The following is a 573,690-nucleotide window of genomic DNA, read 5'->3' as shown; positions in this document are numbered from 1 at the left end:
TACTGGTCAACCGTCAATCGGAACAGAAGTTGGGTTTTTGGGGCTTCGATCTACGGTCACGACCTACGGACTGTAAGTCAGGACCGTAGGTCAACACTTAGTCATTTTCTGAAATGAATTCTGGGGAAGTTTCTGAAGCGATCTACGGACCTGCAGGACGGACCGTAAGTCCATCTATGGTCCGTCGATGGCGTCCGTAAGTCACACCTGTGTCATCAGAAATCTGAAGTTTTAGCCAAGTTTCCCCATTCCTTTTCTCACTTTCTCATGCAAGTTCCAAGTATTATACCTATGTTTTATAGTTGTTTCCGACACTCCTAAGTACGTCTAAGTGTTCAAGGATCCCTCCTCAACATGTGATCGAATCCCTTGAATTCATAGTTCCGATTCAAGGAAAGATAGTTAGAAGTCAAGTAAAAGAGTATAGAGTTTCAAGTCGAGTAAGAGTTTCAGTTTCAAGTTAAGTCATGAGTTTAAAGTTGAGTTCTTTTCTCAAAGTTATTAGGGAACTATGTATTCCCAAAGAAGTTTTAAATAAATGTTTTTACATTTAGACAAGGTTGGAAACTGAGATTTCCAAAGGAGCCTTCGGGCTAGTTTTTGAGTAATTATCTCATATCAGCAGGAATAAATATGTTTTAAAAACATAAGAGCCAGTACATTTTGGGAGTAGTATCGAGCACCGAATTGGGGGAGCGTTCAAAGAACCCACAGCCCCCATAGAACCATGTTAGCCACCATGGGTAGAAAAGGATCATACTTTTTAGATGAATCCTTTTCAGATTAGACTAGTGGATCCATTAGGCAGTTCAGGTCTTATACCTTTGGCCGGGTATAAGATGCTCTGGCAGCGTGAGGTTGATCGCTGTATCATCACTATAGCTCTTATGTGATGGTTGTCGGTTAGAGAAACTCCCACTACAGTTATTGTATTTTATATACATCAGTTCATTGTATTTCTATATACATTTCAGGCCTATTGTATCTTTGTATACACACAGAGTTTATAGCATGTTTTAAGCAGTCTTTCTTTATATCGCACTTGTTTTAAATTGCCTTATATTGAAAGAAGTCAGTCAGGTTGAGTTGAGCCAGGTAAGCTGTTCAGTTTCTTCCAGATTTCCTTCTAGCCTTTGTTGCTTAGTTTTCCATCTTGCATACTCGTACATTCCATGTACTGATGCCAGTTGGCCTGCATCGTTTGATGATGCAGATTCAGGTACCCCGGATCAGCATCCTGTACGTCGTTGATCCAGCTGAGCACTCCAGAGTCAGTGGTGAGCCTCCTTGCATTCCGGAGGACTCAATTACTTTGTGTTCTTAGTTTTGTCTTATTAGGATGTTGCGGGGTCTGTCCCAACATCCATCTCAGTATTTTTTTTTAGAGGCTTCATAGACAGACAGACAGTCAGTCAGCTAGTTTTGAGTCTCTTATCTATGTATATATGTAAACATCCTATTTTGAGACTCGGGTTGCCTTATGGCCATACTTTTTATGTTAAGTTGTTTTGCAATATTGCATCGCATTGAGTTATTCTGTTGAGTTAGGTTTCCGCTGAGTTAAGAAAGCCAGGCCAAGGGTTCGCTTGGGGCCAGGAATGGTCTCCGGGTGCCGGTCCCGCCCAGGGTGTAGGCTCGGGGCGTGACATATTATCTCATAAAATCACATTTCACTCAACTTTCATATGGTCACTCAACTAATAGTCATTTTCTTTAAACAAAAAAAACTAATATCAAATGTGTGACGCTAATGATGGAGGGTGGACCGATAAGAACAGGTCAAAGAAAAGGATTGACAAGCATCTTAGTTGAATCACACATAGGAATAGCCCAAATAAGTTTTTAAAAAAAGTGACAATACAGATCATAAGTTCACTACACTTTTGAGCTCCACGATGCATATCACGAAAACTTGGCCCTGACAAGATGGTCATTATAATTATTCTACCGACTAACTTAACATATAGAAATGAAAAATGAAACATCAACTTAAAATTGCTTATTTTTAGATCTCAAGCTCATCTATTGTGTGTCTAAACTGTGATGGAAGTCGAGAAATTGAAACAAGTTTCATCTAAAAGGGAGAAAATGAATTTCCTCACTTATAAAAGGGAATCATATTCCATACAATTGTCGTAGCTTTTATGTTCACAATACTTGCTTTGACTAACACTTAGGTATTATAATATAGTAGTACTAGTATCGTTGCACGTGCCTAGATATCAACTATTAAAAAATCACATAAAAATTCTTTAAATTGTGTTTGAGTTAACAATAATGTAAAAGAGTTAAAATTTGCCATCAAACTTTGGGAAAAGACTTTTTTATGCCTCCCGTTAATAGTTGCGCTCAATCATGTCACTGCTTTACACAAACGGTCCATTCGTGCCATTATTTTTTAACAGGCAGCTGGTTTGATGGTTAGCAAAATCGTTCTTTCCACGTGGTCTCTTATTAGAGGTCAGCATCACCAAAATTAAACTGATAAAAAAAGTTTAAATGCACCATCAAACTTAGAAAAAAGGTCTTATTTATGCAATCTGTTAATAATTGGGCTCAACTATTCCATTGTCGTTACAGAAGGGACCCATTCATGCTACTTTTAAATGGTCAGGTTTGATCATTTCGCAAATTATTTTTTTTCACGTGGCCTCTTATTAGAGGTCCACGTGCCAAAATAAACCAACCTAATTTAATTAAATTTGAAATTAAAACCTGGTCCATAAATTCACACTCGACCCACCCTAACCTATTCCCTTTTTATTTCTCCCCAGACCCTTAAATTGATCAATTGACAAGAAACTGACATATAAATTCATCATTAAAATGGGAGAAATTTTGGATCCAAGCGTTTGTAGGAGAAATAAAAGGGAAATGGGTTAGGGTGGGTCGGGTCTGGTATTAATGGGTTGGATTTTAATTTCAAATTTAACGGCTGTGATATGGTTGGATCCAACAATTAACGAATGACATAGAACCGTTTGTCACAGTTCCATGACATATTTGAATTTTTTTTTGACCAGTTTAATTTTGGTGACGTGGACCTCTAATAAGAGGCCATATGGAAAAATGGTGTTGCAAAACCACAAAATCTGAATATTAAAAAATAATGGCATAATGGGTCATTTATGTAATGACAAAGGCATGATTGAACCCAACTATTAATGGACGACATAAATGAGGTTTGTTTTTTCTCAAAGTTGGATGACATATTTTAGCGAATTTTTCCCTATTAATTACTAGTACAGAGAAATAACTAATGCATACCCAATGATTAATAAAAAAAAATGTGTGTGGAGAAGGATAGCACGATTAGTCGCTCAGTTGGTTGGATATCAGAATTTTCACCTTAAGTTTAAATCCCTACCCCCAATTTGTATATATAAAAACATATAACCAGCCATCTGCTGTTGATCACTTTTTTTTAAAATAGAAATTTAAAGAGGAAAACAAATATAAAACACTTCTTTAACTGGTTCAACGGAGCAAAAACTAATTATTATGGGTGATATCATTTTTTAATTATCTAAACCATATAAGGAATAAAAACACAAGTGTTTTGAAGTGCCATATTGTTTCATACAAGATAATCATAAATGTCTACATTAATATACATCAAAACCATATTCACAATATTTGTAGTTTTGGAACCATGAAGTTTATTGGTAAAATGGATTAATAACTCAGTTGTTGTATCAATTTAAGAAGTTCGAGATTTTGGAGAGCAATAGAAAGTTAACATTCAATATATCTTACTAATTTCAAGCGTGACGAGTAGTCGATCAATCGATCTTCGTTTGCCTTTTTGTATCTCCAAGTTCTGATCCAATCATAGAAAAAGAGTTGTTGATAACTTATATATAAGAAAGGATAAAAATTCATAGGGAGATTAGAAAAATGTTTATTGAAAAATACCTGATAAAGATTGGAGTAGGATTAAGCTAACAAGAAAAGATTAATATGAGCATAATTAACTTGGAACAATGAGGAAATGTTTGTGTCATATACTCTAACAAGATTAGTGGATGTATAATTATGGTTTAGCCAAAGGACTGGATCTAAATCCTACAAAAAAGTCAATGGTTGTATTATTTAATGAATAATTTTTGGGTTTATCATATTAATTTTTAGACAGGTTAATATGCATTCCCATTGGCTTTCAAAGTCAATGGTTGCATTATTTAATGAAATAACATGGCTTATGATATACTACAGAGAGACAACTAATTAATTGGAAGGTTAGTATCTATTATTAATGATTAATCAAAGTGTGTGGAAGGAGAGGACAGTTGGCTACAGAGAAAACTAATTAATTGACTACCTGAACTTTCACATTGTCCTTTATTAATCACATTGTTGTTCTTACTGCAAATAAATCAGTTCTACTTATTTAGAGTCTTATAATTGACACTGGTAAATCTTATTTTGTTGGATAAATTCAGAGATGCGCGTCACCATTGTCCTTCTGGAAAGCTGAGTAGGGGTTTGACGAGTGATATGTATTTGGCTAGTTGTGGATGATAGGGGTCGAGAACCATGAGGTTTCAAGTTCAAATGGTAGTAAAGGTATAAATTAGGTGATGTCTTCCTAGCTATCTAATATTTGGTGGATAGAGTTGCGGGTACCCCTTGGAATGATTGAGGTTCGTGCAAGCTAGCTGGGACACTGTGTCTGTTAAAAGAAAGTATGAAATTTTTGTATCTAAATAATAACAAGTATTTTCCTTTCTACATTTTTTATTTTAGATTTGAGTTCAAGATTAGCAGTTTTTGATTTTTTTGACCTTAGCATAGGGATTGTCCCCTATAGTCCTCTCGGACGAGGATTCTTCTCAGCAGGGGCAAAGTTGATTGAAATCTTGCCTGATGGTGACTTTTGCAAGGTTAGACCACATAAATCAAAACTGTGACTGCTTTTGTGTTTCCTGTTTAATAGACATTTATACGAATGTGCAGTGAGCATCAACTGGATATTTGTAGTTGCATTTGAATTTAGTATCCTGTTATTTCTTTGTGCATTGATGTTTTACAGAGAGCATCAACTGGATGTCCTTATCTTAAGTCTTCTTGAAATCTGGAAATTCTACTGGTTTATGGACATGCTGATGTCTTTGAATTAAACTGCCCGACAGGCCGACACTAACTAAGCATGGAGTAATCTGGTTTTACCAAGCATGCAGTAATTTGACCAACTGCTAAGATGGATATGCGATCATATAATATTAAATAAAATTTAAAATGATCCATATTCGCTAGAAGTGCAAGTAGCATTGTGCGCTTGAGATGGTGTGACATGTCTTGTGTCGACCTACGGATGCACTGGTTTGTAGGTGTGAAACTAAGGCGAGTGGAGGTGTTGAAAAGGAGACGAGGTAGAATTTTGAAATACTTACAAATTTCTAAGGATAAATGCATACTTAGCAAAAAAATATGGCACAATAGAAGACATAGAACCATATATAGGAGATATCTAGCCGTGGAGAGTAGGATTTAGTCTTTTTCTAAGAACTTCTAATATTGTTTTATATATTTAACTTATTTTTTGCTTTTATTTTATTTGGTATGATGATGACGTTAGTTGAACTTAAGTGGAGAAATCAAGATTTCATATAGTCGATTGCAACTTATTTGTGATTGAGGCATAGTTATAATTGCAGTTGTTATTCCAAGTTCAGGAAAAATTCTCCTAAACTTCCCACTCGCCCTTTCGTTGAACATTTCATGAGATGCATCTGGCGACTGATTTAACGCACAATTTAACGGATAAATTTTTTGGCACAACCTTTTTGCTCCGTGAAATATATATATAGCTATGTAATGGTTTCATCAATGAATCTTTCTATTTCGACTGCAACATTAATTTATTATTTTGCTGATTTGCTTTGTAGAATTTCTCTAGGTTCAAGCCAGAGAATTTTGAGCATAAAGCCAGTATTTGAGAAAATCAATCTAATTGCACCCCTTCACAATTAGCATTGGCATGGGTTCTTCATCAAGGAGATGATGTATGCCCTATACCAGGTGCATCGAAGATTGAAAACTTCAACGAAAACATAGGAGCCTTATCTGTAAAATTGACAACGGAAGACATGAAAGAACTCGAATCGTATACCTCTGGTGATGTTGTCAAAGGTGAGAGACATGCATACATGTCGTCAACTTGGGAGACTCTGCCATTGTCCTCCCTAGAAAGCTGAATAGAGGTTTGACAAGTGTTATCTATTTGGCTTCTTATGATGCTCAAACTCTCCAAAGATATTATTGTGCCCATGTCGGATCCTCCAAAAATGTAAAATGGACAATCCAATATACACTCGGAAGACATTTTTGAAGAGTCCAAACAACATAGATAGCTTTTGTACGTGTACTCAATACTTATTTATGAAGTGAGACGTATGTTATGGATTGCTCCTAAACTATTTAGTACTAAGCTATCAAAACAGCTTTCATTCAGGAATACTCATCTTTCAATTCACCTTGTATAGGAGTAAGATGAAGGGAAACAACTACTATATTACAAAAACAAACAAGAAGCAATGTTTTGACAGGTTGTAAAATAATAAAGCTACATAACAAAGGCATGATGTTTATAAAAGGCAACAAGAAATCACAGTAAAAGAACATCTAAAACATACAGAAAAAGGACAGGGATGTCGGCACTAGGCGCACAATATACATGAGCATGAGCACGGCTACAACAATTGGCTGTACTTTTGCTGCAATTATCAAATTGAAATACATCCTTGTTAGTTTGAGATCAACATGGAGCAATTAAGCAAAAGCAAACATTAAATTAGAAGAAGGAACAAGAAAAAAACAGAAACAATATTTACCATTGTTGTGATTACAGGCACATAATTGATTCACAGCTGCCAAATGACCCTAATAATACTGTATTATACATATTGCTGTCAAGTTAGATGCAGGTAGATACTCAAAAACAGAACATATGAGTTTGTTTCTACTTACTTTGATAATGAGGTCAGTACGATCGTTTCCTTCATTCTCTTCAACATCTTTCTTAATCCTCTCAGCTGAATCCTCCAGAAATTTATTGCAGCAAATCAACTTAATCTGTTTCAGTGTTGGAATATCTGCAAAGCTAAGGGGGATCTCCTCGAGATTCTTACACCCTCTTATAACAAGTGTTTCAAGCTGGGGAAATGATTCCTCTGAGATATCCCACCTCAAAATATGTGACGCCGCCAGTTTCAAGACCTTGAGTTTAGGGAACGTGATATCTCCAAGGCACCACTCTTCTGAAGGAGGAAAATACACATTTTGTAATTGGAGATACTCCAGGCTTCGTAGTCCCGCAATAAGGTTTCCTATATCAGTCCCACTTAGTACCAACATCTTTAAATTTGAAGGCAATTGTAACCCAGATACAGTGCGGCGCCACTTAGAGGTAAGGCGAAGTTTTTGAAGCTGGCTAAGATTCTTCAATGTGAGACAAAAAGACTCCGCAGAATAATTATAGTCCCCAAAGCCGATGTGAAGTTGTTGGAGATTAGGGCACCTCCTTGATAACACATCCACACTATCATTGGGAATCTAAAAATATTCTTTAATATCCTCAAATTTTCCAATTTAGAGGTTCCTTCACTGACCCCTTGCTTATCAAATTCAGCATATTCGATCTCAACATACCTTAATTTTTCCATTTCCCAAAAAGACGTTGGTAACACTACTATATTTTCCCAATCATTATTCACGGTTAAAGTTTCAAGATGCGGCATATGTGATTCGGGATGAAAATCAAATTTAGTTGCAAAAACTGCAAGGTACTTCAGGTGATTTAGTGGTTTGAAACTAGCTAATGACAAAGAATTCACTCTATGGGAACTCAAATCCAAGACCTTAAGAAGTCGCAATTTATGAATCTGACAGAGGGGAATCCCATCAAAATATTCTCCGTTCGTTATCAGTGACATCAACTGTTGATGGAAAGGTTTCCGTGTTTTGGATCCCAGAGATGCAAACTTGGAATGCTCTTTGACTTTCCTTCCAATCACAAGGTTTCCGAGTTTTGGATTCGGTGTTTGGTTGAAGCTCACCTGGCTTTCCTTCCAATCACAAGGTTTCCATGTTTTGGATCTCAGAGATGCAAAGTTGAAATGCTCTTGGACTATCCTTCCAATCACAAGGTTTCTGTGTTTTGGATTCCGTGTTTGGTTGAAGCTCACTCGAAGTTCCTTCCAATCACAAGGTTGAAATTGGCTACGATTTCCCTTCACAGCTAGCATAAATTTTTCTTCTCTACTCTTCTCCAAGCAAAAGTGAAGCACTACATCATGAACCTGACAGTATTTGATCTTACCGTTATATTCTTTCTTCGAAACCATAACCACGTTACTGCTAATGAGATTCATCAAGTACTCTTCAGCAGATTCAGTGTTCTCCACGAATCCTTCAGCAATCCATAAACTTATCAATTTAGATGCTGGAATTCTTGCGTCGTCTGAAAACATCCCCATATAAAGAAGGCAAGGCTTTAAACAATTGGGTAAGTTATCAAAACTCAACTGCATGGTCACCAGACTATATTCTTCCGACTCACGATCAAGACAGTCAAATAAAGCATCTTTCACCTCATTCCACCAAGATTCTTCCATTTTCCTTTTTTTGATTATTCCAGCTACCAAGACAATCACTAGAGGCAGTCCTTTGCATTTTTCTGCAACTGCTTGACTCACATCTTGTAGTTCAGGCGGGCAATCTTCCTTTTGAAACACTTTTTTCTGCAACAATTTGCAACTCTCTTCTTTTGTGAGGAATGGAAGAGAATAAGGATTAGTATGGTACTTGTCTTGCTCACTCACTTTCTTAAGTCGAGTTGTTACTACTATTCTGCTTCTATTTCTAACATCTGGAAAACAAAGCCTTAAGTCATCCCATGCCATACAATCCCACATATCATCCAATACAATGAGATATCTCTTGCCCATCAAGATTTTCCTCAACTCGTCAGCAAGGATGTCATCATTATCCCCCTTGTCCTTGTCCTTGTCCTTGTCCTTGTCCCCCTTGTCCTTGGAACCGGTAACTTGACTACAAATATCTTGTAATAGATCTCTCCGGTTATATGTTTGGGAAATGATGCACCATGCTCGAACATCAAAATGAGAAACAATGTTGTAACTATTGTACAACTTTCTAGCAATTGTCGTTTTCCCTTGTCCCCCCATGCCTACAATTGGGATGACGTCTAGCTCATTTGTACCTCTTATCAGATACTGAATCATTTTTTCTGTATCATTCCCAAAACCCACTATCTCCTCATCAGTCATTGGATTGCTATGTCGAGTTGGCAGGTGTTTAAATGGTGCTACCACATAGCAAGGCTTAAGAGCAACGTCTGTTGAACACATCTCAGTCACCTGCACATTAATTTGCTTGATCTCTTTTAAGATTGTAGGAAGTGAGAAAAAAATATGCCAAAAAACATTATAGTGAGCAAGAATAGAGTCAATGGCAACTTCAGCTTCATATGCCAAATTGATAGTACGCCTGTGAAGATCTTGAAGAATTTCATTCTCATGGTGTACCTTGGCGACATTTCTGAAAATGGATGATAAAGATGACAAATCCTTCTCTAAAATGGATGTAAAAGCTGATAGCTCTTTCTCCAAATTCCCCAAGAGAGGTTTCATCAGGAAATATAAACCAGATTTAGATTCCGACATCTCATTCAGTTTCCGTATAAGAGAATCCAGAAAGCTCCATCCACCAACAGTGGGGAACTGAGATGGAGTGAATTTTAATGATTTATAGTACGTCTCCACTTGTGTCTTCAGATCTTTAGTTTTCTTTAATATATGTATGGAGAAAAGACTCATTTTGCTGGTGTCATCTTTGTTTATAGATCTAGGAAGAACCTTTTGAATTGCATATAGAACATCACCCGCTATAGCTCCAACCTTTTCCATAGCATCATTCAACCAGTTACCATTAATAACATGATTTGACACATCAGCTTCAAGGAAAACAACCAAGAACTCTATTATTGCTACACAAATATTTTGAGCAGTGCTATAATTAGGAAAGTTGTCGAACTTTTTGTTTCTGAGATACATCAACAGACTATGGAAATGATGAGAAAACAGCTAGCTGGTTGAGATTGCAGGTACCCCTTAAAAAGTAGTCGGATGAATTATTTTTTAAATTGAATAAAGTACAATAAAGTAAAAAATTATTAATTTGGGGCATGTTTAATTTGGACAGGTGATATGAAATTATATTAATATGAAGATGAAATTTTGTTTGATATGCAATTGAAATTTCTTAAGTTATATTTTTTTCTCATAAACATGAAAAGCCACATGTTGTGAAAATTATCAAAATTTCTCCAATTCGTATGCAATCTTATCAAATGAGTAAATCATCATTCATAAACAAGATAAAAAAATATCTTAAAGCAACGCATTGATGAATCACATATCTCCTTGAATAAATATTTGTGATTATAAATAACTTTCAAATGCGATTAATCTTATAACGATCCACTAATTAATCAACTAGTTATTCCTTAATATAATCCTTTCACATGGTACGGACAATCTATTCACGTTGAGCACGAGTCCTATTTTTTTTTTACAAAATATAAATTTATGGATCAAGTTTTCTATTTTACAAAATTTGATATCATAATTTGAAATTCCAAATTATGTTTTATTTTTGGGGAGGGGGGGGGGGGGGGGATTTGGAATTTAAAATCATGAGTTCATATTATATGTCCAAGCGCAAACTTACAAGTGAAAAACAAGATATATTATTGTGTACAATCAAAGTTAAAGACATAAAAATCAATTGAAGTCAAATTAAAAGAAACATGCATTTATGTATTGTTCCCTTCGTCCCATATTAGTTGACCATCTTACTAAAAATAGTTGTCTCATATTAGTTGTTCATCACTCCACCTTACTAAATCAAGAAAACATTAATTAAATTTTTCGTGTATTACCCTTGTAATTTATTCTTTTTGAAAGTGTTCACATTTATTTGTAAAAAATTCTACGAATTATTTTTGGGTGAATTAACAAAATTATCTTTCTATTTATGATTATTAATATGTGTGTGAAAAATGATCAACTAAAATAGAACGTATATTACTTTTGAAGTTTTGTATGCATCAGGTTCATAGGGGTAAATACATTCAAAAGGGGATAAATTTTAGCGGCTCATATTTCAAATAAAGTGGTGGCCTGGTTGTCCCCACACCCCCTTATCATGCATGTTTGTGGAAGCAGTTGGTGCTAGCGTTTTGGCGCTCACCTTATGGTTCTCAGTCGCCGAGATGCCTTTTAAAAAGATTTTTTTTACCTCCTAAACTGTAATTATGAATATGACCTATGAGGCGACTTGTTATATTGGTACAAAAGAAGTCTAGTCTTTACTTTAATAAAATTATCTTTCGCATGCATATTAAGAAATTATAAATAAAAAAATAATTTTACCAATTTATCCCTTAAAAAATTTCTTGATATTTTATAAGCGAATGTGAATACTTTAAAAAATTAATTGAAAGGGTAATATAAGAAAATTTTAATTAATACTTTTCTGATTTAGTAAGGTGAACAACTAATAATGGACAACTAATTTTAGTAAGATGATCAACTAATACTTAGGCTTAATTTAACTTTTAAAATTGGCTCATGGGGGGAAGGAGGGGGGGGGGGTGGGGAGTATTATTTAAGTAGGTGTTTGGACATGCGATTTTATCTCGTGAATTGAAATCATGAGATGAAGTCAATGTTTGGACATGCAACTTTAGCTCATGAGGTGAAATTCAAAATTTTCCAAAATTTGATTTAAAAATTTCATATTATGATTTCACATTTTTCATATATAAAAATTGACCCATAACTTTATATTTTATAAGAAAAAAGTCATTTATATCTATCAATCACTTAATTATTTCATGTATAAACAAAATTTATAATCGATATTATTATTCTTACCAACCTTTGAACCATCTATATCAGATATAACCATTACTCTTACCAACCAAATTTTTTATTTATGAAATATAAACATGATGATATAGTTATCAATGATATTGAAAACAAACGACTCAAAGTAATTAACAATGTTGAAAAACTGAGATGGAATACAGAACTTCAAGGATTTGTTGGAGGCATAATACATACATATATTCTTTAACTTGATATTCATGCCCTCTAACTTTGGATGTGCATAAATAAACATTTAACTTGTATAAAATTAAACAATGCATAGAAGAAAAATCACATTTTTACAACAAAAAAAAAAGGGCTTTCTAGCTAATATACTAGTAACAATTAGTTGAGTGGACTGTTTGAGAAATCAACTTTCTATCCATAGGAAAAAAGTCATTCATGAAGAAGATGACTTACAATGAAACCAACTTGTAATTCTGTCTTCTCTTATACCTCTTTAATATCTTCAATTTTGTGATCCAATCATAAAAAGGAGCAAAAGAGATGATAATTAATATTGAAAGCAGGTTTCATCAAGAGAAAAAACAAATATTATGAGGTAAAAAAAGAGTTATAATTCTCAGATCTGGATTATGTTCCAACAAAGAAATTGGAGGAAGTTTATTGAAATGAAATGGAGGAGGGTTTAAAGGAAGAAGGAAGAGATGAATTGTAGTACTAGCAAGTTGTTTTAGGTGGTATCTGTAACGTAGCTTAATAATACAGCTACTCTTTCCATCTCATTTTATGTTGCACCGTTTGACTTAATACACTATTTTAAAAAAAGACTTTTGAATTTTGTGGTTATAAATCATTTCATTAAGATTTGAAGTGAAATTATTTCTAATTATAGTAAGTTGACATTCTTTTTGGGACGGACTTAAAAAGAAAATGTGCCACATAAAATGGGACAAAGGAGGTATATTATTTGTCTTTTTCTAGGAAAATACACTAAAATCCCCCTAAATTATATATAGTTCAACAACCGTCTAAACAATGAATTTCTTGTTCAACCTTACTATGCATGTAATGTGTAGAACTCAATCCATTTTGTTGATCTTTCCCCATGAAAGATTTGAATGATAGAACAAGTACGATAAAACATAAAAAATTACAAATTTGGGGTTCGTTTAGCTAGAGAGGCAATATGAAATTATGGTAGGGAGTCATATTGATATAAAGTTGAAGTTTTGATTGGACATGCAATTTTAATTTCTTAAATTGTATTTTTTGCATAAACATGAAAAACCAACAAGCTGTGAAAATCTTCAAATTTACTCAAAAATATGCATTCTTACCAAATGAGCAAACTATCATTCATAAATAAGATATCGGAATATCCTAAAGTGCCACATTAATGAATCATATATCTTCATGTTCCTTTCATAAATAAATGTTTGTGATTATCAAATACATATAATCTTATAAAAATCCACTATCTCCAATAGCAGTAACTAGCTATTCATGCAATCATTTTGCATTGTACGAACAATCTATTCACGACAAACATGAGTTTTTTTATGCAAAATTTAAAATGATGAATCTTTTTTCTAAAAAAAAAAATATAAACTTAATTATGTATCAAATTTTATATTTAATATAATTTAAATTCCAAGTCATTCTCTTTTGAAGAATTTGGGATTTGAAATCATAATTCAAAAGCGCATGTTTAAATATTGATTTGAAATCATGACTTTAATCATACCGTATATCTAAACGCAAACTTTTAAGTGAAAAGAAAGATATATAGTGCATATTTAGAGACATAAATGTTAGTTATAACAAATTAAATGGAACATTTATTTAATGCTATTTTTGAAGTTGTTACCTTCTAAACTTTAATCATGAATATGACCCATGAGACAATATTGGTACAAAAGAACTCTACTTTTTGTTATTCTTCAAGCAGGCAAATGGACCATGAGGTAACTTGTCAAGTAAATGAAAGGCCATGAATTAAAACGCTATCTTTTCAAACACCATTTGGCATTTTGAATCGAACTCCACTTTATTGCTTGAGAGATTCGAACATTTCCTGAGGTAATACTCTTTGTAAACAAATCCATCAGTTTAGTTTTCGAATATGAGTTAATTCCCTATACGGTCATCCAAGTATTGATCTCACTAAAGTCACTATTGAAGTTTTCTTCCATATATATTTAATTTACCTTTAGTATTTTATACTGCTAAAATATTATGTTTGTTAGTTGATGATTAATGAAAGGTGTTATATTCAACCAGAAAATAACTTCAGTAGGTATTTCCTTAAATGAATTTTGTGTTGGGTATGTAGCAAGACTTAATGGAAAATGGAGGAAAGATGAGAAGAGAGGAACTTGAAAAGTTGGGAACTTGAAGAGTTGAGAACTTGAAAAGTCTTTTTATGCTTTATTGAAAAGGCATTTGTCCCTCATCTGTGGTGGAAAGAAAAATATGAGAGTTTAAATATAGAAACACTCCTATTAATTGTTAAAAGGGTTGGAAAGAGGGACCTCCCTCGTGCCGTCGTCGCTCGCTCGGCTTCAGCTTCGGAAAATGATCAAGAGATTATTTTTTGGACAAAATTTGTTAATTATTTATTGAATTAATTAAATTAAATGACCAACGTTTTAATTAGTTAATTAACCGATTCAATTAATTAGTTAATTGATCCGACCCGACTCGGATCCACGCGCGATCTGTTTAATTTAAATCTTTCCCATTTTATTTGAATTTTTCACCGTTGGAAGTGACTGTTCTAAAAGGTTGCAACTTTCAGAAACAGCCATGACCGTTTGAAAGGTTGCAAACTTTCATGAATGGTCGTGTGGATTCTGAAAGGATTACAACCTTTCGGAACCAGTTCCTCTTCCCTATAAATACATTGATTCCTCGGACTTATTCCTAATGAATTTTTCTGATTTCTTCTTCTTCTTCTGCACAAAAAATTTTCGTGTACTTTACTGCTGTAAAGTGGTTCGCTGACACCAGAGTTTTGGGTATCAATACACTGGTGATTGAGATCATTTTATTCTGGGTGGACATATTCCAAATCAAACCTCGAATACTAGAGGGGAATAATTTCCTTAAGGGAACACTGTGCATTCAGTGGGCTTGATCTTTTTCTGATTCTGTTTTTTCAGATTGTGGTACGTTTTTTACAGATTTTAGTTTTGTCAATTAATTTATGTTCTTTTATTCTTACTGGTTTATTAAACTTTAGTTACTTCGTGATTCTGCAAAGTTTATTGAAATCAGTAATTCTGATTTTTAAACACATATTGCTAACATTTTGCAGGTGCTGCTTAGAAATTAAAGGGGAAAATACAAATGAATAAAGCAATCACACATGCAAATGGGGCCTATGAGGTGACTTATCAAGCAATAACAGAGTCACTTGTCAAGTACTTTACAATGCTCTTTTACAATAAATGATAAAAATAATAATTACAGAATGTGCAAAAGACTTTTTGAGCCCAAATTTTCCTCCTATGTTTGATTAGATTATTATTCTACTATTATAGAAGCATGAGAAGCAGCTCAGTATCAACATGTTAGCTTCTTGGAAATAAATTCTCACCTAAGGGTATATTAGTCTTCCTATCAAATAAGTAATTTAGAGCATTATCCATATTCCACGTGGCTTTCAAACATACACTTCTTCATTTTGTTCCGTAGAACTTTAAAGAACAATTGCTATGTTTTCTCTCTTTGATCAAATTCTCCTCACTTCTCATATTTCTCATAAAATACTCCTTGAAGTTTTATCCAATTTTTTTTTTTGTTAGCAATCTGTGGATGACTTTGTTTCCTTGATAACTGTTCGTCAACATGCTTGCTTCCTAGACAAGGATACTTTGATAAGTTACTATCTAATTCTGCTTTATACTTTGCTGTGAATGCTTATACAATTTGCTTTGCGAATTGTGCGTTTCATGATTTTTTCCCTCTAATTCCTATTGTGTCCTTTTGTTGATAATGCAGTACTTTTTCAAAGCTTTATTTGCCCCTTCTTTTGTACCTTTTTACAAGAAATCAACCGGTACATATTGGTAAATATATTGAAATATGAGGCTTTTTTCAATGCCTTAAAGGCATAAAAGTGTTGATGTTAGCACTTACTCAGACCCACACGTCCCATCAATAATATTTAGTATTCATTTTTTTTTTGGAGACATATTTAGTATTCATTTGTAGTTATTTTAGGCTTTCTTTGTTATTGTGTTTGAGATCATGTAGAATAAAATTTAATATTTCATATTTCAGTACTAAGGCTAAATTTAAATGATAATATGATTGTTCATTACTAATATTTAAAAATAGTATTAAAAAATTATCGACACTCTAAAATTTTATTAATGTCACATAAATTAGGATAGAAGAAATAAAATTTTGAATAACTTCTCAAGTTTCAACATGCATGCTTGTAGCCAGGGTTAGTTTGGCAATTTAAAGTTTTCTTTTTAAAAAAAATTTGTCTTTTATCACTTTATATATATTATAAATCATAATAATTAATATCTTCAAAATATTTGAAAATATATAAAAAGATTTTGTTAACTCTCAAAATTTCATCTATAACACATAAATTGGGATAAAGAGATAGAGATATTATATAAAATACATAAAATTAAATATATTATAAATCACAATAATTGATAACTTAAATATCAAAAAGAATTTATAAAAAAAAAAAGATTGACTTTTGAAATTTCATTTGTATCACATGACACTTAAGGCCTAACTCAATTTTTAAAATTGGCTCATTAGCGGAGCTTTATTTAAGTAGGTGTTTAAACATGTGATTTCATCAAATAATGAATTGAAATCAACATTTGAACATATAATTTTATCTCATGATTTTAAATAATGAGATGAAATCTCAAATTTTCCAAAAATCTTGATTTGGAAATTTCGTATCATGATTTCACATTTTTAATATACAAAAATTAACTAACAAGTTTATATTTTGTTAAAAATAAATTATTTTATATCTACCAATCATTTATTTCATATTTAAACAAAATTTATAATTGATATTATTATTTTTTACCAAAATTAGACCATTTATATCAAATATAATAATTACTCTTACCAACCAAATTTTTTATTCATGGAATATAAAGATGATGATCACTACAAGTCTACAACAAAAACATCTATTAGCGGCAGTAAATAGTGATAAAGCTTTTACCGACATTAGTTAATTATCCTTAGATCTAATGTCGCTATTGGCTTTAGAGACAGTTACAAAGATTGTTTATTGCCTCTAAAAATACATATTTTCAACAGTTAATCTATTGTCGTTAATTAATTGTCACTATAGATCATTTCTGATGTAATTTGATATTGTTATTAGTGATATAGACCAACAAACGACTCAAAGTAACAATATTGAAAAATTGAGATGTACTGAACTTTAAGGATTTGTAGTACGTCTTCACTTTTACCTTCGGATCTTTAGTTTTCTCGAATATCTATATCGAGTAAATGATTTCTATACTTAAAATTAGTTTTGCATGTGTAACATAGAAGGTTAAAGAAGAAAAATAATGCATAGACTTGTTGACCCCATGTTTACTGTACTAGTGTCTTGTGTTACTCATTTTTTTTCATTATTCCCTAGTTATCTTATCTGCACAAAGCGAAAATTGCCACATATATGCCTTTTTTTAAAAAAATAATGGAATCAAATGGGATGATTTCCGAACAACTTATTATATCGTTCACCTCACATCAAATAACTCCTAAGTTGAGTGATTTTACTATGTAATTTCACGTACTCAAGGATTTTTAGGCACTCCTATTTCGTTAACCAAAGATTTCAGATTTGGATTCCAATAAAGATATATTTATGAGATCACTATTAGGTGAAACTAGAAATAAGTTTATTGAAATGAAATGGGAAAATGTTTAATAGAAGACGTAAGGTCAAATATATGGGTAATATATAATTCTTATCCTCAACAAAAATAATGATCAAATGACTTGCTGAAGGAACCAATGATTTACCTCCCTAGAGATGACGTTTAGCCCTCCTTGCTTGTACTTATCCCTGTGGTGCACTTGCCTGGACTTTAAAAGTCGACATGGGCAATAAAAATCTTTAAAGGCCCTCAGGTTTCCTTTGAGTATTTCCTGATATTCGGGGTCTTTCTTAGTATTCTGAAAGTGTTCAACAAACTCACTACAGAATATGTGAATTCATTGACAAAGGAGGTAAATGTCTTATCATGTTGGATGATGCTTGGATGACAGACGTTGTGGATTCCGTCATGAATGTTTTCCCCAGAGACAGAAAAGGCCACCGAATCATGATCACCACTCGTGACTGATGGACGTGTTAGTATATATGACAATGCTTTCGAAAGTTTCCAATTATATTGTTGGAAAACAGAGTTTTGTGCACGTTAATAACAAAAAAAATCACTTAGGAAGGTGAAGTTTGAGGAGTTAGCTGATGGTGGTTTCATCTCTGAGGTGACTGATGAACACATACGCTATACTGTCGGAGCTTTCAAGCTACAGCCATCAAGATACAAAAGATGAAGGGATCATATAAAAATTCACATGGGATATATGTGCAATGCACGTGTCTTGAAACTAGTTATAGAAAATAAAAGGGGAAAACAACCACCAAGTTACAAAAGCAAGTGATGATATTTATATAGGGCATCACAGTGGAAGAGCATCTGAAACATACTGGAAAAAGAGAATCAAGGCATAATCCTTCCCTTCCCAGTAGGAATGAGTCGTCTATGTCGAACAATAAAAAATCCCTTAGCAATCAGTAGTAGTGTCACAAGGATGGGTGTTCTGGCTAATAGACTCCAGCATGAGCATGGTTACAACAATTTGCTAAGAGTGACCTCGGTCCATGCTGTTTGTGCTTTTGCTGCAGTTTTCTGAGCAATTGTCAAATTCAAACACATCCTCATTACTTTGAGATCGACATGGAGCAATTAAGAGAAAGCAAGCATTTTATCCCGAAAAAAACATAAAGGAACAAGAAAAGAAACTGAAAGACTACCATGTTGTCGTGACAAGTACATACTTTACTCACAGCTGCTTTGGATTTCCTCACCTATCCTGTATTAAACATATTGTTTGCACATTAGATGCATATAGATACTCAAAAACAGAACATAGGAGTTTGTTGCTACTTACTTTGATAATGAGGTCAATACGGTCGTTTCCTTCATTCTCTTCAACATCTTTCTTAATCCTCACAGCTGAATCCTCCAGAGATTTGTTCTCACACCTAATCAACTTAATTTGTTTCAGTGTTGGAATATCTGCAAAGCTAAGGGGGATCTCCTCGAGGTCGTCACACTCTTCCATAACAAGTGTTTCAAGCAGGGGAAAGGATTCCTCCGAGGCATTCCACCTTGAGATTTCTAACCACGCCAATTTCAAGAACTTAAGGTTATGGAACGTGATATCTCCAAGACACCAATCTCTGATTTGAACACGATCCTGGTTGTGTAATTGGAGATACTCCAGGTTTGGTAGTCCCGCAATGAAGGAAATCAGGTTTCCTATACCAGTCCTTCTTAGTACCAACTTGTTTAAAGTTGAAGGCAATTGTAACCCAGATACAATGTGGGGTCCCTTAAAGGAAAGGTCAAGTATTTGAAGCTGGGTAAGATTCTCCAATGTGAGATGAAAATAATCTGCAGAATGTCCATCAAATTCGACGAGAAGTTGTTGAAGATTAGGACACCTCCTTGATAACACATCCACCCTATCAATTGGAAAGGTAACAATATTCTTTAATATCCTCAAATTTTCCAATTTAGAGGATCCTTCAAAGAGCCCCTGCTTATCAAATTCAGCTTTCCTAATCTCAACATGCCTTAATTTTTCCATTTCCCATAAAGATGATGGTAACACTACTGTATTTGTCCAATTATTCTTCACAATTAAAGTTTCAAGATGGGGCATATGTGATTCTGGATGAAAATAGAATCTCTCTGCTGAAACTGCAAGGTACTTCAGGTGATTTAGTGTTTTCAATGTATCTGAAAACAAATAACACACTTCATGGGAACTCAAATCCAAGACCTTAAGAAGCCGCATCTTATGAATCCAAGACCTTAAGGGAATCCCATGAAAAGATTTTTGGTTCGTTATCAGTGACCTCAACGGTTGGTGGAAAGGCTTCCGTGTTTTGGATCCCAGAGATGCAAATTTGGAATGCTCTTCACTCAAATGGAAGTTCACTTGACTTTCATTCCAATCAAAAGGTTGAAACTGGCTATAATGCCCCTTCACTGCCAACATAAACTTTTCTTCTCTACTCTTCTCCAAGCAAAAGTGAAGCACTACATCATGAACCTGACAGTATTTAACCTTACCGTTATATTCTTTCTTTGAAACCATTACCATGTTACAGCTAATGAGATCCATCAGGTAATCTTCAGCAGATTCAATGTTCACCACGAATTCTTCCGCTATCCATAAACTTACTAATTTAGACACTGGAATTCTTGCATCCTCCGGAAACATCCCCATATAAAGAAGACAAGGCCTTAAACGATGGGGTAAGTTATCAAAACTCAATTGCATAGTCGCCAGACTATATTCATCTGACTCACGATCAAGATAGTCAAAGAGAGCATCTTTCACCTCATTCCACCAAGATTCATCCATTTTCCTTTTTTTGATTATTCCAGCTACCAAGACAACCACCAGAGGCAATCCTTTGCATTTTTCTGCAACTGCTTGGCTTACATCTTGTAGTTCAAGCGGGCAATCTTCCTTTGGAAACACTTTTTTCTGCAATAATTTGCAACTCTCTTCTGTTGTGAAGAATGGAAGAAAATAAGGATCAGTGTAGTACTTGACTTTCTCACCCACTTTCTCAAGTCGAGTTGTTACTACGATTCTGCTTCTATTTCCAACATCTGGAAAAGAAAGCCTTAAGTCATCCCATGCCATACAATCCCACATATCATCCAATACAATAAGATATCTCTTGCCCATTAAGCTTTTCCTCAACTCATCAGCAAGGATGTCATCCTTATCTCCCTTGTCCTTGGAACCGGTAACTTGACTCAAAATCTCTTGTAATAGCTTTCTCCGGTTATATGTTTGGGAAACGATGCACCATGCTCGAACATCAAAATGAGAAACAGTGTTGTCACTATTGTAAACCTTTCTAGCAATTGTCGTTTTCCCTTGTCCCCCCATGCCTACAATTGGGATGACGTCTAGCTCATTTTTACCTCTAATCAGATACTGAATCATTTTTTCTGTGTAATTCCCAAAATCCACTATCTCATCATCAGTTACTGGATTGCTATCTAGAGTTGGCAGATGTTTAAATGGTGCTACCACATAGCAAGGTTTAAGAGCAACGTCTGCTGACCATATCTCAGTCACCTTCGCATTAATTTGTTTGATCTCTTTTAATATTGTAGGAAGTGAGCAAAAAATATGCCAAAAAACATTATAGTGAGCAAGAATAGAGTCAATGGCAACTTCAGCTTCATATGCCAAATTGATAGTACGCCTGTGAACATCTTGAAGAATTTCATGTTCATGGTGCACCTTGGCGACATCTCTGAAAATGGATGATAAAGATGACAGATCCTTCTCTAAAATGGATGCAAGAGCTGATAGCTCTTTCTCCAAATTCTCCAAAAGAGGTTTCATCAGGAAATCTAAACCAGATTTAGATTTCGATATCTCATTCAGTTTCCGTATCAGAGAATCCAGAAAGCTCCATCCACCAACAGTGGAAAACTGAGATGGAGTGAATTTGAAGGATTTATAGTACGTCTCCACTTGTGCCTTCAGATCTTTGGTTTTCTCCAATATCTGTATCGAGCAAAGACTTATTTTGCTATTGTCATCTTTGTTTATAGAGCTAGGCAGAAGCTTGTGAATTACATATAGAACATCACCCGCTATATCTAAAACCTTTTCCATAACCTCATTCAACCAGTTACCGTTAATTACATGATTTGCCACATCAGCATCAAGGAAAACCAACAAGAACTCTATTGCTACATCAATATTTTGAGAAGATTTATTATTAGGAAAGTTCTCGAGCTTTTTGTTTCTGAGATACATCAGCAGACTATGGAGATGATGAGAAAATTCTTTTGGTAATTTCTTATCTTTGAAAGTTCTTGATTGAGTAAACTTGGAAGCCTTTAGTTCACTGAGAAAAATCTTCTTCATTTCCAGCTCCACTAACACAATCAAGCATAATACATATGGAGATTTATCGAAGATATAATACTTATACGTGTCATATCTGTCAACCTCACCCTCATTTGTATCATCTACAAAATCAGAAAAAAGAATAACTGAAACAGCAATACAGAGTTGTCCCACATTGTTAGCCATGAACTGAATTCGAGTCTCCAAACATTCCAGCTTCTCATGGTTGATGTAACCATTTATCTCTGTGTCATATAAGTGTCTCAAAAATTTCATTTTCTTTTGAACAATTTTCAGTTGCTTTATAAATACGTGCATTTCAAGGTTTTCCTCAGGAGGGTCATACCTAACCTCTTCCTCCAATAAAACCATCAGTACATCATTAAGAGTCTTTCCAAGGAAATCCATATATTTCGACAGATCAAAATCTTTCAACTCATAATTGTAACTTAAATTGGTTTTACCTTCAAAGAATTTGAACAAATGTGAAAATAACCTTCCTAGATTAAGGTTAGTTTTACATTCATCTGGAACTGGAATTCTATCTAATACCCACCGATGCATTTTCACAATCCAATTGGCCTTCTGTATGATTATGTCTCTGGAATCAGGCAAAAGAAAATTATGATACATTACCACAATTTCAAGTACTTCAATTTGAGCAATCTTGATGCTATCCAGATTACCTCCACTCTTAATCTTTCTCAGGTGATCTAAAATTTCCTTAATTTCATTTTGAGCCATCTTCAGTAGAAAAATTCCTGCAAGTTCACCAACTCTTGGAATAAGTTTCATTAAGAGCAATTTTGTACCATTTTGTCTTACAAACATTGTGTCAGTGTCTATTTACCCTTATATATACCATTTTGTCTTACAAACAGTGCCTATTTACCCTTTTCATATGGTCACTCAACTAATAATTACTTCCGCTCTCATTTTATGTGACATATTTTTAGATTTCGAGATTCAAACAAGTCTATCTTTGATCATAAATTTTCCATATATCTTTTAAATATTTTGAATTGTCAATTATTGTGACTTATAATACTTTTGACATAGTTTACAAATATGTATATTTTCATTTTAAAAAATTTGAAGATTCCATGGGCAAATTCTCGATCAAACTTAAACTATTTGACTCTAAAAAATGAAATGTGACACATAAATTAGGACAAAAGTAGTATTATCTAAAAAAAATCAAGAGATTGTATATGATAATCTACCTTTGTATTGCAATTATTGTAAGCACCAAGGTCACAATGAAGATAGTTGTCGTTTGATCTCGAAAAGAAATCAAAATAACAAACAAATTGATGATACCATTGAAGTTGCTTTAAAAGGTACTATCGATAGGGAAAAGTATCAAGGTGATGCGAGAGAAATACTAAATGAAAAAAGAAAGATTGTGGATATCGATCAAAGTAAAGCTACTTCTTTAGATCGACAATTGGTTGCTGCCACTTCTGAGCAAAATCGTGTTGACTCAATGGATGTTGATACAAGTAATATTGGTGTTCAAACAACTACCAAAAATAGAGGTGATTGCAATAACCAACGGGCTGCTACTAATGAGGTGCAATCAAAAGAAGTTGGGCTGACTTTGATGTCTAATGCAACTAAAAACGCAGGGGGACACCAAAAGTTAGGGTTGATGCACCGCGAGTTGGTTCAGGGCAAAAATTAATGGATTCAAGACAAAAACTAATGGATACATCTGATGTTGAAGATGCTGAAAATTCTGGGCAGCATGTTTTGCAAGTTGAAAACAAGAATGCAACTAAAAACTGGACACTGGTTGCACACAAAAATTCAACTAGTAGTCGAACTCTTTCCTCGACTAGTCAAAATAATTCTCCATGTAGTGAAAAGGGTGCGACTGGGAATTTTCATGACAGTGAAAAAAGGCATGATATTAGTAATGCCTCAAGAGACCTATTATGTTCGACTCTTTTTCCAACTAGGACACTACATTGTATACTATTTTTATTCTTATTCTAAGTAGAATTGTATATATTATTCGTGCTCCTATTCCTATTCTAACACTCTCCTCAAGCTAGTGCATACAAGTCATATGTACCTAACTTGTTACAAATATAATTAATAGAAAGAACAATGAGGGACTTGGTGAGATATTTGCATAGAAGGTGTTAGATGAAAGGATTATAGAAAATTAAAGGGGAAAACAACCACCAAGCTACAAACGCAAGTGATGATACTTATATAGGGCATTACAGTGGAAGACCATATGAAACATACAGAAAAAAGAGAAAGGGATAAGGGTCTGAAAAATACTTCAACTTTGGTCGGATTTGTTGTTGCGATACTAAACTTTCATAAGGACCTATTACCTCCCTAGACTATTTAATACCGTATTTTTTATCCCCTGATAGTGTATTTTAAAGGTATATATGTGCCCACATGGACACATTACTATTTATAATTTTGCATTATTTTTTATGTCACGTGGACAAATATATATGTTTAAAATACGGTATTAAATAGTCTAGGGAGGTAATAGGTTCTCATGAAAGTTTAGTATCGCAACAGCAAATCCGACCAAAGTTGGGGTATTTTTTAGACCCTTATCCCAAAGAGAAACAAGCCAAACCTCTTCCACTGGTCAAACTCAAGCACTTAAATTGGAAAGGGGGGACATATAGATTTAGAGGATAAAAATTTCCTTTAGTATGAAAATAAATTATGAATCAATGGAACTCACCTTAATCTTAACTTATCGAATCTCTTGTTATTCCTCAATAGCTCAATAGTAGATCAATCGATTGTTAACTGATTGATTGTATAGCCGAATCCTATGTTACAAGGTGTTGTCTATATCTAGTACATAGAGATGGGAAATGAGATCAAACAATAATTAGAGTTTGCAATGGCACAAACATAGTGAAATGTGTATTGTATGAGTTCTGAATTATTGCATTATTAATTTATTAATTAATGGTAGGCAAACAACAATTAGTGCTTTATTAATTAATGATAGTGCTTCGTTGCTATTGATTGCTTTAGTAAAAACGTCCATCAACTCTATCATTGTCTTTGAGAATTATGTCTTATTCCATATATAATATATTATACGGAAAAGGGTCAAAATTACTCTTAAACTATTTGAAATAGCTTATATATACCTTTTAATTATGTCACAAACATCCTTAAAACGTTATCTTTGCCATTAGAACTGACATGGCAGTCCAACATTGCAAAAATACCTTCCTCTCAATAATGTTGTTTTTCCTTGTTTATCCCTATCACAAAAAGAAAATCAAATATAATTCTTCCATTGTTCTCTTTTGAGTTGTTGTTCGGACTTTGGAACTCCAGTTTCAAAGTGTGCTGAAGTTTGCTTGAAGTTGTAATTGCGTGTTGAAGGATCAAGTTCATTGTTTGGGTTTTAGGGTCATAGGTTCACAAAATCGATTTTTAGATTTTCAAGCTTTTGAGAACTCTTTCATATATGAGTCCCAAAAAGAATGTCACATTTTCTTATATGGTAAGTACTTAAAGGTACAATTCCTCTTTTACCCTTATTGGTCCCACTTAATTATACACTTATGAGGAGAGAGAAAAGTAAGTCTATTTTTTAATATGACTATTTTTTGAAGGGTCAATTTGGTAAACATTTCAAAGTTTTCATTTATTTCTTAAACTCCGTGCCCGGTCAAATGTTGCCACATAAAATGGGACGGAGGGAGTAATTATTATCTCAGACTTTCTTTTTTTAATTCCAATTTTCGTCAACAAAGAAACTGGCTTCCTAATATAATAACTATTAGTTGAGTGGACCATTTAAGAAATCAACTCCCTAATTTTGTATCAATAGGTAAAAGTAATTCATGAAGAAGATAACTTACAGTTAGTTAACAAGTGAAACCAACTTGGAACTTTTGTCTTCTGTTATGCCTGTTTAGTATCTTCAATTTTCTGATTCAATCATAATTAAAATTGAAAGCAGATTATTATGAGGTAAACATGAGAGTAATAATTCTCATATTCAGATTCCGACAGAGAATTATTTTTGAACTTGAATGACTTTTTGAGTGAAATAACAAAAAATTACTGACTTCTCAAATGACCTTATTCACCTATTTTTTCAATAGTTCAACAATGAACTTTTATTCAACTTAACTATTCAAGCTCAATTCATTTTGCTCATCTTTCACAATGAAAGATTTGATTAATAGAACAAGTACAATAATTTTTTTTTACAAATTTGGGGCCCCATTTGGATATGCGATATGAAATCATATTGATATGAAGTTGAAATTTTGTTTGGATATACGATACGAAATCACATTGATATAAAAAAAATTCCCCAATTCTTATGCAATCTTACCGAATGAGCAAATCATCGTTCATAAACAAAATATCGAAATATCCTAAAGCGCCGCATTGTTGAATCACATATATTCATGATATACATGGGTAAGAAGGGAAATATCGATTTTGTGGCTCAATACAAACGTTATATTAATTAAATGAGTTTTTTTCACAGAAAATGATCAGTTCGATAAATAAAACAATGAAATCCTTGTAGAGTAGATTTACTTTTCTTATTTTAAAATTGTAAATGGTCGTTTTCCAAGAAGAACATAACAGAAAGCAAGAAAAGGTCTTATCCACTCACGTTGCATAAAAATGAAATAGAGAAAGTTGTTGTACAACATCATCAATTAGCTTTATGATCTTCAACCAAAATAAACTCAAAACTAAATTAAAAATGTAAATGTTAGATGGAAAAAAAAACTAGAAATAATCCAAAACAATCATATACGTAGTCTTCTAACTGGAAAAGGAAAAAAAAAAAAAAAAAAGAGAGTTTACTTTTTAGCTTTAAAAAACTAGTATGAAATTTACTTCCTTATGTACAAATTTGAGTTTCTAAGAGGCAAAATAATGGTGACAAAAATCCTTTTAAGTCAATCTTCAGCTAAAGTGCTTCCTTCCATTTTGTTATTGACTTGATTTCTTACATCCACATTTGCAGTTTTCAAGTTCTGTATTCAGATTCTGCATAAGAAAAAGAAAATGTGAAAAATATGTTTCTACTACTTCAATCACAGCTATAAAGGTGGGGCTAGAAAATTTATCATTTTTTTTGCAAAATATATTAGACATCATCTATCCCAAAAACATTAATGTTATATTGTTTGGTTTGGTGTAAACATCATGTGAGAATATAAGATGTGTTGCTCAGGACAAAATTGTTGTACTAGTGTCTGATCCTCCAAAAATGCATAGCTTTTGGAGGATCTAATCTAACACGCCCAACAGTATCATTGAAGAGTCTGAGCAACATAGAGTATAAGTATTTTAATTTTGTACCTAGGTGCATGCAACATGATAGATTATGTAAAGCTGCAAAGCAGTAAGGTTGATCAATTTATTCACCCACCTGAACCTGATCTTGAAGGGTTCGAATGTGCTGCACTGCTAGATCCAGCATGTCAGCGTAGCTCGTTTGCTGCAAAAACAAACAAGGAAATATTGTTAATATTGGAGTGTAGCTCGTTTGCTGCGATAAAATTTGCAGCTCAAGCATGTTCCAATAAGTGCAAATTGAGAAAATATTGTGAAGTAGAACATACGAAAAGAAAGCATACAATCAAGATTACTGAAAGACTAGTTTTTTGTTTACACAAAATCTATACATATTCAATAAATTGATGAATAACAGCATTTTAGCACGCCAAGTAACAATTATCCAATTGAATAGCACGCCACTTCCAATAGCTAATTTTCTTTGTTCCAAGCAAACATGATTACAGAGTTATAGTATATGAAGCACTTCATAGATAGCTATAATTTATAATTGCAGAGCTATACTGCAAGTTCGGCTTAAAACTTAATGACACTCATCCCCCTCCAACACCATAAAGACATTTCTCGTGATACTCTTCTCTCACACAAAAGTTAATGTGAAATGAGCAAACTATACCTTGTCCATGTTTGGAACAAGATCTTGTAACTTCTTTAGTTTCCCACTAATTCTGGTTCTTCTTTCCTGCATAAGATAAGAAAAGAAAAGAATGTTCATTATCACGTATTAGAAAAAACAAAACATAGCTATGATGATCCAAATTTTGAGGAAAAGTATTTCAAATGCCGCAACTACTACATGTTGATAACTACATCTAGTGTTACATAATGGAAAAATTGCCATTTAAAATCAGTGGCTGGACAAATTGCATCAGCTTCAGATAGTATCTTGAACGTCATTCTCAATCAAAGCCATATAAAATGAAACGGAGCAAGGGAAAAATAAATTGATAAAGTTCAATTGGATTTTTATTTCTTTGTTCATTATAAGGGCCAAGAGTAAAGGAATGACTTAAGAAATATGAAGATTACCCTTTCTGCAATGCTGCGAGGATGAGTAGCACAACCACGCTTGGCACGAATTTTGCAAGGAACAGAATCCTCGGGGATGTGCAGCAATCTATCCATAGATGCCATTTCTAGTGCTGTCTGAGACAAGCCAAACTGAAACTGAAAATGATTCAAAAATGTAAAACATCAGTTCATCCTCTCACAAGAAACAAAAATGCAGTTTTCATCAATATTTGCGAGAGTTGCGCACGAGAAACATGATTGAGTATGCCAACATGGATTATTTTGTCTGTTTTAATTTACATTCTTCTGCAGAAAGAAAACAAACACATACAGAATGTAGTAGTAAGGTTGTTAAGGGGAAAAATGCAGAGGAAGTATATCTATCGCCGTTGACATGTTGAAAACACAGACGTCAAACAGTGAAGGTTTATGTGTTTTCTGATAGTGACTGTCAAGTTCATATTAGCTGGAAGAAAGAAGAAAGGTAGGGAATTAGGAATAAAAGAATGCAAGAGAAAAAACAAATCGTCAGCTTTTTGAAGGGTCACCAAATCAAAGCACAAGACATTTTTTCATCTAGAAGGCTAACATCATTAAAATGACATCTCATTTTTTCACATAAATGTTGTTAAAGTTAGGCATATCACATGCACAACTCCAGAATTCAGGATAAAGAAAACATGACCCTTGAACACTTGCAACTAAAAATACAATTTCTCCAGAGAAACATACTTTCACAAAATTTCAGTTATATTACCTGAGTTTCCCCATCATCGAGCCCATTGACCATGTCATTGCTAATCTGCTTGGCTCGTTTGCTAGGTGTGACAGAGAACATTATAGAGTTGTTATCTTCCCAAGAACCCATTGCGAAACTACTTGCACTGGCATAAGAATGTGTTGACTTTCTGTGGCCATTGGCTATACTGGTCCCTTCAATATCCTCATTTTCCTCTGCTATTTGAGAGAGAGCTTCTTGCCTAGTGAAGCTGAGCTGAGAGTTCAGCCTTGTTATTCCCCGGCCACTATCTCCACCGCCTTTTGAGTTATAGCTTCCTCTCCCCATTGAAACTGAAAATCCTAACGTCAAGTCAAACTAGAATTATATTACGAGTTATGGTAACGAGGTCTTTTTTACCAAATTAAAATCTTTACAATATATTAGATATGAATCTTTTCGTGGGTGTGACTCAAAAATGTCACCACAAAAGCTGATAGTTCTAGTGTGACCCTTGTAGTCTCCATGGAAAAGTATTTGGTTTCACTTGGCTCTATATATTAAGATCTTCTTTGACAAAATTAAAGGATATCACAGACATAACATAAAGAGATTCTCTTTTCCACATCAAATTGTTCGACTTTCATTCGATAACTAAATTGAAGTCTTTGTTTGACTAGGTATGAATATTACCTATGTTGCTCGGACTCTTTCAAAATGTTGACAGGTGCGTGTCGGATCCTCCAAAAATAGTGTATTTTTGAAGGATCCCACACGGGTGCGCATCATTTTTGGAGAGTCCGAGCAACTTAGAATATTACTACTCAAACAAAAGATAAAACCAACGACAACAAGATATACACAGACCTTACCCTACCTTGTTAGGTAGAGAGGTTGTTTCCGGTAGACCCTCTGCTCAAAACGAACTGATCTACTAAAGCTCCATTTCATGGGATATATGGGGGAAAAAATTACCTAGTGTTTTGTCTTTGTTAGGAACTGAACCTAGGACCTTATGGTGCTTAAACCCCTTCATTTGACCACTCGACAGAACAGAATGTGAACAGTAAATGTAAAAGTCCTAGATTTAAATAATTTTTTTATATAAGTCATCATTTAAATTTTATCACTATTTTCAGAAGTTGTGAAAATATAACCTGTGAAACTAACAAAACATTTAAGTTTGTTTAATGTCTACAAAATTTAAGATCATAAGCAAGTCATTTCTTATAAGATTTTCAATTTACTATCTAGAAGGTTCATAAATTACAAGAACAAATAAAAATAGGATCATCTGCTAAACAGTTGACCATAAAAGTTTCAGAAAATATCTTAGAAGGGGAGAAAAAGGAGTCTGGTAAAAAAACATCAATTATTGTAAAACTAGTAAAGCACTCAAAAACATTGGGCTGGTTTTAGGTGGCGGCTAAGATATAAATTATATATATATGATGATAATAATGGATAGAGCAAGTGGGAATAACGGGTCAAGTAAATACCCATGCACGTGATAACTCACCAGTCATGGAATTTTAGGAGCTGTTTGGTGAATGCATCTTGACCTCAAAATAAGTAAAAATGGATTCAAAGAATCGTAGGCACAATCACCATCAATTAAATAAAGGGACAAAACCCCTTCCCTTTTCTTTATTCATTATTTTATTGGCTAGTTGGTACTTTAGTAGAATTTTATATAATGTCAACTTGCTATTTGAAAGTTTGGACCCCACCAAAAAAAAATGCTCACTTCCTCCAATAAGGAGATTCTTGCTAAGATTATGATTAAGGAAACAAGAAAATAATAATATCTATATTGCTCATTGGGGCCCAAGTGACAACTTGTTCTATAAAGCTACTTAATAATTCGAAAATGGCCACTTATATCTCTACTTGTACAATACTCGTATAAAATACAAAGACCACAAAATATTTTTTGGCCCCTAAAAGTTCTTCAATTTTGTCTATTACATTACTATACAGTTATAAAATATTTTGTATCTTGATATTTCGTTAAAAATATTTTTCTTACGATCTTACTTCAAATAATTTTTTTTAGCCTAAAGTTTCACTATCCCACAAAGGTAGGGGTAAAGTCTGGTACATCTTATCCTCCCTAGACCTTATTTGTGGAATTACACTTATATGTTTTTGTTGTTATTATTATTATTATAGGAATAAATTTAAAAGAAATGAAGCTATATAAAATGGAACAAAACGAGTAATATATCCCAAGTTGTACTTGTTTAATTTATTTATTTATTACTATTTTATTTGGGTTGAAGAAGAGAAAACTACAACATAACTAATGGAATAGACTCGTGCTCAAGAAGCACACCAACCTCTAATGTATCAATTTCTACAAGTGGAAAAAATGAATAAAGGAACCCCAACACCACTTTATTGACTCATTCAAGTTTGTGTGACATAATGAACATGACTTAGTTCATACACACATTAACTTAAGAAACTAATACAACGATTAAAGGTCTAATAGCAGACCTAAACCTAACCTAGAGTAGATTATAATTATTAAAAAAAAATTAATAGAGAATAAATTGCCTTATTTCGAGGTCAAAACATACACACATTGTATGTCCTATTCCAAATCAACATATATTGTTGGCAAAAAATCATAGATTAAACCACATTTTTAGATGAAAGCAGAATCTATTTCTATATTGCTCGGATTCTTCAAAAATGTAGAAGGGTATGTGTCAGATCTTTAAAATAGTACATTTTTAAAGAATCTGACACGGATACAACAACAATTTTGAAAAGTTCAAGCAACTTAATTAAATCGACCAAAATGAGTTGTAGAGTTTTTGATAGTTGACAATAAAAGCATAGCCTTTCTGTCTCCCACCTCATATCAAATTAATTCACACAAGTAGTATCATTCCTTCTCCCTTCCCTGCTTCTAAGGATCTAGGCACCATTAATTATATTAATACAAAGGTCAAATATTTTTTTTAAATCGAAAACAACAAGGATCAGTGATGCATGATTCACAATTCAAAGGATAATGAATTCATCTTTCTGATCTTCTCCACTTGAATATCAAAAATTTTACCTGAGGCAAAATTTCATGATCTACACTTAACATATCGCACGTTATACTTTTACCACTAAGATCAAACCCCTTACTCCTTAGACTAAAAAGAATTAAAATTTAACTCTTATAACATTTCTATTTCAATAAGACCTACATACATTTCACCCTATCTAAACTCTACTAGTAAAAATTTACTTTGTAATTGTTAGGTATGTTGTTGTATGTGTTGACATGAGGTAACAAATACTCTTATATAATTAACTAGATATGTAATTAATTAGATACATGCAAGTTGGTTTAAATAATAATAGTTATAAAAAACTAAAAGGTAACAAATTTGTTTGATATATAAACTTAGATGTATCGTGTCAGGATCTATTGAAAATAACTTTTTAAAGTTGTACACACACTTTATCGTCTTCAAACCTCACAATTATACTGAATATATTATTGTTTATAAGCTCAAGAGTGTCAAATTGCACAAGTTGCATCTAACTCCCTTCTACCCCCACCCCAAACCAACCCCCAAATCCTACCTCCAAAAACTTTAAAAAAATATATATTAATTAGTGCTAATGAGATTCTATCTTAAAGAAGGATCCACCATGATTAATGAGTAATTAATTAATACCAGTGGTTTCATTAGCCAAATGTTGTGGGCGATTGGAAACTTAGCAGACACACATGCATTCACTTTCCCCAAATGTGGAACCCACCTTTACATGTCACTAAGAGTTGAGACAGGATTAAGAAATACTGACAATTAGCTCCACTAATCTCCTAATTTGCCCTATTGATGGATAAGTTATTTTGTTTAAGAAAAAACAATAATAATTTGCGGCTGCTTACGTTATATACCTTCTAATTTAGGAAACTAATTCCATTTACTCTAAGCTAACCCAAGATTGTTCCCCTCTACTTTTTATACTAATTAACTATATTTGAAGTATATAACTTTCGAATTCTAAATCATTAAGTTGGTTGTAAACAAGAATTTATTTATGTTGAATGAATTTTTCAAGATAAATATATAATTTTGGCCAAAACTATCAGGTTCTTTTTTATATGTTTCAGAAATAATGACATGTTTTTAATCTGAAGCTTTTATGGTATACACGTCTTATAAAAGTCACATATATGTTTTGGGATGTTTAAAACCAAAACTTTTAGAAGTATTTACTTTTTTTTCAAAAGTTTGTACAAAATCAAATTATGACACATAAATTGGAACGGATGGATTAGCAAAATCACTTCTTTGTTTTTTCCTAAAATGAATAATACTTTTAAATAACTTCAACTTGCCAAACGAATGATAATTGGGATGAGATGGAGTATAATCCTTGAATTATACTATGGATTCAATTTACAAACACGAACTACTGAAGTCTGAAATCTGGTTTTGACATCTTTGTCAAGATTGGAAAGTTTTGTTGGAAATTGTAGAAGGTAGACAGATAAAAAAAAATCAAACTGTTTTTAAAATGTTTTATTTAAGTCGAGAGTCTATGGGAAACAGCCTTTTAATTTCTACAAAATAGACATAAAATATATGTACACTCTGTTCTTTCGAGACTTCAGTTATAAGATTATGTTAAGTATGTTATTGTTATTATCGTAGACAGATACAAAGAATAGACACAAAAATGACACTCACCATAGGAAAAGTAGAACTAGCTAAACTTTTGGTCGATATGATATACTTTTTTATGTGAGATGATTCAATATTTGATGGACACATAATTTTAAAAAAATTAAAAATAATTTTTTTACATATTTAAAAATTACTTGATATGTACTATAATTTCAATAATTCATAATTCAAAATATTTAAAGAATTCCTTTTTAACTCACCAATTTAGTAACTACATGAAGTGAGACAAATGAAGTACTTCTAAGTTTAAATGTTAAAAGTACTAATCATATGGAAGGAAAGAAAAAAAAAAAGAATTTGCAAGTTGTAAGGAGGTATTAAAGATTCTTTGAGTACCAAGTATATCTTTAGCATTTGCATAGCTCTCTTTTAATCTTTTGGTAATTCTTTTTAGCAACTTGTTGTATGTAATTAGATAATTAGATAAGACAAATTCAATAACTCTAAGCATCTTTCCCCACTTACTCTTTTATGTGTCCTTTTTTGAGTAATTAATTATGTTTAAGTGCTCAACTAGTCAGTTTATAACGTCTAATTGTGACATAAGTAAATCTTACTTTTGTACTCTAATCTCATGACAATTCATTAAGAAGTTAATATAGTCCAATGATAATCAATATAAGTTAATCCTCCATTAATTGGTTCTATCTGCAAGAAACCTACTTTCTCTTTTCATCTATAGCTAATTACAATTTTTTTTTAAAGGTAGCTCGATGCACTAATTAAGCTTCTGCTATGTCAGGGTCACAAGAGTTTATTGCGCATAATTTTACCTTGCATTTCTGTAATAGATTGTTTCCACAACTTGAACTCATGAACTCGTGGTTCTAATTTATCCATCGTCAAATTTTAATCATTTACTACACAACTAGCATCTTAACTGAATTTGACTAGTATAAAACTAAGACTCCGTCTTGTACGACACTCTTATATGTTTAGTCTATTTCAACAAAATTGATTTTTTGAATTTCGAACTTCTCATTTCACCCTTAGTAATGTGATATACTCGAATAACTATGGAATTGTCCTAACATGTTTAAGCATGGAAAAAGAAAAAATTATTTCTTTCTTAAATTTTGTTTCTAGAAGATATAACCAAAGGAATACTTAAAAATGTAAAACACATTTCAAAGTTTGTTAATTTATGCAAAGTCGGTTGTGATTAGTCAATTAGCAAAGTCTGCTCTGATTGGTTAAAAAGTTACCAAAAGCTGAAGACTTTAGCAGGGAAAAAAAAAAAGCAAACAGAAGGAATCATATACAGGAAGGTCAAATTCGTCATTTCACATTTCAATTAGGAAAAAAGGAAAGTTGAAAACTTACCAGTATCACCTGCAGCAGTAGCAAGTTGATTAAGAAACCTCGCCGGTGAGCTACTATGTCGAACCAACGGCGTGGTTGAAGTCGTCGGCAAACCTCCGCCGCCGCCGCCGATTGTTAAGTCGTTGAAACCAATTGACCTCTGTAAATTCGATTGTTCCTTCGCTTTGCTTGTAGATTCAGAATTTAACGAATTAGATGCTAAATTGGACGGGAAAAACCGTGAAGGACCAAGGTTTGAGTGATGAGATCCATGAGAAGCGAACTCGTGATTACCGTTAACGACGGATTCAACTGCTGTAGTTAAAAATGATCCCGGAGCTGAACCGTAGCGAGTGAGACCGCCACCGCCGCCAGCGGTGGTGCTGGTGTGGCTCATTGAACCTTGTGATGAAGAAGATGTTGATGATGGATACATTTGAGAATTGTTTTGAATTGGATTGTTAAGATTTGGAGGTGGAGAACTTAATAGAGAGAGAGGTGGGTGGGTGGGGTGAGGGGGTAAGAGGGAAGAGCAAGTTGGGAATAAAAAAAATGAAAAAGTGCTACACTTGTTTGATGAAAAGTCTTGTGAGAAAGAGAGTGGATCAGCCAATGGGGTTTTGTTGTTTTTGTGATTTTGTCTTTACCTTCTTTTTTTTTAATAGAAAATTAATATACAATGTGTACTACATCCTATCCTACTAAATTATTATATTTATAATTTATCTGTTTCAATTTACGTGGCACGTTGTCGTTATTAGATCATGTCGTGAATTATTATTTTTATCTAGAGTGTAAGTTTAATAACGTAATTCATGAAAAATGATGCATGAGTTATTTCAAAGAGAGGAAGTTTTAAGTATTTTGAATTCATAATTCAAGAGAACGAGGAGATGGATCACAATGTGGTATGTTTTGTGTGATAAGAATATGTAGTAGAGTTTTAAAGGTAAGTTATAGAATAGTGGTTAGATCGATCGACATTGTTGTATTGGGAAGAGGGGTGACTAGCTAGTCAAGAATATACCCACGTTTAGAAGAGTGGTCGTGTGGGCATACTATGAGGAATATGATTAGGAATAAAGTTATACGGGAAAAGATGGGGTGTGGGCATATGAGGAATATGATTAGGAATAAAGCTATACGGGAGAAATATGTGAATGGCTTTTATAATTTGCGACAATCAAAATGAGAGAAGTGAGATTGAGATGGTTCGAACATGTGAAGATGGAGTGTGTAGATATGTCGGGTAGGTGGAATGAGAAGCTGACTATAGCAGGAGCTAGTGGATGTAAAAGTAGGTTGAAAAAGAACTAAAGGGAGGTGATCATAGCTAGTACCAAGATAGGAAAGTTTGGAGATCGAAGATTAAGATAGAAAGTTAGTAGATATTCAAGTATTGTGGTACTATACGTATGGGAGAGAGGTGGGGCCAGTCTTCTCCTTCCCTCTTCTCACTTTTAGTTATAGTATTTAATAATCATCATGTAGTTTCTTATTCTGTTATGTGTATACTATCGATCTCTTACTGCATTTGCTTGTATCTTCCTATTCAGTTGTCATATTTTCTTGTCATCCTGCTTTGATCATAATATTCATTCTGTAACAAAGGTCTATTCATACAATCTACTCTCCACAGACACATACTTTGCCTAACTAACTGGCCCCTTCCTCTTCTACATTGGTTGTTTCATTTGGCGGGTCCTCACCGGGTCGATCCGAACAGGTGCAGGCCTGACCCGGCCTCAATCCATATTGTTCAACTTGCTGCTCGATCTGGTGTCCCAAAGCATCCTTTAATTTACAATGCATGTGAAGCAACACTATATAGTACTATACTAGCAATTGCATGTATACAGAGGCGAATTCAGAATTTCACAAGGATGGGTGCATTATTATGAAAAGATGCATCTAAGATATAAATTTGATCGGTTTAACCTTTACGTTCTTAACACTAACCGTTAAACTTTAAAAATTATAGGTCCAACATATATAATACTACTAGTTTTAAATTTTAATATACACATTTGATTTAATTATATAAAATTTATACCAAGCTAATTTTATTTAAGAATTTTCAATGTTGCACATTTGAATTTTTTTGAAAGATAAAAGCAAAAAAATAAAAGAAAAATTGATTGAAATGCCAAAAGTGCTACCGATAACCACTTGGAGGGGTGTTAATAATAAAAATAAGATAGATATAAGATTTAAATTTCTATATTTGCTTAAAGAGGTGCACCCAATCTTCATCGTATTATTATATGTTACTTTTAACGTGGGTTCACACCTTTATATTTAAATATTTTTTTAAAAATATAGCACTACTATATATAATCTAGAGAGGGGAGCATGGGTTCATGTGAACCCACGGAACCCCTCTAGATACGCCTCTGCTGACGTATATACTCAAGGCACGAGAAGCTTGTTGTATTCCATAAGGATTTGTAGAAAATAGTATTATAGTAATTATCTTTTTATTAATGATTTAAATATTTATAAGACATATAAAAAGATAGTGATTAAAAAAATTATTTAACATTTAATTGAAACTTGAAAGATGTCTCATAAATTAATACAAAGAGAGTATTATACTGTCGATGTTATGATATTATTGGTCGAGAAATGAATTGGTCCCATTAATTAAGTGTTTTGATGGCATATATACAAGTAGGTTAATAAGTGTGCAACTGTGCATGCATATTGCTACTTTACAAAGAGGGAAGTATATATTAAATTAAAAGGAGTAATAAACAAAGATAATTTAGTCAAATAATCCTTTAATTAATATTGTGTACAAAATAAAATATGACAAATAAAGTGGATTAGAGAAAGTATAACTTTTGTAATTTAAGAAATATTCTATTTAATATAAGTAATATAAAGTCACTAAACTATTTTTCATAATTAAAAAAAATCATCATTTGTAAATTTTAGGATTCTACTAATAATTATATATGACACTTTGATTACTTCCTTGATAAATAATTAGAAGATTAATTATCTTTTATTTTTTCATATTGAATAGTTCTTTCTTTTTCATGTTCATATGCACTTCTCCTAGAACATAGTATGTCCTGTGTATTATATTTGTATTGACCATGTCCAGTATTTTTATTATTATTTTAGGTATTGACATTTCCTAGTGTGAAAATTATTATTTTTTCTGAAAAAATATTTATTAGTCTATCTCAAAAAGTCCTATGCTTACCTTATTTGAACACTAATATTTTTTTAATACATAAATTTAAACACTATAGTTTATAATTTAGAAAAAAGTATACTCCAGAAAGTCATATGCTAACTTTATTTGAATTTTTGAACCTTAAATACACAATTACCAAACTTCAACAGGCCAAACATACCCTTACTCTCATAAATATGCCCACGGAGATTAGAAAAGAAGAAGAAAAAAAAATATTAACTGCTTATCATAGAAACTTACTAATTCTAGCTTATATTATTGGTAAAAAGAATATCCTTCATTTAAATCTTCTTGTTTCATTCAAATAAAAAAAATAGAATATTCTATATTATAATTGACAGTTGATGACCTATATCGCTATACGTAAGTACAAACCATTCTTTTATACAAATTCGAGTTCAATGACTAGACGATTTAAAATTTTAAAAATCAAATCATCCAAGTTGTACCCTTATATATTTTTATTTTTTGAAGTGTCTGACTGTTATCACAATTTTCTGACTCTTACGTCGGTTGAATAGCTATATTGTACAAATAAGGGTTCTAAATTACACAAATTTCAACCCTTTTCCCACTATTTTCTCTTAATAATAATTTATTTCAACTCTCACATCGATTCAACAACTAGATGCATGTATATGACCTAATTAAGTGTACTAAAAATTGCACAAGTTGCACCCTTTTCCCTTTAAGAATATGACTACTATAATTGTAAGGTTATAATTTTTTTAATAAAAGAAGGTTTTTATTTTTTTATTCCCACCTCGAATGAATAGATGGATGATAGGCAAACTAGGGTTCAATTATATTAATTTACAAGTTGCTTATAACTTCCTCCCTTTTTCCCACATAATTACAAAAGAAATCAATCTTTTATATATAAAAAGTTCATATTTAAGATTATATATTAGGTTAAAACAATGGATATTATATCCACATAATTAATTAACGCGAGTGGTTTTGATTAATATGTGATGTTCAAGGCGAGTCAGGATTTTAATTTTATGGGTTTAAAATTATAGAATAACGACTTCAAGTAATAATAATTGAGCTTTAAATCTAATATGAATATATATTTAATGAATTTCTTCACACAAATGTATCATTTATACAAAAATTATTGGGTTCAATTGAATCTGTATTTAAACTTCTAGCTCCATCCCTCCATAGTGTATAAGTTTTGTTTTATGAAAGTAAGTAAAGATCCATTGAGTTTCACATAAAAAAAGAAGAGTAAAGGGTCAAAACACAACTATAGTATTTTGATTTTTTTGAGTTTTATATCTGAACTATCTGATGTGCGAGTTTTTCATCTAAACTATCATCAACTATTTATCAAAACAAACCACAACTATCAGTTGCTCCCGAACGATGATGATATTTCAATAGAAAAGAGATTCAAGGTAAGTGATAGTTCAAATAGAAAACTAGCATACAAATAGTTCAGGTATTAAATTCGAAAAAATGAGATATTTTAAATCATATAAGTATTTTTTATTCTAAACTCTCAAAAAATAAGAGTTACATTTCAAAAGCTTGTTATTAATTTATCATATAGTTTTAATTGGCCAATAAGAAAAGTTTCCTCTGATTGGTCACTAAAAGTCTACCAAAAGCTAAAAAAAATTGCAGGGAAAAAAGCAAACAAAGGGAATGGAATCAAAGGCCAAACAGGTTCTTAATATATATGGACCAGCTCTTTATTCATTCAGTGGGCAATAAACTGCACAGTTTTGACAATTTATGCCACTTGGGGTACCAACCTGACATATAGTTTATTCATGCTCGATATTTATATATTTTATTACAAGAATCCTAAATTAAAATAAAAATATGCATAAGATCAAGAACTATCGATTGATGTTGGACCAATAATTAATATGAGCTAATTTTTCAGGTTCAATCTGCTTTTTGGGAAATTTTTAATATGAATTTTTACTTGTTCAGATAACTTAAAGTTTCTATCAATTGATTTTATATATATACCTAAAAACAAGATAAAATTCTAGTTGTATCTCTAGTAAGTTGATTTTTTGTATTGATCCAATTCTTGTTGAAGTATTTCAATTTGTTTATCTTTCTCAACAACACTATCCATCAATCTTTTATTTTCTTCTTTCAATTCTTCAAATTGACAAACAATTTCTTCAATTTGTGCTTCAATTGCTTCATCACTTAACTCAAAAGCACTTTCAACAACTCTAACAACTCTCCATAAGCTAACAACAACAAGTAATCCGCCTCCATTTTTTTCCAAATATGCTTCCAAAAATAATGCCACCATAATAACTATGCCATCTAGCAAGTACCCTGGTCTTCGAAAAAATGCGTACCCTAGACCTACAACAAGGCCTACACTCTTCAGAAATAACAATCCCAAGATCCCTATACCTGTTCGGAAAATAGAAAGATGGAATTGATTTAAAGCTTTGAAGCATCAAAAATAATATCTTTAGTAGAAATGTTGTATATGTATTTATAAGGGCCAACAACAAGGAAAATCAAGAAGAAGAAAGAAGAAAAGTAACTAAAATTTAAATACAATTGTAAATTGTGACTATGTTTTAAATATCACAATTTTCAAGTTAGGAAACAACAAAGCTACATATATCTCTATCGTAAAAAACATGAATTAGCTATAAAATTTGTCGCTAAATAGTTTGTAACTAATAAGATTAAAATATAAAGGCTTTCAAACTCATTTTTTTCCTTTTGATACAAGAAAATGTTACTTCATATATATTACAAACTATCTAATATTACCTGCCCAATGGTACCAAACCTCTTCCGTTTCTTGATTTATCGCGTTCCGATTTTGCGGGCAGGATATCAAAGATGAAGAGAGCTCAAAACTTGTGAAAACAAGATCAATTATGAGTAACACAATGGTGAAATTCTAAGAGGTATGGATTCTAAAAACTTTGTTAAATTTGTTCTCCATTGTTGTTTTGTTGGTTGTTGTGAAGGATTCATGATAAAGAAATTCCATCTTTGCTTTTTGTCCCAATTTTTTATGAGATTTTGAATTGATATTTCAACACTTTGAATTTGTGTAGAATTTGATGGTTGAATTTCTTGAGAGTTCATTGATGATTTTTTTTTTTTTTTGGGAATATAATCTCTTTTTTTTAGTTGTTGTGTATTTGATAATCGAAAATTTTCAATTTAATAATAAGAGTCGTTTGAGAGAGGCACGTGAAATGCAAGGCTTAGATTTTTCATGCAAGCTTTGATTTGGAGTCACGTTATTAGTTTTAGCTACTTCTTAGGGTGTATTTGGTTGAAGAAAAATATTCTTCGTGTTTTGGTACGTAACAAAAAATATTGTCCCAAAAATATTAGTGTATAATTAATTTTGGCGAACACTATGTTGTGGATCGATGGAGGACTGGAGGGTGGGTGGTAAAGTGTTGGGTCGTCAGGGCGTTATGGGGTGGGATAGTTTGTGCTGAAAGGCAGAGAGCAAATCATCAATGTGGAATATTATTCGTGAATCTTGTTTTTTTTTTCTTTGTGCATTGGACTAATATTTTTTTTAGAGAAAGTAGTTTTCAAAAAATTTGAACCAAACATGGAATTGTTTTTTTTCTCCAAGCCAAACACACCCTTGATTTGGTTTCTTCTTTTCAGTTGGAAATGCGTTAAGGATCGTGAAGCTGCCCAAGTTGTTTCATACTTATATGGCTTAATGTTAGAAAAGTTGGTGCCAAAATTAAAAAGAACAATTAAATGTGATGTCATAGGTAGGTTTTGGCATCGTAATACGTAACTGAAAATTCACTTCTTAAAACTATATCATCATTTACAAAATTAAATAACTCTGCACTTAATGATGAGTTCTCACATCGATAGAAAGATCGATGAATACATTTTATTTTTTTTTACCATCCTAACGTCTCATAATTGTTAAGGTTCTGCGATGTGCGCATTTTATCAGGATGATATATTGTGATGGTGTGATGTATTTGTGTTGGTGGCAATGGCAGAGCTACCTTATGCAAAGAGATGTGAATTAACACCCGTTCTCATGTTGAGAATTTCCACATCGATAGCTAGTGATGTGAATATTGGGGTTTGTTACAATCATGTCATCTCGTATTGGGCTTGCTTAGTCAGAATTGGACATTGGAATGTTGATGGGCTTGGCCCAAAAAGATTTTTGGCAACAACAAACCTTACCATCTCAAGAAGATGAAAATTGACATGACAAGTTGTAGGAAAGCAAAGCAACATTTGAGAAAATTACTAAATTTTATCAAATTTGAATTACATTAGGTGTGCAATTTTGCTACTAAAGTGATGGATTAAGATGTATACAGGAGGGGAACCGCTTCCGAATACATCGCAACTTTCCAATCTATGAAGAAAGTAAATATATTATTTAATATAAATTATAAAATTTTAAAATATAAATTATACTCAAAACAAGTAAATTAATAACATATTTGTCTGAACGTCACACATCAGAGCACATTAAAAAAAAAACATTTGTCACACAAGTTAGAGAACAAGTCATGAGTAGGAGTAGAAGGAGTCAGCTTTCAAATTACCCAAACAAAAGACACCTGTACTGCCACATAACCAGTGGTATCGCCACGTGCCGTGCCACGTGTTAGTCTGCATGCTAGTCATATTCCTATCTATAAGCTAGCTGCCTCTTCTTTCTAGGCCAAAAATAAGTTAACAGATCACCACAACAAAATACTTTACTAAAATTTCGAATTCTGAATTTATTTGAGATTTTAGAAAGGAAAAAAAATGGAAGGAATAAATGTATCGACTCATCCAGAGGTTCCAGGTGAACCTACGCAAACAGGAACAGCAATTCTTGAGACTGCAACAGCTACCATTCAAGGATTTGGTCCTATCAATAAAATTCATCAACATCTTTGCGCGTTAAGTTTAACTTATCTCTTATTCTATAATTTATCATTTTTTTTGTTATTATAACTAAATTTACAGCATTGTGTACGCTAGCGGCGGATTTAAAATTTTTAATAATTAGCTAGATCATTTGAAACACGAGAATTCAATAAAATGTGTATTTTACTAAGGTATTTTTATTTTTTATCAGATGTTTCTTGAGAATTGATTCCTGACTATACTAGGGTTATAGATGGAAAATAATTAATATATTTATTTTGGGACGAAGGGAGTAACTTAAGAAAATAGATTATTGAACTTTGTGATGTGTATAGATGTTAAAAGTTACTCATGAACAGAGGGCATAGGCAAAATTAGGAATTTGGGGTTCTAAAACAAAGAGAAACTTTTAACTTTTAATTGATAGCAGGTTCAAATCCACAACTCTAGCGTGAAATTATGTGCTCCTAATTTCAGGTTCCATTTCTATGGACATGACATGACACGACAAGTCGAGGCGCACCACTTCTGTGGGCACCAAAACGAGGAATTCAGGCAATGCCTCATTTACGACAGGCCTGACTCCGATGGTCGTCTAATCGGACTCGAGTACATTGTATCGGAGGAACTGTTCTTGACATTGCCAGACGACGAAAAGAAATTTTGGCATTCTCATTTGTACGAGGTGAAAAGCGGTGTCCTGTTCATGCCCGGTGTTCCAGGCCCGATTCAACGACAAGATCATGAAAAAACCGTGAAAACTTATGGCAAAGTGATACATTTCTGGCAGGTTGATAGAGGTGATACACTTCCTTTGGGAATTCCTCAAGTTATGATGGCGCTTACTAGAGATGGTCAACTCGATCAGAACCTTGCTCAAGGTACACAAAAATCACTTATCATATTATGATTGATACATGTTATTAATTACTTTTGAAGTGATATAATATTAATCTAATTGTATAGAATGTAGGTTGCCAGTATAAAACATTAATTAATACCTACCGTCCCAATATATAGGAGTAGCTCCGTTTGCTAGACACGCAGCTCAAAAAAACTTGTGGTCTGAAACAAGTCTTACACGATTATTTAGTTAGAAAATCATCTAATAGAGTTGTAAATTGTCTAACTAGGAGTAGCATGAAAAAAAATTAAGTTAAATTTTTTCTGAATATAGATAAAAATGACCCTTTCTTAATTAGGAGAACCTCAATAGTTCAGTTGGTTGATTATTTGATCTATCTTATTGGCGAGGATTTGATTTTTCACATTGTAATCGCCTCCCTATTTCCCTTTTCTGTTTTAAACCTCTTTCGGATAGATTTGGAAGGGATATTAGTGTGTGATACATGAGTAGTTTTGAGTCACTTTTTCTTCGGAGAATTTTAGTAGTTTAGTTGGTCGATTATTTGATATATCTTACATGAATTTGGGTGTTAGGATTATGTCTAGTCTTAATAGTACGTTTATTTAACTCGCGCGATAGCATTTTTTACGAGGTTTTTAAAATTTGATGTAGATGTGGAGAAACGTTTTGGTGTGTCATTTGATGAAGAAAGGGAGAAGAGGGCATACATGGAAGGTCCTGCCCATGGGATTCACCCACTTGCTAATGCTGGAGGCAAAGGCATTCGCACTCTCCTTAGAGAAGTTGATTGTAAACCTATCGATTCTGTCCCTAGAGTTTTTGTTTAAGCTCCGACCGCGAAGTCGCGTTCGATTGCTCATATGTTCATCTCGCTTTCATGTTCGATTGCTCATATATTTATTTCGTTTTGGCTAGCGAAGTCGGATATCGTCTAGTGTTTTGTTCAACTTTTATTTTTCACTTTTGTGATATATAGGACTTGTATATATATGTTGGCATGTGTGGATATACTATGTTGATGAATGAATAATTCTCTACGTTTTTGTTTTCCAACACTATATAACTGTATATGGTGGTGTTGCATATATAAATATGGTATATTTTTTTCTTTAAAATGAATCGATTTTTACCACAAGTCAATTTATTAAGAATTTAAGATTATTTTTTTCTTAAATGAATTGAATTTTTACCAAAAATCTGAAGAACTTCCGATAATGAAATTGGATTCTCATAAAAGAGTTTAGATAACTAACCAATTGAAAATTCAATAATTAACCAATGAGGTATTTTCTTTTGGAATGAAATGTGATCCTCATCAATAAAATGATAGTCGATAAAAATTGAGCTACTAAAACTTCTTTCCTTATTGAAATGTACTTATTCTCTTTCAAGGTTGTTTTTTCTTCTAATCTTCTAGAAATCTCACAATTGTCAATGTCTATGTTAGGTTGATAAAATTATTACAAGCTGGACATGTTTAAACTAGAGCTCACATTTGAATATGTAATATGAAGATATGATTCCAAATCAAAGTTTAGATTTGAGATTAATTTCAAATTTCAATTTTTTTTAAAAAAACATGATTTGAAATTTCGACTGAGCTACTAAATTTCCGTAAGGCTTACTTAATTCCATGATTATTAAGTTATAAAATGGGCCTCCTATATTCTTATTTTTCAAACATAGGCCCACAGTGAAAACTTGGGGGGTCAAAAAGTTTGTGGATACAAAATCTTGATGAGGATTATTATTTTCTCCTTTTCCCTTATATGTACTTGCTCTCTCCTCCTTTTTTTCTGTATCATAGAGTATATGTATATATATAATAATAGGGACTTCATAATTCCAGTCTATTAAAAACTCAGAATTATTGGCAGATCCCGTTCAACGTTATTGAGGTGAGTTTGATTAGGGTACTTTGCATATATTAAACGTGTAGAATATTTTCTTTAATATTTTAAATTTCGTATCAAGTCAAACACTATCGTTTAATTTTTTTTTCATTACAAAAACTATGTTTCTCCTCCAATTTGATGTAGGTCAAACTAACCATAATCTTGTGAAAAAATTAAAGTTGATTTTTGGAAATATAATATATTAAAGTTTCTATAAGATATCCTAGAAGTAGAATTTTCTTGTAGATGTTGAGAGAATTAAATATTTATAGTAAGTTATGGAATAGTCTAGATAGTGTTGTATATTTGCAATCAACCAAAATCCAAATCAAAGAGTTTTAATTTCTTTCGGTTCTCTTATCCAAAATACACATTCTCCTTTCTAGCTTCTTTTTCTTAATTGAGTTTTTCAATCTTAATTAATGATCTTAGGCTGGTAGAAAGGCTCTCGATTATATTTTTCTTATGCTATTCTCTACAATTCTCTCATTTTTTACTAGTCACATAATGATTGACCTACTAAAAATGTACTAGTTTAGACTTTAAACTTCTTATCCTATAGTAAAAGATCATTTCCCCGTGGCAGAATTGAAAGACATGAATAGAAGTGTTGCTCATAATTAATGAAACTAATATTCCAAGTGTTTGTTGAACTTGCAGGAATTTTCTATGAAAGATGGCTCGGAACGACATTGAGGATATGTTAGATCAGCTAAGAAGGATCAAGAGTGGAGGTGATCTGAATAGCGTCAAGATTGATCAAATTGTGATACTTGAAGTGGAGATAAGATTTTTCAGAACCTTTATCAAGTGTAATCATGTTGTTTCCCCTGATTCCTTAGTCAAAATCACAAAGATTGCCCAGTTGATTATGGAAAAGGTTCACTCAGTATTTGATGGAATTCCAGACGAATACAAAAATAACCATAATCTTGAAAGGGGAGTGTTAACACTGCTGGAATCCGTTCAAGGCAATACAAATTTAAGGTACAATTATGAGTTGAATGATTCAGATATGTCGGAATATATGGATTGTCTCGACAAGAACCTGATGATGATGTGCCTGCAATGGGGTAGCTTGTCTGACCTTTCTTGGACGAATGAAGAAATCCTTGTGAGAAGTCGATTTACAATGAAACTGAAAATCATTCGAAGGAAAATGGGATTTTTGAGATACATATATGTCTCAGAGATAATTGGTTACATTGATCACGAGAAGTTGGAAGGTTTGCAGGCCCGAATTCAGTTCATGGCTCACAATGTAGGACAGTTCTGTCTTGCTCTTTGGGTTGCAGTTGGTACAGATGATATCTTGAGTAAACCTGATTATCTATTATGTTTGATTGTGTTAGTGGAGCTGGAAATGAAGAATATTTTTCTCGGTGAACTAAAGGCTTCAAACTATGCTAAATCAAGAACTTTCTGTAAAAACCTCAATAAACTGAGAGATAAACTTCCATCTTATACAATCAATGACTTACAGATACAGAGAAAAGGATTACTCCTTCTATGAATGAACTTCTGTACATATATAGAAAATGAAGACTTTCACTAACCAACTCACTGACACATCTAACAGAATCACGTGCATTTAATTTAACTAAAACATTTGCTTATCAGCTGACAGCTGTATCTGGAACTAACTTCTCAACATCCTCCCTCAAGCTAGGAGTGTGGAAGATGTTCTTCATTCCTAGCTTGGTTAGTAGATATGAGTGTTGTGCTTGAGTGAGTCCTTTAGTGAATAAATCTGCAGGCTGTTCTGTTGTCTTCAAATACAAAGGCTGAACCATTCCTAATAGAACCTTTTCTCTAATAAAGTGGCAATCGATGTCTATATGTTTGGTTCGTTCATGAAAAACTGGGTTAGCAGCAATTTGTATTGCAGATTTGCTGTCACTGTATACAGGAACAGGTAACTTCAGTTGTTCCCCTAACTCCTTAAAGAGGCCAACCAACCACACAATTTCTGCAACTGTTGATGCTAAACTTCTGTACTCAGATTCAGCTGAGCTTCGTGAAATAGTGTCCTGTTTTTTAGACTTCCATGAAATCAAGGAACTTCCATATGTAACCATATAACCTGTTATGGACTTCCTATTATTTGGACATGCTGCCCAGTCTGCATCACAATATGCAGTTAACTGATTGCTGGCATTGGCTGTCATGAATATTCCCAATCCTGGGGACTGTTTGACATATTTGACCACCCTTATCGCTGCCTCCATATGGGATGTTTTAGGACTATGCATGAATTGGCTTAGAAGCTGCACTGCAAATGCAATATCTGGTCTTGTTATTGTCAAATAGAGTAGCCTCCCTACCACCCTTTGATACACATTCGGATCATCCAACAACTTGTCACTTCCATCAGCAGTAGGAAAGTGAAGATCAAACTCCTTTGTAGTAAGTTTCTGATTTATCTCAATGGGAGCTCCAACAGGCTTGGAACTAGATAATCCCATGTCTGAAATCAACTCAAGACAGTACTTCCTCTGATGCATAAGGATCCCTGTGTCGTTCCTGGCAAATTCGATTCCTAAAAAATATCTTAAATCCCCTAAATCTTTGATCTTAAAATTATCCTTGAGGATTTTCTTTGTGTCCAAGATCAAGTTGTGGTCATTCCCTGTGATTAACAAATCATCAACATAGATCAAAACCATCACCAAACTTCCTTTCTGACTCTTTGTGAACAAAGAGTGATCATAACTGCTCTGCTGAAAACCAGAATCAACCAGGGTTGTTGTCAGTTTAATGTTCCATTGCCTGCTTGCTTGCTTGAGGCCATAAAGTGACTTGATGAGCTTACACACTACCCCCTTGTCACCTTTATGGACAAAACCCAAAGGTATTTCCATGTACACGTCTTCATTTAAATCTCCTTGAAGGAATGCATTAAAAACATCCATCTGGTGGACAGTCCAGTGATGTGCAGCAACTAATGATATGACTGCTCTAATAGTCCCCATTTTTACAACTGGAGAGAAAGTTTCTTGATAGTCCAGCCCTTCCTTTTGGTTATAGCCCTTGGCTACCAACCTAGCCTTGAACCTATCAACCTCCCCATCAGCTTTATACTTTATCTTGTACACCCATTTGCATCCTATTGCCCTCTTATCCTTAGGCAGTTGAGTGATCTTCCATGTTTGATTTTCTTCCAATGCCTGTATCTCATTCTCCATAGCCTCTACCCATCTAGGATCTAGAATGGCTTCTTGATATGTAGTAGGTTCCCTCTCTTGAGAAAACTTAGTGACAAAGCTTTTATATGTAGGTGAGATGCGCTGGTAGTCCACTACATCTGAAATAGAATAGGAACAACTGCCAGCAGTTGTATTCTTCTTTGTCAAAACATAATCTGTATGCCAAATTGGAGGTTTAGCTGATCTACTTGACCTTCTGGTAACAACTGTAGGAGTTTGCACTGACAATTCAGGGTCCTGAGAAGTAACAGAAGCAGCATTGTCTGATAGTTGAGTATTATTAGGATCCCTGTGAGAATGACCACTAGATGATGCAGATATTGTTGTGTCCTCAGTTACAATAATAGGTGTTGAACTTCTGATGACAACACATGGTGTGAGCTCACTGTCTTCTACATGTGAATATGATATTGAAGGTACATGATCTGCATCTTCTCTAAATCCTAGAGACTGAAATGGAAACTCAGTCTCATGAAAAATTACATCTCTGCTAACAAAAACAACCTTAGATTCAACATCTAATAGTTTATATCCTTTTTGACTGACAGCATAGCCAAGAAATACTGCTTTCTTAGCCTTTGGTGCAAACTTGTCATCTCTTCTCAGGTCTGTGGCAAATGCAAGACAACCTATCACTCTGATGTGAGCCAGAGAAGGTTGCCTTTTGTACAATATCTCATAAGGAGACCTATTCCCCAATACAGATAAAGGAATTCTATTAATGATATAGGTTGCAGCTTCTATACATTCTCCCCAAAACCTATTTGGTAGATGCCCTTGAAACTTTACAGCTCTTGCTGTCTCTAATAAGTGTCTGTGTTTCCTTTCCACAACTCCATTTTGTTGTGGAGTGTGTGGACAAGATCTTTGATGAATAATCCCATGCAACATAAAGAGATCATGACAGTTAGAGTTTAGAAATTCTCCTCCATTATCAGACCTGAAAACCTTAACACACTTCCCAAACTGATTCTTTATCATTGCCAGAAAATGTTTCAGCACAACAATTACATCAGACTTCAAAGCAATTAAGAAAGTCCATGTCCATCTAGATTTGTCATCCACTAAAGTGAGAAAGAACCTCTTTCCACTATGAGTGGTGACCTTATATGGACCCCAAACATCCATATGTACTAAATCAAATATATCAGCAACTATAGTATGACTAACAGGGAACTGACTTCTAGTCTGTCTTGCTTGTGGACAAATGACACACTTATCAATGGTAAAACTATTACAAGTACTAAAGTCTTTTATTCTTCTAAGAACTTTCATGGGAACATGCCCTAGTCTCTTGTGCCATAGTTCTGCACTTGCATCTCCTTTCTTGACTGCAGACATTGTCTTAATCCTATCCTTGTGTGGTCTTGTTTTCGAGTCCATCACATATAATCCTTCCTCTACTCTACCAATCCCCTTTACCTTCCCAGATAAGAGATCCTGAAACACACAGTATGTAGGGAAAAAAGAGACAGAACAGTTTAACTCTTTTGTCAGTTTGTTTACAGACAAAAGATTAAACTTAAATTCTGGTATGCACAATACATCTGTGATTATATCATTATCATTCAGTTGAAAATTTCCAACATGTGAAACAGTAGCAAAGTCTCCTGTAGGCAGCTGCACTTTACCTAGCCTATTCATCATGTTTTCATCTTGCAAGTAAATGTGATTATGTATCATGTGATCTGTAGCCCCAGTATCTATAATCCACTTCAATTGAGAACAAGAATTACCTGCCATATTGACACTCTTTTGAGGATCCATGTTGTTGTTGTCCCTTTTCAGCATATTGAAAATTTGGTTCAATTGTTCTGGTGAAGTGTTGTTCAACAACTGAAATAACTGTTCCTGAGTAACTTGATCTCCCATCTGATGTTCTCCTATAGCTATGTGAGCCTTCTTCTCCTTGTGATCCTGCAAGTCCTGCATCTGTGAGTACATATTACCATCCCCTATAACTGCATTTGCCTTTTTCTTCCCTTTGAAATTTTCTGGATATCCGATGAGTAAGTAACAATTATCCTTCACATGCCCAGTCGTATGACAATGATCACACTTCTTCAGCTTGTTGCAATTTGTCCTAGTGTGTCCCTTCATGTCACAAAAATCGCAATACAGATGGTTCTTCCTAGGAGTTTGTCTAGAATCAAACTGAGGTTGAAAGTTAAACTGAGGTGGCCTGTGATTCCTTGTAGTATACATTGCTAAGGATTCCATCCCTTCATGTATAGATCCAGCGATTCCCTTCTGACTTTCATCTTGTATAACTAAAGCATATGCTTGATTCACATTAGGAAGACTAGGCATCATTAAAATCTGACCTCTTGCCTGTGAATAACTATCACTCAAACCCATCAAAAACTGTAACAATCGCTGATACTGCATCTGTTCAACATAGTCCTTAGCCTTGTGACAATCACAACTAGGAGGAGGAAAAATAGAGTCATACTCATCCCATAGGTTTCTCAATTTTGTATAATAAGAAGAAACAGATGATGTGCCCTGTGTAAGGGTGAAAATACTCCTATGTAATTGATAAATCCTAGATCCATTTATTTTATCAAAACGTTCCTTCAGATCAAGCCATACCTGATGTGCACTGGAGGAATAGAGAATTCCACTCAATAATTCCTTACTCACATTGCAGGTGAGCCAAGAGATCACTATTGCATTGCATCGATCCCATATTTTCTTCAAAGCACCATCAAAATCACAGCGTAGAACAGAGCCATCAATAAAACCCAATTTGTTTCGTCCGAGTAGGGCAATCTCCATAGCTCGACTCCATAACGTATAATTCTCCATGCCTGTTAGTTGAATACCAACAGAGAGAGCTCCTGGCACATCAGAAGAGCTCAGATAGAGTGGATGATTGTGATCAAGTGCCATCAATCCACCATTGACAGACTCTCCTTGAACTCTGTCAACAGATCCTCCCGTCAATACTTCCTCAATTGCCATGTTTGAGCTGTGAAATCTCTCGATCTATCGTCAATTCCAGCTGAGATGAATCCCTAGATTCGTCCTCCTTGCTTTGATACCATGTAAAAACCTCAATAAACTGAGAGATAAACTTCCATCTTATACAATCAATGACTTACAGATACAGAGAAAAGGATTACTCCTTCTATGAATGAACTTCTGTACATATATAGAAAATGAAGACTTTCACTAACCAACTCACTGACACATCTAACAGAATCACGTGCATTTAATTTAACTAAAACATTTGCTTATCAGCTGACAGCTGTATCTGGAACTAACTTCTCAACACTTTCAAGGACAAGAAATTACCAAAAGGATTTTCACATCATCTCCACAGTCTGCTGGTGTATCTCAGAAACAAAAAGATCGAGAACTTCCCTAATAATATCTCTTCTCGAAATATTGATGTGGCAATATAGTTCTTGTTGGTTTTCCTTAATGATGGCGGGTCAAATCATGTTATTAATGGTAACTGGTTGAATGAGGTTATGGAAAATGTTGGAGCTATAGCTGGTGATGTTCTATATGTAATTCAAAAGCTTCTTCCTAGATCTATAAACAAAAATGACTCTAGCAACATAAATGTTTGTTCGATACAGATATTGGAGAAAGTTGAAGATCTGAAGGCACAAGTGGAGAAGTACTACAAATCCTTGAAATTCACTCCGTCTCAGTTCCCCACTGTTGGTGGATTGAGCTTTCTGGATTCTCTTTTAAGAAAATTGCATGATATGTTGAAGTCTGAATCAGGTTTAGTTTTCATGATGAAACATGGTATTGCTATGTGTATTTTGTACAAGAGAACTTTGTAATAAAGGAGGATATGTGGGGAATCTAAAGCAGGATCTACGTGCATCTAATGTGTATTTTAGTATCTACGTGCATCTAATGTGCATCTAATATGTATTTTAGTATCTACGTGCATCTAATGTGTATTTTAGTATCTACGTGCATCTAATGTGCAAACAATCTCTTCAATACAGGATATGTGGGGAAATCTAAAGCAGCTGTGAGTCAAGCACGTGTGTAACAACAAAATGGTATCCTTTTAGTTTAGAGCGCAAGAGCTATATATCATCTCTTACATCCATTTTAGAGAAGGAGCTGTCATCTTTATCATCCATTTTCCGAGATTGCAAAGGTCAATAGTGAACATAAAATTCTTAAAGATCTTCAGAGGCGTACTATCAATTTGGCATAGGTATATTCCTATCCATGTTAGTTAATCGTTCCCCTTTCCCTATAAGTTCGATGATTAAGAATGAAAATAATACTTACGAAAACCTATGAAAATAACTTATTGCCTCACATCAGGGGTCTTCCAGAGAGAGATATATGTATTAACCTTTTCTTGGTGATCCATTTTTATAGATATCACAAAGGTGCACCATGAACATAAAATTCTGAAAGATCTTCAGAGACGTACCATCAATTTGGCATATGAAGCTGAGGTTGCTATTGACTCTATTCTTTCTCAGTATGATGTCTTTTGGCATAATTTTTGCTCACTTCCTACTATCATAAAAGAGATCAAGAAAATTAATGTGGAGGTGACTGAGATGTGTGAAGTTGCTCTTAAGCCTTTCTATGTGGTAGCACCATCTAAGCATCTACCAACTCATCATAGTAATCCTGTGAACAATGAGGAGATAGTGGGTTTTGGGAATGACATAGAAAAAATGATTCAGTATCTGATTAGAGGAACAAGTGAGCAAGATGTCATACCTATTGTTGGGATGGGGGGACAAGGTAAAACAACTTGTGCCAGAAAGGTGTACAATAATGACATCATTGTTTCTCAGTTCGATGTTCAAGCATGGTGCATCATTTCCCAAACATATAATCGGAGAGAGCTATTACAAGATATTCTTGGTCAAGTTACCGATTCCGAGGACAAGGGAGATAAGGACGATGTTCTTGCCGACATGTTGAGGAAAAGACTAATGGGAAAGAGATATCTCATTGTCTTGGATGATATGTGGGATTGTATGGCATGGGATGACTTAAGGCTTTTTTTTCCAGATGTTAGAAATAGAAGCAGAATAGTAGTAACAACCCGACTTAAGAAAGTGGGTGAGCAAGTCAAGTACCATACTGATCCTTATTCTCTTCCATTCCTCACAACAGAAGAGAGTTGCCAATTGTTGCAGAAAAAAGTGTTTCAAAAGGAAGATTGTCCGCCTGAACTGCAAGATGTGAGTCAAGCAGTTGCAGAAAAATGCAAAGGATTGCCTCTAGTGGTTATCTTGGTAGCTGGAATAATCAAGAAAAGGAAAATGGAAGAATCTTGGTGGAATGAGGTGAAAGATGCTTTATATGACTATCTTGATCGTGGATCTAAAGAATATAGTCGGGGCGACTATGCAGTTGAGTTTTGATAACTTACCCGATTGTTTAAAGCCTTGTCTTCTTTATATGGGGATGTTTCCAGAGGACGCAATAATTCCAGTGTATAAATTGGCAAGTTTATGGACCGCGGAAGGATTCGTGCTAGATATTGAATCTGCTGAAGATTACTTGATGGATCTCATCCACAGTAATGTGGTAATGGTTTTAAAGAGAGAATATAACGAAAAAGTCAAATACTGCCAGGTTCATGATGTAGTGCTTCACTTTTGCTTGGAGAAGAGTAGAAAAGAAAATTTTATGCTGGCAGTGAAGGGGCATGGTTGCCAGTTTCAATCTCTGGATTGGAAGGGAAGTCGAGTGAGCTTCAGTTTCAGTAAAGAGCATTCCAAGTTAGCATCTCTGGTCTCCATAACACGAAAGCATTTCCACCAACACTTGAGGTCACTGATAACGACCAATCGAGGAAAATCTATTGATGTGATTCCCTTCTGTCAGATTAGTAAATTGCGACTTCTTAAGGTCTTGGATTTGAGTTCTTATAGTGTGGATTTTTTATCTTCTGTTACATTCAAACCACTAAATCTCCTGAAGTACCTCGCAGTTTGGGCAAAGAAATTCTACTTTCATCGAGAATCTCATCTTCCCCATATAGAAACTTTAATTGTGAAGAATAATCTTAATACAGTACTGTTACCAGTGTCTTTTTGGGAAATGGAAAAATTAAGGTATCTTGAGATTGTTGAAGCTGAATTTGATAAGCAGGGGATCGATGAAGGATCTTCTAAACTGGAAAACCTGAGGATATTAAGGAATGTTAGAATTTCAATTGATGAAGCGGATAGGCTGGATGTGTTATTACAAAGGTGTCCTAATCTTCAACAACTTCACATCGACTTTGAGGATAGTTATTCTGCAGATTTGTTTGGGGATGATTATGCGGAGTCTTTTTGTCTCACATTGGAGAATCTTACCCATCTTCAAATACTTCGCCTTTCCATTGGGAGTCCCATAGTTTTATCCAGCTGGTTACAGTTGCCTTCAAATTAGAAGAAGTTGGTACTATTTGAGACTGTAAGTGTGATTTCCTTCATTGCGGAACTACCAAACCTGGAGTATCTCCACATAGAACAGGCTTATTTTATAGAAAATGAACCTTGTTTGTCTCAATTTGAAGAGTGGTGCCATGAAGATATCACATTCCATAAACTTAAGTTCTTGAAACTGGTGAAATTAGTTATCTCAAGGTGGGATGCCTCGGAGGAATCCTTTCCGCTGCTTGAAACACTTGTTATTAAAAATTGTCGCGACCTAGAGGAGATACCCCTTAGCTTTGCATATATTCCAACACTGAAACAGATTAAGTTGATTCGGTGTAGAAACGAATCTCCGGAGGCTTCAGCTGAGAGAATTAAGGAAGAAGCTGAAACGATTGAAGGATGTGACCGTATTGACCTAATTATCAAAGTAAGTAGAAACAAACTCTTATGTGCTGTTTTTGAGTATCTATATGCATCTAATTTGATTTACAATACAGAGTCAGTAGTGAAATCCAAGGCATATGTGAATCAAGCATGTGCCTGTAACCATTGGCAATTGCTTAGACAACCGCAGACAGATCGAGTGGATGGAATTCATTTCTTAGCTAATTAATGTTGCAGACATGCTCATGCTCAGGCTCATGCTCAAGTCTATTGTAAGGCTACTGCCGAAACGCCCATATATCCTCTTATATTGTAACACTAGTACCGATTGCTAAGTTTGTTTTGATTGATCAACTCTTTCAATGTATGATATGATTGAAGACCAGTATTTATCAGATAGTCTTTCACTGTTATTTCTTGTTGCCTTCGATAAACATCAATCCATTGTTTATTTTTTGCTTTTGTAATTTGGTGGTTGTTAAATTCTATAATCCCTTCATCTTTAACCTTAATTGCAGCACCTGCAAAATTCAATAAGAAAAATATGAAGTATCCCTCTATATTGTTACTACATTAACATATACGCGACCTAACAACCTGTCAAAGCATCGAGGAAGTGGAAGATTTCCTAGTTTCAGCTAGCAAATATCACAAGCTGGATCAACCTTTTCTTTTTAACTCCTTCGGATAATGTTAGGGGATAAAGGGGTCCCTAACAAAGGTGACTTCGTACCCAAGGGGGATTCAAATCCGAGACCTCTGGTTAAGGATGAATGAGTAATTATCACTCCACCATAACCCTCGTTGATAACCAATTACTCCATTTACAAGGAAGAATTATCACCACTCCTTTTTTTATCCTTGCTTGCTTTATGACATTTGACTCGACGACTATTCTTAGTCTAATAGTTCTAACATTATTTGGTCAATAAAGGCATGTGAATTGGGAAGACTAGTCTAATACATGAGTTTCACTCATTTTTAAAGAAAAAAACAAGATTAACCTTACACCTACCACCTAAAGCAACTTGCTAATATAATTCATGTATTGTTAACGGTCATGTTTATGTATTATGCATTTTTTAAATATAAAATTTGTTCCATTAGTTTATATTTTGTAAAAAAAAAAAAAAAGAATCATCATTTAAATTCTACAAAAATGGATTCATGTGTCGACCTGAATAGATTGCTTCTCATTAAATTTGTATATGATTTATGGTTGTCTCTATCGATACAATAACGTAACAACAACATATTAATTTGCTTATTAATTTTTTGGCAAGATCTGAAGCACAGTTCGTTTTCTTATCTTCTTTTGAACTTAGTTATTGAAGTTCATCCACCTACCTCTTTTAGAAGTTGAAATTCATACAGAATGAAGCTAATAAATTTGTTCTTACCATTCATCGTTCGTTTGGACTCTGCAACAGATGAACTGAAGATATAGTAATATAGTATGACATTCGAGTCCTCCCTGAATTCACAGTCGTCTTTGTTAGGGAGTGTTTCACCCCTCAATGTGGGACTTTATTACATCATTAATTCAAGGAAGAATTATCACCACTCCTTTTTTTATCCTTGTTTGGTTTATGACATTTGACTCGACGACTATTCTTAGTCTAATAGCTCTAACATTATTTGGTCAATAAAGGCGTGTGAATTGTGAAGACTAGTCTAATACATGAGTTCCAATCATTTTTAAAGAAAAATACAAGATTAACCTTACACCTACCACCTAAAGCAACTTGCTAATATAATTCATGTATTGTTAACTGTCATATTTATGTATTATGCATTTTTTAAATATAAAATTTGATCAATTAGTTTATATTTTGTAAAAAAAAAATGAATCGTCATTTAAATTCTAAAAAAATAGATTCATGTGTCGACGTGAATAGATTGCTTCTCATTAAATTTGTATATGATTTTTATTGGTTTCGAACCATATGGTTGTCTCTATCGATACAACAACGTAACAACAACATATTAATTTTTTGGCAAGATCTGAAGCACGTTTCGTTTTCTTATCTTCTTTTGGAAGTTCATCCACCTACCTCTTTTAGAAGTTGAAATTCATACAGCATGAAGCTAATAAATTTGTTCTTGCCAATTGCCATTCATCGATCGTTTGGACTCTGCAACATATGAACTTGAGATATAGTAATATAGTATGACATTCGAGTCCTCTCTGAAGACACAATCGTCTTTGTTAGGGAGCATTTCACTCCCCAATGTGGGACTTTATTACGTCGCGAATCCAAATTGGATCGGGCTCCAATATGGGTACCGGACACTGGGTGGGAAACAAAAATTATATATAGTACGACATGAAATGAATAAATAAGCCCTTAAGAACCAAAAAAATCAATGTTTTGTATTATGATTGGGCCTGTTCTGAGAAGAGACTCCATTCACAAGATATATGGAAGAATTATCACCACTCCTTTTTTTATCCGTGTTTGATTTATGACATATGATTTATCCTTTTTTGAATTATGTTTTTTTTTTAAAAATATAAAAACTTATTCATAAGTTTATATTTTGTAAAAAAAACAAATCATTATTTTCAGTTTTACAAAAATAAACTCATGTTCGATGTGAATAGATTGTCCGTCATATCATGTGAAAGAATTACTAATTACTAATTACTACAATTGTTGACTAGTGGATCCTTATAAGTTTATGTACATTTGAAAGTTAAAAGAAACATAAAGATATGTAATTCATCGATGCGATGCTTTAGATATTATGATATCTTGTTAACGAAGGATGATTTATTCATTCGGTAAGATTGCATAAGAATTGAACTTCAAAGTTTTCACAACTTGTGAATTTTCATATTTATGAGAAAAAATATAACTTCATGTCCGACCCAATACCCAACCATAAAATCCCTTAATTATATGCCAAGCAAGTATCATAGAAGTGCATAGCTTAAGTATGAAACTAACAAATCACATAAATTTTTGGGGGATTTTCCGAAAAGAGTCATCTGGTGTGAAGTATGAAGTATAATAATGTTGGGATAAAATACAGGATTATTTTATCCCGCGTTTGGTTGGAGGCATATTAGGTACGTAGTCCTTGGATTATGTATCCCATCATTTATATCATAGTGATGGAATATATAATTAATTATGATCCCATATACATAATGAAATAACATTTTCCGGGATAATAACTCTCGAAACAACTTGTTCCAACCAAACAACCCCTAAAGAAAAAGACAAATAATATAGGTGTATTATTGAGTCACTTTACAGCTACCACCTAAAGCAACTTGCTACTACAATTCATCTCTTGTTAGGTATAAAAATTATTATTAGAGAGAGAGAAGAACTTTCTTCCTTCTTCCTTCAAACCTTCAAACTTCCATTCATTTTATTTCAATGAATTTTTTTCTTATATCACCTATTGCATAAACTTGGAAATATATCTTTGTTGGAATCCAAATCTGAGAAATTGAAGATACTTGTTAACTAACTGTAAGTCATCTTCTTCATGAATTACTTTTTTCCCATAGATACAGAATTAGAGAGTTGATTTCTCAAATGGTTCACTCAACTATTAGTTAGTATCTCATAAAATTGAAAATGAAAGAAAGACGATTTTCTGAGATAATAATTAGTTAAGTGACATTTGACAATATGAAAATGGTACATAAGATGTATAACTGTTCACAAGCATTAACATAGCTTCAAACACTAGATATTGAAAGACATGAACCTAATTCCATGAGTTGGTGAACCTGCAGGAACTTTTCTACAGAAAATGAATGAAAATGAAATTGAGGAAATGTTAGATCACCTAAGAAGGATCAAAATTGAAGGTAACCTGGATTTCTTCAAGATTCGTCGTATTGGGGATCTTGATATTGTGCTAAGAGTTTTTAGAACCTTTATAAAGTATCATGTTCTTTTACCTGATTGTTTTGTCAAACTCACAATGAATGCCGAATGGACTGTGGAAATGCTTCACCGGGTATTTGATGGGATATCAGATGAATGTAAAACTAACCTTAATTTGGAAAGGCTAGAATCACATTTGTTGGAATTCTTTGAAGGTAACTCCAGTTTAAGTTACAATTATGAGTTGAATGATTTTGATCTGTCGAAATATATGGATTGTCTGGAAAAAATTCTAAATGATGTACTAATGATGTTCCTGGAAAAGGGTAGGTCCTGTTATCCCATAGAAAAACTTGCAATACAGCTATGTATAAAGAAACTGAAAATTGTTCAAAAGAAAATGAGATTTTTGAGATACATATATACCACAGAGATAAATGGTAACATCAACTATGAGAAGCTGGAATGTTTGGAGACTCGAATTCAGTTCATTGCTAACACTGTGGGACAATTTTGTTTGGCCGTATTAGATTATGTTGCTGATATTGAATTTAGTGATAAAAATGATATCTTTAATATACCTCCGTATCTATTATCATTGATTGTGTTTGTGGAGCTGGAAATGAAGAAGATTTTTCATGGTGAACTAAAGGTGTCAAAGTTTACTCAATCAAAAACTTTCAAGGACAAGAAATTACCAAAAGAATTTTCAGATCTTCTCCACAATCTGTTGATGTATCTCAGAAACAAAAAACTCGAGAACTTTCCTAATAATATCTCTGCTCAAAATATTGATGTGGCAATAGAATTCTTGTTGGTTTTCCTTGATGCTGATGTGTCAAATCACGTTATTAATGGTAACTGGTTGAATGAGGTCTTGTTAAAGGTTGGAGCTATAGCGGGTGATGTTCTATATGTAATTCAAAAGCTTGTTCCTAGATCTATAAACAAAGATGACACTAGCAAAATAAGTCTTTGCTCGATACAGATATTGGAGAAGACTAAAGATCTGAAGGCACAAGTTGAGACGTACTACAAATCCTTAAAATTTACTCCATCTCAGTTCCCCACCTTTGGTGGATTGAGCTTTCTGGATTCTCTTTTAAGGAAACTGAATGAGATGTCGAAATCTAAGTCTAGTTTAGATTTCCTGATGAAACCTCTTTTAGGGAATTTGGAGAAAGAGTTATCATCTCTTACATCCATTTTAGAGAAGGAGCTATCATCCATTTTCAGAGATGTCGTGCACCACGAACATAAAATTCCTAAAGATCTTCAGAGACGTACCATCAATTTGGCATATGAGGCTGAGGTTGCCATTGACTCTATTCTTGCTCAGTATAATGCTTTTTTGCATATTTTTTGCTCACTTCCTACAATTTTAAAAGAGATCAAGCAAATTAATGCAGAGGTGACTGAGATGTGGTCAGCAGACATTCCTCTTAATCCTCACTACGTGGCTGCTCCATTTAAACATCTGCCAGCTCGACATAGCAATCTTGTGACTGATGAGGAGGTAGTGGGTTTTGAGAATAAAGCAGAAAAACTAATTGGTTATCTGATTAGAGGTACAAATGAGCTAGATGTCATCCCAATTGTAGGCATGGGGGGACAAGGGAAAACGACAATTGCTAGAAAGTTGTACAATAATGACATCATTGTTTCTCGCTTTGATGTTCGAGCATGGTGCATCATTTCTCAAACATATAGCCGAAGAGAGCTATTACAAGAGATTTTCAGTCAAGTTACGGGCTCCAAGGACAAGGAAGATGAGGTAGGCAAACTTGCTGACAGGTTGAGGAAAAGCCTAATGGGAAAGAGATATCTCATTGTATTGGATGATATGTGGGATTGTATGGCATGGGATGACTTAAGGCTTTCTTTTCCAGATGTTGGAATAAGAAGCAGAATAGTCGTAACAACTCGACTTGAAGAAGTGGGTAAGCAAGTTAAGTACCATACTGATCCTTATTCTCTTCCATTCCTCACAATAGAAGAGAGTTGCCAATTGCTGCAGAAAAGAGTGTTTCAAAAGGAAGATTGCCCGCCTGAACTACAATATGTGAGTCAAGCAGTTGCAGAAAAATGCAAAGGACTCCCCCTAGTGGTTGTCTTGGTAGCTGGAATAATCAAAAAAAGGAAAATGGAAGAATCTTGGTGGAATGAGGTGAAAGATGCTTTATTTGACTATCTTGACAGTGAGTCCGAAGAATATAGTCTGGCAACTATGCAGTTGAGTTTTGATAACTTACCCGATTGTTTAAAGCCTTGTCTTCTTTATATGGGGATGTTTTCGGAGGACGCAAGAATTCCAGCATCTAAATTGATAAGTTTATGGATTGCTGAAGGATTCGTGGAGAACACTGAATCTGGGAGATTAATGGAAGAAGAAGCTGAAGGTTACTTGATGGATCTCATTAGCTGTAACGTGGTAATGCTTTCAAAAAGAAGTTATAATGGTAAAGTCGAATATTGCCAGGTTCACGATGTTGTGCATCACTTTTGCTTGGAGAAGAGTAGAGAAGAAAAGTTTATGCTTGCAGTGAAGGGTCAATATATCCAGTTTCAACCTTTGGATTGGAAGGGAAGTCGAGTGAGCTTCAGTTTCAGTGAAGAGCTTTCCAAGTTTGCATCTCTGGTCTCCAAAACACGGAAGCCTTTCCACCAACACTTGAGGTCATTGATAACGACCAATCAAAGAGATTCTATTGGTGTGATTCCCGTCTGTCAGATTAATGAATTGCGACTTCTTAAAGTCTTGGATTTGAGTTCTTATTATGTGGAGTCTTTGTGGTTAGCTAGATTAAACCCACTTAATCAGCTGAAGTACCTCGCAGTTTGGGCAGGTACTTTCTATTTTGATCCACAATCACATCTGCCCCATATAGAAACTTTAATTGTGACGAGTTGTTTTTATGATGTACTGTTACCAGTGTCTTTTTGGGAAATGGAAAAATTAAGGCATGTTCATTTTGCTGGCGCTGGTTTTGATAAGCAGGGACTTTTTGAAGGATCCTCTAAATTGGAAAATTTGAGGATATTAAAGGAAATTGAGGAATTTCCAATTGATTGGCTGGATGTGTTATCAAGGAGGTGTCCTAATCTTCAACAACTTCAAATCACATTTGAGGATGATGAAGAGCCTTTTTGTCCCAAATTGGAGAGTCTTACCCAGCTTCAAGAACTTCAACTTTCCTTTGTGCATCCCCGCATTCTATCCGGGTTACAGTTGCCTTCAAATTTAAACAAATTGGTACTTAAAGGAATTCATATAGAAAGTGCTATTTCCTTCATTGCGGAACTACCAAGCCTGGAGTATCTCCAATTACTAGATGTGTGTTTTCCTCAATCAGAAGAGTGGTGCCTTGGAGATATCACATTCCATAAACTTAAGTCGTTGAAACTGGTGCAGTTAAATATCTCAAAGTGGGATGCCTCGGAGGAATCATTTCCCTTGCTTGAAACACTTGTTATAAAAAAGTGTGATGACCTTGAGGAGATCCCACTTAGCTTTGCTGATATTCCATCATTGAAACAGATTAAGTTGATTGGGTCTTGGAAAGTATCTATGGAGGCTTCAGCTGTGAGAATTAAGGAAGAAGTCGAAGAGATTGAAGGATGTGACCGTATAGACCTCGTCAAAGAAAGAAGAAGTCGAAGAGATTGAAGGATGTGACCGTATAGACCTCGTCAAAGAAAGAAGAAGTCGAAGAGATTGAAGGATGTGACCGTATAGACCTCGTCAAAGAATACTGAAGTCTATTTTGTTGCTAGCTCATTCTGTTATTGTAACACTAGTAGTGTTTGCTATGTTTGTTTTGATTGATCAACTCTTTTTTATGTATGATATGATTGGAGACAAATATACATCAGATCGCCTTTCACTAATTTCTTGTTTTTATGCAGCTTTATAATTTTGACCAATTTCTCTCCACTTACATCTTCATAGCTCAATACACATCAACCATGTTGTTGTTGAGTACTTCTTGATTTTCTAATTCGATGAACATCCGAAAATTTTTAAGGTTAAACTGTTTCTTGTTGCTGTAGGTGCAATGTTGAAGGATCTCTTTATTATGTGATCAGGTGCCTCTTTTAGAAGTTGAAATTCATGCAGAATGAAGCTAATAAATTTGTTCTTGTCATTCATCGATCATTTGGACTTTGCAACATGTGAACTTAAGATATAGTAAAAATATAGTATGACATTCGAGTCCCCTCCGAATACAGAGTCGTCTATGTTAGGGAGCGTTTCAGCCCCAATGTGGGACTTTACTACGTCGTGAATCCATTGTATCAGGCTCCAATGTGGGTACCGGACATTGGGTGGAAACAAAAAAATGTATATAGTACGACATGAAATGAATAAGGCATAATACATAAATGTGCCCTTTAATTTGGCCTCATTTTACGTTTATGTCCTCCAACTTTGGATATGCACGAGTAGACACTTAAACTTGTATAAAGTAGAACAAGTAAACACACGAGTCCTACATGGCACAATACACGTAGGACACCACATAGGACAAAAAATGACATGTAGGATGCCATGTAGGACATGTGTGTCTATTTGTTAAACTTTATACAAGTTTAAGTGTCTACTTGTACACACTCAAAGTTGAAGGGTATAAATGTGATTTGAAGCCAAGTTAAAGGGCATATTTATGTATTATGCCTAAAAAATAAGGGCATTTGACCCTTAAGAACCAAAAAAATCAATCTTTTGTATTATGATTGGGCCTGTTCTGAGAACAGACTCCATTCACAAGATATATGGAAGAATTATCACCACTCCGTTTTTATCCTTGTTTGATTTATGACATATGATTTATCCTTTTTTGAATTATGTTTTTTTAAAAAAATATAAAAACTTATTCATAAATTTATATTTTGTAAAAAAAACAAATCATTATTTTCAGTTTTACAAAAATAAACTCATGTTCGACGTGAATAAATTGTCTGCAGTATCATGTGAAAGAATTACTAATTACTACTATTGTTGACTAGTGGATCTTTATAAGTTTATGTACATTTGAAAGTTAAAAGAAACATAAAGATATGTAATTCATCGATGCGATGCTTTAGATATTATGATATCTTGTTAACGAAATGATTTACTCATTTGGTAAGATTGCATAAGAATTGAATTTTAAAGTTTTCACAACTTGTGAATTTTCATATTTATGAGAAAAAATATAACTTCATGTCCGACCCAATACCCAACCATAAAATTCCTTAATTATATGCTAAGCAAATATCATATAAGTGCATAATTTAACTATGAAACTGCCAAACCAAATAAAATTTTGGGGGATTTTCCTAAAGAGTCATTTGGTGTGAAGTATGAGATATAATAATTTTGGGATAAAATGCAGAATTATTTTATCTTGTGTTTGGTTGGAGCCATATTTGGTAGTCCTCCGATTATGTATCCCATATCATAGTGATGGAATATATAAATTATGATCACATATACATGATCAAGTAACTTATTTCGCGATAATTAATCCCGAAATAACTTGCTCCAACCAAACAACCCCTAAAGAAAAAGACAAATAATATGGGTGTATTATTGAGTCACTTTACAGCTACCGACGTAATTCATCTCTTGTTAGGTATAAGAATTATTATAGAGAGAGAAGAAGACTCTTCCTTCTTCCTTCAAACCTTCATCCATTTTATTTCAATAAATTTTTTTCTTGTTTCACCTATTATGTAAACTTGGAAATATATCTTTGTTGGAATCCAAATCTGAGAATTATTACTCTCTGGTTTACCTTATAATGTTTGTTTTTCTCTATTGCTCCCTTTTATGATTGGATCAGAAATTGAAGATACTTGTTAACTAACGGTAAGTCATCTTTTTCCCATAGATACATAATTAGAGAGTTGATTTCTCAAATGGTCCACTCAACTAATAGTTACTATCTCATAAATGACAACAAGAAAAAAGACGATTTTATGCGATAATAATTGTTAGTTAAATGACAATACGAAAAGGGTAAATAAGATGTAAAATTGTAAATATTTATAACTTTTCAAAAGCATTAAGATGGCTTCAAGAACCTAATTCCAAAAGTTGGTGAACTTGCAGGAATTTTTCTACAGAAATGGCTGAAAATGAAATTGAGGAAATGTTAGACCACCTGAGAAGGATCAAGAGTGGAGGTAATCTGGATTGGTTCGAGATATTGCGAATTAAGAAACTTGAAATGGTGCTAAGAGTTTTTAGAACCTTTATAAAGTATCATGATGTTCTTTTGCCTGATTCCTTGGTGGAACTCACAAAGAGTGCCAAATTGACTGGGGAAATACTTCACCGGGTATTGCATAGGATTCCAGATGAATGTAAAACTAACCTTAATCTGGAAAGGCTAGAATCACATTTGTTGGAATTCTTTCAAGGTAATACCAGTTTAAGTTACAATTATGAGTTGAATGATTTTGATCTGTCGAAATATATGGATTGTCTGGAAAAAATTCTAAATGATGTACTGATGATGTTCTTGCAAAAGGGTAGGTCCTGCCATTCCAAAAAAAAACTTGCAATACATCGATCTATAAAGGAACTGAAAATTGTTCAAAAGAAAATGAGATTTTTGAAATACATATATGCCACAGAGATAAATGGTTATGTCGACTATGAGAAGCTGGAATGTTTGGAGACTCGAATTCAGTTCATGACTAACAATGTAAGACAATATTGTTTGGCCGTATTAGATTATGTTACTGAACGTGAAGTCAATGAAGAAAATGACATCTTTAGTAAACCTCCTTATCTATTATCATTGATTGTGTTTGCGGAGTTGGAAATGAAGAAGATTTTTCATGGTGAACTAATGGCTTCAAAGTTTACTCAATCAAAAACTTTTAAGGACAAGAAATTACCAAAAGGATTTTCACATCATCTCCACAATCTGTTGATGTATCTTAGAAACAAAAAGCTCGGGAACTTTCCTAATAATATCTCTGCTCAAAATATTGATGTGGCAATAGAATTCTTGTTGGTTTTCCTTGATGCTGATGTGTCAAATCATGTTATTAATGGTAACTGATTGAATGAGGTCTTGTTAAAGGTTGGAGATATAGCGGGTGATGTTCTATATGTAATTCAAAAGCTTCTTCCTAGATCAATAAACAAAGATGACACTAGCAAAATAAGTCTTTGCTCGATACAGATATTGGAGAAGACTAAAGATCTGAAGGCACAAGTTGAGACGTACTATAAATCCTTAAAATTTACTCCATCTCAGTTCCCCACCTTTGGTGGATTGAGCTTTCTGGATTCTCTTTTAAGGAAACTGAATGAGATGTCGAAATCTAAGTCCGGTTTAGGTTTCCTGATGAAACCTCTTTTAGGGAATTTGGAGAAAGAGCTATCATCTCTTACATCCATTTTAGAGAAGGAGCTCTCATCCATTTTCAGTGATGCCGTGCACCATGAATATAACATTCCTAAAGATCTTCAGAGACGTACCATCAATTTGGCATATGAGGCTGAGGTTGCCGTTGATTCTATTCTTGCTCAGTATAATACTTTTTTGCATATTTTTTGCTCACTTCCTACAATTTTAAAAGAGATCATGCAAATTAATGTAGAGGTGACTGAGATGTGGTCAGCGGACATTCCTCTTAATCCTCACTACGTAGCTGCTCCATTTAAACATCTGCCAGCTCGACATAGCTATCCTGTGATTGATGAGGAGGTAGTGGGTTTTGAGAATAAAGCAGATGAACTAATTGATTATCTGATTAGAGGTACAAATGAGCTAGACGTCGTCCCAATTGTAGGCATGGGGGGACAAGGGAAAACGACAATTGCTAGAAAGTTGTACAATAATGACATCATTGTTTCTCGCTTTGATATTCGAGCATGGTGCATCATTTCTCAAACATATAATCAGAGAGAGTTATTACAAGATATTTTTAGTCAAGTTACAGGTTCCAAAGACAATGGAGATACGGTTGACGTTCTTGCCGACATGTTGAGGAGAAAATTAATGGGAAAGAGATATCTCATTGTATTGGATGATATGTGGGATTGTATGGTATGGGATGACTTAAGGCTTTCTTTTCCAGATGTTGGAAATAGAAGCAGAATAGTCGTAACAACTCGACTTGAAGAAGTGGGTAAGCAAGTCAAGTACCATACTGATCCTTATTCTCTTCCATTCCTCACAATAGAAGAGAGTTGCCAATTGTTGCAGAAAAAAGTGTTTCAAAAGGAAGATTGCCCTTCTGAACTACAAGATGTGAGTCAAGCAGTTGCAGAAAAATGCAAAGGACTCCCCCTAGTGGTTGTCTTGGTAGCTGGAATAATCATAAAAAGGAAAATGGAAGAATCTTGGTGGATTGAGGTGAAAGATGCTTTATTTGACTATCTTGACAGTGAGTTCGAAGAATACAGTCTAGCGACTGTGCAGTTGAGTTTTGATAACTTACCCCACTGTTTAAAGCCTTGTCTTCTTTATATGGGGATGTTTTCAGAGGACGCAAGAATTTCAGCATCTAAATTAATAAATTTATGGATTGCTGAAGGATTCGTGGAGAACACTGAATCTGGGAGATTAATGGAAGAGGAAGCTGAAGGTTACTTGATGGATCTCATTAGCAGTAACGTGGTAATGCTTTCAAAGAGAAGTTATAATGGTAAAGTCAAATACTGTCAGGTTCATGATGTTGTGCATCACTTTTGCTTGGAAAAGAGTAGAGAAGAAAATTTTATGCTTGCAGTGAAGGGCCAATTTATCCAGTTTCAACCCTTGGATTGGAAGGGAAGTCGAGTGAGCTTCAGTTTCAGTGAAGAGCTTTCCAAGTTTGCATCTCTGGCTTCCAAAACGCAGAAGCCTTTCCACTAACACTTGAGGTCTCTGATAACAGCAAATGGTGGAGAATCTATTGATGTGATTCCCTTCTGTCAGATTAGTGAATTGCGACTTCTTAAAGTCTTGGATTTGATTTCTTATACTGTGGAGTTTTTGTCATTAGCTACATTCAAACCACTAAATCAGCTGAAGTACCTTGCAGTTTTGGCAGATAAATTCTATTTTGATCCAGGAACACATCTGCCCCATATAGAAACTTTAATTGTGAAGAATTTTCCTTATGGTGTACGGTTACCAGTGTCTTTTTTGGAAATGGAAAAATTAAGGCATGCTCATTTTGGTTGGGCTGAATTTGATAAGCAGGGGCTCTTTGAAGGATCCTCTAAATTGGAAAATTTGAGGATATTAAAGAAAATTGTTACCTTTCCAATTGATAGGCTGGATGTGTTATCAAGGAGGTGTCCTAATCTTCAACAACTTCAAATCACATTTGAGGATGATGAAGAGCCTTTTTGTCCCAAATTGGAGAATCTTACCCAGCTTCAAGAACTTCAGCTTTCCTTTGTGCATCCCCGCATTCTATCCGGGTTACAGTTGCCTTCAAATTTAAACAAGTTGGTACTTAAAGGAATTCATATTGAAAGTGCTATTTCCTTCATTGCGGAACTACCAAGCCTGGAGTATCTCCAATTACAAGAAGTGTGTTTTCCTCAATCAGAAGAGTGGTGCCTTGGAGATATCATGTTCCATAAACTTAAGTTGTTGAAACTGGTGCAGTTAGGTATCTCAAGGTGGGATGCCTCGGAGGAATCATTTCCCTTGCTTGAAACACTTGTTATAAAAAAGTGTATTTACCGAGAGGAGATCCCACTTAGCTTTGTTGATATTCCATCATTGAAACAGATTAAATTGATTGGGTCCTGGAAAGAATCTCTGGAGGATTCAGCTGTGAGAATTAAGGGAGAAATCAAAGAGATTGAAGGATGTGATCGTATACACCTTGTCAAAGAACAGTCAGATTAGTGAGGGTTTTAATAGCTAATTGTTGCAGCCATGCTCATACTGAAGTCTAGCCCATTTCTCTTTTATTGTAACACTACTACTATTTGCTATGTTTCTTTTCATTGATAAACTCTTTTTATGTATGATTGGAGACAAATATATATCAGTTGGTCTTTCACTGATTTCTTTTTTTTATGCAGCTTTATACTTTTGACCAATTTCTCTCCATTAACATCTTGATAGCTCAATACACATCAACCATGTTGTTGTTGTTGAGTACTTCTTTATTTTCTAATTCGATGAACGATCCGAAAAGGCTCAAGGTTAAATTTACTGCTTCTTGTTGCTGGAGATGCAATATTTTTCAAAGTTTGGACAGATTCTTCTCTGTTCCCTTTGATATAAAGCCATATAGGAGATTCACTAACAATGAAATGTACTAACAAATGTGTGTAAAATTGTAGGCAAACTTGTTCAAAGAATTCTCTTTTTATTAAAAAAAAACCATCCTTTTTAGAACATAATTTTCTTCTATGGGTAGTTGGTTCGTGGTTCAACTAATTCGCACAATCATTTCACTCCTGAGCTGTCCACTTTGGACCAAAGAATCGGTATTAAGATATCAATTCTAGTCCACTTAAGATAGATCGAAATGAAAATTATATACCTTTTTTAAAGTGCAATTTTTGATATTTTTTACTCTATATAGTTTGTTCTTTTTATTTTTTTAAAAAGATTCTTGATGTTTAAAATTACAAAAATCTTTCTTTTTTGCATTATTTCCTTCAAATTTATTTATAAATATAAAATATAAATTACTAAATATACTTGGATCTTAAAGTCTTGGATTTGAGTTCTTATAGTGTGGATTTTTTGTCGTCAGCTACATTCAAACCACTAAATCTCCTGAAGTACCTTGCTGTTTCGGCAGAGAGATTCTATTTTCATTCCGTATCTCATCTGCCTCATATAGAAACTTTAATTGTGAAGAATAATCTTAATACAGTACTGTTACCAGTGTCTTTTTGGGAAATGGAAAAATTAAGGTATCTTGAGATTGTTGAAGCTGAATTTGATAAGCAACCTGAGGCTATTAAGGAATGTTAGATTTTCAATTGATGAAGCGGATAGGGTGGATGTGTTATTACAGAGGTGTCCTAATCTTCAACAACTTCACATCGACTTTGAGGATAGTAATTCTGCAGATTTGTTTGGGGATGATTATGCAGAGTCTTTTTGTCTCACATTGGAGAATCTTACCCAGCTTCAAATACTTCACCTTTCCATTGAGAGTCCCACAGTTTTATCCAGGTCACAGTTGCCTTCAAATTTAAAGAAGTTGGTACTATTTGAGACTGTAAGTGTGATTTCCTTCATTGCGGAACTACCAAACCTGGAGTATCTCTACATAGAACGGGCTTGTTTTATTAAAAATGAACTATGTTTGTCTCAATCAGAAGAGTGGTGCCATGAAGATATCACATTCCATAAACTTAAGTTCTTGAAACTGTTGAAATTAGATATCTCAAGGTTGAATGCCTCAGAGGAATCCTTTCCCCTGCTTGAAACACTTGTTATAAAAAAGTGTCGCGACCTAGAGGAGATACCCCTTAGCTTTGCATATATTCCAACAATGAAACAGATTAAATTGATTCGGTGTAGAAACGAATCTCTGGAGGCTTCAGCTGAGAGAATTAAGGAAGAAGCCGAAACGATTGAAGGATGTGACTGTATTGACCTCATTATCAAAGTAAGTAGAAACAAACTCCTAAATATGTTCTGTTTTTGAGTATCTATGTGCATCTAATTTGATTTACAATACAGGAGTCGGTAGTGAAATCCAAGGCAGATGTGAATCAAGCATGTGCCTGCAACCATTGGCAATTGATTAGACAACCGCAGACAGATCGAGTGGATGGAAGCTAATTAATGTTGCAGATATGCTCATGCTCATGCTCAAGTCTATTGTAAGGCTATAGCCGAACGCCCATATATCCTCTTATATTGTAACACTAGTACCGATTACTATGTTTGTTTTGACTGATCAACTCTTTTTATGTATGATATGATTGGAGACCAGTATTTATCAGATAGTCTTACACTGTTATTTCTTGTTGCCTTCTATAAACATTGTTTATTTTTTGCTTTTGTAATTCCATGGTTGTTAATTTCTATAATCCCTTCATCTTTAACCTTATTTGCAGCACCTGCAAAATTCAATAAAAAAAATATGAAGAAATCCCTCTATAGCGTTACTACATTAACATCTACGCGACCTAACAACCTGTCAAAGCATCGAGGAAGTGGAAGATTTCCTAGCTAGTTTCAGCTAGCAAATATCACAAGCTGGATCAACTTTTTCTTTTTAACTCCTTCGAATAATGTTAGGGGATAAAGGGCTTCCTAACAAAGGTGACTTCGTACCCAAGGAAAATCGAACCCCGAGATATTTGGTTAAGAATGAATGAGTAATTATTACTCCACCACAACCCTCGTTGGTAACGAACTCCATTTACAAGGAAGAATTATCACCACTCCTTTTTTTATCCTTGTTTGGCTTATGACATTTGACTCGACGACTATTCTTAGTCTAATAGTTCTAACATTATTTGGTCAATAAAGGCATGTGAATTGTGAAGACTAGTCTAATACATGAGTTTCAATCTTTTTAGTAAAAGAAAAGTACAAGATTATTTGGTTTCAAAATTCAAAGAGTCACTGAATTGAAAGAGTTTCATACATTATTTTGTCTTCTACTCTAATTGAATTCAACCTAATCAATTATAATTATGATGTCATAACTAAAAAATTAAAGTGTAGTTGTTGAACTTCATATTCCACCATTATGTAATTAAAATATTAGTATTTAATAAATAAATTAATTTTATTTTGATTTAATGGAGGGGTAAAATGATAATCCAACTTTGAAGGTTGGAGCTTCCCATAATATATGATATATGATATGATGATTAAGACATTGGCCAAGGACAAAGTTGATGTCTTTTTCCTCTAAAGCAATCAAGAGGAATAAAACAATATTATCAATTAATTAATAAAACTGCTTTATTAAAGCACTAATTGTTGTTTACCTACCATTAATAATGCGATAATTCAGAGCTCATATATACATTCTCTGCACTATAGACAGCTCCTTGTGCCAGATTCCCTTCATAGTTAGGGCTGAGGTGAGTTCTTTTGATTCATAATTTATTTTAATACTTGCAACAATTCTTTTTTCCACTGTATCTATATATCTTGCTAGAGTATATATGTGAATGGGAGAGGATCTTTTCCTTAATTATGTTGAATTCCCACATCGATGGTCTCTTTAAAATTACATATTAGAAATTTAATTTAGGCTACATAATTAAATTAAAGCTTTTAAAAAAAAGTTATAATAAATAAATAACTTAATTACCCTCCCCTTCTCAATTATTCATGCCATAACCCTACTCCATCCCTACCCCCAGCCCCGTGCCCCGCCCCACTCCTGCCCTCTGCTTCAGTTCTTCAACAATATGACATCCCACCCCTACCCCAAACCCAACTCCAATCTGCTTTTGTTCTTCATCAATAACACCCGCCCTCCTTCTCTTCCCTTCTCACTTCAATCGGTCTTTCTTAACCCCAATTCAATCAGAAAAAAATAACCCTAATTTTGAATTCTTCTCGGATTAGATTTCAAAATTTAGGTAGTTTCTTGAATGGAGATTTTGGGTGTTTGAGGATCGGAGTTATATTTTATGGTGGATTTAAATGTAGGTGATAAAATATATGATCTGTGTTTTGATGTTTTGTGATAGAAAAATGAAATTGATAGTAGATATGGAATCCGGTGATAGTGAAGGGGATAAACTTGGTGGTGGTTATAATTTTCATGATGATTGCTATGAGTTTTAATGGTCAAAATAAGTGGGTTTAGTGGTTATGGAGTGAGTGTTGATAATAAAGAAGGAATCAAATGGCATAGATGTTTATATCTTTTTTTAGATCTGACAATTTATTGATGTGACACTGACATAATGTGTCACACCCCAAATCCGAATGTGATGGCACGTGTCCATTTTCCACCGGACACGTCAGCCTAACCCAACCACAACGATAGAGAAGTAGAAATACGAGAATAAAAGATAATAAATAAGCGGAAGACTTTAATTAAGACTGAACACTACCCAAAATTTGGTTGTCACATGTACAAACCTCTAAATACAGAATTCGAATAAAAATATACAAGTCTCAGAGTATAGTCCTCGAATAGAACAAAACTGAAAGTAAGGATAACTCAAGGGCACGTCTGGAATGAACCGCTACCTCTCGAGTATGTCCCGAAGCTCAATCTGCTAAAGAAACTACTAAGCCGAATCTGAGAGAGAGCTGTCAACCTACACAATTGTGTAGAAACAAGGGTGAGTACCGAAAACCACAGGTACTCGCAAGTAACTCTAAACTAAGCAAAACTAGCAGCTACAAACAACTCCTTTCAATCCCAACCGAACCACTGAAACTTCAATCTAGCAGCAAACCAACCAACCTATACTAAACAAATCATATTCAACAGCCAGAACCAACAGTATATCCTCATCAACCTCAGATCAACAAATAAGAGCAAGTAGATCAAATTCCACATAAGAAGGGTAAACCGATACAATCCATACATCACAGACAAAGATAAGGCAAATGCGATGCAAAATGCAATAATGATGTCATGTAGTCGTGATACATGTCTGTCCTACGATACACATCTGTTGACGTAATCAGTCCGTGCTGAATACTCAAATCAGAACCCATGGGGGCCACACATGGACCATGTATCACCGCCGGAACCAGATCCCATCGGCATCCAAATCGCTAGCCGGAGCTAGTCTCAACTGTGTCTCATATCCATCCATCCTCATATCAGTGTCTCAGAACTCATGCAATAGATAGTTCACACATGGGATGAATAATGAATATGCATATGTCATCAATCACAATCATATCACGATCACATCATAGTATTACACATCATCTGTCTCAATCACAACCATATCACGACCACATCATAGTATTACATATCATTTGTCTCAACATCAATGTCTATATCTATCATAGCCTACTCATGCTCTTCTATCCCCTCAATATCAGTTATCACATGACTTATTCAACAAATTCAAGTCACATATAACACATTTAGCTTGTTTTATTCCCCATCTTTCATTTACAACAATTTCAATCAACAAATAAAACCCATCCTCAATCCCCATTACTCCCCCAACACAATTAGGAAAGTAGTCATCCGTAGTCTAAGAGTTTTACAAAGTTTGGAAGCCACTTGCCTTAAAACGAACTCCAAAAGTTACTTGACTTGAGCCTTTCCTTTTCGAGTATAATCCGGATCACGATAATCTATTCAAACAATTATTCACAATCACAATTCGAGTCCAATGACACCAAAATCAAGAAATTTAGGGTAAAAGGGCAAAACGGTCCAAAAGTCTCATACCGAAAAACGATACCCAAATCTGGAAATTTTGATGTAAAATGATCCTTAAAGTATTTGGAAGCTAATGGTGAAAACCAATTTGAAAACGGAGTTGAAATCAATTCACAAACTCAATTTGAAGGAAAATCCACGTTCTTGAAGAAGCCTAAAATATTCGGATCCGAAACCTCGACTCGAAAATGAAATATTTCTTGAAAAACATCTTACCCATGCTTAGATAAGTTCAAATATGAAATTTCATCAAAAACGGAGTTAAGATCAACCTTGAAATTCTCAATTTATCAAACTTTAACTTTACCGGGAAAGTCCAAATTGTACGCGGTTAATATGATGAAAATAATCGATGAATCAATAATTTTATGTTAAAATCAGTTTACCCATAACATAAGGATCGTAAATATACCTTTTTCATCAAAAAGGGAGTCCAAATCGATAAAACCCCAATTTTTCCCAAGAGATTTACGGATAGGGAAAAAAACCCAGATAAAGAAATTATGAGAAAATGTCGAATTGAAGATTGAATACTAACCCTCATATTAATTCAAGAAGAAACCCGTAAGAATCACTCCATTCCGATCTCTAGAACTCCCGATATGCTCAAAATACCAAATGAACACAATCTGAGATTTTTATAACAGTACATGACTGTTATGCACCAGAAAAACAGCAGTTAATCTTTCACTAAAAAGGCCGTAATTTCCTCATACGATAGTGAAATGACCCGATTCTTTTTTGTAAATGTCTTAAATAATGATACGGACCTGCTCGTTCAATCGGAGCTCAATTTCATGCTCGTTTGCCCAGTCAAATATCATTTCTACTCGGTAAACAATTATTTCTTATTTGCGATAAAATTCCAATCTCGGGTTAGCGAAAATGCACCAAAATTTGCAGATAAGTCCTATAATTCATGCTCAAAATTTCAGAACCTTCGGAATAATTTTTCCACCTTTAAAGCTAATAATGAACCCTTTAGTTGCCATAATTTGCTGAAATAGTATCAAAGCATCCAAGAAGCTTAAAAGCTCACCCAAAACTCATTTGGCACTTTCCGAACACAAACCAAATATGCTACTAGCTTGAAAATGACATTTCGGACTCAATGAAATCGTCGGAATTTGAATTCGAGGTCTCCTTGATCTGGTATCCGATAAGGCGTCAAGAAACTAACTTTAGGCTCAAAAACTCGAAACGCACTCGGGGCCTCTAAAAATTCAACCAAGACTCATTCTAGACTTAGAATCACCCCCTGAATCCAATGGTACCCTCGGAATTCCATTTCGAGTACCGAAACCTCATTTGTTGACCAAAGTCAACTCTTGATCAAAATTTCACAAGTTTAGCAACTTAGGACCTCAAATCTTCGTTTTAACTCCAAATTCGACTCCGTAAATTCTCATAGACCCGTTTCAACATTCTAAAACTGCTGGATTCGACGAAAATCCGATTCGAGTCTCGAAACTCCAAATGACTCGAAATAGCACTTTTAACCAAACTTTAACTCTTAAAAACTCAACTTTCCAAAAACTCAACTTTTCATCAATTTTCCTCCAAACCAAGTTCGAAAATACAACAATTAGGACTCGGGGCAACTATCGGGAGGGGTAAAACGGTCATTTTATGAAAATTTCCAAAAATGACCTTTAGGGTCATTACATAATGATGACTTGGAGGTAACTGTGAAACACCTCCCATCATGTGGTGGCTATATAGGTTTTAGGTTGGGTTAAAGGGTGTGTTTATTACAATTAAACTTTAAAATAATTCAGGGATAATGGGACTCATTATAGTTAAGGTGTGTCGCTCAGATTTCGTGTATAGTTGATGGGGTTCATTGTGGCTTTTCCTTAAATTATTCCATATAAATGATGAAATAGCTTATCCCGTAATAATTATTCTCGAAATAACTTGTTTCCAACCAAACGTTGCCTAAATGAAAAGAAAAGAAATATACTCCCTCCGTCCCAATTTATGTGGCAATTTTCGTTTTTCGAGAGTCAAACCGTTTAAGTTTGATCGGGAATATGCGCATGAAATCTTTAATTTTTTTGAAATAAAATTTATATATTTGTAAACTACGTAAAAAGTACTATAAGTCACAATAATTAATAATTCAAAATGTTTAAAAAATCTATGAAAAATTTACGGTCAAAGTTAGATTTGCTTGAATCTCGAAATCCGAAAAGTGCCACATAAAATGGGACGGAGGGAGTAGTTGTTTTATCGTGCCACTTTGCGGCTACCACCTAAACTACTTAATTAATGGACAATATGAAAAGGGTAAATTAGATGTATAATGGTAAATATGGAAAGAGCAAATATGCAAGACAAAATGGTACATAAGATGTATAACTTTTCACAAACATTAACATATTGAAAGACATGAATCTAATTCCAAGAGTTGGTGAACTTGCAGGAATTTTTCTACAGAAAATGGCTGAAAATGAAATTGAGGAAATGTTAGATCACCTAATTAGAAGGATCAACAGTGGAGGTAATCTCAATCTGAGTAGAGTCAGTATTCATCAAATAAGGGAACTTGAAATGGCGCTAAGAATTTTTAGAAACTTTATAAAGTATCATCATGTTCTTTTGTCTGATTCCTTAGTCAAACTCACAAAGAATGCCAAATGGACTGTGCAAATGCTTCACCGGGTATTTGATGGGATTCCTAAAACTAACCTTAACCTGGAAAGGCTAGAATCACATTTGTTGGAATTCTTTGAAGGTAATACCAGTTTAAGCTACAATTATGAATTGAATGATTTTGATCTGTCGAAATATATGGATTGCCTTGGAAAAATTCTAAATGACGTACTGATGTGTCTGGAAAGGGGTTGGTCCTTCTATCCCGAAAAAAAACTTGCAATACGTCGATTTATTAAGAAACTGAAAATTGTTCAAAAAAAATTGAGAGTTTTGAAATACACATATGCCACAGAGATAAATGGTTACGTCAACTATGAGAAGCTGGAATGTTTGGAGACTCGAGTTCAGTTCATGGCTAACAATGTGGGACAATTTTGCTTGGCCATATTAGATTATGGTGCTGCGATTGAAGTTAAGGATGAAAATGATATCTTTAATAAACCACCTTATCTATTATCATTGATTGTGCTTGTGGAGTTGGAAATGAAGAAGATTTTTCTTGGTGAACTAAAGGCTTCAAAGTTTACTCAATCAAAACCTTTCAAGGACAAGAAATTACCAAAAGTATTTTCATATCATCTCCACAATCTGTTGATGCATCTCAGAAACAAAAAGCTCGAGAACTTTCCTAATAATATCTATGTTCAAAATATTGATGTGGCAATAGAATTCTTGTTGGTTTTCCTTGATGCTGATGTGTCAAATCATGTTATTAATGGTAACTGGTTGAATGAGATCTTGTTAAAGGTTGGAGCTATAGCGGGTGATGTTCTATATGTAATGAAAAAGCTTCTTCCTAGATCTATAAACAAAGATGACACTAGCAAAATAAGTCTTTGCTCAATACAGATATTGGAGAAGACTAAAGATCTGAAGGCACAAGTTGAGATGTACTACAAATCCTTAAAATTTAGTCCATCTCAGTTCCCCACCTTTGGTGGATTGAGCTTTCTGGATTCTCTTTTAAGGAAACTGAATGAGATGTCGAAATCTAAGTCTGGTTTAGATTTCCTGATGAAACCTCTTTTAGGGAATTTGGAGAAAGAGCTATCAACTCTTATATCCATTTTAGAGAAGGAGTTGTCATCTTTATCATCCATTTTCAGAGATGTCATAAAGGTTCACCATGAACATAAAATTCTTAAAGATCTTCAGAGATGTACCCTCAGTTTGGCATATGAAGCTGAGGTTGCCATTGACTCTATTCTTGCTCAGTATAATGTTTTTTTGCATATTTTTTGCTCACTTCCTACAATCTTAAAAGAGATCAAGCATATTAACGCGGAGGTGATTGAGATGTGGTCGGCGGACATTCCTCTTAATCCTCACGATGTGGTTTATCCATTTAAACATCTGCCAACTCGACGTAACAATTCTGTGACTGATGAGGAGATAGTGGGTTTTGAGATAACAACAGAAAAGCTCATTCAGTATCTGACTCGAGGGACAAATGAGATAGATGTCGTCCCAATTGTAGGCATGGGAGGACAAGGGAAAACGACAGTTGCTAGAAAGTTGTACAATAATAACATCATTGTTTCTCGCTTTGATGTTCGAGCATGGTGCATCATTTCTCAAACATATAATCGGAGAGAGCTATTACAAGATATTTTTAGTCAAGTTACAGGTTCCAAACACAAGGGAGATACGGATGATGTTCTTGCCGACATGTTGAGGAGAAAATTAATGGGAAAGAGATATCTCATTGTATTGGATGATATGTGGGATTGTATGGCATGGGATGACTTAAGGCTTTCTTTTCCAGATGTTGGAAATAGAAGCAGAATAGTCGTAACAACTCGACTTGAAGAAGTGGGTAAGCAAATCAAGTATCATACTGATCCTTATTCTCTTCCATTCCTCACAACAGAAGAGAGTTGCAAATTGTTGCAGAAAAAAGTGTTTCAAAAGGAAGATTGCCCACCTGAACTACAAGACGTGAGTCGAGCAGTAGCAGAAAAATGCAAGGGACTGCCCCTAGTGGTTATCTTGGTAGCTGGAATAATCAAAAAAAGGAAAATAGAAGAATCTTGGTGGAATGAGGTGAAAGATGCTTTATTTGACTATGTTGATCGTGGATCTGAAGAATATAGTGCGGCGACTATGCAGTTGAGTTTTGATAACCTAGCTGATTGTTTAAAGCCTTGTCTTCTTTATATGGGGATGTTTCTGGAGGACGCAAGAATTCCAGTGTCTAAATTGATAAGCTTATGGATTGCGGAAGGATTCGTGGAGAACACTGAATCTGGGAGATTAATGGAAGAGGAAGCTGAAGGTTACTTGATGGATCTTATTAGCAGTAACGTGGTAATGCTATCAAAGAGAAGTTATAATGGTAAAGTCAAATATTGTCAGGTTCATGATATTGTGCATCACTTTTGCTTGAAGAAGAGTAGAGCAGAAAATTTTATGGTGGCAGTGAAGGGGCATGCCAGCCAGCTTCAACCTTACGATTGGAAGGGAAGTCGATTGAGCTTCAGTTTCAGTAAAGAGCATTCCAAGTTATCATCTCTGGTCTCCATAACATTGAAGCCTTTCCACCAACACTTGAGGTCACTAATAACGACCAATCAAGGAAATTTTATGGATGTGATTCCCATCAGTCAGATTAGTGAATTGCGACTTCTTAAGGTCTTGGAGTTGAGTTCTTTTAGTGTGGATTTTTTGTCGTTAGCTACATTCAAACCACTAAATCAGCTGAAGTACCTCGCAGTTTGGGCAGAGAAATTATATTTTCATCCAGAATCACATCTGCCCCATCTTGAAACTTTGATTGTGAAGAATAATAGGTCAAATATACAAGTGTTACAAGTGTCTTTTTGGGAAATGGAAAAATTAAGGCATGTTGAGATTGATATTGCTAAATTTGATGAGCAGGGGATTTTTGAAGGATCCTCTAAATTGGAAAATTTGAGGATATTAAAGAATGTTAGATTTCCAATTGAGGAAGTTGATATGGTGGATGTGTTATTAAGGAGGTGTCCTAATCTTCAACAACTTGACATCACATTTGAGAATGATGAAGAATCTGCAGAGCCTTTTTGTCCCAAATTGGAGAATCTTACCCACCTTCAAAAACTTCAACTTTCCTTTCTGCATCCCCACATTCTATCTGGGTTACAGTTGCCTTCAAATTTAAACAAGTTGCTTCTAAATGGGATGTATATGGAAACGGCTGTTCCCTTTATTGCGGGACTACCAAGCCTGGAGTATCTCCAATTAGAAGAGGAATGGTATTCGACAGAAGGGGAACCAATTTTTCCTCAGGTCAGAGAGTGGTGCCTTGGAGATATCACGTTCCATAACCTTAAGGTATTGAAACTGGTGGATTTATGTATCTCAAGGTGGGATGCCTCGGAGGAATCATTTCCCCTGCTTGAAACACTTGTTATAAAAAAGTGTAGTGACCTAGAGGAGATCCCCCTTAGCTTTGCCGATATTCCATCATTGAAACAGATTAAGTTGATTTTCTGCTACAACAAATCTCTGCAGGCTTCAGCTGTGAGAATTAAAAAAGAAGTCGAAGAGATTGAAGGATGTGACCGTATAGACCTCGTCAAAGAATACTGAAGTCTATTTTGTTGCTAGCTCATTCTGTTATATTGTAACACTAGTAGTGTTTGCTATGTTTGTTTTGATTGATCAACTTTTTTAATGTATGATATGATTGGAGAAAAATATACATCAGATCGTCTTTCACTAATTTCGTGCTTTTATGCAGCTTTATAATTTTGACCAATTTCTCTCCACTTACATTAGATCAACCATATTGTTGTTGAGTACTTCTTGATTTTCTAATTCGATGAACATCCGAAAAATTTTAAGGTTAAACTGCTTCTTGTTGCTGTAGGTGCAATGTTGAAGGATCTCTTTATTATGTGTTCAGGTGCCTCTTTTAGAAGTTGAAATTCATACAGAATGAAGCTAATAAATTTGTTCTTGCCATTCATCGATCGTTTGGACTCTGCAACATATGAACTTAAGATATAGTAATATAGTATGGCATTCGAGTCCCTCTAAATACAAAGTCGTCTTTGTTAGGGAGCGTTTCACCCCAATGTGGGACTTTATTATGTCGCGTATTCAAATTGGATCGGGCTCCAAGGTGAGTACCGGACATTGGGTGGAAAACAAAATATATAATAGTACGACATGAAATGAATAAATAAGGGCGGCATTTGACCCTTAAGAACCAAAGATATCATTTTTTTTGTATTATGATTGGGCCTGTTCTGAGAATAGACTTCATTCACAAGATATCTGGAAGAATTATCACCACTCCTTTTTTATCCATATTTGATTTATGACATATCATTTATCCTTTATTGAATTGTGTTCTTTTAAAAAAATATAAAAACATATTCATAAGTTTCTATTTTGTAAAAAACAAATCATTATTTTCAATTTTACAAAAATAAATTCATGTTTGATGTGAATAGATTGTCCGTCGTATCATGTGAAAGAATTACTAGTTACTACTGTTGTTGACTAGTGGATCTTTATAAGTTTATGTACATTTGAAAGTTAAAAGAAGCATAAAGATATATAATTCATCGATATGATGCTTTAGGATATTATGATATCTTGTTTACGAACGATGATTTACTCATTCGATAGATTGCATAAGAATTGATTTTCATAGTTTTCACAACTTGTGTATTTTCATATTTATGAGAAAAAATATAACTTCATGTCCGACCCAATACCCAACCATAAAATCCCTTAATTATATGCCAAGCAAGTATCATAGAAGTGCATAGCTTAAGTATGAAACTAACAAACCACATAAATTTTTGGGGGATTTTCCGAAAGAGTCATCTGGTGTGAAGTATGAAATATAATAATTTTGAGATAAAATACATGATTATTTTATCTCGCGTTTGGTTGGGGGCATATTATCATTTATACCATAGTGATAGAATATATAAATTATGATCCCATATACATAATGGAGTAACTTATTCCGGGATAATAACTCTCGAAACAACTTGTTCCAACCAAACAACCCCTAAAGAAAAAGACAAATAATATTGGTGTATTATTGAGTCACTTTACAGCTACCACCTAAAGCAACTTGCTACTACAATTCCTCTCTTGTTAGGTATAAAAATTATTAGAGAGAGAGAAGAAACTTTTCCTTCTTCCTTCAAACCTTCATCCATTTTATTTGAATAAACTTTTTTCTTATTTCACGTATTACGTAAACTTGGAAATATATCTTTGTTGGAATCCAAATCTGAGAAATTGAAGATACTTGTTAACTAACTGTAAGTCATCTTCTTCATGAATTACTTTTTGCCCATACATACAAATTAGAGAGTTGATTTCTCAAATGGCTGACTCAACTATTAGTTAGTATCTCATAAAATTGAAAATGTAAGAAAGTCGATTTTCTGAGATAATAATTAGTTAAGTGACATTATGAAAATGGTACATATATAAGATGTATAACTTTTCACAAGCATTAACATAGCTTCAAACACTAGATATTGAAAGACATGAACCTAATTCCATGAGTTGGTGAACTTGCAGGAATTTTTCTACAGAAAATGAATGAAAATGAAATTGAGGAAATGTTAGATCACCTAAGAAGGATCAAAATTGAAGGTAACCTGGATAGCTTCAAGATTTGGCATATTGGGGATCTTGATATTGTGCTAAGAGTTTTTAGAACCTTTATAAAGTATCATGTTCTTTTACCTGATTGTTTAGTCAAACTCACAAAGAATGCCAAATGGACTGTGGAAATGCTTCACCGGGTATTTGATGGGATTCCCGATGAATGTAAAACTAACCTTAATCTGGAAAGGCTAGAATCACATTTGTTGGAATTCTTTGAAGGTAACTCCAGTTTAAGTTACAATTATGAGTTGAATGATTTTGATCTGTCGAAATATATGGATTGTCTGGAAAAAATTCTAAATGATGTACTAATGATGTTCCTGAAAAAGGGTAGGTCCTGTCATCCCAAAGAAAAACTTGCAATACATCTATCTATAAAGAAACTGAAAATTGTTCAAAAGAAAATGAGATTTTTGAGATACATATATGCCACAGAGATAAATGGTTATGTCAACTATGAGAAGCTGGAATGTTTGGAGACTCAAATTCAGTTTATGGCTAACAATGTGGGACAATTTTGTTTGGCCGTATTAGACTATGTTGCTGATGTTGAAGTTAATGATGAAAATGATATCTTTAATAAACCTCCTTATCTATTATCATTGATTGTGTTTGTGGAGCTGGAAATGAAGAAGATTTTTCATGGTGAACTAAAGGCTTCAAAGTTTACTCAATCAAAACCTTTCAAGGACAAGAAATTACCAAAAGAATTTTCACATCATCTCTGCAATCTGTTGATGTATCTCAGAAACAAAAAACTCGAGAACTTTCCTAATAATATCTCTGCTCAAAATATTGATGTGGCAATAGAATTCTTGTTGGTTTTCCTTGATGCTGATGTGTCAAATCACGTTATTAATGGTAACTGGTTGAATGAGGTCTTGTTAAAGGTTGGAGCTATAGCGGGTGATGTTCTATATGTAATTCAAAAGCTTGTTCCTAGATCTATAAACAAAGATGACACTAGCAAAATAAGTCTTTGCTCGATACAGATATTGGAGAAGACTAAAGATCTGAAGGCACAAGTTGAGACGTACTACAAATCCTTAAAATTTACTCCATCTCAATTCCCCACCTTTGGTGGATTGAGCTTTCTGGATTCTCTTTTAAAGAAACTGAATGAGATGTCGAAATCTAAGTCTGGTTTAGATTTCTTGATGAAACCTCTTTTAGGGAATTTGGAGAAAGAGTTATCATCTCTTACATCCATTTTAGAGAAGGAGCTATCATCCATTTTCAGAGATATCGTGCACCACGAACATAAAATTCCTAAAGATCTTCAGAGACGTACCATCAATTTGGCATATGAGGCTGAGGTTGCCATTGACTCTATTCTTGCTCAGAATAATGCTTTTTTGCATATTTTTTGCTCACTTCCTACAATTTTAAAAGAGATCAAGCAAATTAATGCAGAGGTGACTGAGATGTGGTCAGCGGACATTCCTTTTAATCCTCACTACGTGGCTGCTCCATTTAAACATCTGCCAGCTCGACATAGCAATCCTGTGACTGATGAGGAGGTAGTCGGTTTTGAGAATAAAGCAGAAGAACTAATTGATTATCTGATTAGAGGTACAAATGAGCTAGACGTCGTCCCAATTGTAGGCATGGGGGGACAAGGGAAAACGACAATTGCTAGAAAGCTGTACAATAATGACATCATTGTTTCTCGCTTTGATGTTCGAGCATGGTGCATCATTTCTCAAACATATAATCGGAGAGAGCTATTACAAGATATTTTTAGTCAAGTTACAGGTTCCAAACACAAGGAAGATACGGTTGACGTTCTTGCCGACATGTTGAGGAGAAAATTAATGGGAAAGAGATATCTCATTGTATTGGATGATATGTGGGATTGTATGGCATGGGATGACTTAAGGCTTTCTTTTCCAGATGTTGGAATGAGAAGCAGAATAGTCGTAACAACTCGACTTGAAGAAGTGGGTAAGCAAGTCAAGTACCATACTGATCCTTATTCTCTTCCATTCCTCACAACAGAAGAGAGTTGCCAATTGTTGCAGAAAAAAGTGTTTCAAAAGGAAGATTGCCCGCCTGAACTACAATATGTGAGTCAAGCAGTTGCAGAAAAATGCAAAGGACTCCCCCTAGTGGTTGTCTTGGTAGCTGGAATAATCAAAAAAAGGAAAATGGAAGAATCTTGGTGGAATGAGGTGAAAGATGCTTTATTTGACTATCTTGACAGTGAGTTCGAAGAATATAGTCTGGCGACTATGCAGTTGAGTTTTGATAACTTACCCGATTGTTTAAAGCCTTGTCTTCTTTATATGGGGATGTTTTCGGAGGACGCAAGAATTCCAGCATCTAAATTGATAAGTTTATGGATTGCTGAAGGATTCGTGGAGAACACTGAATCTGGGAGATTAATGGAAGAGGAAGCTGAAGGTTACTTGATGGATCTCATTAGCAGTAACGTGGTAATTGTTTCAAAGAAAGGTTATAATGGTAAAGTCAAATGCTGCCAGGTTCATGATGTTGTGCATCACTTTTGCTTGAAGAAGAGTAGAGAAGAAAAGTTTATGCTTGCAGTGAAGGGTCAATATATCCAGTTTCAACCGTTGGATTGGAAGGGAAGTCGAGTGAGCTTCAGTTTCAGTGAAGAGCTTTCCAAGTTTGCATCTCTGGTTTCCAAAACACAGAAGCCTTTCCACCAACACTTGAGGTCTCTGATAACGGCTAATGGTGGAGAATCTATTGATGTGATTCCCTTCTGTCAGATTACTGAATTGCGACTTCTTAAAGTCTTGGATTTGATTTCTTATACTGTGGAGTTTTTGTCGTTTGCTACATTCAAACCACTAAATCAGCTGAAGTACCTCGCAGTTTGGGCAGATAAATTCTATTTTGATCCAGGAACACATCTGCCCCATATAGAAACTTTAATTGTGAAGAATTTTCCTTATGGTGTACGGTTACCAGTGTCTTTTTTGGAAATGGAAAAATTAAGGCATGCTCATTTTGGTTGGGCAGTTTTTGATAAGCAGGGGCTCTTTGAAGGATCCTCTAAATTAGAAAATTTGAGGATATTAAAGAAAATTGTTGGATTTCCGATTGATAGTCTGGATGTGTTATCAAAGAGGTGTCCTAATCTTCAACAACTTCAAATCACACTTGAGGATGATGAAGATTCTGCAGAGCCTTTTTGTCCCAAATTGGAGAATCTTACCCAGCTTCAAGAACTTCAACTTTCCTTTGTGCATCCCCGCATTCTATCCGGGTTACAGGTGCCTTCAAATTTAAACAAGCTGGTACTTAAAGGAATTCATATTGAAAGTGCTATTTCCTTCATTGCGGAACTACCAAGCCTGGAGTATCTCCAATTACAGGACGTGTGTTTTCCTCAATCAGAAGAGTGGTGCCTTGGAGATATCAGGTTTCATAAACTTAAGTTGTTGAAATTGGTGCAGTTAGGTATCTCAAGGTGGGATGCCTCGGAGGAATCATTTCCCTTGCTTGAAACACTTGTTATAAAAAAGTGTGGTGACCTAGAGGAGATCCCACTTAGCTTTGCTGATAATCCATCATTGAAACAGATTAAATTGATTGGGTCCTGGAAAGAATCTCTGGAGGATTCAGCTGTGAGAATTAAGGAAGAGATCGAAGAGATTGAAGGATGTAATCGTATACACCTCGTCAAAGAATAGTCAGATTAGTGAGGTTTTAATAGCTAATTGTTGCAGCCATGCTCATACTGAAGTCTAGCCCATTTCTCTTTTATTGTAACACTACTACTATTTTCTATGTTTGTTTTCATTGATAAACTCTTTTTATGTATGATTGGAGACAAATATATATCAGTTGGTCTGTCACTGATTTCTTGTTTTTATGCAGCTTTATACTTTTGACCAATTTCTCTCCATTAACATCTTGATAGCTCAATACACATCAACCATGTTGTTGTTGTTGTTGAGTAGTTCTTGATTTTCTAATTCGATGAACGATCCGAAAAAGCTCAAGGTTAAATTTACTGCTTCTTGTTGCTGGAGATGCAATATTTTTCAAAGTTTGGACAGATTCTTCTCTGTTTCCTTTGGTATAAAGCCATATAGGAGATTCACTAACAATGAAATGTACTAACAAATGAGTGTAAAATTGTAGGCAAACTAGTTCAAAGAATTCTCTTTTTATTAAAAAAAAACCATCCTTTTTAGAACATAATTTTCTTCTATGGGTAGTTGGTTCGTGGTTCAACTAATACACACAATCATTTCACTCCTGAGCTGTCCGCTTTGGACCAAAGAATCGGTATTAAGATATCAATTCTAGTCCACTTAAGATAGATCGAAATCAAAATTATATACCTTTTTTAAAGTGCAATTTTTGATATTTTTTACTCTATATAGTTTGTTCTTTTTATTGTTTTTTTAAAGATTTCTTGATGTTTAAAATTACAAAAATCTTTCTTTTTGCATTATTTCCTTCAAATTTATTTATAAATATAAAATATAAATTACTAAATATACTTGGATCTTAACTTTTGTCAATCAATTCATACTTAAGGACTATTTTGAATGTTCCGCAAATATAAGGGGCCATTTTTGTCATTTTTATTTCTCCCTTGCACTGTTCTACTCTAGAAAATAGCAGAAGAAAAGTGTTGAGAGAATCATCAGAAAAGTCGATGTCGATTCTGTGGGAGAAGAGTGGAACATGGCGGTGGTTAGTGAGGAGAACGAAGGAATCGAAGCCGTTCTTCATCGGATTCGCCACCGTTTGCGGCGTCATTCCGGGGATTATTGGTTTCTGCGTTATGTCAGCCACCAATACTCGCAGTCCTGAACTTGAAGCCAAACTCCGGAAGAACGCTCGCCCCGAAACCCTAGTATGTTCACTTCCCCTTCGAATACTCATATTGCTAAAACTAGATCAGTTTGTGCTCATGTATGTTGTACCTTCTGCTGTTTTATACGGGAAATTGGTTAGGATTATCAATCGCCTAATAGTATTGTAATTGCCAAATAAGTATCTGATTCATAAGTGTTGTAGCTTCTGCTACGTGAAATTGCTTTGATATTAACATAGAGTCCCTTCACCAAGTAGTATTGTTATTACCAGATGAGTATCTGATTCATAAGTGTTGTAGCTTCTGCAGTTTTGGTTGTATGTAAATTTACTTGGCTTATTGTGTGTTGTACTCCGTTTGGCCTTTGTTTTTGCCTAGCTAACTGTTATGGACGGATGAGTATCTGCTTTATATGTGTTGTATATTGTGGTTTAATGATTGGATGGAAATTCTGCTGTCATTAATATTTCCTAATGTGTATTAGAGTCTTCTTTTCTAGTAGTATTGTTATTACCAGATGAATAACTGATTCGTATGTGATGTAGCTTCTACAGTTATGATTATACGTAAATTGACTTGGTATTATTGGTTCTTATTGTGTATTGTTTAAAAAATTTCTGGTATGGAATCATAGTCTATATAATTACAATTATGATTTAAGAATATCCATTAACTATAGTCTAAAAGAGATAGACCATCAATCAGTTGATTCGTTGTTATTCATTAAACTAATCCATTATAAAAATATCAGAAAAAGAAGGGAACATGGTTTTTGCTAACATAAACTGAATTTTTTTTAACAATTTTTCGTAAAAAATGTATCTTTACCCTGGAGCCTCGAAGGAAAGAAAAATCATTCTTTGCTTTGACTTCCTTTGGCTGCTACTTAGCTGAGTGTTATTGCAGGAGCATCTTCAATCTGGTAGGATGAGTGTATCTGTTTCACATGTGTTGTACATTCTGCTGTGATGATTATACCAAGAATTGCCTTGTTGTTATCATTTTCTAATGTGTTTTAGAGTCCCCTCACCTAGTAGAATTGTTTTTACCAGATGCTTATTGATTCATATGTGTTGTAGCTTCTGCTGTTATGATTGTACGCATATTGATTTGTGTTGTTGGTTCTTATTCTGTATTGTACTCCCTTTCGCCTTTGCCTAGCTGACTGTTATTACCAGAACATCTTTCATAACAGTTAGCTAAGCAAAGGCCTTTGAAAGATGCTCTGTTAATAGTAATGGTATATCTGGAGCAAACTTTCATATGGCGAGATCAGTATGCACCTCATGTCTATTGTACATTCTGCTGTGATGATTGTGCTTTTTGATCTATGAAAATGAAAGGTAACCTGGCAGTATCATTTGATAATGTTTCTTGTTGTTTGATGTACTTGTTACCTTTAAAAAGAAAATGATGTTTGGAGCTTTATTTTTTAGTGTAGATAAAGTGATTGATATTTAACTTATAGAAAATAGCAATCGATAGCTAGTCTTGGTAGATAGAGAACGAAGAGTGTAAAGGAATTGAATTACTTCTGAGAATTTGGTTGGAACACCTCCTCTATATTTATTTATTTATTGATAGGTTCCTCTGTATGTTTTATGAGACACCATATGACAGATCAGGGAGTTTAAGATATTAGATTGTCAGGTGTATTTTCTAAGTTGTAGTCAAAACAAATATTAAAATGTTGATCCTGAAATTCTACAAGAATTTGTTCAGAGAGACAAAGAAGTGAAGGCATGAATGGTATGTTGAGGAACTGGGGAATACATTATAAGTGGAGCAGAAGAGGACTGAGTTGAAAGACCTTTCACTGAGAAAATGTATGGCTTGCTATCTAAGCAGTGTACGAAACGAAGTCTCTGGAATTCAATAGTTTCACCAAGGGCTTTTTGTTGAATATGTTGACCTATCATTTTTTTCTTGACCAATCATTAAGGAAGATTCAAAGACCAGCTTCAAGTATTTTCTTAAGGTGGAGAAACTAGATAGAAGCCTAAATGTGATTTTTATTGCTATAATCCCTGAAGAGGAAAGGGTGTTGATTAGAGTCTTTTGACCTCTATTCTATTTGGCAATAGTTACAAGATTATTGCCAAAATCCTCAATGGAAGGTTGAGGGCAATAATAGACAAATTGGTATCTAAATCACAAAATCCTTTTTCTTTGTGGGAGTGCTAGTAGCTAATATGAGCTTAGAGAGTTGGAGTCCAAGATAAAGTTTACTGATGCTGGGGCAATGTGCAAATTAGACTTCAAGGCATATGACCATGTTAGCTGGCCTTTCTTGCTAAAGCTACTTGAGAGCATGGGTTAAATATATTGACTTGTGCATGTTAAGCTGTAAACGACTCGAATGTTATTACCTTTTAACGTACAGATTCTACCAGTATTTTGGGCCGTAAGGTGGAAGAATCCATCACTATCTACCTTGGCTTGCCTTTGGGTGCTTGGACCATGCCAGGGTGAGTAAATGGAGCATCGGAATGTTGGCAAGAGCAGAGAATTGTTGAGAAGGCAAATAGATAGATAAGGATAACAATTCCAGCTTGTATTTTTGGAACTTGTAAATTGGAAAGGAAGGACAACTAAGTTCTTTAAGTCCCCAAAGAACCTCTATTGAGTGAAGTGGCTTGACTGCCGAGCAGGACTATTTTAGTGAGAATAAAGCTTAATTTCAGACCCTTTTCTTTCATATTACAAATGGCCCTTCTCTTTTTCTAGTTTGGTTTTGAATGATATATTGTAGGTGAAGATGAACACAGCATTTGAATATACCCATTTATGTCTTGTCTTTGTTAAAAACTAAAACAGAGTTGTGAGCACTTCCACGTAACTTTGGTTTACACCTTTGATGAAATCGGCCACCTGCTGTCTATGGGAACTACAAATAGCTATAATGTTCACTTCTCTATCTTGTTCAGTCATTTGCTGTTTGAAAGAACATCGACTTTGCTTTTTTTTATGAAGAGCTAAGTAGATAAAGCTTTACAGTAGATAAAAAAAATGGACTCACAGTGGTTTCTTCTGGTTTCATTGGCTTTCTTTTATAGCTTAGTACTTTGACTTACGATTGTTGAATTCCTAAACATACATTGTTTTGATTTTTGTAACAGATGATGGGTAAAGTTAATAAAGAGAGGTTGGCTGAGTACCTTGGCGAACTGCAGAGAAAGGAGAACACAAATGACAGATATGTTGCAGCTCTGAAGGGTGAAACATTGACAAGGAAACCTTACCAAAGAATTCAACCAGTCCCAAATCCAAGTGATATTGAACCAAAGAAGGAACATAAGTAGATCGCGGCTTAGCTAATTTTGTTGCTTTAGTTTGGTACTTCTACTTTTCCAAGTGGATAAAGCTTTGGAATGGAGTCATGGACACAACTGGAGTTATTGATATATATCTTTGAAACTTGTACAAGTAAAATTTGAAGAATGACTGTTATCGAATGAGTGAAATCTCTTTGAAATTTAAATAACCATATCTGAGTTCTAGCGCGAGTAATATTGTTTACATGCATTGCGATATTGTGTTATGCGTGCAAGGATTTGTTGTACTTGATTACTATATATATCCAAGATGTAATATGAAAGTGCAATTCAGGTGAATATTTTCTTATGTAAACCAAAATTTTGAAATTCAGCTCCTCCTTTCGTTCTGTTCCCTAGTTTCACAAGACAAAGGTCAATTCTTATGATGGCACATGATAAGAAATTTATACATTCAGTTGCATTAAATTATAACACATTCAGTATATTCAGTATACAAGACAAGTTCTCCAGATTAAACTTTCAAATATCCAAAACAATACCGAAAACTGTGGTTCTTTAATACCTTATTCTCTGACCAAATTTAAAAGGAAAAAAAAAACAGAGCCAAATACACATTCACATGATGGAGAATGGTTCTTCTGCAACACCAGAGTAGAAGAGCTACTCCAACATAAGCACAAACAATCACACAAATACACAAAAGGATGTAGTTATATAACACCTCGTTAACTTCACAGTCGTATTTTCAACAGCTACTCGAGAAGGCATAGCACAGCAGAATCAACAAACAAAAGGAGCATCAACGTGATGATCATCGCAGTAGAGGCCTGGACGTTGTGTGAAGCCTTGTTTCTGCATCTTTTTCCTAGCCTTGCTAACAAGTTCCTCATTGGTGACTGGACCATCTGATTCAGCTAGGATTTCCTGAATTGCGTTGCTTAGAGCACCATAAGAATCTCCGCCTGCAGGGGTGGCATCTGCAGATGTTTGGTCTGTTTGGCACCCACTGACGAGAATGCCACTGTCTGGAAGACCTCTATTACCTGAACCGGCATAAACTTCCTGCTTACCTTCAACGTGTGTTTCCATGGCCGGTTTCGCATAGCTCTCATCATTTTCATCAAGTTTCTGTTTCAGAAACTCTTGAGCCAAGTTACCAACCATACCCATGAACCCACCACCTCCACCCTGCTCGTTATTCTTTTGTAGCTTGTTAAAAATGACCTTCATGAACTTCTTCACCTTAGGACTTGCATCTTCACCAAAGACGTCAAAGAGTGTTGGCCTAAGTTTCCCAACATCAATGTCATCCTTACCGGTTTTCTGCTTAAGTATCTCGATGAGAGTGGAAAGAGGTAAGGACTTGCTCTTCACATGAACTTGATCACCGTCTTCCGTCTCAATCACACTACTCTCAGCAAAGTTCTCCTCTTCTTCCTCACGGCGATGGTGGCGACGTGGAATGTGGATACCCCGGGATTCAAATGCATCTTCAACATTTCGACGTAAGAAATTCTTGAATCCAAAACCAGATCCATGGCCTTCATCGTCATCACCTTGCTTGTGGCTCTCCCCTATCTGCTCTTTAGCTTTGTCAATGAGGCCTCCACTGTGGCATGAGTCAGATACAATTGTGATCCGGCAACCTTCAGGAACTTTGTCAACGAGCTCTCTAAAATCATCATCTGATCAAGGATGAAACAACACGTCCAACAGTTCAATATTAAATTGCCTGTTACTTTTCCAATATTATAAAACCAAGAGGTAATAAATTCTATAGCCGAGTGTCGGAAATCAAGGGTAAGGTTTGCGTACATCCTACCCTTTCAAGACCCCACTTGTGGGATCATGACTATTCTCCTCTTTTTTGCCAACTTTTTCTGATCTCCCATTCAACAATTTTAATAGCTCTGGTTCCAAATTCTCATTTCTAAATCCTGGTTCCCCATTTCACAAATCTCCCTAAAACTCGGGATCCGTCTCAATAATCATCAAAACAGATCAACTAAGCACTTTCAAGATCCTTTTTTACACAATATTCTATATGATGATCTCAATCTCATACCAATCTACAAATCACACACACGAAGAAAAAAAACAAATTTTGGAACAACCCATGATTAAGCTCAAGGAAATAGTTAAGTTCCTGTAAATGAGATTCGTTATCACAATGCTGTAAACTATACTCCCTCTTTTTTTCCAACTGTTCCTCGTCCCCCATTCAACTATTTGAATTACTCTAGAAACCCAAATTCTCATTTCTAAAATCCCATTTCCTCGTTTTACAAATCTCCTTATATCTTCGATCCACCTGAATTATCATCAAAACAGATCAACTCAACCTTTCAAGATCATTTTTTAAGAAAACCATTTCAAGATCTCAATCTCCTAGATCCCTTACCACATCAACTCTACCCCCCAACCCCCAAACCAAAACAAACAAAAAGCAAAATTTGGAGCAAATCCATAATTTAGATCAAAGCAATAGAAGTACCTGCAATAAAACTCATATCACACACACATGACACAACACAAAAAAAAAAAACAAATTTTGGAAGACACCCATGATCTATAGACCAAAGCATACAAGTAGTACTCAACACAGAACACCAAAAAAGCAAATCTTGGAGCAAATCCATGATTTAGATCAAAGCAATACAAGTAACTACCTATAAAATTCAACCCACAACACAAAAAACCAAATTTTGGAACAAACCCATGATTTAGATCAAAGCAATACAACTTAACCCCCAATAAATTCAACACACACACAAAAAAAAACAACATTTTTTTGGGAACAAACTCATGATTTAGATCAAGTACACTCTTACTAGCTCAGTTGATTAGCTACCTGACTACTCAATTCCTAATTTTGATCAAAGAAATGCTCAAATAGCTGCATTAAAATGCATACCACACAAAAAAAAAACAATTTTTGGAACAAACCCATCATTTAGATCAAACCAACTAACTCCCCAACAAATTCAACAAACACAAAGAAAAAAAAAAACAATCTTGGAACAAACCCATCATTTAGATCAAGTACAATCTCAGTAGCTCACCAGCTACCTGAATTTCCAATTCCCCACTTCATAATCCCCGCCCCATTTCCCCTACTCCAAATCCTTAAAAAAAAGTGCTTTAAATAAAAAAAATGTAGAATTACCTGTAATAAGATTCATATCACAAGGAACAATACACTCGTCAAAACCAGTATCATCTTCTTCACCCGTTTCAGCAGGTAACCTAGTCCCATGTCCACTATAATGCACAAACAAACAATCCCCTGATTCAGCAGATCCAACAAGATCCGATAAAGCTTTACGTATATTCCGTCCTGTTGGTTGTGTGTAAGAATCATCAGTATCTATAAGAACAGTAATGTCTTCCTCAGCAAATCCGAAACGATTAAGTAAACAATTGTACATTCGATTAACATCGTTAATACAACCTCTAAGTTCTGCTTTTGTTCCTGGATAATTGATTCCAATTAACACTGCTTTTTTCGCCATTGAAATATTTGGTTTAGAGAATTTTTTGGGATTTTTTTGGGATTGTTGATTCAATTATTTGAGATTTTTTTAAGTCAAAGGCTAGTGGGACATAAGTAATTAAAAGTTTTTAAGTTGGGACCCACCATAAGTATTTTGTGGATATTTTATCATTTTTTAGTTTTTTTTTGGAATTGTAACGGTTTTAGAGTCTGATCTTAAATTTATTTAACTTACATTAAAGTCGAGATGAGAGTAATGAGTTTTGAATTTGTTATTACTGGTAACGTTTTATACGTTTATTTGTTAGTTGATAGTGTTTATTTGTTGAAGAATGAAATAATGTCTATACGCTATTTAAAGGATGTTTATATTAGATGTGTAAAAAAATGAAAAATTAAAAGAAAACATAGTCTTTTTGTATTGTTTGATAGGGCATGAAGGTTAACAAATAATGAAAATTTTCTTCAAATTGTTTTTATTAAAGTTATTTTCGTACTTATTTTTAGTGACTTTTTTTACAATAAAATATTAAATAATGAATTATTTCAATCAAAAAATCTCTTTTAACACTTATCTTCATTATACATCTATATGTATGGGTAAAGATATTTTTATCCTTCTATGACTAGTATTTTCTATCGATTAAAAATTTAAATTTAGTTAAAGTTAAGATTTGCAAACTGAAAGAGAATTATAAATTAGAACAAGGACATGGTGTTAAATATTGTCCACGGACATAAGTTGTTCTAAAATTTTTAATAAATTTTTATCTATAAAATAAAAGTTATAAAATATCTTGTAAATCAAATACAATGAAAATAATATGTAAAACATAAATTGTGATTCTTAAGTTCATGAATTAAGTTTTGCTTCTAACACGGGATGAGTATAAAGTATTTATGAACAAATGATTTGTCTTATTATTACTAAATCAAATACAATTTTTTTTGAATCTTTTTTTGGATCAGTGAACATTTTAATTTTTGTACATCAATAAAAATAAATAAATTGTATATTATTCAATATTACTTTTTTCGTTTCTTTTAGTTGTTATGGTTTTCTATTTTAGAGACAAATGATAAAAACTTTTATTAACGTTTTACGATGTATATTTTTTTATCATATATAAAAAAAATAAAAATTTATAATATTATTTTTTTTATAATTTTTGAATAGATATTGGTCACGTCAACGGTCAACGAATCAAAGGCAGCAAAAATAAACAAAGTTTACATGCCGACAACTACCAAACATTGTTTCTCTTTTGATTTTTGAAGTTGCTAGATGTTTCTTTCTTAAATAATTATGTATAAACATTCAATTCAAAAGTAACATCCTCCTCCACCTAATGTTTCATATTTATATAAAATTTTATTTAATTAATTTTTGAATTTATATCACGTAAAGTTATTTAAGGAAAACAATTTAATTTTTAATGTAATTCTTTTATATATATATATATTGACTTTAAATTTAAAACTTTTTAAAATGAGGAAATTCTATTGATTCAATCACAATTTTTATTGGTAACTTGTGAAATCACAAAGGAAAGGTAGTTGGCAAGATATATAATTGAATTTCTTGCCAAAAGAAGTTTCATTTTGTTACGTATAAATGGTACTTAAAATTTACCTTCTACCTTTTATGAGATTTTTACGTCAAAACTTCAAATCATAAGTATGACATTTTTAGTATTAATTTGAATCCTTAAATATTTAAGAGTTAACTCATGAAATTAGAGGAACTAGGTATATATTATTGAATTCCTCATTAAAAAAACTACTCCATAATATATGCTTCGATTACATATAAATGGTAGAATCTTTTTTTATATCAAAAGATACTTTTAGTATTACAACAAAATGAGTCAAAAGATTATTTTACGTCAAAAGTTCAAATCCTAAGTATGATAGTTTTAGTATTCTTTGAACTCTTTAATATCCAATAATTCTAGTATCTTATTTATTCTTTTAACTTATTTTCCATTTTAGTTATTCAATCTATAATTCATGCATATTTAATATTATTTTGAATTCTTTAATATCTAATAATTCTAGTATTTATCTTATTTATTCTTTTAACTTATTTTTCTTTTTAGTCAATTAACTCTACAAATTCATACGATAGTATATTCCTCATTTTTTATCCAAATAATTTTTTTAATAAGAAACCACGTCATAATAACATCAGCATGAAATCATCAAAAAAAAAAATTAAGTAGGCCCCACTTGAAACTTCTATTCAACACACGAAAATAATATGTAATATATTTCGTCATCAATATTCAATGAATATGAATCCTCAAGAATAAATTGCCTATAAATAGCCACATTAGCACAATCAAAAGAAAACACAACAAACAAAAAATAAATTTAGCTGAAACAAACATTAAAAACATCAAAATGTCTATGTCCTCTATTTTTAGTAGACCAAGATTGGTTGTTAAGAAAGTTTTGGCTAGAGCTCAAAATGAAGGTGATGGTGCTATTGTTAGAAGAAGCATTGGAAGGTAATTATTTTTGGGTACTTCCTTCCTTTTTCTTGATTTTTTATGTTTTGATAATCGAGAAATCTCTAACGACGTTTTTACTCTTCTCCAATTAAATATCATACTTTTGTCAGCAATACGAATCGAATACTGATTGTTTTTTTTTTATATATATTTGTTATGAAATTTGGAATTTGATCAGGCCTGAATTGCAGAATCTTGATCCATTCCTCATGTTAGATGAGTTTAATGGTAATTTTTTCTTTTATTTTATTCTTTTAGTATATTATTTTGTGAATTTTATTTTTATTTTTGACTAATTAGAAAGCTATGTTATTTTTGGCTTCTTGCAGTTTCACCACCTGCTGGATTTCCTGACCATCCACACAGAGGTTTTGAGACCGTCACTTATATGTTGCAGGTAAAAATTCATTTTATTTTCCTTTTTTTGGGTAGAAAGTTTAACTTTTGTACATCGACAAAAAAAATTGATATATACTATCAGGTATTGGTGATGTATATAAGTTAAACTCTGTGTTGGTGTATGGATTATGGAGATTGAAAATTCTAATGTAATTTTGTGGTGTTTAATTTTAGGGAGCTTTTACTCATCAAGATTTTGCTGGTCGCAAGGGTACAATCAGGACTGGTGATGTGCAGGTAATGTGTTTGCTAACAACACCACCATATATACCTCTTAAGTATTTAAGTTATGTGCACTGACAGTGTAAAGATTTTTAATAGTATCAGCGTTATATAACATGTGATAGATTGTTAGCTACTCATTTTACTAATGTAACCAATTAATGTTTACCATCAAAATTCATGGTGGTAGAATAGTAAGTATTATTTCGTCCTTAATTAGAGGTCTCGAGTTCAAGGCTTGTAAATGTAGTCACATTTGAAAAGGAGTGTGTTACCTCCTAAAGTGGACTTCATGATGCGACCGGATATCGAATTTATGAAATTTAAGTGTGTTTATGATTTTCCATTTGGTTTAATGCAGTGGATGACAGCAGGAAGAGGTATAGTTCATTCAGAAATGCCTGCTGGACCAGGTACTCATAAGGGGTTGCAACTTTGGATAAATCTATCTTCCAAGGACAAAATGTAAGTTACATTGATTCAATCTTGACTTTGGCTTAAAAAAATATAGTGTTTGAACAATCTATTTCATTTTAGAACATATTCCTGTTACATGTACTTTGATCAAAATTCATAAAATTTAGGCGTTTAAGATCTAATATATATGTATTAAAGTATGGTTTGACTCTACGAGTCGACAAAGGGTGTTCAACTAACCAGCCTTCAATGTGTGAGGCTACACCATGCAATAGACACAACAACTAATGATCCTTGTCTTGCTGCTTGTTGTCTACTTCACGAGCCTTCATTGCCCCGTTTTTGTAACTTCCCTCCTTTTATCCGTCCATGATGCAGGATTGAGCCAAGGTATCAAGAATTGCTACACCAAGATATACCAAAAGTGGAAAAAGATGGCGTTTCGGTTACTATTTTAGCAGGGGAATCCATGGGCATAAAATCCCAAGTTTTCACACGAACGCCTACAATGTACCTTGACTTCACCCTAAAACCAGGTTCTGACCATCACCAACAGATCCCCGAGACCTGGAATGCCTTCATCTACATAGTTGAAGGAGAAGGGGCGTTTGGTTCTTCGGATTCAACTACTACACCAGCTCACCATTGCTTGGTTTTAGGCCCTGGTGAAGGCCTAAGTGTGTGGAACAAATCTTCAAAACCATTGAGGTTTGTTCTGATAGGAGGGCAACCGATTAACGAGCCTGTCGTGCAGTATGGTCCATTTGTTATGAACACTAAGAGTGAGATTATGCAGGCTTATCAAGATTATCAACTTGGAAAGAATGGATTTGAAAGGTCAAGGCAATGGTGTTCTAAATGAGTAAACAGAGTTACATCTTATATGCTTCATCAAAATTAGCCTATAAACTAGTACAATATTCATTAGTTTTCTTATAAATGTTATGATTTCAAGTTGTTTTAGTCTTTGTTTTCATTTGAAATGTGATGTGTGTTGATTGAAGTTATATTAGTTGTTCATTTCCTTCATTTGTTCAAGATTGTATTGGTTGTAATTTATGTTGAATTCTTGAATTATATCTTGTCTCTTTTGTTTGGATCAAGATTCAATTTTCATGTCAGGACTATCCAAAAAGACCGTCGTATCTCGTATAAGCTTCTTTAAAAAATGCACATGGAAGATCTAACTTGCACCCGTTGATATTTTTAATAGTTCGAGCAACATAAGTTCTCTTAATAGTCCTTTTTTTCCTTTCAACAAATGTAGTGTGTTGGATGAAGTGGTATTTAAATCCTTTATTTCTTCAAAATTGATGGTAATTCTTTTAGCCATAGTGGAAAAATATATTCACTTCTTGAACAATATCTTATTTTTTTGTTTGGATCATTCATTGAAAATGTAATGACAATATTATCATACTATAGGGAGTGGATGTCCATAAAAAACATGGTCCATGTGATTTTTTACAATCATTTCTCAATTATTGAGTCAATGTGGTCCTCCATGAGTTTTAACCATAACCGACTCAAGAACTAATTTCATGCACTTTATATTAACTTGAATTTTTTTATAAAGAGAAATTGATGTTCAAATTCACATAAGAATTAAACAATTTACCGTTTAATTATCCAAGAAAAGCAGGATGGTGTGTACTTTTACCATTAGTCTTGCAAAAATATTCTGCTTAAGACAATAGAACAAATTGACTATTATTCTTCCATTTATAAAATCATCCTAGAAAAGGAAAATTAATAAAATCCAGCAACACCACTTCTTAACAAAATTATCTGTACCTATCTTTGCCAGCTTTGCCATCACTTCTTGTACAACACCCCACCCCCACCCCCCTGGCTATTCGAAGTTAAGTCTTTCTCACATCATATAGAAACTTTTTCTATGCATATGTGAGAAACTTTTATTGTTCCCCTAAAAAAAGAAATAGCCAATACTAACAATTTTGGTCTCTCAATTATTGATATATTCGAATTTTAATTTTTGAGAGTGATAATATATATAATTTAACTTGTAATTACTTGAAGCATGCCTTTTTTTTTTATCTCTTTTCTTCATTCAAATCTTTAGAACTATTAATTGTTCTATCATATTTAATAACCCAAGTATTATACTAAGCTTGTGGTGTAACTTTGCTAACGTTTAGCCATAAATTGAAAGAAAAAAAAAGAACTTTTGAAGTTATGTTGAAAAATAGTACTATTTGAAATGTAAAGATATGTTTAGATATGTATTTTGTAAATAAAAGTGAATACTCCTAAAATTTATAGTCAAAACGAAATTTTTTTAATTTGTGAGTACATAATGTACTTCTAAAAATAGCTCAAAGTTAACATATTTCTTACCTAAAAAAACTATGAACACATAATTTCTTATATTGAATAATTTAAATATGTTAAATCATATATATCACAAGGATTACACCAATAAAAAGAAGGAAAAAGGCAAAAGGTTATCATAAAAAGTTATTTTTTTTAATAAAAAAACTATTAGACTCCAAGTCTCCAACCGCCTGTTTTCTTTCCAAACAAAAGGTTATATAATTATTATATATTCCTTTTTATTTACCTAAAAAAGAACACCCACTTATGATTTTATTTTATTAAAAAAAACAATAAAAAACAAAATAACAAAAAAATAAAAATCCAGCAAGACCACTTCTTTCAAATTCTCTGTATAATCTTTGCCAGCTCTGCCACCATTACTTCTTGCACAAAACCCCAACACTCCTTTCCCCCTCTCTCTCTAGATCACCATTTTCCAATTCTTTCTCTCTCTAAACCTCAAAAAGTTTCAATTTTTCACCAAATGGACTCTTCAGATGATGAGGGTGAGGAGTACCTTTTCAAGATTGTAATCATTGGTGATTCTGCAGTTGGGAAATCTAATTTGCTTACACGTTATGCAAGAAATGAGTTTAATTTGCATTCAAAAGCAACTATTGGAGTTGAGTTTCAGACCCAAACTCTTGAAATTGATGGAAAAGAAGTTAAAGCTCAGATTTGGGATACTGCTGGACAAGAAAGGTTTAGAGCTGTGACTTCTGCTTATTATCGTGGTGCTTTTGGTGCTCTTGTTGTTTATGATATTTCAAGAAGGACAACTTTTGATAGCATCCCTCGTTGGCTTGATGAACTCAAAAGTATGTATCTTTTTTGCTAAAAGTTCTCTTTTTTATAAGTTGGTTTTGGTTTATGTTGAATTCTTATATTAGTTTTGGTTTGTGCATTGAAAGTTCTCACCTTTTTTGGTGGATTGGCTTGAGTTTAGTCTTTTGAGATTTGATGATGTTATGATGGAATAGTAATTCTTAGATTTGAATTCTACATTCTTGTTTATGTTGCTGAAAAAATTCTTTTGTTTAGCTTGGTTTTGGTTTATGTTGAATTCCCATCCAAGTTTTATGCATTGTCTTTGGTTTGTGTATAGAAAATTCTCACCTTTTTGGTGGATTGGCTGTAAAGTTTAGTTTTTTTTAGATTTGATGGTGTTAGGATAGAATGATAATTCTTAGATTTGACTTCTACATTCTTGTTTATGTTGCTAGTAGTCTTTTCTTTGTTTAGCTTGGTTTTGGTTTATGTTGAATTCCCATCAAAGTTTTATGCATATCTTTTTCTTTGTGCAAGAAAAACTTTTCACCTTTTTGAAATATAGTGAGGTTTTGGTGGATTGGCTATAAAGTTTAGTTCTTGAGATTTTGATTGTGCTATGATATAATGGTAATTCTTAGATTTGGCATCTGTTGCTAAAATTCTTCTCTTTTTCTAGACTTGGTTTTGGTTTATGTTGAATTGTCATCTAAGCTTTATGCAATATCTTTTCTTTGTGCACAGAAAGTTCTCACCTTCTTGGTGGATTGGCTGTAAAGTCTAGTTTTTTTAGAATTGACGGTGTTATGATAGAATGGTAGTTCTTTTGATTTGACTTCTACATTATTCATTTTGTTTATAATTAGTTATTGGATAAATTGACAAGTGAGTCGAGATCTGATTGTTGTATTCGTATGTCTCTGTTGCTACAAAAAAATTTAAACTTGGTTTTGGTTCATGTTGAATTCCCACTTTTCAACTCGGTTTTGGCATATGTTGAGTTCCCATCAAAGTTTTATATAAAGGTTCTCACCTTTTTGAGATATATTGAGGTTGGTAGTATAAAGTTCAGTTTTTGAGATTTGATGGTGTTATGATATGATGGCGATTCTGGAATTTGACTTCCACATTCTTGATTCTTGATTATAACTTATAAGTATGTAAGATATCTTGTAGATCCGAAAAGTCTTGGCTACTTTAACTATTTAGGATGATGGAATAAGCCATAAGGGTAATTTTAATTGAGTTTTTCCAGAATTGAATAATGAATGTGTTGAATTTATATTTTTTGAATCTTGTCCTTTGCTTTTTTTCTTCTTCTGTGGATTTGGTTCCTATCACTTTTCTCTTTGACTGAATAAAGTAAGATTTTACAGTTGCTATTAAGTCTAATTCAATCTTTTTAGTGAAAAACTACTTACCAGGCATAAAAACAAATGGTAATGTTAGCTAGAAAAACCTTGAGTCTTGATTATGGATCATTGTTACTTGAAGCAATGGCAAAGAAAGCGGTATATATGCCAATGTAGCTGTTATGCTCAATTTTGTCTAGATGCAGTTGGGGAACCTGTGATAAGAACGAATTAGACAGACTGTCAATTGGATGTATATTAGGAATTGGAAATCAAGTCATGCTTTTCTTTCTCCGAAAAGCCAATCTAAATGAACTTGTCAACAGATCATACTTATATGGAATCTGTTTTATTTGCTTGATTGTCAAAATAATTAGGACCAACTGCCTGGCTTACCTACGTATGGCATTATGGTAGACTAAGGAGTCTCGGGGATTGATAAAAAATCTCTGAGATTCTTTTGATGTTAAGTGGTGCCATATTTATAACTTAGGTAGTCTCTCTATTAAGCCCTTAGCTAACTAACTTTTGGCTGGACGGGAATGTATATGTGTTGCTTTGAGCCGTGAGCTGCTATGTGATACTTGCACGACCTTATTTTGTTATTCAAATCTGTTCTTGTCTTGCAAATATCATTTGAATCTTGAAAATGAATGACTTTGTGCTCACTGTTTCCAAAGTTGAAAACTTTTAGAACTTAATGTCCATAAAATAGAGGAGTATTAACTCTTGATCTATCAAAATGAGTGGGCCAGATACAAGGCCGTTTGCCCAAGTAGAAGATTTTAGCTTGAGTTAAGGGCATTAAAGAGCCCAGGGCCAGGGAAATGCGATAAATAGAATGTTAACATTTGCAGCATATAAAACCACAAATGAGGTTTGTACTCCAGAAGCTTCATTTAATCACGGGATGAAATGAGCAGAGGATTATGTCATCAAAATCGAAGTCAGTGTTAATAAGGTGCAGCATTTTTCTTCCTCATGAAAGGAGACAATGACGTTGCTAATAACAACTTGAGAAAATTCAGATACATACTTTTGAAGGAAATATAGGTAGTAATATTAAGGTTTACAGACTCTTTATATGTGCAGGTGCTGTACTTAAACTTTGCATTCACGAGCTTATTTATTCACATTTTTTCTTGGAATGATACTTTCTGCTGTCGAGAATCCCAACTTTTATTTATACCGTTGTATATTAGGTGTTCAAATTACATGTTACGGTGGTGTTCTATATGTTCTTCATACTCCCAATCGTTCTATAACTGAAACAACCATTTACATGCAGCTCATTCTGATACAACGGTAGCAAGGATGCTCGTGGGAAACAAATGTGACTTGGAGAACATAAGAGCTGTGAGCGTAGAAGAAGGCAAAAGCCTGGCAGAATCAGAAGGGATGTTCTTCATGGAGACATCTGCCCTCGATTCAACAAACGTAAACAAGGCTTTCGAGATTGTGATTCGAGAGATCTATAATAGTTTTAGTAGAAAGGTTTTGAATTCCGATTCTTATAAAGCAGAATTATCTGTCAACAGAGTTAACCTGGTCAATAATGGTACCGATGGATCGAAACAAAAGCAGGGCTACTCTTGTTGTTCTAGGTGATTCATGTTATGTTTTCTTGATTCCCCTTAAGTTTTACAAGAATGGTTCATTAAATTATTTTTGTTGGTGTTACTGTTTATTGATTTGTTAATGGATGGAGTACTTTTGTAATGGTCAGGAACTTGATATTTATATTCTATATGGCAGCTGAAATTAAAAATGTTTCTTTTACCAATGTAACTCTGTGTGCTGCTTTATGTATTTGTCATTCTTGATTGTTCAATTGTTGCCACTTTTTACCAACAAATGTTGTGGTAGAGTGAGTGATAAATACTATTTCATATTCAATCAGAGCTTTTGAACTCGAGTGTATGGAATCACCTTTGTTAGGGAGTAGTGTACTCACAATATGGGACTTTCTGATGTAAATGTTTTAGTTGGGCTTTAATACAGGTATTAGACACTGGGTGAGAAACGAAAAGAAATTGTTTGCTTTTTGGGAGAGCTGATTATAACATGCATTAGTGATGCAACTCAACAACTCCAAAACTAAAACATTCTAAAAGAACAAAGACAGTATAGTCTGTCAAGGTCATCTTATCAGTAAACTGTGCATATCAACATCTTCTAGAAACTGAGCAAACATCCTTTTCTCACCAAATTATGTAAAATGATTCCTTTCATCCTCACCAACACTCTTAGTTCTAGCAACATTATGAGAGGTTCCCATATTTAAAACTTGTCAATAAAAACTTGTTGTGATCAAGCAGTAACTATTCCGATAATCTTAATTAGAGATCTTAGGTTCAAGCTCAGGATATGAAGTCATATTCAATAGTGCATGCTTTCAACATGACTTTGAATTAATCAAACTCCAAAATAATTACTGAACACCTAAGGGAAACAGGAAAAGAAAGAGAGAAACCAACTAACAACAAAGAATCTTACCCCACCACCACCACTATATCAATATCCAAGAAGATATTATCATAGATTCAGAATCAATATTCACTATAAGAAAAAGAAATAACAATCAACTTTTTGATCACGACCTATCAACATTGAAGGGAGAATAGCATTAATCCTTCAATAATTGATAAATAATATTTTTTATTCTTGTGATATAGAATGACTCAACATATTTAATCTTCAATTAATTAGAATGTGTGTGTTTTTATACAAGCTTAACTTAACATATGGTTAATAAGTGTTGAAATTTTGTGAGTATTCATAAGCAAAGTGATCAAACGTGCACGTTTCAAAGTAATTGTATGGTAAATGTCAGTGAGATATCACAAGGAAGAAAACTGGAATTTTTTGATAATCAAGGGACCAAATATGCTATTAAACCCCACACTGAAAATAAGAATAAATAACAATAACCTAAGCAATTTTCAAATGATAAATCAAGATAAAGTTGACCATTATTTCTTTACTAGGGATATATTTATGAAAAGAAAAAAAGAAACATAAAAAAGGTGCATTTTGAGGCTAATAGTCTATGTTGCTCGTACTCTCCTAAAATGTTGCCACACCAATGTCGAATCCTCCAAAAAATACACTACTTTTGAAGGATCCAACACACACACCTATATGCACTTTTAAAGATTCCGACCAACATAGCTTGTATTATTGTTTCAGCTCTATTTCTTCAGTGCCCTGACCTCCAGTATCTAGCATTCTCAAAACCATTCTTGCAATATTGATAATCCTCAAAAGTTTGATCAATTTCATCTTGTGAGTTCATCACAAATGGACCATGTTGAACAACAGGCTCATTAAGAGGTTGTCCACCTAAAAGAACAAATCTTAATGGCTTTGAAGACTTGTTCCATACACTAAGTCCCTCTCCAGGGCCTAAAACCAAACAATGGTGAGCTGATACAGGACCTGAATTCGGAATTCCAAAGACTCCTTCTCCTTCAACTATATACACAAACGCATTCCAAGACTCGGGGATGGCTTGATGATAGTAAGCTGTTGGTTGTAGGGTGAAATCGAGGTACATTGTAGGCGTTCGTGTGTAAACCGGGGATTGGACACCCATCGCTTCACCTGCTATAACTTTTACTTCAACACCATTGTTCACTGCTCTTGGTATGTCTTCTTTCAGCAGTTCTTGATACCTTGGCTCAATCCTGCAGTTGAACTTTGAACTTAATAAGAATTGAAAAAGGAAAAGCAATCCAATATCAAACGTGTGTTCGCCACAAAGTCTTCGTTTTGGGCTATAAACTTGAACATGGGAAAATATTGGTTCAAACTAAATCTTGATTTCTAGAATATCACATCATAAAATGTCCAAAATTTTGAGAACTTAGTCAAAAGTGAATGATTAAGCTTAGCAAAACACAGCAGAAACAGAGGTGATTTTTATACTGCATATTAGTACACTCCTAACACCCCCCCTGCCCCACAAAAAAAAGTAGATAAGAGCTAACATTAAAATTTTTTACTACTATATGCTAGAGCCAAGTACAATAAAGTGGTGGTGTGTAAAGTATCTATATGGGGTCAGGTCAAAAGTTGTGTTGCTCGTACTCTTTAAAAATGTCAACAGGTGCGTGTCAGATTCTCCAAATAATAGCGCATTTATGGAGGATCTGAAACGAGTGTGCCAGCATTTTCAAAGAGTACGAGCAACATAGGTCAAAAGGAGTGATAAGACTGAAAGCTTCTAATGATGTAAATGACTATAACTTACATTTTGTCCTTAGAAGAAAGATTTATCCAAAGTTGCAACCCCTTTTGACTGCCTTCTCCTGCAGGCATTTCTGAGTGAATTATACCTCTTCCTGCTGTCATCCACTGCAATATCATCCACAATAAGAAACATATATCAGCAACCAAAATATCTCTTCTGTTCTTGTAAGCTATGCTGCTCGGATTCTTCAAAAATACTATTGAACGTGTGTCGGATATTCCAAAAGTTATGCATTTTTGGAGGATCCGAGCAACATAGCTTGTAAGTAAAAATGCTAAGAGCTGAATATTCTATACCTGCACATCACCAGTATTGATTGTGCCCTTGTGACCAGCAAAATCTTGATGAGTAAAAGCTCCCTAAGGAAATGAAAACACAACATTAGCATTATCACGTCTTCTGTGCCCGTTTTACTTTTGAAATCATGAGTTAAGATTTTGATGTGCGTTTATTTATGTTTTGTGTCAAAAATATTGGGTTCAAGTAAACACTACATCCGCCTCAGTACAATTCAACAAGGAATGCCATTTGGTGCTTTGCTGCTTATACTTTGTTGGATGATTCGGATACCAATACAACGGAGCCATCCTAATGGGGAGGTTAAAGAGCATCAAATGGGTGTTTGGTCATGGCACACACACGGCCTCAGGGAACAAGAAATGGCCTTCCATTTTCCACCCTTCGTCGGCCCTTTCTCCTTACTGTTATATTGGATTGAATTAGGCAACATAATTTTTTTTACCTCTAACATGTAAGTTACTGTCTCAAAACCTCTGTGTGGATGATCAGGAAAACCAGCAGGAGCAGAAACTGAAACAATAAAACAGTACTATATCAACTTCACTTGGCTCAAAAAAATAAAATAATCAACACATTCCAGTTAGATGTTCAAGACTTATGTTGCTCAAACTCTTCAAAAATATTGTCGTGTGTGTTGGATCCTCCAAAAGCTATGCTTTTTTGGAGAATCTCACACATGTGCAACAACATTTTTGGAGGGTCCAAGCAACATTACTCAAAACAGTACCTGAAAATTCATCCAACATGAGGAAAGGATCAAGATTCCTCAATTCATGCCTGCAAGATCAAATTTTTAAAACAAAAACCCCACATTCAATTAGCAACAAGACTATAGAAAAAATCATAAAGACAGATACTTTTTTTTCTTTTTGATAATTGTGGTTTCTTGGCAGCTTTTCCGCACCTCAACTAATTACACTAGATACCTGTCAACTCCCACCAATAACAGGTACTAGGTAACTCTATTCATCCAGACTTGACAAATAGAAAGAAATCACATTAAGACAGAGACTTTCCAATAAGGAAATCAAGAAAACACATCAAGGCCAAAGTTTCAAAACACAATTTCCTATTAAAGTTACTTCTTTTATTGTCCAAATTGAAAAATGAAAAATACCCAAATGACAAAAAAGTCATAAAATTTAGAAACAAAACTTAAAATCAACAAAAAGAAAATGTGAAAAATATAAAAATCCTAAAATTTAGAAACAAAACTTAAAATCAACAAAAAGAAAATGTGAAAAATATAAAAATCCTAAATTTTAATACCTTCCAATGCTTCTTCTAACAACAGCTCCATTCCCTTCACTTTGAGGTTTAGCTAAAACTTTCTTAATCACCAATCTTGGTCTATCAAAACAAGAATCATATTGACTTGATTCAGACATAGTAATATTTCTAATAGAAAAAAAAATAGGCTTTCTTGAAAAAAAATTATTTCTAACAAATGGGGAAAAATTCACTAAAAATATTTCAGAAATAGCTCTCATATAACAATTCTTGATTATTATTTTTGTGTGTATCTTGAAAACTATGTTTCCCTATTTATATGAAAAATTTTAGAATATTGAAAATGGGGTTCAAATTGAGGGAACTCTGTAAGTTGAATATTGAAAAAGACAGCTAATTTTTTTATTGTTATTTTAATTTATTATTTGGATTTTAGTATATGGATATTAATATATGATGATTTCAGGCTTGTGTCATCATGATGAATGCTTTTTTCCTTTGTGTGAAAAGCCCTTTTGAAAGTCAAATGTATTTGGGAGAAAATTACTAATTTAGGAAAAAATGTCTTTAAAAGAAAATTTTAGTAAGAAATCATTTTAAAGAAAAAAAATTACTATACATTATTTAACATTTCTTCCAAATATGAGGTTGGCTTCAAATTCTGAAGAAGGATTTGTACGAAATAAACTAATTTTCAATTAAATATCACGAAAGAAAAATATTTTTAAAAACTCTAACTAAAAATGTCTGAACTTCATCCATATGAAAATTCAGACATCATATATGTAAAGTTATCGTGAAATGATAATTGATAAATATGAAAAAGAATTTATAAACTCAAAATATAATTTTAATAGGGACATTAAAATCGAGTATATGTACATTTCCCCCTCCAAGCGAAGTATACATGCATGTCTTTTGAGCTTACCAAAGAAAGTCCAAAGTGACGCTTACCAAAATATATGTCTAGATACATTCTTGTGAATTTCTACCATTGAATTGTTATAACTAGGGGTGTACATAAGTCGATTTGGTTTGATTTTCCATTAAAAAAAACATAAACCAATTATGTCGGCTTATTAAATCTAAAAACCAAATCAAAACACATAAAGTTGGTTTTTTTGGTTTTGGCTTTAGTCGGTTTTTACAACTATACGGTGCTTGAAAAAGAGATCAAATATATTTTCACTTACCCGTGTTATAAGCTAAACCTAAAAAATGTTAAATGAATAGAAATTTCGAAAAGACGGTAAAATTCACATGAATACAAAATATTTTTTTTGAAATATCAATGTTCATTATGTTACATTAATAAGATTAAAGGTTATAGTCAAACTGAATACAAAATAAAATATTTACAAAGTAAATTGTTAACTTCGAATTTGAAAAACTATAACAATATAATTGTAACTTCAGATATTAATACAAAATAAATATTTACAAATTTTACATGCCCAAAATTTGAAATAAAATATATAAACATTGAAAACTATAAACTAACTAAAAATATATTAACAAAGTAGATTATAAATAATATTTTTATCTATAAATAAAACAAATAATATATATATATATATATATATATTGTCGGTTTGATTTGAGTTCAATTTGACTTTTTTTTTAATATCAAACCAAATCAAGAGTGGTCGGTTTTTTTTTTTCAACTGCCAAACCAACCAAACCAAATCACACATCAGTTTTTTTTTTCGGTTTAATTTGGTTCGTCGATTCGGTTTGACTTTACAATTTGACTTGTACACCCCTAGTTATAACTATTATTTAACTAATATAACGCTCACCTATATATTAATATAAAAATACTTAACAAAAAAAATTATCCTAGTTTATTGTTATTTCATTCTCAATGTTCAAATGTTTCAAAAGTTTAAAGTGCATTATCCATTCATCATGCCTTTTTGTGGGTAAAGTTTCTAGAAGCAAATCCTTAGTTTTGCACTTTTCATTTATTATACTCAATAGTGCATATTGCATTTGTAAGTTGAATAAACTTTATGTGCATGGGTATAGTGCAACACTTTGTGGATTATATATATTTGGGATAGTGCTTTTTCTCCTTTCTATTCTTTGTTGATTGTATATTGGCATTGTACCAAGCTTTATTAGCTTATTTGGCAAGACTGTATGCAATTTATAAAAAGATATTCAAAGGTTTTAGTTTATCAATTTTGAATTATAGTTTTCCTAAATAATATAAAGAATTTGCGTCGAATTTATCGTAATTATAATAGTAGTTTCACCCCTACTTTTGTAAAACATCATTTAAGTTAACAATGTTAATTTACCATGATTAAGTGATGAACTGAAGTAAGAAGAGTTAGGTAATGTTGATTGGCTTATCATAATTTGACCTTTTCAATACAAGTACGAATTACGAGAAGATGACATTTATCTTTTACCTTTTCCGTATAAGTGCGGACCATAATCTTTATTGCTTGTTTTGAATATATTAAATAATTTTTTTAACAAAAATATAAGGTTTGAGCCAAAATAATGAATTATATCGACCTATAAATAAAACAAGATTAGATAAACTAAAGCTACAATTGTTAGGTTTTTGGCATGGAACATAAGTTAACTACGGTCGAGTGCTAATTTTATATATATATAGTAAACATGTATCATGTATTTATTATTTAATATACACTTTCATATGTCTAAGTTATCAAATATTGTCGTAAGATAGCAACAACTTGATTAAAAGTTTACCAACTAATATTTTAAATATCATATTCCACCGGTGCATGTCTGCAGTAAATTATGTATAAGAAAATTGAATTGCAATTATGAAATAAATATAAAAAATATTTTAATAGAAAAATATAGATAAGAAAAATCAGAAAGCTATGTAGTCTGCCAAACTACAAAATCAGTTATTGAGACATGACTCTGTAATGACAACAACAATGACAGTATCATATGACATTATGCTTACAATACAATATGCACATTCACTTTTATTATATGATAAAAAATAAAATAATAAAATAAAAATTGCCCTATAAAGTGTTCATTAGTTATATTATGTTAATTGAGATTTAAAGGGAAAAAATGATTAATGAGATATATTATATCCATAATTGAGGGACCAAATATATGAACTAACCCTTTTTAAAAATAAGTTATTTATGTTCTAAAACAAATAAGCACTTCAAATCTAATAAAATCCTAACCAAACAAGCTATAATATCCTTAAAAGTTACATAGTAAATATTTTTAAGATATTAATTTTTTTATTTTTTTAATTTGCCATTATCACGCAAAGCTTTATTTTAGTAGTATTATATTCTATAATTTAATTATGGGAAGAAGACATTTAGAAGATTCAGGTATAAGATATTTCCATATAATACAAAATTTTAAAATAATTTGTGTATTACAACTCAAATTTTAGTGACCCTTCTTATTTAATAATACTGTTTCAATTTGTATAGATGGTGAAATATAATCTACTCCATACTGTTCAACTATTTTCATCACAATATTATTATTATTTTCAGAACAATCAATTTCTCAGCAGTCGACATTGTCTCATTCAATGAATTTTTTTCATATTCATTTACTTTATTTCATATTATATTGTGTATTATTACATATGCATATTATCATACTAGGATTATTTGAATTTTTTATTTATTACTATACTATAAGAGAACTTAATATGATAATAAATAAACTTTATACATTGATTATGATCAAAATAATTAAACTCTTTAAAAATAGTTTATCAACAAAGGTGAGCGGCCACAATTCATTGACCATGAAAATTAAGGAATTATTTTTTTTCAGTATAATTATTTAAGTCCAACAAAAACTTAAATTTCCACGAGAGAACATTGTAAATATTTAACAAAAAAGAAGACATAAAATTGTTAGGCAAAATATTGTTGTAGGTAAGTTTTAGAGGTAAAAATCAATGTGATCGAACTCTTTAGCAATGTCGATAAATATGTGTTAAGGAACTGAAACAAATATATTCATAATATTTTTAAAGAGTCTGAAACAAAGCACAACATATAGGAAAAATAGATACTTATAATATTTTTAGAGATTTGTTATAATAGTTAGTTATCTTAAGTTCTTAACAACCATAATTTGAACGTGTATTAAACTTTTTGCTTTCAATATCAATTAATAAATTGAGTGCTTAAATAAATAAATGATATAATGGAAATGCTGAAAAATTAAATTAATTTCAGATTTCATTATGGAACAAGCCTTTTGACTTTATATTGTCTAGTCAAAAATTTGAATATTTCTTCAATATTTTCCACTAATAATTTTATTTGAGTTGTACAAGGAATGTTTAAAAAGTCTTTATTCTTTTTGTAATTCTACTAATAATAATGACAATTCACATCTTTTCTTTTCACGGTCACTAATTGTAAATTAACATGTAACAAACACTTCATTCTAATTAAACAATATCAAGACAAGTTAATTAACAATAAGATTTTTCCATTAAAATGTAAAAAACATCTAGTTAGATAATAAAAAACATCTAGTTAGATAATATTTTCCTTTATATAACTTTATGTAGCACGAATTTAAATTAATCAAAGCTTCAATATGAATATCAAAAAATAAAGTCAACTAAACAAATTTAAAGACATAAATTATCATGAGTTGACTTCCTTGTGTCCTCACTTTGTTGATACCATATGGGGAGGATTCCACATAATGTTTAGTGCATTTTTTAAATTATATCTTCCATTTTAAAAGTATAATCCATTTGGATCTTAGTGGTTTGAGTATGGTATCCCACTAGGAGTATAATAAATACGTTTTTTTTAGAATATCTAGGATTAAGTGTATTGCTAAATTTTATTTTATTTTTAACTATTCAATATTTAATATTCAATAATTTTATTGGTTTATATTCATATTGTAAATGTCTAATTAAACAACATATTTATTTTCAGAATGTGAATCAAAACTAGTGATTACAAATATAATAGAGCTAAAGAGAGTCAAATGAGTTCAATTGAATCCTTTTCAAAGGAAAATTGTATTGCGAAATTATGGAAAAAATAATTTAATTTACTCATACATTTTCTTGAATTTTTGATAAAAAAGAAACAGATTTTAGTTTAATGATAAATAAGATTAAAAATTTGTATATCACATTTGAAACCCTATGTATAATATGTGAGATTTTGGTATCTTTTTGAATTTTTCTTTTATAAATTTATCGCTCTTCCACAATTAAGGGCATATATTAGATATTTTCAAAAAAACTGTGCGCTTTTGACTTTAAAAAATATGTTTTTTTTTGTGGAAATTCAAATAATATGTAAAACACATGAAAGAAATGTGATATGCATATCTCATAAGTTTATTAAGGTAAAAGATTGTCTAACATATCATTAGTTCAAATTTAGCGCAAAGAAAATGCTTTTGCCACTTGAACCGTATACGGGAGACATGCACATGCGATTTTTTAAGGTTAGGGGCAGAGCCTTCGAGTTAGATTACTTGCTATAAACAAGTATGTCAAAGTCATTCTTATTATCACTTTCTAATGCGATATATGATCAAAGAAAAAAGCAGCTTTGAACTGAAAGGTGGAAGTGTGGTTCCCCCTCAACTTCTGACTCTAATTTGGAGAATTCACTATAACTTTACATCCATCAAGAAAGATCGATAAGCATAGGCATAAATTGAATTTTGGATTGACTCTTATTTATTCTTTGAAAAAATTCATAGAGAATCAAAATTCACTTAGGCGAATCCTACTAGTCAAATGCCTCTTTTTCCTCCACAAGAGTTTGCTCCCAAAAAAAAGATTTTGAAAAAAAACTAAATAAAAAACCTGAACTTCTACTCTATTTTAGAAACGAAAATCACATTTACTAAAATCATATTTTGAAAAACACCTAAAAATCAAACTTATGTGTAATTACATAATTAATATGTATATATTTAGCTAAGTAATTACTGGATCAATATGATATATTGAATACAATTGAGAGGGTGCAATATAATTACACTATCTTAATTTGAATGGAAAGGTGAAAATTACATTGTGTAATCAAATACTTTAGTAGCTATTTATATTGCTCTTTTATTTTCCGTTTGTCAAATATATATTAGTCTTTTAATATTATTTTTCTTTTCCTGTCTCTTATTTTCATCTTCTAGTCTTTTATTTTTTGTAATTATTACACACAATTACATTTTTATTAACTTTATTTTTAACTCATCAGTATAAAAGTTTATAATGAAATAAATTCATATTTATCTTTTTTTTAAATTTTTTTTATAAATGCAACAAATCATAAATTTCACACTATATTAATATGAGTTGGATTTTTTACCAATTCATAATTAAATTTTTTAATTAATTAATTTAATTTGAGATTTATTAATCATTAAAAGTTTGTTTACTTCTTCATCGGAAAGAAAATTCCTTTCTTCCTTCATTCCCCTGAAAGAAAGAAAAAAAAAATTCAATGCAGAAATAGGCGAAGAAAATATAGCGCAAGAATTGGGGAAAATATTGAGGAAGAAAAAGGGAGGAATGAACATTGAATAAATAATTATGGCATTTTCATGGCGTTTTATTGGACTATCTATTTTTGTTTTTCTTCTAAATGTATCATCAATAGCACATTCTGCTCCTACCAAGGCACATAGCTCTTGCAGCAATGAAATCAATATGGTAAATGTATTCAACCCTTTTCTTGTGTAGAGAAAATAAATTATGGGGTTTGTTTTTTGGGTGGAAATTGTGTTAAAAATGTAGTCTTTTATGGGTTTTGTAGATTTTCTTATTTGATATTGTCATTTCTTGATTATGTGGAAAGTTATGATGGGGTTATGGATTTTTTTTGTTGTTTTCTCTTGAGGGGTTTCAATAGTTAAGAATCTTTGTTTGGTATGGACATGTTGGTGGGAGGTGGTACGTATCTCGTGGAATTAGTTGAGCTGGCCTGGACACTGCGATTATCATTAAAAAAGCAATCTTTTTTGGGTAATGCTAATAAGATGATTTGAAATGGTGAGGATTGGGTTCATGCATTTGGTGGAATTTGTTATGAAATGGAGTTATTTGATATATTATGTTTTGATTCTGTGCCGGGGTGGCAGAGTTACTCGGTGGAATAGTTGAGGTGTGGGCAAGTTAGCTCAGACACCACTCCATAAAAAAGTTTAATTTGAGGTTCTGGTGTGTGGTGTGTGTGTGTGTGTTATAAGATTACTATACAAGGATTTATTTAGCATTTATTATACTCCCTCCGTTCACTTTTACTTGTCGATTTTGGACTTTGCATGCCCTTTAAGAAACAATGATTGAAATGAGTATTTTACCACAATATCCATGTTAGTTGATGTTTAGTCTTAACTGGACTTGAAGTATTCTCTATTTTCATTCTGTTCTGCACATATAGAAACTTACCGGTGCTAATCATCTTTTCCTTTCTTTTGTTAAAGATGCTGGTGAAGTTGTGGGTTAATGGTGGTGAAGAAGATTCAATAGTTGGCTTGAGTGCGGCATTTGGGTCTGTATTACCCACTGATACTAAACGTGCCTCCAGGTTGCGTGCTGTTTATACACAACCTTTGAATGGCTGTTCTGCTTCCTCCACTAAGGTATTTACTCCACATTCCTTACACACCTTTACTTTTAGGTGGATATCCGAAACAAAACTGTGTTGCTGGTTGATTAAATAATAGTCATAATTCTTTCGTGGCCCAATTTCGGTTCTTTTGATCTTTCTTGATGATCTTCCATCTCTCATTTGTTAACTTGCGAATATTTGAAAACAATAGAATTCATACTTCTTTATGAGCCAAGTCCTGCTTTAAGAGTGAAGAATTGATGCAAATCTCAGCAAGGTTGAAAAGATTTAAGGAGCCGAATTGTGAACCAATCTCGTTTATATCAAGGAGAAGTGAAGAAACAATTTATTTTTTTTAATATAGTTTAGGTGAAAACATCTACATGTTAAGCCATTGACCATCTCTGTCTTCTATCAGGAAGTTAAAGTAATTCAAACTTACTCTGCATAGAACAACTTATTTTCAGCATATAAGAAAACTTAAGAGTAAGTTTCACTCGTGAAAATGGAAAGATACTTTTTTCTGGTGGATTGCAGTGGAGGGTTGAAATAGGAGAAAAGAGTAGAAATGGAGATAGGTTGAGGATGATGTAGCACTATGTACAGGGTGGTGAAGGAATGATCTCTTGATAGCTCAAAAGTAGCCACAATCTTTCCTTCTTCTTTTTGATTAATTTGATGAACTAAACACATACTAGATAAATAGTTAAATACTTACTGAACAACCTTTTGTTCTGTCGTGAGTCTTGTCAACACCCTCACCCCTCTCTGTACAGCAACTCATCTTCATATAAGCTATTGCTTAAATTGTTTATAAGTTTTTCAAGTGATAATCATTGTTTACATCATCTTCCAAAATTTAGATCTTTTTCTTCTTTTTTTGTTTCATTTACAAAAGACTACATGACTTCATTTTCAACTTTCAAGATTTTATTTTAAACTATTTGTGTGATCAGCTATACTTTTAAGTTCTTGCTAAAAATAACCATATATTACCCCAATTGCAAAAATATCAATTATATTAGCAATTTGTGAGTCTTAGTAATTCTGTTAGTTTTTTCTTTCTTCGATCTTGTGTTATTTTTAGCGATACAAATACAACTGGTATTTTAGAGGAAAAATATCCTTTTCATGGTACTTTTCAGAAGTGGAACCAAATAGTAGTGGTGGAGGAATTTTGAATTGTAAAATGATCTGAAAGGGTTACCACTAGGATCTACCAGAAGTTAACTATTACAAACTGATTTTACTTTGAATACCAAAGAAGTCTAAATTTGCTATATCTGTTTGGCTGTTGTAAAAATAGGCTCGAGAATGTCCTATAAAAAGAAAATAATAGTGGTGTTGTTTGTTATACATTAATAATGCAGAAATATCATTTGTTCTAGTTATCAGGCTCTATTGCACTAGCTCGTCGCGGTGAATGTGAATTTATAACCAAGGCCACGGTTGCCCAAGAAGGAGGTGCAGGAGGTGTTGTGCTAATAAATAATGAAGGAGGTTGTAACCCTGACTCACATTGTCATCTTAGGTCTCAAGGTCTGTTTTATATGTTTCCCTTCATCTCTTTCTGATATGTCGCTGCTTTTTCTTGCATTTATTTAGGTCCTCTGGATATTGCTTGTCCTAATAATTCTACCATATCAAATGTAACCATTCCTGTTGTTTCAATTTCAAAAGAGGGGGCAGATATTATTGATAAATACATCAATTCAGGAAAGAAAGGTAAGCCCTGGCCTCATATGTATTGCTTAGATGTTTTTATAAAGGTTAGCTTTCTTTTAGATTCTAATTTTGGTTGTCAAGATGTTGATTAGCTTGTGTTGTAATCTACTTTTTCTATATTACATGCATTATAATTCATTTTAATGAGTGCTTTTGAAGTATGAAAATAGATTTATTATATATCATTGAGATGTAATCCCACTTCTTGCTGGTTAACTTTTGGTGCAAACAATAGGTCCTTGTTGCATATATTATTGGGTGTATTCTGTAGGAACCGTATGCCATTTGTGTGTTCATAGAAAGCTTTTAGATGATTCTTCATCTATTTATGGTTGGATCTCGATGATGTGTCTTCACCGCAAAAGGCATGTCAGGTTGATACTTTGAAAAAACAGTTAAGCAATGAGTTTGGGATGAAGGTTTAGTGTGATGCAACGAAGATTGAAGATCGGAGATTGATTTTCTCTTCAAAATGTCAGTGGTAGCTGATGAGAATGTGGACTTAAACGCAGTGTTGGCTAACATCAAATGGCCTTTTTATTTGCAAACAATTATAGTGACTCTCTAATTGATGCATATCTTTTGTTCTGATCTTCTTATTTCTTGTTGTTTGTTTTATTTCACTTGGAATACTTTTGACATATGGAATCCTTTTCTTAATCCAGTGGAGCTGCTGTTATATTCGCCAGATCGCCCTATTGTGGACTACTCGGTGTCTTTCATATGGTTGATGGCTGTTGGAACAATCATTTGTGCAGCTCTTTGGAAAAAGTTTACTCAATCTAAGGAAAGTGACAACTATGAACTATCACAAGAGCCTCCCCCCCCCCCCCCCCCCCCCCACACACACAAAAAAAAATAAAAAAATAAGCTGTCTGATACAATCTCAAACTTGACATGCTCAGCTTCTTATATTCTTTTAAATTCAGCTAGTAGCATTGTCAACATTGATTTTGTTTGGGCTATTTGTCTTAGCTTTTCAGCACTGCATCTTGATGATAATGTAGTAAATTTAGTTTACTCTGGCTGTTGGATTTTAGGTAACATAATTGGTAATAGTTGTTGGTCTTTCAAAACTTAGCTGCCTGCGTCACAAGAGCTGCCCCAGAAGTTAACATACATCTGAATTGACCAAGGTTGATATGTCTGTGTAATCTTTTCACTACTCTGCCCTTTTCCAAATAATTTATCCTTGATACATACTTCCTTTGGATACTTTAGTTCTTGACCAGTGCACTGCTTACATTTTTCCCTTCCATACCACTAATAGGGTGTCACCTACAAAGCATCTCCAGCGAAAAAAGAGGTATGCTGAAGCTAAACTGGATCCAGTAAGTCAAGAATTTAAAAGGAATGGAATAGAATGGGCTTTCTAAGTATACTTGGCCACCAGATTGATGGAAAAACTTTTGACATCGAGGAGATGGCTTGTTCTATAGATCCTTTTCCCTTAACGGCAAAGGTAAAGGTGTGTGAGAGACATATTTATCCAGAGAAGAAATTGGAGAGGTCTTTCCCAGTTTGGAGGATCTCAAAAACTGTCGACAATTTTGTGGTGACAAGACTCACATAATGAAGGCCTGTTTGGTTGGTGGAGCTACAATATATCGACTGGGTAGAAATGGTGTAGTGTTAGAAGACCTAATATTCTCAAAAGTGTCGCAAGGTGTGTAATTTTGAAAATTGCTATATTGAAATCAGATATAATCTGATTTAATCCCTAATCAAGCTAATAAAATTAAATAAACCCTAATCAATATAAATCTTATCATACCTTAACACACTAATTTTGCGGAACTCCTTGTTTGTGTTAAAATACAAATTATCTAGTATTGGAGTGAAATATCCCCGAATAGAGCGGGGAATGGAACTGAAGATTCATATATGACCTTAGTTGATCTGATTTAAATATAGTTGAACGAGTGATCTATTTATATCTATGATTTGTATTTGAATGTTATGAGCGTATTGTGAACATGTCTTTCTTGGTTTTCCTACTTCTAGTTCTTGTGTCAAATATTGATAACACCCAATGATGCCTTGCTTGATTAATAGCTGTAATGTCTTAAAAAGTGTATGCTCTCCTTACAGGATGATGATATGACCGTCAAGGAGGAGGATGATAGTGAAATTCTGCACATTACTGCATGGACTGCTATTGGATTTGTCATCTCAGCATCCACATTTCTGGTGCTGCTTTACTTTTTCATGTCCACATGGTTTGTCTGGCTGCTGATATTGCTTTTCTGTATCGGTGGAATCGAGGTATTCAAGTTCGTTCTTTCTCCTTCTTCTTTCGTCTAAGTCTCATTTCATGGCACTGCTTATTTATGCTTTATTGTTGAATTAGTTTATAAGTTGGGGCCATGCATGTAGTATCTGACAGATGAGCAAGATAATGATATCATGCATCTGTTCGTATAGTATGCAAAGAAAATGGAATATAATGTCTAAAGATTTTTAGAAAAAATGTGTTTGTCAATGCCTAATAATATATATTTTGATGTATTTTTTGAATTATTATGTTACTGAACTATAATATTCCTCCTTGCAATATTTTCCATGCCGTGTTTATAGTAGTTTTTCCTGCTAATCTAAAACTACTCAGGAAAATGATACAACTTTGTGCTTCGGTAGTAACTGTTTCAGAGCTGGTCTAATCTAGCATTCAAGTGGACAAATCTTTTGTCATGCTCCCACTCCCTGCCTTAGACCCCTGATAAAAATATTCAAAGAAGCTTCTGGGACAGGGAGTGCTAGCTCCTGGATGATGGATACAATCACATACCATGATGATTAACAAAGTAGATGATCAAAACAACTTTTTCTTCATATCTAGGGAACTCTCAAGTCTTCACTAGTAATCATTGCTTCCCGAACTTAAAACGTAGAGCTTGGAAATAGATATAAACTTAGAATTATTTAATGGTTTTCCTCTCCTTCGAAAGGTTTTATAATGTTTTCCAACCAAAAAGTCCAAATTGATCATTAAAGGGTTATCGTCCAGTGTTCAGCTCTCTAACATTTTGGCATAACACACTGGGACAACATCCTACGTAGGCCCACCCACTTGCCATGGAGATGTACTTGGTTTACATTTTACTAGAAAAAAGGCACTCACATGAGTGGATTACCTTTTCTATTCACTTGTGCCAGATTACAAGGTTAAAATAGTTAAAATTAATGCCCATCAGTTTAATGGTTCAAATCAATCATTTGACTCTTGAATTGTGCTACAAATGTTAAATGTTTCTTGATATGCAAAATTCATGCATTTCTGTGGAATTGTTGAATTTTCCTCTATAAGACTCTTAATCACCAGGCCAAATTTCCTTTTGGGCATGCGAAGTGAATTAGTAGCTTTGTAGTTGTAGTTATTTGAAACACATCAGCTGTGCCTAGTATATTGTTCTTTCATATTATCTTTTTAGTGGCCCTCTAATAATATTGTACTTGCACTCATCAAGCTCATTAATGGTAGGGGATCATTATGGGTAACATTGTCATGGAGCTATGCTTTCTTAACCGCCAAGTCAAGGGAATACACCAGCTGATGAGGTGTATTAGGCTTAAGGCTTAATATACTGGCTGCATCAAAGACCTTATGTTATCTATGATTCTAACTTTAGATCGTAGGAACAGTAGATTTTAGCCAACTTTTTGAGTCATAAATGCATTTTCCATGATAATTGTGCCTTCCATAATCTTCTGAAAGGTTAACCTTTCCATCTGCTTATAGATGCAATATTGTAATTGTGATTAATATGTGGACTTACAAATCCATATGCTTTAGTTAGCTTCCATTTTCTGTTAGTTGATATGCGCAAGTCCATATGGTGCTTGGGAGGTTACTTACCTAAATTCTGACTACTTTTGATTACGCTTGATTTGTGCAACATATGCACTTTCTACGTTTTGGAGCAAAACTAATTCTGGTTTGCATTTGGTCAACATTTTTTCTGGTTGTTGAATTTTTATTGTTTAACTTTTTGTTTCTTTCCAGGGACTGCATAACTGTATAGTGACGCTCATACTAAGGTATGATGTATTGACCCATTATGTCTATTTCATATTATGTACAGAATTTCTGATTAGATCCTTAACTATGCTTCATACAATCTTTTAAGCAGCAAATTTAGAGGTTGTGGAAAGAAAACATTGAATTTGCCGCTTGTTGGGGAGGTCGCTATTCTGTCTCTAGTTGTCCTAACACTTTGTGTGGGATTCGCCATCTTCTGGGCAATAAACAGGAAAGAATCATACTCTTGGGTTGGCCAAGACATTCTTGTAAGCTAATTTTATAATCTCCTCCTTAACTGAAAAACTGTTTGTGTGATAGACCTTTATTTGCAGTTGGATATTTAGTTGGTTTTATGCATCCTTATCACCAAGTTTCACTCTTCTAGATACTTACTCCAGCTGAAAACTGTTAAAAGTAAATGAAAACTTTTTTTTCGCCAGGGGATTGCTTTGATGATCACTGTTCTGCAGTTGGCTCAATTGCCTAATATAAAGGTGTGTTTATAGCTTTTAAAATTCACCAGTGAACATAGTTGATTTCTTGTTTTGCTTTACCTATGTCTACTAATATACCTTTCATTTCTGTCATTTCCTTTCTCTTTTAGGTTGCTACAGTGCTTCTCTGCTGCGCGTTTGTCTATGACATCTTCTGGGTTTTCCTATCTCCTGCTATATTCCATGACAGTGTTATGATTTCAGTAAGTTTTCTCTTTAGTTACAATTTTAAGCTGTACTGCTGATGTAGATATTTTGTCAAATCATATCATGAGTTAGATGTCTAAATAAAGATTTGTATAAGAAATGAAGAAAGTTAAGTTAATTTAAATTTTTATTGTTTTTAGTTTTGAGAATGGTACTTTTTAGAAGCCAGAGGTTGGCAATGGAAGGTATGAACATAATGAATGTGTTCGGCTTTGCATTAATACACCATGTTTTATTTATTATACTCACACTTAATTATATGGATTTCACACCTATATACAGGTGTATCTTGTAATTTATTTGTATTAACTTGGTAAGAATGCTATTATCTCTTCCCAGTTTTCTTCCTCTTAATATTTTCAGCATGAAGCCTTTTTGGTCTTTGATCTCTAGAAAATTAAAAATTGTTCCCCTTTACAGGCAGGTGGTGTTATACCACCTGTCTGTATGAAGTTTCAGTCTTTTTCTAGTTCCATTTTATAAGGTAGATAGGAAGGAGAACTTCCCTCTACTTGGTTTCTGTTCTTTCAAAATATGCCACTAATGTTGGGCATTAAAATTTTCTTTTACTCTGATGTCATTGCCTTCCTGCAACATGCATAAATGCACACCTTCAAAGTAGTAGCAGCTAAATAACCTTATTGAACACTTTTGGATATTTATCTTGTCGTTGTGGATTGTGGAACATTAACAAAATGCAACAAAATTATTTGATTGTTTTGCACAGGAACTAGGTAATGATTATAATGAAGCTGCTCCGGATTGTTTAAAACATAAAGATGTACCTGTATGATTTAAATGTGCACACATGCATCTTTTATCTTTTGATGGTTTCAATGTTTTTTTTCTTGGTATATGTTAATTACATTTACGTGCTCAAAACTGGATCCTTTCATTATTAAGTTGGGTTAAACTCGCTTCTTGCCACGCACTTCTTACCAGAAGATAATTTAGCTCTTCAGTATCTGTCTCTAATTTTTCGGGTGGTTGGATTTGGCCTCTCTTGTAGGTTGCTAAAGGTAAGAAAGCTGGTGGAGAATCAATCCCGATGCTTCTGAGAGTTCCTAAATTAACAGATCCTTATAAAGGATTTGATATGCTTGGCTTTGGGGATATTCTCTTCCCTGGTTTGCTAATTTGCTTTACATACAGGTATTTTTGCTCTTCAGTCATCTTGCAAAGATAATTGTTGCTCTCTTTTAGAAATGTAAAGATTAGCACATCACCTCGATTAAATGATAAGAAACTTCTATTTCACTTACTTCTCTACCTTTGTTCTTAAAGATATTCTTCTTATAGGCATCTACAAGGACAGTGAGTATATATGAATTTAGTCATGAATGTTTTGATATATGAAGCTCTAGGTTTCAATGCAAATTCTTATTTGTTATGCAAACATCTCTAATTATTCCAGTTTACAAGTGTTACAAATCATTCCGATGACAATGGTTAAAAAATGGGAAAACAAAAATTGGATAAATATTTGTGGGATTCAGCAGAGGATGTTTTCAAATCAACTTAGCGGCCCAGTTTGTCTAAATTCACTCGTTCTTTCTACAGAATGATGGCGATTTAGTTTTGACTTCTGATTTATCCCATTTGGACCTCTTGTTGATCTCTTTCTCGATCTTTTTTGCAGATTTGATGAAGCTAAAAAGAAGGGGGTACTAAATGGATACTTCCTTTGGCTGATGATTGGTTATGGAACTGGTGGGTACCTCTCTTTTGTTTCTTCCTTCTTATTTTTTATTTTATATGTAGTTCTTTTTGTTCTTTCTGCTTTTATATGCTCTTACTATGTTATTTCTTATCCAAACTCCACTTGTGTGATTATACTGGGTATTTTGTTGTTGGTGTGTTATTTCATATCCGTTTTGTCTTAATACATTACTGCTGCTCTTAGTTGTTTGAGACCACAAAAACGGGTAAAATTGAGAAATAGCCTCATTTCATAATTGAAAATCATTTTGAGATTATCGCTCCAATGTACAATTCTTTCGTTCAATGCTTCTAATTATTCTAATAAAACCTCTGCTTATGATTCTGCACATCTATGGAAATTGTTTTTTGCGCCACATATGTTAGTTTTGATTTTTACGTGTGAATCATGTTGATTATCTATCATTCTTTCTGAGTTTCTTTCTTTCCGTGTTTCTTTTTAATTCTTGTACTTTCTCCCTCCTTTTTCTCTTTTCTAATGCTGCATTTCGTTCATTCCTCGCCTTAATCAACCTAAAATCCGTGCAGGTCTTTGCATTACTTATGTCGGCTTGTTTTTGATGAATGGACATGGTCAACCTGCTCTCCTGTATCTCGTGCCATGCACATTAGGTATGACGAAATTGATGACCACTTAATTGAAATTGTTGTTTAGTTTTTTCATCGTTTTAAAACCTTTATCGTCTAGGAACTTGTGTGGTACTGGGGGCAGTGAGACGCGAATTGAAAGACCTTTGGACCAATTGCGATGAATCAAAACAAATGGCTGAAGCGCGTCTAGGAAGTGCTTGATAAAGCTTTTGAAGAATATAAAGGTGACAAAGCACAAGCCATTGGTATGTTTCATGCTGCAAAAGTTGTAAATAGAGTTTGAAGTTTTCCAAAGGAATACTTCACTATCCTTCTCTCTATGTATATTCAATCATTCAATTGATTAATTATGTAACATCACAAGAATCACAAAACAAGGAGAATGTTGTAACTCATTGAATTACTTTCAATAGTAAATAATTCCCATTTTTTGTTTTACCATTTACAAATAGTAGAGAAGTTCCAATTTATTTTTGTACTAGGTAATTTACCTGCGCTTTGCGCGGGCATAAATAATCTTTCTAAACTTTTGAACAACTTTTTCAATAATCGACTGTTATAAGAAAAAAAAGAGTAAATTTTAGTAGGTTTTAAAAACATTTCAACAGAAATTAAATGATTTGACATTATCACATATTTAAAGAATTGTAAATATATATTGAATGATTAAAAATATTTTGAGATCTAATCATTTTTATCTTTTACATAATTTATCATAATATATGTTTGATGATATAATTGTGTTGTTAAAATTAAGTGATGTTTTTATGTAGCAATTAAACATAATTTTTTTATTTTTTTGTACATGAAAAATATAGAATCAGATAATTTTATGGTTAGAATAACTCCTTGTGAAAAAAAAATTATGTAAAAATTTTCGATAATCAATATTAGTTATAAATACGTTAAGACCGTTAAAAATGTACACCACAACAACATAAATAATTTTTTTTAGAGACTATCTATTTGGTGAGGTCAAACGTTCACTACTTTTCGTTATTGTTACTTTGCTACTCTAACAAAATTTATAGAAGGAGAAAAATTAATTTGAAACAACAGCAAAATAATATTGTTGACTCTTTTAGAAATTCATTCTTTATTAAAATGCTGCTTTGAAAGCCCTTCTAGTTGCATTATGAAAGTACAAGTAGATCAAAATGTTGAATTCTAGACTCATGCTAAAGAAATATTTTCGAACATTAAAAACATTAAAAATGAGTCTAACCTAGATAATTCAAATGTTCAGCAATAACTTAGGACATAAAGGACAACAATGTTAATAGACATATCTTTTGTAGCTTAAGATATTATTTTTATTCAGAGTGTTTTGTTTCATATTCTTCAAATTAAGCTTGCCGAAAATAGTAATAACTCACACAAAAAATATTTAGAAGAATTGAATGAGAAGGAAAAAAAGAAAAACATTAAAAGGACGAAAGTTTTGTCCAAGTGAGCTCTCGTCACTAAAACAAACTATTGGTGGAGACTATTATCGATATTAGCAGCGACTGATTTTGCTACTAAAACATTCTTTTAGTGGTGGCATTATAGGCATTGGCAGTGTCTAATGTTGCCACTAAAACAATCTTTTAGTAGCGACTATTATAGGTATTAGCGGAGATTAATCTTGTCACTAAAACAAACTATTAGTGGCGACTATTATAGGCATTAGCAGCGACTAATGTTGCCACTAAAACATACTTTTGGTGGCGACTATTATAAGCATTAGCAGCGACTGATGGTGCCACTAAAACATATTTTTAGTGGCGACTATTATAGGCATTAGCAGCGACTAATGTTGCCACTAAAGTATTCTTTTAGTAGCGACTATTAATGTATTAGCAGCGACGAATGTTGCCACTAAAACATTCTTTTATATATATAATGTTACGAAATTTATAAAATAATACTTATAACATATTAGCCATTTTAAGTAAAACACTACAAAGGAAGTGATAATTATAACATTTTATCATTTATCTTTCAATCAATCATCTTTAATATGATTTTTTTATTTTTTATTTTGCTTCCAGGAAGTGTTACTATTCGACATTTTTGAGGAATCAAATGCATAAACTGGTAGTATTAAATATTCTAATAAATAAATAATTGTTGGTGTAGAGATAAATAAATTGTAAAAGATTGAAAAAAGTAAACAAATATTCTAATTCTAGCGTGTAGAAAGTTCAGCACTATCTTTTGTTTTACATATATCATTTTGAAATTCCCATTTAAATGTATCGTAAGTAATTATTAAAATGAATATTAAATGGAAAATGTATCATATTGGACAACAATTCAACTCATTATATATACTTGAAAGGAAAAAATATTACACAAAACTATTCAATTTGTCTAGTTGTTTTTAAAAAATTAACACACCAGAGTGATAAAGTTCAATTTGAACTACACTTCTATTCCACACAGTGTCGAAAACACGTCTATTACTTCAAGAAAAATATTTACAACTTGCAGTAAACTTGAGAAATTTGTCCTTACTTCATATTAAATATGAGCAATTAATTTATTATGTAGTTATCTATTTCTTTGGGATTAAAAGATGTTGCAGTCTAGTCATTTTCCTCTATAGGTCATCCGACACATCCTTGAACTTATGTCAAAAGTTTATTAATTTTTGTCTTCTTTTCCTGGTTCACTTTGCACATCAAGGTGCGATAAAATTTTTAAGATCTTTATGTGTTTACAATGACATATCAAATTTGAATTTTGTCTTCAAGATATGGTAGTACAGATCTTTAAGGAATTCTTTTACTCTACTTTCAACAGTTTTAGTAGAGAAAACTTGCATGAATACTCAATTAACGTGTGTTATTTAACATGTACTAACAAATACTTATAATAATAACTTTGAAGAAACATAAACAACAAATTTTAAAAGATATACTCAAAAATAATAATTAATAAAATAAGCATAAATTAATGACTGTGAAAAAAAAAATCAAGATATGTAACAATAGAATGAAACAGAAAGGAAAAAATTGAGCCCTAAATGCATTGTGTACCCTTAGGAAAATTATTCCCCTTCAGTATCCGAGATTTAAAGGAATAGATCCTCTCAGGATATAACGATTCTATTCATCATTGTATTGATACAAAAAACAATGGTGAAGTGAGTCACTGAACAGGAGTAAAAGAAGAAGTAGTACAAAAATTTTGTTGTTTTAAAATGAGAGAAAATCTCTATATTTATAAGCAACAAAGAGTAGTGTGAACAAATATTTATTGTGTCTTATCAGAAAGGTCACAACTCTTTCGGAAAGGTCACAACTTTTCATAAAAGTCGCAACTCTTCAAAAAAGTCACAACTCTTCAAAAAAGTCGCAATTCTTCAAAAAAGTCGCAACTCTTCATAAAAGTCACAATTTTTCATAAAAGTCGCAACTTTTCATAAAAGTCGCAACTTTTCATAAAAGGGGAAGACTAATTTTGGAAATAAATAAATTAAAAGGGAATCCTGGATTTTGGTGACGCCACGTAGGCGGGCCTGAGGTTCTCTTTTATATATATACTAGTAAAATAACCCGCGTTTTGTGTGAGAATTTAATATCACAAAATTTATAAAATAATACTTAAAACATATCAGACATTAAAACTAAAACACTATATTATCTTACATACAAAATTACATAGTAACAAACATTAATAATGTAAAGAAAAATGAAAATTATTACATCTTATCATTTAACTTAATAACATAAGCATAAATTATAAATTAATGATTGTAAAAATATATACCATGATCTGTAACATAAACAATAGTGTCAGTGAGCCACTCAACATGATCAAAGTATACAAATATTTAATTGGGAAGAAGAAGAAGAAGAAGAAGAGGTTCAGAATTTTAGTTGTGTTAAAATGAGAGGAAATCCCTCTATTTATTGACAACAAAGGGTAAAGTGGACAAATGTTTATTGTGCCTTATCAAAAATGTTACAACTATTTGGAAAAGTTACAACACTTCGGAAATGTCACAACCTTTCATAAAAGTCATAACTTTTCATAAAAGTCGCAACTCTTCATTAAAGTCGCAACTCTTCATAAAAATCACAATTTTTCATAAAAGTCACAACTCTTCATTAAAGTCGCAACTTTTCATAAAAGAGAAGACTAATTTTATAAATAAATAAATTAAAAGAGAATTTTGGTTTGTGGTGTCGACACGTAGACAAGCCTAAGGTTCTCTATTATATATATTGTCACACCCCAAATCCGGATGTGATGACACGTGTCCACTTCCCACCGGACACGTCAGCCTAACCAGACCACAACGATAAAGAAGTAGAAATACAATAATAAACGATAATAAATAAGCGGAAGACTTTAATTAAGACTCAACACTACCCAGAATTTGGTTGTCACATGTACAAACCTCTAAATACAGAATTCGAATAAAAATATACAAGTCTCAGAGTATAGTTCTCGAATAGAACAAAACTGAAAGTAAAGATAACTCAAGGGCACGTCTGGAATGAACCGCTACCTCTCGAGTATGTTCCGAAGCTCAATCTGCTAAAGAAACTACTAAGCCGAATCTGAGAGAGAGCTGTCAACCTACACAATTGTGTAGAAGCAAGGGTGAGTACCGAAAACCACAGATACTCGCAAGTAACTCTAAACTAAGCAAAACTAGCAGCTACAAACAACTCATTTCAATCCAAATCGAACCACCGAAACTTCAATCTAACAGCAAACCAACCAACCTATACTAAACAGATCATATTCAATAGCCAGAACCAACAGTATATCCTCATCAACCTCAGATCAACAAATAAGAGCAAGTAGATCAAATTTCACATAAGAAGGGTAAACCGATACAATCCACACATCACAGACAAAGATAAGGCAAATGCGATGCAAAATGCAATAATGATGTCATGTAGTCGTGATGCATGTCTGTCCTATGATACACATCTGTTGACGTAATCAGTCCGCGCTGAATACTCAAATCATAACCCATGGGGGCCACACATAGACCATGTATCACCGCCGGAACCAGATCCCATCGGCATCCAAATCGCTAGCCGGAGCTAGTCCATCTCATATATCTCTAGCCGGAGCTAGTCTCAACTGTGTCTCATATCCATCCATCCTCATATCAGTGTCTCAGAACTCATGCAACAGATAGTTCACACATGGGATGAATAATGAATATGCACATGTCATCAATCACAATCATATCACGATCACATCATAGTATTACACATCATCTGTCTCAATCACAACCATATCACGACCACATCATAGTATTACACATCACCTGTCTCAATCACAACCATATTACGACCACATCATAGTATTACACATCACATGTCTCAATCACAACCATATCACGACCACATCATATTATTACACATCACCTGTCTCAATCACAACCATATCACGACCACATCATAGTATTACACATCACCTGTCTCAATCACAACCATATCACGACCACATCATAGTATTACATATCACCTGTCTCAATCACAATGTCTGTATCAATCATAGCCTACTCATGCTCTTTTATCCCCTCAATATCAGTTATCACATGACTTATTCAACAAATTCAAGTCACATATAACACATTTAGCTCGTTTTATTCCCCATCTTTCATTTACAATAATTTTAATCAACAAGTAAAATCCATCCTCAATCCCCATTACTCCCCAACACAATTTGGAAAGTAGTCATGCGTAATCTAAGAGTTTTACAAAGTTTGGAAGTCACTTGCCTTAAAACGACCTCCAAAAGTTACTTGACTTGAGCCTTTCCTTTTCGAGTATAATCCAGATCACGATAATCTATTCAAAAAATTATTCACAATCACAATTCGAGTCCAATGACACCAAAATCAAGAAATTTAGGGGAAAAGGGCAAAACGGTCCAAAAGTCTCATACCGGAAAACGATACCCAAATTTGGAAATTTTTGATGTAAAATGATCCTTAAAGTATTTGGAAGCTAATGGTGAAAACCAATTTGAAAAAGGAGTTGAAATCAATTCACAAACTCAATTTGAAGGAAAATCCACGTTCTTGAAGAAGCCTAAAATATTCGGATCCGAAACCCTGACTCGAAAATGAAATATCTCTTGAAAAACATCTTACGCATGCTTAGATAAGTTCAAATATGAAATTTCATCAAAAACGGAGTTAAAATCGACCTTGAAATTCTCAATTTATCAAACTTTAACTTTACCAGGAAAGTCCAAATTGTACGCGGTTAATATGATGAAAATAATTGATGAATTAATAATTTTATGTTAAAATCAGTTTACCCATAACATAAGGATCGTAAATATACCTTTTTCATCAAAAAGGGAGTCCAAATCGATAAAACCCCAAATTTTCCCAAGAGATTTACGGATAGGAAAAAAAAACCAGATAAAGAAATTATGAGAAAATTGTCGAATTGAAGATTCAATACTAACCTTCATATTAATTCAAGAAGAAAACCGGAACAATAACTCCATTCCGATCTCTAGAACTCCCGATATGCTCAAAATACCAAATGAACACAGTCTGAGATTTTTATAGCAGTACATGGCTGTTATGCACCAGAAAAACAGCAGTTAATCTTTCACTAAAAAGGCCGTAATTTCCTCATACGATAGTGAAATGACCCGATTCTTTTTTGTAAATGTCTTAAATAATGATACGGACCTGCTCGTTCAATCGGAGCTCAATTTCATGCTCGTTTGCTCAGTCAAATATCATTTCTACTCGGTAAACAATTATTTCTTATTTGCGATAAAAGTTCAATCTCGGGTTAGCGAAAATGCACCAAAATTTGCAGATAAGTCTTATAATTCATGCTCAAAATTTCAGAATCTTTGGAATAATTTTTCGACCTTTAAAACTAATAATGAACCCTTTAGTTGCCACAATTTGCTGAAATAGTGTCAAAGCATCCAAGAAGCTTAAAAGCTCACTCAAAACTCATTTGGCACTTCCCGAACACAAACCAAATATGCTACTAGCTTGAAAATGACATTTCGGACTCAATGAAATCGTCGGAATTTGAATTCGAGGTCTCCTTGACCCGGTATCCGATAAGGCGTCAAGAAACTAACTTTAGGCTCAAAAACTCAAAACGCACTCGGGGCCTCTAAAAATTCAACCAAGACTCATTCTAGACTTAGAATCCCCCCCTGAATCCAACGGTGCCCTCAAAATTCCATTTCGAGCACCGAAACCTCGTTTGTTGACCAAAGTCAACTCTTGATCAAAATTTCACAATTTTTGCAACTTAGGATCTCAAATCTTCGTTTTAACTCCAAATTCGACTTCGTAAATTCCCATAGACCTGTTTCGACATTCTAAAACTACTGGAATCGACGGAAATTCGATTCGAGTCTAGAAACTCCAAATGACTCGAAATAGCACTTTTAACCAAACTTTAACTCTTAAGAACTCAACTTTCCAAAAACTCAACTTTTCATCAATTTTCCTTCAAACCAACTTCAAAAATACAACAATTAAGACTCGGGGCAACTATCGGGAGGGGTAAAACGGTCATTTTATGAAAATTTCCAAAAATGACCTTTAGGGTCATTACATATATATATATATATATATAATATGATATGATGATTAGCAGATGTTAACCTTTTGATACTCCTTTTTGGGACTCTTTTGGACATTGTGTGAATTCCAAAACGAGGTTCAAATTATTACATAGACAAAATCACTAGGCGATTTCTTCCTATTTGTCCTAATCTTGGTGTACAAATTTATTTGGTATCTATTGATGGTGGGAGGTAACAAATACCCTATGAAATTAGTTGAGTTGTTGGTGAGAGGTGACAAGTATAAAGTATTTCGTGGAATTAGTTAAGGTGCATGCAAGTTGATCTGGACATAAAAAAAAAAAAAAGATCCCTCACATGGATTTAATTAAAGATCTAGTGTATACCATAAAAACTTATAATATTACTAGTGGAACTTTTATTTCATTTCAAAAAAGGGAAAGAATATATAGCGTCAGCCTTTGTTGAAAGTGAAAAAGTATTTTCCAAATTCCATACACATTGGTATCGTAGAAGAACAAACACTATTCTTCTTCTTCAACAACTTTGAGCTTCAGATATGAAATCGCCTTTGTTACGAGTACAAATCCAAATTTAATTGGAGTAAAGAAGTGAAAGAAGCATCCAGGAATTAGCATTGAAGTACTACGTACCTCTGGTTTTCTACTCATTTGAGAATGTAAGTTTGAATTTACGAATCTTTCGGCAATTGTTTATAAATTTTATGCAGAGCGTGTCTTTTTTGGTTTTTGAAATTCTATCAGAAGTTACAAAGTCCTGAAATTTTGGGAAAAGAAATTACCTATTCGGTTTATTTTTACTTGTCCACTTTGGACTTTGCAGATGCTTAAGAAACAATAATTGATATGACTCATATGAGTATTTTTACAATATTAAGTCTTGGAAAATGATTAGGGAAATAAGTAATTAATACTCCATGTTAAAACATGGGAAAAAATCGTCTTTTTTTTATATGTTAGAATTGACAAATAAAAATTAAATTCTATTTTTGGAATAGTGGACAAGTAAAAGTGAACTGAGGGAGTATTAGGTGAAGACCTTCAAAATTATGGTCAGCTGAGCTATTTGTTCTTCCAAGATGTAGCATAAAAGAGTTCTGCTACATTCATGTTAAGAAAAGAAGAAGATGAATGCACTAAGCTATAATGTGTGCCTATATATAGCTTATACCCCAAAAAAAAGAAGGGAAAAGGGTCTCATATCCCCCCTCAACTTTGCGATTTAGAGATGATATATCCCTCGTTACAAAAGTGGCTCACATATACCCCTACCGTTACATAAATGGACCTGATTATTTGATAGACCTAGTAGATTAGTTAACTTTAATTTATTTGCCAATCTATTTATTCTAGGACGAGCAATCAGTTCTAATATAGTTATTTCTACTTCTACCAGCAGTAAAGAGATCAAGATAACTGACATGGTAAACGTTCTGAAGGGTGAAAGAACTTCCACCTCAATTGATGAGGAAGTGGTTGGTTTTAAGGAAAATGCTGATAACATAATTAAACAATTGACGGGAGGAACGAAGGAACTAGACATTGACTCAATTGTTGGAATTCCTGGACTAGGCAAAACAACTTTGGCTACAATGGTTTTCACTCATCATTGTGTTGATAAACACTTTGACGTTCGATCACGGTGCTCTATTTCAAAAGAATATAATTTGAGGAAGGTGTTCTTAGAGATTCTTAAACAAGTTGTAGGCAATATGGATGATAGCCCATCTGAAGACTTGCCTGACAAGTTGCGCAAGAGTCTAATGCACAAGAGATACCTCATTGTTTTAGATGATATATGGGAAGTTGAGGCTTGGGAAGAGTTGCACTTATCGTTCCCGGATGATGAAAATGGAAGCAGAGTAGTGCTAACAACTCGAGATGAGGAAGTGGCTAGGCAGCTTAAGCACCACAGTGATCCATATTTTCTTCGATTTCTCACCGTGGATGAGAGCTGGGACTTGCTTCAGAAGAAAGTATTTCAAGGAGAGATTTGTCCCCCAGAGCTACTTAAAACAGGATTACAAGTTGCTCAAAACTGCAAGGGATTACCTCTTGTGATCGTTTTGATTGCTGGAATTATTGCAAAGCAAAGGGAAGCCTCTTTGTGGCTTGGGTTCGCAGAAGATTTGAGTTCCCATGTTTTAGAAGAGCAAAGCATGAAGATAATAGAATCAAGTTATGACCATTTGGAGGACCATTTAAAGTCTTGCCTGCTTTACATGGGATTGTTTCTAGAAGACCATCAATTTCCAGTATTCAATTTGCTAAACTTGTGGATAGCAGAAAATTTTATACACAGCGTGGACACAGAGAACGTTGAAGAAGCATCTAAAATTTGCTTGAATGATCTAGTGAACAGAAGCTTAGTAATTATTTCTCGAAGGAGAGAAGATAATGGTGAGATAGAGTACTGCACTGTTCATGATGTAGTGCATGAGTTTTGCATGAGGAAACTTACAAAAGAAAAGTTTATGCAGTACCGGCCTTCAAAGGAACCCCAATATATTAGGTTTATCCATGATGATCTTGTTCACCAATTGTTGCAGTATACAAAATCATTGGATAGGATTCCAATGTTGGCAGGCTTGAAGGAAGGAGAGTCTTTTGCTCAATGTCATGATAGGTTTCTTAAGTTTATTGCTCATCCAAAGTCCCGTGTTTGGGAAAAGACTTTTCCTTTACTCGATAACTTAAGATTTATTCGGGTGTTGCATTTGTCAGATGTCTGTTTGGAAAGACGTTCTTGGACTACAGCAGTGCAAGCAGTAACTCACTTGAGATATCTTGCAATTTGTACCCAAGAATTTGATTTCCAGTGGGTATCACACCTACACTATCTACAAACTTTGCAGGTGGTGGGGAATAGTGATTTTTCAAGGCGTTTCGAGACATCCCCTTCTATTTGGAAAATGAAGAAGCTAAGACATGTGGATATACAGGATTTTTCCTTCAAATGGGAAGACAATGATCGAGCACTGTTCGAAGAATCTTCATCAACTTTGTTACCAGATTTGAAGACTTTTGGAAAGTGTCGTATATACTTGGCTGATAAGACTCCGGAGTTCTGGTGGAGATTTCCAAATATTGAACAACTCAAGCTCCACTTTATTGAACCAGGTTATGAAGTTGATATGCCTAATCTTGAAGAACTCCCACTTCAATCTCTCGAACTGTGTTTTTCACGCCCGATTTCAGGCTACAAATCCATTGGACAGGCCCGCTGTGTTGTCTTCCCTTCAAATCTAAAGGATTTGTCCCTTGATAGACTTTGCCTAACAGAAGAAGCTTTTTCACAACTTGCAAGTCTGCGAAACCTTGAAAGTCTCAAACTACGTAATATATACTTTAAGCCGGAAAGTAGATTCAGGCAGGCTGGATATAGCATATGTTGGGATGTCAGTGATTATGAGTTCCTAGCACTCAAATAGTTGCTTTTACAGAATATTCTCGTGACAGAATGGCGCTCCTCAGAGTCATCCTTCCCTGTGCTGGAGAAATTAATTTTAAACAAATGCACAATTCAGTGTGATCAGATCCCTTCTAGCTTTGTGGATATCCCGACATTGAAGTTGATTAAGTTGATTGGCTGCAACTACTCACTTGAGAAGTCAGCTTTCAACATTAAAAATGAAGTGGAAGAGATCGCAGGATGTGATAGTCTCCAACTTCATATTCAGTATCAACCAGACAGTAAGCTATATCATTAAGTGCCCGTTTAACCATGGATAGTATTCCAGAAAACTGTTTGGACTTGAGAAAAACTTTATTTAGGTAAAAAATAATTCATTCAGGTAACATTTTGATTTTTCTCTCTATTTTTCTTTCTTTCTTTATAGGATATGCAGATGCAGATTTTGCAGCAGAATGCTTCAGTGTTTGGGATCAAGAAAACAACCGTAGCTCACTGCCGCCTTTTGACTTGAGGTTGCAAATGACTTATGTTCCCATGTTTGTAATGACCTATTAGTTCGTTTTGAGTTTTAGAATCCCTTTCCCCTATTTGAGACTTTCAGTATGTTCATTTGGTGTTTTATGACTTGTGGGTATGGGGGGCATGGGTTCCAAGAGGCTCAGATGAATTTTGGAATGTTAGAACCGAAGTCAATGTTGTGATGAGACGGGCTCGAATTCAAGATTTGAGTAGGTTCATAGGATGAGTTTGAACTTGTACATATGTTTGCACTGCAACTCGAGAGGTTCAGTGAGATTTGGCCTTTTGGGTGCTAATATCCTATTTCAGTTGCACCAGATTTTTTTTTACTAGTGCATCAGGTTTTTGTGCTTTGTGATCATGGGAGGAGGAGTGGTGATCGCGTAGGGTTGTTTTACCTGGGATTGGTTGACACAATTGTGGTAAAGAATCAGCTTTACTTATATCGCATCAACTCTCTTATTCGCGCATTTTATTTAGTTGTTGGGTTGAATCTGTGCATAGCTTGTCTGTATGTTGGTTTTGTGCATTTTTTTTATAACAATGTTCGGTTAGATATACTTCTATGTTGTTATTCTATGTCTGTTGAGATCACATAAGCTGATCAGGATGGAACACAAGCATTTGAAAGACCAACCCGTTACTATCGATGATACTTGTTGAGTACACGTTATATTTTTGAACTCATACTACACTTATTGCCTTTTTTGTACAGTAATGTATCCCCGTGATAGCGGCTGTCATGACTGAGTTTAGAGTTTGCTTGGAGATATCAGGGTGAGCTACTTGGCTAGTTCGTAGCATCGTGGACTCACTCTCTTATTTTACTGGTAATGTTCTGCTTTCATCCACAGTGTATCAAGAAGTACCCCTGAGAATTCTCCAGGTGAGATTCCTTGAGAGACTTAATGGGGCATTCTTTGTGTTCGAGGATGATGATGGTTGCTTCTGGGCGGGGGAGGAGCCATGTAGGGCCAAGGGGTTCGTCTGAACCATCTTTGACGAAAACTTACACTGTTATATATAGTAAATGTGTAATACTTTGACTTCTTCATGTGTTTACTTTTTCATATTTTGAAAGTTTTAGTAAAAGTCAAGGTTCCGCTATTGCTTCTGGGATGAAAAATATTGCAGATGTTGATTAAATTGAGGAGATGCACGAAGTCACTTGAGGATTCAGCTCTGAACATTAAAGAAGAAGTAGAAGGGTGTGTTTGGTATGAAGGAAAATGTTTTCCTTTTTCTCATGTTTGGTTGGTGAATAGAAATATTTTTCGGAAAAGATTTTGTGTTTAATTTATGAATGAAAAATATTTTTGAGAAATATCTTTTATTTTTACTAGAGTAGAAAATATTTTTTTGAAATTGAAAATATTTTTTAAAAACAAACTTAAATTTTTTTTGGGGGTGGGGGTTGGTAGGGGGGGGGGGTCGAGGGTAGGGGTGAAAAATTGAATTTTTGAAGTTGAAATATTTTTTAAAAACGAATTTAAATTTTTTTTTTTTGGGGGGGGGGGGGGGGTGCTGGTAGGGGGTGAGTGGGGTGGGGGCGCTAGGTATGGGTGAAAAATATGAAATTTTGAAATTGAAAATATTTTTTAAAAACAAACTTAAATATTTTTTTTGGGATGGGGGGTGGGGGTGAGGGGCTGGTAGGGAGTGGGGGGTCGAGGGTAGGGGTGAAAAAATGAAAATTTGAAATTGAAAATATTTTTTAAAAACAAATTTGAAAATTTTTTGGGGGGGAGGGGGGAGGGGTGGGGGTAGAGGGTAGGGGTGAAAAAATGAAATTTTGAAATTGAAAATACATTTTAAAAACAAACTTGAAATATTTTTTAGGGGTGGGGAGGTGGTTGGCTGGTAGGCGTGGTTGGGGGTGGGGGGTCAAGGGTAGGGTGAAAAAATGAAATTTTGAAGTTGAAAATATTTTTTTAAAAAAAACTCAATTTTTTTTTTGGGTGGGGAGGGGGGGTGGGTGATTGAGGATCGGGATGAAAAAATAAAAATTTGAAGTTGAAAATATTTTTTAAAAACAAACTTAATTTTTTTCTTTTTGAAGGGGGTTAGGGGGTTGAGGGGGGGGGGGGGGGGCGAGGGTAGTGGGTAAAAAAATAAAAAATTGAAATTAGAAATATCTTGAAGTTGAAAAATTGAAATTTTGAAATTTTGAAGTTGAAATATTTTTTAAAAACGAATTTAAATTTTTTTTTGGGGGGGAGGGTGAAGGTAGGGGGTGAGTGGGGTGGGGGCGCTAGGTATGGGTGAAAAATATGAAATTTTGAAATTGAAAATATTTTTTAAAAATAAACTTAAATATTTTTTTTGGGGATGGGGGGTGGGGGTGGGGGGTCAAGGGTAGGGGTGAAAAAATGAAATTTTGAAATTGAAAATATTTTTTAAAAACGAATTTGAAATTTGTTTTTTTGGGGGAGGGGTGGGGGGTAGAGGGTAGGGTTGAAAAAAAATGAAATTTTGAAATTGAAAATACATTTTAAAAACAAACTTGAAATTTTTTTTGGGGGTGGGGGGAGAGGGTCAAGGGTAGGGTGAAAAAATGAAATTTTGAAGTTGAAAATATTTTTTAAAAACAAGCTCAATTTTTTTTTTTGGGTTGGGAGGGGGGGTGGGTGATCGAGGATCAAGGATTGTGATATTCGATCTCACGATCTTTTTTATGGGCCAAATAAGTGAATTTTTTTTTAATATAGTGACGGTAAGATTCAATTTCAAGATTTTTGACTACTCTGATATTATGTCGAAATATGTGAACATCGCACTTTTGTTAATTAATTTTATCCTCAACAACTTCTTCACATATTTACTTGCTCTTGAGCCGAGAATCTAGCGAAAACAAACTTTCTGTTAATTTTTTGTAAATTTAAGGGACCACAATTGTTAAGTGCATACTTAAAAGAAATTATTTTGAACCTTCAAACATAACAGATCATGTTTGCTAACTTGTGACAAATTACTTAAATGATCAAAACTAGGGGTGGGCTTGATATGGTATATATCCAATTATTATATTATATCGAAAATTTTAATACCGTGATTTCAGTATTATGATATTTTGGTATATGGTATACATTTTTTGTTTAATATCTGGTATGGTATTTGATATTTAAAAAATAACATATATCGAAATATCAAATACCACATCGAAGTATAATTATATTATTAAAATGCTAATAAATATGCAATCTAGTATTTGTATAAACTAAATATTTAGAAGTTGAAACTTTGACTACTCTATTTTGATTGAAATGTAATTGATTAGCATAAGGGGTTGTTTGTACTCTATTTTGAATATATATTTTTACATGTATAATGTGTTAGCATGATACAATTAAGATATTTTTTAACTATCAAAGTCATAATACTCTATTATACGAATATATATTAAGTTGAACAAACTATCGAAACCGAACTTTAGAATACCGAACCATACTAAATTAAATTGGTATGATAATGATTAAATGTTTTTAAAACCAAAAATCGAAATTACAATAACAAAACATTCAAATATCGTACGATACCATACCATGCCCACCCTCAAAACTATTAATTAGTGCATACTTAACGGACTATTTTAAGCTTACCATTAAATATAAGGGACCATTTTGTCTTTTTCTCACTCCCACTCAACGATTAATTACTATATTATCCCTCCTTCATTCACCATATGCTTTCATATTCCAAATCCTTTTAAGTTATAAGAAGCTGTCGCTTCTCTCTCATAATTGAAGGTCAGATTTCTTCTTAGGTTCCTGTTTTTTTATGTACTAGGTTCTGGCCACGTGCCACGCACGTGTATCTTAATTTGATTGATAATATTTTTTTATAACAATCTACATAATCAAAACATGTCTCTAATAAATGTTATGTCCGGTGTAAATTAGTATATATATAGATAGGGATAATATTTAAATATGTGTATGATGATAAATAGAAAATTTAATGTGAAAAAGACTTAGAAGCTCTTACAAGCTCAATTTAAAGAATAGTAAAAAAATTGAGTTGATTATTCAATGTCATCTAAACTTGAAAAGTGTACCCATATAATATAGTTAGATATGCACGGTATAAAATGAGTTCATTAGTAATATTATTAGGTGTAAATATGCGATATAATTATATTGTACCTAATACTTTCTTATAGATGTTATTTTTATTTGTATATCTATTATATTTCGATGATTCAATGATCTAAAGTTTTATTGTAGATATTAATATCTCTCTAGTTCTTGGTGTTTTTTTGTATCAACTTATTATGTTATTGATTTGCGACACGATTTTTTACATTAATATCATTTTTTACTTTAAGCATTTCCAAAAATGAACAAAAGAAAGAAGAATTTATCGCTAAGTTATTAATATATAATAACATAAGTGGTATGCCCATTATAGTAAGTTAATTATAAATTTTATGTAATAATAATTGAAGATGAAGATCAAAGTCTATGCCTGTAAGATTTGTTATAACAGAGATAGAGAAAATTTCTTTCTTTACAAAGAGAGGTTGTTTAGATACCTAGCATCCCGTCAATAAAAGCTATATATGGAGAATAAAAAATTGATAAATTGATTTTTTTTATTTGAATTTCATTTCAATTTTTTCTTAAACAAATATGATGTATTCTTTCAGTTTAAAGACGATTAAAAAGTCATTTAAACTAAAAACTTCTACACCAAATTGCAACATGCAAGTAGATAATAAATTAAATTTCTAACCGAATAAAATCAACAAAGTATTAAAGGAATTACTCTCTGACAATATGCACGGAAGTATATACATTTAAAACAATTAATCCTCGTGTTTATAACATTCAGTGAAAAATGTATTGTACATTACTAAATCATTCATTGGGACAAATAGTTCCGAATTAAAAGATAATTATTTTTTAATATTAAATAACATATACCATCTCAAACATCTCAAGAATGAGATTTAAACCACATATAGATGCATATAAATCATAGATATACCTGAAAAAGGAGAATTTCTGACCGATAGAATACAAATAGAATAATAGGGCAAAGACAACTTGTAAGCTTTTATTGAGTATTGCAATGTAAAGAATAAGAAAAGGTTTTAAGAGAAAATTATTAATGCGGAAGACGAAAGAATAATGCGGGAGATGAAAGGTAGAATCAATCTTAATAACTAAACAAATAGTGAATGGCCATGTTCTGACTTAATCATAACATAAGTGTGAAGCATTAAACTAATGTTGGAATGAGTGTAAATGGAAGAAGCTCAAAGGATAACAATTAAAGCCTCATTAAGAAATGATTAACTCTAACACCTAACCATGTATATTTGGTCTAATTAACTTATTATTATTTATTTAATAAAAAAAATAGTGAAGGGTATTTTCGTAATTCAACTTTGAGGTTAGGAGCTTCCCACTTATAATATAATATTTTAATTAAAAAAATAGTGAAGGGTATTTTCATAATTCAACTTTGAGGTTAGGAGCTTCCCACTTATAGTATAATATGATGATATATATTTTGTCTATATTTATCATTTATCATAAGTTAACATTTTTATGTCTTATTTGAGAAGATCATGTAGTTTATGTTCTGAACTTCTGATTATGAATTTTTTTTTTTCTTTCCAAAAATGTCACACTAGATATAGCAAGGTAACTTGGATTTTATCCATATTTTTTTGGCTATATAAACTTAACTGTACTAAGAGTAAGTAGCTAGCTATGATGCTCGGACTCTGGAGAAACCCTGTGGGATCCTTAAAAATATACTCCCTACATCTCATTTTATGTGTCACCGTTTGACTTGACAAAGTATTTAAGAGAAAAATGAAGACTTTTGAAACTTGAGGTCTTAAATAATCTTTAGATATTTGTGTGGTTGTAAATTATTTAGTAGGTAAAAGAGAAATTTTAAAGTTAAATTGTTTCTAGTAGTAGTAAGGTGACATTCTTTGTTAGATGAACTAAAAAGAAAAGGTTGCCACATACAATGAGATGGAGGGAGTACTATATCTGAAGGATCTGACACGCACCCTTTCAATATTTTTGTTGGTAGGTAGTTTGAGGAAAGTGGTTTCAAGAATAGGAAAGCTTAAAAATGGAGTGTGTTAATACAAAGAGAGTTAAAATTTGCTAAAAGACTATAACTTTGAGGTCACGAAAAAGTGATATTTTAGGTGTTTTATTTTTACTATTAACTCTAAATAGTATCCAAGAGAAGATTGACTTTCAGTATTCCCTCTAGGAAATGATCTTTTCTAGGAAACTATGAATAGATTGTTGAATTTTGACTTGTTTGGCAATCTAAATAATTCTAAGCGATTGTGCAATCAGTTGTAACATAGTTATATTTACTCCTAACTGCAGTAATTGGCATGGAGAACGTTCTGAGCAGTGAAAGAACCCCTTCTCGTAGTTTTCCATCAATTGATGAGGAAATAGTTGGTTTTGAGGAAGATGCGGAAAGTATAATTGGCATGGAGAATGTTCTGAGCAGTGAAAGAACCCCTTCTCCTAGTTTTCCATCAATTGATGAGGAAATATTTGGTTTTGAGGAAGATGCGGAAAGTATAATTGGCATGGAGAACGTTCTGAGCAGTGAAAGAACCCCTTTTCGTAGTTTTCCATCAATTGATGAGTTAATATTTGATTTTGGGGAAGATGCGGAAAGTATAATTGGCATGGAGAACGTTCTGAGCAGTGAAAGAACGTCTTTTCGTAGTTTTCCATCAATTGATAAGTTAAAACTTGATTTTGAGGAAGATGCGGAAAGTATATTTGGCATGGAGAACGTTCTGAGCAGTGAAAGAACCCCTTCTCCTAGTTGTCCATCAATTGATGAGGACATATTTGGTTTTGAGGAAGATGCGGAAAGTATAATTAGCATGGAGAACGTTCTGAGCAGTGAAAGAACCCCTTCTCGTAGTTTTCCATCAATTGATGAGGAAATAGTTGGTTTTGAGGAAGATGCGGAAAGTATAATACAGAAATTGACTGGATGTACCGAGGAACTAGACGTTGTCTCGATTGTTGGAATGCCTGGACTAGGCAAAACAACTTTGGCTAAAAAGGTGTTCACTCATCCAAGCGTGGATAAACACTTTGACGTTCAAGCATGGTGTTCTATTTCAAAAGAATATAATTTGAGGAAGATGTGCTCTGAGATTCTTAAACAAGTTTTAGGCAGTGTGGATGGTATACGAAATGAAGACATGCCTGACAAGTTGCGCAAGAGTTTAATGAACAAGAGATACCTCATTGTTTTAGATGATATATGGGAAGTTGAGGCTTGGGAAGAGTTGCAGTTATCTTTCCCGGATGATGAAAATGGAAGCAGAGTAGTGCTAACAACTCGAGATGAAGAAGTGGCCAGGCAGCTTAAGCACCACAGTGATCCATATTTTCTTCGATTTCTCACAGTTGATGAGAGCTGGGACTTACTTCAGAAGAAAGTATTTCAAGGAGAGATTTGTCCCCGAAAGCTACTCAGAACAGGATTACGAGTTGCTGAAAGCTGCAAAGGATTACCTCTTGTGATCGTTTTGATTGCTGGAATTATTGCAAAGAAAAGGGAAGCCTCTGTATGGCTTGAGATCGCGAAAGATTTAAGGTCCCATGTTTTAGAAGAGCAAAATATGAAGATAATAGAATCAAGTTACGATTATTTGGAAGACCATTTGAAGTCTTGCCTTCTTTACATGGGATTGTTTCTAGAAGACTACAAATTTCCAGTGTCCGATTTGCTAAACTTATGGATAGCCGAAAATTTTGTACAAAACATGGGCTTAGAGAACGTGGAGGAAGCATCTAAAACTTGCTTGAATGAACTAGTGAAAAAAAGCCTAGTAATTGTTTCTGGACGGAGAGAAGATAATGGTGAGATAGAGTACTGCACTGTTCATGATGTAGTGCATGAGTTTTGCTTGAGGAAACTTACAGAAGAAAAGCTTATGCAGTACCGGCCTTCAGAGGAACCCCAGTATATTAGGTTTATCCATGATGATCTTGTTCACCAATTGGAGCAGTATACAACATCATTGGATAGGATTCCAATGTTGGCAGGCTTGAAGGAAGGAGAGTCTTTTGCTCAATGTCATGATAGGTCTCTTAAGTTTATTGCTCGTCCAAAGTCCCGTGATAGCTTAAGATTTATTCGGGTGTTGCACTTGTCAGATGTCTGTTCGGAAAGACGTTCTTGGACTACGGTAGTGCAAGCAGCAACTCACTTGAGGTATCTTGCAATTTGTACCCAAGAATTTGATTTCCAGTGGGTATCACACCTACAAGATCTGCAAACTTTGCAGGTGGTGCGAAATGATGATCAACTTTTGGGGTACTTTGAAACATCACCTTCTATTTGGAAAATGCAGAAGCTAAGACATGTGGATATACAGGACTTTTCCTTCAAATGGGAAGACAATGATCGAGCACTTTTCGAAAAATCTTCAGAAACTGTGTTACCTAACTTGAAGTCTTTTGGGAAGTGTCGTATATACTTGGTTGATAAGACTCCGGAGTTCTGGTGGAGATTTCCAAATATTGAACAACTCAAGCTCCACTTTATTGAACCAGGTTATGAAGTTGATATGCCGAATCTTGAAGAACTCCCACTTCTATCTCTCGAACTGTGTTTCTCACGCGCAATTTCAGGCTACAAATCCATAGGACGGGCCAGCTGTGTTGTCTTCCCTTCAAATCTAAAGGATTTGTCCCTTGATAGGCTTTGCCTGACTGAAAAAGCTGTTTCACAACTTGCAAGACTGCGAAACCTTGAGAGTCTCAAACTACGTGAAGTATACTTCCAAGTCTGAAGATAGATATGGGCAGCCTGGATATAGCATATGTTGGGATGTCAGTGATTATGAGTTTCGAGCACTCAAATACTTGAACTTACAGAATGTTCTCGTGACAGAATGGCGCTCCTCAGAAGAATCTTTCCCCGTGCTTGAGCAACTAATTATAAACAATTGCATAATTCAGTGCGGTCAGTCCCTTGTACCTTCGTGGATATCCCAACACTGAAGTTGATTAAATTGATTCGCTGCAATAAGTATCTTAAGCTCTCAGCTCTCGGTATTAAAAAAGAAGTGGAAGAGATTGCAGGATGTGATTGTCTCCAAGTCCTTAGCCAGAATGAATATTTCGATTATGGTAAGTGCAAAATCATTCATTCATTCATGTAACATTATGTGCACTGTGTTATATGTATAAAATTAAGAAAAACTTCATGAAAGCAAAATCATTCATTCATGTAACATTTCTTAAATAGTTTTTTTTCCAATGTCTCAGTTACAGATGTAGATTTTACAACAGACTGCTTCGGTTCTTGGGATCGAGGAGACAACCATAGAGTGGCTGGATAAGTGTTTCTTTTGGTTCCCATAACACAATTTCTGCTTCTCAAATGAAGGCATATAGGTTTAGGCTTGGAACACAATACCTGAAGACATCTGGTACAGAAGGGCATGTCAAAAGAGCACAAGTGGCAGAGAACTTAATGTTGCTTGGATTCTTCAAAATTGTTGTCGTATCCATGTTGCTACTTTTGGAGGATCCAACACGCTGCCAAAGTGAATTTTGAAGAGCCAGTAACCATTTGGAAAGAGAACATGCAAGATGCTTAAAAGATACAGTTAGCCAGTTCTATATAGATGATTAAAAGGCAAACAATTGTATATATACTTTTGTTGGTAAAGATGAACTAATTTATCATGTAGAGACACTTAAATCAGGTTAAAATTAGATTCCCTTTTGTAAATATATCAAGCACAATTAATGCTGTATATGTAATACTTGCAATCTTCTCAAATTCATTTAATTTTCACCTTGCTTTCCTAATTAGTTGTTATATTTTTTTCACTATCATATTTTTTTTTTCATTCTTTCAAAAACATTTTTTCTATCTTTCATTAAACCTTAATATTAGCAAATTGGCTCATATATGCGCTTGTATTTAATAGATCAACGGCTCAAAATACTCTAACTCTATATATTTAAGTAATTTTTTTATCATAAATTTCAAATATTTTTTATTTATTTTTTAAATTTATAAAATTGGAGTCGAAGATAAAAGTTTTTGGCCCTTCAATTTGAAAATTAAAATAAAATTCCAATTTTACCCCTTTTTAATTTTAGATTATGATAATTATAAAAGGCAAAGTTGAACCTGAAAAACAAATAAGCCATTTTCATTCGTCTTACTGCTCTGCTGCGCTCCACACCGTCTTGTAAGTTTCTCCTTGTCTCTTCAATCTCTATCTAATTTGACCGAAGCCCTTTTAATTTACTTGCAATTTGAGTATATTTAGTAAACCATGAATTCCAGTGAATTTGTTTTTGTGTTTAATGATGTATTTGTTCCCATTTATCGAAGAGCTGCAACTCTATTGTATTACTTCATTTTTTGATTTTTTTTCACAAATTTAAAGCATGATTTTTTTCACAAATTTAAAGCATGATGTTCTTATAGTGTAGCACTAATCTGCGTATAAGTAGTAGCAGTCGAGAAAAATTTGTCCTTGTTTTGGTCATATATAGTCCAAGTCATTTCCTGTTTGTAGACTCAGGGGGGAGATTTAGGGTATTGGAGGGGGTTCCCAAGAACGTAGTAAATTTTGTGCGGATCCTGTGTTTGTATTGAAAAATCCAGTAAGAGAAACGGCTTGGGGATGTTGGGTAGTGGGTAAAAATGTAATCTTTTAAGCTTTGTTGCCCTCTTGGTCAAGGGTTCGAATTCGTTGGTCACCATCCATTAGGCTTGGAACCCACAAACTTCAAATTCTTGATATGCCTCTGTTTGTAGTTTTTGTTTTAAGGGGAAACAACTCTTTTCTCCAAAATCTTACTACACTTCAATTGTTTTAGCTAAATTGCGCACATCTCTGTTCTTTTCCAGATGCATAAATGTGATGGTCTTCTCGCTAATTGAGTCTCGAAAATGGTTTACAGTCAATGGAAGGCAAAGATTGTGCCATCCATTGCCATCTCTGGGAGTAGGACATATGTGGGTTCAAATTATGTTCAAAACCAGTGGAGGGAGGAGACCTAAGAAGAAAATGTACTATAGAGTAAATGATCTAGACAGAGTCATGGAGCTTCAGAAGAAACCATCATTGATTTTACGCTTAAAATCCATAATTCAATCACAGAGAAAACAATGCGTCCTTCTTAGAGACCTTGAGAAAGAAGTTGGATTTGTGCAAAAGTGGAATTTCATGGGTATTATTGAGAAATATCCTACGATATTCCGTGTCACCGGTGGTAATGGAACTCCACCGATGGTTATGCTGACTGAAAAGGCTGATAAAATAGCACTAGAAGAAGATGAAGCAAGAGCGCAAATGGAACCTATTTTGGTCAAGAATCTAAGGAAGTTGTTAATGTTGTCGGTTGATTGCACATTGCCACTGGAAACCATTCAACTGATTGAGAATGATTTGGGCTTGCCTAATGACTTCAGGCAGTCGCTGATTCCAAAATACCCACAATTTTTCTCAGTGAAAGACGTGAATGGAAGAACTTCCCTTCAGTTGGAAAATTGGGATTCTTTTCTAGCTGTCACTGCCCGGGAGGAAAGGTTGGCGTGTGAAGGGGTCCTGACTTCAAAAGAGAAGGTTAGAGTATTGAAAGATGGAAACTATTTCGGTCCCTTCGCGTTTCAAATGCATTATCCTGCAGGATTTAGGCCGAATATGAACTACCTTAAGGAAGTTCAGAAATGGCAGAAGATGGAGTTCCCTTCTCCATACTTGAATGCTAAAAGATTTGAACTTGCTGATCCCAAAGCTCAAAAGAGAGTAGTCGCAGTGCTTCACGAGCTCCTCAGTTTGACTATGGAAAAGAGGTTGACATCTGCTCAAATAGATGCATTTCATTCCGAGTTACGGTTACCAGCTAGACTTTTGCTTTGCTTAATCAAACAACACAGTATATTCTACATCACTAATAAAGGTGTTAGGAGTACCGTGATACTTAAAGAGGCTTATGATGGGTCTAATTTGATCTGTAAATGCCCTCTGTTATTATTTAGGGATAAGTTTATAGCACTTACAGGAAGAAGAGAGATTGATTCATGTATCAGTGCTCCAACATAGTTAATTTAATGAGAACAGTGGTTGACACTGTATTCTGTTCTTTTTACCCTGTTTCTCATGGGTCTTGATCAGTATTGTGTTAATCAGTAATACGAATGGTCAAGATATTGGCAGTGATGTAGCTTTGGAACCTGGGTGCAGCTTTTGTATTCAATTCTATGTTGAAAACAATTAAATACTGAATCAATCATATTAATTGGAATTTTAGAGCCTAGAGGCATGCTGAAAGAAAGAGCGATGGTGTGAACTTGAATGTCTTGAGAACTATCTTGGAGATCAACTCATTTTTGTTTTGAATTTTCCTGAAAGTTGCTTTTTGGCGTCCTTGTCTGTGTATGTCACAACATCCTCTATTTATCCTCCTTAATCATAATTTTAGTTGGCATTCTGTTTAACTTCTTTTTAGAGGTCATAGAGAAGTTTCTGTATTCCCTGGAAGCTGTACTACTGGTAGCAATAAATAATAGAAGCTTCTTTCTAAAGGCCTTAAATATTCACGAGTGTTCATATTAAGGATATCTTAGTTACTATATGGTTCTTTGATCCAAATTTTGACAGTTTCAATGGGTCATTATTTGTTTAACTTGGTTGTTTTATATCTTGTAGAGATAAAAATATAAATATTTTTTAAGAAGCTTTTAACAAATTATCATTCTTATTTGTTAGTTCTGGTTAATTAAGGAACCTTATTGATTGAGAGTAGCAATTCATAATCTTAGTAGTTCTTATAAAATTGTACTTCACGTCAAAACTTATGTACTGAAATGGTCGCATTGAGACCTTCTCAAATAATCCTTCTGAAAATCTATAACTTGTAAATTAAGGTTAGCCAGTTTGAGTTGAAACTCATTTACTATGATATCGTCGAACCTTTAAAAAGGCAGCCTCATTGGTCAATATAAAATGTCTTCTTTGTGTATAGCATGAGGGGAACTCATTGTGTGACTGCTTCACATGTTTGAGCAGAATACATTGTTGCAGAAACCATAGGAGTTGAGGAGAGAGTGATGGATCGCAATCGAAGTCCACAAGGTTGGTGTATTCTTATCCAGGTTCTGATTTGCTGATAAAGCTTTCTTTCCTCAGTATGTTTAGCAAGGAGAGAGGTCATCTTCATTGTGAAATTGCAGGTGAAACTGCCCAGATTCTTGTAGAATTCTTAGAAGTTGCCATTACGTCAGTTGTGTTCCTCAAAGGAGTTTACCCAAGTGGTAAAAGAAAAAAAATTAGCAGAAATTCAGAGCTCTATTTTACTGCTTAAGCTAGAAAACCTCTGAATTGGATCTTGTTCTATGAAGGGGCTTTTGAAAGGCGGCGTTACATGAATGTTGTGGTTCAAAGAGCTAGACACCCGGAGCTTCAACAATATATCCATTCTTCTGTCAATGGACTTCTTCCTTTCATACAAAAGGTGTATTACATTTCTTTTCAACTGTCCCATAATAGTTAATTGCTCATCTTGGGTACTGGAGCTAATGTGTGAATAGATATTTCTAACTTCCCCCTTCCTCTCGCCACATTGTCCCCCCTTTCCCCTCAGGGGAAAAAACAGAGGAACTTTTTGTCGTGTCCTTAAACTTATAACAATTTATTGATCTTGTTTATCAGACAAATGTTATTGCTTTTGCAAGGGAAATGAGAGATTGGCCTATAGGCTGTTATACTTGTGCTATCGTTGTTCGTCAAAAGTAATCATGCTTCTTTTCCCACAGGGATTAGTTGAGAGAGTGGCGGTGATTTTTTCTGATAGCAACAATGTACCTATCGAGAGATTTGTTTTCAAGATAAATGTAAACCAATCCTATGGTTCGAAGTTGGAGGAAGCTGATCTGGAGTTCTCTCTTAAATCATTTTTGATCAAGCTTCCTTTGTCGCAATCGTTAATGAAGGTTCTTCCACCAGGTAAGCTAATTAGGAACTTCATATTAAACGCCACTATAAATCTTCTTTTAATGACATTATATGTACTTAAAACTTAACTATCCAAAGGACAGGGAAAAAGAATGCTACACCCCAAAGCAACCTTAGTTGAATTTGTTTAGCCAAAAAGTGTATATATATATATTGGCATCTACAACAATGTGAAATTGGCATGGCTGAAACTTATTCTGTATCATGTATTTTGTACAAATTGATTTATATTGGATCTGTGACTTCAAATCGACAAAAAGCAATTCAAAGAATCCTACTAGTTAATGATAAACTTCAACGACAGATGAATATTTTGTCGAACAAAAGTGGTTTGCTTGGCTAATGGTTATGTATTGTAGCAAATATTTTGTTGTCAATCGCATTGTAGGACAATAATTGTCAGTTTACATGGTTCAAAGGATGAGATATTATTTTTGTTTATCCACAACTTGATACATAAGCCTTTAGCTTTTGCAATTTGCCTTTGTGAGAATTAGAAGTGGATTCCTCAAATTGTTAGCTTTGATAGATTGCAGGTGGGAGATAACAGCTTACTTCCACTCTCTCCCGCAGAGTGGTACCAGCAAAGATGCTGAAATTTGGGTCCCAACAGATACTCAGCAGTGGCAACAAGCACCTCTTATAACTCCTATTAAGTCCATGAGTAGTGAACCTCTAGGTGTTCAGCTATATCTTGAACATCCAAGTCTCTCTGAACCAAAGGCTTAGAGGGAGGTCATCTCAGAGGCATTTGTCATGGATCTCTTCCAACAGAATTAGTAAAGGTGTGCCAATATCTCATGCTGGTGTGGTTCCTGACATCTTTCCACTTTTCATACCATTCTCTTTTCAACCATTAGCTATTCGAAACTCACTTGCCTGACTTATGCACAGGGACTCAAAGAAAACATAGTTATGTCACCAGATTATCTTGTAAAGATCCTGATATACATGTTGATCAGTTTTATCTGGGTGCCCATCATCGTTTGGAAGTTCATTTCCTTACAATTACAGTGTAGAATTTAAACTGGTTGGCCAATCTATTCCAAAAGTACTCTTGTGTCATATGTACTCAAACTATTTATTTGAGTATATGAATGATTTTAAACATTTATTATGTGAATTTTGAATTGATTTTTTAATTCTATTTTATCAAAATATAAAAAATAAAACTAACAAACTTTATACTATAAGATTTTACAAGTAGTGAATATAGTTTCGTGTAACTAATTGTCAAACGTGCCCAACACCAAGCTTGCTTTACGTAGTCCCACCATTTGTTAGATTATATAATTATCTCGCATAACGATTGAAACGGTTAAAGATGGGAACAATCTCTATTCCACAAAGGTATGAGCAATGTCTACTTACATTTTCCCTCTTTAAACACATGATCTCAATGAGATTGATAATACATTTCCTCTCAAAATGCATTGATTTGGAACCCATTCATCAAGATACTTGATCTTAGTTGGAACAAGCATGTTGCCACCAGAAGCAAAAACACGTACACCCATATTTCTTCTGGAGAACCTCCTAATTGTCATAACAATTAGAAAGAGGGGATTTACACGAGATACGGGGAAGAGGAGTATTGGCAAAGTCAATTTAACCCCATTCGTACACCATTGACTTCTTTGATCAAGTCCCAACAATTTTTCATATACATGAAGCAAAAGGATCAAGTTACATATACATGAAGCAACAGGTAACAAGACCTCTTAATTTCCATAATAATGCCAAGACATAATGGTCTCAAATAGAAAGAAAAACTAACTAGTCAACAGGCTGCAACAAAAAGAACCATTCTGTACAAACTTATGGCAGACAGCCAAAGATCTGAAATAGTCACAACTCACTTACCCATGTGAGTTAAGATCCTACTAATCAGGGCTTCTTTCTTTCCAGTGACAGGAAGGTTATGTGCACCTAGGTAATACTTCAATTCTACAACTGTCAAGTCCTTCAACTGCAATATCGCAAAAAAAAAAGTGAAATACAAATATAATAAGTGAAACAAATGGAATTTTATGATGTGCATTCTGAAAAAGCTTCAGCCTTTGACAACAGCTTTGGCCGAAGTATTTTTTGTGCCTATCTCACTAAAAGTTTCTCATTCACTAGAAGCACAAATTGTTCCAACTAATTTATCTAACCCAAACCACATCACCTCATAAATTATAGATTGGTTACATTTTGGATCTGTTATAAAGCCCATAACTGAGGCAAAATATATATATATAGCATAACATCATAAGCTTGGCAATGTTACCTTCCCATTATCTGCAAGGTCAGACCAGTCATAATTACCATATTCTTTTATAGCATTTGCTTTTCGTTTCCTTGTTGGTTCAGCTTTTCCTTCAATGTTTGAGTCCTCTTCCTCATAGTTCTCTCCATAAACAGAGAGCTTGAATTCCTCCAATGCTTTGACAATACCAGGCCTTGCACCAAAACAAGATACAAGCAAAGGAAATTTCAGAATAACAAATTTTCTAAACATAGAGGCAAGTTGAAGACTAAAAAAGACCAAAACCACAGACTAAAGGGACCTAAGATGGTGGAAATTCGTCACTACCTGGCCATTCCTTCTTCATCTGGAAGAGTCTCGTCTTTAATTTCAGGCATCTCATCTTCATCAAGTGCAAGAGCTTGTAATACTGCATAATGTCTCTGCAATGCTGCAAGAAATGATCTTGTAAGAATACAAAAGGAAGGGGTACTCCACTTCTATAAATAAGGGGCATTCCACTTCATACAGTTCTGTAGAAATTATGAATGCCTGTTAATTGGAAGGGTGTCCAATGAAATAACTCTGCAAGTCATTGTTTGAAGCGAAAATTCTTTTGAAGCGCATGACTTCACGTATGAAGCGATGACCCTTTGCTTTGCATCATTTAATTGCTTTAGATATGAAGCACTGGAACAGAAATTAAACACCTTTGCAAGACTTGTGTTTGAAAGTCCCTTTTTTGAAGTTCATAAGTAGATTCTGCAATTTACATTTTACACTACCTAGAAATGTTTAACAAATTACATCAGAAACTTTGCTTCTTTTGGATGTCCACCCTATAATTGAACTTATTACTTTTCATTTGATCAACAAAGAGATGGATCAGTTAGTCCAACCCAACGGTAACATCAAGCTCCAGAAAGGCTTCCATCTCACCTCATAAAATTATCAGCCCATTCAACACCTATTCTTTAGTTGCCCAGTAACTGGTAGTATATGGAAAAGGTTATTACAGTGGCAAGGCATCTCAAGATTGAACTAAGGATGGAAGGATGGAAGGATGAAGTGCAATGGGCGCAGAGGTATTGCAAAGGGAAAAGCAAAGGTGCAGGTGTTTATAAGATGGTGTTAGCTGCTGCAGTGTGGCATGAAGGAATTTTAGAATTTTTCAGCAATCTACAAGGCCACAACATGTTATCATTAAGCAGATTGTCCAGGAGGTTTTCCATAGAGCTACAATGGTGCCTGAGTTAGCATCTTACATGACTAAACTGGATTGTTACCCAGAGTGATGTTGCTTGTTTGGGGACGAGGTGTTAGGAGGTCTACGTGAGCTGCAGGGTGCATCTGGCATGGGATTAATACTAGTCAGTGCAGGCCCTTTGTAGTAGGTTTCTTCTGTTTGTTTTTATCTTCTTGAGATGTAACACTTACTTTGGTAAATAATATAATTTGCTTACCAAAAAAAAAAGCTTCAATTTGGAATAGAAATTGCACATATAGTGGCAGCACAAAACAATGATCTCCTTTCCCAAGCAATGATTTCTTACCAGGATTAGCAAATTGGCACACAGAAAAATCTTTGAGGTCAATACGTTTCACTAAAGCGGAGGCCTTCTTTATCTGGTCGTCAGTGGCATGAGGCACGGAATTAGGATCAGTATGAAGCTGCAAGTAAAACCACATTCGTTAGATATAGACTTCATGATTTTTCAAAATAGAAAAAGAAATCAATTGTGACTAAGACATAATCTGCCTGCCTCTTCAACATGTCTGATATCATCAGAATATGGAAGATAAATCAGATGCATCCCTGGTGGCTCAACTTGACCACTAGGAGTCATTATTTCATCCTGCATTTATCAAAAACCATGAAAATGGAAGACCAAACAGGTAAAAGTTTGTCATTATTCACAACTTCACAGAGAAAAGAATACACCAAAAAAGGCTACTCCCTCCACCCAATTTCCACTGAGAAGTTTGAATGCACTTGAAAAAATTTACAAGGTATGCTGGACTTGCAAAAAATTATCAAAAAGAGTGCTGGTGTCACCAAAACACCCCTCCACCCCTCCAGGAAAAAAAAAGGCATGGTCTTGCAAAAAGTGATCACGAAAGAGGTGAGAATATTGAACTCTGAAAAGAAAAAGGGAAAACTTTCACCTCGCATGAGGAGCGAGTAGGCATAAGCTACTTAAGTCCCTATCAAAATCGTAGAGGCTCCAATACCATTTGAAAAGAGAATTTTTTTTTAAAAAAAAAAAGAGAGAAGAAACTCTCATGAAAATTAGCGAAACACACAAGACAGTAATGGAAGTTCTTTTAATTCTTGGAATCCTGAAATTATGATCACACAAGGATTAAGAATGTCCGACTTAATACTTCTTAGTAGATCTCTTTTGAATTTCACGAACAAATAAAGTCGTTAAGACTATTCTTAGTGATTGAATCAAATTATATACTTGGATTGTTGTCTCACTATCACACTCAACACATCCTTCAGTGCATGTCAGAGGTGATGGCAATCACTGATCCCAGCAATCACAGGTGCATAAATAGGCATATTTAGTCTACATATAATCCGAAAGGATTTGGAGGGGAAAAACAATGTCTTACTTGTGCAACAAGAGCAACCAATTGAGGATGACTTGAATTCCCATAGAAAGCAACTGCAAAACTGCGATGATAGTTTAAAGTCAAACACAAAACAGCAACACATTCAGCAAGCACAGCAACAGAAAGATCATGAACTTATTTCTACAGTCGAGAAAAAATAAACATTTGCAAACTAATCTTAATGCGAGAAGGCAAGCAGAAAAATGCCCATAAGTCAGCAGCATGTGCCACTTCCGTAATGGTTGAGATCAAAGCAAACTAGCACTACTGCAGACTGTTTATATACAACTTCAAACAAGATTTAGCACAGTGGGATGCTGAAGAGTAGTTCAAACTACCTAAGATAAGGTGAAATGAGAAGGAGAGAAAGACAACAAAACAGTTGCGTGAATTACTTTAGACAAAAGGCTGGCTAGAGACACATTTTTCGTATTTAAATAGACAAAACAGTATGAACAGTGACCAAAATGAAAATGAAAACCCAGTTGAATGTAGAATGGATGGACTTTTACCTAAGAAAAAGAGCATCCAGCCACTTCTAAATAGAGATAACAGGTCAAAACATGCAAAACTGGACTTATCACTCCCTACTATTAACTTAACCCTGTTTGCTAATTAAATTAACAAAATTTTCAGGCATACTAACCGCTTAAGCCGCAACATTGATCTGTGGAGAGCAACGAAAAGACAAGTGCTTCCAACCACTTCCTGCAAGGACCAAGGAGAAGCAATAGAATTGATAATCATGGAAATGACATATTATAAGAGATAGTGAAAAGTATTCCCAATTGATGGATTCAAAGTGGTAAAGTTGTATGGTAAGAAATCATTGGTACTGCATAGTCCAAGCTGTTAAAGCTAAATTTGATTAACTATGCCACAAGGACATGAAGATAGATATAAAAATGTAGAAATAAAGCACAAATCAAGTTGACTCGTCAGACTCGTTTCTAGATGTAGTTTTAAAAGGTGAAATGATCCAATCCAATATCCCATCTGTCAGCAATATAAATTGACAAAAACTACCATATTTTAAAGAGTGTTTTAAATAAAAAAATTTAACTAGTAGCAGTTGGACTAATATTAACCAGCTTAGCTTGTCGAGAATGAAGACGCCTGATGACTGTGAATAACCTTTAACTATGACCATATACTGAATCAAAAGAAGAAAAATGAAGGTGGATTATTGAAAAGAACACCTCATCACTGGGAAAGACAAAAGTTGCTGGCTTCAGGTTATGATAGTCCTTTAAGCAGCTCAATGGCTTGAAGCCCAGCAGACGAAGATGTCCAGTTGAAACTCTTTTGACTTCTGAAAGCTCATCCACAGAAAACATGACATTCTCACTGAAACAAAAAGGGACAAGACATCAGTGAATGACTGAATAAGTATACCAGAGTCGAGTTGGGTTTGTCATTTGGTAATTAAGTGAAGCAAAATTTAGCAAATCAAGGAAACTCAAATTTGAATTTTTTCTAGGATACCCAAGTTCACTACATAATCTTTTTTTCTAGGATACCCAAGTTCACTACATAATCTTTTTCAATACATAAATGGTGAGGATTTAACACCCTGTTCCAAGTCCCAATGTATCCATACTCTCTTAAATTAATCAGAAAATTTTGGAAAAAATGCAACAAGAGAGCACTGTTAGGAGCTGAATACTAATATAGTTTGTGGAGAGGCTTGGTAATGTTTTGACTTCTCTTTGGATAATCTGCAAGGAGATTGTGCTACCTTTGATTTTGTCTTTTTTACTATCTTCTGGAAGTACGAGCTATCGTTAGTGGTTAAATTTTGAAGTGTTTTCAAAGAAACAAAAAATAATTCACTCTACCCGTTGGAAGTGAAAAGGTTTTACTGAAATTGATTGTTGACAAGATACGAGAACACTCCCTATATAGGATATAGGAGGTTGAGCAACATGAAATAGGGAAGGTCTCTTACAATTTTTTGGGTTCTGAAATATGGCACATTCTTTTTATGATGGTGGTATCTGGTCAAATTGTGTGCACCTCGACTAATTTCATCTAATATCTACTACAAAATAAAAAAATATATATATACACACAATAAGAAGATTTGGAAGAAACATGAAAAATGCCACCCACACACATTTATCTAAAATAAGGATAATTGAAGAGAGAAGCCTAGATTCAGAGTAGAAGAAAAAGGAGTCATTCTTTTAAGAAACAGATACCGACTTTTTGTAAGACTGAAAGCGTTTTGGAGGCTCCTGAATTATAGCAGCAGTATCAGCACATATGAAGGATCTCTCAGCCTGTAAACAAGGAAGAACACAGAAGAGGTTAAAGACTTGCTTTATACCAAATCCCAACACAAACCAGAACTGACATTTCATTAACTTTTCTACCAACTTCAATGATAAGTGACAACTTGGAAATGGTGACTTACCCTAGTAAGTGGGATTCAGAAACAAGCTGACACAAAATTCCTCAATAACTTACCAAATATTAATATGACATGGCAAAAAATATTGTCGCTGCATGCATGAAATATGTGTTGAATCTGAGCGTCCAACAAAACAATTTAAGGCAATGGACAGAACAGCTCAGACCTTTAGAAATTCCTTATACGAAGTTGAGTCTTCTTTTTATTGGGAAAAAATATCCTATATGGGGCATTATGTAGCTCCACAACCACCTGTAACACCTTCCCAACATACAGCCCACCGTGAAGTTAATCCCATTACGTATAACAGTCTATCCAATTTCAACTATGTTATACATAAATGTTCCCCAGCATACCCTCTCTCACCTACAGCCCCCAACTGTTTTTACTTCTTATCTTCTACTATGCAAACATTATACAAATTTAAATGCTTAGACTTGAACCTACATAAAAACCAAACCAATCAACTCCTCCTCAATCTCAAACTCATTGGGGCCAGCTATAATAATCCTCTATGCCCAACCCGCTCTAGGCTGAAACTATTTTATTCTAAAACTAAGGGCCGGTTTGTCATAATATTATTTCAATATTTACAAACACGGCACATCAGTATTTGCAAAAACTTGTTTGGCCATAAATATACAAGCATTTGAACACTAGGTGAAAGATTGAGGTATTGGTTTAAAGGTGTATTTCAAGTGAAACACAGGTTTCTAATCTCAAATCTTCAACTACCACAAAATACTTCTCCATTCATTCTCGAACACAACTTTAACTTGTGAGAAATATATGAGAAGAATATTATTGAATTGTTGCTGTTTACATTATTTCATTGAGACCCTATTTATAGACCCTAGAATACAATCCTTTACCAAGTAGGATACTATTTAGTATTCCTATTTCTATTTCTATTCCTATTCCTATTCCTATTCTAATAGGATTGTATAAACTTATTCCTATTCTAATAGGATTGTATAAACCTATTCCTATTCTAACACTCCCCCTCAAGCTAGTGCATACAATTCATGTACCTAACTTGTTACAAATGTAATTAACACGAGGACCGATGAGGGGCTTGGTGAGATATCTGCAAGTTGATCACTCGACTTCACAAATTTGACAATCAATCTCAATGGGCTTGGTCTTCTCATGAAATACTGAATTTGATGCATAATGCTGATAAAACAGAGAGTGATAAAATTACAGTGTTGAACTTCCCAAACCAAGCTTGCAAAGACTGTTTCAGACCATAGAGTGACTTACGTAATCAACATACAAGGCTACTAAACTCCCCCTGAGCAACAAAATTAGGTGGTTGCTCCATATAGACTTCTTCACAATGCAACGGTCGCCGAAAGTGCTCAAAATCTAGTATAAAGTGTATGGATCATGTTGGAATCAATAGACGTGTCAGTATTTAACAAGAAAGTCACCGAAAAACTGGCCGGAACATGCTCATATGCCGGAGTATTAGATTTGATGGATAAAAGTGGTCACAATCTAAGAAATAAAATTATATGGGTAGGGTCGGAATTATGTCACGACCCAACTAGAAAATAGAAATTATATAGGATAGTTCGAATTGATGGAACGACCTCCATTGAAAAAGAGAAATAATATGGGTAGGGTCGGAATGATGACACGACCCTACTGAAAAAAGAAAATTATATGGGTAGGGTTGGAATGATGGCACAACCCTACGCAAATCAGATTTGAGGAGTCACCGAAAAGACGAATGGAACTATGCAAATCAAATCTGAGGAGTCACTGAAAAGACACATGATACTATGCAACTCAGATATGAGAAAATAGTTCGGAAAAATCCACGATACTACACAAATTAAATATGAAAAGTAGTCCGGAGAGATGCACGGTGCTACGCAAATCAGATATGCAAAAAAGGTAGTCACCGGAAGGATGACACGGTGCTACAAAAATTATATATGAAAAGTAGTCACTGGAATGATGGCACAGTGCTACACAAATTAAATATGACAAAGTAGTCACCGGAAAGATGGCACGGTGCTACGAGTTAGATATAAGAAAGTAGTCACCGGAATGATGGCACGGTGCTTACATAAATCAAATATGAGAAAATAGTCACCGAAAAGATACACGGTGACCCAACTTTTGCTAACATAATTGTTGGCCAGACGGGTGGCATATATGAGTAATAGCCGCCCACCAGCAGCGGAAACACTTTGATTGTTTACTAAGATCGTAGAGGATCTGATACCATGTGAGAAATATATGAGAAGAATATTATTGAATTGTTGCTGTTTACATTATTTCATTGAGACCCTATTTATAGACCCTAGAATATAATCCTTTACCAAGTAGGATACTATTTAGTATTCCTATTTCTATTTCTATTCCTATTCCTATTCTAATAGGATTGTATAAACTTATTCCTATTCTAATAGGATTGTATAAACCTATTCCTATTCTAACATAACTTTCACAAACTTTTTTCAATTTCAACTATAATACTTCTCATTTAGTAAACCTTGTGTCCTAGATCTAACACAGCTAGTAGACACATCCATCCATCACTAATCTGAAATAGAGAGTAATAACTTCTCCAATGAACTCCATCAGCTCTACGAGTTTGGTTTCCCATATAAAAAATAGTAATTTCGGTGTAGTAAACAGTATAAAACACAACATTTAGATTAGAAAGCTGAGTACCCAAAACAAGAGCTTGATGATGAATTGGCTGTGGAAATTTGTCTCACCAGAAGTATATCTATGGAAAGAAGTAATGCTAGAAAAATATGGCATGGAGGACAAATGGATGACAGAGGTGGTGACCAACCCTTACAATTGTAGTGTATGGAGATCTATCAGGAACCTATGGCAACAAGTCAGGGAGAGAACAAATTGTAAGGTGGGCAATGGAGAAAAAGTAGCTTTTTGGAATGACATTTGATGTGGACAGGAGACACTCAAACATGCTTTCCCTGTACTACATAGCCTGAACCAAGCACAAGAAGCAACAATGGCAGAATTATGGACAGGACAAGGGTGGAACCTGTTTCTAAGAAGGAACCTAATTGATTGGGAAATGACAACCATAGCAAGATTTCATCACACAATGCATATGGCTACCAATCTGACAGGAGAGGAAGATAGACTATTATGGAAGGGGGGGAGAGGGGGAAGAATGCACTGTAAAATCAGCATACAGAGAACTCGATTCTACTGAGGTGCAGCAAACAGGATGGCCCTGGAGGATGATCAGGAGAACAGAAACTCCCAACAAGGTGAATTACTTCACATGGCTCTTGACAAAGGAGGCAGTCTTGACACATGAGAACTTGAACAAGAGGAAATACAATCTATGTTCTAGATGCTATCTATGTGAAAACAGGTGGAGACGGTCAACCTTCACTTTTTACACTGCAAATGGACATGGCAGATGTTCATCCACAAGAGGAAGATCAAGTGGACAAAGCCTGGGAGAATTATAGAAGGCCTACAATGCTGGAACAGGGATGGAAATGCAGAAAAAAAAAAAAAAAAAGAGGAAATGGAGGATTGTCCTAAGCTTGCATTTGGTGGACAATTTGGAAGGAAAGGAATCAAAGATGTTTTGAAGGAAAACAGAACAATATTCAAAAGATAAAGACAAACTGTCTAGGGCTGTACTATTTTGGTGTAAGCAAGTAGTGATAGGAGTTATTGAAGATGTTTAATGTTATTGATTGGCTGTAACTAGAAGATCATAAGAATGATGTAAGTAGAACTTTTTTGGGGGGGGACTACACTTCGATGTAGTATACCTGTAGATATATAGAAGTAAATGTTACCTTTCTCAAAAAAAAAAAAAAAAAAAAAAAACAATAATTAGTTTGTGGTATAAAACTTTGCATTACTAGAAATGCATTACAATGGTAACACTGTTTAATTCCCCTATAATCACATAAGTCACATAAATAACATATAACGGGATTCTACGTATTATTTTTTCAAGATAGAATGTGAACTAAGAAAACTTATAGTATTAGAAATACCTAGATAGGAGCGCCTAAAATGCTTTAGAAGGACTTGTTTGGTAAATAACAGCATTTTCAATAAATATCATGATAATTTTCTTACAAGGTTCCCTGTTTGTTTTGCTACGGATTCATTGGCAAGATCTCCATAGGATATTCATTGACCTAAGAGTGTCTTCACATGATTGGTCGGCAAGGAAAACCAAAAAAATTGTTGTATAATTGGGACGTACAGAGAAGTGAAATGAAAAACTTATACTGGCTCTTCCACAAAAATGTGTAGCTACAAACTGCAATCACCCATCTAAAGGCTGACAAATATATTGAAAGATAGATGGTCAAATGAAATTTTTCTTTGGACGAAATGACCGTAAGAAAGAAAACAACACTGAACCCTCAATGAATAGTCAAAAGATTGCTGCAAATCCATTACAATCAGAACTAATAAAAATCAAAACCCCAAGAAGTGCAAAAGTTAGTTATGAACAATAATTCTCTTAATCCCCCTCCCACTAAACAAGAGACACACATAAACTCAACAAAATTGATAGGGAACTTCCAAAGAACAAAAGAAACAAGGTTAAAAACAAAGCATGACAATGAAGCTAAAAAGTACCTTCAAAGGAAGATTAGTCATCGAATCAAGCCAAGTAATTGTCCCTACAGAAAAATAATAAGGGTATAGCGTTTACTTATAGTCGGCTCACAGTAATCATTACCTAATAAAAGATAGGACAACAAAGGCAGACCTGGATTAGTTGGACGGATCAAAGCATAGGTGTTAAGTTCGATAGATAATCCATTAAAAATTGCAAATCTAAGTCTTCGAACTCTGCGCTTCTTAAACATTCGTTTCCTTAGCTGGTCGTTCAGATCTTCAAACCTGATATAGCAAACATAGGAAAGGAACGCATGAAAACAGGGACCAATACATTTTCAGTAAATTTAGGCTCTAAAAGAATAACAAATCTAACAGGCTCAAAGTGCACTCAACACCTTAACACCTTGCAAACTGACATTTATTATCTAGTGATCTTGATCAAAAAGAATAAAACCACAAATTTTGGAAATGCAGGAAGTTATAAAAATGCACAATTTAGTAACATAGGCACAAAACACACCACCAATCAGATTCCTACATAAATAAAGGACATGTACAAGCTTGAGCTGTTTAACAGCATACAAAGCACATACACCAGATTTTGAATGTCTGCACAAATTGCATTCAACCCAATTACTGGATCTGGTCATCTCACCTTCATGTTATTTGGTTTTCTACATTCAAGTATTCATGTCATCAATCAAGAAAACAAATGAAGAAATAAATAAAACTAACAAGTAAATTTGTGAACATTCATATCACCCTTTTGGACCCTCATTTCTCTCTGAATGCACAAAATGGATCATCTTCCTTCCATTGTCATCCACTTAAAAAAATCCTCCTTGTTCAAGACTATTATTCAAATAACTGAGTAAGTTTTCCAGTAAGCAATACCTATTGAAGAAATGGAATCTGTCCTTCGGTGAAGCCTGAAATGGGAAGGTAAAGGAGCTTTGCTGATAGTCTGGAGATTCTATATTCTATCTTTAGTATTATGCTACCTTTTTAAAAAAAAATGTATTACGCTTTTCTTAATTGCGTTTTACACAAGTTGATGTAATTTTATGTCCTTTGCATGTTCAGTCCCTCTAATTGTCGAAGTTCTAATTCTTTTTCACTGTATTCATGTCTGTTCAATGCTACTCCAATGGAACAACCACATGGTATTGGAAAATATATTTTCCTATTTTCATTTACCAGACATATAATGTCTGTACCTAATTATATTGGACAATTATCTTGTCTGTCTTGTATACCTTTGCCAGTCCCTCAGCAATCTGTCTGTATAGCAATTATTTTAGAAACTTCAGTAGTATTATATGACTCTGTTGTGTTACTTAGCCCAAAAAAACCATGCATACTCCCACACACTGTATAAATGCCTAGACATAAGGACAAATTCATCTTAAGAAACAGATAGAGAACTCTGAGTATTAATATACAAGAATCTGAATTTCAATCAGTACTTCAGTACATGTATCTTTCAAGAAATGGAGACCATAGGTGCAACCATTCATGCTTCCAGCATGAAACTTCCTAACACTACTATAAGAAGCTGTAGGAAAGAAAACTTAGGTGATTTGTTCTTCTTGAACATTAGATCAACAACTACACATTAGATGGACAACAACTAAATCGTAGTCCCAAGCAAGTTGGTCTCGACTATATGAATCACCACTTCTTTATTTACGCTCATTTCATATTGTCATCATACTAAATCTTCATGAACATTAGATCACTTAGAGAAATATCAACACAACAAATGACTACATCATCTCGATCACTGAAAGAAAGCATGACTATATGTAACAAGTTCTTATTTTGGACTCCTTTAATGAATAATTATTAATCACACTACAGTAAATTGTGTCAACAAATATCAAGTCCTTCAGAAAGTAGTTTAACATTTTAGATGGAGATTCATCAATTGACTAGTGCAATCATATGAGACAGCCATACATATACTGAGCATACTAATAAATTTGAATAGCTCACAACTATCCATGGGGAATCCTCAACAGTTGAAATCTTTTGTAAAGTATACCTCTCTCCTATCAGAGCTTTGAACTGAGCAAGGTCATCACCCTCCAGACCAAGTAAATCCTGAAGACAAAGATCTTGAATTAGATAACAACAACATGCAAGAAAGGATCTCAAAAATAAATAATGGTCATACAGCATAAAAAAGGGAAACATTGAACTCATCATCTGGCCGGCTTAGTGGAAGAAGCTCAATTGTAATACCAAGATCTTGAGCATCCTGCAACCATTAGCGCTATGAGTAGAATAGTAGTGTAATAATCATTCAAGAAGTCACAAAACAATCTCAATTTCACTCAGAGCTATCTTCACATAAATTTACTTTTTCCTTTGGGACTTGTTTTCAACTGACTATAATATTAATATATAAATATGTGGCATAGATACTATACTTTGGCACGCTGCATCGTTGTCCTCATCATATCCACTTTTATGACACCTTTGAGATTACCAAAAGGATCATCTTCATTTGTAAGCAAGAGAATGCGTTTATCAGCAGTTTTTGCAGATCTGGAAATGGTTTGAACACTAGTAAAATAAGATGGTGCACATCATTTCAGGGGAAAACAAAAAGGAAATGAGCAAATTTTACCCTTTACGGAGAAGGGCTTGTGCAACCCAAAGAGCATTGTAAAGAGAATTCTCACGAGAGCCAGGCACAATTCCGTACTTACTTCCTATTTCTTTTTCAAATCTTTCTGCAAACAAATTAAACAGGTAATTGCAGCACAAGTCTAGAAAACCAAAAAAACTCACTGTTTTTCCTTGAGTTTATTCATTGACGAGGCAAGACATTTAACTGATTGTATAGAGGATGAAGCTTTCTCAGTCCATTGACATAGCAGAAAATTCTCCGCATTATTATTAATTAAGTATGAAATAACATAATTTTAGGGTTTTCCAGTTTGCTGGTCAAACAAGGACTAATAAAGTACTCCGTACGACGATTGTGAAGAGTCAGTAAAAATGACTGCTTCTACATATATTCAAGAGCCTATGTTCCTTTAGGCAGATTGACAACAAGCCCTCTCCTCAGAGTGCAAAGTATAGAAAGCACTAAGGTTTTAAGTGCAAAAACTGAAATTTAAGTGTGGGCTTTAACGAAGAAAGGTGCTAATGAAGCAAAATTAAGAGTACCTTCATGGATGAGTTTTTCCTCTTAAGTCTGAGAAACAGCTCATATTTACAAGGGAAAAAAAGATGAAAAATGATGATACAACAACTTGGCACGAGTCACTTTGCTTATGCGAATTTTGACTGCAATGATGTGACCTAAGATGAAGCAATTTGAGGACCAATGTTGAATCTAGTCAAAACAGAGATAGGTGCAATACTACACGCCCACCAAAAACTAAATTAGAGACCAATATGATGATTTACCTTCTATTTGATCAAATTCTTTAATTAGCCTAGCTGTTGGTCTGTCCAGATCCTCTCTTTCTGGAACATTAAATACATAAACGCCACTTAGGTCCTGCAAGTTCTTTTTTTCCCGCTGAAATCACAAAAAAAGAACATAAGAAAAAATCATCACTAAAAAAAATTCTCAAATTTGGTTTTCCCTTATCAAAATTTGGAAATACTAACAATAGGAAACAAAAACTCGAAACAGGTGTTAGTTAGGGGGGAAATAGCAAAAACAAATCTGCCTTGATAGAAGTGGTTTTTAACCCACCTAGTCTGCTGCATAACAAGAGCACATACATCTGGCCCACCTAAATAATATTTGATCAGACTTATACAGTACAAGGAAGACTTGGATCCCACAAGTAAATGAAAATCTATGTCCACATTCTTTTAGAATAAAGGAAAATACAAATCCACACAGAATTCTCAAGTTACAACCAAGGTGGAAAAGAAGGCCCAGCAAAGGTTAGTTCAGGATTTAATTTTTTTTTTTTGGGGGGGGGGGGGGGGGGTAAGTATAACTCTGAAATAATTTTGTAGATAGAGAAAAGCAGCGCGATTAAGGATATTATATCATATTGTCAAAGACACAGCTTCAGATGTACAGCTTCTAGGGAACAAGGGCTTACAGTGTTAAAGAAGCATATAGAAACTTCATCATAAGACCTATTAATAATCTGAGTTCTGAGAGATTGTGCAATGGAATTGATGGCAACTTGAAAATGAGTTGCAGTCTTTTCATCATCCTGCAAAAATGAAGAAATGAGTGGGATTCCACATTTACAATCAAAAGGTGAAAATGCTAAAGAAAATTGAGAAGATGCTTTTAAGAAAAATAGGCCTCCTAGGATCCCCTAAAATATTTTAATGAAAGTAACACAAACAAGGTGCCAAATATTGGTTTGGAACCTGCTGTTAGCCCAATTAAGCCTTTCATTCCTCCAGTGATGCAAGTCTACAGATATTACAAGTCAGTTAGTGGAGGGATTCATTAGTTAGTTACAATTTTGTTATTCTGTTATAACAGCCAGTGTAGCAGTTGAATTTTAGTTGTGGAATATATCCATATATACAATGTAAAGGATTGGAGTTTAAGGCATTGAATGATAATACATTTCTCTTTCTTCTAAAATTCTCTTTCTAATATCTCAGCTGCAAGCTCTAAATTAGTATCTTAGTTCTTCGAGTTCAAAGCTCCTAGAATTGTTCTTCGTAGTTGATGCTTAATTGACTGCCATTGTGCATCAATTGGTATCAGAGCTAGCGATCTTTGGCATGATGGTGACCAGAAGTAAGAATCAAGATAAATCAGTGGAAGAGATGGATGATCGATTAGCCCAGATCCAAGATCAGTTGACGAATCTGATGGAGGGGATGACTAGCATGAACGATAGGAATTCACAAATAGAAAAGGAATTGTATGAGATCAAGGAAACCATTGGCCGATTGGGAATTAAGGGCAAAGAAAAGGAACTGGGAAGAGCAGAATCTTCAACGGATAAGGCCTGTTCAGTTGAATCACAGCATGAAATCGGACACAAGGAAACTCACAGCAATTCTGGTAATCTCTTCACTCAATTTTCTAGATTAGAATTCCCTAGATTTTCTGGTCAAGATTTAAGAACGTGGTTGTATAAGGTGGACCAATTCTTTGCTATGGATGAGGTTGCATTCGACCAGCGGGTACAAGTAGCTTCAATTCACCTAGAAGGGGAGGCAATTGCTTGGCATAGGTCGTATATGAGGTCTAGAAGTTGTGTAGCTGATCCTTCATGGACCGAGTATGCCTTGGCTTTGAATGAAAGATTTGGGGAAGAGTTTGAGGATTCTATGGAGGCTTTGAAGAATCTAACTCAAACAGGCAGTGTGAAGGAATACCAAGCTGAGTTTGATAGATTATTAACAGGAGTGAATCTGTCAAATGAGAATACTATCAGCTGTTTTTTGGGTGGGCTAAAGCCAGAACTAAACAAATCTATCAGGATGCAGTCACCAAGAACACTACTACAGGCCTATAAACTTGCTAGGTTACAAGAGGATGTTTTTGATGCACAAGCGAAGACATGGGGTTTGAAACCTATGGTCAGACCAATACAGGGACCAATTCTACCTACTCCTACTCATGTTAAACCAACTAATTTCTCTCAAAAACCATTTACACCAAATTCCACATATAGGAAACCAGTTGATTCACAGGTTGCTAAACCTAACAGATTCACTGGTAATGGGTTGGGAAGGAGGCTGACTGCTACTGAGATGAGAAAAGGGCTAAAGGCCTTTGTTTTTTTTTGTGATGATAAATATGTGGTTGGTCACAAGTGTAGGTCCAATAAACAATTTTTTCTAGTGGAAAGAGAAGATGAGGAGTTGGTTCAAGAAGAGGTAGTGCAAGACCAAATACAAGAAGACAACGAGGAAGTTGATGAATTCATGACCATATCCTTACAAGCTTTCACAAGAGTGATTGGTTATCAGACTATTAAAGTGGCTGGCTATCATGAAAAGAAACCCTTGCAGGTTTTAATTGATATTGGGAGCACACATAATTTCATTGATCAAGAAGTAGCCAAGAGGTTAGGATGTCAATCCACCACTATTATGGCCCAATCAATTAGTGTTGCTGATGGCAGGAAGGTGCAAACAGGTTTAGTGTGCAAAAATCTAACATGGCTTTTGCAGGGTACTACATTTACCTCTGATTTCTTGTTGCTACCATTGGGTAATGTGGACATTGTCCTGGGGGTACAATGGTTGAATACCTTGGGTAGAATCTTGTTTGATTTTCAGAATAAAACCATTGAATTCAGGTATCAAGGTAAAAAACATGTCTTCAGAGGAGCTAGTAGTCAGCTAAAGTCAGCAAGGACCAAATCAATAAATAAGGTTGAGTCTGATGAGACTCAATTCTTCATGATGTCATTATTATTTGGTTCAGAGGATAGGTTGCAGTGCTACAACATTCATGCTGACCAAGGTAACTTAGTTCATCCAGCATTATCCTTGTTAATTGACCAATATGCCAGCATTGAGATTCCTACTACACTGCCACCTCATAGAAGGTCTTTCGATCATCGCATACCACTGGTTGAGTTGGCCAACCCAGTGAACAAAAGACCTTATAGGTACCCAGGGGTCAAAAAGGATATTATAGAGAAACTTGTACAGGAAATGATAGATCAGGGGGTCATACAGCATAGTACTAGTCCTTATGCTTCGCCAGTTGTGTTGGTTGGCAAAAAGGATGGTAGTTGGAGACTTTGTGTAGATTACAGGGAGTTGAATAACTTGACCATTAAAGACAAGTTTCTCATACCCATTATAGAGGACCTCTTGGACGAGTTAGGAGGTTCCATGGTATTTTCAAAGATTGACCTTAGAGCTGGATATCACCAACTGAAAATGTATGAAAATGACATCTAGAAAACTACCTTTAAGACTCATGAAGGACACTATGAATTTTTGGTAATGCCTTTTGGCTTAACTAATGCTCCATCATCCTTCCAAAGTCTTATGAATTCAGTTTTTAAGCCACTACTGAGAAAAACTGTTTTAGTTTTTTTTATGACATACTTATTTACAATAAAAGTATGGTCGATCATATTGAACATGTGAGGGCAGTCTTTGAACTAATGCAGCGATTCCAACTATATGCAAAAATGTCTAAATGTGCCTTTGGAGTGCCTAAAGTGGAATATCTAGGCCACTTCATTAGTGGTGAGGGGGTGTCTACAGACCCCAAGAAGATTGTAGCAGTAGCACAATGGCCTATTCCTAGCAATATCAAGGAGTTGAGGGGGTTCTTGGGACTTTCTGGATATTACAGAAGGTTTATACAAGGATTTGGATCCATTTGTAAGCCATTACATGAGTTACTCAAGAAGGATGGATATACTTAGACTGAGCATGCTACAACAGCATTTGAGGAACTAAAGCAAGCCTTTATTTTTGCCCCAGTATTAGCTATGCCTGATTACTCTAAACCTTATGTGGTGGAAACTGATGCAAGTGGGAAGGGAATTGGTGTTGTGCTAATGCAGCAAGGCCACCCTATAGCATCTATTAGCAGGCCACTGGCTCCTAGACACCAAGCCATGTCTGTCTATGATAGGGAACTAATGGCTCTTATATTTGCTGTCACTAAATGGTCCCACTATTTGATAGGAAGGCCCTTCATTGTCAAGACTGATCAAAAAGCTTTGAAGCATTTGTTGGAACAAAACCTCCACACTGACTTTTAGGTGGCTGGTATTTCCAAACCAATGGCTTTCGACTTTTCAATTGAATATAAGAAGGGTATAGACAACAAAGTTGTTGATGCCTTATCTAGGAAGCCTGATGCTAAGTTATTAGCTATCTCCTTATTGACACCTAATGATTCTCTATATGAGCAGATCAAGGGAACTTGGTTAACTGATGCATCTTTGCAGACTTTGATTACTAAATTACAGGTTCAGCCTTTCAAGTCTTTTACTTGGTGTAATGCTCAGCTTAGGTGGAAGGGTAGATTGGTAGTTGGAGCCAATTCCCACTTGAGAAAGACAATTATTTCATTGTGGCATTCTACAACACAAAGTGGACATTCTGGCATGAATGCTACCATTAAGAGGATACAATCTCTATTTTATTGGAAGTCTCTAAGTCAGGATGTGAGGGACTTCATCAACAAATGTGATGTCTGTCAGAGGCACAAGTATGATGTTTCTGCCTATCCAAGCTTACTGCAGCCTTTGCCTATTCCAGATGGAGTATGGACCAATGTGTGTTTAGACTTCATTGAGGGCTTACCTAAGTCCAATGGCAAAAATGTTATCTTGGTGGTGGTTGATAGGTTGAGCAAATATGGCCATTTCATGAGCCTACAACATCCTTATACTGCTCAGTCCGTAGCACAGTGCTTCTTGGACAATGTTTTTAAACTTCATGGCATGCCAGCTACATTGACAAGTGATAGAGATCTTGTGTTCCTTAGTAAATTCTGGCAAGAATTGTTTACAATACAAGGGGTTCAGTTCCAGAGGAGTACTGCTTATCATCCTCAAACAGATGGACAAACGGAGGTTTTGAATAGGACATTGGAAACTTATCTGCGATGTTTTTGTTCTGATAGCCCTAAGGAATGGTCAAGTTATTTACCGCTTGTTGAGTGGTGGTATAATACTACTTATCACACTGCTATCAAATGCACTTCTTATGAAGTTTTATATGGTCAGAAACCCCCCATTCACCTTCCTTACTTAGCAGGTGAGTCTTCATCTGACATGGTAGATAGATCATTGGCTGCTAGAGAAGCAATCATTCATCTTTTGAAGTTTCATATTCAAAGAGCCCAACAAAGAATGAAAGACTTGGTTGATCGACATAGGTCTGACAGATGTTTCGAGGTAGGAGATTGGGTTTACCTTAAGCTGCAACCTTATAGGCAAGTTTCAGTTGTTGTTAGACCCTTTAACAAGTTGGCTGCTAAGTATTTTGGTCCCTATCCTATTGCTGCTAAAGTTGGAGTGGTTGCCTATAAATTACTTTTGCCAACTGATGTCCTAATTCATCATACATTTCACGTCTCTCAGTTGAAGAAGTGTCATGAGGTCCCATATGTCATCAATCATCCACCTGTGTTTCATTTGTCCAGTCCATATTTCCCTATGCTTGAAGGTGTGTTAGACAGGAGGCTTGTGAAAAGAGGCAACAAGGTTGTAGTTCAAGTGCTTGTGAAGTGGACTGCTATTGATTCTTCTCAAGCTACTTGGGAATACTTGTCTGACATTCAACATAGATTTCCTTCCTTTCAGCCTTGAGGACAAGGATGTACTTTTGTAGGGGGTATTGATGCAAGTCTACAGATATTACAAGTCAGTTAGTGGAGGAATTCATTAGTTAGTTACAATTTTGTTATTCTGTTATAACAGCCAGTGTAGCAGTTGAATTTTAGTTGTGGAATATATCCATATATACAATGTAAAGGATTGGAGTTTAAGGCATTGAATGATAATACATTTCTCTTTCTTCTAAAATACTCTTTCTAATAACTCAACTGCAAGCTCTGAATCAGTATCTTAGTTCTTCGAGTTCAAAGCTCCTAGAATTGTTCTTCGTAGTTGATGCTTAATTGACTGCCATTGTGCATCATCCAGGCTCCAGCTGCAAGTTCAAATCACACCAACAAGACACCAGGAATATCGCATGAACCATTTTTACAATTGTGCTTTGAAAGCTATGCTAAGGAGGTTGATTATTGATATGATAGGATCCTTGTGAAGCAGTAGCTTAAGCTTGGTTGGGATTTTGTAAAGTCTTTTTGCCCTGTTATGGTGCAACTTTAATATATATATTCATTACAAGTTTAAAAAAAAATGTGCTTTGCAAAAAATGCCTTTCTATATGATAAATTAGTTTCTATAAGACTTTTACAATAAACGTTTCATATTTATTAGCTTAATAACCTATCAACAAGTCTCTCCATTCATCTCTACCAAATGAACTCGTTTGTTAACCATACAGCTTAAAATGCACATTTCCATTTAACAAAAAGTAATAGAAATCCAACCTCAAGGAGATGTCCCTTTCCAGAAAAAACAACTCCTAACAGTTGTGCTTTGCAACCCCAAAAGTTAGTTCAAGAAGGGGTTATTGCTCAAGTCCATATAAGCAGACCGCTTGTCCATTCCCCAATAAATGTGGGAACCAAACCCACTCTAACCAACCAACCCCTTTACGCCCAGGTCCTACTGGAGCATGGACCAAGAGCTCAACCATGAATGGACCTGACTTTAATACAATGTAATGATACGGCGCCTTGAACTCTACTCAATCGGATTATAAATTAATGTCTAAAAGAAATTCACAGTGAAAAAAGTCAACTTTATCAGTTTAAAGTGAAGTGGAGTAATGGGAAATGACCAAAATCAATCAAAATGAGAAAAGCAGCTGGTAAAAAGGACTAACCGTTGGGCAAGTAGTAGAAAACATTTTAGGTGAAGCATCCACAAGATACACCAATAATTCCTTAGTAGCATCTCTTTCCTGCATGTTTAGTTTTGACATAAAAATATCAAATAGCTTAATAATCAATCTTAACTTAAACAAGCAAGTGTTAAATTAGGTCTTAGGCTTAACTCACACCCCAAAAGCTAGCTCAAAGGGAGGAGGATTGTCCAAGCCTTATAAGGAGTCCACCCATCTCATTAACCACCGATGTGAGACTTTTGTTCCTCCCTTTTGAGCTAGTTTTTGGAGTATGAGTTAGGCCTAAGACCTAATTTAACAGCAAGTGAAAACTCATAATAATTCCTTTTAGGATTCTGTTTCCAGCATGTTTAGTTTACCCATTTCCCATTTCCCATTCCCTACCCCTAATTTTAAAAAAAAAAGGTCAAGGGGCTTACCTTGAAGAATTCATTTTCAGGGTCATCTTCATCGTCACGAAAGACTTCATCTGGGTCGAGGTCCATTGACATATTGAAGATTTTTTGGAACAATAAAGTGAAGCAGAAGAAATGAAGAAGCTTTAGGTTTTAAAATGTGACTTGTTCTGAATATAAGCTTGTTGGAGAAGGAGACGCCCTCCCGCCTTATTTTCAATAGGGCATTTCCGTAATTGATCAATTGCCCAAGACATTTTCATTTTGCCAGGTGGCTATTGCAATTTTTAATGTGGTAGGTACTATGTGCTTGCATGTTTGTACTTTTAGGAGTTACGATTGTAGAATTTACAAAGTTTTTAAATGGAGTCCACTTTGATTAAAAAACCATGAATCCTCAAATTATTACTCTCGCTGCCTCTAATTACTTGTCCACTTTTCCTTTTATAGTTGTCTCTAATTACTTGTTCATTTTGACAAATCAAGAAAGAACACAAAAAATTTTATCTATTATATCATCAATTAATTACTTTGAAAAAGGTAGAACTTTTTGAAAATCTTAAATTTTTTATTCATCCACTTCATAATTAATAAGGATAAAATGATAAACTCACTATGTCAATAATTGTTTCTTAATAGGTGTATCAATTCAAAAGTGGACAAGTAATTAGGGAAAGAGGGAGTAGCTTTTTGTTGTCTGATTCAATACACTCTGCGAGAAAGAAATGTATGTGTTGTTTTATCTCTTTAATCATGTAACAAGAGAAACCAAAAACCAACGTCAAAGGAAAAAAATACATCTTACCTTTGTATAGGTTACATTGCTAGATACAGGATTCTTGTAGTAGGCTGGATCAAGATCCAATCGAACGAAGGTAGGCTTTAGAAACAATAGGTTGGGAAAGAAAGAAAACGCTTTGTGCTATAGGTAGTTGGTTGGTTGAAAGGAAAATGTCCGACTTTGTACATGACATATTCAAATTTGCTCAGCTACATCTTCAGTATGATTTCACAGTTACTCGAATGACAGCATGATACATTCAAAGAACCATGAAGAAAAAAGAACAAATAGAATTGTGATAATCCACAAGAATACACTAAGGAATATGAAATGTTTTACAATCAGCAGCGAAGCTAATTGTGTAACCACTTGCAATGTGAAGCACCTTTGGACCCAAAAATAAACCAATGATGTATAAATACTGAACATAAACTACAACCGGGGCTTACAAAACTTTTAGGGCAGTAATTCACCCAATTCAGACAGTATATGCATCATCTGGTACCCAAACAAATATAATACATGATAAATGCTGTGTGCATTTACGACCATCCCTCAACCCCCAAACCCTCCTATACCAAATAGAAAGGCCACCAATGAATAATCCTAACGTTTTCATCTGTATAAAAATGAACTACTACCAAGACACTCGGGAAAAAAAAGACAATGACATCCAGCAAAGAGGCATCTTCTGACATAGAATAGCCCACTTCACAGCGACTCATCAAGACCACACAGCAAAAGAAAAAGCAGGCCTAGTTGCAACTTCATCTTCTGCCACTCAGTAACCAAGGTACATATTGGGATGATTACTCATTGAGTTTTGGCCAAAAGCAAACCGGTTGACCAAAATCATGAAGCAACTACTGCTGTCGCCTTCTCCATTTTTTCTTTCTCTATCTCCACTCTTCTCTGCTCAGCATGCTGAGCAACACCATTTGCCAATGCTTGATAACGGAAGTCCAAAGTCTGGGTCAGGCTCTGGAACTTCACTGGATCAGATGCTTGCATAGCTGGATCCAACAGTCCAATGTTAGAAGGGACGAAATAAGTGAGCCCATTGCCCAACACCAAGCAAAAAGTCATTTCTGAAAACAAAATATGCAAGCAGCATCATACCTTTGATTGTTTCCACAAAGAAAATGAATGGGTCCACCTCATCAAGGGGTGATTGCATCTCTTCATCATCATCACTAAAATCGTCATCGGAGTCCTCATCATCATCGTCCTCGTCATGTGAGCGGAAAGCCTTTGCCTACAAAAGCAGAACAAGATGTCAAAGCTTTTAGAGATGCTAACTCTAATGGCGGCATTCTTTATCTTGAAACAGAGACATCCAGGCCTCCATCTGTAATAAATTCTCCTACAAGAAGCCATCACACAAAGGTAATCTACAGAAGGTACTTCAAATTCCTTCATTTTCTGAGGCACGAAAAATGTCACTACCAAACTCATGTCATCAAGTACACAACCGACATAGTTCTTGATATATCATAATCATTCTAAAAGAAACCCTATGTGTTCTCTTGTTCAACCTCATTCAAATAAAAATCTTGTGTTTTCTCTGCAATATGTTGCTCAACTGTTGTCCTATAAAGGATAGAAACCAGATCCCGTCTCAAGCTGCTAATTCAATAGTTAAAAATACAAATTCCGACTCCTCAACAACAACACACCCAGCGTAATCCCACAAAGGGGTCTAGGAAGGGTGGTATGTACGCAAACCTTACCCCTACATTGTGCAGGTAGAGAGGCTGTCTTCTGACCCCCATTCAGGTTAAAACAAAGCAGAAAGTAATAGATGACTCTACTCCACCAAAAATATGCATCAGCAGTACAAATTCCAATAGTACAAGCACAGTTTTAGTAATCACCTGTGCAGCCAATTTTTGAAGCCTAGTACTGTCAGCTTCATCCCCTTCCTCAGCATCATCCCCCATTTCCTTGTCAGACTCGTCATCTTCGTCGTCATCCTCATCAGTTTGCAAGCCATTCATATCATCATCGTCTTCTGCCTCATCCTCCTTAGCCGCTTCTAAACACGATGATAAAAATTGATAAAAATATTAGATGAGTGTACATGGTGTAGTAATGTTCCAGAAAATGAGGAAAATGCTAAAATAAGTTTAACCTGCTACTTGATCTTTGTAGGCAACAAGCAGATCTAGAGTTGCTTTGAAAACACGATCTAAGGCTTCCCTTGGGAATTGATCCACAGGAAGAGGGAGCAAAGATGTCAAACCCAAGCAGCAAACCTTTTTGTCATGTTCCCTGCAAAACAATATAAGGAGCATAACATTAGTGGGCCTGTTTACCTGCTAATTCATTCAAAATTGTTTAAACTTCTCCTTTTTCATTGGAAACAGCAAGAGTAACAGGCCTTCTTCACCTTTTAAAGTTAACCCGTTTTCCGCTCTTTTTTGTTTGTCCCAACATGTGAAACCAGAGATTAAACACCTCTGTAGCAATGCCAAGCTTTTGAAGGATGTTCCATGTCAAGGGCGCATTGTAGTAAAGAGCATCAGCTATCTGCCAAAAGGAAAATTATCAAAACAATAGAAACATCAGCAACCTGTGAAACAAAATCTAGAAAAGAACAATAAGCTATCAGCAATCTGAGTACCAATACTTAAAGCACATAGAAACATCAGCAATTTATCATATGTATAGATATATTCTACGTGCATCAAATTTGATGATCAGCTAGAAGGGAGAAGGGGAAAGAACACAGACGGCTCTTGAAGTGTCTACACTCAAAAGATACACCCCATATTAAATATAAATTCATGGTTGTTATATTGCCTTCTGACAATAAAACGAGAAAAAAGAAGAATTAAATTCTTCCCAAAACATCACACCACCTCGTAAATCTCCAAATGCAGTGTTCACTATGCGCAACACTGTAGTGATTGAAGGAGTTAAAAGGGGACTAAATACACCTAAAAGCACATGGAGCTCTAGAAAGCTACTATCTCTCTGAAGCCATTTGGAAATAACCAAAGAACAAAACATGGGAATACCAACTAGCTTGCCTAGCCCAATTGCACACACAACCAGTCCAGCTCTAAGAATATTATCATAATTTGTTTAGGACATACGTAAGCCAGTAGAGTGACAAGTGTGAGATGTAGAGCACACTAGTTTAAGAGAACCACAATATTTGTTCAGAAAAGAAATTGAGTATGCCAATGAAATGGTTCCAAATACTAGCATTGCTACATAGGATTCATGTGATCAACCACAATGCAATTGAGGATCAATTTCATCAAAACATTGTTTTCATAACAAATGAAGAATGTGCATGTTGGTGCAGCAAAGAAAGCATCGATATGCATATGTCAAATGAAAATGACAGACAATACATTTCATAGATCAATGGTTAGCAAAACAGAAATAAAGGGCACATAGGGAGTCGCTGAAGCAAGATAGCTAGCACTCCTCCTATGTTACTGTTCCAGGAAGCATCCACTTACCACATACCAACAAGAGTACACAGTTAATAGAGAAACATACCAAAAGTAAGTTTGAACATTAAGTAAATTACCACTAGGACCAAGAGACACTTCAGATATGATTTTTCAGCTCGACGGAGACGTTCAATTGACACTCTAATATACGGCTCAACCCAGTGATCCACCTGTCCCTTGCAATGCTCGAATACAACTTGAATAAGCTTAGGTGCGGACTCAATGTCACCATCCTCCAAATTTTTATCTCCCATAACCTGACAAGAAATATTTATTCCACATTTTAATCTAAAGCAAATGATCAGAAGCTAAGATTCAGGGGCAGAATTCGACTTACAGATGATATCATATTCCAAAGGCTTTGTTGGTAGTCCGGATCCTTGCAAGTGAGGAAGTGAGCAGTACTCTTGGATATATAGTTGTCTAAAGGAACCAGTATATCTGCAAAAACATAAATCCAACCCAACAAAAAAGGGAACCAGATCAGGTAATATGCAAAACTGTAATTTTTAGTTCCATATAAATGATTAAACATCTACCATCCCACTGGCAAAACAAAGAGCATATGCTACATTCCGCAGCACTTAGCATCTCTTTCACAGAAGAATGCATCACATCTCACTACAGCCACAACCCCTATTACTATATGCAATATAACAGCATCATAAAATCATTTCACCAAACATGGCCAATCTTTAGAAGGATGAGATGAAATCCAACCATCTAGATTGATTAGCAACTTATTCTTTACCACCAGCACCCCTCCCAATAAGATGAACAAGAGGAAAGTAAAGAAAATGGAAAAACATAGCTAGGAATAAGAGTACTTCAAATTTCAAAATACAACAAGAAAAAACTGTTCTGCTCATGAAAATATTATCCACCAATCTCTCCCGGGACACAATGAGAATTATTTAATCCTTAAATCTAAATGGACAAGTTAAACACATGATACTTAGTTGAGCATATCATGAGTTCTTAGATAATTATTGAACCTCATAAACCTAGTCACACAGCAAATGTGTTTATTAAACAGGAAGGCTTTTACAAGCAACAGATAAAACCACCAAACAACCCCTTCGAAAAAGAGCATTTTCCCGACAGTAACATTAAAATGTCTACACATACTAGGAAAGAAGTCAATAGCCCAGTCTGCTAGCGCCTCCATCATCAAGGGCCAAAGAGTCCACATATCCATGGATATTGTTGGAGAGAAAAATGTCATATATGAAACTATCTCCAAAACCTCTTCAAAGACCTCTGCAGGAAGATCAATTGGTTAGAAGAGAAACACATAATTTCCAAAGAAATATGCAACACATCCAGCTTAGTTTAAACAGGATCATTGTTCAACTAATACTAGTGCAGTCAAATAAACCATGCTGACTTTGGACGAGGCTCGGTCTCCACAAGATTGCACTAGTCACATTTATCTAATACTTCAATGAACACTGGTGGAAATAACAAATGATAAATTGCTCATGTCCAACTAGATACACTACGAAAGAAGCTAGCTAATATTTTATGATAATCACAAGAAGTTCACCTATAATATTTCATTTTAAAATGATCCACCCAGCTTTTCTGCAGTTTAACACTCCAAAAATGTTTTCAAGGCAAACTAAATGAAAGGAAACTCCTTCATTTCTTCTTTTTTGTTGAACAGAACAGGAAAGTATTTGAAAAATCAAACTGAGCAAAATCTCTCTCATAATGGGGTATTATCAAATTAAAAACAACAGAAACGCATACGACAATCTATCATATGCTTCGAACACATTTCTTTTGAGCAAGGGGTCAATTGGAAACAACCTCTCTACCCCACAAAAATAGGGGTAAAGTATGCATACATCCTACCCTCCCCAGGCCCCATTTGTGGGACTACACGCATATGGCATCTTCATTGACTCTTTGCCTTTGTCAAACAAAGGAAAATATGAACTTCTTAAACCTTTCCACTCTGTTTGCCTATATTACATTCCTACTCTTTCCACAAGAAAGCATGAAATTTGGATGATGAGAATTGGATAATGCAACAATGTATTTCAAGGCAGATGAATGACGTTAGAAGTGTAGCTCAACCGGACACCACACAGGTTGAGAAACTACTAACTTCATCTAAATGGTTGTCCGACTAACAAAAAGGTAACAAGCTAACAGAAGAATAAAGCAACTTTTTTTGGATAGGTGAAGAATAAAACACCTAGTCTATATAAATAATCTTTTTCCAATTTAAAAAAAAGTACCTTGTCCATCTGTAGTCAACATCCTACGCATTATTGGCAAGAGTGTTGGCTCAATATGAATGAAGAGGTGTGGCAGCCGGCTCACTGACTCAAGTATTGTGCTTATGGCTCGTAAACAGCCAACTGCAGCAAGAGCTCCAGGATCATCCGCTTCTTCCTCTGCCTCTGCAGAGTTCATGCATTTCCAGAATGCAGCAGCCTAAAAAGTAACTCATTAGACTTTGGTGGCACAGATATTCTTTGCATTCAGAATCGCTCAAATAACAAATATTCTCACCAAATTCTGGCATAACCCAAGAGCATAAGGAGCCATCTCCTCACCAAACTTGTCCACGATAGTCTCAAGTGTAAACACAAGATCTTCATTCTCGACTTCATTCATCAGTTTGAAAAATTCTGAACACAATTGATATGAAAAGAATTGTTAAACAAAATAACATCATCAGTTGATGTTGGTTAGCAATACAAAACACAAAGGATCTTGCAAGTACCATCGAGTAGCTGGGGAAGAATTGGTCGGATTTCATTCAAATCTGCACAAACAGATGAAAAGTGTTAGCAGGATTGACCTATAGGTAGATACCAAAATGTCAAGTATATGTTTACCTTTGCAGGCTTCAATAAACGAGCGTAATGCGAAAACAGAATCAACACGAACAGGTAGGTCAGGATCACGCATCCCAGTCACGACACTGTGTAATGCATTGCGGAAGTTGTTTGGATCTGCAAAGTTTATATGGGCATACTGTCCTGCAACCCATGCTGCCTGTTATGATAGAAAGATAAAACATTGACAAAGATGAGGATGTTTCAGATTTATCTTGAAGATCAGAAATCATGATAAACAGAAAAAAAACAAAGAGGCACCAACAAATTGCTCTATATGCACCTCCATTATAGATAATGGAAAAAATTGTTCATTGCACCAATAGCTATCAATAAAAAACCAACATGAGTAAATAAGGGAATGGATGCAGTGTTCAAAGATTATGTGAAGAGTTGGTAAGGATTTAAGAAAAAGAAAAATAACTCCAGTTGCACAGGAAAGACAACTTATTTTAAGAAACAAGGAATTGGTAAGGAGCAATCTTCCTCTAGTTATTGATAAAAGATTAGTGAGAACACAAACAGCATTTGGGGTATTTAGACTGGATTGACAAATCTATAAGAGTTCAATGAGCCGGGAAGCTTCCTGAAATAGCTAGTTAAATGTACAGACTACAGAGTGTTATATATGCAGTAGCCCTTAAAAGAGCATAAATTAACAAAGATCAACAACACGGTCCAACACACCTTGGCTCGAAGATGGCCCGCAGGACTGCTAAATTCAGGGAAAACATGTTGGACAAGCATACGTTCAAGCTCTGATTTATACGGCTCAGTTTGTTTCAATTTATCGCAAAGAGCTCCAATTGCAAGGAGAGCACCATCCTTTTGCCTATAGGGCTTGTACTCTGGGGCAGCCTCTTCATATCTAAGAAAATAAAATACAAAGTGCGAACACAAGAATTTTGTTATCATGAAATGTGCTTAACATGAGTGTTACCATGTGAAGTAAAATTGAAATATACCTCTTAAAAATCTCGACAATGAAGAATAAAAATTTGTGAAGGTTCTCTTTACCACGCTTTCTTACTAACTCGCTCACAAAATCCATTGCAGCAGTTCTGGGACTATATAAGTCCTCAATTATATCTGCATAATTATAAAGAGGAATGTCAATCTTAAATTACTGAACTCAGCTGAGTGAAGTGACAGCAATATATATACTAGTGAATGACATATCAGCAGTTACCATAACCCTTCCTCACATACTCATGAGGATCCTCCTCCCAAAGCTTTTGATCATTATCACTGAAGCACATGAGCGGAAAGATGATCTCAAAAAGAACAATATTAAGTCTGGGTTGCAACAAGCTGTACATGTTGCTCTTTGAGATACTGCACAGTACAAGAGTAACTAAGTATCCAGAAAAATGTAGAAATAATAGAGTGCATTTCAGTTACCAAACTGTCAATCTAGAAACTTGGAGAAGGAAAAAAGATTTGACCCATAGTGGCTGATATAGACAAAATAGAGAGGCAGAAAAAGCTAAGTAAGCACATGTATTGCAGTCAATTGATCAGCAATTGAAATCAAAACCAGGGCCTAGTATCACTCATTACATGCTTATTAGAAACCTATCTACAGAAGCAACCTAGGGAAACAAAGCAAAGTAGCAGAGGAAGTAAAGCAACTAGAGGACAAGCAGAAAAGATTATCACTATCTAAAAAGTAAGGCCTTCAGTCCAGTCATTTTTCTTCACAAAGACCGAGATTGGTGTTTGTCTCCACTCAAAAAATTAAATGACACATCATCAAAAAGCTCACTCAAAACAGAGGTGTTCAAAGATTGTTGTCTACTTTCCTTATGCACTGTGGAAATCACTGATGAGCCATCTACTCTATTATAAAGATGAGAAGTCTATTAATTTCTTGGCAAGAACTCACTTTTATGCTATTAATCTACAGTATCTATGCATAGGCCTACTACCTCTTCGTGGATATTTCAAAGAGCAAAAATGAGGGACAGAAGTCCTTAATGCTTCATCCATTTCAAATGTATTCTCACTGACCAAGCACTCACTCTCAGGTCACCACTAGAAGAGGAAGAACTAAAACAGAAGTCCTCTCAATTACAAATGAGCAGCACTTTATCACAGTACCTTAAATCCACATTAGAGCATCCAACCTTTACCCACAAAATAAAATTGTAGTATTCTAAAGATATCAATACAACTCACAACTTAAAATATCCATGAAGTGTTTCAACTTACTAAAACCCAAGGTCATGCTGTGCCTCCTACATACAAGCAGATACCCGAAGGAGATAATTCAGGAAGTAGTTGGAGATGGTATATGTGACAAATTTCTCGAGTTAGTAAACAAAGTTGTCGCACAAACCTATTGCTTAGGTATTGCAAAATGAGGTTGATCACCCTATCTGGCAAGTAACCACCAGCACGGATAACATTCAATAGATTAAGGTGGCATTCCAAGATTTTCCCAGCATAACCCTTCTGAAACATTTGAGCAAAAGCCTTATTGTCTGGATTTTGAAGTTTTAAATCTCCAAACCTGGAAAAAAACATAAAAGTAGTCAGAGGACTAAAAGATAGAAAGAGTGAGATCAATACTAGAAGCAAACCATAATTGGTCAGAACCAAATAAACATAAGGGTATCAATATACCGGGTGTAAAGTCGATTTAATATATGGACTGTCCACTTTTTCACCTTCCACCATCCCCACGACTTCCTTAGCTCTGGATCAGCTGGATGGCCTTCCACAGGGACAGGCCTCTCCAACATATTCAAGAAAAGAACCATCCAGGCATTGAACACATTTGGGTCAAACAACTGCTTCGGAATCTCCAACTGGAAAAGGTAGAGAGTTGCATACAATTCAGTTACGTTATCAAATTTTTTCGTAAGGATCTATATTATAAGAAGATAAATCTAAACAGCAGGGGGGGGCCAGCTTTTTTATCCAGGTCAATTCTATGAATTATTTTCCAGATCAAGAATATTTGAAAATACTAACAGAATATGAAAAGGCAAACAGGCAGAAACTCGCTACACACACCACACGCTTCTTTTAAGGGTTCAGCTAAATAATTAGAAACAACAACCCTCATCCAGACAAGTAGCCTTATAAGACAAACAAAACAATAACATTCAAAGGGAACATACATAAATGGATGACCAGAATATTTTGCAAATGAGCTTGATCAGCTCGGCTACTTCAGTTGACGGATTTGTTATCTGAACAAGGCTGTTGAATATGTTGAGAAGATGCGGAAAAGTTTCCTCAACGACATGATAAACAGGTGTTCTCTCCTCATCTGATTTGAATCTGTTAAATAGAAAAAAGATGTGCATACACAGAAGAAGTTATAATGGAGTTTCACCATCCAGTTGATCTAGGGCAAAGAATGAATATTCATAGATAACAGAAACACTCAAAAAGGGTTTTCCATCTCTAAACAGATGGAAGGATATCCCTGCACTTCACTACTATTCATCCATCGCTGAGAACTCAGAGAAACTATATAATAAATATTTTAATGGGTCAGTGGTGCACGGTTTGCAACTCGGTAGACAATGAGCCCACCCCTCTACTTTTTTTTCGACTTAAATATAAAACTTTTGTATGCAGCAGTGTCAGACCCATAATGTGTGGCTTAGCCACACATGACAAGTTACGATCTTACCATTAAACCAAAGCAGGGGGGCGGGATACACTGTGTAATACATGAAAAGCATTTTCTGTAGGCAAACTCATTGGTCATGACTTAGCAGAGGAACGCAAAGCGCAGAACATAGAAACAATTTCTAGAGTAGCCCAAACAAAGAAAAATAGAGATTGTCAAGAAGAGCACCATTCTAAATCAACAACTTACTCATATTTCCTCGAGAGAATTCTCAGAACAAACAAAGCACTATAAACTTGCTGATCCTGCAGATTATGCTTTACCCAGGGCAGAAGAGTTGGCCACTGCTCCGGGTAGTCTGCATGTATCATTGTCTTAATGCATTCCCCCAACTGTACCCTGTTCACAGCAACAAACTTGTCTAGTTAGAAGAGTCCAGTGTTAAAAAAGTAGAAAAGAAAATGACTATAAACATTTTGTTTTTCAAATAGGATTTCCATACAAAACATATTACAACCAATACAGATGATAAATCATACCTCAATAATGAAGGAACCTGTGCAATAAATATGAGAATATTTTGCCTCACCAATTCCTTGTCACTTGGACTAATTTTTGATTGCTCAGCTACATCAACACCAATTTCTCCGTAAATATCAACTTTACACAACCATAATGAAAATATCATGAAATGTACTTTGCCGTTTTATTGCATGTAAAAAAATCTTATATATTTTTGAAAAAAATTAAAACATTATTCTTCTATTTTTCTCCTTTATGGGGATATATAATAAGGTCATTACCAGGATCATGAGGGCACCAGTTCTTTGCAACGAAGTTCTTAAAATGGATACTAGCCACCTGTCGGACTGCCATGTCACAAGACCCATCTACTATGATTTGCAGCAGTCTCACAAGATGTTGTGGGGTATGTTGAAACTGCAAACATAGGTGCACTCAGGAATATATAAAATTAAAAAGAATCCAATGTCCACAAATTTATTCCCCATAATTCAAGTGCTGAACATCCTATAATGTCAACCTGTGAGCTTTAATCCATGAGGACAGAGATGATTTAAAATTAAACATTCATAAATAGCTAAAACAAGAACCACACTCTTATAATAAATAAAGTACAAAAAAAAAGGAAACCACATTCTTCAGAGTACAGAACAAAGAAAAACAATTTCCTATCAGAAAAATTAAGAAACTCTGTTTATTTTTAATGGAGAATTCAAATATATTTCTTTGTTAAATATCAAACATGAGGAGAACACCTGAGTCAGAAGTAAAAAATCCAACTTGAAACAGGCAATATGATTGTCAATCATTAACTAGTATAATGCACTTGCACCTCCAACATCACAAGCCTAATCCAATTAAAACTAAACCTATCCAAACACCACATATCCATAGTTCAGGACAAAAACCAACAAAAATATTAATTATACATAACTCTCTGATCAGTATATTTGATGCAAATCAAATAACCACATAGATTTAATCATAATTCAATCATAACAACAAATTTGATCAAATTGAGTTTTTTCTCAAGCAACCAGAAACAAAAAATACTTTCTATAAGCAAATTAAACCTGATTGAGACAATTTTCAGCAGTTTTACGTTCATCATGATATTCAGGTCTAATAAAACTACAAAAATATTACCATATCTCTCTGATACGGTATGTTTGATGCAAATCAACTAACCACATGAATTTAATGATAACTCAATCATAACTACAGATCTTATTAAATTGAGCAACTTGAAAAATTCAATACTAATGCTTCAACTGTTTTCAGCAGCTTTATGTTCATCCTATATACAGCACAACACTACCAAAAATATCAATTACTACCATAACTCTTTGATCAGCATATTTGATTGCAAATTAAATAACCACATAGATTTAATCATTATTCAATCATAACAACAACTTCAATCAAATTCAGTTTTTTCTCAACCAACTTGAAACAAAAATTCAATACTAATGCTTGATATAAGAAAATTGAACCTGGTGGAGACTGTTTTCAGCAGCTTTACATTCATCCGGATATTCAGGACTAAAACTACCAACAATATCAACTATACCATAACTCTCTGATCAGCATATTTGTTGCAAATAAACTAACCACATAGATTTAATCATAATTCAATCATAACAACAAATCCAATCAAATTCAGTTTATTCTCAAGCAACTTGAATCAAAATAATCAATACTTTTGCTGCTTATAAGCAAATTAAACCTGATCAACACTGTTTTCAGCAGCTTTACATTAATCTGGATATCCAGGACTAACACAAACAAAAACATCAATTATATCATAATTCTCTGATATGTAAACTGATGCAACTTAAATAACCACATAGATTTAATCATAATTCAATCAAATTCAGTTTATTCTCAAGCAACTTGAATAAAAGAAAATCAAACTTGTGCTGCTTATAAGCAAATTAAACCTGATGGACACTGTTTTCAGCAGCTTTACATTTCTGAAATGTAAACTGATCCAACTTAAAATAACAACATAGATTTAATCATAATTCAATCATAAAAACAAATCCGATCAAATTCAGTTTATTCTCAAACAGCCTGCTTATAAGCAAACTAAACCTGATCAACCCTGTTTTCAGCAGCTTTACATTCATCTGGCTATTCAGGACTAACGCTAACAAAAACATTAACCATATCATAACTCTCTGATATGTAAAATTGAATCATAATTCAATCATAACAATAAATCCGATCAAATTCAGCTTATTCAATCAACTTGAATAAAAAAAACAATACTTAAGCAGCTTATAAGCAAATGAAACCTGATTGAGACTGTTCTCAGCAGTTTTCCGTTCATCCGGATTGGGACTTAGAGCACCAGCAAGGATGGTAGCAAGGTTCTGAAAATCCATAACTTCAACTTTCAGTAAAAAGGATAATGAAAACAAATGATTGTATGAACCCTAGAAGAAAGGACTTCTTCTAGAGTTTATGTATATATAGAGAGAGAGAGAAAGGATGAATAGAAGTTGCAGACACAGACAGCGAAAATTGGAGTGTGTGCTGAGAATGTGTTGTGGGCGTTTAAATCATTAGGGTTTAGGGGGTAAGAGACAGATAGGAAAGAGGAAGAGAGGGGGGTGGGGGTGAAGTGGTTTAACTAATTTACTATATTTGATTTTTTAATTTTGAAAAAGTTGGAAAGAAAAGGAAAAAAGATAACTTTCTATGGGGAAACAAAATAGGAAAAAAAATGAAATATTTAGGTGTAATGTACCTTTCTTTATTTTATTATTATTTATTCTTTTTATATTATGGTGTATGGATTATTTTGCACTTATCTTGATTAATTTTACGGATATATCTATCATCTTTGGTCAACCATAAGTATTAAGGTTTAACTAATTTACTATATTTGATTTTTTAATTTTGAAAAAGTTGGAAAGAAAAGGAAAAAAGATAAGGAAACAAAATAGGGAAAAAAATGAAATATTTAGTTGTAATGTACCTTTCTATATTTTATTATTATTTATTCTTTTTATATTATGGTGTATGAATTATTTTGCACTTATCTTGATTAATTTTACGGATATATCTATCATCTCTGATCAACCATAAGTATTAAGGTTTAACTAATTTACTATATTTGATTTTTTAATTTTGAAAAAGTTGGAAAGAAAAGGAAAAAAGATAAGGAAACAAAATAGGAAAAAAAATGAAATAATTAGATGCAATGTACCATTCTTTATTTTATTATTATTTATTCTTTTTATATTATGATGTATGGATTATTTTGCACTTATCTTGATTAATTTTACGGATATATCTATCATCTCTGATCAACCATAAGTATTAAGGTTTAACTAATTTACTATATTTGATTTTTTATTTTTTAAAAGGAATGGAAAAGGGGACTTTCTACGGGGAAACAGAATAGGAAAAAAATTTAAATAATTAGGTGCAATGTTTCTTTCTTTATTTGATTTATTATTATTATTTATTCTTTTATAATTATGGTGTATGGATTATTTTACACGTATCTCAATTAAATTTGTGGGTATATCTGTCATTTCCTACCAACAACAAGTATTAAGTAACTCTATTTATTAAGACTAAGACATATGAAAGAAATTACATAGTTATTTTATTTTTGCGAAAATTTAAATCTAAAACTTCATGATTGTCGACTCAATTTACCGATCACATTGTGGTAATTGAGATGGTGAATTATAAAGTAGGGATTGAACTCTCTATTTTGATGAAAGTTTAGATAGTCAATCAACTATGTGATTTTAGTATGAGATTAAATATTTTTTCAATCAAAAAACTTTTATATTAAAAAAAAAATACACTATATGTGAGTTATGTATTCAATATAAAAAGTAAAAAGTGTGTGTGTATGGGGGGAAGGGGGGGGGGGGGGGAGGGGATCCATTGGATATGAGAAAGTGTCTTCTATAATTAGAAAACAAAATTGAATTTTGTTTACAAATATCGTACATTCCTATTTTTTGGGAAGAACTTATAAAACGATGAAATCAGACATGCAGAATTTCTTTGATCACCTTATCTGTTGTTGTAATGTAGTTTGAGTTGTACGTTCCAGTCAATGTGATTCCTATTTAGAAAGTGAGTCATTCTATAACGGAACAACATATGAGAAAGTGTCTTTTATAATTAAAAAACAAAATTGAATTTTGTTTACAAATATCGTACATTCCTGATTTTTGGGAAGAACGTATAAAACGATGAAATTAGACAAGCAAAATTTCTTTGATCGCCTTATTTGTTGTTGTAACGTAGTTCGAAATGTACGTTTCAGTCAATGTAATTCATATTTAGAAAGTGAGTCCGTCTATAACGGAACAACATATGATAGTAGCGTTGACGTATCTATGTTATAAAATAAGCGTGTGATAATTGAAAAGTGAAATTAAATTTAACAACTTACTTTAATCAATGTTTAAATATTATTATCACACTTGAATTCTAATTATCACGTAGGTTTTTGTGTTTTGATTATTATATTATTTTGCTCTCGTTATTATTCTTTCTTTTATATGTTGTATTCATAACAACATTTTGCATTACCTCATTGTTGTTATCACACATATTGATGGAATTCCCTTTTTCAAACTGTTTGAAAAGAACATTATTTAAGCTAAAATCTATCAGAAAAAACATTTATATCTCTATAAGATAAAGATAAAATTTGCATACATTTTACCCTCATCAAATTCCACTTATTAAAATACAATGTAAAAATTGTTGTATCAACCACGAGTATCAAAAATATTAGTAGGACAATATGTTTGTATCACATGAATTCAAAAGAATATATGAATATGTGATTTTTAGATAAATAATAACAACAACAATAATATATTCTGTGAAATTATACAAGTAAAGTCTGATATGGGTAGAGTGTATGTATACATTACCACTATCTCGTGAATGTAGATGTAACGGCACAACAAGTGCTATTGTTCACTCTGGCCTAGGCTCGCACGACTTTAGAATGTGTCATTAGTCGGTAAGGATTGCTTAGTTATATATCCAACATCTCTCACGTGTTTTTGTTGATCTGAGACTTCTTATTATAAGCTAAGGTGTCATATACATCTCATTTATAGACTCTGCGTCTTCCCTAAGGTTTGCCCCACCGCAAGAGATTTGGTTAGACTTAAAACTAAGGTTTATCCCATCTTACCGAAATTTGCCCAAATTCAATTGAACTTGTAACACACATCAACAAGGCTCACACATGAGTGACTTTGATACTATTTGTAAAAACCAGCTCGCTAGTGATATTGTCCGCCCTCGACCTAGGCCGGCACAACTTTAAAATGTGTCAGTAGTTGGTAAGGTCTGCTTACTTATATGCCCAACATCTCTCATTATTTTTACCGATGTGAGACTTTTTTCTTAAGCATGGGGTCACATAAAAGTTGTTTTCAAAAGACCAGCGATTCAAGAGCAACAATTGAAGAAGAAAAAAAGTGTAAAAAATATAGTAACTAACAAGTGCAACAACACATAGCCCATGAGAAAAGAACAAGAACAAGTAAATAGTGTAATAGTACACGAAACAACAAGTGATGATAGGTATCATAAGCAAGAATAGTATGACTGGTACAATGAAAAACACAAACAAGTCTAAAACCTTGAAACGCAAAAATAACCTCCCTACTATCTATTAACTTTCTACCTTGGTAGGCGATTTACATAGCCTCATATCTAAGGGCATGTCCACAGTAAGCTAAAGATGTGTCGTGTCCTAGTCACCTTTCTCCGATATTTTTTTGGTCTATATATACCTCATACTGGCCCCACAAATCCAATCTCTTGTACCTTTTTATTGAGGCATCATACATCTTTTTTTCACATGCCCAAATCATCTCCGTTTTTCTTTCCTTATACTGTCCATCACAAAGGTCACTAACATTGTATCCCAAATATCCTTATTCATAATCTTATCCCTCCTAATATACCCACACATCTCTCTCAAGATCCTCATTTTTGCCACTCGTATCTTATGATCACAAGTGTTCTTAACTAACCAACATTCCGCCCTATACAAAAAGGTGGACTACCCATTTTATAAAGCTTGCCTTTTAGTTTTGGTGATATTTTCTTATCACATAAGATGTCGGTTGCAAGTCTCATCTTCGTCCATGTCGTACGATGTGCGGCATTATCATCGATCTCTCAATTCCATTAGATCTGAGACATCTGATACTCAAATCTCTCACTCTTGAAAGCAGCTTAAGTATCAAGTTTCACATCTATCTCAAGATTCTCAACATCGAATTTACACTCCAAAAACTCTAATTTGATCCTACTCAACATGAACCCTATAGCCTTCATAGCATGTCTTCACCTTTCCAATCTATCGTTGGTTGTGAGACTTCGTCGCGAGCAGTGGCGGACCCAGGATTTTTGCTCAGGGGGTTCGAAGTATAAAAAAGAAGTTCAGGTGGTAATGCAAGTGCGCGGTGAGCGTAGTAGCCCCTCGGCATGCTCTTTGTACAAGAACCATAGATATTTCATTGGTTCATAAAAGTAAAGACTATGCTAATCAAAGATATCGAGAACAAAGTTGCATTGATAAGAATTTTAGTGGATCGACTGTATTACATAAGTTAATTCCTAAAACACATGAAAATTAAATGATGAAAAGGGGAGCGAGACGGGGAAGAAAAATATTTACCTTATCATGCTAAATTTAACTCACTTTATCATACCGTATTAAACATTTCTTTTTACTTTTATCATGCTCCATCGAGCATTCTTAAAATTTCTTGTGCTTTTTATACTTTTATTTTGTAATGTTTTACTTTATATTTCACTTTTTAAAAATTTTAAATTAATATCCATTCAATCAAATATTACTATGAAAATCGTCAAGATTCTCTAAAAGTGTGTAAGAATAGAGTTACTAATATTATAATGCATATTATTAATATAAATAAATATCATTGTCAATTTTTTTAGTTCATATAGTTCAATTTACTAGGTTAGTCATAATTTGTAAAAAAATAAATAAATAACGAATAAATCAAATAAGTTTAGTTTTCATCCCACTAAAATAGAATTAAAAATATAAAAGAAAATTTCATGAATTCTATTAAATTAATATTTTTAAAAGGACGTTGACGATATTTAAGTTTCTTCATTCAATTACATCTAATTTACATTTTTTTTTTAAATAAACTATATTTCTATCTCAATTTCAAGTTAAATATAATTCATCATTTTAAAAAAAAAGTTATTCAAACATATATGAAAAAAAACTAAATGAATAATAGATATAAAAAGAATAAAATATAAAAATAAAAAGAATGTGTCTAATAAATTTAAATAAAAATAAATTAAAAAGAAGAAATGGAATAAAAGGAAAAAATAATGAAAAAGAAGAAGAAGGTCTAAGCCCAAAAGTTCCATTTATCAAAGCTAATATTAAAAAAGGGAAAAAATGCTGCCATTGGGACTTGAACCCATGACATGGGGGCACTACATGAACCACTTATCCATTGAGCCAAGTCTGTCCTTTGTTCTTAGGGGGTTCATTTTAATATATATACACAGAAAATCAGAATTTGACGTTATATATACAGTGTAATTTTTTGACGAGGGGGTTCGGGTGAACCCCCTGGGCTCTACCTAGGTCCGCCCCTGGTCGCGAGTCTAATAGAATAGAACAATGTCATTTGCAAATAACATACAATGTAGGCAAAAACTATAATGTAAGAATTATTTATTTTTGAATGTTTGATTTGTTATAAAAAATATATTACAGACTGTACATTTTTAATAAATTAGAAATATATTATAATTACTATATGATAGTCTGTTTTTCTCATTAGTAGTTTTATTTTATTCATTAGTTATTATTACTAATAATAACAACATTGCTATTCCATATTCTATCACAAAATAAGATACTAGAAGTATATTTTTTTCATCACTTATACAAACATTAGAAAAATGGAGTCAAAACACTGTACATCTCATGTGAAAAGAAAAAAAAAATCAAACATAACCTCAACAATGTTAAAATTTCAGTAGAATTATTTCCCCACTACTATAAATCAAAGGTTGTATTTAATAAATAAATCAATCATTTTTTAATTAAAAAATTATGATAAAGTGACAAGTGATTATCCATCACTAATCACTTGTCTCACACTCGAATCATAAATATGATTTTTTAAATCATCGTATTTATCTTTTAAAGTATGAATGTAAATTATGAACTAATTAAAATAAATATATGAAAACAAATACACACATATAAGGGTGTTAAATGGATGTGGTCAATAAATAGGCATGTTATTTGTACAAATGTTGTTTAGGAAATAAGTTATAATAATAATAATAAATAATAATAATAATACTAATAATAATAATGTAAAATTCATATACCAAAAAAACATTATTCACTTATTCCTCATAATGTTTGATTACACCCGGCTAAAATAAATTGAACTAAAATGTTAAAAGAAAAAATAAGTAATAATTTAAATCGTACAATTATTAGCTAGTTTTAACTTTTTTTATTTGTTTTATTTATAACTTTGCAGCACTAAATAAAAGATATTTTATTTCTTTATTTAAAAATATATATTTAGATTTAAAAAATAATTTAATTATTTTATAGATTAAAATGAATTGAACTAATAGATAATTCACTCACATTCTTGTGTACTAATTTTACTTGGTGAATATCAAATAATTTTTTTAAAAAATTTAAGAAATATTTTATTTTTTATTGGTCGGCAGCGCGTGGAATCACGCATATGGAATATTGGGAATTAATTAGTAGTAGTAGTGGTGCGCGGGTCCTACAACGTGAAAATTGAGATTTGTTTTTGAGCTTTAGATTTTGCGGCTTTCTCTGTTTGTAATATTTGTCTGCAGAGAGTCTGCACACACATTTTTTTTTTGTTTTTTCATACGGGTTATATTAAAATTTTGGAGTTTCGACTAAATTTAAATTATGTACTATAAGTCACTAAGAATTATTAGAATTTTTTTAGCAATTCTTGATACATACATATTTATTAAAATAATAATAAGAAAACAAAATATAATAAACTTCATATCTCAAACGACAAGACCATCATGTGCATGAAATTCATAAAAAAATTAACATTTTTTTTGAAATATATTTTCAATAATAAACAGTAACATTAATATTATTTTTAAAAATATTTTATTTTGAAATATAAATAAATCTGACTTCACTATTTTTACTATATAGCGATTTTGCGCCTTATTTTTATTCGTTTGAATTATTTTTTGTGTTAGAGTAAAGATTAATAAACTACTCAATTGGTTACGTATTGAAAGCTTTAACCCTATCCTATCGAAAATGTGAACAAATTTATTTCCTTCTCTAAAACTATGTCGAACAATTAAATTCATCAACTAAATCAACAAGCATATACATTAATTACTAACAAAATTGGAATTTAACTTAAATCAACAAGCATGTACATTAATTACTAACAAAATTGATAGATAAAACGTGAATATTATAATAATTGAAATACCTTTTCAAAGTCAATTATATCTTCATAAGTAAAAAATGATGTACAATAGTCATTTCAAAACTTTAATAACTGATTTTGAGCTCAACAATCCGTGGTTATATGTAAAAAAAATCTTCTATAATTCAATTACCATTGGAGTCTCTATTAACACAACAAATTCCTCTATTATTGTCTTTATGGCTGAAAGTTCTATATATCAATGATGGAGTGATGAAATTTTTAATAAGTAATTTTTTTGTCTGAATCTTGTTTATGATATTATATTTGTTAACAAAATATTTTACTTTCAAATTGTATAATTTGAATTTAATCGATCAACTAATAAAACAATAAAAAAATATTATATGACCAAAAAAGTAGTAAAAATGAAATTATATAATAATCTATAAAAATGAAACAAGCCTTCACCTTCCCTCTTTGTATAAATACGTGTATCATCGTTACGGTGATAATGATATTTTTTTTTCCAAACTTCCTTCTAAAATAGTGGAATTTTAAAATATACCTCAACAAATAATAATAATAATATAACATCAGTAAGAATCTATTTGAATTGATTGTCTTATAAATCAAAAGATAAGTTATAATCCAAATAGGTTCCAAGAGAAACTATCTTACTTTCAACATGTTAAGCAAATCTTAATTTCATATGATATTTATGAGCGTGTATATATTATGTATACACCATATATTCATGTATGCGTAAACGGGTTGTATCATTATTATCAAGGTAAAATGGAAAATAAAAAGGGATACTTACATAAATATACTATATTAAAAAAATATTTACTATCTGTAACAATAATATTTTTTTTTACTTGATCACTTTTAATACATTTATAATACAATTTTAATACATATTACAAAGAACAATTTATTATTCACATATAATACAAGTTTTATTGATGGATTATACATTTATCACACATTTTAATACACTAATAAAATAATGTGTCAATTTCTTACCAAACAAACATAATCTATTTAAGAAAAACAGTTATAATACATATACATTGCATACATATTTTAATACATATTGCAGATTTAACATAGTATTGATGTGTATTGCTATAAGTGATAATAAATAAAAAGTATCGCTAAAATCAGTAATTATTTATTAAAAGGTACTCATCTAAGTAATTTTTTCAAATAAAAATAACTTAGTAATTCTTAAACACATGCACATTTTAAATGGCATAAAAATAATAATGTATGAATAACTTTTAATTTCAGTAAAAGAAGAAGCATATTGCATGAAATTCAAATATTTTTATATAAATCAAAATAACAATTTTTTCTGAAATTACTGTGCACGAGATGATTCTCCAGTTTTTTTGGCATGTACTTGCATTATTCATCGATGTTGTAATGATGAGTAAATAGTAAATGTTGTCGTAATTGTAATATCTTTGTAGTCCACTCTCAATGTTACATATTCAAATTTAATTGAATAACAAGGAGAAATGTCATAAAAAATTATAACAATGGAACCCATTCAATCATTTGTTTTCTCTCCCATACAAATACACAATACAAAATAACGAACTTTTAAAATATCTTTCAACGAACATTTTACATTAAAAACGTGAGCACAATTTTTTCTTATTATGAAATTATATTGCATTAGATGAATCTCCAACCTTTTCATATGCACATATATTCATCATCATAGATTGACAAATAAGTGTAAATATTGCAATAATAGTAATATTTTTATAAAATCAATTTTAGGGTGTGTTTGGTATGAAGGAAAACATTTTCCGGGAAACGTTTTCCAATTTTCTCATGTTTGGTTGGGTTAAATGTTTAGGAAAATGTTTTCCAAATCAACTAATTTTCCTCAAATTTAAGGAAAATGACTTATCTTTAAAACTTAAGGAAAACATTTTCCAAAACTCTCTTCCAACTTCAAACTACAATTACTTTTTTGTTTAAAAAATCAATTTATTTTGTCCCTACCCTCAAACCAGCCCCCCAACCAACCCCCCCCCAAAATAAAAAATAAAAAATTGAAAGCTTGTTTTAAATTCAATTTTTTTACCCACCCTCACCCCTACCCCTACCCCTACCCCCACCCCACCCCCTTCCAAAAAAATATTAAAAATTATTTTTAAAAGATATTTCTAATTTCAATTTTTATTTTTTACCCCAACCCACTCATCCCCTACTCGCCATCCCTACCCAAAAAAAATAATTGAAGTTTGTTAAAAAATATTTTCAATTTCAAAATTTCATTTTTTCACCCTACCTTGACCCCCGCTCACGCACCTCCTACCCAACCCCCCCCCCCCCGCGCCAAAAAAATAATAAAATTTAAGTTTGTTTTTAAAAAATATTTTCAACTTCAAAAATTCATTTTTTCACCCTACCCTTGACCCCCCCACCCACCTCCTACCCAGCCCCCCACCCCCAACCCCCCAAAAAAAATTAAGTTTGTTTTTGAAAATATTTTCAATTTCAAAATTTCATTTTTTCACCCCTACCCTCGATCCCCACCCACCCACCCCTACCAGCCCCCCCCCCCCAAAAAAAAATTAATTTAAATTTGTTTTTAAAAAATATTTTCAATTTCAAAATTTCATTTTTTCACCCCTACCCTCGACCCCCCACCCACCCACCCCCTATCAGCTCCCCCCCCAAACCACCACCACCCCAAAAATAATTTTAAGTTTGTTTTTGAAAAATATTTTCAATTTCAAAATTTCATTTTTTTCACCCCTACCCAGCCCCCCCCACGCCACCCACCCCCTACCAACACCCCCACCCCACCCACCCCCTACCAACACCCCCCTCCACCACCTCCCAAAAAAAAAATTAAGTTTGTTTTTAAAAAATATTTTTAACTTCAAAATTTCAATTTTTCACCCCTACCCTCAACCCACCCCCTCCCACCCCCACCCCACCCCCAAAAAAATTTAAGTTTGTTTTTAAAAAATATTTTCAATTTCAAAAATTATTTTCTACCCTAGTAAAAATAAAAGATATTTCTCAAAAAAAAAAATCATTCATAAATCAAACACTAAAAATCTTTTCTGGAAAATATTTTCTACTCACCAACCAAACATGAGAAAATAAGTCAAAAATCAACTTGTTTTCCAGGAAAACATTTTCCTGCATACCAAACACACCCTTAGTCTCAATGCGGAGAAGTTGATATATAGTAGCCAATTCTAAATTTTTATAAATAATCTTGAGCTTCATAACTAGGTGTACGATAATCATTTTCGATTATCATATACTTCCTCTGTTCCTTTTTATATATCATTACTTTTTATAAATAGTTGATTCATAATATTTGTCATTTCATAAAATCAATGCATAAATTACCATATTCTTCCTATTATACCCTTGATAGAGTAGTTAATTAGTCTTAAAAATATTTACTTTGACCAACCTAGAAAAAACTAATAAGTAACTAATATTCATTAGAGTACTTCATACATTGATTAATTACTCTCTCCATTTTTTATTCTATAGAATCTTATTTCGAAAAAAGAAATCTCAACAAACAAATCAAAAATAAAAGATGAAAAAAAAATATAATCTTGAAAGTTGAAGCTTTAACAATTTTTTAAACATTTTAGATCAATTGGTGAAAAATTTGGCTTAAAAAAAAACTCAAAAATTTAAATAGTCATTCAAATGCATTTTAATTTTTGAATACTAGCATATTAATAATTTATTGAAAAGTTGACTTAAGAAAACATTAAATAATGATAGAAGAATAAAATTACTTAATTTCTTAATGCAAATGCAATCTAAAAAGGTGACATATAAAAAAGAACGGGAGAATAGTTCAATTGGTATTAAAATCTTTAACATTACCATCAATTCTTTCCTTTGTTGTCTTTATTGTTTAAAATTTTTGTGCATATAAAAAATTATTTGACTCCTAAGAGTATGAAATCATATTTCTTAAAAAAATACTTACAAAATTGAAACATAACATCTCCTTCCCCTCCATATAAATATGCCGTGCATCTCAGCTGCGGCGGGAAACGCCACTCTCCCTTAATCCGCCGTTTTATCGAACCCTAGAAACCCAAATTCCAGTTCCAATTCAGTTAAAAATCTATCCTTTTCGACGGAATCGGAGAGAAAAATCAAATTGATTTGGTTTTGTGTATCTCTTTGTTCAATTCCATGGCGTTTCCGTTAACTGATTCAACTCTTTCACCCAATGAAGATACGAAAGCTAAGCAGTTGTTGGAAGAGGAGGAACGAAATCAGCAGGTGGATGAAGAGGATGATGATCGAGAGAGAGTTACTCCTTTGAGATATGTCCCATTGTGCGATGTGTACTCCGCTACTTCCCCTTACGTGGGTGCAAGTGGGTCGAAAAAAGTTAAAGCTGCTCGCAAAATCCTCCCACATTTGGAGACCGACGATCACCCCAAGTATTCGCAAACGCAGCACATTTCTTCAATGTCTGGAAGGGAACTCCCTATTATTCACTTCTACACTCGCCGTCGCAAGAGGAAACGACATGAACCTTCTTTTTACGACTCGTTAATCTCTCGATCGGTGAAATTAGCTAATTGCAACGGTGACAGTGAAAATGGGGTAGATGACGGTGAAGGAAATGAAGTGGGTGTAAAATTTAAGGAGAATCAGAGGAGAAAGGAGCGTTATTCAAAGCTTTTTGCTCCGCAGATGAAATTAGGGAATTTCTCCAATGGAATTATAGAAGACGAGGGAAAAGATGATGAAATGGTTATAAAGAACAAGCAGAAGCGAAAAGTGGGCAATTCAAATCAAGTTCCTCACCCGAAAAAATTAGCGAATATCTTCAATGGAAATAGAGAAGAAGAGAGTGAAGACAAGGAAAATCTTATAGGGAGTAGGGATAAGCAGAAGAGGAACGTCGGAGATTTGAAACTAGTTTCTCACTCTGTCAAATTAGCCAATTTTCCCAAGGGAAACAGAGTAGAAGAGGGGGAAACTGAGGATGGAGAAGAGGAAGTGGTTATAAAGAATAAGGAGAAGGTGGAAAATTTAGAAGTAGTGAAATTGTGTGTCGAGAGTGAGCGGGACGACCAGGGAGAAGATGATGGAGTAGTGGTTGTGAAACATATTAAGAAGGAGAAGAAGAGGAGTAAGGTAGTTAATTCAGAGCTGGAAAATTTGAGGGTAGAAGCTAATGTAATTAGTCTGTTCGATGAGTCTTGTTCGAGAGGAACTCGAAATAGTGCTGGTAAAAATAAAATCGACACCAATCATGGTAACAATTCCAAAGAATTTAACTCAATGGGTAACATGAAGGAACGAAAAGAAAATTGTATTTTGGGGAATAGCTTGAATAACAAAAGCTTAAGGTCAATTCAGACCAAGAAATGGGTTTGGTACATTTTTTTTCCCTGCTCAATTTCGTGTTTTGTATATGTGTGTTATCATGAATAGAAGTGTTTTTTTGTGTGTATTACAGGCTGAGTTTTGAAGGAGTTGATCCCAAGAAATTTATTGGGCTACAATGTAAGGTGTGAAATGATCAAACTTGGAATAATTAGAATTTTACTACGTACCTTTGTTATTATCAGTTTAAACAACTAATTGAGGAGTCTTATGTCATAGGCGTATTGGCCATTAGATGCTGTTTGGTACACTGGTCGCATAATTGGGTACAACTCAGAGACTGAACGACATCATGTAATTGATTTTCTGGTTCCTTTTTATATAAATTATGTTTGATCTTTTGATGGTCGAGTGTATGAAACATGTTCCGTGTTCGAGTCTATTGCAGGTGAAATATGTAGATGGGGATGAAGAAGATCTGCTTTTATCAAATGAAAGGATCAAGTTTTCTGTTACACTTGAGGAAATGAATCGTCTGAAGTTGAGACCACGCGATACGAGTCCTGAAACTGATGTAATCGGTGTTGATGAGATGATTGTATTAGCTGCTAGTTTGGTTGATTGTGAAGCTCTTGAGCCCGGAGATATTATATGGGCCAAGCTGACTGGTAAATTATGGCTTCCCTTTTCTACTTCTGACTATTCATCAGGTCTGATTTGTAACTATGACATCCACTCGTGGTTATACACAAATTAGTTAGCAGCCGGAGCTCTCAAAGAAGAATCAATAACAAAGATACAATCTTTTTACCAACTTAATTTTGCATGATTGTTTACTTCCTGGGACAAAATGTGAGATCAAAATCTCTCAAATGTAGCAACTATCTGGTTTTTCATTGATTTTATTTGTCAATACAGGTCATGCCATGTGGCCTGCCATTGTTCTAGATGAATCTCGTGCTGGTGGGTGTAAAGGTCTAAACAAAGGTTCAGGGGAAAAATCAGTTCTTGTGCAGTTTTTTGGCACCCATGATTTTGCTAGGTGTGTTAATTGGAAGTTTATTGTGGATCTAATTGGAGTTCTATTTACCATTTAAGCAGCAATATGCTCAGCTTTTCCTTGTGGGCTTATGAAACTTTGTTATTGGATTTCAGGGTCAAGTTAAAGCAAGTTATCTCTTTCTTAAGAGGGCTTCTTTCTTCCTTTCACCTCAAGTGCAAAAAGCCAAAATTTATTCAAAGTTTGGAGGAAGCAAAAATGTGAGCCTTGTCGATCTGAATTCATTTTTTTGTATCATTCTTTGTTACATCACTGAGATAAAATGTTTCTCATATCCTATTTTAGTAGTTTTCCCTCTTTCAGGCCTTTTGCTAGATTTTGTTGATCTTTCTCATATTATGACTGTCCATACTTGAATTGAGGAAAAACTTGTAGAAATAATTCTCTCAATACATAGACTGTATTCCTTTCCAGTGAAAGCTTTGATGATTATAGCTGTGGTAGCACTGGTTGTAATTTTTGCATTGTCTGATCCTTTTTTTTTTTGATGACCGTGGTGTCCCGTGTCCAGGCCAACTTTTGCGCACCTCGACTAATTCCATGGGATACTTCCCACCTCCCCCCGACAACAAGTATGAGGTAACTTTGTCCAGTTAGGCTACCAAGGCTAGGACAGATTGGAAGATCACCTAGTGTTTTTTGTCTCCGGTAGGATTTGAACATGCGACCTCATGGCTCCGAACCACTTCATTAACCACTAGTCCACACCCTTGGGTGCCATTTTTTTATCCTTCTTTCTCACACGCATTGAACTTTATGGGCCCAATATACACTATTCAGCATGATCTTAGATCTTAAGGTATCTAATTGGTACATGGATAGTATTATTCTTTAAATAAAGTGAAGCCAAATAATTGAATATGCTTCTCGCTAGAATAGTTAGGTGTGAGTATAGGATTTTGGTCTTAGTTCAACCTTGATCTCAGCTCAACATAGCAACCCAAAACAACAAACAAACAACAACATACCCAGTATAAACCCACAAATGGGGTTTGGGGACGGTAGGATATACACAACCTTACCTCTACTTTTGTAGGATAGAGAGACGTTTCCGATAGATCCCTGACTCAAGAGCTCAACATAGCAACCCACTTGTACCAATTTTCAGATGCGTGTGTTATATAATTTCCTTCTGTCCTTAAGAATGTATTAGAATTCCAGTCAAAACATTGTGATCACGTGCATCGTACTTGGAAAAACAAAATGTAATAGCACCTACACTTTTGGTGTTCTATTCTGGATTCCTTAAAAAATTAAGATTCCCTAGGCCCAATGTCATACATTTCTGATGACTATGATGGTTTACTGAAATCATCCCCAGGTTCACTGAAGTGGCAGTTTGTGGTAGGGTAGCTTGCTGCTATATCAATTTCCTGCAGGCCTTTGGCCTTTTTGGTTCTTCAACTTCGGACTGCTGCTCTTTTGATAAACCAGGCAGTGCAACTGCTTGCACCTTACGAATTTTGTTTTTAACAATTCTTCGTAAAAAAATTATTTGACCTTAAAATTACACCCTCCCGAGCATCCCTATTTAGTCAGTACCCTGGGAAGAAAGATTCTTTCCTGTTTGTTGAACACATTATTATTCGTTTCCATCTCCTTAAGTTCTCCTGCAAAGTAGATATGTTACACCCATTCAGACCCAAAATCTACTCTAGAATCATTATTTTCCACAGCTTATGGAGTTCAAGGGTTCCTTTTGTCCTTCATGAAGCATGCCGTCTTATAAATCAAAGTTGTGATTGAAGTTTAGAGATTTGTTCTGCCTTTTCCTTTCTTCTGGTTGCAAAGAAGTTTCCTTTTACCTTCCCAGCTGAGGCACAAACACTAGGTGCTTTCTTCCCATTTGTTCAAGCTTTGATTAACAATGTTACCCAGTTCTTCTGCTGGTGGGGATAACAAGTACCTCGTGGAATTAGTCAAGCTTTCGACAAGCTGGCTCGTACACCACAATTAGTTTTTGATCAAGAATCCCCTTTTCCCTGTATATATGGTGATGCTGCTTTTATGTGTGGTTGTGTATTTCGGCGTGTTCTGACCTAATATTATCATGGTTGCTATGTTTGTACCGATTTCTAACTTTCTTGATCAGGTATCTCTCTGAACAAAAGCTTTCAAAGGGGATGCTGTGGTTGCAGAATAGTATCAATGCAGATAATAATACTGAAATCGAAGAAAATGAAGGCAGTTCTGATTCAGAGGATGAGGGGTTGAGGAGAAAGCTTGAAGAAGTCAGAAGTTGTCCATTTGAATTGGGGGACTTGAAAATAGTTAGCCTTGGTATTTTCTTTTTTCAAATCTAAGATAAATACTGATTAGAGAGCAAAAAGAATGCATAATATTCTATTGAAACACCAAAGTGCTGTGGCCTTAATTTTTTTTTGTCTGTTTTGACGAGTAACATTCCCTATTCTCATAACTTAAGTTGCAGTTCTCTGCTCACTTAATGAATAACTGTGATATATCAATTCTTCAATGTGCAAATGTCATATTCAGGAAAAATAGTAGAAGATTCGGAGCTCTTTCGAGATGAGGAATTTATCTGGCCAGAAGGTTATACTGCTGTGAGGAAGTTGCCTTCAGTAACAGGTAACTGTTCTCCATTTCTGCTGTGCCTTTGTTTGAATTTAGTGGTATAAAATTGATCATTTCTTCTACTCCCTAATTGAGCCAGATCCCGGTGTACGTGTATCATATAAGATGGAGGTACTGAGAGATCCTGATTTCAGGACACGACCTTTATTTAGAGTTACATCGGATAGTCAAGAACAGGTATTCTGCAATTCAATGATGTCAAGTGAAGTTTTTATTTTTCTGTATTCTGCAATTCGATGATGCCGAATCAAGTTCTTATTTTTCTCTTTAGTTACTTCGGTTGCTCACCTGTATGCTATATACTCCTTTGATTATAATTCAGTTTTTGAATGCTGTAAAGTTCCGTGGTCTCTTATCTGACTATATTATCTCACGTTTAATATTATAGCTCACTTTTAAAACAGTGGGTTCCTTGGTTCAGATTGTGGATATCCTTTCATGAAAAACTTATGCTCCATAGCTTTTGAGAGGAACTGTTCTTTTTCACTTTTTGCCCAGAAATATTGTGTTAAACAAACTAGTGCTTGTGATCTTTAAGCATTGGACAAAGGTTATCCTTGGATGTAATAAAGAACTTACTAAACTATTGAAGCTCATTAAGATTTTCAGTTAGATGGAAATGACACAACAACAACTTACTTACCAAATGGTTGTGGAGATACAATTTGGAAGATCAAGCTCTATGGAAGGAACTCATTCAACACAAGTATGGTCAAGAAGGTCAATGGGGTTCAGAGGAAGTGACAGAAACATATGGTGTGGGAGTATGGAGGACTATAAGAAACCTATGGCTGGCTTTCAAAGACAATGTAAGCATAAAGGTTGGCCGAGGGAATAAGGCTTTGTTTTGGAAAGAAGACTGGACTGGTCAAGGGTCCTTGGAAAATTTATTTCCTGTGCTGTTTTCCATTTGCATGAATCCTGATTGCAAAATACAAGAGGTTTGATCTCCACAAGGATGGAATTTGCTTTTTAGGAGATTTCTTAATGACTGGGAAATAGAGTGAGTATCAGATATACTAGCTTTGATTGGAGATTTTCCTGGCACAAATCTGGAAATAGATAAATTGCTGTGGAGGCATCTCAGAGAATAGAATGTATAAAAAGGATCTAGCCACAATTGCAGGGAAGAAATCAGGGCCATGGAGTGCTATATGGAAGAGTGTAGCCCCTTCTAAGGTGAAGTGTTTCACTTGGTTGGTAACCAGTAGAGCTTGCCTGGCACATGATAAACTTCAGGAGAGGGGAAGAATTATTGCCTCAAAATGTTATCTTTGTAAAGAGGCTCTGGAAACCAACAATCACCTGATCCTCCACTGCAAAGTAACAACACAAATATGGGCTCTAATCACCAATTAGCTAGTCTAAATTGGATTATGCCAGAACATACAACATACCTACTAAGTTGTTGGGTCAAAAGGGGAGGTAGCACGAGCCAGAGGAGGTGGTGGAGAACAGTACCTGCTAGTACCTGCTTGTATCTGGTGGATCGTTTCGAAGGAGAGAAATCAGAGAATTTTTGTAGGGAAAGAATGCACTATAGAGAAGATTAAGTGGAAAGTAATCACCACTTTAGGTTTTTGGTGTAAAGAAATGAACATAGAAGAAGAAATTCAACTAGTGGATTTCATAAGAGCTTTGTAAGTAGTCCTGCTTTTTTTTGTTGTTTCTATGTATCTAACACTTTTGGAGGTGGCCAACATAGCCCTTAATGCCGAGGAATACAAAATTACCAGTTTAAAAAAAGAAGAGGGTAAATCAAAACTACTTATAAAAGAAAGGGTAATTAAGAAACCAAAAAAAAGTTTTCAAGGTGGTCATAAAACTAGATAAATTGCATTGAACTATGATATGCTCATTATGTTGAAACTATTTTTGTGTGATAAGATGGATATCTGAAGAGCAAAATAGGGTCAACCACGCTCTAAGATGAAGTAAAGGAATGCGCACAAGCTGGCTCGAACGCCATGGTGATAAAAAAATGATTAAGGTGATAAAAAAATGTTTACAAGTGATGTATCAAAAAATAGAGAATTCACGAAGAATATGATTCTCTGTGAAAGACACCCCAAAATTTACACAAACTAGATTCTCACCGGTGCACTAATAAGAAATAATAGACAAGAACATATTACCTCAATTATAAAACTAGTAATTATTGCATTTCAAGCGGTTATAAAAATAGATAAATGAATTTTTTAAAGTTCTCTTTATAATTTTAATTCTATAAATTGTGATACATTATGTTTTTTTTTTTTGGTTAGCTCTAACATTTCTCATATAATTTGTTTCACAAAAGAAAAATCTTGAAAGAAAAAAATGATATTAAGACTACATCAATATTATACATAATAACTTTACATATACAATCACTCGGTGACATAGTTTTTTTTGTTTTTGTTGTATAAGTAACAAATATCAATAATAAAGATACATATGGCAATGTTTTGTTGATTATACATAAAATTATGAAGCCTTTTTCTTGGATAAATTAGTTAATGTTTAAATCACCATATACATTTCTGTAGCCACCATGTGTTGTTGTACTTCTTCATTGAATCATCATCAATAATTTACAACAAAATTATTCATTTACTTCTCCATTACTAAAAGGAAAAAAAAGGAAATTTTACTCTCTTTAATCAAATTCATATATAATCTAAGATTATAAAAACAATCTTATAATGGATAAACTTCAATCAAAATGTCTATATTTTGAGTTATTATCGAGTAAAAAAATTATATCTCTCGATAAACAACTCTTTTTAAAGTTTTTTAATTAGAAAATTTTAGCATTCAAGTTTAGATGTACTTCCATCATTTTTTTTAATTTTCTGAAGAGGGAATGAAGAGGAATAAATGTCACGAAACATTATTTTCTAGTAAAGGGAATTTAAATAAGAGAAAGTAAGATAGGACAAATTTAATTTGAAATCTTATCGCAAAACGTGGCGATAAAAGAGGAATTTTTATTTTATTTTTTGACACCAGAGATATGTCACATCATCTTACCAAACCTTATTCATATATACACAACATTCATACATATATTGATCTTTGTATCTTTCAATATTTCTAGTATTTATTTTAGATGAAAGAGAATTAAAAAATTAAACCATCAACGATGAACAAGAAAATGGAAGGAAGTTTAAAAAGTGAAAAAAGAAAATTAAGACACAAATTCAAATCTTTCATATTAGGTAAATAAAGAGAGGAACTTTGTACACACTCTTTTTTGTTTTATATACATCCGACACATTTCCATCTTTCCTTTTTTTCTCTACTTTCCTTCTCTTTATTAGTTATAATCATAACAAAAACTCATTTTTCGTTAACAAGATGTAGTAGGTCTTGAAAAAAGTGAGATTATTACGTTTTGACCAGATGGAAAAAATTGAGCACCTGAGCAACATCCCATATATGAAATAAGACATTTCTAAATTAAAGTTATCCCGTCAAGGATTTATCTCCCAAACTTACTTTTAAGTTTTATAGGATAAAGATCAGGAATATTAAAAAAGGGAATTCGAGAAACTGGGAAGAAAATTTGAGAAAAGAAGAAGTGGAAGAAAATGGAATTCGGTTTGAAATTTAAAAGAAAGGAAATGGGCGGCGTTGTAGTGATATATGGAACCCCTTTTCAAAAGGTTATAAATGGTACCTAATAATGAGGAAAGAGATTAATATTAAAAATTATCTAGAGATTTTCCACAATATAAAGGAGGTCTGGGCATTAAGAAATTGAGTACTCAGAACACTAGCCTGCTGCAAAAATGGTTGTGGAGATTCTGTTGTGAAGATATGGCATTATGGAGGAGGTTTATTGCAGAGAAATATGACCTACAAAGCAACTGGATAACTGAAGAGGTGAATGGCACTTTTGGGTGCTCTGTGTGGAAAACCATCAGGAGGATGTGGCCTGATTTCAGTGCAAAGGTGACCTTCAGAGTGGGGAATGGTTTGAAGACCAGTTTCTGGAACGAGACCTGGTTAGGTGACGTAAATCTGAGGACACTTTTTCCCGATCTGTACATTATCAGTCTACAGCAGAATGACACTATAGCGCAAATGTGGACCCCTCAAGGTTGGGACCTTATGTTCAGAAGGGCCCTAAATGATTGGGAGGTTGGAAGAGTAGCAGACCTACTGCATGTTTTAAACTTGTTTCCAGGCACTGTCACAGAGCCGGACAAACCAGTTTGGAGACTGCATAGCAGAGGGGCATAGCAGAGGGGTTTTTACAGTTAAATCATGTTATTGGGAGAGGAATACCAATCATCTCCTGACAACAGTTTGGCCTTGGAAATTAATCTGGAAAATTAAGGTTCCTTTAAAAGTTGCATGTTTCACCTGGTTGGTAATTAGAAGAGCTTGTCTCACCCATGAAGTGCTACAAAGAAGAGGTATACAGATCTGCTCAAAGTGCTACATGTGCGGACAGAAGGCTGAAGTAAATGGTCATTTGTTTCTGCATTGCAAGATAGCTACAGATCTGTGGAACATGTTCGTTTGTATACTCAGGGTTAACTGGACAATGCCCAGAACCACTTTTGAGGTCCTAACACACTGGCAAGGAATTGGAAAGAGAGGATCAAAAGAAGACTGGTGGAAAAATATCCCTGCTTGCATATGGTGGACACTATGGAAGGAAAGAAATGGGAGATGTTTTGAAGGAAAGGTTAGCAGCCCAGAGGAGATCAAGATGAAATGCCTTAGTCTTTTGTATTTTTGGTGTAAGCAAAATTTAGTGGGGGAAGTAGATAGCCTTGTGGAGTTTAAAAGCCAATTGTAAAGTTAGTTTTGTCTTTTTGGATTTGAGTATGATGGCACCCCCTGGGGGTTTGTAAATCCCACCTCATCGATTTTGATGAGGTCTTTTGTGTGAATACAAAGTTACCTATTTCAAAAAAAAATTATATTAGCCAAAATTAAAGAAAAACAAATTTAGAACTACATGAAATTAGATAAATAGATGGAAGTTAATGCAAAAATCTAGTAAATTAGATAAATAGCAATCCTAGCCTCGGATAGTGCTATCTTACCGGGCTAAAATCCTTCTTTTATATAGATATATAGATAGATTATTCTCTACCCTTTCAAAAGCTCCTTTATCTCTCTTTCTAGATGTCTAGCTTAACAATGCCTTCTTGACATCGTTGGCATCACACATTGCAAGCCAAATTATCTAGAGATTTTCCACAATATAAAGGTGATGATGCATTGTTGCACCCACACTCTTACACATAAAATATCAAATAAGTTATGTAATCCTCAAATTTTAATTGTCGGAATCATTGTCCTTGTTGGCAACCAACTTAAGAAACACACCTTTCTTGGAACCTTGGAGTCCAAATCGGTGGATGGGGAAAGGCCGACATACTAGGAACTTTATTTATGGAGCAATCGTAGTCTTGAAATTCCAGTATTCGACTACTTCCCAGTTTTAAAAGTTTCTTCTGAATCTGAAGTCTTGTTGGATCTCTTTCATGTAAAATCTGAACTACCCGTCGTACTGTAGCCAAATCTAGCATTGATTCTATAGATGTGTGAAACTTATAAAACAAAAGATGTTAGGAGATGTGAATCTCAATATGCATGTACTCTACTTTAAAAGTAATGCTACCACTAAACTCTTTCCACCATTTCAAAATTTTCCTCCACAGTTTGCTCGCGAAGGGAAGTGTGATATTTTAGTCCTCCAACCCCTTTCCATAATCTATGTTGCTCGGACTCCCCGAAAATATTGTTGCACCCATGTATGATCCTCCAAAATGCACTACTTTTGGAGGATCTGACATTCACACCGTCAAAGTTTTTGAAGAGTCCGAGCAACATAGATCACAATCCCATAATTTTCTTTTATCACCTAGATCGTGATGTTCTATTCAAATCACGACATCCCTTTTCTTGATGGGTTCTTGTTAATAACCCAAAGAACTTTCACCTTCACACTATCCAACTCTTTGGGGTCGTAATAGTCTCCTATGAACCAACTGCAACTTCTTGGCACTGTATATAGACTTTTGTAGATAGTTTCTTTGAAGTCCTTCTAATTTACCTTTAACAAATTGCCGGTACTTGTAACCTAAAGAATGTGGCAATTTGACAACAATGCGCTCTTAAGTCTTGATTAGTACTCCATTCCTCCTTTTGATTAGTAATATTGTCTATGGCTGCAAGATACAAGTAAATAGTTTTTTACAATTTCCATGAGTTCTCAGGTTCAAATCCCAGTGGAGGAAAAAACACTACGTGAGTGCTTTTCACAACACCTGTCAGTCTGATGTATTTCTTGTTGTGAGACTATGAACAAGACAATTTGTTCTTGCAAAACATCTGAGGCCTTTTTTGGTTAATTTCTATGGCATGCCTCTTCGGGTTTGACTTGGGTGTGCAAAGTGTCTCAGCTTGAACTTTGGAAGACTATTACCAGCTAAATTGTAGAAGTCGCTACCTTTCATCACCCTTATTTGAAATATTGGTTTGTGAAATGTTGAACCTCTGATGAATTGTCGAGTATCTACGCTGTCGTATATCAACTTCTTGGCTCTGATGTGTTCTGCTCTTTATCCTAATAGGGGTTAATTTGACACATTAGTGTCTAGTTCATAAAAAAAAATATGGTCTCTACCGCATCAGCTTGTTACCATTTTCCCTCTTTAATTTGACACATTAGTGTCTAGTTAACAATTTATGGTCTCTACCGCAATCTTGGAAAACCTAGTCGATCTGTTTTCTAATTAGCTGGCAGTTTTTGCTATCGAATAGACATTAATTTTATCCCATTGATGTTCAGAGAAGTGCTAATGTTAGTCATTGTGGTGCACTTGTTTTGCAGTTTAAGGGATCTTCACCATCTGCTTGCTGGAATAAAGTTTACAAACGGATGAGGAAGACACAAGTTGACAATTTTGATGAATCAATATCTAGCCGTGAAAGTGAAAGGACCTTTGGATCAGGTTCTCATATGTTTGGCTTTTCTCATCCTGAAATTTCGAAACTTATAAAGGTATTATTAGTTTTCTTCTGTTCAACTTTTTCTTTATGGAGGTTCTGTTCTTTCAATTTCTGTTCACCATCTTATTATTGAAAATCTGAGCATGTTTTATATTATTAAAGACCATTGACTTTGCAGTTGTCGTAGTATAGTCTTATTTTTCTTTGTATACGATTTAAGTGATTATATTATCTTCTGGGTTGTTTCCTCATTCAACACTTTGAAACCAAATCGTATCAAGCGATATGCTTGATAAGATGAGACAGACATTATATAAACAAATAAGACCATTAAAATGCACTCTATCTTCAAGTGAAGCTGAATATGGTGGATAGCATTAATTGACAAATGTTATGCCATATAACTATAATAGAATGTATTAAGAGAACAGACTATCCCATTATCTTGTCGCAATGGAAGGCAGCAGATTCTTGTTATGACTTCGATGATGCATAAATCAAATATAAGTCTATCTTGAATATTCAGAGTTTTTCTTAAATGTGTCTTTTATGTATGGAGCACAATCTTTATTTAACCGACCTCAACTTGTTTAGGATTGAGGTCTAGTTAATTGATTGGTAAATAACTACCACGTGTCTGCTTATGTACATACTTTTCTCTTCAGACTTTTGACCATATGCTTTTTATTTGGCAGTTACATATTTGATTCCATTTTTTTGTGTGGAAAATCACAGTTTTTCTAGTAGCGAAATATGAACGGGAAGTAAACATGGTGGTAAAATACAAGTTGGTACAGTTTTAGGGGAAGAAGTGGTTTGAGATGAGAAAATGCAATTTTTTTCTAGTGCCTGTATGACATAGTGCAACCTTCCCAAAATGTTGGGTCCTGTGTTGGTTCACTGCTTTGTTTGGTGTATGCTTATCTTATGTAGTTTAGAACCAAGGGTATGACTGGTTCATTCATAATTGTTTGTTTCTATATTTGTTGAAAATACTTATTCCTTGCTCATTTAGGTCTTACTTTCACAAACTTAAGAGCTATGTATTGTTTCAGTTGAACATGCTTTATGAGGTTGTTTCTGCAGGTGTTGACAAACATATATTTCTCATTGGAGCAATTTTTTTAAGATGTATTATATTATAGGCTTAAGTCATCTTTGACCCCTTAAAGTTATCCGCATAATTCACTTAGACACTTTAACTAGGACTTATACCTATTGAACACCTAAATTGTTCAAAATGTGTCTATTAAACACAAAATGTTGATGTGGCAAAATAAGTGTATATCACTGCTACTAAGCGTGTGAATATCTTCTGATTTTTATTTTTTATTTATTTTTAGATAAGTTGGTACCTATTTTTTGACACTTGGCATGCATTAACTAAATAATTAAAAAAATAAAATTAATTCCACATTAATCTCTTCACAAAAGAAAACAACCCCACCCCACCCCACAACCCATGTACCAGAGGTCTTCTTCTTCAACCCACCATTTTAAAGATTCTAACTTCTCGGCCTTCTGTTTCGGTTCTCTTTTTTTCTTCATTCTTTGTAAAAAAATATGAATCTGCTAATTTAATTTGCAAAAATTTGAACACTTGAGTTAAAAGAATTGACCAATATTTTCGATCACTCAAATTGAACAAACATCACCACTCATTAAACTTACTAAAAATGATAATAAAAAATTCAATATACTTCCGATTTCTCTTCGTCACGAATTTCAAAATAATTTATTGACGTGATTTATTTAAACAAAAATCTCAAGAGGAATAAAGAACAGTGGGTAACAAGAGAATGAATTTTTGTTATGTTCATTGCCGCCGGAGGAATTAATGGCGACTGGCGAGGTCACAGGGAAGAAGGAAGAAGATAGGGCAAAGGGTTAGGTGGGGGGGGGGATTTTCTCTTTTTAAATCTTGTTCTGGATCATTAATAAAGGTTGGAAAAAATTTCATTTTTTAAAATTGAGAATTTATATTTGTTGTTAGATTGGGTCCATGTGCCATGTGTCCTAATTTGATTTGTGATTATTTTAAGGCAATGCGTGTGGATTACACGCATAACATCTTTAAAGAAAGTTTTTATTTTATATTCAATAGATACATATCTGTTAATATTAGAGTGTCTAACAAGTAATAGTCCTAGTTAAGGTGTCTAAGTGAATTGTGCAAACTACTTTAAGGGGCCGCAAATGACTTAAGCCTATATTATATATATAACGTTAAGCACACTATGATTTAGAAGCCCTTTAGATGTTTCCATTTGCAGTCTCTTATTGAAAATCTTAAGAGTTTTCTGGACATAATATGTTGCATTGTGAAGGTAGGAAGAGATGCACAGACAGAACAGATTTAGGGATTTAACTTTATTATGAAGTGATTAATTATTAATTTGTGTCAGAATCGTAGGGCATAGGTGCAGAAGAAGCTTGGTAGACAAATAATAACAAGTTGATGGGCATTTAATTCAGGATGTAATGATCATATGAGTGTATAACTGTTGACTGGAGAGCCATTAATCTGCGAAGACTTATTTGTATCAGAAAGCTTTGTTCTATATTTTGCTTATGTTCTTTTCCAGTTTCTAAAGCTTATATTATACTTACAGGAGTTATCAAAGTCCAGGCTTCTTGCAAAATCCTTGAAACTGGCGAATTCGAAAAATCAAGACTTGCCGGCTGGTTATAGGTCCGTCCGTGTTAAATGGAAAGATCTGGACAAATGCAACGTATGCCATATGGATGAGGTTAGAAACTGCTTTCATTACTTATGTTCTTTCTTTTTCAGCTAATGCGCTATTTTTGAGAGGACTCTTTTACCTATTTTGGTTCTTGTTATATATGACTAGTGAAGTTGCATCTGGAATCTGTATCTTTTTGACTTTGCCTATTGATTAGTAACTACAAAATAGTTATTTCAGATCATGCTGATGTAGGTTTTTTTCTTACAGGAGTATGAGAATAATTTGTTTTTGCAGTGTGACAAATGCCGAATGATGGTGAGTGGACTCATCTCTGTCTCTCCATCCTTTTGGGACCAAAGTGTAGTAGTATCTTTCGCTTACCTCTTTTGAATCAAGGTTTTTCCAGCTTTCTATTTCTCTTATCCACACATCTATTATGCAGGATGTTTTAGCTGTCTGTTTTCAGTTAACTCTGCATTAGTTTTTTTTTTGGTTATTGAGCAAAACGATTATTTACATATTATGTCAAAAATGACTATTTGATGCTTCCATTTTGTATCAACTGAAAATTAGGTGAGAACTTTGCAGACGTTAAATCCCTTCTTTTACCTTTGAAAGATTTGTCTGCATATTGCTGCACTTTGGCACTTGCACTTGATGGTCATAAAATATTTGGTGGAGTGATATGGATAAACTTATCTATCATTTGATTTGATTCTGTTGTTCCTCCCTATGGATGCCAAAACTTTGTTGCAATTTTCTATGCTGGTTGATGATCTCTTTTACTTTTGATGTTAGAGTGAGCTGTTTGTGTTCTTACTTCTTAATTGGGTTCGAATATTTGGTTCCATTCTTCCGGTTCAAAATTCTTTGCTGTTGATGATGTGTTCAGGTTCACGCTAGATGCTATGGGGAGCGGGAGCCTATGGATGGAGTACTTTGGTTATGCAATTTGTGTCGACCAGGGGCTCCAGTAGTCCCTCCCCCTTGTTGCCTGTGCCCTGTTATTGGTACTTTCTTTTGCTTGCATTTTTCACTTCATTTACCCTGCTTGTTTCCTGCTTGTGTATCTTATTTTAAATGTTAATTAGGTGGTGCTATGAAGCCTACAACTGATGGACGTTGGGCTCATCTTGCTTGTGCCATTTGGATACCAGGTTATTATTATTTTTTCTTTTTTCACATTGCTGACTTGTTATTTTTATAGATGGGTGAATTTCACTGATTATCTTTACCACGATTCAGAAACTTGCTTATCCGACATAAAGAAAATGGAGCCAATTGATGGTTTGAGCAGGATCAGCAAGGTACTATTCCTGTTTTATTTAACTTTCATCATTGTGTAAACACCCCTCAGTATTGCCCTCTTTTGTTGTTTGCACTTCTAAAGGTGCCCTACCATGTTTTGTTCAGGAATCAAGTCATAATTCTCTTTTATGACTCAATGATGATGCATGAATATGACTTCACTCTTGATTGACAAGCTTCTTATTTTATGTGGCTATACTACTAATAATGGCCAATCCCCATAGAATAACTTTGTTAGTGTCTCATAATTTTGTACCCACAATTGTCCCTATGTTATTATTACCTTGAATAGTGATGAACTGATGATTCCGGTATACCTACTTTACTATTTTTAGCCATTGTGCTCTGTTACTATTTTAAAGATTTTCTTGAGATCATTAGCCATTTGCAATTTTGATTCTTAGCAGTATATGTGGAAGGCACGATTAATCTGTCTAACATGACTTCGAGGATATCTACCGGAATTACTTGTACCTGTCATTATTTCAGATCTTGCTGATTTATGCAATTAGTTTTCATTGCTTGGTTATCAAAAGAAAAAAAATGTCTTTTTTTGTGGAAGCTATCCACATAGATAGGGTTTGCCGCATTCTCTTCTGAACTTTTTTTTTTGTTATTTTGTTAAGGACCGCTGGAAGCTCTTGTGTAGTATCTGTTCTGTTCCTTATGGAGCTTGCATTCAGGTAACCTTGTGGTTGTGTTTCATCCTAACCCCGTGTCAATGTATTAGGAGATTACAATATAGCTTTAATTTTTTATTCTGTGTTCTGTTTTTTTAGGATCATCTTTTAATAATTGGTCTCAAATATTAAAGAATAACAATGCAAATTGGTAGTCTACAAATTTATTAGAAATGTAATTGCTGTTGGATGAGATGTCTTGCATTCTACTGTGCCTCTGAAGAGAATCAGAGATGTACTTTTCAGAAAAAATAATCCTTACGACTTCAATTAATTGATTAGTGAAAACACTTCTATTAATTTCGTGGGATATGATATATAAAATTTAGCTTATATACGATAAGCATTGACTGATCAACGATCATTTATCTTTATTGAAATGGATTCTCTGTTCTTTTTTCTGCATCTTGTTTATAAGTTCTGCCTTCTCTATTTCTCTCTCGCACTATCTTTCTTCCTTGCTTTATTTCATTATTCTCTTCTTTTCCTCCGTTTCTATATACTATTAATTTGACCTTTTGGGGGAGGCACTGGTATCCGTATCACAATGATTGAGTTGTACTCTGTATATGCTTATTCAACTACTCGTTAATTTGTTGTCCTCCTTATCTTGTGATGTAGTGCTCAAACCCTGTGTGTAGGGTGGCTTATCATCCTCTTTGTGCACGTGCTGCTGGCTTCTGTGTTGAGGTGATTTCTTCTTAATGTAGTGCTCGTTTTTTATTTATTTATGCATGAATTCTTTGTGTTATCTTTTTGCATGTTTGTTATGCTAACCTATCTTCTGTTGATGTTAATGTTTTATAGCTTGAGGATGAAGACAGATTGCATTTAATCCCTATGGATGACGATGAAGAGGATCAGTGCATTCGGTTGCTTTCTTTCTGCAAGAAGCATAGAGCTGTATCTAATGAGCGTCTTGCTGTTGATGAGTGTGTCGGACAAAAAGCTTGTGAATATTCAGACTATGTTCCTCCACCAAATCCTTCTGGATGTGCTCGCAGTGGTGTGCTATTCTTTCTTGTTCTCCATTAGTATTTATGTGTCATTATTCTAATATCTGTAATTATATGAATTATTTTGGTTTATGCTTTATATTGATGGCATCTTTTGGTACTATTTTCTGTGTGCAACTGTGTAGCAAAGCATTTTATGATTCCTGATTTCTGGTTTGTCATTGAATAGAGCCTTACAATTATTTTGGAAGAAGAGGAAGAAAAGAACCTGAAGTCCTTACAGCTGCATCGTTGAAGCGATTGTATGTAGAAAATAGGCCATATTTGGTTGGTGGCCATAGTCAACATGATCAATCGAGCGACACATTGTCTTCCTCATGTGCTGGCTCTGGACACACCCTTGACCTTCAAAAGTTGAGGTGTTCACAGCTTACATCAAGGAGCATTGTTTCAATGGTTGAGAAATACAACTACATGAAAGAAACGCTAGGACAACGACTAGCCTTCGGTAAGCTAAATATCTTGTATGCCTTGTATGAAGCAAGAATGAAAATTGTCTTAGTATATGGATGCGTTCTGTATACAGCTGCAATCTTATTCTATCCTCTAATATTGCCTTTCACTTTTTGGGACTTCTTTCGTGTTATCGCTCATTGTAGAAATAGAGTAACTGATTAAGTAAAGCTGAAAGTAGATCCATTTGAATATTCAGCTAATCCCTAACTAGATTATTTTGCTAGCTGATGCTACTTTGAGCCTCCTTTGTGCTCTTGGTATCACCACTATTCCCCCTCTCTTACAGGTTATAATTTATTTTTGACATTGTCATTGCCTCCAGGGAAATCCGGAATACATGGGTTTGGCATCTTTGCGAAGCTCCCTCAGAAAGCGGGAGACATGGTAATTTGTCCCTTTATCTTTTTATTACGGTTATATGATTTTGAGCAGCAGCAACAACAACAACATATCCCGTGTAATCCACAAGTGGGATCTGGGGACAGTGTTGTGTATGCAAACTTTCCGCTTACCACTTGTGTGCAAGTAGCCATATTAGTAAATTCATGCTTATATTCTTTTGTTTGAGAGTTTCAAGACCAAGGACTGATAATTCCTTTATTTAATAGGTAATTGAATACACTGGAGAACTTGTTAGACCTCCTATTGCCGACCGAAGGGAGCACCTAATTTACAACTCACTAGTGGTAAGAACTATATCCTGGCTTATGATGTTTATGTGTTACTTGGTCATTCTTGTGGTTTCTAATAATCTTTTTGATTTCCATGGTAGCAATTATTTGTGGTTATTGAAGTTATAGTTTTAAATACTGGTTGGAGAGAAATGTAATCTTTATCACTTCCAAAAAGTGTAAGCCCGAAAACACAATATTTACCCCCAGATACACCTTCCTAACTTGAATACACGGATTCCCAACACTCTCACTATTAGTGGGCCGTTATTGGGAGTGATTGATGGAAGTACCATTGATCGCTGCAGCATCTTCTCTATATATTTAGCCACAGATAGGATACAAGTTCACTAATATGCTCTTGTTTTAAAAAACATTGTGGGTTCATGCGTATCAGAAGTAAGGGTTACATTCCACGAATACCTGCAGTACGAAAGGTGTTCGTTCTGTAAATAAACTTATTCCTGCGTAAGGCTTGAAAAATGTACTTACTAAAGTAAAACCCCTAAGTTGCATTGCTCTGCATAGGACATTTAGTCACAAGAAATGAATTGTTGGTGATCATGTTACTTGCTCTTGTCAAAGGTCAATGCTTAACACCTAGTAGCTGGAGTATCTATTGAAAGAAGTTAGAATCTATGTGCTGAGTTAGTGATAAGTAGATACTTATGCACTTCATAAGCATCACTTTTCAATTTTGGTTGTTCCATTTTCTTGCACTAGCTTGATGAAGGATCTAAGCTGCCCCAGTTGGTGATTTGGTGGAAAATATATTGTTTCACCATATTATAACATGATTTTTACTTTCAGGGTGCTGGAACATACATGTTTCGAATTGATGATCAGCGTGTTATAGATGCCACAAGGGCTGGAAGCATTGCACATTTGATCAACCATTCGTGTGAAGTACGTAAAATTCTTCCTTTCCTATTTCCCTGTTCCTTGGATGGCTTTATACCCTTGGGGTCAATTTTTGTCTCCTCACTAGATGGAAAACACGCGCATTGTATGAACAAAGACGCCATCATTTGTTTTCTGCCATAAACACGGGCCTCTAAACAGACTGTTATGTGTTCTTTCTCAATTGAGTTGACACATTGTAATTGCTATTGAAAGATCTTTATTAATAAATGCTTCAATACATCTGAAAATATTGTTCTCTGAGATTACATACGTACAGATGCATATGCATAAATGACGTTTAAAAATCCAATTGGAGCTTACTCCCACAAGATAACTCCTTATGTTGTGTCTCCGCTCATAACATCTAAATTCAGATCTATCTTTTAATGATTTGCTGTCACCTTGGATCTCTAAGAGGGATATAATATTTTCTTTTGAAAGGTTATTGATTATGTTGGGAAGCAACATTTATCTGATAAGTCTAAGCTTTCCTGTTGTGTTTTTTGGGAAAGAAAAAGCAAGAAGTTCATCCATTGAAGTTGTGAAGTAGTTTCAGTACTTCATCAATTTTAGTATTTTTATTAGGACTTTTGAGATAACATGAGAATGCCAACTGGGCTGATGTATAAATCTTTTCCTGACATGTCAATTATTGCTCTCTCCATTCCCTTTTTATGTGTCACTCTTTTCTTTAAGTCCATCCCAAAAGAATGTCACCTCTCTATATATAGTGACAATTTGACTTTAAACATTCCATTTTATCCTTGGTAAAATGATTAAGCCACAAAAGTATCTGTTGGCTTTTAGACCACATATTTCAAGTCTTTCTTTCCTTTCAGAACTCCATGCCTGTTTGTTATGGAGTGGCATCTAAGCATAATATATCAGATAGATAATCATATGTAGATTCCTCAGTGAGATCCGGATGTATAGTTCATTGGCCTAGTCAATGGGTTTATTTAGAAAGAATGTTACAATGGAGAATGTGTTGGTGTTTTTAGTTGTTTGTACTTAAGAAGAAATTCTGTAATTGAGCAACAATTCACAACTTGCACTTTTTGTGCAGCCAAATTGCTACTCAAGAGTTATAAGTGTCAACAGCATTGACCATATAATCATATTTTCCAAACGAGATATTAAACAATGGGAAGAACTGACATATGATTACAGGTTTTTCACTCATCTTACTCTAGTATTTCTCACTCCATCTGTTGTGTGCTAAATTGTATTTGTTCATGTTGCAGATTCTTATCTATCGATGAACAACTTGCGTGTTATTGTGGGTTCCCAAGATGCCGAGGTGTAGTAAATGATACTGAAGCTGAGGAACGAATGGCAAAGCTGTATGCACCACGCAGTGAGTTAATAGACTGGGAAGGAGAATAAAAGAGGTTTGTAAATATGTTGATCTTCTGCTTTTTATTTATCATCCATGAATGTACAGATTATCTCAATCTGTCTGAAGGTGGTTATTGATTTGTCATGTTATTTCTGTTGTTTTACATGTATGTTAGTTCTGGCTAGTAATGATATACAAAGTTAGTAGCATGAAATATCAATCTGTTCCATTGCAGCTCTTTGAGAAGGTTTTTGAGAAAATTCTGTTCAGCTCATTCTATTCTCTACCTCACAGCCAACTCACAGTGCACCCTTTTTTTTTTAATACAATTGCGTGTAAAAAATAAAATGAAATTCATAGTAGATATATCAATAGCTTGCCATAAAGCTATATAAAAGGGAGCTGTCACTAGTGTAGGAATAACAGGAGACCAAAAGAATTTCTGCTATGGTGGGTTCACCAAAGTTTGGTACTGGCTCTGTACTTGTTTACCCTTGTTATGCATGAGCTATCTAAAGAATATAGGATGAGGTCCCTATGGTGTATGCTCTTTGTAGTCAATGTTGAGTTAGTTTACATTGTTAGCAAGAGTGTCAGCCAAAAGCTTGAACTACGGAAAGCTACTCTAAAGTTTTTAGTTGAGTGGAAGTAAAAGACTCAATTTATGCATTTCAAGGTTAGCTAGCATAAGAAGAGTGAAGTTGAGCTGAGATAAGATAGAATTGTGGTGCATAAATGCAATCACTTTGGATATTTAGGGTAGATGTTCCCAGGGAACGGTATGATTGATGAAAATGGTACACATAGAATCAAGTAGGACTGGCAATGTAATGGGAGTGAACGGGCCTCTGAAGTCCAATATATCCACAAGATGAGTGAAACACATATGTTTTTTTTTGATGAAGTAAATGATGTGAAACACAGATGTTTTACGACAACAAAAGCATACCTAGTGTAGGTATAATCCTATAAGTGGGGTCTTGGGAGGGCAGGATGTAGACAAGCCTTACCCTGGTCTTTCTATGGTAGGGAGACTGTGTCCGATAGACCTTCGGCTCGAAGGAGAAGATATCGAAGTAGCTATGCAAGAAAATACAACAATAAATATAGCAAGATGTAAGGCAAATGAAGCAACAAACAATAGTACACATCGGAGAATAAGAAACCACAGGACTGCTAAATACTACTACTAATAAGGAAGAGGGGAGATGAGGCTAGCCCCTACCTCTCCCACATGAAATGCGACAACACTCGATTGCTTGCTAACCTTGTACGGTAATCCTTGACTTCCACACCTCCCTGTCTCCTGTCTAGGTTCATGTCCTTACCTCAGTAAGCTGATGTCTACAACTCTCTTTGGCAATTTTACTTTTAATGATGGCGGTAGTGTTCACGTTTGGTTGTGTACTCCTTGATTAATCCACCGAACCCCTTACTACACCAAGAGATGAATGCATACTGTGTATCAGTTAAGTATTCCTCTTTCTTCATTCTCAGTATCCCAAAATTGACCGTGCTGATTCTTGTTAGAAAGGTCAGACCTACATTTCGATTATTACATCAAGCAAGGTACTATACCATGTATTTATGACATATTTAGCTCTACAGAACGTAAAATGTTTTTCCTGTTTTCTCTACTTCCAATATTCCAAAATCCACGGGTGCTGATCACCTGCATTTAGATTATAATATCAAGCTATGAGGCAGCATTCCAAGAATTTTGTACGTGGCTTACTTTGTACCAGAAGTCCTAAACACAATAATGAAGTCTTGTATTAGAAACTTTTGAATTCATCTACTGTGAAAGACAGTCATTACTAGTGCTTGAGTGGTGTAACAAACTGTAATTGCTTCCACTAGAGGCACCTTTTGGAATTTAAGCCGGAGCTCTGATGCTTTCGGCTTCAATATGCTTGTATTTCCTGTAATGAGGATGACATTATTGTGAAATTATAAAATCACCAAAAATGGTGATTTAGCATTTTTTTATTCTGAGCTTGATGAGAACCACCCGTCCATTGACCTTCTGTACATGGAACCATGTACTGGAACATTAGTGAGAATTTTCTCTTTTCCACCTTCTGCTATCCGTTTTTTGGTGTCTTGTTTTTATTCTCCCAATTTTTCAATGTCCTTAGCGTAGTTATACTCCGGTTTGCCTAACACATCAATTCATGTGTTTACAAAGTGCCGGTTGCTGAAACTAGCCTCATTCTTTATCTTTTAATCAGTTTTTCACTCATTATCATGGTGGTGTTTTCCATATACTAATAACAGTTTACCTCTTGTGCAGAAGTCTTTCCCTCGAAGTGAGGTGCCTTTGGTTTCTCGCTCACTCTCGTGGCTTGCCTACTTCTACCTGGTTCAGATGTCCTATTGCTCCAGGACTTGTAATTTTCTTCTGCCTTTTGTACCAAGTCTAGTGTTGCTCTGGAGCTTCTTTTGCGGCTTTATGAATTCATTCACCTATCATTCTGATCATGAATGTCTATGTACGAAATTGCCCAATTAGTCTGTCTATACTTTCAATTCATTTTTTTCTTCCTTAGTACCCAATTCTCTGTAGAAAATTAAATGCAATGAAGATGCCATTATCTGAATCTCGAGCCTTTTTTTTGCAAGTGTTCATCAACCATGTGTACAATTATAAGCCTTAATTTTCTTCAATATCCAGGAGTTAAGGCCTCCTTATAGAGGGGAAAAGACTGGTTGAAGAAGATGCGTCTTCTTTAGCTCATAGTTCCTTGAATAATCGCCTCTCCCCTCAGAGATATGTAATACTGATGGGATGTTAGAATGTAGTGGGCTTTCCTTAGACTGTAGTTCTAATATAATTCTGTGTAAATCATGCTTCATAAGTAAACATGCATTGTGCATGTAAAACTAACAAAATTACGTTTTAGGTCAAAACCATGACATTTTGAAGGATATAGTGCCTTGCATCATTTTGATGACTAATGGATTTCAGGATGATCTATGGGTAGAAGTAGTCTTTTTTGAATCTATCAGTTAATTGCTTTTGCATTATACTATTTTGATTAGTCTGCTGACAGGTAATTTCTTTTGGGAAAGGAAGTTTGGGTGTGTTACTGTTTGTAACTATAGTCAGTCGGAGATGTATGCTTCCTCTTTACTATGTTTTTGTGCTAAGTTAATAAAGCTTAAGGATGTATAACAAGACCTGTCATTTGTTTGGGTTTCCATTTGGAAAGAGTATTAGAGGTTGAGTCGAGAAGTCGTGTAGTTTGGTTGGAAGTCCTAAGCCCCATGACTAAGTTTTGTTAAAGATTTTGGTGCTTGAATAGGTCAAACTTTAAATCGCTAGTCAACTTTGGAACTATGAAAAATCCTACCTTCTTGCCAAATTGACTAAGAACGTGTTTCGTCTGAGTTGATTGCAATCTATATAGTCACACATTATTATCAATTGGAATGGCATCTAGAAGTTGAACAATTTATTGCTCTTCTTTACTCTCCACACACTAGTAGGAGTAGAATCTCTTTCATGAGACTTTTATTATGCTAGTTAACATATCCATAACTAGGTAATTTACCCGCGTTTTGCGCGGGCATAAATAATCTTTCTATCTTTTGAACAGTTTTTCCAATAATCGATAAGAAAAAAAAAAAGTAAATTTTAGTAGGTCTTAAGAACATTTCAACTGAAATTAAATGATTTGACATTATCACATATCTCAAGAATTTTTAACATATAATGAATGATTAAAAATATCTTGATATCTAATCATTTTTATCTTTTACATAATTTATCATAATATATGTTTGATGATATAATTGTCTTGTTAAAACTGAGTGGTGTTTTTATGTAGCGATTAAACATATTTTTTTCTATTTTTTTGTAAATGAAAAATATAGAACTGATAATTTTATGGCTAGAATAACACTCCTTGTTAAAAACAAATTATATAAAAGTTTTCGATAATCAATATTAGTTATAAATAAGTTAAGACCGTTAAAAATGTACACCTCAACAACATAAATAGATTTTTTAGAGACAATCTACTTGTGTGAGGTCAAACGTTCACTACATTTCGTTATTGTTACATTGTTACTCTAACAAAATTTATAGAAGGAGAAAAATATATTTGAAACAACAGCAAAATAATATTGCTGACCCTTTTAGAAATTCAATCTTCATTAAATTGCTGCTCTGAAGGCCCTTCTAGATGCTTAATCAATGCAACTTTACGACTTTTACAGAAATATGTGTGTATAGTTGTTGCATTATGAAAGTACAAGTAGATCAAAATGTTGAATTCTAGACTCATGTTAAAGAAATATTCTTGAACATTAAAAAAAAAAAGAGTCTAACCTAGATAACTCAAATGCTGAGCAATGACTTTGGACATAAAGGACAACAAATCTATGTTAATAGACATATCTTTTGTAGCTTATGATATTACTTTTATTTAGGGCAGATTTTGTTTCATATTCTTCAAATTAAACTTGCTGAAAATAGTCATAACTCACACCAAAAATATTTAGTAGAGCTGAATGAGAAGGAAAAAAAAGAAAAACATTAAAAGGACGAAAGCTTTGTCCAAGTGAGATCATATACATACCAAACGAAAAATAATCAATACAATTTTAATGAGACAACAAAACAACGAGAAAAAACATACATTAAAGGGAGTAAACTATGAGACATCCAATGATGATAACAAATCATTCTAACCAGAAAAGTTCTCATGTTTTATAAAAACATACCTAAGAAAATTGACTAACACTTCAATCAACTTTCAATCCTTAAAGTAATCATAATATCCAGTGATAAAATTTAGTAAAAATAGATAACAACAACATAAAAACAAAAAAATATCGGCAGAAGAAGTTAATAATATAATCATAAATTAATGACTATAAAAACATAATCATAAATTAATGACTGTAAAAACATACCAAGATCTGTAACAATAGAATGAAACAAAATGGAAAAAATTGAGCCCACTAAATGCACAGTGCCCCCTTAATGTCCTCTTAAGGAAACTATTCCCCCCTAGTACCCGAGATTTAAAGGAATAGATCTCTCAGGAAAGAACGATTCTATTCACCGGTGTATCGATACAAAAAAATGGTGTCAATGAGTCATTCAACAAGAGAAAAGTACACAATTATTTAATTGTCGAGAAGAAGAAGAATTTCAAAATTTTTGTTGTTTTAAAATGAGAGGAAATTTCTCTATTTATAGACAACAAAAGGTAGTGTGAACAAATGGTCACAACCTTTCATAAAAGTCACAACTTTTCATAAAAGTTGCAACTCTTCATAAAAGTCGCATCTCTTCATAAAAGTCGTAACTTTTCGTAAAAGTCACAACTTTTTATGAAAGGGGAAAGCTAGTTTTGGAAATAAAATAAATTAAAAGGGAATCCTGGTTTGTGGTGGCGCCACGTAGGCGGGTCTAGGGTTCTCTTTTATATATATATATATATATATATATATATATGATTAGGGTAAACAAGTAAGGGTTAATGTTGATCCTCAGTATAAACCCACAATTATGAGGAATCTTGAATTTTCTACTACTGTTTTCACATTAATGACATTCATATTTGTAACATGAATTCCTTTTGTTTGCAACATTCACCAAAGAACTTTTCTTGGTGCTCGATCATATGCTTTTTCTAGGTAAATAAATGAATATCATCCGTAGATTGTTTTTCCCCTTGCTATATAAGTTCCTTTCATTTTCTTAGTAAGGATATAGCCTTTGTTGTAATTCCATCAAGGCATAAATCCAAATTGGTTCGATGTTACTCTTGTAGTGTCCTCATGTCTACACTCAAATAAGTTTAATGCCATCATTGTTTGCTATGCTTTGAGTGTCTCCATCATATATATTGGAATCAATGTGCTTTTCTACAATCACCTCTATGAGACAGAGTTCTGAAGCTAAATGAGGGGAAGAAGTCTAAATGGACCAAAGTGAGGTGCAAAAAGAAGTAAACCATCTCTGTTAGTTCTTTTTTGAATTTTTATTCTGATTTTTTACATGTATTTTTCAAACTGTTAGGCTTTTGGTGATTTTTATTATTTTTTTGTTATATTTCTTATGTTGATGAGTTCTTAGTTAATTGTTACGTAGTTAGTAGCTTTAAATAATTAATTGTTTACTTGCCAAATGACCCAAGCTAGCCACTGTTAGCTGATTTTTTGGGAAGTGCTTAACGCAGTACACATATTTCTTGATGTTTTTTTTTTTCATTTACCAAAAAACAATAACGGATAATAAAACTTCAGATTATATTTGTCATTAAGAAATAGATACACTGAAAATATACTCCATGTGTCCCAATTTATGTGGTATACTTTCCTTTCAAGTCCATCCCAAAAAGAATGTCATCTTTCTATATTTAGAAACAACTTAACTTTAAAGTTTCCCTTAGTCACAAACAATCAATGAGTGTTTTAGACCACTAATTTCCTAAATCTTACTTTTAATTTTTTTTTTTCGTATCAAGTCAAATGGTGCCACATAAATTGGGACGGAGAGAGTAATATTTACCTTAATATATACAAATTAGTTACTTTTATACAACCATCACACAATCCTTATGCTTTTAGCATATTTGTTATGCTAAGGGTCATACAAGGGGTGTCAAATGGGCGGGTTGAGTTAAAATTAGAGATATTAAAATGGGTTGAAATACAAATTGGGTTGGGTCCTGACCTATCCAAATTTACTTTGGGCTCAAATGGGCTTGAAAATTGGTTGTGTCATGACCCGCCCAATTTGACCTGCTTAATCTCAATAATTTTAACATATTGTTATTTAACTTTTATAACCACAATTTGAATTTCAACTCAAGAAAATAAAATAAATAGTTACAAAAGAATAGATAAATCCTAGAAGATATAAAATAAATAATAATTTATACCTTCTATATAGGAACATACATTACATCAATGCAAATAAATAGTCTGAAAACGGGTTGAAATTGGAGATTAAATTGGGCTCAATTGAAGATTCTTCTAAAATGGGTTAAGACTTGAATGAGTTGAGATTGCACCTAATTCAAATTATCTTGAGCTCAATCCATAAAATTCTGGGTGGGTTACCTATATTGGAGCTAGCTCATTTTGACACCCTAGGTCATACCATCCCCATAACCCATGCAATCTTGGTCATAGCTAGGGTCATCCTAGTAGGATGCTTTAAGCCATGATCGTCAGACCTAGCATGTCCCCTTCACGTCTTCATATTGATTGGACTGCCCCGTTCTTTATATTGGCTGGAATGTGCTTCTTGTGAGACTGATTGTAGTGTCACAAGAAATCTACCGCATCATAGAGATTAACGACATCATTTAACTCATCAGAAGAAGAGCTCGCATGTGCAGAAAGATGAAGCTGCAAAAACAACAAACCTAGTGGTCCTACTCCTACAAGTGGGGTTTGGGAGGGTGTGGCGTACACAAACCTTGCCCCTAACACGTGTCGTGGTGGAGTCATAGGCGTGGTCCAAATGAAGTTACTAAGTTTAATTTAAAAAAATAACTACTAACTTAAACTAATATTGAACATATATTAATATGAATTAAATATTATTAGAAGTTTAACCTGTGCCTTGACGGGGTCTTAGGCAGATGTCTTGAAAGTGTTTGATGGATGGAAAATCGATGAATCTTAATGTATGCAAGAACTATAAAATAATAAGTACTTCTTTGTATTAAATAATACCTATTTTAAAAATGTATTTTAATCTTTAAATACTAACTGCGTATCGACAGATAATCTACAAAGCAGTTTGGACCAATGAAGCTCTACCGTCTTCCACCCTCCACATCTCAACCCAGTGGTTTGGAAAGCGAGAAGCGGGAAAAAGCGACAAGGGTTCACTTCATGGAAGGGAGAACTGAATCACACTTTTTTCAACTAAAGCATAGTTAAATACAATAATAAAAAAATATTAAATTCGTATAGATAAATAACCAAACACTCTATTGAAATAACATATTAATCAAATCTTTAAAATTTTAAAATATTAAGTAAATAATATATACTAGAACTAAATTTAAAAAGCTACAAATGTTCACTACAATCACAAACAAAAAATAATCTGAATATTTGTAAGCTACAACAAACAAAAAAAAAAAAAAAAAGAAGTAACAAAACAGAGAACAAAAAAGCTGCAGTAAACTAATAGAGGAGGAGGAGAATGGAAAAAATTGAAAGGAGGAGATGAAGTGAAGAGTAGAAAAAAGAAGGGGAAAATATTGAAAAAAAGGAGAAGAGAACAGGAATAGAAATCAGAAGTGAAAAGAGAAGGAGAAAAGATTGAAAAAGGAGGAGAAAAGGAATAGAAAACAAAGGAGAACAGTGAGAAAAAAATCGAAAAAATAGGAGAAGAGAAGAACTTGCCTTGAAACCCTAGAAGTGGGGAAGAGCAGCAACATGGAAAACCAAGAAAATATGTAAGAATGTTGCAATTTTTTTTTAAAAATAGACCTAAAATTTCATTTCCCCCCTATAAAAGCAACACTTCATGCTCCTTGCTTCTTGCTTATTTTACTGAAGTGAGCAATTTTTCCATCTCACTTGCGCTTGACCTTTGCCTCGCTTCATGTTTTAAGCGACGAAGCAAGTGCTTTTAATAAGATTGTCTCAGCGTTGGTCGTTCTTCGTAATACATGATAGTCCACAAACATCTATGTTGAAAGAAGCCTAATCAATGTCATCATGCACATGGATGAAGGCGTCTTGGTTTGAGCAGAAGAGTGAGCCAAGGCTGAGGTAGATCATGAAATGAGTCTGCCAAAGTCAATTGATTCGATAGGCGTGTTAAAATTGAGACTTGCAAAACCAATTAGAGTAGACAGTTTTGTGGGAGCAGCACCTACATCATCAGCCTCATCTATGGGGCAATGATCACCGTGTCTGATGTTGTGACCATGTTTGCTTCTGCCACTATGTCTACGCTCGACACCTCGCCACGAGCAGGAGACACCTCCAGTGCATGTTGGTAATCACGTATAGGCATATATCCTGTGTCATATGAAAGCCACCCACCCTCTTGTGTGGCTTGCAACTTTTCGACTGGGATCTAAGAATGCGTAAAACCCAACTTATATAATAGCGTTGCAACATCTACTACAACACCATGTACTTGTAACACCTACACATCTAACCCTATCCAGTGCACACAGTTAGGCCTCTAGTATGCATGCATTTTGAATATTAATTAGGAATAGGAAATTTATTTTCTAAGACATACAAAGTGAAATTCAGTAAACTTAATCCTCAACGACCCGATCCATGTGGTTGCTAATCAGTGTGTATGTTATATGGTGATACCACACCATGCAGTTGTCTCATCAACCATAAAGCTTACATGTTCCGACAGCTTGCTGGATCCTATCAAGCATTGTATCCCAATTCAAGATCTACATCCCCACCAACCCAGAAACTTATCATTAGCTCTCTATTGGATGGTGCGTGGTCAACCAGCTAGGAGGGTTAGGTACACGTTGTGCATACTCAACCACTCACAAGACACACCACCCAATGACCTCGATTGAAACTCTTATATTTACTAAGCTTGGCACCCACAGTAACGAAACGAAACAGTGAAATTTGATGGGCCAGGCCGGGCCTTTAGTCCAACCCACAAGTACGTGGGCTACGGGTTATGTCGGGCCAACCCATTTTTTTAAAAGTATATTTTTTTATAATTTTTAAATCAAATTATAATTTAAAATATTATCATAAATATCGACAAGACAATATTAGATGGTGTTAGTGTTACTACTTGTTAATTAAATTCATGAATAAAATTATCTTTATAATATTTATTAAGTTTGATTTCAAATAAAAGTATAAATAGCTAAATAGAAATATTTACCTAATTGTTTTCTAATGATCATAATAAAACTCAAAAAAATATGTTCTATATGCTATGGCCTACGTAGTGATTCCCTAGAAATTTTAGAAATTTTTTATTTTATGTAGTACATACTTTATAAACATAATTTGTATTTAAATTTTAGGAATAAGGGTCTGAAAAATACCCCAACTTTGGCCGAAATTACTGTTACGATACCAAACTTTAATGAGGACCTGTTATCCCCCCAGACTATTTAATACCGTATTTTTTATCCCCTGAACTATTTAATAGTGTATTTTAAAGGTATATATGTGCCCATGTGGACAAATTACTATTTATAATTATGCATTATTTTTATCTCCACGTGGGCACATATATGCCTTTCAAAATAGACTATTAAATAGTACAAGGGTAAAAGGTCCTTTCCAAAGTTTGATATCGTAACAACAATTTTGGTCAAAGTTCGAATATATTTTAGACCCTTATCCCTAAATTTTAATATTTAAAACTTTAAATAGATTTTGAGGTTAGACTATTGATATTTTTGATTTTCTATTTTATTTTGTATATATTTTTTTTTTTGGTCCACGGGCCGTCCCTACCCATATTTCTCAAGCCTCACAAATCAGCAGACTTATTCAGGCCGTGCTAAAAAACCCTTTTCTTAAATGAACTCTAAAATTCTTAGAGCAACCCTATCAAATCACGTGTTATGCTAGGCCGGCCCAACGGGCATAGTCCATATTGACAGCTTTAGCTGTTATGTATATGTGTGCATATTTTATATTAGTAAGTATTAAATTTTATAATAGAATGTATTTTGAATAGTTTAACTCTTGTAAAAAAAAGAATATATTTTGAACAGTATATTATAAAGTTCAAAAAGAAGTTTACGTTTTTCTAAAATATAAATTTTTAAATTTAAAGTCTTTTTAATATTTCGCAAATGTTCGCTTTAAGTGAAGATGATTGGGTTGAAGCTACAATTTTTTATTCTGATTTTTATCGTGAAAAATCATTTTTTCTTTCTCAAAGTTCTAGAAAATAAGGCCTCTTATTCTTATTAGAAAAAAATTGAAATACTTAGAAATATTTAGTTTCAGAATATCTAGAAGAAAATATTGCAAAAATATTTGCATATTTGATCGAAAAGATATATAATCCATACGAAGCCCAAAATTGAAAAGATTTATAATCTGAACTGAGACTTAAAATTTAACAAATCGACCCGTTTATCCTATTTGGAGGGTGTGGCACCCAAAACTTCTAAATCTTGGATCCACCTCTACGACCAGTCTTGTGCTTTCCCACAATGACCATCCATATGAACGAACCTGTGACATCCATAAATCACCTCATCATATTAGAATCCTTCTATTGGAAGTCAGTAAGCTTGGGCATCTTCGCCTGCCAATGTTCAACTGACCAATCCTTGGCACAGTGCCACTTGCCTGAATGTGTATTGGATATCCATGTAGCAGTCCTAACATCTCCTCCACGTCTTGTAGCGTGTTGCTAGCCTCACATAGAGATGGAAAATGTGTGTCTTTGGCCTTTTGTCTCTGGTGCTTCAGCATGATCGAGATAACCACAATCAAATTGTAGTCAACCAACCCTAACAACATTATAAATATAGATCACAATCAGATGCTCTACGATGCATGGATGTGGGAGGCGTATGTCGATTATCTGTGAAGCATTGTTGATGCGACCTGCATGCATCACCTTATTTGCTCCTATCTGTCTGCGCCATATTTGCTCAGACCTATGGCTGGCCTGTAGACTAAGGGGTCGTTTGGTTTGAATACAAGTTATGTTGGCATTCATTTGTATAGGATAAGTTATGTTGAGATTAGTTATGTTGAGATAGGTTATGTTGCTGAGATTATTTCTTAATGAATGTTTGGTTTGTTGTATTCAAATAATATACATTGCATAAATTTTAAGAACAAGTTGTTTGTTTATAAAAGTATCCTTCACTTTATTTAGTTTTTTAATATTTTCTTTACGGTACCCTTCGGGGTGGCCCAGTGGTTTGGGCTTGGGACTTTCATGTTGGAGGTCTCAAGTTCGAAACCCCTTGCCAGCGAAAACAAGGGGTTCGCCTTTGGGTCGAGCTCGTCGCACCGGGCTTGCCTAGTGCGGGTTGCCTCTCCTATGTGGTTTGCGAGCTATTGCATAGGAGCGGGGGTAGTGGACAAGGAATTCAAATATCCCTGCCAATGTGTTTTGACATCCCACAGCTTCGGCAGATCGCTTAGCCCCGTTCCTTTGCTTATTTATTCTTCCTGGTCTTCGGGTCTCATTTGAACGGCTCGCTGCCTATTTAGTTACATTTTTTGTTTTGATTCCAGAACAGAACTAGCGATCCTAGCCCCCTCCCTTGAAAGCTCCTGGTGCTGCGACTATCACCCTACCCTGTGCGCATCCAAAGGTTAGCAGTTGCGGGTTTCCCTTGTCATAAAAAAAAACGGTCATCTTATTTAGCTTAACTATTTTTTGTGTGCATACCCATGATGGTACCGTATGTATTGTAAAATAAAATTTTCTTCTTATTTAATTTAAAAATAGAACTTCCATCTTAAGTCATCTTAAGTTTGTTAAAGTAAAAGAGGATATATGATAAATCTAAATATAAATAAACATAAAAATGAGTCAAATAAAAGTTATATTTTTATAATGTAATTTTTAATAGAAATATATGAAGAGTTATCATAAAAATAAGTAGTGAAGGTTGTGAATGTTATTATGCATGTTATTAAAAATAATGTAAATATATATGAATGTGAAAATTGAGGTATAAAAAGGGTTTAATGGGTATCTTTGTCATTTATCTATTTTATCCTGGAATAAGTTATCTCAGGATTACTATACCACCCAAGGGGAGGGATAACTTATTCCAATATTAATTATTAATCCTAGGATAAGTTATCCTGCACTTGCCAACCAAACAACAAATTAAGTGGCACCATAATATAATCCCAAGACTATTTGGCGTAATCCTTCACACCAAACAACCCCTAAGTACATCAAATATCGTGGGCCCTGGGAGAATGGGAAGATCTATAGTAGTATGTATTTGTACAATGTTGTCTAAATGTAAAATTTTATTCATTGTAATTTATTCTTCATTATTTGTTTTTTCAAGTATTTTCAAACTATATCTTGAAATTCCAAGAACGTATCTTTTTTGAAAGACTATTTTCATTCTTATTTGCCGGTATATTAGTTGATCCAAATTTTTTTGTAAGTTTAAATGTATTGATAATTATTCTTTTTTTCAATTGCATCTTGAAATTTCAAGATACTCATCCTCATTTTTTTTGAAAAAGACATTTTAAATCTCTTTTGCGAGTATGGTAGACGATCCACTTTTTTTTTGTAAGTTCAACTTATTATATTCCATTTTTCAAACTTCATCTTGAAATTCCAAGATACTTATCCTATTTTTTCTTAAAAGACCTTTTCAAGTCCTTTTTATATTAGTATGGTAGATAACTCAATTTTTTGTGAGTTTTAAATTTATTGGTCGTCATTTTGTTTTTCCAACTACATTTGAAATTCCAAGATACTCATACATATATTTTTAAGAGGACCTTTTTCATATGTTTTTATCAAGTCTAGTGATGATCCACTATTTTTGTAAGTTCAAAATTTAAGATACTTGTTTTCTCAAGTATTGAAACTATTATCTTGAAATTCCCAGATACTCATCAGTTTTAAAAACTTTTTCCAAGTCCTTTTAAGTATGGTGAAAGATCCAAAAAAAATTCAGTATATCGTTCGTCGTTTGCTTTTTGTTGTATTAATTCACACTATATTTACCCTTATTTTCCAAGATTTTAAAAAGGAATTTTATATTATTTTAGTATTTTCAAAATTTATTGAAGTCATTCTTTTTGAAAAAATAACTACACCATTTAGTTGTGAATTATGCTGGATTATGTTGTACATATATAATATTTTACAAATTTTCATCTTGAAATCTGGTAGAGTTTCCATTATACCGACATGAATCCAAACATGAGAAGTTCTAAACCAATAAGTATTAACTAAAAAAGAAATAATTAATTCACAATTAACTATAACAATTAGCTAAATTTGCAAATTAACAAAGACATACATAATCATTAACTAACTAACAATAAAAGACATAACAATGGATAAATAATCTAAAATTAACTATAATATTCCTCTAATTAACAACTAGCTAAATGATGAATTAGCCAAATATATAGTTACAAATTAACAAATATATACATAATCAGTAACTAACTAACAAGAAGTGTTTCTGGTATACATACACATACCTTACCCCTATTTTTGTGGTCTAGAGAGGTGGTTTTTGATAGACCAAAGAAGTGTAATCAAAGCCAAACAAGAAAATAGCTAGAAAAACGAAAAAATAGGTAGTAGGAAAAATTGAAGAAAAAGATACTATGCAAATACTAAATAAAGGGAAGATGAGAAGGGGAGACTAGCCCCTGCTTCAACCACATAAAAGTACGATAAACCTTGACATACCTTCTTATTTAGGGTCATGTCCTAAGTAAGCTGAAGAGTCATGTCCCATCTAAGCACCTTCTCGGTGCTTCTTTGGTCTACCTCTACCTCTCCAAAAATCTGTTATAGCTAACCTCTCACACCTCCTTACTGATACATCCATGCACCTTCTCTTCACATGCATGAATCATCTTAACCTGGTTTTCTCTTCACATGCATAAACCATTGCTCCCTAAGACCCTAAAGCCACCAACCTCTCCTTAAGCTCCTAATGCAAGGTGATGAGTGAAGATGTTGATCATATTCTATTTCACTATAGCCTAAGGATGATATTGTGGTGGGATATGTTTAGTTAGTTTGGTATGTCTTGGGTGATGCCAAGATTTGTGAAAGATTGTTGTTTGTTGGTGGAAGGCTTGAAGAAGCAGGAGAAAGGATGTGGATCATTTGGAGAGAGTAATAGGAGGGTTTTTGTAGGGGTGGAAATGAATTTTGGGCAGTTGAGGAGTAGTTTCCGATCCCTTATTTATTTTTGGGACACCAATGTAGTCCCGAGATCTATAGAGGATTGAGGGCTTGATGTAGAGAACTTTATCTTCTTGTAGGTTATTTACTTTTTAGTATACTTCTTGTATATGACTGATTTTGGCCTTTTGATTTATGAAATGAAAATTGTTTACCTGAAAAGAACATAAAAAGCTCTTGAGCTTTTGCATTAGTAAAGCCTCCCCATTTAATCCTTAGCCGGTCTTATAACACCCTCTTTTTCATCCCTCGCTTGATATTCAAATGCATAACTACGAGCTTATGTTGGGGTGCAAGATTCTTTTTGGGATAACCTTGCAGTCCTTGCATAAACCTCTTATCACCCTTCGTTAGGAGTAGGTAATCAATCTCAGCTTTAGCCACCGCACTACGGTAGGTCTCCCAGTACTCCTCCCTCTTTTGGAAGCTCGAGTTGGCTATGATCAAATCGGAGCACTACGGTAGGTCTCCAAGTACTCCTCCCTCTTCTAGGAGCTCAAGTTAGCTATGATCAATTCGGAACTCCTCCTTCGTTTCTATCCCCAAAGCCAAAACCGCCATGCACATCATCATAGCTCCTTGAAGTGGTCCCTGTCTGACCATTAAAATATCCTCCGAGAAATAGCTTCTCAATGTGTTGGAAACCTTTCACAAACTCGTCCAACTCCTCCCACAAGCACTTTTTGACCTCTTCGGCCCAACCCACTTGTGGTATGGACTACGGATGCACTAGTTATGTAGAAAGTCATCCCTCCCACAACTAGTGACCATTATCCCATCATTCACCCGCTTAAACTCTTATCACTTGCTCCCTGAGCTCCCTATCTACTAAAATTCCACTCCTCGAGCTTCTTGAGTACCACAACTTAAACCCGTCTACATCCTTAGCCTTGGCTCCCACCCATATGAGTCGATCAGTGGTTGAATTCAGAATCTTAAAATAAATGAGGAAACTGATTTTAAAAGGGAAGATGAAATTTAAATTTAAATGCAGCAAAGCAAGGATAGATAACTCCTTTATGTTGTCCCGACTCAATGCAAGGTAGAAGGTTCCCGGAGAAAAATCTTCCGGTCAGATCTGTTCAAGCTCCATCCAGATCTTGTGGGATCACTTTGCTTGTCATTGTTTGAAGTGCACTTCACCCATGAAGAATAACTCCTAATTTCATACTTGCTTCTTTGCTTTAAGTGACGAAATGATGACTTTTAATAACATTGTGTGTCACACACACTTAAGCACAACGGGGAGGGTGGGAGGGGGCTGCGTGCAGGCCCGTGCTGCTTGTGAGGTGACATAGGCATGGACACACTAGTCATTTGGAGAGGACGAGGCCACAGGATTATGGAACATAGCTAAAAAGCAGCCCATGACAAGTCTCATGCCACAACTCTTTTCATTATTTACGCCGTGCGTTAATTGCCAAAACGAAAAGCACATGAGATAATAGGTCCTTATGTCTTAAACCTCTAGAACTACCAAAGAATCCAGACGGGTACTACAGACTTGATTCACATGATCCAATCTCCATTAATCACCAAGTCCCGATCTCAATTGTAATGAGGTCACTCCCACTTTGTGTGGTTAAATGCCTTCTCGTGATCATACCTGCACAAGATTATTCACTCTCCTTTCTTCATTTTAGCATCAGTCGCATCATCTGCAACTAAAGCTACTTCTAAAATTTGTCTACCTTCCACAATTGCGGTTGACACTATCTCATCTAGCACCTTCTATAATCTGTTAAACCCACCTTAGATATTATCTTATAAATGTTTTTCATTAGACTAATAGGTCTATAGTCCTTGATGTTCATTGATTAATTCCTGTGGCACAACGACTGTGAAGATGTGCTGAAGCTTATTTCAAACTTCCCGATTTTTTGAAATGCATCATATGAAATCACCTCTCTTGATCTTGCTTCAGCATTTCTGGAAGAAAGTTAAGGTGAACCCGTGCAGTCCAGGGCCTTGTATACTGCACAACTCTGCAGCGCCCCTCACTCTCCTCTTCCCTTATGACTGTCAACGTCTTTCGTGTTTCTTCTCTTATTTGGTTGAACACCCTTACAAACTTTTATCTCCAGCTCGAATCCTTACTTACAAATGTTGATTAAATACTATGGTCATCTGTGTTAGACTAGAAAAGTTTCTATGGTTAAGTAAAAGTAAGAAAAGAAGATGAAATATTTGCCTGAGAAACTTTAAGAAGTCCCATTCTTGATGAAAATGATGAAAAGGACATCTGTTATACCACGATGTCATTAATATTGTGCTATGTGACAAATTAATGAAGTACATAACTATTTTAATTTAATTCTGCTAGTATAAGAGAAATGAAGTTAGTGGGAACGAATTTGTTGGGGCATCCCTTGTAGCAGGTAAGCAGCCTTCCAAGAAATTTACTAGTAGTACTGAAAACACTATTCCTTTGCATGAAGAAAATCTTCTGTTCAATGAAGAAAATCAGTGAAGTGTTAGGTATAGAAAGACCTCCGAAGTGTTGGGATGACATCCAACCATTTCAGCTGAAAACTGGAATTGGTGGACTAGATTCTCTTGGTATTTTGTTTTGGTTAATAGTCAAATTCATTTAGTTTTCTTTTGTTCTGGTAGGTGGTTCCTTTAGTTTTATTTCAAAATTTAGACAAACTTTGTTGTTTTGTTTCATTTTAACTTGACCACAATAAATACAATGCATATTTGCATCATTCTACCTTCTTGAACCCATTGAAACCTGCTACTTAGCTTGCTCGGACAATAGAGAGATTCCTTTCTAGTTCTACACTCTATCTGGTTGACCGTGTTATTTTAATTTTCTTATTTTATGCAATTTTTGGTTTTCGGATGACATGATTAACTTCTTCCTTTCAGCCAATACTCTACAATCATTATTATAAGTGTTTTTTCAATTAGCTTAAACCACAATCACGATGCTTCAAATTCAGATGCTAATTCATCTAGTTAGGAACTAGGAACTTAGGAGGTACACTTGGAAACAGCTGATTAGAGTCGAAATGCTTATATTGACTGTCAGTAGATGTGTTTTTTAGGGCGCAATGTTTGCAGTATATGGCTTTGATATAAAGTTCTTTCCCCATTGTTCTGTTATTTTGTCGATCTGGACTGCCACACTTGCATGTAAGCCTGACCATTTCCTTGATCGAGCAGACCTATCTTCAGAAGCTGGATTTGTTGTATATTGAAGTCTATATCTTCTTGGTGTCAACTTTAGATGGAGCCGGACTGAGAGGTTGAAGAATAGGACGATAAATTATAGTGATACAACAAGGCCACAAAGATCATGAAATACTGATCAATGATTATGATTGGTGCATCAAAAACTTACTTGAAAGAGGTTTCAAATTGTGCAATTTCTGTTTTTTCATGAAGTGCATAAAGTAAAAAAGCACAGGTGATCTTATGTATCCTAGATATAACTTCACTAGGCATGTTTTGGACTTCTAATGTAAATGTTGAAGGAGTATCTTGACAAAGTGAATGCTTTAATTGAATTTTCCTCTTAGTTTCATCACTATTGCTTTTATGTAGTCTGTTGATGTTGCCAATGATTTTTATCTTTATTCCAACTCCCCCTCAAAATTTATGCTTCTTCTTTGCTTCATTAGTTTGGTAGATGTTATGAACATGAGATTTGTTGCTTGGTTTACTTGATTCTGCTCTTCAGTTGGCCTATCGCTGAGTTCAGTATTACAGAACTTAACATGAATCACTCTTACATTGCTATTATTCATTAATTCTCAGTAGCATGTGCTGCAAGATTTCAACTACTCAGTTTCCCTTTATTACTTCCCAACACTGAGGAAAAATTTAAAGTTACAGTTCCAAAAAGAAAATTCAGTTTCAAAAATCAGTGAGAAGAAATTTAAAGTTAGTTCTGTCCTTCTCATCTCTCTAATGAAAGTTAGTTGGAATTTTTATATTCAGTTTCAAATCACTGAGAAGAAATTTTGAAGTTAGTTCTGCCCTTCTCATATCTCTATTGGAAAGTAATTGGAATCTTTATATTCAATTTCAAATGGTAGAAGTAATGCATTTCTGAGCATGCTCCCTTTTATGACTTCTCAGTTATGTTCAACTATGGTCAAATCTTTTCATGTGTGCAATTTTTATTTTCTCCTAAAGTTCAATCTTGTTAAAGTAATTTTATTTTCTGGATCACTTCTCTAGTTACTAAAAGATGTATTAGTTACTGTATAAGTAAGTTTTTAACTTGATGATTGAACACCTAGCAACCAAAATTCCCATTGTTATTATCCGCAATAATTTTTTAGTGGCTGCATTCCCTGTTATCTAAATCTTAACTTGGTTTTTGATTTGCTCTCTTCACATATTTATATCTTTATCTTTATCTGATTGGGATCAAACTCCAGATGCAGCGTCAAGAACATCCATGTTTAAAGCTACAGGGTGAGTCTGAACCAAATGACTAGCCTGGGTGCCTCGGATTTGTTCATATGCTCAGGTGAATTACCACACTATTGCATAATGTATTCATCTACTGAGTTCTTGTTGAAATTTAGTTTTGATAAATTATGTAAATCCATTAGACATGCATGTAATATTGAAAGTGTCTGTAAGCTATGTTGCTCGGACTCTTAAAAAATGTCAATGAGTGCGTACCAGATTCTCCAAAAGTAATGTATGTTTAGAGAATCCGACATGGGTGCAGCATCAAAAGTGAAGAGTCCTCACAACTTAGTTTGTAAGTACCTTATTTAATAACTAAGTCTTAGTCCTAAAAATGTTGGAGTCGTCTGTATGAATCCTCATTGACTATATTTCTCCATTCAAGGTCAACTCATGTCATCTAAATAAAAATAAAAGTGAAAAATAAATTAAATATAAATAAATTAATAATATTATTAGAAGTTCTTTGTATTGGAGTATAAGTTTATGATAAGGTTAAAGTACTGCTAGTTAAGTGAAAGGTTCAATATTAACATACTAACAAAGACTAAACCGATGTAGTATATGTTACTTATCTGAATCAAAATTCTTCCATTGTGTCATATCTTTAGCCAAGTAGTGTTGATTCCAAGAAATTGTATGTCTTTTGAAACAACTTTTCTATGTAATTTTAGGTCAACCTCGTCCCTTTCAATACCTACACTCACCATAGTTCACACCTAAGGGCTGGTGCATCGATAGGTTGACACATGATATGACCAAGCCATCTCGTTTTATCCTCAATGCGTGCTATTTCCTCTTTCTAAATCTAACAAATGTGGTCATTTTTTTGTTTTATCTAATCTTGTATGACCACACATCCATCTTAGCATCCACATATTTGCAGCACTCATCTTGTGGATAGATGGAGCAACCCAAAAATCACCCCGTATAACATTGTTGATTTTATAATTGTTCGGTAGAATTCACTTTTCACTTTGGTAGGCATCCAAGTGACACTTTGATAGCAATTTTTGATTTGTCCATCTAGTTTTATTTCTTTGATAACATCTTGATCTATCATTCTATTATGTTGAAATGACGAGTCTAGATATCTAAGTTGTTTTTACTTTGCTACTACAATCCTGTCTTGTCTCATCTGAACTTCGTTCTTCTCATTCACTCATTATGACTGAACTTGCAGTGTATGTAATCTTAAAGTAGCTTATTTGATCTAATGAAAAAGAAAATGTCTATAAGTGTCTCACATTAGAAATGTTATTAAATACATTGAAAAGAATAAAATAGGGAGATAGCGGTGTAAGACAATTTTTTCAGGCATTCACTTAGGGGTCGTTTGGTAACGGGTTAGGAGAAATATTATACATGTATTAGATCCTGCGTAAGTAATACCATGTCTGGTAGTTGGTTAGGATTGTGTATAGAATTTATGCTATGTTTAGTTTGCAATTTAGGAACCTGCATAATTAGTACATGTATAAGTTATGGGGCATCTAATGTGTAATTTTATGCAGGATAGAAGATGGAATTATTAATACATGAATAACTAAACTTTGCTTATACATAAGTTTTCTCATAACTGATTCATTTATCACTTATACCTGCAAAAGCCTAGCCAGCTACCAAATGACCCCTTAATTGTTTTCCTTGTCTTGTTTGTCCATGGCATTAAAACTTTGGTGAAAATTCACTTTATGTACATTTATCAGAAATGTCGGCAAGAATCTTGCCACCGTGCAATTTTTCGTTGATTGTGAGTGATTCTTAAGGTGCATTGTGTTTTGTGACCACAACTTCTCAATTAGCATGAACCAGAGGCTCGAGGTACACAGTTATGCCTGCACATGCATGGAATTGTTTGCGACTTTTCCAATATAATGTGCCTCTTGCGTTGGCATGTCGTTATCTACTCTTGCCGAATGTTGGTGAGTTTCTTGTCTCAATTAGAATAGATTCCTTTGTAAACGGTAAAACACGAGAAAAATATTACTTCCTTCGTCTCATTTTATGTAGCACCGTTTGACTTGGCACAATGTTTAAGAAAAAAGGGAAGACTTTTGAAACTTGTGGTCTGAAACAATCCTTAGATGTTTGTGTGGTTGAAAATCATTTCATCAAGGGTAAAATGATTATTTTAAAGTTAAATTGTTTCTAATTATAGTAAGCTGGCATTCTTTATGGGACTGACTAAAAAGGAAAGGGTGCCACATAAAATGGGAAGGAGGGAGTATTAAGATGCAAATCACATGATTACAACAACTCCTCTTTATAGTTGTACTCTATCGTACATAATAATCCCTTTCCATACGGGACAATATATACATTAGTATTCTAACCCCTCACCCCTTCAAACTGGTGCATATAAGTCATATATACCAAATTTGTTGTAAATGTAACTAATACGTGGATTAGTGAGAGACTTGACTTGATGAAATTATCTACAAGCTAATTATTTGACGTCACAAACTTTGTAACATCTATGAGAATATCATCTTTTATATGATGAAGTGATAGTCCATTCAATTTGCGTAGTGCTCTCATGGAACACCGGATTTGACACTCTATGAATGACAACTTGATTATCATTCACAAGTTCCATCTGGCTGATTTTCAGTTCCCTTAGCAACTTTTTAATCCAAACTAGCTCACATGTTGCCTTAGCCATTGCTTGATATTCTACTTTTGCATTAGATCGAGCAACCATGCTTTATTTCTTGATTTTCTAAGTCACCAAATTACCTCCTACTAAAACACAATATCTTGACGTAGAAGGTCTATTAGAAGTTGAAGTTGCCAAATCAGCACTTGTGTATCCAAGGATTTGTTCATGATTTCGATCCTCGAATAATAGTCCTTTGCACGGGGCTGATTGTAAGTACTAAAGAATGCAAACAACTGCATCCCGATGACCATCACTAGGAGAATCAATAAACTGGCATACAACACTCACGAGAAATGAAATATGTGAGGTCTAATTGTTGTGAGATAATTCAACTTAACTATAGTTGCCAATATCTTATAGGATCCCTTAAATGATGGAAACTTGAACTCCGGGTCCAAATGAATGTTAATGGGTCTACACGCCATTAATGTCTCCTCAAGAATTTCTAAAACATACTTCATTGTAAAATAACAATACTTGATCTAGACTGTGTGGCCTCAATACACGGAAATAACTTTGTTATGCCTAAATCTTTAGTTTGGAAGTGTTGAAAGAGATGTTGCTTTAGATTATACTAATGAAGAATAACAAAAGTCCTATATGGTTAATGAGATGGGTGAATTTCTTATAAGACTTGGACAATCCTCCTCCCTTTGAAATAGCTTATGTGGTGTGAGTTAAGCCTAAGACCTAATTTTATATGGTATTAGAGTAGGACCCGTCTACCCAATGTTGGAACCCCAAAATTAAAATTGCCCACGCAACAGATGCTAAGCACGGGGTGTGAGGTTGGGTGTTGAAGAATGACAAAATTCCCACATTAGTGGTTAATGAGATGAGTGAATTCCTTATAAGGTTTGTGCAATCCTCCCTCCTTTGAGCTAGCTTTTGGGATGTGAGTTAGGCCTAAGACCTAAATTTACAGATACTCTTAAGTAATTGCCCCATAGATCCTATATTCTAAACATTAACCACCAAATAAATACACAAATTGGGAGTCGAAGGTGGATAAAACACAGAGTGATCAACTTCACTATGAGTCATGCTAAGCTCATGAATAATTATGTTGAACTTACCAAACCTGGCTCGTGGAGAATGTTTAAGACCTTAAAATGATCTGTGCAATCGGACATGCAAAACCAATACTAGACTCCCCTGTGCAACAAAATCAATGTGGTTGCTCCATATAAACCTCAAAATTGCACTATAGAACGGATATAGAAATTGTGACTCTTTTTCTTTTCTTTCATGGAAAGAATTTGAGTAGATGAATATAGACATACATTTGGTGAAAAACACAACATACCTAGTGTGGGCTATGGTACCACAAGTAAGGTCTCGAGAGGATAGATGCTCACAGGTGTTAACCTACTTTTGTGGAGTTGAGATGTTTCTGATAGACCCTCGGTTCAAAAACACATAATGAAAATTCAAAATCATCTCAAAACAAAATAAACCGACCTTTTTCAACTTCATTTTGTGAGCCTCAAACAATAGCCTGAATTAAAAACTCTCTAGAGCTTGAGTTTTTTTTTTCTTGTCTTCGGTATCTGTTCCAATATTTCTTCTGCTTTTTATATGGGTTCTTGATGCACCCCTTGCTTCCTGCATTTGGATTGCTTTTATGGATTTTATCGCCCTATTTATGTTCTCCATCATCATCCTCTTGAAGACTACATATAACAGCCAACTATTTGCTCTGTCATCGAAATTGAGGATTGCAATTGAATCTGATATATATATCCACATAACTTTTGAGTTTGTGAAAACCTCCAATCTCTGGTCGTCACGTAAAATGCATTTTCTTTCTGCTTTTAGGACCTCAAGTGCATAATTTATTTGTCTCACTCCATGCAAACCTTGTATTTGACAAAGTTAACTTTTTCAGTTTGCATGGCGACTCGAAGAACACTAAGAGGAAAGGTGAAGAATTTGCTCATGGAGTTAACATCATTCAGGTGTTCCAGGATAGCATACAATTTGTATTCCATCTATTTGAGAATGTTGATTCTGTAAGTAGATTACACATAAATGTGATTCAAGAAAAGTGTGTTAGTATCCCACATTGGGAGACGTATTATGTGTATCTAAAAGGATTCAAGCATATAACACATTGTCTTCGTTTTTAACTCTCAATAAAAGGATTCAAGCATAGCACATTGTCTTTGTTACTTACTCTCAACCTACTTTTCTGTTTATCTTATTTCTCACAGTAAGAATATCAGTGGATCATGTTTATGTAAAAAATCAATTTCATATTCAAAATGATGATTTGAATCAACTCGAGAAGATTGTATGAAAAGAATGGTGTTGTTGTTATTGTGTTGTCTGGCGACTGGCAGATACAATAATGTTTTCTCCAAGTTAGTTCTTAGTTTAATAATTGTAACTAAAGTAGCATACTTAGTTAACCCAGAATATTTGAAAGCTAAAATATCAGTTTATTCGTAGTAGAGAGATAATGCCTCTTCTAATACTTGGTCTAGTCAAATATATTAATTTTTAGTTTAAAATTTTAAAGATTGCAGGTCTGAATTCACGATTTTAACTCTCAAAATTCAAATTGTGCCACATAAATGTAACAAAATATTAGTTTTGCATGAGAATACATTGTATATCTTTCTCTTCACGTTTAAGTTTGTTCCTCCACTTACTTTCTTATGTTTCATTTTGGAGTTGGTTCAATAATTTCAACTATCACCACCTCCCACTTATTCTACACATAGGTCATCTATGAAGTTATAGTTAATGTGCATGGAATTTATCATCTAGTCGTTGGTATTTTGTGTTTTCACTGAAAATTCAATTTTACCAAATTCATTTCGAAAACAATGGAGGAATCGTTAAAGCATTCATATAGGTCGAATCAATGAAATAAAATAGTTATCTCGATGATCCAATAGTTTAAGTATTTTTTTACATTATCATTAGTGCAAAGAATATAAACCATATGTAATATATCAGAACTTTTTGAAATTAAGTGGACCTTTGACAACTTTCTGGACAAATAGTTAAAATAAAACTAATGAGAATTAAGCATTTTGACTAATAATGAATCACAAAGTGGATTTATGTATTCTGAGAAGTAAAGCAAAGATCTCAACAAAAAAATAAAGTTTAATCTTACACTTAAAGTAGGGATATGTAGAAAAATTGCAACAGCTTTTATCTACTTACAAGCCAAGCAATATAATACCTCCACTAAATCCTCCAATTTTCACCACTAAATACACCTCATATAAATATTAATACTATGGTTTTCACTTGATTTATCCAAAATCATAGGCAAAGAAGCAAAAAATAAACACAAAACACTAAGAATTAAGCCATCATGGTTAAGACAAATACAAAAATAATCTTCATTTTGTTTTTTGTTTTCCTATTGGAGTCTCTTGGAAGTGCACATGATGGTGGGAAGATAAATATTCTTGAAGAAGAAATTTTGTCAGATTTTGATGACATATTTTATAATGAAGATGAAGATGAAGATGAAATATTTGATGTATGGAGAAATGGTAGAGGCAATAAAAATCTTGTTAATGTTGATACTTGTGGTGCAGTTGGTGATGGAACTTCAGATGACACTAAGGTGATGAATTGATATGTTTTTAGCTTTTGGTAAAAATGATTTATGGTAATTATATGCGCTAACGATATAATGACTTTTTACGTTATCAGTATATTTTAACATGTTATACATATAGTAGGTATTAGGTAATACATGTCTTATTTTCAAGATTACTAATATAGCTTACTTTGATCGGTGATTATTTGTAGTCATATGGTTTATGGTACCGAATTCATATGGACTTAGTACTTTTGGTGTGGAGTATAAATTTACGTGTAATTTTTTTTTCTAAAATTGCAATAAATAGTCATAAATGGTAAATAACTTTAATTTTGTAATGTTGTATATTACAAATGCCAAAATTAATAGTTAATATAATTTTAATCTTGAGAACATTGCTCATTGTATAATCAACTGCTATACAAATGGAAAATATAGTGTGTATACGACTCTAATATATAATTTATGCAATTGTGGTCTATAGTGCTCAGATCCTTAATAAATAATACATTTTTGATGGATTCGAACATGAGTGTGAACATTTTTTTGGAGGATCCGAACAATATAAGTTACACCTTTTTTCACTTTCTAAAATTGGTATTATTATTTCAGGCATTTGAAGATGCATGGAAAGAAGCTTGTTCAAAACGAAGATCAGTTTTTATGGTCCCTTCAGGACGCACTTATCTAGTAAATGCAACCAAGTTCAATGGACCTTGTGCTAACGGATTGATCATCCAGGTTACTATCCGATTAATTTCATATGATCACTGAATTTTATTTACTATAACAGTAATTAAAGTCACAAAATTATGTTATAACAGGTTGATGGAACCATAGTAGCACCAAGTGATCCAGAAAATTGGGATCCAAAGAGTCCCAAAGCTTGGCTTGTGTTTTCCAATTTGACAGGAGTTACATTTCAAGGAAATGGAATTATTGATGGATCAGGCAGCAAATGGTGGGAAGCATCATGCAAGAAGAATAAGTCCAATGTAACATAACATAACACATTATTTCCTTTTAACTTTTTACGCGAATCTAGGATTGATTCTGCATGTTAAACTGAACTCATTGATTTCTGCTTGACTATGTATACACATAATGTTAAAAAGGGACGACATAGGAATGATAATACAACATGAACGATAGTTGTCTCAATGAACTGACAATCTTCTTGGAATCTATGTAGACTTAGTAAAAGGTCTATATAGGCGATACAAATTAGTTGGGAATACGTTTTAGTTATGTTAGTACATTTATTTTGTTTTTTTGCATACTATTGGCACGAGTTGAGCTACAATGAAGCAACATAGTCAATGATGATTCATATACAGACTCCAACTTATTTGGAATTGAGACGTAGTTGTTATATACATATAATATGATCACACTCATTTGGAATTCAATGACTCTAGCTCCTAGATTCGCCTCTATTGATATACAACTATTTTTAGGTGATGTTCTAACTTATGTATTTTTTTTTTGTTGTTGTTGTTGATAACAGGCTTGCAAATCAGCACCAAGAGTAAGTACATTATTGTTATATTCTTTACTCTTTCTTTTATTATTACTCTTAACCTCTTAATCAACTTATAATGAGAAATTAACTTCAAATTTCAGGCATTAACCATAGATTTAAGCTCAGGTATAAGGGTGAAAGGACTTACATTCCAGAATAGCCAACAGATGCATTTTGTAATTTCACGATCAAATTCTGTACGCGTAAATGGTGTCAAGGTTTCTTCTCCTGGAGATAGTCCTAATACTGATGGAATTCATATAAGTGAATCAACAAATGTTGTACTCCAAGACTGCAAAATTGGGACAGGTATATATTTGTGACTCTTTCACTATATGCTATGTTGCTCGTTCTTTTCAAAAATATTGTCAATGTGTGTCAGATCGTTCAAAAGTGGTGCATTTTTGGAGGATCCGGCATGAATGTTGCAGCATTTTTGAAGAGTCCGAGCAACATAACCTATATGTCATGTTATTTATGTTCTTTATTACTACTTTTGCAATTTTAAAAGTTTTACTAATATGATTTACTTGCATTGTGTAATGGAGATTCTCAATTTTCATGATGTGTGTTTTATGGTAAAAAAATGAATATGATTTAACTTGTTTTTGATGTATATGTAGGTGATGATTGTATATCAATTGTAAATGCTAGTTCCAATATCAAGATGAAGAATATCTACTGTGGTCCTGGCCATGGAATCAGGTAGTCTATTATACACGTGTTCGCGTATTCAGCTATTTTGAAAAATCTCAATAAAACATGTTCTCAAAAATGATTTTCCGCTGCTGAACATTGATTTGCTTGTGGACAAGACCATTGTGAAATAATGTATTGTTATATTTGAAAACGCCTTGGTGTGATTCATCCTAAGTAGTATGTTTTCTATACTAATTTTGTTACATGATTAATCCTTGTCTAGCATTGGGAGCCTTGGTAAAGACGATTCCATCGGTGTAGTGAACAGAGTAGTTCTGGATACAGCATTCCTCAAAGGTACCACAAATGGCCTCAGAATCAAAACATGGCAGGTAATTACACAAAAAATGTAATGCCTTGTTCATATTGCATTTAAATTGAAAAAAAAACTGATGTGAAGGTCTTAATGTTCATAGGGAGGATCAGGTTATGTTCGAACAGTTCGATTCCAAAATGTACAAATGGAAGATGTTTCGAACCCAATCATTATAGATCAATTCTATTGCGACTCACAAAAGCCTTGTCAAAATCAGGTACTCCCTCTGTTTCAACGTGTTTGTCTTACTTTCCTTTTGAGTCTGTTTCAAAAAGAATGTCTCTCAACTTGAAAGAGAAGTATGACAAAATGTGTGTTGTTTATTTTGACATTACAGACATCTGCAGTAGAGATAAGTGAAGTACTCTATCGTAACGTTAGTGGAACAACAAAGAGCAAAAAGGCGATGAAATTCGCGTGTAGTGACACTGTGCCTTGTAGCCATATTACTCTGGACAATGTTAACTTAGAGGCAAGAGATGGCACTGCTGAAGTATACTGTAACTCTGCCACGGGAATTATAGCTGGTTATGTTCATCCAGAAGCAGAGTGTCTTAACTCAAATGACAAGAAAAATGAGCAGAAAATTGAAGAATGTAATGTTCATGATGAACTATGATTTAGGTTCATTTGTCTTCAATCTATAATGAATATTGAAGCATATATTTTGATGGTTACAAAGCAAATAGTATTGTAAGTATTCATTTCTGTTATCTCAGATTTTGAGATTCCTAGCTTAGATATAAGCTAGATAAATATTGTTTTTTTTTAACTAAGGATGCCTTTGAGGCTAATGTTTTTATGTAATATATATATACTTCTACTTATTGGAGTTATTATGTTTGTATTAAAGTTTATTGATTGGGAAGTTCTATATGTAACACCTCGCTTTTTGAAAGAACTAGAAAGAGCTAGAATTAGAAAGAGTTGTTTTTGGAAAGAATAAAAAGAAAATCTGGAAAATTTAAGTATGTTCAGTTTGAGTTTTTCGTCAACTTCAAACGACCATAACTCCTAGCTCAGGATGATTTAGGTGTGTTTCCAGATATTGTAGGAAAGATCTTGGAATAATCTTTCCAACGCCACTGAGTTTGCGCGATTCCGAGTTTGTATAAGTGAGATATGCTCATTTGAAGTTGGGTTGTTCAAATAAGGAAAGTCTAACCCGGATTTTAGAAGGGCATTATGGTCTTTTCCATACCCCATGACTTAATTTCGTTTTTGGTAATTAATTGGGGTCTAAACTGATAGGATTTAGTTTATGCTTTTACAATATTGAGTTGGGGTTTTAGAGAAGAGAAAAAGAAGAGGAGAAGGAGCAAAAATCGTCAAGATCTTCAAGAATCGCTTATGGATTTCGTCAAGGGGTGATCCCTACGAGGTATGTGAGTTCACACAACGTTGGGTTCGTTCACCCATGCGCCAAACATGTTTAATTCAACATGAATTCGTCCTAAAAGTTGAAAGTTTGAATGTTCTTGATGTGTGTTCTTGAATTTACTTTCGTTCTTGAATTGGGCTGAATTGAGGTCTAATCATAAGGGTAATATTTTATCATGGTGTCGGATCCTGAGATCTTTACGTCGAGTTTTAGAGTTGTTTTGAGTTAGGTTCTTGGGTACATATGTTGGGTATCTGAATCTAAAGAGAACTTGAGAAAAAATAGTCGAGTTTAGGTGAATTGAGACTGAAAAGCGAAGAAGAAAAAAGTCGGGCAAATCTGGGCAGTGGGGCCGTGCGGACCTGCTCCTCAGATTTGGGAAAAGTTTCTTCGCAGAGCGGAGCGATCACGGACCGTTCTGCCTCAAAATTTTATTTCGCGATCAAATAATTAAATGTATCTCCGCGTCGCGGACCTACTTTTAGACAGTGATTTCTTGATATTTTCTCATGTTTAGCTATCTAAAAACACTCCTAAACATCATGAGATCTATCCTATCACAAATCATAATCCTTGAATCCATAATTCAATTCAAGGAAAATTAAGAGTCAAGTCAAGAGAAGTTAAGAGTCAAGTCAAGAGAAGTTCATAGAATCTTCCAAAAGTCTTTTTCAAATGTTTCAACTTTGTTTTAAGACTTGAGTTTTGAGTTGAGTAAAGAGTAAAGTTTGAAGTTCATTTCTTCAAAAGAGTATATATCGGGACTATGTATTCCTAAAGAGTAAAATGTTTTTACATTTAAAGAAGAAAGAAAACCTTGATTTCCAAAAGAGCCTTTGAGCTAGTTTTCAGTTAAAGAGTAAATGTTTTCACATTTGAGCAAGAAAGGGAACATCAATTCCAAGAGAGCTTTTAAGCTAACTTTTGAGTAATTATCTTAAACCAAAGAAATAAGTTATGTTTTTAAACATATGATCTGAGTATTTTGGGAGTAGTATTGAGCACCGATATGGGGACGAGTTTGAGTTCAGATAACTCACGTCTCCATAAACCATGTAGCCATCATGGGTAGTAAAGGATCATACTTTTTAGATGACTCCTTAAGTGCTTTTTAGCATAGACTAGTGGATCCACTTAGTTAAGGCATTCTATATGACGGCAAAGTATAGGACAATTCTGGCAGCGTGGGCAAGACGATGTATTACCACTTAGGCTCATAGTGGTGGTTGTCGGTTAGAGAAACTCCCATAGAAACTATATTACTTTAGTATATGATTAAAGTTGAGTTTGTTGTTGCATTTTCTTTAACGAACTAAGTTGTTTTCTACTGTCTTAAAGGCTTTCTGTATATTGCATGTGTTTTATTGCTTTATATTGAGTTAAGTTGTTCATGAGTTGAGTAAAATCAAGGTAAGTGTTTCTTTCAGTTCCTTTCAAGCTTATGTCTTGTTTTAGATTTCCCCTCGCATACTCGTACATTCAATGTACTGATGCCATTTGGCTTGCATCTTTTAATGATGCAGACACAGGTAACCAGTATCAACATCCAGCGCATCGTTGATTCTAGTTGAGCTCCAGAGTTTGTTAGTGAGCCTCCTTTCTTCCGGAAGATCCCTGTTTATTACTTTTCAGTATTTAGTTCATTAGGATGTCGTGGGTCCTGTCCCGACATCCATCTCAGTTATTAGAGGCTTTATAGATAGACAGTCAGTAGTTCAGTTGTCTTTATATTATTATTTCATATGTTAAGACTTGAGTTGCCATTTTGGCCAAGTTGAATGTTTGACCTTTAAACGTTCTAAGTTATTTTATTAAACAAGTTAAGTAGAAGTGCATTTGATCATTGTAATAATGCTTAGAGTCTTCTCCTGAGTAAGTAAGTCAGGCCAATGGTTCGCTTAGGGCCATCAATGGTTCTCGAGTGCAGTCCAGCCCAGGGTGTAGGCTCGGGACATGACACTGTAATTGACCATTCTATGTTTATTTGTCATTTTTTCGTGTACTCAATGAATAAAACTCATTTGACTTTAAGAAGGTCAAGATTGACACTAATGACTTAATGGTAAGGGGATGTCCCGCCTCGAACCATTTCCATTCCTTGTCAAAAAGAAAACAAAAGGCGACATAGTTGTGAACTTCAGGTACATATGACTGAATTTTAGATATGTTTGCTTGAACTTTAGGTACATATTATTGAAGTTTAACCATTGTTACTTGGAGTTTAAACATATATGGTTGAGGTCAAATATGATACATATTTAGTCATTTTCTCATAAACTTCCGCTACATATGGTTGAAGTATAGACATTTATTCTAGAAGTTCATAAGAATAAACTTTTACATAGAAATAACAACTTATTATATCAAATCTCAACAATGAAACATACGATTCAAGCCTAAATCTACTCTTGATAAGCTCATATTTGAAATACAAGTTCTAAATATTATAAAAAACAAAATTCAATCGTCGATTTGTCAAAACAATAACAAATCTAACAAAATCATTTAACGACAATGCCAATTTACCAATATTTTCAAGTTTTCTCAATAACACCACTTCATTTAAAATTAACTTTTCATAAAAGGGACAACACAACACATATTTTTGTTAGTTTTTAGCTACAAATTAAATAATTTTTATAATTAAGTACTACAAATTAAATAGTGTGTTTTACCCAATCCAATCCTTATATGGCTAGAAGTGGGCTGGCCCATTAATAATAATTGCTCTTTCGTCTCGTCTCCTCACTTTGTTCCTCCAGCAATTAGGGTTTTGGATTTTGCTTCTTGTAGAATTGCTCCGAAGTCGAGAAGCTTCGGATTCAGTCAATTTTCTGCTCAATTTCTATCATCATGGCAAATCGTACGTACAATTTTCCTTTTATGATTCTTTACGAGGAATTTTTTTGGGTACAATATGTGTAGTTAGCGATTAACCTGTTCAATTTATTGATGCAGCTACAGGAAGGTCGTTTTTGCAAGTGGCAGCTACAGAGGAGGCTGTTGCGCCGCCACTCAGAGTTGTTCAGATTGAAGGACTGGTACTACGCACTACTATCTATCTATCTATCTCTTTTTTGTTTTTAATATCTGTGCTGTCCGGGTCAGCTTACATGTGATTCCTGGGGTATGGGGTGCCTGCTACCTCCCATTGTGCTAACGGGTAACTTTGTCCACCAAGGTTTGGACAGATGTGAAAAGATCACTCTGTGTTTTTCTTTGTGGGAATTGAACCTGATACGTGATAGTTCCCAGCACACTTTATTGACCTGTAGGTTTCACCTATAGGTGCACTATCTCTTCTTTTTTTTTTAAAAAAAGATTTGTTTTTGTTTATGTGTATTTAGTTTGTGGAATCATAGATTAAGAAGTTGAGAGTTCAATTGAAGCTCAAGAGCTACCTAGTTAGGTTCAGTGATAATCCCAGAAATCCAACTCAAAAGTAGAAACAAAAGGAAAAGAACTGAGTGATCTCTTGCCCTAAAGGGAGTGGCTTGCAGTCTTCTTGACAGCTAAGTTTTGAATCCCAGAACAAAGAATAATAGGTGAATTGCTTACCTCTGCCTAAACTTTTGGTTGGTGGAGTTACTGTTTTCTCCCTGATGGGAGGTAGCATGTACCCTGTGCGTTAGCTTGCTCTTACTAATTTCACTGATGCTAACTGAATCTAGCTACCATAACTTCCTGCTAATTGCCTAACTATAACTGCGTATTAGCTCTTGTATTCCCCAACCTTTGTCTTTGATATGTTGACCTTCCTCCTGTTCTTTCCTCCATATTCTTTTAGATTCTTTTTTCTAGTTATTTATGCATCTATACCATCCTTATTGTTTGCCCTTTGTCAACGAGAATGACCATTTGTCAAGAATACTTTTCGTCTAAACCATGAGTTGTGCAATCAATCCTCAATGTCAATTGCTGCATTACCTTTAACCTTGGTGGTCTCCTACAAAATTATGTAGATAATATCTTTGCAAGGATCAAACAAATTATGCCCCACATGCATACATTGCACCCACATAGTTGATAGAATAGTATGGAGCAAGATTGTGGGGATTAGCTTGCTGCACCTACTTGGCCATACTTGTCTGATATCGATTGTTTCTAACAGCATCATTGTGAAAGTTCGTTAGTAGCCTAGTAGAGGTTCAGTAGTATCCCGGGCATGCAAAATTCTTCCCTCTACTGATGTTAGCTTCTGCATCTTCTTCTATTGAGAGAGGTGGAACATCAAATCTTTTCCTTTTGATTTAAGTGGATATGCTATTTTGGACAAACCACAAGGCATGGTAGGACATGTAAAAAGGGATCAAAGGAGTAATATTAATATATACCCTTAACATTGTATACAATGTTCCAAGAGATGTGACATTGCACAGGAATGGGTGGGAAAAAAGTGATTTGTTCCATCTTCTTAGAGTAATAAAATGTATCTGCATCCCCTGTAAATGATATATTACCCTTCTTAGATTTCATTAGCTCCCTCAATATGGCTTAGCAACCATTCTTTTGCTTGTGGTTAACTCCCTGATTAAATAGGTGTTTTTGTTCTCAGGAGTTAACCATGTTTTTGTGTATGTAATTTGCATCTCCTTGATGCCTTTCTAATACAACATCTTACTTCATCATACAAAACAATGTATCTGCATCCATTGACTGCCTTTTCATGTGTAGTTTCCTGAAGTTAACTCTGTGCTACAGGTTATTTTGAAAATAATAAAGCATTGCCAGGAGTTTTCACCGGCTTTGGTCACTGGGCAACTCCTTGGATTGGATGTTGGGAGTGTTCTTGAAGTCACTAACTGTTTTCCCTTTCCGGTATGGTGAAGTCTGGTATTTCTTGCTTCTTCTTTATACAGTTTCGAAATTATTTTAACTAACTCTTTTTCACATCTATTTTACTCAGGTTCGCGAGGAAGATGAGGAGATTGAAGCCGAGGGTGCTAATTATCAACTTGAAATGATGCGATGCCTGAGGGAGGTTAATGTTGACAACAACACCGTGGGTTGGTAAGGGAGCTTTTTGACTATTAAGACATCATTTAGTCTGGTTAGAACTATGAGGTTCCTTCTTTCTAATTAAGAAATTATTTGTCTTTGTGCTAGTTCTCTATTATACTCATTGCTAACCTTCTATTCAGGAAAACATTCTTTCTTTGGGCTGGTGGTACTGTGTGATTTACATTTTCTTTCATCACTGTTTAATTTATATTCAAGTATAAACTTATCCTTTTTTCTTAAAATGCTTAGAATATGTATATCTTTAACCTAAAGTCTAGAAGTGGACAATGTACAACATTTGATGGCCTGATTGCATTTCTGCAGTCTAAATTACAGTGTTTCAAGGCAGTGAAGAGAAAGTTATTATCAAAAAAGGGAGTAACAAAACTGTCATACATGTTAACATTAAAAAAACTGTCTTACGCATTACACAGTAGTGAGAAAGACATGTAAAGCTTGCTCTATTTACCTTTCTTTCCTACATTATTGTCATCTTAACGTTTACTTCATTGCTAATTTGTTCATAATATGGATCTCATTGGTGGTTATTTTCCAGGTATCAATCAACTTTGTTTGGTTCTTATCAGACGGTGGAACTGATAGAGACCTTCATGAATTACCAGGTATCCATCTCCTTGTCCATCTCTCATTGTTGGATTCTGAACTTTTCAGTTCCTGCAGCGACCATAGATATATCACACTTATCCTGCAAGTCATTTTCAGTTTAGAAAATGTCATGTTGCAACCCCCTTTCTGCTGGCCCTAGGAAGAAAAGGGAGAAATGATGAAATTAACAACACGGTAGAACTGTTTTCTGTAGTGATGCTAAATGAGCCCAAGGCATTCCAAACTGTGTTACCATTTTAGTTTAAAGTTCAAATACCAGTGCTCTATGCACTGGTAGACCAGTGCATCATGCAAAATGACCCACTACCTTAACAGGTACTGAAGGAGTAAATGACTTTTGGGGATAATGGAGGTGTCTGGTTCCCTAGCAGGGAAAGCTCCAACAGACGAGGATATGGAGTCCTTATTAAAAGTAACATGAGAAATGTAATCCATGTAGGAATTTGAGGGGTTAAACTGCTGCTCAAAGTCAACTCTGATCAATTGCTTGAGTCAAACATCCATGAAAAAGTTCTTAAAGTCAAATGCCACTAGCTGTTGTCAATTCTTGCCTAGGTTATGTGTTATCCTTTGCAGGGGAAAACCTACTAGCATTCCTCATTTGTTGATTTTTGAAATATGAACACTTGGTACTGTAAATAAAGTAGTTTTCTTTCTGATATATTTCTTAATGTTTTTCTTAAGATGTTGGCTTGATTAGGTGCTTCTATATTTTTCATTAGTTATTGATGTGAACAATTCATTGTACTTAAGACTCTATGATGTTTGTGATTGCAGGAGAATATAAAACGTTGTGTCTGCATAATCTATGATCCTTCTAGATCCAACCAAGGTGTCTTAGCTTTGAAAGCCTTGAAGCTTTCTGATTCTTTCATGGAACTCTACAGGAGTAACAACTTTACTGGAGAGAAGTATGTTTATTCTTGAGTTGCTCCTTTTTTTACTTTCCCTCTCAAGATAGTTGTTTGTACTAGTTTAAACAAAAATTAAACGCATTTTAATTTCTGATAATTGTTTTTTGGTTTTAGGCTGAGAGAAAAGAATCTTTCATGGGTTGACATCTTTGAAGAGATACCAGTATGCTTCTAACCTTCTGTATTCTGTTTTCTCTTTAGTCTTTGGCACTTGCGTCATATGTAGATTCTTTTTCGAGTGACAATCTCTGCTTCATAACCTGTTACCATTTTGCATGTCAGAGACAGTTGTATTTATTTGGAGATCAGTTGTTTGAGAAAATAGAAATATAGTTCTGATACATTAGCCTTTTTTCCCTAGGGGACCCTTTTTCTTTTTTCCTTTTCTGTGGTCTTGAAAATAATTCTTCCTCCTTTAAGGTTAGATTTGACACTTACATTGCTACCACACATTTTCTTGGTTTGAACATTATTTTGAGTAATACCATTATCATGTAGTGATCCTACCTGCCTGCTGTTAGTATAGGTACATAGTTCATAGGTCAGTAATTCAGCAGAAGCTAATTTCGTTTATTTTGACAGATAAAAGTTTCGAATTCTGCACTCATTAGTGCCTTTATGACTGAATTGGAACCTGATACACCTGTAACTCAGGTAATGTAACTTAAGTTTGGCAGAATACTGAATATTTATATATGTTGCCAAACTGTAATACTGACAAATTTTTTTCCTTGTCAGTGTGATTATGAACGCCTACAATTATCAACCAATCCATATTTGGAGAGGAATGTGGAATTTTTGATTGAATGCATGGATGACTTGTCGATGGAACAGCAAAAGGTTTGTCTTTCCTCTTCCTGGGTCAATCTTTCCTTTTATTGTGTTGTGATTGTTTACTAAATCTAATACTTTATTTGCAGTTCCAATTCTATTACCGGAATCTTTCTCGTCAACAAGCTCAGCAGCAAGCTTGGCTTCAAAAGAGGAGGTATCTTTTTTTATTTTGGCATATTCGAGTAGTTGGTCACTTATTTAGATCCCCTCAGATGCTTTTAGTCACCTTGCAGTGAAGCTTGAATCTTTTGCTGAGCTAATATTCTGGTGAACTTTGTACATTATAATTCTTTATGATTAGAGGTGCTTCATTGTTCACATTTTGTTCTGGCCTCTGTTTTTTACAGGACTGAGAACATGGCACGTAAAGCTGCAGGAGAAGAGCTACTGCCAGAAGAGGATCCCTCTAATCCTGTCTTTAAGCCACTCCCAGAGCCTTCACGGTTGGATAGCTTTCTCATAACTAATCAAATTTCAAATTACTGCAACCAGATTAATGGGTAAGTTGTGGTCTTGTTTGCTTACTGTTTGCCATTATCTTTGAGTCTTGACACATGATGGTTGAATGTTCTTTCTGTTCCCAGTTTTTTTCTGGCCTGTAATATTTCGTTTCTTCTGATATGAATTTGTTTGTATGTTGATTGCAGAGTTGCGGGACAAAGCCTCAGTAGACTACATCTGATGAAGGCTTTGCACGAGAACTGAGCAAGTTTTGAGTTCGCAATTTGTACCTTAGATTTTTGTGCCTTTTTTTTAAATTACTGATGTGAGAGGGAAAGAGAATGACCTTTATCTCTGTAGGCGTCTTATTCTTTCTGTAGTTTTTACTTTTATATTCTTCTGTGATTGGCAATCAAGTGTAGCCTGCCTGGAATTATATATGTGAAGATTTACATCTAGTCCACAAAGAAGGAATAGGGATCTATGTATCGATGACCTTATCATTTTTGATCGATTGTCTGGATATGGAAGATTAAAAATCTCTCAATTACCCTCATTGTTGCTATGAATTAAAAAGATTGCTTCATCTCATATATTGAACCGTTTGTGCACTTGTAGAAACTTCCGTACCCAACAGTTTTCCTTGGGACACTAGCTTGGTTGGTCAAGCTTTTAAAATCCGCTCTTTTTCGAAAAGTACTTTTGTGGAGAAGTAATTTATTTTTAACTGATCAAATTTAAAATTACTGTTCGATCAGAAAATTTGAGGTGAGAAAAGAAACTTGTTCTATTTATTTATTGTAAAAATTAGGCAAATGACATAGTATAAGAAAGAAATTACTTCCTTTCCCTACTCTTTCATTAATTACCAAAAATCTCTTTTTTTAGTGTTTTTCGGATACTTAATATAGCAGCGCGGATACTTTAATTAATAATGGGCGGATACTTAAATTATTAAGTTGTTAGCAGCACGGATACTTAATTAACGGGCGAATGCATAATATAGCAGCGCAGATACTTTAATTAATAACGGGCGGATACTTAAACTAATAAAGTATCCGGTTAAGTTGAATTGGGAGAAAATAAGGGATTTTTGTATTCTAGTAAAAGAGTAGGGAAATATTGAGAATAGGTAAAGAAGTGTTGTGTATTTAAGTAATTTTTCCTTATTTTTGTTTGTGTGTATTACCACGTTATAACTGTATTCAAAATTGTGATGTCTTGGCAGTAGGTTGAATATATATATATCACATAGAAAAGACACTGACTTATACATTATTATAATAGTCCCATGGATGAATATGACACCCAAATCTCAAAGTTTTGTTCTGCTAACAGCCAAGAGAATATTAAATCTACACTCTTGGTGTCGTCAGAAAAAAATCAGTGAAAAGACGCTCTAATGATAGTTCAAACAGAGATTTCACCCAATATAATATACGGTGATTTCTGTCAAAAGGCTTCAGGCTCAAACAATAAGGGGTGGAGCTAGGTGGCATAAGGGGGGTTTATCGAGATTTTATATTGTATATATATGATTAGTATTATTGGTATGCATATAGTAGGTATTGAATTCACTTGGTTTATTCGATGTGTGTACTTCTATATATTTTGAATCCCGTAAGTGAAATTTTGACTCCGCCATTACAAACAACCACACACAGAAGTAACCATCTACTTGCAATCTTGTATCCACTTTCACTCAGTTTTCATGAGTATATACTTCCAAAAAATAAATGAAGTGAGAATGCATAAAAGAACAACAAACATGATTGAAGTCATTGAACCAACCTCTCATATATTTCATCAAATGACAGAGAAGTACAAAACTCTCTCTATCACTATCTAGTCCAAAAACATCAAATTAGGAGGTTAACATAACAACAATAGGATGATAGAAAGTCAAAGAGAAAGGGAAATTCATCAAGTTTGTGACATGTTTTAGTATGCTGCCATTCTTTGAGGAACAGGTGTTTTGATGACCTGCAAGATTTGAACCACTTCAGCCATTGAAGGCCTACTTGATGGTATTTGAGAAGTGCACACCAATGCCAACTTCAAAACAGGCAAAACTTCCTCTTCAGGATATGTATTCATAGTTGGATCAACACATTCCAACACATTGCCTTGCTCAAGCAAAACTCTCACATGATCATTGAGTATCAACACATTGTCCTCTCCATACTCAACTGGCCTTCTCCCTGTGACAATTTCAAGAATCAACATTCCAAAACCATAAACGTCACACTTTTCATTCACCCTTAAGCTCTGGCATGCCAATTCAGGTGCTACATAGCCTAGTGCACTCTGGAACCTGTTGCTTATCATGTGCTTATCGAGTTTTGTCACAAGCCTTGCCAGCCCAAAATCTGATATTCTCGGGTTGAAGTTTTCATCAAGGAGGATGTTGCTAGGCTTTATGTTGTAGTGTATGATTGCTGGCCTAAACGCGTGGTGCAAATGTGCTAGTCCCTTGGCTGTTCCGAGAACAATGTTGAATCGAGTGGACCAAGACAGGGGAAGGGAAGTTGAAGACGAAGGCCTTTCGTGCAGTATTGTTTGTAAACTTCCTTCTGGTGCATAATCTGATACTAGAAGCTGAAGTTGAGGAGTCCAGTAATACCCTTTTAAGGATATTAGATTTGGATGCCTTGCTTTTGCTAAAACTCTAACTTCTCTATCAAAATCCTCAGGATATTGGAGGATTTTTGATGTTACAAGCTTCTTGATAGCTACTATTCTTCCTTCCCCTCCCAATGGAGCCTTGTAAACAGTCCCGAAGACGCCTTCACCGATTTGAGATGCCTTGTTTAGGATTGATTCAAGACTGCTATTAGTCCAATCCGGGGACGATTTGGTGTCCAGTAACACAAGCTTTCCAGTGGCTAGGCTCCCTGACTTAGAAGAACTTGAGCACATACTTTCCAAGGCATTGTCAACGAATGTGATCCTCCTTCGAACAGAAGCATTGAGCAAGGTTATTATCATTACTCCAACCGCGATCACAGCTGCAGCAGAGATTGCAACAATGGATGAAACACTGAGGAATCTATGGTTCTTGAAACTTTTGTTATTGCTTCTTGAAGTTCCATCGTCCCGGTTTTGACCTCCCCTCTGGTTTCCATAAGCATAAGGATCAAGAACCAAAGGCTTTGGCACATTCATCTTACAAGGACCTTTCAACAAGGGTGAGCAAATTCCCAAATTCCCTTCCAAGGAACTCTGGTCTAAATTCTGGAATATACTACTCATTGGAAGGCGTCCAACGAGCCTGTTGTAGGATATATTAACAGCCAGAAGATTTTCTAACTTGCCAAGTTCTTGTGGTATTTCACCACTCAATTGGTTATACTCTAGCTTCAAAATCTTGAGCTTCTTCAATATTGAAAGGGACCTTGGTATTGAGCCACTTAAATTATTATGTGACAAACTCCTGCATTTAACAAATTTGACATTCAATTCAAGAACTACAGGGAAAATAGACAAAGCAAAAGTGATACAGAACCTCATTTTCAAATAAACATATCCCTTGCTACCTCTCTATAACAGCATTGTTTGTTCCGATATTATTTTTGCTGCTATAGCAACATGTTGTAATAGATAACATAACATGAGAGATCGGTTCCACAGAAAACATGGTTCTCATAGTGAAATGACTGTTATAGAGAGGCTGCACCATACTATAATGAGATAAATCAGAATAAATATACTTACAACAAGTAGAGGGATGAACAATTTCCAATCTCATCAGGAATAGGTCCAGTGAATGAATTTCCATCAAGCTGAAGAATTCCCAAGCTACCAGAATCACATATATCACCAGGAATTGATCCAACTAAAGCACTGTGTCGAAGATCCAACACCGTTAGATTCTGAAAGTATCCAACTTCAGGAGGCAATCTAGATTGAAAATTGTTCCAAGAAAGATTCAAGTATCTCAACTTGGAGAAAAGTCCCACTTCAGCTGGGATATTCCCAGTAAGATTGTTTCCTGATAGATCAAGAACTTGAAGTGATTCAAAGAATTTACCAGAACCAGGAGGGATTGAACCAGTTAACTCATTTCTTGAAAAATCTGCTTCTTCCAATCCTATACCAAACAATCCTTCAGGAATGCTACCAGTCAATGCATTTTCTTTTATCCGAATAGTCGATAAACTAGTACAATACACCATAGACTTAGGAATGTTTCCACTTAATTTATTACCAGACAAACTCAAGTACTTCAACATTTTCAAATCCCCTATTGAATCAGGCAATGCTCCTTCTAAACTATTGCCTGAAAGATCCAAGAACTCCAAGCTGCTCATGTTACTTATCCATTGAGGGAAATCTCCATTTATCATATTGTTTGATAAACTGAGAAAAGAAAGAACATTCACCCTTTGAAGTGACATTGGAATTTGTCCTGTGAATTGATTATTACTCAAATCTAATCTATTCAAATGTGGACAGTATCCAATATCAGCTGGTAAATCTCCACTGAAATGATTCCCTTGTAACAAACACTCTTTCAACTGATGTAAAACTGAAACACCAATTGGTACTAATCCAGAGAGTTCATTATGTGAAAGATCTAATGTTCTAAGCCTTGTCAATCCCCAGATACCCCCGGAAAATCCAGGGTCACCAGAAAAATGGTTTCTTGAAAGATTGAGATGATTCAAACTAGTGCATTTTGAAACTGTTTTAGGAAATGAACCTTCAAGAAAATTCCCGGATAGAGAAAGATAACGTAACGAATCACCACAGTTATCAAACATGGTATCAGAAACAGGTCCAGATAACGCATTCTCAGACAGATCAAGAAACTGTAAAGATGTCATATTTGAAAAAGATCCAGGGATATTCCCTGATAAGCCATTATGACTAAAGTTAAGATTTTCAAGATTTGTCAACAAGGCTAACTCAGGGCTAATTGCACCAGTAAAGTTGTTGTTTGATATAGATAGTACCTTTAAAGATTGCAACTTCTCGAGCCCCCTACCGATCTTTCCTGATAAACTTAAACCATTTAAGTTGAGCTCAGTGACTCTACCATTCATTGGATTGCATTTGATGTATTCCCATGCACAAGGAGAGTTATCATCTTCACTCCATGATAAGAGTTTTGAGTAAGGATCAAGAAGAGCTGATTTGAACACAATGAGGCCTAAAACATCATCATTAAGCTGCATAGTAGTATCATCAGCTAATAAAGATCCATACAATAAGCCAAAATGAAGTATTAGAACTAAAAAAGGACTAAAAGATCTCATTTTTATGATGGTGTTTTTAGTTCCTACAACAAGAGAAGCAAACAAATGTTTTTTTCAGAGTAGTTAGAGAAGGGAATGGAAATGAAAAGGGGAAAAAGGTGTGAATTTTAGGTAATGGAGTACAAGTTTCATTGAATGAATGTTGAGTTTGGGATTATTGTTAGATATTCATGTGTACAAGGTGGAAAGGAAAATGAAGTAACTGCATTCACAGGAGTGATAGTAGATAGAGAAATAATGACTAAGATTGGTAGTGTAGTGGGCTTGTGTGTTTTGTGGTGGTCCTTGTGAGTTAAAGGAGTGACAAAGAAAAGTTTTTTTTTCCTCTTTCCTTTTTGGTTTCTAGTCCCCCATCACCCCCCACCTATATTTGGATTCTTGGAAAGAGAGAGGAAATGGAGTGAGAGTAGGGTAAGGGTTGGGGAGAGTAAGAGTTGGATCAGTATTTCGACCTACACGAGGTAGGAGTAAGGTCGTGTACACACTACTCTCTTTAGATTATACTTATGATGTTGACTGTATAAAGCAAGAATGTGCGTTGTATCTACTATTATAGTTAATTTTAAGGCTATATACATACTAGACCTCACAAGATTTGTTGTTGACCGTATAACGTAAGAAGGTAAGTTATATCTATTATTAGAGTGTTAAGTCAGCGTACACACTTTCCTTTTCAAATTTCACTGGATATATTGTTGACTGCGAACACACTTACCTTAATTATCATATCTCACTGGCTATGTTGTTCACCGTATAAAATAAGAATGTAAGTAATTATATTTACTATTAGAGTTTTAAGACCGCGTACACACTACACTCTCTAGACCTCACTAGATATTTTGTTGACCGTATAAAATAAGAATGTAAATTATATCTACTATAAGAGTGTTAAGGTCACATACACGCTATCTTCTTTAGACCCACTGAATATGACGTCGTTGACCATATAAAATAAGAATGTAAATTATATCTACTATTAGAGTGTTAAGGCTACGTACACATTATGATTTCCAGACTTAACCAAATTTGTTGTTGTTGACCGTATAAAATAAGAAGGTAAGTTATATCTACTATTAGAGTGTTAAGGTCGTATACACACTACCCTCACCAAACTCCATTAATGCATTATACTAAATATATTATTGTTGACCATATATATTTTTTATTTTTTTTTATTATTATTTTTTTTTATTTTTTTTTATTTTATTTTTACCCTCCCTAGGAGTTCCCATCCCTTTAGCTCCCTTGGTGACTCGAACTCGCAACCTTCGGGTTGAAAGTGAGGAGTGCTTATCATCCGAGCAACTCCCTTTCGTCAATTTCAATTATATCTATTATTAGAGTGTAAGGAATTTTTATATCATCAAATTATTTTTATCGTTATAACAAGTAATCTATCTTGTTTCTGAGAAAATATTTGAATAGCCTCGTAGAGTAAAAATATTCTTTATACTAATGATGTGTATGTAGATTAAACTTATAACATAGTAGTATTTAAATTGTCATATCACCTGCTATCATTAAGATAAATTTAATACACTTTATATATATATATATATATATATATATATAAGTTTCTAAATCCTAGTTCAAGTTGATTCTTCTAGTATATATAACTCAAATAGTACTATGTACATTAATAATTTATTTTTACTTTTTTCTGTATATCTTCAGATTGTTAAACATATCACGTCAAGAGAAAAAACAAACATTAACATGTGTTACATAAACCATATATCTAAGATTCAAATTACAATAACAGAAACAAACAAAATTATAACTTACAACAAGAAGTAAAAATTAGAAATTTGAACTTCAATACATGACTTAAGAAGACTGAAAATACAGAAACTCATTGGATTGTGGATATATAGTTCAAGAAAGCATAGTGAATGGTATGGGACCACAAATATGGTGAGATAGATAGAATTTCTTCGACCTGAACCAAAAGTTATCGATTCAAGTTTTGAGATTGGACTTTCATGTGTTATTGCTTTACATTGAAACAAAATTAAATTAATCAGTACCCTAAAACGAATACCAATTTCTCTCTCTAATGAGCCTTATAACACGATATGAATTCAAATTCAATACTTGAATATACCACATGTCCTCTACCATGGATCTTATAGGACACAAATCTAAATTTAGGACCTTGAAACAAATATCAAATTTTCTCTATGATAAATTATATTCGGCGCAATTTCACTATAGTCAGGATCCTAAAGCGGATATCACACATCTAATATAAAATCAACCAAAGAAAAAAAGAATGCAATTGGAAAATATTATTTTATAATGTAAAGTTTGAAACAAAAGAGGAAAGATAAATGGAATCTAATGAGAATGTTGTGGTTGTTTGTACAAAAAAACGACACCAAGCTGTGAAAAAATGATGAGACAATCAACAATATGATCCAATAGATAACACCATCTGACACATTTCCCCACAAATTCCCAAAGAATAGTTATTTTCACTCTTTTTATCTTCTTCTTTTTTATAATTAAAAAAAAAACTTAAAACTTTTTTATTATATTTTATTGTATTTTTTGAATTATTGTTTAGGGCTTCTCAACCATGTGTCCTTTGTTCCGTCATCTATTACTTTGTCATTTCATTTTCTCTATCAATAATTTTTCAAAAAATAAGCAAAATACAAAATCATTTCATTTGTTGTGTTTTACATCCAAGAATATTTTATTTTAATTTACTTGCACTTTTTAGAGCATATTTCGATGAAATAAACAATTTTACACTTTCTAAAACATGTTATTTGTCGTGATTAAACTTTTGAACATCTATTAATTAATTTTAATATCTATTTGAAAGATATTTTATATAACTAAAATAAAATAAAATAAAATACACTTTCACATAATCACAAGATACAAATGAAGATCACGGGTGAAACTTAAAATTTTGACTGTGAGAGCTACAAAGTTAGTAGGTCCCATGTTTTGTTCTTTTGTCACTATCATCTTGTCCCAAAATTATAAATTAATGATTTTGAAATAATTTGGAGGCTGAAGTTTGGTACTCGGTGTTCGATACATATATTAAAATAAATGATTTATATTTGTTTCAGGAATTGAAAAGCGTCATATATTAGGCGTAAAGTTTCATATTTAGGAGTCAAGACTTAAATTATTATTTTTAAATTAAAGATGAAAAAGTACTTATTACTTTACCAGAAATACGTACGTAAATTTTAAACTCTATGATTTTATGTAGATTAGTAGTATAATATATTGATAATTGTAAAGTTTAATTATAAAATGAAGTAGTTGAAAAGTACATTCGAAGGAGATAACATCACATCATAATTTTAAATAAGTCGATTAGACACATCTATTCATGTGCGTGTTCATTATTTCAAACCTCAAACTCATGGGCAGATCTAAACGTCAATTGCGTACAAATTCATATAAACTCAGTAATAATATATTATTATACTATTACTTATTAACTTAAAATCGTTACAAAAATTTATAAATTTTAAATTAATCCCGAACACGTCTCTGTCAAACTAGCCTCGATAGAGGCACCTCCAATCGCGACCGACGTATAAGTCGCACATCCCACGTCTACCAAAACGGATTTAATTGAATTCCCATATTGTAAAAATTATATTCACTATTATAAATTTTGTAACTAAACAATAAAATTTGTCACTAGTTTCTACTTAGAGATGAATTAGTGACAGATCATCACAATATTTTGTAAGCTACGAAATGCGTAGTTAATTTCAATTTTTTTTTCTCATAATGTGACGGTGACATATATATGTGAGGTCTTAATATAATTGGTGAAGGATTATTCCTAGGTTCCTACCTGCTATACAGGCAGAATCTAAGAGGGATGGCTGGTTGTATATATGATTAAGATTTGAAGAATGAAGAATGGGTTTCTTGTGACTCATTTTCATTTCCATCTGTGTGTTTTTGTCAGCTTCGATGTACACAATACCTCATCACATGCACCTCAATATCCCCCACACAACATCAATCAAACATATATAGATGCACCATTATAATTATATCTAGTTTGCCACGAATTTTAAAGTGATAGAAATTTTGATGGCAATCATAAATAAATTACGATACTGATGTCTTAATTATTGTTTTTAATATCTAAGGATATTCGAGACGCGAGTCTTGATACAATAAATGGCATATAACTAATCTTTGTAAATTGTAATGATTTTAAATTTTCGATAAAGGAAAATTATTAACAAGTGTCACGTAGGTTTTGTTTGTTAATTGTGTTTAGCTCTAACATTATCATACATATATATTTGTTTGTTTTACAAAAGTATTCAAACATGTATGGAAATGGTAATGATTTTTTCTTCCAACTTTACCCCTACATTTCTGATAATGCCTTCTGGCAACACTCCACTTTAGTTTTGGCTGTAATTGATCTCTTGTTTGTATGATTGTGTTTGGCTGTGGTATGTGTGGACATCCTCAATTTTGGCTTAATTCTTGTTTGATCAATGAAACTTTTTGTTTTGGAAATAATAAATTGTCTTATGTCTCTTTCTTTAGTTCCTCTTCCCTCTAAAAAGGGGAAAAAAATTTTAAAATAAAATTATAGAGGTAAATGTTGAATCACTAATTTTGAAGTATTTTAACACGTGAAATTTATCGTATATCAAAATTTTGATCGGGTTTATATTATCTCGATTAAATTGAGACGATTTGCTAACACATCAAGTGACATAGTAAGGGGGGCGAAATGGGATTAATACGTTCATTCAAATTCTTTTAACTCAACTGATAAAATTTTTGTCTCTGTCATTGACGTGAAAGCATAATGAAAGGTAATCTTAATACATTTCAAGCAAAATGAACATTTTTTCTAATTAATATATTTATTTTTATAGAGAAAAGAAAAATCAAACTTTCCATTTTCAGTAGGATACAATACAAGAAAAAAAGAAGTGAAAAGTAGAATGTTAAGTTTTGGAGTAAAGAATTAGAAATTAAAGTACACAGAACTTTTTAGGTTAAGATTCGTCTTGTACAAATCATCAGGGTACTTCAAATACATATAAACACCAAGGCAAAGACAAGAATATTACATTAGGTTACTATAAAAATATTTTACTTTTTCAATTTCTTGAATTTTTTTTTGTTTTCTTCTTTAATTTGGGTTAAATTTTTTCCAATAAATCATCATTATTTGTAAAGAGAAGGGTCTAATAATAATTCAATATTACACATTATTAAAGCGTACTTGCATGTTAAAGGGACTATATAACGTAAATAGTTCTACCCTTCTCTATTAATATATGAAATGATTTCCCCACTCGTTCATATAACACGTTAATTCAAGATTTTGTGGAGAATATTCAATCATTTCATAAGAAATTCGAACGAGAGTTTTGATGCATTTTAAGTTGACGAGTGGGAAGCAAAGAGCAAAAGGTTTCTAGATTCTAAGGGCCAAGTCCAATTAAGGGCCCAACCCAACATCCTAATGGGTCATCTGCTGAAGAAAATCTCAAGGGTCATTCACATAAATGGACCTTTTTTTTGTGGGGTGGTCTTTTCAGTTCTGCTCTTAAATTTGATGGTCTTTACTTTTTAACTTCATCGTTTTAAGTAACAAAATAAGTGACCATAAATACTCCTTTATTATATATGAATTAATCTATGGTGCAAGAACCTATTGCTATTGCTTCTTGAAGTGTCATAGCCTTGATTTTGACCACCTATTTGGTTTCCATAACCATAAGGATCAAGAACCAACGGCTGCATCTGAACCAGATTGTACTCATCTCGACTAATTCTGCAAGATACATGTCACTTCCCACCACCAACAAAGCATAAGGATCAACAACCTTTCATTATCGTCTAAATTCTGGCATATACTACTCTCATTGGAAGGCCGTCCAACGAGCCTGTTGTATGATAGATTAACAGCCAGAAGATTTTCTAACTTGCCAACTTCTTGTGGTATTTCACCACTCAATTAGTTATACTTTGGGCGTCCAACAAGCCAATATAATATAATTAACCAACGGGGATCAACCCAGAAGTGGTAATCGTCACACATTAAATAGAAATCAGCAGCATATATAACACAAGAGCTTGGCTTATAGACACTACAAGCATTAATTTTTTTAACCAAATGAAGGTGCATTCACATATTGACATCCAAGATATAAAAAATAGAATCTCTCGCATTGCACAATAAGGTATAAATTGGCAAATACACACTTGAATTCTCCACCATAACAAGGTGCATCGTCATATTTAAGATCATATTATTTATCAAGGACAGGGCAGGACAACACAGAAAGAAAAAGTCTAGACTATGATAGAATTGGTGCCATCAACACTTGCACAGGTCATTTACAGCATCAAAAGCATGCATCCAAGAGACAGCAACAGCACAGAGCAGCCAAACTGCAAAAAAATATACAACCGATCATTAGTCCCAATAGAAATAAGAAATACAATGAGTGCTACAAGAAAAAAGGGGAAACACTTGAAACAGAAAATCACAAAGCTGTTGAAATGTGAAAGGCCACCGCTATACTCTTCTCTCCTCAACTCTATGAAAATTTAGGGCAGCCAAGACCACGTCCATCTCTCCCCAGCCAACCCTACTTCTAATTCATAAACATCATATTCTGTGTTGCTAAATCCAAAACAAACTGCCCAACATATGACAAAAACTCCACTAAAACCAATTAAGTATATTCTCGGAAGTGTCATTGCCTAATTGGTTCACTGGCACTGCAACAACTTAAAGGTGTGATTAATATGACAATTATGTGATTGTTTTTGCAAGATCAGTGAACTACTTCTCTTATAATGGAATGGAGCATCAATAAAGGATATTCCCATGGTCTATTGGTTTTAACCACAAGGAAGAAACAATTAACGTGACAGTGTGGATATCTTTGCCGAACTAAGCTCCTGATTTATTTGCTAAGAGGCCACTATTGTCTATAGCAGCAGCAACAGTTGGGAAACCAATAACTATAGACAAAGCAACACAAGTTATGTCTTCACTGTGCACTGCCACCTTCTAGTCCTCTCTCAGTCTGAAGTATGTTGTGGAGCGCGATTTCAGTAGCCAGGGACAAAATCAAGGGTGTAAACAACAGTAATGGCAAGGCCTGGACTATGTTCGCACATAAAATAACATTCAGGCATTCTAATTGTCTCTCCTGCTGGCGTTAATGTGCAACAAGAGGGATATTCCATGTGCTCGAGCTTCTGCCCCAAAGGACATACAAATGATAAGGACCCATTCTAGTTTGGGTCCAGAGCCATAGTTAATAAATACAAGTGCTCACAAAGTAAACATCAAACAGAGCAATAATAATTCGAGAAGAAATCATGTTTTGACAAGACACACCAAATCAACAAGGAAAAACACACACATAGTAACAGATAGTCCAGATAAACAATCTCCTCAACCGCTCTACAAAAACCTAGATCAATACAGATCTCTCCCAAACAAAATCATACCAATACATACTTTATCAGACAAATTACTCAATAACTGTAACTGAATCACAACAAACCATAACATATAAACATAAAAATTGAGTCTTTCAAGTTCATACCATCCTTCCATGAAACCAGTGCCACCAGATTGTTGTTGTTGCTGATGAGGCGGTGGAGCACCATACTGAGGTGCATACTGAGGAGGGTACCCTTGAGGTGGGTAACCTTGTTGAGGGTAACCCTGTTGTGGGTACCCTGGTGGTGGGTATGCATCTTTTGGGTAACCTTCTGGTGGATATCCTACAAAAAATCAAAACCCCATCAGATCTAATCATCAAAACAACATATAAAAACATGAACTTTACCATAAATCATCAAAAAAAATGGAATTGAAGCAATTTACCTTGTGGTGGTGGTACACCAACAGGGGGTTGTTGTTGATTGTAGTAACTCATTGTTGAATTAATGAAGAATTTGGGTTGGATCTAACTGTAGAGAGAGTTTTGTTGGTGTTTTTGCTTAGGCACAAAGAAAGATGATTGGGCTGTACAGTGGAGAAGGGATATTTATAGGGCAAGTCAAAGTGGAGACAACGAGGACTAGCGAATTCCAAGAAATCCTAATTTGATTTTACTACGAAATCTTTTTCCGAGCCAATTCAAATTTTATCGGACTCCCATACAAACTTTGAATTAAAGAAACAAAAAAGTATTTTTCAATGTTATATCATAATATGTATAAGTGAAGTAATTGCGTGCGAGCGCAAAAGTGTTAAAAAGTATAAACATTACTATAAAAATAGTCCATTCGAATTTAATCGGAATCTCATACGAACTTCTAACTAAAGAAAAATAATAATATTTTCCAATGTTGTTATAGGTATAAGTGAAGTAACCGCGTGAGATGGGCGTAAAAGTGTTAAAAAGGGAAAACATTACTATAAAATTATTTGTTAATTTTAAATTATTTGATCATCAACCGTTTATTAGAAGACCAGTAGGAAAGGAAAAAACATTTCTTCCATCATAAATTGTTGTATGGTTTTGTGTTGTGTGTAATAATTAAAGTTTAGAGTTTGTTAATGAATTTTCATAAAATTATCTTCCAGATTTTTTTGAAGAAAAAGATATGAATACATTTTTTATGGTGAGTATTTTTCACTATCACGTTTATAAAAAAGAAATTAAGTATTTAGGAAGATGAAGATAATATAAGGTGTTTCAATAAATAATCGGAGAAATCAAGAATCGTTTGATTAGTTTAGTAATTTCATTAGTTATGACTTATGAACATGTTTGAATTATTTCATAAATTTTTTCAGCTATTAAACTTTTCATGTTTAGTTAGTTTGTTATTTTCATTAGTTATTGACAAATTGTTTACATCTTTTGATGATTTTTTAATTTAGATATGACCTACACTGTATTATTAGTTCTCTCAAAGAAAAGTTGATCAACGATTGTTTCTAGAAGGAATTAATGTTTAACCTGTCTTTATTGAAATGTTTTTTTTATGACCATATAAATAAACCTCCATAATTTAACAATTTTTTATAGTGATTGTTGAAGTCAAGTTTTGTTGGAATGCTAAAATAGGTGGATCTGTATAGTTACACACTTAAAAAGGCATATTTTATGGACAAATACCTTTTCTGAAATGGAGAAATCAGATTTAAAAAAAATAACATTTTCTTCTTTTGTATATCTAAGCTTTTTATGAGATAGAGAAAAAAAAAATCACTTTATATCTCATCCTCTTTCATAATGCTATTTCTTTTGTTTTGTCTAAGGACTTTAAATATTAGTGGACAGCTTTTTCTCTTATGCCTTTGAGAAGAAAAAAAAAAACTTTTTTACAAGAAATGATGCTGTTGAGATGGATCAAAATTACTCTTAAAAATATGTATTCATTTATATGTTGTATATTATTAATTAAAGCTAATTGATAGCTGAACCTATATTTACATCATCATCATCATGAATAATGTGCACATTCGTGCTACTTATTACTAACATTTAAATAATCGATTTTAAAAATAAAATAAAATAGAAGTGTCATCCTATTTAAAGGATTCACATCACTAAATTTGCTCCACTTTATTTTAACTCATCCAACTAAATCTGATCGACCCTAATTTTATTACTCGTGTAATTAAAATTTGTTTTTATTTTGTACTTGCTACATTAATTGTTTTTTAAGCTAGATTTCAAAAGGTATTTTGCAATAAGATGTGGTTTTTGAAGTGTCTTAATCATAGTTAGACTTTGAGAACATCAAAACTTTTATTGCCAAAAGCTATTGGAGTGGGAATGCATAAGAATGAAAGAACATGTCATGGTGCTCCACCCCTCTCCATAACTTTTTTTTTTCTTAACTTGCCTAAGAGCTCTCATCCCTTTTTGCTCCCTTGGTGACTCGAACTCGCAATCTTCGAATTGAAAGTGAGGGGTGCTTACCATTCGAGCAACTCTCTCTCGTCTCCTCTCCATAACTCAATAGTGATACGGAGTGGAGTCAGAATTTTTATTAATGAATTTATAATATAAAATAATAAATACACAAATAATTTGAAAAATATTAAACATCTACTATATGCTATATATACATAAATATGTATTTGACAATTTGGATAAACTTTTTTTCTCACTCTAATAAGTAATTTCATAAATTCACTAATAAACTCTAAAATATATGCAACACAAAATCCTACAATAATAAATGATGGAGTAAAATAAATTAATTTGATCAAGCATATAAGATTTTACTTCCTTTGTCAACAATACTATAAATAGATAGTCCATTTTTATTTATTCAGTTTAAAAAATTGAAAGTAACTTAATTACTCATTTATCTTAATTACATTATTAACTATAATTATTTTCTAAATATTAAATTTATTACTCCTTTTATTCTCTTTACTTGTTATTTCAAAAATAGATTTTCACTTTCATTGCCACTTTTATCATATCAAGAAAAACTTTTTTTTGTTTTGTTTTTATTTCATTCTCAATATTAATGACTTATTCTTTAAATCATTAACTAAAATCTAAATCTACACACTAATTAATATAGAAAATTATTATTTTATTTATTACTTTTATGTGAATATGGCTAGTCAATCATATATATATATATATATATATATATAAAAGAGAACATTAGGCCCGCCTGCGTGGCGCCACCAGAATTCAGAATTCCCTTTTAATTTATTTCTTTCCAAAACTAGCCTTCCTCCTCTTTCATGAAAAGTTGTGACTTTTATGAAAAGTTGCGATTTTTTTGAAGAGTTGCGACTTTTATGAAGAGTTGCGACTTTTATAAAAAATTGTGACTTTTATGAAGGTTGTGACCTTTCCGAAAAATTTGTGACATTTATGATAAGGCACAATAAATATTTGTTCACACTACCCTTTGTTATTTATAAATAGAGAAATTTCTTTTTATTTTAAAACACTGAAAATTCTGAACTACTTCTTCTTCTTCGTTTGTACAATTAAATATTTGTGTATTTTGCTTCTGTTGAGTGAATCACTTCACCATTATTTTTTGTATCAATACACTGGTGAATAAAATCGTCATATCCTGAGAAAATATATTCATTTAAACCTCGGATACTAGAGGAGAATAATTTTCTGAAGGGTACACTATGCATTTAGTGGGCTTGATTTTTTCCTTTTAGTTCCATTCTATTGTTACAGGTCCTGAAATTTTTTTTTACAGTCATTAATTTATGCTTATTTTATTAATTGTTGTTTTTGAGTATATGTTTTAAACTTTATTGTTTATGTTTTAGTGGTAACATTAGTCGCCGCCAATACCTCTAATATTCGCGACTAATAGTTTGTTTTAAAGACAAGATTAGTCGTTGCGAATACCTATATTAGTCGCCACTAAAAGTCTATTTTAGTGGCAACATTAGTCGCTGCTAATACCAATAATAGTCGCCACTAAAAGATTGTTTTAGTGGCAACATTAGTCGTCGCCAATGCATATAATAGTTGCCACTAATAGTTTGTTTTAGTGACAAGATTAATCGCCGCTAACCAATAATAGTCGCCACTAAAAGATTCTTTTAGTGGCAAGATTAATCGCTGCTAATACCTATAATAGTCGCCACTAAAAGAATGTTTTAGTGGCAACATTTGTCGCTGCTAATACTTATAATAGTCGCCACTAAAAGACTCTTTTAGTGGCAACAGTAATCGCCGCCAATACCTATAATAGTCGCCACTACTAGTATATGATAAATAAAAATAAACAAAAAAGTAATATATAGAAAATGAATTTTCTGACACTTTACGCGCATCACACACGGGTACTTTACTAGTACCTAGAACAACATTGGAAAAGATTACATAATACATTAATAAATTACTAAGGCCTCGTTTGGTTTAACAAATTGTCTCCGAAATAAATTTTAAAATTAATTATTTCACAATTATTATTTTACCTTGAATATAAGATTAAAAAATAGAATAAATAATTTTACAATAATTAATTTCAGCCAAAATATAAAATAAACTTATTTAAAAATAAATTTTGATTTTAATTATTCTTTATTCCTCGTAACAAATAACAAAGGAGTCGGAGAGTTTCTTGGAATATGCTGGGCTTAGTCCTTGTTGTCCCCGGTTTGACTTGCTCAATAAAACCCAACAAATATCCCTTCTTCACCGTACCCCATTTCTTTGTGCCTAAGCAAAATCTCAAAACTCTCTTCAACCAGAAATTCAATTATGAGTTACTACAATCAGCAGCAGCCCCCTGTTGGTGTACCACCACCACAAGGTAAATTGCTTCAATTTCATATTTTTCTGAATTTTTTTGATGATTTATGGTAAAGTTCATGTTTTTATATGTTGTTTTGATGATTAGATCTGATGGTGTTTTGGGGAATTTTGTAATTAGGTTATCCACCTGAAGGTTACTCTAAAGATGCATACCCACCACCAGGGTATCCTCAGCAAGGTTATCCACCACAGGGTTATCCTCAGCAAGGTTATCCACCTCCACAGTATGCACCTCAGTATGGTGCTCCACCTCCTCAACAACAGCAACAGCAATCTAGTAGCACTGGATTAATGCAAGGATGGTATGCATCTTTACACTTGTGAAAAAAGAGTTTTTTATTGATGTTTTGTTATGATTTAGTTGTGTTGTTGAATTGTATGGATGTGGTTTGTATGATCTGAGATTTTTCGGATTGAGTTGACCATGTATGATAAGGTGTGTATTGATTTGATTTTTGTCAACTGAATTGGGTGAGGTTGGTATGATCTCAGGTTTTGTAGACTAAGTTGCCGAGAGACTTATTCATGTGTGTGTTTTTCCTTGTTTATTTTGAAAAGATCTTTTTTAAATAAATAAATAAATAGAAATTGATCATCAAAAGGGGAAAGTAGAAGCAAGGGGGGCTAGACCTCTAGATCTTAATTGCTGCATAGATTCATCATGTTGCTATCCAGGATCACCTTGTTGATTTTCTTTGAATGTTTTAGTGACCTTTGGATTTGATATAAGCATTCTAGGTATGTTTGGATGAATTTCTTGACCAGTTTTAGCCGACAGAAGATCAAAGGAATTTGGACAAGAAATGTCCTTTTGGGGCAGAAGCTCGGGCATATGGAATATCCCTCGTGTGTTGCACATTAGCACAAGCAGGAGAGCCAATTCAAATGCCTAAATATTTTTTATGTGCCGCCTTTCATTTTATCTCTTGTTTTCATTGTATCTACTGATTCATCACCAGTAGCAAGAATTTTCAACTTGCTGTACAATATCATGTTTCTCATTAAATTCTGCCCTGAATTTGCGCTCATACACTGCTCAAATTGCCGGTTTAGACTTAACTTGTGTTGTTTTGTCTATAGCTATTGTTTTCCAACTGCTGCTCCTATAGACAACAATGACCTCTTAGCCAAATACGTCTGGAGCTAAGTTCCTTAAAGAAATCCACACTGCCGCCTTAGTCATTTCTACCCTGTGTTTAACATCAATTGACCATGGGAATATCCTATATTGATGCTCCTTTCCATTGATCAAACCTTAAAATTGTCACAGTGCCAATGAACCAGTCAGGCAATGACCCTTGATTCCGTGATGCTTCAGTAGCAATGTCCTTAAGTCTTTGATTCCGAGATGTTTCAGTAGCCCTTTTTTCTTTTAGCACTTCTCATTGTATTTGAACTTATCGTATTTCTAATTTCCATTCGGACTAATAATCGGTTGTATATGTTTTGCAGTTTGGCTGCTCTGTGCTGTTGCTGTCTCTTGGATGCAATCTTTTGAGGCTGTAAATGATCTGTGCCATGTGTTGATGGCAAAAGTTGATTGAATCAATTATATCATAGACTTTTTCTTTCTGCGTTTTGTCCTTTGGTGTCTTGTCCCATACTTTGATAAATAATTTGATCTTGATGTGCTGAAGATTCCAATGCTTCCAAAGTGTTTGTTTTGCCAAATTATAGGTGGTTGGTTATGTACAATGTGAGAGATTCTATTTTATTTTATATGTTTTGGACCTCAAATATTATATGTTAATCAATGTACCTTGCCTTGGTTACAAATTTATGCTCGTGTTGTATTAAATGTGTTGCGAACACAATTTTTGGGTTAAGCCCTGATGGTTAACCCAAAAGTTGTTCGAATAAGATAGTGTACACTAGGCACTATCAAATAAGTATTAACTGGTGTGATTTTTGATAAATAGTTGGTGATAATTCAGATAGAAAATTGGTGAGATAGCAACTTCTTTGTTGTTTATATCCAAATATAAATGGTACCTATACAATTTAAGAGAGTGGAAGAAACAACCTACATCTATCAGTTCCACATAATTTGGGGCCTTGATATGAGCTAAAAATATGAAATTGTTTTGTTAGAGAGTACTTCACACTCTTTGTATGAATTTAAATTTTATTGAGCTTTAGTATTAATATCAGACACTAAGGTAAAAATATATATAGTAAAATTAAATTAATACTCGATAAATTAATAATCTCTTTAAATTTTATTGAGCATTAGTATTAATATCAGACACTAAGGTAAAATATATACAGTAAAACTAAATTAATACTCGATAAATTAATAATCTGTCTAAAATAATATTTTCCTTCGGTTTCGACTTGTGTCAATGGAAAAAATCACCAATTTCGAGAAGATAATATATTTTCAGAAGACCATATATAAGTTAATACCATAAATTAATAATTCTTTAGAAATACATATATATCTAAGACAATTTAGTGGAATATGATTCTATTGTGTTCTGTTTTTTCTTAAAATTTAAATTTAGTTGAAGCTCATCTCTAACTTTTCTTATTGCATCCAAGAGCTCCGATGTTGTCTTTTCGAACTGCACCATAAAATTGTGAAGAGTTCTAGATGTGATAAATGTTTCCTTATGCGTAACTGGTTCCAAAGGTATAGTATCATCTTCAACTTCATCATTAACATTGTTTTTTTCGATGGTATCCACAATTTCTTCTAAGTTCTGGACCTCTGAACATGTATCACTTTAATCCGGATAATCCAATAGGTTATTGACATCCATTTGATTGTGTTAATCGAGATCATTAATCATGACATCAAGTTCATGAATAACGTTTTCACAAGTAGATTCATTCAAATTCTTTGAGATTGAATTCCCCGAACAAATTTTACAGTGTCAAAAATAATTTGTTATTGTCTCTTGCTGAACATTTGTTGTCCAAACATGGATTGCAAAATTGATAGCATCCAAAACATTAATCTTTGTTGGATCAGTTTGTCCACTTCATAACCTTCTAATATCCTACGATAAAATCTATTCAATAATACATCTTGAAAGCTACTATTATCCTAGCATCACAAGGTTGAAATTAGTAAGATACAATGGTTATTCGTTGTACTTTATGTATAATGTTTTTTTATGTGAAATCAATAAATATGATACATAAATTAGTAAGATACAATGATTTTGATATAACCAAAATTAACCTTCATTAAATCTCAAATTATTTTTTAAATTAATAAATATTAATTTATCGATTAAATAATATCTTTATAAAATAATAAAATTTCATGATCACACTTATATTAATTTATAGAAGTTTTAGTGTATGTAAGAGAATTTTAGGAGCTTTGACTTTCAGTAGCGTGTCCTTTTTTTATTTCAACTTTTAAGTTATCATTTAATATGCATCAATAATTCAAGCTATCCTTTTTTTTTAATATTCAGAGTAGCATGTCAACTAGTCTGCAAAATAATGAATTATAGTTAGTGGCGGATTTAAAAAAAAATTCTTAGACAATTTAAAAAATAAAAGTTCAGTTTCTAAGATATGAATTTAAAATCACATGATAACTTTAAACCTCTTAAATCACTAAGTCAAATTTTTTTCTTGTGTTCACAGATTCAAAATCTCTATATATACATATAATTTTTTTTAAAAAATATCTTATATATACAGTATAATTTTTTATCAAAGAATGCGGATGAATATCCCTCGACCCCTAGATCAGCCCTGATTACAACTTATCATACAAATTATTATTTTGCAAGTTGTAGAACTAATAATACAAAATTTTATCATATATATATATATAGTATTTAATTTGTTACTTGCCCCTTGAAGTTAGCATTGTTAGAAAATATACATGCATTAAAAAATTGGCAAAGCTAGTCTATAAATTTGAACACTTGCTACGTTTATGAATCAAACAGGAAAAGAAATCAATTTGAGAGTTTAGAGAATATGGCAGCCAACTCCACACCAATTCCTCTCCTCACTCCTTACAAAATGGGGAGATTCAACCTCTCTCATAGGTATTTTTTTTTCAAACACCGTTTAGTCGATTATTTTTCTCTTGCTACAATTTACTTATGATATTCAACTTAATTATGTATATAAAAAATTTTCCCAATTGTTTGATAGAACTAAAGGATAAGACATGAAATCATGCCTAACTCATCATTTCTCAAGTCTTCAAACAACACAAAGTATAAAGTTAAGATTTTGAGTAATATTTCACGCTCTTCATGTATACTACTTACAAAGAACATTTAGCTATAAAAAGATCGAAAAATTCATGCTCAATAAAAGTATATACTATAGTTAATAAAGTGAAAAGTCAGTCACTCATAAATGGATTAAGACTTGAGAGACGATAAGGTCAGTTTGGATATGAAAGAATTAAATGAAATAAGACATTAACCCCCCCGCCCCTTTTTTAACTTTAAACTAGTATAAATGTGTTTATGCACATGGTATGTTTTAATTTGTTTTCTTACTAGGTAATTAGTAAAGGGTAAATAATAAGGGAAAAAATAAGTTGAGGAAATGATAATTAAGATTCTCGCACAGTTTAGACGTGTAATTAACAATTTCACTATAATTTAGGTGTGTTTCTATGCCTTAAACCAGAAAATTAAACATGATTTTTTTTTACAGAGTAGTGATGCCACCAATGACAAGGAACAGATCATATAATAACACTCCACAGCCACATGCTATTGAATATTATGCTCAAAGAGCCACTAAAGGGGGTTTTCTCATTTCTGAATCAGCTAGTGCCTCTGATATTTCCCAAGGGTAAAACTTTTCTATAACAATGTCGTTTGTGTGTATATTTTTTTTTTTAAAAAAAAATAATCAAGAATTCGTATAGTCGACCTTAACTAAATTGTTGTATTTGAATTAAGGTCCCCAAATATGCCTGGAATTTGGACAGAAGATCAAAAAGAGGCTTGGAAACCCATAGTTGACTCTGTTCATAGCAAAGGTGGTATCTTTTTTTGCCAAATTTGGCATCCAGGAAGGATATCCGACTCAAGACTAAACAATTGGTGGTTTATTTGGACTAACGCTGCAGGTGAACTTAAATCTTGAATCCGTCTCTGAACTCAACATACACAATATATATTTGAGTATAACATATCGAGTATACCTAATGTTGAAGCCATCATGTTATGTTATTCACGCTTCAAATATTAATAGAGTTTTAAAAAAAAAGTGTAATGTATATAATATTGTGTACTTGCTAAGTAGTGTATATATTTGTGTAGCACCTCATGATGGTGCGTGCGTGGAACCAACACTAAGGCAATTAAGCACTTGTGAACTCGCTCACATTGTCGATGATTTTAGAATTGCAGCTCGCAATGCTATCAAAGCTGGTGAGTTTTCTATTTAACTACGTGAATATTCATTTTATAAATTTGTTATTATTTAAAATGTCATGAAATAATCTTTTTAGGATTCGATGGAGTTGAGATCAATTCAGCAAACAGCTACATAATTGAACAATTTTTTAATGATCAAGTCAACGATAGGAGTGATGAATATGGTGGGAGCATTGAGAATCGTTGTAGATTTGCTCTTGAAGTTATAGGAGCAATTGTGAATGAAATTGGAGGAGATAGAGTTGGAATAAAACTCGGAAAAAAAGACTCGAACCCAGAATCTCTGTTGACTTATTTGGCTAGTCAATTAACTAAGCTCGGAGTTTTATATCTTCATGTGTTCGAGCCAAGGGACGAACCTCGTAATAATTGTCTTCAATTTATAAGAAGGTCATTTGAAGGGACACTTATTGCTTCAGGTGGCTATAATAAAAATGAAGGAGATGTGGCTATTTCTGAAAACTGTGCAGATTTGGTCTCATTTGGACGTTTGTTTTTGGCTAATCCAGATTTGCCCAAACGTTTTGAGGTTAATGGGCCGTTAAACAAGCATGATAGGAGCACTTTTTACAAAAATGACCCAATTGTGGGTTACACTGATTACCCATCTCTTCAACTTGAATTTGCTTAATTTCGAAAGACGGTATAATCTCAAAGACCCTTGTAATCACTCGTAGAATTTCACTAGGTAATGTTGTTATTGTTGGTAGAATAAGTGAAGATGATTTTACAAGCATCATAAGTCAAACCTCTCTGTAACATCATCGTTGGTTTCGATATTCTTTGGTTGGTGTTATACGTGTATAACAACATTTGACATTCAAGATATCATTTTCCTTTATCACTAACTTTAGTATTCCTGTAACAGTTACAGAAATATGTTGTTCTTTTATCTCTCCTTGAACAAACATTTCAAAGTACAAGAGAAGCAAAATGGTATATAACCAGAAACAAAGCTTAATCTCAAGGTGTAACTGTACATAGTAATGCCAAGATCAAGAACTGATATCATATGCCATAAATCAAGAACTGATATCATATGCAAAATATTGGGGATCAATGTGAATGAACTGTAGAACCCTTTTGTCCTAAAGGGTTGAAAAATTACACGAACGAATCAAGATATCTACACGTATGCTTTCTGTTGTATTCTAGCAAGCTTCCGTATGTTCTATCCCAGATACCAATGTAAAGAGATTCGTCGTCTGGACTCAGAGATACCCCTGATATCTCACCAAAAAGATCAATTTCCTGACGTTTCTTGTAGTCTGACTTGGTACTGTAGATATGGACAAAATCTGCAGGTTCAGCCACTACAAGGAACTGCCCATCGGATGAGAAACGGATAGATCGAGCAGCACCGATGTTTCCCTTCAGAATGGCAGTAGACGAGGATAAGTTTCTCAAGTCCCAAATTCGACATGTCTTATCTTGATTCCCAGTAGCAAATGTACGGCCATCTGGATGCCACGCACAAGCAAAAGAGTAGTCTAAATGACCAACAATTGAAGCCACCGTCTGTTAACAGTAAACAAGCTCCCTTGGATAAGATTTTGGAAGTTCAGCAAATGGAAAACTCATACGAAAGCCGAAATATGGAGAGACATCTTTGAAGGAAAAAGAAATTTAACTTGGGAATAATTTTGCCAAATAATACCCTCATCACAAATGCAGTAACTATATCGACCTAAACATGATTCAGACTTAAAAACTGACAGGCCGTATTTACATAATCAAAAGGTTGTACTTCATCTGATTTTGCTCTAGATTCAGTATAAGTGAGCTATATGTATTCATTTCCTCCGAATTGAATGATCAATACTACTATCAGAGTGAAACAACGGACTAAAGAAGGTAATGGTAAAAAATTTATAATACCTTTCCATTGCGGGAATCAACAAGTAAACCATCTAGATCATCCCCAACAACAGTAAAAAGCTTGCAATCTGGGCTCATCGAGGTGTGCTGCATCAATTACCAGTGAAATAATAAATACATGAGCTCATGAAGGATGCAACTTCAAACAAAATTGAAATATCTGTTCACATAAAGAATGTAGACAGGAAGAAATAATTCTTAATCCAGATGAAAATTGGAGAGAAATGAATATCTATTCGGATATATCCCCTACTTATTACTTTCTTATAATCTCCGAGGAAATGCGATTCAAACTGGATGACGGACAAGGTCCTGAGTCCAATGAATAAAATCCCTGCTTATTCATAGCAAAATCTCATACTAGATCTGAAGAAACTAGAGGAAGTTGAACGGAACTTCTTGATAGTAGACAACAGTCTGCGGGTTTCCACTATGTACATGCCAGTTCACCCTCAAGTAGGGGTATTACTATCTAAGGATGTGATATTCTTCTATCAGTGTAAGCAAAAGAAGAGAATAGAAGATTCTATAACAAAAGAAAACGCCACTCGCACTTGGCAATTAGAAAAAAAAGCATTCTATCTATGATATGATACCTGATTGATTGAATCAACATGTGATGTTGGCTTATAAATCTTAAAAGAGAAATGAAGCTCCGGAGAGGCAGCTCGTTGATGATTGATCTCAACTTCAAATAAGAGGAAATATAGATCCAAAGATGTTGTAACTACTTGATATGAAGTACAAAAACTACTACAACAACAACAAACCACTATGTGTGTTGATGACGACTGACTTCGAGCAAATGAAAAAACTTCAATAACCCATTAAAGCACGACAAAATAATTGCTCGCTAGAAACAAGTTCCGATGTCAAAATAGTAGATAAACAAATACAACCATGAGCAGCATACAAGTTAAGAAATAAACATGAAATTGAGCATAAAAGAGTATCTCAGGGGTATTCCAGAATGTCAGAGCAAAAAAAACAATCATGTTGGCAATCTACAATATAAGAAGTTGCACCATCAGCCACAGCAATTGTACTCATTGCAAACCTCTATGGCACTGCCAAATCTCAAATATTCACCCTCCATAAATTGGTTCTCTAAGATGAAACAAATGAGACTGATGGGATTTATCTTCAACCGCTTGGCCTTCATCTAGCCTATCTAATCTACCAGCAAACCTGAATGTATAAAACCCATTGAGGTCACTCAGATACTAAAAGCCCCTTGTTGGGCTGTCACAAGACAAGGTCCTACAAGGAAGAATTATTAAATAACCACTTCCAGCCTCAATTTAAATCAGAAAGTTGCAGTCCATCTAAAGCCTCATACTAGAATTTCATTTGATTAAAAAAAGAACTTACACTAGAAATTCATGAAACTACTCTATCCCACTAACACCCAATGCATGACAATGTTGATGATGATGAGGAGAATAATGACAATTACCAGTTTGGAACTTCTCCACAACCTGCCAGTTCACTTGTATGAAAAAGCAAGTATATTTATACTTCACGGACAACCAAAACTACTACAGTAACTAATGATAGGAAATAAAAAAAAGCAAAGAAAAGTGTTATATGGTGGGCTATTTGGAAAGAGAGGAATTCAAGATGGTTTGAGAGTTTAGTGAATAGTGTGCAAAAAGTTAAACTGAACTGCTGTCTTTTTCTAGTTTTTTGGTGTAACCAACTATACTCAAATGACACTATCTCTATTATTGATGTCCTAGACTCAATCTAGTCATAGAGAAGTGAAATTGGGAGTACATTTGTATATAAGGTTTCAATACAACCCATGTATTGTTTTGTGATATAATACAAAGTTACCAAGTTCAAAAAAAAAGCAAAGAAAAGGGAAGAACAAAAGATTGCAGCAAAAGCACGTAAAAAAACTGACATTCACTGGCCAAGGGAAGCGGAAGTGGTTCATCTGCTGAAACTTCTCCATGTCATACACCCTCACACCACAGTCGTTGTTGGCTGCCATAAAACGAGGCCCACAACTGCACAATGTTCATACTTACTTCCATCAGTTGAAGTTTCAAGCTAGCTCAACAATTGATTAGGACATTCATACTACCTGACGCTTTCATATATCTCAACGGCATTTGTGATAGCATTATCCTCATAAGTGGTCCTTGCACAGAAGCTAACCCCTGGCTTGTCCAAACTCTGCAATAGTTGAAGCAAAGTAAAGAAAATACCACAACTAATGCAAGCATGTACATAGTAATCCGTAGGACTAAATCATATTAATAGCTCATAATGTTAAGCCAACCATTTAGTACAGACATAATATCTTCCAGTAAGTTATAGCCACGTTAGTTAAAAATAAGATGGTGGGAGAGAAAAGTAGATTTTCACTTCCACTACAGAAGCTCTTTTTAACTGACTGGCTAGTCTCAGATATTAGCAGTCATTAAGAGAAATAGGAAAATACCCCAACTGACCTTACAAATGAGTTCTCCTTGGAAGCCTCCAGCAACCACAAAACGGTTCTTCACCGCCATCGTGCTGATTTGGGTCAGTGTCAGACCCTCTAACAAATTTCCTGCATATTTCTAAAGGACCAAAACAACAGAAAGAATAGGTAAAAACGAAACAGAAAGAGAAGAAATAGTTATAGTCCTAACGAAGCAAAGAGAAGAATGTTTTAAAAGGAAAAAATCAGGATAAACTTCTTTTTCCCTCCTGTGTTGAGGCGGGTACGGTGCAGGGTATGTCTCTCATACCCCACAACAAAAACAATAAACCAGAGTACTGAAAAGGCATTGCACACAAGAGACAATTTTTTCCAGGCTATATCACGCATAAGAGGAGAGAAAGAAGCAAGAGCATAGCAAAACAAAGTAAAGGACCATCACTAAATACTTTTCAGTTACCTCTGTCGGTACTATACGTCCAGAGAAGTTGAGAACTTCTGAGAGGTTGTGGGAAATTGATGACCAATGCATAAGTGAATCGTTTGAAATCAAATACACATCATGTTTTGAAGTTGCCCAGACCAAGTTTCTTAGCTGCAAACAAGAGGCATAAGAAGTGTCAGTGAAAGATCTCCATATAGCAAATTGAGCCCACCCAAACCCCAAAAGAAGTTAGGTGACATATATCACAGAAAAATAACGAACTTTGAAACTATTACTAAAAGATGCTAGCCCCCGAAAGCATCACATATGTTATCTAACCACTTACAAGATAACAATTGACATGAATAGCAAAATAGAGATATAATTCATTTGGAAACCTAATCACTTTTATCTATCACTGGAGGAACAAAATCAATGGAATATTGTTTTTTATTTGAATATGAAAGGAAAAAGAAAAAGTACAACACAAGAAAACCGTGTCAGGCATGGAACAGGAAAACTTGTAATAGTATTCTTTCTCTTTAACTCTTTTTCTTCTTCATGCCAATTCCCATAGAAGGAGTCCAAAATAAATCTCTGCTGTAGCATTAGGAATCCAGCATTTTAGACATTTGGCATGTCAACTTTAAGTAGGTGAGTAAAACACAAATCTTTTAAATTCTAAAGGATAGAGAAACCAAACCATCGTTAATCTTAGATATTGCAGACAGGAAGGGCCGCAAGTACATATGTTTTTTTACTCAATCGAGATGACAATGATGTTACTTCCACTAAAGAGTCTTCCTGACTTATAAAAGCTAAAAAGAATTCAAACTGGAAGAAAAGTAGGTCCTACACAGCCACCTGAGATAAGTATTTATCGCATCTAGAAGTTAGGACAGGGTTACACAGTATATCCAGAATCTGCAGCACAGGGTTATCATATGGTATGCTTAATCTGCAGAATAAATGCAGACCTGAAAATGGAGTATCGTAGGCTTCACAGATCTTGCATTGTAAAAGAATTCGTAGTAGTTACCACCCTTCTCCACTTGTTTGCATTCCTGAAAATGTGTAAATGACCAGCAATGATGATAGTTTTACCCAAATGTAAGCCTTTTAGCTAAATGAAATATAAATATTGCAGTGCAGAGACCTTATCCACAGCTTCCCCTGACAAAGGGATGTTCTCATAATTTCTGTACTGTTCGAGCCTTGTCAATCTGTAGCTTTGCCTGGTTACATTCAATCCCTCCCATGTGATACCTTGTATATCCTTCCCTTTTCTTGCTTGTGCAGCTGATGTATCAGTCACTTTTGTTGGCTAAAAAAATATCAAAAATGCCTCATTTATCCCATAATGATATCAATACATCCAGGTAGCTCAAAATAAAGTGATCCATCAAATATAAATAACTCTGACTTGACCAAACAAATTGGACAAACGAAAAGAAACATGACTCGGTCAAATCCAATAGTTTTCCTACCTTAAATGTTAGAGATTTGTAAAAGAGAAGAATGTTCACTAATCATGGACCGTTGGCCAACATAACTATTAACAAGGAGACAAGTCTAAAATATGCTAAAGCAATAATCAGCTGAACTATAAACAACCAACGAGGAACCAATGTAGAACAAGAAAACATTCAATAGAGGCTAAAGGAAGGAATAAGTAAATCAAGTTATGTTTTTACTAACCATATCATCGTCATCAAGGTTTATTTCCTCATTATCTAACTCCCCCTCAAATTCATCACATGAATCAGTCCCCTCCCGGTCATCTGCCATGTAATCCAATTGCTCAACCCTTTCAAGAGGCATCCCTTCCCACACCTTTCAACCTGCATACAAGAAAGTCAAATAAAACCCAATACACTGTTCCCAAATAGAACTTGTAGATTAAAATTTAAAGCAAGTCCCAAAAACAGAACACAAGGCAAAGGAAAAAATGGGGAACATTGAAATTCTTCACTGGAAAATGCATTAAGAAATCCCCAAAACAGAAAACCATGAAAAAGGTATAACATTAGCCCTCCCACCATCTCCTATACCACCCCTGAAAACTTCTAAAGTTAAACTGCTATGGAAGATTCTAATGCTGAGTTACCATCAATGTTAGTATCAATACATCTCTCTGACATAAACAACCATTACTCAGAAAACGTTTCGCAAAAATAAAAAGAAAAAAAGAACCTTTGTTTTAACTACCAAGAAACTCCTAAGACTAGAAAAGCATTGAAGAACACAATGTTGTGACTATCATCAATTCTACTACCTGTTTTTTTTTTTACATACATAGCAAAACCCAGAAAACCATTCCACAAAAGAAAATAAAAAAAAAATCTTTCAATCACCCAGAAAAACACCTAATACTAAACCACCATTGAAAGCTATGATGCTGAGATTACTGCTAATAGCTCCATAAACCCAAGTAAATTTTCAATTCTACTAGTAATTACCTATCTTTTGTCATGCATAGCCAAACCCAGCAAACCATTCTACCAAACAAAATAGTAGAAAAGTTCTTTCTTTGAACTCCCCAGAACCAATACACAACAATTGAACACTTTACTGCTGAGATTACGGATAAAAACTCCATAAAATCCAACAAAAAAGAACACAACAAACAAAGAAATAGTAAAAGTAGAAGAAAATACCTTTCTTTGAACTACCCAGAACCAAACCAAAACCAATGAACACTATAATGCTGAGACTAATGCTAAATCCTCCATAAACCCAACAAAAAAAATCACAACAACGAAAGAAAAAGTAAAAATAGTAGAAAAAAAACCTTTCTTTGAACTACCCAGAACCAAACCAAAACCAATAAAAACTATAATGCTGAGATTACAGCTAAATCCTCCATAAACCCATAAAAAATCACAACAAACAAAGAAATAGCAAAAATAGTAAGAAATTCTTTCTTTGAACTACCAGAACCAAACCACAACAATTGAACACTCTAATGCTGCGATTACCGCTGAAAAGCTCCATAAACCCAACAAAACAAATCACAACAAACAAAGAAATAGTAAAAACACAATCTTGGAATCTGTGCATAAGTAGGAAAACTAACCAAAAGATTGTCTTTTTTCTGGATCAAAATAGCTCGTTCAAAAATACCCAAAATAGATTTTTTCTTCTTCTGCTGCAATGTATTACTATTATATATATGTGTGGCTTAATTTGCCGCTATGATGCTACCCATTTCTTGAAGTATTGGGTATATAATTGTGCAAGTGTCATCAACATATTAGGCTCTTTTTTTTTTTTTTCATATTTATATTGCAATTCGACTGATCTATTTATTATTTTTTTAATTCTATTTAATTATAATTTGAGAGAGTTCATATAAGATTACAAATTTAAGTTATAATACTATATTAGATATTCATTAAACTAATTGAGCTACATACAAATTAATTTAATCGTTCTTTTTAATATATTGTAGACAATTTTGAACGACTTAGTCCAATTGATGGCCTTTTCCACAATTAAATGTTGGATTACTTGGTCCTTTGCTAATCAAGGAGTAAGTAAACAAAAATACATGACTATTACCTCTAATTTAATGTAAACAAGAGAAAAGGTCCGAATTTGTCTTAATGTGATTAGGAATTATTTAATTTGATTATTTGTTATAATTTTTAATAGTCTAGTTATAACTTTGACTTTTTACGAGATAAATTAATATCCCGAGAGCACACCCCAAACATCAAACTTTTATTCTCACAATAGTTTGTTAGCAAATTGTGTTTCTTACTTGCTCTTATTATTATTAACGAAGCTTCAACATGAAATATAACAAATTATATTGTCCAAAATCTTAAAAGGAGAAAGCTTTATCAAATGTAAACGGTACTTGATGACATAATAACTTGGTTGAAATTAAAAGTTAAAAGGGGGTAAAATTAGTCAAAGTTAAGACACCAATTTTAGGTGGTATGAACATTTTTGTTAGGTGATATGCACCATACTTATCAATCATACCAAAAATGTTGTCTAGATAAGGTCTAGCTAACTCATCATGAGTCATGACTAGTCTTTTCTCTATCCCCACACCACATATATACATCTAAATAATATAGCAACACATTTGCCAGCTTCATTTGAAATATGATATGATTGACCCCACATTTGGGACTGCTAGTATATTAGTAATTATTATTAAGGCATCACTTTCCAAGAATTTGTTTCGTTCTTTAATTTGAGTGCAACACCTCTACTAATTATTGAAATGTTGCAAATACAAATGTCATGATCATTTTGATTGTTGTTCTTGGAACAAAGGATTTATAATTGTATGGATATAACTAGTAAGAACCTTAATGAGGGAAATGGGACTGAAAAATATTTTAAATTTGACTGAAATTGTTGTTACGATATCAAACTTTATGGAGGACCTTTTACCCTTGCACTATTTAATAGTGTATTTTAAAGGTATATATGTGCCCCGTGAACACATTACTATTTAAAATGATGCAATATTTATGATGTTCACGTAGACACATATATACCTTTAAATACACTATTAAATAGTGCAAAGGTAAAAGGTCTTCCATAAAGTTTGATATCGTAACAACAATTTCGGCCAAAGTTGGAGTATTTTTCAATCTCATTTCCCTAATAATGATTTTGATCTAGAAATCAAGTATCACACTATCAAGAAAAAGAAAATAAGAATTGTTTTACTTGATGATATAAAAATTTCATATATTAAGAGTATATATAATTTTATTTTTTTAATTAATATAATCGTTATGTTAAGCAGAAGATACAAAACGTGTATTAATGCAGTTACACCAGAAAAGAATGTTCAAACAACTCAAAAACTATAAGATATTATAAGAAGACAACACAAGAACAAAAGTATGTAGCTTGTCAAGAAGTCCACCCATCTATGTTGCTCGAACACAACTGTCGATACTTTTGAAGAGTCCGAGCAACATAGCTGCCCGGATATTGTAAGAATCAAAATATATGTACAGAGATCTATTTACATCATGCGTTTTACAACCCAACTTCATATAAAAATGGAGTGGTCTAGTAATTGTTCTATAAAGCAAACAAAAAAGGCACCTTCCCAAGTTCAGTATCTTAGTTTTCCTATCATCAGCCAATCATGTATGTAAAATATGCACACTCCTACTTGATATCCAGTGAATTGCTGTGCTGTGTCAATACTTGAAGAATCCCTTTCGGTATAAAAGCTTCCTAACCCGAGCCTCAAGTACCGGAAGCTAATATTCATGTCAGCTTTGCCCGTTAAATAGAGAGTAGTGCAGCAGAGCTAGTAATAACAGAGCCATTTGAGCAGTCACACTAGAAGCACCTGACAGAGAATGAGCTCCTACTAAATGTACTGAACCAGTAATTTCATCCTTCAAACCGATGCTCGATGAGCCTGTAGTAAACCACAAATTAGATTTCGATGAGTTGGTATGGGGACTGAATGTTGGAGGCAACAATGTGATAGATCTCTTTAAACTCCAATTTTCAAGCAGACCCGCAGCATCATTCAGTTTGTCAAATGTAAAGGAGTAACTGAAATTACTAGAGATGATTTCTATAGTGACAGACACTTACTGTGAAACTCAGATCAACTGCAAGAGCAGTTCCCATTTAAAATTTACAATATCAGAACTGGGAAGCAGCATGAAAATGTAATGAGAATCCCAACACTAACCAGGCACAACCTATAGAACTGCGGGGAAGTATATTATTACCAATAGCCCATTGTCAGAACTCAAAAGGCATGATTCTTCTTCTTTTCTGGTACGACTTTCAAAATGAACACTGGAGTAGCTAATTTCCCGAAAAAAGTATGAGCTCAAAACCGTAAGACTAAAATTATTAATCTTTTCTTTTTGAGAATACAACTAAATTTATTAATCATTTGACCTCCAGATTAATCAATGAACAAACTACCCTGGTCGGAGAAAAATTCTTCAGGATTAGCAGAAATCAACACAACAGAGAAGCACGACATCTAATTGCAATATATCAAAACATATTTTAGGTGTCAAAGTAGTACAACTTACAGTTATATTCAGTCCAACCAATGGCCTGCTTTTCAAGATCATACAAGACTAGCTTATTTGAGAGAACCAAATCTGCAAACACCAGTTTACTTCAAGGCTTCATAAGTAAAGAAGACATCATTTACTGCAAATAACAATTATCATCTTTAAGTAAAGAAAGGTCCAAGGACACCTAAGAGCATGATTGAAAGAAGTCACATGCATCTTCAATCAGATAATCATAGCAATTGACAAAATACAATACCGTAAAAAGATATTGGAAGAGAACCCGAGTCTAAACACACTATAATAGAATGGAAAGAACGGCTACCAACAATGTCAAAATACTTACTTCCTCCCTCCAATTTGCCTGACACTCATTTATTTTTAGTCTATCTCAAAAGATTACTTGTTGTAGGCCCAACTGGACACGCAGAAATGGTTTGATATAAAGGTATTATTATTTTTATGCATACTTAGCTTATGTAGATCTTCTTTCTATATTGAATGCCAAGTCCAATTAAATACCGCCAAACAAATTAGGACGGAGGAAGTATAAATAGAACCTAGTTTAAGATATCAATAGGGTTTTTACAATAGACAGCAACTTAGGTCTCATATGTTGGCATTCCCTCCACCAATCTTTTTGGTAAACCATGAAGCAAACAAGTGCTATTGCTATGTTAAGTATCTCATTTGATAAGAAAATGATGACGCTGATAATGATGGTCATTAAATATCAACGCAACAAAGACTGTTTAAACAGTAACAATTTCCCAAGAATTTGAAATGCATTGAGTTGCAAAGGTCAAAAGAACATCACTAGGTGAAAATGGCACGGCTTATGTAAGCCATTAACCATGCAATTATCATCAGTAAAACCTAATAGGAGATGTCAGAAGTACATAAATGGACGAGAGATACAGCACAACTGATTTAATTAAACTGTCAGCGAGGATATTCGTAGAAGTACTGAGTTATTATACACTGCTGCCAAACTGAATGGAAAATTAAACCAAACTTCCTCCAGTTTAAAGACAGACGGATAATTTGCAATCAAAACAAAATAAGCAATAAGTAGGAAAAACACACCTCCAAAAACCGTGAGGTTCCACTTGTCACGAGATAGACTACCACTATTCTGCCATCCAATGCAAAACAAATCTTCCTAAAAAGAATAAATAGGAATCAAGTCTCCTGTTGTGTCTAAACAAAATATATTGAAGTGATAAATAAGTGCGACCAACAATAAAATGAACAGGTGGGAAGAGAGGCAGTTGTATAGAAAAAACGGATGATCCACTTTGATTCTATTACCACTTCCACCACCCAAATTTTTTATTGATTACAGAAAGATAAGACTCCAAAAGCCACTACATTAAGTACCAAGAAAAAGGAGAATTTGAAACTTTTAATGAGAAAATAGATGATTTGTAAAGTAAAAAAAAAATACTTACGAAAGGGAATAGATACTCGTGTGGACGAACTCTTAAAGAAAGAGAATTTTCAAAATGAAAATTGACTTGAGGGAATCCATCATCAACACTGCAAGTTGGACACCGAAGTTGCATTTAAGTTAGTGAATTTGAAGGGCTCAAGAAACTGTACACACACATAACTGCAAGAGAAACCTTAGAAAACGTGGCAGCTTGTATCAAGTCGGTGCATGCTCGATAGATAATATACAATTATACATATGGAAACATAGCTTCTTCAGAACCCAGAAGTGCGGAAAAATTTCAGGCTAATGATTGGACTACATATAGACCAGGCCGAAAGAATGACAGGTAGAAGTAGAATCGAACAATGCTTCCATTATCATCGTATTTCCACTAAATAGATAATCAATGTGGCATTAACGTAAACAGCTTTCTCTTGAGATAGAATTGGTAGTCAATATACTTTTAATCGGATGAAAAAATTAAGACCTATCTCAGTTTCAAAAATAAAATAAAATTAAGACCTATCTTTAGAAGTACAAGTATAATGTAATTTCCAAATGCCACTGTTTCTGGATAAGCCAATGTAAATCATAAAGTATCTACCTATTGAACAAATTACACAGATAATCTGCAGACACAGCAAACAACCAAATCCACTCAGTATGAACCATACCTTCCAGAGTATCCAAAGCATGTATACTCATCATTAACTGTACGCAATCTCAGATCAGGTTGCCAGGACAGTATCTAATAATAATTTAAAATATATAAATGCCAATATGTTAGAAACAAAAATTTATGATTCATTTTAAAAACGGAGGGACCTCCAAAAGGATTAAGAGAGGATAGCTGACTACCTTTTTCACCAGTGGCCCATAAATCACCTCAGGAAGATAAGCCAAGGTTGTTCCACTGTCAATAATAACTCCCTTGTTCACTCCATTTGTAAATACTTCAGCAGAAAGGTTTAGAAATTGAAAACCAACTTCAACAGCCGTCATATTGACATTGTAGTGTTGCCTAAATTATTTCATGATAATGTCAGTACAAAGCATTAAATTCATTTTAATTTTTTGCCGAACTAAAGTGCAGATAAGGTGATGCTGAATTACTCACAAAAATTTGAAAAGAGAAGAATGTTTACTAGGAAGACCAGTTGTAATAGAGATCTTATAGATAAGGGTTTTGATAGATATACAGGGAGATAAACAAAAAAGAAGACAGACTAACAGTTTAAGCTACATCAAGTAAACTCATTTATTGATATTTGCACATATAGGAGATTTAAAGATCCATGAGATAGTTCAAGTTACAAGGGTGTTCCTCAGACGGATCAAATGAACATGGTTCACACCATTAGAAGAATATGTAATGACGCATGGAGGATATTACCTAACCATTCCACCATGGCTATAAGAAATTCTTTTAGTGAAAGTTTTTTACTTCTGCAAAAAGGATCTTACTGTATCTACTTCCTTGACTCTGAATCTAACTGCGAACCAAGTTCTCAGAATTCAAAGGACAGACAAGAAGTAAATGACTTAACTAATTATATCTTCCAGTAGAAGGGAGTCTGAAAATAAGCAAGTCCCATGAAACAAATTTTCACAAGGTCCCTAGATGTTACTCAAAGCCAAAATCAAATTAGCTGGAATCTTTGAAGATAAACTACAATGCAGAATATAGTAGAGTAAAGGATCCTCTGTTTCTTCTGTTTTTTTGTTTTTTTTTTGGAATGAACAGAAATAAGGGGTTTCATCAAGGCCCTGAAGAAGAATGTTGGAGTCCGACATGAGGCGAATCAGTGAGATATAATTTAAAAATTTAAGTTGGAAGACTTCAAACAAACAACCTAAAAAGAATTGGCCTCCTGGTAAAATAATACTGCTAGACTATGGTCCAATTTTAACATATGTTGATTGAAATATTAAAAGCCAACAAGATCTGCATTGAAATAACTAAAATATTATAGAACCTAGCAGGACAATTCACATACTGGTTCGGTACTAATGGTGTCATGGTTACTTTTGGTTTGACAACGTTCCCAATGGCAAATATACCACCACCATTTACACCATCCAAGCAATGAGCAAACATTTTCTTCACTTTTCCAGATGAAGCCAGCTGGGAAAGCATGGATGAATTTGATTTCCCAAATCCCAAAACCCCATCAAGAGCGTCATCTGAAGACCTTAGATCTAAAGACTGTGTACCCCCACACCTGCCCAAACAAGAGGAAGAATGTCAATAAACTAAACCTAAGAGAAAAAAAAACAAATATAAATGAAAATATGCCACTAGATATCAACCCAACATAGAGGTAGTTCAACCAAGCTTCCGATCTGCTAAGTTTGAAATGTACTTTTGTCAAATGTAGTTTGAGAAAAAGTACTGTACAAGTCCTTCTGTTTAATATTATAACAGCAGTTTGCATTTGGACGATCTTTCCGGAAGTGTTTGAGTCAAATTACTAAAAGAAAAGAACATCTAAAGATTCACTTTTCAATTCGTACTAACAAAAAAGATGGTTTCAAATCTCTCCTTATCCACTCCAGGCCCACCAAAAATATCTCTAAATTCCTGAAAGGCTGAAATAGTATAGTCTAAAAAAAGTTCTGCTCTGCAGTAAAGGAAAATAAGGCAAAATCCAAGTTAAATTATGACCAATTCAAGAATATAGAAGACAATAAGGGCATCTAATAAAAACTGAAAACAGAATAAGACCGACACCTAGGATTGTTCAAAGTTTCTTCCTGTAGGACTTCTCCTTTAACTAATAAGGGTCTAGACAGCAAGTTTCAGTTGAGGATTATATGATATCAACAAGCAACTGAAGTACTTTCGGTTCTCAGAATACATCCAACATACATCTTACCCAAAAATTACAGTTCCATTTGTTGAGTTAGTTTGGAGATCACCAGACACCAGATCATATTGAACAACATCCTCCACAAAGTAGCCCATACTATAGCTTCCATCTCCATAATTTTCATTAAAATAACATGAGTTATTACCATAGCAGCCTGATACCGAGCCTCCATTTACATCCTTGCAGAACTGGTGTCCACAAGAAATTAATTTACCAGAGAGGGAATCCTTTCGATTGTAGAATGCTAGCTCCAGCTGCCAAAAAATATGTTTACATTAAAAGGGAGGAAGAGCACATAACACATCTAACTTCTCTTTTTTCTGGGAGCAAGTAAATACAACAAGCTGAATAAGGATATACAATCAGAAAACTTAAGAAACGTACACCATGATATCCTCTTCTGGGGCATTGATCACATCCAACGCAGTTAACCCACATTATGTCGCTTCCGGTATCCACTTGCACATAATAATCATTTGATGGTGTTCCGATTCCAATCTTAGCATAGTAAAGCCTATAATATATTAAAATTCAGATTACAACTACAATAGCACGCTTAAAATGACCCAACATGGTAAAAAGGTAAAGGTTTTCCAGAGCAATTTACTATATAAGTTATATAGTTTGTGTCAAACTGAAACTTGCACAAAAAGTCCATGGATCATTCTTCAATAATTCAAGAACCAAGGTTGTAAGCCTTAGCACTGAAATACTATTTTCAACCATGGACTTCTATGCCTGCACAAGATTATTCAACATCAACCATCTTCTTAAAACTAATATTCACTACATGAATAGACTTTTGTCAAACATTTACAAGCTAGGGAATTTAATCATCCAGTAACTTCAAGGAAATTTTGTCAAGTCAACTAGAAATTCAAAATCAACAACAACAACAACCTACCCAGTGTAATCTCACAAGTAGGGTCTAAGAACAAGTGTGTACACATACCATACCCCTACCTTAAAAGGAAGAGAAGTTGCTTTCGATAGACCCTCGGCTCAAAACAAGAAATTCAAAATCCAAAGCACTAATCAAGTTTCTACTAACATATTTAAGAAAATATTTCCAGTCACAACCAAAATAAGCATACATATATCCCTATCATATCATTACTGGGGAAACATATATACTCAAGCAATTGTTCTTCAATAAGATGATTAGCTACCATGGTCCATGAACTCCAGCGTGTAGCTTTACCACTATATGCTCAACCAGTTACATTCCCACAATGTAGCAAGGTACAAGAAACCACCATCATACAAGTGCCAACTTGATGCTATTCACCAATAGAATTACAAATTGTGTTCACCACTCCCAGAACAGTACAATAGTTCATTAGCAATTTGGATACTATCTTCGCAATCCAAACTATTATTCTTTTCTTTTACAACTTTGCCACTAAACTCAACTAGACTTTAGAAAAACCCATGTTAATAAGTAACCTATTTATCAAATTAAATGTCAACTAGCAACAACTTGCAAACTCGTTCCTATTTAACAAACCAAAACAATCAAATGTATAACATAAAAAAATAGAAGTCTATAACTAAAATGGATAAGTAGACATGTAACACCACATTCAGGTTACCATCCACAAATAGGAGAAAGTAACAATATAAGCAATAACAGTACATGCAGTAAAGCCCAAAGTACAGTGCATCAAACTAACAGAATAAAGTAGATGTGTTACACTTCTGCCTCAACTATCAATATTACAGATACACCTTATATAACATGAAGTCTTCCTTTGTTAACTAGTATCTAACATGTGTAACATACCCATTACACGGGCGGAGACAGAGGGGTGCGAGGCGTTTCAATTCGTCAAAAATTATACAACAACAACTACCCAGTATAGTTCCACAAAGTGGGTTATGGGGACGGTAGAGTGTACGCATACCTTATCCCTACATCAGAAGTAGAGATGTTGTTCCCGATAGACAATTCATCGAAAAAAATTATACTATGTGAAAAGGAAAAAAATGATTTTTTTTTTCTTGCATATATCAGTTAGTGTATCCCCTTAGCATAAGTTCTTCTTAATCCCCTTTTGAATTCTTGGCTCTGCCACTGCACATACACATATCTAATGTACAAGTATACAATCCTAACAGTACAAAAATTACTCCCAACAAGTAAAAAGATACGTTATTTTTAATCCTCTTGTTTAATTCTTGGCTCCGCCACTATACATACACATACCTGATGTACAAGTATACAAGCCTAACATACACACACAGTACAAAAATTCATCCCAACAAGTAAAAAAGAAGTTTTTTTTAATCCCCCAGTTGAATTCCTGGCTTCATACCTAATATATAAGTGTCCGTGTCAGCTTTCGCACAACTCGACTAATTACACGGGATACCTGGCACCACTAGCAACAGGGACAAGGTAATCTACCTACCAAGGCTACAAAGATGGGGAAAATCACCTAGTATTCTCTGTCTGTGCTGGTATTAGAACCAAAAATAGTTCTCAACCAACTCCATTAACCAGAACCTTTGGTGCATACCTAATGTACAAGCATACAAGCCTATAGTACACACACGGTACAAAAACTACTCCCAGCAAGTAAAATAAATAAGTATATGCATAAAAAGTGCATACCCGACGGAATCAGGCCGGCCGGTGCCGCCGATAGGTAGGTCGACGCCGGCGAGAAGTCTGAGATGGCGCTTTTCATCATGGGCTTTTAGGGCAGTAAGAGTCCGTTCAGACCCGGAAAATTTGTAATTTACTTTGATTACTCCTTCAATTCCGCCATTTGCAGTCCCAATAATCAAAATGAACAATAAAACGTAACCCAATTCGAATTTCACCATTATAGCTACTCCCAAAAAGCTCTATTATTGAAATCACTAAGTGGAAAGTGGGATTGAAATTTAGGAATTGAGAAGAATATTAACAGAACCAAAAAAAGAAGAAGGAAGAATTGGGTGTTGACTGTTGACCACTGATGGTGGAGGTCGTAGTCTTCTATTGGTTGTTTTCGAAAATGGAATTTTGGTACTAAAATCAGAAGAGACATTGTTGTATGATATTTCCCAATATACCCCCCTAGTATACCAATAGTTGGTTTTCTTAACATTTATTTAAGCCCCAAAACGCAAACCCGTAATCTCAACCCAAACCTCTTTTCTCCTCCTCCACCATCACCACCACCTTAAACCGCCGCCGTCGCCGTCGCCATTGCTTCTGCCAGAACTGCGCTAAATCGTTGAGGCGGCATTCACAGCAAATATGAAAGCTACTCGACGCAAAAATATTGACAAGGGGGGACAACAACCCAAAAAAGTACCTTTTTACCATAATTTCATCTAATAAATTTGATACAATATCCTGTAGAATTGCAAATTTCAGATTAGATTTGCTCAATTTTGAATTTTTAGTTAGAGTGAAGTGGATTAATTAGCTGGAGGATGGATTCTGTGGTCAGAATTGTAAATTTCAGCACAATTTTTGATTTTTTGTTAGAGTTGGGTGGATTAATTTGCTGAAAGCTATAAAACTGTTTGATAGGGTTATTTCTAGGGTTGGAGCTAGGGTCAAACATATCTTGAATCCTTTTGTGTGTTAATTTCTTTATAATTTGAACCAAAAGAATTATAGTTGGTTTAGCGAGGGTGTAATATTTTATTGATGATATTGCAGAAGCCTAACAAGAAGATGAAAATATCAGTAGTACGAAGAAAAAGAAGTAGTGAGGAGGAGGAAGGGGATTATGCAAATATTGACTACTTTAATAAGCTATCTGATGATGTTATATCCTCTCTTTTTCTGAGATGCACCCTCAAGTCATTATCCATGTTAAGGTGTACATCCAAGTTGTGGAATAACTTTATTACTGCTCCTTCCTTCCTTCATTCTCACCTCACACAATCAACACAAAATGGCCCTAAACTTCTTTTTTTGGAAAGAATATGTCTTTACCGGTCAGAATCGTCCAGGTTACGGTTTGTTTCAATTGACATGGATGGAAACAGGGAGGAGTTATACACTGTCACTTCCCGTGATTACCAACTTGCATGTGCCACAATGCAAGTACGCTTTGGGTTGGTTTGCCTTTCAACAGATTGTCGTCTTTATTTGTGCAATCCTGCCCTGCAACAATTGTGTGAATTGCCGGAATATTCACTTTCTGCTACCCCTGGTTACTGCCATTTTGGGTTTGGATATCTTCACTCAAGGAAGGAATACAAAGTGGTGCATTTTTTCTATAGTTTTCCTTCAATGACTGAAAGGTGGTGTCATCGTGGCAAGCTTCGGGTTTCACATCTAAAATGTGAGGTTCTTACCATAAATAAGGTCGGTGGCATTTCTTTTAATAGATGGAAAGAAATTGCAGACCGGTCTCCTTGTCATCCGAGATCTGAAGGACAGTTAGTAAATGAATGTATGTATTGGTGGACTTATTGTGTTCCTCGTGCCCGTGTTAATCAAATTCTTTCATTTGATTTTGAAAATGAAAAATTCCTTACTATATCTCCTCCATCACCTTTTGAAGGTGATTTGGGCTTGTTTGTGATGGATTTGAAAGGGATGGTTTGCTTGCCAGACTCTGCCTGCTTCCGCAGGAGTTCAATTTTAGACCTGTGGATACTCAAGGATAAAATAAATTGCACTTGGGTAAAGGAGTATAGCATCCGTTTGATCGACTTTGGGTTTAAGAAGATTACGTATGTCTTCATGACATGCAATGAAGAAATAATATTCCAACATTTGGGTAAAGTGGTCTTCTATGACCTAAAAAGAAAATCCTTCAGAGAAGTGGAAGCACTTTCACATCCGCTCCTTCAATATGGAGTTTACTCGAAAAGCTTGTTTTCTTTAGGAACCATATAGGTCCTTCCTAAAGTTCTCCACGGAAGACACTGCCACCATCCAATCAAAACCTCCACTTTACCTGCCAAATCTTGATACTCAATCAAGGACCTCCACTTTCAAGTTTGTTAGCTTCAGCTGGCATTTTCTTTTCGTAATTTAGTTTCTTATTTTCTGTTATATTATTTTTTTTTAGTACAGTGCTGAGCATAACAGGTAGTATAGAGCTCATGAATCAAATACTCGAATTGCACCATGATTATTGTTAGTATCCTCCCTAAGCTTGTCCTCTCATTTATTGATAATAGCAGCCATCTGCAGAACCAGAGCTGAAACCAAGGAGCAAACCTTATTCGATGAAGTTTGTAGATTCATATTTCAAGTATTATTGTGAATTTGGATTGTTCAAAATATAGTCTGATCATAGAGACTTTAATCCGTGTTTTCCATCTTTGAAGAAATTAATTATAGAGTGTAAGCAACAAGATTTGGAGTACATCTGAGTCGTTTCTGCATAATGACTCCAACAATGTCTTAGTGAAAAAGGTTGGAAAAGGATGCTCTTATGTCTAAGTAACAACTTTTTAATATGCATATCTGATGAAGAATTTTCATATTACTTTTATTTCACATAGTTACTTGGTACCTTTTGTTGGTGGAGTTGACAGGTATACCATGACGTGAAAGCTAGCCCGCCACTAAAGTCATCAATATGGACTAGGTTTGTTGGGCTGGTCTGGCTTAACCCATAATTTAACAATTTTGGGAGCCCATTTAAGAAAGGGCTTTTAAACTCGATCCGGATAAACTTGTTGATTTGAGGAGTTTCCTCAATATGAATTGGGTCGGCTCGTGGCCTAAAAAATAAATAATTTAAAAATAAAAATAGAGTATATAACAATAGTTGGTTTTCTTTGGATTATATTAGATTTAAGACCCAAAAACCGCAAAGAAAACAAAATTCAATTTTTTCGCTCCCCGTAATCTCAACCCAAACCTCTTTTCTCCTCCACCACCTTCAACCACCGGCCTTCGCCGCTGCTTCTGCCAGAACTGCGCTAAATCGTTGAGGCGGCATTCTCAGCAAATATGAAAGCTACTCGACGCAAAAAATATACACAAGTGGGAACAACAACCCAAAAAGGTACCTTTTTACCATAATTTCATCTAATGAATTTGATGCAATATCCTATAGAATTGCAAATTTAAGATTAGATTTGCTCGATTTTGAATTTTTAGTTAGAGTGAAGTGGGTTAATTAGCTGGAGGATGGATTCCGTGGTCAGAATGGTAAATTTCAGCACAATTTTTTATTTTTTGTTAGAGTTGAGTGGATTAATTTGCTGAAAGCTATATAACTGTTTGATTTATGTGTGTTAATTTGAACTGTTTCCCTATTTCCTTTGTGTTGATTGATGAATGATTACATTGCAGAAGATGAAAATATCAGTGCAACAGAGAAAAAGAAGTAGTAGTAGTACAGAGGAGGAGGAGGAAGGGAATTATCCAAATATTGACTACTTCAATAAGCTATCTGATGATGTTATAACCTCTATTTTTCTGAGATGTCCCCTCAAGTCATTATCCATGTTAAGGTGTACATCCAAGTTGTGGAATAACTTTATAATTAGTCCTTCCTTTCTTCATTCTCACCTCACACAATCAACACAAAATGCCCCCAAACTTTTTTTTTTGGAAGACAAATGGTCAAAAAAGTCTTGGTTACGGTTTGTTTCAGTTGACATGGATGGAAGCAAGGAGGAGTTATACACTGTTACCTGATACCCAACTTGTATGTTCCGCAATGGAAGTATGTTTCGGGTTGGTTTGCCTTTCAACAGATTGTCGTCTTTATTTGTGCAATCCTGCCTTGCAACAGTTGTGTGAATTGCCAGAATATTCACTTTCTGCTACCCCTGGATATAGACATTTTGGGTTTGGATATCTTCACTCAAGGAAGGAATACAAAGTGGTGCATTTTTTCTATACTGTTCCTTCAATTACTTAAAGGTATTGTAATCTTGGCATCCTTCGGGTTTCACATCTAAAATGTGAGGTTCTTACCATAAACAAGTTTGGTGGCGTTTCTTTTAATAGATGGAAAGAAATTGCAGACCGGTCTCCTTGTCTTCCGAGATCTCAAGGACTGTTAGTAAATGTATGTATTGGTGCACTTATTCTCTTCTATGACCTAAAAAAGAAAACCTTCAGAGAAGTGGAAGCACTTTCACCTTCGTACAATCGTTATGGAATTTACTCCAAAAGCTTGTTTTCTTTAGGAACCATATAGGTCATATTGCTAGTTTCCGAAATGGAATATTTTGAAATAAAGAAGACAACTCTCATCTCTTGTCTCTCTATTTTTCTTGTCTATTACTTATTTGAGACAATTATGTGAATTATGAGGTATTATAGATTTGAAATTATAGTGAGTATTTAGTCATGAATATCAAATATTATTTAGTTTATTCCAAAAAAATTAAGTTGGAATTAATGTTAGCCACACAAATTTTAATCATTCATTTTAGATTACAAGTTCTATAAGTCTTCCTTTGTGCCGAACGAAGGGAGCATCTTTTTTTTCATGGTAAACGAGTTTCTTGGAGTGTGAAACATTTTTACAAGTAGTATGATGAGCAAATGAGCTTCTTGGATAAATTTAGAGGTGGATGTATAGTATGGTAACATGTTCATATGAATTCAGTATTACCGATGCAAACATAAATTATTTATAAAAATTTACTTCATTTTCTACATATAATAAATATGAATTTATAACTTATAAAACATAATAGATTTCAATATTGCAAAATCTTAGAAGCTCGAACCCGTAAAACATTAATTCTTAAATCGTCTAATCATGGATCGATGGAATGTTTCTGCATATGTTATGGATTGAGATTGTCGATGTTTGTCTAATGCAAAATGCAGATTCATTACCGAGAACAAGATACTCATAAAATAATATTGAAGAGATGGAGTCAGAAATTATATCAAGCGTATTTAAGAATATGTATTATTTTTTATAAATGAGTTGAATGTTATTTGTTTAACCTAGCGACTGTATCATGAACGATCTCAACATTTGTTACTATCAAATACAATCAGTCGAGTTTTTTCCCCGGTGCATTAATTTTATATAATAAAGAATATATGAATTATTGTGTATAAAGTAAAATAGTAATTGAACAAATGTGTCTAGCTTTATACGAAACACAAATCACAACATCAAAGAATTATTTATTTCTATTAAAAAGAAGAAGATAAAACGCATTGTATTGATTTTCGCTTTGAGTTTAAAGTTATAAAAATATATAAGCACAAATCTTTAATGTAAAATGTTTGCCAATTAGTTTTTTCGCCTTTCAAAAGTGTATTATATGTTAGATAAAATAAGAAATATATACATAATATTTGTATAGTAACAAATTTCAAGTAAATTAAAATTAATAAATGTATTTGTTAGATGCAAGAATATATTATTAAAATTGTAATATTGAAAATTTAAAAACTTAAAAAATATTTAAGAATTTCAGATAAATTAAAATTAATATGTGTGTTCAAGTGTAAGTGTGACTTCTCTCAAAATAAAACCAAAAAATATAATGAAGTTGCCGATCAAACCCAAAACTATAAGGATGAAATGAAAACCCTTAGCATAATTCTTCTTTAATCCCTCATTGAATTTCTGGTTCCACTACTACACATGCCTAATGTACAAGTACACACAACACAAAATTACTCCCACAGAGTAAAAATGAATTTTTTTTAATCTCCTAGTTGAATTCCTATCTTCATACCTAATATACAAATGTTCGAGTCAATTTTTGCGCAACTCGACTAATTACACGAAATTTCTAGGACCCACTAGTAATAGTTACCAGGTAATTAAAAGATTCTCCTGCTATACAAGATGGTTATGGTGTTACGATGTGAGTGCATTTTCTGATTATTTGGGCGATATACAAGTGAGATTGAAAAGATTTGTCAAAGATTGAAAAAGAAGTGGCTTGACCATTCGATGAAGTAGTGTTCTTGTGAATTTGGACGTAATAATTGTTCAAAATATAGTTCTGATCATAGACTTTAATCCTTGTGAGGAATATTTTCACATCTTTCCATCTTCAACATATTTGAAGAAATTAATTTTAGAATAGTTGTAAGAAACAAGGTTTGGAGTACAACTGGGTCTTCTCTGCATAATGACTCCAACAATGCCTTAGTGAAGAGGTTGGAAAAGGATACTCTTATGTCAAGTAATAACTTTTTGATATGCATGTCTAATGAAGAATTTTCGAAATACTTCTATTTCACATAGTTACTTGCAGGGTATTTTGAGGCCAAAAGGTAAAGAATGGTTTGTACCAATTTCAATACTTTAAGGGGTCGTTTGGTAGAGTGAAAAATAATGCATGCATTAGTCTTGTGTATTACTAATATATTGCTTGGTATTCTTTTCCAACCTATAAATAACTAATGCTTGTATTAAGGTGTGTATTGCTAAAGTCAAATACTCCTTAAAAAGTAATTGGTATTTAGAAGGAGTCAACATTTTTATTATAAAAACCCTAGTTAAATTTATAAAATTATTGATAACATAAATTAAAAAATGATAATAGAATTTTATTTAATATTTTAAAACTTTAAATTAAATTACTTAAAATTTACTATCTACCAATAAGATTTCGAAAACAAAAATCAAGGTATTGTATTGTAACCAATGATCTTGCAATTCTTCCACCTCTCTTCGGCTATAAATAAAGAGATTTTCAGAATAAATGTAGGTCTTTCTTGAAAACATGTAAAGGCAGGTTGGAAAATTGGTTGAATAAATGCAGACTATTCCCTAAAAAAATACTTATTAAAAGGAAATATTTACTTATCAACGCGAAAGAGTTTACATGGTCGGACATTCACAAAAAACGTTCACACATAAAATTAAGATAAACTCATTTCACGAATTCTCACATATGAAAATTAAAAAGAGGTGAAATAATGAATTTCTAACCAAAATTACACCCATAAAATTCATACACATGTCTCCTTACATGAGTAATTAAGATTACACAAAAATACCACGTCACATTTCCTAATATCCAAAAAAAAAAAATGACTCGATTATTTACCAGTAACTAACTCCAACTATTGTTAATAGCACTTACTTGAAATAACTTGTAATCAATATAGAGAACTCAACCATAGAACTCCAAAGGGATGAGGGTCATGATGCACACAAAAAACCTCATGAGTGCCATTATCCTTGACATTAATATCATCATAAAATGAACTACTAATAATCGCATTAACAAAATTGTGCAGAAGACTAATGAAATGGTTGAAGGCCTCTTTCAACAAAACACCATTAATGCATGATTGCAACACAACAACATTGTGCGTAAAACCTGATGATGAAATCTATTGTTCAAACAAGATGCAAAAAGTATTTGCTACTATCGATTACTCATTCTACAAATACTTAAAACCAAACAGTAGAAAGTATAAATAGAGAATTTGGATGGTTATTATAATTAAAAACAACATGACAACAATATAATTATATTTGTTAGCATGACTAACAATAAAAATGAAGGAAAATATCTAAGAGTACATTCCAATTGACAGCACGCACCCAAAATAGTAGGCTAGTTGTCAAAAAGAGTTAGATAACAAGAACTCTACAGGGAAAATGATTTGCAATGATGTTTTTCCACTGCAGCAACTTTATTCAGCTTCTACACAAACTTATCCGAAAAATGAACACAAACTTATCTGAAAAATGAACACAAACACTTAACTACAACGATTAATCTTGTTATTTCTATAAAACAAGTACAATTCACCACCTGCTCAGGTAAAGTTGTATCACTTAACTAGAATGATTAAGCTTTAGAAGTACTATTCAGACCACTTGTTCATCTACAATTAATACAATTCATACCACCTGCTCAGGTAAAGCTATATCTAGATACGCAAATTGAAATCAACATCAAACACGAGCAATTACTAACATCTCGTCACTATTATTATTGAAGGTCCACAGTTGGATGAGATCTTTAGGCCTAAAAATGTTCTGCCTAGCAAAGTTCCTCCAACCACGTGTGAGCACTCTGTTAGTACGTGAACATCAATTTTTAAGCTCCAAAGCTCAACATCAAACTGGATATTTAGTACAGCTTTGGAGCTTCAAAATTGATGGTAGCACGTGCCTTCTAATTGCTTTTGTTCAACACTGATTTCTATCTGGAACATGTGGTTTGTAGTTAACTGTACATGAACATCTTTTACTTTCGTAGAAATAACAAGATAAGTTTGGATTACTTCATTATTTGCAAGGTTTATAAAATTTTCAAAGGTCAGATGCTAAACTACGTATATCTTGAAGAGCGGATGATCTTGAATGCATTTATGACTCTTCAAAGCCTCTTGCAAATGGATAAGGTTTATCATAAAAGTTGCTTACTTTTTTACTCATCTATTCATATGCCATCTGGCTGCTGCTACTGTGTCTCTTTCAGGTAGAATTTTAACACAAGTAATAGTAACAAATAGGCTAATGTAACTATTACATTACGGCAGAAAGTCACCCGACCCAGATTCATCCTAATAGTTCAGATGGGTTCTTTTAGAGCAACAACAACCAAATTATAACCAATTAAAGCACCTCATTCTCTTTTTTCTTTATTTTACCAAATGTTTTTTCTCTTCATTTGACAAACAAAGTAAACATAAAACTAAAATGACTAATGTAACACACCATCTTTTTCAAAAACTCTTTGATATTTTTTGTGACCATATCAACAACAAGTATGTATATTCAGAAATGGATATGTTTCAATTTATTTTTATAACCAGAAATCAAGCATTAACAAGACATTCCAAGTTCCCTTTTTCAGAGCAATAGAAATACTTCAGTGGGGGTTTGTAACTGATCAAGTAAAGAAGAAGTTGGAATCAAATTAATAGGTAAACTATTAGTTGGATGTGTAGCAATCTCAAGTTGCGTTGGTGAGTATCAGAAACATCTGCAGAAGATGCAATTTATAAATTACAAAATTTCAATACATATGAGAGATATGGAGAGGTGATTAGAGATGACATGGCTCAACTGCAGCTCACAAAGGATATATATATATATACGCCCCTAGATTGGAAGATATGAATGTCGGGGGATTAGGGTAGAAGATTAGTAGGTAATTGAGCACTGTCTAGTTCCCTTTATTAGTTCTATTTGTATTACTCTCCTGCTATCTTATTCTTCGATCTTGGTATTACATGTTGTTTCCTTTGCTTCAATTATCGTATTAGTTGTCGTTGCTACTATTATCTTCTTCAGATTCTTAGCTACAATATTTGCTTTACATACTTGATCCTTTTTTTGATATGCTTTACTTGAGACGAGGGTTTATCAAAAACAAACTCTCCATCTTCACAAAGTAGGGGTAAAGCCGCGAACACACCACCCTCCCTAGACCTCACTTGTGGGATTATACTGGATTTGTTGTTGTTATTGCAATATATATGGGATATTGTGAGCATTGAACCTTTTTACTCTTTCCTTTACTAAAACAAGAAGTTTATATTGCCTCACAAAAGAGTAATGGAGCCTCTCCACACATTATTATATTCCCAAAGAATGAGAAGGTTTGCCTTGGCAGCCTCTCTCATTCAGTATAATAATTTAAGACATTATGGGTAAAATTTTGTTTTCTTCTTATCCCTTAAACGGTGCTTTTGTGAAATTTTTGAGCATCTAGGAGACACAATTATCATGGTCTTCTCCTTTGTGACCTTCTATTCCTGGATTTCTTAATCTTCCTTGAGTAATTTTAAATAGAAAGTAAAACTTATTATAAAGGCTTTGTCTCTAGTACAAACTAAAAAGATCTCAATAAACGCAATCTAACTAGGAGGATATATCAAATCCATCGCGAAATCAGTACGTACCACTGACTATTATTCTAATTAATTAGTTGAGGAACCTTTGGGATGAGTATGAGTATATATGTATCACTGGTTCCTCTACAACATCACAACATTCATTCAATGCTTGTTTACTGCATCTTCTTGGACACTGAAGCCAGCCATGGTCTCTAGCTTAGATACACTGTTTAATCCAACACTTTAGCGGAATTAGTGGAACAGTACTTGGCCATACGCCTCTCCTGACCAAGTACTGAAGTAAATATAACTTCTAATTTTACTGTTTATTTAGATAGTTAATTAGATTTTAGTTTAGTGTAAGGCAAAATAGTAATTCAACTTAAAGTTTCATGTGCGTGCGTTGCACGTTTATTCTATATTACTAAATAAAATTTCATGAGTTTTTTTTTAAAAAAAAAGAAAAAAAGAAAGCAGAACATTTTAAAAAATATATTTTGACGTTAGTAGATCTTGATAGCTTGATGATACAATCGTGATATATATAATACCTTAATTTAAATACGAAGAAGTACCTAAATATGTATCTATATATAAAGATTTGCATATAATTAAAATATTTATCTCATAAAAATTAGCAATTAAATAAAAAATTAAAATTAAACCAATACAGCCTTCAACTCAGCGTTGTTATAAATCATATGAACTTTCCATCGACTAAAATATATATATATATATATGTATTAAAATTAAATAAATTAAACAAAAAGGAAATATTTATATAGTTGTAATTATTTTGAAGCAAACTTCCTTGCAATCTTAATCACATAAATAACATTGTAAGTAAAATCATTCTTATGTCTTGAGCATCAACAAAATAACTCGTGATAATTCTTTGACTCATGAGAGGTTCAATAAATTTTGAAAAAGATATTCAGAAGCATATATCTGCATCACAGGAGAAACTATTAAGAAAAAAAAAATTAGACTACGTCACATTAGCTTCAGATTTTGAAACATTATATACTACTGTATTTATTAAGCAAAAATTAAAAAAAAACACTTATCGTATCACCAAAAATTTCTCCCTCGAGTATTCGAGGTTCTGGAATTTATCCTCTTAGGATAGATAGATTTACTTCAGCAGAGTAGTTGTACCTCAAAATCCACTTATCTTCAAACTCACTTAACTATAATAAATCACACAATTTTTTTTTGAAGTGTAAGAAGAAGAAGAGTAGAATATTAGAAATTTTTGTGGTTGAAAAATTAGAGGAAATTCCTCTATTTATAGCGGATAGTATGAACATGTGCTTATTGTGACTTATCTGAAAAGTCACGATCCTTCGAAAAAGTGACAATCTGTTGTTCAATCACAACTCATCTGGAAAGTCATAATCCTTTGAAAAGTCACAACTTATCGAAAATTCACATCCTTTTGGTAAGTTACCATTTATCAGTAAAGTTACAATCCTTTGGAAAAGTCACGACTCATCAGAACAGTCACAATTCTTCGAAAAAGTCCCAACCTTTCAAGAGAACATATGCTATTAAAATAGATATAGATGAGTTTTAAGTAGGGGTATTGTAGGAATTTAACATTCAAGTTAGGAAGGATATATACAAAAGATGGATAGATATAAAACCGAATTGAACCGAACCAACACACCCTTAATTTTGGGTACGTTTTTGTTGTAACATGGATTTTCATGTATTTATATAAAAAAAAACTTAATTCAAAAGGTGCTTTTCCTAACACCGACCCGGTTCTAATATTTATGGCCCAACCCGCCTCACCGACCCGTACCCATTTATATATTCAAAAACCCTTTAAGTAAAAAGAAATTAGGGTTTTTCTCATTCTCTCAATCTCTTTCTCTGTCCTACCGTAGCCATGGTTAGTTCTCTAAGCCGTACAACAAATTCAACTTCATCAATCTTATGATTTTGCAAGTTTTTACGATTTGCTTAAGCATTATTATGTACTGATGTTTTTTAAATGATTTTTTTGTGATGTGAAAATTGGTGAACAACAGCCTCAGGGAGATTACATAGAGTTGCACAGGAAGAGATTTGGGCGTCGCCCTGATCACTTCGAGCGTAAACGTAAGAAGGATGCTCGTGAAGTTCACAAGCGATCCCAAATTGCCCAAAAGGTTCGTTCTTTTTCGAAATAACTCAACATCTTTTCATTTTTCTGTTTCAGTTTTCTTATATGCTGTATTACATGAAATTTGAGCTGAAGTTTTGTTTTTTTGTGCTCAAAACAGGCTTTGGGTATCAAGGGTAAGATGTTTGCTAAGAAGCGGTATGCTGAGAAGGCCCAAATGAAGAAAACGTGAGTTTTTAATTGTGTAATTACTATCTTAGGCATGTTGGTTTGGACCTTTTACAAAGTTGTTCACTTTGATTTTTATCATGTTTGTGATCTTGTTGTCCAATGATAGTTGTGAATAGCACAGTCAAAATGGATCTGAATGAATATTGATCATTTATAGTGCTGGCCTCGTCTAGTTAGTTTTAGTTAGGGGTTCGGGGTTTGGTTATTGTTTTATCTACATACTTGTTTGATATATTAAATTGATTATCGAGTATATAGGAACACCAAATTTTTAAAGCGTATGCTCATGCTACTCCATTAAGTAAATTGACTATTGTATAATCTTCTATTTGAATAATCAGAACTAGTTTTGAAGCCCAAATTGAATAGGAAGCATTGCCCATCTTTGGTGGCATAGTTCCTTTTTTGTAATATTTCTGAGATTTTGATACGGGTCTTGAGAATGATTAATGCTACTAGGATTGGTTGTTATTCAGAATTTCAGATTATGGTGCTTGTTGGGTACTGAAAATATTGTGGCCTACTGAATTTCTCTATATCATTGGCTTAGTATTTGCTTTTGAGTTGGAAACAGAACCAACTCTTCTCTACGTTACCAGCTTACTTGGTGTTTGTTTGGATCAGTAAAAAAAGTTTCCCACATCTGAAACTCGCGTTATTCGATTCAATTTTAGAGAGTGATTCTTAGTCCATAGCTATTTGCAGTTGCTATTCTCTATTGAGGTGCCAGAAGATGGTGGTAGTTCTCTTAGTTTAGAACTTCAGATTTTATCTATATTGAACTAGGGTGGGTGTGGGTGTGGAGTGTGACTAGAGGTTAGATATGTATTGGTGGAACCGTAACTTAGGAGCAGACAATTGCGTTTCTATTGACCTGTGTGAAAAAAGTTACTGAAGGATAGTCTGAAGGATCTACACATATTCATTATTTTCTAAGAGCAAGTGGATTCTGCTAATTTGTTGTGGATTGCTTTAGTAAATCACACAACTGAGCATTTTCTTATACCTTGAGGTCTCAACCTACATGCTCTTTAGCATGGGATTTTGAGTCTCGCTTCTCTTTGGAATAATGGCCTGATGGGTGATGAAGTAATTCATTGGTTCACATCCAGCTAACTTATACATTGGCTGAAGTACAATTCATACCACCTATAGATAGTTTTAGACAAGTTGAATCCCGTTCCTACTACTAATTGTTTTCACTTTAAGGTTATTTATATGTTAAACATAGTTTTTCTAGCATTTTGCAGTTGTTCAATGAAATAATTTGGCTTTTATCTTCTAATGAGGTTAGCTTCGATGTCACTTAGATTCTGGTATTCTGAGAACTGTATGCTCTATATAGATTTACGCTGTATAGTAAAAAGAGAAGATAAGAATTAGGAAGTTTCAGCCTTCTACAGCGAAGTCACATCTCCATCCGACTATTGTTGTTGGAATCTATGGTTGATGCTATATATGGCGGGCCAAATTTTCTAAACTACTAATAGAATGCTTGGTGCATTTATTTGGTCCTTATGGGTGAGGCATGTGATGAACTGATGATTCTTTCGTCACCAAAGACTTTACCCATTCCTAAATGATTTCTTTTTGAAATTTCTGATATTCTAGCCCATTCACATTTTACTTTGTTTGCCTTGAATAGATTGGCTATGCATGAAGAGTCATCATCCCGGCGCAAGGTTGATGATGATGTGCATGAGGGTGCTGTCCCTGCATATCTGATGGATCGTGAGACTACCACAAGAGCTAAGGCATGTTGAGTTTGATGCAGTGTTGAACTTGTCGTTTGTTGTTCAATTGGTGGTACAATGACCATAGACTGATTATTCTGTTTTTAAATTTTAAACCTTCTATGTAGATTCTTAGCAACACAATAAAGCAAAAGAGGAAAGAGAAAGCTGGAAAATGGGAGGTGCCTCTGCCTAAGGTAAATTCAGAATATCCCTTCATTAGTAAAATATTTTACCTTGTCAAAAAAAAAAAGAAGGTAAAGTTTGAATAACATGGTAGTTTTTGTCCTTGCACTACTTGTTTCAATGCCATCACTTTCTGCCTGTATGCTGGTTCGTCACTCATGTTCGGTGTGCACATAATTTTTGCTAAATATGTTTGTGTGTGATTGAAGGGTCTGTCATTTACTTCTGTTTCTGAAATATTGACGTCACTCCCGTGTCTCTCTGTTTGACTGGTCACAAATAAAGATACTTCACAGTTCAGTTTGTGCTCTTAAGATTGAACTTGTGGATCTGGGGATGATTCTGATTTGTTGGTCTTAGATAGGTACATAGATTTCTCTGTAAATAGATGATCCACAAAGGGTTGCTATTCCAATATCATATGAGAATCACTGTTCCTTTTGTGTAAATGTCTATGATCTTTTCGTTTACGGAAATTGCTTTCTAATAAAGACACTTCACCTTACAGGTTAGGCCTGTGGCTGAGGATGAGATGTTCAGAGTGATAAGATCTGGCAAACGGAAGAGTAAGTATCTTCAATTACCTAATTTTGTTTTCTGTTGGTTAGCCTATATCTACAAGTTCTTAATTTCAGCTCCTTATGCTTGTCCTTTGTTGTATTATTTGTTGCCTTTGGGATTGTTAAGAGTGATTTTTTGACCATTTTGATTTGTCTCATCTTTGCAGCCAAGCAGTGGAAGAGAATGGTTACAAAAGCCACCTTTGTCGGAGCAGGGTTTACCAGGAAACCTCCAAAGTATGAGCGGTTCATCCGCCCATCTGGCTTACGGTTTACTAAAGCCCATGTGACACACCCTGAACTTAAATGTACGTTCAATCTTGAGATCATCGGGGTGAAGAAGAATCCTAATGGTCCAATGTATACTTCTCTAGGTGTTATAACCAAGGGAACCATCATTGAGGTAATCTTTCTGTTTCAAGACTGCACCCAAGTTTATCTAATTTAGCTAGCTTGCATTCACTAATCGTCTTGCTATAAAATCCAGGTTAATGTCAGTGAACTTGGTCTTGTCACTCCTGCTGGGAAAGTTGTATGGGGTAAGATATGCTTTACTTAGATGTTACACTTCTGGGATTCTTTTGTCCTTCAAATTCTGATCATTCTTTTTTTTGTGGATGGTTCTATGCCAGGTAAATATGCTCAAGTGACGAATAATCCTGAAAATGATGGTTGCATCAATGGAGTTCTCCTAGTGTAGTACTTTTTAACAGAGAAGAAACTGCACCCTTTTTGTTTGAATCGAGTGCATAACTATATGTATCTCTTCAGTACTGCTTGACTCTGGTTGTGACAGAGTTGTAGAACAGGAGAGGCGAAATGAAGTAGTGATTTGTTGGAACTTGCAACTGTACCGATGATATTAGTCTTTGTTTATTGTTATGCTGTTGGCTTCCATGTTTATTGAATTCCTTGAGGTGGAACGTAGCATGTAGATTCATTTGCCAGGAAAAATCAAATCAGCATTAAGTTATTCATCAAAAATGTCCCAAAACCTTTTTATTGCTATCATCAGTAAATCCTTGAGTTGACCAACAATTTTAACTTTTAAGCATGTAGTATATCATATTTTGTAATCGTAGCAATTCAAGGCGATTGCAAAAGTCAAGGTTTACCAATTTCCTATTTATATTGTTTGTACTTATTTAACCACACCCAATCAAGAGAACATGGCTTAAAAATCAGTTTTTGGCTGGCAAGCTTTATAAAGAAAAACATATTACTTACTGCAAAATATTTATGTAACATCAATTGGACATATAAAAGTGAATGAAAATGAACTTATGTAACATCGATTGGACATATAAAAGTGAATGAAAATGAACTTATGTAACATCGATTGAACAAATAAAAGTGAATGAAAATGTACTTATGTAACATCGATTGGACAAATAAAAGTGAACGAAGGTGAAGGAAAGGAGTATACGAAGCTGTATCACAGTTAAAATGTTATCATTTATTTTATTTAAAAAAATCCTCCTCCTCTGCCCTTCAAAAGTGGAAAAGAAAAAGAAAAACGAAAATGGTTACTACGTTGGCGGGAGTCAATTACCTCTATAAATAGGTCTCCATGAACTAAATCTTCCCTCGTAAATCTTCCTTCCAGCGAAAGCTGCTAGATACAGATTAGGGTTTTTTCTATGATGCTCAAAGGGAGAGAAAGTTTGATCAGATTAATAGGTCGGCGTCGGCGATTTCTCCGTCGCCGTTCTCTTATCACTTCATCTGTTCCTCAGGTACCAGTTTTTCCAATAACCGTTTACACAATATGTCATTCTCTGTTAATATAGATTCACTGTTAAACAATTGCATTCGATGATTTACAGATTGGTTGTAAAGAAGATAAGGATGAGGTAAACACTGAAAGTGGAAATGGAAATGGAAATGGTGATGAGGAAAGTGGAAATGGAAATGGAAATGGTGATGAGGAATGGGTTGATTGTCCTGTTTGTGGGACGAAGGTTCGAGGTGAAGAACCTGTTATTAACTCTCATTTAGGTACGTAGAAGTTCCTTCTGTTCTTGATGTTAATAGCTTTTTTTTGAGTAATTTAGGATACTTTCTTCTATATTTAGCTTGATAGTAGAGTAAAAATGGTATCTTGTTATGTTTTTATGCGTGTTGTTGCAATTGTGCTTTGGATTTAAGGTAAGTGCTCAAGTTGCTGGAGAAGTTCAGATGGGGGAATTCGGCCAATCCAGTAGTTCTGCTTCAAAATCAATATATGTGTGAAAAAAATCCACAAAGTACAAATGATAAGATTTTAAATCAGTAAATCAAATGGCTTGTGGTAGAATTTTGAACTCAAACATGTAAAGTTTAAATTTTTGATCTGCTTTTGTGGAGGTATTTGAAAGTTTAAATTTCTTGGATTACCAATTTGTCAATTATGGATGAGTTATGAACTTATTTCCAGAATGTTAATGAGTTGAGCTAGGATGGAGAATGCATGTGCTCCTAATGCTACTGAAATTTCTTGCTTTCAAAATGTAAAGAATTCATTTTGAAATTGTTGAGTGAGTATTCCTTTTGCAGTGTTTATTTAATCGGCATCACAAAGAAAAAAAATCTCAAGAAAGAACATTTAAATTAAGAGAGGAACCTGTTCTCTACTTAGGCATCATGTGAATTCAATAATTTGACATTGCCACTAGACTACTATTTCTCATTTTTTCCCAGTAGACATAAAACCCAATTTTACAAGGTAAAATACAACTGCAAAAAGAGAACCTTGGAATTCAGTCCACTTGTTTACCCCTATTCCTTTTGTGAAGTCTACTAAGAAGCTTGTCTTTGTTGCAGCTTTAGCAACAAGTTAATTGTTTTGTTTTTAATCTTTTTAATTGATCTGTTCTTTTATTTGTTTGACTTTTGAACTATATGTAAACTTACAATGGAGCATTATTTTTCAGATAAATGCCTTGCTAGAGGAACTAAACGCAAATTGAGCCAGTGCACCCTTTTCCAGTTGAAATTTTGCACACGACCTAAAGTTACAGCCTCATCCATTGATTCAGACTTGACGAGGACAGAGTTTGGTTCAAGTGCAAATGATGGTGATATCCATTCTCTGGCTTCTGAAATGAGAAACTCAGATGTTTCAAAAAATAATGTCCAAGATGAATCCAGTTCATCTTCAGTCTCACTTACTCTGACAACCAGCAGATCGAATATTTTCACGAGAAATAGTAGTATCTGTAATAGGGTTGATCGAGCGGAAAACTTAGATGGTCTCCCTGATTTCGATAATGAATGCAAACCTCTGTCTGGTGCAAAGTCGATGCAAATTGTGGGGCTAGAGGTTTTTCCTCAACACCAAATAAGTGATGATAGAATTGACAACTTCACAGGCTCGCCTTTGTCACTTTCTGAAAACAGGACTCCTACATTTGTGGAACCTTTGGAAGATGATGATAACTCTAAGATTTTGCTTGATACTTTCATTGTTGGCCGTAAGTTTGCTGATGACACAGAGTTAATTATTGGAGCAATGGTGATGCTTTCAAGAGATTCCGAGAATGTCAAGGATCCAAATGCAATCAAGGTTGATCTTCACTATGGTTATCTTTAATTGGTAACATTGTACCTTCTTAAAAAAATTTGGTAACATTGTATCTCAAGACGTGTGTAAAAAGCATTGCTCGTATATTATGGCAGGTTCTAACAAAAGATACCGGTCACAGTAAAGAGCTAGGTTTTATCCCCAGGGAATTGGCACAATATGTATCTCCATTGATTGACAATTTCCAGATGAGGTTTGAGGTAATAATACTAGACATTTTGTGGTCATATTCTAAGTTTTTCCATTTCCCATACAAGCTTCAACTTGTCTTACCTTTGCTCTTATTGTATTGAAATATCTAAAAACATATTTAGTATGAATATTTTGAAAGGACAAGTATATATGAACCATTTTCAAAATATTTTGGTTAAAAAGTAGGACTTCTGTGGAGAACTTTTTGTGGCAACACACAAAGAACTTAAAATAATAATAAATAAATTATGATTACTAGATCACTTTGTCTTGTTTTACCCACAATAATTTATTTAGAAACACTGTTCATATTTCCAGTACCAAGCTCGGATAAGGGGGAAGGAATGGGGTAGGCTGGCAACCAACAGAAAACTAGTCAATTTCATGCATCCCCAACTTGTTTGGGACTGAGATGTACTTATTGTTGCTGTAAAATAATTTCCAAAACAATATCTATATGGCACCGTAGATTTTCAATGGTGAAGGTTAGATAGTCATAGGACTTATGAAGAGAAAAAAGAGGGTATACAGTAACAGTGCTAACCAAGTGCTTCAACTTACAAGTACAAGCAAGCTATCTTTATTTCTAAGTTATTTCTTGGCTCTCAGTCGGTTAATAGGAGTTATGCAGTGCCAAGTTTGCTCTTGGTAAATATGAATTAATACCATTTGAGGTAGTGGTTCTTGTCAAGGATTTTAATCTCTTCAGCTACTTATTTTTCCCTACTTCTATCTCCACCACTACCTTTTCTTCTTTTCTGAAGTTCTATTGCTGGTGCAATATTAAACTACTCTGATTTTATTGATTACCTTCATTTCTTGATACTACTAATGCCATGATCTACTTGTAAACTGCATCTATTCTTAGAATTTTCTACATAGAGTTGGGGTACATACAAAGTGATTTATGGTCTAAAAACCTTACCCCTACTCAACTCAGGGAAGTGTGATAAAAATAGATTTGAAAAAAATAAGGCAGCAAAATAGTAAAGATAAACGAAGCTAAAGAAGCAACATATAGTATTAAAATTTGGAGGGTATGATACTACAAGAGTACTAATTAGGAGAAGAGGAGACTAGCCCCTTCCTCTCCTACATTAAGTGCGACCACACTCGACTATCTACTAACCTTCTACCCTAATCCTTGACCACCATTCCTTCCTATCCTATGTTATTATTTTTAACTTTGGGGTTTGGCCCTATGCCACCTAACTCATGCTGCAACACTTAAGGTGAATCCTTGGTTCACTTCATACAATTTCAACCACCCAAATCAAGTCTCTACATTACCCTATAAGCTAACTATTCTTATCCAAAGGCCAAAAGTAAATGAATGACCAAAATCTCAAATTTTGTCATTGGGGAATTTGGGTAAGAATGAGGAGTCCAACCATTAAATCTTGGTTTAATGGTTATGATTAGCTATAACATGCTTGGAATATTTGGGTTTTTGTAAGAAAATAACATTCTATGTCCCTTATATGGATGGAAGTTGGATGTGAAGATTCCCTTGCAGGTGCCTTGGCTTTTGGAAGAATGAAAAATGATCAAATTTACGAAGTAGGGTATATATATAAGCACTGGTAATTTATACTGAAGCGTAGTCGTATTTCAGTTCATTCTGTCTGGCACTGAATAATAGTTCTGCATTCATCTGTAACTGTACATAGATTTGGTCTTGCACACCATTTGGTTCCAGCATAAAAGCCAACTTACAAGTAAAAGTAAATATAAACCGTTTAGCCACTTCAATATCAGCCACATTTATTTGCTAGTGAGGCTATTGGACCTGTTAAAGGTTGTTCAATAACCTTCCAATACAAGAAATCCTATACAATATAGAAGTAGCATTTTAACGAATTAAGAAAAGGAATGAGATCTCCAGCTAGCTGTAAATTCTAGTAAATATCTTTGTGTTCTCCCGGCCATTTGTTTTCTGTTCACTATTTACTTGTGTCAATTCAAATTATGGATTTTCGCAAGTATGGACTGATCACTAGCTTACATGGATTCAGGGCCATGTAACTTCTATTCCACGGCATCCTCATGCAGTTGTCCCAATTCAGATATATTCCTCTAGCATTGCTTCTTTTGGTGAAAAGGACTCCTCTAGTCTCCAAGAATTTAATTCCTTTAGGAGAAATGCTCTATGTGCTGCTGAATTCTCGAAGACTCGTCCTCCTATCCCTGCAAAATACCAGCATAACCTTCTATTGTTACTAAGGGAGGTTTTGAAGATCAACACACATCTTTTTGCTGAAGGCGAGAAGACCTTATTGAGTATGATCATCTTCAGCACTTGGATCATCCCAGATAATCTTTGATAAATTTGCATATATAACTCTATTTTTATGCTCTATTGGTACAGAAGCTTTTTTATCACTCTCAGATGATAGTCAGAGGCTCTTTGCTCGGCTTTATGCACGTAAAGGTGTTCGATTTCAATAGCTCTTTGGCTTGCAACTTTAATATTCTAGAGTTGGTTAATTTCTAGATCTTATTCACTTAAGCTTGCGTACTGCCACTTCTTGTAGATGACAAAATCTTTATTTATGGAGTCCAGATGTGCTGCTTGTTTATTAATCATAAGGCCTTTCAATGTCTGCTAGAGTTGTTTATTGGAAATGACTTATTGCAGTGTTCTTATTTCTTTGTATTTTCATGATAATGTTTGTGTATGGGTCAGCTTGCCTCAACTATGCTACCGGGTCCCAGTGTCCTTCTATTAGTATAGATTTCGTATAATATTGCTACCAAGACTTGAGATAGATGTGGAAAAATCACCTACCTGCCTTTGCTAAAATTTGAACCTTGGTCACCTTTGGTTCATTCCAGCTTCAGCTACCGCTAGATCACACATGTGGTTCAATTAGTTGCTATTTTCATGATACCATTTTTTTTCGGACACTACCTTTTCCTGACTGCTACAGACCCATAATGAATAGTCTACCTTATATATGAGACCATGGTAGTAATGAATTGGCTTCTTCTACTTAATGTTACATCACTTACTCTACATTCACTGATAATTCGGTTGCTATCCGGAATCGTATTAGAAGGGCGTGGTTTCAAGTTCTTCTATTTGTACAACTAAAGCTTATCATGTTGTGTTTTCCTTCTTTTACTCTGTATTCATGAAAATTTGAATGATTCATTGCTGGATGATTCAAGAAGTTTCTTGATCTTATTAGATTCCTTTTTTTCTTACCTTAGGGCCATGGTTTCGGACAGCTAGCATATCATATGCTGAAATATGTGATTATAAAGAAGCTGTGAAGGGTCTTTCTGGTAGACAAATTGTATAACGCTGTGGTAAATTCTATATAGTCTTGCTCTAAGAGAAGCTGAATGCAACATCATTTAAGTCATCCTCTTTTACTTTGCAGAAGCAGAATGTGTTACTTTATTCGAATCAATTGATAAACTACAAATTGGTGACTTGAAGGAGGTATTGGATGTTCTTAATGTTGGTGAACTACGGGACCTCTACAGTCTTAACAAGGTTCTTGTTTCTTTATTATGTTTTTATATGTTCCACATGCCTTGAAAAAAGATGTGATTCTTTATGGTGAAAAACTTCATGTATTAAAACGAGGTTAATTTTGGAAGAATAAGATCAATTCCTTCTTGAAACCTAGAATACAACTTATTTTGAAACAAAATGAGAAGGATAAAACACCACCACTTATTTTGGAACTGAGGGAGTAGTACATGGTGGAAATTAGATCCTGCAGTTTGCTTTATTGGAATATATTACTCTTAACTATGTAACGCAAAAGCTATACTGGTTGAAAGATGGACAGTTAAAAGATTGGGAACTAGCAGAATAGTTATTGAGACCAAACATGTGGGGGATTTTTCCTTATAGAAAACCTTGTGAAAATTATTGCAATTTTTTCTTTTTATTTCTATAACATATTAAATTTGCCATCCACTCTTAAGATTCCTACTTCAAAGCTTATCTTGATACACATCATTCTCCTTTTGGTAATTCTGTCCTGACTTTCATCATTCAGGGAGTTTCTTTTCTGTTACTGTAAGGTGGATGTTTAGTTTACTTGTATGTGACTTGACATTGCCGATTTAATCTCCAAGCAATCAAAAGATTTAATAAATGAAATTCAGTCTTGTTAATGCATTTGCAATATCATTTAATATTTCTTCCTAGTAGACTGTCTTGTGAGTTTAAAGAAGAAGCTATCTTTAGGTCATGAAAGGCTTGGAGCATTATGGAAGGCTCCATCTAAATTTGATTGATGCCATAGTTAATGCTCCAATAATGAGATTGGCTTCTGATGACTACACAGAAACAGGATACTGTGTGGACAGATACGGGCCATACAATTCTTAGCACTAAAAAAATAATCAAGGAAAATAAATAACTAATCTTCTGCCACCCCAACTTTGGTGGTCAGCTATCACCAAATCTTTTTACTCAGATCTGTACACCCATTTCAGCATCATTTTAATATTGCCTTCTTATTCTTTTTTTTCTTCAATTGTGTTCCTTTTCTTGTATGTAGAAACCATAATATGTTTATTGAGATTCGTTCATCCTAATTAATTGGACCATTGAAACTAAGAGTCTTAAAATTGTAGGAATCACCGCTTTTGTATGTTTTGTGTATTAATTGCTAATAACATGGTCACACTCTACTTACAACTGATTATCTGGATGATGTATGTTACCCTTTTAACACTTCATCAAAAGGGAAAATAAAAAAAAGGAATATGTTGCCTTACAATAGGGGTTAAGCTTTGTTTTGTTTTAAAATATTCTCAAAGTAGAAGGGAAAATGTGGTACTTTCATGCCCTTGTCAGAGCTTGTGCTTTGCCTCGGTCTTCTCTGGATATGTGTTCTTAATTTCTGTCTGACTAAGCTTGCTTTGCACAAGGAAGAGACATAAGGAAAGAAGAGTAATTGGCTCAGTGCAATTGAGGGAAGTGAAAAATGTAAGTTAAAAAGAAATAAATAAGTAGATACAGTTAGGGTGGTATAGCAAAAAGTTCCATTTTGCTTCTCCACGTGCTGTCATCATAGCTGTGCTGCAGGCAACTTGACAGCTGCAAGTTTTTAGTTGTTGCTTTTCTGAGGTGTTTCGTTGATTAATTGCATCTAGCGTTTCTTCCAAAGTTTTGCCAAAAAGTAGTTGTAGTCAGATCAGGATCTCTTGGAAGATTAGGGTTAACGATTTTATGTGTCTCTACAACCACAACATGCCCAATATAATCCCACTTAGTGGGTTCTGGAGAGGGTAGAGTGTATGCCGAGATTACCGCTATTTTCAATAGACACTCCGCCAATTTTATGTGTCTCTGAAGTAAAATATTCTAGATGCTTCCTTAGTTGTTCATTGCATTCTTCCCTTTGTTCGTGGGACTTCCATGTTCAATGATAATGGCCTTCCGATTATCTTGTTTGAATTACATACATCTTTCTTACAAATGTGTTTTATTTTGAGATTTAGTTCAGTCACATAAGAAGATTGTCCGGAACTCTGATCATGGTATAAGAAAGCAAGATTACGTTGGTCGGCTTCTTGGTGCATATGAAAGTGGTTTATGGTAGGTTGTTTTTGAAATTCTTTATCCCGCTGCTGTCACTCTGTACCACACCTTAATACTCTTTCATGTAATTGCTTCAAAATGGCATCACTGCAGCCCCAATCTTCAAAGTATGATTCTAGGAAAAACTGGAAGCTGTATCAGGATATCTGCATTGGCTGAATCTGTCTTTTGGCGTGCTGAGGTGATTTTGGAGAAATCTCTATTATGTCGTCTAGCCTCTATATAATAAACATTGTTTGGCATGTACCCTTCTAACTTTTTCTTCCTTCAGAGGCTATTTTTTCTGAATGGAGAGCAGGACCTGTCAGCATTCTTACTTGTTGACTTGGGCATTGTAAAATATCCTGCTTATAACTGCATATTCACAGACCAGATTTTTCCAGACAGAAGTGACCTATTGTCTTATGAGGAGGTATGCTAACTCTTGTGAAAAGATACTTTCTGCCCTTATTAGCTGCTGTCAAAAGAACAAAAACTTTTTCCTTTATTTAGTTTGAATTTAATGCCCTTAGGCCATTGAGGTTGCACAAGTTATGGATGAGTCTCTTGACGAGAACAACAATGAGTTGGTATCAAGATGCATTGAAATTTCTGCCTCTCACGTATCTAGCTTTGTGGAGGAAGATAGATCATCACATTTTGGGTCGATGACTGCATTTTTATCTTGCTTTTCAGCCAGTTGGGTATATTCTAAGGTGATCCTGTTGGGTGTTTCTTTCCTGGAGCATGAACGTAGGTGAGGAGGTCCAACATGCTTGATTAGAAGTTAATTCTCTAATGAATCTTACCTTTTGTGAACTTGCAACTGAGTTTGTTCTTTCAAACACTATATCAATATTATTATTTTTTTGAAATTAAACACTATGTCAATATTATCACAGATTATTCTGGAAATCAGCTTCATCCCCTAGAAAACTAAAGTTACAATTTAGATCTTTCATGATCCACGAGGAAGAAGAATTTTACAGTATAGTAGCTAATTTTACTTAATGAGAATGAAATGATCTTTGAATAATAAAAAAATCTTCTAGAGGAATGAGATGATTAGAGAACTAGTATTTTGCTTGTTCAGATGCATAAAACAAAAAAGGAGGGGGGGGGGGGGGGGGGGTTCTATGGTGCCCCTCTTCTTGGGGTTGTCTTTTTTTTATTGCAGCAAAAGTAGGGGGTAATGGTGCGTGTTACGACTGAAAGAAGAATAGAAAATTTGTCATAGGGTAAGCTCTTGTAAATAGGTTTATGGTTTATGTTCAGTGCCATAAGCTGGTTAATTTCTGATATGTTGTGTTTCCATAATTGGGGAAAACAGTGAGTTGTATTTGGACAGTAAATTTTCATAGAGGTTTGTCTTTCACTAAGTTGTCAGGAGTTCTCTACTTCATGAAATCATATTTGCCTTAAAAGTTCAATAGTTAGGTTTTTGTAAGTCAGTCTCATTCTCCTAAGATCAGGTTATCTTTTCTGGAGCCTTCAAGTACTCATTTTGTCATCTTACTCACTAGAGTTATGGAGACATACTCATTTATTTTATTTTCTATTAGGAGAAAGTCCAAATATACTCCTAAGTATTAGAAACGATTTATCCTTAAGTATCTCATTAATACGTGGCAAAGGTAGGTGTGAAGTTTGGGTACATCTTACCATCTCCAGACCCCACTTGTGGGACTACACTAAGTATGTTGTTCTTATCTCATTTAATCTTCGTTTAGTCATTGGAGTGAATCTATGAATCACTTCTAGAAGGTTACATCTTCTTATTGTCTTCATCATGACATGAGTTGGGTATTCTGAGGACAGCTGTTTGACATTCTTCAACCATTTTTTTCCTTCTATCGTTTGACATTACAGAGTTTAGTCACTGATATGTGTTGTATGTCAATCAACAAAAGAGGGAAAAGAAAAATGGTAGAGGTAAATCATAGATCTTTATATTGGTATTTTTGAATGTAGATATCATTTAATTGGCCCTTTCTGGGCGATAGAGGCCATCTAATTGTCTTTAAAGTTAGAGAATACACTTGTCCCTCATTGATTGTGTAAGGATTACCAAAGGGGTTAGTAATATCTTGGGCCGCTCTGCCCATTGCTTAAGGGTTTGGGTTAGTTCAAATTCTTTCTCACGGTATCAGAGCAAGCTTTGATGAATCCTACTTTCTCAATGCTTTCTCTCTTCATATTCTGATGTTTGGGCTTCTCTTTCAACTCAACCCATAAAGTTGTCTGGGCTTCTCTCTTTATTTAGCAGCTCCTTGAGCCACAAACTTTGCTCCAAGTCCACTTTAGCCTGCTCACCGTCCAGGCAGTCTTTTCAGCCAGTTGAACATCTTTTCTACGTCAGGTCAGCTCTTCAATCTTCTCAAAAGGAAAACCCAAAAAAAAATAATTGAGTGTCCATTCATGTGTAAACCCAAGAACGGGGTTACATGTGTGGGAGGGTGTTAGAGAATACACTTGTCCCTTATTGATTGTGTAGGGTTGCCAAAGAGGTTACAATGTCCGAGGCAGCTCCATCATTGCCTTATGGTCTTAGGTTGGATTCTCAGATTCTTTCAGGATATTTTACATCAATTCTTTCTAACAAGTGATAGTCCACCTTTGTGCATGTTTTCTCATTTGATCTGAGTGTTTTTTTCTATAAATTGATTGCGGGGCTAGTAAAAGGACTGGTTGATGATCTGATGAGGGCCAGTATGGTGAATTGAATTGAGTGAATGGCCTGGGAGGTTGTCTTTATAAGTGGACTTATTTCAGATGGTTTATGAGCCTCTGTGAATATTGTTAAACAGTGAGCAAGTTCATGCTATGACAAAAAATAAACGGGAATAGAGTCAGGTGGATCATGGATGTATGTACACTCTTCATTGGACATTTTCTTGTAATGGTGGTGATACCGTTCTAAGTGAAGTTTCTTGTGTTTTAAGTATTTTTAGTGGGGATACATTTTCAGGTATAAAGATGCAATCGATTTGCTTAAGCTGCTGTTAGTTAAATTTAAATCTGATCGAAGAAGGGGATATTGGACTCTGAGGCTCTCAATTGATTTGGAGCATGTTGGGTGCCTTGATGAGAGTCTTGAAGTAGCTGAAAAGGGGTTGCTAGATTCTTGGGTTCGCGCTGGCTGTATAGTGGCTCTACAGAGGCGGGTTCTGCGGTTGGGTAAGCCCCCTAGACGTTGGAAAACTCCCAGTTTTTCGAATTCCATCAATAGGAAGATAGTTGAGGTATTTCATTTCATCTCTGATTTGACCATGTTGCACTTCGCCCATTTTCTTAAGATATGAATATCATACTACAGTTTCAGATTCATCCTCCATAATTTTTTAGGTTCAGGTTCAGGGCAGACCAGTGAACTGCAAAACAGGGGTGAAGAATGTCTTTTATGGTGAGGATGGAGAACGTTGTGGAGTAGAAGAACTTGCTCTTGAGTATTATGCTGGAGAAGGAGGATGCTGGCATGGTGTTCACACTGAGAGTGGGATTTGGTTGACTATTTTCGGGCTTCTAATGTGGGACATTGTATTTGCTGACGTACCAAATGTATTCCGTACCAAATTTCAGGTATTTTCTGCTTGATGTTTTCCATAGACTCTGGTATGGGTGGCCTTGCTATTGTCAGAACTTCCATGCTAAATGGTTGTGCTGATAAGTGATAACTCTGTTGATAATTCATTTACACAACATGAAGCTATTGTCTTAGCAGATAAACACTAGCTTTGTTTAATGATTTAAGAAACAATATGCTTAACTTCACAATTAATGAGCAATGTGAAAGTTGATGATTATGATTTTCATGGTCTGCCCATTTATACTAGGTTAATTATAAGTTCTGCTCAACAGTCATAATAGCATTTGAAAATAGGATCCAACGTGTTATCGGAAGACGCTAATTTTCCTTGTTCATCATATCCCCTTTATTGGCTGATGATGGTTGTTTACTTTTGTTTTCTTTAATAAACAATTATTTTAGGGGGTATTGCAAGACTAGAAAGCAACAAAAGCAAGGTAGTATGATATCTTGGATCTACAATCACTGTTCAAACTACTTCAGAAAGATCTACAACCATTTACTTGTTTTTCTGTTTGACATTCATGGTGTGCTATTCAGTTTTTTGATCTGCAAGAATTCTTGAGAAATGAAGTCTTTTTCATTTTGCAGACTGCACCTTTGGATCTTGAAACCGATAGCTTTTATGAAGTCAGAAGGGGTCTTATAGAAGGTCTTCTAGATAAAATTGAGCATGGCATGGCGGAAGAGTTGCTTATCATGTCATGGGAATCACATATGGGAACAGTCTGTAGGGGAGTTAAGTGGGACAAGCATTCTCTGTCTGAGCTCCGAGCAGCAGTTACATGCATCGGAGGTCCTTGTCTTGCATCAATCTGTCGGAATTTGGCTCAAGATTACAGGAGCTGGTCTAGTGGAATGCCCGACTTATTGCTGTGGCGTTTCCATGATGACTACAGAGGTGAAGCGAAACTCGTTGAAGTGAAAGGCCCGAGAGACAGACTTTCTGAACAACAACGTGCATGGTTACTCTTTTTAATGGACTGTGGCTTCAATGTTGAGGTATGCAAAGTGAGTCATTCCCCAATATAGGTAGGGGTGGAATTTGCATGGCAAGCCATCCATCCAATAAGTAGAGTTTGTCAACCATTTACGACACTCCAAGTAGAGATGATACAAGTTAACCTAGATTGAGTGACATGTAAAGATGGGTACCTCCCATGCCACAATAATTAAATTTGTTAGAGCTTTCATCTTTCTTGTGCCATGGAAAACACAGGTTCCTTATAATGCTTGGCTAAAAATGAATAAGGAATGTTATTGATATTATTATTCATTCCCAGCCTTGACTTATGTTTGTCAAATCTTCTTTGGCTTTGTTTACTATCATTGTTAGCTGTAAAAATCTGTTAATCGCAGAACAAAAACAAATGCAAAACTAGCACTTGTCTTTTTCACCATGAAAACAATATGCAAAGTGAAATTAAAATGTATAGATGAATAATCACTTTGTGTTGCAGGCTCTTAAACAAGAGGCCACCAATTGCAAATATTAAGGTAAGAGCTATGGATAAATATTGTCCATAATTTGACAGTCTTCATCTTTCTACACTGATGTCAAGAAAACCATTAGCATAATACCAATCAAACTAACATAAAAGCTGAGGTCTACAGAATGATGTTGGCTGGTACAGTATATTCATTTTGTGAGACAAAACAAGTTTAATATAATATAAAACATAAAGTCTAGCTATATCCATGTAAAAAACACTTTCATGTTTTAAAATATTTAATTACGCAAGCAAGGAGAATTTTTCATTTTATGTTTTTCCTAAAACAAATGATGTAGTATATATGTATTCTATTTGGATATGATTCTTTGAGCATCATTTTGGTTAAGTCATCCAAGATATATTTTAAAATAGGAAAAATGAAACCTAAGAAAATTATCATGGAGAATAAGATGATATAAAATCAGATTCTTCTGCAACCATTAGTATATTAAAATTCTTTTTTTCATGACATTGCTTAAACGAGGAAACTAATGGTACAACATAACTATTTACAACTTTAATAGAAAAAAAACTTATATCATTAACAAAGTAATAATATCTATATGTGAGTGCATACACATTGATATCATCGATATATAGAAGAAATAAACATCGTGAGTACCTTTATCCTGTAGGTAACAGACTGTTTTTAATAAATAAATAAATAAATAAAGAATAATATTTGGTTAATTGAATTTAGTTGTGATAATGGTATAGCACATAAGATGATGAAATTTTGCTTTAGTTAACTTTGATTAATCCCAATTCCTAGTAGGGAATATAATATAAGGTCATGTTAGGCTGCATATGTCACAGAATCAGCTTTTGCAATTCCAATTGGAAAAATTTTCTTCATCCACTACAATCCAATAAATGCAAAAATTAAAGGTAAAAAAAAATATCCGCACCTAGTGTTTATTCAAATCGATAAATTCATAAATATATATCTTCATTAAATCAATATTCATACCTAGTTTTATTTAAATCTATAAATGCATAAGTATAGATAATTTATATTTTCACTTAAATCAGACGTAATCATGATAAGTTGAATTCATAATTTAATACAAACACTCTATACGCGCAAGTATTAATCAAAATTAAATACCACATATCCACAAGCGAAACTAACTTGGGATAATAGGGGTTCATTATCCGAATCCTCTTTGCCTGAAACTCACACTTCATATCAAAGCAAAATTATAAATGTCGAATTTTGTGAAACCCATGAGCTGCCCACCCACAAGAATCTTTCCACATTTTTGGGAGAATCATCTTATGCCATAGAATCCACTTTGAGAGGATCAAATCAACATGTTTCTTGATTCAATTTTAAATTATTTACTTGTAATACTTTACATAATAACATATATTTCTACGTTACATATATCTCTATGTTACATTATATATATTACGAATAAAGAATATATATATGTTCATCGATGAGTGAAAATTCATCAAAGTCAGCTAGAGAAAAGGGATATATAACATACATATATTAGCTAGATTCTCTCTTAGCAAATGCATGCATTTTGATTAATTTAAAAAAAACAGTGAGAGAAATTAAAGTAGATTCTCACAAATAGGAGTTAAAATGAGTTAGCTTCTACAACTTAACTCTAAATTATAAGCTATAAATATGAGTTGAACTTTGCATGCATATCAATACTCACCATTCTAAGAAGATATACACAATGTGTGACAAGAGTTGCAAGTCCAATGGAAAACAATTGTGCCTTGATTCAACTTGTTGTTTGCCTCATCAAGTGACAAGTGAAAATAGCTCCAATAATATTGGAGAAAACTCTAAGGATTTGGAGAGTTTGGCTTATCATCAACATGTGAAATCCAACACCACTTTTCTTCATGCTGTTATCAATATGATTGGAATGCTTATAGGTCAGTTGTTTCCTCTCACGTTTTATAATACCTCAAATAGACCGTCGTCTAACATTTTCTCATAAGATTTTTAGTTTGCTCAAAAAACAGTCTGAAAAAGGTTCATAAATCGCGAGAAAAATAAAAAAAGGTATTTGACTATTGCTATAACTTCACTAACAAAATTGTTTTTTTTTCTTCTTATATATATAGGTCTTGGACAACTATCAACTCCATATGCTTTAGAAAATGGAGGGTGGATGTCTTCAATAATTCTTATAGGACTTGGAATAATATGTGCTTATACTTCCCATCTACTTGGAAAATGTCTACAAAAAAATCCCAAATCAAAAGACTATAAAGATATTGGACACCAAGCATTTGGAACAAAAGGGAGAATCATAGTCACATCTTTTATATACTTAGAAATTTTCATGGCCCTTATTTCTTACACAATTTCTCTACATGACAACTTGTCCATTGTGTTCATAAACACAAATTTAAAATTAAAAGGGATTTTATTTCACTTATCTACTTCACAAATATTAACAACAATTGCTATTCTTATAGCTATTCCTACCCTTTGGTTAAGAAATTTTTCTTCTATTTCTTTTCTTTCAAGTGGGGGAATTTTTATGTCACTTTTAATATTTGTTACTGTGGCATGTACTGCTATTTTTGGTGGTATAAAAGCTAATCATCAAATACCATTTCTTCATTTACAAAATATTCCTTCAATATCTGGACTTTATATTTTCAGCTATGCTGGACATATTGTTTTTCCTAATATCTACACAGCAATGAAAGACCCTTCAAAATTCACCAAGGTATGTAGTATTTATTTTTTTGAACTAATAATCAGTTGGCTTTCTTTTTCATGCATCATAGTGTTCCCATCTGTCATGTTGCTGGTGGGAGGTGACATGTGTTCTGTGGAATTAGTCGAGGTGTGCGAAAGCTGGCCTGGACACCACCATTATAAAAAAAAATAAAAAAATAATGACTAATTAACCATCCATCATTTTCTCTTTTGCGTGGCATCACAATTACTTAAAAGAAAAGTTATATAACATGCTAGAATAGAATATTTAAACTTATATATATATACTGCCTAATTCTGTTGTACTAATTATTTTTATTTTTATTGTGTTTGAAGGTATCAATAGTGAGCTTTTCATTAGTGACAACACTATATATATCCTTAGGTTTTATGGGAGCAAAACTCTTTGGTCCACAAGTGAGTTCACAAATAACTCTAAGTATGCCCCATGACCAAATCATCACAAAATTTGCATTATGGGCAACAATACTCACACCAATGACAAAATATGCACTGGAATTTGCACCAATTGCTATTGAGTTAGAAGAAAATTTGCCATCTTCAATGAAATCTAAAGTCAAGATGATGATAAGAGGAATTGTTGGATCAATTTTGTTACTAGTAATCTTGATTTTGGCCCTTAGTGTGCCATATTTTGAACATGTTCTTAGTCTCACTGGCTCATTAGTTGGTGTTGGGATATGTGTCATTTTCCCTTGTGCTTTTTACACTAAGATTTTTTGGGGAGAAATTTCGAGGATGAGTTTGATTCTTAACGTTGTTCTCATCGTTATTGGTGGGCTTTTAGGAGTTGTTGGAACTATTTCTTCTTCTAAGTTGTTGGCGAAAAGTCTGAAGAGGGCTCATGACTCGACTTAGAACAATTGTGAAATACGCTCTTGCTCACGAATATATTGTTATAGCTAATCGTCAGACTATGTTATCTTCAAGAAATGATTGTATTATAATATCAAGTTGAGGAATCAAAGGAATGTTACTTTGATAAAAGAGTGTAATGAATAAATGAATAAGGTATATATTAAGAATCTTATTAACATATAACAACTTTCTACTATGTTTCTCGATTGGACTTAAGTTGACATAATACATGGATAGACATCTTAATTTGACCTTAACTGACATTTGAACACTCTAATTTTGAGAATGAACATTTAGACATGACCTCAACGCATCTTCATTGTGTCCGTTGAACAATTCTACTTATAAATGATCATTTAAATACCTTCAAAATTCATGTGTCACCCATTCTCAAAGTTTGACATTTAAGTTATTTACATTAGCCATGTAATTTCTTGGTCATACAAATGCAATTTTATACATTAGCCAAGCTGAATATTTTATTTTAAAAGAGAATTTTGTGCATACGTACACGTCAAACCGTGTTGTATTATGTGATTCATATGACTTAGTCAATGGCTGACTTTTAACATTTTATTATTTTATTTTTCTAAAAAGAAATGGTTTATTCATCCTCATTAAGAAATATATAAGAGAGAAATTTATATAATAGCCATCCCTCAAAATAACAGTCAGAAAATGTATATTTTTATATATTAATATGTGATAAACATAAAATATACATATTTTATATAAAAAAATATATATTTAGCTAGTGAATATAATTATTTTAGACGACGACCAAATGTGTAACTTGCCATTATAAGAAGCCATCTTGTCTATACACAAACCTCAACAGGCATCTCGTACACATTATTTTCTGGTTCTTTGGCCTAATTTAGCCTCTGCACCTCTTTGGATTTATCTAAGGTACTCTCACTTTTCTTTTTGACATTGTACATGTCATATAGTAATTATACTTAGTTCGATGGAATTGTTTGATCTTAAATTTATGCAACAAATATCATTAGTTAGTCTACTTGGATCTTGAGTATTTACTTGTAAGAACAAATGTTTTGGTTTTGTAATGGATAGTTGCAATTGGTCAAATATTTCTACTATTCCTACAGGGAGTATGGCTAGCTATTAGTATTAGTTCAGTGGTAGAGCGGACCCTTGATAATTATGTTGTTGTGGTTGGCATGTGAGGTATTTCATTGTTCTTTTATTTAGGTACAAAAAAATATATAAAGGATGCAGATATTTGTCAAATCACTCACAGGCCAGACTATGACACTAGATGTGGAAACCTTTGACACCATAGATAGTGTGAAAGACAAAATCTATGAAAAAGCAGGGATAAAAGCAGAACATCAGAGGCTACTATTTGGTGGCAAGCAACTAGAAAATGGTACTGTGAAGGATTATGACATCAAAAAAGAGTCCACTCTTCATCTTGTTCTTCGCTTGCTTGGTGCAGCTACATCTTGAATTTTCTTACACAAGACACTATGATTTTTGTACTTTTTATTCAAGCTTTTAAGTTGACTCAGAAATGAGTTAGTAATAAGCAGATGAATAAATTACTTGGATATATAACTTGTGTAAGGTAAACATGGCTGAATTTGAATGAAAAATTGCTTCATCATTGTGTTTAGTTACTACTTGTCTTCAAATAGTGGTGTTAAACAAGTGATATGCTTAAGGAGATGTAAGGGATAATTTAGACAAATACAAATACTATATAGTATTTTTCTTAAGGGGTGTGCAAAAATCTTAAAAAGATAGATAATACGAACAAAACGAAACATTTTTGAAGCAAGATTGTTTATCTTTTACAACATTTCCAGAATCTGAGGAATAGAGTGCTTTAACATACTATGGGGGAGTCATGCCCATAAAATTACTCTTTTAGAAAGCAAAACTACCTAAGCTAGAAGTTAGAACTTAAGGGGAAATCATCTAACAAAAATATTCGTATATTCTCACTCATCCACGAGTTTTACTTCTACGAATGTGGTTCATGTTCTTGAATAGAAGCTTCATCAAAAGGTACATCTCGGCTAGGGGACCATCAGCCATCACCACCATATGAGTGCTTAGTATGTGGTCTATGCTGTTCTTCCTGATATTTAAGTGTCACCAAATGGATCATCTGTTCTTGGAGACCATCTGTCATCTCGTGCATTGTGTGATTGACGACGTTCTTCTCTGTACGTTGAAGTTTCATCAGATGAATGATCAAGACTGGGAGATTTCATGTCATGCCTGTCTCTGCTACTCTTTTGGCGCTTGCGAGAATGTCTGCTTCTGTCCATTGAACTCCTATCCGATGAATGATCATGGCTGGGGGACCTTCGATCACCTCGTTTCCTTCCATGTGTTCTCTGTCTATGAGAGAAATCTTCCTTGTCCATGGACCTCTCCTGTCTTCCAGATGAGCGCTCTCGACTTATTGACCTGTCCTGTCTATGAGAATGGTTGCTTCTTTTATCATGCTTGTGAGAAGAGTCTCTAGCATCCTCCAAGCTTCTTGCTCGCCTGGGTGGTGATGGAGCCTACACGGGATTTATTCAAGTCATCAGAATCACTAAATGGATAAATTCAATTTACGTCCTGTATACCATAATTATCCAGACTCAACTTTCTCATTTTGACTTAACCAGTACTTTCTCCAGAGGATTAAGAGTCACTTTTGTATCAAATAAGTTCAGTCAGAGAACTTGACAGCCATGGATAATGGTAAGAGCAAAACTAGAGGAGAGGAAACTATCATAAGCTACAGAACTTAGCTTCAGTTACTGTATAAGTGTAGAGTGAACATGAACAATACGGTTTTCAAGAGATCACCTATGTTTTTCCCAAAAGGCCAAAACCAAATGTGCAAGAACTGGATTACCTGAAATCGTGACATGTATCTTCCCTCAGGAGGTGGTGGTATACCAAGCCTCTTTAAATCATCCCACGGAATTGGCCGTCTGTTTCCAGAAGAATCCTGAAGTTAGCGAAAAATGCATATACAAAATAGTAGCATGGAAAATAGTGCAATAGGAGAATGTCTTCAAGACAATGCCCTGTAGCAAGCTAAGGCATTAAGCACTGTTCAGACCTACGGAATGTTCCATCTTTTTATTTATTTTTTCCTCAACAAAACTGTGTTCCCTTCTGTTGAGGCACAACATAATCTTCAGAGTCGGAATACCAGTACTCAACCACAGATCAATAAAAAAACAAAAAACAATAAAATAGAATGACAGGAAACAAATTGAGAGACATTGGGATTAATATCTAGGTTTGGTTACTTCATACAAGCAAATAGAAAAGAGTAAGCTGGAATATTTTAGTAACATTGACAAGATTTTATTTGAAAAATAAACAAGAGAGTCATCTTTCAAAATCAACTGTGGGCAATTATACTACAAGAGCAATCATGGTTCTATCAACGAATCTGCAAAGTGCAGAAAGACAACCTCAAGTTAAGTAATGAAACAAACAATCTCATAGCCATAGCAGTCTTTTGACAGGATGAGGGGTTCCAGGTGAGGAGTAAGAGTTTACTAGTGATGGGCAAAACGAGGAAAACAGAAAAAAATGAAGGGCCTATGCCCAACTTCATTCCTCCTATTTTTACATGAGGGGCAACAGTTAAATTTTTTGCAAGCTTACCTGTTGAGATTGTAATCCTCTTCCCATTCTCCTTTCCCCACACCCCTCCAAAAAATGGAAGAGAAAGGCCAGCTATGTTAGTTGATATGGTATTAGAAGAGAGCATTAATCCAGCTTGACATACAAAAAGCTACCTGTGGCGGATAAATTTATCCTGCTTAATCTAATCCAGTATCCAGCAACAGCCAATCATAAGAATCAGTAGCCAGATAGCGGATTTTATTAGGATAGAAGAAATTTATCCTACATTTGGTAACATTTAAATATCGAACTGGATTATTTGCCAGATTACACTACCTGAGAAGGGCTATAATTTATTTGGGATTACAATCTCACCGGATAAGCTCCCCAAAAAGTCCTTTGTTCATCCTCAAGTATAATGGAGGTAAGAGCAAAAGCCTACTCACTCTCTTCCATCTTTTGTTATATTTTTCCTTTTGAATAGATTCATTACTCTCTTCTGTCTTTCTTCACCTGCTCCCCCTTTTATACTTCCTCTTCTTTAGGACAGGTCACCGGCAAACTGTCACTGAAGCAGGATAAAGTCATAAATCTATTCAAGCCTTCCTCATTTCTACCCAGGTTTGGAGGGATAAGATTCCTGAGATATCCGATTTTGTTTTTAAATATGTAGGATATCCCATTTATACCCATCCCCGAGTCCATTATCCAAGGCCCACGGAAGAAAGGCATGCAATTATGCTCAACAAAGCCAACCAAAGGTGTAAATGACCCTTACTGACTGTCCACTCAATCACTTGGAGCAATGTTATAAGCTTAACGCCTTAACCAGTAAGCCCAAACTAGCAAAGAGTAAAGTCCAAGTCTTTATTAATTATTATAGACTAACTAAACTTCCTCAAAGACCTTATAAAAGCTTTTTCACACAATCCTCCAACTTCATGATTAGGTATGACATTCTTTTCGACAGCCCAAAAAGCATGTTAGTCTATTGTGAAACAAGATTAAAAGTTTTTATCTTACCAAATTTTTTGAAGGACTTGGGTAAGACAAGTGGGAAAGGATTCTGACGGAAATCATATCCTTGACCTATTAACTGTATAATGCTTGTAAAAGTGATTTTATTTTCTTTAGCAACTGAGAAATCCCAGAGGGCAAGTGATGCACTGCTCAAACTCAGTGGATAATGGGCTTATCCCTCTACCATTCTCCACATAATGCTTATTAAACTAAATTAATACCCTTTAACTTCATAAACATGCTTAGCTTTCACAAGTAAAAAGAATCTAATGGATGAAAATGCAAGGACGACTTTAGAGCGCGTAAGAATATGAGACAATTCTCCGGTTCTTTTTTATCTTAACATGAAGTAAGAATACTTACAGTGGAGCACGAAATGGTCTTTCACGACCTCCAAAACGAAGTTGCCCAGATTCCTTCTTTCCGCCAAGACCACCTCCTGTCAAATAGAATAATCTTGATAATAGGTTTAATAGCAAATTAAAACTTCAAGAAGACGGATATCAGACTAAAGAAACTAACCTAATCTTCTTGGAATCCAGCCTGACATTAACCTTTGCCTGTTGTAGTCCACTATTATTTCAGAATCATCAATAACCTTGTGATGAGCATCCTGCAGTATGTGAATAACAAAATGAACAAGAGAGGCAATGAGTTTGGTAAATGAGAAATTGAACATAGATCAATTTAATTATTTGGGTATTTCAAGGACAATGACTCGTCTTCCTTATATAAACAGTTGGTATTTTTTTTGACAAAGGTAACAGTTTTGTGTATTAATATTTAGCACTAAAGGCTGGGATCCCAAATTTACATCATGGAGCTACATACAATTGCGTGTACTTAAAACAAAACTAAACTAGATCCTACTTCATCTTACAAAGGACCTAGGATATCTCTAACCGCTATAGGATCATCTACATACTCCGAACTACACCACTAGCAAACAGTTGGTATTTAAACAACTTTAAATCAACGTATCCACACAAATTAGTTAGACATAACAAATCACAGTCTTCAATAACCAGTTCCCAATCCTAGCAACCTCCTTCTCGTGATTAGGAAGGACTCTAGCTCCAACAAACCACATTAGATACAGTAGCCAAGCACATTTCCATCCCTTTGGGTATTTCAGCAATTCAGAAGGGAGCATAGAGCTGTTTAGTCTTAAAAATCTTGTACAGGTCACACTAAAGAAGGGTTAGGCGTAAGTATTTAATGCTGCTATTTCACATAACTAAGCTAACAGCTAGTACTGCAAGTCTTCTTGATCCTTCATTTTGATACTTAAAATTTCTCTATAGGTTTCTCTAGTACAATTACTCTACTTATTTTCCCAAGTATCCCCTGTATAGTCCATTAAAACAATGTACAAGCATCACACTATCTCCTGGTTGTGATATGCAGAAAAGATTGGCCAGCACCTAAAAAGATTCACAAAATGAGGAAATAAGTGTCACTATTGGTGAGATCATATTACCGTATATGCTCGTCGCATGTCTCTATCTGTTTCAAATTCAACAAATGCATAACCACGTGAGGCACCCGTTACTGCAAAATTGAAGAGAATATGAGAGAATTTTACCTCCAAGTTGCTTCCATATCATATGCACTTCAATTCTTCAAAAAGTAAAATCTTTTCTTTTTGCAATAAGTGTCTATACCAGCATATTGTCAATGATTTCCAATATACACTAAACCTCACAACACAAAATCTGAAACACTACATAAACAAGTAATTTTGGAAGAAACAGTCATTACCAATGTGTCTAACAATTCTTAAGTTCTTCACCCTTCCATACTTGTTCATTTCCTGCAAATAAACACAACCCGAAATATATAATCAAATCAACAACACCAATTAGACAATAAGCAAACAACAAGAACAGCACAAGAGTAAACAAAGAAAGGCAAAAAACAAAAAAAGATACAACCTTTAAACCCAAACTAATACGGATAAGTTTAGAGCTTTTCCAGTTGAAAAAAAAAAGAAAAACACAGAAAAGGTTACCTTTTGAAGAGTCTGTTCAGTGGTAAACTGAGACAAATGACCAACAAAGAGAGTAGAATAAGGATCACCAATAGCCTTTGGGTCACCAAAAGGGTCATCTGAAAAATGGGAAAAGAGGTGAAATTGGGAAGAATTAGGGGTGAAAAAGAAGGGTTAAAGCTATGAAATCACTAACATAAGCCGGCATTAGAGCAAAGAAGAGCTCTGTAAATGGCGTTATCATGGGGAAGGATGTCAGTGCCATCGATGCTTCCAGCTTGAATTGGATGGTATGATTCTGCATAAAATACTGAATTCAGATTGGCAGTAGACCTCCTTTCCTTCTGCTCTTCTCCAACCATTTTGAAGAAACTTCGGCAACCAAATTGACACACAATTGTACTTTTGGGGGATATTTGGAAATTTCAAATAGTTGGTAGTCCACATTGAATTTATCCAATTTTGTCCTCCTCTTTTCCATAATCTCAACTCAAGTTTATTTTATTTTATTATATTTTTTTTATATTATAATTAAGTCTTTCTTTTTTTATGTGGTGCATAAGGATTATGATATATGTAGACAACATAAGGTTATTAAAAAACATAATACATAAATGTGTCATTTGATTTGTCTTATATTATCTAACTTTGGGTGTTCATAAGTAAATATTTAAACTTATTTAAACTTGAACAAATAGGCATATGTGTCCTACGTGATATAATACACATAAGACGTGAATTGTCATGCAAGATGTCATGTATGACGTATGTGTCTACTAATTCAATTTTATGTAAGTTTAAGTATCTACTTCTACACTCCTAAAATTGAAGAATATAAATGTCAATTAATCGAAACCAAATTAAATAGTCATATATTATGTCTTATGCAAAAGGAGACTTGAACTCAATAACTAATTTAGAGTTTATTTGAGTTATAAGATGTGATCGAAATATTTAAGGGAAAATTGTGCATTATAGCAAATTATTAATTCAAAATAAATGTTGTAGCTATAGTTTTATTTAAATCCAATTCGTAGCAAACACATTATCATTCTCACCTCTCTCCCCTAAATCTCTCTCTCACCTCTCTCACTTTTATACAAATGCAAATGTATAAATTGTGTTTGTGTTTGTATAAAGCGCTATATATACAAATACAAATACATATCTCTCCGTCCTATACACTTATAATTATACTAATACAAATCTTCCCCTACCTAGTTCTCTCTTGCCTTTCTCTCTCGCTTTATATAAACACAAATTATACAAATACGATGTACAATTTGTGTTTGTATAAAGCGAGAGAGATTAGATCTACAAATACAAATGTTTCAACTCGATTCAATTATATACAATTTCAAATTTTATGCAGATATACAAACACAATCATTGATACATATACATATTAGTTACATATATACAATTATCTAACCGATATACATATGCAATTACCTCTCTGCCCTCTCTGACTCGCCTCTCTCCTCTCTCTCCTAATCTTGCTCGCCACTCTAGCCTAACACAAAGAACATATACATATACAAACACAATTTTCATAGACACAAATCACCCGATTTATACAAATCACCACGATTTTATACAAATCAGATGTTTCATAGCTATAGAGTGCTAATATAATTTTAATGTTTGCTATTTCTAAAATTCACTTATTTTAATTCTTAGAGAGCTTAAAGGGATAAGTCAAAGCATTAATGATGAACTAGTGATGGACTTAATCTATATCTCTTTGTACCGCGAGATATACATGTCTTAAATCAATAAAACAAAAAAATAGAAGACTTTGTTTCAATTGTACTTTTATTCAAAGGAAAACTACATAAGTAATCCCAAAACTAAGGTTGTATTTTTAGTTAAACGCCTTATTTTTTCAACTAAGGTTGTATTTTTGATCACTGAGTAATAGTCGTTAGGCCCATTTCATTTGAAATACTCATATAAGGGAAAAAATTGTCATTATTTTGATTTATTTAATCTTTTTCATCTCATTTAGATTTCAAACTCGATATTGAACAGGTAAATAAAAGAAATTCACATTATTCAGAAAAAAAATCAAAACTTTCAAGATTACACACAATCTTAATGCCATTAGGGATCTAACCACAAAGACAAAAGTAGTGAAAAAAACATACAACAAAAAAAAAAATATATGTATAAGCATCCATATTATTCATACATAAACTCTCATATCTAATCTATAATATTATATTACATTATTATTAACTATATATATGTGGATGCTTTTTTTCTTTCCCTTGCAACATATAGTCTTTGAAAATCTCTAAGGCTGAATTTCATTTTGATGATAGGCTTTTGCTTCTGCAGCTGAGTAACAACATTGGTAGCAATTTCCATATCTATGACCACAACAACCATATCGGCACCCACCGCCCCACCTGCCTCCCCAGCTGCCTCCACCACCGCCCCACCTGCCTCCCCAGCTGCCTCCACCACCGCCCCAACTGCCACCCCAACCACCACGTCCATCCCAACTGAATCCAAAGTCACCACGTCCTCCACCCCAGCCGTAACCATCATCATCATCATCAGCCACTACAACACCTTCATCTGCAAATATATGAATTAGTTATACGTAGAGACAAACCTAGAATTTTGAATTGTTTATGTAAAATGATATTTTCTAATGGACACTTATTATTTGAATAATATTTTCTTTTGTACCACGTACGGAATATATGAATTAGGCAATATATGTTCAGAAATATATGCAAATGGAATAAGAAGATTTTTATTAATATTATCTAGCACTTCATAAGGTATACCATAGTCTATAGTAAAAAGCTTATAGTATAATATCATATCATGCAAATAGAATGAGTCAATTTTTTCGAAGATAATTAGCACTTTATAAAAATATACATATGTGAGTACGTATGATTTGTAATTAGCACATAATAAACGTCCAACGAGGTCATCTAATCAAGTCAAAATTATCATTACTTGGAATTTTGTATAAGTATACAGGTTTGAGCTATATATTGTATAGTAATTATCTTATCATCAAAGAATCGTCTTTAAAACGTGGAATTTGTATCTTGTAAGTAATTAATTATGATAAGTAATCTACCACGACACATAAAATGACTCGATGGTATAAAAATATAAAATTTTACCTTTTTTTTCATCTTGAAATGTTTCAATAGCACTTACGTAATAGGATATGATGAGAAGAAGTAAAAGCAAAGGGAGAATACAAGTCTTAATTAGCTTCATTTTTTTTTTGGATAAACAAAACTATGTATTGAGAAAGTTGAAACTGTGAGTAACACTTGCTATATTAACCACTTTTTATAGCAATGGAGTAGTAGTAGTAGTAATGTTACTATATGGAGAAAGAACCAAAATTTGCAATAAATGAGTTCAATATTTTCTCTTGCATGTATACATGCCCACATATGCAAATGTTGTTGGCTGTTGAGGATTTTGTATCTTTGCCAAAAAAAATAAAAATCTTATCAAAACAAAGTTTTACTAGCCATTTTAAAAAAAAAAAAAATTTACTAGCTTTATCTTTTTCAAACTTTTTAATTTGGTCGCAATATGCGTACATACATAGCTACTATTTCGTCTGACTTGATATGAGGTATGTTAATTGATAGTCAAAAGTTAAATTTTCATTAAAAAAAATTAAGATTTTGTACCCTTTTTAAATTTTCTCTTTATAAACTTCAATGTTTTCTTGAAAAAAGATGAAGCATATAACTAACAACTAATTCAAAAAATATCGTTTCATTATGATGTCCAAATTAAGAACATCATCAGAAATTGAGTGCTCTCTTGATATGAGTCTTACGTCAAAACAAAGTAAAAAATGTTCAGTTATAAAAGTCAAACAATGAGGTATGCATAATTAATATCAACTTTGATCGACCAAATTATAAGATATGCTTCAAGGGAATTATATATACAAGCAAAATACTTAAAAAATACCTTTCTAAATTTGCCGCGTTTTATTTAAATCTCTGATCTTAATTATCCTTATGTATTTACTTTTTTATAATCGTTTCTTCCTCAAATAATAACTGATCCTAATTACCTCTTATATTTGACTTTTCTATAATAGTTACCCTCTCGAAATAAGAAAATGGTAGTAATTATTAATATTACTCTCCTATTAATTATTTTATTCTCCAATTTGATTAGTGTTGCATGTTTTTTTTTTCCTTTGCTTCAATAATCACATTAGTATTTGGTTGTTGGCTTGTTGCTATGGCTCTCTTCTTCACTATTTTAATTTCATTATATGCTTTATCTGAGCCAAAGGTCTATCCGAAACAATCTTGTCTCTTTACCTTATATAAATAAAATTGCGTATGTCCTCTTTAGATCCCACTTATAAAATTACGCTAAATATATTCCTTCAAGAATATTAGTATTGTTGGATCAGTGAAAATTTCTGATAAATTTGAATCTTCTTAAAGAATACAAGAGGTTTTTCAATTAGGTAATTCACCTTACTTAAACACAAATGTCTTTCAGAATAATGGTTCAAGGACAAATCCAAATGCACAATTATTTATTTGTCCAAATTATATTTCAAAAACCAACTACAAAAATTGAGTACAAACGTCACTTTTGCTTTCTTTTCGGTGTGAATCCTAATTTAATTAGATCTCAATAAGAATATTACATAAAAAAAAACAAAAATATTGTTTTATATTACTTGACATAAAGTTTAAGAAATATAAGAAGATTTTCAAAATTGATGGTATAGAACAAATTTTAAATATTTGTGTCTCTATAAATCATTTTATCTAAAGATAATTTAAAAATAATTTTTTTTTTAATTATAAAAAATTTAGATGAATATTTTTTTGAGACGGAGTTAAAAAAAAAAGTATGTAGATAATTAAGAGGTAAACAAAAGGAATTCACTTTATTCAAAACATAAGAGAAAACATCAAATTTACAACATACATCACATGCAAACTTGAGTTCTCAAAGCCATTATAGGGATCTAACCCTAATTAAGGCAAAACTAGTGAAACAAAACAAAAACCCCCATATATATTTTATATAATAAGCTAATTATTATTATTAGCATCCGTATTATTCCCACATAAACTCTCTCATAATTACTTTATTATTACATTAACGTAACTACGTACATGTGGATGCTTCTTCTTTTCATTTCAACATACTCTTAATTATAAATTAAAACTTTTAAGGTTGAGCTTCATTTTCATTATAGGCTTTTGCTTCTGCAGCTGAGTAACAACATTGGTAGCAATTTCCATATCTACCACGATTACAACATCCATGTCGGCAGCCACCGCCTCCGTCACCGCCACGTCCTCCCCAACCACCACCGCCACGACCTCCCCAACCACCACCTCCACGTCCGCCCCACCCGCCACCACCACCGCCACGTCCTCCCCAGCCGTAACCATAACCATCACCATCACCTTCACCAGCTTCTTCTGCAAATATATGACACAGAGTCGAAGTTAGAATTTTGAATTTATGAAAAGACAGTTTATTACGTTCTGAATAAATTATTTATGAAAAGAGTATTTGAGCGTTTTTTTTTTTTTAATCTAGAGAGCTAGTGAAGAATATTTCATCGAAGAGATATATATTTATTAATTAAAGACTAATAATTAATAATGGCAAACTAAATAGTTACGTTGATTTTAAAAAAATAACTTCTTTACATGAAAATATATATTAATTACTTCCTTCATTTTAATTTATAATATGTTTGAATTTCGATAATTAAAAAGTTCGAATTAATTACGAGGGGTGCAACATTTCTGGCAACCACGTTTGCTATAACCGCCGCAGCAGCCATAATGACAATGTTCTCCGCCTCCCCAGCCGCCTCGGCCTCCGTGTCCGCCTCCGTTGTACTGGTTGCTGGCTTCTTTCACTTCATTAGCTGCAACAAATTAGATTAAAGAGTAATTAATTTTTTATTTTTTTAATTAGCCTACTAATTTATATGTGAACATGAAATAATAACATTCAAAATTTAAAAGCTTATTATTAGATATTATGCTAATAGAATGAAAATTAAGATTAGCACTTCATAACTAAGGTATACTAAATATATATAGTGAGTATAAGAATTGTTAATGATCATATAATAAAGGTCGATCGAGGTATTTTTACCTAGCCATCAATTTAATTAAATACGAGTTTAAGTGATATACATTGTTGGCATATATAAAAGATCACTAAAGAATATAGTATATATACATTAATAAGCGTTCTTAAAAAATATGTGAAATTTGTCATTTGTGTCTTGTAAAATAATCATGATAAGTAATCGGTTATAACACATAAATGACTTGATGGTATATGAAAATATAAAGTTAGTTCTTACCTTTTTTGTCATCTTGAGAAGTTTCAGTAGCAGTTACATAATAGGATATAAGAAGAAGTAAAAGCAAAGGGAGAATATAAGTCTTAAGCTTCATTTTTGGGGTTTAAACAAACAGTAATATGTATTGAGAAAGTTGGAATTGTGAGTAACATTTGCTATGTTAGCCTCTTTTTATAGTAAAGGAATAGTAGTAGTAAAGGGTATTATAATGGAGTTATGGAGAGAGGACCAAATATTGTAATAAATGTTCTCAATATTTTCTCTTGTATGCCCACACATGCAAATGTTGTTGGCTGTTGAGGATTTTATGTGTATCCTTTCTAAAAATATATTTCAAAATCTTATCAAAGCTAATTAAATTTTACCATCTTCATCTTGTTCAATCCTTATCAATTTGGTTGCAATATGTGCATGCATATCAATTTTTATTTATTTATTTTTTGGTTTGGTCTGATGACTTGATTTGGGGCTATCACAACTGGGGTAGTTCAATGAAATTAATTGCTGACATGTAAGGGCGTGATCTAACGATTAATAAAGCAGACTTGGAACGACGTCACAAGTTAAAATGTTAGCTAAAACAAACACATTAAGTGATTTCTATTCATTTATTAAAGCATTGACAAGTCCCTCGTGAAATTAATCGATAGAGGTGTGTTCATGTTGATCCAAACACCACGATTGTGAAAAAATAATGATATAAAGCTAAATTTTAAATTATCAAATTATATTTAAAACTTATATTTTTATTCGTAATTTAGTTTATTAACTTTTAAAGATTTTGTACCTTTTTTTACTCTACAAACTTCGATGTTTTCTTGAAAAAGATTAAGCCATAGAACTTAACTACTTACAAGGAGTAACAATATATATTGGACCAAGTGCAAAAATTATTTGTTTTCTGAACCCCTATGTAAAGTATAACAATTACAAAGTTTAGTCATCTTATAATTATTTTGCGAGATATATGGGGTGAAGTTGAGATTATAGGTCTGAGCTTTAAATAATAGTTCTTTAAAAATAAATATATTTTAAATAGAGTGAAGACCAAGCAATATCCAACAACTCAATCCTTATGATTTACACTTAAGTCGTTTAAATAGCCCTTAAGAAATCGATTTGAGGTGAAATTCAATATAGATCCAATTTTCATTTCTACAAATAATAATCGGGCCCTCAAATTTACAGATATTCTAGCTTGGGTCCTCAACTCTCCTATTTTCACAAAAATTACATTCGCCGATCACTTTTTCATAATATAATAGTTATTATCACGAAAATTTAATTTTTACATGTTAATTTTAACTAATTACATAAGCTGAAAAATAAGTCAATATATAAGAAACTCTCACATGAAATGAAGAAAAAAAATGTTCAGTTATAGTTGATCTCATCTCACTATAAGTCAACTAATGAGGTATGCATATTATCAAATTTTGGCTGACAAAATCAAGGATATGCTTCAAGGGAATTATTATATGCTAAAAATAAATCAGGATAAGAAAAAAAAGGAAATTGAAGATAAAAATATTTCAGTCCAAAAATAATTTCTCCTTAAATTTTAATTTATTTATCTAATTTTGACTTAACACAAAATAAATAAAAATACTCCTATTAATTTTGCGGTAGAGTACTATTAGGCTACAGTCCAAAACTGAGACGTGGCAGTTACCAGAATTCAACAACGCATACTAGTCAAATTAATTCAACATATGAAATTCATATATGTTTAACAAGAAATTGATTTGGACAAAATGAAACGGAAGAAGATCATTAACCATCAATTTCTATGATAAAATTTATCTACAATAACACATGAGAATACATGCTATACTATATAACAGTTAATCTTGATGTAAATGATAAAGTTGTGTCATGTTACTTATAGCCTGAAAGTCGCGAGTATGAGCCGTGAAAACAGTCTAATAGAAAAGCAGAACAAGATTGCATACAATAGACCCTTGTGGTCTGATGTGTTCCCTAGAGCAGCTTAGTGCACCAGGCTGACGATAATATATGCAAGACGCAACATCTAGATTGCAATTAGTCTAGAAGACAAACTAGACTTGTGTTTTTTTGGTAGAGGGGCGGATCCATTATCCAAGAAGTTATGAACCATGCATCAATATAGTATTGGGGATTTTTGTTTATAAAAGGAAAGTGAAATCTTTGTTAAAATATAACAGAGTTAACTTGTGAGAAAACCGAAGTAAACTAGCTTTGGAAGAAAAGAAGCATCACAACCAACAAAACATATAAAAGTTAAAATGGTACTTAATAAGATGATATTAGCAAAGGATGTTAAAGATAAGACAAGAAGAAGTTCAAAATTAAGGATGAAACAAACAAGAAAATATTTTATCCTTATTGATCATAACAAATTTAAAACGGATTACTCAATGCTAATTAATATAATTATCTTAACTTTGTAATTCCCTCCTCTCACTAAGCCATCAATTGTGGCAAGTCATTTTCTTAGCCTCAACCTTATAATTCCCTTGCAAATCATTCAATTTTTTTGGGAGACATATGACAAGTCCCCAATAAGTCGATAAGTTTTGTGCACTGACAACGTAAAATTACTCGAGTATGGGACATGTTGTGGACATAGGGAAGCCAGTGAATTACACAGGGGGGCTCGAGTTCTCGAGCCTAACATACAGAGTGACAAAAAAGATCAAAGATGAAAATGGGAAATGGTTAAGTCAAGAAGTGGACTTGTTGCACCAGATAACAGGTTATGCACCAAAAGGTTGCATTACTGCAGTTATGGGCCCAAGTGGTGCTGGAAAGTCTACACTTTTAGATGGATTGGCTGGAAGAATTGCTAGTGGAAGCCTTAGGGGTAAAGTGTCAATGGGTGGGCTTGATATGAGCCCAAGTTTGATCAAAGGAAGTTCAGCTTATATAATGCAAGATGATAGACTTTTTCCAATGCTTACTGTTTATGAGACATTCATGTTTGCTGCTGATTTTAGATTAGGATCACTCTCTAGGACCGAAAAACAGGAGAAGGTTGAGAGGCTGATTGAGCAACTTGGATTGTCTGTAAGTCGACTACAACTCATTCCCTGATGTTATACAATCAAACCTCTTTACAACAACGTCGTTTGTGTTCTGCTATAGCAAAATGCTGTTATGCAGAACATGTAACATAATATGAAAAATCGATTGAAAACTTGGTTGTTATAGTGAAATGTTGTTATAGAAATGTTTAACTGTATATTCGTCATGTTTCTTGAGAACCAAATATAGCTAATCCTAAAACTTAATGTATGTTATTAGATTTATTTAATTTGATCATCATTCTTGAGGACTCTGGAATTTCTTATGTCTAAACCTATGTATAGTTATGGTCGTTTATTTGAATGCAGTCGACTAGGAACACTTACATAGGTGATGAAGGGACTCGAGGAGTATCTGGAGGTGAACGTCGTAGGGTGTCAATTGGAGTGGACATTATACATGGACCTTCATTGTTGTTCTTGGATGAGCCTACTTCAGGTCTTGATTCAACTAGTGCTCATAGTGTAATTGAGAAGGTGCATGATATAGCCCGAGCTGGAAGCACTGTGATTCTAACAATTCATCAGCCTTCACACCGTATTCAATTGCTTATTGATCATCTAATCATCCTGGCTCGCGGACAACTCATGTACCAAGGAGCACCGAATGATGTGTCTCATCATCTTGTTAGGATGGGACGAAAAGTGCCAAAGAACGAAAGCTCGATAGAACACCTGATTGATGTAATTCAGCAATATGATCAATCTGAACTTGGAGTAGAAGCAGTAGCTGCATTTGCACTTACTGGTATGAAACCTCCGCCAATCGGTGCAGCAGCACACGAGATGTCAGCTTCCACTGTGCTTCCATCACCTGCCCGTCCATCACACCGTGCTAAACATCAGGTCGTGGAGGCACAAGGTCGTGACAAGTCAAGCAAACGTCTTCGTTTGCAAACCCATGCACAAGATGACACAGGATTCGATCACAGTGTTAGGAGTCCCTGGAATACATCTAAGTCCTGGAGTGCCAGCCGTAGTGGTGTCCTACAATCTATAGGCTTTTCACCAGCTAGGCGCAATGATCATAGAAGTCCAAGTGTTATGGGGTAAATACATTCACTTCACTTCTATTAGAGATTAGAATCAAAACTTTTATACACTGATAATCTAAAATGGCACTAATAACATGGAAAATAAGACAGATAACTTACTACAACATGTTGAAATGCTATGATATTGTAAAACAAATTATACTGTCAGTATATATAAGTTAAATCTAACGAACAATATTTGGGATGTTTGTGCAGTTCCTCTCCAGGATGCTATGCCTACTCTACAGAGATCGTTCAAAGTACTCCAACTCCGCATAGTAGTGACTACACTGTTAATGAAAATGACTATTTGACACCCAATGATTTTGCTCATGACATCAATCATTCTTTCCATGATCTTGGGCCAAAGTTTGCGAATTCTTTCTTCTCAGAGACATGGATATTGATGAGACGAAACTTTATAAACATCATGCGTACCCCTGAACTTTTCCTCTCTAGGCTTGTAGTACTATCAGCCATGGGAATTATGATGGCCACTATGTTCCTGCATCCCAAAGAAAACCTTCAAGGGATCACAAATCGCCTCAGTTTCTTCATCTTCACTTGCACCCTCTTTTTCTTTTCGTCCAATGATGCTGTTCCTGCTTTCATTCAAGAACGATTTGTCTTCATCCGCGAGACCTCTCACAATAAGTATAGAGCCTCTTCTTACACAATTGCAGGTCTGATTACTTTTCTTGAACTTATTACTCCATTTTAGTAAGTCTAGTAAACGTCGTTCTAATAAGTCTTGTGTACATAATAATGTTGCAGGTCTAGTTACTTACCTTCCATTCCTAGCTCTTCAGGCTGCAGTTTATGCAGTGATTGTTTGGTTTGCACTATCACTTAGAGGGCCATTCATCTATTTCTTGGTAATTCTGTTCATGTCACTACTCTCCACAAATTCATTCGTTATATTCGTGAGCTCAGTAGTGCCAAACTACATACTAGGATATGCAGCTGTGATTGCTTTCACCGCGCTGTTTTTCTTGTTCTGTGGCTATTTCTTGAACAGCAATGACATGCCAAATTACTGGAAATGGATGAATTATGTTTCAACAATGACTTATCCATATGAAGGACTTTTGATGAATCAGTATCAAACAAATGAATCATTTGGAAAAGACCCTCTTGGAAGAGATGTTACTGGTTTTGGAATCTTGAAATCACTTAATATTTCACTTGATCCAACCAAGAAGTGGGAAAAAGTATATATTATGTTGGGATGGGCTGTTTTTTACAGAATTCTGTTTTATATTGCTCTTAGATTATTTTCAAAGAATCAGAGGAAATGAAATCTGCATGGAGTGCTTCCCCCTCCTGGCGCGAATCTGAAAAAGTCGGGTTCCAATGCGATTGGAAAAACAAAAAAACAAAAAAAAAAGAATCTGTTATGCTAACATACAAACTTCAATTGTATGATTAATAGTATTAATGTATCATCTCTTGTCAAAATATTTTTACAAAAGATTCTTTTTGTTTGATATGTTGTCTATATAGTCATACTATATATAAAAAAAAATATTACGTAATTAAACAGAAAATAAAGAACGAAACTAATGTTATCTCATATATTCAGGTTAGTCAAAAATACAGAAACAGAAAAAAGATCAAATAGACAGAATGATTTTTAATCCGAGTCCACAGAAACCACTGTGTTTCCTTAAGAAATTTAATCCCCTCACTGTACCCGAGGTTGCAGATTAATTCCTCCCAAGATAAAATGGATTAACCTGTTAAAGAAGTAGCGGTACCTCAAACTTCAATAACTTCAGCGAACGCAAGAACAACAACAAGAGCACACACTGACTCAGTCGATCGACAATTTTATTTATGTAAGAAAATGTATGCAGAGAGGAAATTTTTCAGTGTATTAAAAAACGAAAAAGACCTCTTATTTATAGCCATTTGCAGCAAGGAACGCGTCTGTTCAGAAAAATCTTTTCAGACTCGTTTTTTCCAGAACATTGTGTCCTTTGGGAAAAGTAACGACTTTTCGGAAGGATTACCGTTTGAAAAAAGTAACGACTTTTTGGAAGGATTACCATTACACGTGAATTTCAAATAAATTCAGTTGCGCCAAATTAATTCTGTTATTTAATTAACATTCTGAATTAATTTATAAGAGAAACGAAATGATTTAACAAAAAATATTATCAATCATATTATCAATCAATCATTTGAAAATATTCATACAATTTTCCCTAAAATAAAACTTAATCACAACTCTTTGACTATGGAATTAATCATTTTATTTTGTGGTCTAATTGCATTATACTCCACTAATCTTTTTGTTTAATGATCTAAAACCGTTACAGTTTTAATGATGTCATAGTCTATGTCAGATTGTCATAATTAAACACTTATTTGACTATAGAAATGATAAGTAATAATTACAAACATACAAATCAAGGAGTTACTAACCATAAAACTACAAACTTTTTCTTACTTTCCATAATATTCGGCATGGACAAACCATCTTTTATTCAATCACACTAATCAGTTCTTTGACCAAGAGTTTTTTTATTTTTTTCGGATTAAGGATCATTTGTTAGAGTATATAAAAAAAATGTGTACATTATTAATCTATAGTATTAGTCATTTAAAAGATTTCAACATATGCATTAGATCGATTAATGACATAACTATCCTTGAAATCTTTGACCATTGAATAAGTTTGTGATATGAGTATAACTAATATAAACATTCGTAATACACTTTTGCATATTATTCTTATATACTCTATCGAACGACCCATTACGACCAAACACATGATAATAATGAGTGTAGTGCATAGCGCAAAGAGAAAGTGTTGTGTTCAAAAAGGGTGATGTCAGGTAATGGAGCAAAGAACGTAACCGTCCTTCTCAGAGTCCCTATTTTGGATGCATATCATATCAGTTCAGTGTCACGCCTTTTACACCACCTTGCCTGCCTGGCCCCTTCCTTCACACACCATTCATGAGTAGTAGTAGTAGTACTAGTACTGCAAAAAAGAATCAAATTTTCTGATACTACAGATTTCATTTTCAGTTTTCTGCTTTTTTTTTTCTTCAGTCTTGGTGTTTTCAGAAACAGCTCAACTCTGAAAACTCCATCATCAAACAGACCAGCTGCTGCTTCTTCTGAAAAGGTAGTTTTTTTTTTTTGGTTTCTAAGAACTCCATGTTTTAGTTAGTTTTTGTGGTTATAATTTTTTTGGGGTTGTGTTTTTGCTGCTGATTCTTTCATTACGTCCTTGCCTACATTGTGATTCTGTTTGTTTGTGTAGGTGGGATTTGTTGTTATCTGATTAGTTTCAATGTTGGTTCTTTTTTTGTGTGTGTTTTTCTTGAGTGTAAATGATGAGTGTGTGAGTTTTAAGAAATACCCACAAAGTGAATGGAACAGAATATCACACCATTGATGAGTAGTAGTAGAATATTACGAAAGAATCAAATTTTCTGAACTCCTGGTTTCAGATTACAGATTTCTTTGTCAGTTTCAGAGTTTTTGCTTTTGTGCTCTTTTCTTTGAGTTTTCGGTTTTCAAAAAGAGACCCCATCAATTGTACGGAACAACAGTTGCTGTTTTTTTCTGAAAAGCAGCTCTTTTTGAAGTTTTTAAAATTTCCAAGAACTCCATGTTGTAACTCAGTTTTTGTGCTTTTAATTCTTTTGGAGTGAAAGCAAGCAAACAACAATAATTCTTGGAGTGATTTTCTGCTGATACCTATTTGTTCTTTTAGCTCATTTGTGTAGCTGGGTTCTGTTGTATTTGATCAGTTTCAGTGTTTTTTGTTATGCTTTTCATGAGTGAATGATGAGTTTGTGAGTATTCAAAAACACCCATTGACAGCATCTTCTTCTTCTCCTGAAAGGTGGCTTTTTGGTTTCCAAGTACTCCATTTTTACTACCTTCTCTGTATTTTTAGCTCATTTTTGTTCATGGGTTGTATCTTTTTTTCTTTCCTTTTTTGATTTTATGCTGCTGCTTTTCAAAAACTTTCTGCCATCTTTTATTGGTTCTTAGTTCATTTTTTGTTAAGTGGTTCTTTTTTTGTTGTACTTTCTTTTTTCTCCTTTTCCATTTATGTGGTTTCTTTCCTTTCTATTTAGCTTGTAGCTAGGTTGAGAGTAATTTTATATATGTTGAAGAAAGTGATGTTTTTTATTAAGTATTTGCTTGAATTTGGAAAGAAAAAAAGAAAGACATAAAGAAGTGTTATGGGAGAGTCTCATTTTTAATCATTTTAGTCACACATAGCGTGTAGATTTATAAAGGTTTTCCTTTTTTTTCTCTTTTTTTGTATGGAACCCATTTTTCTGTTCTCCAGTTTTTGCTATTTTTAGCTAAATTTATGCGTGTGAGAATTGTTTAAAGATTTATGACCTTTTTTAAATTGGGAATATAACGTGCATATCAAATGTTCTTCAGATCTTTCTTGAGCCCAATGCCTAGTTATCTAATACTATAAAGTTATCAGCTTTAATTTTCTGGAGGGTCTATTTTTACTCCACAGTTTTGCCAAGCATAGATTCCTATTTTCACTGTTGTCTTTTTGTGACTTGTTGATTTAAGAGTAATAGTAACTGATAACCTTATTTGGCAATTTTGTTGGAGGTTTTGGTTTGACCATGAATATTGTGAGTATTTGAACAAAGTAGTAGTTTTTGTTTTCTGAAAAATAATATTTGAAAATTGAAATTGTGTTTGGTCGTGTATACAAATTGGAGTTTTATTTTATTTTAATTTTTGTGAGTAATTTGGAGTGAAAAAAAGTACCATCTTTGCTTAACTCCGGAAAAAAGTTTTTAAAAATCATTGGTCAAACACACACTTAGCTTTAGTTCTGCTGAAAAATGACAACTTTTTTAGTATAGTAGTTGTTTGTACTTTGTATGAAGCATTAATGGAGCAATTTAATTAGTAATTACTGGCTTTAACTGAAGGTTTAACAGGGAAATATATTACAGAAGATCAAACATTACCATGTTTGTGATGGATAAATATTATGGTTAAACACAATATAATGATGTCTTTAAGCCTGTTTTCTGTACTTTCCAGGCACTATGAGTACCCTGGTCTTGGATATTTACTTCTCATAAATCAATTCTTGACACCATTTCATAATCTCTTAAGAGAATATCTAATAATTTGTTCTATTATATGACACAAATAGATTTGAATTTTTTTTTTTTTTTTTTGCTTTATTATAGGAGAGTTTCGTGCGGGTGTCTTTGAGTTTAGCAAGTTTCTTGGGTGATTGAGTTGGTACATTTAACTTGAAGGTGCACACTGCATTTCATGTAAAAATTAATTGAAGAATGTATTTTCTTCCAGCTTCTTCATGAACTTCAGTCTGTCAAATCTGCATATCTGCAAATTGACTTCATATTTTTTTTTTTTTGCTGATTGTTGTTGATCGAAGAAGCTAATTCCCCCCTATCATGGCTTTACTAAACAAATGAATTAAGGTGTTTGTTTGTGTGTAGATTTTTGTTCATCTTGGTATGATGCATATTTGATTTCACTTTATAGCTTTGTTTTTCATCTTATTCATGGAATACCTTGCAGGTTGTTGTTTGAAACTACAGTGAACCAGCATAATGACAAACAAAGCTTCAACATGGGAGGCTTGTGTACTAATGATCATTCTTCTCTGCTTTATACAACAACCAGTAGTCACAACTGGCTATTTGGTCAATGACATGGAGTTACTGAAGGCCTTACGAAATTCTCTTGTCCTGAAAAGGGATGTTATTCCCAGTTGGTTTGATACAAAGACTACTCCATGCAATTGGACCGGCATAAAGTGTGAAGGTGAACGTGTCATCCAGATTGACTTTCCATGTACAGGATCACCGCTAAATGTACCATTTCCTGGAAATATTGGAAAATTTAGGTCCCTCAAGCACCTGAACCTCAGCCATTGTGCCCTCACTGGTACTATACCTACAGATGTTTGGAGTCTGGAGAAAATGGAGACACTAGACTTGACTGACAACAGGTTAACAGGCGAGCTGCCTCCAACTATATCTAACCTGAGAAACCTGAGATATCTTGTACTCGACGATAATGGTTTCTCAGGCAGTTTACCATTAACAATTTGTGAGCTAAAGGAGCTCAGGGAACTATCAGTTCATGCAAACTCTTTTACTGGCAATCTTCCTGGTGAGATTGGAAACATGGAGAAGTTGCAGTCTCTTGATTTCAGTTCAAATTTCTTCTCTGGTAATCTACCTTCCAGCCTAGGTAATTTGATGGAGCTTCTATTTGTTGATGCCAGTCAAAACAACTTGACTGGATTGATATTTCCAGAAATTGGAAAACTAGGGATGCTTAGAATTCTCTCTCTCTCATCCAACATGTTGTCTGGACCTATTCCTGCAACAATTGGCCATCTGAAGCAGCTGCAGGTACTTGATCTCCAAAACTGCAAATTCACTGGAAGTATTCCTGAAGAGATTTCTGAATTGAGTAATTTGAATTACTTGAATGTAGCACAGAATGAATTCGATGGAGAGCTTCCCTCAAGCATTGGAAAGCTAGAAAATTTGCTTTACCTTATTGCTTCAAATGCTGGATTGTCTGGAACAATCCCTTCAGAGTTGGGGAACTGCAAAAGGCTCAAATCAATAAATTTGTCCTTTAACTCATTTTCAGGGGCATTACCTGATGAACTTTCTGGGTTGGATTCACTTAAATCACTTGTGCTTGATTCAAACTGCTTATCAGGCCCCCTGCCTATGTGGATTTCCAACTGGACGCAAGTAGAGTCAATAATGGTGTCAAAGAATTTCCTAAGTGGACCTCTCCCACCACTGTATCTCCCTTTGCTATCTGTTCTTGATGTCAGTGCTAACAGTCTATCTGGTGAGTTGTCTTCAGAGATATGTGGTGCCAAATCATTGAGCGTGCTGGTGTTGTCGGATAACAATTTCACTGGTGACATCCAAAGTACTTTCACGAACTGTTCATGCCTCACAGACTTGGTGTTGTCTGGAAACAATCTCTCAGGTAAACTGCCTTCTTATCTAGGGGAGCTTCAGCTCATTACTCTTGAGCTATCGAAAAACCAATTCTCTGGGATGGTACCAGATGAACTATGGGAGTCAAAAACATTAATGGGGATCTCACTCGGCAACAATATGCTTGAAGGTCCAATTCCAGCTACTATTGCAAAACTTTCAACCCTCCAGAGATTGCAACTTGATAATAATCAGTTTGAAGGAAGCATACCGCGTACCATTGGTAACTTGAAGAACCTGACCAATCTCTCTCTTCATGGTAACAAGTTAACTGGAGGTATTCCATTGGAGCTTTTTGAATGTACAAAGTTGGTATCTCTTGATCTTGGTGCAAACAGTCTTTCAGGTGAAATTCCAAGATCAATAGCTAAGCTGAAATTGCTAGACAATTTGGTTCTGTCTAACAATCAGTTTTCTGGCCCTATACCTGAGGAAATTTGTTCTGGGTTCCAGAATATGCCTTTACCAGACTCTGAGTTCACCCAGCATTATGGCATGCTCGATTTGTCCAACAATGAACTAGCTGGGTCCATCCCACACTCAATTAAGGATTGCATAGTTGTGACAGAACTACTTCTACAGGGAAATAAGCTCACGGGAAGCATTCCTCCTGAAATTTCTCAGCTCGGTAATTTAACAATGCTTGATCTATCTTTCAATTCCTTGACAGGTCCAGTGTTTCCTCAGTTGTTTCCAATGTCAAGCCTCCAAGGTCTCATACTTTCTCATAACCAGATAAGTGGATCTATTCCTGATAATCTCGACTCTATGATGCCAAGTTTAGTCAAGCTAGACCTTTCAAGTAACTGGTTGAGTGGCTCATTGCCGCCTTCTGCATTTAGGCTCAAAAGTTTGACTTACCTGGACATCAGCATGAATTCTTTCTCAGGCTCGCTGTCTTTTAACGTTGGAATCTCCAGCTCTTTGTTGGTCTTAAATGCTAGCAACAACCAACTCTCTGGTGCTCTTGATGATTCTCTCTCTAATCTGACATCCTTGTCCAAGCTAGATCTCCATAACAACTCAATCACAGACAACTTGCCACCATCACTTTCAGCTCTTGCTTCCCTGATATATCTTGACTTATCCAGCAACAGTTTTCAAAAGTCCTTTCCTTGTAGTATTTGTGACATAGAAGGCCTTGTTTTTTCCAATTTCTCTGGCAACAAATTCATTGACCTAGCCCCTGATGTGTGCACTAAGGCTAGGAAATGCATACCAAGTGAGCCTGTTTTACCTCCCAGGGAAAACTATCCATCTGCACCAGTTCTAAGCCATGCATCTGTCTTGGGCATTGCCTTGGGTGCATCGATCCTTTCTCTTGTGGTGCTAATTGTAGTTCTCAGATGGAGAATGCTGAGACAAGAAGCTGTACTTGTTGACAGAGGTAAAGGTAAGCAAGGAAAGAAAACTGACCCCACATCTACTGATGAGCTTTTGATTAAGAAGCCAAAGGAGCATCTGAGTATCAACATTGCAACCTTTGAGCAGTCTTTGTTACGGATTAACCCTACAGCTATTCTCTCAGCCACTGAGAACTTCAGCAAGAGTTACATCATTGGTGATGGTGGTTTTGGTACTGTATACAAAGCCAAACTTCCTGAGGGCCAGACCATTGCTGTCAAGAGGCTGAACGGAGGCCACATGCATGGTGATCGCGAGTTCTTTGCTGAAATGGAAACAATTGGTAAAGTAAAACATGAAAATCTGGTGCCATTGCTTGGTTATTGTGTCTTTGCAGATGAGAGGTTCTTGATATATGAATACATGGAGAATGGAAGCCTTGATTTCTGGTTGAGAAACCAAGCAGATGCAGTAGAAGCACTTGACTGGCCAACTCGTTTCAAGATTTGTCTAGGGTCAGCTGTCGGACTTTCCTTTCTACACCATGGTTTTGTTCCACACATCATCCACAGAGACATCAAGTCAAGCAACATACTCCTAGACAAGAACTTTGAACCGCGAGTCTCTGACTTTGGGCTGGCTCGAATAATTAGTGCTTGTGAGAGCCATGTTAGCACAATCCTTGCTGGTACATTCGGGTACATACCTCCTGAGTATGGACAAACCATGACGGCCACAACCAAGGGTGACATCTACAGCTTTGGAGTGGTGATGTTGGAACTGGTAACAGGAAGGGCACCAACAGGACAGGCTGATGTTGAAGGAGGCAATCTTGTTGGCTGGGTGAGATGGATGGTTTCAAATGGCAGGGAGATTGAAACGTTGGATCCATTTATTTCTGGTTCAGGATTATTGAATGATCAAATGCTGCGCGTTCTTTCCATTGCAAGGTTATGCACCAGCGATGAGCCATGGAAGCGACCATCAATGCTTGAAGTGGTGAAACTGTTGAAGGAGGCAAAGAACAATGGTGCTTGTGGAGTGTGATTGAACATCAAACACATAAACATGACTAGTTTATTACAAGTCACAACAAAAGGTAATGAAAGGAAGGTGTAATAGGATTATAGTACTTCTCTTATGTTATGCAGCTATCTGTATTATGAGTTTATACAGGTCAGACAGATGTAAGTTATGTTGGAAACAAACTATGTTGTTCCCTTTAATTTGAGATATAGAAGTTTATGCATGTGACTTGTAAATCATAACCTTTCACTTGGAAGGATTATAGTTTTAATTTCCTCATACAGATGACAAAGCAAGGAAATCATACTCCCTTGATTGCTAATCCCGAAATTAAAAACTCAACAATATAATCCTACATTGCATGTTATGTTTATTTCTTATCCCATAAACCAAATGATGGGTATAACAATTAATTAATCAATTTTTAGGTTATATTTTTCATATTTTTTATTAATCAATTACTCATTTTCGGGATTTATCGAATTTTTTTAAAAAAAAAATTGTTGAAATTGTTGAATTTAAGGTTACTTTATTTATTTGTGAATTTTTGGCGTTAATTTTATATTTTTTATTAGTCAATTACTCATTTTCGAGATTTACCGAAAAAAATTTGTTGAAAACGGGTCGGGTAGTTTATTTAAAAGGGGGCATATCTAGACCTTTTCGAATAGTTTAGGGGTATATTTGACCTTTTTCCCTTTAATATAAATGTCACGTGGTAATGTAAAAATGACGTGACAATTCCATTTGGCATTTAATGCCCATAAGGGCATATCTAGATGAAAAGTTGGACGGTGAGGGCACGAGTGAGCCAAACTTTAAACGGGGAGTATATCTAGACCTTTTCGAATAGTTTAGGAGCATATTTGACCATTTTCCCATTAATCAATAGCATAATAATAATAATAATAATAATAATAATAATAATAATAATAATAATAAAATTTTAAAAAAAAAATGGATGTCTCTTGAGATCTTCATACAAGACAAAATGGAGCGTGTTCACGAGATTAGAGTTGGTTTAATTTGTGGGGTCTGCTTAATTATTTGGACAAGTAATCAGCCAAAATTAGGCACCTAACTACTACTACTCTAACCGAAGGAGTACATATAAGAACAATCATATCATATCATATCATATATTATTATGAGTGAAAAGCTTCAAAGTAAAAAGTTGAATTATCATTTTACCCTTATACTAAATTAAATTTTGATTAATTATTTAATTAAATAAAAATATTTTAATTACATAATGGTGTATATATATATATATATCAAATTATACTATATCCTTCTGTTTAATTTTCTAAAGTATTTAAAGTTAGGGAGAAAGTTTTAATTTATGTAGTCAATGTCTTTCAATTACGTAAGGCAAATGATCAGATTTTTTAAAGTCTATCTATTACTCCTATTTATTCATGCATCACTTAATTACTGAAGTTGAAAGGTTTTTTCAGTTTTTAAATTTTGAACACACTAAACTTACATTCAATTACAATGAATATGGTAAATGAAAAGATCACTTTTTTGAACTTTCATATGTCACTTCAACCTTTCTAATTAACTTGAATTATTTTCATCTTCCACATATTATTGAAATGTATAGATATTTAAGACATGTAGAAAGAAAATAACAACACAAATCAAGAGCACTCAAAAGTACAAGAATTCATATTCCAACCCTTTTTTCTTGGAATGAAAATTTTCTTGGTCTTCTCTATTGCATGAAACTATATGATGGCACACAAAGATTCTAATACATTTGAAAGTGTTATTTTGACAATTAGATGGATGTACAATAAATCCATTGAAAGAGTAAGTCACAATTTAGCTATCAATTTTTTCCGTTTTAGTTTTGTTAATTATATAATTATTCCTTCTATATTTAATGATTTGTTTGTTATATTTAGATAATATGTTGGTATATTAATAGAAAAAAAGTAAGGTGGACTACAATTATGTTGTTCATAATATTTTTTATATTTCTTTGATTGTTTGTCATTGTATAAAATTAATTTCATTGTGTATGTTCTTTTTGGCTATATATGATACGATCCTAATGCATAATTTTTCTTTCTGATATGGTGTCCTCTCTTCAATCTTTTTGTGTTATATTACATTGTGTGATAAGTTTTCATTGTATTTGTCCAATTTTTTTCCTACGAAGGTTGTTTTTGATTGAAGGGTAAAAAAGATTTAAACAACATAGTATAAAGTTGGATTATCACTTTATTCCTATGTTAAATCAAAATATTATAAAACATTTACTTAATTAAATATTAAATAGTAATCATTCTATATGCTACACTAAATATTAAAAATCTGAAAATGTTAAGTCAAAAAGTTGAAAGACAAAATATTCATAAAAAAATATTAGGCATTTCTACCCTTTTAAAGACTAAAATAGTTTCATTTTTTAAAATACATTTCATTATACTAAAAAGTAAATTATTTTATTATGAGACCATTGAGTTAAATCAATATATAAAGATCATAATGCCCATTAAAGATTAAATGATTATTTAAATATCTAAGTGTAAATTATTCCTTCATTTTATTAAAGGAATGTTGATTGAAAAGATGGAGGATCTTGCAATGTTTCATCGATAATAATTTAGATAAATTATTTGGTGCAACTTTAATTGCTACTATTATTTTGAATAACAATTGCAGTTATTGTATTCTTTCTTTTCATTGTGATAAGGAATAATATATTCATCTTCATAACTTACACTATCTAATTATCCTATTTTTATCCATATAAATTTATCTTTATTTGTTTCATGAGTACCCTAACTAAGGTTATTCTTTCATTCTATAGTTTAAATAGTGTACCGCTTATATCATTATTGTTCTATTTGATTCATACTTTAACTAAATGAAGAAGACTCTTGAATTATAATTGCTTATGGGAGAAGTGTCAGCACTAACTCGAAAAAATATATAGTGATTTTGTATTTCTTTTTTCATATACATATTGTTATGATTAAAGTCTTAAAAAGAATGTATATGTTGTTGCATGATTTTTTCTGTGTTTATTTTTGTATGTGTTGTCTCTATTAAACTTCTTTAATTTGATTTTCTATAAATTTCTGATTGTTCTAAGTGTATTTTTATTTAGGCTAAAATTAATCTTTTCTGACTATATACAATGCAAATTGGCTAATTACTATCTAAAGTTCTAAATTTACAGTTTGTTGATAAATTTTAAACATTAAAATAAGATTCCTCATTTGATGCTTCATGTCACAATTTTAAAATTTTATTTGTAATTGTTGCATTTTATTATTCGTTACATGCATGTACATGTAGTTGTTCTAATGAATATATAAAGGTCTAATTCATCGGTGACCCCTTAAAGTTGGCACGAAATTTCATTTAGACACCTTAACTGGACAATGTTCATTTTAAACACCTTATGTTGGCTCCTATTGTGTCATTGTGATATTTTTTGCATACATGGCTTAGCAAGTGTAATACACTCATTGACCGCACGTGAAAATCTTATTTAGTCAACTTTTTAATTTTTTTCTTCTTTTTCTTCTTCATTTTAAGCCATCATTTTTGCAAACTTAAACATCCAACAATGGTTAATAAATATAGTTACAATAAGATGATGAAAAATATTTTAGAAATATAAGAATAAACCAATTTCGAGATTTAAGTATTAAATTATTCATGAACGGTGTGTAAGTGCGTGTGTGCCCAGATGTTATGCAAAAAAAAAAAGGGATTTGGACAAAAAAAATCAGGGGAGGAACGGGGGTGTCTGCAAGTGGGTAGGTATTTGGAGAAGTCAGTGTGGAGTGGGCACGGGGTATTTTTCTGCAAATGGGTAGGAGGGGTGTTTCTGCAAGGTAGGGAGAAATCGTGTGTGTGTGGAGGGGGGGGGGGGGTATGAGTGGATTTTATTTTATTTTTTGGGGTAAAATTCTATATGTTATTCATTCATTGGTCACTTTTTATTTTTATTCAAAATTCATTATTTAAGAATTGCTTTTGACACAAATGACAAGTGTCATCATTTAATTTGTCACATGACACGTCATTCGCAAGTGTAACACACACCTCATATAAAAAAAGTATCAAAATGATACAATTGAACTCTACATGAGATATCTAGAATGAACATCGTCTAGTTGAGAAGTCCAAGTGAAACTTCGTACCAACTTTAAGGGGTCACCGATGGATTAGGCCTTTTTTTAACATACACGCTATGTCTATAATCTATATATTGGAGGGACCGGAGGAGTTGAACATATTAAATTAAAGTAAACATAATTAACTCCCTTAATCAAAAATAACTTCGTGCCAAACCAAACCAAGTCACGCCACGACATCTATCGTTCATGCAAGACAAATAGACCAGGTACGTTTTCACGAGCGGAATAGTTGTAGTTGGACCACACAAGAAAGGTAGTTATGTAGAGTTGGTCTGTGGGCTCAACTTGTTTTTGTTAGAGAAATGGACACCTAATCAGCTAAAATTAGGCACCACTACTTGTAACTGTTTAACAACCTAACTACTATTCTAACCCACCTATTATTCTCTTCAATTTATTTTAAATTACTAATTAATATAATACCCGTGCATAAAACTTAAACTCTATTCTTATTAATTATGTGTCTCATATCATTTTCTATACATTCAAAATCATTCCATCTTCTTTATAAAGCCATTTGGTCTATACTCTCTACTAATATAAACTCCATTTATCTCTTCAACTCTTGCTATTTTCTCATGTGATCTTCTTTTATTATTACACACACACATATATATATATACTTCTAGGCATGAAGGAGAGATCCATGGAGAAGTTTGTTGTGTTTCCATTCTCTTTAGGATGTGTTTCTGAATCAAGTGTTCCAGTGGTCAATACCAACAAAAGCCACAACACAAACAATTCTCAATTAAATCACCTTCCAACAAGTATGTTGTTTGTATGTTTTACTTCATTATCTTAATAAAAATTCTGACTCTTCGATTTCTGTGATTTTGTGAAGAAAGACAAGTAGGAGATCAAAGTCCATCAAAAGTGAAAATAAATGGAGTTTTGGTGAGACGACGAATTTCTCAAGGAGTAGACACATTCAAAAGGAATTTCAAAGGTTTCTATCAATTATTTGGTAAGTATTATAGTTTTTTGTACTCATATTAGGTAATTTTTGAGTAATTTCTTGATATTTTTTTTATGTTGCAGTGTACAAAGAAGAGATTGAAGAAATGGAGATGGAAATAGGTTATCCAACAGATGTGAAGCATGTAACACATATAGGATGGGATGGATCTACAAAAAATAATCCTATGATTAAAAACTGGGATAATTCAAAGGAATCTGATTTACTTTCATTTCCTTCTATTTCTATTCAACAATTTGAACTTGCTATGGCTTCACAAGCTGGTGGATCCTCTAGGTTTTAGTAGTTGCAACTAATTTTTTATGCAACTTTCTTTTTGTTTTTCGTTTGATGTTGATAAGTAACTTTTGTTTTACATTGGACGATAATAAAATGCTCTCTAACAAATTGACTTCATATTTAGAGCTCTCCATTGTCATTTTATCTTTTGTTTTTGTTGTTGTTTTCATGAGTGTATGGAGAGAACATTTGTATTGTATTGATGTGTGGAAATTAAATGTATATAATTAATGTCAAAATTAGTAGGGAAGTTGTCACTTTTTTCCCTTCTCTATTTCCTTTATGCAATTCAAATTCATTATCGTTGAAAACTAGCTAATTCAAAGTTTCAAAATTTATATATGTACGAAAAAAGAATTGTAGTTAAAATAAATATTGGAAAGGAATTGATAATTGATTGAGTTTTATTTAAGTTAAAACTTTAGTCTCTTGAAGGGGGTGGGGTGGGGTATTTGAGTTTCCAAGATAGAGATCTTATGGTTGGAGGATTTGGAAAAAATAATATTGTTGTTGCTTGAACAACGACTTTTATTTTTTAAAATTCAGAGTAAATTGAATCATTTCGCACAATTTAAGAAAAGTTAGGCTTTTTTACTTTTAGCAAAAGGCTTATTGTTGGTATTATTAATGAAAAACAAATTATTTAGACTAATTATATTACAAGTAGTATATTTGAACGTAATTATTGACATAAAGTAAATTTAAATATTTTGCAAACTTTTAGAATATACTTTTGACATTTTTCCTATATAAAAAAAGAAGAAATATTTCCATCTATTTTTACCCTATATACTTTTATTGGATAGTTTGATTAATTTTTTTTACTATGTATAAATATCAAATATGTACTTCTACTTTTACTTACGCATTTGGTTAGTTAAATTAATTTTTTACTACGTACCATATAAAAAAAATCAAGCACTTCGAGCAAAAATTAAAATATCAAATATTTTCAAAATACTTTAATTTCTAAATCTAAAAAAATACCAGTATTTCATTATTTTTCAGATCACCGTTTGTGCTTCTCCTTCATCATCCCTAATTCCCTATTATTACAATTTTTTTCTGAAATTCTGCATAAAATCAGATTTGGTAATAATATTTTATTTATTTTTCTAGTTATCTTGTTAGTATATTATATATATTTTGTCCTAATTAACCAATTTTGAAATTATAATGTTGTTGCAGAATTTGTGAGATCGGAAGGAAATGGGGTTCGCCGTGACAAGTTTAATTTTTGTTGTGGTCGGAGTTATTGCATCATTCGGTGCCGGAATCTGCTGCAACAGAGGCCCTTCAACTAATTTGTATGTGAAAATTTCTTCAGATTCTGTTTGGGGTTATTGTTGTTCATTATTATGGGAATTGTTTGATTTAACTAGCTTTATAATCAGAATAAGTGTTTGTTGGTGTATTAGGAAGTTATAATTTGCTAAAGTAAGTAACTTTTTGTTTCAATTCGGTGTCCGCATTGGAGGGCAATGCCCGAGACGTCTGGTTAAGGCTGGAGGGATGCCAACTATCCCAACATAACTCATGTTGGTCTTTTACATACTTTTTGATATTGCATAAGTTGTCCATTTGTTTTGTGCTTAAGACTTTGTTATGTCTTGCTTAGATTGATTGGAGAAGTCTATCAAAAAATGTTTCTTTTCCCTTTGAATAAAGTTGGTGTTGAGCCAGCTTGATTGTTCCGTCGAGGACTTCCATCCCTTTCACCAATGTTGGTACTAGATAACTCTACCAACCAAGGTTTTGGTATACTTATAATTTGCTTGACTATTAGTAAGTGAAAGATCAATTTAATTGTTTAAACATTCCCATTATAATCACTTCTCGGCTCCTTCGTAATGTTAAGATTGCAATTTAAACAAAAGAAAAACACTAAAAGCAGTAAAGATTAGTCTTGGTAGAGTTAAATATTTGAAATCATTTGAGAACAAATCGTAAAATCAAAGGGGTTTCAAATTCATCTACCCTCACTTTGTGGTTTGAGTATCTGTATAGTCCTTGTAGAGTTGAGCATAGACTTGACTTATGCTGGATTTCTTATTTGGCCAATTTAGATAACTGAGAGAACCAAACACGTTTTAGCAAACAGAACTGATGCAATTATGAATTTTTTGTTTGGTTTTTCTTCTTCCATGAATTGTCTTTATACATTTACTGCCATCTTCCAAGCTTTGTAGGAACTGAAACTTTGAGCTCTGTTGCAACATCTCTAACTAAACTTTGGTGATGCAGGTTACACCTGACATTGATTATCACTGCTACAGTGTGCTGTTGGATGATGTGAGTCTCTCACTCTCCCTATCATACACACACACACGTACACCCCTACCCAAAAAAAGGAAAAAAGAAAAAGAAAAACACACTTTTAACATGCACAGGGTCAATTAAAGAGCAAGACATGGTACATACTGCAATATATTCCTTGAATGTTGACGTATCAGTTCACGTGTTTGACCTGAAACAAGAAACTAGTTAAGTCTTAATCTGAATTTTCTAAATTACATTTTGTGGCTCAAGTCTTTTGATGTTCAAAGGGGTCGCATGGTTAATCACTCATTCATTGTATGTGTTATGTAGACTACTCTTTCAGGCTTTCAGCTTAGTGCATATTTTGGTTTACTAGTTGTTTAATATATTGTCTGCACTCTCGAAATTGCCTGAGTGTGCATAAAATATGCAGAGGGTTGTTAGATTTATCTGTTTTTGGATATTGGGATGCTGCTGCAATGAAAAACATATAGTCTTTTAAGGAGTTGGCTGGTTATGTAGTTGATCCATGTACTCATAGTTCTTGGATAGATGACTGCTTACATGATGATTTTCTTTCTAGGATTCACTTTGAATTTCTTCATTTTAAAGAGAGATGTTGTGGAGTTCATAACTTCAGTTGCTATAGGTCCATTATATCTGTTTTTCTTCTGTTCTGCAATATTAAAGAACCCTCCTATGAAAAAAAAGTTAAATAGGACCTCGTATAATTTTAATCACTTTTCTGCATAAGCCACCAAAATTCTCCTCCTGCCGGAGGCTATATATGTTGCTAGTTCTGTCTATCTTACAGCAGGAGAGAATACTAGTTCATAGTTTGCCTTTGTTATGCTTTGCTACCCTTGGAAGTGATTCCATTTACAATAGAAACTTAATATTGCTTCTTTACCTTTTCATCAAAATATTAGTTGAGTTGTTACCCATTTGCGCTGGCGATTGGATATAACAAGCGAGAGCTCTGAGTTAACAAATTCAACCAACATTAGTGACATATCCATGGAACTTTAACTAAATCTAATGATCAGTAGATTACTCAGAAAAAATTCATTCTTTTTATGTCTTTTATGGATAGGTGGGCAATTGTGTACCTTGCGCAGTTGAAACCGCTCATTGTACCAATCTTGAGTGAAGGAGAGTGAGATGCTCATGGAAGATTTGATGAGGGGAAGGAGTATTTTGAGGCATGTAGTAGCTGAAGATACTGTTGTATTAAAATTTCTGTGTTCTTATATATAGTAGTAACAATTTCGAGTCATTTTGTAGATTCATAGTACTATGTTTTCCAGTTCGAAATCCTTTTGGGAAACCTTTCTGAGCTTTTGAACTAATGGCAATAATAACAGTGGATGATGTAACTGGTAGCTCTTACTCTTTTTTTTTTTTTTTCTGAAATAAAATCATTATCCATCTGCATTTGTTACATTTTTTCTTTTATCATGTATATTCTCAGTAAACTTTCTAGTTCTTTCATTACTAATTTCTTCTATACAAATGTCTTATAACTTGAAAATAAAGGTATGATTTTTAAAATTCTTCACTATGATGACTATGATGACCACATTGAAAGTGTTACGAGATAGTAATAGTCTTGGTGGATAAATTTATTGTGTGTTTGCGATGATGAAAAGTAACAAGCAGCTTGAGGTGCGCGTAATTTGATCCGAATATGATAATTATGAAAAGTAGTACATTAAGTCAATGATAGTCCGCCTTTTGAATTTGTCAAATAATATACCATCACATACAAAATATTTTGAGGTTGCTATTACTAAATTCAATTGGTAAAAGTAATTATCAAGTACTCCATAAGACTAAAAAATTATGTCCGAAAGACATATTTAGTTGTAATAAAAGTTGAGAAATGCAATTATACATAATAATTTGTTTTAAAACCTTAAAGAGGGTATTGTTCCAAATAGTCACATTCAGATTATAGTGCTGAAAAATAATGTGTAATGACTAATAATTTCAAGGAAACTATATAAAAAGAAAAGGATAACATTTGAAATTCTTATTTTATATAGTACATCATAAAATATAAACCAAAAATTTCCATATAATTAATAAATATATCCGTTTTTTATTAAGAAAAAAAAAAGAGATTTCTGTCATTTTGTTTATTGTTGTAGGAGGCATATCTGTCTCCTAAACGACGATTGTTAGGTCGAAAAAGATGATCGGAAACTTGTAAAATGTGGAATTCATTCATCTGTTAATTGATGTCTCCTCTTCTTCCTCTTTTACCCAATCCAAATAATCTGCGGAACCGTTCAAAGGGATTTGGATTGGGTTTGACATTTCCCAATTCATTCCGCAAAATGGTGCCTTTACCGGCACCGGAATTGAAGAGGTTAAGGAGGTCAGCCGTGGTGTTGGGTGTTTCGAATGCCCTTATCATTATCATGGGAATTCTTATTGTTATCGTCGCTCATTCTACATGTGGGGAAAACGACGGTACTGCGCCTGTTATTCTTATGATTATGGTTTCTATTATTAGGATTGTTGCTATGATCGGAACTGGTATTGCTCAGCAACATACAGCTACCAGTATTTTAACTTCTCAGACCGATTTGCCTGATTCTCAGCTTGCTATTCGACAACAAAGACGGGTAATTTTTAACCATTTTCTTTTTCATTCTGCACTAGCTTTGATTATGTGCACAATGGAACCTTTTTATATTATACTAGGATATATGGAGGTGTTTGAAAAAGTTGACTTTAGCTACAACTGAACACAATATTAAAGTAGTTATTGAGAAGTGAGTTTGATGGGGAACATTACGCCAACAACATCATACCCAGTGAAATCCCGCAAGTAGGGTATGAGGAGGGTAGAGTGTAAGCACACTATACCCCTACTTCGTGGAGGTAAAGGCAACTGTATCCGGAGGACCTCGGCTAGAGTATAACATATCAGAATAATGAAAAAGGGAAAACGACCGTAAAGAAACAAAATAACTAATGAGGAAACAGAAACAATCACAAAATAATGCGATAACCTAAACACAATCAACATTCAACAATAAGTGATGGTGGAAGAAAAAACAAGACACTATAAGAAATGGCTAAACCCCTCAAAAACCAAGACAACGCTCCATACTTACTGGCCTTCTATCCTAATACGCGACCTCCGCACCCTCCTATCTAATGTCATGTCCTCGGTAATCGGGAGCTGCATCCTGTCTAATTACCTCTCCCCAATAGTTCAATAATTGAATAGTTAAATGAATTTGATTTCTTGAAAGTTTTTTAGAAAATTATGTAGTTCAAATGGTGTAACATGAAAATAGTGCTATATAAATTGAAACATAAGGAGTTTTTATTTTCTTTTGTCATGATGTAAAGGGATGTGTGGTACTAGCTATGTTTTCATTCTTTTATTAGTTAGTTTAGGTTCTCCTCGAATGCTGTTTTTTATTAATCATGTGATGCTAAGGTACATCATCGTTTAACATTTGAATAGTTAAATGAATTGAAGTCCTTGAACGTGGTGCAAGTTGTCTAGAAATATATTAGTTAGCTTGAATGGTGTAAAATGAAAAGAGTGTTATCTTTAATTGAAACATAAGGAGTGTTATTTTCTTTTGTCATGAGGTAGGAGTATGTGTGCTACTAGATATTTTTTCATTCCTTTATTAGCCATCTTAGCTTCTCCTTGAGTAGTGATATTTATTAATCTTGTGATGCTAGGTTCAATGTATTACATTGCTTTTCTTGCTTTAGGGACTTAGAGTAATTGGCTGACTTTTGTCAAATTTGGATTGATATAAGTATCAAATATGATGCAGAACATAGTTTAAGAATACATAAAGTTAACCTTGGACATAAGTACTTGTTACCACTGTTAGCGGGAGTAACAAGTACATGATGGATTAGTCAAGGTGCGTCCAAGATAGTCCAGACATTATCTTTATGAAAAAGTATACCCAGAATTATCATTGTTGCTACTAACCAACAACTCACTAAATACGTTCGAAGTCCTATTTTAACAAGGTAATATAATTAAGTTATGATAGTAAAAGTTATCCACATCATCAATAATTATACCAACATTCCCCGTAAAATGGCAAATGCAAATGGGAGATACAATTTTATTGTTGATTTATCTATTAGGGAAAAGAGCTTGTGGAAATCATGAAGGAGATCTTGACATTTCATGAAAACAGAGATAAAAAGGAGATCTTGAGATTTTATGAAATATAGTGTTTGTAGGAAGAAGAGATGGTTGCACCTATTCTAGAAAAATAAAATTAAAAAGAATGGGAGATGGTTGGCATCTCTCAGACTTATACAAAAGAGGTTGGCATCTCCTTTGATAAGGATGGGAAACAAAATTGAGACTTCATTCAAATGACAAGAAAGAGTAATGCCATCAAAGGGTAGTTGGCTGCGTGTTTCCCTTGTCATAAAAAAAAAAGAAGTAATGCCATTGGTGGAGGAAAAGGAGTTGTATTGGGGATGATTTACTGAGGATGAAGTGTAGCCAGTTTTAAAAGTAATGCAGGGGAAAAAGCGAAGAATTGAGCTTCTATGGCTACTACAATTCAAACAGAAGAAAATGATCATTTCAGATCTCTTACACAAGGTGATGTCTGCCTAAAAGTTTACCTGAATAAACTCATATTTTGCACACACAGCTGATTAAGCACGTCCTAGTTTTTATTTTTCAGAAGTCATAATTAGCCTTTTCGACGGAGCTGATGTTGTTTATCTCCTCTGGTTTTTGCATTCACATGTGTCTTTATAGTATGTTTACATATGCAACTTTTGGTTATTGGTTATATTTATGATTAAACAGAATGATGCCAGCGTGCTGCTTAAGATATATTAATACTTCATTTTGGTAAGATATGATCATTTGCTGTGATGAGCGTGTGATAAAATTATTCTCGTTTACTAAGTATTTCCAATGCTTAAATTTTAAAATCATTAGAAGTCTCTGAATGACATTTCTTATTTGTGACCTACTTTTGAGTTTTATCCTGATTACAGAGGAAATATAGGAGACTGTTATTGTGGACTCGAATTGCCTCAGTAATTACAATACTGCAACTTCTTGGGGCTGTTTTTCTTTTGTTCACTGTCACCAATCTTTTGCATCGTGATACAGCATCAAGCAACTGTCTGCGAGGTAATATTAAATTGTATGCATACCTTCTTGAAAATCTATCTTACATGGGAATATTATGCAAACTTTTACATGCTTTATTGTCTATGAGGAGCACCTGGTGGATATCCTTTGTTATGATGTTTCCATAATATGTGTCCTCTGTTCTCCTATTTTCTTTTTAGTGCTATGAACACGACCATCATTTTCGTGGATTCAACCTTTCTTCAAATGTCAAAGATTGTTAATGGGTGAACTGGTAGATGGCTGATTCTGTGAATAATTAGGCATTAAGGGGAGCAACATAAATACTATTTTTTGAGTTTTGATCAAATTACAATATTTTACCTTATTTTACTTTACCGTTTTCTTATTGCTGCTTTTGAATTAAACCTGACATCTATGTTATATTATGCTAGCAGAAATTTTCACGTCCTATAATGGGCATTCTGATGCGGCTAGTTGATTGTTTCACTTTTTTTAAATCAAGAAAAGGGTAATTTTTATTGATAATGGTGAAAAAGTCCCATATACATGAGGTATACAAAAATTAGAGAATCATATAGTTTGTCTCTCTACAAAATGCACTCAACTCTTTATACAAATAGGAACCTCATGGATGCACTAACAAGAAGATGAGGGAAATCCAATTTCTCTCTAGCTATCAGCTTACTGTAGTAGCTCTTTACATAGAATAATCTACTCCCTTGGTATAGCAACTTAAACATTATTATTACCTCTCTTATATCTCCTTTCCTATTGTACTCTTTTCCTTGCTGGTGAGAATTCTGGAAGGTTCTAAGCTAAAGTAAAGTAACGATGGATAAAAGGGGTGGGGTAGGGGACTAATGTAATACCTGAACTAACTGAGGTAAGTAGTATCCATCACATCGCAAGTACCTAATGACATTATGGGATTTAGTTCTAGCAAGCAGTACCATATAATGGCCTCTATTGTATATCAGGTTCGAAACCCTCACTAAAAGTATTGGTATATTGTTCTTGCTTTACCCCCTGCAATTAAAACCGTACACGGTGAGTTGATAATTAACATGCAGCCCCCAAATAGAAATAAGAAATAAGAGGAGATACTGAGGCTCTCTGAGCATGTCATAGCAACTTTCACATCTTTGCTTTCTTGAACCAATTCATCAACTCTTTATCTCTTGTTTTAAGGACAGCTTCAAAATTCTTTTTAACTCTCTCTGGAACACTGTTGAAGATCTTCCTTATCCTAGGAAATAGGTGTCTTCTTTCCTGTTGGTAGTCTATAATGAAACAGAATCTGCGTATGATCTTCATATTGTGATTATACTGTCTTATCATGGTAATGTTTTTGACTTGTTAATCTGAATGATCTCTCATTGGTCTTGTAACCGTTTAAGACCAACATCCTAAATGATGACAATGTGTTATTCCAAAGAAGTTGCATGTAACGAATTGTTTCAAAAGCCTAATTCAGCTTTTAGAATCCTGTCTTTGCCTGTCTTAAATACTAGGTTTTAGCCTTTTAGGAAGCAACAATAAACAATTTCTATAACTAAGCAAAGAAGAAAAAAATGAAAAACCTGCATGTTAGGGGTCTGCTGCGAACCTCGGAGTATGTTGTATGTTGCATTAAGACTTCTTTTTTGTTAAGCTAAAAGGTTGACTTTTTTTTATCAAGTAATATTTTATCAACAACGGGAAAAGTAGAAAAGTTGTCTTTTATATGTGTGACTTGTAGATTGGCTTTGTGCTTCACTAGTTATTAGAAGATATTAGAACTCTACATGGATAACTCCATTTCTTATAATCATAACACTTGTGGCATACTTGCATTTAAAAGCTTACCACCTTTCCTTTTTTCCCCGACACCCCTTCCCTTTCACTGATTGCAGATAACACAATTAACCAACATTTTTTTTGTTTCAGTCATCAAACTGATAGTACTTATGAACTATATCTTGCAGGGATTCTCTCAAATGGTTCAAAGTGGCAACGCAACATGCTTATTTTTTTTATGGTTATTATATCTTATGTGGCTCCAGTACAATGTATTGCTGGGGCTGACGTCTTGAGATGGAGGTCTTTCTATGCAACAGAAGATAACGCTTGGAGGGCACATTATAGGGAGGTATTTGATCATGGCATTCGTGAAGCTTTGTGCTGTCTGGGACGGGTCAAATACTTGTAGGCCTCTCTGCATATGTTGACCACAGGATTTGAATTGTCATTCAGATTGCTTAACCCGCTTTCTTTGTATACTCTTTTTGCTCCATAGGACTGTGCTAGAGGAAGATGAAGTTTGTTCTGTGGCACAGTTACTTGGTGATCTTGTCACTTACCGTGCATCTGGAACAGGTCATTTGGAGCTCTTGGCAGGTTCGTGCTGATATATAGGGGGTCTGTGTACTTTACTTTTACTTATTCTTTATTTGATGGATGTAATACAATTTACCATTCTATAGGACGTATGAAAGAATCTGAGTACTCAACCTAAAAAATCTTAAGACAATTAGTAGAGTGATGCAAGACCTTAAAATCCTTTTGGATGCCCTTATATACTCGATGCGGGACGTGAAAGGTTCTTAAAAAATCAAAGCTGTTCTAATATTGTATTATGTAGTCTAACATCTGTGCCAAAATCATGCTGGTTGTACATGCATCTGGAGAAGTGTATCCCACATTTCTTAACTCTTGAGGGTACCTCCTTAGTTTGTTAGGTGCATAGAGTGTAAGCATATCTGACAGTAGGGATGATATAGAAACTGAAATAACCTTCGCTCACCCCCAAAAAGAAAGGACACAGGATTATCTAGACTTACCACAACTAGTTTAGGATATTTGGATGCGGCAGTTCTTTTTAGAAATAGCAATTGAGATGTTCAGAGTGATTTCTACAAGGGAAAGGTGGTATTGATTTAGAAATAGTTAAATAAGAAGTCACAAATTTTAATGTTGAAAACAAAATGGAAAAGAATACAATGTTCATTTGAAAAACTTAGAGATTTTAACTGCAAGGGGAACTTAGAGGATAATACTTGTTCAATTGACATGATCAAGGTTTTCTGTATTGTTTTGCGATCACTTTGTTCAGTATAGTTCTCATCCAACATTACAGTCAAAATGATAGTTATGAATGCTAGAAGTGCTTTAAGTATTGGATTTGTTTTCTATTTCCGCGATTTGGAAGTATTCACTTTGAAAACAAAGCTTATCTCTTTCTATCAGTAAGGTAAAAGAAAATGATCTCTTCTTGATATTCAGGACTAGCTTTATTGCAGAATCCTTCTTCCTTCTCTAAATCGTATGAAGAGTCAGTGGCTGTACCCATTGAAAGGATGCGCAAGGCTGCTTTCTACCATCCATTTGCTGAAGCAGCCTACACGGTATGACAACAAGGCATTTCAATTTGACTTGATTATAATTCTGCTTATTTTTATGTGGAATGGTCAATTGCAGGGTCTATTACTGGATATAGGAAGAAATCCTGTACTTTTTTCTTGTTCATGGCTCTATAGGCAAGGCATTCTTGCTCCCTGGCTTTGGAACAGGTCAGATACCCACTGGTTTATCTTAGTTGTAGATTACTTGGATTTTTAGAGCATGTAACGACATTTGCTTTTTAAAAGTTAAAATGAAAGTTTCAGTGGAAAACCATAGACGTATATCTGACTGCAAGTTATACATTAGGATATGGATGAAATACATGGGAACAAAAGCCTGAGAATAAATGAACTCCTATGTGAGTTGACAGGATATAATAGCTGGAATATGGCATAGAAGATTCTCCAACTTTATGAGCAAAAGGATATGCATATCAGACAAGTTGCCAAAAAATGTGATTGTAATGTTTTATGGTAAAGTTGCCTCCATATGACCAGGAGGTCATAGGTTCGAGCTGTGGAAACAACCTCTTGTAGAAATGTAGGGTAAGACTGCGTACAATAGAATCTTGTGGTCCAGACTCCAGGCCTTCCCTGGACTCCCCCCCCCGCATAGCGGGAGCTTAGTGCATCGGGATGCCTTTTTATGGGAGGAGATTCTAGCTTTGTAGTATGTGGATGAAATAAACAAATGACTATTCCCTTAAATAGACCATATACAAGCTCCAATTCTCGTTAGTAAAAGAACTAATCTTCTTCTGAGTTCTGAACACCTCTTAAGAGCTTTGGCTAAAAGGAACTCTCTACTTAGCCCTCTTAAATCTGAAAGATCTTGAGAAAAATTAAGATGCTCATCACTCTTTAAGTATCCAAGAAGCTAGTTAGATTATCATACTTTCATACACAGTGCAACCTGTGGTGCATGATAACTGCTTGCTCCACCCAGGGGACTTCAAATGCAAGTCTACTCTAGTACTGGTGGCAGGAACTGATTTTAGACATAAAAGGATGAAATGGAATTACCTTGGTTCTTGTAGCTTTCTTGATTTATATTCAAATACCTGATAATTTAAGACTTAGCACAATCAAATGAAGGTTCCTGCTAAGGATTATTGACTTCTTTAAATCTGTTTTCCTTAGAGAAATTCTGAACCCTTATTTCTATGACACTTCGTCCTTTTTGAACTGTTGTTTTGATTGTTCGCATAGTGGCTTGATTCTTCTCTTTTTGGAATCAAAATGTATTGGCGCAGGCGACCTTTACTAGAAGGTGACAACTGGTGGCGAGGTCATGCAGCAGCCTTCTTGAAACATGTTCATTTGTCAGCACATATGCTCAGAAAAGGGCGTGTTAATCAAGTAAGTCTAGCTTTAGATCTCTAGGCTATTTTTGGCCGCAAATGTTTTGTGATGACATCCCTAAGTTCTAATCTGTGATCACCTAACAGTAAATCACGACCTTGTTTCCGGTTATTTATTTGGTTCTATGTTTGTAAGGACATATTGGAACCATGTGAATTGTGATGTCCTATCCTGTGAACTACATTTTTGATTTCTAAGTTATTTATAAACCATGTGAAGTTTGAACTGTCAGATTGTCATTAAGGCCTGTAATTTCATAAGTTTAAATTGGTTTGAGACTTCGATTCTAGTTCTGAAAAGCAACCGCTACGTCGCGTGAGGCGATGCAAGGTGAGGGGTGATCGCGCTGGGGGTAACAGTGCAACTTCACTGAAGTGCATGCTTAGATAGGACTTTGAACTGGCATGTGTGACACTGCAACTCCGGTCCACTTGATTGCAGATACTCTTATGCAACTTTTCTCCACTCTTTGATACTTTCCTTCTTCTTTTTTCCCCCCTACTAGATTTGTCTTTTAGGTTCCATCTTAGCTCTACCACTGTTGTGAAAGGCGATCGCCTTGTCGCCAATGGCAAGAGGCAAGGTGAGGCGACCCTTCATCGCCTTTTAGCTCTGTGGTGAGGCGATCTTCAAAAGGCGGCGCCATGGCGAGAAAGGCGAGAAAGGTGTCACCTTTTATATTTTCTTTAGAAAAGGCGACCAATTTAGGGTTTTAAAAGTTAAAAGGTAATTTTAGGGTTTTCGACTAGACTCCTCGGGCAACCGGCCAGAATTTTCCGGCGACTCCAAAGTCCAACCAATACGTTGTTCTTTCTTCTTCAAATTTCTTCTTCCTTTGTTTCTTTTTCCTTCTTCTTCTTCAGAGTCACTTCTACCTTTGTTTATTTTCACTGTTTTGATCTTTGTTCTATTTTTTTCTCATTCAAGTTCTAAGTTACTATCTATTTTTCTTTTTTGAATTAAAATATTTGCTAATATGTTAATGCTATTGAGATTTTGATTATTTTTATATGCAATTAAATATTTTACTTTTTTGGTATTAATTGGGCCTCACTTGAAAAAGGCTAGTGCCTCACCACAGACCCATGTCGCCTTTTATCACCTTTCGCCATCCAAAACACTGAGCTCTACTATGTTATTGAATTCTAGGCAACAAGTCCTCGATATCCCTCAAAAGTTTGCAATGTCCTATATATATATATATTTTTTTTTTTTTTTTTTTTTGAACCAAGTGAAACCATGAGCACTTTACATGTCTTATTTTGATTTTTTTTTTCTTTTTGGGCAGAAATAGGTTTTGAACCGTTGTGCTTATTGTATTTAGGTTCCATCTTAGCTCTTCTATGTTATTGATATTCAGGCAACTAGTCCTCATCCCTCAAAATTTGCAATGTCTTTTTTTCTTTATATATATATTGAATCAAGTGAAACTATGAGTACTTCACGTGTCTTATTTTGGATGTTTTGAACCCTTGTGCTTATTGTCTTTATTTTTTCTTATCCAAAAAAGAAAGTGTCTTCCATTTAAAAAAAAATAACTTCCATATCTCTTTTTCAGGGGAAGTGTAAAGCAGCATACTTTATTGTGGTTTTGCATAATGTGAAATCTGTTGTAATTGCTGTGAGGGGAACTGAGACCCCCGAAGACCTCATAACTGATGGTTTAGGCAGGGAATGCTGCCTTACTGAAGAAGAATTAGATAGCCTGCTAAAGTAATCTATCTTTCTCTCTCTATTTTATCTTTCTATCTCCTCTACACACTCATTTGGTTCTTTTTACAAATTTACTTGCACTTAAATCTGCTTCTGGCATCCTTTGACTGCCTTCTTTGTTGACATTACATCTCTGCATTTATCTTTGGAATTCCAGCTGTGCTTCTGAAGTACTTCTTGATTAGGTACTTGTGACCATTAAAAATACCTTGCAAGTTCCCAATTGCTAGGACTTCTGGATAAATGTTTTTGGATCACCACCTCTCAATAGTTGCCCTTTTTCTCATGTCCGATTTTTAGGTTTTCGCAGATCATGGACACTTAGACTTGAAAAATAAAAAACCACTTTTTTTTTTGTCAAGGTAACAAATCTGTATATGAGTCACCAACCCAGAAGTGTTAACAACAATAACATACCCAGTGTAGTCACAAAAAGTGGGGTATGGAGAAGGTAGAGTGCACACAAACCTTAATCCTACCTTGGGAGGGGAGCGAGGCTGTTTCTGATAGACCCTCAAGCTCAAGGAGAAACATTTCAAATCAGACCGCAAAAATAAATAGCAGGAGTTACGAAGCCATGCATAAATACAACACAGAAGTGTTGGCAACCAAAAATTTACATCAGTGTGAATCCACAACCAAAAGAGTAAAATAGTAGACTATCACTAAAATAGAAACTGGATCATATATATTCTCTGAGTTGCACCAATAATAAAACTAAGGATGCAATTCATTTTAATCCTTTGCATAGAACTACTAGTGTCTTCAAAACACCTAGAATTCCTTTCTTTTCAAATTGTCCACCATATTACTGCAGAGACAATTCTCCATCTGTCATTGTTTGTGTTGCCATCCTCCTCAGCATTCCAGCTTGTTAGCACATCTGATGTTTTTCCTGGCATAGTCCAGATTATACCTCTGAAGCTGATAAACAGGTCCCGTCCCGTAACAGACTGATCACTTTACAATGAAGGAACATATGGCTAATTGTCTCTGCATTTTGTCTACATAAATAACATCTTTCACCATTGGATTCCCCTTTTCCTGAGATTCTCATGAGTTTGGACAGATTCTTCCGAACCAGTCAAGTAAAGATATATAGTGACTTTCGATGGAAGTTTTGACTTTCCATATTAACTGATCTTTGAGTGCATCTGATTCATGTTTTTGTAGGCAGAACTTACAGTATAGAGCCCTCTACTGTGATTGTTCTATCTTAAAGTGTCTTCCTTTCCTGCAGTCCCTTGCAGTGTTATCAAAAGCAAAAAGCGCGAAAAAACTCTAAGGTCCATTGGGGATTTAAGTGCAAATAAAATGTGGGCTTTAATTGAGAAAGGCACAAAGGGATAAAAGATACAACTATATATATATATATATATATATGTATGTATGTATGTATATGTTTAGTCCAAGACTAATAATTATAAGCATCAATGTCAAATATATGACCAAATAAATTGAAGAAAAAAACTATAAAGTGAAATATCAATTGTTTAGTGTCACCTCTTCAGAAGAGGCTCATTGGCAAGGGAAAACATGCCTTATTACCTTGATAACGACACAGAAGCTCACATTAAGCCCACACCCACGTCGTGAAGACACGGGTCCGACACCAAAAGTGAAGAGTTATTGGCACCGTTACATATTAAAACACCATTGTACTAGTCATACAAATGTTGAACTGGTCTTCTTGTGTCTCTGCGTGTTGTTCCTCACCCTTGTATATCATTGTGTTCTTCACGACTTGAGTTATCACAGATGACTAAATGTGTGATGTTGTTCTTCTTTCTCTAAGGGTGTTTTCTTGGATTTCAATTGTAACTGGGTCTTTAGATTGGGCTTCATTCTCAGAGAAATTGGGAAATCTATGAATTAATGGGTCCGTTTTGTTGGGCTTAAAATTGGGCCCAAGTTCTGCAGTTGAGTAAAAGGTCCAAGTATACCTTTAAAAGCCCCATTTATGTTGCATGCACCACATTTGCCTTTGACCTATACTCTCCCCATCGAGTGACGTGCCCTGTCGATTTTACCCAGGTGTTAGCCATCACATCTCTAGCAAAGAAAGTTGATACTGTACTATTATCTAGCGGATAATTCAAAGGCTTTCCACTTCTTCTTCCTTTGATTTCACAGTGATTGGAGCTTCCACCCACACCAAAATTGTATAGATTAGACCTTCAATTTCCACTTCAACCTCTTTAGGGATCTCCTTTCCGTCCTGCTTCACCTTGATTCGAGTTCAATGAAGATCTCCGGTCAAGTTATACGGCTAAGAAAATATTTGCGATACCCAACCAAGAAAAAAGAAAAAGAAAAAGATCAACAACCACAAAAAATTACCATAACTTTCCCTCCTACTACAATTGCACCAATTAATATGTCTCAACATGAAAAACTTGAAGAGAAAGAAACTCCAATAACTAAAAAAACAAAAGAAAAAGATAACTTAGATCCAGAAGAGATGATTATCAATCTCTTAGAGGCCTAGATGTATAAACAACATATAAGTAGTGTATATATAATGTATAATGATTTATAAAGGTGTATATACATCTCTATACATAATTATACAACATATATACATTATATAGTGTATAAGCAATGTATATATAATGTATAACAATGTATAAAGGTGTATATACACATCTTTTACATTGTAAAACAATGTATATGTTAGAATAGGAATAGGAACAAGAATAGTATATACAATCCTACTTAGAATAGAAATAGAAATAGGAATAGGAATATGAATAAGAATAATATATAGAATCCTACTTGGAAAAGGATTATAATGTGTAGTGTCCTAGTTGGGAAAGGATCTATATAGGGTCTCAATGTATTAATGTAGAGACACAATTCAATAATATTTTTTCTCCAATATTTCTCACATGGTATCAAAGTCTCTACGATCTTGGTAGAGAATCAAAGAGCTTCCGTTGTCGATGGGCGGCTATTACCCATATATGCCACCCGTCTGGCCAATGATAAAAAACCATAGAAAGTAAGGAAAAATGAACTATACTCACATAAGTGATTTCTTGGGTTAGATTAAGGAATCAAGAAGACATTGAACATTTGTTGTAGCAAATTTGTGATTTTCTTTTTGCTCCCATTATTGACTAAATTTTCTGTACTTGGTTTCTGCATGGCATATAAGCACCACTATTTGACTATTCTCCATTTTCTTTTTGTTTCTTAATACATCATTCTCTTTCAGTGGTGATCATTGTGACCCATGCATTCGTCAAAGAGTGGTTTCATCCACTCCACACTATGCACACTCCGGGGTAGTTGAGGCAGCACGTGATCTTTACGTGCAAGTAGATGGAAATTATGGAGATGGTATAGTGCATTGCCTTTTGTATTATTTATTCATTTCCTGTTTTTCTGTCGAAAAATTTAAGAGATTCAATTTTGTACTGTTTTTTAATTCTTACGAGCTCTCTCTTGCAGTGCTTTGGTGGAAGCACTGGCTTATGCTTGTACTTGTTTATTTATGACCGGAAATCAGTTGTAGCATCAATTTAGATGCTGAGATTAGTTACTAGTGCTCGAATTGCAGGTTGATATGATTGATATGAAGAAGTGTGTAGAAAAGGGCCCTTATATAAGTTACTTTCCTCATGAGTCCATTTGGATTCCCTGAGCTCCGAGGAAGGTTTTTTTTGTATAGTTGGTGCTAGGGGTGCGATCTTAACAATGGAGAATCTGAGGAAGAGGAGGATTACCTATGTTATCTGGAGCTTTATGAGTAAGAGTGCAGGCAAGAATGTAGATCATCTTCTTTTGCATTGTAGGTGGCTAGTCGGTAATGAAGGGTGGTCCTCAATTTGTTTGGAATGCAATGGATGATGTCGGATACAATGAAGGAAGCTTTGCATAGTTGGACTCATAGAAGGGGCAAGAGAAGCTCGAGGTCATGGTGTGTTACCCCTTTAGCATACATGTGGGTTATTTGGAATGACAGGAATAGGAGGGCATTTGAAGGGGTAGAGCTTGATTTTGTAAAAATTTAAAGTAGTGTTTTGTCTCTAGTTTCTTTTTGGTGTACTTACGAGGTCCCTATTTGTATAGAGGATTGAATCTCTTTCGTTGAGAACCATATTTTTGTCTAGGTTCTCTTCTTTTGGTATATGACTTGTATACGGGGTTTCCCTCAATTGTTAATAAATTATTTGCCTTGTCAAAAAAAATATGCACGAAGCCATGCAGTGAATTGCCTTTTCTTTCCCCTTTGAATTAAACCTACGCATTTTCTATGATACTTATGTAAAAATATGTGTGCTTCGTCTATATCAGGTGGATTTCTCTCCTCATTGCTGGGAGTAGGATGTGAGTGTGAGGGATATGGTGTGCGAATAGTGGGACATTCCCTTGGAGGAGCGATTGCTGCAGTACTGGGAATGAAGGTATTCATTTTTCTGATGAAATGCATTCCTGGAACTTTTCTTCATCCTGTTTGGGCGCTCTTTGTACAGGACATGCATTACTGTTTTCTCCTCCCCACCCCCATAGACGCACACCCAAAAAACACTTTTTCTTCATTAATCATCTGGATGATTGAATGAAATTCACTCGTTTGTTTATCTGGCTGATCTTCTTTGTTAAGATCACATTATTACATTGGTAAAGAACTAAATATATTGATCTGATATTTAATGGATAGTAATCAACTCTAAAAAATATGCTGTCAATAGATTTCATCAGCTATCTGTGGGGTATAATCTGAATTGGAGTACATATCTTCAAAATATATATACTTGAATGTGCAAGACCATTTAATAGAAAATACAGTTCCTTTAATTGGTAACTGAATTGGTGATTAATGCACCCTGATTTTATGAATATACTCATTTTGTGTTAACAATGGCAGATTAGTTCAAGCACAGAATCAGGAGTTTTATTGTTATATGTGTATTGAAACCCTAGTAAATATATTAAATCTTCTAATGGTCACTTGGATCTTCCAAGGTGCCTATATATCTTCATGTATTACCAATCAGTTCTTCTCTAAATAATATATATTTCTGGAGTTAGTACATGTAGTTTATTTATAAATCAAATCGCTATATTGTGTTGAGCAGCTATGCAAACAGTACCCAGATTTACACGTCTACACATATGGTGCTCTCCCATGTGTGGGTCTGGTGGTAGCAGATGCTTGTTCAGAATTCATTACCAGGTATTGCCAGTGTGATTATCTGTGAGACAATTAAGTGTTGCTGCTCATATGCTATAAAATTAACTTCCGTTCTTGTTAACATCTTTTCAGCATTGTAAACAATGATGAATTTTCAGCGCGCCTTTCAGTAGCATCAATTATGAGACTCCAAGCAGCTGCACTTAAGGCACTATCAGAAGATGGCACTATTGATATTACAACAATTCTTAAACTTGCTCACCACTTTACTTCATTGACTGTCTGTCAGAAAAGCATGAACGATGGAGAATCGTCAGTGAATTCTTTGACAGCAATGTCAAGTTGTACAAACCAAATCAACCATAGCCAACTTGAAAATGGTACTACTGAACTTTTTGAATTTGCCATATGAATACATGCCTCATTTAATCATGTTGTGTCTGGTTAACTGTATTTGTCTGCAGCTTCTTCTAGTTGTAACTATTTCATGCAAAAGTGCTACTGCTATTTCTGCAGGATTGGCAAAGTGTGAAGCAGGATCCTCTGTTTTGCATGACATAGATACAGATTTTAGCTGTGATGATGAAATCGTTTCAACTGAATCATCAAATCATTTCAGCAGTCCATTCAATTGCTCCACTTCTGATTCAAGTCCATTTAGTGATCCTTTAACCGAATTTATGGAGGCTGTTCCATCTTCTGAAAATAAGTCATCATTGAGTATCCCAGAGTTGTATTTACCTGGTCTTGTTATCCATATTGTGCCACAGAAGGATGGCCTTCATAAACCATTGTGGAAGCGCTGGAAAAGTTGGGAGAGAAGATGCAGGTTTAGGGCGTATGTAGCGAAAAGAGAAGCATTCAAAGATATAATAGTATCACCATACATGTTCCTGGACCATCTACCTTGGAGGTATTTGAATTAGCATATTTTATTTTTTTGTTTTCAAAATATAGATTTTCCGTAGACATAATACTAACATCTACTTCTTCAGATGTCAGAATGCACTGGAAAACATACTGAAGACTGGACAACTTAAAACTCCAGATGATGCATCTGAAATTGTGTGATTGCTACTAAAGCAGTGGCTTTAGGCCCCAAAAATTCAGTTACGAAAACATAAGGAGATATACATACATAAAAGAGAACCACGTCTGATGAAGGCCATGTAAAATGTTATTAATTGTGAGATTGCAAGAAGCAAAATACCCCAAGTAGAATATAAAAAAATTTATGTATTTATTGTTACTATTGATTAAAATTTTCTTAATAGTTTGTTGCTAATTATTATGCACATATTTTATTATTGATGTAATTATAATTAAAAACCGTAGACAATTAAATTTATTGTTACTTCATAATTTCAGAGTTTCACTCAATTACACTATTTTCCCTCGTGGTATAATATATTACGCATACCTCCCTTATTTTATTTTTTTCATAACAATTCTTTCTATCTATTTTTCACATGTATAAACTAAATATAATTTGACAATGTTATCCCTTTTTTTTTTGTAGTTGAGTTAGTGTGTGAACGGTTTCTCATATAGCTTGGAGGTGTCAATGTTAAGGTATGTAATGGATATCCCGTTACTCTTTTTGGCATGAATTCCTTTTCATGTTGTTGTCTCTTTAAAGAATCTTAAAAAACAAAAATACTACATGCATATGGTATACACACCACTGAGCTATAATCAGTTGGACATGCCTTATATGACATATACTTTAAGTTATACATACCCTCGAGGTATAATTGGTTGATAGATGGATATATATTTACATATGTATATGAGTACTACTATGACTTTTCAGTTTTAGTATTGTATGCCCGATGTGTCATTTAGGTTTCAGATTGATTATTGTTCTTGTTTATTGCTTGATATGTGTTCTTTTGTTATTACTTGATCATTATTAGAATCATTATGCATAGTAAATTTGTCAGAGTTAATAGGTATGTTTGGACCAACAATAGACTTGCTATGGAGCTTCAAAGTACAAATAAAAGCCTAATTAAATGATCAAGATAGCATACGATAATCATTGAGTTAAAAAGACTTCGAAAAATGAAAAAAAAACCGCAAGAGTGCAACTATTGGTCGTGCGCCGAGCCAAGAGGAAAATATGGAGATAAGGCAGAAAAAGGGAGCGTTTGTAAAATTGGCCATGACACTATCTGGCCCCCGTGTGGAGTGTACGACTAAAAATATGATTGAGTCAAATTTATTTAATGGCTCATAAATGTCAAAAATATATGCAAAGAAAGCTGAGACTTCACGTACCGCTTCCCCAACTTCCAACGGAGGGTTCCGTAAAAAATTATTCGAAAGTCATATCACCAAAATATGTTTGGGCTAACACGCACGAAAAACTGAGAAAATTGCCTAATTCTAGTAAAATGACTCATGAATGTCCAAAATATGTGCAAAAAATGGTGAGGCTTCACGAATTTTCTTAAATGGACTCTGAAAAAGGTGAGATTGTACGTAATGAGAAAAATGCATATTCGCAAAGAAATCGTTTGGAAGGCATATCACCAAAACATTCATCGGTTAACATACACAAAAAATTGAGAAAATTACTTAATTCCTGTAAAAATGACCTTGAATGGACTTTGAAAATAGTGAGATTGTACGTATTGCTCCATCATCTTCCTACAGAGGGTTCCGCAAAGAAATCGTTCGGAAGCCATATCACCAAAATATTCATGAGCTAAAACATACAAAAAACCAAGAAAGTCGCTTAATTCCTAAAAGTTGACTCGTAAATGCGAAAATATGTCTTAAAATTGATGGGACTATACATCATGCTTCCCCAACTTATTACGGAGGTCCTCATAAAGTTTTCAAATTTTTTTGAGTGCTCCAAGGGGCCAAATCCATGGGCTAATACACACGAAAAATCGAGAAAGTCGGTTAATTCCTAAAAATTGCCTCGTAGATGAGAAAATATGTCTTAAGAAATACGCAATGATAACCCACTCATTTCATAAAGTTTTTTCAGAAATTTTTTTTGGATGCTCCAAGACGCCAGATCCATGGGCCAATACACACGAAAAATTATGAAAGTTGGCTAATTCCTAAGTTGGCTCGTAAATACAAAAATATGCCTTAAAATGGTGGGACTATACACAATGCTTCCCAACTCAGTACGAAAGTCATCATAAAGTTTTTCCAGAAATCTTTTTTGGGTGCTCCAAGGCTCTAGATCCATGGGCTTATACACACGAAAAATCAAGAAAGTCGGCTAATTCTTAAAAGTTGGCTCGTTACTGTGAAAATATGCCTAAAAATGATGGGATTATACGCAATGCTTCCCCAACTCATTACGGAGGTCTACATAAAGTTTTCTCAGAAAATTTTTTGGGTGCTCTAAGGCGCAATATCCATGGACTAATACACACGAAAAATCGAGATAGTCGGCTAATTCTAAAAGTTGGCTCATAAATGCAAAAATATGTCTTAAAAATTGTGAGACTATACGCAAATCTTTCCTAACTCATATGGCGGTCCTCATAAAGTTTTTTTCAGAATTTTTTTTCGGTGCTCTAAGGCGCTAGATCCATAGGGATTAACACACGAAAAATCAAGAAAATCGGTTAATTCTTAAAAGTTACATTGTAAATGCGAAAATATGGCTTAAAATGGTGGGATTATACACAATACTTCCCCAACTCATTACGGTGGTACTCATAAAGTTTATTCAGAATTTTTTTTGGGTCCTCCAAGGCACCAGATTCATAGGATAATACACACGAAAAATTGAGAAAATTGGCTAATTCCTAAAAGTTAGTTCGTAAATGCGAAAATATGCCTTAAAATGGTGGGACTATACGCAATGCTTCTCCAACTCATTACAGAGGTCCTCATAAAGTTTTTTTAGAAAAAAAAATTGGGTGCTCCAAGGAGCCAGATCTATGGGCTAATATACATGAAAACCAAGAAATTCGCATAATTCCTAAAGGTTGGCTCGTAAATGCGAAAATATGCCTTAAAATGGTGGGACTATATGCAATGCTTCCCCAACTCACTACGGAGGTCCAATGCGTTAGATCCATGGGCTAATACACACGAAAAATTGAAAAAACCACCTAATTCCTGTAAAATAGATTCCTAAAGTAAAAAATATGTGTAAAAAATGGTGAAGCTTCACGGACTACTCCTCTAACTCCCTATGGAAGATTTTGTAAAGGTTTTGCAAAAAAAATCATCCAAAAGTCATATCATTAAAATATTTTTAGGCTATCACACACGAAAAATTGAGACAATTGCCTAATTCCTGATAAATGTCTCCTAAATTTTGAAAAAAATGGCGAGTCTTCGCATACTGCTCCCCTAACTCCCTACGTAGATTTCTGTAAAAGTTTTTTTAAAAAATCATTTGAAGGTCATATCAGCAAAATATTCATTGGCTAACACACACAAAAAATTGAGAAAATCGCTTTAGTCTGTAAAATAGATCCTAAATTTGTAAAATATGTGTAAAAAATGGTGAGATTTCACATACTTCTCCCCCAACTCCTACGGAGGGTTCCGTAAAGGTTTTTGCAAAAAAATCATCTCGAAGTCATATTACCAAAATATTCATGAGATAATACACATAATAAACTGAGAAAATTGTCTAATTCTATAAAATGTATCATAAATGCCCAAAATTTGGGTAAAAAATAGTGAAGCATCGCGTACTACTCCCCTAACTCCATATGAAGAGTTCCGTAAAGGTTTTGCGAATAAATCGTCATGAAGCCATATCACCAAAATATTCATGAGCTAACACACACGAAAAACTGAAAAAGTCGCCTAATTTAAGTAAAATGGCTCCTAAATACCCAAAATATGTGCAAACAAGTGTGAGGCTTCACATACTGCTTCCCCTACTCCCTATGAAAACATCCGTAAAGCTTTTGCAAAAAAACATCCGAAAGTGATATCACCAAAATATTCATGAGCTAACATACGAAAACTGAGAAAATTGCCTGATTCCTTTAAAATGGATCCTAAATTTCCAAAATATGTACACAAAAGGGTGAGGCTTCACATACTGCTCTCTTAACTCCTTACACGGGGTTTCGTAAAGATTTTGTAAAAAATTATTCGGAAGCAAATATAACCAAAATATTTATGATCTAACACACACAAGAAAATTGAGAAAATCGCATAATTCCTGTAAAATGGCTCCTAAATGCCTAATATATGTGCAAAAAATAGTGAGGCTTTATGTATTGCTCCTCCAACTCTCTACGAAGGATTTCGTAAAGATTTTGCGAAAAAATCATCTGTAAGTCATATTACCAAAATATTCATGGTCTAACAAACACGAAAAATTGAGAAAATCACCTAATTCCTGTAAAATGGATCCTAAATGCCTAAAATATGTGCAAAAAATGGTGAAGTTTCATGTACTGCTCCTCCAACTCCCTACAAAGAGTCCTGTAAAGGTTTTGCAAAATAATCGTATGAAAGTCATATCACTAAAATATTCACGGGCTAACACACAATTCTAGTAAAATGGCTCCCTAATGCCTAAAATATATGGAAAAAAATGGTGAGGCTTCACATACTGCTTCCCCAACTCCCCACGGTGGATTCCGTAAAGGTTTTGCAAAAAAATCATCAAAAAGTCATATGACTAAAATATTGATGATCTAATATACATAAAAAAGAAAAACTAAAAAAATCACTTATTTCCTCTAAAATGACTCCTAAATGTCCAATATATGAAAAAATGATATGTGGTGTTGTATTACCGTAAGGTAGATTGAAATTCCATTAATAATAAATGTCTTCTAATTAAATTTGCAAACTTGATTCAAAATTTTATTTATTGCCTTTTCTATATTATTCTTATTTGAATTATTGAATTCTTCTCGGTAAGACAAATTTCATTTTATTCCTCCATGTGTATATTTTCTTTAATTAGATCAGGATGAATGAACTAAATTTTGATCCAGTCAAAAGAAATTCACATATCTTTCTCTACAATAATTAATTAATAAATTATATAAAAAATGATGTTCACATATGGCTAGCTTATAATAGCATCATAGACTATAGGCTTTTGTTGTATTTCCAATTATGTTAAATGGGATTGGACCCCTTTGTTGAATATTCTCCCTACACAAACGAAAAAAAAAATGCGTACGTTAGTTATAAAAAACATTTTTATGTTTCTTTTGGACTAGACAATAAACAAAAAAATGTTGGTCGGTGTTCAAATTGTAACAGGTAAGAAATTAACAAGAGTGGACAAAATTGGAGATAACATATGTTAGTTTACTTAGCAGTTTAATTTTTCTTTGATCAGTTTTAATTGGTCACCCGATACTCTAAATCCGCCTCAATGTTAAATAAAAATCTTTTATGGTGTTTATTTTTGGCTTGCTATTAAACCAGACATCAAACTGTATAATTTGCCTATTTAGTACTGTTTCTTTGGATTTCGTCCTTTTTAGTTATTATGTTTACATTTTGTATATATCAGATATAAAGTTTGTGGCCAAAAGCTAAAATGATACAATCTACATATATATATCGGAGAAAAGATAATTAAGTTAGTTAGTCTATGTTTACGTTCAAATCGAAGAATGAAAATTGATCAATCAAATCAGAGTAGTTAACTTTCTTTTTCATTTAAATTTCAACAAAATTGTGACCCAATTCAATAATTGTGTTGTTTAATCCCTTTTTAATTGCTAAAAGCAACGTTTACTCTAAATCTTAGATTTTGTCTATACTCTCTATTGGTGCTTTGTCTGATGTACTATCTTTCCATTCGGTGTCTATATTCGCATTGAGGCCCCGACTTATTAATTTAAATTTGTGCTACATATATAAAAGTCATTGTAAGTAAAGAACACTCTTTTTTTTCTTTTCGTACTCATAGATTAAATCTAAAATATCTTATTAAGAATGAAAGAATGTTATCCGTCCAATGCAACTCTTTTTGGTCTGCTGTGCTAATTACATCTCAAATAGAATAGTATACTGTTGTGATGGCAGAAAGAGCCAACTGATCATATATACCAGAGTCCAGAGGTAGACAAGTGTGTTTATGATGTATGATATATTAAGCTAAAAATGAGGTTAGAAGTATTTGAAACAAATATATTCTAAATTAATTTGAATGGCCCTATAATTAATTTTTTTCTAAATCGTGTGACACGGCAAAGTATAAATATATTCTTCACTGAAGTCGGATTATTTTACCAACTTTTGTCACTTTCAAGTTCCAAATGAAATTAGAGAAGCCCAGTGTCTGATTAATTAATTCATGGGCAATTATAGGACTATATGATAATTTTGCAGCATTATATTATATTAGAAATTGCATTTTTATACCGATAGAACAGAAAATTTACATGAGCCAATCGAAGAGCGACTATATTCAATTCTATATGTTTAAGAAAAATGTATACTATCATAAATTTCTAATAACTTTGATGGTAGTAGTAGTATATAGTATATACACTCCCCATACTATAAACATTTTTTTAGTACTTCCACATCCACAGAACTATTGTAACCTCGATAAGTTTTCAAATTAAATGATCACACACTTCAATATTGATATTAGTGCATGTATAAAGAGACTTGGAACTAGCTTTATAATGACGGAGTCAAGATTTTCATTAAAGGAGTTTAAAATATAAAGAAGTAAATAAACATATATAAATTGTATAATTTTTTATCCAAGGAGATACGAATGAAGCCCTTGATACTTCATGACTATACCCTTGCCGGTTCGAGTCTTATCTCCATGTTTGCCAATCACTATATATAAAAACATATTTTGATATGTTTGGTTCATTATTTAGAGAATTAAATAAGAAACAGATAATTAATTAAGTAAAAAAATATATGACAATTTTAAATTTAGATGAGACTCTCTAAAACCTCAATATCATGATGAGGTACAAGCTGCATCAGCATATTATATAATTTCGGCAGTAGATATTTTCAAAGCATTCTTATTTGGGGAAATTAGTTTAGGCATTCATTTTGTCATTTATTCTGGAGGTCTCTATTGTCAAATATAAAAAAGACAATCTAATATACTCTCAAATTAAACGTAAGCGGCATAGTCTGTCCATGTTAATCAATTGTGACTGAACTATTTCATTAGCTATTCTACTTCAATGATATTCTCATAATACGTAAATTCTCTTTATTCTATAGAAATTATAGTCATAGTGCAGATTGATATAGATCTTTATTCAACAACAAAAAAAGGAAACAAGCATCGAAAGACATTAACTATTATCAAAGAGAGGCCTCAACAAATACTAATTAAGTTAAAGAGGTGATAATGTGATTGTTTATGTTTCTGTATCTGTGTCGCTTGACAATTAATCAGTTGACCTATCTCTAAATGACTCATGCAATAAGAAGTGAGTGTATGAGCCAAGTACATTTCGTATTGACATTTGATACTATTGGACTTAGCGTTGGGCTAACGTCTAATGGGTAGACTACCAAGATACGAAAATCTGAAACAACTAATATAATATAGGAAAATTTTGAATTTTGATTTTGTCCAAATTATGTTCACCCCTAATTATAGTAATTAATTTGGATCTATCACTAAAAACAGATTGGATATATATATATATATATATATATATATATAATCTTAAAGCCTAATAATTTGTTACCTTTCCATATTATAATTCTAGCTTGCAAACTTGAAAGTCCAGTTCCTTGTACCTAGTCTGCAACGTAACATGCATTTGTAAATTCTTATAAATGATACCAACGTTAGACCAAAGTCCATTTCGTTTAACTAAAGGTCGAATACGTTCAATAAAACACCAGAGATCGATCAGAGATTGTATCAATTTTAAAATTTTAGGCTTGATAGTTGAAAATTTTATCTAGTATGTATAGATAATCCATTCAAAATCAATAAAAAAAAGTGATTTAAAATCCGAGCTAAAATTTCTGATTCCGGATATCCTGTTCTTCTTCTTTTTTTTTAGGTAAAATTTGCTAGCAATTATTATTGGGTTGGTCATTTTTCATTTGTAAAGAAAGTACAAGTTAAAAAAATATGATGGGTACATCTAAAACTCGTGTTTGGGTGAATAAAATGTATGGATTCATGTCACTCAAATCTCAATCTTGGAAGAATAATAAAATATAGAGCTTTTTTTTTTTTTATAGATACATGAATATACTAGGTTTCCTTTTTACCCTAAAAAGGGAACTAATAATTTTAGTGAAAAGGTTGGGCCATACGTGTTGACTTTCTTTCGAGTAAACTCCTTTAGAGAAGAATTATCGCGTTGACCATCTTGATTTTTTTTTATTAGTATTATTTTACAACTTACTATAAATATAATGTGTGAAGACAAAACTCATGGGAAGTTTAATTTAATAAAGCTAAATCGTCATCCACGAAGCAAGATTAATATTTCGTATAATTGAATCAATAATTAGAAAAATTAAGAATACCACTAAGCAGTGTATTGTTTTTATATTGGTATGCATTAGCCTCTACTACACAACGGTACCTTCATGACTACGCAACTAGTCATTACGAAGGAGGTTAGGATTTAGAATTTTGAGTTTAGAATTTATATTGGTTCATCGCCCTCGACTTCCAACACATGACTTGTCACATGCAATTCATCACTTATGTCCACCATCTTACTACCATCATCACCAACCTCCATTTTATAATTATGAACACTAATAAATATTACTACCTCATAACTATATATCATTGATGACCACCATCATCATCGATCACTTTTAGTGTGTGGTTCATTAAAAAAACCATTTATATATGTATATAACAGTACCATGTGGATTAATATTTTTTTCCCTAACTTTTATAAATGTAATAGTAGCAATTTATTTAAATTCTACATTTATCAAGTTTAAATATAGCTAATATACGTTCAGATGCTAAATTTTTTAAAAAAAATTATTATCTGTTTGAATCTAAATATAATATCTCAATATATATTCAAACATGTATTCATATTTAGACATCCAAAAATAAACAAACAACTAAATTTTAACCACACCAAATATTAGATATCTTAGGTTGTCATCATCAAAATCAATTTAGTGCATAACTAACTTAATATTCAACAAGCTTATGGGGAGAAAAATAATTATATTAAAGACCATTTATCAATTGTGAATTGGTCCTACTTTAATTAGATTATGGTATATGGTGAAACTTTCCTTTTTAGGACATATTTTTTCATACTAAGATACACTATAAAAAGAATAAGAAAAATTGAGGGAAGAAAAAATAAAAAATAGAACACGCTAAAATTCGTCCACATAGCAAAACGCACCTTTGAAGTCAACCACTTGAAAAGAAATTAGGAAAACCGTATTTTTATATTATGTTTTTTGGCTTTATTTTATTTGTAGCCGCAAAAATTAAACAAATAATTTGAGCCCAAACCGACCACTTAATTTAATACATTTATTGGAATTTTTCCTTGCTCAGTCAAATTACTCGCCAAACATGCCTTTATTTTCTTCATTTTTCCCCTGTACACCCCACGCCCCCACTCCCCATACCCCACCTCAACAACACCTTTTTCAATTCTCACCATATAGTCCATGACAAATAAACACAATATATAAATAAGTAAATAACCCTTGATATATATAATTCATCTAGAGCTCTCACTCCCTCTCTAGTTCTTCCTAGCTCTTAAATAATATTACTATCTTTTGAATTCATACAATGCTTAGGTTACCAAATATTCCAAATCTAAACTTTCCTACATTTTCAGAAGAGTTTTTGCCTAAGCCATGTATGGTAAAACCAAATGAAGGTATCTCAATTGCACCTGCACCACCTTTGACATTACAACAACTACGTCTCAGTCCCAAATTATCACCTACGAAGAACATTGCTCCTAGTGTTACTACTAGTACTGATAATATTGCAATGGATCGTCATTGTAGTAATAGTAGTAGTAGTAGTAATACTGGGAGATTGTCTTCCATGTGGAGAGAAGTTCAAGGGTCAAAAAACTGGGAAAACCTAGTTGATCCATTGGACTCTCTCCTCCGATCAGAGATTATTCGATATGGAGAGTTTGTGGCTGCTTGTTATGATGCATTTGATCTTGATCCAAATTCAAAAAGATACTTAAATTGCAAGTATGGGAAGAGGAGTATGTTGAGTGAAGTAGGGTTAGGTGAATCAGGTTATCAAGTGACAAAATACATATATGCTACTCCAGACATAATAAATCATGTCTTCCCAAATAATATTAGTATTGGCTCATCATGTGGAAAATGGATTGGTTATATTGCAGTATCAAATGATGAAGAAACAAAGAGACTTGGGAGGAGAGATGTAGTTGTTACTTTTCGTGGAACGGTCACTATCCCTGAATGGATAGCCAATTTGATGAGCTCATTGACTCCTGCTAGTCTTGATCCTCATAATCCGAGACCTCAGGTTAAGGTTGAAGCTGGATTCTTGAGTTTGTACACTTCCAATGAAGACAAGAAGTTTGGCCTTGGAAGTTGTCGCGAGCAATTACTATCTGAGATAGGGAGAGTAGTAAATAAGTATAAAGGAGAGGAACTGAGTATAACTTTAGCTGGACATAGCATGGGGAGTGCATTAGCCCTCTTACTAGCTTATGACATTGCAGAGTTAGGGTTGAATACTCATGATGATCACACTGTACCTGTAACTGTTTTTTCCTTTGGAGGGCCAAGAGTTGGAAACTCAGGCTTCAAAGAGAGGTGTGAAGAATTAGGTGTAAAAGTGTTGAGAATAACAAATGTAAATGACCCTATAACAAAACTTCCTGGGGTTTTTCTAAATGAGAATTTTAGGGTTTTGGGTGGAAAATATGAGGTACCATGGAGTTGCTCATGTTATGCACATGTTGGAGTTGAAATCTTATTAGATTTTTTCAAGATGCATAATCCTTCTTGTGTACATGACTTGGGTACTTATCTTAGTTTGCTCAAATGTCCAAAGAGGTTGCATGTTCAAAAAGAAGAAGACATTGATTTTATCAATAAAGCAAAGGAGTTTGTCATTTCTGGATTAAACTTCAATGCAGCCTTGCAATGGAAAAATGCTGCTATGAATATGGTGAACATGGTTCAATCCCAAAGGACTTAGAAACATCATGGTCTAGAGTGATGTTTTTGAACCAAAAAATAGATAGTGTTTTTCGTTCAATTATATATAGATTATTTATCATCCCTCTAGAAATTAAGATCATGAGGTTTATTGTTTGCAATACATATATTGTACAATATAATGATTGTAAATAATGCAAGAGAAATAAACTCGAAATCACAATCTATACTGTTTAATTATTATTTTGCAATCGTTTGATTTAGGTACATATCTAAGGAGTTACAACTCTAGCCTGACTACTTATTATAAGACAAATTCAAAATTTGAATTTAATGATTTCTAAATAAGTTTTTTTTTATTAAAACTATTTCAAATGCTATTAAATGGATTTAAAATGAATACAACACAATATTTATATACATATTTAATAAAATTTATAACACAAATATAAGATTTGGGACAAATTAAACCTAGTGGGTTCAATTTATAAGTTAGGCTTCTAGCTCCGCCTCAGTTAGATCAAAGGGGGATCGGATCATATGGTGTATATCATGATGATTATGATATGATATTTGCTAGTGAGTAATAGATTCTTACACCAGGTCAATATACAAGATCGATGAAATAAAAAAATAACTCAAACCATATCTTAACGGTTATTCCTCCGTCCAAAACTTCTGTTCCTATTTCTCTCAACCTATTTAGATTATGACTATTTTTTTCTAATTTAATTGAACTCAAGTTCCATAATATATATATATATACACACACGCTGAGAACATACTTACTTGTACATATTATATATGTCACCACATCAATAATTACGAATACATTTAAGATATTGCTAGTTATTAAAATGTTATTATCAAAATCTATCATTTTTATGTGAGTTTAAGTTATATACATTGATGCCCGTGATAAAAATAAAATTGAATCACTTAGGCGATCAAAGATACTCAATGCAAGGGGGTTGACTCTAAGATGTAACATTATTTTGAAGATGACAAAGACGGTTACGAATATTTAGAAAGAAAAAAAATAGTGGGTAGGGGGGGTGGGGGGGGATCAATAAAATGATGAAAAACAAGAATCAATATTTTTCAAGATCTTAAATTTAGATATGTCTATGAAAAATTAGACAAAGGAATTCCAAATAGGATGTACAAGAATATATAGATAGGTCAAGAGAAGAAATTATTGCATTCATCAACTACTCTAGCTAGAATTTGAAACTTCTTGACATTCTATTCTTAAATTTTTCAAGCCACCTTGATGTCACAAGGAAAAAATATATATAGAATTTACCGTGAACTAATTTATCGCTAATTAATTGTTCTTTACGATTGCTATTGTAATTTGAAGTCATTGCTCTGTTTTGAGTGAAGTGGTTGAAACTCTGTGAGAGAGGTTGTGGTTTTTTCCTCCCTTGATCAACGATGTTTCCATGTAAAATTCTCGTGTCTATTTTACTTTGAGTTATTTACTTTCCACACTTTTATTCTATCAAGGGACCTGATCCATTGATTGTTAATGGACGCATACATTCTATCAACACTAACAAGAATTTTGTGATAATATATCATTAATTCGTAGTTAAATAAAATTAGCAAAAACAAATTTTGTTGTTACCTATAAATTGATTTGTCACTGGCTAATTCCTATTTATTTTAGTGGTGAGCAAATAAAAAAATTAAAAAAAGGAAGGCCATACATTTTTCTTCCTTCTGCCTAATCATCCCTTCGACTTTCTATCTACATATGCTTTTAAACAAGTTTAAATAATCTGGAAGCTTTGATTTTTTTATTTTACGAAAACACATGACTATCGCCAATTTAATTAAAATACATACGAAAATAATCACTGAATATTTTTTAGTGAGCAATTTAAATAGAAAAATAGTGATTCTTTTAGTAGCGAATATAAATGATATATTTAAATTAATTTACTGAAAAATCATTTTTATATTAGTGGACTTTTGTGAATTGTCGTCGTTGAAGTTACATATATATGAATTATAATGTAAACATCGAATTTCAAAAAGGAGAAAACGATAAACTCCAGGAAAAGGTGGTTTACCGAAAATTGGTTGAATTAATGAATAGTAAGTTTTTGTGTTCTATTCACACAAGCATTATATTGGTCAAGTTGTTTGTAGTCATGATATTGTTCAATGTTTAAATAGCAAGACACCTAGCTATAGCTACCTTCTCCGACCAAAATAAAATAAAATTGACCATTGGGATTGGCAACAAGAAAAATAAAAGAAATATATATTTTCTTTCGTCTCATATCAAATTATTTGTTGTGTTCCTCTTTTTTAAAGAAATATTAATTACTATTTTATCATCATTTTTATTTTAAGATGTAATTTCTCAATATTAATAAATATTTACTCTATTAAGATGTTTGTAATGTTCAAAATAATTACTAAGGAAAATATAATTAATTTTATCTTATATTTCTAAAATAATAAATAATTAAATTAAAATAATTATTTTTAAAATTACGATAAATAATTTAAGACGGAAAAACACAATTGGACATATTTGGGATCCCACAAAAAGAATTTGCAAGTGTACGTAAATTATTGTACGGCTGTCAATTGTCATGATCATGCATGGGTGACAATATATATGGCGATCGCATATATAGTATAATAGTAGTCTCTTTTTTTGAAAAAAATAATAATTAAAATATTACATAAGGGGTAGTGTAAACATTCTAAAGTATTTTATATTTTCTCATTCTCTTTTATGGAAGAATTAAGATGTACAAATCGTATTATACTAGAATAATATTAAAGTATGTGGTCTTATTATATAATTCACTGAGTCTCCAATTCTGTGTTTTCATTCAGTTTGTCCTCAATTAGCTGCGCTATTTTCTCTTATCAATTTCTACAATGAAAAAATAAAAATAAAAATTAATGCTATTGAACCACATTTACTCTAAACAATATTCAATATTTTCAAAGTTTCATATTTGTATCTACAATATAATACCGTTATCATGTAGAAATTACTGAATCTAGTTGTATGTCAAATATTTTTGTTGAAATTAAAGTATACCAGCCAGGTGGCGAATACAAAATTTTCAATAAATTGGATCTAACATTTAAAGCAAACTAATGAACACTTGGTTGTAGTTGACGTATTGTATTCAAAAGACAGTACCGTCTAAACTATATTATTAGTAACAAAACATAATAATTTAAGTATAAAAGTGGTGAAAAATAAATTGAAATCACAAATAAAATAAAATAAAATATAATAAAACGAAGATTTGATTATGCTCTCCTAATAAATATTCATCATGATTAGTGGACCGTTAATATATAGCGTATTTCTTGAATATAATATGATATGAATCTATTTCTGATAAATTTGATTGTCAAGAATATCAAACATCATCCAAGATTTTATGAAATATTTGAGATATCTTTTTGTGAATATTCAAGATTTTATGGGATATTTGAAATCTAGATTTATTTATATATATGGAAGCTCAATAGTTTATGGGATATTTAAAATCTCGATTTATTTATGAATATCCAAAATTTTATGAGATATTCGAGATACCTCTATGAATTGTAGAATTTAAGGTAAAGTAGCGTCCGGAAATCTTAACAGAGCTAATCTGTGACCAAGATGGATTGAGTTTTCCTAGTAGAATTCTATTTTAATTTAAATATGATAAAATTTTAATGTCTACAATTACAAACAAATCTTTTGGAAGAGCTATTTTTTAAATTTTTTTGGAGTAAGGCCTGGTGTTATTTTTCTTTTTTGAGTTGTACTTTGCCACTTCGATAATAAAATGTGTTTAGTTATCCAAAAAAATGTTATTCATGATAATCTCACTAGAGGTGCTTCTAAATAAATAATTAAAAAATTCAAGACACTAAAAACCGGCATAGTAATTTTACTGTTAAGTGTAAGTAAATTAGGATTTGACTACCCTATGGATCGTGGTGGAATGGCTCCTTCATCCTTAATTAAAAGTATTGAGTTAATTATAACCTTTGAAAATATAAAAAATCTTATTGAGAGCGTTGTCCCCAAAAGTAGGTCTTGCGCAATGTGCGAATACAAATTCAATTAAATTTCAATACGAGTACCAGATGTCAAACGGAAAAAAAAGGACTAGGATTCGATTTCTATTGACAAAAAATTTGAGACATCCAACCCTTGATCATGATTAAGAGACGATGCATCGAATTGGCCTATAATTATAATATTCTGTTGCAGCAATTTGTACAGTAATTTAACATTACAGATCTGATTAGGGACATAATCGTAGACTTATTAATTAATTAGGCTGTTTTTAGCATTATTAAATAAAAGTTGTCTGGAGATTAATTATATGCAAAGATGACGATGCTAATGGAAGTCATGGTCAACGACTTCAATATAAATGATTAACTCGAAAATATGCATGATCACCTTAATTATGGAGATCCTAAACAACACAAATGTACCAAATCAAGAATAATTAACTTATTTGTCCTATGTTAGTACACATCCAGGCTCCAATTATTTTTATTTGTCCAGTTTGAAAAATCAAGAAATATTGGGTTATTAATTTTTAATTTTCTCTTATTATTAACTATAGTTATTTTTTATTATATTTTTTAAAATATTGGATTAGTATATTCAAAGGGGTGATATAGTAAATTTATCATTTTATTAATTACTTCTTAAATGATGTGTCAATTAATCAAACATGAACAAATAAAAATGAATGAAAGAAATGTATTTTTTCTAATCATCTTGAACTTTTAATTTATTGACCGATCAACTTATTCACATCACACTTTCTAGCAATTAAATGGGTACGAGGGGGGCAATACACATACGTATACATATACCCCATTTTTAAGTCAAATGCAAAAGTGGATCAAAAAATTGAACTTCGGGAGTACTGAAGGACAACGACCTCAAGTATTAGTATGTTGAATTTTTAAATTTTGTCTATACTTTGTGGATTTTTAAATTTATTGAGTTCTATCGAGCACATATATTAAATTCAATAGGCATATATATATATATATATATATATATATATATATATATATATATATATATATATAAAAGGTTAGTTTTATTCCCAAATGCGAGCTAGTGACATCCGTTGTGATAATTATATATTGTTGTTGGTAAAGGAAAAGCTAAGTTTGTACTAAAACTGTTGAGGAATACATGTTTTATTCCTTTAAATGATTACCACAGTCTGAAAAAGAATATAGAGAAGTTGAATTTATTTACAAGCAAAGATCAACTAACACATATTCATGATATGGCCGGACACATACTATTTTTCTTCTTTTATGATTGAATTATAATATATGATATTTTTCACTTTATTTTAGTAATTTACTGATTAAAAACTTTAATGCATACATAGAAATTGTGCTAATTAATTGATGAGCCATATGACGTGTGCATGCATCTTAATTTAATCGTAGTTTGACTATATGATATATATTTGAATACAGATTTCATATGATTTGTTTCATACATATATAGGAGAATATTATCATGTTAAGAGATACGACATCACTAATATACATAAAACATGAAAATGATCATTTTCTTCTCTCGTAACCCTAGGCAAGAGGCGATTCAATATCACTTTTATTTGAATTATATATTATAATATATATTAAAAAAAAATAATGTATTTATATGATGACTTCACACGTATAGTTCACAAAAAAAAAGACTTACACATGTATTTTCAATTTCAAAATTATGAATTACTTTTTGCTGAGGTATATAAAAGGACAAGAATGGATGTTGGTTTTATCGGCATATTGCAAGTCAAAAAGAAAAAAGAATTTGTCAATGAATTGAATTTTGAAAGTGAAAACTAATATACGACCGAAGAAAATGTTTTTGATGAAAAATATTTAATTTATTATAAAATATTTTTTTAAGAAAATAAATGGGTTATTACTTTTTTTTTTATTTCGTATGTAAGCGAAAAATATGATTTTAAAGCATTTGTATATAATATACACTAATACAATAGGAGGTGGAGGTGGAGATGGAGATGGAGGCAGGGACAGTTCAATGTCTTTATAAATGAGGCGTTCGTTTACGCCCCCAAATTTGAGGGCCTCAATTTCTAGTAATTATTATAAATATTTTTCAACAAAAATAAATAAATTATATTGTGTCGTTCTTTTAGTTCGTTTCGAAACATTAAAGAATGTTTTTTTCTTTTTTGTCAATTTTTAAATTTAACTTCCACATGACATGTTTAAGATCATAAGATTAAAAAATATTTTGATACTATATCTTTAGTTTAAGACCATAGAAAAAAGGGGAAAAGGTCAATATGCCCCTAAACTATGCGAAAATGTCTAGATATACCCCGTTTGAAGTTTGGCTCATCCGTACCCTCGCCGTCCAACTTTTCACATATATATGCCCTTGTTGACGTTAGTTGTTTTGCTGGAAATAACCAACTCATTTTTCCTTTCTTTAAATAACAAATGGAATTGTCACATCTTCTTTTAATTACCACATGTCATTTATTTATATTAAATAATGAATACACATCTTTTAAATAGAATACCCGACCCGTAAATTCTATCCGACCCAAATTCCCTTGGTGGATATTTCACATAAGCCGACAAATCATATCCAACCAAATTTGTTTGGTCGGAGAAATGTCATCTCCAACCAAATCCATCGTTTTCTCCTAAAAGAAAAACACCATTAAAAGTGAGAATCGAGCTCTAACCATGAGGAAACAACAGAGCTCCAGTGAGCTCACTGATTCGCACAACCTCGGACAAATAGCTCCAACCACCACAAGCTCCAAAACACCACCCCCAAGGTAGCCGACAAAACCCCAACCCCCACACCTCACTGGTCTGGCAAAACAACCAGCAAATGACCCCAAAATAGTTGCGTTTCAAATGTCAAATGTCATCTCATTTTAGATCTTGTCGGAGGGATTCAAACTCCGGCCACCTTGGGTCGGATATGATTTACGGATCTAATTCTATTTAAAAGAGGTGTATTCATTTTTTAATATAATAAATGACATATGGCAATTCCATTTGTTATTTAAAGAAAGAGAAAATGAGCTGGTATTTCCAGCAAAGCAACTAACATCTACAGGGGCATATATATACGAAAAGTTGGACGGCGAGGACATAGATGAGTCAAACTTCAAACAGGGTATATCAAGACATTTTCACATAGTTTAGGGGCATATTTGATCATTTTTCCTAGGAAAAATAAAGCTTTTCATCAAAGAGAAGAAATAACTTTGAATTTAAAAAAAAAAAAAAAACTAAGCCTCCAATTTGTTTTTGCTTTAGGCCAAAAATTAGCTTGAGGAGCCACTGCGATGGAGGTAGGGGTGTGGAGTCGGGTAAAGTGTTGAAAAGTGGGTAACACACATATCATTTATGAAATTTATTTTACCTACTTTTATTAGAATAATCATTTTCGTCATTCTTCGAAACAAAACATTTTTCAAAAAATCACATACACATGCGCGGAACTCACCCTATTGTTTTTAGTAGTTTAGCAGCCTATTAAGTAGGCCACTAATATAATTGCCTAAATTTTGACGAAGAAAAAAAAGAAAAACTTATCACAAAAATCACGGTGGTAATACGGATTATTTTTCTTTATTCAGAAAGTTAGATTTTGGAAGTTTTACCACTTATAGATTGATTATTGACAAATAAAACCACATCTTAATTAATGGGATTTTCATTGTCTATATGTATACACTTTTTAATTCCTCTAAAGTTTTTTCAATAATCATTTTAATTTATTGTTTCCTACTACGTACTATGAGGACTTTTTAGACTAATTTTAGGTACAAATTGAAAATTGTGCCACCAAAATAAAGTTAAATCAATGCTTAGTAGCTATCGACTCATGATTCGACTTGTAATTATCAATCCATATTATGTCTAATTTCTAATAATTATTCTTTTACGCACTATTTCACTAAATACATATATCTATTGAATTAAAAAATAATCTTCAAAAATTAATTAACCGTATTTTTCGGTTAACATAATGACAACTACATTTAGTTTGAATTACTAGATGCATCATATTATTTTCATTCAATTATTTGGAGGAATTTTATGTTCAAATTGGAGGACTTTTATGTACATAGGTACTTTTTACCGTGACAGGACAATGATCACTCCAATTTTTTTATTTCTAATTTTTCTTTCTAGATGCAATTTTTTAGTCCAATTATTTCACAAAGTTTTAATACGTGATTTTTGTTACTAGTAGCCTGTTTGGTAAAAAAATAATTCAAAAGTTGTTTAGTTACTATGCAATGATACAAGTGTTTCTTTTAAAAAGTTAATTTCAAAAATTTATTTCGCCAAAATAGACTAATAATTTATGTTTGGTTAAAATTTCAAAAGAGTGTATAAGAAAAAGATTTTTAAAATATTCAATTTCTAAAAATGTGGTGAAACACTTTAACTCTCTAAAATAACTTTTTCTTTTTCAAAAAAATTAAAAATAAATAAATATATGTTTATTTGGATCTGGTTCATTATTATTTTATAGTACTTGATCCGTTACAATTATTTGGATCTGGTTCATTATAATTTTAGGACTAAACAAGATCTCTTTTTCACTTGAATCACCTATCTATCTAGTCATTTCATAAGTTTTAATACTTGACTTTTCTTGCTAATCCACCTTCAAAAGATGGTTTAATTTAGAAATTACTCTTTATTTTTTTTCTTAATTTAGAAAGGGTACCAAAACTTAATAATATAAATCTCTTCACAATTTAATAAGAACAGTATATATATCCAGAACTTCACAATTCAATAAAAACAGTAATTATATCTGGAAATCAGAAAACTATTCATGATTGTCTCTTGAAAAGAGAGTCTGTTTGGACTTAAAAATTGGTCAAAATGTCTTTAAGTCATTTTTATCTTTTGAGAGTGTTTGAAAAATTAAAAAATAACTTAAAATAAATTTTAAATGACTTTAAAAAAAGTTTAAAAGTCAAAAGTAAGACTCTCCCTACCTTTTTTTTTTTACTTAAAAGTAATTTAAGTTTAACCAAAAATATTACTTTTTAATTTTTTCTTAAAAAAAGTCAATTCAAACTCGCACTAAATAGGAAAACTTTTAAAGATTAATATTGAACGGAATTACCAAAATAGCCATCAATGAGTTTTAGTCAATTTTGAACTTCCCTAATTAATTTCTTAGAGCTCATCATATCCATTAAATGAAAAAAAAATCCCACTTTGGCTAAATATAATCTCCTTTAGGTAATTAACTAATTATATATGGACACTACATTTAATTTTTTAACACTTTTTCCCTGCACAAAAAGAAAGAATATAAAATATATTTGGCAATCTTAAATACTTCTATATATAGTAAATATATAATTATAATCAGATTTGCTTAATACATACACTTTTAATCCAAAGTATATAAAACCTTCATGATGGTAGCATAGGCAAGAATTGTTAGCAAAATTCAACCTCTAGACCCTTGGTGAATCAAGTACTAGTGGTTCGTAATTTATTCAATTTCATTATTTTTTAAATTAATTTTTAATATATGTATGCATCTAACATTTCATTTTATCAATATAATTGTGTTCCGTGTATTAATTTATAGTGTTTGCGTGAACTTTCTTATATAGATGGAAAAATTGGTGATGAATCGAAGGATTATACAACATTTTTTTCTTCTACTCTTTCTATGTTTGATGAACTATGAAGGGGTTCGAGGCACAAAAATCCTTAATAAGCCTCCAATTAAAACGATTAAGGTATGTGGCTTGCTACGATTTTAATTTGAAGTATATATAAATTAAACAATTAATATTGTGTTGAAAATTTTACAGACTGAATATGGTGATATATATGATTGTGTGGATTTTTACGATCAACCTGCATTTCATCATCCTTTATTGAAGAATCACAATTATCATCCTCAGGTATATATATGTCACCGATACATCCTTTTACCATCAATTTTTACACTTTACAATTATGAAAATCGATGATCATTGAAAAAAAAATTGGATGAACAGATGAAACCCTCTTTGTTTACTGAAGAGAGTATTCCAAGTGCTACGTTGCAGTCAATGGGATTATCTGACGAAGGTTGTCCTGTTGGAACAGTTCCTATTAGAAGATACACTAAAGAAGATGTTATTAGACAAAAGCTTTTGCCACCACCAGAAGACACTGTTCACGTTGTCGATCCTCCACTTACTAATGTAAGATTTTTGTTGTTTCAATTGATATTTAGTTTTTCCAATTAATAATAACAGAATACACAAAATGTCTAATTTCCAGTATATATTTAACATCTCTTGTAACATTATAATCTTACTTTTGCACAGAGGGACAACTTCAATGATTCCAAAGCTAGAAGGATTAAACCTTTGAAAGGCTACAAGGTAAGTAAATATTACTTATAAAATATATAGATTTATTTTTCCTCTTTGGCATTTTTATTTGGAGTAGGACATCATATGTGATCCTCTTTTTCAATAATGCAAATCACAAAATTGAAGAATAATTCATAATTTACAAACTCATTTTATTCTTTTCAGCTAGCTATTGTTTCAACAGATGACAATCCAAATAACAAGTTTGGTGGGGCTTCGATGATAGCTGCTATATATAATCCTCGCAGTACAGGTCAACAACATAGTGCATGTCGCTTGAAACTTATTAAAGGAAAAAATATTATACAAACGGGTTGGAGAGTAAGTCAGATCAATTATACATTAATATTTTCCTTGGTGCATATATATATGTCATTATTTTTTCATTTTGCTTTGTTAGGTTGACCCTACTCTATATGGCGATAATAGAACTAGAGTATTCATACATTTCGATGTAAGTCTCCAACTAGTAATATTGTTTAACTTGTCCCTCAAATTATACATATTAATCCTTTTAAAAATATACTTTTCAGGATGGTACAAATTCTTGTTTCGATTTGTTATGTCCTAGCTTTGTAATTGTAAGTCAAAATATCACTTTGGGTCAAGCATTTCCTCACACCTCCACCATTCATGGGAAACTCTATGACATGGCATTTCAGATTAAATGGGTAACTTTTCTGCCTTTATTTATATATATATAAAAAAACTTTCATTATTAATATTTTGTTCCTTTAATTATTGATATGTCCCAATTTTAGTTCATATCATATGTCATTTATAAGTATATTAAACATTCAACTTGGGTTTTGGCTGTATATGTTGCTCACATCCTCTCAAAATATCATTATGGTCGTATCGAATCCTTAAAAAAAAAATATCTTGTTGAAGGATCCGACACACATCATCATGTGAAGGATCTGACAGTGATACTTTGAAGGATCCGACATGAATCATCAGGGCAACACTCATCTTGAAGGATCCGAGCAAGATATATAGGCCTCAAGTAGAAGCACCAATTAATATTACATACTAAGCATATTGCATGACTATATATATGTTTGTTAACCATGTTTTATTTTTTGGAAAAAAAAATATAGGATCAAGAGAAAGGGAATTGGTGGCTATTCCTTGACAATGTAGCAATTGGTTTTTGGCCAAAAGAAGTGTTTGATGATTTTGGTAATTTTGCAACAAAAGTTGAATGGGGTGGAGTTGTGTATAGTCCAGCTGGGGTACTTGAACCACCAATGGGTTCAGGGCTTTACCCTCTTATGAGAAGTACAACAGTTAATGCATATTGTAGAGTTATTACACTCTTAAATGACAAGGGTCAAAACATTGATCTATTAGGTTCTAAGTTGCCAACATTTTCAACAACTCCTATGTTGTATACTGTAATTGATGTTCCTAATTATCCAGGTCTTGATTATAATCATACCATCCTTTATGGTGGACCTGGTGAGATCTAATTCAATACAATATCCTATTTCAATTTCTTTATGTAGGACATCTTCTTTTTTTTGTTTTTACTTTTTCTAAGTTATGTTCTTTGAGTAATTTGCAGCACTACATATATGATTGATTAATTTCGTATGTGTTGTCAAGATCCTCTTTCAGTGTGTGAGTATCTTATTAAATTATTAAGAAAAGGAGGTAAGGGATAAAAATTTAATCGAATCGAATCTGACTCACAAATAATGTGAATGTTTAGGTAGTCAATCAGAGCTACTTAATTAGAAGCTAAAATTTCACTAGCTAGTACAAGAAATTGTCATACAGGACCGTATCAATTTTAATATTGATGATAGTTTAACGTAAAAAACATGTATAAACATCAAATACGACGCAATCTAACTATAGAATTTCAACAAATAGATTAATCTCTATTTAAATAGATTAATTCATGTGACAAAACTTCATTTTAAAATGATACACAGGAGAGGGACACTAAAGCGTTTCATTATTTTTAAGAGAAGCAATTGATGAAAGGGCCTCCTTTTTACCATAATTATAAGCATTTTACCACTTTATTATTTAATATTATGCTAAATTTGTAATGGTTGATCATCTTTGATGGTAATATAATTTTATAAAGAGATTTTAGGTTTAGCAAATATAAAAATCATATTTGTATGTTATAGCTATAGTTTGCATAATTGCACTCCATAGTAAACATAGTTTGCTATGGAGCATCGGATTTGTATAAATCGCAGGCAGACATCTCGTTTGTAGAAAATCGCAGCGATTGTATATGTATATCGGCTAGGTAATTGTATATATGTAAATACTATGTATATGTATCAATGATTGTGTTTGTATATCTGCATAAAATTTAAATTTGTATACAATTGAATTGAAATAAAACATTTGTATATCAAATCTCTCTCTCGCTTTATACAACACAAACCATACATTGTAATTTGTATAATTTGTGTTTGAATAAAGCGAGAAAGAGAGAAAGGCAAAGGAGAACTGGTAGGGGAAGATCTGTATTTGTATAATTATAAGTATATAGGACGAAAATATATGTATTTGTATTTGTATATACAGTTTTCTCTCGCTTTATACAAACACAAATGCAATTTATATATTTGTGTTTGTATAAAGTGAGAGAGGCGAGGGAGAGTGACTAGCGAGATTAGGGAGAGTGACGAGCGAGATTTCTGGGGAGAGAGGCGAATGACAAGTGTTTGCTACGGATTAGAATTAAATGAAATTGTGGTTATAACATTTAATTTGAATTAATAATTTGTTATTTTATACAATTTTCCCTTTTATAAATGATCCAACATAACATATTTTTCACATACACGACAAAATCACACATTTTAATTGTTTAAAAATTAAACATATTTAAGTCATGGAAATTCGCGTCTTGCGGTTGTTACCCTAATTTGAACGGTGTTAATTTGGGGGTTAAAAAATTGTCCTTTTGGTTCTAAAATTAATTTTGTTGATCTTTTGAAATATTTGGCTTCGAACTCAAATATTATTGAACATCCCAAAATAGTATAACTAGTGGACAACTATATATTGTTGGACGGAGAGAGTATATCTTCTAATATTATTACCTCACATTTGCACAAAGGGAAAACTCATCAATCCCAACAAAAAAAAAAAATACTCTAAGACAACCATTTAATGACGAAATAATAAATTATCACACTCATTGATGAGTTTTTAATTCAAAATTGATTTCATGAACTTTTCTTTTCTAGAGGTCAATCAATTACTTAATATCCTATTAAATAGAAAACAAATCTTCAAAAATGAAATAATTTGTTCACTTTAATTAAATAATTAATCTCCTTATGACAATAATATCATTAAATTTGTTCACACTTTTTCCTACATAAAAAGTAAGAATATAAAAACATAAAAGTATTTGATAATCTTTTTAATAAATAAAACATATCCTATACGGGTGAATCTGCTCTATGAATTAATTTCCATATAATTCTAATCCAAATAAGTATAAAATCAGTAGTCTAAGCAAGAGTTGCTAGAAAAATTCAACCTCAAGAAATTTAGTGAATCAAGTAAGTGATATATGGTCAATTTTCATACTTTCTTTTTTTATATATCAGCAAAAAGTTATTATCTTCGTATTTATAATATTTTTTTAGTCTTTGGATGAATTTGCTTTTTGTTATATATGTAGAAAATGATAATGAATCAAAGAATCATAGATCATTTTTTGTTAATGGTCTTTCTATGTTTGAGTTATGATGGGGTACGAGGAACAAAGTTATCCAAACAAGAAGATTTAGAGTTGGAGAAGCAACTAAAAGCCCTAAATAAACCTCCAATTAAAACCATTAAGGTATGAATATTGTGTCTCAATAGCCATTTTTTTTCTATTACTCTTTGTCTTTCTGGTATAACGTTAATCAGTTATATTTTATTTTATTTATTTACAGACTAAATATGGTGACATATATGATTGTGTGAATTTCTACGAGCAACCTGCATTTGACCATCCTTTATTGAAGAATCATAATTACCATCCTCAGGTTTGCCTCTAAAATATATCCGATGTTACAATCAATTTTTATTTTCAAATCTTAAAATGAGTAGTGATTTTTATGAAAAGAAATTTTGGATGAGCAGATGAAACCATCTTTTTCTATGAAAGAGAGTGTTTCGACTACATCAACAAGTAATTACAAGTCGTCAAGAATCGGATTACCCGATAGAGGATGTCCAGTCAGAACTGTTCCTATCAAAAGAACAACTAAAGAAGATCTTATTAGACATAAACTTATGCCGCCATCAGAAAATGTCATGTTCAACAATTCATTAGATCGTGTAAGATATTATATTATATATATTTTTTAAGTTGAAAAAAATGATTTTAATGAGTCATGTTTCACTATTTATCATTGCTATTTTATAACTTTAAAACAAAACACTAAAAATTCATTGTCATCACAAATTAAATTTAGCATTTTATATTATAATATATGTTATATTATTACCTTACTATTGCAGAGAAAAAAACCTTTAAAAGGGTACAAGGTACATATCATAATTTACTATCTAAATATGTTAAATTAATCCTATATCTTTGCGAAGAATTCTCAAATTTAATTAATGGTTGTATATATATATTTACTATCTTCAGCTTGCAATCGTTCATACCGAAGACTTTCCAGGTAGCAAATTTGGTGGAGCTGGGGTAATAACTAATGTCTATAATCCTCGTGTCGAAGGTGAACAACATAGTGCATGTCGATTAAAAATGATTAAGGAAAAAAATATCATACAAGTCGGTTGGAGAGTAAGTAGAAAACTTTTTCTATATTGTACAGAAGTGAGCCACATCCATATTTTCATCTACACTTATTGTTATTTACTTTCTGTTTTAGGTTGACCCTGCCTTGTATGGTGACAATTTAACTAGGTTATTCATACATTTCACGGTTAGCATTTTATATATTTCATAATTTCAATTGCTCAATTCTTCAATCATATAATTCTTTTGATATTTAATTTCAGGATGGTAAAACTAGTAGTTGTTTCAATTTGTTATGTCCTGGATTTGTTCTTCTAAACACACAAATACCTATAGATGGAGTATTTGAACCCGTTTCACAACGTGGAGGGAATATATCTGATATAGGACTATCGATAAATTGGGTATTTTTTCTTTCTTTATTCAAATCAAACGTAATTATATATTTATCGACCTTTATTTGCCAACCATATATTATTATTGATGAATGAAAATGTGTAGGATCTAGAAGAAGGAAATTGGTGGTTGTTCTCTACGGAGTCAAATACACCATTTGGTTTTTGGCCTCGAGAAGTGTTTGATGACGACTTTGCATATTATGTAACGAGAGTTGAATGGGGTGGAGTGGTATATAGTCCACCAGGAATACTCGAACCTCCCATGGGTTCAAGTTTTTTCCCTATTGAAAACAATAATTATGATGCATTTTGTAAAAATATGACACTTTTAAGTGATAGAGGTGGACGACTCTACACAGTAGAGAGTCAATTGTCTACATTTTTATCCAATAGTGATTTGTATAATGTCTCGACTATTCCTGGTTTAATGTATTATGGTGGACCTGGTGAAAAGTAGGTATTAGTAATATTTATGGCTATTCTAATTTATCAATATAAATAATAATAATGCAAGAAAGTATGTGCAATATATTTTATCTATATGCCTTCTTATAATTTTTGTAATAAGAAGGAAGCATGTTTAACTTTTAACTAATTGAGAGGTGTGTTTTTAGTCTTTTTATGTCGAAAATATGTTATATTTGATTTATTTTTTTAGAAATTAAATGTAGAGCAACTTTCACGTATAGAAAACATAAAAATTAATTTGTATGTTATAGTTATAGTTTGCATAATTGCGCTCCATAAAAATTTTTATGTTTGCTATGGAGCTTTTAATTTGTATTATTCGCTACAAACATTCAATTTTATACAAACTGTTCAGTTTTGTATAAATTCATTTATACATTGTAATTTGTATAATAAGATCTGTATTTGTATAATTATATGTGTATAGGGCCAAAAATATATGTATTTGTATTTGTATATACATTTTTCTCTCGATTTATACAAACACAAACACATTTTATACATTTTATATCGAAATGAATAAAATGGCTAATTGTATATCGAAAATGGCTAATTATATACCGAATCAAATGACAAAAAAAGGAGATGTTTGTTGCAAATTACAATTAAAATAAACTATGACTATAGTATTTAATTTGAATTAATAGTTTGTTACAATTTTCCCTTAAATGTATTGTAACATCCGGCAATGCGAAATAATTGAAGAGGCTTAGAATTGGAAATTTTCATTTTTTGGAAAGAATTTAAAGTTTTGGAAATTTTGGCTAAGTATGGAAAATGTGAAATTTTGGCCAACTTTGAACAGCCACAAATTCTAGCTCAGTATGAGTTAGGTGGAATTCCAGTTATGGTTGCAAAGTTCGTGGAACGACCTTTCCAACGCCACCGAGTTTGCTCGATTCCGAGTTCGTATGAGGGAGTTATGACCTTTGAAAGTTGGGCAGTTGACAAGGAGATCCGTCCGGGAACCATTAAGGGCATTTTAGTCTTTTCCCTAGCCAATTCTTTTAAGCTCATATTGTTGTATTAGGATGATCTTTGGATCATTTTTGTCCCATTTTTTTTGAAAGAGAAAGAGTTAGGGTTCTTGAGATTGAAGAAGAGAAGAAGGAGAAGAAGAAGAAGAGAAGAAAGAGGAGATTTGTCAAGACCATTGTGGATTTTCGTCGGGGGTGATCCCTATCAAGGTATGTGAGTTTTTCGTGTGGGTTGATCCTTTCCCTCACACACACTAAGTTTATTCTATGATTTGAGAAAAGATTGGAATTGTTGTTGAAGTGTCGAAGTTGTTAGTTGTTGTTGATATTGTTGTTGAGGTTGTTGAAGTTAGTGTTCGTTGTGAGACTTGATTGGGTTGTGCATTTAGGTTGAAACCTATTGTAGGTTGAGGGGATTATGATTCTAAGAGCTATGACCCTTTAAAAGTTGATCCACCATCGATTTGCAGAAATTTCTGGGCTGTCGATCCCCATCTACGGGACTGACCTACGAACCGTAGATCGATCTACGGTCCGTACTGGTCAACCGTCAATCGGAACAGAAGTTGGTTTTTGGGGCATCGATCTACGGTCACGACCTACGGTCCGTGGCCTGACCTACGGACCGTAAGTCAGGACCGTAGGTCAACACTTAGTCTTTTTCTTAAATGAATTCTGGGGAAAATCTCTGACGAAATCTACGAACCCGCAGTACGGACCGTAAGTCCATCTACGGTCCGTCGATGGCGACCGTAAGTCCCATCTGTGTCACCAGAAATCTGAAGTCTCAGCCAAGTTTCCCCTCTTCTTTTCTCACTTTCTCATGCATGTTCCAAAGTAATTCACCTATGTTTTATAGTTGTTTTCGACGTTCCAAAGTGCGTCTAAGCGTTCAAGAATCCTTCCATAACATATGATCGAACACCTTGAATTCATAATTCCGATTCAAGGAAAGATAGTTCCAAGTCAAGTGAAGTTTCAAGTCGAGTAAGAGTCTTAGTTTCAAGCTGAGTCATGAGTTTAAAGTTGAATTCTCTTCAAAAAAAAAGAGAAAGCTATTAGGGAACTAAGTATTCCCAAAGGAGGTCGTAAATGCTCTTATATTGGAATAAGAAGGGAATCATGTTTTCTTTCCCCAAAGGAGCCTTTGGGCTAAAGTTTTGAGTAATTATCTCAATCAAAGAAAGAAGTTATTTTAAAAGCATGAGCCAAAGTAATTTTGGGAGTAGTATTGAGCACCGAATTGGGGGACACGAGTTCATATTAACTCAACTCTCCCTAAGAACCATGCGCCAACATGGGACTTGTCGTATCATTCTTTTTAGATGATCACGCAAGATTAGGCTAGTGGATCCACTAAGCAAAAGTAAGGTCCTATATCGATGGCAAGGTATAGGATGGTCCTTTGGCAACGTGAGGTAAAACGTTGTATCATCACTAAGGCTCGTAGTGGTGGTTGTCGGTTAAAGAACCTCCCACAAAAACTGTTTTATGTTTATAAAAGAAAAGTGGAGTTTGTTGTCATTTTATCCTTAACGATCTAAGTTGTTTACATTCTTTTACAAGCTTTATATGTGTGGCTCGTGTCTTATTGCTTTACTTTGAGTCCAGTTATGTATATGAGTGTTGACACCCAATTTTGGACCTCCACAATATAAATTAATCATTTTGAGCTTCTTCAATTTTAAACGATTTAAAATAATTAGTTTTATAAAATTTCAAAAAATAAAATAAAATAATAATAATAATATAGTTTGCAAGTTATTTTAACTAGTTCTGTCTTATTTTATAATTTTTAGATAATATATATGTTTTACATAATTATGTATATAATTATTATATTTTATGAATATTCAAAAATCGTCTCAAAAAGAGTTTGTTTTATATTCAATTAAATTAATTTGGTTTAAAGTATAAGTTATTTATTTTATTATTTTAATTATTCTTATTTTATATTATTTTGTCTTATTTAATTTTGTTGATTTGAAAAGCACATTTTATTTAAGTAACGTTATTTAAGTCATGGCCATAGTTTTAAATTAATTAGTTTATAATCGAATTAATTATTTTATTTCGTTAACATTAAGAAACTCATTAAGTAATTTTATATTAGCTCACCTTATTTAGGTTTTAGCCGAATTTATATTTTAATTAGTTAAGTCATATAATAGTTTATAATATTTTTGAAATAATTAGTTTTTTGCTAATTAGGTTGATTATTTTATTTCGTTTAGATTAAGAAGCTCGTTAATTAATTAATATTAATTCGTCTTATTTAAGGTTCGGTCGAATTTGCTAATTAAATTCAATTCGACTAAGTTCTTAATTTTAATGGGCTACGATTTCAATCAAATTGGTCAAATCCTTAACCCAATTCAACATGCCAATTTTGGCCCATTTCCAATTCAATTTCCCATCCCACATTTTCCCCTTGACCCAGGCCCATTTTCAATTGTTCACCAAAGACACACCCAACATTTCTAATCCATTACTTACAGTAACAATACAATAGCAATTCCAAAACACTCCCAGCCTACACCAACATACGTACAGTAGCAATTCCAGCCGACCCCATCCCCTTTCCCTTCCAATTCCAACGCTATGATACAATAAACAACAACCTTACAGTACCAAAACAGCCCCCTGCCAGCGTCTTCCTCTTCCCCAAACGCAAACCCAAAACGTCAAGGCAACAACAGTCCAAGATGTCAACAAACAACAGCTTTCTCTGCAACAACCGCCCACTCTGCTCCTCGTCCGGATTTTCTGGGATTTTGGATGAAATCTCATACCAAACCCAACTGTTTCCTGGTAAAGATTTTGAATTTGGGAATTTGTGGGGAATTCCGAATTAGCCCTTGTTTCTATCCGTTTTTCACTTTTTCTACCCCTAAAATCGTGAACCATAAATCCCTGGATATAAATAGTCCCTTGTTGGTCATTGTAGAGGGGGATTTTTTTTGGAGTTTAAAATTTTTTTGTGCTAGAGAAATCGTTAGAGAAGACAGGGGAGATATTTTTTAGTTGAGATTTTTGGCAAATATTTACAGAGAAAGGAGTCGCTGAGCTACAGTACTCATATAAGAAACACATCCTAAATATATACCTTTCTTCCCTCAGTTGTGGGTTATCGGGAACCTGCCGAATTTCTGAAGTTCGAAGTTGGTGTCAAAGTCGCTCCAAGTTCGTTCTCGTCTTCGGTGCGCTGCTTCGAATAAGGTAAACAACTCATGATCCTTTTGCTTATTTCGAGTGCATTGTGCTGACTTGATATATAGCTGTTGGCGGATTCTAAAATGATCTGATATGATGTGTTTGTCCTGACGTTACTCTCTCCGTCCTATTTTCTGAGTTAGGCAGTGTATTCTATTTTCCAAGAAAGTTTTAATGCATTTTTTTTTAGCTTGTCTCTCCGTTTGGTTTTTTTTTTTTTTTTCTCTCGAAGTTGCGGTTGTTTTACCTGTCTAGAAGTTGGGTCTTTCATATGCGAGCAGGATTCGGAGGCATTTGTATGAATGTTTGGAGGATCAGTGTCAGACCATTACTGTTCTTGCTGCCTTAGCTCTTCATAGTTTAGTTGTGATAAGCTTTCGAAATGACCGTATTAGTCTTAGTCTGCCCCTGTTTAGCATGAATATGTGTCATTGCTTAACACTCGATGTCATACGCTTCATTCTTTCACCTCAAGTTGAATGAATGAATCGAGATGTCAACAATATGAGTTATGTGTTGTATTTGCTACTGTTTTAAGTATTGGACTGCATTGTTTGTTGTTCGTTTCTGATCTTTCTTTTTCATTGGTTCGTTTTAGTCGAGTCTATTTCCAAAAGCAAAGTTCGTTCCCCTTTCCCTTTGGTTAGAGTAAACTGTTCTCAACATGCCTTGGTTTGGATTTTCTTTGCATTTGATATCGTCTTAATAGTCTGTCTCCTGGTCATGCATATTCAAGTTCGATTCAGCCCCTGTGTGCTTGTCTTCATGTATGTTTCTTCTTGCTTTTGAGTGCATTCATTCATTTAGTCATATCTCGCCAAAGTAATACTTTGCATATCTGAGTTCTCTCAGATTTATCGCTATTATTATTAAAATTTTCCTCTTCTTTTCAATTTAATGTCTAGATGATATTGTTGTTAAGTTTGGTCGTTCATAAATACTTCTCTTACTTCGAATGTCGGCATTTAGTCTTTCCGATAGCTTGTTTGTACTCGGTTCCACGCAAATTGTGTATCAGTCAGATTAAGTTTATCAAGTTTGGAAGCATGGCTATGGGTTACTGTAAAGTGGTTTGATTGATATACCATCAGCATGTTTGGTCTTCTTTATTGATGCTCATAATATAATTTGTTCTTGTTCTCTTCCCCTTTGAATGATCTCTAATTTTATTTGTTCAAGCATATGTGTTTGCTACTGTTTGGTGCTGAAAGTTGTCGAAATTTTCTTAGTTTTAATTTTATAATATCTCGTTTGTGCCTTGAAAGTTTTGGTTAATTGTCTTTTGAGTTAGTGGAATGATTTTGCTCTTAATGAGGATTAGTAATATCTACATTGTTCTGGGAAAATATTGTCTCCAGTTTGGATTAATTATTTCGTTCGCTAATGGGTTCTTGCTTCTCTAAACATTTCCATGTCTCCAAATGTTTAAATTCTATTAAATAATAGTTTTCCAGTAGCTCACTTATGTGCAAAGGAAAAGTTTAGTTAATCGGTTTTAGTTTGGTAGTCTAGATTTGCGTTAAATAGGCTTGCACTTTGATTAAATTGCCTCATTTCTTTTTTCTTTCCATGTATCTTTTGGACTGCATTATATAGATTCGAAGTATGCTATATCACTAATTTCGGTCTCTTTTTGTTGTTTTCCATGTGTGGACTTGATCTCCTCTCCTTGCATTCCGTCGATCGGGCCATTATGGCCTAATACCCCCTTGCTCATCGAGTCATCCAACAAGAAATTGAAATACTATTTTCCTAGAGTAGAGACAGGGCCGGAGAATCGAATTTCCAGGTCTAAAGAAGATCTGAATGGGGCTGTATACATGAAATATACAGTCGTATACACAAGTATACACGGAAAAAAAACAGCGATATACAGGTCCAAAAATTGAAACATGTGTTCTGGAAGTCGAATTAGGTTGTATACATTTGGTATACAACCTTATATACAAGAAAAATGGGCTGGATTCATACGATATACACTGATATACAACCAGTGTATACAAAAAAGGGGATTGAGCCTAAGCCCCAAATTTCAGCGAATTTGGCCCAAAATGAGGCCCAAATTCAATTTCTCCCTACTCTTTAATTATTTAATTATGATTATTTATTGTTTATTGCGTGTTGACTCTAACTTTTAAATTGTTAACTAACCTAATTAAATTCCCCAAACGATAAGTTAATTTCTTTACATTGGCTTACCTTTAATACATTCTTATATTTGTTTTTGTTTTGTCTTACTAATCAAATATATTGGCCATGTTTCATTTTGATTAAATCTTTTGTTTTTTAAAAAAGGAGATGTTTTGAATGCCTCTTCCTTTAATCATTTTGCTTATTTAAATGGTTTTAAGTTAACACTTTCCTCAAATGAACTAAAATAAAATAAAATTATGTGTGTTCTCTTTTATCAATTGATTTAAAATGGTATCATGCTTTAATTGGTTCAAATTATTATCTAAAAAAAATAAAATGAATTAAATAAATTTTAATTAATCTAGTTTTATTGAAATTCTAATTACTTATATCACAAGCCAAATGTGTCATTTTGAATTATTTTCTCTAAAAAAGAAAATGTGTCATTTATCTAATTATTTTCTCAAAATTAATTAAATATTGTAAATTATTTAAATATTCTTATGTTAAATTTCTCAAAATTAGTCAAAGTCATTTTAGTCAAATCGCCGGTCAACCGCAAGTTAGCGGGCATTCCGAGGGCCTAACACCTTCTCGGAATGTATATTGAACTTCGAACCCGTTTTCAATTGATTTTATCTGTTTAAATCTTTTGAAAACCATAAGTATTTTTTCTTGATTTTTTACTAAAAATTAAGTGGCGACTCTGTCCTTTTGGAAACCCGATTTCTCTTAAACCATAAGTTTAATCGGTTCTTCGAAAACTCAGTCATTTTCCTTTTATATATATTTTTAAATAAAACAGAAATGGCGACTTCCGTTGGGGATTTAATTAAGTTCTAACCATAAGATTTGACTTGTTTGACTAATTGTATTAATTGCTAAATTGTTTATCTGCTCTCAACGTGTTTAAATTGATATAACTGTCATTGCATTTCATGGCATCTTCCTATTATATGTATAGTATATTAAGGACGGTTTCTGCATAATCGCAGCCGGACTTTTTATACTCAACCCTTTTTCGAAAGGATCGGCAATTTATTGGTACGTCATGCGTCCAATGGTTGTCATGAATTTCAGCCTAAGTTGTCCACTTGGGTTCCCAGTCTTTCAAAGCCACTCTTAGTCAACTAGCGTAGAGCGAAACCAAATCCCAATTTTTAGCGCATTTTGAACTAGGTCGACCCAACACCCAAGGCGTGTTGGGCCCATTAGAAGCCCACATTGTGTCTATTTGGCCCATTTGCCAATAAAAAGACAATCATACTTATGTGTTTTAATTGAAGGATGTATATGTCATTTTTAAACAAATCGATTATCAAGTGGGGGTGGGGGTTAACTTACCTTTGTTTGTTTTTCTTGTAGGATGAATCCGACGTTTGAGCCGTTGAGAACTCGAATGGTGACTATACCTGATCCTTACCTCCAAGTTTGGTGGAAATTCATGAACAAGGAAGATAAAAAGAAAGTGCAAAGACACATAGGCCATCTCCCGTCATTAATGGAGATGGTGGCTTACCCCGACTTGATCGGAACGATGGTGAAATTTTGGGACAGCAACAACATGGTATTTCGGTTTGGAGAGGTAGAGTTGACTCCGACTATAGATGAAGTCCTTGCCAGTTACGAGAGTGTCGGCATGTGCGACAAGAGGAAACACCAACCCGATACTGATCTTCTATTTCCAAAAGTATGGGATTTTGTTGAAATCAAAGAAAAACTGTCACTCGTCAAAACTGAATGGATGGACAGGCTGCCCGGGTCAAATATTCCACTTCGGAAGTTGTATTATCGATTTGGACGCGCAAGAGTTTATGAGAAGTTTAAAGATGAGTTCGTTTCGGAAGAAAAATGGAAGGAAACACGCTCCCTCGCTTTTGCGATATGTCTACTTGGGACAATGGTGTTTCCCCAAGGACCAAACTACACCATCCATCCAAGTGTAGTAATGGTTACTCATGCTATTTTTAATGGAGTAAGCTACGGGCCTGTAAGAAAGTACTACAATTTGGCTCCTATGATCCTTGCTGACATTTACAGGGCGTTGGATAGGTGTAAAAATGGCACACGTTTCTTTCAAGGGTGCAACCTGATACTTCAATGGTGGATGATGAGACACTTGATCAAAGCTCATGATCCAACAGAACCAGATCCCTTGGAAAGACCGAATAGGCTCGAAAGTCACGATTGGTGGGTACAACGTAGTCATTTCAATAAGACTGGAGGCCAAGAGTTTTGGTACCCAAGACTTCAGGGTTTGAGAGAGGAAAATGTGCAGTGGTCTATCCAATGCTTGGTAATAACAAAACAAATTGTGATCCGAAGTGGAAAGGCCCCCTACTTGATATTTGCTGGGTTGAGAGGAATTCGGCCATATGCTCCTTCTCGAGTACTTAGACAGCTAGGAGGGAAACAAGAGCTTCCTCAGATAGAAGACATGACAAGATTTGTGACGGATCATGAAAATGGCGAAGTCGCTTTTACTAAAAAGATGCTTCAATTATGGAAGACTCGAAGGGTATTGGGCGAGCCGGTGCCAAATAGGTTTCGTCCAGAATGCTCTAAGGATTACAAAGAATGGTTAAAGAAGAGTCTCGCCGGAACTATCGAACCCGGTCCAAACGTTCCCCATATTATTGCAGATGTCGGAGCCAAACATCAAATCCGACTTCATCAACTCCAAGAGAAGTTTGATAGGAATGAGCTGGAGTATCAACGTCGGCACTCAGAAGACGCCAAAGTCATAGCTCAGTTGAAGCAAGAGTTACAAAAATCCAGGCAATGTATGTCAGAATTAGATGATAGCATGGAGCAGCAAATTCAGTCGGTCGAGAGGTTCAGACATCGAGAAGGGGCTCGGTTGGCGAGAGATCACCTATGGGCGAACAGATATGCTATGTGGGAAGAGGTTAGCATCGCCAAGAGGGCCAGACTTGGTGAAAGATCAGGATGAGCTTGGAGTTTGTTATCATCCCCTGCGTGGGACTGCTTTATTTGTACTTTGTCTTGTAATTTATTTTTCGAACTCTTTTCCCCAATTTCATGTTTGTCAAACATTTTTGAATGTTATTAATGAAATATTTTGGGGATAATGAATTGACTTAAAAAGACATATACATCCTTCAATTCGCTAGGCCTACCCTTGGCACAAAAGGGTCACATGCATGTTTAGGACGCGAGATTTGTCTGTTTACTTGTGTGCTTTAACTGTTTATGTGGTACGTTGCTTTGAATGAGGACATCTTTAGCCCACTCCTTTTCAAAAATTTCTGAAAATCTCTGCAATGCTAAATACAAGTCATTACCAAAATGTCCGACCAAAATTTCTTGAGTCTTGAGTTTCTCAACCAAAAATAAAATCCTACTATCAAATCCTAAAACATTACTCCATCATCTCAGGAAAGGTAAAATAAAAGGGAAAGGCATCAACATAGAGCTAACTGAGGAGGATTTGAGGATGAAGTTACAGCGGCTCAGACGAGAGATCCAAGAAACCAGAGAAAGGAGAATAGAAGTGGAGTTCGCCACCGCGGTGGCACGAGCAGCAAATGCGGCACTAGACGCGGAGTTGGCAGCAAAAATGACAAAATGTGTTGTTATAGATGAAGAGACAGTTGTTGTGCGAAAAAACGCGATGCCCTCAAAGAGATAACCATGATGCTTCAGAAGCCACGTGGAAAACACTCTTTCTTCAGCCAAGAGGCCGCCAACAGTGATCCCAAAGGTGCTAGACCTGAAGCTACTGAAGAAGATACTGGGGAGGAAATTGTCTATAGGCCTCCTCTTCAGGGACGATGGAAGGAAGGAAATGAGAAAACCACCCTCGAAGCATATGAGTTTACCCCCCGTGATTAATGCGACAATCAGAAAAAGAATGGCTTGGGTAGAGGCACATTTCATCTTTTAGGAGCTTTATTGTCTGTTTTTCACTTTCTTTGTAATCTTTAAGAAATGAATGAATGAAAATGAAACTTCTTCTGTATTCGAACTACGTAGGGCCTGAATTCTCCTTGGGAGATACGTAGGCAGCCTTTCAAGGCCCAGCCCCTATCTTTTAAAAATTTATTTTCCCCTCATTCTACAAGGAAACATTGAGTTGAGATCAACAGATGTCAGAAGATGCAGCAAGAAGACCTTAGCTCAACGCAATTTAACCTTTCTGAGTCACCAACCTCAACATAAAAACGAGCAAATTCCTGCTTGTTCAAAAGTCAGTCCCCATTATTCGCGGGTTAACATGTTCTCAGACAAAGCAACTTTTATGTATTTATCTGCTTTCTATGTGATATCTTGTGTTATTCATCTATACCTAATACTAACAGATTTGCCTTTGAGTTGTTTTTCTCTACAGGTTACTAGAACTGATCTGTGTCGATAAGCTGGCTGATCATCCTTATTTCACTAGATCAAAAGGTCCTACAGATTCCCTCCCCAATCAAAGTTCACAAAAGGGAGAAGCAACAATGGGTGATAACAACGAAGAAATCAGCCATACTGATGTCGTGGTGGCTCAACCCGCCCTTGCTGATCAGAATGAACTGATTCTGCAGTTGATGCAACAAATTGCTGAGATGAGGGTCGAGATGCAAAGAAAAAATGATTTGCCTCCTTCGATTTTTGTTGTCAACGCTCAACCAGACGGAAGACCTCCAGCTCAAATTCCCCCTCCTAACGTGGAACAAGCTCAGAACCCGCATTTAAGCCCTGCTCGTAATCCCTCCATCATTGACCTTACCACCCAAAACCCCCATTACGCCTCAGCCTCTTATCACACACCACCCCCTCAAAATACCAACCCCCAAGCACCACTCCCTTCCCCCAATGCAAACCACCAAACTGGCCTACCCCATCAAAGCCAAAATGTTAACCGTCCGCACATTTCCCTTCATTACCAAAATCAACATACCAACCCCCAGACTTTCCCTCAAAATTACCAAGCCACTCAAAATGCCCAAAGTCCCTCTATTGCTCCACCACTACCACAAAAGGCCACTTTCCAAATACCGATCCCCAATGAGCATGATGTCCATGGTTCGGAGCTCGACCACTATGAGGAGAGGGAGAGAGAGTGGAGGTCAAAGGAAGAGACCGCCAAGATAGATGTGAAGGAAGAAATTAGAAAGGCCATGAAGGAGTTGAACTGCATTCATGAGGTCGCCGGGTTGAGTTACGAAGACCTGTGCATTCATCCGAATTTGGACCTCCCGGAAGGGTTCAAGGTGCCGAAATTTGACATCTTCGGAGGAACGGGGAACCCCTTAGCACACCTAAGGGCCTACTGTGACCAACTCGTGGGAGTTGGAAGAGACGAAGCTTTGTTAATGCGGCTTTTTAGCCGAAGTCTGAGCGGAGAAGCTCTAGAATGGTTTACGTCTCATGAAACGAAACAGTGGTCTAGCTGGAACGCTTTGGCTAAGGACTTCATAGAACGATTCGCCTACAATGTGGAGATCGTTCCTGATCGTTACTCCTTGGAGAAGATGAAACAGAAGCCGACCGAAAGTTACAGAGAATTTGCATATAGATGGCGGAAGGAGGCAGCTAGAGTAAGACCTCCTATGTCGGAAAAGGAAATCGTTGAAGTGTTTGTGCGGGTGCAAGAGCCCGAATATTATGACAGAATCATGTTGCTCGTTAGAGCAAAATTTGCTGAGATAGTCAAGGTAGGTGAGACTATCGAAGATGGATTGAGAATCGGGAAGATTGCCCGTGTTGCTGCCTCGCCCGGATCTTCGGGTTTGTTGAAGAAGAAAAGAGAGGATGTGTCCTCTATCTCCTATGAGGGGAAGAAGACCCCAAGGAAAACCTCATCATACCAAGGTCGTTCTCGACCTTCACAGAGTTCGTACCCGACTTGTTATACACAGACTGATTACCAAAATAATCATCCCCCCAGTTATCAAAATACCCCTCCTCCCATTTACCAAACTCCCCCTACCATTTACCAAACTCCCCCTCCAACTTACCAAACTCCACCTCATCACTACCGGAACGTTGCCCCCAACTGTGCCAATATTCAGACAAATTACCAAACGCCTCCCCCAATGTACCAAACCCCAGCTCCACTTTACCAAAATACCCCCTCGAACTACCAAACTCCACAACAAAACTACCAAACCAAGTCATATCCCAGATATCAAGCCCCCCGTCCGAATGCTCCAAATTATCGCCAAATGCCTCCCCCTCAACAAGGCAATTACGATCCCACCCGTCCCAGATTTGAGAAGAAGCCTGCTAGAATTTTCACTCCACTTATTGAAAGCCGAACAAAGCTGTTCGAGCGATTAACTGTGCAGGATATATTCATCCAGTGGGGCCCAAGCCGGTGGACACTAGTTCAAAGTTTTACAGACCTGATCAGAGGTGCGCATATCACTCTAACAATGTTGGTCATGATACCGAGGACTGTATCAACCTGAAGCATAAGATCCAAGACCTGATTGACCAGAATGTGGTCTCTCTTCAGACGGTTGCGCCCAATGTCAATAGTAATCCTTTGCCAAATCATGGAGGGCCACTATCAATATGATAGAGACAGATGATGATTGGTGCGTGACAAAGACAATAGTTCCGATTGCTCCTGACGAGTTGGAAAAGGCTGTAGCTTCGTTGAGCATCAGAGAAAAGAAAGAGTTTGTGATTCTGACACCCGAGAAGGTTGTTGCCTTGGTGCCCAAGAAACTCTTACCCGACCAAAATTTGTGATTGAAACGGCTGTTACTCAAGGCATGACCAGATTGGAGGTGCTACACACCGGAAGAATTGGCCAAGGGGGCAGAAGAAGGATCAGACAAAAGGCCGATTAGTGAAGCTGAAGCCGAGAGTTCTGGAGGAAGATGCAGCCGAAAGATTATTCGATTGTGAAGCATCTAGAGAAGACGCCAGCTCAAATTTCTGTGTGGGCTTTATTGATGAGTTCACAGTTGCATAGACAGTCTTTGATGAGAGTTTGGATGACACTTATGTGCCTGTGGGTACTAACAACGACAATCTAGCAGCCATGATACACCAGGTCATTCGGGGACATCGAATAGCTTTTGTGACGAAGAGCTGCCCTTTGAAGGGAGGATGCACAACAAAGCTCTGCACGTCACCATCAAGTGCCGGGAAAAAGTTATAAATCGTGTTTTGGTCGACGATGGGTCCGGTCTCAACATCTGCCCGCTTTCGACTCTCAAGCAGCTGCAATTCGACTTGGGAAAGGTTCAACAAAACCAGGTCAATGTGAGAGCTTTTGATGGAGTGCAAAGAGATACATTGGGCGCGGTGAACTTAGATATTCAGGTGGGGCCTGCAGAATTCAATGTGGAGTTTCAGGTGTTGGATATCAACACTAGCTACAACCTACTTCTGGGAAGACCGTTTATTCATATGGCGGGGCTGTGCCGTCTACCCTTCACCAACTGATGAAATTTGTTTGGAAGGACCAGGAATTGGTCATTTATGGTGAAGGGAGTCATTCCAATGGGTATGCACCAATCGTTGATGATGTCTCTCGAGGTTGCGACTTTTACACGGTGGAGCTGGTAAATGCCACCGATGATGACTTGGCTCCACAGCCTCCTATGTCTGCGTGTACAAAATGATTGCTACTGTCATGCTCCAGAATGGTTTCGAACCAGGTTTCGGGTTGGGGAAGCATTTCCAAGGAATTGTCGAGCCTATCCAAATCCCCGCCAAAGGAGGAAGTTTGGTTTGGGGTATGTCCCCACAGAGGCTGATGAAGCAGAGATGAAGAATAGGAGTGTTGATCAAGCATTGGCCAGGCCAATTTCTCATCTATATTAGTCATTTCCGGTACGAGAAAATGTCAACGATAGTGGTCTCGGGGAAGGAATCTGGGGCCTATTTGAGGAGATTGATGCGGTCATCAAGGAAGAGGCTGGAACATCACGATCCGTGATGCAGAACCTGATGAGCAATTGCAGAACTGGACCTCCACACCACTCCTGATTTCCCGCTCATCTGGGTAGAAAGGACATGTGTTTTTGTTATTTTTAAAATGGTGGTAGTCCGAAGAGGCCCGAGACCCACCCTTTATGAATTTTATTTGTTTGAAGCTTTTAAATTCCTTGTGATGTTTAAAAAAGCAAAATGGCTCTCGGCCATGGCCAAAGTTTGTGCTTGTCTTTCAATTTAAATGAAAAGCCTCTTTATTGAAAATTTGTTTATTTATCTGTTTATATTTTACTTTCCTAACTTTGTTTGTTTATGATTTCAGTAATATGAATTTAAAACCTACCAATGTCATGTCATGTCATGAACCGAGTGAACGAAATAAAGCAGTGATGACGAATGTAAGGAATACGAAGAAGAAAATGAGATACCCAACATGTTGCTGATGAATTTCGACAATTCGAGAATCAACACAAGCCAAATCTTGAAGAAATGAAACTGTGAATCTCGGAGATGAGGAATGGTCAAAGAAGTCAAAATCAGTGTCCATCTGACTGAAGCCCAAAGAAGAGACCTGGTTCATTTGCTCAGGAATACATTGACGTATTTGCCTGGTCTTATAGAGATATGCCAGGATTGAGTACGAATATATGTCCCACAAGTTGCCAATCAATCCAGATTTCAGTCCAGTAAAACAAAAGACTCGGAAGTTTAAGCCTGAGTTGAGTTTAAAGATCAAAGAGGAAATTACAAAGCAGATCGAGTCCCAAGTAGTGGAAGTGACGCAGTATCCGACTTGGTTGGCTAATGTTGTTCCAGTTGCCAAGAAAGACGGAAAAATAGAATTTGTGTTGACTATAGGATCTTAACAAAGCTAGCCCGAAAGATAATTTTCCATTGCCAAACATTCACATCCTCATTGATAACTGTGCTAAGCATGAGATGCAGTCGTTTGTGGATTGTTATGCAGGTTATCACCAGATCCTGATGGATGAAGAAGATGCAGAAAAGACAGCTTTCATCACGCCCTGGGGTGTATATCATTTTCGAGTGATGCCTTTTGGTCTCAAGAATGCTGGTGCTACTTACATGAGGGCTATGACGACCATCTTTCACGATATGATTCACAATGAGATCGAGGTGTATGTAGATGATGTCATAATCAAGTCCCGCGAGAGTTCGGATCACTTGACTCACTTGAGAAAATTCTTTGATCGTCTGCGTCGATACAATTTGAAGTTAAATCCCGCTAAATGTGCTTTTGGGGTGCCAGCTGGCAAGTTGTTGGGATTTATAGTCAGCAGAAGGGGCATTGAGCTTGACCCTTCCAAGATCAAGACGATCCAAGAATTACCTCCTCCGAAGACCAAGAAAGAGGTGATGAGTTTCTTAGGAAGGTTGAACTACATTAGCCGGTTCATAGCTCAATCCACCGTGGTGTGTGAGCCCATCTTTAAGTTATTGAAAAAAGATGCTCGACCAAGTGGACCGGAGAATGTCAAACTGCTTTTGATGCCATCAAGAACATTTGTCCAATCCGCCGGTGTTGGTCCCTCCGCGAGAAGGGAGTCCGTTATTGCTATATTTATCTGTTTCAGATAATGCATTGGGATGCGTGCTTGGTCAACATGATGAGACTGGGAAGAAGGAGCGAGCCATTTATTACTTGAGTAAAAAGTTCACTCCATATGAGGCTCGTTACACTCTTTTGGAGAGAACATGTTGTGCTTTGACTTGGATCGCTCAAAAGTTGAGACATTATTTGTCTTCTTATACCACGTACCTTATCTCCAGGATGGATCCATTGAAGTATATTTTCCAAAAGCAATGCCGACCGGGAAGTTGATAAATGGCAAATGCTTTTGAGTGAGTTTGACATTGTGTATGTGCACAAAAGGCGATAAAAGCACAAGCCTTGGCTGATCATCTTGCGGAAATCCAGTTGATGAAGAGTATGAACCGCTCAAGACTTATTTTCCGATGAAGAAGTAGCGTTTGTGGGTGAAGATATTTCTTAAGCATATCCTGGTTGGAGAGTATTCTTTGATGGAGCGGCGAATCACCAAGGGAAAGGTATCGGAGCAGTCTTAGTGTCAGAATCCGGTCAGCATTATCCTATGGCGGCTAAACTCCGATTTAATTGCACAAACAACATGGCTGAGTATGAAGCTTGCATCCTCGGTTTAAAGATGGCAATCGACATGAACGTTCATGAGCTTCTAGTTATTGGAGACTCAGACTTACTGATTCATCAAGTTCAAGGAGAATGGGCCGTGAAGAATCCAAAAATCACACCGTATGTGCAGTACATACAGAGTTGTGCAAGAGATTTCGCAAGATTGAGTTCAGACATACTCCCAGAGCACAGAATGAGTTGGCCGATGCTCTTGCCACCATTGCCTCGATGATCAAACATCCAGATACAAGTTATATTGATCCAGTAGATATAGAGGTAAAAGAACAACCTGTTCATTGTTCACATGTTGAAGCAGAACCAGATGGTTTGCCTTGGTATTTTGACATCAAGAAGTATTTAGAAGATGGGACTTATCCTGAGAATGCAACGTTCAACCAGAAGAAATCGATACGCCGTATGACCCTCAATTTCTTTGCAAGCGGGGAAATCCTTTACAGGAGGACTCCAGATTTAGGTCTTCTCAGATGCGTTGATGCTAATGAAGCTGCAAAGCTTCTGGAACAGATACATGCCGGAGTTTGTGGTACTCACATGAATGGGCTCACTTTGGCCAGGAAGATCCTTCGCGCTGGTTATTTTTGGATGACTATGGAACATGACTGTTGCAAGTTTGTGCAAAAGTGTCATAAATGTCAAGTGCATGGAGATTTGATTCGGGTGCCTCCTCATGAACTCAATGCTATGAGTTCACCTTGGCCGTTTGTAGCTTGGGGCATGGACGTCATTGGTCCAATAGAGCCAGCCGCCTCTAATGGACACAGATTCATTTTGGTTGCGATTGACTACTTCACCAAGTGGGTGGAAGCAGCTTCGTACAAGTCGGTAACCAAGAAAGTTGTAGCTGATTTTGTTCGCAACAACCTGATATGTAGGTTTGGAGTACCAGAATCCATCATTACTGATAACGGAGCGAATCTTAACAGTCACTTGATGAGAGAGATATGTGAACAATTCAAAATTACTCACCGAAATTCCACCGCCTATCGTCCCCAAATGAACGGAGCCGTAGAAGCCGCTAACAAGAACATAAAGAAGATTCTGAGGAAGATGATTGAAAATCGCAGAGGTTGGCACGAGATGTTGCCATTACTTTGTTGGGTTACCGAACAACTGTCAGAACATCAGTTGGAGCTACTCCATATTTGCTAGTATATGGAACAGAGGCAGTTATACCTGCAGAAGTTGAAATACCTTCATTGAGAATCATCCAAGAAGCTGAATTGAATGATGTTGAATGGGTTCGCAAGCGGATTGACCAGTTAACCTTGATCGATGAGAAGAGAATGGTTGCCGTTTGTCATGGTCAATTGTATCGACAGAGAATGACTCGTGCTTTTCACAAGAAAGTAAGATCCAGGACATTTGAAGTTGGTCAGTTAGTTCTTAAGCGCATTTTCCCTCATCAGGATGAATATAAAGGGAAATTTGCACCAAATTGGCAAGGACCCTACATGGTTCGCAAAGTGTTATCCGGAGGTGCCTTGGTCCTATCGGAGATGGATGGCACCGAATGGCCGAAACCAATCAACTCAGATGCTGTCAAGAGATACTATGTGTGAAGTTTCAGCTTGTATTTTTATCATTTCCTTGTAATCGTTCTATTTGCTTGTAATTGCTTCGTTTTAAATTTTATCCCTCTTGTAATGAACTACGTCTGACCTGAATTCTCAAGAATGAGATACGTAGGCGGCCTATGTCGGCCTCGGTCACTCATTTATTCCTTTTTAATATTTCTCTGTATTTGAACTACGTTCGACCTGAATTCTCAAGAATGAGATACGTAGGCGGCCTATGTCGGCCTCGGTCAGTTTATTTGTAATTTTCTATTTTTTGTTAATCCTTGAGGAGGGAACTACGTTTGACCTGATTCCTGCCTCAACTGGATACGTAGGCGCCACAAGGTTCGGTCATATCTCCCGTAAGATTTCTATTCTTCCTTTACAATAGAAACTGGGACAGAATTTTTGAAAGGGATTCAAAAATTCTTGAGAAGAAGATCTTTCCACCAAAGTCAAGACTGAAGTTACTTTGAGATTTGTAACTGGGACAAAATTTTGAGAAGATCTCAAAAATTCCGTGATTGCTCACCAACGGTTAAAGATAGGCCAAGACAGTTAACTGAGACCGAAATTTTGAGGATGGCCTCAAAATTTCAATAGGCTCATCGGCAGTTTGGAACAACTTTGAATACTTCCCAGCAACTTATCAGACAGATCTCAAAACACCAACCCGAATGGTGTTCATTAAGCTCGACTTGACATGACACTTGGCAGTGACTTTTTCAAAATACTACTTTTGAAAATCTATTTTCCTTAAAACTTTTCCTCCATGTTTCAATTATTTTTGCATAAAAATGTTTTGTCTTATCTATCAAGAAACGGGAGATCGGAGGAATCAATCGGAGATAGCAAAACAATGAGCAGACAGTCGAAGAGATCGATACAAATCAGTTCACTCTTAAACTAACAATTTTTCTGTGGATACAGGTTTATAGGTTTACCTCAAAATCAACATATTCCTCCATTCGATGAATATAGAGAAGCCAAAAGGGCGAGGAGCTCCCCCAAAATTGACAATTTTTTTTTTTCGTTGGATGCAGGAAATATTTTATGTTTCTTATATCAAATATTTGGGAATATGAATAGCATTATTTCATTCAAATTCCCAACAAGGCGAAATCCATAATGGACATATGATTATGTTCGGAGTGGTGACAAATAAAAACCTCGAAGAGAGATTTTATTTATTTTCCAGCAACTAAAGATATCTAGAAGACGTTTATCTGCATTATATTATCATATATGATAATACTCTTACCCTGAAGGTTATTTATATTGTATTGTCGAATGAGATGATACCACTACTCCGAGGTCATTTTTATTCATATTATCGAATGAGATGATACCAGTACCCGGAGAGTCATTTATATCGTATTGTCAAATGAGATGATACCACTACCCGGAGAGTCATTTATATCGTATTGTCAAATGAGATGATACCACAACTCCGAAGGTCATTTTATTTATATTATCGATTGAGACGATACCACTATCCAAAAGATACCCAGAAGGTCACATATGTCGCTCGGTGAAGCACTACCTTCATTCGGTATCAGGGAGGCATCATCAGAGAAAGAAGTCATGCATTGCAAGAGAATATTCATGCATCGCGGAAAAAAAAAATCCATACATCGCCGGAAAGAAAGTCACGCATTGCAAGAAAAAATTTATGCATTGCGAGAGAAGATTCATACATTGCGAGAGAAGATTCATGCATTGCGGGAAAAATGTCATACATTGCGGGAAAGAGATTCATGCATTGCGAAATAAATGTCATACATTGCGAGAAAAATGTCATGCATTGCGGGAAAAATGTCATGCATTGCGGGAAAAAGACTCATGCATTGCGGGAAAAAGATTCATGTATCGCGAGAAAAGAGATTCATGCATTGCAAGAGAAAGATTCATGCATCGCGAGAAAAAAGAAAGAAGTCATGCATCGCGGATAAGTCATGCATAGAAAGAGAAAGAAAGTCATGCATAGCGGGAAAAATCCATGCATCGCAGAGAAAAACCATGCATCGAGGAAAAAGTTATACACCACAAGAGAAAGATTTGCCTATCACAAGAAAATCAACATCGTTTGCATCATTTTTCTTTGTAAAAACGACATCAAGAGAATCATCAGCGACAATATCTAGAGAATTGTCAACATATTACATTCACATATTTTATTACTTCGTCATAAAAAGAAGAGTACATTGAAGATTATATTGCAAATACAAAATACAAGTTTTATTTGCTTCACGTCAAACCTGATAGATTTTACGTCAAATATTCAAGGAGAACAATTAAGTGTCAACACGGTAAAAGACACTGTCTCCCATTTGAATTGCATTTTTATGCTAATGAGTTTTATCTCAGTCTTTGTTGAGAGCATCCGAAAGGATGAATTCTCCAAAACAAACCACAGGTGCAGACGACATAAAAAAAGATGCAGCACAACGTGGAACTTTTTCTTAGCAGCGAACTGGGACATAATCCAAAGAGGAATATCAAACTCTTAGGACGCGAGCAGAGGAGCGACTTCCACCACAATTAAACCACACTTCTATCAGAAGACATGTGGGTTTTTCTTTAGGTTTGTCGGTTTCAATTTCGCATCCGGGAAATTTTAGTCTCCACCGGAGGCAACTTTCTAATCCGAGTGACAATGCACCGAGAGCTTCGGAAATTTTGTCTGTGAAAGTTCTTAATTATGGGTGTGAAGTGTACCACATTCATGGCTAAGAGGTTGCAAGCCTCTTTTTCATACTTGACTTACTTTGTCGCTTTTTCGAAACCAAAGGTGATCTAGCATAATAGATTTCCTTTTCAACCGATAGAGTCGAACTACAAGCAGCCTGATTCCTTAAGTTAAGGGATATGTAGGCAGGATCAACATTGAAAACTCGGCTGTACTCCGACATTCCCTCTTAAATCTTATTCCCTAGCATTTCGGTCTCTTCATAATTCAATATCGGGATGACTTTTGAGCTCTTTTGAATCGCGCGTTAAATCAACCGTATCGATCTACAAGTGGCCTGAATTCTCATATAGCATGAAATATGTAGGAAACCCATTTCCGTGGTTCGGCCATAATTTCTAAAGTCCCTACCAGAAAACTCTTTTCTGAAAGATGAAAATGTGGTCGATCAAAATTGGACTTGTCAATTTCATTTGCCTCGAATTTCTTTCATCAATCCAAGTCAAACGAGGGACAGTTGTTAACACCCAATTTTGGACCTCCACAATATAAATTAATCATTTTGAGCTTCTTCAATTTTAAACGATTTAAAATAATTAGTTTTATAAAATTTCAAAAAAAAATAAAAAAAAAAAATAATATAGTTTGCAAGTTATTTTAACTAGTTCTGTCTTATTTTATAATTTTTAGATAATATATATGTTTTACATAATTATGTATATAATTATTATATTTTATGAATATTCAAAAATCGTCTCAAAAAGAGTTTGTTTTATATTCAATTAAATTAATTTGGTTTAAATTATAAGTTATTTATTTTATAATTTTAATTATTCTTATTTTATATTATTTTGTCTTATTTAATTTTGTTGATTTGAAAAGGACATTTTATTTAAGTAACGTTATTTAAGTCATGGCCATAGTTTTAAATTAATTAGTTTATAATCGAATTAATTATTTTATTTCGTTAACATTAAGAAACTCATTAAGTAATTTTATATTAGCTCACCTTATTTAGGTTTTAGCCGAATTTATATTTTAATTAGTTAAGTCATATAATAGTTTATAATATTTTTGAAATAATTAGTTTTTTTGCTAATTAGGTTGATTATTTTATTTCGTTTAGATTAAGAAGCTCGTTAATTAATTAATATTAATTCGTCTTATTTAAGGTTCGGTCGAATTTGCTAATTAAATTCAATTCGACTAAGTTCTTAATTTTAATTGGCTACGATTTCAATCAAATTGGTCAAATCCTTAACCCAATTCAACAGGCCAATTTTGGCCCATTTCCAATTCAATTTCCCATCCCACATTTTCCCCTTGACCCAGGCCCATTTTCAATTGTTCACCAAAGACACACCCAACATTTCTAATCCATTACTTACAGTAACAATACAATAGCAATTCCAAAACACTCCCAGCCTACACCAACATACGTACAGTAGCAATTCCAGCCGACCCCATCCCCTTTCCCTTCCAATTCCAACGCTATGATACAATAAACAACAACCTTACAGTACCAAAACAGCCCCCTGCCAGCGTCTTCCTCTTCCCCAAACGCAAACCCAAAACGTCAAGGCAACAACAGTCCAAGATGTCAACAAACAACAGCTTTCTCTGCAACAACCGCCCACTCTGCTCCTCGTCCGGATTTTCTGGGATTTTGGATGAAATCTCATACCAAACCCAACTGTTTCCTGGTAAAGATTTTGAATTTGGGAATTTGTGGGGAATTCCGAATTAGCCCTTGTTCCTATCCGTTTTTCACTTTTTCTACCCCTAAAATCGTGAACCATAAATCCCTGGATATAAATAGTCCCTTGTTGGTCATTGTAGAGGGGGATTTTTTTTGGAGTTTAAAATTTTTTTGTGCTAGAGAAATCGTTAGAGAAGACAGGGGAGATATTTTTTAGTTGAGATTTTTGGCAAATATTTACAGAGAAAGGAGTCGCTGAGCTACAGTACTCATATAAGAAACACATCCTAAATATATACCTTTCTTCCCTCAGTTGTGGGTTATCGGGAACCTGCCGAATTTCTAAAGTTCGAAGTTGGTGTCAAAGTCGCTCCAAGTTCGTTCTCGTCTTCGGTGCGCTGCTTTGAATAAGGTAAACAACTCATGATCCTTTTGCTTATTTCGAGTGCATTGTGTTGACTTGATATATAGCTCTTGGCGGATTCTAAAATGATCTGATATGATGTGTTTGTCCTGACGTTACTCTCTCCGTCCTATTTTCTGAGTTAGGCAGTGTATTCTATTTTCCAAGAAAGTTTTAATGCATTTTTTTTAGCTTGTATCTCCGTTTGGTTTTTTTTTTTTTTTTCTCTCGAAGTTGCGGTTGTTTTACCTGTCTAGAAGTTGGGTCTTTCATATGCGAGCAGGATTCGGAGGCATTTGTATGAATGTTTGGAGGATCAGTGTCAGACCATTACTGTTCTTGCCGCCTTAGCTCTTCATAGTTTAGTTGTGATAAGCTTTCGAAATGACCGTATTAGTCTTAGTCTGCCCCTGTTTAGCATGAATATGTGTCATTGCTTAACACTCGATGTCATACGCTTCATTCTTTCACCTCAAGTTGAATGAATGAATCGAGATGTCAACAATATGAGTTATGTGTTGTATTTGCTACTGTTTTAAGTATTGGACTGCATTGTTTGTTGTTCGTTTCTGATCTTTCTTTTTCATTGGTTCGTTTTAGTCGAGTCTATTTCCAAAAGCAAAGTTCGTTCCCCTTTCCCTTTGGTTAGAGTAAACTGTTCTCAACATGCCTTGGTTTGGATTTTCTTTGCATTTGATATCGTCTTAATAGTCTGTCTCCTGGTCATGCATATTCAAGTTCGATTCAGCCCCTGTGTGCTTGTCTTCATGTATGTTTCTTCTTGCTTTTGAGTGCATTCATTCATTTAGTCATATCTCGCCAAAGTAATACTTTGCATATCTGAGTTCTCTCAAATTTATCGCTATTATTATTAAAATTTTCCTCTTCTTTTCAATTTAATGTCTAGATGATATTGTTGTTAAGTTTGGTCGTTCATAAATACTTCTCTTACTTCGAATGTCGGCATTTAGTCTTTCCGATAGCTTGTTTGTACTCGGTTCCACGCAAATTGTGTATCAGTCAAATTAAGTTTATCAAGTTTGGAAGCATGGCTATGGGTTACTGTAAAGTGGTTTGATTGATATACCATCAGCATGTTTGGTCTTCTTTATTGATGCTCATAATATAATTTGTTCTTGTTCTCTTCCCCTTTGAATGATCTCTAATTTTATTTGTTCAAGCATATGTGTTTGCTACTGTTTGGTGCTGAAAGTTGTCGAAATTTTCTTAGTTTTAATTTTATAATATCTCGTTTGTGCCTTGAAAGTTTTGGTTAATTGTCTTTTGAGTTAGTGGAATGATTTTGCTCTTAATGAGGATTAGTAATATCTACATTGTTCTGGGAAAATATTGTCTCCAGTTTGGATTAATTATTTCGTTCGCTAATGGGTTCTTGCTTCTCTAAATATTTCCATGTCTCCAAATGTTTAAATTCTATTAAATAATAGTTTTCCAGTAGCTCACTTATGTGCAAAGGAAAAGTTTAGTTAATCGGTTTTAGTTTGGTAGTCTAGATTTGCGTTAAATAGGCTTGCACTTTGATTAAATTGCCTCATTTCTTTTTTCTTTCCATGTATCTTTTGGACTGCATTATATAGATTCGAAGTATGTTATATCACTAATTTCGGTCTCTTTTTCTTGTTTTCCATGTGTGGACTTGATCTCCTCTCCTTGCATTCCGTCGATCGGGCCATTATGGCCTAATACCCCCTTGCTCATCGAGTCATCCAACAAGAAATTGAAATACTATTTTCCTAGAGTAGAGACAGGGCCGGAGAATCGAATTTCCAGGTCTAAAGAAGATCTGAATGGGGCTGTATACATGAAATATACAGTCGTATACACAAGTATACACGGAAAAAAAACAGCGATATACAGGTCCAAAAATTGAAACATGTGTTCTGGAAGTCGAATTAGGTTGTATACATTTGGTATACAACCTTATATACAAGAAAAATGGGCTGGATTCATACGATATACACTGATATACAACCAGTGTATACAAAAAAGGGGATTGAGCCTAAGCCCCAAATTTCAGCGAATTTGGCCCAAAATGAGGCCCAAATTCAATTTCTCCCTACTCTTTAATTATTTAATTATGATTATTTATTGTTTATTGCGTGTTGACTCTAACTTTTAAATTGTTAACTAACCTAATTAAATTCCCCAAACGATAAGTTAATTTCTTTACATTGGCTTACCTTTAATACATTCTTATATTTGTTTGTTTTGTCTTACTAATCAAATATATTGGCCATGTTTCATTTTGATTAAATCTTTTGTTTTTTAAAAAAGGACATGTTTTGAATGCCTCTTCCTTTAATCATTTTGCTTATTTAAATGGTTTTAAGTTAACACTTTCCTCAAATGAACTAAAATAAAATAAAATTATGTGTGTTCTCTTTTATCAATTGATTTAAAATGGTATCATGCTTTAATTGGTTCAAATTATTATCTAAAAAAAAATAAAATGAATTAAATAAATTTTAATTAATCTAGTTTTATTGAAATTCTAATTACTTATATCACAAGCCAAATGTGTCATTTTGAATTATTTTCTCTAAAAAAGAAAATGTGTCATTTATCTAATTATTTTCTCAAAATTAATTAAATATTGTAAATTATTTAAATATTCTTATGTTAAATTTCTCAAAATTAGTCAAAGTCATTTTAGTCAAATCGCCGGTCAACCGCAAGTTAGCGGGCATTCCGAGGGCCTAACACCTTCTCGGAATGTATATTGAACTTCGAACCCGTTTTCAATTGATTTTATCTGTTTAAATCTTTTGAAAACCATAAGTATTTTTTCTTGATTTTTTACTAAAAATTAAGTGGCGACTCTGTCCTTTTGGAAACCCGATTTCTCTTAAACCATAAGTTTAATCGGTTCTTCGAAAACTCAGTCATTTTCCTTTTATATATATTTTTAAATAAAACAATGAGTCGTTCAGAGTCAAGGTAAGTGATCTCTTGTTCTCCTTTCAAGCTTAAGTTGTGGTTCAGCTTTTCCAGCTCACATATTCGTACATTCCATGTACTGATGCCAGTTGGCCTGCATCGTCTTATGATGCAGATACAGGTACCCCGGATCAGCATCCTACACGTCGTTGATCCAGCTGAGCACTCCAGAGTCTGTGGTGAGCCTCCTTGCATTCCGGAGGACTCAATTATTTTGTGTACTTAGTTTTGTTCTATTAGGATGTTGCGGGGTCTGTCCCCACATCCATCTCAGTATATTAGAGGCTTCAATAGACAGTCAGTCAGTCAGTTAGTTTTGAGTCTCTCATCCATGTATATGTATATATATATATATGTAAATATTCTATTCTCGAGGCTCGAGTTGCCCTTTGGGCCATATTTTATTAGTTAAATTGTTTATGTCTTTGCATGACGTTGAGTTATTCTGTTGAGTTAGGTTTCCGCTGAGTTAAGAAAGCCAGGCCAAGGGTTCGCCTGGGGCCAGCAATGGTCTCCAGGTGCCGGTCCCGCCCAGGGTGTAGGCTCGGGGCGTGACAAACTTGGTATCAGAGCACAGAGTTCAAGAGTCCTAGGGTGTCTATGAAGCCGTGTCTGTAGAGTCCTAGTTATCGGTGTGAAGCGTGCCACATCTATAATTGGGAGGCTACAACATTTAGGAAGGTTTCCCATTTTTTTTTTTCATACTCATCTCGTGCGCTAGAGTTGATCTCTAAAGAGTTTCCTTTTAATCCGTGCTTGCGCGTGTTTTCAGATAGTCATGCCTCCACGAAGAGTTGGTAGAGGGCGTCTTCCTAGACGCTATGTTGATGAGCAAGAGTTACCCTATGCACCGGGAGTGCAAGATCAAGGGAAAGTTTCTAATGCCGAGTTCAGAGAGGCAATTAGGATGTTGAGTCAAGCTGCAGCCAATCAGGTGGGTTAGCAAAGGGGAGTTCGACATGAAGGAGCTGACACTTCAAGGATCCGTGAGTTCTTGGGGATGAATCCTCCGAGTTTCATGGGATCAAGCACTACTGAGGACCCAGAGAACTTCATTGAGGAGTCGAAGAGGATTTTTGATGTAATGCATGTAGCAGACACTGAGCGGGTTGAACTAGCCGCGTATCAGCTGAAGGATGTTGCTAGAACATGGTTTGACCAGTGGAGAGGGGGTAGAGTTGAGAATGCACCATCGGCGAGTTGGGCCGATTTTGAGGAAGCTTTCTTGGGGCATTTCTTTCCTCGAGAATTGAGAGAGGCCAAGGTACGTGAGTTCCTTACCCTTAAGCAGGAGCCCTTGAGTGTTCGCGAATACAGTCTGAAGTTCACCCAACTTTCCCGCTATGCTCCGAAGATGGTTGCGGACATGAGGAATAGAATGAGCTTGTTTGTTGCTGGGCTGTCTCGGTTGTCGAGTAAGGAAGGTAGGGCTGCAATGCTTATCGGGGACATGGACATATCCAGATTAATGGTCTATGTACAGCAGGTTGAGGAAGAGAAGCTGAGGGATAGGGAAGAGTTCAGGAGTAAGAGAGCCAAGACCGGTAATGAGCCTGGGCAGCAGAAAGGTAATGTGAATCGTCCGTCCTTCCAAGAAAGGCAAAAGAGACCTGCTCCATCATCTGTTAGCGCACCCACATCAAGGTACGTGGTCATAATGGCCAGAATTCGAAGGACTTCAAGGCTAGACCAGTACAGTCCTCAGGTAGTGTGGTACAAAGAAGCAGTTTGTTTCCTGCATGTGCTAGGTGTGGTAGAACCCACCCAGGCAAATGTCGTGATGGCCAGACAGGATGTTTTAAGTGTGGGCAAGAGGGTCACTTCATGAAGGAGTGCCCTAAGAATAATCAAGGTAGTGGAAGTTTGGGTAGTAGGACCCAACCTTCATCAGTTGCTCCCCCAGACAGGATGGCACCTAGAGGAGCTACTTCTAGTACCGGTGGAGGAGCAAATCGCCTTTATGCTATCACCAGTCGCCATGAGCAAGAGAACTCTCTGAATGTTGTCACTGGTATGATCAAAGTCTTTGCTTTTTACGTATATGCTTTGTTAGATCCAGGAGCAAGTTTATATTTCGTAACTCCTTATGTTGCGAATAAGTTTGATGTTCTTCCTGAAAGACTTTGTGAACCCTTTTGTGTCTCTACACCTGTTGGGGAATCTATTCTAGCTGAAAGAGTTTATCGTGATTGTCCTGTTTCTATCAATCACAAGAGCACCATGGTTGATTTGATTGAGTTAGACATGGTAGATTTCGATGTCATTTTAGGTATGGATTGGCTTCATGCTTGTTATGCATCGATAGATTGTAGAACTCGAGTGGTCAAGTTTCAGTTTCCGAGTGAGCTAATCTTAGAGTGGAGCAGTAGTTCAGCAGTGCCCAAGGGTCGTTTTATTTCGTACCTTAAGGCAAGAAAGTTAGTTTCAAAGGGTTGTATCTATCACTTAGTCCGAGTTCATGACTCTAGTGTTGAAATACCTTATTTTCAGTCGGTTCCTATAGTAAGAGAGTTTCCAGAAGTTTTTCCTGATGATCTACCCGGAATTCCTCCCGAGAGAGAAATAGATTTCGGCATAGATCTCATACCAGATACTCGTCCTATCTCTATTCCGCCTTATAGAATGGCACCAGCAGAGTTGAAAGAGTTTAAAGAGCAGTTGAAAGATCTTCTAGAGAAGGGTTTCATTAGACCGAGTGTCTCACCTTGGGGTGCTCCGGTTTTGTTTGTGAGAAAGAAAGATGGTTCCCTTAGGATGTGTATAGATTACCGCCAGTTGAATAAGGTTACCATCAAGAATAAGTACCCTCTTCCGAGGATTGATGATCTTTTCGATCAGCTTCAGGGTGCCACCTGTTTTTCGAAGATTGACCTCAGATCAGGTTATCACCAGTTAAGAGTAAGGGAACGTGATATTCCAAAGACAGCTTTGAGAACCAGATACGGTCATTATGAGTTTTTAGTCATGTCTTTTGGTTTGACCAATGCGCCGGCTGCTTTCATGGACCTGATGAATAGAGTCTTCAGACCTTATTTAGATATGTTTGTTATTATCTTTATTGATGACATACTAATCTATTCAACGAATGAAGAAGATCATGCTAACCATCTTAGAATAGTTCTTCAGACTTTGAAAGACAAGGGGTTGTATGCCAAGTTCTCTAAGTGTGAGTTTTGGCTTAAGTCTGTGGCGTTCCTAGGTCATATTGTGTCCGGTGATGGAATTAAAGTTGATACTCGGAAAATTGAGGCAGTGCAGAATTTGCCTAGACCCACATCTCCAACTGAAATTAGGAGTTTCTTAGGTTTAGCTGGTTATTATAGAAGGTTTGTTGAGGGGTTCTCGTCTATTGCATCTCCTTTGACAAAGTTGACTCAGAAGGCCGCGAGATTTCAATGGTCTGAAGCTTGTGAGAAAAGCTTTCAGGAATTGAAGAAGAGATTGATTACGGCTCCAGTTTTGACGCTACCAGAAGGTACTCAAGGTTTTATGGTGTATTGTGATGCATCTAGAGTTGGTTTGGGTTGTGTCTTAATGCAGAATGGCAAAGTTATCGCTTATGCCTCCAGACAGTTGAAGGTTCATGAGAAGAACTACCCAACCCATGACTTAGAGCTAGCTGCTGTAGTATTTGCTTTGAAGTTATGGCGTCACTACTTGTATGGCGTGCATGTCGACATATTCACTGATCACAAGAGCCTTCAATATGTGCTTACTCAGAAAGAGCTTAATCTCAGACAGAGGAGGTGGTTAGAGTTACTCAAGGATTATGACCTGAGTATTCTTTACCACCCAGGTAAGGCTAATGTTGTTGCTGATTCTTTGAGCAGGTTGTCTATGGGTAGCACCGCCCATATTGAAGAAGGAAGGAGAGAGTTGGCAAAAGATGTACACAGACTGGCATGTCTGGGAGTCGGATTTACAGATTCCACAGAAGGAGGAATTGCGGTGATGAGCAAGGTCGAGTCATCATTGATGTCAGAAGTGAAAGAGAAGCAAGATCAAGATCCCATTTTGTTTGAGTTGAAGGCAAATGTTCAAAAGCAAAGGGTATTAGCATTTGAACAAGGGGGAGATGGCGTTTTGAGATATCAAGGTAGATTGTGTGTACCTATGGTAGATGGACTCCAAGAAAGGGTTATGGAAGAAGCTCATAGCTCCAGATATTTCGTTCATCCGGGTTCCACGAAGATGTACCGTGACTTGAGAGAAGTTTATTGGTGGAATGGCATGAAGAAGGGCATTGCAGAGTTCGTTGCTAAGTGTCCAAATTGCCAACAAGTGAAAGTTGAACACCAAAGGCCCGGTGGTTTGGCTCAGAATATAGAGCTTCCGGAATGGAAGTGGGAGATGATCAATATGGATTTCATAACAGGGTTGCCAAGGTCTCGCAGACAGCATGATTCTATTTGGGTGATTGTCGACAGAATGACAAAGTCAGCCCATTTTCTACCGGTAAAGACTACCCTTTCGGCAGAAGATTATGCCAAGTTGTACATTCAAGAGATAGTGAGACTTCATGGAGTACCAATCTCCATTATTTCAGATAGAGGCGCACAGTTTACTGCACAGTTCTGGAAATCTTTTCAGAAGGGTTTGGGTTCAAAGGTGAGCTTAAGTACTGCATTTCATCCTCAGACTGATGGGTAAGCAGAGAGCACTATTCAGACCTTAGAAGATATGTTGAGAGCTTGTGTGATCGATTTCAAAGGCAACTGGGATGATCACCTACCTCTCATTGAGTTTGCCTACAACAACAGTTATCATTCTAGCATCCAGATGGCTCCATACGAAGCTCTATATGGGAGAAGATGTAGATCTCCTATTGGATGGTTCGAAGTTGGTGAAGCACGGTTGATAGGACCAGATTTAGTTCACCAAGCTATGGAGAAGGTGAAAGTGATTCAAGAGAGGTTGAAAACGGCACAGAGTCGCCAGAAATCCTACACTGATGTTAGGAGAAGGGCGTTAGAGTTTGAAGTAGATAATTGGGTATACTTGAAGGTTTCACCCATGAAAGGGGTTATGAGGTTTGGTAAGAAGGGGAAACTTAGTCCCCGGTATATCGGACCTTATCGCATAGTCCAGAGGGTCGGCAGTGTGGCTTACGAGTTAGAGCTACCACAAGAGCTAGCAGCGGTCCATCCGGTATTTCACATCTTTATGTTGAAAAAGTGCATAGGTGATCCTTCATTGATCCTACCGACTGAAAGTGTTAAGATCAAGGATAACTTATCTTATGAGGAGGTGCCGGTTCAGATTTTAGATTGCCAAGTTCGTAGGTTGAGAACGAAAGATGTGGCATCAGTCAAGGTCCTTTGGAGGAACCAATTTGTTGAGGAAGCCACTTGGGAAGCCGAAGAAGACATGAAGAAGAGATATCCTCATCTTTTTGAATCCGGAGGGAATGCGGATTAAGGTATTAATTTCCTTCTTAGTGCTCTTTAATATATAATGGGCATGTTGTTGTTGTTTGCATGATTGCTCGTTGGGTGTTTGAGTTTGATGTTACACCCTTAGTTTTGTAAAAGTAACCTCATTCGAGGACGAATGTTCCCAAGGGGGAGATATTGTAACATCCGGCAATGCGAAATAATTGAAGAGGCTTAGAATTGGAAATTTTCATTTTTTGGAAAGAATTTAAAGTTTTGGAAATTTTGGCTAAGTATGGAAAATGTGAAATTTTGGCCAACTTTGAACAACCACAAATTCTAGCTCAGGATGAGTTAGGTGGAATTCCAGTTATGGTTGCAAAGTTCGTGGAACGACCTTTCCAACGCCACCGAGTTTGCTCGATTCCGAGTTCGTATGAGGGAGTTATGACCTTTGAAAGTTGGGCAGTTGACAAGGAGATCCGTCCGGGAACCATTAAGGGCATTTTAGTCTTTTCCCTAGCCAATTCTTTTAAGCTCATATTGTTGTATTAGGATGATCTTTGGATCATTTTTGTCCCATTTTTTTGAAAGAGAAAGAGTTAGGGTTCTTGAGATTGAAGAAGAGAAGAAGGAGAAGAAGAAGAAGAGAAGAAAGAGGAGATTTGTCAAGACCATTGTGGATTTTCGTCGGGGGTGATCCCTATCAAGGTATGTGAGTTTTTCGTGTGGGTTGATCTTTTCCCTCACACACACTAAGTTTATTCTATGATTTGAGAAAAGATTGGAATTGTTGTTGAAGTGTCGAAGTTGTTAGTTGTTGTTGATATTGTTGTTGAGGTTGTTGAAGTTAGTGTTCGTTGTGAGACTTGATTGGGTTGTGCATTTAGGTTGAAACCTATTGTAGGTTGAGGGGATTATGATTCTAAGAGCTATGACCCTTTAAAAGTTGATCCACCATCGATTTGCAGAAATTTCTGGGCTGTCGATCCCCATCTACGGGACTGACCTACGAACCGTAGATCGATCTACGGTCCGTACTGGTCAACCGTCAATCGGAACAGAAGTTGGTTTTTGGGGCATCGATCTACGGTCACGACCTACGGTCCGTGGCCTGACCTACAGACCGTAAGTCAGGACCGTAGGTCAACACTTAGTCTTTTTCTTAAATGAATTCTGGGGAAAATCTCTGACGAAATCTACGAACCCGCAGTACGGACCGTAAGTCCATCTACGGTCCGTCGATGGCGACCGTAAGTCCCATCTGTGTCACCAGAAATCTGAAGTCTCAGCCAAGTTTCCCCTCTTCTTTTCTCACTTTCTCATGCATGTTCCAAAGTAATTCACCTATGTTTTATAGTTGTTTTCGACGTTCCAAAGTGCGTCTAAGCGTTCAAGAATCCTTCCATAACATATGATCGAACACCTTGAATTCATAATTCTGATTCAAGGAAAGATAGTTCCAAGTCAAGTGAAGTTTCAAGTCGAGTAAGAGTCTTAGTTTCAAGCTGAGTCATGAGTTTAAAGTTGAATTCTCTTCAAAAAAAAAAGAGAAAGCTATTAGGGAACAAAGTATTCCCAAAGGAGGTCGTAAATGCTATTATATTTGAATAAGAAGGGAATCATGTTTTCTTTCCCCAAAGGAGCCTTTGGGCTAAAGTTTTGAGTAATTATATCAATCAAAGAAAGAAGTTATTTTAAAAGCATGAGCCAAAGTAATTTTGGGAGTAGTATTGAGCACCGAATTGGGGGACACGAGTTCATATTAACTCAACTCTCCCTAAGAACCATGCGCCAACATGGGACTTGTCGTATCATTCTTTTTAGATGATCACGCAAGATTAGGCTAGTGGATCCACTAAGCAAAAGTAAGGTCCTATATCGATGGCAAGGTATAGGATGGTCCTTTGGCAACGTGAGGTAAAACGTTGTATCATCACTAAGGCTCGTAGTGGTGGTTGTCGGTTAAAGAACCTCCCACAAAAACTGTTTTATGTTTATAAAAGAAAAGTGGAGTTTGTTGTCATTTTATCCTTAACGATCTAAGTTGTTTACATTCTTTTACAAGCTTTATATGTGTGGCTCGTGTCTTATTGCTTTACTTTGAGTCCAGTTAAGTATATGAGTCGTTCAGAGTCAAGGTAAGTGATCTCTTGTTCTCCTTTCAAGCTTAAGTTGTGGTTCAGCTTTTCCAGCTCACATATTCGTACATTCCATGTACTGATGCCAGTTGGCCTGCATCGTCTTATGATGCAGATACAGGTACCCCGGATCAGCATCCTGCACGTCGTTGATCCAGCTGAGCACTCCAGAGTCTGTGGTGAGCCTCCTTGCATTCCGGAGGACTCAATTATTTTGTGTACTTAGTTTTGTTCTATTAGGATGTTGCGGGGTCTGTCCCCACATCCATCTCAGTATATTAGAGGCTTCAATAGACAGTCAGTCAGTCAGTTAGTTTTGAGTCTCTCATCCATGTATATGTATATATATATATGTAAATATTCTATTCTCGAGGCTCGAGTTGCCCTTTGGGCCATATTTTATTAGTTAAATTGTTTATGTCTTTGCATGACGTTGAGTTATTCTGTTGAGTTAGGTTTCCGCTGAGTTAAGAAAGCCAGGCCAAGGGTTCGCCTGGGGCCAGCAATGGTCTCCAGGTGCCGGTCCCACCCAGGGTGTAGGCTCGGGGCGTGACATGTATTATCGTCAAACATATATAATAATATGTTATTGATGAATACTAGTGGAACAGTAGAAAATCATGATAAATATATTTCATCAAATATGGCCAAATTAGAATTATTAACCTACAATTCAATGACCAAAAATGCTACAATGAGCAACAATATAGAGATTCAAAATTACTACGTATCATCTTGAGCTATTAATTAGCTAGGGGTGACAAATGAGTTGGGCCAAGATGGATTATGTGCCTATTTGAATTGACTTATATTAGATGTTTTTAAATAGTTTTGAAATGTTTGAATAAAATTAAACAGATAAATGAGAACTCTAATGATTAAGCATAGTTTTGAAGTGTTTAGATTAAATTAAAAGATAAATGAGAACTCTAATGATTAAGAATAGAAGCAGAAAGAGAAATTCAATTTAATAACTCCTCAGGAGTCGCATGATTTTAATCAAATAGGCTATTTGCAATAACCCAATAATAAAAGGGAAAGTTATGTGGTTAACCCAACTTATATTGCATAATGGCCAAACTCATAAACAGATCCCTAAACTTGTTGGATTTTTTTCCTCAGGTACCTCAACTACGTCGTTTTCCTATTGAATCATTGAACCACTCATAATTTGTTCATTTTAAACATTGGCTTATGTGGAACCAAACGTGATCTCACGTCGTTTGAGCGCGTGAAGACGCTTTAAAGTCGCTGATGTGGATCCTGAACCACCCACCAACGATCTTCTTCCCCCTTTTAACCCTAATATCTCTCCTTCTTCTCTTATTTCTCCTCTTTTGTTTCTCTTCATCAATATTTCTCCTCTTTAGCTCATTAGAATATATATCTTCTTCATTGATTTCTTCTTAATCATCAAGTTCCAATGTCGAAGTTATCTTCTTCATCGATTTCTTCTTCTTCAACTGCAAATGTGTTATGTCAATTTGGGGTCGTTGTGGAAATGAAGACCTCATGGAGCAATCCGACCCTGGGCGTAGGTTCCTTTGTTGCAAAACTTCAAAGGTAATTCATTTTTATTGTCCATTATAGTAAAGAATCACCTTCTTTGTAATTCATTTTTTTTCTTTAATTTTGTAGGCACAAGGTGGATGTGGATATTTCCGATGGTATGATGATGAAATGCCAGCTCAAGATAAGAGGGTGATATGGGGTTTGTTGAAAAGAGTCAAAACATATGAATTGGAGAGGAATCGATCAAGAAAAGTATGAATGATATGCATTGTCGTAGGGGTGATATTGGTAACTTGGATTTATGTAACAAAATGATCTTAGTTCGTTCATTTGTCTTCTACTTGATTCCTTCATAAAAGTATGTATGGTAGATTGTAGTGTTCTCTATGAGGACAATTTTGATCGGCTTTTTTATTGTAAATGCCTTCAATTATGTTCTTATTGTAATGATTTTGATTGAAGGAATGAAGACAAATTGTGTGTTAGTCTCATTTGTTTTCTAATGTGTTCAAATGACTTGAAGTAAAACATAATTATTCTCGAACATTTTCACTATCAATTGGACTAATGAGTTCTGGAACAACATAAATTAACACAGTAAAAACTGATCATTCATACCATTAATTTGCTCTAGTGTGCTCCAATCAAACATACCAATCCATGACAACTAATTAAAAAACAGTACCACAAATAAGTTAATGTACTTAAAAGATACCAAAAGACATTTCAAAGAAGTCAATACAAGCTTTTGTTGTTGATTACACATCCAAAAAGTGACATTTCTGCTGAAATTAGGTATTCCTTGGTGCACTAGATGTTTCACGTTGTTTTTCCTTGACTGACTGATACGTTGCATCTGTGAAGCTGTGACAGCATCTCCACCATTCCACTTGAGTCCTCGAGGCTTATAACTAATATCAATATTTGTTGGAGTCGCATCTCTGTAAGCTCACAGCGTGATAACTCTTTCTCCTGAAGTACCATGTTGCATAGAAATGTCTTAAAATGAGACTTTATATAGTAGAGTAAGAAATAAATAAAATTATGTATACACTTACATTAAAGGTTTGACTACCACATGCATTTGTATAGATGTCAAATCCTACAGTCTTGATCCTCTTTTGTCTTCCTGTTGATATTGAATCTCCCAAAGCCTTTGATTGAACAGGTTGCTGACTTGATACACCTCCAGTGCCTCTACCAATGCCTTTGACAGTGCCACTACTTTTAGCAGGTTGTTACTCTCTTTTAACAGCTGAAGAATCAAAACACATAGAATTGCCTTGATGACGGAATACATGTGACTAACTTGAGCTTGATGGTTTGCTAAAAAGTGGTGGCTGGCTTGATTTTGATGGTTGCCTAAACAGTGGTGGCTGGCTTGAGCTTGATGGTTGGCTAAACACGGGTGGCTGGCTTGAGCTTGGTTGCCTGCTTGGGTAGCCTCCAGGTTGTCCCATCCCAGCCTATTAATACAGTAATAAGATTGATAACTCTAAATAATTGAAGCTAATTGTAGATGAATTAAAAGAGAATAATAACTTACCATGGTTGGACAAGCTTTTTTATTGTGGCCTACTTGATGACACAAAGAGCAAGTCATTTTTACTACTCTTTTGGATAACTTTTTTCCTAGGCTCATTCTTTGCCTTTCTTCTGCTCTTTGGTGGCCTACCAGGCATAACTTTTGGTTCAGGAGGTTCAATCATTACACCACTAGTGTGAGGCCACATTTTCATGTTTGGTATTGGCTGTAGAAAGTGGTTATAAGCGTTCAAGAAAGTCTCTTCTCTATACCAATGTACCACTTCATGTTCAGGTTCCATGTTTTTGTGTTGATATGCAAGCACGACATGTAGACATGGTATGCCCCTCAATTGCCATGTTCTACATGTACATGTCTTCTTCCTTATATCAACAATATGCATGTACTGACCATCTAAGATTTCATACCCAATATCACCATTGAATCTAACTTCACAAAGTCTAGCAAGATCTTTGTTCTCTTCAAGTACTAGTCTATCCATAGGAGAGATATCTGAGATCCAAGTTTCAGCAAATTGCCTCATTGCAATATTTCTGTCCATTATCTTGTGCCTAATCTCCTCTAACATAGTTATGATAGCCTTATGTCTAGCAGCTAGTATCCAAGAATTAAAAGTTTCACACATATTGTTTTCAACAATGTCACACTTAGAATGCTCCTTAAAATATGCTTTGCACCAAGTAGTTTTTCATAATGCAACAAGTCCTCACAAATTTTATTACCTAATTTGTTGAGTTTATCCATCTCATCTTCAAATTTCACTTCAAAACTTGACTTAGCACATCTCCAGAACTGATTCTTTATTTCTTCACTACTCCATATTTGATGCCAGTTGGACCAGATATGTCTAGCACACCTTCTCTACTCATTATCTGGTAGCAACTCACATAAAGTTGGTACAAGACCCTATGTAAACAGTTATAGCACAAAAATAAAAAGTATTAACAACAGAAGAAATTAAAAAAAATAACAGATCAAGCTATAATACAATAACTATCTAACCTTCTGCATATCTGACATAACAGACAGTCCATGTCTTGTGCCTAAGTTTAGATCTTCTATCAAGTAGTTGAGGAAAAAACTCCAATTGTGTTTTGTCTCTGTGTCAACAACAGCCCATGCAATTGGAAACATCTGTTGATTTCCATTTCCACCAACAACAACCAACAATTCACCCTTGCAAGGACCCTTTAGAAAGCATCCATTAAAGCCAATAATTTTTCTGCATCCTTCCAACCATCCTTTCTTCAATACATTAAAGCAAACAAGAAGTAAACAAACAAAGTTTTTCCTGGCTGAGACTCTCTATCTGTCCTCACCCAACATGAAGTACCAGGATTAGTATGTTTAATCATGTCTGCATAATCACACAATCATGAAAATTCCATCTTCCAATCACCTAAGAAGTCCTTGATAACCCTCTTTTTGCCCAATGACAAACAGTTCTTCCAACATACAACCCAAATTTTTTTCTCACCAATTTCTGAATTTCCCACAATCTTATATATGGTTAATAGGTAATTTCATCCTTGAACTTTTCTGTAACAAACTTAGATGTACACAACTTGTTCTTGGTTGATTGAGGACATACATGCATAGGATAATATTTTTTTACAATAAAATCACTAGAATCCTTATATATACTAGCAAACAACAACCATTTACATTTCTTGTCCTCACACTTAACTCTAACCCTTTTTTTGTCATTAGGCTTCAACTTTAACCTAATTTTATATTCACAAGAATAGTCTGCAACAGTTTTTCTAAATTGTTCAGCACTTTCAAATACCATACCAAGCTCAAAAATAGCTAGAACACAATCAGGATCAAATCTTACCTTTTTACTTGTTCTTCTTGTTGGTAAATCAACACCCCTTACAAAAGTAATTCGATTATTGAGAAGTGGTCCTTGTCGATATTAACATATTCCATCTCGTTTTCCCTTTTATAAGTAATTCCATTTTTGTCCAAAATAAACTTGCCACCATGATGAAAACGAGTTATAATAATGGTGTCCATAAGATTTCCTGAAACAAGGCGAAAATCCCAAAATTTTCTGACACGTTATAAACAATAAAAACCAAAAAAACCCTAAATTTTTCCAGATATTAACAACACACCATCACATTAATACTAAAATGCAGTATATATCACGTTACAACAATAAAAATTACATAGAAATTAGGGAATAAACTTACCTCACACCCGTCAACTTGAAAATCGTGATTGAACTCCAAATCGTCTGCAATCTTCAATGATTCCTTCAACAAAACACTCGAAATCACTTCAAAATCTAAGAATTTTAGTTGTAAATGTCACTGAAAGAAGAACAATTGTTAGGGTTTTCTCGTCTAGCATTGGGTTAAAAGTGTTTTGGGGGGAAATGAAGGGGCTATAGTTTTTGGGTTTGGGGATTGAATATGTGGTGCTGACGTGTAATTGGGTTAAAGTATGATTGGTTGGAATTTCCACGTGGGGAAGGTTGATCTCATGCGCACAATCACCAACAAATATTTGTTGAAGTTTGGTTCCACATCAGCCAACGGTGTTTAAAAGGAACAAATTATGGGTGGTTCAATGATTCAATAGGAAAATAGCATAGTTGAGATACCTGGGGGAAAACCCAACAATTTTAGGGATCTATGTATGTATTTGGCCTTGCTTAATTAATCATCATAGCTATAGTTTGTTATAATTATCACTCGCGACTAACTTTAAGCGTTAATTATGTGAGTTGGATTCCAGTTTGTATAATTCGCCACGTTTGTATAATTCACAACTAATAATTCTTCATTTGATTTGTATTTGTATATGACAGGGATTTCCTTTGGTTTTTCAGTTTTATCACCAGGTACATTCAATCTCTTTTGTATAACTTTTTAAAGTTTGTATAAATGTGTAGTTTTTGGATTTTATATAATATAACTTGTATAATGTAATTTGTATAATTGTTTAAAGTCCAGATGTTTATGCTTGTATAAATTCGTTAATTCAAGTTTTAACATATTTGTATAATTCCGAAATTTGTATTACTCAATTATACAAATACACATGAATTATACAAACGTAGCCGCGAATTATACAAATTATTGTCATCTCTTGCTTGACTCTCTCCTCCCTCTCCCGATCTCGCTCGCCTCTCTCCTCCCTCTCCCATTCTCGCTCACCTTTCTCCTCCCTCTCCCAATCTCGCTTGCCTCTCTCCTCCTCTTACATGTAGCTACGAATTGTAATTAGCAAACTATAACTATAGACCCTAATTAAGTTATTTTGAGTGGCTATATGCGAAAATTGCCCTAATAAAAGAGTCAAGGCCCATTAGAGACTAGATGACCAAGCACAAATCCATTTTTCTTTTAGTCATCATTTACTTTTTGAAAATTATATATATATAGCTCTTGAAATATTTATTTTTTTTATAATGTTAAATTTGGATCTAATATTTTCTTATATATTGTCAACCTTATAATAAATAGATAATACTCATTTCGTCTCAATTTGTATGATATAATTCGAATTTTAAAGGTTAAATTTCTTTGAGTTGATCATGTTTTTGGATATACTATCTAGTGCAAGTGAGGTTTTAATAACTCTTTACGTCTAAAGAAAGTGTAAATGACCAAGTAATACATTTTAAAGCAATTCCCTTTTGCTTTATCCGCGTTATAGGGCAAGAAAGACTTAGAAATTGAGGAGCTAGCGGCCATGTCTGGTTCAATTATATCGGAAGTTTGGAACAAAGTTACCTAAGGCTGCAACCCGAATACTATATCATGGTCAAATTTCTCCAAGATTCAAATTGTATATTTCTAACTTGGATCATGTTTAAAGGCTATTTTGACTAAATGAATCTCTCCTACAAAATGAGTAATAACAATTAAGCAAGGGTTGATTTGAAAAATTAATAATTAATGCATTCTCATTTTGAACCAAATTTGTTTTGCTAAAATGACATTTTGAACGGATCCGAGGTAGTGCTAGTATTCTTAAAATTAAATACTAATTTTATGATTGTCGAGCTAGCACGCAAGATAAACTTAAATTGATGTGAATTTTTGCAATTGAAGAGTATCCAACTAGGTTTGCAGGCTATAACTGCAAGTACTTATTCACATACCAATAAATGAGGTGTTGTAGTAGATAATATATACTCCCTCTCTCTTTAATGAATTAAATTCGATCGTATATAGATATTGCAGTCTCCCAACTTCTCATTAATTGCAAATGAAGATTTCATAGAGAAGAAGTTAACACATCTACTCACAAATTAATGGAAATGCAATGGTTATTCACGTAGGTGAATTTAGAATTTAAAATTTATAAATTCTTAATAATCTCAAATTATAAAGAAATAGAGAGACCAAACAAAATGTTGTGTGACTTCTTGTAAAGAAAAAATAAATAAGAAGCAAATTTGTTTTATATATCTAATGAATTCTCAATAAAATCCAAACTTCATAACTTGAATTCACCCTTGGCTATCGATAGGGAGTACTTACTATATACTAGTGACATTTGTTATGTTACATATATTGTGTAAAGTAGAAATCCCCTTTGTCTAATTTATCATGGAGTGTGCTAGTTTGTTTACCACCAAGCAATATATATATATAAATACAATAAATTTTTTATTATTGACTTTACATTACACATGTTTCAAAGTAAATGAAATCAATGTTTTAAGATGACAATATTTCAAAATATTTTAATTTTAAGTAAAATATACAATTTTTTAGGGTTCTAGTATGGTTTTCTCCATTTAATGCTTAAAAAGGGGGTAATGAATCCATACCTTTCTAGTGGAGGCCTTCAATTAACCCCCTCCATTTATTTTCAGCACTATACATTGCATAAAACTTAACTTTTTTCATTCAAGTTATCTTTTGGTTTTCTGTTATTTTAATCTCATGAACATATAAATGAGTTTGGGATACAGAAAATTTCCCTTTTAATAATTGAAGTCATTAATTGTAGTGTGTTAATGAATGAACTATATGTGAGATGAAGGTGGTAGTTAAATTAAGGACTTTCAAATTAGATACTCCCTCCGTTCCTATTTACATTTTGTCCTTACTAAAAAAATTAATATTTTTCATTTCACAAAACCAATACATAAATGACGTTATTCTTCATATTTTACCCTTGAGAGAAATTAGCCTTGAAAGTATTAATTTGACCAACATAGGAAAACTAAATGATTAATTCATGTTCATTGGTTAATTTAATTAATCAAAATAAATTAATTTATGTTCATTTATTGAAATATTGACTTCAAGATAACGCTAAATAAAGGTACAATAATAAACTTACATAGTTTTTAAAAAAATGTGAAATCTAAAATAATGACATATAAATAAAAACAAAGAGAGTACAAAATTTAATTTATACTCACTTATCCATCCATATTTATTTGTCAATGTTTGATACTTTGATTTGACATACTACTTAAAGACGATAAGCATCCAGTCCTTCCAACTAAAAGATAGTGAAGGGAACAAAAGGGCGAAAACTCTAGGGAACGTAATTTTTTTAACCTAATTAGTACTACAAGTCATCTCACTCATTGGAAATGAATATGAAACAATTTGTACTCACTCCGTCCCCAAATACGTATAACTTTAGCAAAAAAATAAATTGTCACAAAATAAGTCACTTTAGAAATATACTTTCCAACTATAGCATTACTATCCATCTTCTTGATAGTTTTCAATTCACAAAAAAAAAACATTTATTAAATAGGTATAACTTAGTAAACTACATATTGTATATATTGATTTCTTAATAAACATGATTTTTACTAATGTGATCACACTTATATATTTTGGGATGAAGGGAGTACTTAATAATAAGAGTAAAATGAGTAAAAAATGGTAAATTAAATCTTTGTTTTCCATACTAGACAAGTACTCCCTCCTCCGTCCAACAATAGTTGTCTACTATACTATTTTCGGATATATAACAATACTTGTTAACTTTATGAAATCAATGGATAATTTTACACTTCCTAATTTACCCTTATCATTAATTATAGTCATTTTCCTATTACATTTTCAAGACATTGTATATATTATATCAAAGGGTGATATAGTAAAATTACCCCTCTATTTATAGTTTCTTAAGAAATGTACAAAGTCATGAATAACGGACAACTATTATTGGACAAAGGGAGTATAAATGAACATCTATTTTTAATACGGTGGGCAAGTGAAGTTAAGCTTGGCTAGGAAAATAATAAATGTTTCTTTTGGCAAAGGGTGTGAATTAAAGGAAATAGTTGAAATGGAAACAGCACAATAAATTGAGGTTTTAATGTTTCATCTGTAGATGGAGGGATTTTAAATGCCAATATGAGAGAGTAGTAGTAGTAGGATTTTGGGGCATTAAAGTGATATATCTACTTGTTTCATTAAATGTTTGGCCTGACCCCTCCCCTCCTCCTTTAAATGTGTTTGATGAAAGCCAATTTAAGTAGACTCACCTTCTTGCATGACCCTCTCTGCCAACAAAAATATATTTCAACTACTATAGGAATTTACTTTAATTTTTCCTTGTCCTATAAGTAATTTCCCTTCATATATAAAACACAACAATTGTCTACTTGTAATCAAAAGTTTTGGTTACTCAATATACATATATAGTCATGGAATTCCCTGAACTTTCATTGGCTCCTTCTTATCTTTCCAATTATGAATCTCATCAAATCAATCTTCCAATGAAGAGAAAGCAAGAAATGATTCAAGCTAGTGTTGATCTTCAACTTAAAGATCCTCTTCCTTTGGATTGGGAGCAATGTCTTGATCTTGAAGTATACCCTTTCTTTCACTTCAAATCTAATATCTATTTTCTATTAAACAGTTTAAGTTATATGCACCGATATATAAATCTTTTATCAGTCAATAGCAAAGCTAAAGTGTATAGTATATACAAATTAAAGTCAAGTCCTTTCTTATAGTATATGTTGAACTAGCTAGGTGAAAATTCTGCCTCTGCCACTGTTGCTACTATAGGGTCAAGAACATGAATTCAGTACTTTTACTCTTCTTTTTTGTTTAACTAATGATGTTTATTTTGCAACAAATTACTTGCAGTCAGGAAGAATGTACTACCTAAATAGGAAAACACTGAGGAAGACATGGGATTGGCCAAAGGACCAAAAGCTAGACCTTGAACTAAACATATCATCAAGGACAATTCAAATGGATGATGATCATGATCATGATCATGACTACTACTCAAAGAAACAGAACAAAAGCAACAGTACTAGTGGGAGCAACAATATGATAGCATTGCCATGTTCAAATTGTCATCTATTAGTGATAGTGTCACAGTCATCACCATGTTGTCCTAATTGCAAGTATGTCCACTCTCTACTTTCCAACAAAAACAATGCCACCACAAAGTGTTATGACACTTTGAGCCTCTTGAACTAGCTAGCTAGCTACTACTACCTCTTTGTTGCTTGGGAAAAAAATGTGGTGGTTAGTAAGCCTCCAATTAGTGTCATCATGTAGTGTTTCTCTTTTTATTCTTTCTTCCTTTGTGTACTTGAAATAGTAAATAACTTTCAAACATCACTTACTGCATCTAATCTTCATCAATTTCTATTTCTGTCAAACTCGTTGGGATAATACATAAACTTGTCCAAATTTTGACATTAATTTTGCGGAGGTTCTAGTACTCTACTAACCGATATAAAATGGAGTATTACTATTCACTTTCTCCACAAACGTACGTACCCCAATATTTTTAAAAGGATGCATTTATTGACGCGTTAATCATGTGGTGCCACATATTTAAAAAAACTCAGTACTAGACTGAATTTTGAACCAAACTATGCGACGCTTTATTTATTACAAAAGCCAAAACAGATGATGTTGTAATATACGAGAAGAAGTAACAACTTTATACTCTATAATTAATTGCACGTCATGAATTGTTTGTTTTATCACATTAATAGTAACAGAGGATATATACCTATTATTGCATTTCATTTAAGTAACCTAACTTATACAATGAGAACCAAATGTCATTTTTCTCAATTCAAAATAAGGTTAGTCACTTTCTCACGGCGCAATAAAACTATAGACAAGAGTATTCCGATCCCAATATTAAAATATATAGGCGAAACTAATTAAGGACAATTGATAAAGGAAAGCAAGTTAAAACATTAATTAGTAAAAAATGTAAAATGGTCAATGAATTTAGTAACTATATGTATATATCATGAAAAGAAGTTGTTGTACACCATGGAAAGAGTCTCTTTTGTTTGAACGCTAACGTTACAACTTCTCTCACAAAAAATAAAAAATAAAAAAAATTAATTTGTAGCTCTTTCCCCCTCCTCCCTCCCCATTCAATATTATTTATTTCTTTTGTTGTATCAGATCTTGTATTGGGAGGAGGGTGTATGTATCAAATTCCATCAGGTTCTAATTTTTACATCTCTTTATTTGGCTTTTCATTCATCTGTCATTAATTCATTGTTGATTTAAGGTTTCATTTTGTTATGTAACTTTTAATTTCCAAAAACTAATTAACAACATTGCTGATTGTTCGGATGGAAATTTATAATGCTTCATTTTGTCAATGTATTGGTCAGCAAAATGGTGAAATAAGAAACTGGTCATTTGTTTTTTTGCTGAATTATGGAATTTGTATCCATTAACTTTTTATGGGGTTTGTTTATTTTATTGTTGAATGTAGATGTTCTGTATGAAAGATAGAATTAATTGTGGGTGGGAAATTAATGAACAAAAAATATGAGTAATATAGGATAACAATGTTATCATTGAAGATGTCTTTATTTATTTAGTTGACTTCTTTGTAGAATCTATGCCTCTGCATGTGTATTGAAGAGATGACTTTCAACTAGAAAATAATTGCAAATGAACTTCAACAAAGAGCGACGATATAAATGAGTTTCTTCCTTGTGTCTCAGGTGAATTGGCCTGCTACCAAAATGAAAAAGGCCTTGGGTCAAACTGTGAGGGACCTGTAAGTTTAATTACTTCCAAAACTTTTGCTACTTGTCATTTCTCTATCTATATATGTCAAAATTTGCTCATGTTAATTCTTTAACTATTATTGCAGCAAGCGAGGGGTGAACAAAAATGTTCTAAAGGTCCCTTCCCTGGAGCAAAAGGTAAGTTACATTCATTCATTCTTCTCTGCATATATGCAACTACAAAACTAGATGCCTTACTTAATATGCCCTTGTGCTTGAAGTTTATCTCTCTAAGAAAGTACTAATATCTCTATTTAAGGTGCTTGATGCAACTAGCAATGAGCCCTGGGGTGCTCATGGATCACTTCTTGCAGATATTGCTCAAGCTTCAACAAACTAGTAAGCTTGTTTGTCTGTACCACCATCTTTATTTAATTGTGCTATTCTTATTTCCTTTTCTCCTAATTAACAGTTCAACTCAAAATTTTCAGTCATCAGTACCAAATGATTATGCCTTTAATTTGGAAGCGTCTCAATGATACTGGAAAAAATTGGCGGCATGTTTACAAGGTTTGATTTTATTTGACTCCTCTCGCATTACAACATCTCTGGAAAATTTCTCCTGAATGTGGCATTTTCTATGTTACAAAATCTTTATACCAACCACATTATTGATTTGTTATAATAAACTCCAATGGTTAATTTCAGGCTTTAGTTGTTTTGGATTACTTAGTAGCCAGTGGATCGGAGCGTGTCATAGATGAAATAAGGGAACATTCATATCAAATATCTGTAAGTGTCTTCTTTGTTTTGATATACGAGTATGATGACATAATCTGCAATTTTAGTATCTGAGATATCTTCTTTGGTGTTTATCACAGATGTTATCTGATTTTCAATTCATCGACTCTAGTGGAAAAGATCAGGGAAGCCATGTTAGAAAGAAATCTCAGAGTCTTGTTCTTCTTGTCAATGATAAGGAGAGGATACAAGAAGTCCGCCGAAAGGCAGCTACCAACAGGGACAAGTAAGTCTTCTTCAATTTGCACCACATTCATACCCCCTTCTCCACACACGCGTACACATAAAAATAAAAAATAAAAAAAGAGAAAAATTAAAGAAATTGATTGCTACCATTATGTCTCTATATTTAGTCATTGTTCTGTATTCTTGTGTCCACTAATATCTACATTTTCTGCAATCTAATCTTAGTAAAATGTGATGTGAATATAAGTTTTTTGAGATAAAATGTGATTTGCTTTTCTCTAACCTGTCATTTTGCGGATGAAAATTATTAATCTACATTTTGTGAATACCTGAACTTGTTTTTGGTTGTCAATAAAAAATTCAAGTGAGACATAGTCTGAACTCTAAAAGATTTTTCTAAAAAGAAAATATTAACAGTGGTTTCAGGATAAAGCTCACCTCAACTCCGAAAGATTGTTAACTGTGTTGTAGTACTTCCATCAAATTTTAATATATACTTTTCAAGAATTAAGTGATTCTGATGTGTTAGTGAAAGTTATTTATATTAGAATTGCTTCAGAGCAATTTCAATAATACTTCTTTCACAAAATATGAACTTGCCTCTTCTATTTCACCACTGGACTATTTCACTTGCACCAACTTCTTTGTTGTATGGGAAGAAAACAATCTATTGATCAGTTTGTTTCTCTCTTCATAACAAAACATATATTTTGTCTTTCCGTACTAGTTTATAGTTTTGATATGTAATCTGATGATGATCAACATGGATAGATTCAACACTACTAGTAAAATGCAAAACACGAAGATGGAAAGTACAAACATCAGTTAATTATAGAGCTTGTTTTATTGTATACTTGACTCTTAGATCTTTTCTGATCCATTTGATATATGTTTAGTTGAATAGCAGCTTTTCTCATTGAAGAAATATAATCTTTTTTATTAATTTGGAGACGGGAAAGAAAATTTAACTAATGGTGAGACAACATTCTGATGGACAATTTATAACTGAAATGAACGATAAGATTTAAGTTAAAGGTATGATTACATTCTTAAAAGGCAAGTTTTGCCAAATTTGTGTTGTTTTTTGTTGGTCGTCCTTACAATGGCAAGACATCTTAAATTTTTCTCATCATCTTGATAGATTCCACAACTCATCAAGGGGTGATATGCATCGACCTGGTTCATATTCAAGTTCAGGAGGGTATGGTGACAGATATGAAGAGGAACGTTATAGAGGCAGAGATGAAGAGAGAAATGGATATGGGAGAGAAAAAGAATGGGGTTATAGAGATGAGGACAAATATGGTAGGTATGGTAATTCATACAGTCATGATGGGGATCGCTATGGTAGAGGTTATGATGACCGTAGCCAAGATGAAAACAGAGATGATGATCATCGTCAGAGTGTAGATGACTACAGTAATGACTCAAGAAGTACAAGCTATGACAACAGGGATCGTGCTTATGATGATGATGGTCAATACTCTCCTAGGTTTGTCTTTTCGTATTATCTTTGAAGGCATAGTTTGTTTTGACGTAGTGTAAGTTTCAAATTCTGATAGAAAACTAAATAGGTTCTTTTCAAGCACCCTATTTTATTCCTGTCATTATTCTGAAATATGATTTGTAGTTTTCATCAATTCAATAATGTTCTGATCTTCTTCAGTAGTACTAATGAATGCGTTACTTTAATCGTTATGGTTGACTATTACCTTTGACTAATAGAGAAAGCAGTGCAAGGGCTGAGGATCGCTCTCAAGATGGAAGGTGATATTATTGACTCTTTTAGTTTTTTCTTAAGTTCTGTTATATGATTTCTCTCTTGTATGAAGTAAACCTTATAGATAAAATAATGTGTATGTGTAGCATTAGATGATATGTACACACACATATACAACATTAGACTAATTAGGGAATTTTTTTCCTTTATGAAGAAATTTACATGTTCAATTTCAGTGTTAACGGTATGCAACATGAGAGAAGGTTTTCTGAACAAAACCTCGATCTACCTCCCAGTTATGAGGAATCTATTGGTGCATCTCAAAGCCCCACACATAGTGAGAGGTAATAGTTGTGTGAGAAGATTCTTAGCCCAACTTTCTTTTCCTGTAAATTTTATGTAGATCTTTATTTTTCGTTGTGAAAGGAATGTGGAAACAACTTCAACATCTGCTCCTAAAGTTTCCTCACCTCATGCAATTGAAAGTCCAAACAAGGAAGCCACCCCTGCCGTTGCACCAGTTGCTGCTTCATTGTCCACTCCACTTTCAGCTACTACTCCACCAGAGAACAAGGATATTGAGAGCTTTGATGAATTTGATCCTCGAGCTTCTTTTTCAGGTAAGTGGACCTACTTTAACAATCAACAGGCTCAAATATATTTATAACCTATTTACTAACAAAATCATTCCTAAATGATTTAGTCAAACACAGACTGCAATCTCAAAGTATTTCTAATAAGAAGTGCATCTCAAAATAAGTTGATTTCTGCAGCTTGGCCAAACATGCTATTAATGCTCAAGTATAGCAGTGTAGTCAAACACTTTGGACAGGTGTTTTCTGGTAATGAAGACCTACTAGTTTGTTGTTGTCTTCACTAGCCCTACCTTCATAGTGTAAACCATAGTTGTGTCGGTTATCTACTTATCTCTGTCAATGAAAGGTGTTACTTAAGCGTGTCGCACAATTAAGGTTATTTTACTATGATTGTGGTTGATGATAAGAACCTGATTCCTTGAAGTTTTATCGTTTCGTCACTAGTGGTAGAAACTGTTTGAACGTGAAATATACTTTTGCACATGTTAGGTAAAGTTGGAAACCATTCTACGGAGGACAACTAAATTTAACAGAAAATTCTATGCAAAATATATATGCCGATATAGATATACTCCTTTGGTTTTAATAAGCATGAAAATCTTCCCCCATAGTCTTCAAAAACAATGATAAGTTTCTCAAGAAGAAAAATTTTCAATTTAAGATGGCCAGTTTACCAGAAAGAGAACTTTTGTGGTTCACTTCTTTTATGAATCACTTCTCACTCAAACAATTGTCTGCTCTCTTACTATAAAATTAACAGGTATTTTCTGACCCCACATTATCCCTCTTTATTCCCTTGTAATCTTTAAAAAGGTGCACTATCACATGTAGACTTCCTTGTTTGGCATTGGAATTACAAAGTATGAGGCAATTCAGAGATTTAATTAAATATGTTGAAGCTTCTATACAAAATTGGAATTTCTTCATATGTTGATTAGTCATACTTATAAGTAAATCTTCATTGGTAGATCATTTTCCATGTCATATTGGATTATTTGATACTTAAAATTGCTATATATTTCTTATTATTGCACATCTCAACACGAACACGTGTTACTTAATTTTTCTGAGCTAAAAATTTCAATTTTTGACTGAGCAGTGGCCAGGGCTCAATCAAATAATCCTATTCCAATTACTTCCATTGGCACTGAAGTGGATTTACTTGGCTCCTTATCTGAGCCATTTTCTTCTAATTCATTAGTCCTTGCATCAACAACTACAACCACGTCTGAGGTTAATGCTTCCAGGACTACTGTTTATTAACAAAGAGTTGTCATTTACTTACTGAATGCAGATTTCTTGCAGATGTTTGAGGACCCTTTTGGTGATGGTCCTTTCAAAGCTGTACCAACCTCAGACACAGTTCAAAATCAGCCGCAAAACATTTCTCCTCCATCTTTCCCTCCTAACTCAAATCTAAGTCCTGAACTGTGTGCTGAGATCCCGAGTATAACATATGCAGCACCCAATTATGCTCATCAGGAGCTGTCCACATCCAACCATGATATTGATATATTGGCTGATATTCTCCCTCCTTCTGCTCCTTCACCTTCTCTGCATCCCTCTAGTGACCATGCAATTTCAAGTGTCCCATTTACAGCGCAGACAGGTTTTCCATCTTACAGTGGGCTAGCTGTACAACCAACAGGTTATACAACTACCCATGTTCAGGATGCTTCACCAACAGGTTTTGCAGCTCAACCTGGTTTACAGTTACCACAGACTAGCTTTCCTATTCACGGGCAACCTTTATCTCAGATTGGGTTTACTGGTCAAACGAGCAATTCACCATATTTTTGTGGTTATTCAGTTCAACCTGGCCAAACACCACAGACAAGTTTTGGTCCGCAAAGTGGTCAATTTGCACCTCTTAATGGCTTCCCATTTGCATCGGGTTCATTTCAGGTAACTGCTGGTCAATCTCTGCAGACCAATGTTAACTTTGGAGGTTACAACACAGGATTGGGAGATACAAGTTCAATTAGAATGCAAATGGGTCAAAGTCCTACTGGACCATCTTTCCTTACGCAGGCAGCTACTGCATCCCATATGCCTTCACAAATGAATCTTCAATATTCACAAAATCAAACAAATAATGTGTCAATGCCCCCACTGTCTACTCCAATTTCAACAGCTCTCGTCATCGGCAACCAACAAGCGAAAGACAAATTTGAGACAAAATCTACCGTGTGGGCGGATACACTGAGTCGTGGATTGATCAATTTGAACATTTCTGGATGTAGGTTATCGTGCTTTTGCCTTTTCGTATATCTTTTATTTTTCCTTCATAGTCATAACATTGCAATTTTTGGTATGTAGCTAAGACAAATCCTTTAGCTGATATTGGAGTTGATTTTGATGCTATTAACCGCAAGGAGAAGAGGATGGAGAAACCTAGTATAACCCCTGTGACATCAACTGTTACAATGGGTAAAGCAATGGGTTCTGGTTCTGGTATTGGCCGTGCTGGTGCAGGTGCTCTAAGGCCTTTGTCAAATCCAATGGCAGGGGTTGGCATGGGCATGGGTGTTGGTGCTCCTGGAGTATATGGAGTAAGCCAGCCTATGGGCATGGGGATGGCTAGACCAATGCATATGGGAATGAGCATGAACATGAACATGGGGCAAGGAGTACAAATGCAACAACCAACTGGTGGATCTATTATGCCAGGAGGCTACAATCCCATGATGGGCACAGGTAACTATGGCCAACAACCATTCGGTGGTGGATACCAATAAGCTTAAGCCTGTGCATTTGGGAAACTAAAGAAGATTGAAAAACTACGCGATAGAATGTATTCTAGTGAATAGTGTTGGCCTGTTGAGCTCACCATCTGTTGTAGAGTCTATATTTTGGATTAGCATTTGTAGATAAGAGGATAGAATTGTATCTTAATTCCATGTTTCAGGGTTGTTTTGCAGTTGCACATTTTTTAGCTGTTGTGTATTATTTTAGGATCACCTATCTCAGGTGTCCTTTTTTGCAGCTTCGTCCATTTGTATACATACATGTAGATTTTTTGGAGTCATTATTGTTTATGTTACACTTGATTTCTGAACAAAAAGTTGACCCTTCAACTTATGCATTATCTAAAATTTCCAATATAGGAACCATTTATGCATTGATATATTTATTTTACTTTTGTTTCATTTCGATATTTCGTTCTTCTTTCAATCGAGTTTCAATTAAATATCTATAATGTGTGTATTTCACTATCGAGTTTCACCATGTTCTTGAATTCCTACTTTTTATTGCAAAGTTTATTCGATTTTGGGATGATGTTTTTAGACGCAAGAAAAATATTTTTAGATACTAGGTACTTTTTTATACAGTAAAAGAAAACAGTATCACATTTTCTTCTTCAAACACCAACCAATAATTTGCTAATTGATCTTAAGACTATTGTGGCTAGTGATAAGAATACAATAAAATTGACATATTTCTATGAAACGAATTATAAAAACAACAATTTAATTTTTTATTTTATTTTTTGGATAAAGACCATTCAAGAAACATACAACAATAACGTTGGTGTACATCAAATTAGAGAGGTTATTTCCAAAAAATTAAAACTAATTTAATTCAAAAAAAAAAAAGGATAGGTTGTGCTAAGAAAATAAGAAAAGCAAAAGTGAGAGAGCAGTAGGAATACCATTCGGCCGGAACCGGTACTGCAAGTGTAAGCGATCTGAATTGTTGAGAGAAGCCGAATCTAAGTGGTAATTTTCTCTTCTTCACCTTAATTCATTGTTTCTTAGTACCCTTTTGTATGCAAAATCTGAAAAAATGGAACTTGGAAGGTCTTGATACCCAAAAATCCATTCCCCCAAAAAAAAAAAAAATCGTTAGAAAGCTGAAAAACGCTAGATTTTTTGTTATCAAAATAAATTGAAATTAGGAAGAAAATAGAGAAAAAGTTATGCATAAATCAAAGAATGGATTTTTAGTTTTAAAAAAGAAGATGGCATGCTAGATTTCAGTTTTATGTTTACTTTGTTTGTCAAATGAAAGTTTCACATTTTTGGTTAAATAAACAAGAAAGAGAATGAGTTATAATTTGGCTGATGTCTCAATACAGGTGGATTGATTCTGTAATTCAATAGTTGCATTCGCGTTATCGTTACTACTATTACTTAAATTGAAAGTCTACTGTATTACATATATATTCTTATGCTAATCATTTGTAGGAAGATACTGCAGCTCTGATTTTAGAAAGAGGCACAGTATCAGCGAGATGGCATATGAATTAGATGAACAAAAAAGTAAGCAATTTTCTGTATCTTCAAAGAGCCATAAATGCATTCAAGATCTACACTCTATTTACTAATATATAGCTTAGCATCTCACCTTGAAAATTTTATAAACCTTGCAGAGGTTGGGTTAGGTCTCATTGGATTTGGCATCTTTTTCACATTTCTTGCCATAATGTTGTTCTTCGACAGGGGTTTGCTTGCGCTGGCTAATGTAAGTAATCTGTAGTTATGTATGTTTTATATAATGTTGGGTTTATGAAACTACCAACTAATTTCTTCTTCATACCTTGTCCTAGATACTTCTGTTAGCAGGTGTAGCACTTCTGTTGGGCTTGCGTTCTACATTACAGCTCTTCAAAGTAAACTACAAGGTAGGGACATTTTTTGGATAAGTAATTGAGGAATACATCCTATTGTCCTGTTATAATTCACTCAATGCGTAGTAATAGCATTTTCTGCTGCTTATATTAGCAATTTTCTGTATATAAGAGCAATCTCATATTTCTGTGGTGCAGTTTAACAGATCTAGCAGATTTAGCTCTTCCATGTGATTGATTTGGCATATATCATGCTTGTTGCAATACCTAATCCTTAGGCTTTGCTAAAGCTTCGATTGTTAAATTCGAACACAATGTCGCAGTGTGGCTTAAACGCGACTCTGAATACTAGTTGCTCTCTAGCACGAGGTTATTTTGTTGTCTTTTCAGATAGATTTTTAATTTGTCTTCAGAGGTAAAGCTTTTTAAATCAGTTGTGCTTTCTGTTTAAAAAAAATACTAAGAATGAAAATTAAGAAGTTCAGGAATAGGTCACAAAGGAGCAGACCATGATAATGTGTCTCCTAGATGCTCCAAAATTTCACAAAGCTCCTTTTAAGTGATGAGAAGAACACAAAATTCTAACCCATAATGTCTTAAAATATACTGAATGAAAGGCTACCAAGGCAAACCTTCTACTTCTCTGGGAAAAGATCGTTAACATAAAAATATCTGGAGAGGCTCCATTACCTTTTGTGAGGCAATATAAACTTCTTGTTTTAGTAAAGGAAAGAGTAAAAAGGTTCAATGCTCACAATCTCCCTTATGTATTGCAACAACAACAATAACAACAAACCCAGTATAATCCCACAAGTGGGGTATGAGGAGGGTGGTGTGTACGGGGCCTTACCCCTACCTTGTGAAGATAGAGAAGTTGTTTCCGATACACCCTCGTCTCAAGTAAAGCATATCAAAAAAGGATCAAGTATGTAAAGCAAATACAATAGCTAAGAATCTGCAGAAGAGAATAGTAGCAACAACAACTAATACGATAATTGAAGCAAAGGAAACAACAGGTAATACTAAGATCGAAGAATAAGATAGCATGAGAGTAATAATAATAAAACTGATAAGGGAACTAGACAATGCTCGACTACCTACTAACCTTCTACCCTAATCCCTGACCTTCATATCTTCCTATCTAGGGTCATATCCTTGGTAAACTGCAGTTGAACCATGTCATGTCTTATCACCTCTCCATATCTTCCATATGTATTGAAATTCTGTAATTTATAAATTGCATCTTCTGCAGATGTTTCTGGTACCCACCAATGCAACTTCAGATAGTTACATATCCAACTAGCAGTTTAGCTATTAATTTGATTCCAACTTCTTCTTTACTTGATCAGTTGCAAACCCCACTGAAGTATTCCTATTGCTCTATGTTAGTTCGACTTATTTCTTTTGAGCTATGTAGAATAATTTATCTTCCATCTGTAGTCTATGATATAGAGCTTGTTTAGGTGGCTTGATTTCCATTTCTCGTGGTCATGACAACTAGGCTTAAGTCCGAAAAGCACAGAGGGAAAGCACGTCATGGGTTCGAACCCTACCATAGACAATATCCTGGTATTTAAGTGTAGAAGGGTAGAAGTGTGGACTATTATGCACCAAGTTTCGAACTGTGCACTACTCGTCCTCGGGAATTTCTTGGTCATCAAAAAAAAAAGGTAGGGAGGAGAATTGCCGAGAGCTTCTCTTCTATGTGATTCTGCATGATACTTACGTTAATGTTTCAGAAGTTAACAGCTTAGAACCTTCTGCTTTAGTACAAAACTTTCTAACCTATCTCTCAAGGGCTATTAATTCTCTAGGCAATGCATTCTCTCTCAACCTTTGCATTCATGCCTTGTTGTTTTATCCATCTTATGTAATTTCACTGCTGGATCTAAATGCCTTATGTTCTCAATTTTTACTGTTTTAGAATGAAAACAGTAATGGTCTTCATAATGTGAGGGAGAGAGCTAGGGTGGAGGGGGGTGGGGGGTGAGGGGCTCTGACGTGTGATGGTCTACCTTGCTTAAGACATAAATGTTTCTTTATTCGATATCTTTCTTTGACTGAAACTAAACAAGTTGCATCACTTCAGTTTTCATCTTAGGTCCTTTTTCTCTTTTACTCCAGGGCACAATATCATTTATGCTTGGGCTCTTTCTCATATTCGTTCGCTGGCCAGTTGTGGGTATCATTGTGGAAATATATGGATGCATTATTCTCTTCGGGTGAGCACCTTTTGGATAGTTACCGGACAAGTTTTCTCATATTTATCTTCTCATTCGTCTTCCTTGAGTGACATAAGATTTTGACACTGATCTTTTCCCTGCAGTTGTTTCTGGCCATCCATCAAGGTTTTTCTTTTCCAGATTCCTGTATTTGGATGGATTCTGCAGTATCCTGCTCTGGTGAGTTAATACTTATGTCTATCTCAAATTAGTGGCTGGCTAAATATGGATTCATTGGAGATGGAAGGGTATTTAAAGCTTCTGCAGCTCCTTCAAGCCATTTTTCCTTTTAAAAGGCATCTAATTAAACTGATACATGGGGTTGAAGTTTTTACCCAAAACGAGGGAAGTGGGCTTTGTCCCTTGATTGGTTGTGTTAAATATTGTACAGAGGCATGCCTGATTTTGATTTTGCCTACGGTCATGTTTCTTTGGTTTTTGTGCTTCTCATTGTTGGTTCTTTTGAGGTTGTTAGAATGGAAGTTATTTTGTGGTCCTTAATGGTCGTCTGAAGTTGCAATTTTGTCCTCAATGCTTTGGGTTGTGCAAATCGCACTCCTATATGATTAATTTGTGCTCAAGGTTCCTGGTTTTATCAGATAAATGGCCATATTTTTTATACTCACATTTGATAATGGTTAAATGGCATACCATAGGGCGCCACTTTTTGGTTACGGTCAAATTTATGTCATAGTCTACTCTTTGGGAATAGAAACTTATTAAATCCATTACGTTGGTGTTATGTAGTGCCATAAACCTTCCAGCAAACCTCACTTTATAAATCCGAGTCATGGATGTATTAGAACTCAAGAGGGGCAAAATTTTATATATCTATAAGAACAAGAAAGGTAATGGATCTTTGATCTGGACCATGGCTAAGAAGTGGCCATTATGGTGTAACTTGGGGAAAGAAAAAGGTTTAGATGATTGACAGCAGCATTTATTTTTACAGATATATGTTTCAGTTTTTGTATCAAATGTATCATGCTACGTTCTAACATCTTCCCCTTTGTTTTCAGCTTCTTGACCGCTTTCGTAGCTGACTGGTTGATTTGTCTACTCCAGTTATCCTGTTTGATTCCTCATCATCTTTTGATGAGTTTGTTTTTGAAAAGGAGGAAGAATATACTGAGCTAGGATGCATCAAAGTTGTTTGTCATGTAATGCAGATTGTTGTCACCTTGATTTTCAAATGTATATTATATGTAGATTAGGATTATGATAATCATTATAAGTTCTTAACTAGCAATTCTTGTTCTCAAGTTTTGATATACTCTCCCTTGTTTCCTCTACCATTTCTAAGGAAATTCTTTTTGACATAATTGGTTGAGAAGAGGATTGCAGGTTTTTCAGATGTTGATATTTTGTCATCTTAATGAGTCAGTGAAACAATGGTGTTAGCATATGTCATACTGCCTCAATATATATAAGAGAGGATTTTACTTGGTACTGTTCAAGAAAACAGATTATGAACATAATAAGTCCAAACTTGTATCTCTAACAACTGCCCTATATTCCCTTCAGACATAACCAAATATCAAAACCCATGATATCAGATCTAACCAACTATACATGATGCAATTTTGTTTTTGTTTTTACTTTTATTATTGTTAGTTTGTCTTTGAAAGAATGCTACTTTTTATATTTAAGACTCCAAGATTCAAAGAATATTCTCGTATTGCTATCCACATCTTTAGTTTAAAATTATAAGATTCAAAGTTTTACTTTCTTAATTTCCGTATCAAATCATACTATGATAATATGAAGCAGAGGGAGTATATATCTCTTCTTTTCCAAAAGAATGTTTAACTTTAAAAGTCATATTTTATCCTTTTTAGAATATTAGTCGAGCACATTATTGGTTACCTTCAATCTTGTAATCTCATCAACATTATTACCTGTGATCACAATATTAAAGATATTTATTATGATGAGATTGACTCTGACCTTTTATTACAAAAATGTGTATGATCACATCTTTCATAGTCAAACTAAAATATGAGGAGGACGATTTTATCCTCTCATTTTGATGGGACCTCTTTTATCTATATTGTTAAAGCCTTGAAGGGATGTTGATCTTACAACTCCATTTTTCACGGTATAATTATGATTATTCCTATTTCCTCCTATGGGGGCATTTGTCACTTTGTGCATCATTAGCCCGACAACTAATAAGTAAACCTTATATCTCACATTATTAACCAGAAAAAGATTTCAAATGAGTATCTGATGGAAACTTTTAACTTAGATAACAAAGGTTCGAGTTGGATGGCGATTAGTCTTCCTCCTTTCTTTTTTAGTCGATGGAGATATCCTTAGCTATTACTATATTAAAATATTATTGATCTATTTTCTCTTCTTTGATTGAATTGTTTAGAGTGTGATAACAATTTAAAAAATAGTTAATCAACTCGATTGATATAATTTATAGTATTATTTAATTTGGTCCGAACATTCCTCAACAAAATATTACTTGAAGTTTGGTCTGAATTGTGGAATTTGGATGATGCTATTACACACAACTGTCATTATAATAATTAATCTACTTCTTTTGTTCCTAATGATTATTTCTAGAATTATTCAGTCTTGTCCCCATCTTGACTAGTATTTTCTTCTACCCTTTGGTACTATGTGCTTGTTGTATGTTTACCACTTATTCGGGTCGGGTCATTATAGAATATATATATATTAGAGTGACCAGCACTCCTTTGTTTTTTTCTTTCAAATTATTAAAGAAGAAAAAGATTAAAAGTGGGCCTAGATCATTATTGTTCATCTTTTGGATTGATATCTTTTGATTATAACAAACAAATGAGGTAATACAACAAATAGCACATTATAATTCCACTAACAGTAGAGTATCACTTATTTATTGAATTTTTCATCAATCTTCTAATCAATCATGTATTAATTAATAATTAGTTAATTACTGTATAATAAAAAAGGACTAGAAGTTGATTGGAAAAGGCCGAAAAACCATAATTATGTCTACACCTAATTTGGTGAGTTAAAGTAACAATTTAATTTGTATACATGGGGACATGCATATTATAGTGAACAGAAAGCAGTGAACAATACAATGATTGACAACTGATATTGGCAGAGTCGGAATTTTCACTAAAGAATCAAAATATGAGAGGATCCTAGATTCTTGAGGAACAGTTACACTGATACATTCCATTCTTATAATTCCGGAACCATGCAAGCTAATATCATAGGTTCGATTGATCAATCTATCTTCAATCTCCACATGTTACGTACCTTGTGATAGATCCAACTGCCAATTTTCCAAATTTAGAGTGATAGAAGTAGTACAGTCCAGCAGCCACAAGTGACCAAATTAAAGGAGCAGTTGAGTTAAAGTAATAGTCGATCGAGATGCTTTTATAATATAGTGAGTTGGCAGGCGGCTATTATAAAGGAAACAATGAGACAAAAAGTTAAAGGGGAATGGAAACATCTAAAAAATGTTTTTATATAACAAAGAAATATCAATTGATATGTAATTTGTTTCAATCTGTATATAACTCACATGTACACAGTATTAGTGCTAGTCAAACCTATCACATCTTGGCATTGATGTTTGCCACCAACTTATTATGGAGTATAAATATATATATATATAAACTCTCATGCATTATATTCAAATTAATTAAATATTTTATTTTCATATTGATCGATTTAATTAACCATTCAAATTAACTAGAGTTACTACGTATGACTATATTATAATTTAGAAGAGGACAACATGTAATTAGTTGTTAGTGGACACACGATCTCAAGCACATGCATAGATCTTTTGTCATTCTATGATTGAGACATCCTTTAATAATTACTAATATATGACAAAAATGAATTCATTTATATATGTATTAGGTCGATATAATACAAAGTAGTAAATGTTAATTAAATCTCCATGCCTTGCTGATGCAGTGTATACGTCAAAATTTCAATTTGTAAATGGATCCTTATATTAATTTTTCATGCATAAAAATAAGTATAAAAAATCCCAATTATTGAGGACAAAAAGGCTGCTACTCGTCAATTCATAAATCATAATGTAGGGTTATATACTTTTTCAATGTGGCATGTGATGTGTGTTTTGGCCTTTGGGTTTGGGACCAGCAACCAAAAGCAATTAGCAACGAATTCAAACAAAGCTAGCTATATACAGTGACTAACTTGAGAAAATGTTAATGCCATACGAGAACGACACCAACTAGGCATTTTCAACCTAAAAATATGATATTTTAAAAAAATAGTATTTGAAAAAAAGTAATATCAGGATGTACGCGATGTATCAGGACGTTGAGTGATGTATCCAAAATCGAGATGCAATGTATCGGGACATTGAGAGATGTATTCGAAACTGAGACACAATACATGAGACATTTTAAGATGTATCCAGATTTCACCAAATTTAAGAATTTTTTGTAATTTGGAAAAGAGTAAGAATATGATGTAATTAGCTAATAACACTACACTATGAGATTTGTGTAAAAAAGAAGAAAAAAAATTGCCACAAGAATTATATGTCAATAAGTGATTATCATTTCTGTAAAAGGAAAAATTAGATAAGGAAAAAAAGCCTATCCTAAAAGGAAAATTAGAAACCAACTAATGTTATATGAGTATATATTGTCTACTTCATTCACCGTCTTTCCTTTCTTATATATTTATTTTTTCTGAGGTTTTCGGGAAATGATGAAAGAGAAATATATATTTTTAAAAGAATAAATTAATTATCATCACATGCTATCAAGAGGAGGAATCTATATATAATAATTATCATCACATGTAATCAAGAGGATTGTATTGATATTCTCCATTCTTTATCGATCTTTTTCAGGTAAAGAGAAAAATTAGAATGGAAAGAGTATAAAATAAAACCAAAGTGAACAAAAATCATCTCTTTATTGATTTGGTGCACAAAAGCACAAGTAGGCACTAGGAGACAGCCAACAATAATTAAGAGCAAACGAATCAAATTGCAAAGCCTATACATAATAATAATAATAAATTACTATAAAGAAGCAACATATGAAATTGTACACTAGATGTATAATTACTATTTCCAACTAATTAAGCTGTCGAAGCCACTTTCCACGTACGTGAAGACACACAGAGAACAATGTGTAATAAGGAAACCAGAGAAGTAGAAGTAAAGTGGTCCAAGTCACTAGGAATCAACCTCTCAATTGCAAAGTTGAACTTCTTATTAATTGCATTTGACCATGGAACTCTTAATCTTCTCCTCAAGAACCCATCACTTATTTTGTGACTGAAACTGAAATCTGCAAAACAATATATTTATATTAATTAGCTACAGACCTTTATCTTAGGTAAAATTAACAAGGACATTTTAAAATATAATTCAACTTACTTGAGTGGTTGTGGAAAATGGCCAAGCTTTTCGAACTGCTTAGTAGTGGACTGGTGGTGGTGGAGAACCATAGATGTATACTGGAGGGGGAGGTGATTTTACCGGTGGGGGAGGTGAGCTGTAGTAGTATGGAGGAGGAGGAGACTTCACAGGTGGAGGTGGAGAGTGGTAGTAGTAGGGAGGTGGTGGTGATGGTGATGGTGGTGGTGGGGACTTGTAGTAGTATGGTGGAGGAGGAGACGGTGATGGTGGTGGTGGGGACTTGTAGTAGTATGGTGGAGGAGGAGATGGCGATGGTGGTGGAGGAGACTTGTAGTAGTAGGGAGGTGGAGGTGATGGGGATGGTGGTGGTGGTGATTTGTAGTAGTATGGAGGTGGGGGTGATGGCGATGGTGGTGGAGGAGACTTGTAGTAGTATGGTGGTGGGGGAGATGGGTCTGGTGGTGGTGGAGACTTGTAGTAGTATGGTGGAGGAGGAGATGGAGATGGTGGGGGTGGTGATTTGTAGTAGTATGGTGGAGGAGGAGATGGGGATGGTGGTGGTGGCGACTTGTAGTAGTATGGTGGAGGAGGAGATGGCGATGGTGGTGGAGGAGACTTGTAGTAGTAGGGAGGTGGAGGTGATGGGGATGGTGGTGGTGGGGACTTGTAGTAGTATGGTGGAGGAGGAGATGGAGATGGTGGCGGTGGAGACTTGTAGTAGTATGGTGGAGGAGGAGATGGGGAAGGTGGTGGTGGAGACTTGTAGTAGTATGGTGGAGGAGGAGATAGGGATGGTGGTGGTGGGGACTTGTAGTAGTATGGTGGAGGAGGAGATGGGGAAGGTGGTGGTGGGGATTTGTAGTAGTATGGTGGAGGAGGAGATGGTGATGGTGGTGGAGGAGACTTGTAGTAGTAGGGAGGTGGAGGTGATGGTGATGGTGGTGGAGGAGATTTGTAGTAGTATGGAGGTGGTGGTGATGGGGATGGTGGTGGAGGAGACTTGTAATAGTATGGTGGTGGAGGAGATGGGTCTGGTGGTGGTGGAGACTTGTAGTAGTATGGTGGAGGAGGAGATGGTGATGGTGGAGGAGGAGACTTGTAATAGTAGGGAGGTGGGGGTGATGGAGATGGTGGTGGAGGAGACTTGTAATAGTATGGTGGAGGAGGAGATGGTGATGGTGGTGGTGGAGACTTGTAATAGTAGGGAGGTGGAGGTGATGGTGATGGTGGTGGAGGAGATTTGTAGTAGTATGGAGGTGGTGGTGATGGAGATGGTGGTGGAGGAGACTTGTAATAGTATGGTGGTGGTGGTGGAGACTTGTATACGTACTTCGGTGATGGAGGTGGTGGGGACTTGTAGACGTATTTAGGTGATGGTGGTGGAGGAGACTTGTAATAGTATGGTGGTGGTGGTGGAGACTTGTAGACGTACTTCGGTGATGGAGGTGGTGGAGACTTGTATACGTACTTCGGTGATGGAGGTGGTGGGGACTTGTAGACGTATTTAGGTGATGGTGGTGGTGGGGACTTGTACACGTACTTAGGTGAGGGAGGTGGTGGAGACTTGTAGACGTACTTAGGTGATGGAGGAGGTGGTGACTTGTATACGTACTTCGGTGATGGAGGTGGTGGGGACTTGTAGACGTATTTAGGTGATGGAGGAGGTGGTGACTTGTACACGTACTTTGGTGATGGAGGTGGTGGTGACTTGTACACGTATTTAGGTGATGGAGGAGGTGGTGACTTGTACACGTACTTTGGTGATGGAGGTGGTGGTGACTTGTACACGTACTTTGGTGATGGAGGTGGTGGTGACTTGTACACATATTTAGGTGATGGAGGTGGTGGTGACTTGTACACGTACTTTGGTGATGGAGGAGGAGGAGATTTGTAGTAGTAAGGAGTTGGGGTTGGCTTAGGCTTCATGCATTCTTCATATGGAGTTTTTGGAGCATAAGCAAATGGTTTAGCAGAGAGCACAACTTCATAATGATTCTTTGACTTCACTTTGAGGTTAGCACCCTTGATGCCCCAATGAAGATATGTGGGGATGTTACATTTTGAATCCTTTGGTGCTTTGTGGAGTTTAGCCTTGCATGCATCTGCTCCATATTTGGCATAATCAAATCCTTCAACAGTGATGCTATATTTTCCATTAATCTTAGTGGTACCATAGCTCTTGATTTCCTTGTCACCAACCTTGCATGTCACCTCAACAACAGCACCTATACCAAGTGTGAAAATTAGTTAGTATTACTTAATAATTGAGTCCTATAGACATATGTTAAGCTTATTTTTGCCCACTAGCTACAATAACCAACTTTGTGTTCCATCACATGATTAAAAGTTCATTATCCACTAATTCATCATTTTTTTCCCTTTTATCTAATAAGTAATTCAAAAGTCAAGAATCTATCCATCTGTCTTCAATTACTTCTTTTAGTGAGCCAATGAAGACTCTGTTTGGCACCACTCTGTTTTTTAACCCTTTTTTTTTATTTCCACGAAATTTTATTATTATTATTATTATTATTATTATTGTACCACAAATAATTGCTCAATCATGTAAAAGAAAATCATAGTATATGATACCACAAATAATTGCACAATCAATGAATATATATCTCAGGTTTGCTTTTTTTATGGCAAGCATAATTAAGTGACAATGTTTTCTTACTTATACTTTTGATGTTTTCTCATGATATATTCGGTTGCAAAAAACTCCTCCAATGGTTTTAAAGCATTGTTTAACAAAAATATTTAGTGCATTCATCAACTTTCTTTTCTTTTTCATCTTTATGCAGGGGAATATTAATTAATTAATATAACAAAGAGTTTTCATATTTTGAGCTAATTCTTTAAAGTAAGGAGAACCACATACTTAGGATAAATATACTAAGTAGCATAATTTAAGAACTCAACCTTATAATTAACTCTCTATACAAGATTTTGCTTAAATATCACTTTCATTTTGAGGAACAAGTATTAATAGTCCTTCACTTTCACAATAATTATAGAAGAATGCTGGTTGACACATGTTAAATAAAATTTAAGTCTCAAAAGGCATTTCATGAATGAATAAGGTGGTGCCTTCAAATTCAAGCATGTATCATGTATGGTATATTATTAAGCAGGGGAGATCCCAATTGATCAGCAAGACACATTAATTTCGAGCAAAGAGAATAATATATTCACAAATAAAGATCTTACTGAATATAGTTATTTATGAACAAAAGACAATGTAATTAGAGAATATGTGTGTTAGTGGTGAGTAGTAATACCTTTGAGGTGCTTCTTGTCATGGGATTTCTTTGGGTATTTCCAGTCATAGCATCTGTAGCAATAGACTTTTCCGACAACCTTAACGATCAAGGGATGATGAGGAGGATAGTAAGAAGTAGGTGGTGGAGGGGAAGTGTAGTAGTATGGTGGAGGAGATGACTTAACTGGTGGTGGAGGGGAAGAGTAGTAGTATGGGGGTGGTGGTGACTTAACTGGTGGTGGTGGAGAACTGTAGTAGTATGGTGGAGGAGGTGACTTCTTGGGTGGTGGTGGCGAGGAGTAGTAGTATGGTGGTGGTGGTGACTTCTTGGGTGGTGGTGGTGAGGAGTAATAGTATGGTGGAGGAGGAGACTTAACTGGTGGTGGTGGAGAGCTGTAGTAGTATGGAGGTGGAGGTGACTTCTTGGGTGGTGGAGGAGAGGAGTAGTAGTATGGTGGAGGAGGTGATTTCTTGGGTGGTGGTGGGGAAGAATAGTAGTATGGTGGTGGAGGTGATGGTGAAGGTGGTGGAGGAGACTTGTAGTAATAAGGTGGAGGTGGTGAAGGTGAAGGTGGTGGAGGAGACTTGTAGTAATAAGGTGGAGGTGGTGATGGTGAAGGTGGAGGTGGAGACTTATAGTAGTAAGGTGGTGGTGGTGAGGGATCAGGTGGTGGAGGGGACTTGTAGTAGTAAGGTGGTGGTGGCGAAGGTGATGGAGGTGGTGGGGACTTGTAGTAGTAAGGTGGTGGTGGCGAAGGTGATGGAGGTGGTGGAGACTTGTAGTAGTAAGGTGGTGGTGGTGAAGGTGATGGAGGTGGTGGGGACTTGTAGTAATATGGTGGAGGAGGCGATGGTGAGGGTGGAGGAGGTGATTTATAGTAGTAAGGTGGTGGAGGAGATGGTGATGGAGGTGGTGGAGACTTGTAGTAGTATGGTGGTGGTGGAGACGGTGAAGGAGGTGGTGGGGACTTGTAGTAGTATGGTGGTGGTGGAGATGGTGAAGGAGGTGGCGGGGACTTGTACACGTATGGTGGTGGAGGAGAGGGTGATGGAGGTGGTGGGGACTTGTACACGTATGGTGGTGGTGGAGAGGGAGAAGGAGGTGGTGGGGACTTGTACTCATAAGGTGGAGGTGGAGAGGCATATATGTAAGGGTCAGCAGAAACAATATCAACAACAGCCAAAATGGCCACCAATGCCACTAAGATATGTGGCAAATAATGACGACCCCGGCCGGGGCCGCCAGCGAGAAGCCTCATTGCTAGCAGGGAAATTGCACCACCAGCTCCTCAAATGTGGCTATAGATAAATGTACAAGAAGACTCTTTGGAAGAGCCAGAAAGAAGGAGGAGGAAGAGAAGTAGTGGTTTAGTTAGATCAGTGATGGCTAAATGAGAAGCAATGGGCAAAATATTTATAGTAACACTAGCAGTCGTTAATGTGGAGCTGTCAATTGCCACCAATTCAATTTGTCTGATTGTGAGAATAAAGACTTTTCAAAAATGAACTCTATACAGCTGGACTTGCTCAATTTTTATTTTTAAAAAAAAAAAATTCCATCACTATGAATTCTCCATTGTCTAACAAGTGGCTACCTGCTACATAGATTTATTTACAAAAAGAATATAACACAATTAATTATTATGTAATAATGGGGGGAAAAAAATCTTGTTTTAACTTTATTTTTCACTCTTCAATATATTAGAATACGTACTTAATAATTTGTATGGGTTGCCTCTATTTACTAGTGAGATCATACAGTTTGGTCTTTATTCTTGTCTTCTATTTTCCTAGCCGCCGTGGTGGGGTTGGGGTTGGGGTATCCTATGAGATAAAGGTTGGTAGAGTTGCCTTTAATTTGGATATATTTTCCAATTCCGTGTTCAAAGGGATTAATAATGAAGCCTTACTTTTTAAATTTTTTTGGGTTTTCTTTTCCGATTAAATTTAAATTTAAATTTCGGATGGCAGGGTCATTCGGAGATGGATTCCTAATAGCATTTTCTCCAAACACATAACTCAAATCCAAAAAGTCTGGTTAAAGATGAAAAGTCTCACTCTTCCACACCACAACATGGTAAAGCATTACTTATTCATGTGACTAATTTTTTATCTTCATAGAGAAATTAAAGTTAAATTCTCTCATCAAAAGCCAACACAAGAATCTTCTATATAGCCAATGCACGTGCGACCGCAAATGGTTAAACACATTAAAGTTAAAATACACCACCTTCACCTTTATATTAATGTTAAGATATGGTAAATATTGAATAAACTAAACAATAGATCTTTCAGATTTTTAGGCTATTATAACATTTGAAACTCATTGAAGTTAAGGCATATATAATATGTAATATGCATACATTAATTCACTTTACTGATTTGCAACTTAACGGTCAAATTATTTGTTTTATATTTTCTTGAAAATAAGCCGATGTAATATCGGAGTGTTTGGTGTGTTGAATGTTGATGGCTATAGAAAATTTATTTGTTTGCCAACTGGAAATAGTCCACAAGAAACCTTTGAATAGGACATTTAGTTTGACATTAAAACATCTCAAGAATCCCAAATGGAACTCTCTCACCGATTTCCTACATATATATACATGATAAATAATAAATAAAAATAGAAAAGATTATTTATATTAATGTTTCTTCATTATTATATTAATTAGAGAAGCATTTTGTTCACTTGAGAGATAACTTAAAAAATAATATTCCCGTATATATATGTTCAATATTCAATGCAAGAAATTAAATTATTAAAACTTGTTTAAAGAGACTTGGTATGCACTACTACTAATTCAAAAATTACAATACCGCGTTTATTATGTAATCTGAAAGTTCCTTTTATTCATGTTTCTCTATTAGTGCATACATAAATAAATTGTTTATTTTATTTTTCATTTTTGTATTTTTTATCAGAAAGAGAATGACTTGGTATAACCTACTTCTACTAATTCAAAATTTACAAGCCAGCATTAGTTTAATATACTTAATTAATTACTAATTAGTTGACTTTACTTTGCTTATAAACCGTTACGCCACTATTTTTAACAAATTGTTTAAGTGATCTGTAAACAGATGAAACTTTCCTTTCAGAAATTAAATTTCCTTCTTTATATTAAAAAAATCTTCCTTTAATTAAAAATATATGTTTGCAACAGGGATAACACAATTTCCAAAAAAACAGACATGGTACGTTTTAATTATTATTTAAATATACGTCCTTGTAAAACTAAAATTAATATGTATTAAAATAACGAAATTAGACAGAGTTGAGTTGTAATTTGGGAGAAGTTGACTGAGTCGATAACGTACTCTTTTTCTTCCAGTAGGTAATATGTACGTTTATTTTATTTTCATGCATATTGTATAGTTCAAACTGAAAGTAATTAATTTCGTAAATTTAGTTCTAGATTCACATATATTTTTAAGGATTATCATTTTTTTTTAAATCAAATTATTTAATCAAGAATTATATATGCGCGCCTTTATGATCCGATCCCACTACTCCTCCACAATGGAAGAGTACTTGTTATAGTATATAGTTTTCTTTTCGTTATATATTGAGTGTAATGTAATGATATGAGTATAATTTTTTAAGGTGCATGTGATATCAATGATGAGCTAGGATCAAGTGCATGTGGATCTAAGTGTCAAAAAGCAAAGAAACACGTAACATACAACAATTTATTAACACGATAGAAAGAGGTAACCAGAAGTGCATTTTATGCCTACCAATTACCATTTTGTTGTTCCATCGTTTTCAAACAAAAAAAAATAAAATAAAATAACCTCTTAGTTTCTTACGTTCCAAATTAAAGCAAGTCCCCACTCCCCACTCATATGTATATAATATATATCATTGTGAGAATTATTATTCGCAAGCAATCCTTCAATACAAAAAAATTATCAGTTTCAACGTACGTTTTGATCATTTAATTTATAATATTTAATTTTTCTCAAGATATACAAATTTTTATTTTTATTATTAAACGGATAATAAATATAAAATCTTTCGTATACATTGCTTATACAAAAAAAAACATAACTTTAATTTCGCAAACTTTTAGTGCATTAATAACGAATACCATGATTTCAAAATTATAACGAAGAAATAAACAATAATTCTACGTCTAACGGTCTAAACAATACTCTAAATTTAAGTGCATTAATTAAGCTTGAATCTACGTGCCATTTCTGACGGATGTAAGTTTGAGTTTGAGAAAGAATATTCAAATCTTGAAACTACATTTAAACATTAATTTTATTTATAAAAACAATTGAAATTTTATGAACTATACACAGATATAATATTAGTTTAATTTATTTCTTGATCATAATAAATTATATTTTATTTGAGGTAACGGATATATACTAATTTTCACGTTCCCCAGGCAAATTGCATACTATTGTTTAACTTATTCGATAACACATACATATACTTTATTCATAAATCTAATATGTTTTTCATCTTTAAATCCTTAATCAAAAGTAACTATTATATACTATTTCTCTTTGTGTTCCCACGTTTACAAGAGAGCAATTTGTTCGAATCGAAATAATCATGTACAATAACATGCAAAAATTCATAAATGGACGATATTAGTAAATTAGATAATAAAGAAAAATAACAGTATATGAAATATATATGAACAATTCACTAGTTAAAAAAATATCGAGAATCTCCAACACTAAAGAATTTCATTGTGATGAATTTAAAACGTAATTAATTATATCATGCTTTGATGGTTGATTCCCTTGAATGTGATGAAATTATATATTGATATATTTTGGAGAGGGTGCTAGAATAATGCTTCCCCATATATTGCCCACCTCTTTGATTTTCAACTGAAATTTGAAAAATATAAAAAAAAATATTTGAAGTAGGATCACATGGAGGATCATGTTTTATCGATTATATCACCTTCGTAGAAGGCAATGTCTCACTAATTATATTATGTGTTGTTCGTCAACTATCTTGTATGGTTACAAATAAATAAACAAACAAGCATGATCTACATGTTTGGTCGGTAATTAATTTGGTTTTGATCGTCAAGAAGACTTTTTCTATAATTTCAAAATAAGAGGAAATATTAAAACTAAAATATACACACAGACGATTTCAATAATGAAAAATCAAAAGAAAATAGTATTAAGAATAACTGAAAAGGTGGAATATATATTTGAGTACTGTAGAACGTGTATAAGCTTTTGCTTCATATTTTGAAATTTTTCTCTATTTCAATCATGTAAATAATATCCTAGTGGATAGTGCCAACTAGCACTGTGGTGGATTGGTATTCATCTTTAGTTAGAAGTCTCACATTCAAATATTGAATATGAAATTGTGTTTATATGAACTTTCTTATCGGCGTGAATTCGTAATATAGATACTACACACCGAATAAGTGAGCAACAAAAAAAATAGGTTTACAAGTGCCTAAAAATATTAGAAGACGATTATGTTACTTTACGAAATAAAATACTCCCTTTCCCTTTGTTTCAATTTACATTTTCAAAAAATGAGTAAAAAGAATTGTACCGACATCCAAAATTTGCATCTTCAAAAAATAATTTATTTAAAAATTTTAGTCAACGTAACTGTCCAATTATTGAAATGTATATACATATATCATATTCCATCTGATTTTGAAAGAACAATGAAAGCAATATTTTTAAAAGAACCTATTATTCATACAACTAACATTAACCTACAAATTGATATCTCAATTAAAGAAAAAACTTGTCTAGAATTATCGTTGAATTAATTTTATTTTTCCATTTCCATCATGACCCCATTTTTTTGTCACATATATAGAGCATGCTTCTTCTTCAAACAAAAACAAAAAAAAGAACATTTCATTTTTTTGAGCGCACCTAATCCATGTGGAAAATATTAGTGCAAATTAGTCTTTTTTCTCTCCTCCAATATATTATGGATTTGAAAATTATACACTAGTAAGAACAAAATCACATGGTGTTGTACTTTTTTTCCTCCTTTTATAACAACTCATAGCTTAAAAAAGGACTTAATTCCAAAGCTAATAATCTTGTCTAAATAAGTATTTAAGAATCCTAGTTAATAGAGGTGTCACTTAACACGGAATTGACTAGTTTTGTGGGGTGTGGGGTGGATTCTTTTTCAACGCCACAAAAAAATAATGTAATTTACAATATCTCGACCCCATTTGTTTGGACTTTATTGAATATGTTATTGTTATATTGTTTCGTTAATAGCAGAGGAGGATTTATGTTGAACCAAGGGGGTTCATCCGAACCCCTTCGTCGAATTAAAATATTAATTTACGTGTATATATATACTATTGAACCCGCTGAACATACACCAAAGGCATAGCTCAGTGGCGTTGGGGGTTCAGGAATTCGCTCTACTGCACGTGAGGTCGCGTGTTTGAATCCGGGCAGAAAAACGATGTTTAGTTCCAAAAAATTAAAACGCTGATTGGGAATTTAGGATTTATTAGTTTAACCCTTAATTACAAAGTCAAATATTAAAAAATCCTTTTCTTCTTGATTCGGTCAGTTTAATCTGACCCGTTTATATCCGATTCGACCCGTTTATTTGTGGATATTATTTACGTGATTAATTTTTTTTTGAACCCCTTGATGAAAATCCTCCCTTCACCACTGGTTAATAGTACTACTTTTTTAAAAATGTGAGATCCACACATGTTTCGCATTATGTTCTTGGACCGAACATGGTTATTATATATGTAAGCTTGGAAATAAAGATCAATACACATTTATCGAATTAAATGTACGAGATAGATCAAATATGGATGGTCCAATCTTTCATAGCGGGTTTTATATATATATATATATATGGATACGACTCATATTTTAAAAACATTAATTCTCCAACGCATTTTTGATTGAGTTGAACGACTTATCCATTTACTAGCTGTGATAAAACTGATAACGTACATTGAACATTTTCTATCCTGTTTGAACATTAATGTAGTACTCCATTCATTTCTGGCAAAATGAAGAGAAAAAAAAATTGAAAGAAGAAGAGATATATATATATAGTTACGTAAAGAGTATTAGATGATTAATTAATATAATGTAATTAATAAGATGAATACTAGTATACCAAATTGCCAAAAAAGAAAAAGGGGGGAAAGAGATTATATTACTACATATATATAGATGGAAGTCCAAATAATTAAAGCCATCGATGAGCTTTCAATTTCCACCTAACACTCTTCCAATTGGCTTTAATTAATTATATTAGTAAAACAATGTTTCCCTTTTTTTCTTTTCTTACCCTTTAATTTTGCCTTCTGATTGGTCCATGGGAAACGTTTTAAAGGACGTTAATACTATAATTACCTATATTAATATATATAGTTGATTAGACTGCTACCTAGCTAATTGATTGTATGAGGGAATTGATCCATCTACCATCCCACAATAACTTTTTCTTGAAAATTGACAAGCATGTATGCTTCTGTTTCACCAACCTAAAATTATAATTATCAAATGACCTTGAAATTAAGCAGGATCAATGTATTCTATCACTATATCAAAAATAATTTTTTATGACAATATTTTAATTGACGATGAATATATTTATTAGAGGTAATTAGCATTCTTAGTAAATAGTAAATGTCTCTAAAGTATATAGCTACATTGGATTCATTGACAATTTATTAACTAATGTGGATAAAGATTTTAAAACTTTTTATCAATGTATATTTTTATTGCCGCTAAAGTTATTTTTATTGTAGTGTACATATGTACCAAGAGGCAAATTAGTTAAGCTTATAATAATGTACGTATTTAACTAGCATTGGGGAATCTTAATATAATTGGTTAACTACTTAAACTTTCATTGGTAAAGATGTAATTCCCCACCTTATAATAATTCCCTTTGCCTTACGCTAAAAGAAGAAGAAAAAAAAACTAGCATCCGAAAGTTATGACGGCCCAAACAAATTAAATGTTCACTGCAACATTTTTCTTATATACATACGTATTCATCTTAAAGATTCATGTTACCAATGACTAACCACAGGTTATTTAATTCAGGTAGAAGTACAATCTACCTCTATTTAGCTCTACTGACTTTCTTATACCTATACCACGAATTCGAACCTATCTCTTCTGGTTAAAGTTCCGATAAATCGGGTATTCCCCTTACATGCATAAGTATTTTTTGACTCAAGCTATGAACTCCACCAATCAATCAATCAATCCTTGTTGGAATTTCATGAATTGATAAAGGTTCCAACTCCATCATCAATTGTTCATGAAATTTGAAATTTCAAACTTACAACACCATTTGATGCAATTATTCTGTGTTTTAGCTAAGAAATTTAAATTTAAATTTCAAGTGACTACAATTTGCAAATTAACACATTAAAAATGACAGCTAAATAATTTTAGACTCAAAGACTGGTCAACTATTCTTTTTGTGGGTTGGCTGTATAATATTCCTCTTAGAGACTAGAACTACTGTACTAGTAGTCTTTACCGATATTACATTAGGCTTATATTTGTTTACTGCTTTTTAGTACCTAACCTACCCTACAATTATTCTTTATCATTCTTTATTGCCAATTGATTTCAAAGTTTAAGTGAATTAAAGGTATACATAGTAACAATAAGTGAATTAAAGGCATACAAAGTAACAATGAAATTGATTGAAAGTGAGTCAAAATTAATAATCTTTTAAAAGCTAGCTAGCTAGCTAGTTTTCTCAATTATATTATGTATATATTGTAACAACGAAGACTTAGATTGGCAAGATTATAGACTTTGGGATATTTTTTTCATAGAATGGTAATTGTAATTGGATCGGACCCTCTAATTAGATAACTATAAAACACCTCCTAAATTTTAGCATAAAAGTGACAAGAACCTCCCACCTAATTAATGTTACACATTAGCTTGCTTCTACAACAAGGGAATGGGATCGCATTAATTTACTCAACAAAACAGTCAACGTCATTTGATTTAGTTTTGTTGCAACAAAGTCATGTGTTTGCAATATTAAGATTTCGAAGAACAAGTTCTTTTTTTTTCTTCTCAAAATCAACCTTTTGGTTATTTTAATTTTTTCAGAAACTATGTTAGTAGTAATTTGTTCTGAATTTTGAAAAGTGGTTTAAACAGACACATTCAGCTTAATTCTGTTTTAGAAAAAGTTTCACAAAACCCCATCCTAATACCAGTTAATTGTCACAATTAATATGTGTTTATAATGTGTGCATATAACTTGTAATAATTTATTTTATTAAATAAATAATAATGTTTTTCCCAATCAAAATGTTAATTCTATTGAGTAAGCTAGAAATGATTATGAAAATATAGTTGATAAATTAAGAAGGATCACATATAGTGCATAGATGTATATAAAATAAAGTGAGAAGGAGTAAAACATGTATATATACGAGTCGTTTTCATATTGCTTGAAATGGGGGACAAGATCTTCTATTGCATATTTTCCTCTTCAATCTCCATCCTTGTCTACAAAATAATACAAAAATATATTAAAAAAAAATCCAAAGATTATATCAATCTCATCAAAACTATTATATATAGGCTATATATATTCGGATGAATTATTAAGTAGTATTAGGGGTGTCAAATGGGCGGTTTGGATTGAAATTAGAGATATTAAAATGGGTTGAAATAGAAATCGGGTTGGGTCTTGATCCGCACAAGTTTATTTTGGGTTCAAATGGGTTGGACTCAAATGGGCTAAAAAACGGGTTGGGTCTTGACCCGCTTAATTTCAATAATTTTAACATAGTGATATTTAACTTTTATAATCACAATTTGAATTTCAATTCAAGATTTTTTTAATAAAAAAGGTAACAAATGGATAGATAAATCCTAAAAGATATTAAATAGATAATAATTCATACTTTTAATATAGGAACATATCTTAATAAAGAATTTTAAAACGGGCTGAAATTGAAGATTGAATTGGGCTCAATTGAGGATTCTCTTAAAATGGGTTAGGCTTGAATGAGTTGATATTGAACCCAATTCAAATTATCTTGAGCCCAACCCTTAAAATTATGGGCGGATTGGACGAGTTACCTATGTTTGGGTTCATTTTTTACACCCCTACATAGGGGTGTGCATTCGGTTTTTTGGTTTGGTTTTATACTATTCGGTTTGGGTTTTCGGTTTTTGGTTTTGAAGAAGTGTAACCCAATTTGAACCAAAATAAATTTGGTTTGGTTTGGTTTTTCTCTTTTTGGTTTGGGTTTTTTCGATTCGGCTAATCGTTTATGTCAATAATTAGAAACATAACAAAGTTATATTAGCAATTTGGAAAAAATAATATAATATATATATATATATATATATATATATATATATATATATATATATATATCACAAGTAAAACGTAAAATACAATACTTAAAAGTATATCAATTATAGATGTCCAAACATAAAAGGTAACTAAAAAGGGACAAAAGTGATTAACTCCAACTTAACTCTCTCTCTATATATATATATATATAATTTGGTTTTTTTGGTTTTTCGGTTTTTATTTTTCTAAATCCGAAACCAAACAAAGTAAATTATAAATCCAAAATCAAACCAAACCAAAAATCCAAAAAACCAATCCAAATTAGAATTCGATTTGATATGATTTGGTTTTTCGGTTTAATCCAAATAGTGCACACCCCTACCCTAAGTAGTACTATATCTTAAGCTATAGAAGTATCTACTTGATCCTTCTCAATCGTTTTCTTTTTTAAAAACGATTTACACTTAAATTGTTTTCTTAAATCATGGAAAAACAAAGCCAATAATATAATATCAAAAGGCACACTATACTATACTATTACTATATATATGTGGAGAAGCGTGGTAACCTTTTTTTCTTTTGGTAATCTTCTATTTAATTTAATATGAAATGATTTAATTTTATTTATCAATTGAGAAGTTTATGTATTTAATAGTAGAATCTAGTTGGGGTTTTTTTCTTTTCAATTTAGCTAATTGTTTTATTCAAAGTATAACTTATATAAATTTCATAGTGTAAAGAGTAAATTACATCATATCCCTGCTTTTTTTCTAATTATAATGATCCCTTAAAATTTGTACCTTCCGGTACATAAGTCACCATCCGGATACATTAATTCTAATACAAGAAGAATTCTTTTATTGCACTAAAAAGAGAATAAAATCTGAAAATCTAATTAAATCCCATAAATTACGCTTACATTTCTTCTTACTCTCAATCATACAGAGGCAAATCCAGAACGAAAAAATTCAAACTTTCAAATTGCTCCCCCCATTAAGCGAAGAAACCTTTCAGATTTTATTCAAAAACTTTTGTCAAAATTTTGGGTTAGCGAGGTGAGTTATGAATGATACAAAAGTAATGAAATTGTTGTTAACTTTTGTCCAACGGTTGGACAAACTATTTCCTTTTGAATCTTCAAGTTCATCGAAGATCCTTCAATTTTGATTCAAGTTGTTTGAATTTGCTATGTATACCCTCTGTTTTTTAATTTTTTTAATTTGTATATTGATATATAAGCCGCGATACATTACTGATTACAAATTAATACATTACTAGTTTGATGTATATATGTAATGTGTTTTTAGATCCCAAAATTCTTCTTTCCATTCTTTCAAAAAAAAATCCTCAATTTTTGAATCAAACTTGTCAACAAATTGTACTGATCATACAACATGAACATGTCTATCTTGTTGAGACATTCCAGAATCTGAGAAAGCGATGTGAGGTATGAACGATACAAAAGTGATGGAATTGTTGTTGGTCAAATTATTGATTTGTGAATTTCAAATCAGTCATTGTAATTGAATTAGAGATTGATGAGTTGAGGAAAAATTTGGAGATCTGATACATCGTTGAGGTGAAGAAACAAGAGTTTGGATTTTCAATATATCTGCTATGCATTGATACAACAAACAAAAAAAGTATGAAGAGATGCATAACTTTGATGGATCATTCATACCTTTTATAATGTTGTGTAATCTTTTTTTGAATTTTGTTTCTGAAATGGATAATTGTGTATTTGTTCATACATGATTTAATATATGTATTAATGTGCTACATATTTATTGTATTAGATACATAGCTACACGATCTTCACATTGTGCCTTAAACTAAACAAACTTTTGATAACAACATTTATGTAACACCATTTATGAATTTGATACATACTTGAGTGACACTTAAATGTTTCAGATGCATTGTTTTGTGTCAAGATCGCTATTATGTAGTCATGACATGATATTATGTATCAATTTCTTAATCATTTTCTTAGATGTCTATCTATAATAGAAAAAGACAGTATCAACAAATTCAGATATAAATTTTTTTTTATCATACATGTTTAGCTATGAAAATAGTAAGGTTTTTGGTACTATGTGCGGATGCATATCCTTCTAAATTTGAATAAGGTAGAAGATACATATCCGTACCTAGATACATAATAAATGATACATTTGATAGAAGTTTTGTATCAAGTATCAAAACTAATTAAGGTTATGTATCAAAACTAATATTTGAACATGATACACTATACATGATAAAATTATAATGTATCGTAGTGTTGAAACAAAGACATTATACATTAATTAAGAAACAAAATTAACTAGATACATTAAAAATTTAGTTAATGTATCTCAAACTATAGCCGTAAGATAATTTAGTAATTTGAACACGATACATTGTACATGATAAAATTGTAATGTATCATAATGTTGAAACGAAGCCATTATACATTAATTTAAGAAATAAAAACAACTGGATACATTAAAAATTTGAACCCATATATATAAAAAAAAAAGATGAACAAGTAAAAATAAAAAAAAATAATCTGATCTGTTTTGACTTCTCCTTCTCAACATTCACTTTAGAACTTTAGAAAACAAATGCACATCCTTCTTTTCCCTATCCTTCTCAACGTTCACTCTTGTATCTTTTTTTCACTGTTAACAATGGTATCATCCATGGATCTCGATCCAAAGTCCTTACTAGAGCCACTAGTAGATCGATTTTTTTCGCCTTTTTTAGCATTTTTCCACAGTCAATTTAGAAGTCGAAGATGCTTCCTTCTCCGACTAATTGGGTAAGCCCAATATTGAAATATGGACCTTCATCCATATGTATCAATGATTTTTGAAGATGAAAAACTAAAAAAAATTGAAACGTGAAGTTATGGAAAGAGATCTACCTCGTGAATAACTTTAAATCATTAATTGGAAAGAGAAAGGATTTGAAATTCAATGGATTAATGGGGTAATTATGGAGAGATTTGTGGCGTGAAAAAGGGAGAAAAGATTGTGGGAATTATGTATCCGGCAGTTGTGTTGCGCTAAAACAAAGGGATTTTGAAAAAATTTAGAACTGATAGGGAATAAAGGAAATTATGGGAAAAAAAGGTGCATATATAGGTAATTTTTCCATCTTTTTTGTTTGCAGTGGAGTAGTGGACATGTGAATAGCCCAATACTGTTTCTCCATTAAGGCCCAATAATTATAGATAAATGGGCTACTCCATCCTCAACGAGGCAGCCTTATTACTCATTCTGGCCCAACTCCCCTTCCATTTCCAAATTAGATATTCAACTAGGCTTAACTTTGATCCATTTTAATCAAATAGCAGATTAATTTGACATTTAAACTTAAATCAAAATAAATAAAATAATAATGCACAATCATCTTTTTTTCTCTGTCGTCCCTAAGTATGATTTTCTATGTTGATAATCACATTGTTATTTCTGTAAGGGTATTTTGAGTTATTGAATTTTCACGAATTACAAGATTTGAAAGATAGACACAATAATTTTATTCACTTTGCCTTTTTTTGTGTATATGAGTTTTTCATTCGAGATTTGACTTCTCTCACATCACATGAGTGACGTCTTTGAGTTTTTTAACACTTTATTGTTTTGTCCCTTCCCCCTATACTAGTGTCATTTCAAATAAGGTGTCTTTTTATGATTGAAAAACAAGTTACTAGAACAATCTAGTCACAAAATTTTAAAATGATGTTATATTTAATTTAAGAGTCTAAAGAATTGGATAGATGAATTCCCCTAAAAGGCAAGAATATAGAAAGTTTGTTGGTTTGAAAATGAATTGGTAAGAGCTTAGTCATATATATTGTCATGAAAGAAGAAAACTATAGTATAGTATAGTATAGTATGTGACAATAACTTGACACCAAATGAATGTGTTTTACTATGGAAGCAAAGTGATAGATAGAGAGCCTCTCCTTCCTTTATTAAAAAAAAAAACTAAATCCATTTACAACTCCCTCCTCTCTCTCCCCCGCATCTTAAAACAACCAAACAAACACTACTCAAAACTCTTTCACAATTCCCTTCCTAAATCTCCAAATTTCAACTTTTACTCCCTGCTAGTTACTCGTCTCAGCTCAACTCGGTCCGTCGGTCGGTGAGCTGGACTTATCTGGATCTGGCCGGAATATTTGTCTTCCCGCCAACATATTGATTTTCCCACTTCTCTCACAGGTCAGTTCTTCTCTTTTTGCTTATTATGAGAAATGTTAAAATAAGTTTGACATGTAGATCTATTTCATGTTACTTTTTTTGTTGAATCAATATGGATTTGTTAAATGCTTGATCCGTTTCAAATTCAATACCATCTGGATAGGGAAGTTGTTGTCATGCAAAAAGATTTGATTTTTATCGGTTGGATAGTGAGATCTGTGCTTTCTAAATTTTGCATTTTCATCATCTCTGCTTGGAATGATAGGGAGAGGTGAAGTCAGGACTTATTCAGCTGCTGCTACAGTAAGAATTGAAAAAGAACAAGTGCATTTGTTCAGTAAGTTACTTATTCACCACTGCCTTTTATATACTCAATATGTATGCAGATTTAGCTTTTCTATTTACTTGCAGCCATGTTTAGTTATCTCTGGGTATCCATTATAGATGTGTGCATACTGTTACTGATACATCAAGTTGAGTGATCATTAAGTATCCCACACCCGTGTTACACCCATTTGACATCTAGGGAATGAATGAATGATACATGCAATGTACATAATTGTTATGCAGCAGATGTGGTTTGGGTTGATGGTAGTTTCATATCAAGGTTGAGAAAATGTAGGATCTGGTTGATTTGTGCATGTATTTCACTTGATGTGTTTAAGCTGTTTGAACTAGCTATTAGAGTGTAGCATTAAATGGTATATGAGATAGTCTTGAAAAGATACAAATGAGCTAATATAATTCTGATGCTTAAATTATATTTGACAAGTACGCCGCCAGAACTTTTTCTTACTCTGTTGCCTTACTTTGTTTGTTTATTTGTTTTCCCTTCTATTTTTCTGTTCTGATATATGGTTGCAATCACCATGTTTCTTGTATTTAGGTGATTTTCTTTAGGGCTGAAATACTAAGCAGTTGACTCATGAAGAACGGTATGGCAGAATGCGCTGTCTGTCATTCCAAGCTGGTTTCTCCAACTGTAAAAACCATTTCAAGGGCATATGATCGACACAGAAGCAAGATTTCATCAAAGCAACGTGCTCTCAATGTCCTATTGGTTGTAGGAGATTGTATGCTGGTTGGTTTACAGGTAGCGGTCCTTTTCAAATGTTCTAATTGTTTATTCGTATTCTTCTCAGTTATCAGAAAAAAAGTTCTTAATTTTTGGATGCAAATGATAATATCCTACCAGTAAAGTGTACACTCACTTAAGCTTCTTGATTTTGTGTGGATTGTGCTCTTTCCATAACAATCACCATTTGACTTTTTTTTTTATAAAAAACTTCTGCTTTTCTATCGAATATAGTTAATTATAGCTGTCACCACATATCTTTTGCCACCTGCTTCCATCAGCAAAGCATTTAAATTTGCTGCTTAAAAAATGAGAAAGACATGTCTAACCCAGTATTTTATTTCCCTTTTCAGCCTGTTTTAGTATTTATGTCGAAAGTGGATGGAAAATTCAAGTTTAGTCCCGTAAGTGTCAACTTCTTGACAGAGGCGACAAAAGTCGTCTTTGCAATAATAATGCTTTTAATCCAGGTACACTATTTTTATGTTTTTTTTGTTTTACTCCTAAGAGTTTCTTTCGATAGCTCAATTCATGTTTCTTGTTGGAATGTTTCTGCAGGCCAGGCATCAAAAGGTTGGAGAAAAACCACTTCTTTCAATAACCACATTTGTACAGGTAAAATGCCATTGGTGTGAGTGTTGTAACTGCTCTTAGTTCTCCTGGGTGGGTTAAAACCTAGTTTATTGCTCATCATGTCCTCGTAATAGCAACATTCTTGCATATGTTCTTTATGATAATTTAAAGTTTGTAAGTGATGTAATATCTGAGGAGCCAGTCTCTCAATTGAGTCCTCTTCTTACATGATTAACCTATATCCATGCATGACACTAAGGATTTGAAAGATGCCTAACCTGGATGACTGTCTTGGACAAGGGTATTGTTGCTTTTGGGCGTAGAAAGCTTTAAACAGCTTTCCAAATCATCAATTTAATTTCTGTGTAAGATCCTGCACAGAAGAAAGATATCATGAGTTAAATCCCACCGGAGACAAAATCATTAGGTGGTTTCTTCCCATCTGTCTGCCAAAGTTGTTACTGGTGTGAGGTGGCGGGAGGTGGCAGGTATCCCATTGAATTAGTCGAGGTGTGCACAAGCTGGCCCGGACACCATAATTTTTTTTAAAAAAAAATAGATATAATGAGTTGTATAAAAGGGAAAAGTTTTACCACACCTCTTATGGTGTTTGCCAAAGCTCCAAGGTGGGGAGCCACACATACAAGAAGGAAATTTGAGCTTAATGTAAATGGATGGGTGTCAAGAAAGATAGGATATTATGGTTTAAGGGAACTGCCATCGTGAAGAGCTGCTAATGATATTATGCAGTAAAGAAATGGTGCAAGATGGATATTACACTTGCCTGGGACATTCTTTGTATAGTTGATATTGGATAAAAGAACTAAATCCTTCTCTTCACTGGGTATAGTCTGCTGAATAGAAAATTCAAGAACTACTACAATTCCTCTTGTATATCAGGACGCCTTCCTTCATTTATTCATTCCACAGAAGAGTCAATATGTTGCTGTGAGTTCTACCTTTCTTCATATCAAGATCCCAGGCTCTTAAGTATGAATATTATCTCCATAAGAGTGAAACAGGAATTAACATAAGTAGAGAATAATAGCAATCCTGCCCTCTTTTTTTCGGTTTCTGTTTGTAAAGTGCTTCATCAGCATTATTAGATGCTGATGTTTTTGGAATGAATGCAAGTCACCTTATTATAAGAAAAACATAAGTCGAGAATATGATTACATTGAGTTGATCCAAAATGTGGAGAATAAGGATGAAGACATTGAGTTGATCCAGAGACACATAAACTTTTCTAGTATTGTCAAAGAATAGTTTTATTGGGACAAATGCAAAAGACATGCTGGACATTGAGATAATTTGGACCGACCTTGGAAATTAGAACCTTCTCATATATCTACATACTGTTCGAACTGCAAGTTTTTTCATGCTTGAGTTTCCTTTGATTGACCTTGGAAGTTGGACCCCCTTCATATTTCTACGTAGTGTCAAGCTGCCAAGTTTTGTTGTAGATGAGTTTTGTCTTCTCCGTATAGACAATTCAAATTTGCACTTGGCCGGAAAAGGAAAACTTCAACCTTTTTACTTAGCTTTGCTCCTTTTCTTTCAGTTGTCAGTTTGTCTGATGTGAAATAGAAACATCATTTAGGTGACTAATTGATGCTTTCAAATAACTGGTTTTCCTCTTTCTTAAGCTTCTATGCGACCTAAGGTCCATAAACAACAAGACCGTGTCAGTGAGGGGTGGAGAGGGGAAAAAAAGGAAAAAATGTACGATATTTATTGAAAGATCTCCAGTTGATGTCACTTAGCAAAAGAAAACAATGGAGCTCCAGTTGTTGCCTTTTCACAGTTGTGTATATGGTTGGCAACTTGATAAATGCCAGTAAATAGCTCCGGCTGAGTCATAGAAACAATTTATACATACTTTGGCACTTGCTTGGTGTCTAGTTATGAAAAAATTGACTTATCAAAAAAGATTCTAAGACTTTTGATACCTTGTAGATTGTTTGACTGCATGAGAGCTTCACTTTTCTTTGTTGCACTGTTAGTTCCATTTTAAAATCGACTAATTCTTATCTGCATCCTGGTTAATTTTTTTGTCCTTCACCATTCTATTAAACCACCACTTCAGCTTCTTAGAGAATTGATGTTGTCAGTCGTTGTATAGATTTCAGATTCTATGTTGACTACTTGATAGCTGTTGTGTGTAACTGAAATCTTACAGTTTTGACATGCATGTGTTGGTTAGTTTCCATGTATTGTTGTGCAAACATGCTACCAAGTCATTCAACAGGCTTACTATTAATTGATAATTTACATCCATTTTTTTTCTTCAGGCTGCACGAAACAATGTGCTTCTTGCTGTACCAGCACTACTCTATGCCATAAATAACTACCTAAAGTTCATCATGCAGGTACTATTTGTTGAGCTTTTCTGTGCTTGTCAGTTCTCTGAGTAATTCCCATAGTTTTGTTATTTCATCCAGCATCGTACATTTTGCCTCTGCATTTTTACTTGTACTGTACATAGCTACAAAGTTGGAACATTGTCTTGTTTCATCCATGGTATTCATAGAGAATTACAGATGTTCCATGAGAAAAGTTGCTCTAAAACTTTACCTGTTTGTCTCAAAACTTGGGATATATCCAGTACTACTTTCTAAGGTTACATTTTGACTTCTGAGCTAGGCAGTTGGATTTATACCTCAAAATAAGAAATCTGAATGCTGCTTGTGTACATAGAGTGATGATTCCATAGAGATTGGTATTTGTTAATAACTAATAACAAACTTCTATCTCTGGCGTCAATGTACTATGCTGGTTTTGCAAGAATGCTTCTGTGCACAATATTTTCTGCTGGCTGTCACTTTGTCCTTAGCACGACTAAGAATTCTAAATAAGGGAGGCTGCTGAATAACCAATTACCATTGTTAGAGGCCCTACTGGAAGAAGGTCTGGCATGTATAGACAATTAGACATGCCATATCATGGTGCTGTAGAAGACAAGTGATGTCTTGTCTCTTCCCTCTCATGGCTTAGATGTAAATGAAGAACTAAATTCATTTTTCGTAACTCTGTATCGGTTTATGGGTTCTTTTCTATACATCCCCATTCACTTTATCAGTTATTGAGACACCTCTATAAAACTTGTTTCATGTTTGGCTTGGAGTCTACTGAGTCATGAATACATATTTGATTGACTGTTCTTCTACTATTAAGATCTTTTCACTGCCCAATATAACATTAAAGTCACAGCTTACTAGCTACCGGGCTATACACTCTGGAATTTCTTTTACCACAGTTCTCTTTTTTCTCACATTTTCCCTCAAATATTTTTGTACAGTTATATTTCAACCCAGCAACAGTGAAGATGCTAAGCAATCTGAAGGTAACTGCTATATTTGAACACTTCTACAACTTATCATCTGATTGTGTTTGCTGCTTTTGCCGATTTTCTGCTGAATTCTTCAATTACTTTATTGACTCTGGTTCTTCTTCTTTCTTTTCATCATCTGCTACATTTTGATTTTGGTGGGATAGAGTTACCTGGTCCTGTATTGGTGGGAGGTAGTAGGAACTCTGTGGAATTAGTTGAGGTGCGCTCGATCTGGCTAGACACCACATTTGTAAAAATACAATGTAGCTAAATTCAGTTAGCACAATCCAACTTCATCCCTGTATTCACCAACTCTGGATGAAACCTAAATTTGGATCAACTTCCATATGGTACGGATATCTCCCCAGATCATTTGGGATTGAAACATTATTGTTGTTGCCATTGTTTCTTGATCCAAATCTGTTTGGATTAGATTCCACAATTTTTGGTTCAGGACTGGACTGAAATTGCCCCCATCTTAATCTGTATTATGGAAACTGCCAGTGCATAGAACTATTTTCTTTTTACAATTTCAAGCAATGTGGGTTGGAAGTCCATGAAGCACTCTTTGTTAATAGCTTGCAGTCTTTAGCTGGTGCTTAATCTAATGAAGGAGTTATTTTAGCATCTTTCTAGAATGTCCAAAGTTATCTGTTAACATCCTTCTTACAGGGCAGAAAAAAAAGGACTACTCTTTTTTGTTCACTTGTCTCTCTCCGTGAATATTACCTAAAGCCAAAAAGTTTTATTAAGGTGGTTATTTCTTTTCAGGAGCCTTAGATAGATGTGCTAAGAAGATGGCCCCTTGGGTAAATGGGTATATATCTTTTGGTGGGAGGCTCACTTTAATTAGTTGTGTGCTGGACGGAATTCCTACATGATATTTGATGTCACCTTTTCCCATTCCAGGGAGTGTTGAAAAGAAGTTCAATTCCATTAGAAGCCAGTTCCTTTGGGAAGGAAATGCTTACAGGAAAAAGTTTCATTTTATCAAATGGCAGGAAAAAGACAACAAAGGTGGTGGATTGGGTGTTAAAAAATTTAAAGCATCATAACAAGAAGGGGTATTCCTTTGTGTAGTTCTTCCTGAAATTCTCAGGAATCTGCCGAACACCTTTTTATGCATTGTAATCATGCAAAGCAGATATGAATTCTGTTCCTAACTCAGAGTGGTGTCAGGTGTGAAATGGATGATGCCAAAGAATGTGAGAGATCTATTGATTTGTTGGCAAAATCAGAAAGTCGGGAAAATGAAAAGCAAATCTGGGAAATGATACCTCTTTTCATCTTTTGTACCATTTGGTTGGAAAGGAATAAGAGATGTTTTCAGAATCGGGAGAATCATTTAGCTAGCGTTAAGAATAGTTGTCTTCTTAATCAGTACATGGATTTTATAGAAGCTTTGAGAATGTAACAGTTGCAGTTGTGCTGTAGTTTGTATGCTTTTAGTACCTTCTTGGTGCTTACTTATCGGGAAAAAAATGTGGTTATTTCTTTTTCGATACCTGAGACTTTACATATCAGCTGATGATTTCTCAGTTTCAACATTATACACCAGCATAAAGGATATATTTCAGAATACTTTCTTGGATATTATGCTATGGTAGAGCTTTTCTTTAATATTTGTTTCTTTGCTGTCAAAGTGCAGGTTTTGGTTATTGCAGTGCTATTGAAATTTATCATGAAACGGCGATTTTCTGTAATTCAGGTTAGTTGTTTCAAACTAGTAAAATAAGCTGGAGGTGCAATATTGATTGTAGGGGCAGGAAAGAGAAAGGCCTCCTGTATAACTTCTTGCAGGATGGAAGTTGTATACTCATATAATAAGAGTTATTATGTTACAGTGGGAGGCTCTTGCTTTGTTGCTAATTGGGATAAGCATTAATCAACTTCGCTCCCTTCCTGAAGACACTACTTCTTTGGCTCTTCCAGTTACCACAATTGCATACATCTATACACTGATTTTTGTAAGTGATTTAAACAACCTAACAAGCTACTACCGATTCTATTTTGTTTGTTATTGGAGAAGGCCTAAATGCCTGGACATCATTTAAGATACTTGTTTATTACTGGCTAAAGGAGGGTTTTTCTTTTACACAGGTAACTGTGCCTTCTATGGCCTCAGTATTCAATGAGTATGCTTTGAAGAGTCAATATGACACTAGCATATATCTCCAGGTAAATTCACCATGGCTAATTATCATTTTCTTATTTCTGTATCATCAGAATGTTCTGTGGTTAGATTGGCTCATTATTTTCCACTGCCTTCTTTCCTGGGACAATTATTACTTTTGAATGGATGTATAATTTTTATGTTCCTATACTTGAGGTACTTATCAGCGCCAGTTTACTGCAATGTTTGATTCTTTGGACACTTGGCGCATTTAAGAAATGTCCAAGAACATTTGTCAATGGTAAATTCTGACTTCGAATGCCTTGTACAAGGGAATAAGGAAGATGTAACACAATAATTTAATTAAGATTCAATATGAAGAGCAGGCCTTTCTTATGATAAAAATGTAACATTGTAATTTAGTTATATTTCCATATGAGAGTACTTGGTATGATGAACATATAAAGGTTTTCTTTCAGTTTCACTATATGTGCTAGCTTTTTCCTTGCCTTATTTTCTAATCCGACTTGTACTAGGATCTTTATCCTAGAGCAGCATCTGTTGTCCAGTTATAGGACTTCAACTGATGCATGTCAGGTCTTGTCTCTGTAGCATCAGTGTTTATGCTAATTTCTCCATTCATAGAGGACGGGCGGGACTTCTATCAGCACTCTCTTTCTGAACCATCTGACATGTTACAATTTAATTTGCAGAACTTATTTCTATATGGATATGGTGCTATATTCAACTTTCTAGCCATTCTTGGGATTGCTGTATTTAAAGGTAATGAGTTGATTCTGAGGGTTTTCCTATGAATCACAATTTAGTACATGACAAGGCAAATAATAACTGACTAAATAAAACTGCACTTGACTTTACTAATTTGCTCATTTTGTCAAAAAAATAACACTGTTACTGTGCTATCTTCATATCATTATAGTTCTTAGATCCCTGCTTTCATGGTTTATCTTCAGACTTCAAGTAAACTGTTACAGTTATAAATACCACATTATTACACTTGCCTGGATTAGAATGTACCGCCTGGAGAAAACCTGCAAAATTGCAAGTGACAACACTCCTCCCTCATAGTGTAAATCGTGTTACTGTAATGTCATAGTGGTTGAAGATCTTATCATTACACCTTATCACAAATCATAATACTGAATCTCTTAATGGTAAAACACAAATGATGTATAGTTTGGGAAGCAATCAGGTGTGTATATATCTTCTCTTATAGGAATGGAGTGGTCATTGGGAACGTTCATGATGACATATATGTCTATGCTTGTAACCTTTCTGAAAATTCTGTCCTCGTTTTAAAAAGTTTCTCCATAGTGTTAATTAAAGTGTCAATATATGAGATCCTGGATCAAGATGATCCTACTTCAGACTACCAATCAAAAAAATGATTTTACTTCAAAGCAAGGCCTTTGTTGGATAATATTCCTCCAGCCTCTGTAATGTTTCTTCTGAATTTTTCAGGTCCCGGTAGCTTGGATATTTTTCAGGGTCATTCGAAGGCAACCATGCTTCTAATTGTTAACAATGCAGCACAAGGAATTCTGTCGTCCTTTTTTTTCAAATATGCTGGTGAGATTATTACTCAATTTGCTCCACCTTCTTTTTGCTCTTCATATCCTCTATGAATGGGGGTTGTTATATGTTTCTACTTGGTGCTTCTGCGTAACCCATCTCACTTTTAACTAGATTTTTTTTTCCTTTATGGTATTCTGCTGTATAACACAATTTGTTTGTACCAGATACGATTCTGAAGAAGTATTCTTCAACCGTTGCAACAATATTTACAGGCATAGCATCTGCTTTGTTGTTTGGTCATACACTGACCGTAAACTTTCTTCTTGGGATTTCTGTTGTTTTCATCTCAATGCATCAGGTAATAAAATTGAGAGAGTTGTCCCTCTGGTATTTCCCATTTTTTCTTTGGGTTGATCATTTAACTTTGATACTTCAGTTCTTTTCACCTCTTTCAAAAGTTAAAGATGACCAACAAAACGGGACAGCGGAGCTGATTGATGTCCGGGAGAACCATAGGTATTTACTTGTTTAATGTAAAGTAAAACTATGTCTCAGCCCCAATTTTTTTACTTGTTTAGTGTAAAGTAAAACTATATCTCAGCTCCAAGTTATCTTTCCTTGTCAGCTACTGGTTCTTAGGATACTGCTTTCTGTATTCTATTTTAGTTTCTTATATGCTGAGAATGTGATGGAAAGCAGGATTCTGATGGCTTGCTCCCGGTACGTCCATTCATTGAAAATGATTGTGTCTGCCGAATGAGTAACACGATAATCCAACTATATTGCCATCTTTTCTTGTAGCAGATGTAGTTCTACATGTAATTCAGCTTCACAAATTTCTCTTGGCTGTGACTTTTATCATGTCATTTTGAGTTTATATCGTATCATTGGATTACTCTTGTCTTTATTTATGTATTTCGAAGCATCAAGGTCCAGATAATCAGTTTAGAAAATGTGTGAATTTATTGCTTTCCTGCATAGCTGAAGGGTTGCTTCTGTTTCTTTTGTTTCTATTTATGCAAATATTACCTCCTTGTTGCTTGATATGATGAATGCATGACCTTTTTCTTAAAATAATATTTAAAAGATAAGTTACAAGTTATTATTGGTGTAAGGTCCTTTGCTGTGCAAGATAAATACCAGTTTCACTTACTTAGACAACAAGCCATACGTAAATTTCTATTGAGTGATGATTGACATTAGCCATACTATGTACAGAAGCATTTAATAAGTTCTTTTTTGATGCTGGTAAATACTTCGTGAGACCTTAGTTGTGCAAGTTTCTTTTATTCCTTGCTGTTTTCCAACTATAACATCAAATCCATTTATTGAAAAATGGATCTAAAACAAATGCTAATCTTTTTAGGTGTGTACATCACAGAGCTGCATGTTCACTCTCTTCATCTCCCTCCTTTTTGACTTCTAACCCCCCCCCCCCCCCCCCCCCCAAAGTTTCAAAAGCTGCATCTGTTAATACTTCCCTCTTGTGTTGTTTTCAGCCCTAAAGATTCATCCTTCGTAAATATGGCAGCAGGAGCAAATGAGGAGGTATGGATCTTTTCTTCAGAAATTTTTAGATACAAAGTTTTTGCTGTATTTCCTACTTAACTTGGATGGATTTCATGTTAATTTCTTTTCCAGGCAAGTCATCGAGTAGGACCTGATGAAAGACAGCCACTTCTTCCAAGATGAAGTTACTTGAACTGTAAGTCTGCTAATGTTTCTATACTTTCTGATCCAAGTTATTAACTTGGATAAAACTTTTTATGGTTTATGGATATGTCTCTTGGTTGCACTTATTCATGGGAAACATGTGGGAGGACTAAAAAGAAGACTAGGAGAGTTTGGTTGGCACCTTGGTCATCTAATGGGATTGTATATCATGTCCTGTTTCTCTTTTTATTTTGATATGTATGAAAAGAACTAATCAACAACAACATACACAGTGTGGTAATCCCACACAGTGGAGTCTAGGGAGGGTAGAGTGTTGCAAATGAAATGAACTGTTCTAGAAGAATAAATAATTTCACCATCAACAGATGCCATTAATATTGTTTTATTTTACACTTATTAAAGAACAGTTTATATCAAGTAGTTTCCAGTCTGAGGTTAAGTAGAGTAAGAAATGGTTATCAATGTTATGAGATGTAGATATAGACACCAAGAAGCTATGCTAATGTCGCTGTCAGATTCCATGTATGTTGAATGATTTACAACTAAAAATGCATCTTGTTCCACCAGATTGACGTGAGAACTATATCCTGCATGTCTTGGTATTTGTTGGTCTCTGAAACTCTGTTCCTTGATATGGTGCTTGTTTTATTGTTATTAGAAGTTTTTTCTTGTGTAAATACAAGTTTGCTTACCTGAAAATTGTTATTGTAGGTCATTTGTAGCACATTTTGTGGTGAGCATTTACAGGGAGTGTAGAATACAAGGTTATTCAGTGTAATATCGAGAACAAATAAAAGAAGAAACAGTGTTGTTGTCTCTCTTTTTCTTCTCTCCAAAATGTGGTCAATCCCTCTGCTTCATGGGATTGTTTCACCTGGAGAGAAGGATATGTGGATGGAGAAGTTTTAGGTAGACAGACAACAGCAGTATAGTTTTCATGCAATACAAATACGAGCTACCTATGATGTATAAGTTACAAAAAGACTTGTAGTGTTTGTTACACATACATGATTTTCTTGTATACAGTTTACAGTTATCAATTCTTTCATATATTCTTGTAATCAATTTGAATTTTGATGATAGACCAGTGTTGATGTTTATTTACAAGGATGTGTTAGATTATGCTATCTCGGCCTTGTGAATTTGGATAATGTATTAAATTGAAGTAAACATCATTCTTTTTTTGTAATTTCAAGCAAATTGTTGGGTGATACAATAATTCATTTCATATATCTTCTTCTTTATTTATTTCATGCTCAAATTGCACTCGCATATAATTGGGAATCTGAAAAGAGATTTCCAACTATTTGTTCGTTTGTATCGCTCAATTTCTTTTTTGTCTCTCTCCATTCTACAATACATACAACTTTATTTTCCATGTAGAAGTAGTGTTTGTCACACAAATGCCATGAACCTCTCTCTCTATAACATCTCACTCTCACCTTCCATCCGCTTCACTTCTCCAAAACGATGTCGTCACTACCACGTCATTTCTCGGCGAATCTCCCCCTCCCTTCCCCGTCGACGCCATCTCCGCCGCCGCCGCCTTAAAAAGTTCTCCACCGAAGAAACTCCACCGTCCGATCAAAACCTCCACTTTGTCCTTACCGTCGATAATTTGCCTACCAAATCCTTATACTCAATCAAGGATCTCCTCCACTTGAAGCTCGGAGAATTCCTCCACTCAGGCCGAGCCGCCATTGAAGATTTGCGAACTCTTATCCGTGTAGATACCGATGCCGGGAGAGTTTCCTTCTCCTGCACAAGGTCCACCGTTAAATTCCTAGCAACTCTAGTAGTTTCCAGTTTCCTAGTTATTTTCACTCTTAGGGCTATTATTAACCTAGTGCGGGGGATACGACTCAACAGTGGAAACAACAACGTTGAATTAGTGTATAAGAGAGACCGTAGTTTAGGTGGAAGAGAAGTACTTGTTGCTAAAAATGAGACGCCTACGCTTGATAGGAAGAAACCAAATGTCTTGGATAGTGATGAAGGAAACAGTAATTGGGATTGGGATAGGGATAGGGATAGTCCAATTAGCTTTTCCAGGAGGCGAAAGAAGAAGAGTTCTGTGGAGCAATTGCCTAAATGGTGGCCTGTTTCGACTTCTGGTTCCGATCAAGTTGGGGCAGAGAATCAAGAAGAGTATCAGAGAATGGCCAATAGATTGATTCGAGGTAATTTTATTCCAGGTTATTGTTAGGTATGCAGCTGTTTTTTTCCTTCATAGTTGTGCAACTGTTCTTTCATGTCTGAATTGTCATATTGTTTAATCCATTGAAGAATGGAAGACATGAACTCCTAGCATCCACGATGATTGTTAGTTATGCACTTCCTTTTAAATCACAGTTTGCAAATTTGCTTTCCAGCCATCTTGGACAATAGAATGACGGGGAAGGACATTTTGGCGGATGATATAATTCAAGTCAGTATGTTAATGGCTTCTCAGTTTTCACAATCTTTATTTTTATACAAATGTGAATTGTTTGCATAGTTTCTTAGTTTTTTGATTTTGTTTGCAGCCCCCTTTATATTTAGGAGTTTGTCACACAGACCATTTTAACTTCTTTTGCTCCAGGTAGCTCTTTGAGCACGCAGATTTGCAACTTTATAAACATAAATATATGGGAATGTGAGCTCCATTTCAGGAAAGGAAATTATAAGAATGAAGTAATCCCAATATCAAAGTTTTTTTTTTTCTTGAGAATAGTAACTGTGTATTATATCCAAAAACTATACTTAGATAGCCTTTTTATTTTGCATGGTACCGTCTCAGTTCCTCTTTTCCTTTTCAAAAAATCTGTTACTTCACTGGAGAAAAGGATTAAAGAATTGTTCGACATCATTATGATTTTTTATTTTTCAAGTTAAAAAAAAAATTATGATTTTTTATTTTCCAAGGACATAAGCTATACTTTACTTTGTGCTAACATGCTGGTCCATTTGTAGTTACGACGCATAGGGAGGATATCAAACGTGAAAGTTTCATTTGATACTGAGAATGCACGTGATACCCTTTTTCGCGTGGCAGTCGACTTTATTCTTAATTATTGTGAAAGGTAGCTTGTTTAGCTTGATGACTGATTGCTAAATGCCCTCTTTTGCATCTTTTTACCCTCTTATAGTTTCTTCTTCTTTGCTCTTCTGCAGCACTGCAGGTCAGTCAGCTTTTGTTCTAATTGATGGTGAAGAAGCACAGAACTTTGTTGCTGGGCTTGCTGATAATGTTGGACTTGAGAGTACTCGGGCTGCAAGAATGGTGTCTGCAGCTGTTGCTGCACGCACTAGGTCAAGGTTCTTGCAAGCTTGGGTAAGGTTTTTCTACTACATTGAATTAAATTCATTTTTTGCATTTGGACTTCTTGAAGCAGTCTATGATATTAAAAACCTTAATCTATCGACAAAGAGTATTGCATTAATCTACTTCCTTTTTGAAGTTATCACTTCTTCTTTAGCATTATGGTTGGGAGAATTTGTAAGCTTAGGAGGATTATGGCAGAACCTATCGCTTCTTCTTTAACAATAGACAGATGTGACCCAATTGATTATTTAGGCCAAGTGCTTACTTGGTTCAAGGTGGCGTCAGGATTTAAAATTAATTCAAGTAAGTGTGAGATTATGCCCGTTGGGGTGGTGGAAGACATCGATCAATCTCCCAGGTTCTAAGTTGTAGGGTTGGGGCTCTCCCAACTACCTACTTGGATTACCTTTAGGTGCTTCGAGATCATTGGGTGTGGAATCCAGTTCTTTAGGGGTGGCAGGTGGCAGAAAAGATGCTTGTCCAAAGGCAGGAAGGAAGTGCTTATCAAGAGCACATTATCCAATATCCTCACTTATTTCTTTTCTTTGGTTCATGCTCTATCTTCAATCATAGAAAGTTGGAAAGGATCCAAAGAAATTTCCTTTGGGACGCGGCGGATGGGGCAAGGAAGTTCCACTTGGTGTGGTGGGAGACTGTCATGTCTCCTAAAAAATGGAGAGAGCTTGGTATTAAAGACTCAAAGGTGTTTAACAAAGCCTTGTTGGGTAATTGGTTGTGGAGATTTGGGGAGGAGGTAAATGTTTTTCTGGAGAGGGGTAATAGTCCATAAGTATGGGGCTATGGAAGGGAGTGGAAATCTAGAAATGTGTATGCATTTTGGGAGGGAAGTTAATTTTTGGGGTCATAGGTGGTGTGAGAATAATTTATTGAAAGATATTTCAAGCTCTTGCCAAAGAGACTTGACAATACAACAATTTAGGGGGACATAAGGTGGAGAAACTTTTTGGGACTTGAGATTTAGGAGACTTTCATGATTAGGAGGGGAGTGACTAAGTTTCAAAGATTGTTGGTTCTTCTCCATATGCAAGTTACAATTGTAGATAATATTGATGCTTTGTTGTAGGGTTTGGGGAAGAATGACATGTTCTTCATCAAGTCTTTTTACGAGAAACTTTTGGGTGGGGAAGAGGAAGTGTTTTCCCTTGTAACACAATGTGGATACCAAAGGTGCCGAGGAAGGTGTGTGTTTTCACTTGACTAGCTACTAGATGGGTGATTTTGATGGCGGAAATCTTAGAAAGCGTAAGGTTATTTGCATTAGCTAGTGTTATATGTGCAAGCGGGCAGGATGTGGATTCATCTTCTTCTTCATTGTGGTCTTACCATGAAGCTATGGGGGAATATGTTTTAGTGGTTTGGTACTTCTTGGGCTATGCTACGAACTATGAAAGAGTTGATGTTCAGTTGGAAGAGGGGGAGAAGGAGGAGAAGACTCAGGGCTTGGAACATGGTTCCACTCGCGTTAATGTGGTCAGAGAGCTTTTGAGAGGGTAGAGTTGAGCTTTGCTTAATTAAGGAGTAGCCACTGATCCTTTATATTCTTTTGGTGCACCCATAAAGTTCCCAATTGTATAGAAGATTGGATGAAGTTTGTAGAGAATCATTTCTTTTTGTAGATTATTTACCTTTTAGTATTCCTCTTGTATACGTTTAATTTTTTCCATGTTTATGAATGAAAATACATTTACCTGATAAAAATCTATCAAAACCGAATTAGTTAGTAAGCCCTCCTAATTAGCAGTTTCATATCTTCTCATACCCTGAAATCTAAGGTATTGGTCTGTGTCTGAAGCCCTTTTCTCCTGGTCCACTACTATCTCGTAGGAGCCTTTTGCGGAAAATTACTCTAGTTTCTAGTCACATATGCTATCGTTTGTTTATTATAAAAATCAAAATTCAACAAAAACACATCCTAAACGGACTCGTGAAGCATCACAACAACAACAACAACAATCACAATCCTCTTAAAATAATTCTAAACTCAAATCACAATCCTCTCAAAGAAGATTGAATTGGATCAAGTTAGGATGAGAATTGTGTGAAATTAACTTCTATGAACTGGAATATCACACAAAATAAATGGAAGAGTGGATGTATATTTGTACAGTCTCTTCAGTTTACATCTTCCCAAAGAAGCTGCTTCCACACCTCAAATTTTGTGTGAAAAGTCTCATCATAGAAATGCAAGGGAAGACTGTTGTGTTATACACTCACTCTCCCCATACCCTTTACCACTTCTGTGCATGGGTAAGCCCCTAATATAATCGATTTAGCAAGTAAAATGGAAGGGACCTAGCAAATAAACAGTTGCTAATCATTGCCATCTTCCTCTTTTACCTTAATAAAGGAAGAACTTACGTCTCTCATAAAAATAAATCCCTCCAAGATAATGGGAGCTGGAGCACAAAACATGCTGCGTTAGCAGGGTCCGAGGAAGTTCCACACACAAGGGGTGTGAAATAGGCAACCTACCCTAATGCAATTAGTGGCTGCTTCCACGGCTCGAATCTGTGACCTTATAGGTCACATGGAGACAACTTTACTGTTGCTCCAGTTTCCAAGATGAGCTAATAAAATAAGTCATCAGTTCCGAAGCCCCTATAGATTAATATGCAATAGTAAGGAAACTAAACAACTAGTGAAGGTCCTTGTAATTCCAACTAATCTATCAACTGCTTCTGGTAGGCTGAATGAATCAGCCAGTGAACTTTTGTATATTTCGCTATGGATTTGGTGATCGAGAGAATTATTATCTTGGAAAAGAAAAAAACTCGTCTTCCATCTTTGGTTTCCCTCTAAAATAAACTGTTGGCATGATGAACTTATGGATGATCAAGAATGCAATATAGTTTGCTTGTACTGATGCTACTAGGAAAAAAAAATATTTTCAGGCCTTGGAAATGCAAGGAAAGCATTCTGAAGCTGTGGTGGAACTGTTTAAAATATGTGTCATCCACCAGATATTTCCTCCTGAAGAGTTCTCGGTTTGTATTTCCTCATTTTGCCTACTTCTGTAAAGTTCGTGTGATTTATGCTCTGATTGTGTATCTCATGGTGTGTACTGTTTTAATTCTTTTAGAAGTGCCTTAGCATTGAGCCATTGATATTTTTTTTTTTTTTGAGAAGGTAACAACTTGTATTCTATTTCCACAAAAACAGAGACCTGCCACAACAAGTTACAGGTTTCCTAATTACAATTGAGAATGGAGTATCTAGAAGATCTTCAACCCTTTTAACAAAAATTTACAATAATCCTAAGACATCCATACTTGATTCTAGATCTTCCCTATACTCCTGTTTACACCAAAAATGAAACAAAACTACGCACTTCATCTTCATCTTCTGGATATTGTTGCTCTTGTTTTGATGGCACCTGAGGTTTCTTTCTGTCCAAGCAGCCCACCAGATGCAAGCTGGTATAATTTTCCACCTATCCTTATGGTCTGACAGGTTAGCATAACTGCTCCAGATCTTCAAAGTCTGATCTATTTTCCTTGGCATTACCCAGTTCAGATCCTTCTTACTTAGAAACATTTCCCATAGTTGAAGGGTAATCCTGCAGTGTATAAAAAGGTGGGTTACAGTCTCAGCCTTTTCTTCACAGAAAAAACACCTAGGACTTAGATGTATCCCCCTTTTCATGAGGTTTTCTTGGGTTAAAACAGCTTGTTTGGCCACAAGCCAAGTGAAGCAAGAAACTTTATAAGGAATTTTGACTTTCCATATAAGCTTCCAAGGCCAGTCCTCAATCTGATTATCATAAGGGTTAAATTTTTTATAGGCCCCTTTCACACTGAAACTACCTTGACTGTGTCCTTTCCATTCCAATCTATCTTTGGTCAGTTGAAGTTCCTTTGAATTGCTCCAATTTGCTGAAGAACTCAACTAACCTCAAAATCTCCTAGTCATTAAAAGGTCTTCGAAAGCTCAAATTCCATCCCTGATTTGACCAGACTTCAGCCACTGTGGCCCTTTGTTGTTGGTTTAGGGTGTAAATATCATTGAAGGTGTCTCTTAGGGGGGCTTGATCTAACCATTTGTCTTCCCAGAAAAGTACCTTCCTGCCATCTTCTGTTCTTATGCTGGAATTTTCTCTAAGCTTTGGCCACAGGTTTCTAATGGACCTCCAAAGGTTGATCCCATAAGTATCAGTCCATTTCATACTTCAGCTGGATTACTTCTTTCCAGAGAGCTAACTCACTAGAAGCAAATCTCCAGAGCCATTTCATCATAAGGCATTGGTTCTGAGTTTTTAAGTTCCTGACCCCCATACCCCCTTTTTGTTTACTCCCAATCAGTGCATCCCATTTTACCAAGTGGAATTTCTTGGTTTCACTGTTCCCTTCCCAGAGAAAATTTCTTCTTAGAACATCCAATCTCTCAATGACCTCATCAGGGATAGGGAAAAGGGACATCATATAGGTAGGCATAGAGTCCAAAACACTATTGATTAGTGTTAATCTTCCTCCTAAGGAGAGGTATTGACTTTTCCAGTTCACCAACCTCTTCTCGCACTTCTCTACCACCCCATTCCATATATCTATAGACCTATTCTGGTCTCCCAGAGGCATGCCCAGATATATGGTTGGTAGCTCCCCAATACTTCCACCAAGGACCCCAGCCATTGATATTTTAAAAACCCAGGAAAATTAATTAACAAACGTTTTCTTGATCTCAATTTCTGATGTAGTATGATTAGTATCTGAAGAAAACAGAAATTGGCTACCGATCATCCTAGATTATGGACTATTTACTCTTTGTGGTAATTTTTCGAGTTGTCACTATTTCAAGGAGCCAATGCTCTTTGCATCAGTCTCAGACTATTTCATGCTATTTGTTGTTTTATTGGCATGTCTCTACAGCCTGAGATGGAGATGGTGGCTCGTGGACTTGAGAAACACTTAAAAGTAGACCAAAGGGAGTTCCTAATGAACAGTCTTCTACATGTGTGTGGTGATGAGACCAGGAGAAGTGTGGCTGAAGCTTTGGGTCTGGTATGCCTAGTTTATTACTCCCCTTCCCTATCTAGAAGATCTGGAATTTGTTGTTCATTGTTGTTGTGCTTCTATTGAGTGACATTTCCAATTGGAAGTGGCGTCTCCTATCAATTTCACCTGTTCTTGTGCTTTGTGAAAGAATTTTTGCCCTTCAGCTGTGTAAAGTAGATCTTAACAGGCAGTGCGGAGGAGACATCAATTCTATCCTCAGTTTTGTACACTGTCTTATAGATGCCAAGAAAATTCACCTGCCCTAATTTGGGCCTCTTATCTATAATAATTTTCCACTCTCTTCTAAACCTCTCCTAGAGAAAGAAAATGTGGAAGTTTTTCTTCCCCAGTTGTTTGTGTTTTGTTGCACATAACTAATAGGAGTAGGAAAAGAGTTTGATTTTGAATGTGACTGTCTTGTGGCGTGGCTTGTAGGTTAAATTTTTAGTTTTATGTATAAATGATATGTTGAGTCCCCTTATTTTTTTTACGTGTCCGTTTTTTCATATTTTTACATCGCTCATTAAAATTCCTGACTCCACTACTGCTGGCAGGTATTATTAACTCCGGTCTCCCTTTCAATCATCTACCTTGGTTGGTAGAGTTATTAAATCCTAGGATAATCTCCTGGAGGAAGCATTTTCGTTACAGTAATAAGAGATTGATTTATTTAGAAGAATATCCAACTGATCTGTTAATCGCTTAATCTCATTCTATTTTCTGAGAAGAAGAATCAACCAAATGTCAGGCTCTTAGTCTCATAAACTTCCAGAAAATATTTCCTTGGGGCTAACTGTGGATTTTCTGAGATTGCAAAATTCAAAGAAAAGACTGAAATGATTTAGCAAATACTAAGATTTTTTTTATAAGGGCTAATACTAAGAGTTTAAGAAATGGGAAACTTTAGAGGGAGTGAGTGAGGGACTGAAAATTCCGTTTACACTCAAGTTAGAACTCCAAAGGTCTATGGAACCTTCAAGATTTATGCAATGACTTGGTAGTCTCATGGAAGCATCATTTCTTTTGTGACTTGCTCCCATTTCTATTTGTCAGGAGTTGTTGAAGGTTCCTAAATCCTTAAATCAATACAGATTCCACCCTCACCTCTCCAACCTCTGGGGAGTTACTTTATTCTAATATCACAACTCTGGGAGTGTGAAGAAGTATCTTATTACCATGTATATTAGAGAATTGTTGGATTTTCTCTTGAGAACTTGTAGACAAATCTGAGTCAAGTCTAGCTAGGGCAGGGACAGTCTGGGCTACTGATCTTGATTGTGCAATGCTTATTGCCAAGGTTATCTGCTATTGTAATTGGTGGAGTTATCCTTTAAAATATAATATGGTCTTATTACCTTTGTGGTATTAAATGAATTATTCTGACATTTATTTTCTTCACAGATGTGTGTATTGATATTGCTGTTTCTCCTTTACCCTTTATTTGTTGTTTTTTCACCATGTGCTCTTATCTGCTTCTTGGTGATTTGTTTTTACTTGTTCTCTTCTGCAGATGTACATGAAGGGTGACATTGTTCATCAACAAGAAAACAAATATACATAGATCACTAATTTATGCGTACAGGAATTGATTTTTAAAGATGAATAATGTTTTATGCTCAAAAAGACATTGGTCTACAACTAGTACTACCTGTATGCAACAACCTTGCGAAATGCTTCAAGTGTATTATTGGATGTATCATGTAAAAGGTAATGTTATCTGCTAGAAGAAAGGTCAAATGCACATCTTACATTATAAAGCCCCGAAAAGTTATTCTCTCTTAAAATTTGCGGATGAGCCCGTTATACCCATAGTCTTTTTGGAGTGGAACTTATATCTGTTGAGTGGTTGTTATACACGAGTACCTATTTTATACCTTTCATCCTTCTTTGTTCTCTTAGTTTCATCAGCATAGCTACGAAGTCTACTTTAGTAACGATCTCAAAACAATGCAGCTTACATGCTGATACCAGATATCTATTACATGTTTTTATCATTTTTTGTTTTAAAATGGATGAAAGTTAACATGATTCCTTCTTTTTGGATCTTTGGTTTACTTCTTTTTTAGCACAAGTATTTTGGTAGCCCTTCCGTCAAAAAATATTTTTTGCTAAATAGAAAGGTTCACGGTTTCTAAGTGAGTTGCGTTGTGTCTTTAGCTAAAGTTGCTCGTACCAAATGATTATGGTTCGTAATATTGATTTCTTCAAAAAGAAACAAAGTTGGCTTTAATTATGTTATTTTCCGCAAAACAATGATTCTTACCCACCTTGGCTAGTCTTCACCTATTTGCTATAACTCCTAAACAACTTGTAACAAAGTGTGCAACATATGGGTAAAACATGTAACAGAGACGATTGTCTGGGGATGAAATGCAACAGGGCAATAGAATTGCAACTTTTAACAGTTTCACAAATTACAATGTAGAAGCTTCACAGTACATATATATATATAAATCAAACCATGAACGTAAAAAAAAAAAAAATGCAAGTCCAAAAATATTACATGATAAGACAACAAGAATGGCAATATCCTCTTAAACATTATGATTCCCAATCAGTTCCAGTGTCATACATTTCACAATATCACTTCACTTATTCTATGCTTCGTAGGATGGCATGTTCACCAATCTGACATAAGTCTCAAGAAGCAGCAGCAGGGGCAGCGGTTGGGTTAAAAGGTTTTTGCTCCGCGCAGTTGAGTACTTCGTGAGGCCCTGCTTGCTCGCGACCAACACCCATCAAGTCAAGGTAGTACTGGTAATGGGAGATGATGTTGTTCATTGCGTCAACATCACCTTGGCCACAAACACCATCACCATATAGAATATTCATGGTGGTACCAAAACCAGGAAGTCGTTTAGACAAAGTATCATTTTTTGTGGGCTTCCAGTTGCCAACAAAGGCATCATGAGCTGAAGGCTGACCCTTCTTCATTGGGTTCATCCACCTCCAAATTGCAGCCTGGAAAGCCATGGTAGCATTTTGTTCAATGTATTCTGGATGATCCAACAGATTAAGCTTGAGGGCCTCACCAATAGCTCCATAATTGTAGTTCCTAATTAATTAAAAAACAAACAAACAAATTAATTCAAACATGAAAGCAGGTGCAGATCTATCAAAGGAGAGGGTAGGTAGTTAGGTAGGAACCAGTAGATAGGCAAGGCACCACGACCGTAATATCTGGCTCCAGGAGTGCATGGGTAGGTTAATTTGAAGTAGTCATCACAGTAATCTTGGCTGGGACTCATTTCCTTGTTATAGCATAGACCGTAAGCGAGTGGTCCGCCAGTGGCGACTCCATAACCACCTGTTAGTTAATTGAGAGAATTGTAATACTTGCTACTCTGTAATAGATGAATGAGAAGAGTGAAAGAGAGACTTACAAGAAGTTCTGCTACCGACATGTCCAAGGAAAGCAGCAATCTCCTTCATCTGCATTTTCTTACCACCGGTGGTACCAAATCCAAGAGGCTGGTAAAGTGCTGAAGCCCTAATGAAAGATCCATAATCCCAGAATCCAACAGCTTGAGCTACGGGTGAGTTCCTCTTAGTGAAAAGGAGCTCAAATTGGTCAGTGTCGAGATAATCAGTTATTGTCAAATTACAACAAAATTTAGACAATTTGTTACATTCCCAATCCTTGACACACATCTTGGTACCCTTCACCGTCTTCACTTTTGTGGGTTGCTTCCTGAATGACTCATTCTCATCTCCATGAATACAACCAATTATCGAAATTATTACCAACAAACACAAAATCATCCTCATCCTCATCTCCATTCTTCTTCTTCTTCTGCAACAAAATATTATTTTACTTTACTCTCAGTAGAGAGAATTGGGTATGTAATGATTTCAATTTCCTTTGGTACAAAACAACCGAGTTAGATGGGATATCTTTTTCAATAAATGTGAGGTACGGTAGAGATTGTTTCTGATCTGTGAATTGACGGTAGAGATTGTTGGGACAGCCTGGATTGGGAATCAAGCAAAGCAATGGAGGGTGAACGCTGACCTACTTAAGCTAATGCCACTCCACCGACACCTTACCATTTTCATTTTCATTTTCATTTTAAAAAAAAATTCATTGTGTGTGTGTGACAGCTAACCACTATTTAGCTCTTCCTCTTTCCTAACACATTTAACTTGCTCATTAATTTCGTTTGGTAGAATGTAATAGGAAAAATAAAGTATGCATTAGTCTCGGTTCGGTACTCTTTTTTAATTTTATGTATAACTAATGTTTATCCTCTTATGTATTAAGGTGTGTATTGTTAATATCATAGATTTTTAGGTATTAACAATGTAATTGTTTTAATGCATGCATGAGCATGATTAAAGATTCAATTGCCTCTTTTGTTACACTCCATCTTTTCCATCATAATAGTGGAGAGTATCTTTGTAAATAAAATCTTTCATGCAATACATGCTATTTTTAATGCATCAAACCAAATAATGCACAAAAATAACCTATGTATAATTAATGTAAGCATAACTAATACATGCATTGCTTATTCAAGTATTACTAATACACTATGTTTAACATTATTCTTGTACAAATTTTCTCTTATAAAAATTGATATTTTGATGTATGACATCATATTTGCTATTTTTTTTCTTATAAAATCTGATACTAAGGAGCAAACAACATACGACATCATATTTACTAGTTTCCTTGTGAAATTTGTCATTTTTTTATTATTAGTAATTTAATAATTTTTAGGCAATATGTATATAGCACATTAGGCAATTTATATATATTCTCGAAGATAATATTATGCTTCAATAGCCTCTTAGGCATTAATGTAGTTCTGTACGCAATAGATATAAGACGTACATGTCTTGATAATCCTTTGAGCAATCTCCACATTACCCATATGGATGATTTATCAAGCTAAGATTATTAACCTATAAGGATGACTTAGGTTACTAAATTCTGATTTTTCATAAACAAAATATGAAAAGAAAAATTGAAGAAGAGCAATTTTATAAGCTTTCTTAATGCATAGTGTTACAAAAGTGTGAATATCTCTCTATTTTGTAATCGTATAAATAAATAATTTAATGTATAAGAAACGAAGTCATAAACTTTGATAGGATAGATTATTATGGACACTTCAAATCTTTTCATATGATTTGAACTAAGAGTGTTGAATTTATAAAAGGATAAATAAAGATTTTTTTTACTGGTTTCCGGTAAAACCGTTTCCACCTTTGTTTGAAACCCACTGCGCTGAAATATATTCATTTTAGAGTTTTGGCAATTCGATAAACTCAAAATTCCGATTGATTTTGTTTGGTCATCTCTCCGGCGCAATCAAGCTGTAAGCTTACCTTTTTGTTTGTCTCATCCCTTCCTGGATTCTGGATACAGAAACCCTAAATCCCTTTTAGTTTAACTTTCAGTTATTTTGTTGGAATATTTTCATATTGTTTGATGGAACTGGAAATTGAAATCCTTTTTTTATCATATAAGGGGAAAAAATGGTTATTCATTTTCTCTTAGTTATGTTATATAATTCTAAGTAGTTGTAGATGAGAATACTAAAGCATAGGGCAAACGTTACTTGGATGGGAGCAATCAAGGTTTATTGGATGTGTTGGACTTGTCTTGTGTTTACCCTTTTTTTTTAGTGCTCTATATTTTCAAATGACTTTGTTAATTCTGCATTGAACTTGATTTAGTGAAAGAAGGAACAACCTTTTATTTCTTTGTCAAGTGTGTGGAATCGACTTAATTGTTTTGATTAATTGCGAATGCCTTATTTTACAATTGGTCAGTTTTTGGCCATGTTATCCAAGTTTTAAGGTCATTACTATTGTTTTGGGTCCATAGGTAGTCTACTTATAAAGTGTTTAACTGAATAATAGATTTCAACTTGTTGTAGAAGTTATGTTTCGGAACTGCTTAGTTATTTTGTCATGATTTCTTAGAAAATAGAAGGAGATCCTTATAAAATATAAATATTCAGTTATTCCTTGATTCAAGAGGGAAATTAATATGATTTAGTCATCTTTTCTTACCCAAAAAGGAATTAAAGGTATGATTTGGTCATTTTTTGTTGAGGTGGTCTTTCTTTGTAAAAGTAGGAGCATAGGAATCTGGGTGATCACGCGCTTCACGTGGTATTAATTAGGATTAGAGCTGACCCAAAATTATGGCTTATCTCAGACAACTCAACCCGGAGCATCGCTTTTATCGTCAACAAAGAGTGTCTCTCGATAAAAGAAGTCAGCTTTGGAAAAAAAGTCATTCCTTTGCCGGATGCATGTCTAAGTAGTATAAAAGGACAAGCGCACTATACTGGAATGTAAGTTAAACCCAAGATCTGTCTCCCATCACCTCCACTGAACTAATTGGATAAGATATTGGCTTAGTATGCAGTCGTCGCAAAACTAGGAGGAAGGAGAGAAGCGTGGGGAGAGACAAGAAGAGGGGGAAAAGGAAAAAGTTCTCGGAGAGTTAGATAAGAGGGAGGAATACTTTTTAATGGGTGAGAAGAAATATCTGTGTTCCAGATTAATGGTATAATTTGCCTTCTATGATAGTAGTTCTCCCAAGGATCTTGCCCGTTCATCTATAAGTGAAGCCAGAAGTTTGAAAGAAAAAGTAAGTATAACTTGTCTTTCTTGAAATGTCAAAGTGACCAAAATTTGGGATATAGGGAGTTGATTCTTCTCTTTTGGGATTCAATGAAACATTTGAGAGGAAATAAGCTTCTAAAACCAACTGAACAATATCAAATCGATACCAAAGGAGAAAAATCCATTCAATAGCTTGTATGACTCTTGGCTACTTTTCCATACTCAATAGAAGTTCATCAATCGTACTGTGAGGTAGAGACAAAGGTCAAAATGTGATATTTTAACTCAGAATTCTTCTTTTGCTCTGATTTTGTTTAAGAGCCTGTTTGGATTGGCTTTTGGCTTATGCCTTATAAGCCAAAAGTCTTAACTTATGGCTTTTGACTTATTTCATTATTTAGAATCTAGTGCTTAAAAACACTTTTTTATTTTACCCAAACACAATCAAAGTGCTTAAAAGCTATTTTGGCTAAAAAGCACTTATAATATGCCAATCCAAACAGGCTCTGAGACTAATCAATTTTCTAGCCAAAACCAGACTGTCAGATTTTATTTTATTTTATTTTTTGTTTAAATATCTTTGAAGTCAACAATAAAAGGTGAATTGGTTATACTCTCTTGCTTTTCTTCACTAAGTTAGGATCTCAAAAATTAATATAGTTATGAAGTCATTCATAGATCTATACTTTCTGCACAGGCTTGTGTCTGTTTGAACTATGGATTACTCTGTGAGTATTTCTTTATCTTTGCTTATGTCTTTAGTTTGTATTTTGTTCCTTATTCTCTGTTAGAATCTTTATCTTTGTTCATCACCCTAAAGCTGGATCTATCATCTTAAAGCTGAAGTTTATATTGCCCTCTTATAATAGATGGAGCAACTTTTATCTCCTCTCGTGTTCAATGGTTCTATTGTAGAAGCCATCACTGAAGCCAAGCAGCAGAAGAAGCTTTTTGTAGTTTTTGTTTCAGGTAACTGGTTTCTAATTCTCTTCAATGTAATTATGCTATAAATTCCATTAGTGTGTCCTAAAAAGAACTTTAAGATAGATTTGGGTGATGTTGTACCAAAGTTTATAACATAGAATAACAGTAGGTTCCCAAGTAGCTCAGCTGGACTCAAGGGTAACTGGGGAGTAGTTAGACTCATGATAAGTGTTCTTGACTAACCTGGGGAAGCATATTCTCTCACTCAACCAAAAAGGGAAGCATTTCATACCGATGATATACGGAGATTTTCAAAAGAATTATTTGTTGATTTTACAAGAATCATAATAAGAAATTAGTAACTATTTTGTCCTTGCTGTTTTTTGCTTTATCTTCAGCATATGTTTCTGCAAATAATTTTGTATTTCCTACTTTACCCTTTTTCTTTATGCCTTTCTTGGTTCTTTGGGGAAGGTGATTGGACATACTGAGAGATCACTTTGATGCTTAGGAAATGGATGAGTCTTTAGACTTGTCATCCTAATTGTATTTCTTGCAAATTTGTGTCCTAGGTGGCAATATGGAATCAAACCAATCGGAAACATCAACTTGGCTCGACCCAAGAGTAAGTTTATCCTTACACTTCCTAGAATGTTACTAGGTTTGATGCTTTCAGCCCTTCAATAGTAAGTTCACTTTCCCATCTTTCTTTTAATTCCTCAGGTTGCTGATTCTATATCAAAGTACTGCATTTTGTTGCACATCCTAGAAGGAAGTACTGATGCCAGAAACTTCTCAGCATTGTGTATCCTATGCCCTGTATCAAGCCCCCCCCCCTTAATCCTTGAGATACTCTATTCCTCGTCTAATTTCTTTTGCTTCTTTACGCATCCCTCTATCTGTGCAAGGAGTTTTGTTTTCTTTGTCTATTAATTGCGGGTTGTCTGAGAGGGTGAGGGATCTTTCTCTTCTAGAATCACCATGGAGCTCATGCTGGATATCATTAAGAAGGAATTCTAGGACCTGATTTATGGAATTTTTCTAGCTGAAATTTTGTAAATGGAGTTGGTTAAAGAAACTTCGAGCAGAGGTGACGGTTAGATGTGTTATACAAAAAATTCATCTAAATGGAAGCGAACTAAAACTATATTTTGGGGCAAGTGTAGAATTTATAAACAGAGACCATTGGTGCAAGGGTCTCCCTCTGTCTAACAGAAGAACATTCATCATCCTGCTGGCGAGTTTCTAGGGTAACCGGGTCAACGTCAATACTGACTGGCTTTTTATATCAATCATACATTTTGATTGGTTACAGAGTGGTGGTAGGTTCATGTTGTATGGGGGCGGAGTACTACTGTACTAACCAGTTAAGAACTCTCATGTTTAAAAGATAAGAGTTGCGGAAATGCATATGTTGAGGTGGAATTGTGTACATACTAGAAGTGGTAAGATTAGGAATGAAGATATTCGGGACAACATGAGGGAAGTGTGACTGAGATGGTTCAGGCATGTGAAGAGGAGGAGATGTGCAGATGCCCAGTGAGGAGGTGTGAGCGGTTAGCTTTGGTGGGTTTAAGGAGAGAGAGCGGTAGGCCATAGAAGAAGTATTTGGGAGAGGTGATTAGACAGGTTATTACACATCTTTATTTACCGTGGACATGACCTTAAATATTGGGATATGAACGTTGCAGATTAGGGTAGACGGGGTTAATATGTGGTGAACATTGACTCGACATCTTGCGGGTTAGGCTTGGTGTTAGTTTGGTAGCATTATTTTTGTAGTTTATTGTCTTATGATTTCTATTACTACCTGCCATTTCTCGTGCTTCAGTTATTATGTAGCTGTTGTTATTGTTCTTTGTTCTCTGAATGCATGGTGATGCGTTCCCTATAATATGCTATGTGCTCTTTACTTTTGTATTTCTTTTTTCATCGCTTGGACACTCTACCTCCACAAGGTAGGGGTAAGGTTTGCATACACTCTACCCTTTCCATACCCCAATTGAGGGGTTACACTGGGTATGTTGTTATTATTTGAAGAAGCATATTGAGAGAAAGAAAGAAGAGGGATAGACCAGGCTTGATTTTCATCTCGATGAAGTGTATTGAGTAGGCAATTGTGTCTTTTAACATAGTGAGGCTTAAATGGTGCATGCCTAGAGATACTAAAGAATTTCTAGAGTGCTGGAACATCAGGGGAGAAACAAGAAGTAGAAATGATGATACACTAATCCCTGCTTGTATATGTTGGTTTGTTAGGTGGGAGAGATATGCGAGATGCTTTGAAGACAAAGAAAACTCTATTAAGAAGATTAAGGAACAGTTTACTTTTATTTGGTTTTTTGGTGTAAACAGAATATCATTAGTGAAGCTGAAAAAGTGATTGACTGGATAGGATCTCTCTTGGAATAGACAGGACATACTTTTGCTCGACCTGTAAATACTTTTGACCGCACCTTCTTAATAATACAATACCCATTCTAAAAAGAGAAACAATTGATGCAAGAACATTGCAAGAGGAAAAAATGACTTGTATAGTAAAGAATTTTGATGATACTTTCTCCAGTGTGCTAACTTGGGTGGGCGTTCTGCACGAGGTCTGGTAAATAAAATAATTCAGGTGCATAAATGTAGAAGTTATTTCCTGTAACTGCTCATAATGTACTTCTCTATTCACCTTATTTTTGTATTCATATTCAAATGCATCTTTGTCCAGTGTGGAATGATTTGTAGTTTCCAGGGACTAGTTCATCTTCTTTAATTGGACTTTCAGTATTCGAACTTCGAAGGGACAAAGACAATGGGAAAAGTAGAAAAAATGTTCAAGCATGGCGAGTTTCCGAAGTGCAAGTACTTCAACATGTATTAGAAATGCTCCTCTCTTAATAAATGTAAAACCTGTTTTAGTATGAAAACTAAGGATAGTATGAAAACTAAGGAGTTCAGTAGTTACTGTGATCTACAATGGGAATGTTTTCGAAGCCATTCAAAACTTAGTGAATTCTTTCTTGGTTGATGAGTCCTAAAATTGGGAAATCTTGCTGTCAATGTCATGCCGTCTATGTGCACTTTTCATGTAGATATACCCTTACATGAGCTACATAGATCCACAGAAGGCTGTCCCTTGTATTACAGTTATTGGATACAATGGTGTTCAACTATGGCAACATGGTATGATCAGCTTAATCTAATGTTTGGTAATAAAAACCATGGTATGATTAGTTGTTTGAGATGTAACTGAGTTGTTGCATCTCTTTCTTGTTTCTTAATTATGTATCTAATTTTCAGGGGGTTTTGTTTCTGCTGATAATCTTGCATCTAGTCTTGAGAAGGCGTGGTTAAGTCTTCATGTTCAGGTATTTCTTATGTCATATACGTGTTCTCCATATAATTTTAATTTGGTCCCAGAGACATGATTTGATTTTCCTGATTTTGTTCCCAATAGTTATGATGAATTGTTTTATTAGGAAGACTATTAGCTTTATGCTGAGGAAATTGCAGGGAATCACTTGTTTTGAGCTGTTCTTTTAGACTTTTTAGACCACTAGCCTCTGAATGTGAGCAATTGCTAGAATTGTGACTTGTGTCGGATAACAACATACCCAGTGTAGTCCCACAAGTGAGGTGTGGGTAGGGTAAGATGTACATAGACCTTATCCCTACCTTTGCGAGGTAGAGAGTCTCTTCCCGATAAACCCTTGGCTCAAAAGAGAAGATATTCAAAGCAGGGTTGCGAGTAAATTATGGGAACAAAATATCAAGATACAAAGCAAATGAAGCAATATAATACTAGACGACCTTGAAGCATAGGAACTACACGATTACTAAATATTATTACTACTAATAAGGCTGCAAGTAGGTTATAGGTTATAGGAAGACATAGAATCTTTTATTGATGTTCTAGGATCTGTGTAAGTAGGCTATAGCTTAGTACATTTTCCTATATTTCCTTTTAAGTATGGACAGCTGTAGTTTTTATGCAGCAAATAGTTATACAAAAAATGTTACCTTCTCAAAAAAAAAAAAAAAAAAGGTTGCAAGGAGATGGGGCTAGCCCCCAGCTTCTCCCCTCTAAAGAGTGACAACTCTGTGCTATCTACTAGAAAGAAAAAAAAAAGCTTCCCTTTAAATGGGATAGGCAAAATTATTTTTGTGCTCCATCCAGAGTGGATTGTAGACTCTGCTAGCTCTAAATCTTCAATGATAATTGAAAGTTCTTTTACTGCTCTGAATATTCTCTTGCTGTTACTTCTTTTCATTGTATGTCTAGTGACATTAAAATTTCCATAAAATAACTGAGGATTCACTAGATCTCCCCTTCCCCTCACAACAGCCACCTCATCACAGAGCGACTCAAAACTGTGGTTTCTTTCTTCATCCTAGAGTTTATTTACAATCAAAATCTTTTAGAGTCAACCTACTTGTTTGAGATTTCGAGGATCCTTATTGGTATAGCTGGAAGAAGTGGAAATAATGGTGGGTATGCAGTTAGAGAACTTGAGTATTTGAGGAAAATGTGGTGAAGTTTGTAGAATTGAATTTCGGGTGGTCAGATTTTAGAGAGAAAGCGGACCTTCTCTCTCTAACCCATCTTATCATACACTATGCATCTCCAAATGTCCAAAATTTCCAGCGACAATCTAGTTGGACATAGTAATGCATTGAATCACAAATGAAACTTTGAGCAACTAGTTGAACAAAGTAATGTGAATACAAATGAGTAATCATGTTCTTATTAACATTGTTTTCTTTTGCAGGCAGAATTATTCCCATTTCATAGATAAATTATTTGTTTCATAATGAAGTAAGGTTGTGGGTTCAAGTCACCAAGGGAGAAAATTACCAAATTAAAAAAAGTTATGTGCAGCATATGAAGTAATAATATATAAAATAGGCAGTCTGGTTAGTGGCTTCCACGGAATTCAAGAGTCGAGAGTTAATTTATTCTCCAACTCTGGTTGTTCTTTGGTCCTTCATGGGGCTTTACCATAGAGAAACATTTTATCTATTTTAGGTGCAATTTTCAATTACCAAATACTCTTCACTTCAAGAGCTTCAATTTTGTACAGTTTTTACCATCCATGACACACTGTAATCTGTAAAGCCTTATAACCGTGGCCAAATCAAGTCATTTCCTTGATTAAAAATCTACAAAGCTCTTCTACTTACCAATTGTCAAAAAAAATCTACAAAGCTCTTGTCCGTCAATCAAGTGTTGCAATATAACAGAACTGCGGTTAGGGGTAGAATTTTCTTGAAAGATAAATTTCCCTTCTTTGGTTACAGCTTTCTGCAATTCAGCTACAAAGATGTCTAGAATCAGCTTCTAAGTTGCTACTCGTCTCCCTGCTAAACCAAAAGTAAATAAACCCGTCACTCTCTTGCCACAGTATTCTTGTATCTCTTGTTTATCCTTGTCTCCTTTGCTGCTGTCTATCAGTTCAACCATTGTTGGCAAGATGGTGCTTGCCTAAGTTTCTCTGTGCCATTTTTCCTACTCTGCCTCTGTAATTTGAAAGATATTGAAGAATGAAAAAGTCCCACGTTAGTTGGGGAATGGACTGGTGGTTTGCTTATATGGACTTGGGCAACCCTCCCCTCATGAGCTAACTTTTGGGGTGTGAGTTAGGCCCAATACCTAATTTTACATGATAACAGAGCAGGACCCATCTCACCCAATGTTGAGCCTGCAAATTAAATATGCCCACACACTAGATGTCCAGCCTTGGGCATGAGGTGAGGTGTTAAAGAATGAAATCCACATCAGTGATTAATGAGATGGCAGGTCTCCTTGTAAGGCTTGGACAATCCTCCTTCCTTTGAGCTAGCTTTTGGGGTGTGAGTTAGGCCCAAAACCTTATTTTACCAAGGAAAAATGCGAAGGTTGGATGTCGGTTTGCTAGCCGTTCACTTTTACATTTTATTACTTCATAAACCTTGATTAGCACAATATATTAAATTTGAGGCTGAAATAATCCAATCAGATTTGGGTTTAAGCTCATGGATTTGCTGTTTAGTATGTAAGGAAGCACTGTATTTCCTTCATACAGGTATACAGTGTTGTCCACTTCATGATTTTGGGCTGCTCCACTTAGTTTATTGTGTTGGTCCTTGGATTGTTTCAATCTTACCTTGGTTCTTTGTATCAATTATTTATGGTTAACTGCAGGATACAACAGCTACTTTCTTGACTGCTGCACTTGCTTCAAAGAAAGAGCTTGTATCTGGAGCTTCTTCTGTAACATCTGAAGTAGGGAGTTCTTCAAGTGCTCAAGTTTCACCAGCTCAGGCGATGACACATATACAATCTCCATTGGCTACACTGTCTAAAAACTCTCAGATAGTAGAGGGAGAGGATCGTGGACATGCTGCTACGGTAAATTTCATTTACTCACATTCAGACCTCTGTTCATTATTGTCCAGCGTAATAGTCAAATTTAACTACTTTGCAGGAAATAGATTCCTCGCTGATTGACATGACTTCTCATGGATCAGCAAATGCCTTTGAATCTAGAATTGGTGACTTCAATGAGTCTACCACTGTGATCACAACAGCAGAAAAGCCACTTCATCTTGTAGAAGTAGATTCAACCAAGGGTATAGATGAATGTTCAATTTCAAAAGAGAATCCTGGTTTGCGTGATCAACAGTTGGACCCCAATGATGAAGCTCCTAGAGAGATTGCAAATAAAGCAGGGAAAGGTCACGAGATAAATATAGTTGAAGATGCAGCTGCTGAGAAGGCTGATTTTTCAGATGATTCGTCAAATACATTTCACGATGTTTATTTAAACATTAGATTACCTGACGGTTCAAGTTTACAAGTGAAGTTTCTCGTTATGGATACTTTAAGGATGGTCAAGCACTATGTTGATAAAAACCAAACGAGCAGCATTGGTTATTACGATCTAGCAGTTCCTTATCCTCGCAAGGTTTTTGGTGATAAAGGTAACAGAGTATTATATGTATATATAATTATATAGATATATATATATATATTTTTATCAAGTAAAAGTATTTTCATTCATAATCATGACCAAAACAGCCGTATTCAATATACCAAAAGTTCAAAACTCTACAATATATGATACTTTGCAAATCTACCCAATCCTCTTTACAACAAGAAACTTTCTGCTTCACCAAAAGAAAATAAAGGAGTGGAGACTACTCAACTGCAAGAAACTCAACTCGACACCTACAAAAGTTTGCATATTTCTCTCTCCAAACTACCCACAGTAAACAATCGGAACCACGTTCCAGGCCCTTTGTCTTCTCCTCTTTCTCCCGCTCTTCCAACTGAGCATCAAATCTTTCACAGTTGTTGGTATTACCCTAGGAGTGTGAAAGCATCTAAACATATCCCACCATATTGTCTTTCTTATTACGATCCTTATCCTTTTTGTCATTGTTTTGGGTGGCAATACATCCTCCATTGCTGCCTCAAGTCAAGGGAGTGCGTGTTGGCAACTTGACAGTCTGAGTTGCTGGCAGCCTGGTACATCAATGTTCCACTTTTATATGTGGCAGAGACTTTTTCCTTTGGTTAACACACATTCTTAAGGATTTCTAAATGTTGGTTTAAAGCTGTTAGGAAATGTGTCAGAAGATGTGGTTTTGTCCGAATAGTTTGTTGTTTGGCTACAAATAGTCTCATTTGCCACCTGTAATTGCTTTAGCACACATGAGATGATTTTATCCAATAGTGTGAGTTCAAATTGTTATAGCCTGTCTCAACTAGTCTGGAATGAAGTCTTGATCGAGTTTGAAACATAGAGGAATAATAGATGTTTTAACACTAGGAAGGAAAACATACTTCATATTAATTCTAGGTGTTTGAAAAGTCTATATTTATGGTGTAGGAAGAATATTGCATCTAGGGGTGGCAATTGGGCGGGTTGGGTCAAATTTGAGTGGGTCATAATGGGTTAAGACAACAATCGGGTTAAGATCCAACCCAAACCAAATCAAATTTGCTTGGGTCAAAACGGGTTAGGTATTGGGTTATATACCGGGTCAAGACCCAACCCAACTCAATTTTTACTGAACTTAATTGTTTTATTTGTTCTTTTAAACTATTTTAGTACGTAATATTTTTTTTTCTTTATTATGGCTATATATAACATATCAAATTGAAAAAATAGTTCTTTATAAATATTATGACAAGATTTCTCATGAGCCAATCAGTGTAGTCAAAGGCGCGCTTAAGCCTTGAAGCGAGGCTCAAAATGTGTTGAGCGCTTCGCCTCGCTTTATGTGCGCTTCAGTGTCGTCATCAAGGTTCTAAGACAAAAATTTCCTTGCCAATGAGCCTCTTCAAAGTGACACTAAACAATTGATATTTCATTTTATCATAAAAACTTTCAATTTCTTTGGTCATATATTTGTCATTCATGTTTATAATTATTTGTCTTGGACTAAACATATATATTTGTATTTTTTTTCTCCCTTTGCGCCTTTTTTCATTAAAGCTCATGCTTTATTTGCGCCCACAAACCTTAGATCTCTTTTGCTCTTTTCACCTTTGTTAACACTGGAGCCAATTCAGGTTATATATCAACGCAATTTTTAATGGGTTGAGATAATGAATGGGCGGGTTTTTAAGCGGGTTGGGCAGGTTGGACGGGTTGGGTTTGATTTTGTCACCCCTATTTGCATCGCATATGAACTCTTATATTAGATCTTTTGCATTCCTTCAATATGTAGAAGGAAATTTTCTAGTTTGTACTCTTTCTTGTACCTTCTTGGTACTCTTTAATGAAATCTATTACCTTTTTCATCAAAAAAGTATATATCAGTAACAACTAGTTTGAACTGATATATTTCACATGCTTGCTTAGGATCTTCTCTAGAACCTTTATATGGTTTTGTTCAGTTCCAGCTTATGATCCATGTACCGCTATCAAACGTTGTTTTTTTTGGTGCTTGCTGCTATTAAGGACATTTACTTCTTACCTCATACTTTAGGGAGCAATTAAATTACTAATATACCTTATAAATGTTTTTTTCCCTTGAAATGTGTCAACAGATCTAGATAGAACATTGTCAGATTTGGGTTTACACAATAGGCAAGCACTGATAATCGTTCTTCGTAACGAAGTGGATGTTACATCATTGCATGGTCAAAACAATCCGGCTGAGAGTAACCATACAGCAATTGGAGGCGATGCAGGATATTTTGCTACGATCAGAAAACTCTTTTCGTATGTAAATCCTTTATCTTACCTTGGTGGAAGTTCTAACACATCAAACACTGCTGAGGATTCTCGAGATAGCATATGGCAATATGGTAGTTTCCTTTCCTTTCTTCTTGACCTCTGTGACAGCTTCACTGCTAGAGAATTAGAAATTAAGGATACGTTCAACAGATTGCATTACTTGCACTTTCTTAGTTCAGCTTTTGAGTTGCTTGAAGTTTTTTATAAGACTTGCATTAACAGACACTCTACACCATCATGTTTTGCTAATACAACAGCGTCGGTTCCAAACATGTAGGGGTTGGCTATATGAATCATTGCTGACTATTTTTCTCCATTTAAATTAATCTAAGGACAAGATTATGCAAAGTGAATAAAAAGCACTAGAAGTTCTTTTCATTTTCTCTAGTATTATTTGAAAACACCTTTTTCCCAATTTTGTGCCTGACTTTTGACTCTGTCAGGTGTAATTGCTTCTCCATGTGCTAATATTGTACTTTACACGAGCTTTTACAGATTAAATAAAATAATGGTGTAATTGCTTCTCCATGTGCTAATATTGTACTTTACACGAGCTTTTACAGATTAAATAAAATAATGAGTTTGTAACTGAGCTTTTCGAGATCCACTATCAGGTGTAATAAAAATGTTGTATTTATAAATGGATGAGATCAGGGGAATAACTAGGTAGGAGGAAATTGAACCCCCTGTCATTGAAAAATTATACAGGGTACATAAAGGGAAAACAGTTTTTTATGGCTATACATGAATTGTTGAATCCCCGTGACATAAGGGAGATTACCCCATGACCTAAGATTTGAATATGTGACCTAAAGCACTTTTTGGCTAAACATGAATTGTTGAATCCCCGTGAAGTGGCAAAGAGGTTCAAAAAGTGCTTTAGGTCGCATGTTCAAATCTTAGTTATATCATTCTATTTTTTTTGAACCCCTTGTAAATTTTGGGTTCGTCATTGGATAGGATGCTGATACATTCATGTGTTGACTGCCACTCTGTGTCATGTTAATTTGTTTTTGCTTATCTGGATAATTTGGTACTGTGTTCTCAATTTATTGCCTCTGACATGTAGGTCCAAACTCCACGCCTCAAAATAATCAGACCTTGGTAAGTAAGCAATTCCAAACCCCCGTAACTTCCACAACTAATAACAGAGGTAGAAAGCCAGCGTCATCTAGCTTTGGGAGCAACATCCACACTCTGAAACATGATGAAGATGAAAATCAGTTTGGTGATAGAAACACATTCTGGAATGGTAATTCTACTCAGTTTGGTGGAGATGACAATAGTAAATAAGATTCCAGTGCACTTTCTTGTATATTGATGTGTCTATACAGTTGGATATATTCTTCCCGTTAATCATTGTAATAAGTTTTGGATTGAAGCCTGTTCCTTTTATCTTTACAATGATTGGCTTAGCATAAACTGGAGTCAAGTTTAGTATCTCTAAACTTGGAGACGCATTTTATGGTTAGTGAAACTGTTGTAGATGATGTTTTGAGAACAAATAATCATTAGCACTTGTACTTGTTCTTCTAATAGAGTACTGAGACAAGTTGACCTTGATTAGTCGAACAGGTTGATTTTGCGTGTGCATCTTAATTTTTGGACCCGATAAACAATGTTTAACAAATAGCCTCAGTCTCCACTCTTCTGTTTCTTCGAATTCTATTCATTTTTCTCAAGTGAAAGGAGATTGATGATTTGTTTGTTAGCTTTGCTTCTAGAACACAATCCGATGATTCTGACTGCAGCAGAGAGTTGGAGAAGTTCTTTCTTTATAAGATAAGGAATTTATTGACTGTCTGATTTCAAAAAGTAGTGTAATTCCTTTGCGTTTTATCTATCAATGATAATATTCCAATTTAGCCTTCTTCTTGACAGTCAATATTCCAAAGTGCAAACATCTACTCAATTACTCTATATTTTGATTTTTAAGTCTACGACATATTTCGCAATGTGCTTTGCTTAGTTTGGCCTCGCTCATTGAATTTCCCCATTGCAATAGGGTAAACATTGAATTTTTTACATTACTATTGTGTAATAAGTTTATCAACAAAAATTACTTAAATGTATGTCTCAGAATAAAATTATAACTGAATTTGTCATCTATAAATTTCTCTAAACAGTAAAGGTAATTGATGAATTAATGACTTACAGACAATAATAATATTAGTTGCCAATAACTTTGATTATTTTAGAAGATGGGCATTACTACAAGATAACTTATCTAACTGATTGGATAAGATACCATAAAATAATATTAAGTGTCAATATGTTATATACCTTTATACATTCAGAGCTTGTTAAAATAAGCCTAAAATAAATTGTTCAACACATATTTTTATGGATTAGGCCCAAAATATTTTTAAAAATAAAAATAAATTTTAATTCATTTTAAAACATGCCATCTTATCAATTTAATTACCAACTTCAATCCACCCTTCTTCTTTGTTTATAATTCTCCTCTTGCTAAAGATAAAGATATTTTTTTAATTCATAGTTGAGTTAATATGGAGTCACATCCAGAGATTGTGGTCGAGATTCGAATATCGAATCAAGATAGAAAGTTGTGTCATGTGCAACGTCCATCAATGATGGTTCATTAATGTCCATTGATTTAGACTCCTTCTCCCTTCTCAACTACGAAAAAGGATCTCAGTTAGTGATCAGTTTATGATTATAAGTAGAGGTTGGGAGTTGAATTCAAAGTCAGGTCCTAGATTGAGGTCAATAGCTATTCGGATTTAGATTCCGTGTTAGGGTTAGAAGTCTAGTCTAAATTTATGGTCGGATCATGCATCACAGTTGGATCCCAGGTTGGGGTCAAAGTTTGGATATTGGGTCGGGGGTGTTAGGATTGGGAGTCGAATGTCGGGTTGAGGGCGACAATATGGTCCTTTGTTGAGGTTAGGGTTGGGAGATGAGGTTGAAAGAGAGTTTTGAGATTTGTTTTACTAACTTTATGTAGGAAAGTCAAAAAATAAGTTGATGAAAAAAGCACACCCTATATGATTATTATAATATTTTCCTTTTATGAATATTTAGATTAAAATCAACCTATTTTTATCTCTCAAATAGTCTTTGTAATTATGAGGAGACCCATTATAAGTTTCTATATAACCCCCAACTCCAAATAGCATAACCCCAAAACCCCTAACTCCAAATTACCATCATGGCAGACGGTTTCGATTCTCATGCTTCTTCTGAGTTCTCCAACACCAAAGTTCAAACATTCACTGAGAGGATGAAAGATGAGATAAGCATCTCTGAAAATTCTAAGAAGTTCAATGTGTGTGCCTCTGAAACTCAAGAATTCAGTACCCATTTTGTGGCTGATGAATCATCCATCAAGAAAAATGATGAAGCAAAAAGCAGCTTTAATATGGAAGAGAAGAAAGATGATGGGTCTGTGAGGTGTTCACTCAAGATTGAAGTAATTGATGATACAGCAATGATTGATATTTCTCAAGTTGGAAAAAGTTGCTCAATTGATAAAAATATCAAGGGTTTTGATGGAAAATCAGGAAGAAATAGGAAGAAAAAGAATGCAAATCAAATGGTTGCGATAAAAGCAAAAGTTAGGAATATGGAAGAAGCCAAAGAAAAAAATGTGAATGGCTGTAAAATAAATGGAGGAGAAGAGAAGAGGGTTTATTGTAGAAAGGAGTTGGAAAATTTGAGGTTTGTTGGAATGGAACAACAGAGGAAAATGTGGGTTGAGGTGTACTGTGGGCTTGGTGATACCGTGCAAAAGGAGTATGATGGCCTCGCTGACTCTAATACTCAAAAGCACATCCGCCTGTCTCGCAGTCGCAGGCACATTGGTAAAGAAAATACCCCTGTCATTTCTGGTGCGTATTCTTTCCCTTCTTGCAGCTTGTGTTATCTGAAGTTTCTTTTTCTTCCTTGTTGAATAGTGGTGCGGCCAATTCTGTTTGTGTTTTGATACCTGCTGTTCTTGATAGTATAATTTGCAATGTTTCTGAAACTGACAGTAAAGATTACATGATGCTTTTTGGAGTCTGATAGATATAGTTATGTTGTCAAATTTAGCTAGTCAATAGTTTTGGACCTCTCAATCTTTGTGAAATAGTGTTCATTATCTGTCAGCGTGGTGGTGCCTTTTTAAGAGATTGACATGTTAGATTATTGCTTTTGGTGCGAAACTCAAGTTGTATCATTTTTTCTCTTTTCCCTTTTGATCTGTAAATTAAAAAAATATATAAAAGGAAAACATCAAAGAGATATAAATATACATATGGTGATCCACGATTACATGAGAAGAAGACTAGAGAATGCAAAATCCAAATTGTATCAAGATACTTGTAAGATTATAATATAATCTTTTGTCCAAGAGAGTACAAAACCTTTTTGGACTACATAATATATTTTCCTATGCTTTGTTGATTTGATTTTATACAAATGTTGGTCTTCCACTAACTGGATTGCTTAGAGGAGTGCTCTTTGGCCTGTTATGCAGTGGGATCTTTACAGTTTCTAGGTAACACAACAACAACATACCTAGTGAAATCCCATAAGTGGGGTCGGGGGAAGGTAGAGTGTATGCAGATTATATTCATACCTCGTGGAGGTAAAGAGGCTGTTTCGGAGGATTCTCGGCTGGAGTACAACATATCAAAATAGGTATGAAAAAGGGAAAACAATAGTGGAGAAACAAAACAACTATAAGGAAACAATAACAACCACAAAATAATGCGATAACCTAAACACAATCAACAACAAGTGATGGTGGAATTAAAAGCAATACACTATAAGAATACGGCTAAACCCCTCGAAAATTAAGTCAACACTCCATACCTACTAACCTTCTACCCTAATACGCGACCTCCCCGCCCTCTTATCTAAGGTCATGTCCTTGGTATTCTGGAGTTGCGCCATGTCTTGTCTAATCACTCTGCCCAATACTTTTTTGATCTATTTCTACCTCTCTTTGTTTCTACTATATCCAACCTCTCGCACCTCCTCACTAGGGTATCTGCGCATCTCCTCTTCACATGTCCATACCATCTCAGTCTTGCTTCCCTCATATTGTCCATCACAGAGTCCACTCCCACCTTGTCTGGTATATCCTAGTTTCTAATCACCACACATTCATCTCAACATCCTCATTTCCACAACTTGCATTTTCTGAACATGAGAGTTCTTGTTTGGCCAACACTCTGCCCCATACAAAAAAGTCGGTCTGACCCCATACTACAGTTTCTAGGTGATATATTGGTTAAAAAAAATTAAGAAAACCAGCACATCCATGTATGCATTGTATTTTGGAGGGTGCATTGTTTCCCAGTTAGTTGTATGAATTGCACAAGCAATTAACTACTTTTTTTTTGTGAAGGGGAAGGAATCTTAGAATATTTGAAGGCAAAATTTAAAAATGTATAGGTGCATACTTTTGGGTAGCTTTTGGTGCAATATGGAAATTGTAAATGAAATTGAAGCCATACTTGATTTCATAAAACTGCAATTCATGTAAAACCTTGGCTGTAATTTGCACCAGCATTTTCTCAATGCTGGTTTTCATCAATGAAACTTTGCTTATTTATAAAAAGTCTATACTTGTGTTTTTATTTTTCACTTTTCCTTTTTCGTGGTTGATGCTTGACTTCTTTATATATATACATACTCACATATCCATGTACTTGGTCGCTTATCAGAAACGATATCTCATTCACTCTGTCTGCTGAGTGAATATTAGATTTAGAAGCCATCCATCTGATTGTCACCTTTTAAAATTGTAAGTTGCTCCTGCCTCCTTAATTGAGGTCATGGATTTATCTGTTCTGCCATTCCTCGCTGGTGCTATTACTGGATATATTTAAGAATGCCAAAGAATAAAATGTAAAATCTCAAGTGCCTCTCTTTACATTAATTTCTGTTTAAACTTTGGGTAAAAGAGGATTCAAAGAGCAGTTTATTCACCAAAAAGGAAAAAAAGGACACAGCTAGTGCAGTGGAGAATTGTGTTCCAACCACGGATCCCTATCATTAACTTACCCCATTTTCAGGCAAATGCAAGTTTAGATGTAACTTTGATGATATTGTGGATTATATACTCTTGACATCATGATATGCTACACCACCTACACCTTTCGTATCAAAATATTTACTCTATTTCTTGCCTTCACGATTGTTTGCTTCCCTACACATTCTGTTGTGGTTGTTTCAATTTGATGGGTTCCTAAATTTCTGTTGGCACAGGTGTTTTGGCAGCAAAAGAACGAGGAAAACATTTGAAAGTTTATACACAAAGAGGCATGACATATATGAATCTGCAGAACACTTTATGTTTACCTGGCCATTAGGTCTTTAGTATTGTCCCCAGTTCGAGATAAAGGGTTGAAGGAAAAGCATTTCTAACCATTGCCCAATACCTCTGCTGTACAGAAAAGTTTTGGGATGAGCATTGATTTCTTATTTGCTCATATCTTACCACAGTGATGAATCTGATTGTAGATACCTAGCTCTTGTAAATGGATCACTGATACAGTGGCTAGATAGAGTGATGATGTGTTTACGTGTATCGTTCATGTAAGTAGAATGTAGAACACTGGAAAATAGACTGCTGATGTAAATGTATGGTCTACTTGCATTGTAAAGTGACTGAATTGGTGAATTTCATTTCATTTGCATTTCTCAACTTGAAATTTCCTTGAGAATGATATATTAGTTAATTTTGTGGATTTTCTCAAACATCTGTTCTAGAAGTAGTTGAGTGTATGTGAGTAATCATTTATGCCTTTCAGGTAACAACCATTCAGAGCACTTGGATGATCAAGAAGGGTATATAGACACTAAAAATTCTCTTTCGGCATTTCCTCCCAGTAGGGATGATGGCATCTCTTATGAGGGTGAAAACAATGTTTATGAAGAAAGTGATGATAGCGATGATGATTATAGTAGCATTCAAAGACCCGCCTTTAGAGTTACAGGAAAGCCTGATTTTGATTCTGGTCCTCCTGAAGATGGGCTTGAGTATCTTAGGCGTGTCAGGTACCATTTTCCTATCTGTGTCTAAAAGGGTTGCTCTTAGCCTATGGTCGAATAATATTATGAATGTTGCAAAAACAAAAATGAAGGCTTTATAGCCCATCTAGGATGATAAGTTGTGTCTGAAGCCTCTTATAACAACACAACAATATACCTTGTGTAATCCCACAAGTAGGGTCCGGAGAAGATAGAGTGTAAATAGACCCTACTTTCTTACCTTGGGAGGTAGATGCTCAAGCCTCTACCTTCTCATAAAAAATGTAAGGGTATCTTGGTATAACATTAAATAACTTGGTAAGCCATCCTACTCCAACATCTCCAAAGCACTTCCAAACCTTTATAGGTGTTAAAGCCAAAAGTCCCATATTGATGGTTAATGAGATGGGTGAACTCCTTATAAGGCTTGGACAATCCTCCTCCCTTTGAGCTAGCTTTTGGGGTGTGAGTTAGGCCTAGCTTAGACCTAATTTAACATGGTATCAGAGCAGACCCATCTCACCCAATGTTGGGGACCAAAAAAATCAAAAAATGCCCACGCACCAGATGCTAAGCACTGGGTGTGAGGTGGGTCAAAAAATTGCCCAAAATTGCCCACGCACCAGATGTTAAGCACTGGGCGTGAGGTGGGGTGTTAAAGCCAAAAGTCCTACAGTGGTGATTAATGAGATGGGTGAACTCCCTATAAGGCTTGGGCAATCCTCCTCCCTTTGAGCTAGCTTTTGGGGTGTGAGTTAGGCCTAGCTAAGACCTAATTTAACAATAGGAATGCCGTTTAGACTACATGCTCTTCTAATGTTCATGTTCTTTTAATGGCATCCTTTATATTTGACAGCCTGATTCTACTAGTGTAGCTAAAGGCAGAGATGTATGGAGATTGATAAAAATAGCCTATCAATTTCTCTTTGATCTCATTATCTCCTGTCAACATTAGTTGAGCATTGCCATAATATGCTTCACCTGGTTTAAATCCTTACTCCTTGTCTCTCTCCGTCTGACTTTTTAACCATTTCTTTCTTCCTCCTGTGTCATTAGTTTTTGGCACAAACTAGTTAGGGTTAGTTAGGCCATATATGGCTTCTACTTTTGTTAACTAATAGCCCTATCTCTTAGCTCTAATAAAATAAAAATATAAGTTATTTTTGGTTTGATCAATTTGATAGTCATAGTAAATAGATGAGACGACATTTATTAGTTTGCTTTGGTAATGTAACAAGTTATAAAAAGAGATGAATTAATGAAAAATGATTTGAGTTGGGTGGGTGTGGTTATGATCTACTATTTAGCTTAAATTGACCGAAGTTGCTCAGACTCGGGTCGACCTTGCCAGATAAAGCATAGTCTGTCGACTAAATTCACAGGAATAGGAAAAAGGGACATCATGTAAGTAGGTACTAGGTAGAGCATCTAGAACAATATTACCAGAGTGACCCTCCCACCTAAAGATAAAGATTGGCTTCTCCAATTTGCCAACTTCTTTTCATTTTCCACCACTCCATTCCAGATATCTTTGGTTCTGCTTTTTGCCCCAAGAGGCATATACCCAAATAAATAGTTGATAACTCTCCTCTTTTGCCACCAAGAATATTCACCTGATCTTGGAGATTGATCAGTTCATTTACTGGATACAATAAGCATTTCTGGTTAATGTGCAACCCTGATATGACTTAAAAGAGGATGAAGTCATTTCAGTTTTATAGAACAAGCCCATAGGAAAACCAAAAAAATGATTTCAATTTTGAACGCGTCTTCTTCCGGTGACTAGTGAGCTTCCTACATGACTAGGCTCTCTGGTCGCACCAACAGTTTGAATTGACCATTTTCTATCCATCTTAATTGCTTACTAGTTAGATACTCTTAACTCAAGGGGGGGATATATCCACTGAGAATATAAGGTGCCTTACTCCCCAGTTGGAATTATTTTTGGAAGTAAACCCATACTTTTCTGAAATCAATGACCCCCTCCCTAGATGGGATCACTGAGAATATAAGGTGCCTTATTCTTTTTTTTATCAAGTCAATATATTTTCATTATTGACATGAATCCCAAACGCAAGTGGTATACCAAAAAAATTAGAGAACCTACAAAAAGGCATGAATCTTTACAAACAACACCTGGTCTTCTATACAACAAGGAAATATTTCTTCCTATTTTAAATTATATCTTTTTGAGATTTGCTAATACCACATGGCATCATCACTTGAAGCCTCTGTAGCAACTTGTCGATCGTAAAAGAGAAAAGAAGAAGAGAACTTTTATTGATACGGATGACAAAAGTGAAGCAAGTAAAAAAAAGGAAGGTTTTCCTTATCCTTGGGTAACCAACTTACCACCCTGAACTATGTACAAACATCTGGTAGAATGATTACACTTTTTCTCTGCTGCTGTAATCTGCAACTATGCTTATGTATTTGCCACAGTAGTTGTAATTTTGGGAACAATAATACTGGTCACATCCCACTGAAGCTTCATGAAATAACTGGCATAACCACAACACTCTCCTACTAACAGCATACGACAAGTGGAGTTTTTCGCTCTTTCAACCCAATTATACCATGCTTCACTGTCATAAATGTTCTGTCACAAGACTTGTTGCAGGGTATGGAATAAATTCTTCTTTCCATCATTGATAACTCATTTGTAACCGATTATCTTGAGTAAATGATTGGAGAAAAACAAAGAAACAGTAATCTGAGAAAACTGTCCTACCTAAACTTTCACTAACTTTCTACCGAATTTTAAAAATAAAGAAAATGGGCCTCTCAGAATTCTTGAGGGAAGTGGATATTCTCTCACTAACTTTCTGTTCCATTTTCATATCCCCATTTTTTCATGTGGTCAATGGCCTTCTTATGAACTCCACCTTAATGTTATGTTTGTATTGTGTCCGAACGCATACATAGTCATACAAGTAATATATGATTTTGAGTCCAGATACCGTACCCGCATGGACTTGTGATTTAGCTATTTACTAAATTAACTTAATGCTTATTATTTATTCAAGTGATAAAATCCTGGTTATTATTTTGAATTAGCTAAACAGGAAATAAAAAGAAAATAACTAATGAACAATTAACCAAATGAAGACCAGATTTTTACATAATTAATGAGATGATATCGATATAGGGCTACGGATTCACTAGTATCATGTTGAGTAATCGCTTGAACTGATTACTCAAAATGTCTCTTCTTTTTAATCGAGTTACTTGTTGCAGGTTGATAGTACTTATTGAGTATCTTGCCGATAACTCTAAGACTACTCAACTATCCCTAATGCCTATATGGTTATGGTCGTCAGCTAATAGTGAAGTGCATGTATATTTCTTCTATATCAACTGTGCAAGACTAAGGGGTATCATATACACATTAACGGAATCAATGGTTCTCCTTCCCTAGGAGGTTCACGAACAAGCTCTACTTCCTCTTATTACGCTCGCAAATTTCCCCTTCCTAGTCCAAATAATGAGTCAGAAGATACAAATAGTATTTGAAAGGTGTGATCAAACAATCAAATAATTAAGCTCAAGAAGTAAGTAACCACACGAGTTGGAGCACGACGATAACTATCTTAACAAGTCAATCCAAGTTCATACAATAACAATCATGCAACTACCATAATCCTAGAATGAGAAGTTTAGCTCCACATAGACATGGATGGATTACAACAAATCATCCGAAAGACGTTAAAATAAATAATTATGGAGAAGAAAAGATAAAACTAAAATTCTTTGGCCTCCACGGCGGCTCCTAGCTCTTCTTAGGTAAAAAATTATGTAAAAACCGCTTAAGGACCATTTATAGTATCGGAAAAAATCTCAGACAAAAAAACCGAGTCCAAAAAAATTTGGGAAAGTCAGATTTTGGCTTGCCTGGCACGATGCGGCCCGCTACGCACGACACTCCGCTCCTGGGCAATTGTCCAGTGAACTAATATTTTACCCATCCCTTTGCCATCTTTTGCTTTTATTTTCTTTTGGCTTTTGAATGTGTAATGATTAGACAATCATATGATATCATTTGGATTTCTCCATCTGTACGTGAGCCTTTTATCCTTTTTCTCGATTCTCGCTTTTTATTCACATTCTGATTCAATTCTCTTTATCTTCAAGTCTTCACATTGCTTTATTCCTACACATTAAAAATATAATATTAAGCACAAATAGTATAATCAATATTCAAAGACAATCACAAGTACTAAAATATGAGGTAAATAGTGGCTAAATATATGTATTTTTGGCCTCACATCAGTTTGCTTCAGTTAGGAGCAAGGGAAAGGGGGAGTTACTGTGTTTATTCTCTTAGGTGAATATTCTCATTAACTTCCAATTATTTATTATGGTTGCAAGAGATCTAAAGGATTTTTTGTTTCTGAATAAAAAGGGAAGTAAAGGATTTTTTAGATTTTCATATGTCCAATTTCTAGGGGTTGAAGAAGCTGATGTGGAAGTCAATAAACCCTACACTTTAAATTCCATGCCTTCCATTTTCTAACCGAACAAGCAAAATAGACATAAACACTCCCTGTAACTGCTCATCTTGCTAGCTCAACCTAAAAAAAGACATTTATAAACGTGCCCATGGCCAGTTTGGTACTCTTCTTCAGAGATTTCAGCTCTGCTGCCAAATTAGCCATGCTTGCTTTTCTCTGCCACAGTAGGAGACTAGGCTACACATCTCTCATGTCCTGCAAAAGGCATAGTACTTGTCACCCTCCAATTTTTTTCAGTCTTAGTTTCTTGGTCACCAGTAAATACCTGATGTATTGTACACTTATGCTCATGCATAATGAAACTCTAATTCTAGTTAGAACAAATGATAGCATTTCTTAGCTAAATTTTTAAACAAGACCTGGAACTGGTGGATGTTTTTACGAGTTAGCTAGACATTGTATTTCAAAATTTCTTCATTTTCTATAACCCGTTCAACTAGCCATGACATTAAATTTGCGCTGAAATGATATGGATGCTGAATTTGTCCTAGATGGGAAGCATTACGGTTGCCCAAAGTGAAGGTTGCAGCAGTTCAAGGAAGTAAACTAAACAAAGAACAGACATCTTACATGCCCCAAATTCCTGATATTGCAAGCTGTCTAGAGCACTTGTTGCCTCTCAAGAAGTGGGAGGAAGCATTCCTTGCTGATTTTTCAGGGCTAAGACTGGTATGTTCTGCTTGTTTGTGTTGAAGTACTTTTAGAATTGGAAATGCAATAGCTCGAGTCATCAAAGTACCTGTTACAAGCTCTGCTCCTTTTCCCTGAAAATATGATCAGAACTTAAAGTTGCATGATGGATGTGGGTTGGTGTCATTATTGGTTACTCATGACCCGAATATGAGAAGTTTTGGAGTAGGTAGTGCTCCTGACACACTTCACCTATGTTTTTTTTTTGAAGGAATTTGTGTTTTGTTTCAGGCTTTGTCACGTTTGGAAGCTAATATTGGAACTTGTAGCCAGCTGCATTCTTCAACCTTTGTTGATCAACCACTCTCTTCTGATCAGCTTCCTGAAAACATTGTTTTGGATAAGTTTGATGGTTTGATGTCTGGAGAAGAGGAGTCTTCCCTATCTGATGCTGGTGATGATCCTGCCCTAGAGAATTCCATACCAAAGTCATCTCCTGCCAATAGTCCTACCTTATCTGTTATCTTAGGAATGGATGCTGTAGCTCGAGTTTCAATGTTAAGGAAGCAAATTACCGCTGTGCAAAGCTTGAGGGCTCTTACAATGGATGACTGCTTATGGCTGTTTGCTCTGTGCGCTGCAGTTGATACTCCTGTGGATGCCGATACATGTGCAGCCCTACGGTCATTACTCCGAAAATGTGCAAACTTGAGAGCTGACAAGTCCAAAATCGATGATGAAGTTATTATGCTTAATATGTTGGTCACAATATGTGGCAGATATTTTGGACAGTCCGAACAATGACAATTTTGTTGGGGACTTGAACAAAATGTACTCTCCAATTTTATTTATATATTTATTTTTATATCACTTTCCAGATTTCTTCGGTCATGGTCTTCCCATGATAATTTATACTCAAAGAAACATCTTAGTTGGGGGCATTTAGTTTAGTTCATATACAATTAGTCAATGTATAACAACTCAATGCTGTTTGAATTTGAAGGGAGTTGGTTATGAATTATGAAGCTCCCATAATAAAAAATTAGACGATTTCAATATTCAAATATTGAGTCACCTTTTTAGAAGTAATAATAATGCCTTTTATATTATTGTTGTAGTTCTAGTAGTATTAGAATCATGTTTTTGTTTAACTGGATGAACAATGCTCTTGAATATAGAGCTCAAGAAATTATTCTTTTCCATCTATTTGTATTAGATTCATGATTTAGTTTGACGAAGAAGAAAAGCATTCTTTTTTATTTTCTATTCTATATGGGCTATGCCTATGCGGACCTCTTTCGAATCTTGAATATGCAAGTAAATTAGGGTAAGTGCAAGATTTTCTAACCATAGAGTTACAAATACTGTTTAAATTTTATTTTATAGCACACAGACAAAGAAAGTGGAATAATATATGTACCATTTTATTTGTAATATAAAAAAGTATTTTGGTTATAAATGAAATTTGCCAACATATGAATGCACTTGTAGGCGTTTCTTTTTTATTTTCACCAACCCAATTCTTTACTCCCTCACTGCTTTTAGTGCTTACCTGTTTATTCGACCAACAAACATAGAAGAGTAAATCAAAAGCCACAAACCCCTCTTGTCGAAAAAAAAGGATCAGGTAAATTCAATATTATATTTTATGAATTTCGGTTGCTTGGCTACTATAATATAATATTTTGAATTGATTTTGGATCTGGGGTTCGCAAAATTTTGGTTAAAAGTTGCTTATTTTTGTTTATATTATTGGGATGGCTATGGATGACAATTTTCATAAGCAAGGATTAGGGGTAAGATTTTCAGCGACTTTTTTTATTTTAATGGATGCGTTCAGCTTGAAGCTTTGTCAAGTAAAAAAGACCTTGTAGCAAAATGATGATTTTCTGATTTTGTTTGTATAGGGAGGGAGGGTATCATATTTAAGCAATTTTCTTTTTGTGGATTCTATATTTAGTGCACTTGCTATCAGTTTCTGTCACTCTTTCTCTCCTTGTTTCATGTGGCCATTTTAGTTGCTTCTGTAGTAGGAAATATTATTTGAAATCATTAACATATGTTTCTGCGCCTTCTTTGGCTGAGAAAATATGTTTTATGGTTCCATTTGTTATTGGCATAAATGTATATTATTAACTTCAGTTTTTTAGATGTCTTAGAGCAAGAATGCTGCATATATAACCTTGAAGTGAAGATCATTCAACTTCATCTTTGATGATATCGAGTTAGCATTCAATTTCATCGTTGATTATAACAGGTTTTGGTTTTGGTATGAAGAGTTTCAAAGTAATTTAAAGAGATGGTATGCAGTTTCCCTGTGGAAATATCTTGGAATCAATTGAATTATGTGTTAAGGCATGCATGCTATGATTAAATTGCATTAGTAATGATCTACTCTTATGTTTGACTTACTTCACAGACACATGCACCTCCTGGTTATTTTGTACGCTTGGAGAACGCAATGGCTAAAGACGATCTTTATTTGAGTAAGAGAGTAAGGATGAGAAGGTGGTTCTGTTGCACCTGCAAAGTCGAAGAGTCTGACCCATCACATGAAAACGAGCTCCACAAAAGCCCTAAGAACAATGCTGATGGTATGTTGATCTTTTCTGTGCTTAAGCTACAATAGACGAAATGGAAGTTTATCTCCGTTTCTTGTCTATAATGGGTCTTTTGACTTAGGGATGGCAATGGGGCGGGGAGGATGCGGAGTGGAGCGGGTTTAAGGCTATGTGGGTGGGGTGGGTTTAAGGTTGTGTGGGGCGGGTAGGATGTGGGGCTGGTTGATTTTTTTAAAACTAATGCGGGGCGGAGCAGATTGCGGGTATATGTGATTTTATGTGGGTTTAAACTTAATTTTAATTTTTTACATGTTATAAGAGTGATAGAACATTATTTATTAAGATAATTTCTTTAAAGCTACTAAAATATTCAAGATAGTAAATGAAAATGGTTCAATAAAAAATAATTCAATTTCTTACATGTTTCCTAATTGACCTCTAAAAAATAAAGTTTTAAGTCACTATCCTATTAAATTAATACAACTTAATGAAAAGATGAATTTATTTTATGAATTTTAATTTTAGTATCAAACTTAACTAGCAAAAGAAAATATTAAAAAAAATTATGCGGGGAGGGTTCATGTGGAGCGGGTCTATGCGGGGCGGGGTGGGTTGAGAATGAAAAAAAATGTTATGCGGGGCGGGGTGGATTAAAAATTTTGCGGGTTAAGCTCAACCCGCCCCGCCCCCTCCCAGCACCGTCCCATTGCCATCCCTATTTTGACTCATTAGTCCCATTTGATATTGCTAATAGTTGTAATCTTAAGTTAACTATCTACCTTTCGGGGACCGATTGGAGGACAAATTTGTAATTCTTTGGATATTGCTAATTCAATCATCAGTCCTATGATTATCCCATGTCGTCGTTCTCTGACCAGTGTCTTTAGAAGTACTAAAAGCTGCTATTGACTGAGAGGTGATTTCCTCTGTGGTGATTCCTGCTTGGTGGTCAGTCTCTTTATGTATCCAATCTTGTGCTATGAGTTCTTTCCGAGCCATTATGTGTTGTAATGGGAGAAGTGGGAGAATAAGTTTTCATTTTTTTATGAGTAAAGGTATAAATATAAATTCAATACCAAGCTGGTACAGAGACAAAGTACAACAAAGCTAGACAGGAATCCTTTTAAAGTTGTAAGATGGTGAAGCTTGTGACAGAAAGTTCAACAAATCTTCATCTTTTAGTTTCCAAGATATCACCCAATGGTGATGCTTGTGATGGAAAGTTCGAGAACAAAAAAAATGACAGTGTGGAGAAGATAGAAGTTTCTAGTCACTGAAATTGAGGACGAAGATGAAAAAGACATTAATTATGGTGTTTCTGATATTGAGACTACTAAGGCATATAAATGAGAGCTTCACGCATGCGAGTGTTCTCCTTAGTCCTACACATTGAGCTTTCGAAAAGGGTGCTTGTGGGAGCAACTCAATAAGATGTGGGTTCAGTTCCCTATATGCGTTATCCTAATAGATTCCCTCACCCTCTTTCATTTCCGCTTAAGCTTCCTTGGTTTGTGGGATTAATTGATTGGATATTGAGACTCATAATAGTTCCTAGTAACAACTTCTATTAAATACGATACCACATTCGATTTGATTGAACTCATGGATCCAATCGCCAAGGAAAGCCAGTCCACTAACGCTTATAAATGAGAATTAGGAGTGATCTCAAACAATGATGGATAAAGTTGTCATGCAAGGTTATTTAAAGGGTTAATGCAACGATTGGGTGTTTGGGCTATTTCAACTTCCCACTTATTGTTTGCCGATGATACTTTAGTTTGTTGTGATGGAGATATGAACCAATTTATCATTTAGGCTAAGTGCTTACTTGGTACAAGCCTCAAAATTAACCCAAGTGTGAGATATTTCCAGTCGGGCAAGTGGTTGACATTGGGGTGCTCGCTCAAGTTTTAAACTGCAAGGTGGGATCTTCCTACTAATCTATCTTGAACTTTCGCTAGGGGCTTCGAGCAAGGATGTTTAGGTATGGAATGGTTCTTCTAAGGGTTGAGAAGAGAATAGAGATTAACAGGGTGGCAAAAAAGATACTTGACCAAAGAAGGGAAAGAGGTGCTTATCAAGAGCACTTTATCGAGTATTCCCACTTCCTTCATGTCTTTATTTTATGCTTTAACTTCGGTCACAAGAAAATTGCTGAGGTTTCAAAGAAATTGTCTTTGGGATGGGGTGGATGAAGCGAAGAAATTTCATTTGGTGCAGTGGAAGACTGGCTCATCTCCTAAAAATGGGGAGGTTTCAGAATTAAAGATTTGATGCTTTTTAACAAAGTTTTATTAGGCAAATAGATTTTTCATTTCAGGATGGAGGTAAACGCCTTTTGGAGAGGGGTGGTAGTTGATAAATATGGGGTAATGGAAGGGATATGGTGAACTAGAGATGTAACTATGCCTTTTGGGTGTGGTTTGTGGAGGAATATAATGAAGGGATGGGATAATTTCAATGTAAATATCTCATTTAAGGTTGGAAATTGTAGGACAGTTAATTTTGGGGGACATAGGTTGTGTAGGGATAGCATACTGAAAAATTATTTTCAGACTTTGTATAAAATGTCACGTCAAGGAGATTTGATAGTCCAACAAATTAGGGAGACACATGGTGGAGAGATTCTTTGGAATTTGAGATTTAGATGGCATTTCCACGATTGGGAGGTAACCAAACTACAAAGGTTGATTGCGCTCCTTCACAAGCAAGTCATTCAAATGGATAAACCTAATGCTCTGTCGTGGGGTTTGGGAAATAATGGAGCTTTATCTGTTAAATAATTTTATGAGAACCTTTTAATTAGGAATGAGGGTGTGTTTGTGATGCAATTTGGTTAGCGCAGGTGTTGCGGAAGAGGTGCTTTTTCTCTTGGCTAGCAACTAGATAATATTAGAAAACGGAAGGTTGTTTGTGCCAGCTAGTGTTAGTGGATCATCTTCTCATTCATTGTCTTTACCATGAGATTATGGTGGGACATGCTTCGGTGGTTCGGAGTTTCTTGGATAATGTGATTAACTATGAAAGATTTGTTGTTTTGTTTGGGATGTGGGAAAAGAAGGAGAAGACATCGGGCACTGAACTTGGTCCCTCTTGCATTGATGTGGGTTATTTGGAAAGAGAGAAATAAGAGAGCTTTTGAGGGGGTACAATCAAGTTTTTCTCAGGTGAGGAATAGCCTCTGGTCATTTATTTTCTTTTGGTGCACCCATAAAGTTCCTTGCTGTATAGAAGAATGGGTGGACTTTGTAGAGAATCAGATTTTGTAGATTCTTTACCTTTTGGTTTATACCTTGTATACGGCCAACTTAGCCATGTTTATGAATGAAACTACCTTGGACAAGTGTGAACTTGGTTCCAGGTGGTGTCAGGGATTAAAATTAACCTTAGAAAAAAAAATCCAAGATCATACATGCTGGCTCTGTGGATAGAAAAAATTCTGAGATCATACATGTTGGCGCCGCGGATAACATTGATATGCTTGCTCAAGTTTTGCAATGTAAGGTAGAGGTTTTTCCTACTATCTACCTTGGATTACCTCTAGGCGTGGCGAGCAAGGATATTGGTGCCTGGAATCTAGTCATTCATTACGTAGAGAAGAGGTTAGTAGGTAGGGTAGAACAAGGGTTAGCAGAAAAGATACTTGTCCAAAGGAGGCAAGGAAGTGTTTATTAAGAGCACTTTATCGAGTATCCCTACATATTGTATGTCCTCGTTCTACGCTCCCACTATTGTTATACTGAAATTGGAAAGGTTGCCGAGAAATTTTCTTTGGGATGCGGCATATGGGACAATGAAGTCTCGCTTAATCCAATAGGACACCGTGAAATCTCCTAAACAGTGGGTAGGTCTTGGGGTTGAGGATTTGAAGGTATTTAACATAACACTTTTGGGTAAATGGTTGTGGAGATTTGGGGTGGAGGGAGAAGTTTATGGAGAGGGGTGATAGCGGATGAATATGGAGAAATGAAAGGGGAGTGAGAACAAATAGGATCGTTTTTTCCTTTTGGGTGTGGTGTGTGGAGGAACATTATGAAGGGATGGGAAGCTTTTAATGATAACATTGATTTTAAGGTTGGGGATGGGAGTAAAGTTAGTTTTTGGGGGAAAAAGTGATGTGGAGGTTTGGTGATTAAGGATGAATTCCCAAGTTTGTATAGGGTTTCTTGCTAAAGGGATTTTTCTGTTCAACAAGTTAAGGGGATACAAAGGGATGGAACTTTTGGGAATTTGAGGTTCAGAAAGAATTTCTAGAACTGGGAGGTGACCGAGCTTTAGAGACTGCTAGTTTTACTTCAAAAGCAATGCAAACCAAATCTTGCTTAGAGTTGGGAGTTTGGGAATAACCAAGTGTTCTCAGACAAGTCCTTTTCTGAGAAGCTCATGGGTAGGGCGGAAGAGAGTTTGCCATATGTTTTGTTTTTGATACATCAGGTGTCGAGGAAAGTGTGTTTCTTCACGTGGTTAGCTACTAGAGGGGTGATCTTGATGATGGAGAATCTTAAAAAATAAAAGGTTGTCTTCTTGAACTGGTGTTTCCTTTGCAAGAAGGTAGGTGAGGACATGGATCATATTCTATTACATTGCAAATTAGCCACAAGGTTATGTGGGATATCTTTGTATGGTTTGGCATTTCTTGGGTAATGCCAAGATCCGGTGAAGGAGTTGATGTACAGTTGGAGGAGCGGAGCTAGATGAAGAAGGCATAAGGTGTGGAATGTAACTCCTCTAGCCCTAATATAGCCTTATAGGTCATTTGCAAAGAGAGAAATATGTGAGCTTCTGAATCGATAGAGATGAGCTTTTCTCAATTGAGAAGTATTTTTCAATCCCTTATTTTCTTTTGGGTGCAATGTAGTTTCTGGTTGTATAGATGATGGGATCTCTTTTGGAGAGAACAATATTTTGAAGGTCTTCTCCTTTTTTGGTGTACTCTTGTATACGACTAAGTTGACCTTGTTTTTATCAATGAAATCTTTTACTTGATAAAAAAACAGAATGTCTGACCAATAAAAAAAGGGGGATGTTATATGTCTTCCAGTTGAATTCGTTGAGCACATATTGAATGTCAAGGAAATTTTCTTGCATTTTGGTAGTCTGATGAGGATATGAAATGAGCTTGACAAAGTGTTCTCTGGTAAGAGGGTGTTTGGATTGACTTTTTAAAAGTAACGTATAAGCTAAAAGCCATAAGTTAGGATTACCCAACTTTTGGCTTTTAGCTTATTTTTATACTTTTTTGGTCTAAAAGTAAGTGCTTAAAAATATTTTTTGTCTTCTCCAAACACCGGAAAAAATAGAAAAGGAGCTTGAAAGCTAAAAACACTTCCGACAAGCCAATCCAAACACTCTTTTAGTCCTTCTATGCGAAGCTCTTGGTTAGAGCGGAGGAGAGTTTTCCATATGTTTCGGTCTAGATACCTCAGGTGCCGAGGAAGGTGTGTTTCTTCCTATGGTTAGCTACTAGAGGAGTGATTTTGATGGCGTATACTCTTAGAAAATGAATGGTTGTCTGGTTGTGCTGGTGTTTCCTTTGCAAAGAGGCGGGTGAGGATGTGTATCATATTTTGTAACATGGTGATTTAGCCACAAGGTTATGGGGGGACATATTCAGATGATTTGGTGTTTCTAGGGTAATGCCGAAGTCTGTGAAGGAGTTGATGTTCAACTGGAAGAGTGGAGCTAAAAGACGAAGGCACAAGGCGTGAAATGTTACTCCTCTTGCTCTAATGTGTATCATTTGGAAGAGAGACATAAGAGAGCTTTTGAAGGGGTGGAGATGAGCTTTCCTCAATTGGGAAGTAGTCTTTGATCCCTTATTTTCTTGTATAGAGGATTGGGTGTGTCTTTTGGAGAGAACCAAATTTTGTAGGTTTCTCCTTTTTGTTAATACCTATTGTATACGACCATGTTGGCGTTGCTAGTATCAATAAAATCTTCTACTTGATCAAAAAAGAACAAAATGAAATGTCAAATGAGCTTCCCTACTTGTTTGGGACTGAGGCGTAGTTGTTGTATACTTGTGCGATGAGTCCTACTGTTATAATTGGCCAGGTTATAGGTTATAATCCTTTCCCTTGATATGCACATCAGGATATCAGAAAGGGACAAAAGCATCAGTTCCTGCCAAGGCTGAAGTGCAAAAAGCAATACCAACTATAGAGGTCCCTGCATTGTCTTTGGATGAATTGAAAGAGGAAACTGACAATTTTGGATCAAAAGCATTAATTGGTGAAGGATCTTATGGAAGAGTATACTATGCTAATCTAAACAATGGCAAACCCGTGGCTGTGAAAAAGCTTGATGTTTCATCTGAGCCTGAGACTAATGTTGACTTCCTGAGCCAGGTAACCATATTGTCTTAATGTAATTTTTCCTTACTGCTTCCATGTCTTATTATACAGAGACCCCACTGATCTTTATTTTCTTTTTCCTCTTAAGGTCTCTATGGTATCAAGATTGAAGCATGAAAATCTGGTGGAGTTGCTTGGTTACTGTGTGGAAGGGAACCTTCGTGTATTAGCGTATGAGTTCGCAACAATGGGTTCCTTGCATGATATTCTGCATGGTATCATAATATTTCATTTGAGTGAGATAGAAAATTATTGGATTAATGAGAAGGTAATTCATATGATATATATGCTTTGTGGATTGTATGTACACTTGCAGGCAGGAAAGGAGTACAAGGGGCACAACCTGGACCCACTCTTGATTGGATGCAGCGGGTAAAAATTGCTGTTGATGCTGCAAGGGGCCTTGAGTATTTGCATGAGAAGGTCCAGCCTCCAAGAATACACAGGGATATTAGATCAAGCAATGTCCTTCTCTTTGAAGACTACAAAGCAAAAATTGCTGATTTTAATCTGTCAAATCAGTCTCCTGACATGGCTGCTCGTCTTCATTCTACACGAGTTTTGGGAACATTTGGTTATCATGCACCAGAGTAATGTCTTGCACCTTACTCTTTGACTAATTTTTATTTATCGAATTTGTCCTGTCTTCTTACACGTCAGTACACATGTAGTTTAGTCTAATGTTTTTGGTATTTTTGAATAATTCTAATCTCATTGCTTCTTGCAACATGCTACTGAATTTTATATTCTTTTTAGGAATCTAGATTAAGTTTCTTTCCAAATAGGCATATCCTGGACCAAAAAAGTCCAATTTAAATGCAAAAATGGGAAAACAAACTAGAAGAAAAGAGTGTGATCTGTAGGAATGGTGAAACACTATGGCAAAGATTATATGTTTTGTATCTTTAACTAAGCATTTGAAACTGTAGTTCTGTAGGACAAACCATAAGACGTCAGATTGCTTTTGATATACATCCTATATATGCACATAGACTCACACACACACATTATGTGGGAGGTCTTGGCGTCATGGTGTATGTGTTAGAAATTATAGATTCAATTTACATCTGCCAAAAGTTTTCATGAATAAGGGTATGGTGTGTAAGAGTGGTCATGCTACCATCTATATCTCTCATTTAAAATAATTAAAAGACTCATTATGGTGTTGTTGAGTGGTCATGCTACCATCTATATCTCTCATTTAAAATAATTAAAAGACTCATTATGGTGTTGTTCTCCAAGCTGTCTTCTTTCACTCTCTATCTTTGTTCTTGACAATAAGGAGAAAACTACTACATGTACTTAGTTATGTAGTGGTATATACTAATATGAGTAAAACATATCCCAACTTCTTGGTATCGCCTATATAGATCTGTTTTTAATTTTTTTTTATCAATCCCTATCTTTTGCCAAATTTACATGGATTCCGAGAGACTGTAGGTCTTTTGAGACAACTTCCTATACACCATGGCATGTGGAGGTCAATGTGGGACATGAGCAAACCATTTAAAGCGACCTTCTCACATTTTTTTATCCTAAATATGTGTTACTTGCACCTTCTTGATAATGTGATCTATTTTTAAATCTTATCTTCTTTGTATAACTGCATATCCATCTTAGTATCTCGACGACACTCATCTTGTGGATGTGTTGGGTTTTAGTAGGCGAAAATTCACTTCCATCGCTGGGAAAAGCCATTTGATGCACATCGACTAGCTTTCCCATCGCTGCTTTCATCCTTGCTGTTAAGAGTTTGGACATTATCTTATAGACCCCTTCAATGAGACTAATGGGTCTAAAATATTTTAACTCTCCAACACCATTCTTCTTGGGAATTAGGGACTTAAAAAGTGTTTTTTTTCAATTTCCCAAAAATTCTCGTCTTTCACAAGCTAGAATTCGATTTATTTATCTTCGGGCTTTTTGGAACATAACTTGCCTTTCACTAGCACAAAACTTTTGCTTGGCTCCAATAGACATCTATGGTTAGTCTTCGTAAGATGAAGGAAACCCTTTTTTTAATCAGTTAAAGTATTTCATTGATAATATCAAGTTAGCATTCTAAAAAAAAAAGTATTTCATTGATAATATCAAGGCCAACTTGGCCATATACTACTTAGCTCGTTTTCGTTTGCCTAGATGATGGATGAATTGATGCGACATATTCAAGGTGAGGTGTCATGGTGTATGTTTTTTGCAGATGACATGATATTGATTGATGAGACTCGCAACAAAGTTAACGTTAGGTAGGAGGTGTGGAGACAAACTTTGGAGTCTAAAGGTTTCAAGTTGAGTAGGACTAAAACAGAATATTTGAGTGCCAATTTAGTGATGCTACGTATGAGGTAGGCGTAAGAGAGAGTTTTAAGTACCTTGGGTCTTTTATCTAAGGAAATGAGGAGATCGGTGATGATGTCACACATCATATTGGTGCAACATGGATGACATGGAGACTTGTGTGATAAAAAGGAACCACCAAACTTAAAGTAAGGTTTATAGAGTGGTGGTTAGACAGAGTGTTGTATGGGGTGGAGTGTTGGCTAGTCAATCTTGCGTTCAAAAGATGCAAGTTGCTGAAATGAGGATGCTAAGATAGATGTGTTGGTACATTAGGGGCGGGCTCAATATTGTTGGACTCTACTTCTCTCCCTGAGCTTGCTCCGCTCTATGCATCTCTTTCAAATTTGTGGAAATCCTGATGCCAATGTTGGCGATTGCTGGACTGAACAGGACTGGGATCTAGATTTTAGAAGACTTCTCAATGATTGGGAGGTGGAAAGGGTGGCTGAGATATTAGGGATGCTAGGCGGAGTGACCATCAATGCAAATGCCACAGACAGGATGTTGTGGAAGCACAGCAAAGATGGCCTCTTCTCAGTCAACAGTGCTTACAGAAGAGGTCTCCAGGTGATGGCAGGGAGACCAACACACCTCTGGAACTATTTTTGGAAGGGGGATATTCCTACAAAAGTGAAATGCTTCACTTGGCTAGTGATAAAGAGAGCTTGTTTAACACAAGAAGTACTTCAGAAGAAGGGTAGACAGCTGGTCCCTAGGTGTTTTTTATGCAATTTGACAAGTGAAACTAGCAGCCACCTCTTCTTGCACTGTAATTACACTGCTCAAATCTGGAATTTGTTCCTTAGCATCTCAAATCTGAATTGGACAATGCCAGAACGTACATCAAACGTGTTGAAGAGCTGGGTAAGGAGAGGGGGTACCAAGAGCCAAAAGAGATGGTGGAGGTTAATACCATCATGTATATGGTGGTCAATCTGGAAGGAAAGGAACAGTAGATGTTTCGACAATAGATCCAATTCCATACACAAGGTCAAATGGAATTGTATAGTATCTCTACTTTTTTGGTGTAAACAGTTGTGTATAGTAGATACAAATCAGATTGTAGATTTGATAGGAAGTTTGATCAGTGTGCCATTAATCATTGGAGATTTCTCGTTATAAAAAAAATGCTACTAAACCTTACTGAGATTTGTGGTGGGATGTTCGGATATGCTTTTTGTGCAAATACACATAAGCATAAAGAATCTTTAACACACTTTTATTTCTTCCTCTTTCTATAGAAATACCATTTGTTATGTTCTGTTCTATGAAATTGCCTGAATTTTGAAGTTTTTAGGAGGTTGGCTTCATAACAATAGTTGTTTACTAAGGTATCTAAAGGTTTGGTACAAAGCTTAATGACTGATATGAGATTTTAATTTGTTGCGCTTTGTGTCATATCCTATTTTAATCAAGTCTATGTTACATTGTTTCTGCTGTTTATTAGTGGCAAAATTCTTCAGACTCTGTTGTTTTGAGGAGCCTTATCTCAACCCAACTCTCTAAAAAATGTTTACAGATATGCAATGACAGGACAATTGACACAAAAGAGTGATGTGTATAGCTTTGGGGTGGTTCTTCTTGAACTTTTGACAGGAAGAAAACCTGTAGATCATACAATGCCTCGTGGACAACAGAGCTTGGTTACTTGGGTGAGCATTGCATTATGCGCGAAATGACTTATTTATTTCTTGTGTTTCTTCTCATTTTGTGCCCCTTCCTTCATTTGTTTTGGTAAATGATTATTTTATATGCTTAATTATATCTTTGTAAAGCGTAGGCTACTCCGAGATTAAGTGAAGATAAGGTCAAGCAATGCATCGATCCAAAGATGAAAGAAGTTCCTGGAAAAGGAGTTGCTAAGGTTTCTGCCCTTCCCTCTCTGACTTTATTTCTTTTTAATGGTAAAAACTTTCCCGTGCCTTCAGTAAATAAGAGGTACTTAACAACCGCACCCACCCACAAAAAAAACAAAAAAAACACCCGAAAGATCATAAAAGTATCAACAAGTCTATTGGTAATTTATTTTTTCTCGTTTGCTTAATTCAGTTGGCAGCTGTTGCAGCACTGTGCGTACAATATGAGGCTGAGTTCCGTCCTAATATGAGTATTGTTGTCAAAGCTCTTCAACCACTGTTGAAGGCACCTGCTCCTGAGTCATAGGGGCTGTAGTTTCATTTACTCATTTTATATTCAATTTACTTTGATCACTCTTGTATTTCTTGTCACCTGGATTAAAGATCATTTCTTCATTTCTCCCCCTCTGTGTCTGGTTTGTTCAGTCTATTGCGTGTCATGTTATATTATGGGAGTAGTTTAGCGGGTTACTGTAAAACTGGGTTTGGTTATTCTTTCTTTTTCTTCTTCTTTTCCTTGTGTGGTTTTTCCTCGTATCATTTTGTGTATCAAAATTTATTTTTATGGATTGAATGACGAATATGTATACTATGTCAAGGTACAGACTTGGTGTCCGTTTTCTATGTAAGCTGCATCGGCTATTGTTACCCGACAGTAGTAAAGTCATAGTATCCAAAAGAGCCGTGCAAAGTGGGGGTGCGGCAGCTAAACCGTTATCGAATCAAGAAGAGGTTGACTTGACCATACACTATATAGATTGTCCAAATGAGAAATCTGGACGCCCAATTTCCAAGTTAAGGTGCGCTATCTATTTTGAATTTTTATTGATTTTGTCAGTTTATATAGACATCATTTGTTTTTATGGTAATGAAAAATATTATATATTATAACGAAAGAAACTACAAGGGATGTAACTGGGACACCATTGAGTTACAAATAACGATACATACATTGGATGCTGAAAGTCTACTAAACTAGTAGTGGTTATATTAGTGTCGAAGGCCACCTGCTGAGATGGGTACTGTTGATGAGCTTGAAAGCCCTCAATCCTTGTAGCGTGGCTGTAGAGACCAAACATAGGTGTAGTTTTCCTGCCCGGTCTTCCTCCAACACGTCCATCAGTTGACACGATGGGTTGAAAAAAAAGAGGTCGAAACACACGAAATTTTGAATTTATTTTTATGACCTGAAATTCTAAAAAAGTGATGTTGGTCTTGTAGAAGTAATAACTGTCATGAACAAAATTTGGGGTCAAAATCGGAATATGAAATTTTCAGAACTGTGACACCCGAAAAGCTGAGATAAGTATGCCTTTTTGTTTAGTGACCCTAGTGCATAGGGATGACAATTGAGCGGGTGCGGGGAGGGGTGGGTTTTAAGCTATGTGGGGTGGGCCTACGTTTGCCCCTTTGGGAAAATTAATTTTCCGTTTGGGGCCTCGTTTGAACTCAAAAAGTTGTGTGATGAGCGTCCAATAATTTTTTGGCCCAAAAATCTGTACTTCTCATTCTGGGCCTCGTTTGAACTTGAAAAAATCCACGTTTGCCCCTTCGAACCAACACACGTTATTAAGTAGGTCATCACTGACGCCAACAAGAATTTTCGATCAAAAAATCGCCAGGCGCACATATCACACAAAATTTATAGCTATAATACACGAAAAATGGGAAAATCCCTATTTGTCGTTTGGAGCCTCATTTGAGCTTGAAAAAACATGTGTTTACCCCTCTAAATCAATGTGTGCCATTTAATAGGTCGTCATGGATGTCCAAGAAAAATTTCGGCAAAAAAATCAACGGGTGGTACTTATCACACAAAATTCATGAACTAAAATACATGAAAATGGAAAAATCGTGCCTCGTTTAAACTCAAAAAACCTACATTTTTCCCCTTCAAATTACCCACATCATTAAATAGGTCGTCACAAACGCCCACTTAAAATTTCAGTCAATAAATCGTTGGGCACACACATCACATAATATCCATGGACTTACACATGAAGAAAATGAAAATAAATCTCTATTTCATGTTTTGGACCTCGTTTGAACTCAAAAAAACTTACATTCTCCCCTCCGAACAACATGTGCCATTAGGTAGGTTGTTACTTGTTAGAGACGTCCACAAATTTTTTTGATCAAAACATAGTCGGGTTCACATATCATACAAAATTCATGGACTATATAACACATGAAAAATTGGAGAAAGGCTCAATTTCCCGTTCCGGGTCTTGTTTGAACTTGAAAAGGCTTACATTTGCCCATCTAAACCAAAACACGTCATTTAATAGGTTGTCAGGACGCCCATGGAAAATTTCGGTAATAAAATCATCGGACGCACATATCACACAAAATTCATGGAGCATTACACATGAAGTTGAAAATCTCTATTTCTCGATTCGGGCCTTGTTTGAACTTGAAAAAATTAACGTTTTCCCTTTCGAACCAACACGTGCCATTAAGTAGGTCATCACTGACCCCACAATAAAATTTCAGCTAAAAAGAATTGGGCGCACACTTCACACAAAATTCATGGACATAACACATGAAAAATAGAAAAATCCTTATTTCCTATTCTGGGACTCATTTGAAATGGAAAAACCTATGTTTGCCTTTCTGAACCAGCACGCGTCATTAAGAAAGTCGTCAGGGACGCCCACGAAAAATTTGAGCCAAAAAATCGCCAAGCGCACATATACACAAAATTAATGGATTATAACACATGAAAAATGACAAAAATCCTATTTTCCAGTCTGGACCTCGTTTGAAGTTAAAAATACCTATGTTTGCCCCTCCAAACCAACACTCCATTAAGTAGGTCGTCATGGATGCCCAAAATAAATTTCGACCAAAAAACTGTCGGGCACACATATCACACAAAATCTATGGACTATAACACATAAAACAAAGAAAAATCCCTATTTCCTATTTTGGGACTCATTTGAATTGAAAAAGACCTATGTTTGTACCTCTGAACCAACACACACAATTAAGTATGTCTCCATGGACCCCCACAAAAATTTTCAGTCAAAAAACCATTTGACGCACATATCAGACAATATTCATTTACTATAACACACGAAAAATAAAAAAATCTCTACTTATCGATTTCGGCCCCGTTTGAACTTAAAAATATCTATATTTTCCCCTCCAAACCAATGCACACCATTTAATAGGTCATCACGAACGCCCATGAAAAATTTCAGCAGTGCTGCCTTTGAGTAGAGAAAAAGGATACATGGAAAAGAAAGCGGAATGGAATGAAGTTTGGCAATATGGAGCGCAAGATTTCTCCAAGTTTCTCCAAGGAGATCAGCATAGAGCTAGACCATGCAAGATATCAAAGCCATAGGAAGTCTGATGTAACAGACTCATCAGCTTATATCTTTTTCTTTGACTTGCTCTTATGCTTTAATCGCATGTTTAACGTAACTGATTTTGTTGGATAAGTATAATTTTTAAGCCTATATTAGTTGTTAAATGAAGGCAAAAATAGATCCAATTTGTATACTGTACTCACAGTATCGTTGTGACTACTGATGCAAACTTAGCATATATAGCCAACTGCAATGTCTGCACTCTTAACAATTTCTGTTGGGAGTTCGTGGTGGTGGTGGGACGCAGAAGGCAAAGGAGCACGGTGACATTGTGTCAAACCTATACCACATTAGAAATAGATGTGATAAAAAAGGATACGATGGAAGATATTTAATATATTTATTTTGTATAACTGTCTAACATACTTTTGTTGGAGTTCGTATAATTGAAAATTCCTTTACAAGTATAACCGGTTGCTACTCTTCCTTTATATACAGTCGCCCGACACCATATTACCTAATATTGTTTGCTTCTATACTTGTCAAGATGGTGGGAGGAGAAAAAAAATTGATAACTAGAAGATAAAAAGAACTCAGCTTTCACTGAACAAAACTTTCTTCCCCAAGCTTTCAACAGCTGGGCAAGTACTCTTCACCAGGCCACTAAATTAGCATTCTAGAAACTGTTTGTTCTATGACCAACTGCAGCCCGTGGACCATCCCAAAACACCCAGGATCATGTCAATCCTCGAACTTGCACCAACCTGCGGGAGCTGAGAATTCATAAAATAGCACATAAAGAGAGAGATTACTGAAGCATGTTCAGAAGACATACCAAGCTCTCTAGGTTGGCTTCAATATGAAATAGCACGACACCGATTCCCTTCCCTCTATCCGTCTCAGCCTACAGTTTTTTTTGAAGTAACAATCCAGTCACCTCACAATTGAGAATTCTAACATAATTGAAACAGGAGAAGAATATGACTATTTAATTGCTTAGATCTTTGTACATTTTTCAGAATGAATATTCAAAAGGTAATATTTCAAAAGAAGAATGGAATTTAATAGATAGAATTGTTTAAGTTCCCTCCTAGTAACAGTTAGCATGAAATTCCTTTTTTTATCCTACGCATTTCTTTCCCTCCCACGATGTTCTCAATCACTCCAGGTATGACATTCATCTTCTTCTTATTTCGCAAATCAGCATATCAACAAAAAAGAAGCTATCTATGCTCTCCCACTGCACCAAGACGCAAGTACTAGATCAAATTGACTAACTTGAACTTGTTAAATCCTCTTTAAACACAGGTCTCACTGTTAGCTCCTGCTGGTTATTGCTGAAGTAATAAAGATTAAAGAGCTAACAGTGTCAGTACTTTGTCACAGACTGCCTAATATAGCTAGCTAAGAAAGGTGTGAATCAAGGTTCCGTTATTAAATATAAAACAAATATTGAAAAAATTCACAAATGCAACCTAGGTTCAGACTTCAATTGCAGACAGCTTCACAGTCAACCCAGACCATATTAAAATGTTGATTATCAATATGTATAGTTCAGGAGTTTGAGCCTAGATGATAAATGATATGATAAATGTTCCAACTCACCGCACAAGAACAAATAATGACGCCTATAGCTGCCAATGCTGAAGTAATATCCGCCATCATCCCTAAAGAATTGTAGTGGTTTGAGATGTCAGCCATGAAAAGTAATAAACCATGAAAAATGTTGGCTACATATTAAAATTTCTGTTAGTCATCAAATAACCAGGTCATACATAATGTGCATATGTAAATGAACATATAAGCTTAATAAACTGGAATACATGTAGTTGGAACTATACAAAATACATCAAAGACAAAAAAGAACAAAAGTTAGATCTTCTACATCGATGGAATCCCGCCTCCCCTCCCCCCCCCCCCCTTCCCCCGACAAACTCTCACACACTTCTCTGGTTATTCAAAATTTTGATGTCATTCTTTTGAACTTGAAAATTTGCAACTTCGAGGTAGTCAAACTTTTAAATACGTAATTTTGACAAACCTCTCTCTCAAAAGGGGTGTGATGTAGTGGGCTAAGATCTTTCCACCCTTAATTAAAGGTCTTGGATTAGATCCCTAGGAATGTTAGAACCTGTTGGTTGGGAGCATTTCAGGCCTAGCAGTAGGTTTCGGCTACCAAATGCCTAAAGCAAAAGGAAAAACCAAATACTAGCAGTGCTAGTGGTAATGATTTTTTCAAAGGACTTAGAACCACCAATACATAGCAGAGTTCGCAAATGCATCTAATATAGATGAGCAGTGATGCCTTATCCAGTTTGATGCTCATCTGCAATAATTAGCCTCTGGACCAAACATTACCTTTTCGATCTATGCTGACAACACAAAACCACTGGACAGAGTGCCCTTCCAGGTTCTGCCAAGTTGCAACTTTGCTAGCCAGCCAGCCGTCCAATCCGGGCAGAACATCCCTGTACCTTGGTATGTTAGCAAGTATCATTTCGCCAACACCATATCCTTGTGACAATGTGTCCCCTGTGGCCTTCAAAATCGTATGCTGCATGCACTTATTATGTTTCCCATTTACCTTGGGAATTTGAATACTACCAGTCTACCACTATGGAGTTGGAAAATATCTTCACTACTCATCCTTGCAGATGATACATCCATAACATTTTTGAGGATTTTCTCCCACGAATGTTTGGTTCCCTTAGAGCAATCTGCTAATTCTTCCACTGTGCTGTCCCCTTCAGACTCAGCAGCAAATTCCTTAACTGAATCCACAGTTATTTCAGATGCAGATAGTGCAGCTTGCTCTCTCAAAAACTAAAGAAAAGATGAGCTCCACATCATTAATTTGTAGTAGTAGCAGTACATGATAAATTTCCATTCTAACTCTGCAGAGATACCTACTTTCATAATTTTGTGCCGGGCGCAACGAGTTTTTGCATGTTGAAGCCACTGTTTATGTCTCTGGAAAGCAGACTTGCTAGACAGACCCTGAAGGAAGGAAAATAACTGGATGCTTGTAAATTAGTTTTTTTAAAAATTTGGTGATGTTCCAGATGCTTGTAAATTACCAGCATGGTGAACTAATTACTCGAATGCATCAAGAAATTTTTTACAGAGCTTACAGAAAGAAACAAATGACGGCAACCTACATTTTTTTTGAAATATCACTAGGTGCAACTTGTTTTCCCTACTTCCATTATGAAAGTCATTTTCCCCATTTTTAAGGAGCTTGTTTTCCTAAAGAAAATGTTTTACAAAATATTTGACCAACCGAACATGAGAAAATTGGAAAACATGAAAATGTTTTCCTTCATTCCGAACACACCCTAAATGAATCAACCCCCCACCCAGAAAAAAATCGCGAGCCCAAAAAACCATTGTCCAGGAGCCCAATAGTGGTCCACTTCCACCTTACTTCCTTGGTGACACAGACTTCCAACCTTATGGCTGGTAACGGAGGCCTGTACTACTAGACTATGCCTCCTAGCCAGTCATACACTATTAAAGCATGACCAGTTTATATGTCATAAGCATAAGAGGGTGGTCCAAGAATTGAAAGATTAAGAAGAAAGATAAAACTAAAAAAGATGCATGCTTACATATTAAATACAGCTGACCTTTATCTGCATTAAGGTTTAGTTGATATCTAGAATTTTCAGAATTACAACACATATAAGACATGAGTAGAGGTCTCAGCAAGACGAAAACAATGTAAAATGTAGAAAGCCCCAGGCTGCCCACAAAAGGAAGAGAAAAAAGAATAAAGATAGAGAACATAGGCAAAAAAGGTTCAGAATTCATAGCAACTAACATTGTAAGTGATAATCTCTACAACTTCTGAGAAACTACCTTAGTCTCCCCTTCAACAATACGGCGAACTGTTGCACCAAATTCCTTCTCTATTCTTTCAAAAGTAACTACATCTGTGTCTTCTACGGTATCATGTAATAACCCAGCAGCAACCGACTCCCAATCCAATTCCTCAAAATAGAAAAAAGAAAAGTCAAAGTCAGTTTATCCCTTCCTAGCCAGAAGAGTACAATAGTTACACACAACATACAAGCTGTCCAAGGATATGTGCAACTGCAACTGGGTGAATAATGAAGGACTCTCCACTACGACGCTTTTGACCATCATGTGCCTCAAAAGCAAGCTGTAATAATGACCAGTAGATAAGAGTTTGTTTTAATATAGTGATTTAGATGTAGAGTATGGCATACCAAGTATTTGGTAACAGATGCTTATCTTGCAAAGACAGAAAAGGAGGAAGGAATTCAAAGCCGAGGAGAAGATCAATTATGTTGAATGTTGATGGTATGGGAATATACTAACATTCAAAGCCTTATGAACCAGTTCCAATTCCTTGCAAGAAAGATATGAAATAGTAGGTTTAAGATCCTGCACAACAGATAACTGACATTAACAAGATACTGACATAGCATACACTTGAATTAGCCAATGACCATAAAATTCAAGCACTTACAAGTGAGAGGTTGTTCTGTATCTTCAATTAATGTAGTAAGAAATGCACACTAAAGACCGCACCTGCTTTAGGTTCAACATTGAAAGAAATGAAAGTTTTATGTATGGGAAAACAACAACAGTAGAATGTGGATTACACGTTCTGAGACTGGATTGGTCTTTCTACTTCTAGTCAGAACATTTAGCAGTTTAAAATTTCCCATTAATTCCTTCCAGAAAAAAATTGCTTATTCACAACTGGTAAATCTTAGTGCTTCTTGATTTCAAACAAAAGTAACTATTAATCACAATTCATGATCTTTCCATCATGACAGAGTAAATATTTAACCAAGCTTTGTCGATGATGCCAGGAATCAGAGATGATTTATAGCTAGAGGATCACAAACCTCCCACAAACTTTCAGGAGATATCTCTACATACGACTCTGAATAAAATGATAAAGAGCAACACAATCTCCATTTGCTAGAAGCAGATAGTAGAAGCATTGAGCTAGGGACTCCTCGCAGAATTTCAACAGGGTAGCATTCATCCATATCAGAAGTATAACATCTCTGCCACAAGTAAAAACTAGTAAGATAAAAGACTCTAATAGATATAACATTGCTTCTCAAGAAAATTAACTATAAACCTTTATGTATAACTTCTCAAAAAATACATATATTATGTATGCTCAAAGAAAAATATACATGTCTACGTGAATCAAGCTTAAACTCATTTTGATTGAATCCTTGACACAGCTCTCGAGAAAAGGATTTTGGGAAACTAGATAGGGTCCAAAATCAAAGGCTTATCCATGTATTTGCCACAGTATACCCATTTCTATTTTTCTAACGTGTCCTTTTATGAATCTCTATGACATTTAGCACTAGGCTATGTTAGGCATAAGTGTTGAAGAAGAGCAGATGTTGTATATCAGAAACTTTGAAACAATTATATCTCAATTCCAATTTGGTTGGGGTACAATATACGAGTTCTTGTCATACATTCCACTCTATTAAGGTCCACTGAAACTTTATAACCAACAAAAGAAATTCTTAAGATACAGAATCTTCTCTTTTTACCTTTTCTTACCTCATTCATCAAGCCTAGCTAGGTTTAAAAAGAAAAAACCAAAGGCCGCACTAGGAATATATGAGTGCATAATCCATATATGTACTTCAACAATCAGATATCAATCTTCTAATAGATAGCACATCCGTGGCCTTATACGAATTGTATCTTTCCTAAAGGCTTACTCTAAGGTCTAAATAATGGCCATGCTTTGACAACAAGAAATAAATGGAAGAGCTCACCTAATAACCTGGAGACCAGGGTACAGAAGAGACGAAATACGTTAAGAAATTTTTTCCCATCTATTTAAGTATTGGTTGGAAGAGCTGAAAAGTACCTTAACCGGTGGGAGGTAGTAGGTACCCAGACGAATATTAGAGGAATGCACAAGTTGGCTTAAGCAATATTGTTATAGAGAAACTCTTTTAGCTTGCTGAACATAATGTTTCAGATAAGAGGTGGATGGAATGGAAAGAAAACATGATTTATCTCGACTTAAATTCTGAAACATATATCAAGAAGTACTGAGGTCAAGCTCTCTAAGTCGGCCTCCTCATATTAACAAAGAACAAGAATCAAACGAACTAAACTTTAAATGATATACAGATGTAATCTATGAATATTCTAATGAGAATATGAACTGTTCTACTGAGTTATAAAAAAAGTTCTACATCAGGTATTTAAAGACATCCAAAGATGTCTAAAGATTTTGAGTTACTCTACTTATTGACTTAGGAGTCGCCAGGTAGAATGTATTAGGAAAAATACTGCATGCATTAGCCTTGTGTATTACTAGTACCTTGTTTGGTACTCTTTTTCAACCTATGTATAACTAATGCAACATTAGTTATACACTCTATTGTGTATGACGGTGTGTATTACGATTTACGAATACCATGAATTTCTAGGTATTAGCAATGCAATGGTTTTAATGCATGCATTAAAATAATTAAAAGACCCAATTGCCCCTTAAAACCTTTTTTACATTCTTTCCACCATAATAGGGAAGGGTATCTTTGTAAATAAATTATTTTATGCAATGCATGCTATATTTAATGCATCAAACCAAATAATGCATAAAAATAATCTATGTATAATTAATGCAAGCATAACTAATACATGCATTGCTAATGCAAGCATTACTAATACACTTTATTTAGCATTATTCTTATACACTCTACCAAACGACCCCTTAAGGTTTCGAGTTAGATCATAGATGCTTAAAATCTTTCATGTGATATCAAACTCAACCTTTACTAAGTTCATCTTACATTTGTAAGTCCCAATTCAAGTCCACATGTGAACTCCAAACTGAGTTACATGTGGAAGGTTGTTGAGCTATATAGAAAACATGCCACAATGGGTATCAAAGACATTAACGTGAGTCTGTATAAATCTTTTGCAACTACATCCGTTGCCTTAAAGTTCTGAATTGGATTCTCAGATTTCTCCACATGTTCCACAGATAAGTAACACAATATAAAGGACAAAATTTGCACAAAGATTATTTATTTATAAATGAATGGAACCTGCTGCAGTTACCACCAAATTTCCTACACACTCCTCTAGCAAAGACTATTAATTTAACCATAACCAAAAGCAAAAATAAAAAGAAAAAGACCAATTCATAGCAAATCAATCCTCTGACTCATCAGAAACAAGTTACTATCCCAGGCAAAACGTGAATGACCAACAAGTTTTATTGAAGTGCAAGGCAGCAAAGCCTCTGAAGCTAAAGGCATAATGGTAAAAAAAAACACCTAAACAAGTACTTTATCACGAGCTTCATACCTCAACTATCCATTGTTATATTTAGCTACCTAAACAATCATCTTTTCGAGAGTTTAATACCTCAACTATCACTCCTTTTTTATTAAAACCAACCTTGATGTTGAGTTGGTCTACACGTGCATGTTGTCGATTAGGAACAAATATTTGGCCAACTAAGAGTTGAGGTGTGTTTTCATACAAAGGGAGTGATAGTTTAGGTAGACAAAGAGAACAATGGATAGTTGAGGTACGGAACTCATAAAAAAGTGATAGTTTAGGTGTGTTTTTGACCATTAACTCTAACTAAAATAAAGCTTTTTGGACTCAAATTTTCTTTCACATAATGAGATTAATTCCAGACAGGTGTAAGTTGGGAGGTGAGTAAACTTACACATCGGCGGAGACGATCTCTTCTTCCATATCGCCCAAAAGGAGTAGAGGAACACTGAGAAGGATGAGCTGTGCTGGCAAGTAACCCAGTCAAGGCCCTTGGCGCCTTCCAGGCACAAGATAACACACTACATTCGAGTCTTCCACTCACATCTCCTTTCCAAGACTTACATATATTCACACATTCGATAGAAACTGCATTGAAATTTTAACAAATCCACACATCATTCACGTTATCTCCAATGTTCTGACGAGCAATTTTAGTATAATAGTGAACCTCCAGTTACAAAAAAACTCTAATTTTTCCTTGCAACACAAATTATTTAGCAATGGAATGAAACGAATGGAATAGACTTCACATAACTGAAATAACATGAGCTTGACTAATTTACAATTAAGGTGTATATATCAATTGATTGACACACCATTCACACAAAATGAAACTAATAAACGGCTCAACTTCATTCATGTTAGCTCCACGAGTAATTATAAGTAGCTTTAGTGAACCTCCAGCTACTGAAAACCTCTAATTTGCCCTTGCAACACAAATTATTTAGCAGTGGAATGAAATAGACTTGCATAACTTAAATAGCCCGAGCTCAACTATTTCGCAATTAAGGCGTATGTATCAATTGATTGACACGTGAATGTTCACACATCATTCATATTAGCTCCACAAGTATTTTAGTAGATCAAACTATTTAGCAGTAGAATGAAATAGACTTTAGGTAACCTAAATAGCCTGAGCTCGACTAATTCACAATTAAGGTGAATGTATCAATTGATTAACACACCATTTTCGCACAATGAAATGAAATTCATAATCGCAGTGATTACCTGACATTGAAGTAGCAGAAATCATGTCTATTCAAAAGCATCGGTACACAGTAGTGAAGAAGAATTGAAACGTGCACTTAATGAAAATAAGCCAACCGGAACAAAAACTCGTTCGTCTGGAAACACAAAGATGCAGCAGATACATAAACACATTCGGCCGGAGAGTAAAATCACAGCGAGTGAAAGGGAATCAAAAGATGATTCGCATTCAGCGCTGTTGCTGCGATTGCGGTCAGGCAAAAAGTGTGGAATTCAGAGAAATTAGGGAGCAGAAGGATAAGCCAATGGTTGAGCTAGCGAGCGAATATGAGAGAGAGAGCCAACAAAATGGCAAGGAGATAATCTAGAGAGAGGGAGAGATATTTCAGTCGCGGAGATTTCAGCCTAAGACCGCAAGATTATTTTTTTACAAAAAAAAAAAACGTTTGATAAAGATTTTTTTCTCAATATTTTAAATTAAACCTTATTTTCTTTCTTTTTTTCTCTCTTGTTTTTTTTGGCTTTGTGTAGCAAAATATGTGAACACCACCATAGGTTATGACCTTAAGATGTAGTAGTGGAATTGTCTCACTTTTATTGGGAGAGTCACCTCAAATGCGTTTTGTAGTATGTGATTCGGATTTAGCCAAGAGTTCAATGCGTGCTTTAGATATTATGTGAGGAAAAAAATATATAAAGCACAGAGATAGTTATATTTTAAGAATTTTTGTTTTTAATTGACTGTACATGACTAGAGTTAGTGATTGTGGCAAGATTATTAAAAAGGGATAGCTAAATAAATGAAGATATTGCTACTATTTTACTAGATAATATTTTTTTTTTTTGTTTTTTTTTTCTAAACTCTAACTAGCGTTTTAAAGAATCAGATGGAACTTGTAAGATATGAGCTCGATTACTTAAAATATCCGCTACCTTATTTATTTATTTTTGGCAAAGGTTATGTGAACCATTAAATTCTGCAACTTCCTCAATAATAACTTGCATGAGACAATAATAAAAATCAATTTCTATTGAATTTTGGAGCTAGGCTGTTGGAGTGGGCTAACCATAGGCCCGTATGAAAAGCTTCTAATTCTATAATAGTATGATTATGAAAAGAACTTTTGTTGTAGAAGCTCATCATATCATATTATATTTCATATTATATATATATATATATATATATATATATAAATAAGAGAACTCTAATTCCGTCTATGTGGTACCTTCACAAACTAGGATTTCCTTTTAATTTATTTATTTTCAAAACTAGTCTTCCCATTTCATGCTTATTGTGCACAAAAGAACTTTTGTTTAGAAGCTCATCATATCATATTATTTTTCGTGTCATTTATCATATATACATATAAAAGAGAATCCTAGGTCCGCCTATGTGGCGCCACCACAACTAAGATTTCATTTTTATTTATTTATTTTAAAAACTAGCCTTCCCCTTTCATGAAAAGTTGATGTTGATGTTTTGAGACTTGGAGATTATAACTTACGTTTATTTAAGTACTTTCAAACATTTATTGATGTTGAGTTGTTATGAGACTTTATGAGTTAGGTTTGGTAGTTGGAGTTCCCATTTTACTTGAGTAAGTCTCCGGCTAAGTAGTCAGTTAGGCCAAGGGTTCGCTTGGGGACCGACGATGGTTTTCAAGTGCTAGCCACGTCCAGGGTGTAGGTTCGGGACGTGACATTCCTTCCAAATTATTTGCCACTTAATTTTGTTCTAGTATGTGTAGCTCAGAGATTTTATTTAGCTTGTGGAGAAGATATATGCCGTCATTTAAGATAAGAGATGTAAGTGTGGGATTGTAACATTGGGTAATACTACTGCTCGGTTTGTTCCAATTAAATGTGGATCGCGATTGGAGGGTTACGTTTATTCTGGGATGACACTATCAACAAAATTTTCTTCATACTCAAAATTCGAATTTGAAACGTATGAAGGGTAAAACAATCCATCAATGCACCACAACTCATATCACTAAATAGAAGAGCTACTGAGCTAGTTGAAGTCCCTTCAAGTAACCCTACTTTATTAAATTTTTAGCACATATATGTTAATTTTGAAAAAAATAACCCTACTTTATAAAAGTTTACACATAATAATCTATCGGACCTCTTCTATCGATTTTAATAGCCCAAACCTAACACACCCCTTTTCTTATTTGCAGAAAACGCCCCCCTCCTTTTCGCTCTTCGCCATCTCCAACAATCCAATGGTGTATTTTCAAAGTGTATAATCGATATATAATCCATGTATAATTGATATATAATCGTTATACATAAACTATACACCATTTACATAATGTATAGTGTGTCTATCTTTAGTGTATCACGTCTACATACTTGATACACAACGATTATACATTGTACAGGGATGGTATAACAAAATTTTATTATTGCCCGAAAATAGATCGTTTTGGATCCGTTGATTGGTAACTACTATATTGTACACCATGTTATTTTTTTTAGAACTTATAGCGGCAAACACAAATCTAATATAGTTATATAGAGCTGCCTAAAGTTATAAGTATTTTAGACTTAGGGTGTGTTTGGTATGAAGGAAAATGTTTTCTTGGAAAACAAGTTGGATTTTGACTTATTTTTCCATGTTTGGTTGGTGAGTAGAAAATATTTTTTGGAAAAGATTTTTTGTGTTTGATTTATGAATGAAAAATGTTTTTGAAAAATTTCTTTTATTTTTACTAGAGTAGAAAATAATTTTTGAAATTGAAAATATTTTTTAAAAACAAACTTAATTTTTTTTTGGGGTGGGGGCTGGTAGGGGGTGGGGGGGGGGGGGTCGAGGGCAGGGGTGAAAAATTGAAATTTTGAAGTTAAAAATATTTTTTTAAAAAAAACTTAAATTTTTTTTTTTTTGGGGGGGGGGGGTTGGTAGGGGGTGGGTGTGTGGGTGGGGGGATCGAGGGTAGGGGTGAAAAAATGAAATTTTGAAGTCGAAAATATTTTTTAAAAACAAACTTAAACTTTTTTTTTTTGGGGGGGGGCTGGTAGGGGGTGGGTGGGTGGGGGGGGGTCGAGGGTAGGGGTGAAAAAATGAAATTTTGAAGTCGAAAATATTTTTTAAAAACAAATTAAAATTTTTTTTTTGGGGGGGGGTGGTAGGGGGGTGGGTGGGGGGTCAAAGGTAGGGGGTCAAGGGTAGGGGTGAAAAAATGAAATTTTGAAGTCGAAAATATTTTTTAAAAACAAAACTTAAATTTTTTTTTTGGGAGGTGGGAGGGGGGGCTGGTAGGGGGTGGGTGGGGTCGAGGGTAGGGGTGAAAAAATGAAATTTTGAAGTCGAAAATATTTTTTAAAAACAAACTTAAAATTTTTTTTGGGGAGTGGGGAGGCTGGTAGGGGGTGGGTGGGGAATGGGTAGGGGGGTCGAGAGTAAGGGTGAAAAAATGAAATAATATTTTTTAAAAACAAACTTAAATTTTTTTCTTTTTGAACGGGGTGGGGGCTGATAGGGGCTGGGGGGGGGGGGGGCGAGGGTAGGGGGTGGGGGGTAAAAAATAAAAAATTGAAATTAGAAATATCGTTTAAAAACAACTTTTAATATATTTTTGGGAGGGGTGGTGGTAGGGGGTGGGAGTAGGTGAGGGTGGGGTAAAAATATTGAATTTAAAAACAAACTTTAAAATATATTTTTTTTGGGGGGAGGGGGAGGGTGGTTGGGGGGTTGATTTGAGTGTAGGGACAAAATAAATTGATTTTTTCAACAATTTTTTTTTTAATTGGAAGTTGGAAGAGAGTTTGGAAAATGTTTTCCTTAAGTTTTGAAGGGAAGTCATTTTCCTTAAATTTGAGGAAAATGAGTTGATTTGGAAAACATTTTCCAAAACATTTAACCCAACCAAACATGAGAAAATTGGAAAATTCCTTCATACCAAACACACCCTTATGCTACATGTGTTTTCCCTCTCCAATAAATTATGTCATCCAACCCTTTGTTTAATACTGGAATAGTCAACTAACCTATGATACATATTACCAGCTTTGTGATAACGTGGTGGGACTGCTTCATACAGTGATCTCGAATTCGAGTCAGGGTATGGAGAAAATCCTATTAGTGTCACTCCCGAATGCAGTACGTAGCCAGAAAATTCATAAAGAGTGTCCAAAAATTGCATAGATAAAATAAAAAAAAAACGAATGGATGCTCTAAACTTTTGAAATTCAGACTATATATGTAACATAAATAATTATTATTTTAAATTAGAAAATATACTAAAATTTTTAAAATCAAACTACATAATATTTAGCATAGACATTCATGTTTATTTAATAGAAAGTGAACGGACAAAAAAAAAGAAAAAATCAGTACAAAATGAAATCACATTATACTTATAGATTTCACCGAAAAATCAAAAATAAAGAGTAAAATCAAACAAAAAATTTTAAAAGAAATTTTATATGAATTCCTTTTCACTTTTAATAGTTTTATAGAAACGATAAATAAGATTTTCCTGATTAACTTCAAAATTAAATAATTAATTTTAAATTTTATTTTAAAAATTTAATGAAAAGAAAAAATCAATAGTTGGCTACTAAACTTTTTTTTCCTTAAAATTTTAAGTTGTATGTCTCTAATTTAAGATTATTTTAATAGATAATAATAGTTTTGAATTATTGAAAAAATAGAAGATTTATTAATTAATAGCTCTTTTGAAAATGTAAAAATAAAATGTAGTTGTGAATGATGCAATTTTCTAACGAAGGGTGGTTGGATATCCTAGACATAGTATAACTAGGCCCCTGCCCTAGTAAATTATGTGGTGCGCGATTTAAATTTGATCGAAGCTTGAATTAGCACTATGTGAAAAAAAAACATATGATACATATTTTCCGGTGAATCACAAAAAAATTAGGTTGCATGGGATGGAATAATCATAAAGTTTATTTATGGATTTATGGAGGGAGTTAAGAAGTAGGTTTATCCAATAAATTTATGAAATTGCACAAATTCATCCAAATGGAGCGTTTAAAAAAGAAATAAAAAAGGATTAAGGATAAACAAGAATGACTGGTGCTACACGTCTTGTGTGTTGAGCATATATATGGACATTTGGCAGAGCTTAAACAATACATTATTATTTTAATAGGCCGAATGGACAGATGTCACGTTTGGCTTGCCAACATTTGAGCTACGACCACGACAGCACAATGAATTTTTTCAAACCACGATAAAGCAATGATGTATTTGTTTGAACAGACCAGAAGGGAGAAAATATATATTCTCAGTTCCTAATTACTTGTCTATTTACGCTTATTAAGAAAATAATAATTGATATATTGAATTTATCATTTTAATCATATTAATTATGAAGTTGGTGAATTAAAAATTTAAGTTTTCAATTTTTTTTTATCTTTTTCAAAGTAATTAATTGGAGTATAATAGATAAAAAAAATTATCCTTTTTTATTTTGTCAAAACGAACAAGTAAAGAGGGACAAATAAAAAAAGAAAATAAACAAGTAATTAGAGACAAAAGAATATGTATGAAACAATAGTCAGAGATAATAATTTCTACACAAGTTTATTTCTTTAAAGTATTAATTTCACTTATTATAAATAATTAGATATAATAATCTACTCCCGAATCCCTTCCTCACATATTAATCGAACTTTCTATTTTATATAAATATAAATATAATACTTAAGAAATCATGAATAATAAAATAATTTTATTAGTTCACCTTTTAGAAAATTTGTTGGAAATTTTACAAACAAAAAGAACACTTCAAAAAGAATTGATGGTAAGGGTAATATAAAAAAGAGTTATCCCGTTTAATAATAGTTGTTTATTATTAAATTGACACATCTTTTAAAAAGTATTAATAGGGGTAATATTGCTATTTTATTCTTTGACTTTATTAAATTTATTATTTTGAAAAAAATGTTAAATGATAAATATTATTTAATAGTAAAAGTAAAATAAATATAAAAAGTAAATTATCTCTTAATTTTTTAAATTAAACAAATATTATTAAATAATTATTTTTAATATAATGAACAATTATTATTGACCGGAAGAATAAATAATTTAAACGGTAAATAGAGCGACATATCACATCCGCAACTATAAAGGAAGAGACGTAAATCAGTTTTCTCCTGGATATATATTGGATTGGATAGGATGGGAAGAGAAGTTTCGAATTTTGTTCCAGCATAATGTACCCTGGTTTCATATTAATCATAGTCTCTCCTTTTTTATCTTTTTTTTTAAAAATTTTTTTGTCGTGAAAGTTAAAATTAAAAATTTATTAAAAATTATATATTATTATTTATTATTTAAATAAATTTTAAAAAAGTTAACTGAATAAATTAAATCTTACTTTCCTTTTTATGTACCCCAAAATTAATAAATAAAAAGTATTTTTTTTGTCTTATAAATAAAAACTAAACTAATTTTACTTTATGAAAAGTATTTTTAATAATTTAACTAATATGAAATGACAGTACAAATCAAAGGGGACCTCATCGGACAAAGAATGATAGTATTACTGTTACAGAAATACAATGTGCCAATGGGCTGTGTGGGTCCAAAGTCAAATGGATTACGCAGCAAACCGCCACCTTTTTCTATATATTGTACGAGTTTGCATAATTTTTTCTATATACTATTGTACAACTTTGCATAATTTTTTCTATTTATTTCAGGATTCAGAATAATTATAAAGAATAAGAATTTTATTTTTTTTAGATATAAGATAGTATAAGAAACCTCCTGATCTTCTACAAGGTCTCCTCCTCATTGTATTTCATATCAATGTCGAATCCAAAGTTCACAAGAGTACCTAGTATGAGAGAGAGAGTTGAGGATACTCTATCTGCTCACCGTAATCAGCTAGTGGCTCTCCTGTCGAGGTACAAACATGAACTATACTTTACATATATACACCTCTTTTTCTTTTCTTTTGATGGGTTCTTCATATCTTAGTTGATTTGGGATTGATAAATAATAAGTAACTATTATTAACTGAGAAATAGTATATATTTGTGTTCCACTTTATGTGTGTGTGTGTTGCTTTTAATATAATTGGAGAAGTTTCAAGGGTTATCTAGTTTTAGTGATTTATGTATGTGTGTTTGTTGGTTTTAAGATATGTGGCGCAGGGGAAGGGGATATTGCAACCTCATCACTTAATTGATGAGTTCAATAGTGCTGTATGTGATGACACTGCTTGTGAAAAGCTCAAAGAAGGCCCCTTTTGTGAAATCTTGAAATCTACTCAGGTATAACTTGAAACACATGACTTAAAAAATCATTTTTTTTATTCGCTTTACTGTGTATGAATGTATGTATGTATGAAGAGAGAGTCTCTTCAAGATTGAAGAAATAATATCTAAAACATGGTGTTCATTTTATCTTAAGTCATCAACTTTTTCGATTTTCTGATCCTACCCGCATTCAGAATTTAAACATGATATGTTCAAACCTTTAAATCCTTTTCTTGAATCCATCCACTTTTCAAATTATGGGGGTCATGATTTAGTGTTTGTTGAAACTATTTGCAAATTTGTACTTATACTTGAGCTCCATGACGAAAATACTGGGTTCAGTTGAACTTAATAAACCAATAAACCAGGTTGCACCTGCCTCTGTCTTCATGTGACGACTAATACACACTCATTTTACTGTTTGAATCTATGTTACTCAAACTTTCCAAAAATGCTGCCGCAATTGTGACGGATCCTCCAAGAATCTACTATTTTTGGAGGATTTGACAAACACCGGCATCATTTTGGAAGAATCCGAGCAACATAGGTTTGAATAAGTTGCTTAATAACAGAGCATCTTTTGATGTTTCATTCTTTAATAGGTTACACCATTGTTTCACCAAGATTCTACGCCTAAAATAGGGATCCATGGTTTTACTTGTCTCTGACTGAATTTCTTGTTCGTTTAGCTGACAAGTAATTTGTTTTGCTTTGTCGTCAAAATAGGAAACCATTGTGCTCCCACCATTTGTTGCTATAGCAGTTCGTCCAAGGCCAGGTGTTTGGGAATATGTTCGTGTTAACGTATATGATCTGAGTGTTGAACAATTGACTATTCCTGAATATCTCCGTTTCAAAGAAGAACTTGTGGATGGAGAGTAAGTTCTTTCTCATCTCTATTGCAAATATGAAACATTTTAAAACTTGCACAAGTTTTATATCTTTACAAAATTTGTTGGTTTCAACTGTATGCTAGGGATAATAATCTCTTTGTGCTTGAGCTGGATTTTGAGCCATTTAATGCATCAGTTCCTCGTCCATCACGCTCTTCATCCATTGGAAATGGAGTCCAATTCCTCAATCGTCATTTGTCCTCAAATATGTTTCGCAGCAAAGAATCTCTCGACCCGTTACTTGATTTCCTTAGAGGACACAATCATAAAGGGAATGTAAGTACCGTGACCAGTTTTTCCTTTGTAAATGTCTGCTTGTCCCTGATTGTCTACCACTCGCATCTTTCGGTACGTGCAACCATTATAAGATATGTAAATGCTCCTAGTTGAATTTCATCATCAACAAACTATCCGCTATTGTACTTGTATTGCTGGATGAAGAGCACACCATTACTTTTTATTTTTCCCACTTGATGGATAATAGTTTATGTAACAGTTTGACATTTGGGAATAATATTATCTCACATGAAAAATGTTCAAGAAGTATTACTACTTCTATTTGTAAGATGGATTGTCTATCTATGCAGGTCTTGATGTTGAATGAACGTATACAGCGAATCTCCAGGCTGGAGTCGTCTCTTAATAAAGCAGATGATTATCTCTCAAAGCTACCACCAGATACACCCTATACTGAGTTTGAATATGCGTGAGTTTGTACATATTTGTTTTGTTTTCTTACAAGTGTATGTAATTGGTCAAGAAAATTAAAGAAATATAGGAGCTGAAATCTTGTTTATGGAACCATGTGGATGCAGATTGCAAGAAATGGGCTTTGAGAAGGGTTGGGGTGATACTGCAAAACGTGTTTTGGAGACTATGCATCTGCTTTCTGACATTCTTCAGGCTCCTGATCCCTCAACCTTGGAGACTTTTCTTGGTAGATTACCAATGGTGTTCAATGTTGTCATATTATCTCCTCATGGATACTTTGGTCAAGCAAATGTCTTGGGTTTGCCGGACACTGGTGGACAGGTAATAACAAGGAGAAAGGGGTCTTGTATTATGTAAACTTGTTTGCATACAGCTCCAATCTTTTTTCGGGATATTCCCTTTAAACAGTTATCTGTCATCTAGTTCCTCTTCCCCATAAACATTGTCACCTAGTTTTTCCTACAATCTAAAGAACTGGAGAAAAAAAAAGAATTATTATATCTTCTATTTAGTATTAATGGAGAAGACTTATCATTGTTGGAAATTCTAATTGTTACATTTGGTTTATTTCCTCTTCCTGCAAATTATACTGCTGAATCATCCCTAGATATTCCAGTTTAACTTTGGACATAAAGGTTAATACGGGACCATTCAGTTCTTTCTTGCAGTAGACTTGAGCAGGCACTCTCTATTGCAGTTGATATAGTTCGTATAATCTTGCAGAAGCTAGAGCAGTGTTGGAAAGCTCAGTAATATTAATTTTTGGCAGTGCCAAGCACTGTGTAATGTTACTGAAGTATCATCCATGGTTTTCCTTGAATTTGTTCCCCTTTTGGTGATTCACAGGTTGTCTATATACTGGATCAAGTGCGTGCTTTGGAGGCCGAAATGCTCCTTAGAATAAAGCAACAAGGACTCAACTTCAAGCCTAGAATCCTTGTTGTGAGTACATGTATGTTATGCAAACTCTAATTTGGTTTCTGGGATTGCAATTGACATAAATATGCTTTCTTTGATTGCAAAAGGTCACCCGACTGATACCTGATGCTAAAGGAACCACGTGCAACCAGCGGTTGGAGAGAATTAGTGGAACTGAATACTCACATATTTTACGTGTCCCTTTTAGGACAGAAAATGGAATCCTTCATAAATGGATATCTAGGTTTGATGTATGGCCTTACCTGGAGAAGTTTACCGAGGTAACCTCTTTGTCTTTTGGAAATCACCGTTTGTTGCTGATGTTTGTTCAGTGTGCTTAAGCGAACGATGGCAATTAGTACAAATTGTGCGAACTTGTAGCCAACTGTTGTGTTTGCCAACACGTTGATAAATGGATAACTTTTGGTCATCAATTACATTTGTTAGTTTAACATACTGGATAGCACACTTCTCGTGTCTTTTCTGCCTATATATATTGGAAGAAGACATACTCGCCCTTCCATAATTTCTCAGGACCTTTCTATGTACGGTAAATTTCCCAGCTAACATTTCCAAGTCAATTCTTGACCAGGATGTGGCAGGTGAAATGTCTGCTGAGCTCCAGGGAGTACCCGATCTGATTATTGGCAACTACAGTGATGGAAATTTAGTTGCCTCCCTGTTAGCATATAAAATGGGCATCACACAGGTAGGAAAGACGTGATTCTTTACCTGGCTAGCACAATGTCTTGAGGCTATGTATCTGCAATACTAATTTAATACTTTGCCGCCACCTTTATTTCCCAGTGTACCATTGCTCATGCTTTGGAGAAAACAAAGTATCCTGATTCTGACATCTATTGGAAAAAGTTTGAGGAGAAATATCATTTTTCATGTCAGTTTACTGCTGATCTACTGTCAATGAATCATTCAGATTTCATAATCACTAGTACCTATCAAGAGATTGCAGGAACGTAAGTCATCTTAATATGGCCCTGGTTTTTTATTGAGTCCATTTTTAATTCGATATCATGATTTGAGGAACTGTGATTTAACCTTGTCATATCTGTGAATTGTTCCACAATTTTATTTTGTTATTGAAGAAACGATTTGAGCCTGTAATCAGATATAATTTGTCGTGTTTGAGCTAGAACTTGTTTCATTATCTGTCGAGTAGGATGATACTGCAACTATATTTTTATGTGTGGCAATTTACATTTCATCTGTCTATTTCTTATATGTGTTTGGGCTTTTCTTCCTGTTGATCATGTTTACATGGCTGAAACTCAAAAAAAATAAAAATGAACGCCTAGTTGATATCGTTGGATGCTTGAAAATCAGTGGATGCTTTGCTCCATGAATGACCAATGTTAATAAATAACCAGTAATGTGGATGTTATTCACCTTGTAAGCAAGCGAAAAAAGAACAGAGAAATGTAACATCCTCAATGGATTGTTGAGACTTGTAAAAAATTGTATGTAGAAATTGTTTTAGCTTGTAACCACATGTATATAATTCTATATGGATGTGAACATTGATGTGCCATCGCTCATGATCTGGATACTGAATCCTATATTGTATACAATTTGGCTTGGCTATAATATTGTCTTTAGAGTTCATGCAGATTGCTTAATTACACCACTATGTTTACACGTTTAATATTCAAGCGACATAATGATGTTAGACATTAGATGGCTTGCTTGGAATCTGATAGCGGCTTGTTTCAGGAAGAATACTGTTGGTCAGTACGAGAGTCATACTGCTTTCACTCTCCCAGGCCTATATCGTGTTGTCCATGGCATTGATGTTTTCGATCCCAAATTCAATATAGTGTCTCCTGGAGCTGACATGACAATTTACTTCCCATATTCTGACAAGGAAAAGAGACTGACATCTTTGCATCCCTCGATTGAGAAGTTGTTATTTGATCCCGAGCAGAATGAAGTGCATATGTAAGTGGCCATTCATCTTTCCTAATAATTTGGAATATATATAATGATTTGTATAAAATGAACCCAACACCCCTACATTAGAAAAGGAGGGCCTGATATGATTATCCACAAATGAACTCCTAATGATATTTGCTTACAATGCCCTGGATATTGTATGAGGGAAAGAAGAGAACCAGCCGTAGATGTCCCTAATTCCTTTTTCTGCTTTCTTATTTTGCTTTTTCCTTCATATAAGTAGTCGTATATAAGTAGTCCTAGTATTACTCTGGAAGTTTCTTGTTATTCCATTTCTGTTACTATTCAGTCTTTCTTGCACTTCTACTGCTGTATTATTTTGTTGTAGTGGTTGTTCCTTTCTAGTGACTGTCTTTAGCATTTTGTCTTGGTTTCTTCTCTCCTGTTATTTTTTTTTTTTCGAAAAAGTCTGTGTACATACGACATTTCTCAGACCCCACTTGTGGGATTACGTTGGGTATGTTGTTGTTGAAGTTTTCACTAGTCAAAATTAAATGTCATTGTAATAGGCTGATAGCTTTTATACCTTTATAAAGGTTGCTCATTGGATCCCGAGATCCAAATAAGGCAACAAAATCAATGTCTTAGTACTTGCACCTGCTTCTGATAAACAACCCTCGATCGCATAGTTAATTATCGATGACTTTGGTGGAAGATCAAGGGACAAAGTGGCTCCTAGTAAAAAGCTTAACCCTTTCAATGGTTTTCTCCAAATAAAATTGAAACAGAGGGAGTACCACATATAATATTGTATTGGTTTTTTGCTCTTTGCTTCTGATGGGCAGTGATCAGTAAATTGGTTGTTGATTGATGTCATTACTCTTTTTTATTACAGAGGCAACCTGAATGATCAATCAAAACCGATAATTTTTTCAATGGCAAGGCTTGACCGGGTCAAGAACATTACGGGATTAGTTGAGTGCTATGCTAAAAATGCCACACTCAGGGAATTGGCAAACCTTGTTGTAGTAGCTGGATACAACGATGTAAAGAAATCCAATGACAGAGAAGAAATAGCAGAAATTGAGAAGATGCATGCTCTTATGAAGGAACATAGCTTGGATGGTCAATTCAGATGGATATCAGCCCAAATGAACCGGGCACGTAATGGTGAGCTCTATCGCTATATAGCTGACAAGAGAGGTATATTTGTTCAGGTATGATGCTTGTATCGTATTGTATCATCTCCACTTTCATTCTCCTAGAGGTGGTTATCATGAAAATTACATATCTTCCTTTTAGCCTGCGTTTTATGAAGCGTTTGGACTCACGGTGGTTGAAGCTATGACTTGTGGTCTTCCAACATTTGCAACTTGTCATGGTGGTCCTATGGAGATCATTCAGGACGGTGTATCCGGGTACCATATAGATCCTTATCATCCCAATAAAGCTGCTGAGCTCATGGTAGAATTCTTCCAACGATGCGAACAAAATCCTACTCACTGGGAAAATATATCTGCATCTGGCCTACAAAGGATTCTCGACAGGTTTGTAGTTGTATACATGTATATAAAGAAGATTAACAAATGTTTATTTGAATGGAAATTAACTTCCGCATTGCTCACTTTCTAATATTCAACCAAATTTTAAGGTATACATGGAAAATTTACTCGGAGAGGCTGATGACTTTGGCTGGTGTATATGGTTTCTGGAAGCTTGTTTCAAAACTCGAGAGGCGTGAAACTAGACGATACCTCGAGATGTTTTACATTCTCAAGTTCCGCGAGTTGGTGAGGTCCTTTTTAGCTCATATTCAGTTCCTCAATCAAAATATAAATGCAGTTCAAGTACTATTATACGCCTAAACATGTCAGCGGTTGGGGCTGGGGCTGTTGAGAGGACTTTTCGAGAAGTTTCATGTAAAGCTTTCCCTCTTTTTCCAGGTAAAATCTGTTCCTCTAGCAATTGATGACAAGCACTGAGCAATGATGGTGCAAGCATTGGAGGATTTTGCAAAGAAATAATAACGTGGATCGAGAAGAGCAGCTAGTAAAATAAAGACATAAATGTTATGTAAAAAAAAGCAATGTGCTGCCCCAGTGGGGGTGGCTGATATGCACTCTATGATCATGTTTTTATCTTCTTGTTGCAGTTAAACTAATGTGCACTCAGTTTTTACTTGGTTAAAAAGTTGTATTATTAGGGAATACCACATTATTTGCTCTCTTCAGATCGGTGTCGTCTTCAAACCTTGCTTATGGGATCAAACTGGTATATTGTTGTGTCAAGTTGTTACGTAATTTGCTCCTAGAGGATTGGCATAGATCATCAATATTCACTTAATGTGCTCATAGTGTTAGGACTGAAAATAAGCATGTGTAATGCGAAAGCTAGCAAAGCAAACCTCGAAAGTTATGAGTTACAAGACAAACGAGAAAAATATCAAAAGGCACAAAGATTTAATGTGGTTCGGTCAATCGATTTACGTCCACAAAGGGGATGAGAAATTCACTATAAATATGAGAGTACAAAATATAGAGAGAAATAACTTCAACCAATTTACTCGAAATACAAGGAGGTACAAAA

At 34.4% G+C, this 573,690-nt stretch overlaps 53 protein-coding genes and 5 pseudogenes across 66 annotated transcripts; 40 read left to right on the top strand and 18 right to left on the bottom strand.

Annotated features, from left to right (window-relative positions):
• Positions 1 to 5,992: 5,992 nt before the first annotated feature.
• Positions 5,993 to 22,937, bottom strand: LOC125834870 (putative late blight resistance protein homolog R1A-3; annotated as a pseudogene).
• Positions 22,938 to 26,771: 3,834 nt separating this feature from the next.
• LOC125834915 (transcription factor bHLH128-like) lies at positions 26,772 to 35,711 on the bottom strand. Of its 2 annotated transcripts, none has more exons than XM_049514065.1 (6): positions 35,193 to 35,711; positions 29,206 to 29,528; positions 28,467 to 28,604; positions 28,054 to 28,119; positions 27,511 to 27,579; positions 26,772 to 27,125 (listed from the first exon to the last, which is right to left on the bottom strand). In XM_049514065.1, the coding sequence occupies exons 1-6, from the start codon at positions 35,605 to 35,607 to the stop codon at positions 27,069 to 27,071; spliced, it is 1,068 nt and encodes a 355-aa protein (XP_049370022.1). In that variant the 5' UTR covers positions 35,608 to 35,711; the 3' UTR covers positions 26,772 to 27,068. The 2 variants fall into 2 exon arrangements, with proteins under 2 accessions (XP_049370022.1, XP_049370023.1); XM_049514066.1 differs by having other exon boundaries at positions 29,206 to 29,519; positions 35,193 to 35,707.
• Positions 35,712 to 40,393: 4,682 nt separating this feature from the next.
• Positions 40,394 to 41,481, bottom strand: LOC125834902 (uncharacterized). Its single transcript, XM_049514050.1, is given in 3 exon segments — positions 40,394 to 40,767; positions 41,140 to 41,271; positions 41,274 to 41,481. Coding segments are annotated over 3 exon segments (696 nt in total). The 5' UTR covers positions 41,464 to 41,481.
• Positions 41,482 to 43,047: 1,566 nt separating this feature from the next.
• On the top strand, positions 43,048 to 44,934 carry LOC125834903 (oil body-associated protein 1A-like). Its single transcript, XM_049514052.1, has 3 exons — positions 43,048 to 43,271; positions 43,717 to 44,120; positions 44,759 to 44,934. The coding sequence occupies exons 1-3, from the start codon at positions 43,135 to 43,137 to the stop codon at positions 44,932 to 44,934; spliced, it is 717 nt and encodes a 238-aa protein (XP_049370009.1). The 5' UTR covers positions 43,048 to 43,134.
• Positions 44,935 to 52,684: 7,750 nt separating this feature from the next.
• LOC125834868 (putative late blight resistance protein homolog R1B-12) lies at positions 52,685 to 54,589 on the top strand. Its single transcript, XM_049514023.1, has 2 exons — positions 52,685 to 52,970; positions 53,568 to 54,589. The coding sequence occupies exons 1-2, from the start codon at positions 52,685 to 52,687 to the stop codon at positions 54,572 to 54,574; spliced, it is 1,293 nt and encodes a 430-aa protein (XP_049369980.1). The 3' UTR covers positions 54,575 to 54,589.
• A 22-nt stretch (positions 54,590 to 54,611) lies between these two features.
• Positions 54,612 to 63,333, top strand: LOC125834867 (putative late blight resistance protein homolog R1A-3). The gene is made up of 3 exons (XM_049514022.1): positions 54,612 to 54,879; positions 62,385 to 63,283; positions 63,325 to 63,333. The coding sequence occupies exons 1-3, from the start codon at positions 54,612 to 54,614 to the stop codon at positions 63,331 to 63,333; spliced, it is 1,176 nt and encodes a 391-aa protein (XP_049369979.1).
• Positions 63,334 to 65,608: 2,275 nt separating this feature from the next.
• On the top strand, positions 65,609 to 81,342 carry LOC125834832 (putative late blight resistance protein homolog R1A-3). The gene is made up of 2 exons (XM_049513984.1): positions 65,609 to 65,665; positions 77,540 to 81,342. Exon 2 carries the CDS (start codon positions 77,557 to 77,559, stop codon positions 81,340 to 81,342), a length of 3,786 nt encoding a protein of 1,261 aa, XP_049369941.1. The 5' UTR covers positions 65,609 to 65,665; positions 77,540 to 77,556.
• Positions 65,925 to 69,662, top strand: LOC125834833 (putative late blight resistance protein homolog R1A-3; annotated as a pseudogene).
• Positions 81,343 to 83,321: 1,979 nt separating the features above from the next.
• On the top strand, positions 83,322 to 87,056 carry LOC125834834 (putative late blight resistance protein homolog R1A-3). The gene has a single exon (XM_049513985.1). It carries the CDS (start codon positions 83,322 to 83,324, stop codon positions 87,054 to 87,056), a length of 3,735 nt encoding a protein of 1,244 aa, XP_049369942.1.
• A 915-nt stretch (positions 87,057 to 87,971) lies between these two features.
• On the top strand, positions 87,972 to 91,825 carry LOC125834837 (uncharacterized). Its single transcript, XM_049513987.1, has 2 exons — positions 87,972 to 88,234; positions 91,315 to 91,825. Exons 1-2 carry the CDS (start codon positions 88,034 to 88,036, stop codon positions 91,495 to 91,497), a joined length of 384 nt encoding a protein of 127 aa, XP_049369944.1. The 5' UTR covers positions 87,972 to 88,033; the 3' UTR covers positions 91,498 to 91,825.
• Positions 91,826 to 91,964: 139 nt separating this feature from the next.
• Positions 91,965 to 95,068, bottom strand: LOC125834835 (metacaspase-4-like). The gene is made up of 2 exons (XM_049513986.1): positions 94,640 to 95,068; positions 91,965 to 93,158 (listed from the first exon to the last, which is right to left on the bottom strand). The coding sequence occupies exons 1-2, from the start codon at positions 94,983 to 94,985 to the stop codon at positions 92,254 to 92,256; spliced, it is 1,251 nt and encodes a 416-aa protein (XP_049369943.1). The 5' UTR covers positions 94,986 to 95,068; the 3' UTR covers positions 91,965 to 92,253.
• A 2,235-nt stretch (positions 95,069 to 97,303) lies between these two features.
• Positions 97,304 to 99,594, top strand: LOC125834851 (pirin-like protein). Its single transcript, XM_049514006.1, has 6 exons — positions 97,304 to 97,476; positions 97,658 to 97,707; positions 97,809 to 97,876; positions 98,053 to 98,115; positions 98,462 to 98,565; positions 98,896 to 99,594. Exons 1-6 carry the CDS (start codon positions 97,370 to 97,372, stop codon positions 99,377 to 99,379), a joined length of 876 nt encoding a protein of 291 aa, XP_049369963.1. The 5' UTR covers positions 97,304 to 97,369; the 3' UTR covers positions 99,380 to 99,594.
• Positions 99,595 to 101,244: 1,650 nt separating this feature from the next.
• On the top strand, positions 101,245 to 104,755 carry LOC125834852 (ras-related protein RABA5c-like). The gene is made up of 2 exons (XM_049514008.1): positions 101,245 to 101,672; positions 104,263 to 104,755. The coding sequence occupies exons 1-2, from the start codon at positions 101,339 to 101,341 to the stop codon at positions 104,580 to 104,582; spliced, it is 654 nt and encodes a 217-aa protein (XP_049369965.1). The 5' UTR covers positions 101,245 to 101,338; the 3' UTR covers positions 104,583 to 104,755.
• Positions 104,756 to 105,885: 1,130 nt separating this feature from the next.
• LOC125834929 (pirin-like protein) lies at positions 105,886 to 109,039 on the bottom strand. The gene is made up of 6 exons (XM_049514077.1): positions 108,796 to 109,039; positions 108,254 to 108,303; positions 107,969 to 108,036; positions 107,523 to 107,585; positions 107,227 to 107,330; positions 105,886 to 106,660 (listed from the first exon to the last, which is right to left on the bottom strand). Exons 1-6 carry the CDS (start codon positions 109,014 to 109,016, stop codon positions 106,174 to 106,176), a joined length of 993 nt encoding a protein of 330 aa, XP_049370034.1. The 5' UTR covers positions 109,017 to 109,039; the 3' UTR covers positions 105,886 to 106,173.
• Positions 109,040 to 115,220: 6,181 nt separating this feature from the next.
• Positions 115,221 to 125,528, top strand: LOC125834926 (signal peptide peptidase-like 5). Its single transcript, XM_049514074.1, has 14 exons — positions 115,221 to 115,435; positions 116,209 to 116,367; positions 117,725 to 117,836; positions 117,942 to 118,061; positions 118,727 to 118,850; positions 120,155 to 120,326; positions 122,065 to 122,099; positions 122,192 to 122,348; positions 122,523 to 122,576; positions 122,687 to 122,779; positions 123,793 to 123,935; positions 124,423 to 124,493; positions 125,031 to 125,114; positions 125,191 to 125,528. Exons 1-14 carry the CDS (start codon positions 115,316 to 115,318, stop codon positions 125,292 to 125,294), a joined length of 1,548 nt encoding a protein of 515 aa, XP_049370031.1. The 5' UTR covers positions 115,221 to 115,315; the 3' UTR covers positions 125,295 to 125,528.
• An 8,796-nt stretch (positions 125,529 to 134,324) lies between these two features.
• Positions 134,325 to 136,074, top strand: LOC125834866 (putative late blight resistance protein homolog R1B-12). The gene has a single exon (XM_049514021.1). The coding sequence runs from the start codon at positions 134,356 to 134,358 to the stop codon at positions 136,072 to 136,074; it is 1,719 nt and encodes a 572-aa protein (XP_049369978.1). The 5' UTR covers positions 134,325 to 134,355.
• Positions 136,075 to 142,947: 6,873 nt separating this feature from the next.
• On the top strand, positions 142,948 to 145,383 carry LOC125834865 (putative late blight resistance protein homolog R1B-17). The gene has a single exon (XM_049514020.1). The coding sequence runs from the start codon at positions 142,948 to 142,950 to the stop codon at positions 145,381 to 145,383; it is 2,436 nt and encodes an 811-aa protein (XP_049369977.1).
• A 2,052-nt stretch (positions 145,384 to 147,435) lies between these two features.
• On the top strand, positions 147,436 to 148,697 carry LOC125834899 (protein WHAT'S THIS FACTOR 1 homolog, chloroplastic). Its single transcript, XM_049514047.1, has one exon. The coding sequence runs from the start codon at positions 147,481 to 147,483 to the stop codon at positions 148,663 to 148,665; it is 1,185 nt and encodes a 394-aa protein (XP_049370004.1). The 5' UTR covers positions 147,436 to 147,480; the 3' UTR covers positions 148,666 to 148,697.
• On the top strand, positions 148,299 to 151,727 carry LOC125834901 (DNA polymerase zeta processivity subunit). 2 transcript variants are annotated; one of them, XM_049514049.1, is made up of 6 exons: positions 148,299 to 148,415; positions 149,632 to 149,697; positions 149,796 to 149,876; positions 149,964 to 150,076; positions 150,378 to 150,567; positions 151,106 to 151,727. In XM_049514049.1, the coding sequence occupies exons 2-6, from the start codon at positions 149,673 to 149,675 to the stop codon at positions 151,303 to 151,305; spliced, it is 609 nt and encodes a 202-aa protein (XP_049370006.1). In that variant the 5' UTR covers positions 148,299 to 148,415; positions 149,632 to 149,672; the 3' UTR covers positions 151,306 to 151,727. The 2 variants fall into 2 exon arrangements, with proteins under 2 accessions (XP_049370006.1, XP_049370005.1); XM_049514048.1 differs by lacking the exon at positions 148,299 to 148,415 and having other exon boundaries at positions 149,470 to 149,697.
• A 570-nt stretch (positions 151,728 to 152,297) lies between these two features.
• Positions 152,298 to 173,363, bottom strand: LOC125834896 (ATP-dependent DNA helicase 2 subunit KU70). The gene is made up of 19 exons (XM_049514044.1): positions 173,264 to 173,363; positions 172,824 to 172,901; positions 166,511 to 166,627; positions 165,855 to 165,969; positions 165,067 to 165,172; positions 164,867 to 164,984; positions 164,611 to 164,694; positions 164,479 to 164,537; positions 162,583 to 162,716; positions 162,450 to 162,493; positions 157,631 to 157,707; positions 156,625 to 156,772; positions 156,072 to 156,133; positions 155,426 to 155,486; positions 154,570 to 154,662; positions 154,360 to 154,477; positions 153,155 to 153,257; positions 152,849 to 153,020; positions 152,298 to 152,545 (listed from the first exon to the last, which is right to left on the bottom strand). Exons 1-19 carry the CDS (start codon positions 173,333 to 173,335, stop codon positions 152,432 to 152,434), a joined length of 1,875 nt encoding a protein of 624 aa, XP_049370001.1. The 5' UTR covers positions 173,336 to 173,363; the 3' UTR covers positions 152,298 to 152,431.
• Positions 173,364 to 174,420: 1,057 nt separating this feature from the next.
• On the bottom strand, positions 174,421 to 187,012 carry LOC125834838 (importin beta-like SAD2). Its single transcript, XM_049513988.1, has 22 exons — positions 186,745 to 187,012; positions 184,729 to 184,864; positions 184,465 to 184,552; positions 184,175 to 184,324; positions 183,465 to 183,627; positions 182,965 to 183,149; positions 182,678 to 182,851; positions 181,529 to 181,674; positions 181,305 to 181,428; positions 181,027 to 181,207; positions 180,340 to 180,499; positions 180,225 to 180,266; positions 180,011 to 180,129; positions 179,734 to 179,932; positions 178,616 to 178,747; positions 177,825 to 177,928; positions 177,565 to 177,744; positions 176,410 to 176,549; positions 176,152 to 176,291; positions 175,895 to 176,055; positions 175,140 to 175,275; positions 174,421 to 175,033 (listed from the first exon to the last, which is right to left on the bottom strand). The coding sequence occupies exons 1-22, from the start codon at positions 186,832 to 186,834 to the stop codon at positions 174,873 to 174,875; spliced, it is 3,111 nt and encodes a 1,036-aa protein (XP_049369945.1). The 5' UTR covers positions 186,835 to 187,012; the 3' UTR covers positions 174,421 to 174,872.
• Positions 187,013 to 197,951: 10,939 nt separating this feature from the next.
• On the top strand, positions 197,952 to 242,950 carry LOC125834932 (histone-lysine N-methyltransferase ATX2-like). 3 transcript variants are annotated; one of them, XR_007443382.1, is made up of 27 exons: positions 197,952 to 199,319; positions 199,403 to 199,454; positions 199,549 to 199,623; positions 199,718 to 199,937; positions 200,188 to 200,311; positions 200,425 to 200,529; positions 202,422 to 202,609; positions 202,826 to 202,918; positions 203,004 to 203,101; positions 209,763 to 209,933; positions 212,494 to 212,631; positions 212,836 to 212,883; positions 213,461 to 213,578; positions 213,660 to 213,725; positions 213,814 to 213,875; positions 214,503 to 214,559; positions 215,178 to 215,246; positions 215,364 to 215,562; positions 215,742 to 216,020; positions 216,351 to 216,412; positions 216,637 to 216,714; positions 217,510 to 217,605; positions 218,669 to 218,772; positions 218,847 to 218,993; positions 221,235 to 221,331; positions 238,205 to 238,296; positions 242,792 to 242,950. XR_007443382.1 is itself a non-coding variant. In XM_049514079.1 (25 exons), the coding sequence occupies exons 1-24, from the start codon at positions 198,121 to 198,123 to the stop codon at positions 218,986 to 218,988; spliced, it is 3,843 nt and encodes a 1,280-aa protein (XP_049370036.1). In that variant the 5' UTR covers positions 197,952 to 198,120; the 3' UTR covers positions 218,989 to 218,993; positions 221,235 to 221,474. The 3 variants fall into 3 exon arrangements, 1 of the variants encoding a protein (XP_049370036.1); XR_007443383.1 differs by lacking the exon at positions 221,235 to 221,331 and having other exon boundaries at positions 242,792 to 242,949; XM_049514079.1 differs by lacking the exons at positions 238,205 to 238,296; positions 242,792 to 242,950 and having other exon boundaries at positions 221,235 to 221,474.
• A 1,284-nt stretch (positions 242,951 to 244,234) lies between these two features.
• LOC125834864 (probable polygalacturonase At1g80170) lies at positions 244,235 to 247,772 on the top strand. Its single transcript, XM_049514019.1, has 9 exons — positions 244,235 to 244,492; positions 245,084 to 245,212; positions 245,296 to 245,466; positions 245,979 to 245,999; positions 246,095 to 246,302; positions 246,617 to 246,698; positions 246,916 to 247,024; positions 247,109 to 247,225; positions 247,346 to 247,772. Exons 1-9 carry the CDS (start codon positions 244,235 to 244,237, stop codon positions 247,625 to 247,627), a joined length of 1,377 nt encoding a protein of 458 aa, XP_049369976.1. The 3' UTR covers positions 247,628 to 247,772.
• Positions 247,773 to 251,089: 3,317 nt separating this feature from the next.
• Positions 251,090 to 256,762, top strand: LOC125834937 (eukaryotic translation initiation factor 3 subunit H-like). Its single transcript, XM_049514085.1, has 12 exons — positions 251,090 to 251,252; positions 251,348 to 251,430; positions 253,091 to 253,207; positions 253,296 to 253,399; positions 253,947 to 254,013; positions 254,795 to 254,928; positions 255,046 to 255,094; positions 255,514 to 255,585; positions 255,670 to 255,771; positions 255,852 to 255,919; positions 256,113 to 256,265; positions 256,413 to 256,762. The coding sequence occupies exons 1-12, from the start codon at positions 251,243 to 251,245 to the stop codon at positions 256,468 to 256,470; spliced, it is 1,017 nt and encodes a 338-aa protein (XP_049370042.1). The 5' UTR covers positions 251,090 to 251,242; the 3' UTR covers positions 256,471 to 256,762.
• A 1,216-nt stretch (positions 256,763 to 257,978) lies between these two features.
• On the bottom strand, positions 257,979 to 261,723 carry LOC125834933 (probably inactive leucine-rich repeat receptor-like protein kinase At3g28040). Its single transcript, XM_049514081.1, has 2 exons — positions 259,921 to 261,723; positions 257,979 to 259,639 (listed from the first exon to the last, which is right to left on the bottom strand). The coding sequence occupies exons 1-2, from the start codon at positions 261,462 to 261,464 to the stop codon at positions 258,148 to 258,150; spliced, it is 3,036 nt and encodes a 1,011-aa protein (XP_049370038.1). The 5' UTR covers positions 261,465 to 261,723; the 3' UTR covers positions 257,979 to 258,147.
• Positions 261,724 to 267,634: 5,911 nt separating this feature from the next.
• Positions 267,635 to 269,494, bottom strand: LOC125834943 (cysteine-rich and transmembrane domain-containing protein WIH2). The gene is made up of 3 exons (XM_049514088.1): positions 269,335 to 269,494; positions 269,051 to 269,231; positions 267,635 to 267,878 (listed from the first exon to the last, which is right to left on the bottom strand). Exons 1-3 carry the CDS (start codon positions 269,384 to 269,386, stop codon positions 267,833 to 267,835), a joined length of 279 nt encoding a protein of 92 aa, XP_049370045.1. The 5' UTR covers positions 269,387 to 269,494; the 3' UTR covers positions 267,635 to 267,832.
• Positions 269,495 to 273,534: 4,040 nt separating this feature from the next.
• On the top strand, positions 273,535 to 275,497 carry LOC125834939 (cysteine-rich and transmembrane domain-containing protein WIH2-like). The gene is made up of 3 exons (XM_049514087.1): positions 273,535 to 273,719; positions 273,840 to 274,023; positions 275,174 to 275,497. Exons 1-3 carry the CDS (start codon positions 273,668 to 273,670, stop codon positions 275,217 to 275,219), a joined length of 282 nt encoding a protein of 93 aa, XP_049370044.1. The 5' UTR covers positions 273,535 to 273,667; the 3' UTR covers positions 275,220 to 275,497.
• Positions 275,498 to 277,666: 2,169 nt separating this feature from the next.
• On the top strand, positions 277,667 to 279,724 carry LOC125834863 (12-oxophytodienoate reductase-like protein). Its single transcript, XM_049514018.1, has 5 exons — positions 277,667 to 277,737; positions 278,363 to 278,503; positions 278,614 to 278,783; positions 278,977 to 279,087; positions 279,168 to 279,724. Exons 1-5 carry the CDS (start codon positions 277,667 to 277,669, stop codon positions 279,722 to 279,724), a joined length of 1,050 nt encoding a protein of 349 aa, XP_049369975.1.
• Positions 279,725 to 280,006: 282 nt separating this feature from the next.
• On the bottom strand, positions 280,007 to 287,047 carry LOC125834935 (uncharacterized WD repeat-containing protein C2A9.03-like). The gene is made up of 10 exons (XM_049514083.1): positions 286,903 to 287,047; positions 285,525 to 285,667; positions 284,983 to 285,150; positions 284,804 to 284,890; positions 283,863 to 283,997; positions 283,431 to 283,541; positions 283,061 to 283,152; positions 282,878 to 282,983; positions 280,972 to 281,058; positions 280,007 to 280,611 (listed from the first exon to the last, which is right to left on the bottom strand). Exons 2-10 carry the CDS (start codon positions 285,645 to 285,647, stop codon positions 280,198 to 280,200), a joined length of 1,323 nt encoding a protein of 440 aa, XP_049370040.1. The 5' UTR covers positions 285,648 to 285,667; positions 286,903 to 287,047; the 3' UTR covers positions 280,007 to 280,197.
• A 1,757-nt stretch (positions 287,048 to 288,804) lies between these two features.
• LOC125834934 (aspartic proteinase 36-like) lies at positions 288,805 to 297,117 on the bottom strand. Of its 2 annotated transcripts, none has more exons than XM_049514082.1 (11): positions 297,100 to 297,117; positions 296,772 to 297,056; positions 294,542 to 294,671; positions 294,164 to 294,411; positions 293,285 to 293,509; positions 292,146 to 292,308; positions 291,962 to 292,035; positions 291,304 to 291,391; positions 290,939 to 291,014; positions 289,868 to 289,939; positions 288,805 to 289,230 (listed from the first exon to the last, which is right to left on the bottom strand). In XM_049514082.1, exons 2-11 carry the CDS (start codon positions 296,984 to 296,986, stop codon positions 289,079 to 289,081), a joined length of 1,443 nt encoding a protein of 480 aa, XP_049370039.1. In that variant the 5' UTR covers positions 296,987 to 297,056; positions 297,100 to 297,117; the 3' UTR covers positions 288,805 to 289,078. The 2 variants fall into 2 exon arrangements, 1 of the variants encoding a protein (XP_049370039.1); XR_007443384.1 differs by having other exon boundaries at positions 289,143 to 289,230; positions 289,868 to 289,991.
• A 287-nt stretch (positions 297,118 to 297,404) lies between these two features.
• LOC125834936 (F-box protein At3g07870-like) lies at positions 297,405 to 299,058 on the top strand. The gene is made up of 2 exons (XM_049514084.1): positions 297,405 to 297,458; positions 297,816 to 299,058. Exons 1-2 carry the CDS (start codon positions 297,405 to 297,407, stop codon positions 299,004 to 299,006), a joined length of 1,245 nt encoding a protein of 414 aa, XP_049370041.1. The 3' UTR covers positions 299,007 to 299,058.
• Positions 297,577 to 301,275, top strand: LOC125834944 (putative F-box protein At5g52610; annotated as a pseudogene).
• A 7,416-nt stretch (positions 301,276 to 308,691) lies between these two features.
• On the top strand, positions 308,692 to 312,667 carry LOC125834938 (uncharacterized). Its single transcript, XM_049514086.1, has 9 exons — positions 308,692 to 308,760; positions 308,900 to 309,019; positions 309,134 to 309,201; positions 310,850 to 310,958; positions 311,066 to 311,134; positions 311,632 to 311,689; positions 311,851 to 312,086; positions 312,171 to 312,222; positions 312,316 to 312,667. Exons 1-9 carry the CDS (start codon positions 308,758 to 308,760, stop codon positions 312,381 to 312,383), a joined length of 783 nt encoding a protein of 260 aa, XP_049370043.1. The 5' UTR covers positions 308,692 to 308,757; the 3' UTR covers positions 312,384 to 312,667.
• A 604-nt stretch (positions 312,668 to 313,271) lies between these two features.
• Positions 313,272 to 325,707, top strand: LOC125834844 (fanconi-associated nuclease 1 homolog). 2 transcript variants are annotated; one of them, XM_049513997.1, is made up of 15 exons: positions 313,272 to 313,419; positions 313,510 to 313,681; positions 314,596 to 315,227; positions 315,341 to 315,445; positions 317,453 to 317,717; positions 317,806 to 317,868; positions 318,651 to 318,725; positions 318,824 to 318,939; positions 320,912 to 321,003; positions 321,100 to 321,187; positions 321,278 to 321,418; positions 321,519 to 321,742; positions 323,954 to 324,227; positions 324,331 to 324,564; positions 325,163 to 325,707. In XM_049513997.1, exons 1-15 carry the CDS (start codon positions 313,324 to 313,326, stop codon positions 325,601 to 325,603), a joined length of 3,018 nt encoding a protein of 1,005 aa, XP_049369954.1. In that variant the 5' UTR covers positions 313,272 to 313,323; the 3' UTR covers positions 325,604 to 325,707. The 2 variants fall into 2 exon arrangements, with proteins under 2 accessions (XP_049369954.1, XP_049369955.1); XM_049513998.1 differs by lacking the exons at positions 313,272 to 313,419; positions 313,510 to 313,681 and having other exon boundaries at positions 314,639 to 314,739; positions 315,062 to 315,227.
• A 2,051-nt stretch (positions 325,708 to 327,758) lies between these two features.
• LOC125834895 (amino acid transporter AVT1H) lies at positions 327,759 to 329,675 on the top strand. The gene is made up of 3 exons (XM_049514043.1): positions 327,759 to 327,963; positions 328,156 to 328,769; positions 329,099 to 329,675. The coding sequence occupies exons 1-3, from the start codon at positions 327,759 to 327,761 to the stop codon at positions 329,639 to 329,641; spliced, it is 1,362 nt and encodes a 453-aa protein (XP_049370000.1). The 3' UTR covers positions 329,642 to 329,675.
• A 1,738-nt stretch (positions 329,676 to 331,413) lies between these two features.
• On the bottom strand, positions 331,414 to 336,646 carry LOC125834928 (U11/U12 small nuclear ribonucleoprotein 35 kDa protein). Its single transcript, XM_049514076.1, has 8 exons — positions 336,454 to 336,646; positions 336,279 to 336,376; positions 336,029 to 336,080; positions 335,748 to 335,818; positions 334,790 to 334,880; positions 334,631 to 334,706; positions 332,520 to 332,598; positions 331,414 to 332,178 (listed from the first exon to the last, which is right to left on the bottom strand). Exons 1-8 carry the CDS (start codon positions 336,617 to 336,619, stop codon positions 331,753 to 331,755), a joined length of 1,059 nt encoding a protein of 352 aa, XP_049370033.1. The 5' UTR covers positions 336,620 to 336,646; the 3' UTR covers positions 331,414 to 331,752.
• Positions 336,647 to 341,456: 4,810 nt separating this feature from the next.
• Positions 341,457 to 342,712, bottom strand: LOC125834931 (late embryogenesis abundant protein M17-like). Its single transcript, XM_049514078.1, has 3 exons — positions 342,619 to 342,712; positions 342,031 to 342,171; positions 341,457 to 341,713 (listed from the first exon to the last, which is right to left on the bottom strand). The coding sequence occupies exons 1-3, from the start codon at positions 342,710 to 342,712 to the stop codon at positions 341,457 to 341,459; spliced, it is 492 nt and encodes a 163-aa protein (XP_049370035.1).
• Positions 342,713 to 345,207: 2,495 nt separating this feature from the next.
• LOC125834862 (ABC transporter G family member STR2-like) lies at positions 345,208 to 348,015 on the top strand. The gene is made up of 4 exons (XM_049514016.1): positions 345,208 to 345,666; positions 345,993 to 346,732; positions 346,934 to 347,400; positions 347,492 to 348,015. Exons 1-4 carry the CDS (start codon positions 345,208 to 345,210, stop codon positions 348,013 to 348,015), a joined length of 2,190 nt encoding a protein of 729 aa, XP_049369973.1.
• Positions 348,016 to 349,764: 1,749 nt separating this feature from the next.
• On the top strand, positions 349,765 to 356,270 carry LOC125834946 (leucine-rich repeat receptor protein kinase MSP1-like). Its single transcript, XM_049514091.1, has 2 exons — positions 349,765 to 349,853; positions 352,277 to 356,270. The coding sequence occupies exon 2, from the start codon at positions 352,309 to 352,311 to the stop codon at positions 356,119 to 356,121; it is 3,813 nt and encodes a 1,270-aa protein (XP_049370048.1). The 5' UTR covers positions 349,765 to 349,853; positions 352,277 to 352,308; the 3' UTR covers positions 356,122 to 356,270.
• A 4,626-nt stretch (positions 356,271 to 360,896) lies between these two features.
• On the top strand, positions 360,897 to 361,539 carry LOC125834904 (CRIB domain-containing protein RIC4-like). The gene is made up of 3 exons (XM_049514053.1): positions 360,897 to 361,030; positions 361,105 to 361,227; positions 361,302 to 361,539. Exons 1-3 carry the CDS (start codon positions 360,910 to 360,912, stop codon positions 361,520 to 361,522), a joined length of 465 nt encoding a protein of 154 aa, XP_049370010.1. The 5' UTR covers positions 360,897 to 360,909; the 3' UTR covers positions 361,523 to 361,539.
• Positions 361,540 to 362,582: 1,043 nt separating this feature from the next.
• On the top strand, positions 362,583 to 365,218 carry LOC125834897 (V-type proton ATPase subunit e1-like). The gene is made up of 4 exons (XM_049514045.1): positions 362,583 to 362,610; positions 362,707 to 362,825; positions 363,763 to 363,810; positions 364,871 to 365,218. The coding sequence occupies exons 2-4, from the start codon at positions 362,728 to 362,730 to the stop codon at positions 364,935 to 364,937; spliced, it is 213 nt and encodes a 70-aa protein (XP_049370002.1). The 5' UTR covers positions 362,583 to 362,610; positions 362,707 to 362,727; the 3' UTR covers positions 364,938 to 365,218.
• Positions 365,219 to 365,902: 684 nt separating this feature from the next.
• LOC125834854 (uncharacterized) lies at positions 365,903 to 381,653 on the top strand. The gene is made up of 14 exons (XM_049514010.1): positions 365,903 to 366,407; positions 368,791 to 368,929; positions 370,858 to 371,077; positions 371,169 to 371,269; positions 372,155 to 372,276; positions 372,350 to 372,441; positions 373,527 to 373,632; positions 375,194 to 375,348; positions 378,566 to 378,690; positions 379,648 to 379,757; positions 380,433 to 380,530; positions 380,621 to 380,868; positions 381,005 to 381,401; positions 381,484 to 381,653. Exons 1-14 carry the CDS (start codon positions 366,018 to 366,020, stop codon positions 381,557 to 381,559), a joined length of 2,379 nt encoding a protein of 792 aa, XP_049369967.1. The 5' UTR covers positions 365,903 to 366,017; the 3' UTR covers positions 381,560 to 381,653.
• Positions 381,654 to 391,265: 9,612 nt separating this feature from the next.
• LOC125834861 (galactolipase DONGLE, chloroplastic-like) lies at positions 391,266 to 392,600 on the top strand. The gene has a single exon (XM_049514015.1). It carries the CDS (start codon positions 391,266 to 391,268, stop codon positions 392,598 to 392,600), a length of 1,335 nt encoding a protein of 444 aa, XP_049369972.1.
• Positions 392,601 to 402,624: 10,024 nt separating this feature from the next.
• On the top strand, positions 402,625 to 404,459 carry LOC125834860 (uncharacterized). Its single transcript, XM_049514014.1, has 4 exons — positions 402,625 to 402,813; positions 402,940 to 402,996; positions 403,153 to 403,308; positions 404,088 to 404,459. The coding sequence occupies exons 1-4, from the start codon at positions 402,625 to 402,627 to the stop codon at positions 404,457 to 404,459; spliced, it is 774 nt and encodes a 257-aa protein (XP_049369971.1).
• Positions 404,460 to 444,128: 39,669 nt separating this feature from the next.
• On the bottom strand, positions 444,129 to 444,797 carry LOC125834858 (uncharacterized; annotated as a pseudogene).
• Positions 444,798 to 444,902: 105 nt separating this feature from the next.
• LOC125834857 (uncharacterized) lies at positions 444,903 to 445,424 on the bottom strand. The gene has a single exon (XM_049514013.1). The coding sequence runs from the start codon at positions 445,422 to 445,424 to the stop codon at positions 444,903 to 444,905; it is 522 nt and encodes a 173-aa protein (XP_049369970.1).
• Positions 445,425 to 451,519: 6,095 nt separating this feature from the next.
• On the top strand, positions 451,520 to 452,457 carry LOC125834974 (uncharacterized). Its single transcript, XM_049514124.1, has 2 exons — positions 451,520 to 451,688; positions 451,972 to 452,457. The coding sequence occupies exons 1-2, from the start codon at positions 451,524 to 451,526 to the stop codon at positions 452,311 to 452,313; spliced, it is 507 nt and encodes a 168-aa protein (XP_049370081.1). The 5' UTR covers positions 451,520 to 451,523; the 3' UTR covers positions 452,314 to 452,457.
• A 1,385-nt stretch (positions 452,458 to 453,842) lies between these two features.
• On the top strand, positions 453,843 to 459,868 carry LOC125834973 (clathrin interactor EPSIN 2). The gene is made up of 13 exons (XM_049514123.1): positions 453,843 to 453,877; positions 453,974 to 454,025; positions 454,147 to 454,226; positions 454,319 to 454,397; positions 454,536 to 454,619; positions 454,709 to 454,854; positions 455,956 to 456,306; positions 456,540 to 456,581; positions 456,771 to 456,878; positions 456,961 to 457,154; positions 458,230 to 458,363; positions 458,436 to 459,369; positions 459,450 to 459,868. Exons 1-13 carry the CDS (start codon positions 453,843 to 453,845, stop codon positions 459,866 to 459,868), a joined length of 2,658 nt encoding a protein of 885 aa, XP_049370080.1.
• Positions 459,869 to 461,316: 1,448 nt separating this feature from the next.
• On the top strand, positions 461,317 to 465,244 carry LOC125834975 (vesicle transport protein GOT1). The gene is made up of 6 exons (XM_049514125.1): positions 461,317 to 461,392; positions 461,503 to 461,594; positions 461,680 to 461,754; positions 463,825 to 463,922; positions 464,027 to 464,102; positions 464,942 to 465,244. The coding sequence occupies exons 1-6, from the start codon at positions 461,365 to 461,367 to the stop codon at positions 464,963 to 464,965; spliced, it is 393 nt and encodes a 130-aa protein (XP_049370082.1). The 5' UTR covers positions 461,317 to 461,364; the 3' UTR covers positions 464,966 to 465,244.
• A 3,573-nt stretch (positions 465,245 to 468,817) lies between these two features.
• LOC125834971 (extensin-2-like) lies at positions 468,818 to 473,891 on the bottom strand. 7 transcript variants are annotated; one of them, XM_049514122.1, is made up of 9 exons: positions 472,917 to 473,888; positions 472,569 to 472,772; positions 471,168 to 471,512; positions 470,913 to 471,131; positions 470,769 to 470,840; positions 470,544 to 470,594; positions 470,166 to 470,303; positions 469,306 to 469,925; positions 468,818 to 469,216 (listed from the first exon to the last, which is right to left on the bottom strand). In XM_049514122.1, the coding sequence occupies exons 1-8, from the start codon at positions 473,806 to 473,808 to the stop codon at positions 469,345 to 469,347; spliced, it is 2,502 nt and encodes an 833-aa protein (XP_049370079.1). In that variant the 5' UTR covers positions 473,809 to 473,888; the 3' UTR covers positions 468,818 to 469,216; positions 469,306 to 469,344. The 7 variants fall into 7 exon arrangements, with proteins under 7 accessions (XP_049370079.1, XP_049370071.1, XP_049370074.1 ...); XM_049514114.1 differs by having other exon boundaries at positions 470,166 to 470,594; positions 470,769 to 470,831; positions 470,868 to 471,131; positions 472,917 to 473,891; XM_049514117.1 differs by having other exon boundaries at positions 470,166 to 470,594; positions 472,917 to 473,891.
• Positions 473,892 to 487,934: 14,043 nt separating this feature from the next.
• LOC125834893 (CMP-sialic acid transporter 2) lies at positions 487,935 to 498,561 on the top strand. The gene is made up of 15 exons (XM_049514041.1): positions 487,935 to 488,123; positions 488,459 to 488,575; positions 488,664 to 488,720; positions 490,970 to 491,047; positions 491,977 to 492,021; positions 493,658 to 493,717; positions 493,854 to 493,976; positions 494,110 to 494,187; positions 494,836 to 494,905; positions 495,605 to 495,712; positions 495,883 to 496,016; positions 496,095 to 496,174; positions 497,158 to 497,206; positions 497,300 to 497,363; positions 498,044 to 498,561. The coding sequence occupies exons 1-14, from the start codon at positions 487,956 to 487,958 to the stop codon at positions 497,348 to 497,350; spliced, it is 1,218 nt and encodes a 405-aa protein (XP_049369998.1). The 5' UTR covers positions 487,935 to 487,955; the 3' UTR covers positions 497,351 to 497,363; positions 498,044 to 498,561.
• A 171-nt stretch (positions 498,562 to 498,732) lies between these two features.
• On the top strand, positions 498,733 to 507,672 carry LOC125834905 (uncharacterized). The gene is made up of 7 exons (XM_049514054.1): positions 498,733 to 499,512; positions 499,705 to 499,760; positions 500,285 to 500,394; positions 500,486 to 500,645; positions 503,549 to 503,641; positions 505,520 to 505,651; positions 507,156 to 507,672. Exons 1-7 carry the CDS (start codon positions 498,741 to 498,743, stop codon positions 507,204 to 507,206), a joined length of 1,374 nt encoding a protein of 457 aa, XP_049370011.1. The 5' UTR covers positions 498,733 to 498,740; the 3' UTR covers positions 507,207 to 507,672.
• A 339-nt stretch (positions 507,673 to 508,011) lies between these two features.
• On the bottom strand, positions 508,012 to 509,623 carry LOC125834839 (chitinase-like protein 1). Its single transcript, XM_049513989.1, has 3 exons — positions 509,029 to 509,623; positions 508,793 to 508,952; positions 508,012 to 508,700 (listed from the first exon to the last, which is right to left on the bottom strand). The coding sequence occupies exons 1-3, from the start codon at positions 509,423 to 509,425 to the stop codon at positions 508,286 to 508,288; spliced, it is 972 nt and encodes a 323-aa protein (XP_049369946.1). The 5' UTR covers positions 509,426 to 509,623; the 3' UTR covers positions 508,012 to 508,285.
• Positions 509,624 to 510,890: 1,267 nt separating this feature from the next.
• LOC125834831 (plant UBX domain-containing protein 11) lies at positions 510,891 to 523,919 on the top strand. The gene is given in 12 exon segments (XM_049513983.1): positions 510,891 to 510,966; positions 512,925 to 512,955; positions 513,097 to 513,196; positions 513,724 to 513,776; positions 513,875 to 513,956; positions 516,257 to 516,322; positions 516,325 to 516,348; positions 516,440 to 516,507; positions 519,321 to 519,527; positions 519,604 to 520,099; positions 522,177 to 522,437; positions 523,436 to 523,919. Coding segments are annotated over 11 exon segments (1,593 nt in total). The 5' UTR covers positions 510,891 to 510,966; positions 512,925 to 512,943; the 3' UTR covers positions 523,660 to 523,919.
• A 1,591-nt stretch (positions 523,920 to 525,510) lies between these two features.
• Positions 525,511 to 535,347, top strand: LOC125834830 (uncharacterized). Its single transcript, XM_049513982.1, has 4 exons — positions 525,511 to 526,217; positions 529,131 to 529,377; positions 534,353 to 534,530; positions 534,783 to 535,347. Exons 1-4 carry the CDS (start codon positions 525,539 to 525,541, stop codon positions 535,293 to 535,295), a joined length of 1,617 nt encoding a protein of 538 aa, XP_049369939.1. The 5' UTR covers positions 525,511 to 525,538; the 3' UTR covers positions 535,296 to 535,347.
• Positions 535,348 to 536,910: 1,563 nt separating this feature from the next.
• LOC125834894 (PTI1-like tyrosine-protein kinase 1) lies at positions 536,911 to 548,062 on the top strand. The gene is made up of 7 exons (XM_049514042.1): positions 536,911 to 537,085; positions 543,146 to 543,399; positions 543,494 to 543,620; positions 543,722 to 543,995; positions 547,265 to 547,397; positions 547,526 to 547,609; positions 547,795 to 548,062. Exons 1-7 carry the CDS (start codon positions 536,953 to 536,955, stop codon positions 547,906 to 547,908), a joined length of 1,119 nt encoding a protein of 372 aa, XP_049369999.1. The 5' UTR covers positions 536,911 to 536,952; the 3' UTR covers positions 547,909 to 548,062.
• A 3,242-nt stretch (positions 548,063 to 551,304) lies between these two features.
• On the bottom strand, positions 551,305 to 559,812 carry LOC125834925 (putative GTP diphosphokinase RSH1, chloroplastic; annotated as a pseudogene). Its single transcript, XR_007443381.1, has 11 exons — positions 559,454 to 559,812; positions 558,618 to 558,811; positions 555,793 to 555,957; positions 555,257 to 555,322; positions 554,985 to 555,077; positions 554,736 to 554,905; positions 553,826 to 553,912; positions 553,274 to 553,738; positions 552,521 to 552,582; positions 551,751 to 551,819; positions 551,305 to 551,679 (listed from the first exon to the last, which is right to left on the bottom strand). The product of XR_007443381.1 is annotated as a putative GTP diphosphokinase RSH1, chloroplastic (transcript).
• Positions 559,813 to 566,119: 6,307 nt separating this feature from the next.
• LOC125834891 (sucrose synthase 2-like) lies at positions 566,120 to 573,332 on the top strand. The gene is made up of 15 exons (XM_049514038.1): positions 566,120 to 566,320; positions 566,557 to 566,689; positions 567,401 to 567,552; positions 567,651 to 567,843; positions 568,155 to 568,273; positions 568,383 to 568,599; positions 569,125 to 569,220; positions 569,304 to 569,477; positions 569,789 to 569,905; positions 570,004 to 570,170; positions 570,925 to 571,149; positions 572,000 to 572,321; positions 572,407 to 572,651; positions 572,756 to 572,894; positions 573,048 to 573,332. Exons 1-15 carry the CDS (start codon positions 566,223 to 566,225, stop codon positions 573,084 to 573,086), a joined length of 2,436 nt encoding a protein of 811 aa, XP_049369995.1. The 5' UTR covers positions 566,120 to 566,222; the 3' UTR covers positions 573,087 to 573,332.
• The last annotated feature ends 358 nt before the right edge of the window (positions 573,333 to 573,690 follow it).

Source organism: Solanum verrucosum, unplaced genomic scaffold, assembly GCF_900185275.1.
Source record: "Solanum verrucosum unplaced genomic scaffold, falcon-dt-bn FXZP01000184.1, whole genome shotgun sequence".
Taxonomy (NCBI): domain Eukaryota; kingdom Viridiplantae; phylum Streptophyta; class Magnoliopsida; order Solanales; family Solanaceae; genus Solanum; species Solanum verrucosum.
This window is presented reverse-complemented; position numbering and strand designations above follow the sequence as displayed.

What these genes read in the sequence shown, in the direction of transcription:
- LOC125834838 (XM_049513988.1), bottom strand. Translation starts at nt 186,834, where the DNA reads ATGGATTTTCAGAACCTTGCTACCATCCTTGCTGGTGCTCTAAGTCCC. An exon ending in GTTTATTGAAGCCTGCAAAG is followed by an intron (nt 180,267 to 180,339) that starts GTAAACATATAC and finishes CTGTTTGTGCAG; the next exon opens with ATTTGAATGAAATCCGACCA. An exon ending in AAACGGGTTAACTTTAAAAG is followed by an intron (nt 176,292 to 176,409) that starts GTGAAGAAGGCC and finishes ATTGTTTTGCAG; the next exon opens with GGAACATGACAAAAAGGTTT.
- LOC125834905 (XM_049514054.1), top strand. Translation starts at nt 498,741, where the DNA reads ATGAACCTCTCTCTCTATAACATCTCACTCTCACCTTCCATCCGCTTC. An exon ending in ATTCTTAATTATTGTGAAAG is followed by an intron (nt 500,395 to 500,485) that starts GTAGCTTGTTTA and finishes GCTCTTCTGCAG; the next exon opens with CACTGCAGGTCAGTCAGCTT. An exon ending in TGGCTGAAGCTTTGGGTCTG is followed by an intron (nt 505,652 to 507,155) that starts GTATGCCTAGTT and finishes TCTCTTCTGCAG; the next exon opens with ATGTACATGAAGGGTGACAT.
- LOC125834938 (XM_049514086.1), top strand. An exon ending in AGACTACCACAAGAGCTAAG is followed by an intron (nt 310,959 to 311,065) that starts GCATGTTGAGTT and finishes CCTTCTATGTAG; the next exon opens with ATTCTTAGCAACACAATAAA. An exon ending in TGCTGGGAAAGTTGTATGGG is followed by an intron (nt 312,223 to 312,315) that starts GTAAGATATGCT and finishes GTTCTATGCCAG; the next exon opens with GTAAATATGCTCAAGTGACG.
- LOC125834933 (XM_049514081.1), bottom strand. Translation starts at nt 261,464, where the DNA reads ATGAGATCTTTTAGTCCTTTTTTAGTTCTAATACTTCATTTTGGCTTA. An exon ending in TGTTCATCCCTCTACTTGTT is followed by an intron (nt 259,640 to 259,920) that starts GTAAGTATATTT and finishes TGTTAAATGCAG; the next exon opens with GAGTTTGTCACATAATAATT.
- LOC125834904 (XM_049514053.1), top strand. Translation starts at nt 360,910, where the DNA reads ATGGAGAAGTTTGTTGTGTTTCCATTCTCTTTAGGATGTGTTTCTGAA. An exon ending in ATTAAATCACCTTCCAACAA is followed by an intron (nt 361,031 to 361,104) that starts GTATGTTGTTTG and finishes GATTTTGTGAAG; the next exon opens with AAAGACAAGTAGGAGATCAA. An exon ending in AGGTTTCTATCAATTATTTG is followed by an intron (nt 361,228 to 361,301) that starts GTAAGTATTATA and finishes TTTATGTTGCAG; the next exon opens with TGTACAAAGAAGAGATTGAA.
- LOC125834862 (XM_049514016.1), top strand. Translation starts at nt 345,208, where the DNA reads ATGGGACATGTTGTGGACATAGGGAAGCCAGTGAATTACACAGGGGGG. An exon ending in TTGAGCAACTTGGATTGTCT is followed by an intron (nt 345,667 to 345,992) that starts GTAAGTCGACTA and finishes ATTTGAATGCAG; the next exon opens with TCGACTAGGAACACTTACAT. An exon ending in CTCTTCTTACACAATTGCAG is followed by an intron (nt 347,401 to 347,491) that starts GTCTGATTACTT and finishes ATAATGTTGCAG; the next exon opens with GTCTAGTTACTTACCTTCCA.
- LOC125834834 (XM_049513985.1), top strand. Translation starts at nt 83,322, where the DNA reads ATGAATGAAAATGAAATTGAGGAAATGTTAGATCACCTAAGAAGGATC.
- LOC125834897 (XM_049514045.1), top strand. Translation starts at nt 362,728, where the DNA reads ATGGGGTTCGCCGTGACAAGTTTAATTTTTGTTGTGGTCGGAGTTATT. An exon ending in AGAGGCCCTTCAACTAATTT is followed by an intron (nt 362,826 to 363,762) that starts GTATGTGAAAAT and finishes TTGGTGATGCAG; the next exon opens with GTTACACCTGACATTGATTA. An exon ending in ACAGTGTGCTGTTGGATGAT is followed by an intron (nt 363,811 to 364,870) that starts GTGAGTCTCTCA and finishes TTTTATGGATAG; the next exon opens with GTGGGCAATTGTGTACCTTG.
- LOC125834857 (XM_049514013.1), bottom strand. Translation starts at nt 445,424, where the DNA reads ATGGACAGAAATATTGCAATGAGGCAATTTGCTGAAACTTGGATCTCA.
- LOC125834932 (XM_049514079.1), top strand. Translation starts at nt 198,121, where the DNA reads ATGGCGTTTCCGTTAACTGATTCAACTCTTTCACCCAATGAAGATACG. An exon ending in ACGTATGCCATATGGATGAG is followed by an intron (nt 212,632 to 212,835) that starts GTTAGAAACTGC and finishes TTTTTCTTACAG; the next exon opens with GAGTATGAGAATAATTTGTT. An exon ending in TGATCAACCATTCGTGTGAA is followed by an intron (nt 217,606 to 218,668) that starts GTACGTAAAATT and finishes CTTTTTGTGCAG; the next exon opens with CCAAATTGCTACTCAAGAGT.
- LOC125834937 (XM_049514085.1), top strand. An exon ending in CTAACTGTTTTCCCTTTCCG is followed by an intron (nt 253,208 to 253,295) that starts GTATGGTGAAGT and finishes TATTTTACTCAG; the next exon opens with GTTCGCGAGGAAGATGAGGA. An exon ending in GCTTGGCTTCAAAAGAGGAG is followed by an intron (nt 255,920 to 256,112) that starts GTATCTTTTTTT and finishes TGTTTTTTACAG; the next exon opens with GACTGAGAACATGGCACGTA.
- LOC125834928 (XM_049514076.1), bottom strand. Translation starts at nt 336,619, where the DNA reads ATGGTTGGAGAAGAGCAGAAGGAAAGGAGGTCTACTGCCAATCTGAAT. An exon ending in ACATGCGACGAGCATATACG is followed by an intron (nt 334,881 to 335,747) that starts GTAATATGATCT and finishes CACATACTGCAG; the next exon opens with GATGCTCATCACAAGGTTAT. An exon ending in CTGGATTCCAAGAAGATTAG is followed by an intron (nt 334,707 to 334,789) that starts GTTAGTTTCTTT and finishes TCTATTTGACAG; the next exon opens with GAGGTGGTCTTGGCGGAAAG.
- LOC125834943 (XM_049514088.1), bottom strand. Translation starts at nt 269,386, where the DNA reads ATGAGTTACTACAATCAACAACAACCCCCTGTTGGTGTACCACCACCA. An exon ending in TGGTGTACCACCACCACAAG is followed by an intron (nt 269,232 to 269,334) that starts GTAAATTGCTTC and finishes GATTTTTTGTAG; the next exon opens with GATATCCACCAGAAGGTTAC. An exon ending in ACTGGTTTCATGGAAGGATG is followed by an intron (nt 267,879 to 269,050) that starts GTATGAACTTGA and finishes ATTTTTTTGCAG; the next exon opens with TTTGGCTGCTCTGTGCTGTT.
- LOC125834929 (XM_049514077.1), bottom strand. Translation starts at nt 109,016, where the DNA reads ATGAGAGCTATTTCTGAAATATTTTTAGTGAATTTTTCCCCATTTGTT. An exon ending in CAGTAACTTACATGTTAGAG is followed by an intron (nt 107,586 to 107,968) that starts GTAAAAAAAATT and finishes TCATTTCCTTAG; the next exon opens with GGAGCTTTTACTCATCAAGA. An exon ending in CTTTCTTCTAAGGACAAAAT is followed by an intron (nt 106,661 to 107,226) that starts GTAAGTTATAGT and finishes GTTCAACTGCAG; the next exon opens with GATTGAGCCAAGGTATCAAG.
- LOC125834946 (XM_049514091.1), top strand. Translation starts at nt 352,309, where the DNA reads ATGACAAACAAAGCTTCAACATGGGAGGCTTGTGTACTAATGATCATT.
- LOC125834926 (XM_049514074.1), top strand. Translation starts at nt 115,316, where the DNA reads ATGGCATTTTCATGGCGTTTTATTGGACTATCTATTTTTGTTTTTCTT. An exon ending in ATAGTGACGCTCATACTAAG is followed by an intron (nt 122,100 to 122,191) that starts GTATGATGTATT and finishes TCTTTTAAGCAG; the next exon opens with CAAATTTAGAGGTTGTGGAA. An exon ending in TCTCGTGCCATGCACATTAG is followed by an intron (nt 125,115 to 125,190) that starts GTATGACGAAAT and finishes TTTATCGTCTAG; the next exon opens with GAACTTGTGTGGTACTGGGG.
- LOC125834896 (XM_049514044.1), bottom strand. Translation starts at nt 173,335, where the DNA reads ATGTCAATGGACCTCGACCCAGATGAAGTCTTTCGTGACGATGAAGAT. An exon ending in TGGTTGCTCTTGTTGCACAA is followed by an intron (nt 154,663 to 155,425) that starts GTAAGACATTGT and finishes TGATAAATGCAG; the next exon opens with GATGAAATAATGACTCCTAG. An exon ending in GATGAAGAAGGAATGGCCAG is followed by an intron (nt 153,021 to 153,154) that starts GTAGTGACGAAT and finishes TTTTGGTGCAAG; the next exon opens with GCCTGGTATTGTCAAAGCAT.
- LOC125834837 (XM_049513987.1), top strand. Translation starts at nt 88,034, where the DNA reads ATGTCGATTCTGTGGGAGAAGAGTGGAACATGGCGGTGGTTAGTGAGG. An exon ending in ACGCTCGCCCCGAAACCCTA is followed by an intron (nt 88,235 to 91,314) that starts GTATGTTCACTT and finishes TTTTTGTAACAG; the next exon opens with ATGATGGGTAAAGTTAATAA.
- LOC125834863 (XM_049514018.1), top strand. Translation starts at nt 277,667, where the DNA reads ATGGCAGCCAACTCCACACCAATTCCTCTCCTCACTCCTTACAAAATG. An exon ending in AGATTCAACCTCTCTCATAG is followed by an intron (nt 277,738 to 278,362) that starts GTATTTTTTTTT and finishes TTTTTTTTACAG; the next exon opens with AGTAGTGATGCCACCAATGA. An exon ending in TATTTGGACTAACGCTGCAG is followed by an intron (nt 278,784 to 278,976) that starts GTGAACTTAAAT and finishes ATATTTGTGTAG; the next exon opens with CACCTCATGATGGTGCGTGC.
- LOC125834935 (XM_049514083.1), bottom strand. Translation starts at nt 285,647, where the DNA reads ATGCCTCTTGAAAGGGTTGAGCAATTGGATTACATGGCAGATGACCGG. An exon ending in GACGTATAGTACCGACAGAG is followed by an intron (nt 283,542 to 283,862) that starts GTAACTGAAAAG and finishes TTGGTCCTTTAG; the next exon opens with AAATATGCAGGAAATTTGTT. An exon ending in GAGATATATGAAAGCGTCAG is followed by an intron (nt 282,984 to 283,060) that starts GTAGTATGAATG and finishes AACATTGTGCAG; the next exon opens with TTGTGGGCCTCGTTTTATGG.
- LOC125834893 (XM_049514041.1), top strand. Translation starts at nt 487,956, where the DNA reads ATGAAGAACGGTATGGCAGAATGCGCTGTCTGTCATTCCAAGCTGGTT. An exon ending in ACATCTATACACTGATTTTT is followed by an intron (nt 493,977 to 494,109) that starts GTAAGTGATTTA and finishes TCTTTTACACAG; the next exon opens with GTAACTGTGCCTTCTATGGC. An exon ending in TGGGATTGCTGTATTTAAAG is followed by an intron (nt 494,906 to 495,604) that starts GTAATGAGTTGA and finishes TGAATTTTTCAG; the next exon opens with GTCCCGGTAGCTTGGATATT.
- LOC125834844 (XM_049513997.1), top strand. Translation starts at nt 313,324, where the DNA reads ATGATGCTCAAAGGGAGAGAAAGTTTGATCAGATTAATAGGTCGGCGT. An exon ending in TCGGCTTTATGCACGTAAAG is followed by an intron (nt 317,869 to 318,650) that starts GTGTTCGATTTC and finishes TTCTTACCTTAG; the next exon opens with GGCCATGGTTTCGGACAGCT. An exon ending in TTCCTGGAGCATGAACGTAG is followed by an intron (nt 321,743 to 323,953) that starts GTGAGGAGGTCC and finishes ATACATTTTCAG; the next exon opens with GTATAAAGATGCAATCGATT.
- LOC125834934 (XM_049514082.1), bottom strand. Translation starts at nt 296,986, where the DNA reads ATGGTGAAATTCGAATTGGGTTACGTTTTATTGTTCATTTTGATTATT. An exon ending in AATGGAACTGTAATTTTTGG is followed by an intron (nt 293,510 to 294,163) that starts GTAAGATGTATG and finishes TTGTTTGGGCAG; the next exon opens with GTGTGGGGGTACACAGTCTT. An exon ending in TGCTTTGGATACTCTGGAAG is followed by an intron (nt 291,392 to 291,961) that starts GTATGGTTCATA and finishes TCCAACTTGCAG; the next exon opens with TGTTGATGATGGATTCCCTC.
- LOC125834971 (XM_049514114.1), bottom strand. Translation starts at nt 473,808, where the DNA reads ATGAGGCTTCTCGCTGGCGGCCCCGGCCGGGGTCGTCATTATTTGCCA. An exon ending in GTCACCACCTCCTCCATCAC is followed by an intron (nt 470,832 to 470,867) that starts CTAAGTACGTCT and finishes CACCTCCCTCAC; the next exon opens with CTAAGTACGTGTACAAGTCC. An exon ending in CGTCTACAAGTCCCCACCAC is followed by an intron (nt 470,595 to 470,768) that starts CTCCATCACCGA and finishes AGTCTCCACCAC; the next exon opens with CACCACCATACTATTACAAG.
- LOC125834894 (XM_049514042.1), top strand. Translation starts at nt 536,953, where the DNA reads ATGGCTAAAGACGATCTTTATTTGAGTAAGAGAGTAAGGATGAGAAGG. An exon ending in CTTGCATGATATTCTGCATG is followed by an intron (nt 543,621 to 543,721) that starts GTATCATAATAT and finishes GTACACTTGCAG; the next exon opens with GCAGGAAAGGAGTACAAGGG. An exon ending in AACAGAGCTTGGTTACTTGG is followed by an intron (nt 547,398 to 547,525) that starts GTGAGCATTGCA and finishes TGTAAAGCGTAG; the next exon opens with GCTACTCCGAGATTAAGTGA.
- LOC125834867 (XM_049514022.1), top strand. Translation starts at nt 54,612, where the DNA reads ATGGGGATGTTTCCAGAGGACGCAATAATTCCAGTGTATAAATTGGCA. An exon ending in GCATGGTTGCCAGTTTCAAT is followed by an intron (nt 54,880 to 62,384) that starts CTCTGGATTGGA and finishes TCCAGTTTCAAC; the next exon opens with CTTTGGATTGGAAGGGAAGT.
- LOC125834860 (XM_049514014.1), top strand. Translation starts at nt 402,625, where the DNA reads ATGAAACCCTCTTTGTTTACTGAAGAGAGTATTCCAAGTGCTACGTTG. An exon ending in TCGATCCTCCACTTACTAAT is followed by an intron (nt 402,814 to 402,939) that starts GTAAGATTTTTG and finishes ACTTTTGCACAG; the next exon opens with AGGGACAACTTCAATGATTC. An exon ending in TTATACAAACGGGTTGGAGA is followed by an intron (nt 403,309 to 404,087) that starts GTAAGTCAGATC and finishes AAAAAAATATAG; the next exon opens with GATCAAGAGAAAGGGAATTG.
- LOC125834901 (XM_049514049.1), top strand. Translation starts at nt 149,673, where the DNA reads ATGGATCGCAATCGAAGTCCACAAG. An exon ending in TTCTTCCTTTCATACAAAAG is followed by an intron (nt 150,077 to 150,377) that starts GTGTATTACATT and finishes CTTTTCCCACAG; the next exon opens with GGATTAGTTGAGAGAGTGGC. An exon ending in AATGAAGGTTCTTCCACCAG is followed by an intron (nt 150,568 to 151,105) that starts GTAAGCTAATTA and finishes TAGCTTTGATAG; the next exon opens with ATTGCAGGTGGGAGATAACA.
- LOC125834861 (XM_049514015.1), top strand. Translation starts at nt 391,266, where the DNA reads ATGGTAAAACCAAATGAAGGTATCTCAATTGCACCTGCACCACCTTTG.
- LOC125834832 (XM_049513984.1), top strand. Translation starts at nt 77,557, where the DNA reads ATGGCTGAAAATGAAATTGAGGAAATGTTAGATCACCTAATTAGAAGG.
- LOC125834895 (XM_049514043.1), top strand. Translation starts at nt 327,759, where the DNA reads ATGTGTGACAAGAGTTGCAAGTCCAATGGAAAACAATTGTGCCTTGAT. An exon ending in TATGATTGGAATGCTTATAG is followed by an intron (nt 327,964 to 328,155) that starts GTCAGTTGTTTC and finishes TTATATATATAG; the next exon opens with GTCTTGGACAACTATCAACT. An exon ending in ACCCTTCAAAATTCACCAAG is followed by an intron (nt 328,770 to 329,098) that starts GTATGTAGTATT and finishes TTGTGTTTGAAG; the next exon opens with GTATCAATAGTGAGCTTTTC.
- LOC125834915 (XM_049514065.1), bottom strand. Translation starts at nt 35,607, where the DNA reads ATGTATCCATCATCAACATCTTCTTCATCACAAGGTTCAATGAGCCAC. An exon ending in TCGATGATGGGGAAACTCAG is followed by an intron (nt 28,605 to 29,205) that starts GTAATATAACTG and finishes AATCATTTTCAG; the next exon opens with TTTCAGTTTGGCTTGTCTCA. An exon ending in CCCTTCAAGATCAGGTTCAG is followed by an intron (nt 27,126 to 27,510) that starts GTGGGTGAATAA and finishes TTTCTTATGCAG; the next exon opens with AATCTGAATACAGAACTTGA.
- LOC125834903 (XM_049514052.1), top strand. Translation starts at nt 43,135, where the DNA reads ATGGAAGGAATAAATGTATCGACTCATCCAGAGGTTCCAGGTGAACCT. An exon ending in ATTCATCAACATCTTTGCGC is followed by an intron (nt 43,272 to 43,716) that starts GTTAAGTTTAAC and finishes TCCTAATTTCAG; the next exon opens with GTTCCATTTCTATGGACATG. An exon ending in CGATCAGAACCTTGCTCAAG is followed by an intron (nt 44,121 to 44,758) that starts GTACACAAAAAT and finishes AATTTGATGTAG; the next exon opens with ATGTGGAGAAACGTTTTGGT.
- LOC125834865 (XM_049514020.1), top strand. Translation starts at nt 142,948, where the DNA reads ATGGAGAACGTTCTGAGCAGTGAAAGAACCCCTTCTCGTAGTTTTCCA.
- LOC125834974 (XM_049514124.1), top strand. Translation starts at nt 451,524, where the DNA reads ATGGAATTCCCTGAACTTTCATTGGCTCCTTCTTATCTTTCCAATTAT. An exon ending in AGCAATGTCTTGATCTTGAA is followed by an intron (nt 451,689 to 451,971) that starts GTATACCCTTTC and finishes AATTACTTGCAG; the next exon opens with TCAGGAAGAATGTACTACCT.
- LOC125834852 (XM_049514008.1), top strand. Translation starts at nt 101,339, where the DNA reads ATGGACTCTTCAGATGATGAGGGTGAGGAGTACCTTTTCAAGATTGTA. An exon ending in TTGGCTTGATGAACTCAAAA is followed by an intron (nt 101,673 to 104,262) that starts GTATGTATCTTT and finishes ATTTACATGCAG; the next exon opens with CTCATTCTGATACAACGGTA.
- LOC125834868 (XM_049514023.1), top strand. Translation starts at nt 52,685, where the DNA reads ATGGAAAATGTTGGAGCTATAGCTGGTGATGTTCTATATGTAATTCAA. An exon ending in AGTTTTCATGATGAAACATG is followed by an intron (nt 52,971 to 53,567) that starts GTATTGCTATGT and finishes CCATTTTTATAG; the next exon opens with ATATCACAAAGGTGCACCAT.
- LOC125834851 (XM_049514006.1), top strand. Translation starts at nt 97,370, where the DNA reads ATGTCTATGTCCTCTATTTTTAGTAGACCAAGATTGGTTGTTAAGAAA. An exon ending in GTTAGAAGAAGCATTGGAAG is followed by an intron (nt 97,477 to 97,657) that starts GTAATTATTTTT and finishes GAATTTGATCAG; the next exon opens with GCCTGAATTGCAGAATCTTG. An exon ending in CCGTCACTTATATGTTGCAG is followed by an intron (nt 97,877 to 98,052) that starts GTAAAAATTCAT and finishes GTTTAATTTTAG; the next exon opens with GGAGCTTTTACTCATCAAGA.
- LOC125834891 (XM_049514038.1), top strand. Translation starts at nt 566,223, where the DNA reads ATGTCGAATCCAAAGTTCACAAGAGTACCTAGTATGAGAGAGAGAGTT. An exon ending in CTAGTGGCTCTCCTGTCGAG is followed by an intron (nt 566,321 to 566,556) that starts GTACAAACATGA and finishes GTTGGTTTTAAG; the next exon opens with ATATGTGGCGCAGGGGAAGG. An exon ending in GACACAATCATAAAGGGAAT is followed by an intron (nt 567,844 to 568,154) that starts GTAAGTACCGTG and finishes CTATCTATGCAG; the next exon opens with GTCTTGATGTTGAATGAACG.
- LOC125834835 (XM_049513986.1), bottom strand. Translation starts at nt 94,985, where the DNA reads ATGGCGAAAAAAGCAGTGTTAATTGGAATCAATTATCCAGGAACAAAA. An exon ending in TGATATGAATCTTATTACAG is followed by an intron (nt 93,159 to 94,639) that starts GTAATTCTACAT and finishes ATCCTTGATCAG; the next exon opens with ATGATGATTTTAGAGAGCTC.
- LOC125834830 (XM_049513982.1), top strand. Translation starts at nt 525,539, where the DNA reads ATGGCAGACGGTTTCGATTCTCATGCTTCTTCTGAGTTCTCCAACACC. An exon ending in GAGTATCTTAGGCGTGTCAG is followed by an intron (nt 529,378 to 534,352) that starts GTACCATTTTCC and finishes AATTTGTCCTAG; the next exon opens with ATGGGAAGCATTACGGTTGC. An exon ending in ATTTTTCAGGGCTAAGACTG is followed by an intron (nt 534,531 to 534,782) that starts GTATGTTCTGCT and finishes GTTTTGTTTCAG; the next exon opens with GCTTTGTCACGTTTGGAAGC.
- LOC125834854 (XM_049514010.1), top strand. Translation starts at nt 366,018, where the DNA reads ATGTCTCCTCTTCTTCCTCTTTTACCCAATCCAAATAATCTGCGGAAC. An exon ending in GAATTAGATAGCCTGCTAAA is followed by an intron (nt 375,349 to 378,565) that starts GTAATCTATCTT and finishes ATTCTCTTTCAG; the next exon opens with TGGTGATCATTGTGACCCAT. An exon ending in CTGCAGTACTGGGAATGAAG is followed by an intron (nt 379,758 to 380,432) that starts GTATTCATTTTT and finishes TGTGTTGAGCAG; the next exon opens with CTATGCAAACAGTACCCAGA.
- LOC125834839 (XM_049513989.1), bottom strand. Translation starts at nt 509,425, where the DNA reads ATGGAGATGAGGATGAGGATGATTTTGTGTTTGTTGGTAATAATTTCG. An exon ending in TGTCGGTAGCAGAACTTCTT is followed by an intron (nt 508,953 to 509,028) that starts GTAAGTCTCTCT and finishes ATTAACTAACAG; the next exon opens with GTGGTTATGGAGTCGCCACT. An exon ending in GGTGCCTTGCCTATCTACTG is followed by an intron (nt 508,701 to 508,792) that starts GTTCCTACCTAA and finishes TTAATTAATTAG; the next exon opens with GAACTACAATTATGGAGCTA.
- LOC125834939 (XM_049514087.1), top strand. Translation starts at nt 273,668, where the DNA reads ATGAGTTACTACAATCAGCAGCAGCCCCCTGTTGGTGTACCACCACCA. An exon ending in TGGTGTACCACCACCACAAG is followed by an intron (nt 273,720 to 273,839) that starts GTAAATTGCTTC and finishes TTTTGTAATTAG; the next exon opens with GTTATCCACCTGAAGGTTAC. An exon ending in ACTGGATTAATGCAAGGATG is followed by an intron (nt 274,024 to 275,173) that starts GTATGCATCTTT and finishes TATGTTTTGCAG; the next exon opens with TTTGGCTGCTCTGTGCTGTT.
- LOC125834864 (XM_049514019.1), top strand. Translation starts at nt 244,235, where the DNA reads ATGGTTAAGACAAATACAAAAATAATCTTCATTTTGTTTTTTGTTTTC. An exon ending in AGACTGCAAAATTGGGACAG is followed by an intron (nt 246,303 to 246,616) that starts GTATATATTTGT and finishes ATGTATATGTAG; the next exon opens with GTGATGATTGTATATCAATT. An exon ending in TCAGAATCAAAACATGGCAG is followed by an intron (nt 247,025 to 247,108) that starts GTAATTACACAA and finishes TAATGTTCATAG; the next exon opens with GGAGGATCAGGTTATGTTCG.
- LOC125834975 (XM_049514125.1), top strand. Translation starts at nt 461,365, where the DNA reads ATGGCATATGAATTAGATGAACAAAAAA. An exon ending in TCTTCAAAGTAAACTACAAG is followed by an intron (nt 461,755 to 463,824) that starts GTAGGGACATTT and finishes CTTTTACTCCAG; the next exon opens with GGCACAATATCATTTATGCT. An exon ending in GGATGCATTATTCTCTTCGG is followed by an intron (nt 463,923 to 464,026) that starts GTGAGCACCTTT and finishes TTTTCCCTGCAG; the next exon opens with TTGTTTCTGGCCATCCATCA.
- LOC125834866 (XM_049514021.1), top strand. Translation starts at nt 134,356, where the DNA reads ATGGATGATAGCCCATCTGAAGACTTGCCTGACAAGTTGCGCAAGAGT.
- LOC125834899 (XM_049514047.1), top strand. Translation starts at nt 147,481, where the DNA reads ATGGTCTTCTCGCTAATTGAGTCTCGAAAATGGTTTACAGTCAATGGA.
- LOC125834973 (XM_049514123.1), top strand. Translation starts at nt 453,843, where the DNA reads ATGAAAAAGGCCTTGGGTCAAACTGTGAGGGACCT. An exon ending in ATTGGCGGCATGTTTACAAG is followed by an intron (nt 454,398 to 454,535) that starts GTTTGATTTTAT and finishes GGTTAATTTCAG; the next exon opens with GCTTTAGTTGTTTTGGATTA. An exon ending in CAATTTGAACATTTCTGGAT is followed by an intron (nt 459,370 to 459,449) that starts GTAGGTTATCGT and finishes TTTGGTATGTAG; the next exon opens with CTAAGACAAATCCTTTAGCT.
- LOC125834936 (XM_049514084.1), top strand. Translation starts at nt 297,405, where the DNA reads ATGAAAGCTACTCGACGCAAAAATATTGACAAGGGGGGACAACAACCC. An exon ending in GGGGACAACAACCCAAAAAA is followed by an intron (nt 297,459 to 297,815) that starts GTACCTTTTTAC and finishes ATGATATTGCAG; the next exon opens with AAGCCTAACAAGAAGATGAA.
- LOC125834931 (XM_049514078.1), bottom strand. Translation starts at nt 342,712, where the DNA reads ATGAAGCTTAAGACTTATATTCTCCCTTTGCTTTTACTTCTTCTTATA. An exon ending in TTCTCAAGATGACAAAAAAG is followed by an intron (nt 342,172 to 342,618) that starts GTAAGAACTAAC and finishes AATTTGTTGCAG; the next exon opens with CTAATGAAGTGAAAGAAGCC. An exon ending in CCAGAAATGTTGCACCCCTC is followed by an intron (nt 341,714 to 342,030) that starts GTAATTAATTCG and finishes ATATATTTGCAG; the next exon opens with AAGAAGCTGGTGAAGGTGAT.